At 37.6% G+C, this 576,716-nt stretch overlaps 1 protein-coding gene, 1 long non-coding RNA gene and 2 pseudogenes across 9 annotated transcripts; 1 reads left to right on the top strand and 3 right to left on the bottom strand.

Moving 5' to 3' along the window:
• Positions 1–30,154: 30,154 nt before the first annotated feature.
• LOC311599443 (large ribosomal subunit protein eL21-like) lies at positions 30,155–30,608 on the bottom strand (annotated as a pseudogene). Its single transcript has one exon. The product of its transcript is annotated as a large ribosomal subunit protein eL21-like (transcript).
• Positions 30,609–48,851: 18,243 nt separating this feature from the next.
• On the top strand, positions 48,852–73,839 carry LOC311599752. The gene is made up of 3 exons (XR_014779991.1): positions 48,852–49,013; positions 50,473–50,630; positions 73,443–73,839. It is a non-coding gene; the product is annotated as an uncharacterized lncRNA (long non-coding RNA).
• A 7,535-nt stretch (positions 73,840–81,374) lies between these two features.
• Positions 81,375–81,762, bottom strand: LOC311599751 (peptidyl-prolyl cis-trans isomerase NIMA-interacting 4-like; annotated as a pseudogene). Its single transcript has one exon. The product of its transcript is annotated as a peptidyl-prolyl cis-trans isomerase NIMA-interacting 4-like (transcript).
• A 42,149-nt stretch (positions 81,763–123,911) lies between these two features.
• On the bottom strand, positions 123,912–547,491 carry CACNA2D1 (calcium voltage-gated channel auxiliary subunit alpha2delta 1). Of its 6 annotated transcripts, XM_084784398.1 has the most exons (40): positions 547,073–547,491; positions 466,663–466,744; positions 458,272–458,388; positions 320,823–320,882; positions 292,740–292,781; positions 275,667–275,796; positions 245,551–245,682; positions 226,247–226,316; positions 223,980–224,030; positions 222,091–222,190; positions 201,200–201,358; positions 199,486–199,590; positions 188,669–188,747; positions 187,675–187,724; positions 186,401–186,490; positions 183,682–183,759; positions 182,192–182,266; positions 181,830–181,904; positions 179,903–179,959; positions 176,926–176,997; positions 174,671–174,742; positions 166,803–166,864; positions 160,364–160,440; positions 159,156–159,176; positions 158,414–158,474; positions 152,224–152,321; positions 149,686–149,773; positions 148,469–148,531; positions 147,727–147,830; positions 146,809–146,895; positions 145,546–145,613; positions 144,613–144,651; positions 144,060–144,131; positions 142,428–142,580; positions 142,287–142,339; positions 140,099–140,154; positions 139,567–139,696; positions 137,477–137,586; positions 137,070–137,152; positions 123,912–127,766 (listed from the first exon to the last, which is right to left on the bottom strand). In XM_084784398.1, exons 1-40 carry the CDS (start codon positions 547,165–547,167, stop codon positions 127,650–127,652), a joined length of 3,333 nt encoding a protein of 1,110 aa, XP_084640524.1. In that variant the 5' UTR covers positions 547,168–547,491; the 3' UTR covers positions 123,912–127,649. The 6 variants fall into 6 exon arrangements, with proteins under 6 accessions (XP_084640524.1, XP_084640525.1, XP_084640526.1 ...); XM_084784399.1 differs by lacking the exon at positions 159,156–159,176; XM_084784400.1 differs by lacking the exon at positions 179,903–179,959 and having other exon boundaries at positions 547,073–547,490.
• Positions 547,492–576,716: the final 29,225 nt, after the last annotated feature.

Here is a 576,716-nt window from a genome sequence, read left to right as displayed (position 1 = left end):
GTATCTATGCATGTATAATATATATATATATTGGATATATATATATATATATCCAAACTCATAGTCATGGTTTTCTTTTTAAACATTGATGCTAATATTTAGTATAATGAAATTAACAAGAAGATACAAAAAAATACTCAAGCTATTTATTAAGTATCTTAAAGATATTTCTTAAAGCCAAACCCAGCAGCATGCTATGACAATAAAGGTCTATAATGACCCACAGGGTGGAATTCCGGCTGCTCATTGTCTCTCTGTAGCAAGAGGCCACACACTATGTGTAACTGTATGAATAGTTACCTGCCTCAGTATGTCACATTTTTCATCGTTTTTACTTTCTTCATGTAGTTATGATTTGGGAGCCACCTTTCACACATAGCTTGTTGCCATTCCTGTACATTGAGACCCACACAACTCCATCTTCTCAGACTGGGGCAGAGATGAAAGCTTGGCAGTCTTTTAGCTGCCACAGATGACTCATGCTTGCTTTCCAGTGACATGGTTGGTATGCTGTAGGACCCAGGACCTTTTTAGGATTTTTTTTTCCATAGCAAAATACATTCTCCTCAAGTGGCTCATATACAAGTGCTTCAGTTTCTTTAAAAAAATAAAACAAAATTTGGGATTTTTAAAAAAAAATAATGCAATTACTCCTTCCAAGTAATTTAAGAAAAGAATAATATTGCCAATAACTGAAGGATTTTGTGAAAAGATAACATTGTATGAAGTTAATAATAATGTTGTCACAAAATTTTTTTGACTTGATTATCTCTGTAATGCCGCTGACTATAGGCATTACTTGACTGCTCTGAATGGCAGACATCTTAAATATCCAGTAAGCATAAAGATCTGTACCTACTTCCAATAAGCATTATGACACTCCCATTCTCTCCTCTAATCTCTAATCTAATTTCCTAGAGAAATGAAATCTTTTTCAATTTCTGTTTATTATTCAAACTAAATGCTGCCTTTGGATTTTAATTTTTTGAAAATACCTACATTGTATATAATATACCCACTTATAAAGTCATCATTAAGTATTATAGAACTTTACAGTTGCAATAATAGATGCATATTTTTGTACTGATAAACCCTAGCATTTGCTCAGATTCTTTGCATTGAAGGAAGCTAAATATTACATAAAAATAAATCCAAGTTATGTTTCGATTCCCAACAAGGTAGCAATTGCACCTCATGGGGACTCTTCACTGTTCACACACATGCTTAGGAATGCCAGAAAATATATTGCAAGTACACATTTGCCATTTTGAATTTACAAAGCCCAAGGCTGTATTGAGAGGAGAAAAAAATGTAAATTCTAAGATGTATTTAACTTTTCTGGATTCCTTCATGTTTTCTATTTATCCAGCTAGTTATTTTGTCTGTGTTTTGAGGCTATGTTTACTTTACAACTTCTGAAGGTATTTAATAGACTCGTTCAAATTTGCGTTCATGTTTCACGTAAAGACTGCTTCACATATGTGTGGGCTGTGCAGCATGCTGGGGCCTTGTGTTCGTAATACTCTGTGTTTGCATGTTCTTAAAACTTTTAAACTTTTAATGACTTCTTAACAGGATTTTATGTTGTCTCTCACAAAGTCTTGCATGTTGGTTGTGGGGTTATTTCTGTTTCTAAATTGATTCTTCCCTTTTGGCCTAATTTTATGCTTTTCCTCTTATCATTTACAGCATTGTCTGATTTGGGAGTTGCTTCTTTTCTTCCCTAGGAATCTTCAGTGGCCTAATCAACCAGTTAGGCATAAGCAATACAAAAAACTACCTTATTTTATTCAGGCATACAAGTAGGAATTTTTTATATAAAATACTTAGGCAGCCATTTTTTCTATCCTTGTGAAGACTTAAGTTTGCTCTGGTGACAATTTTTCCACATAACAAATGTCTATGTTATTGTGACACTGAAACCTTTCAAGTTCAGGTCACTCCAAAGTACAAATAGAAGCAAGTCCCTCTTTACCTTCCTCATATGTAGGAGACTGCAGCCCTACCATGCTTTTCAGAAAATCTGTTTTCTGTGGTAAGACTATCATTTTTCACCATCAAGCACCTAAACAAAGACTTTATTGCAAGGGTTAAGCAATATAAAGTACTAAGATTAAGAGACAGAAAAATGCCTTTGAGAACGCATAGGAAAGCAACTTCATAATAAAACTTGTTTCAATAGCAAACTCCATGAAGATTATTAGAAGATGAGACAGAGTTTATCATGGACATAAGGAAAGCTTGACGTCTGTGTGTACCTATCCCACATATATGGATGCACCATTCTGCAAATGTTCAGTGATAGAGCAGACACTTTTAAGAGTGTTGAAGAAATACATAAAGACTGGAGACACAAAGAACAATTGTTAGAAACATGTCATTGTCAGATCTGGTGGTTCAGGCCTCTAATCCCAGCTATCTATGTGATATAGGCAGGTGGAATGCACGTCTGAAACTTCCTTAGGCTATAGAGTTAGCTAAGGCCATCTGGAAAGCTACTGAGACATTGTGTGTGGCGTGGTGTGTGTGTGTGTGTGTGTGTGTGTGTGTGTGTGTGTGTGTGTGTGTGTTAACAGCTGAGGACTCAGCTCACGGGTAAAGTACCTGCCTAGTTTGAATAAGGCCTTCGATTTACTTCCCAGTAAAATATCAACTACAAAAATTCAAATCTCCTTTTGATATTTTTTAATTTTACAAATTATTATGTTAAAAATATTAATATTTAAAGATTGGAAGCTATTTCATGCATGCACCTTTTTTTAGTACTGAGGGATTCCTTGCTCAAAGTGAACACAAATATTACTAGGAATCAGACTGGGTTGAGTGGCTTCAGGCTTTTGGTATCTCACTGAAGAATGATGAAGCCAGAAGCGAAGACTAAGCAAATGAAGGAACTGATTGGTACGCCTGAGAACCTGAGTTTAATCTCCATGATTTACATGGTGGAAGAAGAAAACCAGCTTCCAAAAGCTGCTGTCTGATGTACGTATGTGTGCTACAGCATATGCAAAGTCATACACATACAGAAAATAAGCAAATGCAATTAAAAAAAATAAAAGGATGAAATAAAAGTGCACACATCTTGCAAATGTACCAAGGTAGCTTTATTTAAAACAGTCGCCTTACAGGTTGGATACACTGTTAAGAATGGCAGCAGGTCAAACTACTGTACCAAGCAGGGACAGTATTTACAGTAAACATAGAACCCATTCTCAGATTTATCCAATGGACAAGACATTCTCCACAGTTGAGTGGAGAGCAGAGACTGACTCAGACGTGAACTCTGGTGCCCCATATTTGACCACTTCACCATGGTGGGGAAGCCTAGTAGCACTCAGAGAAAGAATAAGGAGGCTACCAAGATGAGACTTGATAGCCTATGACTATATAGTGGGGGAGGAGGTCCCCCTTGGTCACAGACATAGGGGAGGAGAATAGGGTGAAAGCAGGAGGGAGGGAGGAATGGGAGGATACAAGGAATGGGAGCACAATTGAGATGTAATCTGAATAAATTAATTAAATAAAAAGAGAATGGCAGCAGGTCATATAAGTAAAATATTATTCAAGGGTTCCAATAATTGCTTGGGGTTTCATTTTCGACTGCCAAAGAAAGGGTATGTTTTGTTTTGCTGTTGTTGTTGTTGTTGATTTTTTTTTTGAGAGGATGAACGTATTCCATTGTTTGGAGTGAGGTTACCAACAGGTAATTCTGGGCATATTACTAGAAATTGGATTTGTGTGTTTTCCAAGCTGAGTGGAGCATTGGGTTGCTAAATTATTCTTTATACATGCATGCCTCAGGGGTACTCAAAATTTACAGCAGCACTTCAATCACTCTGATGGAGTTACTTAAAATCATGGCAAAATAATGGGCTATTATGTACATCATAAGATACAAAGATAGGTAATATTCCTAATTTTATCACCCAGCACACATATCTAAAGTCAAATACATTAATTAAAAAAAATAAAGTTAAGATAAAGACAAGACACTTGAGTTGCTTGAATGATTGTTTTAGGGTTTCTATTGCTATAATGAAACACCATGACCAAAAGCACGTTACCAAAAGCATATTACCGTGCATCATCAAAGGAAGTCAGGACAGGAATTCAAGTAGGGCTGGAGGCAGGAGCCAATACAGAGAGCATGCTTACTGGATTGCTCTCCATACTTGCTCAGCCTGCTTTTTTATAGAACTCAGGACCATCATTCCAGAAATGACACCACCTGAAAAGGACTAGGCCCTCCCCCATCAATCACTAATCATTAAAAAGACCTATAGATCTTCCCGCAGCCAAATCTTAGGAAGACATTTTTACATAAAATTTCTTCCTTTCAAATGACTATAGTTTGTGTCAGGCTGGCATAAAACTATCCAGAGCAACTGACCCCTTGTCATCCTGACACATGAACAAATCATTGACACATTATTACAAATATCACAAAAGTAAAGCACTTTTGTTTGTTTGTTTGTTTGTTTGTTTGTTTCTCTGTGTAGCCCTGGATGCTCTGGAGCTACCTCTCTATACAAGGCTGGCCTCCAACTCACAGAGATCCGCTTGCCTCTTCCTTCTAATGTTGAGATTAAAAGTGTGCACCACCACTGCTCAGCAAAATGAAGTATTTTATAAACTTAAAAAGTCCCATACACAGGAAGGGATGCATGCTATCCAGTCTTATCTGGATAGCCTGTAGACAGACTGTGGTGGAGGAGGAACCCACTGTTCAGAGGTCTAGGGATGGGAATAGAGCAGAAGAGGAAAGGTTGGTGGGAACAGGAAGATAAGAGTGTGGGAATTACAATTTGGAGATATAATGTAAATAAATTATAATAAAAAACAATTAATAAAAAAGATTTTAATATAAAAAAGTCCTATAGTCTTTAAAGTTCATTCGTTTTTAAATAGTCAAAGTTTGTTTTAACCAAAAAGATTTCTTGATTGTAGCCCTCTGCAAAATCAAAAATAAATTAGCTATACTTTTAATCCAAAAAGGAAGAACCAGGGAATACTTGCGAACTGAACAAAGCAAAACTATACTCCAACAGTATAAATAACTCAATGTTCAGTTATCTGGGATTCGCTCGTGCTTTACTGCACTCCTCCACGGGGCTGGGGTCATGTCTCCACCTCTGCCTTCTGCAGCACACACAGCTTGTTTTCTAGGCTTTGGCTGGCTCCACCCCAAGGCTGCTCCTGTTCTTGGTGGTCACCCCGTGGCATCTCCAAAACCACTGGGGACTCTTGCTGTAACAGGGATGTACTTTCACAAATACCCTCTCCTGGGCTGTCTTCAGAGACCCCCGCACTGGCACATAGCCAAGCCTCAACTATTCTGCACGACATCTTCAAGCCTTCAAAACCAGTAGGACCCTGGGTGACTCTGTGGGCTGTTCTAGAAGGAAATACTTCTTGAAATTTGCCTCAGTGATAGAGGTTTCTTTTTAATCACTGTTAATTTCCTAGCTCCAGCTAACCAGCATCAACTCTCCCATTAACACAATGGTTTCACTTCAGTGATGCTGGACTCTTGCTAATCATGCCCAACTCTTTATCCCCAGCTGACCAGAATGGACAGAATCTTAACCCAAAACAGCAAATAGTCCTAGTAGAGTCCTTAAGTTTGCCTCTAAAACTTCCAAAAGCCAAATCTCCATCTTCTACACTGCTCTTAACATTCTCATCATCTAAGCTCCTGTAGAACATCACACTGAGCACGCTCAACATTAAAAAAAAAATTATCTTAAATTCCAATGCCCTTCCACAATCCTCCTAAAAACATAGTCAAGTCTGCCATAGCAACACCACACTATGCTGGTGTTAACTTGTTTTAGTTTATGTTACTATTGCTATAATGAAACACCACAACCAAAAGAAAGCTGAGGAGGAAAGGGTTTATACAGCTTCCAATTCCACTGTTCACGTCACCATCAAAAGAAGTCAGGGGAGTAATTCAAACAGGCCATGGGGAAATGTTGCTTACTGGCTTGCTCCTTGTGGCTTGCTTAGTCTGTTCTCATAAAAATCTAGGATCACCAGCACAGGATGGTACAACCCACAATGGCCTGGGTCCTCCACATCCATCAGTAAGCAAGAAAATGCTCTACAGACTCTGCTGTTGAGAGCTGTTGAGAGACATATACATAGATAGTATATATACAAATCTCACAACTACATATTAATGTATCCAATAATTATATATGTACATGTCACAATTAAACACATGTGGCTATACACTATGCAATTTTTTCATGGCAGTAAAGAAGAGTCTCAAAGCTATTTTGAAATTCTTAATCTTTCATAAATCAGAACATAAAAATTTTTTAGTTGCTCATTTTTAAGAAAGTAAGACTGGGAGGGTCTCATTGAAACTGGCTCAACTCAGTACATTTTTTTCTCTGAGGTAATTATCCTCACTATTCACATCATCCTGTTATATTGGCTGGAAAATATAAGACATTCAAGATTTAAACATGTGAAACCTCAATCGACTGACAGTTTTTTTTCTTATTTGGATATTGGTCTGAGTTGGATGGAAATAGTCATAGATGTCAAAAAGTCTGCATGCTTTTGTAAAAAAGTTTTTGTTGTTGTTGTTTTGTTTTCTGTTTATTTTGATTTTGGAGAGGGGTGACTCAAGGTCTCCCTTGGTAACTCTCGCTGTCTTGGAACTCACCATGTAGGCCAGGCTGACTCAGGACTCACATAGATCTATCTGCCTGTCTCTGCTTCCCAAGCACTGGTATTAAAGGCCTGCATCATCATGCTCTGCTTTAAAAGACAAGAACTTAACATCGAGAGTGGGTTTGGCAGAGGATTTTGGCATTGGTGACTTGTGCTTTTAGTATGTCATTGACTGGGCCTGGAGATATGGCTCAGAGGTTAAGAGCTCTTGAATCTCCTCCAGGGGACCTGGGTTCAGTTGCCAGCACCCACATCAGTCTGTTACTCCAGTTTATGAGAATCCAATGTATCTGGCTTCCAGGAACATTTGAATTTACATACACACACACATGCACACACATTTACATATAATTAAAAATAATAAAAATAAATCTCAAAGCAAATGAACCAAAGAGGCTAGCTGGTATAGCCACAATTATATCTTAACAAAATAAACACCAACCAAAACTGATCAGAAGAGATAAGAAAGGATACTATTATGTTTTTTTAAGTTTAAGTATAGAAAACATTAATTAGCTATTACAAAAAGGTGTGTGTGTAACAAAACTTTCAGAAAAAAAGAATTTTAAACTTCTCCTAAGACATTTCTTAATTTCTCTAGATTGACATTCATCTTTATCTACTGCCTCATCTATTTAGCTTTTTGCTTTCAAATTTGATATTAAATGTTCAGTATTATATATGTATCATATATATATATAAATATATCAGATGCAGTATCATATCTAGTATTATAGATCAAGAATCATATATATACATGAGAGAGAAAGATTTTCAAAATACATTTAAGTGTATACTTGTATATACAGGGAGCTCTGCTCTTGGTTTTCTTTTTGGGAGAAGCAGCTGTGTGAACTGGGTTTCATTACTACTTTAAAACAGTGACTGGATGTCTTTCTGAGAAGTGAAATTTGAAGCCTAAAGTCAGTTCTTGGTTCTTCCACTGAGATATTGTGACAATTTTGCCAATTAAATTACAGAGAGTTCTGCGGTTTTGAAGAACCTGTGAGGACTACTAAATGCAAACCTGGCCAGGTAAACTCTCAGTCCCCACTAGAGGAGCTACTGTCACCACCCTGTGCCTATGGCCACCTGTATCAGATGAAGATCTTGTGTGGGTTTGGTTGTCCAGTAGGCTTCCCCTCCCCCGTCTCTGAATCAGACACTAATTTCCTTTTGGAGAACTGTCATTCTTCACATTCCACAGCCTTGATTGGAGCTGTAAATTCCAATGTCTGCTTTTCCACTAGGAAAGATAATGAGGTCCCTGGAGGTGTCCTACATCAGAGAAGTTCTCTCACAGGTGAGACTCCTGTGTCCTCCACACTCAGTTCATCATTATTTCCCAATGTCAAATCCTAGGGGTTGAACAGATGTGGAGCCATTTTAAAATACCCCGAATGCCACTTTTCTCTTAGAGGTGGATCATTTTTAAAGCCTGCTAAACATAGCTTTTGTTCATCGTATTGCTGTTGTTTTATTTTGTCTTGAGAGATGCATCCACCATGTAAGCCAAGGCTGGCCTCGAACTCAGCCTTCAGATTGCTGAGATGGGGTACCAGACAACCGGCATGACCTGTGCCTCTTTCTATCTATTCCTCCTCTCTGGCCCGAGCACAGCAAAGAGAAGTGAAGAATATGATTCCAAGTAGACATGATACTTTCTCCTCCAGTACACTTTGTCTGGTACAATGATATGATGTAGACTTTTATTAGCTCGTTAAATTTCCCTCACACCTCAGTATAGTCAAATGACTTTTCTGGAGCCTATTTGTCATAGCCTCAATGAGATCAACATGACCTTAGCTATTGACACGGAGCAGTAGAGAGGTAGTTAGTGACATCAGGACAGTAATACAGTTCTAAAGTGACTGCCTTGTTCATTTTTTTATTACTGAAGTACATCAACAGAAGAAAAGTAAACTACTGCAGAGTGGTAGTACCTGAAAGACATGTTATATATACTCTCTACTGTGGTGACACAAGTCATCTTAATCTAGTGACACTGACATTCTGCTAATGAGGAAGTGGCTGTTATTTGTCCTAGTAACATAGATGAAAATAACCTGGCTGTTTGAGGCTTCAAGCCATTTATTTGGTTGCCTTTTAATTCAGTCAGCTCCACACTCCTTCCTGTGATGTCAGCACAAATTTCCTGAGGTGGTTTCTGTAGTCTGAAGTTGCGCTCTAGGAATCACCAGTTTGCAGTGTTGCTTAGGAGACAATTGGCTCCTGAAAAATCACTGCTGGATGTACAGACTGTAATTCTGTTATGCTTTGCATATGATCATTTATTCTGGTCCTCTATTCACCTCTTGAAAGTTTGCAGATAGACTTCTTTCGTGACTGCTGTGGCCAACTTCAAACTAGGATAACATGTGACTCAAAAACAACACCCTGGAGAAAAGTGCACCAGATAGTGGGCCAGTACCAAACTGTCAGCCCTGAAAGCATGCATACAGGAAAATCACATGGACTCTACAGGATATATTTGGGAATATATGCCTTCAGAAACATATGCATATAGAAATGCATGCAGTAACAATAAATGACAAAAGATGTCATGAATTTGAAAGAAAGGAAGAAGGGAAAACAGGAAGGTTTGGAGGGAGTGAAAAGAAGAAGGAAAAGTTGTAATTAAAATACAATCTCGGAAATAAAAACAGAGAGAAAACAAAACTAAAACATTGCAATCTCAAAAACTCAATGACAACCAAAAAAAAAAAAAATGGCCCCATAGCACTTTTTCAGCATCCTTTCTGTTTGTGATGATATAGTTGCCTTTTATCTCAATTTGCTTCCTTTATGCTGAAGCATATAAATACAAAACCAAAATTTCTATAAAAGAGACCTAACAAAAGAAAGAGATAATAAATATTTACTTTAGACTGTTAAGAATATTACTTTTCAATCTACTCTGCTGTTTTTTGATCCAAACTCTAAAGAATTAATTGTAAAAACATGACATTTTTATTCAAAAATGTGGGCTTCAAATTCTGTTTTATTAGAGTTCCTTGAAGCTTGATATTTACATGAATTTTAAATATGAAACATCAATTATCAAATCAAATTATCATGAACATTTGTCCAATTCTTTTTTCCTCTGAAATTTAATGTTATTGGGCCCTTTTCTTTTATTTTACCTCTTCAGTGACACTCACTAATGATAAATGACCCACTGACTTGTACTAGCTTCTAACATGAAAGTCACCAAAATGCCTTTTCCCCAGAGAGCAATTACTCTATGGAACAATATCCCCTACCTGGTGCACTGAAGTCCCAAAGGTTGGCTGTTAAACTTGCAGTTGTAATTTGTGAAAAAGTCCAGAATGCCAAGATTTGAACTGCTGGGGATTTTGTGCAGTTTTGTCTTACTAGAAACAACTCATTTCTTTTCTGTCTTCGACTCACTAAGTTTTTGAGTAAGTAACAGAAAAATCACAAGCTTGATATAGCCACATTCTTATTTAAGTCCAGTGACACTTAATTACCAATCATGTATCTTACAGTTTTTTTTTAGTTTGTTCAATTAGACTGCTGACATACATCAATATGAAAATTAAAGTATGTGTATAGACTGTTCATAGATTTTAATATTTCAACAGAACAAGACAATTAGGAAGAAGATGTAATGCACACTTCAGAATGCAGTTTGATATGAGTATAAACCCTTTCAAGTAAACTGTCTCCTATTAGCATATTTGCCTTGACTGAAGAATATTCTGAATATTTAGGTCAGGATAAGATGATAAATAAGTTAAACTCACTAGATGCATGAAATATAAGGAAGTCAGAAATGAAATATTTAACACCAAGGGAAGCCTTGCCCTCTTTTTATGTGTACTTACAGAAGCAAGATACTTATTTAATGAATTCATGATTAAAATATTGCTTTTGTCCTTACAATAGCTATTAAAGACAGTGGTAACACTAATGTTACACCAGAATTATGTACTTCTTTTTGGTAAGATAAATACATTTATATGCCAGAGAGCAAAGATGGACTAAAGCAAATGATAGATATGAAAATCATGACTTAAGAAGATGGAGAACTGCTGCCAATATGCAGCCCACAAACATGGGGAACACTAATTTTGAGTTAAGTTTCCAATAATGAAGACAATATGAATAAGAGGAAGGGAGAGAAAAAGAAATAGATAATGACTCAAGACAGGAATTTGAAGCTGCTACATAAGGATCTGTGTAAGAGCGAGTAGAAAATGTGCCCCCGAGTTTAGAGTAAATTCTGCATTAGTTTAGAAAGCAGATTTAGATGAGAATAATCCAGACATCCCCAAAGAAGTGTTTGGACTAGCTAGTGATGGTGAAACTGACAGCCCCTGATCTGAGGCCAAAGTCGAGAATGATGGAGTGGAGGCAAGGGAAGCAGCCTGAAGGCTTTCTCAGTAATTTACATCTAAGGTGATGAAAGCTGGAGGTACTGAGAGAGCTAAGAGAATGAAGTGGGGGCAAAGATGAAGGAATGGTAAGTCTTACAGACAGGTCATAATTAGAAGATGAAAGAGTGAAGAAAGTAAAAGATGACTCCATGTTTTTTTAGTTTCATCCACATGACTAGAAGAATAATTACATCTATGAGAGATATAGAGCAGTTAGGACTGAATAAATTTGATGTAATAGAAAGACAGACAGTTCAGTGGCAACACCCTGAAAACAGTTATAAATATATCTCAAAAGAACACTTGAAAAGTCCAAGCTATATATTTATATATGTGTATATATATATATATATACTCATTTGTACACACACACACACATATATATACATATATATACATATATAAATTTCTTTGAGTGTTGTCATACATATATGGCATATATATTTATATATACATACGTAAGAATAATCAAAGAAGTTCAAATGTGTGTGTATCTTCTTCATGTGTGTACATATAAAATAAACTGAAAAGCAGACAACACAAATTAATTTTAATTTTAGCATAAGTAAAAATACTGAATATGCATTTCATTTATTAAAATATAACACCTCAGTAACTCCTGGATCACATTTAAGCCTCTTGATCAATTTCATTCCTTAATAGAAAGTAATAGCTTGCCTTTTTTCCAATCAAAAAAAGGTAAATGTTTTAAATCCTAATTATGTTTTATAATTGTAAAATATTACTAGTTAGTGGATCAGTCACTAGTCATATTTGCATTTGGCACTTATTGTTAGAAACCTAATCTAGCCAGCTACAGGGACTTCCCTCTGAGGTTTGCAGAGTGCATCACCTACCCCAGGTCTTATCCTACTATTGTGTAAACTGGAGTGTAATACAGACCAATGCTTTCTCCTTTGCTTCTTGTGGTATGCAAAACCAAGTGGTAAGTAGCGTGTTAACACGAACAGCTCTGTGAAGAGGGAAGGGAATGAGGAATGTGTCCATCCCTTCCATACCAAGTCAGGTTTTAGCTGCTTTAGAATACATTGGTTCCTCTGCTGTAGTATTTGAGAAGTTATATGAGAAGTTATTGAATGTAAAACAGTAATGGAAAAAAAATCAGAGAGCAAAGTGAAGAAGAGTAAATCATGGGGAAATGAAAAATCAAAGACACCCTTTTCCATCCTCATGGAGTTCTGCGTTTCTTGGTTGGTTGGTTGGCTTTGTTGTTGTTGTTGTTTTCTCTACTGGAGAGATCTAGGGTCTTTTAATACACATACTAAGCAAACATGTTATTATAGAGTTATGTATCCCATTCAAGGAGTACTCTAAAGCTGCTTCTACACTTTGATGTGCCACTCTAATTTCTCATCTTGAAACCTTTGACTCTTGAGTTCTGTTGTGTCTACCTTTCTTTATATGATCTTTAGCTCAGGAATTAAAGGTACTTCATTCAGTCTAGATCCTAGCTTCTACGTATTCCATACAAAGAAGTGTATTTGAAAGTTATAAGGATCAAAATTCAGGCAAAATCAACTGTGTATTAAATCATAGGTCGCTCTTCCGTGCTGTGCTATATCTCATGACGTAATTCCACCCTTGGCTCCTGAACACAGTATCATAGTTTTCACTCTACATGCTGTCACACCACATAAACTCATGATCACTACCCAGAATATCTTAAACCATATTCAAGACTATTGTATGTTGTGTGTGGTACATACAGTTTTATGCTCTTATAGAAACATGATGGTTTAATTATTGGAACCAAACATCTTAACACATTCCTACTGTTATTTGGTATCACATAAATGTCAAATTCTTAGCTCTTTGGATTATAGTTTGCTAGATTGTTAGATTTCAACTTTTTCTAATTGGCTTGCTTGAGTTTCATTTTAAGAAAATCATTACATAAATTTTGGTTTGGAAGAAGAGCAGAGTTTCTGAGAATTTCTTCAATAGTCATTAACATATTTCTGGAATTTTATACTACATATTTATGTGAAATGAAATTCTCAGCATTGGGGATTATAAAATCAAACTATCAATCAACTCTGGAATACATGGAGGTCCTCTGCATCCTAAATACCAAATCTCCAGTCAAGATACCATTAACTAGTAATAATGAGAAAACAAGTCTGTTTTGTTAATATAAGATTTTTACATTAATCTTTAGTAAGTGGTAAAATTATATGCATACCAAAAAATTGTCTTAAACAGTTATTCATGATTATTACAAGTAAATGTGTGTTTTATATACCTATGCTTTATATCTGCATACTTCAGGTCTCATTTTTTTTTAAGCCTTGGGCAAAAATGAGAAGAAAATACTTAGGAAATGTGTTGGCCAAGAGATCAAGGAAGTCCTTTTAATTTATTTAATTATAGTTTATCACCATCTACCAGGACACAGAGAGATAGAGATAAATAAGAGGGGCTGCTGAAATAGATCAGTAGGTAAAAGCATTTGGCATGTAATTCTAGTGACCTGAGTTCATATATGCACATATAAATATAATTTCAATAAAATAAATAAATTTAAACAAGAAAAGAACTGAATGTTGACTTTCTGTCTCTAGCACTATGTGTGACACTTTTAACCTCAAAGGTCTATTTCTAAGTTAAATAAAAGACGCATATGCCATTTTAACTTTTCATTTCTCCCTATTGTTTCATACATTGTAAATATTTTTCAGCATTTAAAATGAAATATTATTATGACTGTTATATTCAGATTTTATTTTATATTTGAAAGACTATAGAATTAGTCATTAGTGTTTTCTCTTTTCTTGATATTTTAGTGTAATATCATTTTCTCTTTAGTTTTGTGTAGTAAATAGTGGTGAACCACAATGAAAATGATCTAAATTTGTGCCTCATCTCTGCCATAGTAACAGGGGGAACTCCATTTTTTTAATGGTCTTTTATGCTTATGCCTTCCCTGAAATTCCATTGCCTCATTGTAAGCTGAGGATAATATTTATATTACTAAGCTCAAGGGAACATTAGATTGGGTAACATGTGTAAAGCACATGATACTCACTATTATTAGATAAAATCTTTAAAATTCTGTCTTCGATGATATTTTCATATGACAAAACCAGATGTTTTTGGATGTGGGATGCTCTCAATAGCAGATGACATAAAGATATTAGGAAATCAAACCACATTATGAACTAAATATTATTCTTGAATTAAGAAACTGATTCTGTAAAGAATCTGTAAACAGTCCTTGAATATTGAAAAGAATATTTATAGTTTTCTTTTTTTGTTTTGTAGGCAACCTCTCATATATCCTACACTGGCCTCAAAGTCACTATGTAGTTAATGGTGACCTTTAATGCTTCCGTCACATCCATTTTGAGACTTTGTACAGGGATACCTCTAGCCTTATACATGCCTAACAAACTATGCACCAACTGAGCTACATCCAAAACTCCAAGGAGTAAACAAAAAAATGAACAAGAATACAATAAACTGGTATCTAGAATATCATACAAGTGTAAAGACACTGAATTCTCAAAGATGAGTAGGCAAAACAATCATTGTTCTCCCATCAAAGGTGACACTTTTCTATTTCCTATCCTCTCCTGTATATTTAAATAGCCCTGTAATCACATCACTAAAATGGCATCATAAGAATAGACCTAGAGGTGTTCCCAGGCACCAGGTACCAGCTCCTGTTGGTACAAACCAAACAGAACAAAACCCACAGGTAATTTAAACATTACTGAAAAATACTAAGGAATGTTTTTAATAAATGTAGCCTTCTTTTTGTTCATCTTTAAAATAATAAGGATTAAATAGGAGTGGGTATGCTCACACACACCTGAACTCCAAGGCAAAAGCTCCAGTGTTGCAATACTGAAGTCAGTCTGTGTAGGAATGAATACTGTATCTACTTCAAAAAAAAAACCTTTCAGTTTATAGCATAAAAATGATTCAATACCAGAAATAGTTTAGTATTTGAAACTGTTAATTCTATGTAAAAATGGATTTATAAATTTCTACCCTGAACCCCTGTATACTCAGGTAATTAATTTTATTCCTTCTCAAGTCTCTGATGGGTTGAAGACCAGAGAGCTTACTTTTACAATTAAGTTTAGTTATTTAGGGATTAAGATGCTGTTAGGTCTAGATAGAATATTTTAAGTTGATAGAGGTGAGATATAATAGATATTGATTTACATTCAGAATTTTAGATGCATCTAGATAGGAAAAATGTTTTCTTCAAGGCTGCCAAATACAAATAGCCATAACACTAAGACTGTAACATTTATATAACTCCTGATTATTTCTGGTTCTTCTTGCTGTAGGTAGTTTATTGTATATATGTGTAATGATATAAATGTTTATGTAAAAAGTAAAAAATATTCAACAAAAAAGAAATAATAATTACAATAAAACATTTCATTAGAATTATAATATAAAGTTAATAATTGAATAATACTGTAAATATTGTAATTTTTAATCAATTTTACCTCAGTTTTACTAAACTTAGAGCCAGACCATAATAATTTACATATTTAATGAATAAAATACAAGACTGAATGTTTATTTATTTGAATAGTATCATTTTCCTCCTCATTTAGTCTCATCCTGTAGGAAATTAAATCTGGATTTGTATTTTGATTTCTGTTGTACAATGTTTTATACAAATTATTCATAAACATCTTACTATATTCTCTGGCTTTCAATGTTGTAAAGCCAAAGACTTCCTCTGCTGTAGACACTGGCATATGAAATTTCTTTCATGCAATGTCAATTACAAAAGCATTATTTAAGACATTCTGAGAGTATAGAAAGTGTATAAACATTGGAGTAAAGCATTTATTCAAGTATCAGTTTTCCTTTCAGACTAGTCACTTAGTTCCCTATGGCTTTACTGTGAGTAGAATTAATGATGTCATGGGGACCAAAATGAGTTGTTGGGAGCAATAAAAAGCATAGTTCATGTGGAGAGTTAGCACATGACCAAGTAAAACTGTCTTAAGCACCTAAGACTCATGGCATTGCTACAAAAACCAGAGATTGGAAGCATGTACAGATTATACACATTTTCTCTCTCTCTCTTTCTCTCTCTCTCTCTCTCTCTCTCTCTCTCTCTCTCTCTCTCTCTCTCTCTCTCTCTCTCCTTTCTCAATACCACCCCTACCATAACCATAAGCATTTCTTTTCCTTCTTATTGCAATGATACAGGAAACCACAGTTTAAGATGCACATCAAAATGAAGAGCCGTAGAGTTAAATTTATCTTCTCTTTTAATTTTCCATAGCTCACTGTGCCACACGCAGCTCAGGCTGCAAGGCAGGGACAAGGGTTCCTTCCTATACTTGTCTGCAGAGGGAGGAAAAGGAACCACCACACATTCCAATCAGATGCTTTGTAACAACCTTCACTCAGGTCTCATTTAGAAGAGAACATGCCTCCAAGGAGAAGTCAGTCTGTTTGGGACACTTCCCAAAACATTAAATTGGACATTAGAGTAAAGAAAGCCTGAGACGCAAGCCTGAATGTCTCTTTGCTGAGCTGCTGTGGGGCTATTGGCAGGCTGTGGCACCTTCATGCTCACCAGAGGGGCCTTCTCAGACTTTTAAAAATAGTTTCATGTAGAACAAGAATGAGGCAAATTGAGACTTGACTCCCTTAGAAACAAGCAGAGTGGGGCGAGCATGGCTCCCTGTGTTGCCACACCGGAAACCCTAAAGTTCTTTAGGGGAATTCAGCACACATTTATAACAAAATATAGTTACTAGCTGGGCAGTTGTGTCACACACCTTTAATCCCAGTACTCAGCAGGCAGAGGCAAGTGGATCACTGTGAGTTCGAGGCCAGCCTGGTCTACAAAGCAAGTCCAGGACATCTAAGGCTACCAAAAAAAAAAAAAAAAAAAAAAATATATATATATATATATATATATATATGCTAGAACCAGAGTAAAAGATTTTATTGCTGTTTTCTGTTTTTCCAAATGAATAGAAAATAAGGAATTCTATACTCAGAATGCCCCTGTCTCTCTTGGGTTCTGAGGGAGATACCCATTCATGTGCTTGCAGTGGGCAGTGCAAGCTGCTGAACTTGCCCCAGCACTGTTTATTCATCATTTGTAACCCAAGCTCTACAGAGGCACAACAATGACTTATGGATGCAACAGTTTGGGTTTTTTTTTTAAGTATTAAATAGTCTTGAGTCTAACTCAAATTGAGAGGAAAAGAAACAGCAAGTGAAAGGGAGAATTGCCCTTTCTTTCACAAGAAAGGCAATATTATATATATATATATATATATATATATATATATATATATATATGTGTGTGTGTGTGTGTGTGTGTGTGTGTGTGTGTGTGTGTATGTACATACATACATACATACATACATACATACATATATGGAGGCTCAACCAATCACCAAGACCGGAGGAAGTGACAAACAATACAATGCAGTACAATTCTTTTTAACATACTGTATGGGTTAGGCAAAGATGACGTTAGGGGCAACACAGCAACAAACCATGGATTATGAATCAAAGCCCAGCATTCCTGAAATTTTGGAAGGAAACCAGAGAGTGAATGACTCATCAAATCTGTTCACTCTGTATTCAATGATTACTAATGCTAATTAAAAAGTACTACATAGAAATACAAGCACCAGACATGAGTCATTATAGGCACCACTGCTGACCTGTGAAAAGCAACTGGCAACCTCCAGTCTGGGTCGGACCAGTTAGATGGCTTCTCAGAGTCTTCATCATTTGACCCAACCCTTAGAGCTGGCATGATTACATATTCACAAAGGAAAACTACAGACTTAGTATTTGATCAACATGACAAACGTGAGTGCTCTGTGGGAAATATATCTGTCTGGCTCAAAATAAACTTTGTACCAGCCAGAACGACAATCCATATATACCAAGTGCTGTGGTCACACTGGATATCAAAAATATTGTTCCACTTGATAGCCTGGCTTTGTTTCTGCTGAGGATTGTCATGGAGAGCATAACCATAAGTTGAGTTAATAATCTCAACACTGGAGAGAACATTCCATGCCACATAACCAGGATGCACTATGGCATGGCCTACAGCTCAGATCATCTACTTGCACCAGCTGATTCTTACTGGGACCAAAAAGAAATTTTCTAATTTCAAAGCACTCAAGGAAAATTGCCAACACCAGTTTTCATTTCTTTTTTTTTTTTAACCATCCAGTAGCTCATTATTTTATATTTTACATGGTTTCTGTGACAACAGACTTTAGACATGGGATATAAATAATGCTTCATTTCTGTTGCCAAAAATGTAATAGGTAAAAAGGTAATGTAAAACCATTTGCATCCTGAATGGCAGCTAAATCATTTAATGTAGGTTGCCATTACTTAGGAACAATTGAACTTGTTCACCCTCACAACAAGGATAATACAATCACCTGAGGAAAGAATTTACATCCTAAGCTCAAACGCCCTGGGCCTCAATGAGTGTGCACTACTAATGGGACTCTTCTTTTTCAGTTTGGTTTTAAAATTAGTAAACTTTGACTCAACAAATTGTGCTAAGAAACTACTATGACTCAGACACAAATCCAAACAAATGATTCCTCAACTTTCTGATTAACATGCTATCACTTGCGGACTTAGTAAAAACATATTTTGCTCTTCAGTTTGATGCCTCTGTTCATAATCTGAGTGTCTCCATTCTTTGATCCAAGTCTTATATTTATTTCAGAGACTGGATCTAAAGTGCAGTGTACCTACAGCTCAGGGACGAAAATCAGAAGATAAAAAGAACTAACTTCATGAAAATCAGTTTAAGAGATCTTTAAGATATCCACCATGGCCAAGCATGCCAATGCATACTCTTTTTTTTTTTTTCAGCTCTCAGGTGGCAGAGACAGACAGATCTCTGTGAAATTAATGTCAGCCTGGTCTACATGGCCAACTGTAGGAAATCAAGCACTACATAGAGAGACGCTGCCTCAAAGCAAAACAAGCAAACAGAAACTATGAACGCCTACTTTGGATCTTTGCAGAGAATCTATTTGTGTAACTCTGGCATGGAGACAAACCTGCTTAATCATAACACAAAGGAAGATGTGTCCAATATGCTAGGGAAATGATAGGGTCAAGGAAGTCTTAAGGTAACACTGAAGTTAGAGCTTGAATTTTAACAAAATAAACTTCAATTTTGGGTGAAATAGAAAAAGAAGCTACTTTGTATCCTGGAATATTATTTAAGCTGTTGGGTATAGCTGAGGCTAACACACTCTTTCTATGGTCCCTGAATGTGTTAACTCTTTCTGACAGTGGATTTTTCTAAATTAACTAACTTGAATTAAAACAACATTATTTGCTTTTTACTTTTAATTTTTAATTTTTTAATATTTTTTGAGACAGGGTCTCTCTGTGTATCCTTGACTGTCCTGTACTCGCTTTGTAGGCCAGGCTGGCCTCGAACTCACAGCCATGCGCCTGCCTCTGCCTCCCAAATCAACATCATTTGCAACCGTGAGAGTCTAGATCAATAGATCATGCCTTGGTGCTGCTTTATCATAATGTACAAATTTCATCTTGTGTTCTGTGACAGGACTTCAAACAAAATGCATCCTCAATTTCATTAAAAAAAAGAAATAAATGGTGCGAGGGATAATTTTTTAAAAATTCACTTTACCTTCCCATCATAACCCCCTTCTTCCTCTCCCCCTGGACCCTCCCTCCCTCCCTGTTCCTGCCCTCCCCGACTCCTCAGAAAAAGGGGTGTGGTCACCTCCACCCCCACCCCACCCTCGCGAACAACACACCCCAGTACATCAAGTGACATCAGCACTGAGCAAAGCCTCTCCCACTGAGGCCAGGCAAGGCAGCCCCTCCAGGGCATCCTGATGGAAAAGCAGGCAACAGAGTCCATTTCGAAGACAGTCCCTGTTCCCTTTACTAAAGGAGCCACATGAAGACAAATCTGCCTATCATTTGCATATATGTAAGCGGCCTAGGTCCAGTCCGTGCATGGTCCTTGATTGGTGCTTCAGACTCCGCAAGGCCCCAGGACCCTGGTTATCTGACTCTATTGGTCTTGTGGAGCTCTTGCACCCTTCAGGTCCTTCTATCCTTCCTCCCACTCTTTCACAAGGCTCCCCGTGGTCCACGTAAGGTTTGCCTGTAAGTCTCCGCATCTGCCTCGATTGTGCTGGATAACAGTACATCAACTTGATACAAACTAAAATCATCTGAGAGGGGAACCATGATTTTTTAAAATTCTCATAAAAAGGGGCTGTAGACTCCCAGCACATTGTGGGTGGTGTCATTCCTGGCCTGGTGGTCCCGGGTCCTATTAGGAAGCAGGCTGAGCAAGCCGTGATGAGCAAGCCAGTAGGCAGCTCCCGTCCATGCCTTGCTTCGTCAACTTTTGCTTCCAGCGTCCTGCCCTGTTTGAATTCCTGTCTTGGTTTCCTTCAATAATGGACTACAGTGTGGGAGCCAAATAAATGCTTTCCTCCCCAGCTTGCTTTTGGTCATGGTGTTTCATTGCAGCAATAGAAACTATAACTAAGACAAACCGGTAAGTGGATGGAAGGAGCCATGGTGACTGGATGAAGTTACAAATAAGCGAGCACTGGAGAAAGAGTGTATTGCTTGCCCTAGTAGACTTAGTGTAGCAATTACGTGTTATCTTGGTATAAACAAACAAGTCACCCATGGAAGAATTCCCTGGTTATTTTCAAATATACTACATTTTACCGTACATCTCATAGTAGGGTATAATCCCTCAGAACTGTTAGGCCGAGTTACACACTCTGCATGGGTTTAGCAAACATCTTGGGATAATCAAGCTTTTTATTTACTCCTTGACACCAAATGATATCCTTCAGACCCTGAAGTGATCTTAAATGGTGTCTGTGATGGTAGTTCTGTCTGTTTTCCCAGGATCAAGTTTCGTGTTCTAATCAGTCTCCCCATTAACAATCTTTCCCTGGACAGCACAGAGCGAGCACAGTGTGATGAGAGTGTTGGCTGCTGGCTCAAGCCGGTCTGCAGGTCTGTGCATGTGGATTCTATTTTCAAACCTAGGATTGATTTACTTGCCTCAATGGCTAGCCCTCTATTCTCCCATATGATGCTTATCAACAAAATGGTGTCTGTTTAACTCATTTCTTAGAAAAGGTAACTATATTTTAGAAATTGAAAATTACTTTCCATGAACAATCTGCTTATTTTTAACACAGCACGGTTCTACATGTAAGATTTTCAAAGGGTCAGAGTATTTACATTTAGATAATTACTTAGCATTTTAAAAAGTCAAGACTCACTTTTGTTAAAGAAACTTACTTTTCTGATAATTTGGTATTTTTTTATTCAAGTCCTATTACTTATTATCTCTACCATATAAAAATATCTTTTCAGGATATGCTATTCACAAACATTACCCAGGGTTGCTGTTGCTGTTTTTTGTTTTGTTTTGTTTTGTTTTGTTTTGTTTTTGGCTTTTGTTTTGTTTTGCTTTGCTTTGTGGACTTCTTGTGGAAGTCCACCAGCCATCAGCGTCACATAATCACATAGAATGCCTTAAAAATTATATGTAGCAATACATATCTCTATGTAATATACATGTATGACTGCATGCAAACTACCAGAACAAAGACTATTCACCTGGGACTTATTTTTCATTTGGTTCTATGCAAATATGAGTTCTCCTGTGGTAAGAAGAAATGCTCTTAGCCATGGGAAGCAGTGAAAAAGTTCTGATCCTTGGTGGACTTCCAAGTCCATATAAAGCATAGATAATCCTAGGGAATGCATTATAAATTGCTGGAAAACTGGGAGTAGGTAATTAATATAAAAATATCATAGAAAACTTGGTCACCCAAAAATATCATTAGTTTTAGATTTTTAAAATCTGCCAATTGCTTTACAGACTGTGAAATGGCTATGATAATTTATCTATTTCTATATTATGGGTCCATGAACTAATATTAGCATTGTTCATTCTGGAAGTTATCTGGGAGATTGCTTAGGCTTGGCCCTCTGAGAAGTATATTATTTCAATGGCCTCGTGGAAATGCTTCTATAGCAGTTTGATGTTTTTTTCCTCTGTATCATTTTTGTTTTTATGGATTTTTAAATTAATAATTCCAGTTTTCACTTTAAGAGATCTTCTATTTCTTCTATGTAACTATACTTTTATGTAAATACATGAAAATATTTAAATTCTCTGTCTCTGCAGTTTTTTGATTTTTATTTAATAATTATATAGCCTTTTTTTCTCACCCACTGTGTTTTTATCAATGCTGTTTTGTTAATTTGACATGTTTCTACTTTTATTTCATATTCCTTTAACTTTGGTTTCATTCTGTTTGGAATTCTATATTCTGTTAAAAATTTTAACTTCTTCTTCGTACCTATCATGTATCAAGTAGCAGAAACTGCCAGGCCATGAATTTTTATTTCAGTCATTTTTAGCTCTACTTCATGTGTTTTTTAGAGTAGTAGCTTCTTTTTAAATACGTATATCTATTTTACATATGTTTCTTTCACATATGTACTGAAATGGTCATCACTGGTCTTAGATAAGAGTGTAAAATAATTTTAAGCAATTAATAAAAACTGTAATTGAGGAAAAATATGAAAAAATAATTATATTAAATTTGAAAGTGTGTATACATGGATTAGTGAGTAGATACATACATATGTGTTCATAAAAACACATATGCATATTCTATATGTAAGTATTGATTTTATAATTTATTATGGTGCTATTTGTTTTATACCACTTTGGAATATGATGTCTAAAAATTCCATTATTTGAAATTCTGCTAACATAACCTGAGAAATGTTACTTTAGTGACTACTCAAATTTGTTTTTGCTCATCAAACTTTTATCAATATTAATTATCACATGCATTTATTTCCTCTTTGGTGATTGTTTTTTAAGATACAAGATTTCTTGAGTAGGCTTTATGTTTCTTGTGTTAGTAGATGCATCTGTGGGAAGTGACAATTATTGCTTTATAAATCCGACTGCTTGCTGCATCTTCCATGATTCATTCTGTGATTTATGAATTTCTGTAGATTATATATTAAATCTGAATTTAATGTAATAGTTTTCTATGTCTGCTTTAAATATATTGTCATATATTTATATTTTTCTTGTAAATTCTATAGTTTTAAGTGTTTTCCCCCTTGGATGGGAGGATAAGATGGGAGTCATACCCAACCTTTATAAGTACATGGCTTAGCCTCAGCCTAGAGTGTTTCAATTTAAATATCACTTGGCCTAAGCCTGGAACCTTCTAGCCTCCAGACAATTGAGTCTTTGCAAGCCTAGACCTTGAGGTCTTCAGCTTCTAGCCTTTGTCTGCTAACCTAGAACTAGAGTCTTTCAGCTTCCAATGTTTACTGCTATATAAGCTCACTCTTTCCAGTTCTTTCTGAACTCTCTCTGACTGGCAGGTGCAACCCAGCTGCTCTGGATCAAAACTTCTCTCCAAATTAGTTGATTCCAATAGGCTTCTCTTGGTTTCTCACTGAATTTCTCTGCTTAGAAATACTGCCTTTAAACTCCATGAACTGAACTGTACAGACTTGCCTGGATGCAACTCAACCGAACTGCACCTAATTGTACTGCACTACACTCTGCTCAACTCTACTGCACTCACAAACTTACTGTATTCTCTCACTCTCCCTCAGTGCTGCTCTTAAATAGCTTCTCTTTACTGACTGTTCTTGTGAGAGCTGAGTGTATCCTATCTCTGACTCAGCTGGACAAATCTCTGATTTGTTACTGTGTCTGTCCCACAGTTAGACGTCACTGTTTGGATGTACTGAAATTATGCCCTAATAGTGTGTCTGTGTTCCAGACGCAGGGATTAAAAATGTATCATGTCTATTTTCCAGACAGAGGAATTAAAGGTGTATACTAAGAGTATTTTTTATTCTAGTAAGATCACAGAGACCTGAGTCTTTGGATGTGATCCCTTTCCAGAGTAGCCATGTTACTGAATTAAAACTCCTCTTCATGTCCAATGATAGGAGATTTGTCCTCATCTTATTTCCTTGATTATACAGACTCTAATTCTTATTTTATTATTTCAATCTTAGTTTGTTTGTTGGTCTCTTTGATTCAATGTTTAATTTGCATTTCCTTTGCATTTTACAATATTTGGAGGAAATATTTTTGATGCATTGTGTAAATTCTACAAGAAGTTGATTTTACACTTAAGTTCATAAAATTGTGTTATCATTTTTTATAGTTATCATGATAGTTTCCACATTCGCCATCATTAATGTGGGTAAGCTATGTTTGGATAGTTTTGTCTAGGTATGGCTTATAAAGGTCTCCAGGGTTCTAAAAGTTCACTATCACAGACTTATTGGTGTCCACTTCAGATCTTCTTGTTTTAGGGCTGACAACAAGTCTACCTGAGATTTCAGGAGCACATTCTATATCATACCAACTGCATATCGGCAAAACTGGTGAATTTAGTTTCTTTACTGATGTTTTTCAAGTGAAGTTTTAAACCATTTGAAGGAATTTGTTTGAATACATAATAATTTAACATGAAAATTAAATCATGAGGTCTTCATCTCTCATAGCTTCAGCCAGAGGCATTGACAAATTTTTCTCCAGCAGAATTCTCTCTTATGTTATGGGGAGAAAGCAGCTGAGGTTGAATACTTTCATTAGGGCTCTGCCGGATCCCACAGTCACAGGCCGTCTACATAAGTCATGGTTCCCAGTTTGGTTTTCTGCCTGGCTGCCGCATCTTTGCTTTTCACCATTCTGTTCCCTGCTGCCACAATCCACAAATGAACAGATTTATTTATTTTATTTTATTGGTAAAGAAGTCTCTGCTCCCTATAGCAAGCTGCTTAGACAAGGAGCTAATCACCTTAGAAATAAGGTTTTCAAGTTGTTTTGCCTAAAATAAATTTGATTTCCATAGCTCAATCAAAACCCTTAGAGGTAAAACTTCTGTAATAAAATTTCCAGTTATGCACAGGATCATTTCACCAGAATGCTGTTTATTCTGAATAAACCTCATTTTATTTTTGAGACATAATAATAACGATATACTCAAGACATAAAATAAAATCAGCTTTGTATTGTGAAATGTCTATAGGCTACAGTTTCTGCAATGCCAAACACAGGCTAATTTTTTTTAAAGCTTTTCAAACTCATTTGTCCCGGTCAAGCCAAAAATATCATTTTGGTTCATGTGGTATTTAATTGTGAACAGCAATGGCTAGAGGATTTTTAGGGTCACCAGGTCCAGATGTTTGGTCATTAGTCACCACCGTATAACCCTCCTTCAATATTATAAATATGGATAAAATAAGGAAACACTTCAGCCGTCAACAAGATTAGTGTTCAAGACTAATAGGAGCCTGATTCCTGCTTTTCAACTTTGTTAACATTTAACCCTTTGAGGGCAGAGGATTTCACTTGAAGTAAATCTCTCCTTGCACACTTGCTCTTATTTTCTGAAGTTTATATACCTTCATTAATGGCATGTCCATTCACCAAAGAAGTGCAGGCGTGCTTTTAAGTATTTTAATACTTTACATCACACTTCATATCTTTTTCTTAACAACATATTGGAATGTTTAAGAAGGTGTTTTTGTTGGACAGTTGGGTAATTGTCTGATAAAGTGACAAATGTCTGTGGCTATGGAGCAGCCTATTTAAAAGAATTTATTGAATATATTGGGCTGGCCTGCTCTCTGTAAACATTGAAAAGATTATTTCAAACCTTTCTAATATATTTTTCCTTAATTATTTATGTACTGTAGAAGTAAAGCAATTACTCTAAGGTCTTATGTCTTGCATTGTTTATACAGTAAAACAGAAATAAAATCTTGCAACTGATCACTACAAGCTTGGAATCCAGCAACACGAACAACCCATTTCTGTGACTGCATGATCCTCTATAGTAAACAGGGTCAGAATGACACTAATGAGACACAGTTATTTGGACTTAATGAGATTTTATTGGCATTAAACTAATGTTAACTTCTTTTTTATTATTTGTACAATTTTTGAAAAATATTCTGGCACTTGTTTGAAAATAAAGTACTTGAAAAAATGCATGAAATGTAGCTAAAGGGTGCAAAGAAACTGGTTTAAATTGTTTTGCTGACATTTTGACTTGATGTCCTAGAGCTGTGCTTACTATTTTAAGACTTGCTTTTACGGAAATTCTAATTATGATTAAGTGTCACCTTGGTCTTATATGAAGAGCTAGTCATTTATTTTTTATTTTATTTTAAATTAAAATATAATTACATTTTTCTCTTCCTTTTCCTCCCTACAAAATGTCCTATGTATCTTTCTCCATTCTCGTTCAAATGCACGGCTCTTCTTTCATTAATTGTTATTGCATGAATATATGTATATGTACATGGATACATGTGAATATTTATAACACACACAAAAATGTATAAGCTGTTCAGTCCACATATGTCATTTGTATGTACATGTTCACTGGACAACCAATATATGGGCTCTTTCCTCAGGAGGGCTATCTTTCCAGTTCTCAGATTTCTTCAGTTGCCTCTAGTTCTTTGTGTAGGACTGATGTCTCACTGGGTCTATTCCATCCGACTTTGGCATGTCCACTGGTGTAGACCTTGCTCAGTTCACTTTTGGGCAGTCATGTTGCTAGGACTTTCTGGGTAGTTTCTGACATTACAGAGAGCCACTATCCAACCTCAAAGAAAACTTCTTAAACTTATAACCATTTCTTTCTGTCCCCTGTTTTCTTTCTTTTTTCTTCCTTCCTTCCTTCCTTTCTTCCTTCCTGCCTGCCTGTCTGTCTATTTTGTTGTTGCTGTTGATGATGATGGTGATGATGATGATGATGATGATGATGTCTTGAGACAGAGTCTCACTAGATGGCCCTGGCAGATTTAGAACTCACTTCACAGCCTAAGATTGTGTCAGTTCACAATGATCCAGTGCATCAGGCATTTACTTCCTTTTCCTTCCAATCCCTCCGATGCCCTTCCCATACATAATTAGTATAGTGGCATATATAACACATATAGAATTCTATATTCATATCATATAACTTCTGGAAAAAATTCTTTTACATATATATACCTACTGAGTTCATTTAGTGTTGCTCAAATGCATTCAGGGCTGAGCACTGGGGTTTAAATAAAAACGGATTCTTCCTCCCACAGCTGCCATTGATTACCTGTAGCTCTTAATCTAAGATGGTGTTTGAGATCTCACCTATGCGTGTGGGCATGCTGATCACTATCGGAATAATGAAGACCTTGTTGATACTTCATGAATGGAGTATTCCTGTCATGTCTAAAAGACATTATGTTGTAGTAGAAATCCAGGTTTTCTTGTTCTTACAATCTCCCCCATGCTTTTTTTTTTAAATATGTATTTATTAAGTCTGCATCTACAACTGCAGGCCACAAGAGGGCATCAGATCCCATTATAGATGGTTGTGAGCCACCATGTGGATGCTGGGAATTGAACTCATGACCTCTGAAAGAATAGTCAGGGCTCTTCACCCCTAAGCCTTCTCTCCAGCCCTCCTCCATCCCTCTTTTGTGAAGTCCTCTGAGCTTTGCTTATAGAATTGTGTTTTGGATGGGTAATTCATCTCACTCATTATCTGTCTCCAGTTGTGGATTTGTGTAGCAGAATCTGTTTACACACACACACACACACACACACACACACACACACACAGAGGCATAGACACAGACTCACACAACATTTTGATGAGAGGTGAAAGCTACACTTTGTGGGTGTAATGATAACAACTTATAATATACCTACAATCATATTGGTTTAGTAAAATGGCAATAGTAGGTTCACCTCTAGGGTCTATTACCTCCCTAGGCCTAGGTAGTAGGCTGGGTCTAAAATACCAGGCACTAGTAACCTCCCAATGAGTAAGCATTAAATTTAATTAAACAAGTTTTGTTTACCCTTAAAATATAACCATCACTATTGCACTATTGTTGATATCTTGCTGGGCCTGTCCCTGTTGTGGTTCACAGTCTTTACAGCTAGGTAGGACTACTGCATAGAATCTCTAAACCCCGTGAAATCTAATTCTTAGAGAGAAGGCTTTCAGGTCATCCCCAGTTCATCCTAGTCTGTGTCAAAATGTATGGTGACTTCAGAAGTGAGATCTTACCTTCATGTGCCAGGAGGCAGCCAAAGGCAATGCAGTTACCCTATATTGTTTTGGGGGTCTTCTAGATGCCCTGACCAACACAAGGAAGAAAACTTCCTTGCCTACTCTGGGGTTTTTTACATTTTCTTTCAGAATTTGTTTTTAATTGAAATAAAAATTTTTTAAAATTTCTTCTTCCCTTTCTCTCTGTCCAGTCCCCTCCATCTACCTTTTCTTGAACGCTTCCATTCTCTTAACTCTCAAGTTGATAACCTAGGTTTTTTTAATGATATTGTTACATATGTGTGTGCAATTCGGGTTACATATGTATGTAAGTGTATGCACAAAATGCACAAGTATATATAAATTCAACTCGCTTAGTCCATCTTTTGTTGTTTTGTTAGTCAGCTTATAGCTCCTTGGAGAACATTATAATCACTTGTAGCTTAATGTGTGTGTGTGTGTGTGTGTGTGTGTGTGTGTGTGTACAAATATATAGGTGTTGTAATGGTTCCATTTAGTATATATGTAATATATACATGAGACTCTATTGTTTGTGTCAACTTATGCATATATGTATATTAGTATGCAAATTTGTATTAATTAATATTCACTGACTCGTATACTTTAAAGATTTCCTAGTGATACATCTATTCTTGTGACTAGGAACACTGCCATAGTTTATGGAATATACTATTATGAAGCTTAGGAGAATAAATCACATTCTTTTTCAAATATCAGCCAAACAACTTGAGGATTTTAATTTTCTCCATCTTCTCCTATAACCCTCTTAAATTACAAGTCCATAGGTAAAGCCTTCAAATGTTTCCTTGGCATTACATCAGTTGCCTCTGGAGAATTTCCAGCAGATAAATATAATGGATTCACACTCCATTCTTTAAACAGAACTGACAGCCTCCAAATAAAGAGAGAATTTGTTTGTTACTATGTACATGTAATTTTTTTTAGATGCATTTTCACATTATCACTTTGGAGAGGAAGAAATTAGGTTCTTGGGGAAGTAGTTTTTGCTGTCCCAATAAAGAAAAGGAGGCAAGGTGAAATATTTGGATATGGCAGATATCTAACATATAAAATGAATTCTTGCAAAATTGGGAAGGACACTTAATATGAAGAAAACTGATGGATGGTTGCAGCAGAGCTATCAATCAGCTCATAGGTTTATACTGAGCATATTTGACACCTGAAAGCAAACATGGGAGCACACGATGAGCAATATGGGCTGCTTTAAGCAGAACACACAGCAACTGAAGCCATGTTTATTGACTAGGCAGCAACAGGGTATCGTGAGAGCAAAGATAGAATCTTCAATCCCTTATGAGAGGAATGGATTTAGTAAAGAATGTCCCACCTGCTATTTCTTGCCAAGTGAAATTTAGATATTATTTTTTTTCTTTTTAACTCTACATTGAGTATATAAATGAGATAATTACTTAAGGGTTAAAAAATACAACGCTAAGACAAAAGAAGAATATGCCGCAAGTTATAGAATGCTAAATTTAATTCATCCACAAATGTAAAATATAAGAAATAATCTTATTGTCTGTCCCTTATTGAGGGAAGGAAAAGTGTATCACAACTTAAACTTGTACTTTGAGTTTTGAGTTACAAAAACTTTCCTAAATGGCAAAGGAATGTTCTATCAAAAAAGTGATAGCTTCTGTAGACTGCGCTCTACTTTCTGGTGTAGTTAACTTAACCTAGCTTTACCATTAAAATAAAGATATTCTTTCTGTTCAGTGAGACTTTGGAAATTGTATGCAAAGTACTGGTACATGCATTTTTCTTTCTTTCTTTCTTTCCTCCTCCTCCTCCTCCTCCTTCTCCTCTTCCTCGTCCTCTTCTTCCTCCTCCTCCTTTTTCTTCTTCTACTTCTTCATTTTTTTTTACAGTCCAGATCACTTTATTTCTTTTTGTACTTCAGGCCATGAATTTATACAGAATGAGCTCTAACAGCCCAGGCCCTTTACCATTAATCCTCACAAAGTGAGCTTCTCTGGGTGGTGCAGGCTGGCACTTCAGCTGAACCCAGGTACCCTTCTCTTTGGCTTCCTTCTTTTTCATGCACTTCAGGAAGCTGTCCCTGCTCTTAGAGTGCTTGACATGCTTAATGCACACGTTGATTCTATTGGCTAGAATCTTGCCCTTAAGCTGCTTGTTCACAGTGATGCCCCCAGCATGCTGGGTAACATATAGACTCTTCCAGTTTTGCCATGGTAACACTTATGGGGCATTCCTTTTTCAACAGTACCGATTCCCTTGATGTCTACAATGTCACCTTTTTGTATGTGGCCAAAGGAATAACTCCATGTTTCCTAAAAGGCCTAGAGAATATATAGCAAGTGTCCCTCCTCTTTCCCTTTGTGTTTGTCATTTTGGTGAGTTTCTGCAAGATGGATGCTGCAGCCGAAAGGCACACTTTAATAAGCTGTCTCTTGGCTAGATCAGAACAAGTAGTCTAGGTTCACTATATGAATTGTCCTTGGTTGGTCCAGCAGTTTGTGCAGGCCCTCTGTGTCCAGATATGCCAGCTTTGATGGTCTTCTTGTGGGGCTTTCACTTGGAGTCCAGCAGCAGTTCCAATTGCCAGCATCTGCCCTGATCCCCTGCTGAGTGGAGACTCTCAAAGGACATCTATGATGGGCTAATATCCACTTATAAGGGAACATATGTTTGTTTCTTTTTGAGAAACATACAGATTTCCATAGTGGTTGTATCATTCTATGTTCATTATTGTGAATAGGAATCTTCCCCCATATACTCATTAGCGTGTTTTTTGCCATTTACTTTCTTTTTCTTTGGTATATGTTATTTTTTAAATCATTGTTTTATTGATGATATGCATTCTGGTTTGGAGATGATTTTTAAGTTTTTCTTCCTTTTTTTTTTTTTTTTTTTTTTTTGGTTTTTCTAGACAATGTTTCTCTGTGTAGCCTTGGATGTCCTGGACTATCTTTGTAGGCCAAGCTATCCTCCTGCCTCTGCCTTCCGAGTGCTAGGATTAAAAGTGTGCTCCACCACTGCCCGGCTGGAGATGGTTTTTCAAAGCAGTTTTAATCTGTATTTCCATGAAGTATAAGGTTATTGAACATTTTCATAAATATTTAATATTTAGTTGGTTCATTGTTCCATTTATTGATGGACAGTTTTGTTGTTGTATGCTTAATTTTCACAATTTTATGTAATTTACGTATTAGTTCCTCGTCTGAAATTTCATGGTCTGCTCACAAAGCACTTGCCTGTTACTGTGCCTTTAAGTATGTTCCTTGTGTTTTCCTGCAGCAGTTTCAGTATTTTCAGTCAAACTGAAGGATTTTGTCAAGTTCCTACTGTGCTATCCATAGAGAAGAAACAAGTATAGGCCTGCCTTACCGAAAGCCAATAGAAGCCAGGCAAAATATCCACCATGAGGATCCATCATTGCTTTGTAAAAAGTCCTAGCCAAAAAAGAAAAGGGAATTCTAGGAAATCTAAAATCAAGTTGATTTTTGTGAAAAATGAGAAAGATAAATTTAATTATACTCTTCCAAAGGTAGGTATCTTGTTTTTCTTGCACTATTTGTTGATAGGGTTATCTTAGTAAAAAACAAAAAACAAAAACAAAAAACAAAACTGGGGGGTAATCCAAATCCAGAGCAGAGTACCAGTGATGCCTTGGTGAGCACTGTGCCAAGGTCACCACCTTCAAGGCAATGTGGAGCAAGATCCAGGTTCTACAACAGTCAGGGGATGCAGAAGAGATGGCAAGAGTTCCTCAAGGAGGAACAGGAAGGAGAAAGTCAACATTGGAACATGGTGAAGCAGAGTAGGTCTCCTGGAATGATGAAATCCAGAGAGCTGGAGAGGTGCAAGACTGCTCAGTAGCACCTCGCCACTGACCAGTTGGAGCAAAAAGGATCAGAACTGGCTGCTGCTAAGAAAGAGAGTGATGTGAAACTGACTGATGACCAAGTAACAAAGGGTGAGTGAAGCTGGAAATCCAGCTAAAAGAAGCTAAGCACATTGCCCTAGAGATAATAAAGAGGCAACTCAGAAGTTGGTGAATGTAGAAGAAAGCTTACAATAACAATACGTGTAGGGGTTAGATGATGGGTGAGAGACCAGTTGCCAAGGACTAGTTCAGTAGAGCAAACTGATGGACCAAGATCTGAAGTGCCAGACGGCTCCTGAAGGAAAATACTCTCAAAAAGAAACAAGTATACACTCCAGATAGGGAAGAAGGTAGGGTAATTACAGATTAGCCTCCAAATCCAATGCCTTAGTCTCATCCCTGACTCACACAGACCCCAGGTTGCAGCTTCTCCTCTTCTCTACTCCCATCTCCAGTGAATCACTCAGCTCTCCCCGAAACTTCCTCCTCGCTCATCCTTTTATCTTAACCACAATCTCCAGCAAGTTTGCCTGGGAACTTGCCAGCAAAACGTACTAGAGAAGCATGTAGACTAGTGAAGTGAGTAGGTGAGCATCAGCTCTTCGCTATCCCGCCTCTCCTCCATATCCAACACCCCAGTCTCATCCCCAGCTCCGTAATATTCTACTTGCTGTGTCCTCTCCTTACTCCCTAGTGCTCCGCCCCCATTCCTGAGGAACTGAGCAGTTCCTAGTGGAACTCTCTGATTTCCTCTCATGTGTGCCCTTCCACACTACCCCAGCCCATCTTCATACTGCGTCAGCACCCAATACTCAGAAAAACATTTTATTGGAAACCCCAGTGCTCACACTTATCAGGAGCCCAGAAGAATTCCCTACGAGACAAAGTACAGCTACTATACCTTACTAAGAACCAAAAAAGAAAAAAAAAAGAAAAATCCAGGCAAGAGAAACCAAGAAGCAAAAGATCTAATCTACCCAACAAAGACAAGACCAAATATCAGCACCTAGAATTACAATCTTTCCAAACACAGATGTCTAAAACCAATGTAAAAACACAGTCAGTAGCAGACAGGACAACATATCTCCATTACAATCCAGCAACCCTATCATAGCCAACCTTGAAATTAGCAACATAGCTGGAGCACAAGCCAAAGACCTTAAAATATCCTTTATGAATTGACATAGGTTATTAAAGAGAAATGAATAAATCTCTTAAAGATGTGCATGAAAAATGCAAATAGTGGAAGAAAATGAAAAAAAAAAAAAAAGAAACAGTTCCATATTTGAACCTGGAAATAGAATCAATAAAAATAGACTCAACCTGAAGGAAACCTGGAAATTAAATATTTAGAAACTTAAGGAGGAAACTCAAAGGCAAGCTTTACCAACACAATGCAGGAGATGGGAGAGAAAATCTCAGACATTGAAGTGAGAATAGGATATCTTGGTTAAAAAAAAAAGTTAAATCTAAAAAACTCCTGGCACAAAACATCTAGAAAATATGGGACATTATAAAGACTAAATCCACCCCAATAGGAATAATAGAAGGAGAAGAAACTCAAATCAAAATACCAAGAAGAAGAAGAAGAAGAAGAAGAAGAAGAAGAAGAAGAAGAAGAAGAAGAAGAAGAAGAAGAAGAAGAAGAAATTTCCCTAACCAAACCACAAAAGGAGATAACTATCGAAGTACAAGAAGCATATAGACTGGAACAGAAAAGAAAGCCCCCTTGGCACATCATTACTATGGTGGTTTAGATTAGAACGGCCTCCACAGGCTCATAAATTTGAGTAGTTGGTCATTGAAGAATGACACTATTTGAAGCGGTTAGGAGTTCTGGCCTTGTTGGAGAAAGTATGTCACTGGAAATGGGCTTTGAAGTTTCAAAAAGCCAATTTTTCATTGCCCAGAGTCTCTTTCTTCCTGCTGTCTGGGTATCCAGATGGAGAACTTCTAGCTGCTTATCTATCGTCATACCTACCTGTATGCCACCATGTTCCCACCATGATGACAATGGACTGAACCCCTGAAACGTCAAGCAAGCCCCAACTAAATGATTTTCTTTGTTAGAGTTGCCTTGGTTGTGGTGTCTCATCATAGCAATAGAATATTGATTAAGAAAATAGTCAAACCACTAAACATAGAGGGAGAAAAAGACTACTAAAGCTGCTAGGACAACAGGTCAACTGAAATAGAAAGGCACGCCTACTAGAATAACACCTAAATTTTCAAGAGAGACTCTAAATGCCAGAAGGACTTAGATAGATGTTCTACAGACTCTAAGATACCAACCAAGACTACCCATGCTCATGGATAGTAGGATTAATATAGAAAAGAATGACCATCCTAACAAAACCAATCTACAGATTCAATAAAAAAAATATCCCCCATCAAAATTCCAGCACAACTCTCCACAAGTTATGAAATGACAATTTTCAGCTTCATGTGGAAGTGAAACAAAACAAAACAAAACAAAACAAAACAAAACAAAAAATAACTAAAACAATATTAAACAACAGAGGAACTGCAAGAGGTATCACCATCGCTTACTTTGAATTGCACTACGGAGCAATAGTAATATATAGAGTGTGGTACTGGCACAAAAGAAACATATAGATCAATGGAATCAAACTGAAGACAGACATAAATCTGCACACCTATGAACACCTGATTTATGAAAAAAGAATTCAAAATTAATACTGAAAAAAAAAAAAGACAGTATCTTTAACAAATGGTGCTGGTCAAACTGGACAGCTGCATCTAGAAGATTTCAAATTGGTTCATACTTACTGCCCTGAACAAAACTCAACTGCAAATGAACCAAAGAACTGAACATAAAATTGGATACACGGAAGAGAAATAAGAAATAGCCTTAAACTCGCTGACAGAGGAAAAGATTTTCTGAGCAGAAGAGTGTTAACACAGACACTACGATCAATAATTAATAAGTGGGGCCTCATGAAACTGAAAAACTTCTATACTGCAAAGGACAGCATCATTGGGACAGAGAGGCAGGTTACAGAATGAGAAAAGATGTTTACCAACTACAAATAGGACAGAGGATTAATATCTAAAATATACAAAGGACTCAAGAAACTAGATATCAAAAGATAAGTAACCCAATTAAAAACTGGGGTACAGAGCTAAATGGAAATTTCTCAAAAGATGAAATCAAATGGCTGATACACTTAAAGAGTCACATTCTTATTCAGCAGAAAATGCAAATCAAAATGACTCTGGGATTCCATCTTACAGAAGTCAGAATGGTTAAGATCAATAATACAGCAAGAAGAACCATGATATATATATGTACATATGTTATATTCTTACTATTTTGGCTATTTGTATTTGGCATCCTTGAAGAAAACGTCTTTCCTATCTTGGTGCATCTAAAATTCTGAATGTAAATCAATATCTATCATATCTCATCTCTATCAACTTAAAACATCTATCTAGACCTAAAAACATATTAACCCCTAAACAAATAAGCTTCATTGTAAAACTAAACTATCTGGTCTTCAACCCCATCAGAGACTTGAGAAGGAATAAAATTGATTACCTGAGTATACTGGGAGTGTATGTTAGTAGCTTTCCAAATGAGAATGATAGAGACAGTTTGATATCTGAATAATCACTCAAAACTCTCTATAACAATAATTCCTATTATGTCATGTGTAATAATATAAATGTATATGTAAAAAATATTTTTTAAAATCTGGAATTAATAACATTAAAAATGAGACTTAGAGGTGACACATGGTGTTTAGGTTTCAAGTTCAAGGTTTAACATTGTCATTGGGGTTCTGCTAGGTTATTAACCTTGTCTGTGTAATTGTTATATTATTATGGCCACTGTCCCAAATTTTTACATTTCCTTTTGTTGTTTTCTAACTCTAGACTTAAAAATGCTGCTCACTGTGCTAAAAACATCTCTGCCACCTCAAGCTCTTCTTCTCTTTCCTGGGAAGACATTTTTGACTTGTTAATAATAAATGTTTGCGCTTCTAAAAAATCAGTAATATGAGTAATAATAGCTGGTGAGGGGAACCCTTATTGCTGGTAAGAGTCTTAGTCTGCCATGACCTGAGCTCAGTACAAAATGGAGAAGGTGAGGATTCCTCTTCTCTGCCCGGGGATCCCAGACCCTAACACCCACTACCCGAGCAATGTCATATACCTCTTAAATAAATTACAGGCCCAATTCCCTTTCTCCCAATAAGAACTTGTTCAGCAAGTACCTAGGATTTCTGGATTGCCTCTCCATGTAAATGAGGCATCTCAGTAACTTAGACACCAACGAGTGATCACCACAGATATCCATAGCCACTCCCCATAATTCTCTATAAGCCTCATTCACTCCAAATAAAATTGATCTGCCTACCTGAAGCTGGTCCTGGTCCTGGAAGTTACCATTTGTATTTGTGCTCACAGACCATCTGAATCCCCAGTTCATTTTTTCTGCTCCTTTGTCCCCGGGGACTGGTGGTGAATGGCATCTGGAACAAAGGAAAGCCAGAGGAGCACAAACTTACAAACACTCTGAAAACCAATGCGTTAATTTCTCAGTAAGACTGGAATAGGTCTACCTCAAGATCCAGCTATGCCACTCTTGGGCATATACCCAAAGAGGCTTCGTCCTACCACAGAGACACTTGCTAAACCATGTTCATTGCTGCTCTATTCATAATAGCCAGGAATTGGAAGCAACCTAGATATCCCTCAACTGAAGAATGGATAAACTAAATGTGGTACATTTACACAATACAATACTACTTTGCTGTTTAAAAAAAATGATATGATATTTGCAGGCAAATGGATGGAAGTAGAAAAAAACATCCTGAGTGAGGTAACCCAGACCCAGAAAGACAAATATGTCATGTATTGACTTATGTATGAATATTAACTGATAACTCCATAATAATCAAGATGCTATCCTTAGAAGGTTAGGTATAGATGAAGGGATGTGGGGTGGGGGATACAGATAGATCTCCTTAAGAAAGTTAAACAGAATAGATAGTTATGGTTGGATAGGAGGACTGGAACAGGATGATCAATCTGGGGGAAAGAGAAGAGTGAAAAATAGAATATGGAGAAAGAGGTAAAATTTGGGCCATTTGAAGAGTAGCATGGAAACCTAATATAGTAGAAGTTTCCTAAAATATATACATATATGAATAGGATCTAAATAAAGTTGCCAAATAATGGGGAGGGAAGAGTATCAGTTGGGCATCTATCATCCAATAATGCTTACAGCACTGGGATGGTGTCACAACTAATTGAGTTGTTGATCAAAAGGGTCCATGGGAACCCCCCAAACAACCCCAGCTATTTCCAAGCCTATAGGTTGCTCTCTATAAACTGACAGCAAGGCCCCATTGCTGAACTACGTAACTCAATGAACATGGATAAGTGAAGCTGGTGTTTACATAAAGCCTTCATTCCAATAATGTTAGCATCTTGGTATGTGAAGGTACTCTACTACCAAAGGAGAAATGAACCAACTTACCCACAAACCATTGATCTACAATGTTGTTCAACCTCCAAGATATGCTAGTGAAAGGCTTGTAGCACAAAGCTTGTGGAAGTAACCAAACCAATATCTGATTTGACTTAAGCCCCACTCCACAAAGGCAAACCCATACCCAACAGTGCTTGGGTGATCAAGAACCCAAGATTAGATAGCCCAAGAACCTAGTGTAAAAAAAAATACTGTTCTAAAAATAAATATTATAAATAATAATGTACCAATAAAATGACTCCACATAACATTCTTTTATACTCATAGAGCCATGACTTACTCAGACACCATCAGAGAAGTTTCTACTGTATGCCTCGCAGTAGATAGCCAAAAGAAATAAACTCAGTGATATCATTGGAAGTGTCTTGTCTCATAATGTGCTGTCAGGACTTTTTAAATTTTAGTTATTAAATTTAATTTTATTCATATTCTTTCTTTTTTTTTTTCTGTCCTACAGCAATTCAACAGAAGCTAAGATAAATGGTTAGCTACAGGAGGCTCTATTCAAGCAGGCATTTTAACTAGGCATTGACCTTGGGTTTCTCAAATAGAGTTGGGTAATTTTCCATGAGATTCTCCATCAAGGAGATCACATTCTAGTCAAACCTGAAATGGCATCAGCCATCTTGTTCTGTCACAGTGTCAAAATGTAAAGAGATCAAGGACAAATCTTGAAAGATTTATACATATTATGTCTTCCAGTTTAGTTTTTATAGGATTTCTGAGTATGTGGCTCTCTGTATCTATTTCTGTTTAATGTGCATTTTCTTGTGCTCTTTTCTTCTTGTTTGTTTGTTTTCTCCTATTCTGATATATAAGGTTTTATTATATCTTTTTATTTTGTTTATTTTATTTTATTCATTAGAAGTCTGTTTCTGACAGATACAAAAGGATTGTATCTAGGTTTATGAGGTAGGTACGGAAGGGAGATGCAATTGTAATCAAGATATATTATGTGAGGGGAAAAAAAGATATTTTTATTTTCATGTGCCCCTTAAATCCTGAGGTGACCCCTTAGTACTCACCCTTCTTTGAGAGAGAGAGAGAGAGAGAGAGAGAGAGAGAGAGAGAGAGAGAGAGAGAGAGAGAGAGAAACTTAGCAGTGTGAAACTCACCTTCCTATTGCTCTTCCTGAAGCTGCTGCCATTAACATGCATTGTGTTTTACACCAGCCTGTGTTGGAGAAATCTTGAATCGTTTATGTAAAAATACCCTTTAAATCTTTATTATTTGTAACCATCACTTTTGGGAAATTGGGTTACTTTGGCCACTCTATCAGCTGTGAGTTGTCCTTGCAATCTGTGGCTTGATAATGTGTGTGTCTCCACACAGGTGGCATTTAATGGTTCCTCTGAGATCTATTAGGTACACATCCTGCAGCTTATTGTCTTGTTTGTACTCTCTCTTGTTGTGGTCTCTCTGAGTCAATTTGAGGGAGAGAGAACTTTGTGGTATAACTGTTTTGATAACAAATATTGATGTTTCTTTTTAAAATAAAGACCCAGTCTCTTCTTGGTAGCCTGCTATCCTTCCTCTGAATGCCACCAGGTCTCCCCCTCCAGGGGGCATGGTCAAATATGAGGCACCAGAGTTCGTGTGAAAGTCATAACCCACTCTCTACTCAGCTGTGGAGAGTGTTCTGTCCATTGGCTAGATCTAGGTAGGGGTTTGAAGTTTACCGCCTGTATTATCCTTGGCTGGTGCCTTAGTTTGAGCGGGACCCCTTGGCCCAAATCTGCCTATCATAATGTTCTACTTGTAGGTGGGAGGGAGGGAAGAATGGAAGGATACAAGGGATGGGATAACCATTGAGATGTAACAAGAATAAAGTAATAAAAAATTAAAAAATAAATAAAGACCCAGTTCTTCCCCCAACACAATTGTATGGCATTTGCTATGAAGGTTTATTTCTGGAATATCGACTCTGTTCCCTTGATGTATATGGTCGCGGTTGTGGTTGGTGGTGTTTGTATGTGTGTGTGTATAGTATTCTAACTTTTTCACTATGGCTCTACAATATAGTTTGAGGTCAGGGATTTTGATTCTTTCAACATCATTTTGTTTTGCATTTCTTTGATTATCCATGCTCTTGTGTTTTGTTATGGATTTTATGATATATGTTCTGGTTTTGTGAAGAATGTCACTGAAATGTTGGTGGAATTACGAATCTGTAGGTTGTTTTTGCTAATATAGAAATTTTTACAAAACTAATTTGACAGTACGCAAATGATTCCTACTTGTGGCATACCCTTGAAAGAATAATAAATGCATAAAATAATCAAAGAAAATCAAAGCAAAATGATGAGAGTTTTTTATATTAAAGTCATACCTATGTAAGTAACATATCTAGAAATGGCCAAGGTAGTGAGCACATCAATTTATATGTTTAATTATTTTCATGATAATAATAACAATGATGTAATTCACTACTTTAGAGGTAAGAAATTCCTATAGGAAAGGCCTTTATTTATTCATTCAATACACTTTATATATCGTACAATTCTGAACAACAAGATTTTAATATTTCTCTGCCTCTGCTTTTATATTTCTGTGAATATTGTGATCATTTTTAAATAGCAAGAGTTTTAGATATTTCATTTTTAATTGGTTAAAATCTTCAATCATTACTCCTAATTTTGTTATTTGATATTTAAGATATCTTTATTCCATGATCATAATGGCATGAATTTTTATCTTATTATTTGCCTAGAATAAATATTTCCTATCATTTTTGTTAGGAGGAAAGGTTATGTATGACTTATGGTTTCTATCCATGATTCTGAGAAATGCCTTCAGAATGACATTCTATGTTTGTCGAATATTTCTCTTGTCCAAGACATAGTTAAAAGAAATAAACTACAAAAACAATATCAGAAAATGGCACACAAGAAAACATGGCTTTAATCTAATATTTGTCACTGTGACAAATGTCTGACAGAAATAATTTCAATAGCAGAAAAGGTTTGTTTTGCTGAGTCACAGAATTTTGAGTCCATGATCACTTGGTCCATTTCTGTGACTCTGGAGAGGACAGAACTTCATGGCAATGAAGACAACTGTCCAGGATGACTACATCATGGCAACCAGGAAGCAGAGATCCACTGAAAGACGAAGGGTCCTGGGACCATATGTGCCCTTCCTACACACTGCCCTGTCATTTATTACCTAGATGCAGGCCCCCATCTCATAGCTTTCATCACCTCCCTAATACGACATTAAATCACAAATCACCTGTTGAATTTACCCATCCATAAGGTCAGAGCAGATGATATAATTATCTCTGAATGACTGAATTCTCCTACTAGGTACTAAATTTTCAGCATACAAGCATTTTGGGCTACACTTCTTTTGAAACTATAACACATGTATTTCACATGTTGGTAAATATTCAAAAGTCCTTAAAACAAAACATGGATGTAGGCTGGAGGAGTCGCCTCTTAATTACGATATCACTCAGTTCAGCCTCCTTCTTGCCAGTGTCACTTGCTTTTCCACATCTGAAGTTGGAAAGCCATGTGAAGTTATAATTGGCATTAAAGTAGGTTTGTGAGTGTTTCTCTCTTTTCTTTCTTTGCTTTACCTCTGTTTCTTGTCCTTAAACTTCTTTTTTTTCCCCCAATTTCTCTGTCTTTCTTTCTTTCCCTTTGACTCTTGTTTTTGCCTCTCCATCACTATCTTTCTTTACTGGTTGAATCTTCCCTTCTCCTTAATGTTATATGTGACATTAAACACGTGTTTGTCTACACAGTGTATGTCATCGCGCCTCACAAAACCATCTATCTACACCTAAGAAAGGAGAGTACAGCAATTAATAATAATGATAATAAATCTTGGATCTCTACGCAAAAGCCTTGTGAAGGTTACTGTGTTGCATTTTTGGCATCTCAAATATATTTAGATCACGTTCACATTCGAGTAAAAAAAAAAAAAGGAAATCTCAAGGCTGAGGCTGTGTTCTCCTCACAGCTGGAATTCCTTAAAAACCACCTGCAGACTCAATATTCTTCCACAGCCTGGTGGGATACTTGGTGCTTGAGCTAACTGAGAGACTAAACATAAGTCACCCGGCAGTGACCCAGGGCTCTGCTCTAGTAACTCAATGGTTAGCTTCTCAGTGGATTTTCATCCTCACTGGTCCCCTGCTGAAGTATCTGGCCAGAAGCTCCGCTGGCTAATTCGACCCTTCAGCATGCAAGCCTGAACCCAAATTCTAGCAGAATATCTGAGGTAGTCACTGGATTTAGAGTTCAAGTTTGCCTGTGTTTCAGATCAGTCTCGCAGCTGGAATTCTCTCTCACCCCAGCATTATCTTTACTTTTGTTTCTACTCTCCCTGATTAGCTGGATATGGCAGCCTCAGCTCATGTTCCTGCCTTCCTAGTGCCAACCTTATTTGTAGAATAAAAACATGTCAAGTTCACAGACCACACCAGAAGTTCACATGCGACTTCTGTTAAGTCAATCACTTACTTTTATTTCAGGCAACTAGCTTGTCCTTTGTCAATTTGAATCCATCTTAGTCCTTATAGGTAGTAACAATTAATGGATTTTTAAATATGAGTATATAATTATTTTTACATTGTTTATATTCTAAAATATTCATAAACAAAAACAATTACTGTATTCATGTTTTCCAATCCTTTCTCCCTTTCAGCTACTTTGACACTCTGTACTATTTATCTTAATACCATACTTTATCATGAAAATTTTAAATTGGCAAATAAAATTGTACATATTTATGAGGTACCATGTGATATCATGAAATATATATGGTTATATTCAAATCACAATTTCTGAACAAAACATTCACAGTCCATTATTCTCACCTTTACTAATCTATAGCACATCATTATTTTCTGTCACTATACTCTTCCAAATATTTAACCTTTAATTTTCCCATAGTAAGCTGCTTTTCAGTCTTGACTTAGTCAGTACATTGCATATTTGCCTTAGTTTTAAAACTTATGGAAATTGTAATTTATCCCTTATTATAAAAAATTTTAAAGAAAAATTTCATTGAGCAAAAGTAGAGGTTTGTGGTTTCATCTACTGATAAATCTGTAGGTTAATATCCTTTATTTCCGTGTCAATAGGCCTCACTTTTCTTAATTTCTGTGACACTGTACCTTTTATATTTTTATCACAGCATTTTTCCTTTAACAGCTATAGAACATTCACTAAATAATTATGAGGTATGCCCTTTAAACTTATGAATTATCATTTTATCAATAAAATATAAATGTTTCAAACAGATATTCTAGGTGCCTACTATAGTGCTATAATTAAATGTTTGCATCAGAGAATCCTTATAACTTGCTAATGCCATACTATCTCATGATAAAAATCCCTTATTGGAAGAATTCTGGGGAGAAATTTTTACAGACAGTAACTATGGCAAATGCACACAACCAATTTTAACCGAAAGCTATTTTTTGTTTGCTAGCAGACACTTGTCAATATTTGAAATATTTTGATGGTCATACTTGGGCCAAGGAGGTAGATTGGACTCTCCTCCCTTGAATGGGACTATAGCTCAACATTCTGTGATGCACAGAATAGGGCCACAGCAAAAAAACTATTGACCGAATACAACAAAAGTGTCAGAGCAGACCTTTTGGCATACATGAAAAAAATAGAAAAAAATTGTCTTAGTTTATTAAAAAAACAAATACAATTCTGAAATTAAAGTCTACAAATATCGATACAATAAAATTATGAAGATAGCTTGCAATACATAATGAAAATGAGTTGCTAAACAATTAAAATTACAAACAAGAAATTTGTGACAATCGTCAGTTTATTAGTTATCTTATATAATGTAATTAAACAGTAGAAATACTGTAAAAATGTAAGTGTTGCATGGGAAACAAAGTAATTACTAACGTATAATGTTAATGAATTTCTGGATAATTTAATAAAAGAAATGTATAGTCAAAGAAAAATATAAAAATTTTATTACATTATATGAAAGCAACATTCTTTTAAATCACTTTACTTAATACTAAGAATACTGAACTATCACAACCAAAAATCTTCATATTAACATAATAATGATGATAATAAGATTAATTCATAGTTTTAATATGCAAATTTTAAATTAAAATAGAACTTTGCTATTACATCATTCTTCTCTGCCCTCCAAACCCACCCTTTTTCCCTGACCACCCCAACCAGTCTATCTCAAGTTCATGACTTTGGAGTTGGCCCCTTTTTCTTTGTGGCGCCTTCAAGTCCTCGCATTTAGGTTGGAGGAAGCTAGAATTGTGTCTCTCTTCTCTTAACAAACTCAGTTAGGCCATCTGCTTTTTCTGAGCCCTTTACTTCCTATTGCTTGTAGAAATACCCTATAAAAGTTCAAATGATTTGAAATTGTTTGTTAGAGTACTTTTATTGCTTTCAATGGAATAACTACAACACTGATGTGTAGAAGATCAAAAGATATAAAAGTTCAATCACAAAAGCTAAAGAGAATATAGATGATTAGAATTAATTGTTTCTGGAGAAAACCCAATCAATAAAGATGAAAGTTCTACCCACCAAAGACAGGGTGGTGACAATTCTGTCAACATAATTACACTAGCAAAGTGTGCTCTTCAATGAATTAGTACTGTAGTTTACTTGAGAAACCAGCGCAAAACAGTAAGACAGCATTCTGAAGTACCAGGCAGAGGATCTGCCTCCCAGATAGTGAAAATACGATAAATAAGTCTGTTCAATAAAGGATGGAACAGGGACAAACATGTTGATGAACAGACATGAAAGGAATTGTAGCCCCGAATTCCCCAGTGACAACATTCTTGTCGAAAGCCAGTAAAAAAAAAATCACCGAAACAAATGAAGTTGTATATTTTCTTCCTATCAGAGAGGGAGGGACAGACAGAGAGAAAGAGACTGAGACAGAGGCAGAGGCAGAGGCTAATGAAGTATAAAGCTTATTTAGGAAACTGTTTTTGAATATCTTTCTGTATGGTTATATGCCAGATATCATGAAGGAAAATTTGTTTACAAGACACACAGAAACCAAAATTGCTACAAACAAAATCACAACAAAGTTTTAAAATATGACTGACGAATGAAGGCATGATTCATTTATAACCACAGAATTGCTCTTTTAAACAACGTAGTTGAACATGTTTGAAAAAGACTTGTGAAGACTTAAAACACTGTTTGATTAAGTTAAGACATTTCTAAAAAAAAAAAAACATAGTAACATTATTTAACTTCTAATTGAACAGCCATTTTTATTTGAACTATTTAAAAAGAGCTAAGTTAAGAAATGTAGATCAAAACATGTTTGCTTCTTATAGCCAGGCAGTGACTATTTAGAAACAGCCTGGGTAACCACCAGTGGTAAGTGTCCATCAAAGCATATCTTACAGGAAAAACTGTACAGTCATGAAATGGTTTAATTATAACTATAGTTAATATATAGGTGGTCACAAGCCATAGCAAAGAAAATTAGGTTTCTATTTCAAGTATAAGAAAACAATATAATGGAGTGTGATCCCAAATTATTAAAAACAATATCTAGAATGACATACAATTACTAGCATAGTCATTATGGATTATAAAAATGGATTTTTACCTTTTATGTATAAATTGGTTAAATTGTCATGTAAGATATTATTTTATAACTATTTCATATATTAACATTAGTTTTAACTTTAAGGGAAATTTTGGTCAGGAAAAAGTATCACATGTTTGTGATAACCCTTATCACATCCAAGTCGAAAAACAGAAATTAAAAAGAGAAAGACCTTTGCAAAATGATTTAACACACAAAAACCCAGCAGAACTATTGTATTGAGTCATAATGTATAATTTTACCTATCCAACAATAAGAGAATATGTGTGTTGATGTAATAGTGTAAAGCCACTGGAATAATTACTCAGCTTTATAGGAACTTGAAAGAAAATATTTGATAAATAATAATAAGCAATAAAAATAAAGACAATATCATGTGTATAAACATTACAAAAGTGTATAATGTATGATGGATTTAAACACACTTATTAAGAATAATAGATAACATTCTTGTCAGCTTGTATGTGCGTGTAATCTTGAAACTTTTGGTGATATCCTTTAGCTTTATCTCATGGAAATAACTTCTAAACAATGCATGGCTTATTTCTCTCCACTAAGTGTCCTATGGTCAATAAACTCCCAGAGGACAATGCTTGTGCCATTAGTGTCTCATTCATTACCACATCATATCATCAAATTAATTCATACTCATATGTCCTTTGTCTTCTCATTTCACCAACTATATTTCTTTGTACTATTTTCTAATAAACATATTTCTGAACATATAGCTAAATAGTACTAATTTATCAGACCAAAAATAATCACCTAGATGAAAGAAATATATAAATGAAGATCAAACAAGGGTATACTACAGAAAAACAAAACCAATAACAAAACAGATAACACTGATATATTTATTCCTTTGTGAGTTACCAGGAAGCATTAGAAACAATTTACTTTCTTTAATTTGCATAACAATTGCAAAATATATAATAATGAGAGCCTGTGTTTTACAGGTCCAGGCAGAGGAGTACAGGCAGCCTATAAGATGCTCAACTTATCTATAATGGTCCTTTAGTTTTCAATTAATATTATGTTCTAGGTATAAGGAACAATGCCGCTTTTAAAAGTTCAAAATTCTATGTATACACAATGCACTTGAATTTGAAATTTTACTACCTAGAATTGTGTAGTATGATTCCAAACATTGAAGGAATTGTTCTCAAAATGTTAAATTTAATTATTAAAAAGGTCTTTCTCTGAAAAAAAAAATCTATCAGATAACTCTCTTTCTCTACTTCCAAAATGCAACTTAATGTAGACTGTGTATATCTAACATATACATAATTTATTCTGTTTTCATATGTCATTGCTAGGCCTTCTACACTAACCTAGTCAATAATACAATTACAGACTATGCCTGAGTGGATTCTTTTAGAATAATGTCAATGACGTGCTGGCAGCAAAGTGGGAATTTTATGGAGAGAAGTTGGCACGATTTTTATCTAAAGCCCAAGAAGGAAAAGATATGTGTTAATAAAAAAAAAAATCAATGGCATCACCAAGAAGACAAAACTATTTTTCTGGAGGGTGATTCTTCTGCCTCTCAGAAAATTTCATCTTCTTTTTGCTTCCTTTGCATCTAACTGCAAGCTTTACCATTTAAGCTTTCCAACCAGTGCCAAAGCCTTAAAAGGCAAGCGTAAAGCTATTGAGCCTCGATCGGTTACGTTACATAGCTCAGAGGGAATGTGTCGCAAACTGAAACTCATACACAGTTTTCCCACTTCAAAATTGTTCGAGATTTTCCTGTAGCTGTGCAGAGATGACCCTGTTCATTCTGACATTGTTTGATTTGACAACAAAGAACAGATTTATCTTTTCAACAGACTTCCTGTTAGTCCCGATGTGACATCACCAATCTGCAAAATACCAACTGAGCTAGCTCCCGTAGGTTAGTAATCAAAGGGAACGGGAGTGTTGGGTTTGGTTTGGTTTGCTTAAGTTACTGATTTGTGAGAGCCCTGTGAATTTTACAGAGAATGGATCTACAGCTCAGAAACTATTACATTTTTAGAAAAATATTAAAAATACATAATTAAGCTATGGAAAGTATAATAAGCAAGAAGACTGTCAAGCTTCTGGTTGTCTGAGTCTGTAGGCTCAGACTGCCTAGGAGCTCACTATGAGTCTCACAATGTCCTAGAACGTGTGACCCTCCTGCCTCTGTCTCCTACACGTTGACGTCACAAGTAGGTGCCACTCTTCCCATTTTAGAGTGGAGGACTTAAACACACACACACACACACACACACACACACACACACACACACACACGGTGAAAAGTTGACATTATAACATAAGAGATTGAGGCGGGAAGAGGGTGAATTCAGGACAGCATGGGTTGCATAGGCCCAGCCTATACTACATACACATCCAGATACCATCTCAAAATACAACTAAATAACACACTCTTACAAATAAATAAATTCCCAAAAATTCCTATTCTTGTATCTTCAGTCTAAGTGTCAAGCTTTTTCCCTTTCAGAATGCCAGGATAGAGTCTCATCCAGCTGTCTGCATCCATTTAGTTATTTAGGATAAAGTGGATATTCCAATTTATTCACTTACTTATTTTGGTGTTTGGGGACAGGGTTTCTCTGTGTAGCCTTGGCTGTCATGGAACTCACTAGGTAGACCTTGCTGGCCTCAAATTCAGAGATGCATCTACCTCTGCCTCCTGAGTGCTGGAGTTAAAGGCAGGTGTGTGCCACACGCCCGATTTGTTTTCTTATTGTTTTTAAATGAGAGGTTAGAAGTTATTATCTCACCATATTGTCTTTTATAGAACTAAACATGCCTACTTCTGCTTTTGGATAGATGCCTGTCTCCATCTTATCCACCACAAATAGATCCAATTTAAAGTCACAGTAGGAAATGTCACATGAGAGAAAGTGCCCTTCAGGATCGCACAGAATGGAGCTGCAGTCTTTATTCTTCCATGTTACCTACCTTGCATCATCATTGAATTTCTTATACTTCCTAAACCTCCATTTTCTTACCTTCTAGTAGGCACAGTAATTAACCCTCTGTTATTAGAAAGCGTAACATATTAACACAATCTAAGGCATTTAATAAACTCTACTTAAGGTATTTGTTGTTTAAAAAGCAAATCCATCTCCTCTTTGACTAAGAACTTTTTTAGAGACTTGAATAGTCTTCTTCAATGATACCTACAGCAAGCCAGCAAGCTCTTCATCCGCTCTCTTTAACTTGAGTGACCAGATCCCATGTAAACCAAATGTTTGTGAAGGTTCCAAAGGAAAGGGTATTTCTTTGAGGTTTATATGAGTCTTTTAGACTAATTTGGATTCTTGATGTTTACTTTCGTCCTTTATTCTGCTTGCAACAAGATAACTGAAAGGAGACACAAGGAATGTTTAGAGTTTATTTTATCCTCTCATGGTCTTCATTAATGCACTGTGGGTGTTGTTCTTTGCAAAGGCCAAAGTTCGAGGTTCTGTTTTATAATTGCAGCTCGCTCTTTCCGACTTCGTCCAGAAGCATCAGCTTTATCACTGCTTGTGAGATTTACAGCACTTCCTTCCATCTTTGGCTTGCTAATAGGCAGTTGCTGAACTCCCCGGAGTCCCAGCTAGGAAATATGAGCAGTATGTAATTGCTACAGCTGGAATCGCATTCCACTTCAGAAGCTTCTTAACAGCAGTCTCAGATGTGTGAATATCCATTAGTGACCCAGGGGGATTACTCGCTGGCACCAAGTGTACCTTTATGAGGGGCCTGGATGATGAGACTGTCCCTCCCAGGAGCAGAAGGGGAAGGCGAGGCTCTGGGATTGGAGGCTGGTGAGTTCAAAACGAAAATGTGTGGGAACAGAGGGTGCTTAGGAGAGAGAAAATCCAAAAGAAGATCGTAAAACTTGGCCTTGGGGTATGTTAAGTTTAAATTTATACTGAGTAACTAGCTAATATGTTTATCAAAACATCCAAGGGCAACAGGGCCAAGCAACATGATTTGATCTTCCTGTGTCTGTTTATGTGGACCCGTAATTGACAGTAAGCAACGCTGAACTTTCACTTCCTGTTCACTGCGACTAGAACAGGCAATACTGAGGAATGACTCAGTCCCGCCTGCAGCAACTGGCCTTTGTGGGACAGGCTTCCTGATTTCACCAGGGCTGTCCTTCAGTCTTTCTAATGCTGCCTAACAGCCACAAGCGCTTGTAGCTTCTGCTTTTGCACCCACCATGGTAGCTGCTGTTCCCTAGATGGTCTAGCAATCAGGAAGATGCTGCTTCAGCTGAGGGGTGACAATAAAAATAGATCCTGTGGGTGTGTCTGTCTTACAAGGGAGGTGTAGTGATGCTCTTGCACACACAAGGGGGGCACCGGTACACCTATACCCTTAGTGAAAAAGGCTGCATGTTCACAGTGAGAGGAAGAAGGGAAAAATAGTTCGAGTCAAGTTTGTCTAACCCATTACACTAGGCAAACGAGGAAGGATTTCCATTCTGAACCTCAGCTATATCTAGCTTCATAGTATACCTTTCATAGCTTCTACTAGAAAACTCTGTTTCTTTTTTAAAAAACATATACATTTTATATTATTACACAAGTATAAAATAAACTACATATAACAAGAAGCACCATGAAACAATCAGGAATTATATTAATGTTATATTCATAGTGTTTTGGCTATTTGTATTTGGCAACCTTGAATAAAACATCTTTCCTATCTTGGTGCATCTAAAATTCTGAATGTAAATCAATATCTATCATATCTCATCTCTATCAACTTAAAACATCTCTCTAGACCTAAAAACATCTTGACCCCTAAGGAACCAAGCTTATTTGTAAGGCTAAACTCTCTGGTCTTCAATCTCATCAGACACTTGAGAAAGAATAAAATTGATTACCTGAGTATAGAGAAAGTGCAAGTTAGCAGCTCCAAAGTGAAAAAAAAAATGACTGGGACAGTTTGATCCCTGAATAGTCACCCAAAACTGTCTAAAATGTTGGAGCATCATCTTCAGCCTTCTGGACTAATACATCTGACAGACATATTTGTGAGGCAGGAACTATCGAGGGCTTACTTTAGGATAGTAAATTGTGCAAGTTAATTGTTAGTTGGTCAAATCATGGTCATATCAACTACTAGTCTATTTTTATTACAAGGATATATATCCTAGGTATAACAAATAGACATGATTCTATAGATTGATAAGGTAAAATAGTTAGATAAGGTCTTCAAAAGTCTCAGAGTCCTACAGAATATGACATTTAAAGATGTTTTTATTGTTTTAAGGATTCTTTGACAATAAGACAGGATAACCCCCAGGCTACCTCAAAGAAGATGGTGAGCATCAACGAACCTCCTTATGGAGATGGCTTCAAATGTGGCAAATCAGCCACTTGGCAAAATGTCCTCATTTCTGCCACAGACAGAATTCTGCCTAAGAATAGGTAAGCTTGAAAACTCTGTTTCTATGAATAACAGGTACTATTTAGTGTTATCACGATGAAAATAAGATTTAACAATATATGACTTTAAGTAACTATTATGAGATATAAATAAATATATAGTGAATAAAGTAATAAAACAACTGTGTAATTCAAATTAGAAATGTAACAGACCAAGAGGCCTGGTTCATATGGCTTGTGAAGAGGCAGGTATTCAGATTTCATCCAGGAAGCATGTTTCACAACCCTGACTGCACATTAGAATCACCTAGGGAGCTTTTTAAAAAACTGTTGCTGGAGTCCCACCTCCAGAAACGCTGCTTTAATGGGTCTGTGGTGAGCCTGAGTATGGGTACTTATTAAAAGCTCCCCAGATAATTTTAACAGCAGCTAAGGTTAAGAATCACCATAGGGCAGTCTAGTGAGCAGCTTCTCAGAATAGCGAGCAAATGATAAGAAGAGGCATCTTTGGGATCTGTTGGGCAGTAGGGCTACAAAGAGTGAGAATGAGAGGAAATATGTTCTGAGCATCACACACTTGTTAAACAATTGATAAATACATTGAGTTCAGAATACGTGGATGGGACATATTCTGTCATATATTGATGCTATTAATAGTGAGCAACAGGCTACTGTGGGGCTCAGTCTTCTGAAAGAAAGCAGGCATTGGCCCAATAAGACAGAAATGCCTATGAAAGTGGAACTCTGACAAAATCCATGAACCCAAAACACCGTAAGAAATGGGGTCTTGGGTGGCATGAGTGATACAAACTGAGATCTAACCTGCAAACAAAGATGAGAGAACAGTGTGATGTAAGACAGAGGTAATGTATGTGCCAAGGCCCAAGGCCTCCAAGGACCGCTCTTTGAAGAAAGCCAGCAAGGTTGTCATGGAGAGATGAAAGGAGAGATTAGTTTGAGGTGTTCCTGGAGAAACAGAAAAGAGCTGGTTCATGCGTATTGGCCGTGTAATGCTGGCTTTGGGGACATAGTCAGGCTTTTGATTATCACTCTAAAGGAGAAAAACTTATGGAGAATTTTACAGCCATCAAATGTGGATTTGTAATGATCATCTAGCAAGCAGAATGCATAGAGAAGAGATAAGATTAGATGAAGAAAATAATAAATAGCAAATTAAACCGACAAAAGAGATTGAGGGCAGGAGGCAGGACAGCTCAGCTTGGAATGGTACTTGCCTCTTAGCCCAACCAGCTGAGAGGTGGGTTCTCTGAAACCCACAGAGTGGAAAGGGGACCCTGCTCCTCAAAGTTGTTCTCTGGCCCCTTTGAATGTTCAGTACCACACACAACCAAAAACTAATGTCGCCTATGTTCCGTGTGCACCCTTATTCTTCAGTGTTCCTGAATTCAAGCATAATAACAAGGTGCTTTCTGTAAAGTTGGAATCAGTTAAACCGAAGCATTGCCACTGGTTTATTTGCTATCAGTTAATATTTCCAACTAGAGATTCATAGTAAGTTTTACAACAATGTTAGGCTGAGAAAGAATTCTTTGGAAGAAATAAAAAAAGGAAAGCACGTGTGATTTTAAAATGTAGGGGAGGTTTCAAAATTACTAAGCATTCTAAAATAAGATGAAAAGTAATGTGATCATTGTCACTGTTATACTGGGAACTGTAGACCAGTTGGTTTTGGTTTCCCAAAAGCATGAAAGGAAATTTTAACTTTTTCAGGGAAGCTAATGTATGCCTAATGAAAATGATAGCATATTAGGAAACATAAAAAATCACTGAAGTTTTTCTGTGTTTTCTTTCCACTCAAAAATACAGTGCTGGTGACTGAAGACGGGGGTTGGTGGTTAGGAGCACTTACTGCTCTTGCAGAGACCCTGGGTTCAGTTCCCAGTCACTGACATCCAGCTTCTTACAGACCCATGTAACTGTAGCCCCATCAGGACTGGATTCATAATCTCTGTATAAGCTATAGTCTCTTTAGATCTCTGTGGGAATACACATACCTGACATACACATAGAAATGTCCACTTAAACACATGTGCACATAAATCTGTTCAAGCATATACATTCAGATGAGTGCAAAACAATAAAACAATAGATAGATAGATAGATAGATAGATAGATAGATAGATAGATAGATAGAGTCTCAATTAAATATCCAATTCAAGCTGCCAGCTTTGGCCCAGAAGAATCTAGCATTGATGAAATAATAAATTCTTCGGAGACCATCCTCCTCCTTATGGACCTGGTCCTGGCAAATGATCATCTGAAGGCCTAGCTTATCCTTGTCCTCTGGTGACATTTGTTCTCATTATGCAAATGAGAAGTAACTCTCAAAGTGTGGGCCTGAGACGTCTAGTCTCGGCAGTATTATGAAATTCTTAGAAATGCAAACTCATGGGTTTCTTCTCAGACAGAGTTAGAGAATCTGGAGGAAGTCCAACCCAGTAATGGTGCTGCATGTTTATGAGCCCTCCAGGTGATTCTAATGCACTGAGGAGCTTGACAGTCACACACTTCTGGACTAAACGTTTCTGGGGTTTTAAGGCACCTGAACAAGTCAAAGGGTTACCATCCTTGCGGCTATATCTTCTTTCCACCAGCTTTAACCTTAACAGCAATGTGAGTTTACTTCATAGGACTATCAACCTGGCAGATTTGGCAGCGAGAATTTGCTATTTTTAGAAGTTCTGATTTACTATGCTGACTGAAAGAAGAAAGAAATAGTCCCATGACAGGATCTGTAGCAACGGCATCTTGTTGCATTGGCATGGCTGGAGGAACGCAGTTCCAAAAATGAATTAAACTGCTTGCTCACAAGCCTCTACTGGCTTCTTCTCAGCTGTTGTCCCTTGTTTCAATGCACCTCCAACTTAATAAACATGAGGTACAACACATGGTCACCTTAATAAGCTTTTCAAGTTTATTAATAAATAAATGACTATCGTTTTCTGGGGGTTTTGATTGTTTTTGGTTTTGAAAACCTTGATTCTCATGTACTCAGCTGTCGAGGTTAAATGCACACACGTCTACAGGTCCAGCGACTTCCAGTATACACTAAGTTCCCAGAAAAGGGTAAAATGGAGGGTATCATAGCTTCTCCCTTGTAACAAAAATATACAATCTGCTTGCACATATGGACATAGGAGATTGTTATGGAAATAATATATAGCATATGGTAATGAAGTAATTTTCAGTAATCATTACTTGCAACAATACTTTTTGCAGTTAAAATATTTGACAGTCCAGTTAATTCTGACCTAACTGAGGAGAATTAATTAATTCTGAGGATAGTCTGATACTTTGGCTATTTAGCAGAATGATAGTAGTAAGTTTACCTCTGGGGCCTGTGAACACCCCAACCATGGGCTCTTGATCAAATATACAATATCAGGTGTGTATTTGCCAGTCTGAAGAGGGCCTTAAAAATTTAACCAGAAGTTTGGCTGTGAGTCTCAGCATCTGCTTTGATCCCCTGCTGGGTGGACTCTTTCAGAGGATCTCTATGTTAGGATCCCATCCTGTTCCTTCTCTTCAACTGCTGCCAATGTCTATTCTGTTTGTCCTTCTGAACGAGAATTAATCATTCTCCCTAGGGTCCTCCTTGTTATTTAATTTCTTTATGTCTGTGTATTGTCATGTAGTTATCCTGTATTTTGTGGCTAATTCCGCTTATAAGTAAGTATATATCATGTGTATCTTTCTGGGTCTGGGTTATCTCACTCAGGATGATCTTTTATAGTTCCATCCATTTGCCTGCAAATTTCAAGATTTCCTAGTTTTTGATAGCTGAGTAGTATTCTGTTGTGTAAATGTACCACAGTTTCTTTATTCTTTGGTTGAGCGATATCTAGGTTGTTTCCAGATTCTGGCTATTACAAATAAAGCTACTGTGAGCACAGTTGAATAAATGTTCTTTTTGCATGGTGGAGTATCTTTGGGTATATGCCCAGGAGAGGTAATAGCTGAGTCTTGAGTTAGTGCTATTCCCAATTTTCTGAGAAAGCACCAGATTGATTTGCAAAGTGGTTGTACAGGTGTGCCCATTTGTGGATTACTTCCCCCTCATGCTATGGCCTTTCCAGGCCACAGAGGAAGAGAATATAGACAGTCCAGATGAGATTTGAGAGGCTGAGGTCAGATGTTAGGGGAGGAGAGCTCCCTCTTTCTGAGGACTACTGGAGGAGGGTGGTGGAAGAGGGAGGGGGAAGAGGGAGGGGGAAGAGGGAGGGGGAAGAGGGAGGGGGAAGAGGGAGGATAGGTGGGGCCAAGAGGTAATGAGGTCCACAATTGGGATATAAAGTGAGCAAAATAAAATAATTAAAATAAAGTAAATTATATACTCACTTATTTGTGGATATTAGCCCAACATAGATGTCCTACAAGAGTCTCCACTGGGGGATCCACAGGGGGATTTAGACAGATACTAGGATTTGTTACTGGACTCCAGGTGAGAGTGGTATGAAAGAATGGGGAGATAGAAGGACCCAGAGGGTCCAGGAGCTCCATAAGGAGGCCATTAAGAGTGGCAGATCTGGCCGCAGGGTGATCTGCACAAACTGTTGTACCAACCAAGGTCAGTGCATGAAGTAAACATAGATTCACTATTCAGATCTAACCAATGGACAGCTCATTCTCCATAGTTGTGGGGAGAGTGGGAATTGCCTCTTATTTGAATTCTGGTGTCCCCAATTTGACCACTTCCTCTTGGTGGAGAGGCCTGGGGTAGGGCACACAGAGGAAGGGGAAGCAGGCTATCAGGATGAGACCTGATAGGCTGTGGTCATATGGTAGGGGAGGAGGTCCCCTTCTGTCAGAAGTCTAGAGTAGAGGAATAGGGAGAAAGGGGGATGGGAATTGGAAAATACAAGTGAGGGAATAGCGATCCAGATGTAACCTGAATACATTATTAAAAGAGATTTTTAAAATGTAAAAAAATTTAAATAAATAAAATAGAAAAAAAGAAATTTAACCAAAAAACATTTAGTTACCTCCAAAGCATAACTTGCCATTATTGAACTCATGAGCATATGTGCCATTATTGAACACATGAGCATATTATAATTTTGTTTCACATTGTTCACAGCTGGGCAAATCTGCTGATGACTATCCACCTCAGGGCTACCCCTGGTAAAGTGCTTAGCACCTTACACTATTATGAAAATTAGCAAGTGCAGATGAAACTCCCAGGTGTTTACCAACTTTATCTCTCATTATCTTGTGAACAATTGGTGTGAGATCTTCAGTGATATGATCTTTTTTTTTTAATTATTTATTTATTATGTATACAAATCTCATTATAGATGGTTGTGAGCCAACATGTGGTTGCTGGGAATTGAACTCATGTCCTTTGGAAGAGCAGTCAGTGCTCTTAACCTCTGAGCCATCTCTCCAGCCCCAGTGATATGATCTTACCACCGAGTTCTAGTGGGTAATTTTATCTTGAGAGGACTCTGGGACACCCATGACAAGTGTTTCCTGGGTATGACATAACTATGGCATTCATGAACGCAAAGCATCTATGGAGGCCTGCATAAGATCTGTACAAGATCAAGCCAGTTAACACTGTAGCAAGACGTTGGAAGGAGTTCATGGTCCCAGCCCTAACTAAAGCGAGCCAAGGGTTTGTACGGGGAGGGTTCCGGTAGGTCAACTATACTCTAGTGGATGGTTCCACCCAATAAGTAAATTTCCAATATAAACTGGCACTGATAGGAAAGAAAGAAAAAAAGAAAGAAAGAAAGAAAGAAAGAGAGGAAGAGAGGAAGAAAGAAAGAAAAAGGGCATGAAATTATTGGTGGTTATAATGGTGAAGATACATCTGGGAAGAGCTAGAAACATAACAAAGAATAGCCATAAAAGAAACATATGAAGATTCCTATTACACTGAATAGTTTTCCAAATTTTGTAAAACTATACTCATGTAAACTTCTTATGTGAAAAAATGTATTCTTTGAGAGCCAAAGGGCATGTGTATGTCACACACCGATTTTCCTTTAGCCCAAACAAGTCCTATGTAACTGATATAAAGAAATTTATATCATTTAAAAATAAGCATATCTAAAGACTAAATATAATAGATTTATTTAAAATCTAATTTATAAAATGTAATATTGAATGGATTTTCAATTTTGAGAGAAGCCTGTTTTGATCTTATAAACAGCTCTTAGATTTTGTTTCCTCTGCTGTAAAGCTATGTTTCATTTTCAAAGCATTTGTGTGATAAGGGGGTATTTCACTTCAAAGCCAAGTCCCTTTTAAAATGATTTTGGTAACTGATGTGTTTTAAATAGACATACTCTTACAAATGCCCTAAAAGGACCAAATTTTCAGCTTTATCTTTTACAAATATATGACTTTCTGACAACCAGACACTGGTAATTAAATATAGGTCTAATGTAAACATGAGAAGCTATAAATCATGATATCTTTCTCAAATGACTTTCATGTATTATGTATTTAAGAAAACCTGGACCATGTTAACCTTGTTCAAAACAAAGCAAATGAGGCCTTCTCCTCCGCAGGACCTGTGGCGTCAGGTTATTACTACAGTTATCATGGTGGTTGTTTTAATTAAGTGACTGAACATCCATTGAAAGCACCACAATTTTCTAATTTATGAAAGATGAAATTAAAAAACAAAGTCCCTTCTGGAACCCTCAGAGTAACTTAAGTTATAAGTAATCTTAATAATGAAACTAAAAGAAATGGAGTCGTTTTTTAAAGGAAAATGTTAAATGAAGCCATTTTATTAATATATATGTTGTTCCTGGAATAAATTCATACATGAATATAGAATCCATGGTGATGATTTCTGCTTTAAAAATGGTTGTTTGCATACAAACTGATAAGTTTGCAAGAATATTTCAGGAAACCACAAAAAGGCTATCACTTTTAGGCCTTATATTCTTAGTTTATGAAAGTTTTACATCCTTAGGTATTTTCTTCTATTGTTAAGTAAAAATAATGATTTACAAAGAGAAATGAAATTTGTTCACACTAGGAGTATAGGGAAAAAATAATTATTGAACTTTTACAATTTGGGAATGGGTTTTTTTTTTTTTCTTTTCACACATACGAAAGAGCTTCCTTCCAGGATGTCACTCGCCATCTATGATAACACTTGACTGTAGTCTTTGTGCTGTTGAGTGGTAGCCTGGATAAACAAGTGGCCTTTGATCACTGTGTCCCACCCTCTTCTCAGCTGGGTTTAGTATTACTATCAGCATTAGTATAATGTTACGTTCTGTTCACCATGATGGCATGAATGTGGATGGGCTAGTTCAGAACCAAAACTTCACCCTGACCACAGTTTCTCCTTCCTCCACTACTCCCAGCCCCCAACCCTCACCTCTCCTCTCCCCCCGGCTGACTCCTGTCCTGCTACCTCTTCAAAGAATAGTAGCCCTCTAAGAGGCAACAGACAAATATGACAATACAAGTTATAATAAAACAAGGCAACCCTACAGGAAGAAAAGAGTCTCAAGAGCATGCAAACACATTAAAGGCACACCCGCTTCTACTGTTAAGAGTCACCAAAACCACTAAGCTAACAGCCACAACATACACACAGGCGACCTTTGTACATCCTGTGTTTGCTGCTTCAGTCTCTATGAGGCCGTATGTGTCCTGCTTATTTGATTCTGTGGGCCATGTTCTCCTGGTATCTTCCATCCACCTAACTCCAATTCTCACCCTTCCCAGGGGCTACCCAAATTTCCAGGGAAGGGACCTGATGGAAACCTCCAATTTAGACTCATTCTCCACATAATGTCTGGCTCCAGAACTCTCCTAAAGGAGGACTCTCTGATAACAACTACACAAGGCACCAATCTATGAGTATAGCAAGATATATATATGTATATATAATGTGGTTGGCCACTCCCACAAGTTCTGTACCATTATTGTCTTTCAGGCTGGGCAGATTGATGGTCAAAGATTTTCTGGCTGGGTTGGTGTTCACATTTCTCTTTTGGTAGCCTACAGAGTATCTTACTACATCAAAAAGACCAGAATATAAGAGTGAAGGCTTTATGCATGCACCAGCTCAACCTTTCTACATTCAATAAGATGTGTAGATATTCTACTTAGCAATGGGGCACAACTGTCAATTTTCAGAAAGAAACCCTCTGTCCTGGGTTGTTTGGTGGTCTTCACAGGACCCGCTCTTCCACCATTTTAACCAACTGCAACCCAGTCTTACCACTAGAAGCCTTGCCTGGCTACAAGAGATGACAAGTTGAGACTCTATATCTCCCAGTACTATAAGTCCTCACTAGGATCATCCTCATAGATTCCAGGAAGTTTCTGCTGTAATGTTTCCACACAGCCCCACAAATGCCAGCATTTTCTCCTTTCATTCATCCCATATGATCCTTCCCACTGGAATCCCCACCCTCCTCGAGTCGATCACAAAACTTTAAACTACCGTGGTTGATAAAGCAGAAACAAACCCATCCTACTACATTATTCTGACAAACAAGTATTTATTGTTAAATCATTCTCTCACTAAAGCTTATGCCTTATTTAAAAAATCACAACAAATGTTATCAAGTAATTAGGCTTCTCTTTTTTTTGTTGTTTTGTTTTTTTTTCTTTTTTTTCTCCTTTATTAATTTATTCTTGTTACATCTCAATGGTTATCCCATCCCTTGTATCCTCCCATTCTTCCCTCCCTCCCATTTTCCCCTTATTCCCCTCCCCTATGACTGTTCCTGAGGGGGATTACCTCCCCCTGTATATGCTCATAGGGTATCAAATCTCTTCTTGGTAGCCTGCTGTCCTTCCTCTGAGCGCCACCAGGTCTCCCCCTCTTTACTCACTCTTTGTCTCATTGCTAAAAGAGTTATAGAATTGAGAAAAAGCTAACTATAGGAACTACTAAATTTGAATCAAGACTCAGAAATAAACCCACACACCCATGCACATTTGATTTTTGACAAAGAAGTCAAATCCATACAATGGAAATAAGATAGCATCTTCAACAAATGGTGCTGGTCTAATTGGATGGCTTCAGGTACAAAATGCAAATAGGCCCATTTTTATCATTGAGCACAAAACTAAAGTCCATGTGGATTAAAGATCTCAACTTAAAACTGGACACCCTAAATTTGTCAGAAGACTACCAAACTGACAAGTCAGGGTAAGCAAGTCCTCAATAGTTCCTGCCTCACAAATATATGTGTCAGATACATTGGGCCAGAAGGCTGAAGAAGATGCTTCAACTTTATAGAGTCTTTGGTGACCGCTCAAACAACAGACTGTCTCTGTCATTTTTTTTTTAAGTTTGGAAGCTGTTTTTATTACTGTTGCTCTATAGTACAGCTTGAAATCAGGGATGGAGATTCTTCCAGAAGATCTTTTATTGTACAGGATTGTTTTTTAGCTATTCTTGGTTTTTCTGTTTTGACATATGAAGTTGAAAATTGATATTTCAAGGTCTGTACAAAACTGTCTTGGGATTTTGATGGGATTGCATTGAATCTGTAAATTGCCTTTGGTAAGATGAACATTTTTATTATGTTGATCTCCCAATCCATGAACATGGGAGATCTTTCCATCTTCTGATATCTTCTCCAATTTCTTTCTTTAAAGTCTTTCACTTGCTTGGTTAGAGTTACACCAACATACTTTATATATTGTGGCTATTGAGAAGGGTGTAGTTTCTCTAATTTCTTTCTCAGCCCATTTGTCATTTGTATACAGCAGGGCTGCTGATTGTTTTGAGTTGATTTTGTATCCAGGCAGTTTGCTGAAGGGGTTTATCAGCTGCAGGATTTCCTTGGTATAAATTTTAGGGTCATTTATGTATACTATCATGCTATCCTTGCATAGTGATAGTTTGACTTCTTCCTTTCTTGTTTGTATCTCCTTGATCTCCTTTAGTTCTCTTATTACTCTATCTAGGACTTTGAGTACTATATTGAAGAGAAATGGAGAGAGTGGAGAGCCTTGTCTTGTCCCTGATTTCAGTGAAATTGATTTAAGTTTCTCTCCATTTAGTTTGATGATGCCTATAGGCTTGCTGTATATTGCCTTTGTTATGTTAAGGGAAGTGCCTTGTATCCCTGCTCTTTGCAAGACCTTAAGCAGGAATGTTAGATTTTTTTCAAATGCTTTTCTGTGTAACATTGATGGATTTCTGTATATAGAGCACCCCCTGCATGCTTAGGAAATGCCTACTTGGTCATGGTGATTGATATATTTATGTGATTTTGGATTCAGTTTGCAAGTAGTTTATTGAGTATTTTTGCATCAATGTTCATTAGAGAAATTGGTCTGAAACTCTCTTTCCTTGTAGAGCCTTTCTGTGGTTTAAGTGTTAAGGTAACTGTGGTCTCATAAAATGAGTTCCTTCTGTTTCTATTTTGTGGAATAGTTTAAAGAGGATTGATATTAGCTCTTCTTTGAAGGTCTGGTAGAATTCTGCACTGAATCTCTCTGATCCTGGGCTTTTTATTTGGTCAGGAGACTTTTGATGACTGCCTCAATTTCTTTAGGAGATATTTATCTTTATTCCTGAGGTGTGTTTCTTGTATGCAACAGAATAATGGGTCTTGTTTTCATATCCATTCTGTTAGTCTGTGTCTCTTTATTGAGGAGTTGAGGCCATTGATGTTGAAAAATATTAATGACCAGTGGTTATTGTTTCCTATCATTTTGACATTGGTAGTGGTAGAGTGTGTGAGCTTCCTTTCTTTTGTTTTTGTGGATATAGTATTATTTATTTCCTTTGCATTCCTGGGTAAAGTTACCCTCCTTGGGTTGGAGCTTTCCTTCTAGTATCTTCTATAAAGCTGTATTTCTGGTTAGGTAGTGTTTGAACTTGGTTTTGTCTTGGAAATCTTGTTTTCTCTATCTGTGGTGACTGTGTTCCTGAATGTGGTGTCTGCTAGGTGCTAGAACACAGACTCTGGTGTTTTTGCAAGCCCAGGCACTCTTTGTGCCTCAGGGAGTTCAAGAGCTACCTGCCAGCCAGGCTTGTTGTACTAGCCTTCAGAAAGATGTGAGTCCCTTTCTGTGGGAACTCAGGGACTTTGTGTTTTTGCCAAGTGATTAGAAGCTGGACCCAACTGCGTTCCACACAATTTGGACCCCTTCCACCTGTGGGTCACCAGTGCTGGTGCTTTGTGACTGAATAGCAATCAAACAAGGTTTGTGTTAGGTACCACCACCTTGGATTCCCCATCTGCACCCCACCCCATGACATCATGTTTTTGAGAGAGGATCCAAGAAACCAGGTAGGTTCTATAATGGAAGTTCGACAAGCAACATCAGATAAGGGCTTAATATGTGAGATATATAAAGAGCTGCAAAAAGTAAACACCACAACCACAGATTATTCCATCAACAAATGTTCTAATGAATTCAACAGACAGCTTTCAAAAGCAGAGACAAATGTCAGTTAATACTTTTAAAAAGAGTTAACAATAACCAGTTGTAATGGATAATCTTAAGCAAACACACTCCTGTCTTTTCCCTCTGGGAGGGGCACAAATGCACATTTCAAGACTAATTCCAAATTTTTTAAGAAACTGAGGTCACACTATTCATGTCTTGTTTTCTTGGAGTTCTGACAGCAAGTGCCAACAAATGCCAGAGTTGAAGTGTGAAAAGAGGAGCATTTATTATAGTAATGTGTAGCCAATACAGAGCTCATATGGAGGATTCACCCAAAACTGAAAATAAAACTTTCATATAACCCAGCTCTACACTCTTGGAAACTTGCCACAGAAATGCTTGAATGTTCATGATTACTTTTGTATTATTTATACAGTCAGGCCGTGGAGCCAACCTAGATGTCCATCAACAAACAAAATGACGAACTTCAAACCACATTTCAGCTATTTACCCCACCCCTCCAAGCAAGAATTGCAGCATCAAGTCAGGATGCTGGGCTACCTACCATAAGGGGCCTGTTGCATGAAATGTAGAGTCTCTCAAGAAAAATGTACTCAAAGGGAAAAGCATTCTACTGCACCCAAATCTGCTTTTATTAAAGTAACAAAACATCAGAACACTCCCCAAACCTAATCAGTGGTGACTGAGGCTGGCTAGGCTACCTGATTCTGAGGATGCCAGCACCAACTGGCAGCGTCCTGTTTACCTTCCAGACTGTGACCATGTAGCAGAAATGATCATCTCTCAAAGTTTGCACATTATTTTAGCAGAAGACAGCTTTGCCTAATTCAGTGGTTTTAGTGAATTCACTAGCATTTTCAGTGAAGAAGAGTTTTGTTTTGTTCTTGCTCTTTTTTTTTTTTCCTAGAATTCTTAGAACTAGGTGCAATGGTTGGCAGAAGACGCAGTCACCAAATACCATACAATTTCTGAAATAAAATGTTTCCCATTGCAACTCTTTCTATGAAGACATTCTGACACCTCCACTTGAGGGGGAGCATTAGCCCTATAGTAAGCTGTGATTTCGGTTGGCCAAGGTGGAGCATCAGGCAATGTGCAAATGGAGTGATGAAGACTTCAGGGAGATCTCACTTAGTTTACACTGAAGAACTTCAAGTGAGCGGAACGGAGCTCAGGACCTCACTCCACCTTGTTTCTTGTTCTGAGATGTGGCACCGTGCTCTGCAGGGCTTCTATTAAACAATCTCTCTCTCTCTCTCTCTCTCTCTCTCTCTCTCTCTCTCTCTCTCTCTCTCTCTCTCTCTCTCTCATTCTCACCTCCATTTCTGCAGAGAAGTGACAGTGATATTCTTTGTTCTCCAAAGGCTTCTGCAAGTAAGGCCTGGGTCCAGCCCTTAGTTGAGGGAGATAGTGGATTCTGGAGAAGAACTGAAGGCAGGAACTTCAGGAAGCTAAGACTAAGAAGAATGGCGGAAAACTGAGAAAGTGAAAGGATGTGAAGAGCAGAGGTGAGGTTCAGGCCGTGGCTGCTACAAGTGTTTGAAAGAACTGAGGGAGCCAACATCTAAATCTTAAAAGCTTGATCCTAGCTGCTGGCTGTTAAAACTCTTGTCCAGAGATGAAAGTTTTTTCTTTGAGTACTTTTAGTATATAAGCTTTCAGTTTTGAGACAGTGGAGCCATAAGCCTCAACTTCTCAAGCTTTAGAGACAGATTCCTTAGTTTCTTTAGCTCAGTCCTGTCAACACTGAAAAAATGTTTTAAAGATAACAGAAAGTACAAAAGTAAAAATGTTGGGGATGGAGGTGCCTTCTTACTACCTGTTGGGAAAGAGGAAAGGTGGGGAAGAGACAGAGACAGAGAAAGAGAAACTAAATTCATTACGTATTACAAAGATATGAAAATAATTTTAGAAAGTATTGTTTTGTACACAGTTTAGAGCAAAAGCCAGTTATAATTAGTTGCTCATTTTTTCCTATGTAAACTTATCTTTCATCACAGCACAATGTACATGTACAATGGACAGATAAACATGAGGCTCTCTTCCAGAATATTTGATTATTCTTAAGACACACATTTCCAAGAATCTTACTGCAGTTCAACCATTGAAAATTAGATTCCGGGGTTGGAGAGATGGCTCAGAGGTTAAGAGCACTGTCTGCTCTTCCAGAGGTCCTGAGTTCAATTCCCAGCAACCACATGGTGGCTCACAACCATCTATAATGGGATCTGGTGCCTTCTTCTAGCGCAGAGGCATATAGACAGACAGAAACACTGTGTATATAATAAATAAATAACTCTTTTTTTAAAAATAAGGAAAATTAGATTCCATGTCATAATTAAAAATAAACTTAAAGCACTATACTGTGTGAAATATTCATTTCACATTTTGTCCTTTACACTGTTCTCTTTACAAGAGTTACATCACAGAAAGAAGAGACACGTATTTATCAGCCAGTTTGGGTATCTACTGAATTCATTACTTTCTGTAGTTGGTGGGGCTGCGAATATATAAGCTCATGTTTGTGTTTAGCTACTGGCCAAGAATTAATGCTGAGAAGTAATTTCATTTGTACAATTGGGTATGATTTCGTAGAGCTTCCATAATGAAGGACCACAGACTAGTGCTTAATATAACTTATGTCCCTATACATTTATAGCCAAAAATTTAAAAATAAAGATACTGCTAGAGTCAAATCACTTCTGGTGTCACTGGAGGGTAAACTTTCGTCTCTCTCCCAACTCCTGGAATATGTGGCCATTCCTTAGATTGTGGCTGCATAGCCCTAAAATCTGATTTCATCTTCCCTTGGCTTTCTCCCTGTGTTCCACACATGACTCCCTTTGTAAGGATTCTTGTCACCATCTTTGGGACACACTGGTAGTTCAAGGTGATCTTGAGACCCTCAATATCGACATCACATTCAAAGCACATTTTCAAGGATGCTCACACCCACTGGTAAGTGAAAGTGTAGTGTGGAGCTAACATTCAACTCACTACAGACACTAATATAAAATGATAGGTATAATAAAGTATCAAAATATATCCTAATTTAGATGATTTACATTTACAGTAGTTTGCTGTGAAAAATACCCTCCAAAACAACCTTCAATTCTAAAGCAAGATTCTATGCTTCATTTTTCACTTGTTTTTTAGTTAGCCATGTTCTTCTCACCTCTAATGAAAATTTCCTTATATGGAGAATTATTCTCTACCATAAAGTGTGTATCAATATCCATCTTCTAAATGGGAAAGGAGTTCTGAACTATATGAAGATGATGCTTTGAAATAGCTATTGCCTCTGAAAGACTCAGCAGATATTTAAAGTGAGTATATTACTCATGCCTTGGGGTGATACTGGAAAACATTCATAGAGAAAATGTGGAAAATAATATGTAATGAACAAAACTTTGATCAATAATATTATGAGAAAGTCATTAGTTGTATCATATTGAAATACTTACCGAGTATATTCCTCTGTCACAATGACTGAGGAGTCAAAATATAATAACTACAAATTGCTTTACAAGACTGTAAAGCAACCCAGAGATTGACAACTGGGAAACATAACACATGCCTTCAAACTTCTGTCTCCTCATGAAATATGGCAATAGTAGGTGATGGTCAATTTTATTGCATTATTTTCTTAAAATATTATCCTTAAAACAGCCTGGTGGCACTCAGAGGAAGGACAGCAGGCTACCAAGAAGAGACTTGATACCCTATGAGCATATACAAGGGAAGGAGGTTCCCCTCAGTCACAGTCATAGGGGAGGGGAGTAAGGGGAAAATGAGAGGGAGGGAGGAATGGGAGGATACAAGAGGTGGGATAACAATTTAGATGTAATATGAATAAATTAATAAAATATATTATTTTTTAAAAAACAGCAATAATAAAACCAACAAGACGACTCGGTATGTAAAGGCACTTGCCACCAACGCTGATGACCTCACTTTGAAGAAAATGGAAGGAAAGTAGTTACTCTGATTCTATTAGGTTGATGTTTGACCTCCAGACAAGGGCAATGGACTGTGGTAGTGTAGGGTGGGAGGTAAGTAAATGTAACTAAATTCTTCAAAACAGAAAAGGAACAATATAATATAATATAATATATATCTTCTTCCAGTATTGAGAGCTGAATAAAATTTAGAGACCACGTTTCATTTTCTGTATTCTAAAATAAAACAAGGAAAATACTGTGTCTCTCACCAGTTGTGAAAACACTTTCTCCCAGATCTACATGAACTAAATATTTGAAAGGAGCATATAGAAAACTTAGAGCAGTCAACACACAGGGTGCCAGAGGCATGTGTGTTTGTGTGTTTTGAGGGACAAAAATAAATATTGGTGATGCATGACCGGGATGTAAAGTGAATACATAAATTATTAATTATTAAAAAAGAACAACACCCACAAAAATATTGGTGGTAAAATGCATCTGTTTACTTACACTTGCTTAGAATTGATAAATAAGTTAACACAGTATTTAACATAGTGTACATAGACTAACTCTGCATTGTTCCAAGTGAAAAAATATTTTTTTTCTAGTTCTTTAAGTTTGAATGGTTTATATCTACCAGCATGAAAACATTTGGATACCATTTTCTTTGATAAATGCATGCAAGAAGTACAAGATTTATGTTTTATTTTGTCAATGTTTTATTTATTATAAAAACATGGTTCAATTTTAGTGTCAACAGAAACACATACAAGGAAAAAGGAGAATACGTAGTTAAGAAATAGATAAATTTGCTGTGTAATTATAGACTGGGTGTGTTTATTATATTCTCAGTTTTTTCTGGACCTGTCAGCCAACAAAATTTATCCTGTGAATCAGAGGATATCACAAAAATTTCCTGGAGATGGGGAAAGTTAATACATACTCTTTAAAAAAATGCCCATCATACATCAGAGTAAATGGTTGGAAAAGACATTTTCCATGGCCCTAAAAGCAAGCCGTTATAGCAATTTTGGTATCTAACAAAATAGACTTCAAAAAAACTAATTAAAGAAAAACATAAAGAAGGACACTACACACTCATCAAAGAAAAAAATCACCAAGATGACATTTAACTCTTAACATCTATGCCCCAAACACAGGGAGCCCAAGTTTGTAAAACACAAAAACGAAAAGCAATCCTACAGCTTGAATCACATATTAAACTTCACACCTGATAGTGGGAAACTTAACAGAGGAATGCTGGAGCTAACAGACATTATAAACCAAATGGATCTAACAAATATTTACAAAATCTTTCACCCAAACACAAAAGAATATACCTTTTTCTCGGGATCTCATGGAGTTTCCTTCATAATTGACTACATACTCAGACACAAAGCAAGTCTCAAATGATACAGGAAAATTGAAATAACTCCCTGCATCCTATCAGAACACTACAGATTAAAAGTGACTATAAACTACAACAGAAAGCTTACAAAATCATGAAAACTGAACAGCTCTCTACTGTAAGAAAAATAGGTCAAGACAGAAATAAGAAAGAAATCAAAGACTGTTTAGAATTAATGAAAATGTTTACATAACATACACAACTTATGGAACACAATAAAAGTAGTGTTAATAAGAAAATCCATAGTACTAGGAGCCTATGTTAAAAAAAATGGAGAAGTTTCATACTAGCAACTTAGCTGTGTACTTGAAAATGATAGAAAAAAAACAAGTAAGCACTTCCAAGAAGAGTAGACAGCAAGAAATAATGAAAGTCAAGACTGAAGCCAGTAAAATAGAAATAAAGAGAACAACACAAGAGTCAACAAAGCAAAGAGCTAGTTCTTTAAGAAAACCAACAAGATATACAAACTCTGTCAATTGAATAAAATGGCAGTCTATAGAATGGGAAAGAATTTTCACCAACTCCACATCACATGGAGAGCTAATATCCAAAATATACAAAGAACTCGAGATACATGACTTCAACAAGCTAAATAATCTAATTATAAAATGGGGTACAGAACTAAACAGAGAATTCTCAATAGAGAAATCTCAAATGGCTGAGAAACAAAGTTTTCAACATTCGTTGCCATCAGGGAAATGCAAATCAAAATGACTCTAATATCTCATCTTATACCTATCTCAGTGCCTAAAATCAAAAACACAAGTGACAGCTTACGCAGGCCTGGATGCTGAACAAAGGGAATACTCCTCCACTGCTGGTAGGAGTGAAAATTTGTATAGTCTATATGTTGGTTTCTCAGAAAATTATACTACTCTTGGGCACATAACCAGAGGATGATCCATCTCACCACAAGGACACTTGCTCAACTATGTTCATAGCAATTCTATTCATAATATCCAAAAATCTGAAAACAACCTAGATGTCCCTCATCTGAAGAACAGATAAGGAAGACATGGTACATTTACACAATTTAGTATTATTCAGCTATTAAAAACAATGAATCATGAAATTTGCAGGCAAGTGGATGAAACTAGAAAAAAAAATTATCCTGAGTGAAGTAACCCAGACCCAGAAAGACAAAGTATTTACTCACTTATCAGTGGACATTAACAGTTAAGTAAAGGTTAGTCATGATATAATCCTTAGACCCAGAGAGGCCAAGTAACAAGGAACACTCAAGAAGTGGACACATGGAGCTCCCTGGGAAGAAGAAATAGAATAGATGCTGCAAGGGAACTGGGGGCAGTTGGGAATGAGAACAGGACAATCAGGAAGATGGGGTGCAAGTGGGGAAGTACTCATAGAGACCACTGAATTGGGGCACAATTGGGGGCAATGTGAAAACGTAGTGCAGTGGGGAAATCCTAGAGTCTTTGAGGGTGACCTTAGTGAATACTCCTCATATTAGGGATATGAAGCCTGAACAACTCATCTTCTAAAATCAAGAGAAGCTTCCAGCAGTAGGACTAGATCACCAACCCAGCCATAAACACTTCAACTTATAATTGTTCTACCTCCAAGATGTGCTGGGGTAATAGTGGCCCAGAACATACCATAGTGGCCAACTAATAACTGGTCCAACCTGAAGCCCATGACACAAGAGGGAACCCATGCCTAACACTGCTTGGATGGCCAGGAACTAGAGGCCAGATGGCCCAGAATAGAGCCAAAGTCAACTGAGGAAAAAAATAAATGAAATGATTACTAATGATATTCTGCTATACTCATGGATTGGTGCCTGTTCCATTTGTCATTAGAGAAACTTTAATGAGGGCATAAGCAGAGACTCAAGCCAAATACTAGGCAGATGCAGCGACCTTGCAAAATGGAGAAGATGGAGAGGATTGCAGGAGCCAGAAGGGTTGAGGACACCACGAGGACCTAGCCCACAGCATCAACTAAGGACCACTCTAGAAAATACAGATACTAAAGCCACAATCATGGAACCTGTGTGGGTCTGAGATAGGTCCTATGCATATATGTTATGGTTGTATAGCTTACTGTTCTTGTGGGACTCCTAAGGGAGTGGTGGGTGTCTCTAACTCTTTTACCTGCTTCTGGGACCCTTTTTGTCCTACTGGGTTCCCTTGTCCATCCTTGATATGAGAATTTATGTTTAGTTTCATTGTAACTTGTCAAGGCACGATAGGTTGATATCCCTGGCAGGGCTGTTCATTATTTGGAGGGAAATTGAGGAGTAGATCTGAGGGAGATAGCAGGTAAGGGGGGACTGGGAAGTGTGGAAGGAAGAGAAACGTTGGTGACTTAGTAGGTAAATCAATTGCTGTAAAAGTCTGATGACCTGAGCTCGGTTCCCAAAGTGGAAGGACACAACCAACTCCTGAAATTGTCATATGATTTTTACATGTACACCATGATATACATACTTGTACTCACACACACAATTATAAATAACAATATGTTTTTGAAATCTTGAATGAAAATCCATTTATGATTCTATATCAATATAGTCATGTCTATAACATCTATATTAATATTCTACCAGGAGGGAAATTATACCTGGTACTAGAAACCAAGCCTGCTTTCCAGGTCATGAACTCTACTCCAGGAAAGACTCTACTGCCACTTGGCTAGACCAGCATCATTCCCCCATCTAGTCTAAATCTTACCTTTATATCCACAGATAAGTAGAAGTGCCACCCTTTGTCAAAGAACCCTCTCTCTGGCAAATGGAGGTCATCACAGAAAACAACTAGACAGACTACAGAGATCAAAGGATTGTGGGGAGTCCAGCCCCCATTGGATACTTCTACATCACAGCTCCTGCATCGATGGGTCTGGGAACATTGCAGAAGGAGGGCCAGAGAGAATGTGAGCTCCACGATGCCAGGAATTATACTGTGAAGCAGCCTCTCATAGAAATGTCAGAATTAACAAGGCTGGAATAATGGCAAAAATCAAAGATCATGCTAACACGGACAGGGAAAACATTATGGGGTCTCCTCTTAAACAAAGGATTGTAGGTAACTACAATTACTGGGAAAAGGAGACAGCCTCTCCCAGAGACAATCTCTTTCATTGGTTGTCCTATGTAGAGTGATCAGGTAAAAAAACACATAAAAACAATCCACAAAAATTGACTCAGCTGGTTGTATTTCTTTTTATTTGTGAATACACATACATACATATACATTTATATGTAACAATAATAATTAAAGAAAAACGAGGCTATCAACTTGAAAGGGGTCATGGGAAATATTTGAGGGATGCTAACTGGGAAGTGTTGGAATAAGAAAGGGGAAAAGGAAAGTAATATAATCTATATCAATTAAAATCTACATTAGGAAAGAAAACAAATTATGTCATATGATACATACACATGCATGCACTCATGCGTGCACACACACATACAACATAGTATAAAAGCATGATAAGCATAATTCACCTTGAATAAAAGTATTTTAAAAATTTTCAACCAAATAGAAAGGTGAAGAGTCATATAGTGAGTATATTTACCCATCAGTACACATGACTTATATTAATGGAGTTTTTCTTCACCATATTAGGCATTAATGATACAGATCTTGCTCAGAGGTCCTCATTGACATAGTAACAATTGTGACTGTTACTTAAATTGTATTAAGAAGCACCAGAGTTTCTCATCTCTAGTTTATCTTCATCTTCAGAGCCTGCTACCAAAGTTATGACTATTTTCTGCTATTGCAAAACTTCTGTAGCTCAGGGATGTCAACACTTAGAATCACCAAAAGTAAATTCAAATTATTATTTCAAGTAGAACTGGGAATTTAAGTGATGTTTATCATACCTTCTCTCCAACTTTCTCTTGTTCATCTTATGTCAAAGAATGAGGATATTAATATTCACAATTAGAATTCTCTAGTCTCTTTTCCTACTTGGTTACTCACAAATATTAACTATTGAAAACAAAGGCATTCCCTATCATGGACTTTGGTTGGGGAAATATTGTATAACTGAGCCTTTAATCCAAGCACTGAGGAGGCAGAGGCAGGCAGATGTTTATCAGTTTTAGGTCAGTCTGGTCTACAAAGTGAGTTCCAGGACAGCCTGAGCTACACAGAGAAACCCTGTCTAAGAAAAACAAAACACCAAAAAGGAAAGAAGAGGAGGAAGAAGAAAAATGTATATTTGAAGTAAAAAACGTATGCAATGATTAAAACAAAACAGAACAACAACAACAACAACAACAAAAGGTAGTTCTACCAGGAAGAGCCAGTCATCCATTTTGCTGCAGTATCAAAAGATAAGACCTCAAAACCACTGAGAGGTCTTGAAATACATCAATAATGACATTACTTTCTTTTTTTTAAAAGGTTATTGTATTTATTTCCCAAGGCTGTGTAATTAAAAATCACCAAAAAATTGCTCTCTCAGAGGTCTAAAGACAGCTGCAATGTTAAGGTTTTGGAAGGGTTATTTGTTCTTTATCCAATGGTTGTAAAAAAGAATCCTTTTTTTTTTTTTTTTTTTTACTTTCTTTGTCTTCAAAACTCATTTACCTTTCCTGGTTTGTGGCCAGCTAACCCCATTTTCTATGTTTATCCTCCTAATATCAGCAGAGAAGGACCAGACACCCAACTCCATACTGCCTGATGGGTTCTCTTGATCTTGCAGTGAGCTTGACTCAAACCAAGCAAGAATCTATGGCTTCAGTACAGAAAAGAATTTCGGGACTAGCCAATGTGAAACAGAACTGGAGACCTTATTAAAGATGATTTTGTTGTAGGCTTTAAGCCTGAGGTTTAGGAAGTATAACCTCCTAAAAATTTGGTGGCTGAAAAAAAAAAATCTCTCACTTTACCTCAACTTCTTTCTTTATGTGTGTGATAAATGGGTTGGCTCTACAAATGCCTTCAATGGAATTACAACCTGATAAGGTTAAACTAAAAAACACTAGGGTTGCACAAGGACCTTAAGACACATTCTTTTCCTGTAAATGGGGTTTCTTGTGATATTCCTAGAAAACTGTAGGTGTGTGTCTAGGAAAGGACAAGCAAGCGATTTGTTGTGATAGTTTTTCCGCCTTCAAGGTTTTAACCAGATTCCGAGGAGAGGGCTTTTAAGCTTTTGGCTTCTTTACTCTTTTTTCTTTTAATTCTAAGCATTTTTTTTTATTTCAAAAAAAAACATGTAAAATCCTTTTTAGTTTTAAATCTGAAGACGTATTCTTTTCTCTTTAACCTTCTATAATGCAATGGTTAGTTTTCAATGCCAGCTTGACATGAAGTAGAGTTACCTAGAAAGGGAATCCCAAGGAGGAATTGTCTGACTTTGGTTAGCCCATTGTCAAATCTATGGAGAATTTTATTACATTCATTTTTATTATTGCAAGATATAAAAGTACTTACTCTAATTAATTTTATTATTGTTATTACGTGGAAAGACCTGCCTCACAGTGGGTGGGTAGTACCATTCCTTTGCTTTTTGTCTTGGACTAGATAAGAATGGAAAAAGATTGGAGGAGGAAGCCTCTAATTTCTCCTTGCTCTCGATGTGATACAATAAGCATGTTTAAATTTCTGCCACCTTGACTTCTGATAGGATAGAGTCTAGAATCACGAAATAAAAAAGCCCCTTCTCCTCCTGACTTGTTTTTTTGTTTTGGTTGGGTTTTTCAGTGTATTTTTCGTAGCCACAGAAATAAAACTAAGATTTTTTTAAATGTTTTATATCAGTAACTTTCTTCTGTCTTCTTATTTGATTATTTCTTTCGACTACTTTTTCTACAAAAATTTTTAAAAGTCTTTAAAATAAAACAACCTAATGCCCAAATGAAACACTGGAAGCTATGTCTAAAGCACAGCAAAACCATAGGAGTACTTCCTTTCTACCAACAAGCTTGTTGTTGTTGTTGTTGTTGTTGTTGTTGTTTTGCTTGCTTTGTTTTTAATGTGTATGGGTGTTTCCCTGCATGCCTGCATGTATATGCACTTGTGTTCCTTGTACCTGCTGTAAGAAACACTAAATACAAATAATTTTTATCAAATGCTATAAAAATTGTATCTGTAGTAATTATAATATCTGTAATGTTATACTTAACTATATATATTTTATATATATTTACAGTACAGGCAAGTCCTCCACCTTGTCAGAAGAGGCCAGAAGAGGACATCAAGGGCTCTACAACTGTAGCTGCAGATGGTTGTGTATCCCCTTGGGATTTGTAGGAATAGAACCTGGACCCTCTGGAAGTTCAACCACTGAGCCATTTCACCAGCCTCTCTACCAACAAATTTAAATTAGCCAATTCTTTCAGAGGATTAATCCCTATTTTATTTTGTATTATTTTTTCATGTATTAATTGGTCTTTCAAGACAGTGTTTCTCTGTGGAATAGATCTGCCTGGCCTGGAACTCAATTTGTAGACCAGCTGGCCTAGAATCACAGAGATCCATCTGCCTCTAACTCTCAAATGCTGAGATTAAAGTGCCTGCTACCACACCCATCTTAAGCTCTATTTTAACAAGCACTGAAAATTGCTTTTCTTAAAAGTCACTTGTTTTCAGTTGAGATCATGAAAACTATAATAAGCAAAATAAAGTTTTGTCATTTCTGCCTTCTTTTAGTGTTTGTTTTTTTTCAATTGTTTGTTTTTGTTTAATTATCTGATACATATGCAAATAAGCATACTAACCACTTAGGGTAAGTTAAAGGCCCACAGCTAAATTAGGCTCCTTATCTTTGGATTCCAGGACAGCAGAGCCTAGATGAGGAAGACAGCCTTGAGACAAGGCTTCACATTAGACTATGAGAAATCATTTTCTGAAAACTAGTTTACCCTCTCACACATGGTGACTTCTAGGACCATCTTGTAAAACTCTGAATAAGACAATCATAAATGAAGTATTATCACCAGGACTGTCTAATTACCTATACCTCTTGCCTTTTATTTATTTACTTTTTTCTATTTAAATGTAAAGCTTTTGCTAAAAAGTCAAAAGCCATTTGCTTTCCAACATGACCATATTGAAGAAATGTCTTCGCTGTCCCTGGTCTTTACTTTGTCTCTGTAACTGCTGTGCTGGGAGATGTAGCCATGTCTAACTGGCTAAAGCTGTTGGAAGCTGTCATTTATTTGTTTGTTTTTTCTTAAAATTCAGTTAACACTTTGAGGTCAAAGGAATTTGGCTAATTTAACAGCTTCAACTTTCTGGTACATTTTACTTATGAACAAATTTGGTAGCAAGTCAATGGTATAAAACCATGGGCACCAGTAGACAATGCAGATATGCACAAACTTGTACACAAAGGTTGGTTAAAAAAAAAAAAACAAAACGAAAGGTTGTATAGCTTTTATTTAGATTTCCTATGTTCAATTTTAAACTAGACTGGTGATCTGGGTATTTCTACCCACAGCTGTAAGCAGTCACTAACCTCAGATCTGTGCTTTAATAACATAACTTTTCTTAAGAACGTGGTAGTGAACTTAAATTTTAAAAGTAAGAATCTAACTTCATTACTGATGGGACTCAAGTCTCAAGCATATGCCAGTAAAAGCAAAATCTAAAAGCATGAAGCTAGTCATGCAGACTTAAAGCAATATTTTTTTTTCCATTTATAGAGCTAAACTCTAGAGGAGATGTCTTTGCTAATAAATTCCTTTCTCAATATCTTTTTAGGAAAAAGCATTTTATTCTTTTTATCCATAATGGAGCCATATCAGATGCATCATTATGCATCTAAAAGAAACAAAATAAATGAAGAATAGGTCCCCTGGATGTGTCACTATCTTTCCATCCACACTTATCCGGGATATAATGCCCTTCCTGATCAGGCAGCACATCTATCCAGTCAGGTGTCATCTGGGCAGGGGACAGCTTCCATGGTTCAGGTGGCCATCCCAACCTTGGCCCTTTGTGATCCAACACTGAATTTTCCAGTACAAATCTGGAGAGTTCATGCTAATTCATTGTCTGTCGAGTATAAAGTATAAAGACATTGATCACATACCAGATGTGCTTTTAACCTCTTACAAAAAAAGAATCCATGAACTATCAATTCACATATTGCCTTTGAAATGTATAAGAGGTCCCATCCTTTATAGCATAGTCCTATCTATAGTGAGGACCTAAATGGTAGGCAGGGTTGGCTTTAAGTTAAGGTGTCAATCAAACTGGTAAAAGGGCTTTGGGAAGGGAAGGAGCTCCCTTTGCCTAAGGCTGTTTATCTTAGGGAAGGTAAATAAGACCATCTCTGTGGCAAAGACATTGAGGACACAGGCAGAGAAACCACTGCACCTTGACTGTCTGCTGTTGGGGGAGAGCATGCATGGATGCAGTCATTCCTTGTGTGCTGTGAATCAAGAATGCATTTTGTCTGGGGTGGGAATAGTGCTCCCCTTATGTGGCAGGCTGCTCCCTCGCCTTTATGCTGAGATCCCCACAGAAAAGTCTTACAGTGTTCCACCTGATCCAGAAATAGGTTTAGCTGCCTGTAGAGCTTTCTATCTTTGGTGCCAGTGGTACTTCTCAAACACTAAGTGGATCTCTAGATATAAAAGGAAGAAGAAGAAGAAGAAGAAGAAGAAGAAGAAGAAGAAGAAGAAGAAGAAGAAGAAGAAGAAGAAGAAGAAGAAGGAGAAAAGGAATGAAGAAACCAAGGTTGTTTGCAAGCCATGCTTAATGAAACAGAATAGCCGAATGACAGTCAAGGAAGCCCGCAAGTAGTGCTTCAGGTAGATATTGGACTGAGTCTGAAATCTCCATGCTGTGATGTTGGGGAATGGTCTGATGTATTTTGATGCTAATTACTGCTTGCTGTCTGTGACTCACCTTTTGATTAATAAAAAGCCATCCCACCTGGGCAGGGCAGAGGAGATAGAGGTGTGGCTAAGGTTCCAGAGAGAGGCAAGGGGTGTAGGGTGGAATCCTGGGAAGAAGAAGAAGAGGAAGAAGAGGAAGAAGAAGAAGAAGAAGAAGAAGAAGAAGAAGAAGAAGAAGAAGAAGAAGAAGAAGAAGAAGAAGAAGAAGAAGGACCACCATGAGGAGAAAGGAGAGGGTCTGGAGGAGAAGAGAGGAAGGTTAGCTGGAGGAGAAGCACATGGCCAACATGGATGGAGAATCCGGACCAGATGAAGAACACTAGCAAGTATTTGGGATTATGAATGGGATGTAGCTTGATAGAAGTTATTAAAAGCAGATGGCATGGGATTGAGGCAGGGATCCCATACCTGGCCCACTATGGGAATAGTTTAAGGGATTAATGTCTGCCCTGCTCCAGATTAACTAAGGCTATTTTAAAACATAACAAGTGCCTGTGTCTTAATTGATTGCTAGCCAGGCGTGCTGATAATACTAATAATACTGATAATTTTAAAACAATTGTGTGAAGACAAAGGCACTGTTTCATTCTCACCCTCAGCAAACCAAGGACTCAGATTAAAGGCTTAGACACAGAGAAGAATTTCCAGGACTAGCCAGTGTGAGACAGAGTTGGAGATTTTATTAAAACTAGTTTTAATGTATGCTTTAAGGATGCAGATCAGGGAAAAAAAGAGATGCATAGAGAGATTGACCACCAAGTGTGGATATGTGCTTCCTGAAGGAGAGTAGAATAAATTTGTATATACCTAAGTATATGTTTAGGTTCCTCAAAGGCCTGTCAAAGTTGTCCCAACAGGAGCCCTGTCTGTTCCTTGCCTCTCAAGTTACATCTCAAACACTTGCAGAGAAAAATGCCCCTCCCTGCTTTCTCTTGGGATCCGTGAGATAAGTGAAGTGCCCCAGAGTTGACTTGGATGGAATTACAATCTGATAAAAATAAAAACAGGAAGTGCTAATCGCACAAAGGCCCTGTGATGGGTGTCTAGTGAGATTCCTAGGAGATGGAGACGGTAGGTGTGTCCCTGGGAAGGAGGGAAACCTTCAGAGTTGCTACCATGCTCTGCTGGAACTCTCTTCTTGCTGTTGAAAGGCTTCGACCAGGGGACTAGTTCTTGTCTTCCTGTCCTGCCTTCCAATGTCTACACTGGGTCTCTGTAGCCCCAAAACTTTCCCCTTATACAGACACTCACATTACATTTCTTTCTTCCTTCTTTCCTTCCTTCCTTCCTTTTTACTTTTCTTTCTTTCCTCTTTCTGTTTCTCTTGATTAATTAAATAAACAGTATGAACTAAATGGCAACAAAGCTACAATATATAAACACAGGTTTATTAGAAACAGCACTGGAGGGGGAAGGGAAGCTGGGAGTGGGGGAAGGGAAGGAGAGAGAGAGAGAGAGAGAGAGAGAGAGAGAGAGAGAGAGAGAGAGAGAGAGAGAGAGAACCCAAAAGGTCTGGTTTATACAGTGAATCTCTGGGAGAGGGAAGCCCCGCCCTAGGTAGAGGGCAGGCCATGCCAGCCACGCCCTGAAGAAGGACCTAATATATCTGTCTCTGTCTCTCTGTCTCTGTCTTTCTGTCTCTGTCTCTCTCTCTGATCTCTCTCTCTGTGTCTCTCTCCCTCCCTCCCTCCTCCTCCTCCCCCCTCCCTCCTTTCTCTCTCTCTCTCTCTCTGTCTCTCATGCTGGGACTGTTTCTCTGTCCTGGAACTCATTCTGTAGACTCAGAGATCTGCCATCCTCTGCCTCCCCACTGCTGAGATTAAAGGCATGAACCGCAGCCACCACCCACCACCACTAGGCCTCACACTAGATTTCTCTTCCACTATGATCCAGGATACAAATCTCTTCTTAATTTGATTATGGCTGCAAAGACTGTAACTTCATTTTCACAAATGTCACTGGCATGGAATCCTGGAATACGACTTAAACATCTTTGGAGGAGATACAAGTCAATTTAAAACAGACATATAAATGCTAATGATGATTCAAATAAATAAATATTCTTATAATTTGATATAAAAATGGTAACTTTGGAGTAGGAAATTAACAAAACTTATCAAATGATATAACACAGTCCTATTATTTGGCAAAGTGAGTTCATTTTGAGATACATGATTTTTAAGAAAAATTGGAAATAAAAGCTGTTAGACATAAAGCTATATAGCTTCACATACAATAACATCTTTAAAATATATTATATACTTTATTATATACATTAACTATATTTAAACAATCAACATATATGTATTAAATTATAATTTAACATTTTAACATAATTTTACTATTGTAAATATACAAATTTTAACTTTCATTAATTTATATTAAATATAATTTATATTTAGATGATCAAATAACTTTTTAATTACTTGAGACTCTCACACACACACATATAACATGTTTTGATGATGACCACCCATTCTTTCCTTCACTCCAGTTCCTCCCCACCCCCTTTCACTCTTCCCCCCCCCCAATATCATGTGTTCTTTTATTTTCTTTCAATCCCAGTGTCCATTTAGTGCTCCCAGTATGTGCATTCATGGGGGGCTGCCATCTATGGAATCATGGTGGTCTCCCAGAAGCTCCAGCCCTAGTATAACTGGCTGTCCGTCTCCAATTAGGAATCACGAGCTCCTTCTTCCTCCATGGTAGACTATGTCAAGCTTGATCTTTCACGCACAGCCTTGTGCATACCACCACAGCTGCTATGAGTTCACATGTCAGCACGCTTCTAGTGTGCCCAGAAATACTGCTTCACCATAGTCATCCACTGCCACTGACTCTTACAATTTTTTCATGTGTAACATGAAAGATGAAATATTTTCAAATAAAAAAAATCACCTATCACAGTTGTCCTTTTAGGTGTGATATGGACACACAAAAAGAAGTTTTTATAGGTGGTACAATTTGTATTTTCTCTGTTATATTTTTTTCATATTTTGACCAATGTGCATATACATATTACTTTTATAAATCAGAAAAATAAGCACGGAGCTATTGTTTCAAAATCACCTGCTCTTGTGTTCATTGCAGCGGTAATGACCTTTCAATTTCCCTTACAATAAGTTCTATCTATTCATCTGCTTTTTCTGTCCTTTGTTTTCCTGAATTGTAACCATGCCTTGCCTCGGGCTCTTTTGATCAACATTGTTATTGTTTTTCATGTCCTACTGAAATAATAAGGTACTCTGTGTGATCACTGACCTCCTCAACTAAATAGAAAATGAATCTGAAAAACATCTACTTGAAACATTAGAATGTTACAAAAACAACCTGCTCCCTAAACAACACCTTGAGAAGGTTTGCTCTTTAAATAATGTGAGGAAAATCTGTAATAGCAATACAACCAAAGTAAAAACTCAAAGGCCCCGGTGGGCGGGGGGAGCCTAATGCCTAATGGGCAGTAAGGAGCTGAGTAGCATCTCGAAGTTCTAGATCACAGGGTATTTCCTCATTTGGGTGCTCTTCTTGCTATGATAAATGGTGCAGCTTAAGAAGGATGCTGGGTACAATTCACACATGTATGGTCATGATGTTTCTGCTTCTAATGTGCCTGGAACACATGAGGACGTATCAAAAGATCCACTCTGTTAGACTGCAGTGCAGAATTTTACAAGTTCACTGAGGAAAGCAGCTGGACCTGAGGACAATGTGAAGAGGCTTGTGCTCACTTAGAAAATGGATTTCTACACTGTTGCAGGGATAGGCATCAAGGAAGACATACGATGTGTTGCTTGGTTGGAGTTTCTGGGGTCAAAGCATAGGCCCTGGTACCCTATGTTAGGCCTCACTCCCAGTCCTTAATAGGCCCATTAAGAGACAAGGAACGGTGAACAAAGAACATTGGGAAAAAGAACAGAGGTCAGTGACCCTCCTACTACCTCTGCAAGTACATCTTCAGGGGCCTGACATGAGGTTTAGATATTAACAAGGAATGAGAGCTGTGTAGCTAAGCAGTCTTGGGCAAGGTATGGTCCATCCCATCACCGAACTACCATTCTCCTTGCCAGAAAATGAAACAATTTTTGAAGGAGCCTCTCCTCTTTCTGTCTTTCTGGCTCTGTGTTTCTCTGTCTCTCTATCTCTCTGTGTCTCTTGTAAAGGAAAGCATTTAATTGGGGCTGGCTTACAAGTTTAGAGGTTTAGTGCATTATCATCATGGTGGGAAGCATGGTGGCGTGCAGGCAGACATGGTACTGGAGAAGTAAGTAGCTCAAAGTTCTACATCTGGATCCACAGGCACCAGGAAGAAAGAGACAACTGGGCCTGGCTTGGGCTTTTGGAACCTCAGAGTCCACCTCCAGTGACACACTTCTTCCAATGAGGCCTCATCTACACCAGCAAGGCCACACCTCCTAAATCCCTCTTAAGTATTGCCACTTCCTGACAACCAAGTAGTCAAATATACGGAGGCGTTTGGGAGCCATTGTTAGTGAAAGCACCACAGGTGCTTCCAGAGGCTGGGGGAGTGAGAGGAGCATGGATGTTGATCAGTGGAGAATGTGTCACACTCACACGGGAGTAAATGGTGCAAGTTCACTATCACACAATAAACTGACTATAGATAATGATAATCTGTTCTTTATTTCAAGAGACAAAGAAAGCTTTAATTCAAGAAGTAAGAAAAACCTTTAAATGTTACTACAAAATGAAGAATGTTTGATGAGAAGTGTATTTTAACAAAGATGGCTCTGTTTTCATGTAGAATGTAACCAAAATGTATGTCAAAAGATTATCAGTCCTCCTGGGTGAGGAGCCAAAACAAGGGTCTTTTCCTTTTTTTTTAAATATGTGTATATTGAATATACTAAATGTGTAAGCAACACACATTAATGTGTGCATTTTCTAAAATTAAACAACATCTAGCTATATAACGATAGATACGGAATTAAAAAGGAAGTATACGCATATCTTTCAACTGTATGAAGCAGTGGTATATATTGTCCAATATGATAATCAGCTACTTTAAAACCTCAAATTAGCAATAGCCCTTGAGTGAATCTTAAACCACAAGAGTTTAAAACAGAAAGCCTCAAGTTGTCATAAAAATCTCTGAATGAATAGTAGCACTATTTTCATGTGACCTTAAATGAAAATGATCGATGGTATGCAGTTTCCTTAATCTTTTGGATAACTTTAGTACTGAAATGTGAATATTTTTTTCAGTCTTTCGTGTGATTTTATTTTCTTCCTTCAATCATAATAATACGATATTCAAATTGTGTTTTAACCGGTGGGTCTGTGAACACAGGCTTATCCATTCCATTTACAGGCAAGGCAAGTGCTGCTGCTTGCAGTTGCCCCGCTCTCTGGTCATCCAACCCAAGTCACCCCCTTGCCTGCCTTTATCTTCACTATCTTGTGAGTCCACTTCACTGAATCTCATTTCAGACATTAACTTTCCTGTGGCTTCCATGCTTTTGTCATGTTTTTCACATAGAATGTGTCTGACCTTTATGGCATAACCACCACCTTTAGGGCCTGGAGGCTTTTGTCAGTACTGTCACTCCCAGAGGCTGCACCTCCTTTTCCTCCTTTTCCAGAACCACTTTTCCCCTTCGGCAACATCTCTTAAGCTTGCCATTGAATTCTCCAAGTATGAATATAGTTACTTGTGCCCTAAATACAGAATGATCAACAGGTATTTCTGGAGAGCTTGCTATGAGCCAGGCACTTTCCAGACACCAAAGATTTAGCAACCCAAGAAAAATCCCAAAATACTAAACAGAACAGGAGTAATTATACAGTGTACTAAAAATGATACATATTATGAAGAAAAAGTAAGCAAGGGAGACTAAATACACTGTATTATGAGCAAGGGCACTGTAGTTTCCAATTTCACTGTAGTTCATTTGCTTACTAAGTTCTTTTCTCTGTTTGACTGTTCTGTGACTGAGGAATATAATGAGTGTACTTCTTCAATCAGCCTCTCTTGTCCTCTCGACTCTGTAAAATTAGTAATAAAAACTATCAGCAGCAGATTAGATTCCAAGTGAGAATGGAGGTGAGTGCAGTGTCTAATGAGGCTAGAAGAGGGTGTCAGAATTCTCTGGACCTGGAATGACAGGTTGTATGTGACACCTGCCATGGGTGTTAGGAACCAAATCGAGTCATCTGGAAAAGCAGTTGCACTCAACTACTGAGCTTCTCTTCAAACCCAACAATGCTTTTCAATCGCTCCACATTTGTTGTTAAGTAACAGGTCCTCTAAATTGGATTTGGGATGGTTGCTCTCTTACTTGATTGGCATGAACAGAGAATCTCTTTATTGGAATTGAAAAGGTGCTCTGTGGTCACTGAGGTGGCACAGTGGTTAAAAGTGTTTGGCAAACAAGCCTTATAATTTTAGTTCAATGCTTGGCACCCACAGGAGAAAGAAAGAGCTAGCTCTCAAAAGTTTGTATCTCATTCTGGTATGGTGGCACATAATTTCAATCCAACAAGGCAGGTGGATATTTGTGAGTTCTGAGTCAGACTGGCCCACATAACAAGCTCCAGGACAGCCAGGGCTGAAAATAGAGAAACCCTATCTCAAAATTAAAGTTTTCCTCTAACATGTTCATGCATACCATGACAAATACACCTGAGTGTGCGTGCACGTGCACACACACACACACACACACACACACACACACACACACTTCACATACATCTTACACCACATACACACACTTCCCCCCCCCCACCCATGTGGGCTTCCACTACTCTTCTACTAGAATGCTAACAAATAAAGGCAGTTTGGTTATTTATTTTAAATTTTGTTTTTATTACTTTATGTCTGTGTGTGTGTGTGTGTGTGTGTGTGTGTGTGTGTGTCTTGTGTGGCTTTCTATTGATTCCAGAAGAGGAAGTCAGGTCCCATAGAGATGGAATTTGATGAAGTGTGAGGTCTGACATGGGTGGTAGACTCTGAACTCTAGTTTGCTGAAACAGCACCAAGTGCTTTTAAACACTGAGCCATTTTGCCAGCCCAACCGAAGGTTTTATGAAGAAAGAAGGGAAGATTGATAGTGAGCATAGTTAATAAAGAAAAGAAATACATGAATATGTTTGGAAAGAGTATGTTTGAAAAGAGTGTTCAATACAGATTAGAACATATGCTAAGGTCAGAGCATAAGATCAGCATTAACTGGTTTAGGTATCACTAAATAGGAAAACTTCGCTGAAGTGGAATGTTGTAAATCACCAAATTGCAAAGAGTATGGTCAGTTTTATTGACAGTAACCTACAAGTCATTGGTAGACACTGGTGGCATATGCTATGTGATATTTAAAGACTAAAATCCAATGGTAAGATTACTTAACATGAGCATGTGATGACTAGGCTGAAACAGACCCTCCAGGCAAATGGACAAGATCAGTTGCAGGTATCTGACACTAACTCAAGATAGAGAGATGGTGACTTGGGCCTATATGCTCGCTAAAGAATTGAGAAGTCACATTTCTCAACAACTTTTAGAGGAAAAGCCAACAGTAATTGCTCCAGGAGTAGATAGAACATGCAGGAGTGATGAGACTCAAGAGGGATGATGACTGTAGCTTGGGCCGTGGATGGAAGAATGGCCTTCCTGCTGGTAGAGGTCCCATTGGAATTATTCCCAAAGTATATGCACTTCTCTTTAGGGCCAATACACCCCTTAAATGTGGAGACAAATGAATTTCATCTACCCACTATTTCTTGTGAAATGCATATGTGCATAACATTGTGTTCATGATGATCAAAATTACGAAGATTAATTCAAGTTACTTCATAAGCTTAAATAGCAAAAATGTTGACCATTTCACACTCCATTCACTTTTGGGGTACAAGAAGTTTTTACACTAATTTTCATCATACTGAGTAAGAAGATGTATAAACCAAAAAGAAAGGTTTGATCCTGCCTACGCTGTCTTCAGAATCATTCATTCATCAAGGATACAACGATAGAAGCGTTTTCCAGGACTGGCGACAACTCGACACCAAACATAACCATCAGGGGTACTTTCTTTTTTGGTTTCGGAGAAAAAAGTACTATGTGTGGTTAGGCCACTGACGTCAAAGCCTTGATGTGTCTCGCAAAAACAGATGGAAGTTTTCAAATATTTCAAAATTCAAACAAATTGTTTTCTTAGAAGTGTGTCAGATTACAGTAATTTGAATCTGATGTTGCTAACAAATTTGACAATATGGCTGTAAATGATCCTATAATTTGCATAACATAAAAGCATAAACTATCAATGAATTATGAAGGCATCATTTAAGGTTCCATTCTTAAAACTTAACTGAACTTATAAGGTGAATCACATTAAATATTTATGCAGAGAAACTGAAGTAAGTTAAGCATAACTTAAAGCACTTTTTCTCCACATGTGTCATCATCAAGGCAAAAAATCACAAAAGTAATTTTGACATTAATATACCCTCATGCACATTTAATTACCTTCATTTTCCTATAAGTACTATTGGTTTTGAACAATATTTAATGACAGATAATTGAAAAACTAGTGTCTCCTAATAAGTCCTTACTTTTTCACATATAGAAGTAATGGCTCATGAGGTAGAGGAACCTGCCACAATCCTGAGAACCTGTGTCCTAACACACAGGTTCTGACATGGTAGAAGGCGAGAGTTACTCCTACAGCATGGTCTGTGACTTCCACAAGTGCACTATGCGCGCACGCACACATACACACACACACACAATATGCATACAGATGATATATGTAAATGAATTGGCATTTCAATATAATTGGTCTTAATTAGAAACGTTTTGAAAACTAACATCACTGGCTTCTTTAAGATACAATGTTCTTAACATGTACGTAGCACTTGCAATTTAAAACTTTTCTAATTCATTTTGTCTAAAGTTAATTTGCACTGAGAAAGTCTAACTTGGTGGGTATCTTTAAGTACGTGAAAAGTGAGAGTTAGAGGTGACACATGACTTTTAGACTTCAATAGTTCAAAGTTTCAATAAATAATCAATGGGATTTCCTTTGGACATAATGAAAACATCTCTTGTTTTCAACTCTAACTCCACTCTTATGCCTGCAGTCTTCTTTACACCTTCTAAATATCTCTTTAACAAATATCTCTTTGTGTCTGTGTTTATTACTATTTGTATTACAGTAGCCATTAGTATAATCCTTTTATATAGGGTTGAGTTGCTCTAAGTGATTCTTTCTCTGAAATACAATTCTGATATATGTATTTGTTTAAACTCCCCAGGGTTCCAAATTGCTCCAAGATTAATGGCTTTAGTAGATGCTGAAGGCAGCTTCTATTTAGTTTTGCTCCTCAGCTACTTCTGCCACACATTTCCTCCAAACGTGTTGTGGTTACACCACACGTCTCATTAGTCTGCATCTCATGCTTGCATATTCTCCCCACCCACATTAGTTTATAAGATGCTTCCTTCAGCATCCCCTCTTCAGCCCTCTGCTTTCCCAGGTACGCTGCTGACACGCAACTGCTTTCTGATGCATTTGTTGCTACTTTTATTTGTGGTTTTTCCCCCAAACTAATTAGAAGTATCAATGTCCTCTATAATATTTGCCCTCAAACTTCTTCCTGGCGCTGCATAGAAATTGAATAAATAATTTAACACAACCAAAATCTCTTATGGAACATTTATTTTCTTTGAAGTCATAAATATTTTGGCTAGGACAATAGGAACTGTTTGACATTTAAATAATAATTATGAACTGTATTCTGCAGATCTGGTCTTCCAATGCAATAGTCCTAATACAAAAACCACAGAGTTTACCTGTCCACTTTACTTCTCCCATGCTCCAACTTCCTTATTTTCTCCAGGCATGTGTCCTCACTAAAGATTCCCCAGACATCCTTGGTTTTGAATATTAGATCCCTTTTTTAAGATCTTACTCATTCAAAATTATCTTGATCTTCAATTATTTAGGTCCTGCTTAAACAACACTCAAAGAGATTAGCCATCTGTGAACTCTGAGGTAGCAGCTCTTTTTAGTATGTCAATGTTCTGGATATCTCATTACAAGTGGCACTGTTTCTGTGTTACTAGGAATCAAAAGCACTGACTGGCCCAACTGGTGACTCTAGGGTTGAGCTACACTCCTGACACTTCAGTTTTTCCTAAAATACCTTGCAGAAGAAGGAACACTTGGATGGAGACTGGCTCATTGTAGACTGGCACTGAAATGTATTTCAAATAATTAAGACTTTTTAAGCAACACTGGCCCTCTCAGTGGAGAAAGCTAGGACAGGAGATGGAGGAGCAACCTGAAGGAAAAAGAAAATTCCTTACATTTATAGACTTTAGAGGGAAGGGGGTTCTGAGCTTAATCACCTCTGAGCTTGGAGGGATGTGTGTCTTAGTTAAGGGTTGATATAGGAGCTCTGAGTTTAGCAGTTAAGTGAAAGCACTAGATTTGATATAAAGTTCTCCGATACTGCCTTGGGGTTGTATACTCAGAGGCCAGCAGTTAGAGAAAACACCAGATAATCAAAGGACTGACTGACCCCCAGTACCTGGGAAGCATCTATGAGCTAACACAGCTTTTACTAACAATGGATTTGCAAATGTGTGTGTTCACTGACGACCCTCCTTAGAATAGAAACCCAGGACAGCCAGGAATTCTCTTAAAAACACCTGTACTTTTGGTTCAGTTTGAAGCCTCACTAGTTGAGACATCTGGTCAGCACTTGGGAGGCAGGTGGATCTCTGTGAGTTTGAGGCCAGCCTGGTCTACACACAGCCAGGACAGCCAAGGCTACAGAGAGAAACTATTACTCAAAAAACCAAAACAAACCAAAACAAAAAACAAAACCACCACCACAACAAGAAACAGAAAAAAACAAACAAAAAAACAAACACCTGTACTTTCAGGTTCCTAAAAACATTCAACAAGTATTTTTTTTCTTTTCTTTTCTTAAACTTTTATTGAATGTCTATGATTTACAGGTAATGCACCAAAATCCCTCTCCTCCCCCCAGTAAAATAAAACAAGCAGATGAACAAAAAATATCTTGTCACAGAAGCCGTAGTGTATCACGCAGCATAGCCTTTTGTCCACATATGTTTACTTTCACATGTTCATTGCTACGAGTCATGGGTCTGGTTGGAGGCCTACACTATTGTTACCAGAGCCTCACTGGGACTGTTGTTAAATATCCCGTTGCTGTGTGTCAAGGAGATTCTCAATCTTTGAATCTCAAAGTCCGGCCCTTTCATGTGTTCCAAGATGTGAGGTAGATGTTGGAGTGAGCCCTGAATCAGGGCCCACTCCCTTGTCCTCAGTGCAGGGCCCACTCTCTTGTCCTCAGTGCAGGGCCCACTCTCCTGCTCCCATGTCATCATGGAAGGGCCTGCTAACTCACTCTGGGCAGGGCCCACTCTTCCATCCCTGTGCCCCCAGGCCAGAGCTGGTTCTCCCACCTCTGTGCCCTCAGGGCAGGGCTGGTTCTCCCATTCCTGTGTCTTCAGGACAGGGCCAGCTCTCCAGCCCCTGCACCCTCAAGGCAGGGCCAGCCCCAGGGCTCCAATGTCCCCAGGGCTGTCCCACCTGCCCCCACATCCCAAGGGCCAGACCTCCTGTTCCCATGTCCCCAGGGCCAGCTCCCCTACTCCCGCCCAACCCGCCAGAATGCTGTTGGCCGTCAAGGCCTGGAAGGCCTCCGACTCCCTTGTGCACTGGATCCTGTAGGCCATCTAGCAGGTGGCAAGTGGAGGCCCCTCAAAGCCTTTGCCTAGCTCACAGAAACCATTAATGTTGGCCCAGCTCAGCCTCCTATCCCAGGGAACTTGTGGCTCTGTTGATTTGTGCCTCCTGAGTCTCTGGCTCCATTGCATGCTCCAAAGGTCATGAGCCCCTGCCTCGGTGCTATCCCTAGTATTCACCTCTGCAAGATCCAGCTTTCAGCACTGAGCATGTCCCCGCCCATGAGAGGAGGTCCATGAAGCCTGCATTGTGGGTGGTGCAGTTCTAGCTCGGGCCCAACTCTAACAGCATCCCTCCTTGAACACCGTCTCCTTGGCCTGGGATGCACTTAGCCACAACCCTAAAATCCATGGCATGGCGGTGGTTGTGGCAGCTGCGGCAGCAGTGGCCAGGGGTCTCTGGGAGCTCACCTGAATGTGATCCCATGGTCCTGTGGTGGGGAAACACCATGATCTACATGACAGAATTTCTTTCTTTCTGGGAAACACCAGCACTGTGTTTTGGAGCTCCCAGTATGGTCTTTTTGTGGCTGTGCAGTCACTGCTGTTCCATGGATTAGACACAGTGTATGATCAACGCCATCTTGGATGATCTCTGCTTAGGTATTTCTAATACACTGCGTTAAGTGTTTCTTTCCAATCAGGCTGCTTTCGGGGGCAAACATTTTTGTATGGCTCCGGAACACAATCATCCCCCTCAGAATGCACTGAGGACCTCATCCTCCCAACCCCCGGCCCCGCCCCCTCAACAAGTATTTCTTAAAAAGGGAGAAATATTGAGTGGAAATTATTAATTAAAAAGGAACAGCTTATTTGCTGTTTTAAATCAACTGACAAGTAGACTTCTGTTGTAACATACTCAGTAGAATTTGTTCTGTCATTGTCAGATTTTGAAATTAGAGTCTCAAATTTCAGATGGATTAAATGGTAAGTTTAGTAATGCCATACAAATCATCTTGTTGGATCATATTTTATTACACTCATTCATTCATTCATTCATTCATTTATTCGTATGTGGGCATGTGTGAAGGCCATAGGGCAGCTGTGGGAAGGATTTGGTTCTCCCTTTCTATAACAAGGGACCGAGAACTTGAACTCAAGGCATCAGGATTAGTAGCAAGCACCTGTCTCTGCTGTACTGAATCTCTGGCTAGGATATGGCATTTTAATATAATGTTAATACACTCAACTTTTTTCCTGCAAAATTAGAATAATCGTCACAGATTACAGACACAGGATGTTTATTAAGTTCTTAGATAGTTTCCCCCAGTGTTTATTTTTTAACCAAGTGTCTTTGAGATATTTATTACATAAATATTTGTTGTGAATTGACCATTGCAAGCACTGGGGACAAAGCGGGAACCCAGCTGGGTAAATAATGACATTTTTATTTGTTCTGTACTCTTGGTGGTTCAAATGCCCAAATGTGGCTCAGGCAGAATGTTCTGGAAAGGTTTTTAAACAGGGGAGGCAATTCATTTTTCTTTAGCTTCCTGGGTGGGAGTTGAGCACAGAACTGCAGATGGCTATTTCTCTCACCATGTGGAGAAGCCCATCTGCGGTCAAAGATGATAAGGATGACTCACAGAGGAAAATAGAGCTCGTGATAGACAAAATCCTACAGGCATTGGCCATGCGACTTGACATAGGACTGAACTTTCTGGGCTTTAGGGGCCTAAGCTCTTCAGTCCTGGGCACTACTATAACATCTACTGCAAACTGTATTTCTATCTGCAACTAAAAAACATTTTGACCAAGTTAAAGAACAGTCATAATAGACTATCTTTTAAACATAGTGTACATAAACCCTGTAATGTTTTAGTGTACTTCAAAACATTAAACAAATCATGAAACATTTTTAGGCATAGAGGCTGAAAGTATCAGGGGGAAAACTGAACTGAATAAATTTCATTGTATGTATATTTTTGGTAGTTTACAATAAATACATCTGTTTGTTTTGTGGTACTGGGAATTGCACCCATGAAGCAAGCATCCTATACTGAGTTACATCCACAGGCCTTGAATTTTTTGAGATAATGTCTCACTGTGTAGCCTAGTCTAGACTTGAACTTACTGTGTAGTCCAAACTGGCTCCAATTCACAATCAACTGCCTTTTGAGTGCTTGTATTTGAGATGCATAGAACCATTTGAGGCAAATTATTTTTATAATCCAACAAGAAATGTAGAAGATTTAAAGAATAAACAACAATAAAGATGATAGTTTTTTATTTATTTAAAGCAAGGTAGTCAAGAGTACCTTGAGAGCACCAAGCTGTGTCTGACTGGAGAACTGAGTGTCTGTTTTAGCTGCATTAGCTCCAAACAGAGGACTATAATGACAACTTCATTTTGTCTCTTTCTAGGCTCCTGAAAGTTTCTACATTGAAGACAACGTCAGAGAGTCGAGAAACATTTCTGTCTGAGTTATGAGTTTATTCAATTGTTTTAAATATCCTGATTCCTATAAGGCTGTAGTGGCATCAAATAGGAGGTTTAAAAAAAAGAAAAGAAAAGAAAGAAAGAAAGAAAGAAAAAAGAAAAGAAAAGAAAAAGAAAAAGAACTTTATGAATGAGAGTGGAAAATGAGCTGGGATGGCACCTGGGGTACTTTGTACAGCACCATGTTTTGATTGAATGCCCACTGAACTGTGATTAGGGACAGAACCCGGCCTTCATCATTACTGTCATGCTCACAAGATTTGGAATGAACGCTAGGGTTAGTCTTGGAAGTATGGCTTCTGCAATAAATTAACTTAATACAAAAGCGTGTGACACTGTACTTATGTGAGCTGGATAGTTTTATGCCAACTTGACACAAGCTAGAGTTTTCTGAAACGAAGGAACCTCAATTGAGAAAATGTCTCTATAAGATCTGGCTATAGGGAGTTTTCTAATTAGTGATTGATGGAGGAGGGCCCAGACCATTGTGAGTGGGGCCATTCCTGGGCTGGTGGTCTTGGGTCCTAAAAGAAATCAGGTTGAGCAAGCCATGACAATCCATTCAGCAGCACCCCTCCATGGCCTCTACACTAGCTCCTGCCTCCGGGTTCTACCCTGTTTGAATTCCTGTCCCGACTTCCTTCAATGATGATCATCAGTGTGGCAGTGTAAGACAGATAAACCCTTTCCTTTCCAACTTGAATTTGGTCACGATGGCTCATCACAGCAATGGAAACCCAAACTAAGGTGCAGGTATTACTTGAAACAATTGTTGATTCTGTGTTACCTAGATCCTTCTGCCAATAATACAGTTTCAAAGAACAAGACTTCTGAGCCATTCTGATCTGCATTTGTGTGGTGGCAATCTTTAGGACTCAGGGCAAATTATTTCATTGTCTTATAATTCATAAATGAAATGCATTAATAATGTGTGGCACACACAGTCTTGTGAAGTGGAACAGGGACACATTTGGCACATGGTGGTCCCTCTGGAATTTACCACCATCATCACCCTTACTTTATGAGATTCTAGCTTAGGCCCGTGAAGGGAGCATTGTCAAGTACAATCCCAGTGATCAATAGTGATGGAATTTGGGCAGCTTTCTTTTATCATAGCTGCTTTAAGAATATAGGTTACTGAGACTACTAAAGTGCCCTGTCAGTTCTAGAAGCAATATGACAAGTTCATCATGATTACAGTAAAAATCAGCATAAATAAATCTGAAGTTCTCAGAAAGGATGTCTATGATGGAATTATATGGAACCACAAGACTAAAAATACCTATACTTCCTGGAATGAATTTAAAATGAGCTATCCAAATTTTGCCTTTAAGAATTTATTAAATATAAATTTTCTAATGTATAATCTAGTTATAGCTACAAACCTAAAGGCTTTTCAGAGTACATGTTAACTTTTGGGTTTTATATCTTGAAGAATAAGGTACTGTAATCAAATAGACAATAAAAGTATTCTTGCTTAGAGAGCGTGGTAACTATAATTCAGATTTTCCTTATATTTTAGCTAGTATACACCTAACTAGCTTACATGCTTTTTCAGAAGTATCTGAATTTGTAGAAACAGCAAGGCTATCACATCCAATTTCTGTGAATGTCTTGTCACAGTGTAATAACACTGTGGTGAGTGACAGATGTCACTAAGAGACAAACAAACTGATAGTAACATGGCAGAAGTAATAGAAAAACTTGGAAAAAATGACTAATAAAATTTAGTTTTTAACAAAAATAGAAAGAATAACACATTTTCCAAAAGGTAAATGGAATAATATTGATATAATAAATAAAAATAAGACATACAGGAAAATTTATTGCTCACAAACAGCAACTGGCTAATACTGCCTGTCATCTTGACAAGATGTAACCTTGCCAAGCAAGCAAACTTCTGGGGTATTTGTGAAGGAGTTACTCGGCTGGATTAACTGAGGTGGCACAATTCACCCTAAATGTGGGCGGGGCCACTTTACATGTTGCCCAGCAATGAATAAATGTGAGCTGAGCACCAGCACTTACTTCTCTCTGCTTCCTGTCTGTGGATGGATTCAGCTTGGCCATCTGTCTCACAACTGCACCTTCCCAACAAGGATGAACTGTTGCCTTCTACTGTGAACCAAAATTAACTACTCTTTCTTTGAGTTGCTGTCCTCACACAGAAAGTAAGTAATACTGTTAACAGTGCACATCTCACAGTAGGAGCACTTGGATGACTATTGTGGTTTTTTTTCCTAAGTATTTTAAAAGGCAACATATTTCCTATTCAAGTCTAAAAAAGTGTTATTTAACCAAATGCTACTATAAGTCTCACTTTAACATATGGAAAGAAGGCTGCATTTTTCCCTACTCTTTCACCACATATTAGCTTGATTTATTGCGAAACAAATGTTGACAGCATGGCTAAGAATTTATATGTCTATAAGTGAGCAGTATGACTTGTTTCATGGGACACGACCATTGTGACTTCACTGAACGAACTGAACTGCACGCCACATAGTTTTCTTTTGAGTCTCACTTCTGATTGTTGTCCAAAGATGTAATCTGGCATTTATGCCATTAAGAGTAACATGTATGACACAGGCTTCAAACATTTAAAAAGACAAATAAGGACTTCAGGCAGGGCAGTCTCCCCGTGACGGAAACAACATAACAAGACCTCGTGTTCTATCCTTTTCAAAAACATCCAGTCACCTCATGGATAGCACTTGGCTTGTTCTTCTGTTTTGAGGCAACTGCTATGATAGCAGTTGACAGCACAAAAGTGTGAGAACGGCATCCAAAATTAGAATATCTTTAAATCATCCTCCCATGGCCAGGTCCTCTACTTGCAAAATAGGAAATGATTCTTCATTATGTGTTTATCAGTATTATACTGATGCTGTGTTTCAACTGTATCTTGAAGAAAGATCAATGCCATCTTCTCAATAACACAGACTGTTACACATCATATACTGGAGTTGGTGAGGAAAGTAGCAATTGTAGCAGTTAACAACAGCTTAGTTAAAAACAAAAGGTTTGCTTGCACATGTGGGTATGCTTCAAACACTCAAAATGCACACATGAGTTTTTGAAATAATTAAATTTCTCTTAATCTTCTAGGACTTAATGGAGGCACTAACATGCAAATACCTGGGCTTCATTATAAAAATAGAACAAATTACTTAAGGGACAACACTCATATGGAAAAGAGAGGACAGTGGTTTAGAGTCAGAGATAGGGATAAAATAATCTCCCATCCAGTGGGAGAATATTAATAGAATTCAACTAGCTTTCAGATATTTAAACAAACAGAATGGGCAACAGGTAAAGGCCTCTTTCCTGTCCTATTCTAGCACTGCAGATACAGTGTTACTCTTCATTAAGTGTTACTTTCTCAGGTGTTTTAAATACATTTTTCCTAATAGTTGAAAGCAATAAAGAGGAATTATCGTGAACCAGCATCATAGATACTTTGAATTGGTTATTATTCTTATTCACTTTAAATATTTATATAGTTTGGAATAGAAAGTCTCCTGTGACACATAATGATATCAATTTCATCTGCCAAGTCAAATGTGAAAAAAAAATGTATTTTAAACAAGTGTGTTTAAAATAGGCACTGATGTTTTGAATATTCCCTGCAGCTCTCAGAATTGTCTTTGCTGTGGAATTTATAGGTCTTAAGCAGCTCTTGTAACGGTATGATGGCCTGTCCTTATTTCACTTTCTCCTCAGGTTGAGAGGAAATTTTTACTCTTCTATCTCAACCACAGACATTTCCTTTGCTTCTGGCTATTTTATGAACTCTTCATCTTCATAACTCACACAGCTGGTTGGAAATTTTATTTATTTATTTTTACAATCTAGGCTCAGTGTTACAGCTTAAAAATGGAAAACATAAGACAACCGGTCACTAAACACTTTCCATTACAGGAGACCCTAGATTAATTATATAGTAGATCTTGGTATAACTAAGGCATCTACTGAAAGAATATTTATTCCAGACACAGTATCATGAACAACTTTCCTTTAGTTCTTCAGAAAGCCTCTCTCTCTCTCTTTCTCTCTCTCTCTCCTTTCTCCCCCTCTCTCCTTCTTTCTTCTTTCTCTCTAGTGAATAGAACCTGCAAACTTTATCACATAGCTCTATGTGATAAAGAAGAATTTGATCTGATGCAAATGTTCAGCATCACATGGTCAAAACTGTTGTCAGTAGAGCTGCCACTACTACATTCATTGTCTAGGTGATGATCTACCTGTAACCTTGCTTATTCAAAGATACCAGCATTTTATTCTTCTAGAATACTCTCCCCACCTCCACCCTCAGGCCTCTGAGAACCTTGGCTGAGCCATGATTTTCCCACTTGCTCTAAGGTAAATCTTTGTAGTATTAGGTCTCTTTGAATTTCTTACATGAAAGTTTAAATCTGCAGAGTTTCCTTTTGAATTTTTTCTTTGTTTATGCAGTTCAGAGCTGAGGTTAAATATGCTTGCAGATTTTTTTTTTGTTGTTGTTCCTGTTCTTGTCTCTCTAACAGAATTCAGATAGAAGCAACATAAGAGACAAATGGTTGGTTCCTGGCACATGGATCCTGGAAACCACCATCATGGCAGAGAAGGCCTGGAGGCTGGTGGTCTGGAACATGGGAGTCAGAAATTGTACCATGCATTGAACAAATGTTCAAATAGGAGCCTGTAGTACATGGTGTGACATGAGAGAAGACAGAACTAAGAAAATGGCCTACATGTACCAGCTAGTTGCCATGTCCCAAAATTTTCACAAGCTCTCAAAAGTACCACTGATGAGGATCAACTACCCCAAACCATAAGTCCTTAGAATATTTGGAGTCATTTGCTGCCATTGGGTTTGCTTCTGGCCTCGGGGTGTGCAGACAGCTTTGCGCACAGACTCTAGATGTGCAGGAATGAAGCTTAGCTTCGCAGGTGGGCTAGCAAGAGCTTGGTCAGGTGGTGAGTGGGGGGTAGAGGGGAGCCTTCTCCAAGATGGCTCTCAAAGTGAAACAGTTAGTTATTGGGGTGGGGGGGAATAAGCACTATATAAACCTTAGTAGTTTATAGTAGTAGGTAGAGGTTTTCGGGGTGAGTGTACATCATTGACTGGGGCTGAGATGCTGGAAATGCTTCATTTGTATGGAGAGGAATTCCTGGTACTAGCTGGACAAGTCCTTATAAGAAAATAAGAACTTTTAACCTGAAACCTGGCCACCAAGATATGTAACTATATCAAGTGTGGCAGAGGTGGGGGTCTCAAGGCTACCTGCACTGGGACATGTAGTCCCAGTACAGGGAGGGAACTATCCTTACTCCTTCCAGTCTCAAAATGACATTTTTAGGGTTTGGATACATCTCGACTTTACTGGAGCTCCAGGCCTGGTCCCATGGCTCACTTGCCCCACAATTTACAATGGGATTCCTTTGGTTTTCTTTCCATTTACTTGGTCAACATTATTCAACTTCATGGTATGCTTACACATTCCAAAGTTTACACAGACTTCCTGAAAGGTTCTTATTGCTATCAGAGTCATTGGACTACCATAGCCAGGCCAGAGAAGCAGTTAACCAATAGGAAACACGGCCTCATTGCTTCTGTAAGTTATTGCAGAGGAAGTTTCACTTGGATCACTAATATTTTGTCATTATATAATTGATTCTTATTTGACAAGTAAAAAAATTAAAGTTTATAACTTGCTAAGAAGAATTTCCGTTAGTCAAAAGTAAAGAGACTGGCCATAGTCCATTGCTTGGCCCCATTGACTTTAAGGACTCTGTTTTTCTTTCTATTTTTTATTTAAATATTTTTTAATTTTTACATATACATTTATATTATTATACATATATAAAATAAACTACTGCAAGAAGAAGCAAGACACAGTCAAGAATTATATAAATGTTACAGCCTTAGAGTTTGGCGATTTGTATTTGTCAGCCTTGAAGAAAACATCTTTCCTATCTTGGTGCGTCTAAAATTCTGAATATAAATCAATATCTATCATATATCGTCATTATCAACTTAGAACATCTATCTAGACCTTAAAACATCTTAACCTCTAAACAACTAGGCTTAATTGTAAAACTAAACTATCTGGTCTTCAACCCCATCCGAGACTTGAGAAGGAATAAAATTAATTACCTGAGGGCACAGGGGGTGCAGATTGGTAGATGTGTAACTCCATTCAACAAGTTGAGTGAGCTCTTGGTGTTTTTCATGCCCACACTTAGGCTTACAGTAGATGCTGGTCAGTCACAGCACCTATTATTCTTTGACATTTGCTGTGCTAGAGACCGAACCCAGGATCGTACATACACTAGGCAAATATTTTAGCACTGGACTGTACCTCTAGCTTGCTTATGGTACCTTTCTCAGCTGAATCTGAACCTGAGATCTCAGTTTTACAAAGAAATTGCAATACAACCAAACACAAGGCTATGATTGACATTAAGGCAAAATTATTTTCAATCCTCAAATTAGATTATGCCTTCTCCCTGAAATGTGGTACTCTTTTGTCTTCAGAGTTACAGAATGGGAGCAACAGACCAGAAAATCTTCACTTTTGCCATGCCAGCATTTTATGATCATTAATTGACATATTCCCAGAGAATATATAATGTAGGAATTCCTACATATTTCCATAGAAATCATACATGGATTGCAGTATGTTTGTATGAAAGCGGGGTTACTCATGAACTTGCATTCATATTATGACCTTCACATACTTTCCCTCAGGGTGGAAATTTCTCATGCTTGATCACAGTCCAGAGATAATTTTCCTCTGCAATCACACACACCGTATCTTTGTTCATCTAGATGTCTTGCATGAGAGAAATGGGAGGGGGTGAAGAAACACCACACACAGTTGAAGCAGTCCATGTGTCTGGTCTTTCCCGAGGCACACTCTCCTGAGAGTAGCCATTTGAAATATGTTTTACAAGTTGCATTCTTAATGCAATATATGTAGTATGAGGTCAGAAAAATTCTTTGGTTATTTCTTTGAAGTTGAATGTTTTAAAAAATAATGCCAATTCTGATGATTTAGGAATCATTCAAAATTACATAACTGTGGTTTCGTTCTGCTTTTTAACCTAGAGGTGTATTCTTTTTTTTCCCCCCTGCCTTTTGAAAGACATCAGCAAAGCAGTGCTGCGACAAGATGCCTCTTTCTTGCCCACTGCTTTATGTTTTATGTTTCACCAAAAACACTTTCACATCTGTCCAGAGCCAAGGCAGTCCCAGCCACCGTGTACAGCCTAGAATGTGACAACCTGTGTTTGAAGCTCTGCAACACATAACTGCTGACTCCATAAACCTGGGGGCTCAGCAAACAAAAAGGCAAGAAAAAGACCATCTCTTTCCTTTCTCAAAATGTTCACGGTTCCTAAAGTCCCTCAGCTGCTGTACACAGCGGAGAGTTGGCAAGATGCATTTTCCTTACAAATGAGGAAAAGAAAAAGCAACAACAACAAAAAAAATCAAACAAGAAAAACAAATACATAACATAAAACACCACTAATAACATCTAAGAAGACATTGCAGTGAGAAAACATACCTTGACAGTCACCCAGTAAATCTTTACTCTAATCCTGTTTGTAGAGATTATTATTTTCTTTTTATAGATAGAGAAATTGAGGCCATGACAAGTCCAATAAATTCATACAGATTCCAGGGTTTATGTAGTTGCTGGGCTTTGACTCATGAGCCTCTGACTCTGGTTCAGAAATTGGGTTTCTGCCTGCACTGACCCATTCCTAAGAAGAATTTAAACACAAGACATGCATGCTTTTCAGTTTTCCATACACCACTGATATTTATGTTCTATAATTATGTTTAGCTTTTCTTACAGAAAAAAAAAAAAAAAACAGGGCAGGAGCCTGCTACTCTAAGGGTTTGTCACAGCTGTTAGCTCCAGCCAAATAATATTCTTAGGAGCTCCCTGTGTCACTTTTTGTGACAAAACAGGCTCTGTGCTTTATATTGCAATTGGATTGTATATGGCTACCCTTGCTTCCTATGTCCTACCACTGCTGTGCACCTAATCAAATGATTCCCCACAGTCTGTGGTAAGGCAATGACATAGAATCTGGAAACTTTCTTTCTTAAGTGCCCTGCTGTGCCTGACTTTCTAGAGTACACTGGCAGACCACCTTTCCCGGGACAAGACCAGCAGACATACAGGTGGCACTTAATCACTGCACGGAGTTGTTTGTGTCCTCCCAGAGAACACTGCCTCCACATCAGTATTATGTTAGGTGTAACAAACATATGGAAGGAGTATGATTTTAGCCTTGTTGGGGGATTTAAATTGGCACCGTATATGAGTAATGGGAGAGGCACGATGTGCCAGTATGTTTAGTGAGAATGTAGGGGTTCTTAAAAAACCCAGTTATGTTATGCGAATATGTTTTTATTTCAATTTCAGATGTGAGATAGGGGACTGCTTCAGATTGTCTATGGCTGATAACTATGATTTGTCTAATGCTCTAGGAAGGGCATGATTTTTCTAGCTGCATATAGTTTCTGAGCATGTGACATTTGGAATTCTGAGACCTTTCCAGGGGGAATAAATCCCAGAGCCTTGAGAGGGCCTGGGGGCACTCTGAAGAGAGGCTGCTGCTCCCCCTGCTGTTGTTGTGGTTGTTGTTGTTGCTGTTGCTGCAGTTGGCTGTTTGCAATGCCCTGTGGTTGGTTGTGATTTGTCACATAACTGGACTCACACAAGATGACATTGAATATCCTGACAGCGAAGGTCCAACGCTCAAGGAACCTGACACCTCAGTTCAGCAAAGCATAGTCTAAAGAGGTCTATTCCCTTTTTCTCCTCTAACTTTTTTTTTGCTTACCTAGAGTTGTGGCATTAGAAGGGACTGGGATGTAGAAGAATGGTAATTATAAGAACCCTATAAAGCAACCAAAAAAAAAATCTACCTACAAATATATTTCCACATTCTCTGAATGTGGAACTTAATATTTTAATTCTACTTACAACCTCCAATAAACAGTTTCAGAGGCTTATAAAAATGGATTTTTGTGTCTCAGTAATGCCTGTGTCCCCAACATACCCTTTGTACCCCCTAAGCATAGACTCTAAGGATGTGGCTCTATCTTCAAGAGTAGTGATAGAAGGAAAATACTAATTATTTAGAATCCTGTTGTACTGTATGCACTGGTATATGAAGAAGACTGGATTATATATGAATTATGTGCTTTTAATTATCCTGAATATAATTTAAGCCTAAACCAATTTCCATAGGAGCAGTCTTTGGGCTACATTCCTCGTAGCTAATCTACGTGGTTGTGCCATGTGGTCGGGAACAGGAAACACCTGTCGCCTGCTGGCTCGCACACATTTAACAAGATCCCTAGCAGCACAGCCTTTTCAGTCTCAGTCCAACTCACAGAGGTCACCGAAATATGGACCATTTCAGCACATGTTACTAACCATCAGCGTCTAGAAATTCTCAAGCACTTTGTGGGCCTGAATCATTATACGGTCACCAGAGGATTCCAGGTTATTGTCCTGCGATCCTCTGAAAGAGATCATTTGCAAATTTCAAATTCATTGGGATTTCAATACATAAAATATCTTATTTTTACATTTTTATTGTCTTAGAGAGAATATATCTCACCTTGCAAAATGAAATGTGTATTTCTAGTTCTTTGTTTTTAAAAAGCATAATAAATAAAACCTATCATAAGGGTTTTAAATGTCAGTGAAGCATATTTGCCTTAGAGTTTTGGGTTTCTTTTTCTACCTTTTATAGTCCTGAAAAACAGAATGCTCATATTTAATATCCCACTCAAGTTCTCATTTTCAATTTTGCAGTACGAAGTTTGACAGTTATCAGCAATACAGATGCAGTAACCATTGCCATCCTGGGAGGGAAGGTTCAGGCTCGTTTCTTTTTATTCTTTTAATTGTCATAACTTTGTAATGGACAGTCTGCCTAGCATAATTTACAAAGCAACAAGTGTATGCAATTGCTTTTCTATCCCCTCTGGGTGGTGAATATACTTGATTTTAAAAATCTTTTAACAATACATTAATCTTTTAACAATAAACTATACACACACACAAACACACACACATCCACTCACACACATAAAAATACACAAACATAGACACACGCACATTCACTCACACATACTCACACACCTTATAGCTCATGTGCGGCTAAGAGGGCAGCTCTCAGCAGTCCCCTTCTCCTACCATGTGGACCCCAAGGATTAAGCTCAAGTCATCACAAGCAGGAACCAAAACACAGAGAACCCAGAAAACCACTAGTGAAGATGATTTCATTTTAGACAGTGAAATCTTGTTCACCCTTGTCTACTACACATAGAAAACACCAGCCTAGTTTTACCTTGCCAAAGATGACCTCAGCCTTGAAGACAAAAGAAAACATTTGAGTTGATTTCAAAAAAGTCAAGGAGAACTCTGGGTTTCCTCCAAGTCAGCCTTCTTCTATCTGGAGAAACAGCCATGGGAATGCCTGTTTCCTAGCACATTCCTTTGTGGATTTTTCTGCGATCTGCTCTCAAAGAGAACATTGTCAAAGTCAGTGACTTGTCCATAGTGACATGTTGGTTGTCATTTGAATGAACAAGCAGCGGTTCACGCTGCATTCCTGTCCATAGCTGTCTTCGTCCTGAATCACACGGGGCACAATTAAACATCCACTTGGGCACCTTTAATTTCACTCTACTTTTTTCCTTTTTTGTTTTTGTTGTTTTTGTTTTTTAATTAATTTATTCTTGTTACATCTCAATGGTAATCCCATCCCTTGCAGCCTCCCATTCTTCCCTCCCTCCCACTTTCCCCTTACTCCCTTCCCCTATGACTGTGACCGAGGGGGACCTCCTCCCCCTGTATATGCTCATAGGGTATCAAGTCTCTTCTTGGTAGCCTGCTATCCTTCCTCTGAGTGCCACCAGGTCTCCCCCTCCAGGGGACATGGTCAAATATGAGGCACCAGAGTACGTGTGAAAGTCAGACCCCACTCTCCACTCAAAACTGCTCAGCTATTAAAAACAAGGAATTTCCGAAATTTGTGGACAAATGGATTGAGCTAGAAATGATCATAATGAGTGAGTTAACCCAGAAGCAGAAAGACTCAAATGATATATACTCACTTATATCTGCATACTAGCCCAAGGGGCATGTCCCACGAAAGCCTTCACTTACCAGGAAACTGGGACAGAGGGGAGGACATCCTATTGGGACTCTTAGATGAGAGAAGCATGGGAGAATAGCAAAATAGAAGGATCCAGGGGGTCCTAGAAACCTTCACTCTATTTTTAAGTGGAAGAATAAAAAGAGAAAAAAAGATCTTAAAGTAAAGGCAGAGTGCTTGCGTAGCATGTTTAAAGCCCTAGGTAAGATCTCAGCCCCACAAAAAGGCTTGATCAACATGCCTGTATTTCTAGCACTCTAGGAGTGGAGGTAGGATTAAAAGTATAAAGTCAACCTCATTTCCATAACAAATTGGAGTCTCTCCTGGGCTACAGGAGACCCTGACACGACACCCCCATCCAAATAAAAGACCAGTAAAATAATTACAGAGAAACACGTAATTTTGGCAAAGAATATTAGGACTTGCTTGTTTTGTGAAGGAAGCCTACTTTTAATTAATTAATTAATTAATTTTACATCAAGGCCACAGGCTCCCCTCCCTTCTTTCTTTCCAGTCCTCTCCCCATTGCATATTGGAGAGGCCTCCAATGCATATCAATTAGCGCTGGCATCTCAAATTGCATTAAGAATAGGAATACTTTCTTCTGTCAAGGCTAGATGAGGCAGCCCAGTAGGAGGAAAGGGTCCCAAAGGCAGGCAACAGAGTCAGAAACAGCTCCTTCTACTGTTAGGAGTCCCCAAAGAAGAACAAGCTACACAGCTGTAACATATGTGCTAAGGGCCTAGCTCAGTCCCATGAAGGCTTCCTGGTTCAGTCTGTGTAAGCCCAGGTTAATTGATTCTATGGTTTTTCTTGTGGTGTCCTTGACCCTTCTGGCTCCTTCCCAAGCTCCATCTAATGTTTGGCTGTGGGTCTTTGTATCTGTTTCCATAGGTTTCTGTGTGAAGCATCTCGGAGATTGTGCTAGGCTCCTTTATGCGAGTATAGCAGAGTATCATCAGCAATGTTAGGGGTGAGCTTCCTCGCGTGTCATGGGTATCAGACTGGCCCCTCAAATTCTGCTCCGTCTTTACACCAGCATATCTGATAGGCAGGACAATTTGTAAGTCAAAGGTTTTTGGCAGGGTTGGTGTCCCAATCCCTCTATTGGAAGTCTTGCCTGCTTATAGGACATGGCCAATTCAGGCTTTAGGAGTCTTAGATAGGGTCACCCTTATAGATTGCTGGGAGTTTCCATTGCCCTAGATTCCTAGTGCAACCCAGAGATGATCCCCCATCCCATTTGTCTCTGCTAATTGTATCTCTCTCTCTCTCTGTCCCCGCCACCCCCCCCTTCTCTTCCCACCTCCACTCCCTTCATCCTGCCCACCACCACACAATTTCACTTATATTTCCCCTTTCTCAGTGAGATGCATGAGTGTCTTCTTGAGCCCTCCTGGCTATTTAGCCTCTTTAGGTCCTTGGATTGTAGCATGGTTATCCTTTACTTTACAACTAATATCCATTTATAATTAAGTACATACCATGTTTGTCTTTCTGTGTCTGAGTTACCTCACTCAGAATGAGCTTTTTTGGTTCCTTCCATTTGTCTGCAAATTTCATGAACTCTTTGTTTGTAATAGCTGAGTAGTTTTCCATTGTGCAAATATATCACTTTTTCTTTATATATTCTTTAGCTGAGGGACATCTAGGTTGTTTCCAGTTTTTGTGTGTAAAAATGCTATGAACATAGTTGAGCAAGTGTCCTTGTAGTAAGGTGGAACATCTTTTGGTTATATGCCCAGGACTTGTATAGATGGGTCTTGAGATAGATGTATTTCCAATTTTCTGAGAAAGCACCATCTGATTTTTTGTTAATAGAAGACTAACATACTTTCTTTGGCTTGTTAACACAAATGTATAATGTATTTTTAAGCATCTTATAGAATGCTTTATAAATATACACACATGTATATATCAGGAAGCTATCAGATTGTTATATAATTTTTTAAGGTGATCAAAATTATTCTGGAAGGTTTAGGAAGAAATAAGAATTCTTAAAATATTCTATAGCTTGTCTATAAAGTGTGTGTATTTATAATAATATCAGAATGAGGGACTTAATGATTAACAAAGTTATTATTATCTTTTAAGTACTTATTGTAGTTTCAATTTGAACTATTTCTTAAGATGTGATATTTAATCTCATGGAAGATGTGGAGCTTTACATACTGTTAAATTCTTCAAAAGCTGGAGAGATGGCTCAGTGTTTAATAATGCTTGCTCCTCTTGCAGAGGATGCAAGTTCAGTTTCCAGGACTCATGTCAGGTGGCGAACTATCTATAACTCCAGCTCCTGATGCTCTTTATACCTTACACCCTTGAGGGTATTCATACACATTGCATGACACAGAGACTCATGTATGAACAGACATAAATAAAGTAGTCAAAGTGCTTTAGTTTCTTCTATTATGATTTCTGCAATCTAAAACCTATTTTTCATACTTTTGATATAGTATTGAATGGCCAAAACAACAAAACAAAACAAAACAAAAAACTTTTTCAACATTCTCAAATTTTTATGTCATAATATGGTTGGTTGTAAACTAACTTCTTGTTTTATATATTTCAAGTGAATTTTCATTCAAATGCTTTTGTTTCTGACTGAGTTAGTGGCTTGTTGTGAAAAGGTACAAACAATATCAGGTAAACATGTGTAGTTCTACCAAGAAAATCTGTTTGAAACAGGGGGATTTGAACAATGAGTGGGATTACAGTAAATAAGGTAAGCAATTATATTCTCATTAAAAGCTCTCAAGACTGGGTAAGAAGATAATCTACAAAATAGAAAATTCAAAGTTTGTGTGTAATGCATTTCACACAGAGATTACTGGTCATGATTGCCTCATTTAGTTTTCCTTCAGACATCTGTGGCCGGGAATTTTCATCTCACCAATTTATCATTTTCATTTTGTATGTGAATTTGCCAAGTATGTCAAAATGCAACAAAATTGGAGTCCGACTTTCTTCTATAACTTCATCTTTTGCCTGTTAGTGGCAGAAAAGCACACTGCCTCAGCCAGCAGCACAACATGTCTCCTCTCAGGTCCCAGGTAATGGATTTTACAGGGTTCTCTGCATAGAATTTTGCTGCATTCACACTTACTCAGGTCGGTGGCTTCTGTTTCATCTTTATTTTGCTTTAACTCCTAATGTCATTGCCTCAAGAAGTCTGTTTCATTCTTTCCCTCTTCTAGCCCTTACTTCTCTCTTCTCTCTTCTTCCTCTTCTTCTTCCTCTTCTTCTTCTTCTTCTTCTTCTTCTTCTTCTTCTTCTTCTTCTTCTTTCTATTCTTTCTAACCCTTATTTTAGATCCTCTCCCTTCCTCATGTATCATTGACTTCAGGCAAGAAGCTCATTATGAAAAAAAAAAGGCCCCAATCATTTGAATTTTCAGACCAATCATACATATACTGTTCCAAAAATGTTCTAAAATGCTTTGAAAAATCTTTTCATGTGCCTTGAATGCCCTTCCTATATTTCACTTGAAAAATATATTTCTTAAAATGCATCATATGGTATTTGTCATAAGATGAACTTCAACGATAAATGAACCATATTGCTCAAAGGGTATAAAATGAATCACTTCTGATACACACAATGCAGTTACTTTGTTAATTTAGACATTTTGGCGGTAATTTTTCAAACTATTTCAGTGACCTAGAGCCAAATTCTATGCTCCAGGTGAACAAAAATCTATCTATCGCAAATGTACACTATGAAATGACAGTTTATGGAGACAACAGAATGTGTAATGTGTTTTCCTTCCTATGACTATCAATAACGATATAATAAATATAAAATGTGAAAAGAGCCCCTTTGTGAAGAATGTTCCTGCTTTCCCTCTGTTAAGATAAATGCAACTTTCAGTCACAATAAAACAAAATTTAAGCTAAAATATAGTACAAAGTCACATTAGTCTTAAACAACTTACTTATACCTCAACCATATGGATGAACATCAGAAAAAAATAATGTCAACTTGATATATGTTTTCAGCAAGAGAAAAAAATGTATTTTCATTTATTGGCTTAAAATGTTACTGCTGTATGTTTTTTTTTCTTCCTCCAAAGCTCCAAAGGCATGCCATATATCTAAAATAACAGCAATGAATTATTAAATGATTCAATGTTTAGTAAACTAATACTAGGTTTAAAATTTAGAATAAATCCACATAACATGTGCTGCATTATTAACTCTTTATTTGCTAACATGTTTACAAACTATGAAAATGGATTATTTTCCATTAAAACACATTATACCATAATATGTGTGTAGGGCACTTGAGATTTACTAAAATAGAGGTCAGTCTGGGTTTGCTGACTGTCAGTAGGTATGGGCAGGAAACAAATTCTGCTATTCCACCAGCAAATATAACAGCAGGTAGTCACACCAATTTTATGTGGTACGATGGGCTGTAATAAAGCCATTTGGCGATCTAAGATCATTTGGTGATTTACATGAAGAAAATATGTTATCTGAAAAAGACTAGTAAATGGAAGAGGTTGGGAGACAACAGGGCTCTGTGTGGTGAAAGTGGGTAAATACAAAGTGGGGCCAAACATTCAAGCCTCATATCTTACCATAAGAAAGTGTAAAGTTGTTCCAGACTGAAATAGGCATAAAAATTAATGTGCGTAAATGCTCCTTATTTAAAATGACTCCTATATATCTCCTTCTTTTATATGTCGATTGGTGAAAAAGACAGAGAGAACAACTCAGAACCAAACACAGGCTGGAGATCTATTAACAATTCTGTGACTAGACCACTACTAGTCAGTATTTTCATACAGATGATAGTGCCTGTCTGGGGCAAAAGTCCCTCATTCTTCTAAACTCTCTTTATTTTAGTGTTCTCTATGCCAAAAATGTTATTGTTGAAATTATTTTTATTTCTTGACAAGAGTTATCCTTATAAACTTTAAAGTTAATTTGTTCAGGTTCAAACTAAGTTGCTAGTTTTTAATTTAAAAAAATATTCTGAGAGTTTGCACAGGAGCACTGTATTTATATTATTTTTACTCCTCTCCAAATCAAGTCACATACTACCCACTCCTTCCCAAATTCATGATTTAAAACACACACACACACACACACACACACACACACACACACACACACACACACATGCACAACTACACACAAACCACATCTATTTTCTACTGAGTTCACATGTCATGCATGTAGTTGTTTAGGGCGTGGTAACTATCAAGAGGCTTGTTCCTGAAGGAGAGTGATTCTCCTTCCTCCAGCACTCATCAATTGCCTGTGGTCCTTAATTTAGAATAAGCCCCATGAGATTTACCACATCATCATTGGCCTGTTAGCAGGTTGAGAGGACCAGACATTACTAAAAGACCCATGGCTAGAATCAAGTAGCCTCCAGGAGCACCAGCCCTCATCCACAGGCACCAACCAATGCCAGTTTGAGTCACATAGCCACAAATAGAATTCCCCTAGAAGCCTTTAAAATAGCCTGTAAGCCCCCCCTCAAGGTTACTTCTCTTTTGTATGGATGATTGAACCCTAAATGCAGGCTGTTTCTGTAGAATAAACACTCTGTTTTTACACACTGTTTGAGTCTGGGGTCTTCCTTCAGCAATTTTCAGATGATTAGAAGGTGTTTTCATAATATAGGTCTTATAAAGGCGACCATGTTTCTGAGCATCCAAAGGATGCTCCAAAGGATGCATGCATCCAAAGGATGGATGCAGTTTCCTTGTCATATATAAAAGATGCCACCTTACCGCAGATATGACCTTCCTCTTTTTTGTAATGCTCCTTGTGGTTTAGGCATGAGGATTGTGTTGCAGTTGTGTCAGATAGAGTTGGCTACCCCATGGTTAGCTGTTCTTTGCATTCCAACCAGTTATAGATGTCCACAATAGCCTTCATTTATGACGAAAAGAAGCCAGAAGAGCCTACTACTGCTACTCCCCCCAAACCAGTATAATTTCTGACTTTATTTTTAGAACTTTTAACTTTCATAACTACCGTTTTTATTGTAGAATTGTTTTACTAAGCCAACAAATACTCTACAATTTATTTCTAAAATGTATTGTCATGTTTAAGATTTATTTTCCTACATTGCTTATTAGTTTTCTTTCTAAGTATTTATTGTTCTTCTTATTTTGCACTGTTTGCATACAAAATGGCTACTAATGTTTTATGCTAATTTCACACCCACCACTTTATCATACAACTCAATACTCATAATAATGCTGAGGCTTTAGCTGGTCCTAGAACACCAACAAATAATTTTACTTGCTCTTTTTGATTGTTTGCACCTCAGTTCTCTTTCTGTTAGCTATTCATGCCACGTCCTCCAGTGTCAGTTCACTATGAGGTATCACAATAACTTTGTTGACTTTTCTGTAACTTCTGTAAGAGATGTATACTTCAGAATTCTTTGAAGTAGTGGGAAGCAGAAGGTGTAAAAGCAAACCGGTGGTGGAAATGGCTGATGAGCAGAGTCTGGTCTGTGTTTCCAGCTTAGGGAAACACTAAACAGTCTCAAATTATGTCTTACTCGTGGACTAACCAATGCAGAATCAGTTTTCTTTTCTCCCTTGTTTAGGGAAATGTTGTTTGGCTTACACTCTTTCTCTTCACCAGTACCTTAGTACCTGCCACTTACTTAAATGCTTTGTCCATCACCAAACTCAGTACAGGGGTTTGCACTTATGGTCAGGAATGTTCATCTTCACAAACGTACTATCAGTTAGACTAGGAATCCACTGTTCACTTGGTCCCGCTGGTCACTAGTATTCTGGGGATGGTAGTGTTCGGTGTCCCAAGGGACTCGCTCTTACTACTGTGTCCCAGCTTCCTTTGTAGGACTGGGTTTTAACACAGTATCTTGTGATCTGTCACTTCACTGGCAAAAACTTCAATTGGCTGCATTATCATGAGATCCCTGTCTCTGATAACATATTAAACTTCTCAAAGCTATAAAAGTTACACAAGTTGGTTTGAGCACTAATATCTGATTTCATTAGTCTAAATTCCAGACCACAACTGTACCGAAACCCTCATCTTCTGTAGCCCAAAACCATCATTTGCCCCTCTTCTTACACCTGGTGCCTGTGACCACAGCTAGCCCAAGTTAATTAATTTCCTTTGCTGACCTGGTAGATGTCCTATTATTCCCTTCACTTAAATTTTAGCCTATTCAAATTTAGTAAACTGCTCTTTTTTAGTTCCCCTTAATCTGAACTGTACGGAGAAGCCTTAACTTACATTTTACTGGCTTACTTGTGACAAGTGACAAAGAGACAGCAAGAATCCAGGTGTGCTGATGTCCAGACATCTGTTTTTCATATTTTTGTCTTAGTGTCTTTAGCTCAGTTCCTTACACCTTTTGGTATGATCTGGGTTCTCTCCTTCTGCATGCTGTATAGCATGCTCATTAACTATAAATTGGTGAGTATTTATTTATTTATTTTTGCACTTTTCTCCCTTTGCACATACATCTTCTTTTAGAAATGCCAAAAAGATTGTGATTCGTTATTCTACATAGAAACTAACATCTGATCTCAATCAAATTGAGCCAGCCCAATTTAGAGTTCATTGCTTTGAAGACACACCATAACAAAGGGAACTATTATAAGAGATGTAATTTAATTGGGGGCTTTCTTATACTTTAGAGGTTTAGTCCATTGTCATCGTGGCAGGAAGCATGGCAGCATGCAGCTAGCCTCTGGAAAAGTAGCTGAGAACTATACTATATCCTGATGCGTAGTCGGCACAGAGACTCTGGGCTCAACATGCTCTTTTGAAACATCAAAGATTACCCACAGTGACAAGTTTCCCCTAACAAGGCAACACATCTTAATCCTTCTAATTCATTAAAACAGTGCCACTCCCTGGTGACTAAGCATTTAAATATATGAGCCTGGAGGCGCGGGGCTTTGGGGGTGGGGTGCGGAGGCTGGGGGGGTGGGAGCGGTTCATTCTTGTGCCAGCCACACTAGTACAAAAGCTGGATGAAATCTCTTATGAGGCTAAATATTGGGATACGAAATAGAAATCACACCACTCCTGGCAGATCCACTTAAAGGTTTATGAAGGGAAGGGAATACAAAGATAGTTTCAGGAGACACAGAAGGGAAGAAGCAGCTGGGGGATGGGAGGGATTCCCTTTATATGGCCTATCGCATGTAGGTAGGTTTACACGTGTTGGGGGATGGGAGGAATTCCCTTTATAGGTCGACCTAGCGTATGTGTGCTCAGGATGTGCACATGCATGCACAGAGGGTGCACAGGTGGCTTAGGGTACTTGAATCCTGCCGGCTGGCAGTGATGTGTTTCTGATGACGTGCTTCTGGGGTGGCTTTGGTGTTGCCTGTTTTCCCATGGTCAGGTCATCAGGGCCTTTGGGGCGTCTGTATTGCTGCCTGTTTACTAACACTAAACTTTGGAATTGTAACAGGTAGAAACTGTCACGTTTCATGCCATTTCTTTGGTTTTGCTTTATAAATAAAGATATTAGATAAGGAGAAACTTACGGCTTCACTGAGAAGAGCAAAATAGTATTTTGTTAAAGCCAGTATTTCCTAATTGTTAATTGTCTCCCAGTGTCACAAATTGTTAATTATTTTTTATGCACCAAGAAAAAAATCTTAAAATAAAAGAGCTAAAGTGTAGTCTGCTGATGGTCTTATATAATCAGTTTCTTTATTTTGTTTCTCTGGACATAGTGGCACATGCCCTTAATATAAGAACTGAGAAAGAAAGACAAGCCCATCTGTGAGTTCAAGAACAGCCTGATCTACATAGTGAGTTTCAGGCCAGCCAAATCTACATGTTTAGATCCTGTTTCAAATTTCTTTTCTCTTTAAACTATTAAAAACAACAAATAATATGCAAATAGATTCAACACACACACATACACACATACACACCACCTACACAACACATATACACCACACACACATACAATCATACCACACACCACATATCACACATCCACACATACACACATATTCACACAGTGTATATAACACGCACCACACATACACAAACACATACACTCATACCACACACTACACATACATACACATACACACATACTCACACACACAGTGTATCACACACATCACACATATACAAACACATACATTCATAACACACACTATACATACATACACATACACATACACACATACTTACACACAGTTTATAACACACCACACACACACACACACCACACTCCCATACTACACATATATATATACATATACATATACACTTACACATATACCACATACACACACATATCACTCACTCACACACACACACACACACACACACACACACACACACACACACACTACAAATAAACATTATAAAGAAGACTTAAAAACAAAAAGAAGCTAGTTGGGCAGTTTAGTGATATTTACCTTCATTCTAGTCCTCAACCACACACTAGAAATGTCTTCACTTCTTCTATTCTGGCTCAGTCTCAGAAGGTTAGCACTTGTCTTACTATAGCTGTGTTAGAAAGAGACTTCACAGAGAGATGTTCTTCTGGCTATCCTCACCTTAGTTTTATATTTTGTGTTTACTAAGCTCTAGTTATATAAAATACAATGGTAACTTACTTTGCATATAAGTTTGTGTCATGGCTTTGAACAGTACTTTTTTTTTTGAGACAGGGTCTCTCTGTGTAACCTTGGCTGTCCTGGACTTGCTTTGTAGACCAGGCTGGCCTCGAACTCACAGCGATCCACCTGCCTCTGCCTCCCAAGTGCTGGGATTAAAGGCGTGAGCCACCATGCCCGGCTCTTGAACAGTATTTTAACAATGTTTTCAGAGGAAATAAGAGAGAAATGATTCCAATTTAATCATCAAACAAAAGAGGTAGGAAAGAAGGAATGACAACTTAAATAAGTATTTTTATACATTTTTAACAAGCCAATAAGCAAGCAAATCGAAGGCACTGGCTTGTTTTGTTGGGGAAAAAATGTGCACACACCAAACCATCAGCTCTTCCTAGAGCATATTAATAGCCTGTCTTCTGGGGTTACATTCTTTAGTTAAAACCATTTAGATAAATATATAACATTGTGATATTTACAAAAAATATTATGTGACATTTACTTTAATACTGTATATTCAATATGAATATTTATTTTAAAACAATAAGGGTGCTGAGAGGCTACCTTGTAGAGCGATATGATTCCGTTATACACAATAATGTTATGATCTGTGAATGAAGACCAAGACAATCTAGTTCACAGAAAATTCCCTTAGCTTAATCACATGTTCTTTCAATTTTCTACCTAATTATGTCTCAAGATATTTGTAAGTGATACAGAGAGCTTTTTCCGGTGTGTCAATTATTCCTCTTACTCTGTAACATTCATTATCCCCTTTAACCATATTAAAATTTTTTATTGCGTTTATGTGTGTGCGTGTGCATGCGTGCCACTATATTCCAGTAGAAGTCAGAGGACAACTTCAAGAAGATGGTTTTCTTTGCCAGGTAGGTGCTAGAACTTAACCGAGCCATCTTTGCAGCCTATGTATAATCCATAATGTTGCTGCTATTACTATTCTTTATTTTGTGGAACAAAGAAATGTGAAGTAAATTGCCTGCAGCTATAGTGAGTGGTCCAGTGAAGACCTGAACTACTTTTTTTTAATTAAATATTTTTTTTACATATAATACTGATGTACTTTATAACTCTACTCAAAAAAGTGGTAATTATATGAAGAGAAGTAGGAAGATACTCCATATCACTTAGGAATGCAATTGTTGGATGTAATAGTTAATCACTATTACAACTTGATAGGGTTTGAATCAACATGAAAATGAATCCTTAAGCATTACTCAGAGAGATAGATAATCTAGATTAGTCTAATTGGAATGGGAGGGTCTTCCCTGAATGTGGGTGGAGTCATTCCATGAGTTGGTCACAAGCATTTGTTTTTTTTCTGCTTTCTGAATGTGACTGCAACAAGACCAGCTCACTTTGCCTCCTGTGTATGATTTATTCACCACTGTGTACATCTCCCTGAAGTTGTGAATCCAAACAAGGCTTCTTAAGTTCCTTATGCAACTTATTTCATTTTTATTCTTTCAAATTCAGATATAATTGTATCCCTTTCCCCCCTTTCCTTCATCCAACACTTCCTATGTGATCTTCTAATTTCTTCTTCTATTTGTTGTCTCTTTTTCTTTGTTATTGTTGCATACCTGTAAAAATAGCTATGTGCAACCTACTGAAGTTGTTTAATGTTGCTCATGTGTATCCTCCTTCAGGGTCAGATACTTGGTGTAGGATGACCAAATTGAAAGCCTCATCCTTGGGTGAGTTTAATTCTCTAGTTCTTAGCATTCCTTAGATGCCTACCATTCTTTGTTTAGATGTAGGGCCTCCTGAAATTTCCTTTACTATATTCACCTGCCTATGGGTGCTGTGCTTAGTTATTGGATAGGCAGCCATATTGTTGAGGTCTGAAGTGGAAATTCCATGGCATTTCTATGACTCACAGTCTCACAGCAGATTTTCTGGTTCTCTGGCTCTTACAATCTTTCTTCCCGATCTTCCATGTTCCCCGAGCCTTAGGTGCAGGGGTTGTATTGTAAATGCATCTATTAGTTTTGGGAACCCCACAATCAGCTGTTCTCTGCATTTGGCTTGGCTGTAATTTTCATCAGGGGTATTGGTCTATAATTCTTCTTTTTTATTGGGTCTTTACCTGGTTGGGGTAGTAGAATAATTCTAATATTTTTACTGCAGCAAGAAAATAATAGTATGTCAATTGTTTATACTCAAAATAGGTTACTAGTAAGTGTAAAGGACATTGGTAAGGATAACTTCTAGGATAAGGCTTTAGCAGTCTAAATAATATGTCATTTACTAAGCTGTAGGAGGTCAATTGGACCGAATGTTGGGTAGCAAAAGATTGGTACAGTAAAAGTTCCCTTGAGGCACATTAGATTGGCAATGGCTCTTTCCCAAGTTTGAATTCTGTAGGGATAAATCTGCAATGACTTATATATAAGGTATTCAATGCAAAATGCTTATGGGAACAGGACCTGGGTAGAAAGAAAAGAAGAAAGGGAGGAAAGGAAGGAGGGGAAAAGGCAAGAAGGGAGAAACTGAAAGATAGTTGTGTAGCACACAGGCGATATATGGGACGCTCTGCAGGTGGCAATTCATTTGCAAGATGGGATGAACTGACACAGGCATCCAATTGTATATAGCCTCCTATTTATTCTCTTTGATGTGGAAGCAGAGTAGCTTTCTTCATCCAGAGATTCTCTCTGGGAGAAGTCTTAGATATTAATCACAAATAGTTAATTCTCTTTGAAGATGGGGAAAAAGTGCCTCTGTGCTCAGATGGAGACATAAAATTGGGCACCTAATACATAATATCAGACATATTAATCTGGATGTAATAGAAAAATCAAAATTGTAGCTACCAAGTATAAAATATACTTTGTATGCTACAGTGCCATGCTGATATGTCCCATAATGTCAGGGATAAATTGACATTTCTCTCCCAGATATGACCATGTCTTGATTCCTGAACCCTGTGAATGTGACATTACTTGGATTAAAGGTTCTTTTCAGATATTAAGAATGTTGACATCATCCCAGACTTATTGTAAGCCTCAAACACATAACATAAGTTTTTATGAGAGATAGAGATAGCGAAGAAAGTAGGCAAAAAGTATGAAAATATGCTGACACAAGCTTAAGGAGGCTGAAAGAAAAGTTGAAATAGGCAAGAAACGATTTGCTCCTAGGTACTGTATTATGAGTTTGGCTCTTTGGACACCTTTGTTTTCCAATATGTCATTCTGTCAAAGAAATTACTAGAACATGTTTTGTTGTTGGTACTTGTATGAATCTAACTAAATCTCAGTAATACTATATATAACTCTATCTTTTTTTTTTTTTAATGAAAGGTCAATAGGTAGTGAAGACTTTTCATTATTTTTTCTATTCATTAATTATTTTTATATGTTATGTATTTTATGTGGATCATACCATATAGAATGCCTTCTAATAAAATTTCATGAACATATTTAGGAATACCTCAGCAGAAAAATACACAGAGTAAATGACTATTTAGGACATAGACACTTTTGAAACATAGGTATAACTCCCACAGGGGAGAAGACTTAGGGCAAGACTCAGAGAATGAATGAAAAATTCACTGTGAAGACGAAGTTCCTGCATTTCAGTCAATTATAGTATGGAGAGGTGCTAGGGTAACACCTGATATTCCCATTACCACCGCAATGCTACAGAACTAAGACATTTGTTAGCATCATGAGAGGCTGTAGCACTCGCGGAGTGTTTCAGTTTTCTCTCTAGGCATTGAGTATGGCTGCAGTTCCCCATATCTCATGTGTAGGATATGAGGCTACTTCTCTGCATTGGAGAGAGTGTCTGAGATTTGCTTAAAGCATTGGCAACCTGATGTGGAAAAACTGTAATCTAATGGCTCAGTATCTCTCTAGACTTTAAATATCTGTCTGCTGAACAAACAGAGAAGTTATGAATACATGCTCTGGGATACTGATAAATAAAGCATCACAATTATTTCATTGTGTGGATGGAGGACATGCATGTGAGTGTGAAGTTTTGTAATCCATGAGGAAACAAGGAGAGGCCATACAAGAACTTCAGGTGTACCCCTGTCTCACTCTCTTTCTTATTGCCTTGAGACAGTGACTCTCAATGAACCAGAAACTCACTCTTTTGGCTGACTTGCAAGAGAGCTGTACTGATCATCTGCCTCTTTCCTAAAATACCAGTGCAACAGACACCGGGAGCCATGCTCAATCCCCCCCTTTCTTTTTTTAGGTGGGTGCTGGAATTTAGACTATGGTCCTCATGTTTTCAAAGCAAGTGTCATCTCACCAGCTTCCTTCATTATTTTTAAAGTATCATTTTAATGTCTGGGTTGTTGAAGCTATATTTTCATGTTTAGCTTAATCATTCTCTTAGGCTTCTTATTAATTTTTTCTAAATGTTTAAATTTTTCATAGCTTTTTTACTATCAGAAAACAATAAAATGTTCACAGGAACAATTTAGTACATTATATTAAATAGTTGATCGTCAATTGCATGACTCTAGCTTAGCAGTTTCTGTTCCTATTTTATTTAACATTATATCTCCTATATGCATATATACATACAGAAAGAACATAATACATACTTATCTCTATATGTAGGTATATGTAATAATATTTCTATACACGTATTCTTATACATCTATAATGATATTTTACTAGGAGTGGCAGAAATCAAGAAAGAGAGACAACTAAAACTAAAGGTCATTTGAGGGGTCCTACGGAAGCATAATTCAGCAGAAGATCTCTAGAATATATCCATATATGAAGGAGATCTAAACTAATAACATAAGATTAAAAACAAAAACAGGTCACCAAATAATGAAGGAGACAGAGCCTCAACTGGATATCTCTAGTTACCAAATGAAGCTTCTGGTACCAGAAATAGGTACATCCAATTGAATTATCTGCCAAAGGGTTCCCCTGGGACTCCCACATTGACTGACCCCAAAAGGCTATTGCCAAAGCTATTAGTGATTCTCCATAAACTGACAGACAGTAAGGCCCTATTGATGAAGTTAACATCTACATAACTCATTGAAAACAGAGATGTTGAGCTACTGTCTTCCTAGAGTCTTTACCCCTTTGGCTAGAATTCATATACTGGAAGGCAATATGCACACTACCAAAGAAGAAATCTAAATATGAACCCCAGTCCAAACCCTTTTCTCTACAAGAGTAACCTGTCTGTAAGATACACTAGTGGCGCAAAGCATGTGGGGGTAACCAACCAATATCTGACTGGATTTAAGGCTTGCTCCTTGAGATAGAACTCATACTAAAGCTGCTTGGGTGGTCTAGAGCGGGTGACTTCTTTTTTTTTTTTTTTGGCTCTTTTCCTAGTTTGGTTGCTTTTTCCTATTTAATTGTTTTTGTTGTGTCCTATTTTATTTTACTCTCCTTATATGCCTGCTTGTTTTCTTAATAGAGACAGAACAAATATGGATCTAGATGGTAGGGGAAAGAATTAGGAATTGGAAAGAATAGGAGGAAGGGAAACCATATTCAGAATATATTGTATGAAAATATAATATAAATATAAATATATAATATATAAATATTTAATATATATTATATTTAGTATATTATATTTAATATGTAATATATAAAAATATAAAATATAAAAGAAATACGGCAGCATTTGAGTGTGGGCATCAGGTAACAAGAAGTTAGGAGGCATGCTGTGAGATGTGTATTGAGGGACTCCAATGTGACTTAGCGATCTGGAGGATGTAATGTAATTTGGGAAAGTTTGAGTAAAAATGTACTTTTATTGTCTAGATGTGAATGGGAGGTTGTGACGTCATGTTTAAACAGGCCTGTTGCTGATTTCCATTATGTGCCCTCCTAAGGCGCTTACATAGGCAACAGGGAGCTGCTGAGTATTTTTATACAGGAAAAGATGTAATCTGAGGTAAATTTTAGAAAAATAAGTAGTGTGGAGGCGAGGGGCAAACAAAGTCAGAAAATCAGTTGGAAGCTATTTAAATCATCTAGACAAAAGTTTGAAAGAAGAAAGTAGCATTAGACTTCTGAAATTTTAATGAATAAAGGGTATGTAATGGGTGGACTTACCATAATCTGAACATATAATATTTTAAAGTTTATACTTTGGGTGACTTCCAATCTCTCAGGTCCTGAGATGACACTGCCAAGGAAAAATATGCTGAGAAATGGGCGACAGTTATTTTCCTGGCATGTTAAATAACATATATTTAAGATATCTCTGTATGATTATTGGATGACAATTCAAAATTTGGACAAGATTTTAAAAACATGGATTTTTAATAAAAGCAGAGAGGTAAAGAGTTTTCATGAGATAAATTAGAGAACCAAATATGATAATCTTCAAACATCACCATGTAACAAAGGTGAAGTGAGAGAGCTTGCACAAAGCAGGTGTGAAAACTCAGGAATCACTTGGAATGTGTAAAGATGTGCAGCAAAAAGCACTAAGAAACATATACAGGACTCCAGGGAAGGATGCTCCTCCTCCCCAGGCCCAAGCTGTCAGTTGAAGGCAAATGACTTCCCAAAGCCCATCTCTCCATTTGCTTTGCTATCACTCCATTACATTTGCTATGCTCCAGGTGCTCAATTGTTCTTGACATACAGATGAAGACACCCAAGACAGGCTGCTTTCCCATCTCCCTTTCCTAGCTCAGCCGCGAAGCCCAGACTCCTGTTTTAAATTCTTCCCTACCGGGGCTGTTTAATGGTATAGTCCCTTTTGGCATGGCTAATAACACTCTTGAACTTATGCAGGGTTTCCAAAGGAACATTCGTCTTTTATATTTCTAGAGCTAGTGCTATGTTTGTGTTTCTCAGCATCATGTCCTGGTGCTGAAGTTCACAATACTTCTTCTGCATTAGAAATTTTCTTGATGCCAGTTTCTTCTGGTTCTCCTGAAATAAGCAACAGTAAAATGACTGGTGCTCTGAGGTAAGAAGTAAATGTCAGAGTAAACATTGGTGCCTAGTATCACCTTTTATCATATGTAGATCTTGAGTGAGCAGATTAACCTGACAGAAAAACAAAACAAAACAAAACAAAACAGAAGCCATAATACCATATCCTTGCTGGGGACCAAGGATGTGCTTCCGAACACTCTGATGCCAGAACCTGCAATTGGTTGTTTGTCCCATGGCTTCTCTTGCTACCATGAGATTTTCTTGAGTCTGTATGGGCTAAAATGGGCTGGTCAGGCTGAGTGGCCGGTGGACCTGTGAGTTTGAAGCCAGCTTGGTCTACAGTGTGTATTCAAGGACAGCTAAGACTACACAGAGAAACCCTGTCTTGAAAAACAAAACAAAAGAAGATAGTCAGGCAGCCTAAACTACTTATTTTTGAATGAGTCTTTAGGAATTATGATTGGCTTTCTCTCTTATTAAGAAACAGGCTTTATTTAATTCAATATGATGTATAAAGGAAACAGATTTTCAAGTAATATCACTTCCTGACTTTATTCCAACTTTCACTATCACTTATCATAAGAGTTAATTTGGTTGGCAAGGATTTTTATAGAAGCTTGTGGTTCAACTGCGTGAGGTATTTGTTACTATTTGACTACATCAGGACCAGAATGTCCTCTGGAAGCAATAATCTCAATGGTGGTCCTGATTTTTGGCCACAATAAATGAGATGTTTAGTGATTATCAGCTGTGTGTAGTTTCATAATCTAGATGAAAAGGGGAAGAGTGAAACAATAAAACATAGCCCTCAAGAGCTTTGTGATTTTTATCATCATTTGTTGAAAATACATTTGAAAGATGTGCTTTTGAAAACTGAACCAACAACTGGCATCCACTTAGGTTTTTATAAAGAAAAAAATGCAGAGATAATGGCATCTGAATTGTTATGCTGTATTCTCCCAGCGGGGCCCTGGCTGCCTGAAATGCCTTGGATTCAGAGTGAATGTTAGCGGAACCTGGGTATCAGTGTTTAAAACAAAAGAAGGGCCTCTCCCATAGGGCTGTCAAACAAGCAGTGAACGGTGAGACTCATGCTACCAGTCTCACGCATTCTTGGGCAGCAGAGTGACTTACCTGTATTTCTCATCTTTGTATCTTTACACCACATTCAAGCTCTATGCACATCTTTCTTAAGTGCAGCCTTTCCCTGCCTCTCGTTTGGACATGGCTCACAAGCCTTATCTCCTATCCAAGTCACCCTCCACTATTTACTAACTTAGAATTGCACCAATAACCTGGTGGCAAATCTCAGAGTCTTGAACATGTTTTTTTTTTTTTTCTTCTTCAGGCCAAAAGCTCATTACTAGCTTTTTTCTTTTTAACTCTTCTTTCTTTTCTTGTTGCTGTACTCTTAGAGGTTTATGTATTTCTTATCCTTCTTATGCCAGCAATCAATGTTCTCAGGGTTAGTACACTATAATGTACATGTTCTTTTAGTAACCCATATCTCACAGGGTGATGTCCTGAAATGCAAATCTAATCTTGTTGTTTTTTTTGCCTAAAATCTTCAGTGGTTTCTGAATGCCCAAGGAGCATGTGTAAAGTCCTGTCTCATCTTTGACTTCTTCCCTCTAGCCACACTGACACACATTCAGCTACTCTGATGCCCTGCATATGTTTCTTGGTTTTCACAGGCTCTCTTATTTGTTACAATGTTGCTTTTATGTTAAGACCATGGATATCTTCTCTGGATAGTTTTGTCTGAATGGGTTACACTTATGTTAATTCCTGTATATTTTCTAGATCACTACACTTACCTAACTCTAAGTAAATTCTTACTAATGGTTCAGTAGCTCCAACAATAGTTCCATCAATGTAGGTGTTACTTATTTTGTGTCTCTATTTTGTGTCTCAATGTTTTAAATAAAAATTGATGAGTCAAGGAATAGGATCTTTAGAACCCTACCACAAAATGCTTATGCTTTCAGGAAGTTAATTGTGATGATAAACCTCCATAAGCCTAAAGGATGACATCATTTATTTATTCAGTGATCACTCCATGCTAAGAACTTCCTATTAGTTATAACCACTCGATTACCATGGCAATTTTGTAATGGTTTTACCACAATCATGTCTATTTTGGGAGTTGAGAAAGTAGAAGCTTAGAGACATTCTGAAACTTGTTAATGGGATGTAACTAATACGTGATGAAGCCAGGAGCGCAAAACAAGCAGTGGGTTTGACATATTGTTGTACTAGATGGCTCCAACAAAGCACTCGGTGTTCAGTTGCTGGCTTGAGAAGTTTATATATCACTTTAATCATCAACATAAAAAGGTGAGAGGAAGGAGATAATAACAACTCACATAAACTTGCTTCTACTTTATTTTGTTGACTGAAGATGTTATCAACCATTCCAAACTTTGACAAAGAAATACCTTATTTTTTCTTAAACTAAACAGGAAGAAGTTTATCTGGTAAAGAGAAGTCCCTTAAAGCATAAGGAATTGGGATAGGAGCTGGGCCCAATTTACTCCACTTTTTATGTTTTTATATCAAAGAGTTGTTGAGATGGTGCTGTAAGTAGAATAACTAGTAGCATCTATTTCATTTTTTTTTTTTAAGAAAAGCTAAAAGTTGTTGGAGCAGGAAGGATAAACTGTAGATGCTGCATGTAATGAAAGATTACATAACTGTTGTGACCTGGCCTTAAAACCCACTAATTGTGTCTTTCTTTTTTTCTCTTTCTGGGGTGGGAAGGATTGAAGTTTTTTGGTTTTTTTGTTTGTTTGTTTGTTTTTGTTTTGCTGGAAACTTCATTAAATAGTATAATACAAAATTTCTATTAAGTCATTTGTTTCTACCACATAAAGTGATGGACTTATTCTTTATTTTTTAAGAATCTAAACTATATTTCAAGTGAGCCACATGATATTGACATTTTTAATAAATGTTTTTGTTAATTCTTTGAAAAATGTCAAATGATATATTTTTATCATATTTATTCTCACTCTTCCCTTACCCATAATTCCTTAATTCCTTCCAACTTCATGTATTTTTTTCTTTTCTCTTTCTCTCCTCTTCCCTCCCTTTCCCCCCTCTCTCTTTCTGTCTTAATAACCTACCAAATCCAGTTTCCACTCCCATATGTTCAAGAGTATGGGGCCATCCACTGGGGTGTGGTTGCTCTACCAGAGCAATAACCTTAAAGGAAACCGACGCCCCTTTACCCAGAAGCCATCAACTCTCAGTAGTTCCCCAGTTAGGGGTAGAGGCTTGTGAGCCTTTCCTCCCTCTTTTCTAAAATGTTGGCTGGTTTGATCTTGTGCAGGTGTTTTGTATAGGCAAGCTCAGCAGCTTTGAGTGATGACTGCAGCTTTCTCCTCATATCCAGAAGACACTGTTTCACTAACACTAAGGATATTTAAAAGAAAAGATATTTCACAAATATATATGAATAAATAAGATATTTAATAACCATATATAAGTATACATTTTATAACCATATGTGTATATATATATATATATATATATATATATATAATATAAAAGAATTCAATAGGAGATAGCAGTTATTCCTACACAGAGGATAATGCTCCTGTCAGAAACCATAGGTTGACAAATGAAAATCTTAGTGGCAGATGTGGGATAACTGTTTTTGACTTGTTAGTGAGGGGTGTTCCAGAGATGCTGCAAATGTATTGCCGTTGTTCTTGCTTGCCTATCTATTAGTGTGATAGATTAGGTTGTCTTTCTAACTCTATAGAAAGGCTCTATTACTGGAGATAGTGTACACTTTGGTCACAGGACTTGAGGAAATCAAGTTGACACTGAATAGGAAGCTTCCTCCCCATTGCTAGCTTCCATAGTACTGGAAGTCTATTGGGGGGAAGTCAGCAACAATCTTACTCAGCTATAAGCTCTTCAGATATAAACTCTTTAAACTACAATAATGACAGACAGTGCAAGATATCTATGGGTACCATAGAGGGATGAATAACTTGGAGGTAACCAATTGATCCATTTGGCTTTATGGTCCACCCTAGAGGAGAAAATTCATGCCCTGGTGCTGCAAAACTGAGCTATGGCTATGTTTCAAAGATCAGGAGCCTCATGGATAAACCTACGACTCTTATTTTGGTACAATGACAATGGACATAGTATCAAGCTTCATTCTAGATTTATATTCCTATGCTGATAGGTTAACACATATCCCAGTCATAGTCAAAGAGATTTCTTTCTAAAGTGGGTGGTGGTTAACACAAAAATTCACAATTCATCAAAGTACAGAAGATAAGTATCAGTGAACTGCTGAGCCACAAATGAAACAGCTGTTATGATTTCAACAAAATATCTTGGATGAAAGTTACACACATATGAGGCAAATCAAACAGAAAAATTTTATGAGTACATATATTATTAGTTATAACTTATAATCAGATGTTTCAGTGAAGATTGATACTTAACAATCCATTATTGGTGCGATAGATTAGGCTGTTTTTCTAATAAAAACATTGGGGAAGTGTTTGAAGTGTGTAACTATTGACAACTGTCATTTGCTTTTGTTGACTTTACTGTAATTGCTACAACCCTACTTAATTAAAATAATTACAACAAGAATATAAATTTCCTTCTTAAATGATTATGTGAAACAAATAGTTGACTTACACTAAATAATACTAAATAAACATCACTGAATTGCACACCAGCTTATAGGAATGTGCAGGTACTGTCGGGAGGACTAACAATTTCAAGAAGCAGAACTTTCAAATTTTAAGTACTCAAGACTTGTAAATTAGGTACTAATACCAATACTCTCAAATTTTTATCAGTTCTATGAATTTAAGTTCAAAGATAAATTATCTTATAGACGTAAGATTCTAGGGCCCAATTAAATACAGTGCAAAAAGAAGAGACTAATGAGTGAATTATCAGTTTGCAGAGCAAGAGAATAACAGGCTTAACAGGCAGTGGTAAGGGATATATGGTTGTTGTGTTTATTTTAAATAGAGGTCTTATAAACACATTCGCAAGTAGAAGGGGGCAAAAGTCTGCAGAGGAGAGAAATTAAAATAGCTTTGTAAAAGAGAATTGATGGCGTCAGGTTCCCAAGTGAAAAGATGGAGAGGGATCAAGAAGACTGATGAAGGAAATGAGGGTCTCTGGGGAGTACTAGCATTGACTGCGGAGATAAATTGGCATGAAATGAAGCCAGATGTTGGGGAAAAAAAAACAAATGTTATCTACCTTATACTTTTAAGTAGGTTTTGCTTTCCTGTTCAAATGCCTTGATCAAACATGGCAGAGACTATCCAGTAATCATCATCTCGACCCACATACCCCAGTCAACTCCAATGTAGTAGCTATTTTGCTCTATTTTAAGAAATCTTCAGCGCAGAAAAGTAGCAAACATATATTGTAGTAGCTCTACTTCATGCGATGAGCGGACGTGAGGCAAGAAGTAAACAAGTATAAATGTTGTTTTGAAGTACCTTACATGGCACTTTAATCCCGTACCTGCCATTAGCTGCCAATACTTTGGAGAAATGTTTATATTTAAGGTATATCAGAGATATGCACATGGCAGATGTGTTGTTTTTTTTCCAAGGTCCTTAAAGAAACCCAGAACCACTGTTTTCCCTGTTAGGAAATTGTCTTATTTATTAAATATATTAAACTTCTCAAAGTCTCAATGGAGAATGCACAGGTGAGGAAGGTTAGTTCCATAAAGAATCATCTATGTATTCCTGTATAAGTTGAGGCTTGTGACTATAAAAATCACACTTCTGAAACAAAGCTTTATTTCTGCAATCTAGAATTCTCTTCACCCAGACAGACTGTTTTTTAAAAATATATGTATGATAGGTGCCTGTCCCTTTCAACTGGATCTTTAAAAAAAAGACAAACCCTCAAACTGTATGGTGACTTTCAATGATAAACTTTTATTCTGAATATACTGTTTTTGCACAAGATTTAACACAACATTTTCTGGGATTATAAATTTTTTATAACAGTATTATACAAATTTTTACAAAATGTGTTCATCCGACTAGTTAATTTCCACAAAAGTGTCAAGAGAACATAATAAGGGGAGGGAAAATCTGTTGTTCACAAAAGCCACTTGGCCTTTTGCATGATGCACAATGAGCATTTCATGAAAGGAATCCTTAAAGCATGACACCAGTCACACAGCACAAGGAAAGGACAGCTTTGCTAGGTCACATTGGAAACTCAGGTGGCATCTACACAAGACAGTATCCCAAGAGTCTCAGTGGAATTCCCATGGTTTGTTTATATGAACTAGAAATAAGGTAGATTAAACCACTGGTAAGAGCTATCTATTTCTGCAAAATTCTGGAAGTTTTCATTACTTGATAGTTATGTTTAGTGATTTGCTCTTTACAGAAATGTACACTGAATATCAACAATATTAACATTCTGTTATGGAAAACAATGCAAGTTCCAGCTAATGATAAAATATCTGGAATTTGGGGCAAGTGGAAAACAATCACACAATCCATTGTGTCTCACTAGGTTAGACTCTGTGCCTGTAGTTTTAAATTAAGACGTAGAATTTAAGCTTTGGTGACTCCAAGACAGGCATTTAAATGAGATGTAAAGTACAAGAGAGCATCAAATAAGCAAGTAACACTTGGGTTGCAAAGGTCACTTAAAAGGGATACTGCCTATTTGAACCCCATAAGGCTAGTTTTACAGTTAATAAAAGGAATATTATATATAGGAAAACTTACAAATGGCAGCAACACTGTGTTTTCCAAGGTAAGCAATAATGCTTTAAGCGTTAGAAACATGAAAAAAGATCATACTAAAATCTTGTAGGCCCAGGACCTAAAAATCTCATCAGTCAAACTTGCTAACTATGTCATGTTAAAAACCTGTTACAAATATGAACCACGATTGGTGTTTGGCAGTAATGCTGGTTGTTCAAATGAAGAAAAGATGAAACCACTTGTGCAAAAATTCTTTCCTGCTACTCAACACCAATGCAAGACTTGTTTTGACTTTGTTTACATGACAAAGTACACTGAGCTACATAAGTATAGCAACAGTTAACTACATAAAAATAGTTTAAAAGTGTTTAAAAATGATCTTTTATATAGTTTTACTCCTGGAAATAACAGACTATACTACTTTTGTCAACAGAATTTGCAGAAAAAATGTTAAATTTAATATTGTAATTTTGATGGGATGAGTGTTACTGTCATTTAAAAAAAAAGTGTGCAAACACGTGAATATTAGTGTCTGTCATGAAAACAAGTTTTAGTCAGAGAGCATGCTTGTACCCAATTTATCATCATGTATATAGTTGTGATGGTGTGGAACTCAAATCAAATAGGGCCTTGCCAAGAGATGCCAAGTTCAATGGTGATTAATACAATGATAATGTCATGGGTGGTAATACACTCTGTAACTGACATTAGCCATGGAATACATAGTCAATACATTTTAAACATAATTTAAGGTAGGTTGTTGTTTGTCAGAAGCATTTCAATGGTTTTAATGTGCATCACTTATATATACAAACTAACAGTTCCCTTCCCAACGTGTGCATGATTCAAAACAGTCTAGCAAAAGGTAATACATTTGAAATAATTAACAAGCAACATGAATTAAATGCAGTTCCCCTACTTTTACACCACTTTCTGTTTTCTAACATGAACAGCAGTTATGAACACACTAAAAAATGACAATGCATTAGAAGTGGTGACTGATGTCATTTCTTAGGACAATAGTTGGCAGAGTGATTCCAATTGCCCCTCCTTGCTTTTGAATTAAAGCAAAATCATACCTTATAAAATGTAGGAAGGAATTAGAATATACGCAAACCTATAAACAAATCAATAAACTATACTAAAGAGTTGACTACAACTTTGATATGTGGAGCATAGTAAAGTATGCTGGAATTTGTAATAACTCTGGTTGTAAAATGATATATATGAAAATTTCCAGCATATGCACACACCAATATTGGCATGTTTAACTAAAAAGAAAAAAACTTCATTTACCATAAAAAATATATGTATACTTTCAGCTTACAGTAAAATTATTCTCCATAGACACATTCATTGTTTTTACCCTTTCTTCAAATACTGTTTATTCCTGAAAATAACTTTTAGAAGCATAAATAAAGTTTTGTTACCATATTAATCTATAATGAAATTTCTGATCTATTACACTAATGCTTTTCACCAAGGAGGCTGTATAAAAACAAATTTTATTATTCACAATCAAGTGTTCATATGCATACACATAGATTCAAGGTTTCCTATTTGTTCAGATTAATGTAAAACCCCTTCATGAAACTGTATGGAAATTTTGGTCATATGATCATACCAAAATGGAGGGACAGAAGCAGCAAGAGCAGCAATTTCTAGATTGTACATGCTACTATTGAAACGAACAAAGAGGAAACCTAGGATAAATCTTCATTGAGAACATATATGTACTTTTCAAAAAATAAATGTGTTAAATCTGATTTATGTACTTAAAATATCTGTACATAGGTTTTCAGGCAAAAGCATGAGTCTGTATAAAATCCATGAATTCTTCTTTCACCGTCTGCCTAACCCAGTCATTCAGCATTTACATTGCACAGTATATTCAGAGTAGTTTAACAACATGTTAAGGATGACTTAAGTGCATGTACACTGCAAGATTCAGATTCTTACATGACAATAATGTCACCCGGTTAACTTTTCAATGGACTATACTCTACAGTAAGAAGAAAAACAAACCAGAAATTTAAAATAGCAGCAGCATCATGCAAAATACCCTTGGCAACCCAAGTTCATTAACCACAAGGAAAACATTTCCCCTCCCCCCAACAAGCTTCTCTTAGAGCGTGTTAAATATCTGGCTAGCACTACATGACTGTACTGTGAAAAAAGGGACATTACATCACGCATTTAAGGGCTTACATATATGAGGAAATGTGGCATGAGTTCCAATTTCACCTGCAAGCACCTTTAGCTTATTTATTCCTTCCTTATTTTCAAACCAGCACTTTGTACCTTACCAAAATTCAACTGGTCAGTTGTGTTTTGTTTTTGGCAGAGAAGTCATTCTTTTGTAAGGCATTTTATTCATGGCAAATTTTTTTTGGTAGAAAATTAGCCATTAGTTTGTATTTCAACAGTTTAGACCAATGTATTTTCTCCCTCCCTCTCTCTCTCTATTCAATGGCCACTCAAAGCAGGAATTACCTTTTAACAGAAATTAAGTGAGGGCAAAATATCCTGCTCCCCACTAGGGTTTCCTTTTCTTCTTTTACTTCTTCTGCAACAGGCTGAAATCCAGGGTCAAAGTCAAGACTGCTTCTTTTCATAACACCTGCATGGGGGAGCCTTTTACGTGTAACCTCCAACCGTGCAACAGTGAACTCCTAACCTTCCCACAGAGCACAAAGAGTTTTGCTTTGATGTTAGACATAGATGATGCAGCATTCACACAAGTTTCAGTTTCCAACACCCTGACATGCAGCCAGTGGATGTTCAAGAATCTGAGCCTTAGAGCTACGCCATGGTAGAGGGCCAACTAATGTTCTGTGTAGTTTCTTCAAGGGACCCTTATTTTAATGTAACTGAGGGCTCATGTTTTGGCAGGGTCTGGAATTTCGTTGCAGATCAGGGCTTTAGAAGGTCACAATAGGTAGTGTCTGCTGCCAGATACCAGCCAAAGGAGTAGAAGCTGGAGTCCAGTGATCGACCATAAGGAAGGGTTCAACCCCGAAACACCACCACAGTCGCTGTAGTCCTCCTGTTAGGAAGGCAAACAAATAATAATAGAACCATCTTGAATGAACACATAACAAAGCAGCTCTCAGATTAACTCATATTTAACCTACTTTTGAGCTTATCTGGTAAATTGCTTTACCTGGGACAGAAGTAATTTTGACCTAGATTTCAACTGTGCACACACTGGATTATAGTGGTCACCCTGGCATCAATTTGACCAATGTTTGAAATTCCGACAATGACGAATGAAAGCTAATAATAATAATAATGAATCATTTGTTGTATATATAAATTTCTAATTAAAACTTCACTGCCATGACAAGAAGAATCCTTCACATTGATAAAAATAGGAAATAAAAGTAAAAATCCATTTCCCATATTTCTAATGTCTCAGGAGCACTTATATGCCACATGTAGCACCCCGACGTTAAGTATCATAGTAAAGTGAGAAAAAAACATATTTGAAATGGAAAGAATACATGGAAATTCTGAAAACATAGGGTTCAAATAAAGAGCTAAGCTATAAGGAGAAGCCAAGCTTATGTGCAGAGCCATGCACTGTCCCAGGGCGTGAAATTAACACACCTATGGGGGTTCTTCACAAGTGGTAGTGGCTCAATTGAAGCCTTAAGAGCCCAGACATTCTTTATTGTCCATTCCCAGGTATAGAAATACTCTGCAACATTTTCCACAGTTTAAAATTCCCCCTATTGTGGATTTCATTTAAAAAAAAAAAAGTCCTAACCACTCATTTTCATAGACATCTTTTAAGAATTCTGCGGGGCGTAGTGGTGCACACCTTTAATCCCAGCACTCTGGAGGCAAGCGGATCACTGTGAGTTCAAGGCCAGCTTGGTCTACAAAGCAAGTACAGGACAGCCAAGATAACATAGAGAAACCCTGTCTCAAACAAACAAACAAACAAACAAGCAAACAAATAAACAAAATTCATTGATCCAAGCTGGTCAGTGGTGGTGCACATGCCTTTAATCCCAACACCTGAGGAGGCAGAGGTGGGGAGGTAGGTGGATCTCTGAATTTAAGGTGAGTGTGGTCTACCCACAGAGTGAGTTCCAGGGCAGCCAAAGCTACACAGAGAAACTGTTCCTCATTTAAAAAAAAGGGGGGGGTGTGGCACAGAGAGAGAGAGAGAGAGAGAGAGAGAGAGAGAGAGAGAGAGAGAGAGAGAGAGAGAGAGAGAGAAAGAGAAGAATTATTGTTCCAAGGTCATCTTCCATGGGTTGAAATAAGTTACATAAATAAATGTAAGTGTTTCTTATAGAGTAACTTTCGAAGGTTTAAACTCTCAAATACCGGGACCTTCTGATTTACTTCCATTCCAGAGACTAACACACTACTTGCAGCTGATCTTCTTTGATTTGTGTTTGCAGAAAGCATAGCTGTTTTCTATTGAAGAAAGTGCTGAGAAATTATTATTATTATTATTATTATTATTATTATTATTATTATTATTATTATTATTATTAATTAAAGATGCCAAAGCATTGGCTTCACATGCTGCTAGAAACCAGAATCTGGTGTTTATTGCTTTTAAAGAAGTTACAATCATAGAGATACATAAGTATGAAGTACATAATGTAAACTGCCCAATTTTTATATGGATTTTTTTCTGTGTTAGTTTTTAAAAAATAATTTATTCAGATTACATCCCAATTGTTATCCCCTTACTTGTATCTTCCTGTTCCTCCCTCTCTCCCTCTTTTATCCTATTCCCCTCTCCTAGGCCCGTGACAGAAGGGGACCTCCTCCCCCACCATGTGACCACAGCCTATCAGGTCTCATCCTGGTAGCCTGCTTCCTCTTCCTCTGAGTGCCACCAGGCCTCCCCACCAAGGGGAAGTGGTCAAATAGGGGGCGCCAGAGTTCATGACAGAGGCAGTTCCTGCTTTCCCCAAACCATAGATAATGAGCTCTCCATTGCCTAGATCTGAACAGGGGTTCTAGGTTTACTGCAGGCATTGTGCTTGGGTGGTACAGCAGTTTGTGCAGCCCCCGTGGGCCCAGACACCCAGCCTTTAATATACCAAGGAAGTTGCTTAATATTCAAATTCTTCCTTTTATATATTTAGAGTTGTAAGATAATTCTTGTCTGATTAGTTAACTGGTTAGTAAATCAGTTCTTATTTCATTGGCATCTCTGGAGAATCCACTGCTGTATAATATTCCTTTGGTTAAGACTTCTCCAGTTTTTCTGGAAACTTGTTTGGAATTCTCCTACTGTCCTTGAAATCATCTCATTCCCTTCATGACTTCTAAATGGTGAGCTTTTCAAGAGTTTAGTTTTTTCTCCTCAATTTAATCTACTTTTTATTATAAATATATTAAGAAGTTATTGCCAATAACTCTCAGATTAATAGCATCGACCTAGTTTTCTTCTGACTCCTACATCACCAACTTGTCTATATTGTGGAGATTTAAAACAACTACTAAGCTTATTGAATCCTTCATGCACCCCTACACAGTACTTCTAGCATACATGAGGTCAAAGACACTGAGGCCATCTGAAAGCCCTCTCTTTCTCAAGGCAAATCGGTCAGATTGGCTTCTTAACTGTAGCTTCAAACTGTACTTCCCAAACTGTAGCTCCCAACACACTGCTCACTATCTCAGGCCCATGGCCAACACATCTCATCTGTGCTTTTGTAAGAGCTGCCTCATTCTTTCTCATCTTCTCCAACAACCAGAAGGCAACTCCTTCTCCCTCATATCTGAAGATTTCACGATGCTCTAAGTATATTCGCATCCAGTACTTAGGACCACAGACTCCTCGATCACGTGGAGCCCAGCTGCCTTTTAGCTACTTCTTCTCACATCCCCTTTCTTCCCCGACTCTGCCCTGCTAATAATGTCATTCTCTACATCTGTCTTAGAGGTTTTTTTTTCATTTGTTCTTTCCTTTCTTCTCTCTACTTTTCTCTACAGGTAGGGTAACTCCATAGGACATCAGTTACACTGGAATTTCAGATTAAAATTTGACTTCATAAATATATACAAATATCACCTTTCTCAAACATAGCACAAAGATATACATAACTCACTTAACAAAAAGTCCCCATAGTCTGGCTAATTATGAGTCATACGGAATGAAGAATCAGCATGCAAATAAAGTCTGCTTATAGATTAAAAATGCATGCTCACACAGAAGTTCTTATCGACATAAAATATGTCTTTATTGTATAGATATAAACTCTGAAAAAACTACACTCTGGCTCTACATTGTTTTTATTTTCTCTCCCATCTTTATTTACTGCATATGCGATAAAACATGTCTGCTTTACTTGGGGGACGTAGTAGGTTAGAAGTTATTACAAGTCCCTGTTATGAAAGAAAATTGTGATATACACTTTTAAAGAAATTCTAAATCACATGTGGGCAGAATTCAGAAGAAATCTGAGCATTTTATCTGGCTTGTCAAGAGAGAAATCCCATTAACACATTGAGACCACTCAACCTGATTTTTAAGAGCTTTTCACAATGGAAAAATAACACATTTATATCTTAGCTTAATATTAAAGCCAATAAAATGCTGGGTGCCAATATTGTATGTATTTATCTCCAGTTGCAACATTCTTTTGCTAGATTATTTAAGAGGGCACCATTTTTAAAAGCCTATTAATAAAAACCATGACCTGAGAAGTCTTTTTTTCCCCCTTTATGTCACTGATTAAAGGAGAACTATGTCAGCTATAGTTTCGAGTTCACAGTTGCAGTCGTGTGATTTCCTCTACGGCTCATTTTATAATGTCATGCACACAAATGTCTACCATCTCTTTTGTCAGATGTGATTAAACAAATATTCTTCCTCCCTATCTAGAACATGGGACAATTAATTGCACAAAGATTACAGTATTTAAAGAAAATTTAGACAATTTTAGGAATATTTTTCTAAAACAAAGTATTCTAAAAGGATATTGTTTTTGTTTTGTTTTTTTCCCTGAATTATAACTACACCATCTCCTTCAGATGGCATATAACAACTGGATACATCCAACAATAATTTCTCATGTTTAAATTTAGGCAAATATATATTTGAAGTTGATTCTTCAAAATGACTCTTTTAATGGAAATATAGTGCTAATACATTCATTATTTTTCTTAATTTCTAAAGAATAATTTTCTTTAACCCTAACTTCATTAATCCGTACATTGTGTGATTGTATCGTTCATGTTAGACATGACCAGTGCCAACTTGACTCAGAGCATCTATGGTCACCCCTAAGACTCTCACATATTGGACTCATTAACTTTTCTCCACGTATGAAGAAAGCGAGAGGGAGGGAGCATTCGTAGCCCTTCCTTTCCTGGAGCTTTTTGAGCAGATAACAATTCCAAGGAAGAAGAGATTGTTGGAAGGTATATCTGGTCAGATGTCGTCTACTCTCCTGTCAATAACTGCAACAATCCCACTGGCTCATCAGGCTAGGCTTGAGAGGGCTCATCCCCATGGCCTTTTATTGCCCTCTCCATGTAAAGTGAATAGAAGTAGACTCAGCGGGAAAAGTCGTACAATGTCCTAGATAGGTAGCACGTTGGGTCAAGTTTTTGTGCACAGAAAGCATAAAAATCATACACATTTAAATATATCTCTCCATATTCATTTAGGTGCTCAGTGACATACTTTTATAATTTGAGTTTGCATATAGTAAAACAATTCTCCCGATGGGCTTGCTTTACTTTTAATGACCTTCAGTGTTTTTGCTTGTCTTTCTTTTGCTCCTTACCACTTATGTCAGAAAAACAAACAAACAAACAAACACCCTGTTGAAAGCTCTGATTTGGGTGTTTGTGTTGTAGAGTGTCCTCATGGGGTGTAGCTTTGAAATTGTATACTCATATAATCTGTATGCCTTGGGGGAACTACAGGATGCCAGGCCTCTTGCATTAGATGGACAGGAAAGCCGCAATAGAAGTGCCCAGATGGCATGTGTTTCCTTGACATTGGTACATACATTTGGCTACAGCTACATGACTGTGGCAAAACACTTTGTCTTGGAAACAAGTATTGCCTGAGGACAATCAGAGCTCAGACATTTGTGTGGTGGACACTCACTTTAAGCAAAGAGATCTCGGTGTTCAAAACCTTTTTTTCTGAAAATGATACATAGATTGAAAAATAATTTCTACTTGTTGTAGAAAAGTTTGACAATAAACAAAAGATGTCAATTCAGTAGCTAGTGACAAAGTATGAGCAAACTCAGGCATTATTTTGCAATATGTTTCAGCACTAAAAGGTATAAAATTCAACAGTGTTTGTATTTCAATGTGTGTGTCATGATTTTCATAATGTTTTTGTCAACTTTATGAATAAAAATTTTAGGTCATTTTAATAACTTTTACATTGCTATTTTCTTCAATATTTGTTGTATGGAATATTTTCATTAAGCAGTGGCAGCTTACAAAACACAGTAATTATTAGTTTTATGTCTAATTCATAACCTTTAACCCATATCTAAAATTTATATTATATATATTTTTTTCTCAAATATATATATTTGAAAGAGAAAAATACATTTTACAACAAAATCTAAAAATTAATGAACTCTTATATACTTTATATGTACCATATAAGAAGTTAGTACTCTAATCTTTATACTTTGCTTATCTTTATTATTAATACAAAAGAGACAGCTAAGAAACATCTTACTACATTTAAAATGATTAACTACATACTTTTCAATGGACTGATAAAAGTGTGTATTGATTTTATAAATGCAGATAGTATTCTCAAGCAGAGAAACCAGTAAATTTTGGCATTATAATAACATTTTCCTTATAAATGTTTTCCTATAGAAACCATCATTTTAGCTGGGCACACCTGTAATCCCAGCACTTAGGGAGGCAGAGGCAGGCAGATCTCTGTGAGTTCAAGTCCAGCCTGGTCTACAAAGTGAGTTCAGGACAGCTAGGGGTGTACAAAGAAACCCTGTCTTGAAAAACCAAAGCAACCAACCAACTAACCAACCAACCAATCAAACAAACAAATAAAAAAACCCCAAGCCCCATCATTTCATTATCTCAGAACAAATGTGGCTGTTTCCTGTATTTCCCTCTGCTTTTTCCCACCCTTCCATGGGCCCCTTCTACTCTTACTGGCATCCACACATCAGTATGGGGCTTCCTAATCAATGAATCCCCAAGGACCAACCAGGGAAGAGCACAACAAACACTGCTGTAGCAATACCATGATAATGACTCTAGAGCACAAGAAATGAGACAGCATTAACAATAAATGGGATGAGGACCACAGAAGCACCCCACAACAGCTATTCAACAGCCCAACTATTGTAACTTAGAAACGTCCTCAAAGATGAAAGACTAATGGCCATTTTAACCTAGATACAAATAATAGTGCATGAAATGAGTTCAGAATTTAGGAGCATCTATACTAAAATACTACAATAAGCATACACATATTTTGGGAATAAATCCTAAGATGCTACTTAAGTTTTATTTTTCTAAAAGAAAAGAAGGAAGGAAAGGAAAAAAAAAAAGCACCAGAATGGTTGTCTCAGAAATTCTTAAACTTTGATGAGACTGAAATGGCCCACTAATTTTATGCTAGCATTTCAAAAAACTAAATCAAGGTAACCAGTTCTAATAATTGTGTACTGAGTACAAGTGCAGTATAAGTGTGGCGATTTTGCTTCAGTCTACCCGCCTGTGATGTCATTGCCTACCTGCTGTGGGGGCGTGGCCCTGCCTAGGGCTACATAAAAGAACAGACCTCCTCCTAGCGCTCTCTCTACCCTCTCTCTCTTATCCCGTTACTTTCCTCTTTCTCGCCTTCCTTCTCTTTCTCTCTGTCTCTGCCCCCCCTCTCTCTCTGGGGTACCTCTTCCCCCTTGCTTCTCCCCCATGCTCATTTAATAAACTTCTCTATGTGTAAAATCTGTTGCCTGGCATCTTATCACCTTATTTTTTAAGTCCTTACAATAATGAAGGTCTTTTCAGTTTTATCTACATTGGTTTAATGTTTATACCAACACCTTATAAGAAAATAATGATTTTAAAACCAGCATAGAAATCTGGCCCGCTGGTCGTAGCACGAGGTATAGATGCACCATTTGAAAAAGACAACTTCCAAAATAGTAGTGCTGGAATTTTAATAATCTTCTTTCAGGATTTTTAAAATCATGGACTTAAGGATGTAGGCTATGTTCTAAAATTCAAAAAGGCAAACCCAAAAGGAAAAACAAATTAGAGAAAGTAACTGACCATCCGCACCACATACCAACTGGAAGTAAGGTGAAGATAGGACCTGGCATGGCTCCTTGTGCACACCAGTTGATCCTACTAGCAATGGGTAAAGTAGGATGTACAGGGAAGGGGAAAAAAAACAACAGAAGAGATGACAGACACAGTGAAAAGCTCATGCAATTTGCTGGCAGTTTGCAGTTAAGGTGGACCTCCATCCAGTGCAGTGTCACAATGACCATTGCAATAGGCATTGCCAACGTATATTACAGCTGAAGAAACACAACACACACACGGTTAGCACCCAGCCATGGAGCAAAAGCTGCACTTTCACACACACACACTGAGGGAGCTGATGCATGCAGATCATATTGTAAATTTATCTTTGTGACTTTAATCTGTGTTTGCACAGGTGAAAGCTGATGACAGGTGTTTGATGAGTAAAGTCTCCATAATGAGTGACACTATTCTGGGGCCCCTAACCAGCTCTTTGGAGGATTGGTTTGGGCAGGTGTAGGCCTCTAGAAAACATGAAATATAGAAGGTATGGTAGAGAGAATTTCAGGGGTCCTCATAATTTTGTGTTATGAAAGTCTGATTTGGTAATTTTGAATAAAAGAACTTAGCTTAATTTTGAATCACTTTTCAAGAGAAAATGGAAATTATTCTTAAAGAGGTCTTGCTGCTATATTTACATTTTTCTATCTATCTGTCTATCTATCTATCTATCTATCTATCTATCTATCTATCTAATGTAGCATGTGAATGTGCAAAAGAGTCCAGAGTAGAGCTTCCTCTGTTTATTTCCTTGAGACAGTGACTCTCATCAAACTAGGAAATGCCAGTATCGGCAATGCATATTAGCCACTGAGTCTGGGGATCTCTATGTTGAAATTTCAGGAACTGGCAGCCATATCTATCTTTTTTATGTAGGTGAGGACAATTTAAATTCAGCTCCTCTGATATAAGCCCCTGATCTACCTCCTTGACTCCTAATTGTGTTTTCAAAACAATGTCTAGTTTTTCAAATTCACTTATTTGCATAATATATTCCTGTGAAAATATGTTGCTATTTCTGAAGCTGATATTGATGTATTTTAGGTAAAAATGTATATTAATGTTCTGATAGGAAATTGGGTAATATTGCATAGGAAGTAGTAAAAGTAAATGGAAACAGTGATCTTTCTACTATAATCATTTTGTGAATAAAGTTGCTTAATTTTAAAGAAAAGACATTGCACATACACATATTTATAAACACACACATTCACTGTAGCTGAATATATGTGTATTAACTGAGTATAACACAGAAGTCAAGGTAGTATGAAATAGAGCTAAGGTTTAGAAAAAGTAATCATTAAACAATGTACAGTAGGTACGAGTTGGGAGATTTTGTGAATATAACCCTCTATTTTATCTAAGATAAAAAAGAAATTAATACAATTGAGGAATGTAATATAAATTAACAAGTACCTTTAATATAAATATAAGGATCTGGGTTGGTTTCCCAGTACTCAGGCAGTGGCTCACACCTAACTGTAACTCTAGTCCTAGGGGCTCTGGTGCCCTCTTCTGGCCTTCATGGGCATGGAGGACAAATGTGGTGCACTGATTACATACACAGACAAAATATTCATGCACATAAAGTAACTAAATTTTCATAAAAAGAAAAAATGATATAGGAGAAAGTATAACAAAATAATTGGATGATTACTTAAAACAGCTTTTTAACTGGAATGATGACTAAACACATACTAATTATAATAAAATTATAATTTTATTTTGAAATAAGAAATAAGGAAGGCAACATATTTCCTATGGTTAACACTTCCCACAGGTTATTTTTCATTATTATGTATTTAATGTAATTATATAGGCTATTAAAAAGTTTATTAGAGTTGTGTTTGAAAGAACCATCGTGGGAAAAACAGAAGAAGCAAATTCTGACTTTATGCTAACCATGAAATCACTAGGAGAACATCATGTTAATGAGCTACACTACAGTAAGGACACAATGTCTGAGTTAAAAATGAAGATAGATCTCCTAGGCTCCTCTTGGAGAGTGACTATTAACTTGTAATATTTTAATGCATTAAAAAAAAACCCTTACCCGGACATTGTTATCAAAGCAGACATCAGGCCCCTTTCGGTATCTGGGTTGCTTAACCATGTCGCAAGGATCCGGACCATCAGCTAAAGAGGCTTGTCAAGGAACAGAACGTAACTTCTTCACCACATGGTTAAAAAGTGGAATGATATATATCTATTTCTGAAATCAATCAAAACCAACCTATGCCACTGCTCGCTCTCAGCCAACAGAAGCAATTCAAGTACATGGGACTGTGAAGAACTTAATGCTCAAATTAACTTTTCTCATCAATCCTGACTAATGTGGTGAAGCCAAAATCCTTTGTACAGCAATATTTTTCTCTATATGAGAAGAAACAAGGATGACAAACTTTAGTGTTCATTGCTTCAAGATGATCTGTCCCAAATAGCTTTAGTATCAAAGGATACAAGTCTGTTCTGCTTGCATGAGCAGCCGCGTGTCACAGGGACAGGTTCCTTTGCTTTCCACTATTATGAACACTAAGTTGGTGTTCATAAGTTTTTCTATATGATAGATTCTGCAAAATACACATTAGAAAAGCTCATAAAGTGAAGACTGTCATTTGAAAAACAGAAGGGAAATCATTTCAAGATCCTTACCTAATGAAAAGAAAGATAAAACAATGTATTAAAAAATGAAGAATCACCACTCAGGAAAAATAAACACACACACACACACACACACACACACACACACACACACACACACACACACACTGAAATGTGTGTGACTTGAAGATCACCATGTTTTTACTTAACACAAACATATTACCTCTCTCAAAATTATTTTAAAAATCATCACCCAAACCATCATTGATTGAAATTTTAAAAATTGTTAGTCCTAGTTACAAAATATGTACTATTTAGTTACTGTCCAAATTCCCAAAAATGTCTGATTTTAAATGTTCAGGAAGTGGTGACATTTACAATTGCCAATATACCAACAGTTCTTTATTTTATAGATAGGCAAAGTAGGGAAAAAAAGTGACAAAGCATATTATCAAACTAATGTCAGAATGGAGTGCAGTTTTTCTGTAAGAGGACAAATGTTTTCTGTTGTATCCAATATGGTAAGCAGAGTTCTTGCAATGTGACACAAAACTTTAATTATTGCATTGGACATTAATTATAATGTAAATAGGTGCTCATCATTGGAAACTTACATAGCAAATCTTAGACATAGAAACAGGCTTTAGGTGCCATGTTCAGTGTTAATTTCTTTGTTTCCTTTTGTAACCAATATAAAGATTTATAAAATTTATAGAAATGTATAAAAATAAAATTATATGACAAAGATCTAATTTCTTGATGCTTTTAAGAGAAATGGAGTTTTCTTAGCGTTTCTCTTTGAACTGGGAAAACACCATAGGATAACTTGAGTTAAATTGGGATTTTGAGTGATTTTAGAACCCTCCCAGTTCCTCAAACACACAATGCTTTTAGGGGACCACAGTGGGGGCCAAGGTCAGTGTGTTGTGAGGGTGCTCCAGAGGCAGAGCCACCATGCTGTGGTGATAGTTTCTGAACTTGAAAGCCCAGTACACTCATTTTTAAATAAAGTAAGCTTTAGCTCCAGTTCATTTTTGACTTCTCCTGTTACTTTCCTCTTCATAGTTTCTACCTAGTTTAGAAAACGCAGTTTAGAAAAGCAAGTCACTGACTATGCCTATTGATTAAGTCATCAGAGTTAAAAACCAAACCAAACCAAACCAAACCAAAACTAGTTCTTGTAATCGATGTAGACTAACTTTCAATACCCAGCAAGAGTCTCAGGGCTTTCACAATCTCAGGTTGTCTTAAATCCTTCCAGTCCCTTTCTCTATTAGCATCTTTCTGGAATAACTTGCCCTCCTTCTCTAAAAACTTTCTTCGTATTTTGTAAACTGTGGCTCAGGGACCCCATAGCCTAGATTAGCAGTTTTCTCAGACTTTTAAAGTACCTCATCTTGCATTTTTCTGCTATTCCATTACAGCCAACTGCATTTTCTCTGTCTCCCCAAACATTTTAAAGCTGGTTTATGAATACAAACATTAACCATGATCTTAAGAGATATTTTCCTCAGAGCTTTCAACTTCAATTCCAATGTAATATTCAATTCTTCATGTCAGAGAAGGGTAGAAGTGTACAAAGACCCTACTAATGTTTTATAAGCCTTAATTACTACATATGTAAAAGTCATATTTGATTGGAATTATCATTATAATTTAACTTTTTCACAAGTTTTTAATATTGATCTTGTTTATAAAAATTCATGGAAATGTCTCCATTCTACCTAGAATCAGAAGCAATTCTATCATGTAACTGTAGCTAAAACAATTACAAGCGATCAGAACTTATGACACCCATTTAAAAAAAACCCAAGTGTTCCTGACATTTGTAGCTTAAAACAACTATTCTTTTCTGCCTCTAATGAGAACAGCCCTATATCCTGTGTGATTGACAGGCCCAGGTGCTGTACTTAGAAACAAGGACTACATCACACCAAGGAAGAGAGTACCTGGAACAATTTCCGCAGTCCAGTACGCCACTGAATGTTTTACTGTCATTCTCGAAGAAGTACTGGGTTTGTTCCGTGATGCAGCTCTGCTTTGACAGGGAGGCTGTGAAGTCCTCCTCCTCCATCTCAACTGTGGGAGTCAAAACAAAATCATCAGCACCAGGAGACACCAAGCTTCTTGGAATCATGCTCCAAGGGGCAAAGTCAGTACACAAAGATGCTACTTTATAGTAGGTCAGTTTACTGGTGAGTAATGGCCTGACAGTCACTACAAGGGCCCTGTAAAGTTCCTAAAGAGGAAATTAATATTTAAGCTACAATATGCTGGCTAATGTGAACTATAAACCATTGGAAAATAAGTTTCAGTATACCAAAAGTGCCAGTTTGATGACCTTTCTCTTGAACACACACACACACACACACACACACACACACACACACACACACAATCTGTTTCTATGACTTTATTAGCCTGACTTGACACCAAAAGAAAGACAGCCTTCTGTGACAATAGCCACATCTGCTGACATACCTGCCTCAAGGAGCCGTGGGAATGTCAAGCTCAAGAGCAGCTGCTGGAGAATAGACCTGAATTTTTAAGATGAATACGTGAGGAATATCTAGAAATTGTCCTTTACAATACTTTACACAAAAATTCGGAGCAGTTTTGCATGCGCAAACAGATGAACACTTAATTTCATTGTTTTCGGAACAATGCAGATTAACAGAAACCTTAAGACTGTTTATTTATTGTATTTCTTGAATTACAAAAATGTACAACTTTGATTCTGATCAGCAAAAGATTCACGAGGTCAAAAGTGTTTGGGACCAAATGAGGGAAATACATGAGAGGAGGAGCCTAATAAGCAGCAGTGTTAACTGCATGGGGAAGAATGTCTGTCTGTATTTGGTGCATGAACTTTTAAATCCTGAATTTTCTTTTTACTTCAGTTATTAAACTCCACAGTGCAATGAAGACAAACAAAGAAAAATCATCACTTGAACTTTAGGCTTGAGCTTAATCTGTAATGTGGCATATAAAAAATATAGAGAAATACAATGCATTCTAGTTTTATAATAAATGGTAACTGAACCAAATTTTAGAATATTCTGGAGCTGAATATTTACTTAATTTACTTAAGGGGTGATAATAGAAATTTTTGGCCAGAAAGGGACAAAGGCTAGTATTTCAAGATTATTATAAAGAATAACTACTTATATTAACATACAAATATCACTGTATTATACAGTAATATTTTTCAAAAAATAGTATTTTTGAAATTTTTAAAGAAAAAATGATATAAACTTGATAAACCATAATACTCAATGATAATATAGAATAATAATCATGGTATAAGGCCGACCTTATAGTTTAGTAAGTATAGTTTAGTAGCACAAGGTACAAATCAGAAATATAGAACAAACAGGAAACAAATAATGGGAGAAGAAAGAAGAGAAGGGATCCGATACACAAGAAGAGGTTGAGTGAGCTGGGTGATCAGAATGCAACTTCCACACTCTCACAATATCTCAACAGTTTAAATGTTTGAAGTTCATAGGCTGAAAAGGATGGCGAATGTATGGGGTGTAGAGAGCCATCCAAAGGAAGAACGTAAGTCATTTCAATATAAAGTTTCTGACACTATGCCAAAATTGTATTAGTGGTAAAAAGTACAGAGTTCAGTTACCTTGTCTTGAATTGGTTCAATATGGATAACTTATTTGGATACTAAAAAAACCCTCATATACTCTTAGAATTTAACATTTAATGGTAATATTAAAAACAGAGTTCTAACTAGATCAGAGACTAATCCGGTCAAAAGCCTTTGCCCAGGGAAGATATAAGGCCCAGGGAAATTTTCTTATTGTGGTGTGGCCAAATTAACATGATGGAAAACAGTTGTAGCCATCTGTGTTGATATCCAAAGACAACTGCTGTTCATAGCCCTAATCAGAGAAGCTCCTCTCTACAATGAATTGCAGTGGTTGCTAAGTCTCAGCTACTCTGGGTGCTGCCCACTGAATTTAGGGAACCCTACGGAAGAAGGGCTAAAAGAATCTAACAGCTGGGAATCAGAAAGAAGTTCTAGAGTGTGTTGTCTCTTTGGCCTGGTATAACCATGAAAAGCATGAACTCACAGCTGCTGTGGTGCTTACAGGGCCTGCAAAAGACTGGACCAATTGGAAGCTCGACAGAGCTAGGGGAGGGATCTTGGGCCCCACCCCTCCGTGCTAAACTGTTGGTTACTGATGGATTATGGGAGAAAGGGTGGTGGTGTTATCTACAGATGGGTACCAATTGGTGAGTGCACCAGGCTCTACTAGACAGTTCCCTACACATAATCCCTCCATGGCCTTGGTGAAGTCAGCAGATCACAAACAAAAGTATGATAAGATGGCTAAGTGATTTTTTAGGAAGGAGGGTAGGAGGGAAACAAAAGAGAGTGGAATCAAAGGCATCATGTACGTATAAGAAATCACCAAAAAGAAATGTAACTCCAAATAAATCCCCGAAGAGGTGAAGTTTTCTTGAACTTGTCAGTATTTTCATAGAAAAGGTTGAAAAGTATGTTTTATGTGATCATTTAGAAATAATTAAATTTCTAATACATTCACAGGAAAGGAAGGAATAATAGCCATAACACAGCTCACTTATCACAAAATCCATATTTTAGTGATATTATTCTTTCATTTATAATCAAACAAAAATCTTGACTTACCAAGCAGCAGCTGTGGCCCACCAGCCAATCTGTAGTATGTCTGCAATTGACGGCTGTGAAATATAAAATATATATCAAGAATTCATTATATTGGTCTACACTGGCATAGGAGCAACTAGCTCAACCACAGGCTTTACTGACCACATATGCTGAGCGATGTCCTGCCCCCTGCTTCGGTGCAGCTCCTGGATCACAAACTGACTGATAATCATACGACTTATTGAATGCATAAAGTGTTATATTAACCAGGTGCCTCATCAAGCTAGGATCAATCTCTCCAAAGAAACGTCCAATCTGGGAAAGAAAGAGACATTCCGCAGTTTCAATGTTAAAATATCAATATTTGAACTAATGTACTGGAAAATACTATATAAGAAATGGATATAGAAAACCAGTTTGTAGATTTAGGTAAATGAGACCCACCCTAAAATTCGGAAGAATCAAGATTAACTTAGGCTTTCTCATTATGCCTCATTATGCCTCATCGGCTCTACTGGGGTATGAGAACTGTGGGAGGATTGGCCAACCCACTGCTATGTGCAGTGAGGTCACAATTAGACATCCCCTGGTGAGGAGAATGGGGTTAGAAGCAGGAAATGAAGGAATTAGAGTGGCAGTCCCTTGGATAAGAATGCCAAAAGAGAACCATAGTTCACAACGTTTAACTGCATACCCAAAGTCAACAAAGGGCAAATTTTGGTTCTCTTACCACATAAGGGAAGGTATATGAGATGACAGATACTTGACATGGCTTGACTTACAGTAATAACCGTGTATAAAAACATCTCACACCTAAATGCTTACAGTGGTAGATAGCACTAAAAAAGGGCAAATATCTCCAGGAGAAATTAGGAGTAATCTACATGAGGGTGGGTTAGGACTAAAAAACCACCCAGTGGACTGTGCCATGAACTGGGAACCTCAGAGGAGGCGGCAATCATCAACTACTAGTGTTAGCAGATAAACTGTCATTAATCAGAAGAAAGAATAGTTCTGGGAGCTCTTTGTATATACAGAAAGCCTAGAGATATAGGTTCAGAACTAATGGCCAACTTGCAAATTTTGGTCTAGAAATTGAATCTGGCAATATGACAACTCAAGACATTATCAACTGACTGGATTTAGGATTTAGCAATTTTCTGAGTTGTTGAAAGAACAAAGGCAAGTTCACTTCATTTTAAAATCCTCAACTACATGCTTTAATGGTGACTGCTGTTCTCTAAAGGTAATTACCAAAAGGGAGCTAGAACAGTCTCCACAGTTGAGTGGAGAGTGGGATATGACTTTCTCACATACTCTGGTGCCTCACCTTTGACCATGTCCCCTGGAGGGGGAGACCTGGTGGCACTCAGAGGAAGGACAGCAGGTTACCAAGAAGAGACTTGATACCCTATGAACATATACAGGGGGAGGTAATCCCCCTCAGGAACAGTCATAGGGGAGGGGAATAAGGGGAAAATGGGAGGGAGGGAAGAAGGGGAGGATACAAGGGATGGGATAACCATTGAGATGTAACAAGAATAAATTAATAAAAAAAATTAAAAAAAATATAAAATCCTCAACTACATGCTTTAATGGTGACTGCTATTCTCTAAAGGTAATTACCAAAAGGGAGCTAGATTTCCTATTTAGAGAGCATTGGTTTACACTATATTAATCTTTTGAAGTTTTTCTGTGACAAAAATTAAACAACTTATTATTTAAAAAAAAAAACCTGAAAGGGTTTTTACAATTTTAATCATAGAAAAGCTCTTTGGAAGGTGAACTCCATACCTGATTAGTATAATCATCATGATTTGCCATCAAGAGAAATCCACCATCATCTAGAATCACACAATCCATTACCTATGGGAAGAAAGCAACAGATGCTCAGCAAGGTCAGCATGCTGCTCCATGACCTCTCCAGAGAACACAGGTCATCTCAGAGTGGATCTTCAGCCAGTAGTTAATTTCCCCCGTCACTTTAAGCATTGTGAAAATTCACAGACAGGACAAAAGTGAGGGCAGATTGCACTTCAAACCAATACAAGGATTTGCTTCAAACTTCCTGAAGTACAGACAAAGGTGAAGATGTGCAAAAGGCTCCACCTTCACCAATGCTGAGCAGAGTATGGTCCACTTGGACGTGACTCTTCTCCTTCCCTTAGGATATACATATTTTCTGAAGAGGCATTTAAAGTATCATATTAATCAGTTTTCTAGAGAATTTATTAGCATTAGATTTAAAGAGTTTTCTGGATCTTTTAAATCACTGACATGATTGTTATTCACCAAGCAAGAGAAATGAAAACAAGATAGTCAAATTTATTTTAAAGAGTTTTCTTACATCACTGTTTCTTCTGCAGTCACAAACTGGACCAGCACACTGAACAGAAGAAAGAAAGAAAGAAAGAAAGAAAGAAAGAAAGAAAGAAAGAAAGAAAGAAAGAAAGAGAAAGAAAGAAAAAGAAAGAAAGATTAAAATCATCTTAACCCATTTGAATTTAATAACTAACTTCTTATAATATGACAACCTGGAATTTTTAATTAATTAAATGAATGTATACAATCACAGTTTATAAGAATAAGATACTAGTTTCATTTTAAGGACCCAGAGGGTCCTGGAACCCTACAACAAGACCATCAAGGCTGGAGGATATAGACCCAGGGGTCCTGTACAAACTACTGTACCAACCAAGGACAATGCATGCAGTAAACCTAGACCTCCCATTTAGATCTAGCCAAAGGACAGTGCATTCTCCACAGTTGTGTGGAGAGCAGGGAGTGACTCTGACATGAACTCTGGTGGCCCCTATTTGACCACTTCCCCTTGGTGAGGAGGCCTGGTGGCACTCAGAGGAAGGGGAAGCAGACTACTCAGATGAGACCTAATTGGATGTGATCATATGGTTGGGGAGGAGGTCCCCTTCTGTCACAGGCCTAGGGGAGGAGAAAAGGGTGAAAGAGGGAGGGAAGGGGAATGGTAAGATACAAGTGAAGGGATAACAATCTGGATGTAATCTGAATAAATTATTTAAATAAAAAAACCAAGAAAGTATCAATTAAGATGTATCTGTAGGAGCATTTCAAGTTGACAGCCTGAAACAGTTTTCATTTCATTGCTTAGGGAAAAAGCAAATATTTGAAAACAGGAATTCTATTTCCATCTAAGTGTGGCAGCAGTGGAAATTTACTTTGCCACTACATAAGGATTGTATTTACTTATGTGAACTTTGAGACTGTTAATCACAGTTTAATAATTTTGAAAAAAAAATCTTACCGGATTCCTGACTGAAGTTTTGGTAAAATTTTCTATCCAGGAATTTACATCAATTTTAATTCCAACAACTGAAAAAATAATGTAATTAATGAATTTATAAGTGACATAATAGCATCTTTGCAATGTAACAGCTTAGACAATTTATAAACTAGTCAATAAAGTTGGCGTTCAGTATAAAGTGTTTTACAGAGATATGCTTTTCAGAGTCATTAAGAAAAAGTGCTTTTAGTCTTTAATCCATAAAGCAGAGGTTGTCAACCTGCGGTTCTCAACGTGTTTGGCAAACCTCTATCTCCAAAAATATTTACATTACAATTCATAACAATAGCAAGGTTACAGTTATGAAGTAGCAACGAAAAAATTTATGGTTGGGGGTCACCACAACATAAGGAGATGTACTAAAAGGTTGTAGCCTTAGGAAGGTTGAGGATTACTGCCATAAATTGTATTTTACATTACAAGAAAAGCACCAGCTGGCTGTCCAATTAATTAATAATATTGCCTAAAAATGTGTGTTGATCTTAAAGATATGAAACAATTGAGCAGTATATATAAAAGGCTTCTCTAATCCGACCAGTTCAAGCATTAGACTTGTAAGAAACACTTCCTTAAGGAGTGGATACATAACCATCATAGATATTGGGAGGGGTGGGAAATAGTGAGCAGCTGAGAGAATAAGTGATAAGTGGCCCTTAAATTAGCAATTGTGTGAAAGGTGAATGAGCTAGTAAATAACGGGGTGAATTCCAGTAGTTGAACCATTGATGGGGTAACATTGTTCTGAGCAGCAAACAGCTCCCTCTCCTCCATCTGGTCTCTCTAAATATAACTGCAAACAATACTGCGTCATATGATGAAAATCTGCACTGGGCGAGATTTTATTTTATTGTATTCATTCACTACAGCTCACTTCCAATTCTCATTTGTACTGTTCAGTGTTTTTGTTGGCTTGGTTGATTTAATTCTTTTTCCAAATAGTTGAACAGTTTTAGATAGACCCAGCCCTAATTCTTTTCAGCAGCTAAATAGTAGTCTAGTATACAGATATGTCAACATAATTTCATGTTTAAATGATTAGGAATATGTACAGCATTGGCAAAAAATCTTTCATGTATTTGAAAATTGGACAGACTGACAGAATAGCATTGCTAGATCAGTCCCAGATTTAAAATTTTTGATTTCCCAACAAATGTTTCTGGTTTATGATGAACTGTAACGTCTTCTTTAACCTTGGACACATGCACACAGGATGTAGGTGCTCACCTGCGGGCTTAAGAAGTTTTCCTTGGATATACAGTTCTACAGCTTTGCTCACCATAATGCCAGCCTCGTATGCACCAGGTCCACTTTCTAGAAGAAAAGCAAACAGGTGAGTCATTATCCTGAGCCTTGGAATGGGGTGTCCTGCTTATAAAGAGCTTTCAGCTCGCCCTTTTCTTCCTGAATATACCACGAAAATTTGAATAGTCACGAGTTGGCTTCTATTTATTTATTTACTGGCATGAATTACTTGACTTGATTTTATCTACTTCTATAATATAATGGATGCATGCCCATTTACAGTCGTGTAATATTTTTAAAACATGGGGCAGGGTGTTGGAGGGAACAGGCTTCGCCTTGTATGAGATGCATGTCTGTGGACATCAGGTTGAAACTTTAAACTTTTCAGCATCCTCATTTTCAAAATAAGAGTAATAAAATAACTATGCATACAGATGGTGAAGGGTTGAACCAAAATATTTTTTGGGGGGTGGACTGGGGGGGGGAGAACCATATAAATTATTTAAAAGATGGGCTATTAATTTTTATAGATAGCAAATTATACAATTAACACAGATAAGATGCAATCCATCACTATACACCAAGTGACTACACTCATTAGCCATGTTTGAGTGTAGTAGTTGAAATACATGGGATTAGTGCCATATGTTTCCACTTACTGTGCATGCCTCCTAGACATGCTAGCTCTGCACTGCTGGACGACTTCTTGCTGTATGTGCATTCTAATTCTTTAGCTAAATGCATTCCCCCCACCCCATTCTCTTGTACATACTAGATAGTTAATAATGACTATCCTAGGCATTTAACAAAATGCAATTACTTGAAGAAAGAGGGATTAGGAAAAACAATTTAAGACTTAAAAGGAGCTGGGAAAGCTGAGTTCCGAAGAAGAAGACTCACTGTTAAAGTAGGGCGCAGTGAACACGTAGTTGTCGTTATCCAGGCTGCGCTTGTAGAAGCTGTCCTCATACGTCTCTGGGTTTTCCTGCCAGTTTTCTCCAGCCCTAGGGAGGAAACGGTCCTCGTCATTTATATTCCTTAAGGTTCGCGATAACCCGAGTTCCTTTGTGGTCTGCGTCTCTACAGGCGTTTCTACTATTGAGGCACGTCTAAGGAAGTCAGGTAAGGATAGTGTAACTGATGCCCAGTACTGAGCAATATATCAGTGTAACAAGAATAAGACAAAGCTGACTCCCAGTAAAGAAACTATGGATAAGCAGTTAATTGATATTAATATGCCTTGGGCTCTATTCAGCCCACTGCAGGAACTGCTCTGGAGATAACGAGAGGTATGACGCACGAAGGAACAGTGCAAGCAAGGATGCACTACATGCGTGCTGCTGTAGATCACTATGACGCTCACGTAACCGGTTGGACTGTGTCTGCAAAGAGGAGCATCTCTTTCAACCTCCCTTAAATTTTGTAATGGATATGTACAAAGATGCCACTGAAACATCCTATAATAATATTTTTCAGGGAAATGGGATATTTTTATTAATACAAACACTTCAAATAATACTGAAACTTAATATGTTAACAATGATCAGTTTTCCTGAAGAATAGCTTCCTTACATGGCAACATCCAGACCCTTGGCACAGGCTGTCACATGAATTTATTTTTACAGATGTTATTTGAACTTACTCTTTGGGATAAACTCTTGTAATCCCTCCATCAGTTACCACAAAGCGTGCTTTCACTCCTTTGCTGAAAATAGAAGATAAAAGGAGGACATTTGAAGGAAAAAAACCTTTAAGATGCTAAGCTAGGTGTTTAGAATAGAAATGAAATAAAGGAAACATAGTTACACCTACCAACACACACAAAATGGTAGGTCAATAGTGTGTGAAATTAAGCTCTCAATATTAATATATATCAGAGTCATCTTAGAAGAAAGGGTAGAGTTGTCCTTTGAAGACTGACTAGTAGTCAGTGTGGAATACAGAGGACATCACTGAATCGAGAAAAAAAATATAAAGAAAAGCTAGTAAAGGTGCCTGGTGTTTGTTTTTAAGAAAGGCAAACTAGAAGGGGGAGAATTTATAGGAAATCTAGATTCCAATAGGAGATTCTTAAAGGGCCAGCCAGCCTGTGAGTGGTTTTGAAACTCACGCACATTTCCTGCCCCTTCTGCCACATCATTGAGACAGGATTTCATCTGTGCTCCTGTTACCAAACCACGCACTGCCCCTGCCTCAGTTCCTAAGGGCTGGGATTATAGGCAGGAGCCAGCAAAGTTGTCTTCAACCTCCACCATCATATTTTCATTACAAATGCACTTTAGAAACAGGGCTGCGTCAGGAAGGCCTTGTGGGGGCTATAGACTTGGGACTGGGTACGGCGATGGGAAGCTCTAAAGGCACAGAACTCAGCTGTTGTAATTTCTGAAAAACAGTATTTTAGGGCCTTGATCATGAAGAAGAGATGGAAATACAATAAGGTGGGCTATCTAGTATCAGGTGCCCGACTGGAAACAAATGGAGAAGAAACTATGAATGAGAACCATCCTGCAGTCTCTCAACTTCTTGAGTAAGTGTACAGTGTTCAACAGTAGAAAGACAAGTAAATCATCACCAGAAAACCTATTTCCCTACAAATGCACAGAAGGAAACATATCAATTTAATATGCTTTGGCCATACATTGTGTGGAGCACACACAATGGCCTAATTACCTCTGAACTACACTCACAACTGAAAATGTAAGTTATCAGCTATTGCAAAAATGATTTCCTTGGAAATCATTTCTAAAGGTAAATAACTAGCTGGATTTATGAGGCTCATTATCCAGAAGTTTCCCAGGGAGATGTGAACCTGAAATGCAAAATATACATTTTTTTTAATTAACTAGAACAAATACTTACATATTTTTCTGCTTACTCCAGTAATTTTGGACAAGTTCATTTGTAAAACCTGCATCCAGCAAGATTCTATTAATCAAATCTGTATTACCTAACACAGAAAAATGATATCTTTAATTAAACTCAGGTAGATATTCATTTCAAATAATAATGAGACAAATATATTTACTATTTTTCCAAACCAGTTGAGTAGATATAATATGCAAAAACATTCCATATGAATTGTGTATTTTCTATATCATTGATCTTGTCTTACACATTGAGGGCAGAATGAATTAGTATTGTAAAGCCAGTCACTAATAAGAGAAAATGTCTTATCAAAAGACATGTGATGCCAGGCGTGGTGGTGCATGCCTTTATTCCCAACACTCAGGGAGTCAGGCAGAGGCAGGCAGATTGCTGTTAGTTCAAGACCAGCCAGGTCTACAAAGCGAGTCCAGACAACCAAAGCTATACAAAGAAACCATAAAAAAAGATATCTGACTTACATATGTATGAAAACTAACCGATAATGTTGCCTAACCAAGAATTACACAGTGACAGGACAGTAACTGTTGATATGCCAACATGGCCCCCAGGCATGATCACTAAACTATAAGCAACTTATGACTGCTGAGAGGAGGACAATCAGTCTTCTCCAGGGACAAGTGCCTGATAAGCTCCAAGTGGTGCTAAGCACATCTACACATGAGCAACACTAAATGAACATTGGAGGGTCTATGTATGACTGTGTTTGCATATATATGTGTATATATATATATATATATATATTTAAGATATCTTAAGTGTGTATATGTATACTTATGTATATACAAGTATATTTATATGTAAATGTTTGATATATATATAATATACATGTATATATGTATATATACTCATACATATGTGACACTAACAATTGAAGAAGAGGTCATGAACTTGACAGGCAGTAGGGATGGAAAGGGAGGGGAGAAAGGGATATGAATATAGTGTTCATGTAAGAAACTTTCAAAAATTTTAAATGAAGTAAAAATAGGTGAAAAGTTAGGAATATATCTGCAGTATGACATTTTAGGAAACAATGAGGAAATAATTTTATCTTTTCTGTTTTAATTTGGTTATATAGCTTAATTTGGTGGTTCCACACCAAAAATAACATATATTTGGGATATATACATATGCATGTATGTATATATTATTAATTGAAATTAACAAATAAAAACATGAAAACATGAAATAAACAAGGCACTGTCTACATTCACATTTTTTTAAAAAGGGAGAAGGTAACCCTCCACATTTCACAATAGAACATAGTATTATTATGAGACCATAAATTTGTCTTCTAGAAAACCCCTTTATATGTCCATTTTTGTGTTTGTCCTGGAGCACAAGCTTTCAGCTGTTACTTCTGGAATAACTGCTGAGCATCCTTATCCACGCTCAAAGGTAACAGAGGAAAGGAGGACCCACGATCGCACAGTGCATCTTACTCACTTGACCTCTCGTGGTTTGTTTGCTCTCAGGGTGTAGAACTGAGAAAACCTAAGGGTACTTTCTTCTCACACTCATGATAAAATCTCTTTGATTCAAGCAAGGAAGATATGGTCCTCACTAATATCTGATTTGTGTATGAGGCAGTGGTAAGATGGAACAATTCAGTAGGTTGTCCAACATAACACATTCGAGTGACAGCTTCAAGAAGGTGGCTTTCTGACTTTGATAACTGGTATAAGTGCTTTGTTTAGCCTTTTCTTATAGAAATGATTGCTTTTTAAAGAAGCAAAAGAAAAGGAAAAAGAGGAGGAAGTGAATGTTTTGTCTATTCTTTGTTCAAAATCTATTTACAGGTGTAAACTTTGATGTGCATTTGCCTCTCCTCCCTTATTTCTCACTTGGATTGTATCTTTCCTGCTTGAACTCTTATAATTTTTAGGATTACAAACTTTTGATTATTAAATTAAAAGCCTAAAACCAGAGAAAAATCTTAAAGAATTGATGTAGATTTATCAAAGAGACAATTATTATAGTTAAAATTAATTATTAAAATTATCAGATTTATCTCATGAAATATATATAACTATAGAAATATATTTGTTACACAAAGATGTTTGTGATCAAACTAAGCCATGATAAAAGAAAACTACTAGGTGGTTATTCTTTATAATTTACTCTTATGAAAAATATGAATTTGATGACAACACATTCAAAGATTATACCCTATGTTTTTCTCTACATAGCAAACATATTGTAATGAAAAACCTTCAATAGGTGACTCAAACCAAATTTTATAAATTTGAGAGGAGCTAGGGTGAGTATACCATTTAACTACTTTCAAGTATCTGCTACCTTGCTTTCAAATTTTGATTTTAGTTAATAATGAAATGGTATTACTCTAATATACAAAGGACCAATTTGTCGCATATTATCATTAAAGATTCATGCATTAAATAAGCCAGATCACCAGTAAGCCAATATAATTATCCTGAGATTTGATCATATGAACCAAACTGACCACTTTAGACACAAGCATTAAGGCAAGTACTACAAGTTATATATACTTACAGGAAGGGTTATTTGGAGTTTTTCTATCAATAAATTCATTGAAATTTAAAAGAAATTCAGTGTTATTATCTGAAATTTTAAGGTCATTGCAGTATTCCCTGAAAAACAAGATTTGAATATTTAAGCTATTAATTCAGAACCTTACAACTTTACAGTTTGCAGAAGCACTATTTACTGGGTGTGTGGCTTTGCAAGTGATTGAGCTTAATACCTCCATTTTCTTACCTCTTTTTAAAATATATATTTTATTTTAACTTATTCATATTACATCTCAATTATTATCCCACCCCTTGTATCCTCTCATTCCTCCCTCCTTCCCATTTTTCCCTTATTCTCCTCCCTTATGACTGTGACTGAGGGGGACCTCCTCCCCATGTATATGCTCATAGGGTATCAAGTCTCTTTTTGGTAACCTGCTGTCCTTCCTCTGAGTGCCATCAGGCCTCCCCATCCAGGGGACGTGGTCAAATAAGGGGCACCAGAGTTCGTGTGAAAGTCAGTCCTCACTCTCCACTCCACTGTGGAGAATGTCTTGTCCATTGGCTAGATCTGGGTAGAGGTTCGAAATTTACTGCACATATTGTCCTTAGATGGTGCCATAGTCTGAGCAGGACCCCTGGGGCCAGATCTGCCCATCATAATGTTCTACTTGTAAGTTTCTAGGACCCTGTGGATCCTTCTATTTCTGCATTTTCTCTTGCTTCTCTCACCTTGAGTCCCAATAGGAAGTCTTCTGGACACTAGCCCAAGGGGCATGTCCTATGAAAGTCTTCACTTACCAGGAAAGTGGGACAGAGGGGAAGATTTCTTATCTCTAAATTACCTCTGCTAGTAAGGGCAGAGACCACAGACAGTATATATTCACAACCTGGCCTCTGGAAAGTGGGTGCTCAATACAAATGTGCTTACTAAAATATCATGGTAAGTTATGGCTTTTGAAAATATACAATAATAAAGAAAAAATTAAAATATTTATTCATCATAATATTAATAAGCTCATTATATATCAGCATACTTGTACATAGCAATCTATATTTTAAAATTAAAACAACATCACAATGTTTTACATATTTACAAATATCTTAAATTCTTGACTTATTTTTGAATGACGTTAAGAAAATATGTCCTCAGAAATAGGCTGTTAGCAAAGAGAGGGATGCAGGGTTGTTAGTTTGATTTTTGGTGTTTTTGAGACAGGCTATTACTATGTAGCCCTGGAATTAGGTATGTCATTGAGGGTGGCCATAGTTACCGTAGAGAGTATATCATACTAGAGATTTCATGACCATAGGATGCCTGCAAAGGATAGTGGAAGGTATGGAGTGAATCTGGCCTGAGTCTACCAGGAAAGATATGTGTGCTGTGGCTGGCAGAGCCAGAGAAGTGGACCCTTTGGATCTTAAGTGAGTCCAAGATGATGAACTTTGAACCACAGGCCTTGATTTGAACTCCAAGATGGTTTTTTTGGCTTTGATTTAATTCTCATTATGTACTGAATCTTTTTTCTTAGATAATATAAAATACATAATTTGCATTTTTGATTTTAGAGGAGCTCATAGTTGGGAGACTTGAGAGTTTTACAGAGATCTTTGGACTCTGAAATGCTGAAAACTTAAAGACAGTGTAACTTTTAAAGTTATGCTGTGATTTTTATTGTTATGTTAATATGAGATCTTAGGGATAAACAATAAAGATACCATTATGGATTCTAATTATGCATTTGTTTCAAGGTGACAGGGGTCAGTTCTGCTAGTTAATTTTTGTCAACTTGACAAAAACAAGAGTCACCTGAGAAGAGGAAACTTTAATTGAAGAGTTACCTCTATCAGACATTCTGAGAACATGTCTACAGTGCATGCTCTTTAGTAAAGATTAATAATATACAAGGACCTAGCCCACTGTGGGCAGTGCCACTCCTGGGCAGATGGTTCTGGGATATATAAAGAAGGAAGCTGAGAAAGCTATCAAGATGGCAAGCCATCATTCCTCCATGGCCTCTGTTTCAGTTCCTGCCCTTAGGGTCTTCCCTGAGCTCTTGTTTTGACTTTCCCCAAACATGAATTACGACATGAAAGAATAAGTAAAACAACCGTTTTCCTTATCTAACATGCTTTTGGGTATGGTGTTTTATTATGACAACAGAAAACAAATTAGAATATAGAGTAATGCAGGCATGACGATCCTGCCTTCCAGAACCTATATAAAAACCCCAGGTGTGATGACACAAAGAGGAGACAGGCGGATCCTTGGGGCGTATTGACCAACAAGCCTGGCCTAATTGGCTAAATTCTAAAGCAATGTACCAGTGTTAGCCTTTGTTTTAAAAAAATCAAGTTGGATGGCTTTCAAGGAGCAACATTCCCCAAAGTTGATCTCTAGTCTCTATACACACACACACACACACACACACACACACACACACACACACACACAGAGAGAGAGAGAGAGAGAGAGAGAGAGAGAGAGAGAGAGAGAGAAGCATGTATGTATGTACAATCCCAATTTTTACTGACAATTATTTGATTTTAAAAATAATATTCATATATTTTTAGCTTCTCCAGCTACCAAGCATTTACTCAGATATACAGTATACAGAAGGGATTCAATACTGAATGCTGAATAGTAACACGGAAAAACATAGTGGTTCTGTGAAGTAAATAAAAAACAGCTAAATTGTTGATAAAGAAATCAAAGGATTTATTGAAACAATCAGTGGGATATAACAGAGTGATAGTTGGAACTTTCCAATCTGATGTTGGGGTTTAGGACTTTGTGGAGTATGTGTACACATAGTTAAAAAATGCAAAAAGAGAGTGGGCAGAAGAAAGAAGGCAATGGAAAAGAACAAAACAAAAGCCTCATTCATTTAGAAGTAAGTTAGGTGCATCTGACATTTGCAATAGGCATGGGAAAACCATTCAAAATAAGACAATAAAGCAAGTGATTCAGGCTCTGTGTCCTGTGAAGTCTGTGCTAGTACTAGTCAAATCTACTGCTGTCATAGCCCTTAGACTGTGTCCTACTAAGTTCTAATGGTCAACTTAATGCAGATCAGACAGTTGAGAAGGGAATCTCAGCTGAGGGCCTGTGGGCATGTCTGTGTATTTCTGTTTCGACTGTTAGCTGATTCAGGAAAGTTCATCCCACTAAAGGTGGGACCATGACCTTTGCCAGTGGTCTTGTGCTGTTTACAAAGGAAAGATTAGCAAGTTCCTGTGAGCTAGCAATCAAACAGGGTTCTTCAATAGTTTCTTTCAAGTTCTAACCTAAATTCCTGCCCATCCTTTCCTCAATATTAGACTATAACTTGGAATTGTAATCTAAATAAGCCCATTCTTCTCCCACATTGCTTTTGGTCAGAGTGCTTCATGACAACAACAGCAATCAAAGTAGAATAATAGTGTAGCCACAGAAACAGTATGTAGGAAAATGAAACTTTCTGTACTTTAATAAGCAGCAGCCAGCATGCAAGTCCTTAGTTTATAGTTAAGGGAGCCACAATAGAACCCTGAATTCTGGTGCCAGAGCACTTGAAAGCTGTGGAATATAGCCTAGATCACCTTTATAACAACGCAGAGGCACTAGTTAGTAGTTAGCAGTGAAGAAATATGCCTTCACAGTTTACAAACTCTCTAATTACAGAAGAGAAACAGGAGTGGAATGTAGGAGCAAATGGGGGAATGCGAGATCCACTCAGATGCGGCTAGAAGTACAAAAAAGGCCTTGGGCTGCACTAGGGAAAAATCGACCAAGAGAGAAGTGCGCATAGATTCTAAGACAGGGCAGGCAAGGCTGAGGGACCAAGTAGCAGTAAGACATGAGCAGAAGGGAGCAGACCAGGACAACTGCCGTGCCTCAAGATTGTGCGTTGGAAGAATTCTATTTTCTTCATAAAAGCAACACAAGAAGAGCTTTCCAAGTGGGACGAATATTTACAAGACACTGAATTGGAAGCACATTGAAGAAATATTCCTGTTGGGCTTTCATGACACATGAACGTCGTATGTGGAAATATGAGGGTGGACAAAGGCTGGCAAGAGATCTGTTTGATCCTCTATTGCAATGTCAACAAGCCACTTGTGTCTGTTGTTTCGGGCAGTTAGAACTGTCACGTTAGATTTGGGAGACATCACCCCAACTTGTAGGTGAGAAATGAATGCATGGCTTGTGGCTTAAAGATGGACTCGCATAAGAAAAGAGCCTAGGTAAGCACAGTTCTCAGCACTCTTTCTGTGAGAGGAAGAACGCAGGCTTGTGGGAGAATTTCTATGTGAAAGTGGAACTGAAAAAATAATAATGGAATCCCCTGTCTATTTTTTCTTAGATATTTTAGCCTAGATTAATAGGAAGTATATTTATTTTAATATTGCACGCTATCTACTAAGGACAGCAAAACAAGAAAAAATACATAAAAATAAAGAATTGAATAGTTTCAAATAGTCAAACAGAGGTGAGATAAAACTGCATTATGGATAGTGATTACATGAGAGAAATAAAATCAACTAGGAAGATGTGTTCCTATGAAAATCACAGGATAAGGTTGGGCACCACTAAGATACTCACAATCTCCTAGTTGGAAGGGGGAGACACGGAGGTCCTGGGAGCTCCCTACTTTCCCAAATTCAAATTCAATGAGAGACCCTGACCCCAGGAAGCAAGATGGAGAGCAATAGTGAAAAAAGTTCTCTGGCCTCCATGAGTGCACATATTTATACACACACACACACACACACACACACACACACACACACACTGTCTCTATCCTCCTCTCTGTGTGTGTTTCTCTCTCTGTACCTCTCTCTCTCTCTCTGTCTGTCTCTCTCTCTCTCTCTCTCTCTCTCTCTCTCTCTCACACACACACACACACACACACACACACACACACACGCATAAATGCACAATGTGAAGCAATGCATTTTTCCTCCCCTCGAGCTGGACAATACACAAAAATGAAAACAAACCGAGAGGAAAAAGGTGACGCTGACCCCTACAAGAATGTGCAGGGTGACAAAATGATGGTGAATTTGAGAAATTCTGTTTTGAGAAAAAGCCTAAGAACTTGCACATTGGACAGGACATCTAGCCCTAAAGAGATTTTATCCCCTTTGTCAATGGCCTTAGTACAACAAACAGCTGCTCAAAGGGCTATCCACTAGGAGCTGTTCAAAGCAGCTCCTGAAATTAACCAGTTTCCCAAGGCCCTGGACCATCAGCTTTCCAGATGCTGAAGGTTGCCCACAGCACAGTGGCAGAAGAAACAGGAGCTGTGGGTCTACATTGAGAAGAAAGCTGCTGACAAAAAGAATGGTCCTACTAAGTGACCAGCTATCCTTTGATCCATGGTCAATATTGTTACTACTTTTAGGAGAACAAACAAGCTCAGCTGGCAGTGGTTGCACATTATGCAGACCCCATAAAGCTGGCGATTTCCCTGCCTGCTCTGTGACAAGATGGGGTCACCTATTGCATCATCAAGGGGAAGATGGTCAGGTTCTTAAAAAGACCTAGGTTGCACTGCTACACGCATACTGCTGAGTTTTAAAAATTTAATTTATTATAATTTATTCAGATTACATCCTGAATGTTATCCCCTCACTTGTATCTTCCTGTTCCTACCTTCCCTCCCTCCTCTGTCCTATTCCTTTCCCCTGGCCTGCTGAATTTTTAATACATAAATATAATAAAAATTTGTTCTTTAAAAATATCTACCAGCAAGAAATCTGTACTTAGTACATAAAAATATCATTGTGAGCTTAAAAAATTGCATATTTAAGTGGGTAGGATTACATATATGTACATATGTATTTATATATGCTCACAAGATAAGTACATGTATATGTGGAGTATGTTTGTGCTTATATATGTACATGCTATACAACCTCAAGTAGACAATTCCCCATTATTGGGTGCACTTGTTGTTCCAGCAAGGCACAGCCTCTCTCTGTCACATCTGCCATTGTGACCTGAGCTTGCCCACTGCTCTATCTACAGCAATTGCTCTACAAGTGTTCAAACGGGTATCTGAATGAAAATCAGGACACTGGAAACATAAAAGTAATTAACCTTTGGTTCCACCATATAGCACAGAGTGAACCTAGAGTAATCTTGTTCTCACTTTAGGATTTTTTTTTTGAAGGACTAAGCCAACGATAGGAGTTATTACTAAGGAAATCAGAACAACATAACCAACCTTGGTGCTATGAAGGTATAGCCAGATTCTTCAAAATTGTCGGGTTTCAGGGTTTCTGAATCTGAAAATGTAACGATATAGGATTAGATAAGCAATATGTAGCAGAGGCTTCAGGGGTCTATGAGAGCATGAAAACATTATTAACATTACCTAGAACAATGTAAACAGACTACTTACAACCTATAGCGGAAACTGTTAAGGTTCTCAATGCTTGCCAACATAATAAGATTACAACATGGGTAAACTTCACTAGACAATTACAGCAATAATTGTATAAGTATTGGTATAAGTAATTATATAGGTAAAATGCTACTTATACTTTTCCATTTAATAATTCCAATATACTTAATATCTTAAAATATTAATCATATACTAAATCAAGTGCTTTATTTAAAATATCAATGAATAAGTTTATCAACAATATAACAAAATGCTTTGAATGACCTCATTCATGCATTTAATTAAATATTAAGAATCTTTATGTTAGGTATGAATTAGTAGGTGGAGAGATGTAAAAACAAACATGATATTAAGTCTAAAAACATAAAATCAACTTGATTGTGACAGGCTGTGTGAGCAAACACAGGCACACATGCCCTGTTCTGTTGCCAACTTTCAGGTAGTCATGGAGGAAATTCTAGCCAATGTGAAGCACAGAGGATAATATCCAGTAGGAATGAAAATATCAGTGAAAATGCTGTGTACTAAACAGAAAGAAATTGAGCAACAAGAAAATACTTGCCCTTCATTTTTCCCCTTTTTGCTGTAAATCCATCAGAAAGAGAAAGCAGGGAAACAAAAAAAAAAGAGGGTAAAGTAAAGGGGGTCACAAACAATATTTTATTCAATGACTGTGAATAAAAATATTGTGCATAGATCAAAGGTTCATTTATGTACAGCTGTAGTTTGGAAAAAATAACAGGTATTTTTAAAGGCTGGAAGGTATGTCTTGTCAATTTTACTCTTTTCTCTTCTCTGTACTGTGGTTATTTCAAGGGTCTGTTTTTGCAGAGTGGTTGACGCGGGTGCAGTACTAATGATGCCAGCTCTGAACAGAAGCATTTCCCAATCAGCAAAGACCCACTAGTCATCCCCTCGTTATCACACAGAGAACTAGCTCATGCAAAATTGATGCTTGTTAAAAGACCATCATACCTATTAAGAGAACTTGCAAATATATATTTTAATCTTCCAAAATATAGATATGTCTACACTGCTGCCAGCAGCAAGAGAAAAAGCAGCAGAGAGAAATGGAAACTAGCAAAAGATATATGCATTTCTTTCCTGAATCCTAACAGAAAAAAATTTAGGTTGCTACTAAGCATTGAGTGCTGTACAAAGGATATGATGGTCATTTTGCTTAACTAAATCTAGCCATCAAAACCAAAATGTAACAATGACTTAAAGTAGGCACCGATGTTAATTACTCCACATACCAAAGATGCTTAAAAGTGAATTCATTTGAGTTACTGAGACATTAATTTGGATTATAAAAAGAAAGCTAATTGCCAAGCACAACATTATTCTGGCCAAATTGGAAAAAAAAAAAGAATGAAAGAAAGGAAAGGAAAGATAAGTAAAGGAAAAGCATTGCTAGCACAGCAGCACAGGCAGAGACCGTGTTGGTGTGTTAGCATGTGAAACACTTCACACCAGCTCACAGACCCTTGACAGGCACAGAGGAGACAGCACTGCAATGATTCCCCGAGCACATAGCAAGGCAGGGGAGGGTGGTGGGACTGCCAGGGAGACTGGAGTCCCTGCTCATATTCTATCCATATAGAATATTTCTTGTTCCTTGCATGTTTGGAGTGGATTCGAATCATTGCTGTAGATTTGCTAGTAATACCTACTAAAACGCATAAGCCTTGGGTATTCCAAAGTCTAGGCGTGAACATCTGAGACTAGGAGATAATAAATAGACCCTGAAGTTGTTTTCACAGTACTTACATCTGGCCTGAGTTATTGTCTCTTCTAGTTTGGCTTTTATATAGTAAAAACTGTAGGTTGGCAATACCAAGGCCAAACTGCAATAGAAACAAGAGAAGCATAAACACAAACAAACAAAAATGAAACATAACTTAAAGAGAGACACATCAAGTTCATGGGAAAATCTGAAGATCTTCCTCATGCAAAGGAGAGGAGGACATGTTACTTGGATGAGAAAATGCATTCAGCAAATAGAATTCTCAATTTCCACCTTGATAAATGGTGTCACTCAGCTCTCTACTGTGCAGGGAGTTAAGAGGCAAGGAAGTAAGAAGCTACCTAATGCAGCCATAAATTAGCTGAGGAGGAATGCCTTGGTCCCTTGATACATTTCTAGAGAGTTTCGTTACATGCTTCAGATTTTGACAAAAAAGAAGAAAATAAGGTTTAAATGTAAACAAAGTAAATATCATACCAGTTGGGTATACTCTCGTTATTATACATCATGTTGAATGCTTTGAACCAAACATAATAAAAATTAAAGAATTACCATAGTTGCCACTACACAATGCACAGAAGTATCAGGAAATACATATTTTAGAGGGATTCAATACCTACTTTTTTGAAGCTCTGGTTCTAAGGCAAGACCCCCCAAGTGTCTGCAAGTGGAGAAACTCCTATCCTTTATGGAGATTGTCTGATTGCTTTGTGCTCACTTACACAACTGATTTCCTGTAGACATGCCACATGACTGAGTGCAATGTTATATAGAGAGGAAAGGTTTCTTGACTTTAGTAGATTTAAGAGTCATGAGGCTAATCTGATCTCATGGAAGTTGTCTCATAAGCAAAGGACAGTTTTCCTATAATCTTAGGCCAGCCTCCGAATGCTTTAGATACATGCGCTGTTAAGCAAGCCTGTTGCTCACCTCATTTCAATTATTTCTCCCAAGAAGCTGTCTGGTAGGTAACCTTACTCTTTTTAAAAATTTCTAAGTCATGTAACATCTGATGGAAGTATTAGAGCTTCTTATTCAGATGAGTTGGTTGTCAGAGGAAAACTTCTCTCCCCTTAGCTACTATATACACACATAAGATATAGAAATGCTAGTTTATCCACACTGACCAGTGCAAATGACCTTTGCTATGCTTTGAATGTAAAAGGAAGCCAGTGTGCCCTGGAAGCAAGAGACGGATATATTTCTAAGATGGCCAGTGGGACTATGCACAAAAAGTAATTCTTGGTTAACATGTTTTTAACATTACCCCAAATGCTGGTGAAACACCAGAGAACGTACTCCATTCTAGTAATATGAATATTGTTAGGCACTTGAAGGGTCTTTACGTCATCTACATCCCCTGTACCTGCAGATATGGGAATAAAAATCTAAACTATAATGTCATTACATGTTACTGATAGACAATTAAATAATGAGACAAAAATAGAAAATTTCAGCTTTATCTTATGAATGTAAATGTTGAAATTTCCCTTGCATGATCAAGTGCAAGGGTTTACTTTGCAAAATTTAATTTTCCAATTAAGACAGGAAAAATGAGTGGATGTTTGGTACCCTCAATTCCCAAAGCTTTCACCACCATTAAGTAACTCATAGACTCTACGTATGAAAAAAAGGTCAAGGAAATAAAATGTTATGTAGATTTAATGAAAATATCTCCACTCATTTTATATGTAACTTCAAGGGGATACAGAGATTAAAATTAAAATAAGCAATGCTATCACTCTGAAAGTAAGATGACCTTTCATGACTCACTTGCCATTTACAGAAGAACAGAATTACAGACTATTTGAAAACTGCCTCCTACAAATTTCTCTCCAGGGGAATTAGGGCATTTTTATTGCTCCATCAGCATTTATCTTCATCAGAAACTTCTAATTAAAACTGATAACACCATATCACACGACTGCTACAGTGTCTTTCTATAAGCTTGAATTACATGTTATTCACTACCAAAAGTAGTGTAGAAACCCATGGGGATTCCAATGAAAGCTTTAAAATTGGCACATTAAATACATGATGTGTTGGCTTGTGAGACTGATGTTGTTACTCACAGTCACAAATCATTCTACAGAAAAATGGTTATATCTATTTCAAGTCAACCCAACAGTTATTTCTTCCACATATTGCAGATAAGATCTTTACCAACATTCCAAGGCAATGATGCTGTCACATGCAAGGATTGCTTGATCTCATATTATGAACCCAATACAACAAGGGTTCTTTATTTCCTTTCAGAGATTAGAGTTTAATAAAGCAAGTGACACAAGATGGATGATAGAGGCCAGGCAATAGTTTTGTGATTCACATAAACCTAGTTAACTGAATTAAATGGACTATAACACAGTTTTCAACTCAAACTGTTTGTCCCCATCAAAGCAGATCTCTTTTAAAATAGTACATTTCAGTAAAAGAAGTCATTATTTACATTTTAAAATGTGTTGCCTAAGTTGGATCAAAGTTTAGGGAAACAGAAACCACCTGTGTCTGAAATTTGTATGCCATTCATTTAATCAAGCCATAAGTTTTCAGGCAGAATATATTCACTTGTTACTTATTTGTGAATTTATCTGCTCAGACATTAGGACGTGCTTGTAATTGAGGCCAAAGTTAGAGATTTGGGATGGTACTATGTGAGGAAAGCATGCAGAGTAAGGAAGCCATGGCTCCTTCTAAGCAAACTGCTGACAGAAGCAGCAAAATGACAGATCAGATAGGCTGTGTTAGAAATGGGTGGTATCTATATCCTTCATAATAGTTCCAATGGAATATGTTGTGAGCAAAGGGTGACTCTAAGCTTGATGAAGAAATAATAGGTAAACTACAAAATTGCTCCTGGGTTTGTAAAGGAAAGAGTCTGGGCAGAGAGGCCATTTGTGAGACCATTGCCAACTCCTAACTACGTGGGAACAGTCCTGATTGGCCTGGTAAACCAGGCCAAGTACATAATGGTGACATCAACAACCTGCAAATAATCAATAGCTCTCTAAGTAGAGTGATGGTTCCTGGAAAAGGAAGGAGGAGTTTTCTAAGAGTGTACGCCTAGGAAGACCACCACACGTCAGTGGAAGGTAACACCCAAAAATATACAGGCAGAAGACACTGTGCTTAATGGGATTATTTTTCTCAAGACACAAATCTGAGTGGTTAGGGAGGCAGGGGGATGGGTCTGAGAGGAGGTGGGGTGAGTGTGAACACAACTGAAACCAGTATGAGGAACTAAAAACAATAACAAGAGCCCAGAATTTAGATAACCACAAAGATAGCATTGGCCATGAAGTAACTACAACTAACATGGCTGACGCATTGTCATGGCCAGAAATTTGAAGTGTTTCTACACTTTGCTCTAACAACAACAAAGGCGGGAATTATATTCCCACACAGTGCAACTAATGCTTTTGTTTTATAATGATGTCATTTCTTAAGAGACAGAGCTCCCCAGTGTCTGGCACCTTTGTAGGCTCTAAAAGGTTTATTCAAAAACTGAAAGACAGCACTAATCAAAAGAATTGAGGAAAAACGTAACCTGTAAAGGTTCTTGAACAATATATGAATGTAAAGAGATGCCTAGAAAAAAGCTAGATATACGACCTAATTAGTATATTGAAATGAGTAAAACAAATAGTAATTCTGGCATTCCTCAGTAAGTCCTAAAATATCTCAAAACTAGAACAGTGGAAGAGGAGTGGGGTGGAAATCTCCGGACGCTAACACTGTCTTCTCTTCTGCATTCTATTCTTCACTCTAAGAACAAAAGGAGACAGGTGCCTGATAACAACATTGGAGCTTTCAGATATCTCTGGCCCTCAAGGCTCCACTAAGAGATTGTGTGTATGATGCTTGTAAACTGAGGAGTAACAAAAGAAATATAACAACAACAACAACAACAACAACAACAAAAGATATAGCTGAGTCTGAGGCTGCCACAACCAAATAATTAGGATTCATACTGATTGAAGATAAATGCATAGCCAAAGTCCACATGAAACTATTAGGACAGAAATTCTAGGCTATCACTTTCAGAATTTGACAGGATGAAACAGATTGAAAGTTTGTTCTAGTTAAAACTTATTTCTTTAAAGTGAGACTCTTAAATTGTACACTCATTTAGAAAGTGCCTACTATGTGCCACTGTGTTATAAAAATGGGAGTCACAGGTAGATGAGGTAGAACTATCTCCGCCCTCTTAGGACTTAAGGAACCAGTCATCAACAGAGTTAAATGTCTTTATAAGCCTCACACACATATGTTTGTGTATAAACCTTTGTGAGTTTTAGGTGAGCTAAAGTGAGGCAACACAGGATTTTAACTAAATATGTTAGAAATGTAAATGTCTTTCTGAAGAGTAAGGAAAGATGTAAAGTAAATGAGGAATGAACAGGAAGCTGGGACTTGGAAAGTAATATTAACTCAAAGTGGCTTTAGGGACAAAGGCCTTGATGCAGAATGCTAGTCATGTCTTTGAGGAGAAGGAAGGCATAACCAAAGGGTGTTGAGTTGAGTGTATGAACAGTAATCTGAAAAGGCTAGTGGTGAAGGAGAATGGAAGTGCTAGGAAACTGATGCCAGGCTAGACTTTGCTTTATGGAATGAGATGCCAATTAGGGGATTTGAGCGGAGTTGTACCAACGATGAAAATCAAGTGAGATCTTTTCCTGTATTTAGAAGAGAAATAAGAGAAAGGAGAGAGCTGCACATTTAAGCAGTTGCAGGCTGTGGTGAGAGTTCTCCCTGGCCCTAGCATTTCTCAACAGAATAGAAGAAAATAAAATCACCTGAGAGAAAGTGCATAGGAAATTTATGGGTTTGAGAAGAAAAAGTAAGTCATCAAAAGACATGCATAAGCATCCTAAATTTGCTGTGCTGTTGAGATATCAAGGCCTTCACAAAGGTTGTCGAGGATTGGGCGAAATGTGGTACTGGGCAATTTGTAGGATCTAAAGCTGTGGTAGATAAAATGTACACGTTACTAATGACTTTGAAGTCAGTGATTGAAGACTGAAGATAAATGCATAGCCAAAATCTACATGCATCTATTAGGACAGAAAATTTAGGCTATCATTTTCGGAACTTGACGGGATGAAACAGACCGAAAGTTCGTTCAAGTTAAAACTTATTTCTTCAAAGTGAGACTCTTAAATTTTATACTCATTTAGAAAGTGCCTAGTATGTGCCACTGTGTTATGAAGATGGAAGTAGGAGATGATGAGCTCACTAGAGAAGAGGAGATTGAGAAATCGAGAGTCATTTTTCTTAGTATTACATGAGTATAGTTTAAGGACTTTGCCCATTTGCCAAGTGCCTGTAATTATTCCATGAATAAAAACATACAGAAATTGAGGCTAAGATTTTAGAAAGCATGAAAACAACTTGAGAGACTAACTCTAAGTCTGTAGAATACAATGATAAAAATTTACCTGCTGTTTTTCGTGTATTTTAAGATTTATTTTAGCAAACAGCTCTTGTTTTACTTTGCACATGTAAGTATGTCTTAGGTAGTGGCCACAGACTATGGATCTCTATGAATGTAGGAGAGTGAAAATGAGTCTATCTTGGAAAAAATCGGAGAGACTATTAGAATGAAGGAAGGATGGAGAGAAGGTGTGGATGGGCGATAAGAAATTTAAAAATGAGAACTACCAAGAAGAAAAAGAGATAATGAGTAGCAAGAACAAGCATTTTCCTATTCCAAGGATATGGGACACAGGGCTAAAGAAAAAGCAGGAAGCTTTGAAAAGATTTAAGGCAAGAGAGTGGAGTAGCTGAGCGGCACGTTAATCCCAGCACTTGGGAGGCAGAGGCAGACAGAATTCTGCGTTCCAGGACAGCCTGGTCTATAAAGTGAGTTCCAGGACAGCCACGGCTACAGAGAAAGCAAATCATGAAAAAGCAAAGAGAGAAGAAGGGTGAGGACTGGAGTACATGGTCACTGAGTTTGAAGAAAGTAGGAAATTAATCAATATATTGTTGAGTTTTGGGCCATTAGGTTCCAAAGTTCAGAAAAGGGGAGGGTTGCAGACATTAGTTATTTTATAACACATACTGTGACAAACAAAAGTACACTACTACTTTTAAGCTAAGTCATGACATAAATGAAAACTATTAAGCTAAATGAAATAAAATATTAACTCAGTAGAAGTCATACCCGTACATTTTTATGGGATTACATCAACTTGTATTACTGCTGTCACTAAGTAAACTTATCATTTAAAATATTATACTTCTAGCTACTCTCCTCCTTTTGCATTCTGGAAAATCAGACTCTGTAATTCATTTTTTTTTTATTGGAAGGAGTAATTTTTCTATTGAAATTTCCACTGAACATAGCTAAGTAAAATTAAGATGTTGTACTACTCTATTTAAAATTGGCTACCAAATATTAGGAAAAGATGCACTGAATTGAACAGTTCTTTATACAAGACATATATAGGTGTAGTTAAGTACCTGTAGTCTGTCCCATTGACAGGTGTCCATGTGTACGTTCGATTTCCTTTGTCAATGTATCGCTAGAAAGAAAGTTAAATATGGTCATTACAACTCCACATTTATGTGAATTTATAGAAAGAGTAAAAATGTAAAGTCCAACTGGAAATTCCATTGTCATTAAACATCTTTTTTTCACAAGTGAATGATACATTCTATTATATATTTTAAAAATGTTGTGTGTGCTTGTCAAGTAGGGAACAGAGTTAAGTACTCAGATGACAGTTTAGGGGTTTATAAACATAAAAGCCTAAGATTTTATAATAGAGTACTTTCTTTGAAACTCTGAATGATTTAAGTCAAAACAAAATTTAATTATGAAACAGGACTATAATATATCAGACAATGTCAACCCTACATCCAACAAAGGGCTAATATCTAAAATATATAAAGAGCTCAAGAAATTAAACAGCACCAAACCAAGTAATCCAATTAAAAAATAGAGAACAGAGCTAAACAGAGAATTATCAACAGAGGAATATCAAATAGCTGAGAAACATTTAAAGAAATGCTCAGTGTCTCTAGTCATTAGGTAAATGAAAATAAAATTGACTGAGATTCTATCTTACACCTGTCAGAATGGCTAATATCAAAACCTCAAATGATAGTACATGCTGGCAAGGATGTGGAGAAAAGGGAACTTGCCTCCATTGCTGGTGGGAGTGCAAACTTGTACAACCACTTTGAAAGTCAATCTGGTACTTTCTCTATAATTGGGAATACTGCTACCTCAAGAACCAGCCATATACTTGGGCATATACTTGAAAGATGCTCCACCATACAACAAGGACATTTGTTCAACCATATTCATAGCAGCTTTATTTGCAATAGCCAGAATCTGGAAACAACCTAGATGTGCCTCAACTGAAGAGTGGATAAAGAAACTGTGGTACGTTTACACAATAGAATACTACTCAGCTATTAAAAGCAAGGAAATCTTGAAATTTGCAGGCAAAGGCATAGAACTAGACACAATCATCCTAAGTAAGATAACCCAGACCCAGAAAGACATGCATGGTATATACTCACTTATAAGTGGATATTAGCCCAACATAGGTATCCTCTGAGAGACTCTACCCAGTGGGGATTGGGACAGATACTGGGACTCAAAACTGGTCTCTGGGTAGAGTGCTGAGAGTTGTAGGGAGGAATGGGGGGTTGGAAATTCTGGGAGGGCGCAGGAGCCCCACCAGGAAACCATCAAGCCTGTGGATCTGTACACAGGGAGGGCGGCACAAACTGATGCACCAGCCAAGGACAATGCATGCAGAGAATCTAGATCCCATGTTCAGAAGTAACTGATAGACTGATGATTCTCCACATGTGTGTGTGTGTGGGGGGGTGTGAAGGGGGACTGCTGCTGAACATCTGACATGCACTCTGGTGCCCACGATTTGGTCACTACCCCTTGGCAAGGAGGCCTAGCAGGCACACAGAGGACAAGGAGGCAGGCCATTCTGGTGAGAACTAATAGGCTATTGCCAGACAGTTGCAATAGGAGGGCCCCCCATCAAAGGTCTAGGGGAGGGGAATAGGCAGAAGAGGGATGGATGGTGGGAAGGGGAAGATAAGAGAGAGGGGATAACAATTGGGATGTAAAGTGAAAAAATTATAATAAATAACGTATACATTAAAAAATATTAGGCAGTGCTCAAATGTAAACCAAAGTGTTTAAGAATCATGGCTGAACTACCCAAGGTCTAGAGGGGCTTGTGGAGACTGAAGCACCAACCAAGGACCATGCATGGACTGGACCTAGGCATCCTACACAGATGTAGCCAATGGGCAGGCAGGATTCTGTTTCCTGCCTTTTGATCACTTCCCCTAGCAGGCTGCCTTGCCAGGCCACAGAGGAAAAGGTTGTGCTCAGTTTGATGTGATTTGATGTGCTGACGTAGGTTGGTGCAGGGCAGGCTCTCGTTTTCTGAGGAGTAGGGGATTGATAAATTTTAAGAAAGAATGATAGCTGATATGAAGAGGACAATACATTAGCACTTCTTCATCTAAGTACAGTAAACATCTCGCAATGCCTTTGTATGGAAATATCATTTTCTTATAAATAGATAGTTACTCTGTAATTGAAGGTTAGAAAAATACCTATATTTTCCAAGCAAGGTGCAGTGTTAAATAAATAATTCATGGATGCACAGTACATCCGAACTCATAGAACATTAGTAAGCACATACTCATTCTTTCTCTTGCTAGGTATTTAATCACACACATGTAGCTTTTAACTTCTTACTTACTCTGAACATTTGCCTTATTAAAGAATAACTGCATTCCTGATAGGGATGGCTATGGATAAAATCTCTACACATCAACCTGAGGCAGGTGTGGTGAGAAGTCCTCATTAATCCATGTGAAGGATGCTCTGTGGAAAATAGGGCACATGGCTTGAAAGAAAACGACCTGCCATCCAATGCTGATATGTGTGTGTTAGCATTCATCTCTCCTATCTCATAGGTGTGAAAAACGGTGCAAAGAGAAGTTATATGATTTCTTACAAGAAATAATGGACTTCACCAGATCTGACCTTTTTCCTGAGTTCTGGAACTTTGAGTTAAACTAGACTCAAGCACTGTAATTTAAAAGCTATTATGATACTTTCAAATTCTTGCCAAACTTTGCATAAAGTAAACACAGATCTAATTCTTTCGATGATATCATCTTATAGTCAGAATAATGTCCCACCAGCAATGGATGTGTGTTCCTCTTACTCTGTATTCTCTCCAGCATGAGCTGTCATGTGTGTTGCTGATCTTATCAACCTGGCAGGTGTAAGTTGAAATCACAAAATAGTTTTGATTTGCATTTCCTTGATGACATAGGATGCTAAACATTTCTTTAAGTGTTTCACGGCCATTTGAGTTTCTTCCTTTGAGGATTTTTCTGTTTAGTTCTGTACTCCATTCTTCGGTTGTGTTGGTTATTTTCTTGATATCAATTTTGAGTTCTATATATATTTTGGAAATTAAAAATGTTTTTCCATTCTGTAGGATACTGCTTTCTCCAAATGATGGCATCCTTAGCTGTGCAAAAGCCTTTCAGGTTCATGAGGTCCCCTTTATTAAATATTTTTATCTTAGTGCCTCTCCAAAATTATACATCCACTATGAAAATCAGTGCAGTACTTCCTCAATATCCAGTTATACCACCTTTGGAATATGTCCAAAGGATATTTCGTCCTAACACAGAGACATTTGTTCAACCATATTCATTGCTTCTCTATTTATGATTGCTAGAAATTAGAAACAGTCTAGATAGCCTTTAAGAGATGGATACAGAAAATGTGGTACATTTAAACAATGAAATATTATTCAGCCATTAAAAAAATAAAATCATGAAATTCACAGGTAAATGGATGAAAGTAGAAAAAAATCATTGTGAGTGAGGTAACCCAGAATCAGAATGACAAATGTAGTATGCATTCACTTATATGTGGATATTACCAGTTAAACCATTGAAAACCAAGCTGTAATCCATAGACCCACAGAGGTTAGGTATAGAGTAAAGGGCCAGGATGTACAGGTAAATCTGCCTAGGAAAGGGAAATAGATTAGACAGTTGTGGGTGGATGGAGGGAAGCTGGAACTGAAGGGGAGGCAAGGGAGGGAAATGGGAAGAGACAGATAACATTTAGGGTATTTGAGGAGGAGTATGGAAACCTAATACAGTGAAAGTTTCCTAAAATATATACATATATGAAGGTATTTGAAATAGAATTACCAAACAATGGGAAAGAAAAAGCCCTAACTGGACGTCTTTTGCCACTAAATGAAGTTTCCAGTTTTGGGAGTGAGTTATCTAACTGAACTGTTGGTCAAAGAAGCTATAGGAACCCCCAAATATCCCTGGGTGTTGCCAAGACTACAGGTTGCTTTCTACAACCTGACAGCAAGGTCCTGCTGCTGAACAGAACACCTATATAACTCAGTGAACATGGAGAACTTGAGCTGTTACCTACAGAGAGCCGCACCATTACTTGCCAGTGTCTTTAGTACAGAAAGGCACTCTGCAAGCACCAAAGGAAAAAACGTAAGCACCAATCCATCCACAAATCCCTTTATCTGCGATAGTGTCCAACTTCCAGGACATGCTAGTGCTATGTTGGCATGAAGCCATGAGAATAACCAACCAATATCTGATTTGACTGAAGGGCCACTAAATGAGACAGAACTGATACACAGCACTGCTTTGGAAGTCAAGAACCTGAGACTAGATAGCCCTGGGACCCAGGGTAAAAACCAAATCCTATTGTTCTACTAATAGACCGCAGCACTATAAAACTCCTAATGACAATCTGATATACTCATAGGTCAATGCTTTGCTCGGTCATCATCAGAGAAGTTTTCTCTCTCAGTAGATGGCAATATAAACAGAGACCTACAACCAGACAATATGCAGAAAGTGAAAGATCTCGGTACACTCAGCCCTAAACAGGATATCTTCATCAAATCCCTCTCACCAGTGCTCAGGGACGGCCATGAATGAAGAGACAGAAAGACCGGAAGAGCCGGAAGGGATGGAGGACATCAGTGAAATAAGGTAACAGAATAGATACACTAAGCAGCAGAGCAAGCTCGGGTCCTGCACTGGTCTGTACCAGATGGGGTTGCAGAACTAAAGAAAGACATGGACACATGCCCCATCCCTAACCCAGAAGCTATCTCCAGTTGATGCCCATTTGCAAATGAAAATTTTATTTTTTCCAAGGGAATCTCACTGGGGAAACAAATTACTCTTAAAGGTAGGCTGCATGCCCAGCAGTTGATGGCCAACAAAAAATAAAATAAAATGGCATCTTGGGAGGCTCCTTGTCTCATAGTGTCTTTTCAGAGCTGTTTAAAAAATTATATTATTTTTATTTTGCTATATATATTTAATATTCAATGTATACTATTATATATTGTATATATCATTTTATATTATATATTACAATAATGTAATTTATACAATATTACATAATGTATATAATGTATTGTGTTTATTGTACATTGTATGTAACCTACAATTGTATACTTAGTATATATAACATATAGTATTCAATATAAATATAAATACATAATATATAATATAATACATAATAATTATGATATGATAAACATAACAAATATAACATATTTGGTAGATACATATGTTTCTATTTTTATCCTACAGGTATTTGGGGTATAAATTATGGCTTATAGTTTAGTGTTTTGATGGGATTCCTTAGGGTGTGAACAAATCGCACTTGTACCTTCTCTTGGGCTCTTTTCCTTCTGTTTGTTTTGTCCCATTCCAATGTGTTAGTTTTCATTTTATTTTATAGTATCATATTTTATTTTAATATTAATTCCTTAGAAATCTGTTTGTTTTCTAGTGAGAGATAAAGAGGGTGGGTCTGGAAAGGAAGTGGAGATGGATTGGGAAGAATAGACGTGAGAAAAAATCATAATCAGGAAATACTATGTGAAAAAGAAAGATATTTTCAAAAAAGGGAAATAAAATAAGTAAAAATCAGAATAATGTACATGTTACAATTGTTTGTTTATAAATCTGACATTTAACATCAAAAAGTTATGTTCATCTAAAGTAAATAATAGGTTTTTTGAAGGATAAAAATAGATAAAAATAGAGTAGCAATATTTTAATAGTAGACTAGCAAATGTATCTGTCCTCAAAAGTGCATTTAGGAGAAAAATTTAAATTTCTAAGGCAGACAAATGTGGTTCATAGGTGCATACTGCTCAAAGATCACATGAACAGCAAATTGGAAAAGGAAAATTAGCAGTGTGACAATGAGTTGTAAGCTGTACAAAAATGTGAAGATCAATGTTCTTGGAACAACATGGAGGAGTGGCAGAACTCTTAACTACTTTACTTCCTTGCTTTGGGAGTAAGGGGTAAAGATCATGGCTAAAAGAGAAGCAACTAGATTTGATAGTTCAATAAAAATCAAAATTTAATACTTCCATTTCTATTCTGGTTTTAGGCTGTCATAATTATATCAAAGTAAGAAATGCTGTGTGATGTTGAAAATATTTAAGTTGTAAGTCCCTTTTAGGGGAAGAGCAGCCAAGAAATTAGGGGGAAAATACGTTTCTAAAACATAGAGGATTTTGAGTAAAGAACTAAAATTTGTATGTGATAGCTGCAATTTAACTTATAGGCAGAAAAGCATCTTAATCCTATGTATTTTGGACCATTCAAATATGCAGTTTCCTGTTTTATTTCACAAAAGACTAATAATGGATAGAGAGTAATCCCCCCCCACATACAAAAATATCTTACACTCAGACATGAAGCAATTTTAATTTATTATATATATATATATATATATATATATATATATATATATATATATATATCTGTGAAGAATGAGGGTAGCTGTGCTATCACATGACTTATTTTCATACTTAAATGTAGGAAAATTATAAAGGGTGTAGAGGACATAAATAGTAAAATAGGATAAAACACACATAACAATCTCTAGAAAATTTGTGTACACAAGTAATACAATGTAACATGCAATATTACCTTAAGTTAAATATGATCACATCCCTGGCCTAAAGAGATCTGTTTCTTATAACAATAAAACCATGTAAACATTATATGTAGTTTTAAGACATGATGTTTTAAAAGTTTTTATTTGTGTGTGTGAGAGAGTGTATGTACACACGTGTGTGCAGGTGTCTGCAGAGTTCAAAGAGGTTACCAAAGCTCTTAGAATTTGAGTTACAGACACCTCAGAGCCCGTCAACAAGGTGGATGGGATCTGAACTCCAGACTGCACAATTGAACATCAGTTCTCTGAAATTGATGAGACATCGCTCTAGTGAAAGAATATAATTTCTTAAAAGAATACAGCTTTTTAATATAAGAAAAAACCCTGCTCACTGGAGATATGCCTGTGTTATAAGTAAATGCTGAAAAGGATGTCAGATTACCAACATCATGATTCTTTTTTTTTGTAATAATTTTTAAAATAGTTTATTAATTTATTCATATTATATCTAATATAGTTTACTAATTTATTCATATTACATCTCAATGGTTATCCCATCCCTTGTATCCTCCCATTCCTCCCTCCCTCCTATTTTCCTCTTACTCCCTTCCCCTATGACTGTGACTGAGGGGGACCTCCTCCCCCTGTATATGCTCATAGGGTATCAAGTCTCTTCTCGCTAGCCTGCCCCATGGACAGGAGATTCTTCACAATTGTGTGGAGAGTGGGGTCTGACTTTTACACAAACTCTGGTGCCCCATATTTGACCATGTCCCCTGGATGGGGAGGCCTGATGGCACTCAGAGGAAGGATAGCAGGCTATCATTCTTTTTAAAATTTATTTTATTAATTTATTCAGATTACATCTCAATTGTTAGCCCCTGACTTTTATTACCCCTCCCTCCCTCCCTCCCTCCCTCTTTCACGCTTTTCCCCTCCGCTAGGTCTGTGACAGGAGGAGACCGTTTTTCCCCACCATAAGGCCACAGCCTATCAAGTCTCATCCTGGTAGCCTGCTTATCCTTTTTCTGAGTGCCACCAGGCCTCCCCACCAAGGGAAAGTGATCAAATATGGGCACAAGAGTTCATGTCAGAGTCAGTCCCTGCTCTCCTGCAACTGTGGACAATGTCCTGTCCATTGGCTAGATCTGAATAGTTCAATGTTTACTGTATGTATTGTCCTTGGTTGGTGCAGTAGTTTGAGCAGAACCCCTGGGTTCAGATCCACCCGTATGATATTTTTCTTGTGGATTTCTAGGACCCTCTGGATCCTTTTATTTCCTCATTTCCCATATTTCCCTCAATGCACACTTTCACTTAAGAACAAGCCTCAATTAATTCTTACCTCATCTTGAGATTTGACCAGAGTTCTGAATGTTTTTTCTCCACTTTCTCCATCTATCATTTTATTTCGAATCTAAGGGAAAATGAAGCAATTACTTTATTCAAGGAAACAAACTGACCTACTGAATATTATAAAACCATTCATTATCAAGATTTTTCCTTATAGCAATGAAATTGAATAAAAGTAGCAAAGTGGTTGCACTATTTATGAAGTTATTTGGGAATTTTCTAGTTGCCACATTATAATTATTTTACATTATTGCACAATAAGAAAAACGTGGTTAGTCACATTTTTATTGTTAATTAGTCAGTAAATTTTGAACCATAACAGTAATGGGTTCATTATGATCTTATGACATTTCAGTGAGAAGTAAAGTGTATGTATAGTCATAGAATTAACATGTATTGTGAAATATCGCCAAATCTTACCTCACCCAAATAACAAATTCTTGATGACAAGGTATTCAGAATTGTCCTTTATATTTTGGTATTGTTTTTTTAGTTTTTCAGACTAGGTCTCACTCTGCAGCCCTGGGCCTCACTTCATAAACCAGCTTGATTTCAAACTTGCAGGGTCCTTATGCCTCTGTCTCCAGAGTGCTGTACTACAGGACGCCTGGATCTGACTTGCCCCTTGTAATTTACCTTTTTTTGGCCACATGTAGCAGTTCTGAAGAATTACATAATAATAGGTAGAGAGTCATAAAGACACAGTAGGACTTCATATCATGTGGTATATTCTATAGTGGGAGTTTGCTGCCTTTAAAAACCCAGTTATGTTACATAAATATGCTTTTGGTTTAATCCCAGGTGTGAGGTATGGGGCTGTTTCAGACTGTCCACAGGCGCACACTGTTTGTCTTGCGTGGGCTCTGAGAGGGGCATGATCCTTGCCTGCTGCAGAGAGTTTAGTTCTGGGAACTGGGGGAATAAATGCTAGAGACGAGAAAGAGGGGTTCCAAAAAAGATTTTGGCGGCTGCTCTCACGTGATTCTCCTGTTTGTTCTTTTTGCAGTTTAATGAGAAGTTGGAGATATCTTGAAACGAAGATTGGACTTATCTCAAGGCACCCAAGGACCCTAACAGCAGGAAGTAGCATTGGAGAAATACGCTCCCTTTCCCCACTAATCTACTTTCTCTCCTACATGGTGTTGGAATTGGGAAGGATTGGAGTGAAGAAGCGAGGTACAGGCATAAGAAATTCAAGTAAAATCGATTTAAAAGATGCCAGCAGTAGTCTCCCTACAACTTCCCATCTCCCTAACAGTAAAGCCACGTCGAATTTATAAGGAAAATATTCCAGTCTACTGGAAACTCACACAGTTTCCTTTAACTTGCTTTTTATTTTTATATATTTCCAGAACATTACATTTGGGCTTTACCAAATATTAGTGAGTGAAAAACTTGTTGTAACAAGACAGAAACACAAGATGAATCTGATTTACTCAAAAATATTTTCAGTTGCAAAGTGAAAAGTAAGAAGTGATTTTAAAAAATAACATTTTACTATGTACAAGGTCTTTTGCTAAGCCCTTCTTCATGTACTGCTTTACTCCGTCACTATGTTGGGGGGACACAGTTTGAGATGATGAATGTGGTCATGATGGTGACTCAGTGGGATGAAAACTCCCGTCCTCAAGCTCATCAGCATCACTTTAACTCCAGGGTACCAAACCCTTAAAGAAATCAGCCAAAACATTAACCCACTCACTGTGCCACACTCTAGAGAAACTATGAACTTAGTCATTTCTATATTTTTCTATTAAATGCCTACTATTATTATTAGGAAAAATCCTGGCAGAGGAAGAGGCATGTGGCTTTGTTGAAATACAACAGAAACATGCTAAGTGTATGCAGACAAACATGGCAGCTGCTTTCCTCACATGGCTTTTCATGTGGTTGCCTGGCTGGAAGCCTTCCAACTTCTCTTTTAACTTCACAGCATATCTGTCTATGAATTTTATTGAAATCATTGTTATTTTTGTGCATATAAAACAGCTCTGCCTTTGGAATGAGCAAGGAAGTGAAAAAACTTTGGCCACATAAGGCCACATCTAAGGTGAAATTCCTATTCTTTGTCAGTATAAGGTATTGGAAGAAGACAGCCAGGTCACGCACCATTTTAATAACAAAGAACACACATTGTTGTGAGGACGGAGACAGACTGATGTAAACCACTGTTCAAACATTGTGTGGGATGGGAATGCAGGCTCAGGTTCTGTGCATGCCTTGCTTAGTTGTGATGCACACACTTACCTCTACTTTAATATCGTTCTCTAACTCTGCGTCAAGGAAATCCAGGGTGACTGGCTCCTGAGATTTTGGGTTCTACACAGAAGACAATAGTTAAGGGCAAGTGATGTTAGGGACCAATGCTGGGTACATAACAGCTTGAAGTGCATTCAGTGTGGATTAATTCTATAAGTGGCACTTACCTTCTTTCAGAGCATTGAGCTTTAGGACAATCCCCATCAGTTATCAATTGAAGATACCAAGTGACTAGAAATGGGACCCATGGGTTCACAGTACATGCTACTTCTTACTTTAACGTTGACTGCCTTTTCTTGTGGTGTGTAAGAAAGCTCACCGTGATACTATTCGCCTGCTAAATTTTACCTCATATGGTGTTATTTTAGTTTCTTAAACATTAAATGAGGCCATTAAACTATTAGGTAGAAAAAGTGTACTCATTTCCTTTTAATTCTTGTTACTCGTATAACATGTCATATTAGAGTTCCAGTATTTAGTACAAGTTATCAATTAAAAAATACTCTCCCTGTGTCATTCTTTTGTGAGGGAGTGGGAGATTCAGTCCAGGACCTCATGTTTGCTCAGCTAGCACTGTATCTCAGAGACCCTGTATAGACAACCAATGCCTGTGACAAATGCGGAACTATTCACTGTGTAAGAGCTCTGCATAATCAGAGTCCCTATAATATTGAAAGGAAGTACTAGGCTTTTCAAACCAACATACCATTGTTTGCATGGACAGCAAATACTCTTTTGAAATATAGATACATGATAAAAATAAAAGTCAATGTATAGAACTTCTGGTAAGCCCATGAAACTTGCAACATCTCTAACAAAAAGAACCAACAAATATTTCACAAACACTATTGCATAACCATTGAAATGAAGATATAAACCAATGCAAAACAAAGTCAAGACAACCAAATGATAAAATGAAAACAGAAATAGGAATGTTTCTCTTACATGCAATGGATAATGCATAGCATGACCAGCCCCAAACAGCATGCAGGGGGGAGCCGTTATCAGGAGGAATTGACAATATGCAGATCATGTCCCAATCCAACATATAAAGACAGAGAAGAAAAGGAAATCACAAAGGAAAACTGTCAATGCATCAATTGAATTTGTAAATGGCAACCTGGCAGAGCATTGTTTTAGAAAGATCCATCACTTTTAGATAAACTAGAAAATTAAACAATAAGGTACTCTTATAATTAGAAACCACCAACACAGGCTGAAGAAATCTATTTATTCTGATAGTGTCTAAAAGACCATCATCAGAATTAAATATCTACTATTTCTCATGAGCAGAGTATCAACTAGCTTAATTTCCATAGCTTAGTTTTCAAGGGCAGTATGTGATGATAACAAATTTTAAATTTGTAACAGTTCTGAGTCAGTACTACTATAGCACTATGAGTTCAATACTATTCCTCCAATTAAGAAGTTTTATGTGGTTGCTAGTTTGCCATTTAGGTTGTGCTTAGAATAAAAAAAATCATGAAGTTGCTTATTTTTAATTATTTAATAATATTTACATGCAGTATTTGGGGTTGTAGTAAAATTAAAAGTCACCAAAATGCACATGATAGCAAAAACTATAACTTAAGATATTACAGAAGTTACATGCAAGCAGAGAAACAAAATAGTTTCCTAACTGAAAAAGATATATATCACTGTAACCTCTTCTGGGAGGTGTTATAAAGGCTCCTAAGACTTTCCTGTGCAGCAACACGGACTCAGACTACCACGGAGTTCTGGCTCTGTGAGAGAACTAAAGCTTCTCCTAGTCCATATTGTCACACTTTTGACTGCTGGGAAGCTTAGCAACTTTTTGGAGCCTAAATTCAATGAGAACTTCTCAGAGTGGGGCATGGCATCAATATGTATATGCACTTTCTCAAGTGGAGTGCAGAGTGAACATCGGTTTGACTCCCTGCTTTTCAGGATATTGTGTACCGCCCGAAGGGACAATGCTGGTAACCAGTAGACCACAACCCAATCCTACTAATTCATACATATAACTTAACACGGTGCTGCCTCTACAGCAGAATACTACCACATGTCTTAAAGGAAGTGATAGGTTTATATAAGACGTGTCTGTCTGAATAAGTTATAGGAATATCCTTTTATGCTGAACTTCCTGTACCTGTACATACCTGTAACGAACACAGCAAAGGGGGCTTAGTATAGTTTTCCAAAGATCAAAGATTCACATTTTAAATCCCCAAATTTGAACACTGTTAATTAGTTAAAGGGAAGAACTCTCAACTTAATTTTTTTATATTTTTTTAGGATTTACTTATTTTTTTATTTGTGTGTATGTGTGTGTGTGTGTGTGTGTGTGTGTGTGTGTGTTTTGTCACATGTGTATCTGAGCACTATGTGAGTGCACTGTCTACAGAAACCAGAAAAGGTCATGGAATCCACTGGAACAGGAGTCACTGATGGCTGAGAGCCACCATGTTGGGCCTGGGAGTCACACTTGTGTTCCCTGGAAGAACACCCAGTGATCTTAGCCATTTTGTCATCTCTCCAGCACCCCAAATTCCACTTTTAGAAATGAAAAAAAAAACAATCCTGCTAAAAATTCTTCCTTATGGAAGTCACAGCATAGGAATCATGACTTTATTTACACTTAGAAATCGATTTCACAAGCACAATGTTAGGAAAACACGGCTATGATATTAATTTCACCAAATTTACTACCAATTTTCTTCAGGAGCTGCTTCATTCTGATTATTCTGATTAATGTTATTATTAGATTAAAAATCCCTTAGCCAGTTTTCAGCCAATGCACACCCTTTGCCATAATTAACACACTTTGCTCCAGCTCACTTAAGGAAGCTCATTTTTGCCTCATGCTCTGGAAGCTTGGTGTCAGGAAAGGCCTCTTCTACTGTAAGCTTTGAGGACAGAAGCTTGCTCTAACTCTGATTTAGTGAATTGGAAAGCGCTGCTGTCTACCTTCATTCACAGTTACCTGAACGTTGGGTCTCCTTTTTCTTAAATTAATTGTCGGTATACCTACACCAATAGGCTGAATCAACAGAGAAATAGTAATTCATTATCCTACATATCAACATAATAATTCTATCCTCTAGTCAATTATAGCCAGCTATTTCCTTGACAAGAAACAGAACAAATGATGTAGTCACAATTCAAAATATTTGTACCATAGAGTCCATGACAACAAAGCAAAACAAAACACCAAAGAAGCCCAAACTAATGGTAGTAAAAAAAATCATCTTTTTAAAAAAATTTAAGTAATTTATTCAGATTACATTTAAATTGTTATTCCCTCACTTGTATCTTCCCATTCCCCCCTCCCTCCCTCTTCCATCCTATTCTTCTCCCCTAGGTCTGTGACAGAAGCAGACCTCCTCCCCCACCATATGACCACAGCCTATCAGGTCTCATCCTGGTGTCCTGCTTACCCTTTCTCTGAGTGCTACCAGGCCTCCCCACCAAAGGGAAGTGGTCAAATAGGGGGCGCTAGAGTTCAAATATCATATATTAAAGTAACTTTATTGTTTTATCTTTGATTTTCCTCAAGAATCTAACAATTGGAGAGTGGAAGAGATAGTTTATCCTAAATAAGTTTTCTTGGCTGAAATAAAAAGATTTAAAAAACTGTTGAAATGTGTGCATAACACAAGTAAATAGGATATAAATATTGGAAATGGCCATGCAAATTTTGTTGTAGCAATCCTGTCTTGGCAATGGGGCTTGTAAAAGAAGTTTGGGCCTCTTTGGGTTATGGTGGCAACAGCTTACAAGGGGATTAGTACTTAAATAAGTGAAGCCAGAGAGACACCTTGCCCTGCTTAGCCCTTCTACAATGTGATGTTATGGGAAGAGTTGTCTGCTGATGAACACACATTGATCCCACACGTGTCTTACCCCAATTTAAGAAGTGTAAAATAAGTGTTATTTTTTAGAAGCTACCAGTCAAAGCTTCAATGTTTTTTTTTTTTTACCATAGCAATCTGAATGAACTGTAATAAACATATTAGGATATTACAAAATTTTTAAAATTTGAAATTTGACCCTCTGTTATCTCAAAGAATGAAGTGGTATCTTTTAAGCTAAAGGAGAATTCAACCATAGTACAAGATTGATTTTGCATATTGATTTCTCAGACATTAATTATACACAGTTTTCTATACAGTTAGTATTTAGCAGAATTTATCAAAATACACATCTATTAAACTAATGTTGTTATTTTAAATATAAGAATAAAAGCTTATGGTAGAAAAATCAAGATAGAGAATTCACTATGTGTTAAAAAGTTTTTTAAAATGACAACTCCATAGAAAAATATTACACAAAAGATTTGTGACTACTTTATTTTCTGATGTTTTGGATGAAACCTGTGGAACAATTTATAAACTATAAATTATAGTGATGTATTTAGTAATAATATTATAGTACCAGGAAGAAGTCACATGACATTGACCTAGAAACATTTGCATGTATTATTATTTCATCTTCTTGAATAATAACGGAGACTAGAGAGAGAACCCACTTTCTTTCAAATACACTGATGCACTTCTGATGAAAGAATTAAGGTTAACTTTGACAGTGTTACTATTCTGCCCCTCTCTAAGTGTTTTTCAGAGCAATGCCCTCTTAGAGCCTTAAAGTTGCAAGTGAGATGCATGAAAATGACGTTCAAAAGGTGATGCTGGCTGTCTGAAAGAAGTAGTTAAACTAACTTGGTAAGAAAAAAAAATAAAGAACGCTCAGACTTCCATGTGTTGTCATCAGTGGCCTTGGCGTCTCTTAAGGAAGGCATAGGTTCTGTTTGTCTGTCATATTAGAAAGAGAACCTAACAGGCTACAGTCTCATTAGTGGTACTCAGTAATTATACCAAACGCCGGAAACTATAAACAAAGTATATGCATACCTTTGGCTGAAGATTTGGATGCAATAAGACATAACCATTAGGATCGATTGCAAAATAGTAGCCATTGGGGCACAGCTGAAAAATAGGAAAAAAAAAACCTCAGAGATTCCTAAGTCACAATTAGAAATCATGTTTCTAATAATTCCCATGTAATTAAAATGATCATCTTAATAGCTATTCAGTTTAAGTCTTGCAGCTCACTGAAGAAACAAAACATGGTGTCTTCACATTTTAAAAAATGCTTTTAGAAATAACTCTTGTTAAATTACCCACATGTATCTTGTATTGAAGTGCTTTGTGGGCAAACTATATTGGTACATAATTTAAATAGGAGGGTAGCTAAAGAATAAATTGCATCTTACTGTAAAACGTGGTGTCAATCTCTTAATATCTTCCAGAGACACATCAACGCCCATCACACCAAGAATCAACTGGTTCTAAAAGAAGATAGTGAAGTTAGTGCATTTTATACCAGAAACTGTTTTTACAAATGTATGTTCATCCTATTACTGTGGTACTGAATTATTTCTACATTAGTGAAAACACACACACATTGTGTGTGTGTGTGTGTGTGTGTGTGTGTGTATGTGTGTGTGTGTGACCATTTCCACAACTTCATCATCCCGGTTATTAAATTAGTTGAAATATTAATGACTAAACCTAAAAATTACAAAATCTAGGTACAGTTTATTAAGGAAAAGAGATTGGTCGATAACTATTATCTGTTGCTATGAACCAATCCTAGGCTGAATAAAACTAATAAATGAAAATAATCTGACAGATAGATCATACTAAAAACTTTAAAACATGAGAAGGAATGACACAGACAACTACAATGTTATGAATTTCAAAATTTAGGCCTCATGGATACTTAAGATGTCAATGGCCCCTGAAGGAATTTCATAATAATAACCTGAAATGCATATATATTTATAAATATTGAACATATAATATAGATCAACAAAATATCTCTATTATTTTAGGAGTAAAAGGTAGCTCTCATTATAACTTAAGCAAGTGCTTTGTAGAACTACATTGGTAAAATGAGGCACTTCACTGAAATTTATAAAAAACAAACAATGCTTTAGTACAACAGACTTACTGAACTACACACTATAAATTATCATTTCTTTAATCCACCAATATCACCTGCATTTAAATCTTTAATTTTAAAAATAATTTCTTAATATTGTTAGTAAGTAGCCACCCATTCTTAACTATGGAATCTGATTTTAAAATAAAAAATATTTGCTATATAGCAAACATTGTAAATATGAACTATATTCAATAATGTTACTACTTTCAAGCAGATAGCTCCTTGTTGCACTGATAATATTCTCAGTGCTAAAGAAAGCAGTTATTTCTATAAAACTAATTTTTCATTGAGCTGTAAACAATGAAAAAAGAAACCTATGAGATAACTTAAGTTATTGTACAAAAGCTTGTTCCAAAACAAGGGTTCAAAGAACATATCTTTCTGCACCTGGTTCAAATGAACAATGGCTTTGGTTTTTATATTTCCATCACAGAATTCCCTAAATATCTCAAGCACATTTTTTAAAAAATGGGCTGCTGATGCCACTGTGCATTTATCATGCCATCTCTCCCGGGGTCTGACTTTCTATTCTCATCAGGTCACATTTAGAGCTGAATCCTGTCTCTGAGGTCACAGGATTTGACCTACTTCCCCTTTTCCAGGTGGTTATCACACAACCAGCTGCTGCCATTGACCTTTAACCTGCCAAGACAATTGCATCTTATGTACATCCTTATAGAAATCTCTTAGCCACATGGCGCTTTAACGTCACAGTTTGTCATTTGTTATTATTAGTGTTATCAATTAACTTTTAACCTTCAAGTTTGTCTTGTTTTCAGATTGGCCAGTGACGTTGAAGACCGGTAAAGTTCCAGTAATGACAAGTCCCAGCTCCTAAAATAGATGAGAAAAATGCCAATAAAAGCAACGTTTTGAACTCTGTCCAATTGCATTAGCTTTTGAAGTTGGAAACTTAACTCCACAATTATCTTGTTAAAAGTCAAGACTAGTTTTGACTATCTTTAAGGAAAAAATTTTTTTAAAGAATCAGTGGAAATTTCTTAGAAATAAATACTTGTTAAGTAGTTTAGAATTGCGCAACATATAGTAAGTACTGAGAAATTTAAAAATCCCACTTAGACCAATGTAACTGTAACATTATAATAATTTTTCTCACATTTACATTTCTTCCACAATGATGGTTCACTTAATATCAGATACCTTTATAAAACTAGCAATGAGATAATACTTTTGGGTTGCTGAGAGCTAGTTTCTGTAGCTTAATTCACCATTTTTATGCCCTAAGTCAAATGTGTCATGCTGTATCATAAGCATCTAGCTAAGGGTGGTGGTACATAGAAGACTCATGCATTTCTAGAGAATTCTAGTTGAGCACCGTGATGTCTAAATAATACTCTTAAACAGTCCCCTACCTAGTGGGTTGTATTTTAAGAACTAGACTCCAATGTATCCTTTGTTCCAGGTACGGTACACACTCTTCACAGAAGAGAATGAAAGAATAAGGGTCCTGTCTCCTGGAACGAGATGCTCATTTTGCACATCACAACTCTTCCTATCTCCCTTTATACAGGAAGAGCCTCACTTTACCTTCCAAGTGAAACAGTCTTTGCCCAGCATTGCCCTAGTTCTGTTTCTCACCCATAGCCAGGGACTCTGATGTTGATCCCATGTTGGTATTATTTTTCAACGCGCCCAGTGGCCCTAAATTTGATAATGTCCTCTTTTATGTGATTCCATTCTCTGTATGTATTACAGAAATGTGCCTTATGCTACCCTCAGCTGAAATGGCTCTTTTCCTCAACCACCCCTGTTTTAACTCCAAATATACAGCTCCTACGTTCCTCAAGCCATAGTAGTTATCGAATTTGTCCTTGAGAAACACTGTATGTTCCCTTCCTAAAAAGCTGCTGATTTGACGGTCATGCATTTTGAAACCCCTGCATTCAGTGATTCTAAGTGATATGCCACTTACAGTAAAAAGAATGTCCTCTTTGTTTTCTGACCATCTTACGTGTCCCATTTTACAAAAAAAAAATCATGTTTCAGCTTATAAAGTAGAACATTTAGAATCAGCATTTCCTCCGAATGTTATTTGTGTTATCAGTGAGAACCTTGTCAGCAAAGCAGGCACTCTGGTTAATGAACTTCTGGCCATAGGAAATTCAGCAGGGCCTAACTATTGACTCCTTCTATCATGTTTAGTCTGTGATGGATTTGAACAACTGAAATATCTTGGTCATGGCTGAAGATGACCATGTGACCTTAAGTAAATAAGTAACGTCAAGAACGGACACTGGACAGTCATTTTCTGTGGTTTGAGGTAAGCAAGCGTCACTTTATCTCTCGTAGCATGCGAGACTGCTGTTAATAGTCCCTATTTTCCCCTCTAACTTCCTGTATGTGTTTATTTTGTAAGTACCAAGTGATAACTCTTGCTAACGGGTTGTATTTTGCCCTTCGGATTCATCACTGCCCTTAGAGAAGTAGCAAAGGCATTTATCTGGACTCCAAGTAGGAAAAAGGGCATTACTGAATCAGCATTTACTTTCAGCTTTGCATTTAGACTCTCCTATATAATTACTTTGATAAGAGACTAAAAAGCCCTCACATTCAGATTTGGTGTATGAAACAATCTTTGGTGTTGTAAGTTTAATGAATTGTGTCATAAAGTAAAAGAAATTAAAACATGGTCTCTCAGCTTCTCTCACCTTGACAACTCGGGCTGGATAATTTTGTGCTGTGTGGCAAGCGGAGCCATTCCATGTACTATAGGATGGTTAGCACTAATCCAGGGTCCTATCAGTTATAAACCAGGGATAGCTCTATGCACCACTCTGGGTAAAAATGTCTTCGTATGTGTTAAAGTAATGTAGACACAGAAGATAACAGCTTAAAAGATATAGAATGCTTGTGGTATGAGGGCACTTGCATTAAGAACAACATAACATGCGCATGCGTATGTTATGTCACAGCAGATTTGGCCACCTCAGTGTGGTGTTTCCATAAGAATGTCTGAGTCTAACTTAAGGCTATATGAACACATGATCATGTCCATGCCAATTTAAATATGTTGTCAGTTTTTTTTATGCAAAAGTCAAAGTGCGATGGTGGAGGATGTTGTACAAATAGTTAACAAATGACATCCATCATAAAAAGACATTTTCCAAATGTTTGTTCAAAATCCGGGGTGCTTGGTTACTAGTCACATGATGTTCTGCATTAATTTCTTATATTAAAAGATCAAAAGGTTATTGAAATCCTCATACGGTCAACACTGTAGGTTGGAAACCTGATATCTTCAATAGATTAAGAACAATCTAAAACTTTACATGTATAATTTTATAGCAATGCAAATCTAGGATTTTCTAAGCACTTTCTGAAAACCTGAGAAGCTTGCAAAAGAAGAGATTTTTAAAAGGATTCAGTGAAGAGGCAAAAGGAAATGTCACCCAGAGAGAAAAGTCAGCTAGGTGCTCTTGTAAGGACAGCTTTTGGGAGTATCCCAATCTCTTACCAGTGCATCCAAATACACATTTGTCCATTGGACTTGCTTCGCTTTGTCACCAGCTAAAACCATTGGTCTTCCCAGAACATCTAGATATTCCTATTTATACAAAAGAAAGGTTGTAAATCAACTGACAAGCAAACAACCAAAGAACAGAGATAGTTTAAAAAAAAAAACCTTCAGTGGCAAAACTGAAAATAAATATGGAACAAAATTTTAAGAGTATGTATAGCCTTTGGAGCATTCTCTATGTTTAACCCAACTTATTTCTTAAGTGGTATGTCTATATACATTAATTCAATAATATATATTCCCCAGCTTTTTCCTTTTAGTACCAATCAGAACATTATTCCTTAGAATACAGCCAATGATATAAGTGAAATATGTTCATTATGAACAGCTTCATGTTGACCTAAACTATTTAAGGCTCAGTGATTTATGTGTGAAATTGTACAAATTTGAAATGATAAAGCAGCCACATACTTGCTTTCATATAACAGATTGTTTGGATGAAATTCAAAACTGCATTTAAACATATCAAAAAATAAGGGAAATGCGTGCCAAATCCAGAAAGCAGACTCACAGGCACTGCTGTTTCATCTCAGCGTCCCCTGTGTTCAGCATGCACTCCATGGAGGCCAGGCTACTTCAACTACACTGTAGCAGCTATTCTGTACATTGTTGCTGGTGTTTCAAATTCAGTGATGATCTTTAAATCATAATTTATGAACATTTCAAGATGACAAATATTTAAATTAAGATAGCTGAATTCCACAAAATGCTATGTAAGCAGTACGCTCTCCACTTAAGAGAATGGTGCTAAAAAGTCATCCTCATGTAGGCTTATTTAAATAAATAGGTAAATACACCTGTAGGAATCTGTGGGAAGAATTCAGTCCTATTTATGGCTTACATCACTCACCCAGAATAGTTACGGTTTCATGTTCAATATGGTTGAGAAAGTCATGTGATTTACAATTTAATAAAAATTAAATGAAATTATTAATAAATTTTGTTTATTTTCTATGCCATTTATAATGCCCAAGAATAACAAGCTCATGAGTATATACATGTGTTGACCAGGGTTTTAAATGTTTAATGCTACAAAAATCAATAAACATCATATAAACCAGCATGGTATACAAATGTAAGTTATATAATTTTTAAAATTTTTACTTATTCTCTTTAGATTGAATTCATTGAAACAAGAAAAATATCTTTTTATCCAGGAAAGTAATCTTAAACTTTGAAAAGAGTGTATAAAAAGCTTTAAATAACCATACCTGAGTATTGATTCTTATTGCACCAATAGAAGGAATTTCATAATAATAACCTGAAATGCATATATATTTATAAATATTGAACATATAATATAGATCAACAAAATATCTTCATTATTTTAGGAGTAAAAGGTAGCTCTCATTATAACTTAAGCAAGTAAATAATGTAAAGTATTACTAAAGTCAGAAAGATATTGATTGATGAATATTATCAACTAATCTTAGAGAATTTATGATAAAATTTACCATATTCATTAGGTAGGACAAATGACAATTGTCTTCTATAAAGCAGTAAGGAAACTAGAGCTATTAAAATATTTTTTCACTAGATAAACTATTAATGGTACAGATAAGTACATAACTATATTCATATATTTTCCAAAATAGAAGTTTTTAAAAATATTTATTTATTATATATGAGTGCTTTTATCTGCAGAAGAGGGCATCAGATAACATTATAGATGGTGGTGAGCCACCATGTGGTTGCTGGGAATTGAACTCAGGACCTCTGGAAGAGCAGGCTGTGCCCTTAACCACTGAGCCATTTCTCCAGCCCCCCAAAATAGAAGTTTTAGGATGTATCCTGGTTCTCTTTCCTAACATAACAGTTTAGTCCTCAAAAGTATTTCTTTTTTTTCTGAGTACAAAGAAAATAGTTCATTGCATATAATTTGAATATTGAAGAAAGTATGAGATGGTTTTCAAAAACAGTAATTCAGTCACTCAGAGAAAAACTATGCACAAATCTGCTGTATATCACTAAGTATTGCTCATCTTTTCATCACTTTGCTGTATTAGGATCAGATGTTTGAGTTTATCTAATGCAGAGGTAATCTCAGAGTTTGTCCTGTGTTGTTCTTATTTTCTTTAGAAAGCAAATTCACAGTCTAATTCTTATTCCAGACCTATTAAAGTTGCTACTTTACATTACCTTAAATGCAGTAAAGACTAAAAACAACTATAAACAAAACATTCTCAAGAGAAACATATCTATTACCTTTATTTTCACAAGCCATCCACTGAATAGGTCCTCTGTCATAGTTATGTTGACCAACAGAAAATGTAAACACACGGACCTAAGGAAGTTGAAAATACAGTTTAAGTATGTTTTGTTCCAGCAAAACAAATTGCTGGAAGCAGAAACAATTAAGAGCTCACTCAGGCAGTGACGTTAATAAAACAAGACAAACACTGAGGTCCCTGGAGGGTTGGAGGAAGGCACTACAGGGAAGCCCCCCCACCCCCAGCTGCCCTGAACACACATTCCAGATGCCACAGTGGAATTAACACTACTGTGTCTTGCCTCTGGTCTCCAAGCTCTGTGCCTGGACAGGGACAGTGACAGTGGTCTCTTTTGTAAAAGGTGCCTCCCGCAGGGGCAACTCAACTCCCTTCCCACTTGGCTAAACGTAGCACCCACCTATCAATCACAGTAAAAACATTGGCACTGCAAATTGCAAGATACGTAAGCCTGTGATTTATTGTCACTTATTTACTGGAAAAGATGGCATAATGGTACTTAAGTGGCTAGCTGTTTTTTGTGTGTTGTTTTTCGTAATTCATATGGACTGGCCCTTGCATGTACTTGCACCTCTGCAGAGGCACACAGAGACAGATGTTGGTATCAAAGTGTCTTCTTCAGTTCTCCACTTTCATTTGAGCGATGGGGTTCTTTCCCTGAACTCAAAGCTCACTGTTTGGCTAAACTAGCTGGACAGCACCTTAGAAATCCTTCCATCTCCTCTGCCCCAGCTCTGGGATTACATGCAGGTACTCTTTAAGAGGGCACTAGGCATCTGAACTCAGATCCCCATGTTGGAGCTTCAGATGCTACTAAAACGGAGTCATCTCCACAGCTCTGACATATTGTTTTGTTTTGTTTGGCACATTATTTGTTAGCACAGATCTCAAAAAACTATATTCACATTTTTTTTCTTTCTCCTATTGGTCTGGACCATAGATGTTACATACCATATACTGTAAATTGAATGCTTGCTATGGTCTGTTTCACATGTGAGGTTTTATTGGAGCCACACTCTGAGTCATGCATGTTTGTCTCAGCTAGTAAGGTACAGGGTCATTTGGTGAACTTGCCCGCTTGCTGCATTCACTTGGAGACAGGATCAAGCTACATAAAAGCCAGTCCGGTCTCAAACTTGCCTTGGTCCTGTCTCAGTTTCAAGTCTTTCAATTTCTGCTTAGATTCAAGGTCCTGTCTCAAGTCTTTTACATTGATTCCTGGCTTGCATGTGAATTTTAGTCACTTAAAAAGTAATCTAGAAGAGACATGTGCCCTTTTCCTTGTGCCTGTTACGACTCTTTTCAAACACACACACACACAGACACAGAGATACACACACACCAAAAACCCAGAAAAACCAAATCCTCCAAAACACAAAACAAAAACAAACAAACAAAATTCCCCAGTGGTGGTTTATTTTGGTCACATTGTTATTGGGTCATTTAGGGGGATATCTATATATTTCAAAATGTTACTTCTTCCTCAGCTGAGTTAGTCCTAAGGGAAATATTTCTATAAGGCTGACCACCCTAAGTAATATGCAGTTGACCTGGTATACCCTAAGGAATCTGCGCGAGGCCATGCCCTTCATAACGTTAGAAGGCATGCCTCACATAGTCAATTAAAGCACAGCTGTCTCTGGTTCGTCCTGTTACCACAACATAATTATGGCAAAATACTTTCCATAAGACACTGCTCAGTGCAAAGAAGTAAATGAATAAGGCCGAGTGAATTATATTTCCAATAGCATGCGGACCATAGTTAGACCCACACTGTGTGAATATTTTGACTGGTGTTATCATTCAAGCAGGGCAAATAAACGCTCTACTGAAAAAAAGAAAAAAGAAAACAGCAAAGTCACTTTCTGCCTCATTTGTTTTACCAGCGGGAGCTCACCTGACTTCCACAGGTGACTGCCAGGAGCCCGTGGCTCCTACTGAAGGACTGTGGGACTAGAGCAGGCTGAAGAGGAGTGCAGTCTCTCACAGTTCATACGACGTTTAAGAATTCTAAATTTCCCGGTCTAGAGAAATGGCTCAGTGGTTGAGAGCACTGACTGCTCTTCCAAAGGACCCGGGTTTAATTCCCAGCACTAACATGGCAGCTCACAACTGTTTGTAACTCCAACATCTGACACCCTCATACAGACATACATGCAGGCAAAACACCAATGCACATTAAAAATAATAAAAAGAAAAAAAATTCTAAGTTCCCCTTTACCTCATGGTTCTTTGTTTTACCTGGTGCTTGCTGTGTTAATTAACTAATTAACATACAAATAATTAACATGCATTAATTTGCATATTATACATTTTAGCTTCTGCACCTCTTTTTTCAATTTCTCTTTTCTTGTTGCAGACATGTATGATAGTGCCTTTTTTCTCAATATTTCCCCCAAGTGGTTACTAAAATCTTGAGAATTACAGATTCAACTTCTGCATAAATTTTGAAGCTGGTTTATTATCAGAATTTATAAAATCTATTATATCCAGATGCCAATTTTTTAAATGTAGTTTTATGGTGATACCACATAATATATGTCTACCAACTGTATATCAAAGCAATCATCTTATAACTTTTGAAATTACATATTTAATTGAGAAAAACTTTGACACCTAAAACTTAGTGACAAAACAAAAAAAAGCTTAAAACACACTCTTCACATTACATTGCAAGGTAAAACTATTTTTCATATGCTAGTGTTCAGTGCAAATATCATTGCAGTATTTTCCTTTGTTTAATATAATTTTACCTAACTATGTAGGGAGAATTCTGATTTTTCGAACCTTAGAATCCAAATGTTATAGTAACAACTGTGTGCACTGGCATCAGTTTGGAATTTCAGGCTCCATTCCTTGCGTCCTATACTGCACTGCTGCCACCCAGTGGATCCATCTGTGAACTAACACTGACCTGCTAGTTCCACTTAAGGCTTCTTCTACATTATGGGGAGATTATAATAATTATGATTATTTCTCCTTTCCTTTCCCACTTTTCCTCCCTCCAAACAATCCTAAACACCCCCTTACTCTCCTTAAAATTCAAGGCTTCGTTTTTTTTCCCTACCAACTGTTATTTTTTTTCAAGGCGGCAAGAAACGTTTATTAGTTGTGATTTTTAATCAAAAAGATTGCAAGTGATATTTGCTTGAACAGGAAAGGATCCCAGGAGACCAGGAACTGCTGGGCTGGAGGAGACTTTGTTGCTGAAGCTACAGTACCTGCCATTTTTCCTAAATGTGACACAGGGCAGAATTGGTGGTCACTTAGAGTGAATAAAGTGGGACAGCCTATGCAGCATGCTTAGGCCGGGGGTGGCAGCTGGTGGATTTGATGAATTGTATCTATTGCTATTGAATGCATGCATATATACATATGTATGTATGTATGTATGTATGTATGTATGTGTTTATGTATATATATATGAATATGCATATTCCTAGGTATAACCTCCTCAGTCTGTATAATGTTACTTATATGTATGTTTTCAGGGTATTCCACATCCTTAAAAGTATGATTCTTGAAAACTGAAATGATTCCGTGACAGATGAACAGTATAAATGTCAAGGCAAATTACCTTCACAAAGGCCTGTATATATCCCAGTTATTACTAATGTGTATTGTATAAAATTATGTAAAAACAAGTATACAAGGGCATGGAAAACTTAAACTTCTAAATATGCAGTCAGAATCTAAAGGCTTCATCTGAACCTTCAAAGTCATCACATTACATTGTGTCTATATTGTGCCATCTCAGCTGTTGAGCAGGGCAAATTCTTCAACTCAGGGCAAGAGAGCATTTATAATCATATGGCCAATTCATGTAATTAGGAGACTCACAGTAAACACTTTCAAAGTGAGACATACTTAGAAAATAATTTGAATATTCCTCAATCAACGTTACCAAAATCTTCCTTATCGTGCCACATTTGAGACAGATACATCTCACAAGTGGCTTCACAAAGATCTGTCATGTTGGAGGCCAAAGACAATGTGAGAAAATAGCACTGTATAAACTCCAGCTTTAACCGCAGTTCCAAATTTGTACAACTTAACATCTACTGTAATGTTTTTCATATAAGTGTGGAGACTGGTTCTATTAGAGTGAAGGGCCACGTGGATGCTCTCTGCTCTCTAGAGGGACTGATGACTAGCTCTGCTGTCAGGTTATAGGTAAGGCAGGTTAGTGTACTGTGGGGAGCACGGAGCTAAAGGACACTGGGATGCATTGTGTGCTGTGTAATTTGGGATGTTTCTACTATAGTAAATTTATATCTTTTTTGGTTTTTTTCATTGCACAGGTATATTCTCTCTAGTTTAATTAGAATTTGAAGCAAACGTAAGAATATTTAATTTATTTGCATCATTCTTGGCTCAGACACAGGTAATAAGCAAAGCCATGATGTGAGAAACAGATTTCATAAGATTAAACAAAGTCAACTTAGGCTTTATTATTCATAAATTTGTGTGTTTTACCTTCAGCTGTTTAGAAAAAATATTGCTTTGAGCAGGTAGGATGGCTTAGGAGGTGGACTTGGCTGCAGTCCCAGTGGCCATCCTGGGGAATGGAAGCCCTGGAACTCACGGAAAGGCAGAAAAAGAGAACTGGCTTCTCAAAGCTGTCCTCCGCCCTCCACACATACGCTATCTGCCATGACTCTATGACTCACATGCCCACCCATCATATATGGGTATATACAGTAAAAAAAATAAACAAAATTGAAAAATTGAAAATTTTGAACAGAATACATCAATTCAAGTAATTCAGAGTTGATTGAAAACCTAGACTACTTGATTTAAGAAAACAGCAGATTTAGCTCTTTAAATATATTGGTTAGCTCAATGGTATAGTGTGTGCCTGGTGTGTGCAAGACCTTGGGTTCAATCTTGATAAATATATAATAAAATATATGGTACCACTTCATAGCTTTATCTTATGGTTCTCACTTCTACTAAACAATTTTGTAAAAAAAAAAAATTCAGTCTTGTTTGTTGAAATCTAAAATACTTTTCTCCAATTAAGAGTTTTACAAACCCACAGGGTCAGCTTTTTAGGATCATATGAATTTGTTTCCCAGAAGAACTCAGTCACTGGAGACTGTCACCTCAATAATTATCAGTTACCAAGAGTTCAAGTTTAATTTAGAATAGGCAAGTCTCCAAAGAATAATGGAAATGAGTCTAGGAAGAAAGGAAGCCAGTAAAACTAAAATAAAAACTTCAGCTATTCAAACATATGAGAAAAGTGATATCAGAGATGGGTTTTATTAATCCACGCTGAGAACTAACACTTTTTGGGATTAAGCCTATCAAAATACTAGACTGGACTGAAAACCTTTATGAAAATATGCTATAGTGCTTTCCACAATTCACAAACATATTTAAATACAGAGGCATTAAACAGCCCACACTTCTAGGTCTATGATACTAGGCAATAAATAAAAGGCCAAATTCATGTTCATACTTTATTTCATTAATCTCAAGGATCTGAAAGATATTTGCAGCTAGGGCAGATTTGATGATCCATCTAGATTACAGCTTGGTTGTAGAACCTAGGAGCATCCTCGCTGATGGTGATGTCAGGTTGTCCTGATATGAGGGAGGTCCTAGTGGGCAATGGTTAGGGCCAAGGCTGGCCAGATGAGAGGAATTGAGAGGTGGTCAGTCAGGAACGTTTTGTATGAGGCTGTCAAACTTCAACATTTTTTTGATGTCTCTTACCTTGGCATTTTTATTTCAACAACATGGCAAAAAAAAAATAATGATGATACTTTGATCATGTGAGTATTGCAATTGTAAATAAAATAATAAATGTGATATCTAGCATATAGAAATAGGTACATCTCAGCAATAGTAATAAAGATGGCAGTGGCTACATTAGTATCTTAGAACACTGTAGCCAGCCTAACTTTCACAATTCACTTTTCATAGCAGGTCATAAGCCACTCTTGCATCAAGAACTTAAATTGGCTAAAACTAGCACCTTTCTAGATGAGCAAGTTTGGACATCTACTTGTTCTATCCAGCAGCAGACTCAAATGCTAAGTAGCCAATGCATTATACATGCCATATGTCTACATAAATTAACCGATTTCAGTTCCAAAGATCCAACAGAAGCCACGATTTGACTAATACTGGTTGATTCTGATCAAGTAAATAGCATAGAACAATTGTTTAAAAAGGGAAAACAACACATGACTGTCATATAGGCTTCACATACACCATCCTAAAGAAACAGGCTAATGTTTCTTTCATGTGTCTTGCAGATGCATGGACAGCGTAGATCCATGCTTTGGGGTCATATTGGAGCATGCTAACTGTTGTATCGAATCACTGTCATGTTGTTAGATAATAAGGAAGACTTTTCAAATCCTCTTTTCTCAGAATACACTTACTGTATTTTATAAAGTAGGACAAAGCTACAGACACAGGGATTTCCAAGCAATCTGTAGTCCTATAAAGATTATCCCCAGCTGACTTCAGAATGCAAGGTACTGATTCCGATCCAATATTCTTCTTCAATAATAAAAATTTCTTTATCATTACTAATGATGAGATTTTAAAAGAATCTTATGTATTGGACAGATGAGAATAAACAACACCATCAAGACAAATCAGATGGGCTTCCCTCCCTTCAAATTAAGATAGATGAAGGAGTGCAATATTATTTTTACTATAAGCTCCAATCATAAGGGAAAATTATTTGAATACTATTCACTTAAATAAACTACAAATGTACTTAATGTTTTCAAGCATCTGTGATAGTCTCATAATTTAAAAACGTATTCAGTATGTACTCAACATATTTGTAAAAACTGAGCAACTACTATGAGCCAAGCACTATGCTACTGCTATGAATTTCTTTGCAGGTTGAAAATTTATATCACCCTACTTCAAAAGGCTTCTAAAATAAATAAAAGCTCAAGATAACATGTTAGCATATAATGCAAGTGGTCATCTGGTACAATGGAAGCAAACAGAAAGAAGGCATTTTAAACACAGTGACAAAGGATGCTTAGGCAAAAGGACCTTTGAGAGAGGCTGGGCAGAGATCCTCACCAAAACAGAAGGCAGTAATGGAAATAGCAAGACCAATAGCCTTTCCTAGCAGTGTTTTAATTATGAAAGATTCCAGGTTGACATGATATTAGTATGCCTAAAACCTAGGTCACATGCACTCTATGTATCCAAAGTTTCTGTTATTATATTATATTGTTATAATGTACCTGGTACTTAAGGTGGGAACTTCATTTTCCATGGGATTTATTTATATATTTACTTAAAATCTGCAAAATGCACAAAGATGATATTCCTACATCTGAACAAAGTGTACCTGGTAAGTATTTTATTAGTGTGGAGAACAAACTGTTAATCCTAACTTTATTTTAAGAGAAATAAATGGGAAGCAAATGATTTCAGAGACAAAAAGGTATATGTAGATATCCAAGCACACACACCTGCAGAAAACATTCCATTTCAACTGATAATCTCTCCATAAGGAAGGCCAGTACTGCATTGATTCAACTGTATCCTAACTCTAGCATAAATCACATTGGGATTTACAAACAAAGGTGTATGGTTCTTATTCCAAAGTTTAACTCTTAAAAATGTTTGAAAGTTCAAAAATATCAAAAATAAAAGATTTTAGAAGCAATGTAATTGGTAAATGACATTCAATATTTTGTAAAGTAAAGAGCCTTCATTATTGATGTCAAAGTAATTCCTTACAAAGGCTATACTTTTACCTGATAGAGAAGGAAGGCACAAAGAAAGTAGAAAATGAAATGAATTTTTTTTCCTGTGAATTTTCCTACTGTCAGTTAAAAAAAAAAGTCAGTGTTTACTCTAAACCCAAATACACATTCAGTCACTTGTGATTGGTGTAGACTTTTAGAGACAACAAAGAATGTCTTTCTACTTGGCAGTATAGGAAAGAGTTCCCCATTATATTTATAAGTAAACTGCTAAAAACATTTTTATAACAATCGGTATTGTTAAGTGATTCTGACATTAGCTGATCATTCCTTAGTTTGAAAATTATTTCACACTCACATTTTTTTTTAACTAGGCACTTTGAAATGCTCATGATAAAAGTTTTGATTGCCTTCTTAAAATTAAATTCTGAAGAGGAATTGCAGCATGAGAATTATTTTCTACCTAGACAGGGTGTGTGTATCGCCCATCAAGCAATCGTCGCTATCCTACAGAAAAGCAAGTATGTTTGATTTTACAGTCCTGGGAATTATCTTATAACTGTATGTCTGGTTTCACTTTCCTTTACTCATTTGTTTGTTCTCCTTGATGGAGCTCATTTTAGTTTTGGCACCATGTTTAAGGAGGTCTCACACACATGGTGAGCCCAAAGGAATGTCACCGCTGCAGGTAAAGATTAGAAAGCGAATGTGTTTTAATTTGGAACAGCTGTTCCAGGAGATTAACATGGATTCGGTTTTAAATCTCTGCCTATCTCTAATCAGGTAGATTGATTCCCAAGTGTAGTGCATTCCATAGAAAGAAACCAAGCATTTTGTTTTAATTCTCAAAGCTCTGGGCTTCATTAAAACGTGCTGCGTATCTACAGACTCATCCATCAGCTGCCCAGACATCTTATCACACCTACCTGGGCTGCTGTGAGTGACTTTTCAGTCATCTAGAGGGAAACTGAATGTAAATGAAGCATTTATTGGCCATGCTAATGCCACAAGAGGCATGGAGGAAAATGTTCAATGAACATAGTAGTTTTCTGGCATTTTTTAAAGGTCACACATTTTTAAGACCTTATACTTTTATATATTTAGCTTCTTTTGTATTGTTATGGTAAAACACACTGCATGAGATATACCTTCAATGTATTCTTCAAAAATTATTTATTTATTTATTTATTTATTTATTTATTTATTTACTTATTATGTATAGATGCTCTGCCTCTATGTACACCTGCATGCCAGAAAAACGGCATCAAATGCCAGTATAGATAGATGGTTGTGAGCCACCATATGGTTGCTAGGAATTGAACTCAGGACCTCTGGGAGGGCAGACAGTGCTCTTAACCTCTGAGCCATCTCTCCAGCCCACCTCAATGCATTTTTAAGAAGACGTATTTTCAGCTCCTGTTTAGGCAGTCATGTTGGTGAGACTTAATGGGTGTAAGCTTCTGACATTACTTGGAGTCACAATCTTAGAGAGAGCTCCCTGGCCTTCTACACTGGGGAAAGGGAAGGGGGTAAAAATATAATTATGTTGTAATCTCAAAACATAAAAGAAGTAATAAAGACTATCTAACTCAAATACATATATTTTACAGTTACGATGCTGTTGTGGAGCTCCTTGGATCCGTCTTGCAAATCTGAAACTACATGCCTACAGACTGAAAATGAGATGAGTATTCATTCCTCTTCCTCAGTTTCTGATAGCTTCGTGGTTCTGTGAACTTGACTACTGCAGATAGCTCATGTATGTGGAAACGTATAATATTTATTTATTTGCATGCATATAATGAAGAGATTATTTCACTAAGCATGATGTCAAAGTCTGACCATGTTACATACTACAGAATTCCCTTTTGTTGAGGCTAATAGTACTTCCTAGGATGTGCAGAATGGTTTACTTATCTATTTGCCTGGGAATGACTGGCTTGTCGCTGTAGCCTACATTTTAAGACGTACTAAAATCAACATTTTATATGTTATATTTTTATATATGACCTTTTATTTACATCATTCTTTATCACCTTATTCTGATACCTTCTAAATTTTATGATTTCTTATTCTTTAATTATAATTTTCATATGCACATATACATACATATATTTATAATTATAACCAACTGAAGAAAAAATTTTAAGCAGTCTGCATTTTTTAGACTTATTTGTTATGTATGCAGCATTCTGCCTGTATGCCAGAAGAGGGCAACAGATCACATTATAGATGGTTGTGAGCAACCATGTGGTTGCTAGGAATTGAACTCATGACCTTTGGGAGAGTAGTCAGTGTTCTTAACCTCTGAGCCATATCTACAGTGCCAACTGAAGAAAATTTATCTTGCATATGTGTGGTTAGGGTTGACCTCATTGGATTGGCTAACCTCTCAAGGGTTCATACTGGATAAGACTGATTTGCCGTCTACCAGCAATAATCAATTGCCTTAGTTCTTCTTTTAATATACGCAAAAATTCACGTGCGTGCCTCAGATAGATATAAAACCACCCATTGGAGCTACTGCTGAGCCAAATCTTCCCGCAATATTAAAGTGTCCATCAGAAAGAAAATGAAAGCCTAGGCATGGTCTTGCACACCTATAGTTTCAGCTATCTCAAGGCTGAGGATGGATGTAGTTTTCACTAAGATAAATCTATAACTTTGCAAGCACAAGAAAGACCTCATATCTTCCCCTACAATAATATGGTCCTTTAACATGCATCTTAAACCTTCCTTTGAACTCATTCTCAAGAAGGCTGCATCTGTTTGCTGTTGTAAATTATTTTCATGTTTTTCTAAAACATCACTATAGAAATTTCTTGGAGTTTTAGAATATTGAGTCTTCCTATAATCTTCAATGATTAGAGACATTTTTCTATATTCTTCTTATTTCTTCTTTTGTTAATATAAGAATTAAATAGGACTTATAAAACTACAATATCTGACTAAGGGAACTAAACAAAGTTTCCTTTTACCATTAATATCATTTTATAACAGCAACTAATATTTTGGGGAAAAAATTCTCCTCAGCACCACCAACTATCTTTCTGAAAACTATCTCCATGTTAAAATTAATATATTAGGAAACAACACTCACTTTTTTGTCTTTGTTGTATTTGGCAAATATCTCCTGTGCTCTTTCTTCTCCTCCATCCGTGAATAACATGATGATCTTATTGCAATTGGCTCTGGAAACATTATACTGTTAAAAATATAGAGAGAAATTAGTGAAAGAAAACCAGTATGAAAAAAAAACTAGGCACATATTACACCTAACAGACAAAATGTCTGCCCAGTAGTATGTTATAAAAATAGGTTTGTGGATGAGGCCAGGAATAGCCTTTATTACTTAGCTAAACAAAGATATTACCATCTCAGTTCTTTTAAAGCTTCCATCAAATGTCACCCTATCAGTAACACCTTCCCAGACTACTATGTTACAAGCTATAATATGCCTCAGATTATGTTTTCATTTATAATACTTAATTTTAATTTGCATACAGTACATATTTTACTGGTTCAGTGTTAGTTTTTTTCCAAAGGAAACAAGGTCCATAAAAGTAAGACCCCATGGTATTTAGACAGCATCTGGCACATAATAAAGCTCCTGTAACTGATTAGTGTTTGGGCTTTGTATGAGTAAATGTTTCTTCTACATACCTGTATCATTTTAGAGCGGAAGCAAACAAATAACATTAACTTGATCCACACTTTTCACATTAACCTTTTAATCCATTTGCAAGTAACTCTTCTTGCCTCCTTGGTCACCCTATTTCATTCCCCTTACATTCTGACGGTGAGAGACTTCTGAGCAGTCCTTCACATAGTGCTCCTCAGGGCCCCATAAATGCTGTGACTTACTCCCTGAGCACCCTTTTCCCCTCTGTGTCCTCTGACCTACCACACAGATTCTAATCCTGCAAGACTCAATTCCAGCAATAAATCCTAGAATAACCTTTAAGGTCTTACAAAGAACTGAGCATAAAGTAATAAATTAGCATCAACGTGCCATTAAAATGAACAATTAATTTAGCAAGTTGGACTTCTTGGAGGTATCAGATTATAATCTTAGCATTTCTATTGTTATGGAACGTGTTTGCTTGACTGATGAGAAAAGTGGTTCTCAGTTACTGCTGAATGCTCAGCTTCTTTGAAAATGTCAATGGTCTAGCTTACTTCTATCTAAGAGAAGCATGATGTGAGCCTACCATGTAATTAAATTTTTCTAAAGGTCTCCTAAAGCAGAGTAATAAGTTAAAATAGTCAAAGTACTATCATTTATATATGAAACTGCTATGAAGTTAGTGTGAAAATATATATTATATTCTTGTTAAGGATTCCAAACATCAGTGTGCAATTTGATGCAGTTCAAGTAGGCAGACAACCTACCAAAGTCCTTGGGAATCCCCTGTCATGGAGACCATCAACCTTGGCCTTTACATGAGAAAATTTAAATTCTTTTAATATCAGTAGTCCTCTTGTAGTGCTGCTCTAGCCTACCAAAGGCTCATACTCATATTTTTCAAGGAAGACAAAACCCATCTTTAGGTACAAAAATTAATGACATTTTCCTATCCTGGAGACAAGATCCTGCTTCATATTATCTCAGTACATTGACAAGCCCAGAAGGACACTGAAAGGAAAACCTTCCAATGAGTCAATGCAAACCCAAGTATTGATTAACACATCTGTCACCTTCAAAGGTGGCTCTTTGAACACATTTTTCTGTAACTTTCAATGTTGATGATCAGTGATTTTTTATCACAATGTATAAAAACAGACAAAATAAATGGCCTCTTATTGGTACATACATTGAGTAGCTGTTCAAAGGCAAAGCTAAAGCCTTTCTTGTAGTCTGTTATCCCCTTTGCTGTGATGTTATTCACTGCATCTTTCAACACCTTCTTATTTCTTACATTTGCTTGAACCAGGTGCTGGAAACAACTTACATCCTGAGCATTGCTGTTAAACTGCAAAGAGAGAAAAGAAAATGTACAAAGGAACACTGAAATCAACTCCACGATTTTCATCAAATCTCAACTGCAGTCATGTCAAGCACATTGCGCCATTTTTCGTTGAAAAGAAAAAAAAAAAAGGCTAAGTAACAAAGATGTGATAAGGGACCAAGTGGCAAGTTTTCTTACCCTTTAACTCCTACTACAACCTTATTCACCTTTCTAAACCCTGTAAACATTTCACCCGTCTATTAACTTGGGAATTCATTTGTGTGAGGACCCTCCCAATTCTTATATATTGAGAATCCAGAAGTGGCATGCTTGCTCAATACACAGAGAGAAATCACACATTTTTTAAACGTCACTGTCCTAAAAAGGCTTCTTTGAAAAAGAATGATATGAATGGACAAAAACTTGAAATTACATAGTCTTTCTTTGGTAACTAAGCACAGGAGGCTAAAGAATTGAGAACAATGTCAGCCTTTTAGGTATAACAGTCCTCAGCGATAACAGAAGATGGATGTAGGAGAACCACCAGGTCAATACGCAGGACAAACAGACCATTGTAAGTATGGATAGATGTGAGTGGACAAACCCCACATCCACCGATGCTCGTCTAGAACTGAGCTTTAACATGATCAACATAGTGAGTTCTCAAACTCTATTAAAAGTATCCACGCAGTGCACTCGGTGTTTCCCAATGATTAGAAGGCTGCAATACAAGCCAGGATTCTAAGATGAGGGGAAATGTCTCATTGTTCACTAAATCCACAATTTAAGTTGGATTCCCATGGTACCAGAATCCAGAGATGTGAAAAAGGAGAGTAATGAAAGGTCTTGAGAGAAGAACTACACAGATAAATTGTTGAAGGATATTCTCAGATCAGAAACATAAGTCAATAATTCTAGTGGGTGGGTTACAAATGGTTACATAGCATACAAATAGAGTATGGTATTCATTTTCTAAACATAATTATGAGATGCAGTACAATATTTATCTGCCAAGTAAACATTCAGTAGCAATCAAGAATCACAACACATAACAGTGCAGTCAGACATAAAGCAAATTTCGCACTTTCAAAAATGCACATATACCACATATTTGTAAACAAATGCTTATGGAATGTTTACTATGAGCTAAAATAATAACCATTTCCTCTTGCAAATGTCCTACAAGACAGGCATTCACATTGTCCTCATGTGATCCTTAAGGAAACAAGTTAGATAGCTTGTTCCTAAAATGTGCAGAGAGTGAGAGATCTTGAAACACTCAGCCTTAATTGGGATGTTCCTATCAAATCTTTCCTTTATGGGTTCAGAGAACCCTACAGACCTCAGAAAGAGTGTATGAGCCAGAGGCAATGGTGAACACCAAGAAAACAAGACCTAAACACAGAACGACTGCCACACACATTAACTCACAGATTCTGTGGCAGCATGACTAGTTCCTGCATGGGTCTGTACCAGAATGGGTCCTAGAGCTGAAAGGAGATGTGGACATATGGCCTGATCGCTAACCCAGAAGCTACCTCTAATTGATATCCACTAGCAAATGAAAAATTAGTTTTCTATGAAAGAATCTCACTGGGGAAACAAACTAAGGGTAGACCACATGCCTAGAAGTAGATAGTCAATGCAAAACAAACAATAGCATCTTTAGAGGGTTTTTTTTTTTGTCTCATAATGTTGTATCAGAGCATTTATTCATCATCGTCATCATCATTATCATCATCACTATTGTTATTGTTATTTTATTTTACAGGTCCTTTGAGTCTATATTATGGTTTCCCATTTTGTGTTTTCATGGGATCCCTGTCCGCATGTGTCTCTTTGTCTATATGTATTTTTTGGCTCTTGTTCTTCTATTTGTTTTGTTCTATTTCAATTTGTTAGTTCTTATTTTAATTACTTAATTGTCCTCTAAAGAGAGACAGAAAAATTGTCCTCTAAAGAGAGACAGAAAGAGTATACATCTGGATGGAAGGAAGAATGGGAGGAAATAGCAGGAGTTCATGAGGGTGTGTGCTATAATCAGAGGTTGTTGTATGAAAAATATATTCTCAAATAACTCATAGTGAGACAAGTAACTAATAAGCAGTAAGAGTCAGAATTCAAGCGAATTGTGTCTTAAATTACCCCAAACTGCCTGAATGCACTATGACAAATTATGCCTTGCTCATTGAAGCACCAAATGTTATGCTTTGGGACATACCACTAGGAAAGGAGTTTCCAATTTGGAAAGTGAATAGTGGGAGAAATGCAGGGAACTGTTAGCGAACACCATGGAAAAAGAATATTCCAGGCACACAAAACATGTGTGGAGTCCTGGATTCAGAATATAGTGAACTGTCCAAGGGCTTGAGGAAGCGTTTAGCTTTGCCTTACATGGGGACCAATGACACCAGGTCAGAAAAGGAGCTGGGGTTAGATCATGTGACACCTTAGAGAGATGAGGAGGCGGGGGGAGTCTATTATGTCGAATGTTAAGTGGCTGCGAAGTTTTATGCCAAACGAAGAATAAGTTTTGGAATATTTGAGAAGTCATCAGCCACCACTCGCGAAATAAAACTCAAAAGTGAACACCCACAGGCTTCTGAAGTCGGCTAGTTGACAGTCCTTACGGTACTCAGAGGAACTGTTGGAAAGCGAGCACCTCTAGGACATCTGCTAGAGGGCTAGGTGGGAACAGGGGAGAAGAGCAAGGTTTACCTAAAGGTGAGATTTCAGCCATGTGAGACAAAGGACTGCGGATGCCAAGATCTGATAACATCTAACTAGAGGCATGAAAGTGGTCCTGGCTAAAGATTAAAAGAAAAAAAGAAAAAAAGAAAAAAGAAAAGAAGAAATAAAGAAAAGAAAAAAGGAAAAGGCTTCACCACAGAAATTTGGCCTACAGCCATGCGAATAACAGTGATCTAGAGCAGGAGTTCCCCAAAATCCTAAGATTGAGTTTCCATGGAGATGGAGGGGGTGGGTATGTCATAGTAGTAAAGGAGGGAAGAGGCAGATGAAAAAGAAGGAAAAGATCAGCATGTCCAAGGCAAATCTTCACCATTCCTCTGTGCGAAACAGAGTAGCAATATAGGGCCACACTCACAGGGTGCAGTTGGTTGGCCGAGGACTCTTTAAAACTCAGTGTCATGGGGGCTTAAGGGACTGTGTGTAGAGAGAAAGGGAAGAAAAAGATGGCAGAAAAAAGAAAGAAAACAAAACCACAAAACCTGGAGGATGATGGAAAATATGGTCCACATAGAATAGTGAGGAAAGTGAGTTGGGGAGACATTTCTTTATTCCAGGAGCTGGTGCAGGAACTGGCTGTAGCAGCTCAGGTCTGCAGAGAGGCCTGTTGCTACCCGGAGGCCTAAGATTTCTTTAAGGAGCACATAGAAGGTCTGGAGGAAACAGATGAAGCAGGAAGTCAAATGCCTGATGAAGATATGTAGTCCATGTGGGCTCTCTTTTGTGTTTCCAACAGTGCTTTCAGGCATGTCAGATGCATGAGAATAAACTTCCAATATATTAGTTTACTGTTTTCTATAAACTCTAATGTTGAAAACCTTATCCTTAATCTATAGGGCCAAAGCCTTGCTGGATCCATCCCCTAGGAAGGGAGATTCTTCTGAGATACAATGCAGTCCTAGCCTAGGATGTGCACTGTGAAAATGAAAGAAGATGAAAAGTCTCGTATCAGAGACCAAGCCAAAAATAGTTTGTTACTACATCACTAGTAAGTATCTGAGCTAAAAAAAAAAATTAGAAATAGTTCCAGAGATTATTATTAATTTGTTTACTTAAATTCTAAATCATCATAAAAATACAAGCTATTCAGACAATGAATGCAGGATAATGTAATACCCAGAATCTTCCTTTGGCCTTGACCTGCTTCAAAGGCAAGAAAAGAGAAGCGTCTTATTGAGTCAGTTTAATATAACTCAAGTGAATGTAAATTCAATTCATTAAGTGCAAAAATCATTCGTGTATACAAGAATCTTACAATTGTTCGTAACAAAACTCATAAATAATGCAGACAAAGGAGTTACATGTAATATGTAATTTCCTATAGCTAAGCTTATTATCCTAGAAAGCAATGACAAATTTTAAGGAGTCTAAATATATATATATATATATATATATATATATATATATATATATATATATATATATATATATGTCTTATTTTAAAAACTCAAATAGCAGACTTTGGTAAGACACACCCAGACATTAATTTAAAGCAGAATATTAAAACCTCAGAGCAAAGATATTATAATATAGTATAATAAATTTTGAAACTTTGCATGGAGTCAATCACATTTAATGACCCTAATTTTATCTATTAAGAGAATATTTGAACACTGCATAATCAGAAATCCAAACCCACAACCTATAGATTTCTTCTCTGTCCCAGAAAGTTGAGTTTTATAGGTCTCCAATGATAAGCAGCCTCTGCAGCCAGCTGAGACAGGGAGCATGTGGGTCAACCGGAGCATGAGCAACTGAAAGTTGCATCTACTCATTTCCTCCCTCTTCAGACTCGGTCCCTCATCCTGCAGCCCTACCCAGCATACACGCTGTCCTTCAGCTCCCAATACTCCCGATTTCTTCACTCAGTTTCTCTTTGCAGAATTCTTCCCTTACAAGAAGATTTTGTTATAAGCTGCGCTTCTGCCTCTGCCACCATGATATTTTTCCTCAAAATTCTTTGTATATATCTTTGTAGACTTTTCCACATGGCAAAAAAAAAAAATGCATATTTACCACCTCTGCTCCTTCAGTCCTTGGCATTGAAAACTCCCTGAATGGACCCATCAGTCTGCTTCATGTTTTGTACGTGGGGTTTAAGGAAATTAGAACTTGGTGTGAAATATGTTGAGTCCAAGAGTTAAAAGGAGGTGAATTGCATGCTGGCTCTGCAATCTTTTACTGCATTTCTACACTGGTAGATAGAAAAATGCTCTTCAAATTGTTACTGTTAAAGGTGGTTAAATGAGAATGTGTTGAATTCTCATCAGAGTTAAAAGCTAAGCAATCTCATTTAGAAATTATTAGCAAAATTAAAAATATTGTTGTCAACACTGAAATCAGAGCATATTCGTAACGAGGGCCAATCCAGGCAGAACCACGTCAGCTTTAGTGAGCTTTCAGTAAGGGTCACTAAAGAGATGACATGAATGTCTCCTGTGTTAACTGACTTCGAAACAATTTTGAGAAGACCACACTTTGTTCATTTCAGCACTTAAAAAAAAAGACCCCTCCTAGAGATATCATGTTCAAGTACACATGTCCACTATTCCAAACCTATTAAGGCAAGCTTGGATTCTTGTTTGTTGGTTTGGTTTGGTTTGGTTTTTTCCCCCCCAAAACAGTAGCTATTCTGTTCCGTCATCCTTGGCCATTTCATCTTTCTGATACAATGACACACTGCCACTGATGGATACACAGCAAGTCAGAGCAGCATTCATCTGAACCTTCTGGAAAGTGCCTGGGTTTTAAGAAGAGCAACTGCAGTATCATCACTAAACGGAGCACAAGCCTCCCTCAGACAGGGAGAGTGGACGCCGGAAACTAAAACGCTAAGCATTAAGAAGACACTTGAAATATGTGCTCTTCCTCTGGGAACATCACGGAAAGAGTGGTGGTAGTTTTGTCCACTCACATGACCTTCACTTTTGACCACTTCCTTTCACGGATGATAGTCTCCACGGACTCAACACCGGAATGTACTTTAGAACCAGTTTACCCATTCAACATGTTTAATAAACAATATGGGTTATTATTCTTGACATTTTGGATTTTTAATAATTGTTCAATAGCTAAATTATTGGTAATAGCAGCCGTTAATGTCTGGGACGCAAGGCGAATAAATCAAAAGCTGGCCACTTTGTTTGGGATATAAATAAATTTTAAAATAAAAATTGAATTTGTTTGTGTAAGTTAATTATAATAGGTAATAGGCAAAATGTATGCCAGTTAATTAAAGTCATGGCCTACAATAACCCTATCTTTATACAATTTTGTATAGTGAGAAATTATAGTCAAAGTGCTGCTATTCAGAATATGGGCACCAGATGGCACTGTAGGAAAATAAAATTAAAATTCACTAAGTCTAACTTGAAAAGCTTGGTCATAACTAAGTTTTATGTACTGATTCCTGTAGAAAACAATTTTAAATTACACCTTAATTGTCATATTATTTCATAGGAAATTTTACGCTGGAGTTAATGTTAAAAATTTATTTTAGAACTCTGAATAAAAACCAAACAGCCAATGACATTTTAAATGCAGACACTCAAGACTGCTTAATGAAGGACTTCAAGGCTTCTCTACATGGGAATGTGACCACACCTTCCAGTTTACTTTGGGTACAAATGAGTAATCAATTAGTATTTATTAAGGTACCATGGTTCACATTGTGAATTACTGACTAGCACTTTCCGCAAATCCAAGCAGGACTTATATTAAAAATAGATAAACTATGGGCATGCCTGGGATATATTTAGAGGAGCTGAGATGCAGAATGCATGAGTCACTGGAGTGAAAAGTGGGCTTAAGCAAAGGTAAATGATTTATCTTTTATATCTAATCCGGCAAATGTCTGTCTGAGAGTGTTTCTTAATGTGCCCTGGGCTTCAGGAACAGGACAGCAATGTTTGTTGTGCACTACTGGAAACTCCCTGGGTGTTGGAAACTCTCTTTGCTTTTGTATCTTTTTTTTTTCTCTGGGTTGATACTTATATTTTGTTACTGCTATGACAATGCTTGAAGTTGGACCCAGGACTCAGGCGAGGCTCTGTCACAGAGCCATGGGCTACATTACCATCCCTGTTAGTGACTTTCAAAGTTGAATCTATAAAAATCAATTTATCATTTTATCAAATTATTTTAATGAGATAATATATAAATTAATAGCATATCATAATTTCTATGATGTTTCATGAGGAGTTGTTTCTATTTTTTTTTCTTAGTGTTTATCCATAATGCAATTATAACGTAACACACCAATCGGTTTTCTTGAATTGGAAATTCCTCTTTTTATTAAACATTATTTTATGATCATAATCCATTCTGAAAAAATTTTATTTTAGCTAATTTATTAAAACCTTAATTTTTACTCTGGCAACTCTCCCATGAATTTATTATTTTTTACATTAATAATAAAATGCTTATTTCACATGAATTGAGAATTATGTGTGCCATGCTGAACACAACTCACCATCAGCAAGCTCGGATGAGCTTTAGCTGGGCTCTAATTGGACAGTTATGGAAGCTGAGCTTACCTGAGTTACACACAAAGCCTTCCCCGCCTCCTGCCCCCTGTCACCTTAGGTCACATCCTCTGACATCATCAGTGTCATGAAGGCAGATGTGGTGCTGGAGGAGGTGTAAATTTTCCATCTTGATCTGCAGGCAGCAGAAGTAACTGTGTACCATACTAGGCCGAGCTTGAGCATAGGAGACCTCAAAAGCCACATCCACAGTGACACACTGCCTCCAACAAGCCCACACCTATTGCAAAAGGCCACACCTCCTAATAGTACCCCCTTTTTTTTTTTTGGACCAATCATTCAAACATATAAGCCTATGGGGGCCATTCCTATTTAAACCGCCACACCACCTAAAAAATAATATAATCAGACCTTATGAAACCATTTACATTTAACTCTTTGTTGCTCACCTGGTTTGTCTGAAATGGCATTTCTGATGACTTTCCAATGTCTGAATGGTTCTATTTTAATAGAAAAACAGGAAACAACCACACCACCACAATACTGTTTTCCCACATCTGTCTTCCTACTAAAGGTTAGAACTACTGCTTTTCAGTCAGGCTAAAATTGCATTTACCTAATAGTTGGCTGGTTTTTGATGTGGAGTTGGGTGGGTGAGGAGATGGGAGAATGTGGGGGCGGAGCATGGTTAGAATGCAGAATGCGTCATTCAAGCATTTCAATAAAATTGCAATAAAAATTTTATAAAAGGAAAACTAACATTTTCTCCCAAACCAATTTTCATTTCAGGTAGAAACATTTATTAATTCCACATCTCAATTCTTCAAAATGTTACTCAGATGTTCTTATATTCTTTTTTATGATTTTAACATAGGCTAGTATACTGTTTGATTTTTTCTTTTGGGGGGGTTCACAGTGCAGAGGAGAGACGCCACAAGGATCTTCACTCACAATACTCTTGCACTTGACCAGAACCTTAAGTTGCCAAATGTAGCCCAACAGGGCCTGTTGGTTTGATGTAGTCTTGGCACATTGCATAAAGCAAAAACAATAAAAGATTTCTACTATTTAATTCAATTTAGGAAAATATAGTTCTGCACAGGCCCTGTCTCTAATAAGCATGGCAGGCCCATTAGACTCCATTATCTCCTGTGACCTTTAATCATGTCCGTTCAAAAAAAATAAAATGCTGCACTAGATTACCCAGAAAGCCCCTTGGGTTCTTATGTATGACAGGAAAATACTGTATACAAAAGGATTAACAAATCCTGTATGCATCAAAAATGGTACCGGACTTGTTTTGTTACAATCATAAGGTGTATAATGTGTTTCTGAAGACAAAATTTTAAGAATCACCCAATAGTCCCACTCTTTGATCTGTTCCTCTCTAACAGCACAGCAACACATACCTAGTGAGGCTGAATCCTTACTGGTTGGAAAGAAAAATAGCCTTCATACTATCGTCATGGCTGAGTTTACTGAAATAAAATATATAGTGACACACACATGTCACATGTGTCTGCAACGTAGACATGAGTACTGTGGCCACACAAGGAAACACATTTAACTCATAAGTTACTGAAATCTGCTATAAACATGACAACCTGCACCGTTTTCTTCTGTGCTGTTATGACAGGTAATAACTCAATAACTAGTTTCCAACCACAGTGGCCACTATGTGCTTTGTAACGGCACATAGTGTCTTAATATCAGTGTGTGTGTGTGTGTGTGTGTGTGTGTGTGTGTGTGTGTGTGTGTGTGCCCATCTATGCCACTGTGCAGGTGTGGAGGTCAAAGGAAAGCATGTGAGTAGGTTCTCCCCATCCATTTACATGAGTTCTGGAGATTGTACTCAGGCTTGCAGAATGTTTTACCTATTGAGTCATCTTAAAGTCCAAGAAGCATAGATTCTGGTAGAAGGAAGAGTATGGAAAATAAGCAAAACCAAATATTTATAACCTATCAGTTGGAGAGAATTGCCACAGAGAAAAGTGAAGTGAGGCGGAGGGGAAGAATAGTGTGGCAGGATAACTGCATGGGCATTCTCTCCAGCATGTGCTGGTCCAGGAGGCTGAGAGGCAGCATTTGAGCAAGTGCTGAGCTGACGTGGGGGATAAGCAGATAAGACTTGGAAGCACTGAGGTGCAAATCCCAACGAGCAGAGTTTATTTCTAACCTGCACGTATCTAAAACATGCAGCACACAGCAGAGTAGAAGCTCTTTCTAAGCAATGTTATTAACATCTCCAGTGAGCTCCTTTAGTATGAAAGGGCACTTGGGACCAACAAAACCAACCGATGAGAGTTAGGAATGCGGCCTGGAGGGACTGTAGTGGGTTGAACTCAGTTTCACTGAGGTCACATACGTGTTTGAAACCACAAAAGCATGCAGACGTATAAGTTAACAAAAACAGCTGGAAAAGTAATTATCAATAAAGCATAGAGCTAGGGCAGGGAAAATTTCACAGGGAGTGAATTTTGAAATACACTTGAAAGGATACTGTAAGCATGGATTAATAAACAAAGCACTGAGACGGTTGAATGATCAATGAAAACCGTGAATGTCAGTCATTGCACATGAAAGGAATAAGAAAACACGAAAAATGTCATTTTATTATGAAGTCTCTTGGATTTTACAATTGTAAAAAGAAAAGGTTCCATGCCTGAGTTCTTAACTTTCAAGTTGTGCTGTATTTATCCAAAATGACAAAATGATTTTCAGTCCCTTATGACTTTACTGAAATGGGATTAATATTTACTTAGGAGTCAAAAATAAGTCTGTGACTTCTATTAAATACCTGTAGTATCCATTTATATTTTAAGTCATTTGCATTTTTATCCCACTAAGTTAGTAAGAACAAACACACTTATCTGAGCAGCTGAATAATTTTGTCAGTTTACTGCTTGGGGCAGGCAAAGTCATTTTTATTAATACTCAAAATAAAGGGACTACTATCCATTGAAAGAGCTGAACCAATCAGTCCTGAAACACAAAGAGTCCTTTTCTCATAGCCATGGCTTCCAAATGAGTCAACAACAACAGTCCTATTTTTAACAATCTCTCAGTTCAGACTAAAGCTGCCTCACCTTCAGTATCACCTTGCTCTGTAGAAAACTGCCCATGAAACTGAATCTCCAATTTTCAAAAGCTTGATGTGCCATATAATTAATGAAAAATCTTTATCTGGCTTGTCAACACCTTCTTATAAACTTAGAAAGTAATTACGTTATGAACTCCCATCTTTTAAAAGTGCATAACCTTCATTTCTTGCCTTGTTAGACTGTGCCAAATATGTCCTTTCTTTAGTATTTTCTTCATGGTGTAGACTTCCTTTCTTTATGGTCTTTTAAAACAGTTCACATTTGAAAGCGCCCGCCTTTACCTCTCCCTTAAACACAAGGGTTAGAGGGAAGAACTTTGTCTTTTTATGCACCTTAATTCTACATCCACCCCTATTTAAACTATCTCTCCTAATTTGTATGTGAAGTATCCACCACTCTGGATTAGCGTCCAGCTGGTGGCGCTGTTTTGGAGAGTGGCACTTTGCTAGAGGCACTGGGTCCCTGGTGAGTGACCCAGCCAAAGGGTCATTCTCTGTGCTTCCATGTCTGCAAGGATGAGAAGAAGATGTCACAGTTCCTGTTGCCCCAGACTGAAAAGCAGCTTCAACTCAGCATGCGCCCTGGCCATGATGGACTACACACGTCCTCAGTGAGCTGGAAGAAGTCCTTCTACCCTATCTGGTTTCTTGTCAGGTATTTGGTCACAGAGATGAGAAAAGTCATCTCATGTACCAACCCCAAATGGCTACATTGTAAAAGTAACCAAATATTAAGAGTCTCTGTTACCAAGATCTCAAAATCTAAGACAGTGACTGGTATGAGTTATAACTTGAGTTAGAAGCTATAACATAGTTTAGGCATATGCTAAGTGCATCTCCTTAATAAGCATGGATGCCCTGACACCCTCTTCCCTCTGGCTTGGCATCTTCTTGTTGTACATACAATTGTCAGGGATGCCATGATAACCATTGTGTGGGGGATTACTTGCAGGGCTTGACAGATGTGAGGTCTGAGACAGAGCTTAAGATTCTGCATCCTCAAGCACCGCCTAGCTGCCTGGCTAGTCTCACAGTGCTGGACTCCAGGATCCAATTAAGAAGCAGGGGCGTAAAAGCACGCTGCCTGTTCATTGACATAAATAAGCTGTGGGGCTACATAAACTTTTGCTGAAATCTAGATAGATGGGCATTTTCTCCGATATGAAATGAAATTACTAGCTGAGATTTCATTGCTCACAAGCCTCTCTTGGCAGGCCACGCGCCTTTTATTTTATTGAGCTACAAGCTCAAGGACTGTTTTGAAAGGTGCTCTGAATTTTGCAAGGAGGAGATGGCACTTTAACTTCAAATTATAAAAATAAAATTTACAAATTGTTCCGTGCCGGATAGAATCTAAAAACAACAAGACAAGAAGAAGATCATGGCCTGGCCTAGGACACATAAGAAATATTTCAGAAGGAAACCTGGCATGTAAAGCTCATAGACGCAGAACTTGACTGGATAGTGTGACTCATGCCCTGCCCCTGAGATGTCAGTTGATGGCGAATGGTCACGTCCTTGCCTTGGAATCTGAAGGGCCTGAAGTTGTACCCTACTTGTAAGCTTACAAATTACCTTTCTGCAGTTTCATAGATAGCAGAGAAAAATAATCCAAGACCTCTGGGTGAGAGATGAAGGGTGGTTTATTATTCATAGCAGTAGCAGCGGGCAGAGTAACATCTGTGTATAGGATAGTCAAACACCAATTACCTCAGGGCGACAACAGGAGGATCAGGGGTCACTACACAGGCAGTGAGATTTGCTTCAGGCAAGAAACTCCGGGAAGGCAAGTCACTGCTCTGTCATTAGAGCTGCCACCAGCTCCATATATCTCACCAATCCTTTCCTCCAGACAGTGTCTTAATTACTTTGACATGTAAGCTTCTTCTAGCAAAGATGAAGCTCCAGTTTTACTATGCTGCACATTTTTTTTTTTCCAGAAAATTGACTTAAAGAAATATCAGTATCGGGCTGGAGTGTTGGCTCAGAGGTTAAGAGCACTGTCTGCCCTTCCAAAGGTCCTGAGTTCAATTCCCAGCAACCACATGGTGGCTCATAATCATCTACAATGAGTTCTGGTGTGCAGGCACACATTTGGGCAGAATAATGTATAAATAATAAATAAATCTTAAAAAAAAGAAATATCAGTATCAAACATATCAATTGCCAATCTATAATTGGTAGAGAAGCGTCAAAAGATGGTAATAACAACAGGAATACTACTTACAATAATAACTAAAATATGGACACCATTTACATGTGGCACTTCTTTTTGTATTCCTGATTCTACAGAAGTTAAACGGGATGGCCACCATTGGAAAGAAAAGGAAATTTCCCTGTGTAAGCCTTCAACAACTTGTCCATGGTCACAAACGAGTAGTTTCAAAGGTTTCATGTGGTTTCCCTATAACTCCAGCAGTCCCTTTAAGAGAAAGAGCTGAGGGGATGGACCAGAAGGCCACTAAGCCTGATTTGAGCCCTACTGCATGCTAACACTGCTATGATGTGCCCAGCATCCTTACATCCTTTTGCTCCTCTCAGCAACAACAGTTATTGGCTTCTTGATCCACCAGCTATGGAATATAAGGACAATTGAGATCCTGGGGATATTGTATTTATCCATTGCCATGAATTATTTAGAAAGACAAGTATTCTCATCTCATGTAGAGGTCTCTAAATGGGTTGACCAGGTTTGTTGTGGAAATAAAACACAAGGCGAAGGTCCTAACAAGATTAGAGTTTTTTGTCTCTTCTCAGTAAGATATGCCCCTGCCCATCATTCTTAATGCTGCGCCAGCAATTACAGGAGGACTGTTATATAAGTCATCTGGAAAGGTTGTTTGGTTGACTACAGCCTGGGCAAGGGGTAGAACCAGTGTTTGCCTAAAACAACAGCAACACTCTGACAGTGTTTCATATTTTGATTATTTTAAAAAAATATAAATTTTGTTATTTTTAATTATGTGTGTGGCTGTCCGCTGAGACCAGAAAAGGGTGTCAGCTATCTTCAGCTTTCGTTACAGGAGGTTGCAAGCCATTATGGGTGCTGGGAGCTGAAATCCACTCCTTTATAAGGGATGCAAGTACTCTTGACCTCCAAGCCACCTCTTTGGCCCTAGGGTTATTCTTTATGCTTTGTATTTTTTTATAGCGAGAAATCAAAGACAGAATTTTATAAAGACCATGAATTACAAAAACGTCTGGGAAGAAAACTGATTCAAAGGTCCCTAACATAATCTTAACATCCAGATCCAGCTCATAAGTCAGGAAGCATGCGGCTGTATTGGCGCTGGGAGGATCTTTGGTTGTTAACTTTGAACACGTCACCCACAATCAACATATATTTTTCTTTCATCCTCCACTGGTTATGCAGGATTTGACTTTAAGCATCAAACTCCCTCACATTCACGCACAACCTCAGCTCCCAGTGTCAACACTGGAAACTCAGCCTGTAAATCAGTTCATGCTGTGATTGAATTGCTGTTCCTATCATCTGCCACTACTTGTATCAAAGCACGTAACTAGATCAGTGGGGAAACAGCTGCACTGTGCTGCATTTATACTTTGCCTAACAGCAGGCTTCCTTTTTGGCAACAAAGAGCAGCCTCCAGAGCGCAGAAAACACTTAACAACGAGGTGGCCTTAGTTCTCACACCCTACACATGACTCAAGCATAAAACCTACCTCAAAACGACAAAGGAGACTTAGGCGTTAACCTAAAACTGAGAGGTGCTGGATTCTTCTGACAAGTGCTTGTAGGCAACTATGGGAAATTGGTAATAGAGCTTATACATTAGGTCTCTAGTGGAATGAGAGCATTCTTAGGAATATGTATCTTTAGATACCCAAAGGATTTGGGGGAAAGAGACCATGAAGAAAGAATCCCTGCAGAGCCTCTACCAGGGCTCCTTAGAGCCTTGTTATTGTGCACTGGTACAGTAACATAAACTGTGAGTTATATTGTTGAGTTTCATATAATTTCAGAGAGAAAGAAATAACAGGCACATATGTGTACACATAAACACAATTGAACAGACATACATCACACATACACACACACATGCCACATATACATACACAAGCAACACAATCATTCACTCCACATAGATATACACACATCATATACAGACATAGACCATACAAAGACACATGTGAAACAGACACAGCACACGGATACATACACACAGGCACACATACATATACACATTATGCACAGCCATACACACAGACACACATACACACACACACCCAGAGGCATACACAGACACATGTTGCACAAATATACATAAGTACACACAAATGCACATACAGATTGAAACACAGAAACATACAGACAACAATACAAACACACATCCACCACACAGAAACATATACGCACAGAGACATCACACACACCATATGACATAATGTGAGGCTTTCTTCTCTGAGAGTTTCTATACAATTAAATTGTTAAATTATTATTTACTAAGAGATGAACTTCTAAAAACAATAGAATATCTTTAGCAAAATGTTGCAGAAGAAAGAATTCCTACTGCATTTTTTTTTCAGAGAGATTTTACAGTTTCTGTGAGTTGTGGGCTTGTGTGGCAAACAATAGCATATAATCATAAGCAAGAATGTAAAGTGTGGCAGGATCCTAAGATGCAGAATAAACCAAGTAAGTACTATATAAAATGATAAATTGCCCCCAGTAGAAACACGTAAGTTAATGGGTATTTGTCTGAAAATAAAATAATAATGCAATTGAAATACCTTTTTCAAGTGCCAACATAACAAATTCCCTTATGTAATTCATCTATAAATATACATAAAGCATCCTTTTTAGAGAAATAAATTTATAACTTACAAAGAAATTTATCAAGAATAAGGAGATGGCTCAGTTCTTAAACTGACTGCCTTGTTAGCCTAAGGGCTGCTTGGATAAGTGGGTTTTAAGAAGAGAAGATGTGCAGCTAGGTGGGTGGGCTATGGTGGTAGGCCATAGAGGAGATGGGGTCAGAGGAAAACATGCATTTGTTTTGAAATGTGATGATACATTTGTAATTTTATCACTATGCAGACTGATAGACACATCCCTGGTGCTTAATAATCAACTAGACGAGCCTACTTGGCAAGTGCTATGCCAATTAAAGACCATGTTTCAAACAGGAAAACAAATCCCAAAAGGGTAGACAGCACCCAAGAAAGGACAATAGATGACTTCTGAACTCTACACCCCTTTGTACATGAGTGCACACAAGTACATGTGCACTTACACAAATGATTTCTTTGCATTTATATATTACTTTGAATTATATATTTTAGTGTATCATTAAAGGTGGAAAAGCTATACTTTTTCTTGAAGATTCCGCCTTATACCTTTCTTGATAGACATTAATATATAAATGAAATTGGATCTGCTTCATTTCTGCCTTCCTCCTTGAGAAAATACTAAAATTCTTTCTACTCTTTCCCTGTCTTTAAGACTTAATTTAGAATTCTTATCTACTCTTTAAGGTTACAAAGATGAAACTAGTTAACATAAAAAAGATAGACTACTTTCTCCCACATGATTATTCTGTGTCTTATCCATCACCTACTTCTATCTATCTGTCTCTGTCTGTCTGTCTGTCTGTCTGTCTGTCTATCTACCAATCATCAATCACCTATCATCTACCTATATGTGTATCTGTGTATGTATGTATGTGTATATGTATATATTATCTATCTATCTATCTGTCTATCTATCTTCTATCTATATGTGTATGTCTCTATATCTGTAACATATTAGTCTATCTAAACATTTCATATATATATAAACTATTATTATTTGTCACCTGTATGTAAACTGAAGTTTGAAGTACAAATAAAACTGAATAAACACTTCATTTCTGTAGTTAGTATGTTCAAGATAAAATTTTACTATGTAGACTAGCCTGGCTGTGAACTCATAGGGACTCTGTTGTGTTCCTCTTCTGAATGTTAGAATTACAGCATCCTTCAGTATGTCTGACTTATTTTTGTGTCTCCTAACCACTGCTTTTATTTGTAAGGATTTTTGCAGATAAAGTAGGTCTGGAATAATACCATCACTGAAAAGCATTGAGTAAATTTTTAATTATGATTATATTCAAATGATCATTCTAAAGTTATAAAATTAAATAAGGTGTATATTTAACAAAGAGTTCAGCTTAACTTGAAAAAATAAGGTCTTATTTTGGTCAAAAAGAGCAGTAAATAACCAAATAAAAAAAAGACTTAAAACTATGAAGCTGAGGTAGGAAATTAAGCCAGCAATATATTTCATTGGAAGGAGAGTAAAAAAATTACTATGATGTCTTTCAAATGTCTGCCTAAAACAATTGCTTTTTTCCAAGGGTTCTGCACATTTCACTATCATCTTTCTTCTTTAATTTAAATATGTAAGCAACATTTTCATAATTAAGGTATTGTTACCTCCTGATCATATGCACTCACTGTTCTTAACTATAAATATGATATTCTTTTTCTCATATGGTTTAGCTCACATACTCAAGCCACGCCAAAGAGGATCCCACATCAGGATGCACAAGTAGTTTTTGAGTCTCAATAAAGATTACGTGACCCTGGATCATAGAAAGGGCATGGAACTGTCTTATATTTGTACTTCTTAATAATTATATCATTTAAGAAGTCACTTCAAATGTTTTCTTAAAAAAAAAAAAAAACAGTTAAAGCCAGGCATGGTACATGGATGCTGTCCTTGGTAGGCCGAGGAAGGTAAAACCTGAGGCCAGTAGAGCATAAATTACACAAGTTCTAGGCCACTGTGGACTGTATTATGAAACTATGTCTCAAAAATAGCAGCAATAAGAGTATGAGTCTAAGATCATGATGGTTTTAGTAAAACCATGATTTAAAAAAATATATTAGGCATTGTTAATTCAGTGCTGACTCCAACTGTGTTCTTCTAGCAGGGAGACAGCTGTTAATTGGTGGCCAAATGTTGAATGTAAAATACCCACTCAAAGGTGACATCATAGATATTTCTTTTAGAATTTAATGATAGAATTGTTAACTGTCTTACAGGAGCAGATGCTATTGGTGGACCCCTGTGGCAGAACGCTGAGTGGAGGTAACAACTGTCAATAAAGCACTGTGTAGCCAATCAGCTGGGCAGAAGGACAGGGAGTGGAAGGGGGCACCTCCTGGAAGAGAGCGAGGAGGTTTGTCAGCTGAGGAGTGACAGTTGACAGGTAGGAAGACAAAGGGTAGAATGGTCAGACGAGCATCACAGTGGCAAATGCTTGGGGTATATGTATTATATGTCAGTTTAGAGTAGTTTGTTTACCATAGCTTAGAAATAGATTTGTATTAGTATAGTTTCTGGCTAGCGTAGAGCTGACAGCCTAAAAGTACTCTTTAGACTCTGTGTCTTTTATCAGCAATTTTAGGCTGAACTGATAAATTTTAATATAATAGACCTCTCTTTAGTTCCATACATGCCAAGTTAACCAGCACCTATGCTCCAACCTCTGCACAGCAACCTGTAAATGCCAGGGAACTGATGTCCCATGGGACAGTCATTCCAGATATGAGCCCATCTTGCCTTTGAAAACCTGAGCCTTTGCATAGTACTATTCATGAATCCTGTGCTGTTTCTAGAAATGCAGAAGTGCGAGCTCCATTCTCAGAGGGCTGGGCTATTTAGTAATGCATTGTTCATTTGTCCCCTTCTTTAATTCCTGCATTTCGCCAACAGCTTTTTCTAGAGTCACTTTCCAAATCAACCTTTGAATTTAAATCTGTGTCTCGGTGACTGTTTCTAGGGAAACTAGTTTTATTTGATATCAGTCTCAGTAAATAGATGCTCAGGATGAGACTCCCAAAGGGACTAATTTACTAGACTCACGGCAAAAAAAAAAAAAAAAAACACACAGCTCTGGGTGAAGAGGTGTGCTGTCCATAACTGAAGCCAAGAAGACTGCTCACAGGCACTTGGCATCATGATGCTACAAAGTCAGCTATGGTAATTTGAGCAGAATGTAGATTAAAGGAGTCACACTTGGCCATTGGGAGATATGAGAACAATAATAATTGTAAAGCTAAGTGCTGAGAGGTCTTTAAATTCCACTGAAGAAAATGGTGTCCTTGCACCAGCCAATGCAGAGTAAGAATGCCAGCAAAGTTTCACGGACGATTCTGCACATTACACGAGCCAACTGCAGACTAAGAATGCCAGCAAAGTTTCATGGACCGATTCTGCACTCAACATGTCCTAGGGATAAGGGCTTTAGTTTTGAGAATCAGAAGTATAAAGGTGTTACACAGTCACAGCATCCATCCGAACATCAGGGATGATAAACAAGGAGGTGGGTTGTGATGCCTTTGAAGACACTGTGCTCTGGTTGCCCATATCTGTTTGTGTATCTATAAACGCTTCCCTTCAATTAGAGTGCAGTGGCTTCTCTGTTCTTAGAGACAAAAGATGACATTTGCTCTCTTTATTATTTAATCCCATCTCCTCCCGTTGCTTTAGGCAACAAAAATGCCAAATCTCAATATACACCACCTGCAACAGCAGTGTCTGTGCCAGGAAAAAGACAACAGAATATTAAACAAAGGATGAGCAGGTCTGTTGAATAGGAAGCAGCAGAGGCTCAGAGTACAAACAGGGAACGGATTCTGCGAGGCCTTGAGGCAAAATGCACTTCATTGCAATTTGAATAAGAGAATACTTTTCTTTCTGCACAGGGGTAAGCAGTTTAGGTGGTTGGCCCTGGAAAGAGAAACACTGGAAGACCTCCCTTAGGCAGAGTTGAAGAAGAAGCTGAGGAAAAGCTAAGAGAGAATGCATGACTTGTGTACAACTGTGTCACACATCCATGTTTGCTAGAGACAGCTCATTCCTGGTGACCTAACACCCTCTTGTTTCATGTTTTTATCATCATCATCATCATCATCATCATCATCATCATCATCATCATTATTAATGTGATGAATCTCCATATATATGCTTCATTTGTTGGTCAGGGTAGACACTGATCAACTTCCAACCTCCAATATCCATAATTTTCCTGTTTCAGAGTAGCTGCTTGTGGCCATATTCTGTGTGGCTACACATCAGGAAGGCTGGTACCTAACACATCAGCTCTTCAGTGTTTAGGGATTGACAGCTCTAAAAAGACTATTCCAGGTGGCTTCCAGAATTTCTCAATAAAACTGCTTTCCTTAAAGTAAATAAAGTTTGTCTAATTAGATTCTCTTTTTCATTTCAGTCCTCACTCTATAACTAGTGCTATTTCCTGTGACTTCCTCCAAATAAACTACTTCAACTCAAGACTGATGTCCAGGTTTTGGAAGAAGCCAAAGAAAAACATTAGCCATATTGAATATTTTGTGGTTTTTAAATATATTTCATTGTATGCGACAAATCTGAACTAAATATATTTAAGCCATTCTCTTTAATTGTGCCAAACATAACGTTGTTAAGTCATTCCAAAGTTTTTGTAATTGATATCTTTCTATACAAATGAAGCTGATTAATTCTCTCTCCTATTATCTTAGTTAAGATGGTCCTCATGCCATGGTGTCTCAACACAGATTTGATAAAGTTCCTTGTGAATTTATTTAGACTTCTGAATATCTCCAATTTATTCTCCCTGAGAATTACACAATTTGATATTTTACAGGGAATTTTGTGTTATCCATAGTGGGTTCTACATTCCATCCATACCATCATCCCAGAATATCTTAATAATTTCATTTTAGGAATAAGTCTTCTCCATTTCAACATCACTAATCCAGCTATTGGGTGCATCATTAGAAGTAGAATTCTGTTTCCCCCAATTCCAGGAGAGGGAGACAATCAACTATAGGTTTCAGCTTCATCTTCTTCCATGATTTTAGAAGCAGACCCATTCTCATGGGGTAAGTACAAAACATCACTACCAGAACCCACTCCTCCCTCAGCCGTATCTCTAGATATAAATTTTCTTCAAATATGAAATTTCACGCAGCAGAAAATGACCATTAAATTTGTTGCCTAAATTACAAAATTAAAATGAGATATGGAACATCTTGTTTCATTTGAATTAAGTTCAGTTCATAAGAAGGGATAAGATGGTTCCAAGCTCATTCAATTGCCTCTTTTTTTTTTTCCTGTTAGAAAAAAGAATGCAATGAGGTCCATTGTCCAGGCCTAAAATGATACTGCAAGAGTCTACCTATAAGACATCCCAGAGGCCTCTGTGAGAGGAAGCGCTCACATTGCCTATGTGGGCTCCTTTGAGTGAAGGAGAGGAATGCTTTTCATTATCTCAACATTGGTAAATGCTAAGGACATCAGAAGGGATAGTAGAGGACAACTGAGTAAGGCTGTGTATAACACACTAACAACACCTCCGCTCACCTAAAGAGACCCAGTGTCTAATGTTATGGGAGACAGGCATGTGGTCCATACTCACTGAAGCTACATTCACGAAATCATCATCTGAGAGGGTTTCTAGCATTTCAGAAACAGATGTTCGTATGAGTTTCAGAGTCAATCCGCTCACGCTTCCACTCCTATGAACAGACAAATTGGTCCATACGTTACTCACCAGTCATTAAACAAACAGCATCATAAAGAAAGAAAATGCTCAAACTAAGGCACCAGCCAAGGACAATACAGGCAGTAAACTTTAAACCCCTACCCAGATCTAGCCAATGGGCAGAACATTCTCCACAGTAGAGTGGAGAGTGGGATATTACTTTCTCACATACTCTGGTGCCTCACCTTTGACCATGTCCCCTGGAGGGGGAGACCTGGTGGCACTCAGAGGAAGGACAGCAGGTTACCAAGAAGAGACTTGATACCCTATGAGCATATACAGGGGGAGGAAATCCCCCTCAGGAACAGTCATAGGGGAGGGGAATAAGGGGAAAATGGGAGGGAGGGAAGAATGGGAGGATACAAGGGATGGGATTACCATTGAGATGTAACAAGAATAAATTAATAAAAAAATTTTAAAAAAGAAAGAAAATGATCTCATTGGCTTCTGTGTCATTTATATCAAAATAAAAAAAAAGATTTTTTTCTTTAAAAAGTGGTCACTCCTGAAATCATATATACACAAGTAACAAATATTGAGCAGGATATATATATATATATATATATATATATATATATATATATTTAAGAATACACACACACACAAACACCCACATCCTAAACAATTAAAGAAATAAAGATCATGCATCTGAGAGAGAACAAGTGGCATATGTTTAGGAAAAGGAAAGAGAAGCATGGAAATGATTTAATTACATTTTAATTTTAAAAATTATAAACAAGCAGAAGTCAGTAAAATAGAGTTACACAGCCACACAGCTGTTATGAGGCTTGTGGACAATGCCTCATGCCACACTTCAAGGCACAGTTCCTCCAGGATTTCTTCATTTCTTTTGTCTCTACCCCTTTCTCAATGTAGGCCTCATCTCTAGGCAACTAACTCCTGCTTCTATATCACAGGTGCACACAGAGTCTCACATGGTTGTAACTTGAAACAATACAACAAAATAATAGGACTAATATCAACACAGAAATTGTTTTCATATTTTGTGTGCCTTGAAAAGTCCTAGCAATAAAATTTAACATATTTATAGTCCTTTATAGGACTATAAATCTTTTATAGTCAATAGAAATTGTTATGACTAAGTACCAACTAAGATTCTTTTTCTCTCTTCTTCTTTTAGTAACAAGAATTGTGGGTTTTATTAACTCTGTATTTCAGTACTGTTCACAATTGAAAACATAAATAGAAATTATTAATACTTTTCAAATATTTTGCCTTTTAGGAATGTGTCACAACTTTCCATGTGATACAGATACAAAAAGCATTGTTTTCATGTTCAAAAAACATTTTTCCTAGTTTTGTTGTCATCTGTGTGTACTCACTTGCATGTGTAGTGTGTGTGTGTGTGTGTGTGTGTGTGTGTGTGTGTGTGTGTGTGTAGAGGCTAGAGGCCAATGTCAGGTATCTTCCTCTACAATTCTCCACCCTATACTTGAAGACTGGGTCTCACAGTGACCCTGTCTTCTTTCCTCTATCCGTAGTTGGCATTACAGGCACAAACCACCATCCAATCATTATTTAATTGTTTTTATGTAGATGCCAGAGATATGAACTCAGATCTTCATCTTGCGCAACAGACACTTTACTACCTAAGCCAACTCCTGAATCCCTTGTTAATATCTTAATGTGGCTTCTTTGACTTCATATGCAATCGTTATATTGATTCTCCGTTTTCCCACTCTCTCAGACATTCTTGATTTCCAACAAACTGTTATCTACGAAATGTCTCATGCACTACTCACACATCCACCAGGATGAGCATGTCCTTGGGGGATGCAGCTCCCTGGATGTACCTAAAATAGAAGCACAGAAACATTTCCTTTCTCTCTGTGTCTATCATTGGTAAATGCTATATTAATGTTTATAGAGTTCCGAAACAATATATGATTAAAGCAAAGACCTGTTCTATTATACCACAGTAAACAATGGTCTTTCATGTGGACTCCTAATGTTAGCTTGAAAAACACATATTTAAGATCACATTAGAGATGCCAAAAAAGTATGGCTGTGAAAGGATACTTTCCAGATAAGGAGAGATTCCCCCCCTTATCTGATGAGTAGGGGAGGGGGAGCAGGAGGAGAAGAGGGAAGGCCTACAATCAAGATATAAAGGAAATAAATATAAAAATAATATAAAAATAATATTAAAAAAGAAAAGAGGAAGAAAATTTAACATAAGCAGTGAATAAAATTAATTTCCAAAATGACAGTTTTTTTCTTCTGAAGAAGAAAAGGCCCTAAAATCTTTTCACTATAGTGGACAACAAACTATGACATTTATAACTACAAAAAATAATCACAAAGAGATAGGTGGTCTATAAACCTTAAGATAGAACAACTTAAAAGGAAGCACAACAGGACAGTTATATAACTGGAATCAGGCAATGGAAAATGTTATTACTGACAAGGTGAAGCAGAAACTCTCAAAACTTGATGGTGTCCAAAATCACCCAAGGAATCAGCTTAAATGTTAATTCCTAAATCCAACCATATTTTACAGTAACAGACTCTGCATTTGAAAGATACAGTAGGAGAGATTTAGGCAGGCCTTACTGATTGTAAAGAGATTCATTTGAGAGCAGCAGAGTACTAAAAGAAAAAAGGGGAAAAAAAAAGAAAGAAAAAGAAAAAGAAAAGGAAAGAGAGAGAAAAAAAACATACTGCTTGGCTAGAGACCAAAGGGGATCCTGTGTCTGCCTTCCCCAGCAGGAAGGCTACATCTGACCCAACTTTCCATGGCCAGAAAACAGTCGAATTCATTTTCAACACCTTGGAACACTGCTGCTACCCAGTTGGGCTTATTTGTAGAGGGAGCACTGCAGTGCATTGCTCACAACGCACTCCACACTCTGTGTGCAGATCAATAGGCAGCAGAGCTCCACTGTTTACCAGTGGAGGACCATCTAGCTCCTGTCTAGAATCTTAACACCTCTGTCCTGGTGTCCTTCTCAGTGGGAAGATGAAAACATTAGGATACTGTCTGCTCCAGATGATTGATACCTGGCTCCTACCTATCCCATAAAATGACCATTTCCTAATAGAAACTATGTCATACTGTAGCATTTGCTTCCATTATAACAGTAATATTGGCAACTATCACTCAAGACTGTGTTCATATAAATTGCTATTGGATACTAAGCAGGACACTTAAAAGCCATTAATACATAGTCTTTCAACCAACAACTGTTTCACATAGAGTTTGTGTGGACATAGCAGGAAGTTGGAAACAAAGCAAAAATCCAATAACAGGAATTTTCTTAAATGAGTGAGCAGATAGACTTTATTAAAATGATTTTAAGTGCTTCTTTTCATTACTATGTAGTCAAAAATTAATATAAAAGAGTACAAGGCACCATGCTGTATTGAGAACTCATTAAAAACAGTACATCTACAATTTAAATGTAATTTTTAAACACTCAAATACAATCAATAATAAAAACACATGAAAATTCATAGTTGTTTCACAGTAAGTCTAGAGATATATTGTAGGAATTTTGTTGTGTTTTATATTATGACAATGGATTACTTTAATAATGTCAAACAAAACTGTTGTGTGTGTGGTGTGGTGGGGGCAGTATAGAACCTAAACTATATGACTGTATGTAGGCAGGACTCTTAGCTTGGGGTCAGTTCTCATTAGTCCACTGTCAGAGTCAAATTGTCTCTGACTCTGTCATCTCTCTGTTAGGACTCCCAGCAAAGTGGTTGTCCTTTGAAAGAAATCTCCATCAGCTAAATGAGACGGAAAGTTTAAACTCAATATAAAGCTTAAAGTAATCCATTTGAAATGAGTCTGAAAAATCATTTTAACAGCAAGCACAATCATTCCCTACCCACACTCACTACTTTCATTTGTCATTAATTACATTCATAATTTGAAAATATCACAGCATTTTATATAAGAAGATGACACCCATCCCAGTAAAGGGAAGTTTTCCCTCATCATATTAACAAATGATAGAACCCTTTGTCATTGATCTTATCTTTAGATATAGTCAAAGTTCCATACCATGGTCTTCTGCGTACATCATACAGATCAATTTTGTTTGGAGTTCTACTATTATCCACCCATGGAGAAGCTGAAAAACAAATATATCAGAGAAATTAAGTCCAAGTACCATGACTGGGCTGAAAAGACGCCTTAGTGAGTTAAGATGCTCATACCATGACTGACAATTTGAATTCCATTTCGAGGCCACACCTGCTGGAAGGAGAGAATTGAAAGTTGTTCTCTGGCTTCCAAATATATGGCATGGCATGAGAATTGCCCATTCCTCAATAAACATATGTGTGTGCACGCATGCGCGCGCGCGCACACACACACGTAAGGAAGTGCAGTTAAGTATGATCTACAGAATTAATATGGAACTTAAAAGTCACAAAACAAAAATAAACTGAATTCCACTTATCTAAACTAAAGGTCAAATACAAAATGCCATACTTATGTCATCAGTATTTTCTTTTTAAAAATTGGAAAGTAACACAGCAGTACAAAGGAAACCCAAACAAGCCAATTCCCTTTCCTTACATTGTTGAAACACGCTTCAGACACATGGGCTTGGTTGGAGCTAACTTAGATTAGATGTTTTCCTGTGGCAGAAAATGTTTGTGCAGCTAGTAAAAGTGGCACTTTCTCTTAATTGCTCATTCTGATTTCATTCAATGAAAACTTGAATATACAAGACTATGTACAAGGCTGCTTTTCACCAGATAGGTTGGCACATGGCTTTGATTCCACCACTTGAGCAGCAGAGACCTGATTTACAGGGAGTTCTAGGTTAGCCAGGATTTTAAAAAGTGTTATTGTTGCTCGGAAAAATATTCTTGGATTGGTATCATAAAGTAGCATTATCATAGCCTCCATAGTCATGTGCTTAACAAATGATGTATATTGTTGAGATAAGTTATCAATTTCCATTTCAAACAGACTACTTTAAGCATTATGGTCACTTCCAGGTTAAAATTATAAAAAGAAGGATAAACTACAATTAAAGTTAACTCTATTTTTACTGTCAAGTTGCCATATAAATGCAGATCCTTGGTGGCTTGGTGTAACCCTCTTTCCTCATCAGAGAAGTTTCTTTTATAGTGGACAAACATTAATATAGAGACCCATAATTAGCTAAAGCAATGGTGAAGTTCCAAGCCCTAAATTCGATACCTTTATCAAACCACCTCCCCCTAATGCTCAAGACCATCACTGAAGAGATGATGGAGCACTGCTGCCAATAAGCATCTTCTACACATAACAAGGCTGTTACACTCATGACATCTATAGTTGTGACACCTGCACATGATTAAGGCAGCCAAGAGACTAGCATGGAGCAGAGAGAGGCTCACAAGGTTCCAGGGGAGGGCTATTAGGTGGAGAGGAGGTGAGTTGACTTTCTTCAGAGAGATAGTAGACTGCCTCATAGGTTACCTATGCTCAAGTAGATGGCTCCACACACACACGCATGTGGACATCTCTTTGGACTCACTTGAGTATATAGAAAAAGTACAAATTATGTTAAAAGAAGGACACACAAGGGGAAAGATGTCTTGAAGCATGTGGAGGGGCCAAGAGGAGTGTGGTGTGATGAAAATACATTATATCCATGTAATAAATAAAAATATTTTTAAATGATAAATTATTTTGATTTGGAAAATTTATTTGAATGATGTGAATTAATTCAAGCAGAAAGTCGATAATCTATTAGTTTCAAAACATTTATCATTTTTCTGAAATTAGAAGCTAAAACTGAAAAACTTCTTGTCTTATTATATTGATTTTGAAATGTAATTGATTCATACTTATTACAGTAAAATCTACATTTATTTTGATTAAAGTGCTCTAACACTCTTTCCTTTGATCCACAGCCCGGGCCTAATGAAGGCTAGTAAATGCTCATGGACTGCATGACAGTCGCAGGCTAAAGAAGTCCCTCAAATGAACATGTGTAGACAAGTGACTCAAGAAAATTCCTAACTCAGATGACATATGCACTATGATCTATTTCTCAATTTTTCTTACTGAGAAATCATGGAAATTGTGGAGAATCTTGGCGAGAACCAGGCTTATCCAACTAAGATAATTTAGCCAATTAGAGTATGTCAAAATACACACACAACGCAAGAAGAACTTCTTGAGTGGGAAATTTTATATGCATAGCTTTATTATGAAATGTCTTATTCGTTTCAAATGACTAATCACATTTACATAAACTGTAAGTTTAAATATAGTACTCCCCAAAGAACCAATTACTGACATAGTTAGCATAACATCCATTAAGTTTATTTCTTTAAAATTTGTTCCATTTTCATCCTTACAAACTAAGTGTCAAGGATATAAATATCACACTTTTGCTGGTGATTGTCTTAGAATTAAGAAACAAGCATGTGGCTAGATATATCCACTCCCTTTCAACTATGACTGTAATATATCAGTTAATGTCTCAACAATAATAAGGTAAGTTAAAGAAATTGTAGACAAATTTCAATACCACATCTCTGCATATACATCCATTACCTCTCAGCTGGAATGTATCCCTTCGGTTTGCTTGAGTAAAATGATCTGACCTTTTAAAAGACTTTTCTTTTCCTAATTAGCACAGTTTTGTGTACTATGTCCAGATGATTCACCTAATGAGAAAGGTGTATTTCTTGCAGTATGTGGTTTGCTAGCTTAAGGGCTCTTGCCCATGAACAGATTGTCTGGTGTCTGCCTGCTGCAGTGCATCTGTGTTCTCCAGACTTGACTACCACTGTCTTACACTTTCCCTATTTCTCCATGCTCTGGAAGAATCTGAAGTTCTACAAAGCATCCAATGGCCAGCAATAGCCTACTGACACCAAGTTAGCACCCCCCAGGACCTCCCACAAGTACTCGAAGAGAGCTTCTTGTTAACATTAGAAACTCTAGGAATCATTTTCTAGCACATTCCACCAATGTGCCCCCCTCAGTGACTTATCTGCTTTTTTGGGATATATCATATTTCTAGAAGAGAATTGGGACCACAGGTCAAGGATACTGGGCCATTAAGATTCTCTTTTAGGCTTTTATTTCAATCTCACAAATATCCATAGATTAAATTATCTTATAACATACCTGACATTTGTACATCCATAAAGTCCAACAAAACCCCATTACAGTCAAGAAGTCTTTACAATCTGTTCTGCGTGTGTGTGTGTGTGTGTGTGTGTGTGTGTGTGTGTATGTGTGAATGTTTGTGACTGATATGGCATATATTTGTGGTGAAAACTCAAATGTGTGTGTAGGGACACAATCATGAGCTCCCTTAGGCCAGATTAGGACACTGGTTATTGGACCATCTTCTACTGGCAGCCAGCAAACCCCTTACTCAGACCTTCCCACAATTCTGGGTTAACGGATTCACAACCACACCCAAATTTTTATGTTGGGAGTTTGAACTCAGGCCCTTATGCCTGTGTAGTAAGTGTCCTTACTGGCTGAGTCATCTCCTAAGTTATAGTGAGTGGTTCCTTATTAACAATAAATATTCCCTAGTCAAAACACTGTATGTTTTCTGTTTCCCTCTTCCAACTGATCCAAGGCTTACAGAAATGCACAGAGCTAATGAGACTGTGATTTCTTCCCATGGCCAGTGTCTAAGCAGAGTCATAAATGGAAAGATCTCAACAATGACTTTGATAAGTTGATAAGTGGTTTAATTAGATTGGAATTTTAAGGTTATTTTAAAAGTATATTTCTTCTTTTTCTCCATTGTGGGTATTTTTTTTCTTTCGGTATGTGTATGGATTTCCATTTGGGTACATGCAGGTTTCCTAGGTTGATGCTCAGAATCATACTCCATGATTCCTTCACTCGATTCATTAAGTCAACATGTGACCATCAAATGCAGAACTCAGCAATCTGGCCAGGCACTCTATCCTGCTTGCTCTGCACCATGGGTCTCCACCTTCTGAGCCTGGAATTACAGGAGGGCCACCACACCTACAAGGTATTTACTTGAATTCTGGAGATCTGCATCCTGGCCAGACCTTGCATTTGTACAACATATTTTAAACTCCAACCCTACCCCCCACAGCCATGTCTTTAGCCTCAGGTTTCTTAAATCTTCATAGAAAACATTAACACAAGATTTTTGCTCTCACTAAAATTGCTACTGATAGGAATTACTATGCTCTATTAAATTTATTAATTTCTTTAAAGACACAAGAAAATTAAAAAGCTATAATTTACATTAAGGGCAAGAACATTACATTTTAATAACATTGCTAATCTTAGGTGGCATATATTTAAAACTTAATAATTTCATGTACGTTTTCTTGGAGTAAGACATAGTTATACTGAATTAGAGTATATTATTGTTAAATTAAACAATATAAATTCTTCTGCGATATTACTAATTAGCATGTAAAATATCATCATGGTGTTTAAGTGGTACACTATTTATCCAAGATCAAAATTATAGAAGATCAAACAGCAAGGAGAAAATGCCTGTGTTCTGCAGTTCCCTCACATACTGTTTCATAAGCATTCACAATGGAAAGGAAATCAGAGCTCCTTAAATCCCTGATAAGGGGGAAATATTTTTCATTTTAAATGTCCTTTTGGCTTTCCATTAAGATTTGAGGGTGGCCGAAGAGAGGATTTTAGAAACAGCACTGAATGGCCATCTCATTTCTAGATGGATCATTTCATTGAAGCTGATGATAATCATTTATGGGGATGTTTCCCTGACCCCAAATAAAAGAGCTGAAGTCTTGCCTTCTGCTAAACCCATTGCAGTATTGTTCAGCTTTATGTAATACCTACAGTGCACGATGACAGCTGTCAGCTTCTCTAGTCAGGGAGGCAGTTCCTGTACATGAACTTAGAACATAAAAATCATGTGCTAAAGAAACAATCTAGAATGCGTACAGATTTTGATGCCTTTTTTTAATATAAACGTTGCCTAGCAATTAAAGTTTCCAATTTTCATTTCATTTGTTTGAGAATTAAAAAACCAGAAAATGATAAATTGAGGACTACATCTTTTGGCTTAAAAAAAAAAAACACTTCAAATGACAGCTAATTGCACTTCTACTTGGTAAATACAAAACAAACACGTTTTTCTAACTCTAGGTGACTTGACATTATTCATCTTAACTACAATTAAAACTGTCCTACATCTTATATACTCAAAAACATCTGTAGAGTCACTCACTGCAGATCTTCTTTTCTGGGCGTCACTGATAGTCAGCAGCAGAGGCTTATCTTTGTCATGTCCTATAGACCACTAGACACATTCTGAGTTTCAGCAAAATCAACTGTGCCTTTTATTTTTTTTTTAAGGGAAGAAAGCTAATTGACTCAACTTATATAAGTTTAACAGAATTTCCAGTTATTATTATACCAAAGTAGATTCTCCAAAGCTCCTATTTCACACCACAGCTCCATCATGGGAAGACTGGTTTTTCTTAAATGAGTGTGGCTATTATACCCAGGCTGAAGTGCCAGAGGACGTAAAATGAAAATGGCTGACATCTGTACAGTTAGATTTTATTAGAAACACTCAAATAATAGTCAAACTAATCTATATTAGTTTTGATGACAATAAATGCCTCAGAGTGTAATTTCAAATATCGCATTGCTTCTCATGGTAGTGTTATTTGTCAAGTAAGATTCTAAGTTACGTATCACTGGTCACGTGCATCACAAATTCTCCTTCAAGGCTGAGCGTGGTAGTACACACCTTGGGTCCCAGTATTTGAGTAGCAGAGGCAAGTGGAGTGCTATGAGTTTGAGGCAAATTTGGTTTGCATAGTGAGTTCTAGGCAAGACAGAGCTCCATAGTTAGACCTGTCTCTAAACAAACAAACAACAACAAAATGGATAAATAAATAAATAAATATTGCTTCAAGCAATTATGCAGGAATCTAGGACAGTCAGAGATATTGTTTCTGACAGCCTTTCAATTCCAGGACCTCCCAAGCCAATGGACTTACAGCTGTAAAAAGTAGGGAAGAATTGTGGAGAAGTCACAAACAAGTCATGCAGTCTGAGGTATGAAGTGACACAGTTTGTCACTATTTTCTGTTCGTGGGATCTAGCATGCCTGGCCGTTGGGTACAGCAGACACAGGGGAGCTTTAAAAAGTGAGGTCCTGAGTCCTCATCACTTGCAAAAGGGTACTTAGAAATGGATGACAGACTTTTGTGAGCAGATAGCAGCCTCTGCCACAAGTATAGACAGGCACTTAAGAGATCTATTTTTCCTACCATTTATACTTTGACAGTTTCGTACATGTCTATTATAAATTTTTGTCCTTTTCACTCCACAGTCTCCTTTTCTTTTGTCTTCTTGTCAAAGCTAGAGTCTCCCTCCTTCCTTTCCCCATCTATCTATCTATCTATCTATCTATCTATCTATCTATCTATCTATCTATCTATCTATTATCTATCTATCTATCTATCTATTATCTATCTATCTATCTATCTATCTATCTATTATCTATCTATCTATCTATCATCTATCATCTATCTATCTGTGTACACCACTGAATTTACATATGGTTGCCCCCATACTCTTATTATAATAACAAATTTTTTTGGAGTCTATAATGTCTTCAAATAAGCAAGCAACCCATGAGAGAATGGCGACTGAAACAGTCTGTATTTGGAGCCTGTAATTAAGTAGAAGATTTTACAGATGAGAATTACTTCCAAATGAAATTTTAGGATTGGATTGCTTACATAAGAAATTAATTGAGCTGGGCATAGTGGAAAATACCTTTTATCTAGGCACTTTTGGGGAAAGTAGGCAGATCTGTGAATCTGAGACAAGTTTGAACTACAAGTCAGCTGGGGCTGTATAGAAAAACTACTTCAAATGAATTTAAATTATAAAAGGAACTGTTTGGGAAAAAAAGAACTGGAATCTGGCTACTAGGCATGCCAACATACTACTGAAGAACAGTGCGGGTATGATGTGCAGAAACACTGTTCATACACCAATGCAACTGTAGGTTCCAGACTTGCAGCAGAAAAGAACAAGATATAAAAGCTGCTGTGTCCTCAATTACTGTCCTTTAGGTAAGCCCCTGGTTTAGATAAACGTGGAGTCCCAGAGAATGTGCGCGCTAAGACAGGCTAATTAGGAAATTTTGCTTTATTTAAATCTCTCTGTTGATGGAAGGACTAAAAAATATAGATGAGGGGTTGGTCTGTATTTTCCACTCTGCTTTTCCATCTGTAGTCTTATTGTAGTTATGTACAGAGGCAGACACTACATGTTATATTGGACTCAAATGATTAATGCAGAGGACATAAGGAGAGTTGTGCTACATGGTGAACAGTCTAATTTGGAAACGTCTTATTCTATAGGAGACATAGGATCCAGACAGCTCTGATTATCAACTGCATGAAAAAACCTATTGGGATGTTGATTTTTTTAAATTTCATTTTTTATTAATTTATTCAGATTACATCTCAATTGTTGTCCCCTTATTGTATCCTCCTGTTCCTTCTCCCTCCCTCTTTTACGCTATTTCCCTCCCCTAGGTTTGTGACAGAAGGGGACCTCCTCCCCCACCACATAGTCATAGCCTATCAAGTCTCATCTTGGTAGCCCGTCTATTCTTTCTCTGAGTGCCACCAGGCCGCCCGACCAAGGGGAAGTGGTCAAATATTGGGCACCAGAGTTCATGTTAGAGTCAGTCCCCGCTCTCCACACAACCGTGGAGAATGTCCTGTCCATTGGCTAGATCTGAGTAGGGGTTCAATGTTTACTGAATGTATTGTCCTTTGTTGGTGCAGTAGTTTGAGCAGAGCCCCCTGGGTCCAGATCCGCCTGTCATGATATTCTTCTTGTAGGTTTCTTAGACTCTCTGGTTCCTTCTATTTTCCCGTTCTTCTATACCTCTCTCACCTAGATGGATGCTGGTTTTCTTTTTGTTATTTTGTTATTTTCCAAAACAGGGTTTCTCTAAGTAACCTTGGCTGTGCTGGGCTTGTTTCTAGACTGGAGCTGGCCTCGCACTCACAAAGATCAGCCAGCCTCTGCTTACCAGGGATTGCAGGTGTGTGTCGCCGTGCCTAGCTGAGGTGCTGCATTTTCTATGGGAATGAGGAAAATGTGCTGTGTCTATGGGAAGAAACTCATGAAAAGGTGCTTGACCTACTAAAAATACTATGGTATTCTTTTTCAATTCTAGCAACTAAAATAGTGCAGTTTAACTTAAAAAAAAACAAAAACAAAAAAACCTCTATTGCTCTCTATGACATGAGAGACACTGTTGGGTACTATGGCACAGAAACTCACATCACAAACTATAACCAAGTATGATCCCATAGGTTAGTGTTCAGAAAAAGTGAATCACAAATATATTCTGAAAGAGTATAAAATTGAATACCTGTTTTATCACAAATGAATAGAAGTTCTCTAAGGGAACGGAAGAAAGACTGATCTTGGAAAAGCCTGGCTTTGGAAGGTTGCATTTGCATTTCATTTTCAGCGGTAGATAAAGAGGCACATGACCAGAAGGGCTTTGTAAACAAACAGACAACTGTAAAAAGGAGATGGAGATTTGGAGACAACAGAGTAAAGGCTAAGTCAAAGAAGGAGAAGCCATCTACAGTCACACAACAAAGGCTGAGTTCTTGTGAGGGTGAAAACTGGTGGTGGACGCTGTGGTAGTCCTTAGGTGGTCTGCATGGCATAGTAAGGCAAATGCCATGGAGTGAACAGTGTAAGCACATGATTTAAACAAATCACTTTCTAGTCATTTTACTAGACCTCTTTTTGTCTTAAAAATGCTTGTACATTCTACCCAAGGGCTATTGGAGTGATGGATTGCTCTTAAGATTCTTCCTTTATAAATAAGAGTTTTACTGCTGCTACTTCTGCTGTTGCTGCTGCTGCTACTCCTACCACTATTTTTGTGTGTGTATTTTTCCTTTCCTTCCATTGTTACATGTGTACCTGGGATACAAGCTGACATGGCCAAGCTTGAATAACAAGCCACTTTCCCTGCTGAACTATGTCATCTGCCCATTCGAAATGGTTTTTTTCCAAGATATATATTATTTTATTAATTTGTTCTTATTACATCTCAATGGTTATCCCATCCCTTGTTTCCTTCCATTCTTCCCTCCCTCCCACTTTCCCCTTATTCCCCTCCCCTATGTTTTTAAGTTTATATTTTGTTCCTGAACAATGAGAACTGATGTTTGGACAACACCACTGGATTATCAGGAGAAGGACTTTTTTTTTTCTCCTCAACAATATTTTCTCTCTTCTGTCACTTATACAAACTCATATACAGAGACACCTCTCTGTGGATAAGGATAGACCATCACACCTATTATATAGTGTCAGCAGCAGTAGTAGTTAACAGTGGCCAGTTGTGTGTTTAAGTAGAATATTCAATAAAAAGAATGTTTATACATATTTGATTATTTAAGTAGCTCAGGAGTGGTAAGGGCCCACTAAGTTTTATGAAGTATGGGAGGGACAGATCTAATGGAAAATAATGCTAGATATGTTCCACCCAAGGGAAAAATTCTAACTATGACAAAGAAAATGTCCCTATTCTAGTAAAAATTGATGAACCTTTAAGCACAAGCAAATTAATATTCTACAAGAAAAAAATTCATATTTCATTACTCAATAAGACTCCTTGGAAGTTGGTACTGATTGTGATAATCTGAAACTCCATAGACCTCAGAGGTGCATATGATCTCCATATTTTAAATGAAATGTTTCCAAATTCTTTAATCAAATGCACCTAACATAAAATGAACAGCACATCAAAGATGGTTGCATGCATCTGAAACGAATGTTTCATAAGGTGTGGAGATTTAGTAATACATAAAGGAAAGGGAACAGAATGAGAGATATTTTAGAAGTTGAAACAGATGAAGGGTTTAGCAATACTCACTGACATATATAGCTAGGGTTATTTCTCCCAGTTGAATTACAAACAACTCTCACTTTTTAAATTAGCATCTACTTAGCATCTATAAACCATGAACAATGAGAGAAATCATTTAGTCAGTTCAGTTGTGACCAGAACCATAGTCGAGCTGCTATTGTGAGCAGCCTAGTGAGCCACAGGGAGTTGCAACTGTGAGGTTGCTCAGAGAAGAGATGGGGTTATGTGAGGCAATGGCGACCATGCTAGAGAAGCACAGGACTGTTTCAAGTCTTCCAAAGGCACACATGTACCTGATGCATAGTTCACACCACACAGCACAACTGATGGCAATACATGGCAAAGCAACGCACAGAATTCAAAATGTAAACTCGGTGGTTGCGTCTCGAGCTATTTTCATCTCTTTACCTTTCACACTGGCAACTTTGCTGTTTGGGATTTAAGTCATCATTTTGCTTCCCAAAGAAAAATAACCAGTGATACTATTTTCACCAGAACCAGCAACATTCCAAGTTCCACTCAAACTAAAACTCATGGCCACCTTGCACACTTCCATCAGTCATAAATAGTTTTGTTAATTCTCTGATGTCCCCACCTTTTGTATTCAAGATGTCTCCTTTTTAATTACTACTTGGTCCTTTGTTCAGGTCTTTAAACATCCACATCTTGCCATTTCCTAGCAACAGAATCTGTGGATGATCCCTTAGACTTTTTCCTTTTAGCAAACCACTCACAGCAATCCAATACCCAGAATATCCACACTGTTGTGTCAACAGGGCAATCCAGGTGACCTTCACGGCCTCTTATCTGGCCACTAGCAGCACTCTACTCAATACAGTGCCTTCCCGGGAACAATCTGTTAGAATGCTGGCTCAGCAGTGCACAGTGCAACTAGTACTTGTTCAGCTCCTTGGTTTCTTATGTGATAACCCCCCCTTTTTTTTTTTCCTCTCCAGAAAGTCATTGCCCATCTTTATTTTTGCACCGAATTGATTTTTAATCTATAGTTCATAAGCCTCTCGGATGATGTTAGTCCTAATTACTTCTTTTCTCAGCTTTCATAGGAAATCTATTACGGCCTTCAGCCTAATTTATTTGCTGCTTAATCACTTAATGATCTGCACTGTGATCTACATGTGGAGATGCGTGGCTTCTGACGCTTTAATTAGATTAGTTTTCAGCAAGGTAGAAACCATTTGCCACAAGCACAGGTGCACACAGTGGGCAGCCAGGGCAGGCCTTTTCACCTGCAGTGATTTTGTGTCCTTCCTTAGCATAGCTCTGGCCTTTTAACTGAGGACACAGGCATGGAAAAGGAGACCATGGAGACACTAACTGATGTTCAGGGTCATACAAGAACTGCTTTGTTGTTTCTGAGTTCTCCGAGAAAGGACGTTACAGTGCTTTCTCTAGTCAAGTGAGCACAATTTAGCCATGGCTGAACGTTAAGGAGGTGCCACACTCATGGCATAGAAGCCCAGTTGAAGGGGGCATTCCCTCTTTGCTCCTACCTACCAGCTCCCATCAGAAACTGTGGCAGGAACAAATATCCATAACGTTGAAATACACATTTTTGTCTTCTTTTTTTTTTATGGCAGTCCAAATAATTGCAATAGACACACACTGGATTTAATAATCATTGTGAAAAAGTAGTAATCTTATTTTAAAATAGTTTATATAATGATGAAGAGATGTTAAATATATTCATAGCTAAACCACGTGTTCATTTACAAAGCTCTAAGCAAAAAAAAAAATTAAATTTAGGCATTATTGAAAATAATAAACAGCAGCAGCACCAATTTTGGAAATTATAAAAATTGGTAGCTCTAATATTTCCCCACTCCTAGAAATCTATCAAATGGCCCTTTGACATCTTCAGATGTTGTCACATGCCACTTGAGGTTTAAAGTATTCTCAAGTTATTTTTCAAAATATTATATGTAATATTAAAAAATTGACTACGAATATGGGGGGAGTGTCAGGGCCCATACTTAGTACACAGGTTTGGCTACAGTTTATTCCAGCAAGATTTCAGCTCTCACACAAGGAAATGTGTCCTAGGAGTTTAACATTCATGCAGCATGCATCAAGTCTTTCTTTTTCTCTTTCTTTCTTTTTTTTGGGGGGGGGGTGCTAATATCCTGTATCTTTGAGATGAACAAACAAGCAGGTAGACAAAGTGTTTAATAAGACAGGTGGTAAATGTCATATGAGGTAGATTTTACTTTTCTCTGTTTTTCTCTTTTGTAACAGAAAGTAATTATCTAAAAAGGATAAGTGCCCTCTGCATTGGTATTTCAATGAGACACTGATTCCTAATTATAATCTCAGTCGATTGTTTTAATTGTTACAATTTCAGGAGATATTAGTAGGTGAAACAAATAGTTTCTATGAACATTTATTTTGAAAATGTTTAAGGATTCACAGAGTTTAACTATGAGAGCAGTTTCAACAGTTTAAACTTAATTTATTTTTTTCATATACATTTATTTTATTACACATACATAAAACAAACTACATATAGCAGGGAGAACCATTTGACAATCATGAGTTCTATAAATGTTACATTCATAGTGATTTGGCTATTTGCATTTGTCAAACTTGAAGTAAACATCTTTCCTGTCTTGTTGGGTCTAAATTTCTGAATGGAATTCAATATCTATCCTATCTCATCTCTATTAAGTTAGCTCCTTTATCTTGATCTAAAAAGATTTTGTCTCCTAACCAGCCGAACTCTGCCAAGACAGGGTAAACAAGTCCTCAATAGTTCCTGCCTTGTGAAAAAGTCTGGCAGACACATTGGGCCAGAAGGCTGAAGATGAGGCTCTAACATTATAGAGAGTGTTGGCTGACTCTTCAGGCAGTAAACTGTCTCATTCAATTTGTTCATTTGGGAAGCTGCTAACCTGTACTGCTGGTTCACTCAGGAATTTAAGTCTTATTCTTTCTCAAGTCTCTGAGAGGTGTTGAAGAAGAGATAGTTTAGTTCTACAATCAGGTTAAACTTAATTTCTATAGATCGATAATTACAAAGAATTTACAAATGAAACACTTTCTAATAAGCCTGTGTTCAATGAGGATGCCACTGGAATGAACTCCATTTTGTTGTTGTTTTTCTTCAAAAATTTCACTTTACTTTTAAATTGAGCACCATAATTATATCTATTTATGGGTTTTAAGAGTAATATTTTGGTGCACATGCACATTATATAAGGATTATATAATACTCTTGCCATATTCAACACCTAAAGCTCTATTATTTCTTTTTGGCAACATTAAAGATTCTCTCTATTTATTAAAGGCCACATTGTAATAACCATTAATTATAAGTACTTAACCATGTTACAAAATTGTAAATTCCCCTTGCTTAGCTATAGTTTGAATCTACTGACCAATCTGTCTATCATTTTCTGTCCTCTTGTCTCCCAAGACTGGTAACCAATACTGTATTCTGTACTACTCTGAAATCCCATCGTGTGTCAGCTTTGTTTATGCAATGAGTGGGTGGTTAAGCAAGGGAGTTGGGTCTAAGTATCCTGTAAAACAGAGGCAGTGGGCAGAGAAGAAGCTAACAGCTAGACACAGCTTCAGTGTTGAGGAGGACTAAGGAGATCATCTTGTTAAAAAATTTCCAGTTGATCATCAGGAAATGGGTAAAATATACCGTGGCGTAGAAAAAGGAAAGGATGTTTTTCATAGCAACTAAAAACTCCTCCCAGGATAATTTTCTCTCTATTATAGCACAAAATTGTACTTATCCTCAAAATGGAAGAAGAGGGAAAGGGGTGGAGAAAAAGGATGACAAAGAAAAGAAAACAGAGAAAGAACAAAAAAGGTTACTTTCTACAGTTTACTTTCATACACACCTGGCAGATGGGAGAGCAGGTTTAAACTGAGCGCAGATACTGAAGCTCAAATACAAATTACCAAAAGCCTACCTTCCACATGCATCACTGCATAGGGTCATTACTTGATGTCAAGTCAGTCAGCTAAGCAAGAACTGTGTGGGTGGTTGACCAGCCCGACTTTCTCTAACATCTGGGCAAGATGCTAAGAATATTAATGCATCTTGCTCTCTGAGTTAAGCCACCACGATTCTCCTGGCTTGAGTGCTGAAGCAAAACACGATTTCTGTAAGTCACCACCTGACCGAGTGTAGGAGATGATGTGTGATTGCCTGCTCTCTGGTTTAGAACATAGTTGTTTACTATACACCACTGTGACTGGGCCTATTTTAAATAACACTTGACCTTATTGCAAAAGCATTTTAATAATTTTTGTTATTCAGAAGATACAATTTCTGAAAAAACAATTTGCTTTTTAACTCCATGACAAGAATTCCAGGGGAAAATAAATTACAGGTGGCTTAGTTTAGCATTACAGTAAAAGTCTACATTTGGATGAATACATAAACTAGATTTTGATTGCTCCTCACAATGATCCTATAAAGTAATGGTGTGTGGGCTTTCTGATGCTACAAATGGAGACACTGGAACCCTGAAGGGGCAAACGTCAACAGACAAAGGAATATGGAAGCATCATTTGTTTGAACAGTAAAACAAAACTGTTGTTTTTAATCCAAGTCCCAAATGTTTGATTTTACCAATAAATACTCAGAAGCCAGATGCTGGGGTGAAAGGCTGCTAACTCAAAGAAGCAGAGAGAGCATTTAGCTGACCTCTCTACTCAGATGAAGTCCCAGAAGGAAAAAAACCCTTCTCCTTCTCCATGCTGTCTAAAACATCCTTTAAACTAAATGCTCCTCCTTTCTGCTTCTTGAGGGACTCTACCCATCATCCAGACACCCTCTCCCTCTCTAAGGTATTTTTTGCTGTGCTTATTCATTGTCACCTGGTGGCTTGCTCTGCCTCTTGACCCATGGTTGACATTACTTAATTCTGTTTACAGAATGCCCTTGCATTAAAGGTATGTGCTAGGGCTGAGCCATACCACAACCACCTATTTAGAGTAAACAGAAAGCTCTTGGACTAATAGTGTGGTTGGGGCTGAGGCACACCAAACTAGAAACATGTTTTTTGAGTATACACAGTCTTGGGGTTCAGTGTGATCAAATACCCGACAACACAAAACCAGTACTTTTACAGTAAAAGCACACTCCTACATGCTGTATGCAGCATATTTTATGTCACAGCATCTCATAGTTTTTCTGAGATTTAAGTTTAAAGAGAAGTTTGTTTGTTTCGGGCAACCTTATAGAGAAATGAAAAAATAGTTATAGGCCAAGCACACAATGTGGAGCGACTGTCAGATATTGGGACTAAGCCTTGTTTAGGTCTCCTTTTTCATTTTTCTATTGCTTCTTTTTCAACTCTTTGTAATCTCAATTATTATCCTTAATTTCTTTGATCAAGTGAATGCTGACAATGAACAGTGGAAGCACAGTACCATGGAACTGTCTGCTGTTTTGTACTTATATCTTTCTTTTTTTATGGGGGTGGGTATGTTGTCTCCATACCGGGAACCCAAGGAGGTCAGAAGAGACATTGGGTGTGCGTTTTGGGAATTGAAACAAGATCCACTGCAAGAGCAGCCATTGCTCTTATCCAATGAGCCATCTCTCTGGTACCATAACCTGCTGTAGTTTGAAGTACTTTTAACTGTGGTTTAATCCCAGTGGCCCATAATAATGTAATTAGAATTTGTTTACTTTACACTTGTGGAGCAGGACTCACAAAGCTCAAATGGCTTACCCAATGTCCTGCTGCTCCTGCAGGAAGCTTAACTTCATGTAGGAGAACCTAGTGAAGATGAATTAGGGCTGGAAAGATGGCTTGGTGAGTAAAGTGCTTGTTGCACAAGCATGGGGACCTGGGGTTTGGATCCCAGGCATGAGAATGGAGAGGTGGCAGAGGACAGCCACAGGCTGACTCTGGGTCTAACTAGCTAGCCAATCTAGTACTAGAGGGTAAGCTGCAAGTCCGGTGACAGCATTTGTTAAAAAATCAAGGTGGAAGGTGACTGAGGGAGACAACCAATGTTTACTCTTGGCCTCCAAACCAGAATGCACAGGGATTGTATCTAAACACATGCATACACAACACACATACACACACACACACAGACACACACACACACACACACACACACACACACACACACACCGCGAGGAAGTAGCACCAGACTTTCTGTTTCTATTCATTCGTAAATGGAATTCAATGGCAGAGATGATCCTCCCTGGGTTAGTTTGATAGCAGAGACAAGTATAGTCTCTGAAGACATTTTTAACAAGTTAATTTACTGGTGACCCTATCTTACCCCTTTATTAAGAAATCAGGTGCTATGCCCTCACTACTCTCACAAAGACCAACTCAGGACTGAGATCACTGTAAAAGAGACTGCACAAAGAGTACTCCATGTGGACAGTTTTAAGAATCAGTCTAACAGGTCCCTGAACTCAGCAGAGCTGTCTTCTGCTCAGTCAAGTGGTATGCTATTGAAGTTATTTTTATAAAACAGTGTTTCTCTCTTAACCAGGCTATCACACAAATAACAGAGACTCTTTTATAACACAAGGCTTCACAACACAATCTGAGCAGTTTAACCCTTTATGCTATTTTGTCTTTTTTTTTGGGGGGGGGGGAATCATGTTTAATTATAAAATCCGTTTTGTAGTTTAAGATAATGCATTCTTCTGACTCACTCAAGAATGCAGCTAGGTATTTTTTTCTAAACTATAAAAAATATTATACAACAATCTAAGTTTCTCAACAAACAAAACACACAGTCATCCAAAAATTTGGTTTTTAAGTTAAAGCCATTAAAGAACTACTAGAGTTTATCATGTTTATTATATATGTTCATTAACATAAAATGTAATGTATTGAATGATTACTGTTTTTTTCTTCCTTCCTTTTCTTTTTCCATTTCCCTTCTTTTTTTTCTTTACTCTCACAACTGTATATTGTCTCCTTTCATGATGATGTTTGCGTAGTCTTATCTAAAGTTATTATAATGTTCAATGTGAGATGCTATTTTGTCTTACTCCCAGCAAACAACCCAGAGATTCTTGCACCTTTGTAGCTCCAGCTCCTTCTTCTTCAGTGCACCTCTCTTCCTGCCCACCCTCTGCCTTCTCCCCTTGACTCCTCCTCCCCTGGAATAAGTCCTGCCTTATTCTCTCCCCTGCTCATTGATTAGCTGTAAGCTGCATTATTAACATAACAGGGGGACAACTGGGTAGCAGAGTTTACACAACATTTAGACAGGAAATCAGAATTTAAACCAACAACCTTGTACCTACAGTCTGAAAAACCCTATTTAAAAATGATGTTCTGTGGTTGGGCTCCACTGGCTAATGTTCTGAATATCTCCATGATTTGGGTAAATAAAAGATGTAAAGGTCTTTTCCAAAGTACTGTGAGCAAATGCCAACATACTTAAAAATGTCTGATTAGTATGAAAAACAAGAAAATAATCAACTCTTTAGCTAGCATACACAATAAAAAATTGTAGAAGGCAATTAATATATTTAAAAATTCAATGTAACTTTTAATAATGAATACCTATGAAAAGCATTCATTCATACCACTGCCTTTTCCACCTTCCCTTTTGTCTCTCTTCTTTCTTTCAAGGGCACACTTTATCTTCTAACCCCATTTCTCTATGACCTCATTTTGTCTTTCTCTCTGCCACTCCTTTCTTTCTGGTCTTGGTCCTTTGCTCTCTCAACAATATACTCATTTTCAATCACTGACTGTTTTATTCCTTTCCCTCAGATATTTATGAGAGTTTAAATGAGGTAAACATTTTTACAAGATTCAAATTTTATATGGTGTTATTAAGTAATGATAAATGTATTCGTGGTTTACTAGAGGGATCTTAGGCATTTGGTTTCCAGATTTTTATAACTGTACTTGGTAATATTTTATAAGACCTGATTGATATAAGTTTAAAGCTTACCATATCAGATTTATTATGCACATAAATGCTGTTGCTTTTTAACTTTATAGTTTATTCTTTTTATACATGATATTTAACATTTCACACATAACAAGAGATTTAGAGGTGTTATATTATACTTTATAAAATTTCTTGAAGGAGGAAATTCCACTATTATTGTAATTTAATCTTAATTTTGACATATAAGATATTATTGTGATTCATTTCTAACAATTTAAACTTGGCCTATGCTTGATATCTGATCTCTGAAAACAGTATCACTGTTCCCCCATCTTCCATTTGCAGTCACATAGGGGTATTAATGGACTCACCGGCTCATCATACCTGAGCACTTAAATGTGGTTCTACTACCACACAATGCTGGGTAATATTGACATTTTATTGTACATGTTTCACTATGACAAATTCAGTTGTTAAGCACATTTAGTAAACTTAAATAGTAAATCAAACAACAATAACCACAACAAAACCCCTAAGTTCTACTGTGACTACGAGAAGCTAGGTTATCTATTCAGGCCTTTGGGAGAAAGAACACATGCTATTTCTGTAAGAATATGGTTAAGCTAACTGTGGCAGACTTACAGACATCAATCTGCCTTTCATAGGGTCTCAGAGGTGACCAGGGATTGACTTTGAGCTAATGTCATAATTAGTGTTTTTCTCTCTTTACAGTCCCTTATAAGAATAAAGAGCATTTCAAAAACATTATTTCAATGCATAAAACATATCCATGTACACTGAATATGTGTGATCACTGAGATGACCTACGAATTGGTTGAAATCTGATATAGCAAATGAAAGCTGTATGTTCTTCCCTTATTTCCTAGCCCTTTAATTTTAACAAATGGAGATTCCTTGGTTAAATGAAAAGCACTAACACTTTTAAAACCTGAGCTTCAATGGTAGATTTGATTCTTGGAAGGAATGCATTCAATAAGTTCCTAAAAGTCTACCTATTATTGTAATGTCTTGTGCAGCTGGACCTGAGCCATGGATTTTTCTTTTTCAGGCTTCCTATATAAGGCTTTTCTCAGGTATATGTTTAAGTATCTTAGCTCATGATAGTACTGTCTCCAGACCAGGTCTCCAGTACTGCTTATAATTACTTCTTAGGTACTTTAATTTAAAGTAATTATCATCAAGTTACTACAATGTTACATTCTTTTTCATAATAACAATTTTATTGATCTTTGGCATTTTCAAACATGTATACTTGGTATTTGACTATATCTTAACTATGTTCCTTAAGATCACCCACCGATCTCTTTCCCAACTTTATTTCCTCTTTTTTTAAATCATGTATTTATTTAGCTAGTTGTTTTTAACCCACTGGACCAAATTAATGCCGCCCATGTGTGCATGGCTATGTGGGTCATCCAGTGGAGAATCTACCTGTGGCCACATCACCAGAAAAATTACTGTAGCATCATCATCTTCCTACAGTACAAAAAAGCATCAACAGAAACCACTGATAATCCCAGTTCTCCCCATATTTGCTGAATCACCAAAGTGTTACCTGGATAGTACCGGGCCAGGCCAGTGGCACTGCCAAACACTTGCCACAGCAATGTAGGGTCTTCATCTCGATTTTTTTTGAAAACTTCATCTAAGGCACTTGTCCAGTTGAGTTCGTTTAACACTATGGTTGCTAAGAAAAACAAGAAAAATAATAAGTTTATTCAAATGTACACATTTTTCCTAAACTCATGTTATATGTTTTTCATTGTCTGCCATAAAATTTCATAAATTACTGGAAATTCACAAGTTTTAATCACAGAACTAGGTTTTCAATTTTGTATGATGGCAGTCGCATTGACATTTTAGAATGAGTAACTGTTTGATGTCCTGTGTATTGCAGAATGCTCAACAGCATCTCACACCCGTGCTAGCTACTAGATAGGAATGCCATATTCGTAGCTGTGACAAGAAAAAGTAACTTCAGACTTTGTTAAACACCTCTTTGCTATAAAATTATTCCCAGGTACAAAGTATGAAGATCTCCCTAAACACATAAATAGAAGAAAGTTGGTTTATGTCTCTTGGCTTTCTCAGAGGGAGTCGTCGAAACAGAGTGATCCTCAAGTATTACTCAGTCTCTGTGGTAAATTCACATAAATTACCCTCGTACCAGAGTTAAAACAAAGAAACAAACAAAATAAAACAATAAAAATTTGATTATCATTGAGCACATTTATCAGCTGTGTTTACACAGTATTTAAACATATAAATAGCTTGGTAGAGAAAGTCTTGGGAAATGTGGGCATCTCAATGTCAGAAACTGGGAATTTCGTCAGCCTATGCTTCATCAATAACTTTCAAAGCAATAGTTTTTAATTTTCCTCTTTATTCAGTTAATAACTAGAGCATTGATGATAAGGCCCACTTGATTAACTTTGATACCAGCTTATAAATACTTATGGATTTAGAGAAGTACACCAAAAATACATTGTTCGCTAGTTTGGAAGAGTATCCCAAAAGAAAATTTCAGACAGAACATGAGTCAAGGTAGTATTTAAATAATGTGCTTCCATGATCATAAGATCCTAAATTTAGCCTGGGTAAAGTTTCCCCAGGAGCCTGGGGATGTAGCTGTCTAGAAAGTCTACTTAGCACATGCATGGGCCTTGTCCTGATTCTCCGCACTGTAAACACTATGTGTGTTAGCACACAACTATAGCCCCAGCACTCGGGAGGTGGATGTAAGAAGATCAGGAGTTTAAAGGCAATCTTGGAGGCCAGCCTGGCATATATAAGATCCTATCTTAATAAATAACTGCAAAGAATATAGTTTTCCAGTGCACAAAAAGTGGTATAAAACATCCACATGTTTCCTGTATGTTAAACATGCTTCCAGCAGAAGAACAGAATGAGGCTCAGGTCAGTACACGTACGGGAATCACCACATGAGCCTAAACTGGGAATCTGTGCTTTAATTCCACGTGTTCTCAATATTAAAGAGATTTTAACTAATGCGGGCCCCCTTACCCTTTTCAACCTGCACTATGCCCAGTTACAGCAGTGAAGCTTCCTTTAATCACTGAGTTAGCTGCGTACCAACAGCTTTAATATTCTGTGCCATCAATTCATTCACCTCAAAGTATTTTTTATTTCTGCAAGTCCTTTCTTCTGTTCTTTCCTATAACCACATGAAATACAAATGTAACCATGATTCAATAATGTACAGGCTTTACGGCACTAAAATGAAAGGAAGTTTTTGCCTTTTCTTGGGCTCTTTTCCTTCCGTCTGTTTGTTTTGCCCTATTCTGACTTGTTTACTCTTGTTTTATTACATTTTATTATTGGAGAGAGAGAGATTAGGAATGGATCCAGATGGAAGCAGATGTGGGGAAGAACTGAGGGGAGTAGAGGAAAGGGAAACCATAATCAGAACACATTTTATGAAAATACCCATTTTCAAAAAAGAACCCCAACCAAAAAGGCACATGAACCTGTAAAAAAAAAAAAAAAAAAAAAAAGAAAGAAAGTTACATAGAATGTTTTATTTGTTAAAGTTCATTTTCTGTTTGTTTTCCTTTAAAGAAAACAACAAGCACCAAGAATTATAATGCCACTTCAAGTCCAGGATCCCGATTCAGCTCTCATCACTAAAAACTAATGAGATTTTCATCCTTATATATGTGATTATTTTCAGGAAGATCAGTGTGTGTGTGTGTGTGTGTGTGTGTGTGTGTGTGTGTGTGTGTGTGTGTGAATATTCATGATCTGAGTCAGCTCCATGGTGCATCTGAGATGCTAAAGAATTGGTATTCAAAAGCATGGTCCCATAAACACCAAGTGGCCAGTTCCATAGAGACTGATATTCACACAGATAACCTGAACTGATGTCACTCATGAATATTTAAGATAATATACAAATCTTCATAGAAAGGGGCATTGTATTTTCTTTGAACATTCATGACTTTTATAGTAATATTGTGCTGAATGAATCAATGTATATTTAGGATCCAGAAAGACTTCTTTAATGTATAATCTACTCTATCTCTTCAATTTTCTTGATTCTATTTCACAATAAGCAACATATATCAGATAATTACTTTTAATAAAATTTCATTTATTTGCTAGGCTGCTATTTTTCTTAATTTTATCATATATCTTAACATCCATGATATACTAGGCATGTGCAAACTGTACAGTTTACTACTATGCACTGAGCAAAACATATGAGCTCCAGCGTATTGCTATCTGCATGGCAATATATTTAAAAATTCCTAGTTAACACATTTGAACATTTTCTAGATGAGACATTATAGATAGATTCTAAGGGGTGCTAATCAAAATGTGTGAATCTACAAATGAGCAATGCAGATAAGTCCACGAGGAGGCCAGGCACTTGAAAGGATTTTGCCATTACTCAGAATGAAAGAAAGGAAAATACACACCCATCACATTAGCAAGAGCTAAGTTAGTTACCCAGTGTGTGGACAGGGAGTCAGGATACAGCCAGTATTCTGTTATATCCAGTCTTTACTTGAATGTCTAATACCAAAAGTCAAAACACAAAGGTCAGCTTCAGGAGTCCAGAGACCCAGTAGTACATCTCTTGGAAGACTATGTGACAGTATTGACACAGTGTACCACATCAGTCAAACCAATCTCATGCCCAGAGATTTAAACACAGAGAGAACTGGCCCATATTTTTTATCATTTCCTAGATGCACCCTCCAAATTCCTCTGTATACAGAAAAAATTATATAGAAACAAAATCCCAAGAAAGTCAGATAAATTGCCACATTCCAAGTTTTCTTTCTCTCAAATTGTATTGAAATTACATAAAATGTAATAAACTTACAGAAAGCATCAGAGGAAGAGAGAGAGAGAGAGAGAGAGAGAGAGAGAGAGAGAGAGAGAGAGAGACCATGCGTGTGACTAGAACCTCAGATGCTCTGCTCTATTTTCCCTAAAACAGATTATGGACCATCTTTGAATAGCAGAAATTAGTTGATAACCTGAAATTAACAGGTTTTTCTTTTGAAACCAGTAAAAAAAATAGCACATCCAGAATGACTAATGGCACGGCATTTGTCCATCTGTATAGTATGTCCGTTCTCTGGGTGGACGATGCCGCGATAACTGGGAAGTCATCATGTGGAATCCCAAGCACCACATGTGCCTTAAGAATAACTCAGCCTTCTACTTGCCGGGAGGCTATCCTTTCTACCTTCATTTCGTTTACACACACTCAACAAATCTTAATGTACAAATCCTTCCCTCTCTCAATTTGTAACGCTTGGTGAGAAAGAGGCTGTTAAAGTAACAATGTAGTGACAACTGGGTACAAAGATGAGCCTATTAGAAAAAGTTAAATGTTTCTATAGGGAAATGTTTTTTGGTTGAATGCTTTTTGTGGCTAGGTCTTTCCTCTAGTCTTGCTGGCTATTGCTCATTTCTATTTCCCTGATATCATAATTCTTAAAATAAAAGATGTAAATCATATTGGTTTTATGATAAAACAAACAAGCCCACATTCTTCAGTAAATTATTTATCTTCAGGAACTGTTTCTCTGGATGGTTAAATATATTATCCATTTATATAATGACATATAGAAAAACGTTTCTAGAACTCAGACTTACTAATTAATTTTCAAAGGATTATTAGAAAAACTTTTCAATTAAATTACTTATTATGAAGACTCAAAATGCAATTGATAGTACATGTCACAGTCTTTATTACAGTATTAAGACATCAAAATTAAAAGTTTTTTAATGAAGAGAGGCCAAATGCAACCGCATAGCTAAATACTATTTCATAATGACTAAGCAGTTTATGTTTTCAAAAAAGCTCAAATATGTTAAAACTTAGTTTATTTTTTTAAGTTATGTGTATATACATGGGGGGGGGGTGTTATAAATGTGATTGAAGTGCTCTCGGATCCAGATGACACCAGGTTCCCTGAGCAGAAGTTACATGTATTGTCAGCTGTGGAAGGTGGGTGCTGGGAACAGAACCCATTGCTTCCTCAGGAGCAGTGCACTGTCTTCACTGTTGATCCACTGCTCCAGCCAAGAAACTTCAAATCTTTTCTGACCACCAACATAACTTATCTATGTGGACAGATACAGTCTAAGGATTTTGATTGTAGTCTAAGAGGTTTTTCTTTGATTTGCTTAGCATCATTTTAATTATACTGCATTTTATATCTCAATCATATATCATGTGAAATGTATATTACATTCAGCTTGGCCCTACCTTTCCTCCGACTCCTAAAAATCATGCTATTTTTACATTCATACAAACTTTTGATCTCTTACTTATACGGAGAAAAGAATTAAGCTCTGATAGTCTGCTAATGTTCAAAAATGGGTGTATTTGTCTGTTAGAAAGTTTGGCTTTGTACAAATTAAGTCTTTTATAGACGTGCAAGGCCGGTCCTACGCAGAGCACTGACTATGTGGGGAGCGGCCTTGACTTTGGGCCTCTTCTGAATGGCTTGCTAGGATTTCACTGATAATTGGTTCACAGTGCCAAGCATCTGTCTCCATTCTTCCTGCACTATCTTTCAAAAGTCTGGCCTTGGTCTTCCACAGTTCTCTCGCTAAGAGTATTCTATTGTTCAGTGTGGCTTCTCAATGGAAGAAAGAAAAATCCAATTTGTAACAGCACAAAAGCAGCTCCTTCTAATGCTGTTAATTCTTCCAAAAGCATGTGACCCTTGTAAGCCACATCTTGTCATGACACAGAATGCACGAGCACTGATGAGCTCGGAATTTAATTTTCTTTTGAAAACTTCAAGCAATAAAATGATGAATTATTGTTCCCCTTTAAGTTTAATCAAGATTTCATTAAATTTGAATGCGTTCTGTTGATTTATTCAGAACTCAAGGCCTCGCTATGCATTAATGTCCTTTAAAAATATGAACAGTATAAACACTGTTAACTATAGTTTATTATTTTCACAGCTTTATCATAACTTGAAAAATGTGTGTGTGTGTTTTTAGTGAGATGATAATTTAACATGTGCACACATTACAAAATAATTGTTATGGTCAAGCTAATTAACTTATCCATTAACTTAGCAGAGAGACTAGTATGTGCATATTGTAAAGAATTTCCTTATCCATCTTCTCAGAAAATTAAAAAAATCCAACACAATACTCTTATACTATTCATGGTACACATTGCCTTCCTAAAAAATGTTTCATGTTAAATAACAAACTTTGTATACTTGATCTTGCACATGAACGCATGCTAGAAGAGTGAAAATTTTTCTTATGATTCACTTTAAATATAAAATAATTTTCATAAGTCTTGCATTACTAGTATAGCAATTGAAGCTACACAGAGGATAAAATTTCATTTTTGATGCAGCTAAATATTAAGCAAAAAACTCACCATAGTATTTACTATCATATTTCCATTTAACTAGAAATACTGTTCATTTAATATGCCATACATTTGACAGCAATTTGCACTTTGTTCTCAAATTTATCATAAATAATATGCAGCCTCTGTAATACCCTTAAAAATGCCAATAGGTGTTAACTATTTTACTATGAATGATCTTACTTAACTTTTAGAATAGCATTTGGAGTGGGGTACTAGAATTCTCTCCTGTTAGTGAAGGAAATAATCCTGACAAAAAAATTATACAACAATCACTGTGAGAACTAGAGAGACCCTACTCAAACAAATGTATTTCAGTTTCCAAAGTACCTACTGTCTTACCAGACATTTATTTCTAAAAATTCATTTTATAGTAAGTTCTGGTTATCTAGAACATGCATAGAAGAATTGCCTATTCCTTGGCAACACAATGGTATCAAGTGAAGGGAAACACAGTGCCTAGGATAATGTGACATATCTAGGACATTATTTATGTCTGACTAACACAAGGGTAGGCGTGCAGTGAACAGCTTGGAATGCTCAAGGTAAGACCATCACCAAAGTAGTGACGTCAATAGTTCCCCAGTGTAGAAGTCTTGCTAAAATGCACATAAGACAAGTAAACAAGCTGCATTCTCAGTGCTTGATGTCAATAAACTGCCTTGGTAAAACTATTCAAAATATAACTTGATGCATCTTATACATATTTTAGAGATATGTCAGCATTTCAAGCTACATGTTGGTATATTTGGTTAAGAAAATGGCACCTTAATTCCAGCAAGTCTAAGATAGTATTTATTCTCTAGCAAAATAAATCAAATAGGATTTTAATGTGAGGCTGGAGCTATTCATTGTCACCCCTCCACCACTCTTAATTTTGGTCAGACACAGAATATTGGAGATTCTTGTGGGTTATTGTTGTCACTGGTGTTGTATTACACCCTATCCATAAGCTAACTGCTAGCCTGAATTGATAGCTTCTGTCTTGACGGAAAACATCCATTTTGTAGCATAGGAAATAAAGTAGTCATTTCGTGTTTGTGCTCCCTTTAACAGAAGAGCTGAGCCAGATGTCACTAATTGTATTCATGGATCCTAATCTTTAGGAAGAAGACAAATTTTAATATGAAAAAACTCACTGATCCAATTAAGGGCAGGGAGAAAAAGAATCCACTTTAAGGACCAGAGAGTGCGCATAAATATTAAAAGAAACGAATCTATTCAGTGGATTTGCTTAATGGAATCTTATCTAATCCCAATGTAAATGAAAGATTAATAAAGCCCAGGGAGATGGGTGGAACAAATGTAATCTCTGTAATCATGTCTCAGGCACGGATGCCCCTCCTACAGAGGGCAGAAGAGAAGGTGCCAAGGCACATGAGGACCCTGATGAGGGGATAAGCCCTATTCCTACAGTTAATTTGGTACAAATATTAAAAGGCTCTTGTCCCTGTCAATTCTCTAACCCCTCGGTTACTGAGATTTCTGGCTTTGCTCCCCATTTCTTTCCTTTCCCAGAGATGTGTGCACCTGGCCACTGGCCAGAGCACAGCTGTTCTGCTTTAATGAAATCTGCAAATTGGGGAGCACACAGGAAAGGCTCAGAGAAAATCCAGTTTATTATCTGAGACAATAAGAATAAAGCAAGGGAAATAGAAGACATCAGGATCTAATATCATGTCTTTTAATGGAAGGATTTCATAGCTCTTTAAATAAAATGGAAATTATAAGGTTTGTGGGCAGGCTGTAGGGATTTTGTATAACAAACGTAAGAAAAGTAGACAAACATTGTGAGGTTTTCTATTCCTTATATGAAAACCAAATACATTATTAGTAACTTTGTTTTGTGAAAAATCTCAATCATATACCCACTAAAATCAAGGCATTTAAGCTCTGTTCTGTTCATCGAATACACATGTGTTCTAAGAAACCTGGGTACTCTACACCAATGGGGGAATCCAGAAAGCTTATGAGTACTTTTTCACAGTTCTTACCTCAACTGGACTAAAATGTCTTGCATAGACCAGACTTTTTCTACACATTTCAGTATAATTACATTTCTGTTAATAGTTTTATTTTTCCTTCAATTAAACCATATCTCTTTAATTCACAGGCATCAAATGCAACTATACCTTGCATAAAATCTCCCTTTCACTTAAGTTACTTTAAATTATTTTTATCATAAAAATTCTCAAGATTGGAGAGGCAAGATGCTTTCACTTCAAAGTTGAGAATATTGTCTAATTTGTAGACACATACTGGGAACTTTAGGGTAATCCCATGAAAAGGGCAATGCTTCCTCTCAACAATAATATTTTACACATGCATTCACATTAAAAATTGAACACTGTAAAAAATATTTGTTAGATATAAATGTCTATAAACTAAATTAATATCCTGATTCTTTTTGCTAAATTCTAGGCAAATAAAAATAGCTCCACATGACTTATAAATCTTTTAACTTAAACATTTAAAAAAATCTGTGAGATAAAAAAATGCATAAATTCTAAGAGCTTACAAATGAAGCTGGAAGCAAAACAGAAATGAATATGCAATTGAGACCAAATTTAAAGGACTCCAAATGGAGGTTATTTTTTTTCATGCATGTGTTCAAATTTCACATTGGTGATGCTTTTTTCTTGGAATAAGTGAGACTTTTAAAATGAGCATGCTAGTGTATGTAGTACAACAAAAGACTATTCTCACGTACTGCACGCCCACACATAAAATGTGCATCTTCTGTTAGGAGCCATTGTGGCATCCTTTACACTGTAAACCTGGTTTCCTCCACCTGTGCTGAGGGAACCACTACAGCCTGCCACACAGAGCAGCTTTGAAGAGTGTGCTCAGATATGCCTTGTCCCTCAGCAGCTGCACAGTAAATGATCTGTTGCTTTTTCTTACTCTAGTTTTAAGTTAACCGCCAACGATGCTTACATCTCTTGTCATGGATTTCATGAAAGGACATAATTATCAGTTTTACCACACTATGTTCAGAATTGACACCATGCTAATGTAAATGCGTGTATTTATTTATTTTAAGGAATCTTTTACTGTATTTAGGGAGGAGACAATTTTTACACAAAGAAGATGTTCCCAGTGATCTTGAAATTACATTGATAGTTTCTTCCTTAATTATAGCAATGACATGTTTAAATTGGATAAGATGAAATTATGTTACTTTTACATACATCCTAGAAACAATACAGACACACATGTAACATACACTCATATAGATATATGTTATAGCATATATTTATGTATATACTATTAAAGCAAAAAAAGAAACACTGGCTGAGAAACACAGGCCAAATTAGAAATGGAAAATCTCTTGCCTTTGGTCTGTGACTGCCCAAGTGCATAAAGAATTTAGTGTCTCCGTATAAATCTGGATTGCTGAATTCAAAGAAGGATCAGAAGTATTGGAGCTGACTAATGAGGTACGGTTGAAGGAGGATAACAGGGCTCCAGGGACACGGATGTTATTGCCAATGCATCACACACTGCTTGATACTTTGAGAGCTTGTATCAACCAGTTGCAGCACAATGGTTGTGAGGACGGCAGGTAAGATGCACTGGCACACAGTCCATGCAATTCGGCTGCAGCTACTGACAGAGCTTCTGGTTTTAACACTGTGGACGGCGGGGAAAAAAGTGGGGCGGGGAAAAACTCAGGCTTGAACCACAGATTTTTACATGTAGACTTATATCACATATGAATGCATTTAAGTGACATTTTGAACACAACATGAAGTTGATATGCTCAGCATGTCACCAGTTCTACAGGTCTAGAGAACTGTCCAAATGTATATCAATGCATGCATTCAAAAACGTGCATATTTTTCTCATGCAGGTGAAGGCATGGGTATCTAGACATAAAACTGAAGCCATTGTCTTTTTGAGTGTTAGCAACACAGGAGCACAACTTCTTCTGATGCCGACATATTTAGTTAGTGGCACAGCAAATACCGAGTCCTAGTTACTGCACTGTTCAGTAGATGTTCTGATTATACAGAAATGTTTCTACTCTGCTGAACCATGTGTTACTTTTTCAGTCCAAACTACTGGTTCTATACAATTTTTAATTTGTTAATAAAACTTTTTAAACATCTCAGATCATCAGAAGGGGTTAAAACAGATAAATTTGGTGCAACACCTGGTCAGAATAAGTACTCATAGCATTTTTTAACTGCCTTAACTTATTTTATCTGAAAAAATAGAGGAGAGTAAACGATCAGGTCATGGCACTTCTAGCTGCAGAGTATAAATTCTCTCTTCTGTAGTTTCTATGTCTTTAAATAGTCTCCGCGCCTCCGATTTCTGCTTATTTTCATCTATTCTTCCTGAAGCTGCCACAGTGTTCTACTTGGGCAGTGACCTCCCTAATTACAGGTCTCCAGTTGTTCTTGAGAGCAGGTGTTTTATAATTGGGTTGCAGCCCCCCTGCCCAGCGCGCTGCCCCAGTTCCTGCATGCACAGTCAGCCTGAGCCATAGGAACAACTATTGTGGTTTCCTGTAGCTGGGATGTTGACTCTCCCTAAAATACCACTGTGTCCCATGTTACATTTGTCTTGACAGACTTCCCTCCATTGCTAACGTGCAATCTCTCCCCTCCATCACCAGCTTCTTTTGGGTGTCCTTATTCTGCCCGTTCTTCCTATTTCTTACGCAGCAGAGTCTATATTCAGTGCTCGCTCTCCTATAGCATTTACACCTACATTACAGTACTTTACCCAATGCACAATCCTTGATTGTTTGCATGCCTTCTATTGTACTAGCTTGTTAATGTGTGGTGTACTATGTGTTGATTTTCCCTATTGCCTAAAAGGAAGTAGAAGATGGAACAAAATGTGAAAAACCTATGTTTAATGCAGTTATACATCCTAGAGAAAACTACTCATGCAGAAATGCCCCCAGTTTCCAGGCACAGGATGGAGAAAACATTAGGCTTCCAAGGTTTGTTACAAAACATGAAATGAATCCCTGTGCTTTGTGCAGAAGAGTGAGTGAATCAGCAGACAGTAATGGCTAACAGGTCTAGACACTCAGTGCATAAGATCAGTGAATGAAAGGGTACAGGAATAAATGAATGTTAACTCATACATTTGGTCATATTTTTAAATGAGGTAATTTTCTATAAACCATGATACAGTCTAGCTCTTTTTTTCATCTTTTATGTGTCACATCATATCTTGAGAAGACAGAAAAGAAGCATAGTTTTGTTTTATTTTTTTTCCAACCCAACAATTAGGGAGCAGTGAATAATGACTGAATTCAAGGGATTTAATAATTTGATTCTAATTCTTAATTTTACTGCAATTATGGGGCAGAGTATCCCGTATAAATGCAGATGCTCTGAAGGGCCCACTTTTAGGAAAGAACATGAAATCACTAGATACATCTAAGAAGCTTTCTGCAGATTATTTTCCAACCTGTGTTCTTCATTTCCCACTCATCTGCTTTTCTTCTAGCAAAAATATGGGCTCAACATATATTTACTGAGCACCGATCTCATGTCTGGGACTGCACTAAGTTCCTGAGTAGCAGCAAATGAGGAAACATTCTCCATTTGTGAATTACAATTATCTGTCAAAACTACCCACTTTCAGCTGCACTGAAATCGCCCACAGACAACAGACAAAGAAGTGGGAGTGACAGTTCACTGATATTTTGTTGACAAGAAGAGACACTGGAGGCTTTTGCAGGACCCTCCTGCTCTACAAAGCCAATGAATGCAACAGGCCTTTTCCCAATCAAATGGAGAGGCTCTGCAACAAGGAAAATAAAATCATGGCTACTATTTAAAGATGTAATGCAAATGAACTACCTGACTACTTAAAGACAACCTTTAAAATTGAGATTGAAAGGACAAAGAACTAATCAGAACCCTTGCTAATGTGATATTTTGACTGATTTTAAGTGATTTGGGCATTTTAGTCTAACTGCAACTTTTGGTCACTGTTTACCTTGTCTTGATCCGGACGTCCTCCTTCCAGATTGCAGTGACCTTTGCCCTAGTTCTGTGTGCTCAAGTTTGCTTTACTGTGCTCACTGCAGCATTTGTTCTTCTGTGCCTGACTTAATTTACTTACTATTGTTATGCCCCGATCTCTAGATCCCCAAAGAACACCAGAAGTCCATGTGCAAAGGTAAGGGGCCTTTTTTTCTGCAGAAGTCCATCCTGAGGGGATTGATCTGTTCTGTGGTGAGCTTGTGGGCTCGTTTTAAAGGTGTTCAGGGGAATTCCAAGGGATGAGTTGGTGACCTTTAATATGATTGGAGCATTGGGCAGTCAGGAAAGGTGCAGGCAACCTTAGTCAGTGGTCATGAGTTAACCATAAGACAAGAGACTTCTAGACCAGTAGTAAACTAAACTTGAGAAACCTTATCTTCCTCAGGCCAGGTGGTTAGGCAGTCCCTGATGGGCTGCCCGTTATCTGTGGTATTCCCAGTAACTGCTGAGCTCATTTCTGAAGACTGAAGGCTCAAGCCCTGCTCCAAGCTAACAAGAAACTGAAGCCTGTCATGGAGTAGGCTAGACTTGTTTAACCAGGCCTCCTCAACTATGCCTTCCATTTCCAAGTGTCCCAATCAAATTACATGATTGTATTTATGTATACTTCAATTTTATCAATTAATCTAATATATAGCACAATGTATTTACATCTACAATTATTAACTGTATGCTTCAAGATGACTAGATAAGAGTTTGAATGTTCCCACCATATGGAAATGCTACCATTTGAGGAGATAGAACTGCATACACTGCCCCAATTTTACTGTTATGTCTTAAACCCTATATTTGAATTAAAACACTAGAACACATGAATAAGCACAGACACTCCATCTTTTAAAATGAAACCAAGCCTTTTCTCATTTAACATATTTTAATAATCGTGAGTGATATTCTCAGTATTCAGTTTTAAATACATTGTCACCATTTGTTTTCAACTACTCTGAGTTTAATAGGGAAGCTGAAACCAAAGTCTGTTGTCTCAATCAAATTTCACTGTGTATCACAGAGCCTGTTGAAAACACATCACTATCAGAAGCTAAATAAATGCTCTGAGGGACAAGTGGAGCTCACAAAGGATGTCCTACAAGACATGCTGCAAGGCAGGAATATGGGAAGTCTAAATGGTTGGTCTCCCAGGCTCACTATACTAGGTGCCAAGACAAAAATAACCGTAAGGTTTCACAGGATCCAAATTATTCCAAAAGAAGAATGAGATTAACGATACGCTCTTTGAATAACCCAGAGATGCTGAATACAAAAAAGAAATTATTCTGAGAATTGGAGTTAGATATATCAACTATAAAATACCAAATTTACAGACTATTTCAAGAGTCTGAAGCTCAGTGACTACGCTGTGTGGAAGGCCATAGAGTTCTACCCATAAGTGTCCTGTATGGATGACTAGGACATCAGAAAACCAACCCCTGCCCAGCAACACTATTGTGTGGTTGTCTTCTGAAATTCCTTGGCATCTCTCACTCTCAAAAATGGTTTTAATCTACACCTGAAGCTCGGATCACACAAATGCCACTTACTGTCCTTTGTGAGAAGGCAGGAATGATGGGATTTAATTAGACATATATCTGATTTTCATGCCTAGATAGAAAACTTCACCTGACTTTAAAATTTAACCTGAGCATATATTTCATTAAAACGAAAAATTAAGTTCATGTTAAATAAGAAATCCAATTCAATTTTAAGTAAATAGTCATCCTCTGCTATAAACCTTGATGACATATTAAATTAATTTTACTATTCTCTCCGAGTATACATGCCTTCATGTTAATCTTATTCATGTTTTTAATAGAAACCATATGTACTTGTCATTTTATATTCTGTAATAAAGTGCTAGAAGCCTTAATCTTTCTCTGTATGTCAGTTTCTTTGCCTTTTCCAACCAAATGAACACAGTAACTCTTTTGCATGTTTTTGTTTTAAGCAATTGCAATTCTTTATATTGGTCTTGCACATTTCCTGCCTCTTTTATTTGTTATTCCTAAAGGTAAAACCTATGACAATATCTGTAGTTAAAATCAAAAGCTTGAACATTTTCCTCACTCTTTCCTATGTTCTTCTCTATGTTTAAAATGATATGCTCTTAAATAGGAAAGCATACTCTGTTCTGACTGGTTTCTATTTAAATGGATATGTTTAAATTATGTTTATAGTCACTAATTAAATAATAGAAACACTTAGTTATGCTAGCTTTCTATGCACTGTCCAGACCGTACTTGTGTCTGTGTATGCAGACAGAAAAGCAGGCTTCTTTATACATTCTAAATGTTTCAAAGGTCTTGAACACACTGTTTCTTTGTAATGTTGGGATCAGAGATTCTCCTGCATATGTGTTCTCAACTCCAAGAGCATGGCCAACAACATCTTACCGTGGAAATTCACCTTCTTAGTCATTTAATAGGAAGTTGCTTACCTTAAACTAAAACCCCTGACTGAAAATTGCTGGCTGGTGTCTGCAAGCATAACAGAGTACCATTAATAATGCCAAGGGTTGGCTCTCTTCCATGGGATGGGCCTTGACTTGGGCAGGCACTGGTTGGGCATTCCCTCAATCTCTCCTCTATCTCATCTGTCTTTGTCCCTGCACATCTTTAGGCAGGGTAAGTTTTGGATACAAGTTTTTATAGGTTGGTTGGTGTTCTCTTTCCATGAAAGCTCTGCCCAGCAGCGTTTTGAAATAGCCAAACACCAAGCAATGGATAAGGAGTGTAATGGAAAAGGGGGCGGAGGAGATAAAAGGGCCTAGAGGTGACAGGAACTCCACAAGAAGACCAACAGAACCAATTAACCAGGGCCCAGAGGGGTGTTTGGAGACTGAAGCACCAATCAAGGACTGTGCAGGGACTAGACCTAGGTCCTCTATATAAATGTAGCCAATGGGGGAAGCTCAGGCTTCATGTGGGTCGACTAGTAAGGGGAGGAGGGCTGTCTTTGACATGGCCTCTGTTGCCTCGGTTTTGATCACTGTCTCCTGATGGGATTGTCTTGCCAGGACACAGGGGAAGAGGAGGAACTCAGTCCTGATGGGAATTGATGAGCTGGGGTGCGTGGATAGGGGGCTCCCCTTTTCTGAGTGATTGGGATGAGGATAGGTAGGGAGAATGAGACTGGGAGGAGAGGAGGGAGAAGGCTACAGCTCAGTTGTAAAGTGAATAGATAAATAAATTAAAACATTTAAAAATGGAAAAATTTGGTTGACTACAATTGAGCTCTTCTAGGAGGGAATACATGTGCCATTTGTAATTTGAAGCATTATGATGTGGTCATTAAAATGAACACTACCCACAAACAAATGGACATAGTTTGATACATGCTTCCAAAGGATTTCTTTCTTTTCCAAATTCAGAGTAAGTTAAAATACTATCAACATAAAAATACTATTAGAGTGAGGCATATGAATGAAGTAAAGACAGTATTCACTATGACATTCTCAAAGAAATTTTAGAAATTAAATTAAAAACATATAAATCATTAAAGTGTAATTTTGATCTAGAACAATTTATAAAATATTAGATTTGAGTGGATTCTGCTATTTAACCCATAATGATTTTTTTATCAAAAAATACTCATATCTATAATGTGCCTTGATGGAATTTAAAATGACAACCAAAAGAATTAAGGTATATTTTTAAGCCACTCTTTTTATCTGTCATCAACTGATTCCTTTAACCTTAGGAGTTTTGTGGTGAATGTTTTAATGTGAGTTTTCTAAGTAGGGGGTTATGATTAGAATTAATGAAATTCACAAATAATGGTGAGATTGTGATTTTGTGTGCCGATAGCTTTAAAAGAAATAAAAATATTTGACAATACTATACTGAAGTCCAGAACTCATTTTTGATACCAAATACAAATTGATGTACAAAAATGTGAAAGCGTCAATATAATATCACTGGAGAGATTCTTCTTCTGGGGACTTCATACACACAAAAGACTGGAGTGAAAAAATAAAATTTGTAGAAGTTTCAACCATGGAACTAGCGGAAGTAAAAGCATGACTTGGGTGTGACGTAGAACTGAGTTCTCTCCTTCCTGATGCCAGAACCATGGTGAGCAGAGCTGGAAAATGACTTCCAAAGTGTCATGGACAAGGGGTTAGGGACGCAGGTGGCAGAGTGACATACACCTTCTCCACAATTCACCCAGAAATCAAGGAGTGATCACCAAGAAAATGTATTAGCAAACGATATTCAAAAGACAAATTCATAAATAATGTACACTTTTAAAGTAAACCTTTTAATCAACTTAAAAATACATTGTATTGTTAAGTTGAAAATCAGCGATTTATGTAATAGTTAAATTTGTTCAGAGACAATTTGTGGTTTTTAAATTTCCATTAATTAACCACACACTCCCTTATTTTAATTTGTTCACTTTACATCCAGATGGTAGCTCCCTCCCTCGTGGCCTCCTAGTCCCACTCTCCTCCTTTATTCCCCCCCCTCCTCCCTCCACTAGTCCTCAGAAAGAGGGGAGACCTCCTCCCCTAACATCTGACTTCAGCCTATCAAGTCTCATCAGCACAGCCTGCATTCTCTTTCTCTGTGGCCTGGCAAGGCCTCCCTGAACCGGGGAAAGGAAGTGATCCACCTGTGGGCACCAGAGTTCAGGTCAGAAGTAGTCCCTGTTCCCCGTATTATGGGAATCGCAAGGAGACCGTGCCGCCTATCTACTACATCTGTGCAGAGGGTCTAGGTCCTCACCACACATGGTCCTTGGTTGGTGCATCAGTCTCTGCCTCCCCATCCTCCTTTAGAGCTCCTGTCCTCTCCAGGTCCTTCTATCCCTCAACTCTTCCATAAGAAACCCTGTGCTCCACACTGAAGTTTGGATAAAATATTCATTCTTTGTCTTCCCCCCCCTCCCCCCCAGAGCTAAGGACCGAACCCACGGCCTTGCGCTTGCTAGACAAGCGCTGTCTCTACCACTGGACTAAATCCCAACCCCCCCCCCCATTCTTTATTCCAAGAAGTAATGAGGAAGTTCAGATAACTATGGCAATGCAAAGATTACTACAAAGGTATTTTAAAATGATGTATGGTTCCTACAATGCAACAGTGTCTACGTGTATGGACAGTTAAATAGATTTCTTTTTCCCCTAGCCTACTAATATGCGTTGAATTCAAATGCCTTAATTTGGATTTGGCCTCTGCCCTACTGATTACAGAGCACATGTTAGTTCTATTAAATTTTGTCATAAATTAATAGCACTGTAATTTAGTCAGCGGGACTAGCCATTAACACCACATACTGAGGGTCATAAATTATTTAGAGTTTGAGAAAATGAGCTAATAAATTAGATACATTACTTAAACATGTTTTATATATTTATACAATATTTTCATCTGCCTGTCAACTTAGAAATGAGAAAAACGTAAACCTAAAACTGTTGGTGTTTAAATTCAATTAGCTATAATCTACCATCCCAAGAAAGAGTGCTTCAGAGATTATTTTCAATATACTGCCATGGTCTTAAAGTATGGATTAAAGACAAAGAAGGAATATTGAATTTTTAGGAAGCAGTGACATTTATTTTGTAGCTCTAGGGAACTCTTAACAATAGCTTTAAGACTTAGAAAGCTTGCCTTAAAATTTATTTTGGAAGAAAGGATTTTATGAGAGAATACTGAATTTCTGTATTCTTTAATTAACTTTTATTCTTGACATGTTCTCATGTAGCCAAGGCTGCTCTTAGACTTGGTAAACAACTGAAAGCTTTGGCCTTGAATTATACTCTCTGCCATCGCCTTCCAAATCCTGGGAATTTAGACGTGAACCATCACATCTAACTCTAGATTTTTTTTTTATACTCTAAATATTTGTTGAAAAATTCTGGGAGGCAAAGAAATTAAGATTGAATTAGTGAGTTATAAACTTTATGATTAGTAGGATACAAAACTGATAAATATGAGTAGATTAATATTGATGCTTCAAGATAGAAACAGCAGAATACAGTTTATGTTTGTATGTTGATATATTTACATGAACGCTTTAAATACATTGAATCATCGAAATCAGCTCATTTTTTGACTCTCAATAGAGTTTCCAATATTTTCTCTTCTATATTGATTTTCCCATTCTTGTGTGACTTAAACCTGATTACAGCCAATTACTCTCTCTCTCTCTCTCTCTCTCTCTCTCTCTCTCTCTCTCTCTCTCTCTCCCTCTCTCTCTCTCTCTCTCTCTCCTTTCCCCTTGATCTTTCTATCTAACATTTATCCTCTATCTACCTATCTATCATATGTCTATAGTCTTCCTTAGACTATATGAAGTTGGCCTTAGCTTACAAAAGTTGTGGTAGAAATGGATTTGCATATCAATCAATATTAAAACTGACTAACTAAAATTAAAGTATATAAATGGTATCCTATTAAAATTATTACCTACACTGTTTTAAAGCGTCAAAGAATAGCACTTATTTTTATCATCTGGATACTTGAAAGGTGCTTAGACTTATCAAAAAGTTTTCAGAAATCAAAGTGTAGAATTATTGTTTTTATTAATTTATTCTTGTTACATCTCAATGGTTATCCCATCCCTTGTATCCTCCCATTCTTCCCTCCCTCCCATTTTCCCCTTATTCCCCTCCCCTATGACTGTGACTGAGGGGGATTACCTCCCCCTGTATATGCTCATAGGGTATCAAGTCTCTTCTTGGTAACCTGCTGTCCTTCCTCTGAATGCCACCAGGTCTCCCCCTCCAGGGGACATGGTCAAAGGTGAGGCACCAGAGTACATGAGAAAGTCATATCCACTCTACTGTGGAGAATGTTCTGACCATTGGCTAGATCTGGGTCAAAGTGTGGAATTATGTTTTAAATTGTAATAAAGAATTCAGCCCTTTCAAGAATTAACGTTTCAAGTAGCTCTGTTTCAATCATAAATAATTGAGTGCTGTACTAATATTTTATATAATATGACCTTTTTCTGAGAATAGATATCTGGGATTAAAACTAATTCCATTTTATTAAATTATTTCTTTTATTATTTGATATTATAATTATATAATTTCTCTTTCCCTTTCATCACCCTAGAACTCCATATACCTCTTCTTGCCTTCTTGCTCTCTGTTTTCATTGACTTTGTTATACGAACATTTATATTATATATGTATGCATATATGACATACAACCTAAGTGTGTATATATATATATACATACATACATACATACATACATACATACATACATATTTAATGTATGCATAGGTATGTTGTACACACACACACACACACACACACACATATATATATATACATATATATCTTAAGTACATAAAGGAATTGTTAGGTCCTAAGTACATAAAGGAATTGTAAGTTTAAAGCACTAGAAAATCAAAACACATATTGGATAAATGTATTCACACAGAGAAACTTGAAGAAAAAAATTCATAAAAATTACTTTTAATTTGAGGATAAAAATGTTAAATAATGAGCAACACTAAGCTGTGAAATTACAAATTTTATCCATTTACCTATTTAATAAAGAGAATATTGGGCTTATAACTGAAAATCATGCAATTAGTTTTCTGGTTATTTACTTCCTCTTGTCGGATGTTTCCTTTTTCTTTTTCTTTTTTTCCTTTGTTATCTTTGCAGTTTTGTGAAGTAGAAAAAAATTTAATTATTATGGAGTAAAAATATTTTTCTTCAGGTCAATAAGAATCAGTAATTTCCAAAAGGTGAAGATTAAATGACAAATCAATTTTACATACAAGGGATAACATCCTCATTAAAGAACCAACCTTTAAAATCTAATGCCTTCCACCAGCTATTTATGTTACACTTCTGGCCTCGCCATCACCATTTGGTTTTGTGATATTAATGACAACAGGGAAGTAGGGAAATAACAACGGATTCTCATGACCCAGAAACATATTTAGACATTTCTTCAGTCATGTTCCAGATACCAGTTAAAACAATTATTTTGTATATTTTGTATAACATTTAAACAAAATTAGAAAAGGCCATGGTCTCATTGGACGTATCTCACAACTTCAGAAGTATGCTTCAGAAACCCATGTGCTACTTATTTAGTGAGTTGATAGTTGTGTATGATGGGGAATGAGGAAATGGCAATACTTTAAAAATCCATTCTGGCTACTTGTAAAGCTCACTCTTTCACACTTTTGAAATATGGTCTCTATCTTAAGACAAAGAAATCTTGACATTTATGACTGACTTAAACATCTTTCTCTTTTTAGTAGAATTTTAGAAACATTTTAAATGCATTTTTATCTCTAGAGATAACTCGGTTAAGATTTTATCCATGAAGCCAAATGCCAGATGATTTAAAAAGTCCCCATCTCAGATTCCAGCCAGCTATTTTCTCTCCAATTGTCAATCCCTTTTTAATTTGCTGTGAACAGCACTGTCAATCTGTTGTGGGAGCTATTTTAATTTAAGATTTCATTATCTCTCTTCTCCAACCTTTGAATGGCCTGTCACTTGTTATACCCATCGCCAAAGCTGGCTGATGATGCATCTGATTCCAGCTTCCAATTTATCGAGACATTGCATTGCACTCATATGATTTTTCCTTTCGTCCCTCTGTGGTTCCTTTTTAGAAATGAAGAAACACAAAATTTAATTGTATTCTCTGCTAGACAGGAAGAAAAATTGTAGCATTAACCAGACATCTTACAAATCTTTGAATATTCATTTAAAATTTATAAATTATTTTCTCTACAACACTGAGCTTTAGAAACTGTAAATAATACAAAATGGAGAATATTGAGTAACCACGTTGTTCAATGTTTGAGTTCTAGCATAAAATGGCCACTGGTCCTGAGAGGTACTTATGAAAGGTAGGTGGGAGTCCCCTTCCATGAAATGTGTAATTCAGGAAGTGCTGGCACTTAGACAATGTAAACGTGCTGTCAACCTCAAATGGGAATAATGCTTTTAATACCCAAACTAGTAACATATGTAGATGCAGACTCTCATACTTTCCTAAGCATTCCTAACTCACTTATTTTTCTTTTCAGTGGTTATTATTGTGCCCAGGACCTGGAGCCTTAGAGAGAAGCACAGCATCACTGAGCTACACCTCAGCTTAGTATACTGAATGTGAATTACATTCTTAAGAACAACTTCCACTGAGAGCTTCTTAAATATTGGCCAAATTTGAAAGAATATGAGATACAGCTCTGAATGGAATATGAAAGGGGCACAATAAAACACTAACGTTAATCATGTCCTGATTTGGTCTGGTGTGGTTGCCTCTGCTAAGGTTGGTATGAGGCACACAGCACTGCCCTGATTTCATAAAGGCTCCAAGGTAAGTGTGAAGGGAAGATCTAAAACGCTGTCAGAGAAATGGAAGCAGCTGACATCAGGTTCATACATAGATCACAGAAGCTGAATTTTTTTTTGTTGTTCTCTGGAACTACAGAAAACTAATCCTACCACTCAGTAAACGACGTAGGGTCTCACCCCACAAGGAAGAATTAGCCTTAAGGCTTACAAGACTCAAGATCCAACACTACACAGTCACCTAAGACACCCAGGCAAGTATCTCCATCCTTGTAACCTCCATCCCCTTACTCTCCTGCCTCGGATCCCTTTGCCACTATGTGCTCTCAGAAGCTCTTATACAGGGAAGGAAGGTCTGTCAATGTCTATGTAAATATGGGAAAACTATTTGGTGGAAGAGTGATTTCTGAATAGTTGTTTGACAATGTTTCAATCATTGTATTTACCCATTTTATTATTTTAAAGTCATAAAAAATAAAATACCTTTTTTCCTTATTCATGAATAATCATTAAAAAATTTAACAGGCTAACAAAATTTAGTTGACTTCGATAATGAACTTCATTTAGCACCTGTATAAGATGATAACAGTAGAAAAGGAAATGAGTTTTTCAAACATATATTGCAAGGACTGAATAGAACAATCAAAATAGCCCTTTATTCCTTGTGTTGTATTTACTGCGGGGGACTGACTCTGACATAAACTCTGGTGCTCCCTATTTGACCACTTCCCCTTGGTGAGGAGACCTGGTGGCACTCAGAGGAAGGGGAAGCAGGCTACCAGGATGAGACCTGATAGGCTGTGATCTTATAGTGGAGGAGGAGGTCCCCTTCTGTCACAGACCTAGGGGAGGAGACTAGGGTGAAAGAGGGAGGGAAGGGGGAATGGGAAGCTACAAGTGAGGGGATAACAATTGAGATGTAATCTGAATAAATTACTTAAATAAAAAAAATAAATATTTTCAGACTGTAGCAACTGTTCTGTCAAAGAAAATTGAATGTGTTCTCATTGGGATACCACAACAAATATCAGAAATTGACAGCTTAAATAACAACAATCTATTTTCTCATAGTTCTGAGGACTAGCAGGTGCAAGGCTGCACCGCTTGTCAATTGCACTTCAGGTGGGGCTGCCCTTCTTTGCTTACTGATGGTTATCAACCTAATATGACACACACATTAGTGTATGTAAAGTTAAAGAGGAGAAAGGGGAGAAAAAAAAGGAGGAAAGGAGGAAGAAAGGGAAGATGAGAATTCCAGAGAAACAGCATGATCCTGTCTCACCCCTTTTTTACAAAGGCACCAAACCTTTCGCTGTGGTCCAATCCTTATGTTATCATGTCACCTAATGACTTGATACTCTCCCTCTCCAAGAGAAGCTACACAGATGTTACAGATAAGGCATCTAAATTTTGGTGAAGAAATAATTAGGCCAATGTGATTTGAAAAAAATCTATAATAACACTGGGAATATGAATTGGTCTGTTATTGTGTAACCCAAACTAAATTACAAGATTGGCTCCATGTGATTAGGATAATACAGTACCTTAGTCATTTGCATATCAGATAATGAACACAATGGTGCTATCTGTGAACTTGCATGTATTATAAAAACATCAACAGGGAAAGATAATAAAAAGAAGTACCAGCTTTAATCTCTGAAGTAGGATTGCATCTTTTGTGTTAGTTATTAAATATGGTCAAATTATCACAGCCTAAAATCTATGTTCTAACCTCAGGCTTGTCCTCCATGTCCTTTCTTGATGTCCCTACAATTTTACTGCTCTCTTGCTAATGAGGAGCAATACTAATTATTAGCTAATCCCTTTATTACAATAGATGATCACTTTGCCACAGGATGAATTGTTCTTTCAAGAGTGCCCTTTCCCAGCGCTTAATCAGATTTCTGGTTATATGATTCAGAATCGAGCCTTTCTAATTTAAATTGCATTTTTAAAAGATGAAAGCAAAGCCACTCTGCTAATATTAGAGCCGTGGAAACAATTTACTGACAGTTCTTTAACAACAGGCATCTTTCAGTTACTTGGCATGAAACTATATCATAGCGTGATCCACCACTAATAATTATCACTGTCAGGCAAACCTTCTGCTGAAACGAAATCATTCAATACAATCTCTCAATAAACCCATTGTTATCATTATATTTTATTTAAATTCACATTTATGATAATTACTAACTTAGAAAATTATTGATTTGAACAAAGCAGCATGCTGGAATTTGTGTGGAATTTTTCCATCACAGTGCTGAATGCGTTAGGAAACTTTATCTTTGGGGGATACTTATCTGGGGTGTTCTCACAGTAGCTAATAGAAATCATATTGTTATACCTATGAGAATTTTAAAAAAGAATAAGTCACCAGAAAGTGAAACCTAGACCGAGTCTTTGAAAATCTGACTTAAGTTCCAATATGTTCAACAGCTAATCTATTAAAACATTTTCTTAGAATTATTTGTCACAAAACTTATTTGTGGGGCAAATAAGTTGCTTTAATGTACAGAAGAGCAGAAAATACTTTCTCCAGAGGACTGAGGAAGCGTCTTTAAACTGTGTAGTCAGTATACTACAACTTACGATCAGTAGTTTTAAAACCTCACAACACGGGGTTGGAGAGATGACTTAGTGGGTAGGAGCACTGTTGCTCTCCTATAGTTCCTGAGTTCAATTCCCAGCAGCGACAGGATGGCTCACAACTACCTATAATGTGATACGTTGCCTTCTTTTGGTGTACAGGTGTACATACAGATAGAGCACTCATAAATAAAAATAAATATTATTTAAAAACCTCAAACAATACAACTTCTGAAAATATTAACGTCTCAATAAAACTAACATCGTTGTAATAACATTATGTTCATCTTTCCCATTACTAAAATTGAAACAATAATTATCTTACTTGAACTCTAAGGCATGTATAGCACAAAATTATTTGATCCCTGAAAGCTTTATATAACCTCAAGCCCTGCTCCTTGTTTTCCATAACTAGGCAGGCTTTCATTTTTATCTGTGAGATTCATCACAGTAAGCATCGGATTCACACCAAGTCAGAAAAAAATGGAAAAATTTTCAGAAATTAACTTCAAATTTAAAATTATTAAGAAAAATGCCCCCTTCATTTCATCTTCCATAACAATGCAAGTTTAAGCATTTTCAAGGCTGAAGTCTGATGAGAGAATACCATTTCCAGGAACCATTCTGCAAAATCTCTACATGTTGCCTGAAGATTCAGAGCCTTGACTTTTGAAGGAAGACCTGGTGTGCTAAAGCTGGAAGCACACTCTCAGAACACCGGCTTTCAGTTCCTGATCTGGCTCACAACAGCCTTTTCTCCGTTAAATGGATTCTTTTTCACAGCCTAATCGCAATCCCTTACTCTGTTGTTCTCAGACCTGAGATATGAAAAGTATTCTCTTCTTGTTTGATTAATTAATTTTGTTGCTGCTATTGTCAGACAGGGTCTCACTGTGTAGATCGCAAGTTGACCTGTGACCCACATGTATCCACCTGCCTGAGTCTAACAGGCTGAGATTAAGCAGGTGTTATTATCAGACCTATTTTTTTTTTTATTCTTAAATAAAAAAGTTGTTTGGGGCTGGAGAGATGACATAGTTATTAAGAACATTTGCACCTCCTTGTAGACAACCACAGCTCCTTTTCTGGTACCCAAGTGATGGCCCAAATCTTTTGTAATTCTAGTTTCAGAGGATGTGTGCCCCTCTTCTGGCCTCCAAAGGCATTATCAGGCACATGGTACACACACATGCACACAGACAAAAAACACTATATACATTCACACAAATTAGGTTTATACAGAAAAACCATACACTTTATTAAAATGAGTACAAGTCTAGAGAATAATCTAAGAAGATATTCCCCAAAGTTGAGCCTGAAGTGATTAAAAAATTAGTAAAATGCTGTGATCGAAACAAATCGGGGAATTTGGGATGTATCTTAGTGGTGAAGTGTTGGCCTCGTAGGAGCTTGATCTCTGTCATTGCAAACATAAAGAAACAAGTAAACCATCAAGAGGAAAAAGTCATCAGTTGACAGCATTCAGAACTTGTTTTTGTTCGTGTTCTAAGTGAGATCTGAAAATTTAGTGGCTTGGATGCAAAAACAAAACGTAGCAACCAACAAATTCCCAAACCTGAAACTCTTAGATGGTACTCTAATTAAAGCTACAATTCTGAAAATCTGAATATATAATTGGGTGAAAATAATAGCATTTCAGTTCAAAGGACTTTAAAAAGTAATTTCCTTAGGGAAATTTGAAGATGAGATTGCTTCTGAGCTGTAGCTACACAAACGCCTTTAAGTGAAGGGAGAGGCTGTTCCTCGTGTTAATCCTTCAATTAAAGCGCACTTTCAGATTCACAGGGAACACACAACAGTCCTCTAAATCGGGCTCATTCCGAGGAACTGACTGCCGGCAACAGGGAATTATATAATTTTCCAGATCTTGTTGACATTTCTAATTTGACTCCTGCCATTTGCTCATGCAGCGCAAATGCTGGATGTGAATTTTAAAGAAGTACAGGCCACAGGAGGATAGCATCACACTGATGAGATATCAGCAAATGAGGATGTAATATAAAGAGAAAAATAAGGCAACATTCGGAACTTTTCTTTTTTTCAAAGTAAGCCCTATCCCAAACATTACCTTGTAATGTTTAAAAAAGCATTTATCTTATCGATTTTCAAGCTAATAATATTGTTCTTCGTGACGTTTAAAATTATTTCAACAGCAGCTTACAAATAATTTATTCTAGATTGGAAACAAAAGTATTGATATGAAGTAAAAATTCTTGTGAGTCTAAAAAAATAGTGTGTTCTATATAAAAATTAATTTTCTTACGAAATGCATGCTTTTCTACATTGATCAGGTTTCGCAGCTTTTTTTTTTTTTGCCTTAAAATATGTTTAGACTTTAGGCATGGATACTATTTCACCGAAAAATAGCTAGAACATAAAAATAAGAAAACGAGCGACTGGGGAGATGGCTTTGTCTGTAAGGTCCAAGCATGTGGGCCTCAGTTTGGATCTTCATCATTCATAAAAAGGACAGGTGTGGTAGCAAGTAAGTCTGAAACTCCAGCACTTGCTGGAGTGAGTATGAGGAAGTTCCAGATGGATCTCTGGAGCCCACTGGAGCCAGCCTAGCTGAATTAATGAACCCCAGGTCAGTGAGAGGCCTTGTTTCAAAAAAAAAAAAAAAAAGGACACTGATGGAGGGAGATCGAGAACACCAAACTCTGGCCTCTATGCACACACGGGCAGGCACACACACACACAAGACTAAGAAAATGAGGGACTGAGAGAAAGATTCATTCATTAACGTGCTTGCCTTAAGACAGTGAGGACCAGAGTTTGTTCCTAGAGCTCCCATAAAAATACTGAGGATAGTAGTGGGTGAATGTAATTTCAGTGCTGGGCACATAGATACTGAATGATCATGGACCATTCTAGCCTAATTTGTGAGAAGAGACCTTTTATAAAAGGAGGTAGATGGTCCTTCTGAGGATAGTGTCCAAGGATATCTTCTGGCCTCAACACATAGATAAAGAAGATTAAAGGCATGAGTAACACTATAGAGTAATACTGAGCTATTAAAAACAAGGAAATCCTGAAATTTGTGGGCAAAGAATGGAACTAGAGATAATCAAACTGAGTGTGTTAACCCAGACTCAGGAAGACTGATATGGTATATACTCACTTGTAATTGGACACTAGCCCAACAAGGATGTCCCATGAAAGTCTTCACTTACCAGAAGACTGGGATAGATGCAGGGACCACCTATTGGGACTCTAGGTGAGAGAAGTACAGGAGAATAAGGAAATAGAAGGAACTTATAGAAACCTATAAGAAGAATATCATGAAGGGTGGATCTAGACTCAGGGGAGTCTGCTCAAACTACTGCACCAACAAAGGACAATACATGCAGTAATTATTGAACCCCTACTCAGATCTGGCCAAGGGACAGAACATTTTCCACAGTTGGGTGGAGAGTGGGGGCTGACTCTGACATGAACTCTGGTGCCCTTAATTTGACCACTTCCCCTTAGTGGGGAGGCTGGGTGGCACTCAGATTAAGAATAGGAAGGCTACCAAGATGAGACTTGATAGGCTGTGGCCATATGGTAGGGGAGGAGGTCCCCTTCTGTCACAGACCTAGGAGAGAGGAATAGGGTGAAAGAGGGAGGAAGGAAAGAACGGAGGAGACAAGCAAGGGGATAACAATTGAGATGTAATCTGAGTAAATTAATAAAAAATTAAAAAATAAAAGCAAGATTGATATCCCTGCCCACTGAAGTTGGGACACTTGTACTGTTCTTAGATAAAATTTTCCTTTATTAAAATTATAAACAAAGGCCAAAAAAAAAAAAAAAAAAGAAAAAGAAAGAAAGAAAGAAAGAAAAGAAAAGAAAAGAAAAAAGAAAAGAAAGGAAAATGAGGGCTTGCAGGGTAAGCAAGTCCTCAATAGTTCCTGCTTCACAAATAGGTCTGTCTGATATATTAGGCCGAAGGCTGAAGATGATGCTCCAATGTTATAGAGAGTTTTGGGTGATGGTTCAGGCAGCACACTTCCTCTGCCATTTTCTCATTTTGGAAGTAGCTAAACTGTACCTCTGGTTTACTCAGGTAATTAATTTTATTCCTTCTCAAGTCTCTGATGGGGTTGAAGACCAGATAGTTTAGTTTTACAATTAAGCTTAGTTGTTTAGGAGTTAAGATGTTTTTAGGTCTAGATAAACGTATTGAGTTGATAAAGATGAAATATGATACATACTGATTTACATTCAGAATTTTAGACACACCAAGAAAGGAAAAATATTTTCTTCAAGGTTGCCAAATACAAATAGCCAAAGCACTATAAATATAACATTTAAACATTTATATAATTCCTGATTGTTTTGTGGTTCTTCCTGCTGTAGACAGTTTATTGTATATATGTATAATCATATAAATAAATGTATATGTAAAAGAAGAAAAATAATAAAAAAAGAAAAGAAAAGAAATGAGCAACCCCTTTTAAAAAAAGACGAAGAAGGAAAGTGAGGTCTTCCTGAGGACCTTTGCTTGTTTCGAGCACCCACTTGGCACGGGCTCGCACTCCTGCTCCAGGGGAGGTCATGTCCTCTTACGACTTCTGTGGCCACCTCAACTCATGCATACATGCACATACTTAGTCATAAAAATAAACAGACTTAAAATAAAAGGTAAATCTTTAAAAAGATTTTGACAATAAATATCAGACACGGCTGCTACTGTGGCACAGATGAATATACGCAGGCAGAGCTTCATTAGCCTTATTTGGGCTAAGACAAGTTTTGTCTTATTTATTTCACACCAAGCATGCATATATATATACATATACCCAAGAAAAGAAGCCATAGAATACTGCTGTATCATAAAAATTCACATATTAAATTTTAAACTACTGAGTATCAGGAATGGGGAAATATGAAATTCCAGACAGTAAAACAAACACATTATAAAAGGCTTCCACCATGGTAACAGTAGTCAAGGGAGCATCCAGTGTCTCCGACCAGCCACACTAGTTAGAAAGGTAGCACGAGCTCCCAGACAGCTGATGGAAAACAAAACAAAACCAACAACAAAATACCAAAACAACTGACTCACAACTTTATATCCTGTTGAGTTATTATTTTTTCATTGTAAATGCAAAGACAGACACAAAATTGTTACTTTGTTGACATCCAAGACTAAATGATAGGAAAATTGAAACCATATAAAGTAAACAAAGTGGCTGGGCGGTAGTGGCACATGCCTTTAATCCCAGCACTCGGGAGGCAGAGGCAGGTGGATCCCTCTGAGTTCGAAGCCAGCCTGGTCTACAATGCGAGTCCAGGACAGCCAAGGCTACACAGAGAAACCCTGTTCTCGAAAAACCAAAAAAAAAAAAAAAAAAAAAAAAAAAAAGGGTTAAAAACTGAGGAGCGTTACCATGTTGTTAAACATTTATTTACTTTTAAATTTTTACTTATATGTGGAAGTGTTTGCCTGAACATATGCCTGCATACCATGTGCTTGCTTGGTGTCCATGGAGGTCAGACGAGGTATCAGACACCTTGGAAATGGAGTTACAGATGATTGTGAGCTACCATGTGGGTGCGGGGAACCAAACAGGTGTCCCCTACAGGAATGGCAGGTGCTTGTAACTACTCAGCCACCTCTTCAACCCCAAAGATTTTATAAAAGTAATTCCAACCATTCAAATTGTGATTCAATAATAAAGCAATGTTCTTAATAACTATTTGGAACTAATAGTATGAGTTAGATAAGGAAGAAGTTATTTTAATTTTCAGGTAGTAATAATCTCTATACAAACACTCTTTTCTTACTAAAAGTGGGAAAACATCATATGGTTCAAATTCTAAACAAACTAATACACTGAAAATAGTATCTGTCTTTAAAATATTGAAAAGGAGGAACAGGCCTGAGGATGTAACCCGTCGTCACTGCACTGCTCAGCGTGTGTGACAGCCTGGCTTCTAGCTCCAGCTCCCCAACAAATGGCAAAAATGAAGGGAAGTGAATAAATAATATAAGTTAATAAAAGATGAAGTTTATGTCCTACAAAGATGCACGTGTGCCTCTCACATTTCCTTCAATAAAATGGCCTCAGAACAATTCTACCAATAAAATGTAGTTTACAAGGATTCTTTACATATTTTTTCATCTCAATAAATGTAACATGAATTAATTACAGCAAATGCCGACACGAGCTTACTTTGAGTTTGCTATTAGTTTGAGAATTTAAAATATATTGTTACTTTATCCTCAAGTGGCATTTAGGTCTGTGATCTTAACTCAGTTTGGTTATATATGGCTCAAGACTTCCCACAGACTCTTTTATACCAGTAATAACTGATGCTATTTCACACTCTCTCCTATTTTGTTTCTCTATATAAGACATGTAAGACTTGATCAGGATCCCAACAGTTCTTCACATTCTTTTACTTACATCCCTCATAGATGTCCGTGGGAATATGGACCGCTGCATGCTGATAGGATATCTGGCGTCCAAAGTTAGCATCTTCAATAAACACAGGTTTAATCCGTTGACTGCCTGGCTCACTTTCATTTCTTTCAGGCTATATAGGAAAAGAAAGATAATGAGCAATTTTACAAATTATGCTAATATATTTTCATAGTCACTTTCATGTTTGATCAGTATATATTCAAAAGATAGAGCTATATTTTAAATACAGTACCGTGACTCCATTGCTCATGCAAATTCTATCCGGATAATAGCAGTCACATTAAATGCTCATATTACCCAATTAAAACTAAGTTGTCTCCTGATTTCCTTAGGTTGGAAACATTCCAGAATCATCTGGAGCTTTCTCTTAAATCACATGTTAAGATGCAGATTTAAAGCATAGGATAAGTGTCACAGGACAACCAAATTTAAATTATCCACTTGAAATAAATTTCAGGATATACATTACTAAGCTTATATTGGGCAGCTGACAATAATTTGACAAATAGTAGCACACATAAGAAGTGTAAGACAGAACTGAAAGATCATTGTTTTATGTTGTCTTGACTTTTGCACCTTTTCTATGTGAATCAGTTTTGTTTAAAAAAAGAAAGCATATTAAAGGAGAAGAGAATCATTACAATTCTAAATACAATTAAATCTTAACTCAGTTTTTTCAAATAGGCATCAAGACCCAATAAATAATGATATAAGCCAATGACCTAAAGAATTAAAGTCAAGGTCCTTGTCCTTGTGGCTGCCAAATAGTGTTATCTTATCATCCCACGGGCAGAAAACAATTCATGATGCCTTTGCAATGTTTTTCCTTGCATATTAAACATTTTTTCAATTGAAATATATTCTTATTGGCAAACTATTTTAAAGACTAAATTCAGACTTATAGTTTCAATTCTTTTATTGTGGAAGATATTTTATATATTCTATAACGTAATTCTTTGAAACCAAACAGGAATAAAAAAATTATGTTTAAATACAGTATACAGAAAAGTCCCAACATTTTCTCAGTACATGGTAGTGATATACCTAATGAGCAATAGACAAAATTAGAATAACCAGAAAATGTCCTAAAACAGTAGACCTAATGTTGTAAGAAAAAAATTTAAGAGATTTCCAAAAAGAATAGAGTTTATTGTTTATATGCTATTTTTATGTCATGTTATTATATATTGTTTTGTTGTTTTAAAAATTGTAGTCTGCTGAATAACCTGTCAGTATGTTCAATACTGAGACAAAACATATTGCTGTTTGGAACATTAGAAAACTTTTAGACACAAATATTAGTAACATAGATCTTCACAATGATTTTAAGCCACTCTGTGGTGAAATGGGTTTAGTAAGCCATGATCTCACTGTTTTTGCACAAGGAGCCATTACTCTTATAGATTGGTATCACTATGTATGCACACAAATACATCTATGTAGGAGTTTAACTGTAAAATTTATCTTCGATAAATTGTTTGAAAACAGAATACAAGTTTTTCATTCAGGCAACGTCACAGATATACGGGTTTATTTATTAACAAACAGAATTTATTCATTAACAAGAGTCATACTTAAAAGTGAAAATATCTGTATGGGAAAATCACTGATCACACAGCAGACTAGAGGAATATAGCAAGGATGCTGACCAGTGAGAAACTACAAATACTGCCTTGGCTAAGAAAAGTAACACATCTGCCTTGATTAGGGAAAGGAAGAACATAAATGATACAGGAGTTTCTTTTTCTTAGATCATAATATGAAATTTTATACATTTATAAAAGCACAGTCTATGGCCTATTCTTGGACACTATTGACTGAATGAGACAAGGGGATATTAAGAAAACAAGAACCTGTGTTAGTAGCATTGCTAAGAAGAAAACACTTTTCTTATGAATGATAATGCAACCTGTCTCACCCATGAGTATGGTAACAGTGAACAGTTACTCTTTTTAAAATTATTATTAAATTAACTTCCTGATTGCAGCTTTCCCTCCCTCCTCTCCTCCCAGTCCTTCCCTCTCATCTCCCCTCACCCATCTGTCCCTTTCTCAGAAACAGGGAGGCCTGTCATGGACATCAACCAGCCCTGGCACATCAGGTTGCAGTAAGACTAGCTGCACCTTCTTCTACTGAGGCTAGACAAGGAAGCCGAGCCAAGGAAATAGATCCAAAGGCAGGCAATGTAGTCAGAGACAGCCCTGCCCCCACTTTAGGAGTCCCACATGAAGCTTGGCGGGGGGGTAAAAGATGGAGCAGAATTTGAGAGAAGGGCCAATTCCTCTTATTTAAAAACAGCAGTGGAGTCAGGGCAAAGCATCAGCAGCTCTCACTCCTTGCTTTACGGTACAGGCTCTCGGGATCTGTCTCAGACCTTGTCATCACAAAGGACACAAGAGGTGCCCCGGATTTTAACAAATTAAGGGGAAATATACTCTGACATATATTTCTTTAAGGTACTAGTCAATTAAACTAGGCACACATGGCTGTTCAGGAGACACCTCATGAAAAATTATGTTTAGCAATCAGCATAATAATGATAAAAATGGATATCAATATTTTGTTAACCTTCATTTAGAATATAGGTTTGTCATTTGTAGATAACAGAGAAATGTAAATGGTAACATTTTTTCAAATATAATTCAAAAGATGACATTCTTTGTATGTAGTGCAGGGTTTAGCTATCTCCTGAAATGAGCTGGGAAAATGGTGCATATAGAGGACTAATATTAACAATGTATAAAAATTCAAAAAATTAGATATCGAGAAAACAAATAACCCAATTTTAAGAATAGGGTACAGGTTTAAACAGAGAATTCTAAAAAGAGGAAACTCAAATGGCTGAGAAACATGTAAAAAATGTTCAAAATCCATAGCCATTAGGGAAATATAAATCAAAACTACTTTGAGATTTCATCTTATACCAGATGAATGGTAAAGTTTAATAAGATAAGTGACAGCCTATGCTGATGGGCATGTAAAGTAAGGCACACACTCATCCATTGCTGGTTGGAGGGCAAATTACACCGTGATTATGGAAATTAGTGTGCTGGTTCTTCAGCTATGTAGCATATTCCAAAGGATGCTTCCTCCTGTCACAGAGACAATTGTTTAGTGATGGTCATTGCTGCTCTGTTCACAATAGGCATAAAATGGAAGCAGCCTAGATGTCTCTCAACAGAAGAATGGATAAAGAAAATGTCATACATTTACACAATAGAGTATTACTCAGCTGTTGAAAAAGTGGACAGGACATTCTCCACAGTTGTGTGGAGAATGGGGACTGACTCTAACATGAACTCTAGGGCCCCATATTTGACCACTTCCCTGTGATGGGGAGGCCTAATGTCACTCAGAGAAAAAATATGCAGGCTACCAAGATAAGACTTGATCTCCTATGACCATATAGTGGGGGAGGAGGTCCCCCTCAGTCATAGACCTAGGGGAGGGGAATATGGTGAAAGTGGGAGGGAGGGAGGAACAGGAGGATACAAGTGATGGGGTAACAATTTAGATGTATTCTGAAAAAATTAATTAAATCATTAAAAAATGAATAATTCAAAAAAATGACATCATGAAATTTTTAGTCAAATGGATGCGACTAGAAAAACAATCATTCTGAATGAGCTACTGTAAGTGTGCAGGTGATGCTGCTCTCAGGTACCTAGGACATGGTATGTGCTGCCCAACAAAAGGACCAGCCACCACCCCAGTCCCTCTTTGTTCTCAGATTTCTCTCTCTCTGCATCCCTCCTCTCTTCTCCTCTCCCTTCATGTGATCTCTTTCTTTCTCTGCTCTCTCCCCTCCCCCTTCCCCACATGCAATTTCACTGATCCCCTCCTGTGAGGTCAACGAACCCATGCCAGAGCTGCCCCCAGTAAACCTGAGTTTATACTTTATTTTGGCATGAATTGGCTCATTTTGTAGTTTAACTTTTATTTTCTTGTTCTGATTCAATAAAATCAGCTTTCAGTGATTAGTATTAAGTCCTTTCTGTATTTTTGCTCAGTGTCACCAAATACACACTTACCTTCTACATCAGTCTAGTAAACACATCTACAAGTCTTAGTATCTTCAAGCAGGAACTAGCTGAGAGTTTCAGTGAGATGGCCCTGTGTTCTTATGGACACTACCCACCATCCACTGGCTAGTACTCATCCTGGCTATACAACATGAATGGAACAACTCAGGTTTCCAGACCTTTCTCTCTGACTACTCTTTCTTTGTGTGTGTGTGTGTGTGTGTGTGTGTGTGTGTGTGTGTGTGTGTGTGTATGTGTGTGTGTGTCATCCTGTATCGCCCCCCCCCAGAGTCTTCATTTCTGACTAAAGCAATTACAACAACGAGGCTCTGTTCCCAGTACCCATGACTAGCAAGCATCTTCATCTAGAGACCAGCCCCTCATGCATATATTCCAATTCTGAGTGAGTGGTTACAGAAGAAACTTTATTCCTTAACCCATTATGTTGTTCCAGCATTACAATATATCTGCATGCTCACTTCATCTTAAATATAATAAATACTACTTCTAACAATAATTAATTTGAGGCTCTAAAGCATATTGTATATTAAGAATATAAGACCAGGAATGCCATTGAAACATTAAAGAATTCTGAATTCCAGATGGTCTATAATAAAGTGTTACTATGCAACAATGAAAATTCTATATACAAAATAGCTACAGAAATTAAAGAAATGATTACAAGTGAAAGTTCTAAAACAGGTCCCCTTTATTTTTGTTTATTTATTTTTTATTGATTTGTTCATATTACATCTTGATTGTTAGCCCTTCCCCAGTTTCCTCCCATTCTTCCCTCCCTCCCACTTCCCCCCTTCTCCCCTCCCCTATGTCTATGATTGAGGGAGACCTCCTCCCCCTATATATGCTCTTAGAATATCGAGTCTCTTCTTGGTAACTTGCTATTCTTCCTCTGAGTGCCGCCAGGCCTCCCCATCCAGGGGACGTGGTCAGAAAAGGGGCACCAGATTTCCTGTGAGAGTCAGTTCTCACTCTCCACTCAGTGGTGGAGAGTATCATGTTTGTCGGCTAGGTCTTGGTAGGGGTTCGAAGTTTACTGCCTATATTCTCCTTGGCTGGTGCCTTAATTTGAGGAGGACCCCAGGTCCCAGATCCGCCTGTCATAAAGTTCTTCTTGTAGGTTTCCAGCCCCTTTATACATTAGAATTTTATAATTCCATCAGTAGTGAAATACAAATTTTGACTGAATTTCTATAGTATTAGTTAGAGCTCAGTTAATACAGACAAATCTCTCTCTCTCTCTCTCTCTCTCTCTCTCTCTCTCTCTCTCTCTCTCTCTCACACACACACACACACACACACACACTATATATATATATATATATATATATAACATTAAATTAAACAAGGACCAAAATATGCAAATATTATGAATTAATTATTATTATTATTGAGACAGGGTTTCTCTGGAATCCTTGACTGTCCTGGAACTCACTTTGTAGACCAGGCTAGCCTCAAACTCAGAGAGCCTCCTGCTTCCATATTCTGAGTTCTTATTAAAGATGTAAGCCATCATCACCTGGCAACCAAAAGTGTCTTCACAGTTTTTAGAAAATATTATTTATTTGTGTGTGTGTGTGTGTGTGTGTGTGTGTGTGTGTGTGTGCGCGCGCGCACGCATATGTATGTAGAAGTGAGAACAGCTTGAGGGAGTTAGTTCCTTCTTTTCCATAACCTTACCTCATAATCAAGGTAACAATCACAGATTGTTAAGCTAGGTAGCAAGTGCCTTGTCAATATGCCATCTCCTGGGCATATTCTTCATAGTTTTTAACTAATAAAATCTTATTGAACAAGGATGTAACTGAAGGTCACTATATTACTTGAAACGAGGCACGTAAAATGAGGTAATACATAGTGTTATTCATATGTGGAATCTAAAAATACTGACTTTGTAGAAGGTGAGCATGGAGTGGTGGCTGCCAGACCCTGTAAAAGTAGGCAGCACTGCAAAAGGTTGAACAGTGTGCACCTGCTACCGTTAGCTCTTGCACACTCCGACACTGTAGGGAGGCTGCCCTTAATGATAAAGAGCTGTGTGTTTTTAAATGGCAGGACTAGGGCATTTAAAGTCTTCACAATGAAGAAAGGTTGATGTAATAATTTCAACCTGATTAAAATATTATACTATATACATAGGTATTGAAACTGTAAGTGGTATCCCTTTAACATGTGTATTTTGATGTTTTGTATATTAGTTAAGCATTTCTAAAGTAAACAAAATAGATCATGCCTGGACCTCAGGAACTCTCATACCAAGCATTAGAAATCACCTGTGGAAAATATTCCTCTAACTCTATAATTAAGTTAAAGGAATGTTCAGGCCTCTTTGAGATGCTGTCATTTAAACAGATGTGAAATTTCAGGGAAAAATATTTGCTTCCCTGCAGAAAACAAATGTTAAAAATCATGCCATGAAGCCGCTCCTCCTCACGGACTTTTTGCTCCCAAAGTACCACTGCAGGTCACCGCCATATAACCCCACCACCTTCTAGAATCACATGTTTCTATACAATTAAATCATTAAACACTGCGCTCATAAAGAGACAGTATATAAAATGCCATGGAAGAATTAGTTTTAAAGTAAACGAGACTACCAAGAAGGAAGCAAATAAATATGCAAAGGAGCTCTACAGATCAGACAAATGTCCCTGACAGGCCAAAACTTTTAAATAGTCACTAAAATAAAATGAAGCAAATAAATCAATTCCAGGTAATGAGATGAGATACCCAGCCCACACTTATTTCATTAAGATTATAGTCAGACACATATTTCACAATGGGTTAAGAGGTCTGAAACCGTCTGACTTATTTCTGCTCACTCCCAGAATGCAGGAAACAACTCAGACCTGCACAACTCAGATCACTTGGGCAATCTGCTCTGCGATCTTCAGGGAATTTGAGCACTTACTGGGACAGATGTCTCTAAAAGCCGAACGAGTAGTCTAAGTAAACATTGGCTTTACAGAAAACTTTAAATAGATATCCGGAAAATTATTTATTTGATGGTATTTTCAATTTTCTTTAAATTTTTAGTATTTAGAGCCTTAAAGAACATCAACATGATCATCTGATTTGTATCCACCATTTTTTTCAAAATTTTTGTAAGATTTACCTGTGAATTTTATTTAGCATATGGATTGTCTTAAATGACACAAATTCAGAGATTAAATTCCCTTTTATTGTGACTAACATTTCCCCCCCCCCCACTTTGGTCATAAAATCAGCTTAAATTTGATTGTGATATCATTTATACTGTTCAGAAATTACATGCAAAACCAGCAGTGTTGTAAATGACTTACATCACCTGTAGTGTATTACTGCCACCTACATTTTACAGAACAGATGATGCAAAAGAAGAGATCACGTGGCTTTTACAGTCTCTGCTAGGGAAAGGAAGGGCAGTGATTCACACCTGGGTAGTGGTGCCTCTGAGAAGCCCTCACTTTGCTATGAGGATGTGCACAGTAATGGTACATACATGCCTTGCTCTTAAAAAAAAAATCAAGCGGAGTCACATTCTGAAATTTCAGGAAGGGAAGTCATATAATTAGTTTTAAATCTTTAAGGAAAATACCAGAAAAAGGAAGCACACCTAATAAGGGCCACCATCAAGGTGCTAAAGGTTTGGTAGATAAGAGCTAGCACTGGGCCCATGGTTCTACAGTGAAGGCATTTCCCACAAAGCCAGCCATGAGTTACAAGCTCCCAGGGCACCGTGAGGAATACATTGCATAGGACTGGAAAATTTATAGCGCTCTGTGGTCAGTTATTTGGAGAAGTGACGATGTCAGCAGAGACCGGAACAGCTTAACTCTATGTGGCCAGGTGGTCCTGTTTCCAGGATGGCCGGGCACCTTATCCTTCTATGAGAGCTATAATTGTCAAGTAATTAAGTCAAGTTATCCTTTCGCTTCTGTTTCAAGTCGTGCCTCCCTGAACACATTCTACAATCCCTGCTGAACAACAACTCTGTGGGCCTCTTGGACATGGCATCCTTAAGTCTGCCTGTCAATAGGTATTTATTTTATAGCTACAAGGTGAATAAAAATATCATTGCTTGAAATAAAAGTGCAAATATATTACAAAATGTCCCTGAGTAGTTATCTGACAAGGGTCCTTTAAGGATTTCCAGATGGCTCCCCCACAAACTGGCTCATTCAGAGAGGGGCAAGCAAGGGCACATTCTGAATAAACAACTGGTCACCTTTAAATACCTGTTTTGCTTTGAGGGTGACAATGGATCACCATCACAGGAACACTGCGCTTGGGCCTATCTTTCTTCATGACAAATATAAACGTGGTGACATGCCAGCATGGGACACATTGAAGAACATAGAATCTGGAGAGCCTAAATTCGATCTTGGTGCCCGTGGGGAACGCATCCATGGCCTTGCTGTGACTTATTTCTGTTATGAAGCTGCCCCTGCGTCCCCCAGCCACTGGTCCATCTAACTCTCCCCAAATCCTCCTGCTGCCTGGGCCATTAGATGCTGTTGTTCTAGGATTTCTATGCTGTATTTAAACCTTTTTAAAAATTGCTTCTTCTCTGTTGTTTCAATTGTGAGGCAGGGTGAGGGTAAAGGAGTAAGAGGTAGGCAGGCGGACTATGACAGGTCGGAGGGCATACCACCTAGGAAAGTAGTCAAACTAACTTTTGTGTTGAATAATGCTTAACGTTGGAAAATTAAATATTTAGTTGAATCTGGCCCTGTTGTATACATGTAGCTTCACACTTGTTAGGAGAATTTCAGATGCTTATTTTCAAATTCGGCTTGCAAGCTAAACATAAAACTCTACTCTAAGGAATTCTTCGAAGCAACCAAACTAAACATTTAACTGTCTACTAGAGATCTCCTCTGGGATGTCCTTGAGCAAGGGTTTGCTATAAATGTTTCTTGGTTTTTAACACCCTTTGTCTGAAGCACTGTAGGCCACCCACATCTGCCACTGTACACAGATTACACCACAGACCTAATCGCTGTCTACTCCCTGGGCTGTGGCTCGGTCTTTGCAGATACAAACGTTGCACTTTACATCTCTGCCTCTTGAGCTCCATCTTAACCACTCTTCTAATAAAATCGCCACTTTTAAAGCATTTTTACAAACATTTCTTTAGTTGCTTGAGTGCATTGTATATGAATAATTTGTGTTGCTCAGTTTTCTTATTCTGATGAGCGTTTATCCATGGCAGCTTTGTGTTATGATTTTCAGGTGTCATGTGTACACCTGGATTGTTCTCTGCAAGGACTAACCATGTATTTAATGTTGTTTTCCTTTCTTACCCAAAAAAGATAACGTGACTCCAACTCAGAGACCAGCATCTGTGTCTTTGTTACTGTGATATGATTCCTGTTTAATTGAAACTTTCCAGTGTTCCCATCAACTGTTCCCTGTGTTGTTAGTTTTTAAAAACGAAATACCTGTCTCATTTTATGACTAGGAAAGGTGCAGAGGCTAGCTTTTACTTTTGTTTCCTTCCAGTGCATCACATTAGTATCTAAAGAACAGAGAATGACATTAAAAATGTAATTTATGATGAAGAGAAATTAACAAGATTAAGTATTTTTTTTAAAACGTGTATATATAAATTATTCTTTGGATTACAGTGACTAATACAAACCTAGGGTGAGGTGTGGAGAGCAAAAAAAAAAATTGGCCCTCTAAGAAATAAATTAAGTGTAGAGAATAGAAAAAGGCTTAGAATATATCTGTAATATTAGTTTCTTAAGCCTTTTTCATAGTTACATCAGATGAGATTTCAGCATAGACTCAGTGACTGCTAGAGAAAAAATAAGATTTCATAGGTGAATATATTGTGCTCTGCTTTATTAGAGCTGTGCTAGCAATTTTAACCACACAAAGCTGCCCTTTGGGAAATAATGCTATGAGAAGAGACCTAAAGGAAACATTTGTAAAGATTGGGGGTGGTGGAAACTCCAAGAAGAAAACCATTTCAACACCAAAAGTTGTCTGCTTAGCAGGTTCCAGCAAGATTCACACATGTGCTTAAATACCAGACTAAACAGTACAAATTCAATGACTGTAATAGAAAGTAACCTAAAACACAGTGTTTAGGAATATATATGTATTCATAATGCATTGCATGATTAAAAGCCTATTTAAATTTTAGAAACAAAAAGTTGAGATCATTTAAATAATTCCTACATATATTTGACATTAATGTCTAACCACAAACTAATGCCTTAGAATAAGAAAGAAAATGGCTGATGCTAGTGTATGGGAAATAGAGAATATGGCCATGATGTTGCTAATCAGGGGAGCTGAAAAACAAATCATCTAGCACAGAAGTAGGGAGAAAGGTAAAAATAGCAGCCAGGGGTTCAGAGTGTGCAGTCGTCCGGTCCTTTGCACAAGGAATAGCTAAGCCACCTTTTAGCTATTTATATCACTATTGAAATCACAGAGGACAATTTTAATATGAGTAGTTTCTTAATTTAGCATTCTAATTAGTTCCATTGATTAATTTTGTGTGAGGTATTAATATATATGGTGGTCCCTTGAAATTGTAAACATAGAATTGTAATGGGGAGCCAAATACAAATTAAAACAGTGTACTGGCATTATGACTTTTAAGCAATACATATACCTATACATACACACACACACACATATATTATACATACATACATACATACATACATACATACAACCTCATGAATGAAGTAGCCCATCAATTCACCTATGCTGCAAAAACTTTTGTGAAGATGAGTAAACTATTTCATACAAGTCCAACTTCATTAGATAAGGAATCTGTGTAATATGTAAATAAAACAACGTAACCCTTTAAAAATCCTAATTTATATTATGAGAGGTTAGTATTTACTGTTCTTTATTATCTTTTCTGAATAATGTGTCCATTGTAGAAAATAATTTAGTAGTAGTGATCAAAATGCATGCATTCACAAAGATTAGAATAAATAATTTTAAGTCCATTTCATATAAAAGTGTACTTTCCACTCCGATTTAAAGATTCAACTACATTTGAATGATAAGAAGTTACGTGGATGGAATGTTGACACTGACTCTAATGCACTCAGAAAAGCAACTGAAGACATGTAGAGAAACTCTTATCTCTTAATTACTACTTTCTCCTTTCTTACTTAAATTCTATCTTTTATATTTTACTTGGGTTATTCATATTGAGGGGAAAATATAAATTTTGTTTTGAACCTGCAGTTCATTATAGGCTTCAAACAATGCCTGTAATAAAAAGTGACAAGTGTATCTTCTCAAATAGGCTCTGTACAGGAAAGGAGATTTCCTCTAAGGGCCCTCCTACTTTTGTGGTAAGATAGGAGGGAGGGAGGGAAGGTGAGAGAGAGTGGAGAGAGGCAAAAAGAAGAGGAGGTAGAGGAGGAGAGAGAGACAGAGACAGAGAGACAGAGAGGAGAGAGAGACACACACACACACACACACAGAGAGAGAGAGAGAGAGAGAGAGAGAGAGAGAGAGAGAGAGATCAAGACTGAGATGAAAAACAGGAAGAGCAAAAGATATCCTGGCTAGAATTCCCACACTAGCTTTGGAACCCAGAAAGTTATGGAAGGGAAGACTCAACATACTTTTGGAAGTTTATGTTTCTGAAATAAAAAGCTAGGAGGTATCTAATTAATGCTGTCAAATTTCCTCATAAATTTTCAAAATCTGATAAGAAAATTCAAATAAACTATAGTAGGTTATATAGGATCATCTTATGTTTCAATTCAGGTTCAAATTTAGTACAGTTTTGTGGCAGCCATATTATTTCTCAAAATTGTTCTGAAAATAACTTAACAGCTATTAGGTCATTTGACCAAAATCTAATTTTGACTAATTATTGTTTTGAGTAGGAACTACATGTATAACATCAGTTTTAAGTAAGCATCTAGGTACAATGAAAATCTTATTTTCTCAAACACTTCGAAAAAAATTTACATGCTTCCCCAGTTTTTGTCGATGTAACTGTGTGTGTGTGCATGTATGTGTGCATGTGTGTGGGCGTGCATGTGTGTGTGTGTTTGCATGTGTGTGCGTGTGTGGTGTCTATGTGTCTGTGCAGTGCATGTGAGTGCAGCGGCCAGTGCAAGCCAGCAGAGTGCATCAGATCTAACAAAGCTGAAGTTACATGCTGCTGTGAACAACCCAGTGTGCGTTCTCCTAATGAAATTCAGGTCCTCTGGAAGAGCAACAGGTTCTTTTATGCATAAAAACATCTCTCTAGCACCTTCTCTTGGATGTTAAGGGCTCTATAACCTTTGAATTTGTATTTGAAATCAGTTCAAATTCCTTATGTAAATATATAGTAAATGAGTTAAAAGTTAATATTAATACCCTTCATAATATCTTAGCTACAAAAATAGTATAATTTATTATAAAAAATCTTATATTTATAAAAGTATTCAGATTTACTAATATAGTCATGAGCTAATAACATTTAAATGTTTCAGGCAACTGCTACTGAAATAGCTGTGAAAAAAAATCTAGCTTGGCCAACATTAAGAAATATATATTGACATTCATATTTTACAGATAAATTGAAGATCACTTACAGTATTTCAACAAGGTCTTAAAGCTGATAAAATAACAAACTTTTGAACAACAGGCTTCCTTTACATGTGGGCAAGATGTGAATATTGGTAGATGAAACTAATCCAAGCAATGAAAAAGCAATTTTAATGTGTAAATTCTCTTTTAATATAATGGCAAGCAGTGCTACAGGAAATAATTACTTTGTAAATTAAGGTGAACAGTGGAGTTTGGTCTAATCTTTCTGCAAATGGTTATATATATATATATATATATATATATATATATATATATATATGAAATTTCTAACAACAGAACTACTTTCTGGGAACCTGACCTACAAACAAACTAGAAATTTTCATTAAAAAGTGTTAAAACACAAATACATTTATTACACTGTTCTGCATTTGAATGTTCAAGAAGTGAAATTTAACCTCTTCAGCAGAACAGTGAGTTCATGGTATCTTACCAACTCAAATTATTGTCTGACATCTATTCAATAATATGGTAAATAATTTTACTATCTCATAAATCATTATTTGAATAGTTGGCAGGTTGGTCATGGTTTCATATGACTGTAAAGTCAGCCAATCTTATACAGCAGGACCCTGTCTCTCAAAAACAAAACAGAAAAAAAAAGTAAAATGAAAGATATGTTAATGGAAAGCTTTAAAAGACAAAAGTTAAAGAGCTAATATGACTTTTTAACAGCCTAAGAAATATTTGGATAACTTTCCTCTTCTTTATAAATCCTAAAATCTATAATATGGCTATATTCTTTACAAATACCAAGTATATTCTCCATAGAAATACTTACTTTCTTCAGAATTCAAGTTAGGGATTGCGTGCACTCAGAACAGCACTAGTCAACTACATTATGTCTTAGGCTAAAAAATAAACTTGGTTGGGGGTTACACATGCATGCACATTTATGTGAACTTGGTGCCTGTGGATAACAGAAGCTAATGTCAAGTCTCTTTTCAATCTCTTTTCTCTTTTATTTTAAAAGATTTGTTTATTTATTATTATGTATACAGTGCTCTGCCTGCACGTACCCCTACAGGCTAGAAGAGGGCATCAGATCACATTATAGATGGCTGTGAGCCACCATGGGGCTGCTGGGAAGTGAACTCAGGACCTCTGGAAGAGTAGGCAGTGCTCTTCACTGCTGACAATCTTGTTTGAGAAAGGATCTGTCTTTCACTTCATGCACTGGCTGCACTGGCTGAGCTGCAAGCCTGCAGGTTGGAGATAGGATTACAGATACTTGTCCCAACACCCACTTTGTAAGAGGGTGCTGGGTGTCAGAATTCCTCCAGCCCTCACACTTGGGCAGCAGCAGGCACATTAACCGGAGTCAACTCCTCAGCAAAACGTCTGGAGCTCTAATAGGATTTAATAACGTGTGAGTAATTAGAATTAAAGGACTTATCTGAGCATGACTGGGTCTATGAGTCCTACTATTTTCTTTACACTGCATGCATTCTCTGCCAACATCTCTATTACTATGAACATAAAAAACAGATCATCACCATCCAAATACTAATAATAGTTTCTGAGCTCTTTGACATCCGTAAGCTTTTGATTGATTTTGCTGAAAAATTAATGTCTTATGTCTAATTTGGATAATGCATTATTTTCTATATCAATTATAAAATATAACAGTATAATTCATTTATTTTGGTTGGGATGAAGAAGTTCAAAATACAAATCACATTCAACAGCTTCACTTCCGTTGATTCTTTTCTTCATGACAAAATTTTCTTTCAATACAAAGAGGATAAATAATGCCAAAGGTATTTCAATTCACTATTCGAAAAACATCTCTGCATGTAGACTGGGGAGAAAACACTGGCTGTGATTTCGGGACTCCAAATACAAGACTCATTAATACTTTTCCACCCATGGTGGATGAATATTCTAACCTTGACATACTGTGACTGAAAATGAGGTCATTGCTTACTGCTAAAAGTCAGCTTTAAGTTTCTGTCTGTACTCATTATAACCTTGAATAAAAAGTACTCTATTTCTATGTAAAATAAAAGGAAAATCTTGACTACCAAGCAAATCTAACTAAGCAAAACTTCTTGGCATAAAATGTAATTACTTGTATAGGTGTTACAGCAAAATATTTATTTGACATATTTCATGTCATTATTACAAAGTAACACATTCTAGAAGCTTTAGTATTACAAAAACCATTGTCAGTGTTTTTATGAACTGAATGTTTTGTAAAGGAGATAATTAAAGTACTACTATTAAAATTGATGATGATTTTCATATTTTGTTGTATTTTTTCTGTTTTTGATTATATTTACATCATCTTCTTCACTTTTCCCTCCAAAGCTTCCCTTGAATCTCCCTAGCTCTCCGTCAAATTTGTGATCAATTTATTTTCAAATGACTAATACTAATTGTAATTCAACTTTTATTCTGACACCACTTGATAAACCATAAAAACATTTTGTATTTGCTGACAGTCTTTAAGGACCATTCTGTATCACTAAGGTTACATATGCAGTCTTTATAATAGTTAAGATATCACATGGGAACACCTGTTTCTGGTACCACAAGACAACCACCTGTGTCTATAGAGATGATTAGCCCTTTATAAAGAATCACTCTGGAGATTGTGAGAAGGCTCATCAGTGAGGAGCACTTCCTACTTTTCAGAGGAGATGGATTTGATTCCATGCACTCACATGGCAAGTGCAAGTGACAACCATCTGTAGCTCTGGTTCCAGGGGATCTGATATGACCCTCAGACCTCTGTGTGCACCATGCCCACATATGTTGCACATACATACATGCAAACTCATATACAGTCAAAATACCCATTTACATAAAATTAAAACAAATAATGTAAAAAAAAGAAAAGAAACCAAGGTTTTAATCTATGAAAGGGGAACACGTGGTTTTTATAGTGTTATTATGCAAATTAAGATAATTTGTGAAAAGTGGTTAATAGGATATCAGAAAATTTAGTACTCAGTTTAATTTGGTATTTGAAGCTATTAGTAGGTTGCATAATCTGGAAATGGTGACGTTTCAATAAAATATATTTATGTTTGTTTTTTTAATGACTTGGAAGGCCAACTATTTATTTTCCATGTTTTCATTCTCCTACAGGCTATTGAAAGAATGCTTTTTATTCAGATAGAAAAGCAAAGATGACAAACAGTAATTTTATAACAGTCCTGCATTTTATTTAATGGTGAATTCTAGTACTTACGAATATAACAGGGCTTCAAAATACACTTGTGGATAAATAATTATGTATAAATATTTTTCCAAAACAATTAATCAACTAAGAAAGTTTATAACCTTAAATATAAACTCCAAGTTTTGAAATGGTACCATGATAACTAAATGAAATGCCATTTCAATCTCCATAAAAATGGCAAAATTATATATAGGTTAATATTTAAAAATAATTCATGTTCTCAAACATTTAAAAACTCATGGTAAAAACATTTATTTAAGAAATATTATGTAAGATGTCAAGAGTACTGCTCAGTGATAGAGCACATGCAGGGCTCTTGACTATATTCCCAAGCAACACACACACACACACACACACACACACACACACACACATGTCCTATTGTGAAATTCTCATATATTACTTTACCCATTACCGTGCTAACGCTCTAATGAAAGCAAATTAAGGAAGAAAGAATTTTATTTGGGATCAGAATGTGATGCAACTGCTATTGTGGCAAGAAAAGCATGTGCGTGATCTTGAAGCAGCTGGGAATACTGTGTCCACAGTCAGGAAGCAAAGATAAATGAATGCTAGCACTGAGCCCCCTTTCTTCCATTCATGCAGTCCAGGACCTCACTCTCAAGAAGAGAACCTCCCACAGGTAAGGTTGGTCTACCCAGCACCATTAATATTAGTAAAATAATCCATTACAGCTAACCTACTTACAGAATCCCTCACAGGTTTGCCCACTGGCTTTTCATCTAAGAGATTCTTAGTAATGTCAAGTTGTCAATGAATTGTAGCCATCTTAGCCATTATGTCTTAAAAGTCAGATCAGCCAGGATCACTTGTTAATAGTTTGGGGATATCATTGGCATTGGATTTTAAAAATAGTTCCTATTGGTACATACAGTTCAGACATACCAGATTTACGGTGACCCCATTGACATTACCTAGGACATGGAGATGAATCTATTAATATCTATGCACAATCTTGCAAATGGATTACACATATATAACTGTGACACTGTAACACACATTGGGGTACTTACGAGGTGTGCTGGTTCAGAAACAGGAAATTAAATAGCCATTTCTCATATAGGAAGGCCGGTGAGCAGTCAGTACAAAGTGTTTACATTCACCGTCATCTCGACACATCAAACTCATATTTTGCTTTTGTCATCTAACAGTCTCTTTCAACGGGTCAAATCCAGTTCCAGGTGCTAAAAATCAATCCTTCATCATAAGTAATAATTCAATGAAAAATATTTTAATACTCACATCAAGATCATCCTTTGCATTGTAGTAGACAACTTCATTGCTCTAAAAAGAAAAAAGAACGTGTTGATTACAAAGTACAAGCCAGAAATACTGTACCTAGAAATCAATGCATTTTTTTAAACATTTTAAGTGGCAATCCCTTCATGATACTGCATTTATAATATATTCTGTGAAACCCACAGATCCTCCGACACACTCAGAAACACTAAAGCAATACACCAGAACAACCATAACAGCATGTCTTAGAGTGGAGATACCATCTCAGCACGGGGTTGAAAAACACTGACCAAGAAAAAAGCACAAGTAGGTCTCATATATGGAGTGCATTTTTGACACAAACAGATAAAACCATAAATATGATAAATAAACTTCATAAAATTAGGCAAGGCAATTTTTATATTACTGCTAAATTTTTTGGGGGAGTTTCAAGACAGAGTTTCTCTGTGTAGCCTGCCTCTCTTGGACTCACTCTGTAGACCTGGCTGGCCTCGAACTCACAGAGATCCACCTGTCTCTGCCTCCGTGAGTCTGGGATTACAGGTATGTCACCATAGCCAGGTATATTAAAAAGCTTTTAGTCTTCATATATAACTCTCCACAATGTCAATTCTTGAAGACATAATATAAATGTCAGAATATTTTCATGAGATTTAAGTAAATGAATTCAGATAGTAAAGAATAACAAATTATATAAGTATAAAATTGTTTAAGAATCAAATTATATATGGGAATTATTTTCTTCTATTCTAATAAATTTGTAAATTATTATATATACTTCAGCAAGAATAAACATAACTGACAGTTCCTCTAAACATGATTTTGTTGAAATACACTGAAATTGTATGTTATGTGAGCTGGTTTTGACCTATGCACATATGTGTACCATATGCAGGCCTAGTGCCTGTAGAGGTCAGAAAGAGTGTTGTATCCCCTGGAACTGATGAGCTGCGGTGTATTCTCTGGGAACTGAACACAAGTCTACTGCAAGTAGCACCAGTGCTCCTAACTGTTGAACCATCTGTCTGGATTCCAAGATGCTGAAAAAATAAAAGAGGACTATAATGATGCTTCAGGAGGACAATACAAAAACAAAATGACTGTCAGGATTTGTAATTCCTTTTCTTGTGTCTTGAGGCAAAAGAATGTTTCAGTGTCTGCAGTGTGTCTGTGTGTCTGCAGTAATAAACTGGATACTACATAAAAATACATTTTCTGTCGCTAATAAACATCTAGCAGCATAAGTCATTCTAAAAGTGAATTAATAACAGACTTAGAATTCACATTTTTTAAAGGTCACTTACTTGGGCTCTAATTTTTAAAACATACTAAGTTTTTACACTTGTTTCTTCTAAAATTAAGTCATGACACTTAGGAAAAAACAGTTAATGATGTAATGATGGATGTCTGGAGATAAAGGCTTGAGAGTTAAGTGTGTTTACTGCTCTTTTAAGGGAACTGGAATTCATTTCCCAAAACTGAAAGCCCTCTGAAGGACTTGGGCATTTTCACGCACTCAAGCAATCTCACACACACACACACACACACACACACACACACACACACACACACACACACAACCTTGTAAAAATTGTCACTATTTTCATGTGTTCACAAGTCTGAGTGTATGTTTATATGTATGTGTATTCATGAAGGAAAACACCTTTTTCCCCTCAATTTCCCTCGTTTTGTTGTTGATTTGAAAACACTACCATGAGACTGAAGAATCTATACTAGTCTCTATGAAGACTGAAGAACTTTAAATATTAGAGATTATGGTTCACTACATAGAGTAAAGCCTATAAACTAGAATTTATTTAAGAAATGATTAAGAGCTGGGCATGGTGGAACCTGCCTTTAATCCCAGCACTCGGGAGGCAGAGGCAGGCAGATCTCTGTGAGTTCGAAGACAGCCTGGTCTACAAAGTGAGTCCAGGACAGCCAAGGCTACACAGAAAAACCTTGTCTCAAAAAACCAAACACAAAAAATAAAAAACAAATATTGAGATAAATTCAGTTTATATGCACATATATAATATAAGATATATTTATAAAATATAAAAATATACAATAAATTATATAAATATAATTCAATTTTTTAAGTGACTGGGTAGTGGACTTTCAGGAGCACAGAATTTCCAATTCCTGAAATTTCTTATGGAATCCCTTGTGAGTGAGATAAATACAAAAGTAGGAGACGCTTCCAAGCTCCCCTGAGACCCACAACTAATCACCACTTCATTGATTCCACTTGGAATGCAGCCACTACGTGTCATAGACAATTTTCAGATTAGAACGGTGATCCTGGCAACAATTTAACACAGAGGAAGTTAAGCTCATTTCGGTTGTAGACTTCATTTTGTATCGCATGCTCCTTGCATTTACAACATCAGAACACTAGAAAACGACGTGAAGCTGTGTTAAATTCCAAGCACTTCAGCACCATCTTGTCAGTGAACCAATCCTATATATCCACCTCCGTGCCATGTCAGGAAAGACAGTAGACAGATTTTACCCATCTTCTCTTACTGGAAACATCTCAACAACACAGCACAAGCTGGGGGTGTGGGGCTACATTTGTTTGACAGGACTAGAGTTAATAGACTCTATTGTTTCCTGCATATGGCCATATTAAGAGGTTAAACCTTCTAATTGTGAGGATGTCAGAAGAGGGTTCAAGTATGACAAGGAATTCTAGGAGTGACTCAAACTACATATGTTGATTCTGCTAAGATGAATAGTACACACAATTTAAATTAATGAAGTAAAGCTAAACTCTTAAAAATTCCAAGTTTGAGGATTTCTAATGTATTCCTATATTTACTATACTACATTTTACATAAATTCTGTTATTTAGCTGTACTTTCAGAAATCGTTCATTTTTCCTAAAACTGCTTCTGAAAATGATTAATCTAATATTTATTTAAATTTTACTTATTTATACCAGGTCTTCTGGATTTGGAATAATATCATGCCTTCTACTAGACATTTAAAAATGAACAAAAGGAAAAAAGCAAATGGTGTATGTGTGTGTATACTTAAAAGTTGAATGTATCATGATGTACAAACTATATATAACCTTATGTCATACTGAATTAGGCATAAAATTATAATACAAACTAAACATCCACATTCTTGTGGGAGCCAGATATGGAATATTTAGTATTTTAAAAGAGTTAATTCTTAATATAGTAAGAACATTTCCATGTTCTACATATAAATATTTTAATAGGACAAATGTGTCTTTATGGAAGATAAGAAAATGATGAAGCACTAATCTAAATCCATATCTCAGGTTGGGAAGGTGCAAGACCCTATTGGAATGTTCATGCCTGACAACTGACACCCTACATCTTCTCCACCGGTAAATGTGACATGGCTTTAGGACAGTGGTCTCAATCTGTGAGTTGCAATCCCTTCCACAGAGGTGACCTAACACCACTAAAAAACACAGATATTTACATTACAATTTTTAACAGTATTATGTGTTTCATCATTTCCTCATTAGCTGTAAGAAAACAGTCCAAACAGACACTGTAGTTTCAATGGCACTCAGAGTTAGGTACAGCGTCAACTAGACCATGGATTAGGGAAACCTGCAGAGGGCCATTTTTCATAATTAAGTCATCTGGGATGACAAAAACAAATTGTTTTGCTTCTGACTTTAAGTGAGTAAGTTCTATGTGTATTATCTCCTTGAAATAAATTTACTTATATGGTCCACTCTAATATAATACTGCTGCTTGGTGAAATTTAAAACGTCCCCTAGTAAGTTAGGAGATAAATTACGTTAGTCTCTTGGTATCTATTGGGAATCCAAAATCAAATCTGGGAAAAATAGGCTACTCCATCTTAAAAATGTATATTATGAGTGACAGCTCCTGCACGCCAGTTTTCTCTAAAAGCCGGTCTCTGATGAATAGCAATTTTAAAAGTCTGAGGTCTGAGAACCAAGCCTCCCTGCAGAAATAAGAACCTGCGGAGGGTGATTTAAGGATTGGAGCCAAAAGTTATGAATTTATAATACACACCCAAAATGTATGACACTATGAACGTTCCAATGGAGGTTAGCTTTCTGTAAAATCTGATAATCCTTTTTCTTTCCTGATACACAGGCTCTGCACAGCCTGTTGTATTACATGTAGCTGTAGTTTCTACTAATGATTTTTAAAACAGGATTTTGATTCATTTTCTCATTCCTGACTGTCAAATTAAATCAGCTGAAACTATAGATATTCTTTATTTAAGATGAGATATGTTCATATTTTTGCATGCTAAGATCTACAGTTTAGCTTAAGTCATGGGTTAGTCAAGTTTTATTAAATATATGAATAACAATTTGGCCCCGAAACCACAGACCTCCTGTCTAATACCTGTGTCCTGAACAATTGTAGTGTGAACCGGCTCCACAGCAACACTGTGTAAATCCAAAACCTTGGGGACTGGCAAGCTTAGTTGTGCATGTACATGAGGGTGTGGAAATGTTTCTAAAGGGCAGTCCTTACAGCACTCTCATGTCCTTATATTAATTTATTGTGCAGATTGATGAGCATATTGAGGATGTGAAATTGGAAAGAAAGGGAAAGGGAAAACATGAGCAGAATTGTGTTTGTTATCCCTGTCACCAAGTCACTGGACTGAAGACATTGTGGGGATCCACGTTTGTGTTAAGAAGAGACAGATAGTGAGGCAACGGGCATAGTATGTGACTGACTATTCACACTATAGAAAATAAATGAGGTGACTACTGTGAAAGTGTTTAGTTATGTGTCCTTCACAAATGTTTATAGCTATTATATGCATATAAAGAAAAATCAGGAATACAAATTCATGTATAAAGTTTTAACATTTTATTCATAAAAATAGATGTCTAGTGAGTTTTATCCATTCCAAGCCTTGTCATGGTACGTAAGCACATGATGTCTTTCTTGTTGTGTTTGAGAACCTAATTGCTGATGAAATCAGTATGTTATGTATCTATAGCAGCTGTCTCTGTTCTGTAAACGGAAGGCTACAGCGGAGACTAAACTGACAGTAGCACCTGTCTTTAGATCTGAATTAAGTATTTGCCTTTCCCAGCATTCTCCTGAGCATGCTGCCTTTAGGAACACAGAGACTACTATTTCCTAGAGACTTTAAATTCTATGCTAAAAGCACTCACCAGATAGTATTTAGTCTTGAGAAACACATTCATTTTATATTGTTTTATAATTTATCTTAAAATATGAATTGAATTTAATGCTGACATAATTAGCTTAATGAAAGGGTTAGACAGGAAAACAATGTCTTCCTATATAAACTTATTTTTGTTACTTATGCTTATTTTATATTTAGTTCTCAGGTAATTTTCATATTTATAACATTATAGGGTTAAATTCCATTATAGTGCCCATGGAGTGAATTATTAGTAGACAGCTCAGCATACGTTGACTAGTCAAAGCCATCTAATGAAATTTACAACAGAAAAAATTAAGAGATCCACTGGTCTTTATTATGAGCAGTTGCATAGCTCTCCAACGAGATCCGATCCTTAATATTTATGGTGAAACTAATGACACAATTGGAAATAGCACCCTTACTTAACTCAATGTCTACAAAAAAGAAATACACTTTTAATGAAGAGATGACAGTGTTTCAGATTAGATAGTGACAATATTGTATAATGCCACAAGAGTGCTTTGAATATTGCTTAAACTGTACTGTCTAAAAAATAGATATCAAAAGCTATAGGGAAGTCGTAGAAATTCTGCACTAAGATAGTAAAACTCATGCAATATACGTAGATTAAAAAGTTTTGGGTAAAAGAAATGTGTGCAAATACCACATAAGTATAAAATATGTACATACATACATACATACATACATACATACATACATACTCATACAGAATAAGATTCAAGTAAAATATAGTATAGGCCATTTTTAGAACACACCAAAAAGAAACTCCAAATGGAAAATTATTTCAGAGTTTCTTGGATCGTGGGCATGAACAAGGATCAATTTCTTTAAGTATTAAGAGCAGTACCAATTTATTTCTTCATCTTAAAGACTTTAATAGTAATCTGCCCCTGAGCTATTTCAATGCTGCAGATGAATTTAATAAATAGAACGCTTGACACATTGGAGAAAAGGCAAAAGTAGAAGATGAGAAGATAAATAAGTTATTTTCTACAGGTCCCAAATCTCCAAGGCATTTCATCTCATAAGTGAGTGAGCTGTGTGGGAGGCTCTATTCTGCTTCAGTCTGCAGCTCCAGTGAAGCTTTGGGCATAATCATCAAACCCATTAATACTTAATCCAAGAAAACCTTTCACTTAGCATGTCCCTCCTATTGACTTAGACAACACAAAGCTCTCCTTGACTTCTGATCAAAGTTAAGAGCACTTGCCCATCTTACAAGAGCTCCTGGCAGGACAGTCATGTTAATTTGTTCCATTCTGCTATTAGCAGCCCATCTCCCAGTTAATAATAATCAATCTCAGAAAATAATCACACCAAAGAACAGATAAAGGCTCACATGATGGTAGTGAGTAACAGAGTCTAAAACAATCTGTTGAAAAAAATAACACCTCAAAGAATGTTAAAGGTATCATGGCCATGTCAATTTATCCCATATTTTTACTGATCACAAGGAGCAGTATATGGGGAAAGAGACAGACGCAGGTGCAGTGTGGCTAGTGCAAGATGCAGTTTTGTATTAAATTGTTTAAATATGGCAACACCTTTTAGATACAGAGGCAGGTGATCTGAAAAATGGTATGTTAAAATTTTAATTAACCTTCAGCATATTGTTATCTCTCTGTCTGTCTGTCTGTCTGTCTGTCTGTCTGTCTCTCTCTCTCTCTCTCTCTCTCTCTCTCTCTCTCTCTCTCTCTCTCTCTCTCTCTCTCTCTCTCTGTAGCCTTGGCTCTCCTGGACTGTCTCTTTAGACCAGGCTGGCTTTGAACTCACAGTGATCTGCCTGCCTCTGCCCCCCGAGTGCTGAGATTAAAGGCATGGTCCAACAGGCCCGGCTTAGCACATCATTCTTTTAACGCCCTGTTCTTTTTATTCTTCCCTCCCCATTGAAACAATTAGTTTTAGCCTTTAGCATTCTAGAGCATTTAGCTCTAGAATATGGAGAGCAGAATAGTTAATAAACAAATGATTTTGTTTATTTGGAAAGCATGTTCTACTTTAATACATTAAGGCAAAGTCATAAAATCCAGCCTTATGCAAGCAGAAAAGGAAAACATCTTTAAAGTGAATTATATGTAGGAAAATGATCAAGGAAGTCTAAACAATAGACTCTATTCACATAATGCTCTAAGTATGGCGTGGGAGCACTGTGGTCCTTTTTGGGTACAAGGCTGTTGAGAACTAAGTTTGGGTAAAAGAAACATGGAAAACTAAAAGAAAAGGTGAAGCAGCAGAGGCGGAAGGGAAAGAGAGGTGTGCTTAGAATTTACAACAGAGGGGCCTGTGTCCTCCTTCCTCCCAGCACCCTGAAGACACATGTCTATGCAGGAAGTTTTCCTTGCTTTTGCGGATGTCCCCAAGTTCTCCAGCGCCTGTTGTGTTTACCAACTCTGTCCTGGAAAACATAAGTAGTCATTCCCCAGTGTTTATGGAGTAATGAGTGAAGGCCTGAGTCACAGGTCTGCTGAATTTAGCTCCCCACCCAGCACACTTCTCCCACTACACTGTCCTCCATTGTGTGAGATGTGAGGAGGCAGAGTATGGGAACCCATCATCTTTGAGTCCACGCTTGGCTGGGGAGCATCACACACAGGTACCGGTGACTATAGCAAAAACCTCACAAGGTTGATGAAACATCTTATAACTAGATTTACCCTCTACAGAAAACGGCTTAATGGACTGATTTTTACTTGCTATGCACTTAATTCACTAGAAACAGAGACTAAGATTAGAACTTGATCCAAGTTCTAATTATTTAGGAGACAATGACATCAGTTGATAAGGGGTTTACAGGCACCTCCAGAAAAGTTCCTGGTTCCTACAAATGAAGGCCTGAGCAAGAGGCAGAGTTTAAATAGAAACAGACCATTGGCAAAGAGATAGCACACTTACAGGGGAAATAGAAAGTGGCAAAGTGTGAAACATTAATAGGTCAGAAGAATCCATTGCAGAGTACTAGGCTTTTTGGCTCCTTTAGATGGTACAGATTTTTAAAATACATACGAAAGTACAGGTAACTCGATATAATATAGCTTCCATAGTTAGGTGTCTCATCATCTTAAAGTTCTGTCAATAAGATAACATTTTAGTATTATAATTATGCAAAAGTCACCTTCCGACACCTGCAATGCCTCTGCCCCTGAGCCTGAGGAATGCACTTGTTATATCTGGTTAGGGCCGGCGCCTTCTAGCATTCCCCTTTGCCTGGTTTTTCTCCTTTTATTAGGCATCCCACCAGTCTTGTGGGAGCTCAGTCTCTGCCCTCCTTTCCCATCTCAGCACGGGAACACTGGAAATCCATTTCCTGGGGTCATTTTATAGACTTGAAATTATCTAGCAAAGACTGACTAAGAGTTCTACACCAGGCAGCATTTAAAAACATGTCCGTTCCTACACATTGCATCTAGTTTTAAAAAAAAAAGCCATCAAATGATAGGTCTGCGAGACATTAGGGAGGCTAGAGGAGTCCCGGCCAACGGGCCTTGCCATGTGGTGGAGGGATGTGGGTGGGAAAACAGCTATGTCTGAAGCAGCCATACAAGAAGCACTTTAGACATTAAGTATGGAACAATCCAGTACATGACCTTTAGCAGGGGCCAGCCAGTTATAGCCAGGATGTACAACAGTTCCCAGGCATGAGGTCCCCTCTGTCACATTGTGTGTAGGGTACAGACTTTGATTTTTAGAATAACAGTGTTAGAAAATGCTTGTGTTTTGTCTAGTGAGGACCTATATACTGAACAGAGAGTGGACAGCCTGCTCTAAGGAAGGGAAAAAGAAAACAGAGCAATGCAACTGTGCTGAGTGACAAGTAATTGTGACTGTCTTCTACCCTGGGACCAATTCGTCACCATTTCAGTATCCACTGATTAATCTGTTCAAAGCTGTTTGTTTTATCTTATTATGAATTGAGCATAAAACTTCAGCTTCAAAGGAACACAATGAGAGTTTAATGTAATAATTTATCTGAAAGAGCTTTGCAAAATTTAGGAAAATATGTAGGTTTGTAATAATCCAGAACTCAAATTGTATTGATGTTTTATAAAATTATAATGAGTGTCTTCTGTTTATGTATTAAGCTATATTTATTTAAGCCACATAAAATAGAAAGAAAACTGAAACATCGAAGAAAGATTTCCGAACATTAAAAGGACATTTATTTTTGCTTAATATAAATTATGGAATGCTTTTAAATAAGAAAGTGAGCCTTAAAAAGGGAATGAGTTACTCACCTAAGGACCTGTCTAAAGTAGGCTGACTCTAAGCTGATGCCATGTCAATGATATGCAAAATGTTGCAGAGATTTAGGGCTAATTAGAATCTTCTACATTTTAAACAATCATTCCACACATGTTTAGAACAAAGGAGCACATCAATGTATTCAGTTTGATCATATTTTCTTTGTTACTGCATAAGAAACTCAGTATGAAAAGTATTTTACATTTAAAAGATCAAACAACATCTAAGTCAGTCTCCAGGTGTGAAGAGTGATGGGGAGGCATTAGCACCCAATTAACCTCTACAGAAGCTGTTTCTTCCATAGAGAACCAGAAGACTGGGTTTCCTCCTCCATATGTTCAGGATGTTGGCTACTTTCATGGTTACTTGTCAACTGAAAATATAACAGATCCCATAAACACTAAGAGGATAAAGGGTACTGACAACAGATCAAAAGAAACGATTGTTTAAATTTTACATTTTTAATCAAAATGTATCAAATCGTATCTCCATGACCTCATGAAAGCATGACAGAAGATAAACCTGTGAGTGATTAACAAAGGTTTATAAATGTTAACATATATAGTGTCATTTTTCTTTCAATATCAAGTAAATAAATAAGTAAATAAACAGAGGATATTGTCTTGTTATTTTGTAGAAATTGTTTAGATATCAGGCCTAGTAAACAAGGCTGGAAGAAGCTCTGAGAGTTTTCTTTTTCTTTTTTATTTTTTATTTTTTTTAACTTTATTAATTTATTCTTGTTACATCTCAATGATTATCCCATCCCTTGTATCCTTCCATTCTTCCCTCCCTCCCATTTTCCCCTTATTCCCCTCCCCTATGACTGTTCTTGAGGGGGATTACCTCCCCCTGTATATGCTCATAGGGTATCAAGTCTCTTCTTGGTAACCTGCTGTCCTTCCTCTGAGTGCCACCAGGTCTCCCCCTCCAGGGGACATGGTCAAAGGTGAGGCACCAGAGTATGTGAGAAAGTAATATCCCACTCTCCACTCTACTGTGGAGAGTGTTCTGTCCATTGTCTAGATCTGGGTAGGAGTTTAAGGTTTACCGCCTGTATTGTCCTTGGCTGGTGCCTTAGTTTGAGCGGGACCCCTGGGCCCAAATCTGCCTATCATAATGTTCTACTTGTAGGTTTCCAGGACCTTCTGGATCCTTCTACTTTGCTATTCTCCCATGATTCTCTCATCTAGAGTCCCACTAGAATGTCCTCCCCTCTGTCTCAGTTTCCTGGTAAGTGAAGGCTTTCGTGGGACATGCCCCTTGGGCTAATATGCAGATATAAGTGAGTATATACCATTTGAGTCTTTCTGCTTCTGGGTTAACTCACTCATTATGATCATTTCTAGCTCAATCCATTTATCCACAAATTTCGGGAATTCCTTGTTTTTAATAGCTGAATAGTATTCCATAGTGTATATGTACCACAGTTTCTTTATCCATTCTTCTATTGAGGGACATTTAGGCTGTTTCCATGTTCTGGCTATTATGAATAAGGCTGCTATGAACAGAATTTTCTTTTTATAAAAGAGAATTTGTTTCATGGTCAGTGATTTTAGTTTGTTCTGAAGCTGCTGTGATATGAAGGTCTGGAGTGCCGGCCATCAACACATTACCATGAAAAGCCCCATCTCTGTTGTACGTGACACAAGGCAGACTGACTGGTTACGACTTGGTGATTGAAAAGAGTTGGAATGTTGCAGGTGTACAGGCAAATTATTGTGGGCTGTCTTTAGCCCCTCAGTGACTATTCACTGTCCACTTCTGTGTCTGACCTCACATCTCTGCAACCATCACCAAATGCTTTTGAAATATATTAATTTAACCAGTTAATCACTAGCTTCCTCACACCCAAAAGTTAAGGATGGCATCAGATGGGCTCTGAGAATCTAGCAGAGACCTCCTCTGTGCTCCACCCTGCTACCTGATGTTTCCACCAACATACTTTAAAAAAATTCTTTGATTTATTGCCTTCTCTTGTTCTGTAACTATAAAAACTTCATGAGACTGTTTCCATATTGAAACTGTACTTAGAGCAATTTAAATCTGTATTTCTTGGGCACAACTGCTCATACTTAACTAAAGAATAAACTGTCTTTTATTTCCCTTGAGGTGTGAGCTACATATTTTGTTAACAATACACATTGTAGGATGACTAAACTGAGCTAATTAGCATACACAGCCTTATTTTTGTGATTAAAAACAATCATTGTTAGCACTGTACAAGGAGACAATATTTAGAAAAGTTGACATTCATAATGTAAGCTTGCCAGAAAAAAAGCACAATTAAATTTCAATTTTAGATAATGAACTTCATTTATTATACTCAGTTTACACTAAGAAAGACGTTATTTATCTGAATTCAAATATAATTGAGGGTGTAGTATTTTATGTGCCCAAGCTTATAAGCTTGTAATTCTACTTTATGTAAAACTATTATGTGTGTATGTATGTATGTATGTATGTATGTATGTATTTTTGTATGTATGTTATGTAATTATTTGTGAAACGTTTTAAGGTTTTATGGTAGAGAAGGATAGGATGTTTTATTGTTTAACAATCCCTTTTTAAATTAAGTGATCTCAAAAGACAAACACTACCATCACAAACTTTGCCAGCCTTTAGAAAATTTAACTCTCCAGAAAGGTCAACAGGCCCCATTTTTGGCACAGCTGTAATAACTGTTTAGTAAAAGTGATTTTATGTTTCAAAGGGACTTTTTTTGGACAGAGAACTATCAGGCACTTTTCACTTAATTTTCACTTTCAAATATGTCAAAGCAACAATGAATCAATTGTATTGGTATTTTAAACAGCAGTTTCCCAATTTCTAATGATTTGAGAAAATGAAACTTGACTGTCACACTGATCATCTCACTGGTAACCATGGTGATTTCCTTAGCATGAGAGGCCAGTTAGTTTCATGTTTACGCTCCAGATTAGAAGCCTTCTACCTTCCTTTCCTGGGTCAGAGGAATGCCTGTCCAGGCAGAGCCATTCCTGTGATAGATGAAAGGATAAGCGCTTGGCAGAGCCGACAAACTCCGTCCTGACTCCTTAGTAATTTTCTTCCTTTTGAAGTTTTGTTGCTACCAGTTGTTTTGATGAGATAACAGGAAGCCAAGATTCCTCAGGGACTCACGAAGGAATTCAGCATGGTCTAAGATTAAATCTGAAATACTTATTTGTAAGCTAAAGGCAAATTAGATATTTCACAAGAAAATAAAGCAAGTCTGAAGAACAAGGTGATACATTATACCTGATTAATAAAATAAATATGCATATAACTTCTGAACATGATTTACAAAATGATAGTTTAACTTATATGGACAGAGGGAATGGGAGGGGCAGAAGATAATTACTTCAATTAATGAAATAAAGTTGGTCCTTATGCTTTCCATAAAACTTTTACTGATACAACATTTGGAGATTAAGAGTCAAAAACTGACAGATTTGCAGAACATTATAGTTGTTAGATGATAAACACAAATTTGTGACAAGACATATATACAAATTATATTTGACTCTTAACCACAACTGTCATTGATTTCCTATGACTTCACCTTGATATTTACCTAGCCACGGATTTATGACTTCTTTTGTGTATAGATATCAAGAAACTTGTAGTTGAGAAGCTGTTTTGGAGACTCTTTCTATATGTCTCTCTGTTTACCAATCCTGTTGTTCTCATCACCGTCTTAATACTATGAGAATAAACCATGCCCAAAACAACTTATATAAGGAGGAGCTTACTATGGGCTTGTGGTTTCAGAAGGTTGGAATTCACAGTGGGAGAGCAGTGGTAGCAGGAAGCAAGCAGGTGGAGCCACACCCGAGTGCTCTCACAACTCAAACCACAAGCAGGAAGCAGAAAGGCATGTAGTAAATGAGAATCTTTGAAAACCTGAGAGCCCTCCACCCCCAGAGATACAGCCAATTCAACAAGGCCACACCTTCTAATCCTCCCAGGTCCTATGACCAATGATGAGACAAACGACCAAGGATTCTGCTTGCGGAGGATTAGGAGGTGTAGCCTGATTGGAAGAGACATGTCACTGGCAGCAAGCTTTGAGGTTTCAAAGGACATTTGTCATTCCCAGTGTGCTTTCTGCCTCCTGCTTGCTGTTCATGATGTGAGTTCTCAGATGTTCCTACCACCCAACTGTAACCTTAGACATTTTTATGAGTCTTCTTGGCCATGACATTTGATCAGAGCAATAGAAAAGTAACTAAGGCATTTGTGAAACATCACTGTTCAAAGAGGCAGAGTTGTGCTCTTGGACCAAACTACAAAGCCGCTATTAAATAGGGAAAATAAAGTAAATATTTCAGCATTAATAATTTAAATAAAAAGTCTTAGAAAAAGAAAAAGAAAGTTGTTACATAGTCTATAAATTCATATTTAAGCATTATATTTAGCATTAAGCTTTTTGACAGAGTAGGAGAAAAATGAAAACATAGTAACATCATTTCTTGTGTGTGATGAAAAGGATGTATCACAGTTTTTTCTTTGAGCAATATGTTCCTTCATGTATTTTCTTAAAGTCTGAACCATGGGGAAGAACAACATGGAGTAAGGACAAAGGTGATTTCTCAGGAATTATCAAGAGATTCTTAAAACAGCCTGCCTCTCTCAATGTGAGTTGCACATAATCAGCATGAGTATAGATAAGGGACAGAGTGTGGAGCATGTTATAGGTAGAGACAGTAAACAATAGTTGAGAAATGGTATCAGCTAGATCACGTGATGTTGGAACCTCAATTCCCATCTGTCCCATTTGTTTCCTGCCATTTAGTCTTAGCTCATTGATGGTGACTGGATGTTTTGAACAGAATAAATCATAGATATTAAAGATCCTGAGCTGTCACAAGAGTGGATAGAGCTTGAACCTAATCATCTGGCAGGAAATATATATATATACACATATATTTATTTTATACACATATATTATTATATTTATACATACACATACATATATTATATGTATATATTGTATATGTAATATATTATATATGTATATGCTATACATATATATAACATATGTATATGTTATACATATATACAGATATGTGTGGTATGTATGTATATGTGAGGGCGAGACACACTTTATACACTGCTTTCTCAAACTTATCAGCAGGGAAAAAGATGATGTGCCAAAATGGGGTATAAGAAGATACTAGGAAGTAGCCTGAGACAGTGTGGGCCATTTTCCCTTGGATGGTCTGTAGGAGAGATGACATGTTTTTGTCTTGATCCCAAGTGTGGGATTGGTAACAGACTAATGAGAGAGCAGGATGTTTATCCCCTTAGCAGTCGAACCACTTTGTGAGGGAGCTTGGATGTTGCCAGCTGAAAACATGCTCATAGAGACTCTGAGAGACAAGAGGCTGGAGAGAGAGAACTTGGGATTGTTTTGGCTGTTCATCCCTGTACTTCGAGAAAATTGCTCCAGGGAAGGCTTCAAGGCTTTGGGCTCCAGCTGAGGTTCTGGGCCTCAGCTGCTGTTCCAGGTTCCAGCAGCAACCTTGATTGAACTGTGGGTTTGATGAGGTCCTGCTGACTACGCCAGGCGAACTGATATCCTTAAGGTTTCATTATTGTGTTCTTTAATATCCTTTTCCTATTGTTTTGGTTAGTTGGGTTGTAAGTGAAGTATGCTCTATTAGTAAGTTTATAATAAAGTATAATTGTTAAGAAAATTGAGCCGACAATGGTCCACTAAAATTCCATCCCATAGTATGTTTTTCTTCAGTTAATTGTTGCTGCCCTTGTGTCTATCAACATGAAAGGGCCCAGGAATGCAGGAAATAACAATATGAAAATATACCATCCTATGCAGAATCCATCACAAACTTAAAGGATATGTGCAATATGAAAACTAAATCAAAGGAGTTAAGAAAGTAACTCAGATAGTAACAACAAAAACAAAACAAAACCAAAAAACATACCTTGAGCCCAAGCCTAACTATTACCGAGGTCTACATGACTTTATGGACAAAATTAACTTCCAATTTCAGTTCCTAGCATAGTGGTAGTAACTTTGTTTTATAATTTGAGGTGTAAATATACTGATAAACAAACCAAGCATCCTTTGAAAATACTAACTTATGAAAACTCTACCTCTCAGCATCTACACAGCAGTGTTGCCTTCTTGGGGCCGAAGCTGAATGAGTTAGCAAAGTGCCTACCTAACATTCACAGGCCTGAGTTGTAGACACCTCATTTTTTTGAGGGTTTCTCACTGGACCTTGAGATTACCAGTTGGCAAGATGAGCCAGTGAGCTGTTGGGATTCACCTAGCTCCTTGTACCTGGTACTGGGGTTACATGACTTCTCACCACACAGCCTTTTCTGTGAGTGCTGGTGATCTGGACATAAGTCCTCACCCTTGCTCAGCTAATGATTTACTCACAGAGTCATTAACCCCTCTTCAAATTGTTAGGAAAAAATGTTAACTGGGTTTGCAATAATACAGGAATTTGTCTATTGCTAAAGATTTGATGTTATATATAGGATCAAAAATATTAATTGCATGCTAGACTGTAAGACATGATTGTTTAAATGTATTTAAAATAAAAGGTTTTGGACCATTCTGTGACCAACTTAATTTTCCATGTTTTTGCTGGGATTCAGTAATCCTTGCATATAAATTTGTATAGAGGCCATGCTACTCCTGCCTACTTACCTACTTATTTTGTAGACTTTGTTCGACACTTGGTTTCTATTTACTTGGCTTATCAGGTTTCCTAGCAGGAGGCCCTTTGTTACCAAACTGCCTGGTCACAAATAAAACCCCAGGAGAGCATGACAGCAATAAAACTAAAGATCTGCTATAGATCCCTCTCTTCCAAGGAAAAAGATAGTAAATCAATTTACAAGTAACTCAGTAATCAGTCCTTTCTAAAGTTCAGTATACTCAGCCTTCATGGTACATTTCCGTTCAATATGCTGTCATCTTCCTTCCTTTACTGACAGATTCGCGAAACGGACTAGTTACATATTTTAAAAGTATGTAAATAGAAAGAACTAACATGTTTATAATAGTGTGCAAACAATTCCAAAAAGGAATAAGCAATATAATCATATAATAACAAACCTACTAACCATACAAATGTTTGGTTTACCATTTTGTTTGAGGTAGGAAGGGGAATAGGATTGAAACAGAAGGTTGAGTCCATTTCTTCTTTGAGGAATTAAAATATGTTGGGCTTTTTCCTCAAATAGATTGGCTTAAATGTACTATACCAGGGCTTTGGTGGCACATGCCCCTAATCTCAGCGCCCAGAAGAGGAAGCAGGATGATTGGGAGTTGAAGGTCAGTCTGGCTATCTCAAGAGTTCCAACTCAGACTGAGTTAGAACCTATCAAACTGACCAGTCAATGAATAAATGGTGTACAGAGGAAGTTGCTAAAATGTCACGGATTCTATGGACTTAGTGAATAGCATTAACACAACAAAGCGCACTTTCCATCAAACCACACAATAGGTTTTTGATACAGGTAAAAATCAAAACATTTCGGTGAACTAAATTTGTGCAATGTTAGCCTTGAATTTTGCCTTGGCTGAAGAATTTCAAAGCTTTGGCGTATGGGGGTCCTTGGCCCAGCCTCAGCTCCAAGTTAGAGGACAATTGCTGCTTTTTTCCCTTTGTTCACGAAGCTTTCCGAGGGACTAGAGAATGCTTCTGAGCCTAGACCTTGGCTTTTATCTTAGCAGCTGTTCTCTGAGTCACAGAGCATGACTCAAGACAATTCATACTCATCAGTGAAATAGCCTTGACATTCTGGGGACTAAGAAGAGAAACATCAGCAACAAGGCCCCTGAGCCCCCCATGCCAGTGGATCTGGTGATGGAAATTTCCAACCTTCCTTGGTGTGCAATCAGACAGGAAAACAGCACAGTGGGGAAAGGGTGTGTGACTGACATCCTAACATTGTACATTTACACTATCTGTATCTTCTTCCGCAGCCACTCACTACCATTTTTAAAAAAAAAAAGCCCTCTACAATAGAGGCTCTTTGGGTATTGAGATCAAGCCAATTGAATTAGTAAAATTACATTATAAATTCAGACAAAACTCTAAAGAAACTTCTGGAAAGCCTCAGGATCAACATCTCTGATAATAAAAGAAGAGAAACATTGATATTTTCTGTCAGGATATTTCATTTCCCTTTCGGCTAAGGAAATAGGTTCATGTCATCTCAAATATACAATTTGGTCACTTTCCCTCGGCATACGGTTTATGAAAATAGCAGTAAAGCCATCAAACATACATTTTTGATTTAATACAACTGGATTCTGTAATCTGTTCTCTCCAGTGAGTAATTACTGCTCTTTACTTCAATAGCATTATCCCTTCAGATTAACAATAAAATCCCCTTACAATAAAACCACCTCAGAATTTTAAACCCAAGTAAGGAAATGAGATTAATTAGATTTTACTGATTGTGAGCTATCAGGACCTGGATTCCAACCTCATAAAAATAGTAAAGGTGTTGAATTCTTTTAGGACATTTCAAGAGCTCAAAATGGCTGCCCTGCATATCTTTCTCTACATGTAGTTACGAGGAGCAAGAACAGTTTACCAGGGCTGGGATCTCAGTGACTGGAGTATTTGTAGTGCAAGCATAAGGATGTGAGCTGTGATCTCCAACACTCACATAAAATGTGGGCACATCAGCTAATGTCTGCAACTCCAAAGTTAGTTGGAGAAAGGCGGGCCCACAGAAATAGGTTGGCTAGCCAGCCCTGCCCAGTCCTTGAGCTCAAGGTTAGGTAAAGAAACCCTGTTCTCTAAGAGTAAGGTGGGAGGAGACTGAGAAAGACACTAGACACTGACATCAACCTCTGATACTCACATGCTTTTGCATACATGTGCATGAATATCCTCCCCGACACATGTGCATAAAGGCAAACACATAGACCTAAGTCATACACACAGTTTATTGAAATGGATTCTGAGTATGTACTGCCTTTGTTGCTTTATTAGTTCATGTTGTTTCATGTGTACTTATTTTAGAAAACAATTTTTTAAAGTCTCAAAAGGTTCAGGGGGAAAATAAAGCAAGAAAAAGCCTTTTAAACTCTTAACACAAAATGCCCTTCAGGTCTCGGATCCTATAAAAACCAGGAAAAGACTTGCAGGCATGGCCAACATATGGGGCACACATTGCACACATCTAAGGGTAACAACTGTGAATGTATTTATGTTTTTATGCAATGTGATGTCACAATATTCTAAAACTGGATACTCTTGACAGAACATTGAATCAATCTTTCTTATTAATATACTTAATGAGAAAAATCCAGTGAAGTTGTTAGTATAAAGAACAAAAGTAACATAATAATAAGGCCAATAATAAAGGTACTACCACAAAATATTAACACATTTGGTCTTTCAAAATTATATAGATTTCCAGGAAAAGAGCATGCCTGTGTTAAAGATCTAAAAGACTGAGTGACTGGTAAGACTTGGTGACAGTAGAGAGTTGGCGTAGGGGTGACTCAGAGCTAACTCATCTTGGACAATCTGTAGTGCCCCTGATGGGTTTCCATGGCTCACTTCGGTGTCTGATCTAACATCCTTTGAACTTTTAGGGAACATCTCTTAGAATTTACTAACTTAGAAGACTACTGGCTCCTACCAACCCCAAGCTAAGAATGTATCAGAAAGCAACAAAACCGATAACAGACTTTTCTAGGCTTAGCTATAACTGCCTACCTGCTGTTCCACCAATGTGTTGAGGAGAGAGAGAGAGAGAGAGAGAGAGAGAGAGAGAGAGAGAGAGAGAGAGAGAGAGAGAGAGAGACTCAACTTATTAAATCCTTTGTTCTGTAGTAACTAATATAGACTAATGAAATGTTTCCATTGGAACATGTTATTCATAACAACTTGAACCCATATTGCCAGGCCACAGTCACTTTCAAGATAAAACCCATAGGAACCATAAACAAAATATAGATCCACCATGAAACCTTTTGGTGATTATGGTTACAGAAAAAAAAAAAAACTTAACAACATGGACATATCACTGTAATATAATAAGATCTATGAGGTACACAGACTGGGAAAATGTAATAAATTTTCCAAAACAAATAAATTATCATCACAAATTCTTTATTTCATTCATTAAGTTGTACCAGGAATTTAGGATGTTTTTGCATGCATCCTATGAGAAATACATGACCAAAGCATTAAACAGACAAACATAATGCTCACTAAATATAAACAAGAGATTATCTAGTTGTAAAAATTTGGAGACATTTTATATTAAGTTATTTATTTTACATTTTACTTACTTTGTTGCTTGTTTTAAACTTTTCTTTATCCCAGGCTAGGCTCCTGTCTGTACCTCATGAGCTCTAGCATTTTAGGACAACAGAAAAACTGAGAAAATGGGGTTCATGACACTAAGAGAAAAAAAGTGTCTGAAGGAAGAGAAAATTGAAGCGTGTACAAAGACTAAGTATTAAATTAAACAGAAGATGCTGATTAGATTTTGGGAAGTGATCTCCAAAGGAGGCACAACATGAAGCTTAATCAAATGGCTGCCTTATATGTGAAAATAAGAAAACAAAGGGGAAGCTTCAGAACGCAATTGAATTCTGCAGCATAAGACAAAGACAGAGGGAAATCAATAAAGCAGGACGGTATGTGATGGCTTTTTGTGTTGTTTGTTTTCTTATATTTGCTTCTTTGCTTTTTTTCATTTTCTAACGTTAAAAGACTCAATTTTTAAGTTGAAAGCAATGGAAAGTAAATAAAATGGCAAGCTGGGCATGGTGGTGCTCTCTTTTAGTCCCAGCATTCTTGAGACAGAGGTAAGTGGATTTCTGTGAAGTCAAGGCCAGTCTGGTCTACATACTGAGTTCCAGATTAGCCAGGCTATGTAAAGAGATCCTATCACACACTCAAAAAAGCAAAATAAATAAGTAATAAGTAAACAAATAAATAAACATATAAGATAGACTTGAAAGACAAATATATACCCATTCCTCAGGCTGTATCAGATGGCTGAAGGATGGCAAGAAACTGACAAGAATGAACTTTAAAATAGTTCCCTTTCCTGGGGACAGTCGGTCACTCACCTAAATTTCTATAAAATTTTGTCATATGCCATCAACTCCAAAACTGAAGCCTAGTTGCATAATTTAAAGATATTGTAGATGAGTATTGTATTAGACTACTACATAGATATTTCTCAACTTCTAAACTTAAGCATGGCATCTCTAAAATATCTGTTTTAGATATATCTTTTAGGGTGCATTTCTGGTTGCTTTGTCTACTTGGTATCAACTGAATTGTTTTTAGTGGCTTTTCGGTATTCTGGACAGTGCGCTTCCACTTAAAGCAATTTACTAAGTTCTCAGTCATCATCATCATCATCATCATCATCATCATCCACTCTTTTGGGCCATATTCAATGTCCAAAAGAGCCCCACTGAAACCATACCCCAGATACTATGCCAAAGGCCGGAACTTTTCTTACAAGCTCCAAGTTTCCCGGTAGCACAAACCCTTCAGGGAGAAAAGGTTTCAAACCATGTGTTTAACTCCTGGAATAGTCTCTCTTTCCCACAGCAATATTATCAAAGCCATTAACATATCTTTAATTCCACCAAATTGAATCCATTCCAGCATCTAATGTTATTTATCCTCACTACAAAATTATGTCTGGGAATAGAGTTATTGTTCCAGAATGCATCCCTCAAAGAGATCCAGTAAATGAGAGGGTGCAATCTCCAACTTCGTGGGTCATGAAGGAGATGATGCTCCAATATTACAGCTATAACCTTCAAAGTTTCTCAAAGTGCTAGGCACATGTACATCACTTGCCTAACATAATTTATAACAAATGTTTGAAGCTACAGATAAATATAACTAGAGGGTCCTCAAGAGTTAGCCTACATATGATAACATAGGCTAAGAGCTGACAAACTGTCAGAAATCTCTTTTGATGCATTCACTTATTGAAAGTCACATGATTGCTTCCTAGGGAAAAGAGGTATATTGCCAAGAGGCCCAATGGCATGTAAAGGACAAGGATGAAGTGAGAAAGAAAGGCTACTTGCAAAACCATGTCTTCCTTTACAGAGAGAAAGCGTAAATAAATAATGAGTGAGTTATTTTCAATAGGTTCTGTGATACAGACTAAGTACAGACTTGTAATCCCTATTCATTGTAACTAGTCAGAGCTTGGAGTCCATGTCTGCATAGTGTTCAGTGTCTCTAGCTAAAGAAATTTCAACGAAGCAATTAGCAATGTCAGGAGTGGATGTGGCAAGTGCTCAACAGGAGGGTGAATTCCCACTGAAGGACTGTGCTAACCTGCTGGAGATCATATCAACTTGGAGTTTGTAGAAATATTTTCCGTGGGAGGCAAATGGTGGTCACAGAAGCAGAGGGGCAATGACTGAATATCTCAAGGACACAGTAGTGTTAATGAGAACAACAGAGCCTGAATCTTAAAAGAAATAAGCATTTCAAGAGAATATTATTTTTCCAAAACTGCAGAGCAAGTTAGTGTCAGATCCAAAATTTAAGTAGATTTGCATAACACTAAGCCCATGTTTCATAACCACGCCACAGCTGTGGGCAAATATATTCCAGCATATAAACGTACAGTTCAAACGAATTTTTCATTATCTCTTCAGTAATACTGACAGTAACGCTTACAAGTAAAAACAGATGTCCCAATAGTGCAAGTTATTATTTTTTAATAGAAGTATATGCAGGCTGTTATCTGTCATGCATTGTACTAGACTATCTTTGTATTACATTAGCCAATCTCCCATCCCTGGAAGTTTGCATTTTAGTGGTGAAAAAACACAGAGGAAGCATATGCATTGAAATATAAAAAGGATTTAGGAAATAGCAAATCTAATATTGGTCAATCAAAACCAAAAGGAGTTTTTAGGGATGAGCAAAGGTCTGAATAAAGTAATAGCCTTTGAAGAATAACAAAGACTTACTCTGGGATGTTTATTTCACGTGGATAGTATTAGCTGTTAGACTGACGCTACAATAGTAAATTAGGAAAATAGTATGTAGGCCAGATGACAAAACATAAAGTATACTTTAAATATGATTACTGATGACTTTCTGTTCCCATGTCTGTGTATATGAGCATGTGTGTTTGCATGTGAAGATCTGTGCTGGTACTTATGTGGGCATGCCTATAGCCACCTAAAGCTATAATCTAGAGTCTTCCTCAATTCCTTTCTCCCCTTATTAATGAGGAAAGGGGTTCCGGTGTAACTCAAAGCTTGATTTGAGGGCTAGTCTTGCTCACCTCTTGACTTGGGGATCCTTTGCTTCAACCTTCTGAAGGCTGAAAAGGCCAATAGTTGCCACACCGGCCTGACATTCCTGAGTGTTTGGAATGCGCTTGTAGGTCTTTGTGTTTGCAAGCCAAAGACCTTTAAGCAAGGAAGTGAAAAACAGAGGTTTTGGAAGTAATTTTTCAATGAATTATATATAATTTTAGCCATTTATATTATTTATGGGTATTCCTCATCTTTTTCTCTTTGGTCCAAAATTTAATATGGTAAATCTTAAATTTAACACAAATAAGCCATCTGTAAAAATTAAGAAAATAAAGCTTATATTATAGAACGCACTGAAATGTCTGACTTATAGATTCTCTTTTGACAGCTGTAATTTTGGCAGTAGCTGGTTGAAGTAATTGACTCTTCACATATCAACAAGGATGAATCTGGGCAACGTTGTAAACACTGGCAGCAATTTCAGAAATCTCAGCAACGGACTCATTTCCATAACCTCAGTCTCAGAACATGGAGGCAACAGAGTGATTGTGAAGATGGAGACCAGTCATCCTGTCCCATTCCTCAGTGGGGAGCAGCTCTCTACCTTCTTCCTCCAGTGTTGGTTGAACAGAATAGGAAAAAAAAAAGGAATCTTACACAACCACTGCAATATCTAAATTTTTTATTATCTTTGGCCATGCCGCGGTAGCATGTCACTGAGGACCATTCACTATGTTCTAACTTGAGCTTTAATTGAAGTAATATAATGGAAGGTCAGAGCGAACACCCAGAAATGTTATAAAAAGTGAAAGCACTATTTTTTTTTGGCCAGATAATACGTATTTAAAGATACTGTTTTTCTTTTTCCTTTTCCTATTCAATATAAGAATCAAGACATGAGCTATCATTCAGGCTAAGCAACCACTTAAAGCCAGCAGCTCTTACACGCTATGATGGTGTCTTGAACTTTCATCCTGGGCACTTACGTTTAGATAAAAACACCAAAAGTTAGTCTAACTCTTTTTCATTGAATAGTTTCCTTTCTTGGTCTTAGGGAACAGTGCTTTTGCACTGTGGCTCTTTGTAATTTATTTTTATGATGAAGGCAGATGCATAAGAAGTATCACACAGCAATTTTAACAGGTTTTGAATATAGCAATAATGCTACAAAAATTAAGATATGCAAGATAGCCAACCACAGAGAGAAATTAAGAAAGAGGAAATTGAATCATAGGCTGATATTATTTGGATGATCCATCAAATTCATTTATTCACTTATGAAGAGAGCAAGCCACCCTCCAGGTTTAACACACAAAATCAAGTCCTTCCATATCTAGCATGTATGCCAGGTTGTCACACAGAATACTGTTAGTCTTTATGAATTAAAATAAAAATAAGTACAGTATGTTTTCTCATTGCACAAACCATCCGTGTGATAATTAACAAGGATGATGCAATTCCATGAAATGAGCAGAGACAGATGAAATAATTCAGAATGCCTGTGCCTATGAATTTTGCCCATACAAACACAACATTTTGAATGTTATAATGTTAAAGAAACAACATCAATATATGGCTTGGCAAAATGCTTTTGACAATTACAGAATTAAAGTTCTATTGGAGTACTAAATTAGCCCGATTGACTCAACAACATTCAACTTCAACAGAAAAATTTTCCTCTTCTAATTTATTTTTGCTGTGCAGCAAAAGCTCAAATGGTTCTGCGAATGTTTTATTTACTGGCCAATTTGTAGACATCTCCACTCAGCCTACACAGTAACAAGCTGGCACTAATAAGCCATACATAAAGATCCTAGTTATTAAAATACAAATTAGGCACCCCTATGTTTATACATGTGTAAGTACAATTAATAGCGCAGGCCTAGTTGGAACAAAATTGCTTTAGTTAACCAGCCGTTGCAATGCAATCAAACGAGATTTCAGATGCAATTGGAAAAGATCTGTTTGGTGAAAATAATGGAAACTATTTCATGCGGAACAATTAGTTTACCAAGCTTCCCCACATCCACCCACCTGCCCTTAATCAAATGATTTGTCCATCTTAAGTGACATGCTATTCCTCCTTTAACGCCCATGAGTTGCACAGGGACCTGACAGACAGCTGGTAGATGTAGTTTATTTACAAATATTGGTGCGAATTTGTAAATGCGAGACCACATAAATGTTAATCTAGTTAGAGTGTATGGCCTTTGTTCCCTCCCGGGTTATTAGCAGCGCGTGCCAAACAACAGAGCTGGCTGGGCAGTTGTTCCCTTGATTGTAGATTCATGTGGGGATGAAATGGAGCTAAGGGAGAGTGTGAATTGCAGGAGCCCCTTCTCGTCGCCAGCATTTAGTGCTTCGTCTTTGTTCTTGCTGTTTACGAGATTTCTCTATTTTGCACAGTTGAGGGGGGGTGTTAATCAGGTTTTGCCTAAGGAATATTAATGAAACTTGCCAACTGGTACTTGAGGGAGGAAGTGGAATATTATATTTCTTTTTGAAGTGGTAATGCAGCTTTTTAGGAAACCCTTTCGGCCTTCTTAATCACCCTAGTCTTAAATAACTAAAGAACTATTGTACTGTTCAGCAACTTAAATGGGAAAAGGGTTATAAAGTATGAAGTGGGGACCTTTTGTAATGGGCTATTTAGTTTTAAATTAAACATAGTCAAATGTTTGCTTAAAATACTGACAAAATTTGCAGCTGAGTTTTGAGTGTTTTTTATCAAAACAGAGATCTGGTGTTGACTATGTTTAGTTACCAACTACCAATTTGAATCTTCTTCTTGACCAAAGGGAGTGATTTAGCTTTATAAATCTTTGAGTTAAAACATTGTATACTTTTCAGAAAATGATGGGAGGAGAATGTTCTACTTTTTAATCATTGGAATCTAAATATTTAGCAAGGTTAGTTTGGGTTCTTCCTCCAGGCAGAACAATCATCACAGTTTTAATGTACTATCATCACACCATGGTCGCCCAGAGAGGATGCTGATGTGTAGGTACTTGGGTGGAATAAAGGGATGTGAAGGACCCAACCCTCAAGCATGCATATCATGAGAGAAGGGTGCCCTGCAAACAGCAGGCACAGCCCTCCACCAAATGTGTGCAAGAAAAATGAATCGTCAGGACTCTTGACTTTTTTTTCCCTGTAAGAGTCTCCTTTAATTACAATATGGTATAAACATGCCCCAAATGCACTATAGCTTAATGAGAACTTAAAAACAGAGATTGTTCAAGAATTCTCTACATAGTGACTATACATTATTTGATAGAAACATTTAATACTGGGATAATTGGTTTATTTTCTATCCATATAAAGTTTACCAGTGGATTTTGTATCATTATGAACACGCTTGTTATCCAGAATGAAATTTTCTAAGAGTGCTCCCTCACAGACACAGGCACCATGCCTCAAAACAGAAGTAAGGGCTCCATGTTTAAAAATGGTTGGCATCTCACAAATAAGAGCACGACATAAAGTTGTTGGGAATGAGAAAAATAAGCAAAATGCCAGAGTCCCTTACAGTTGGTGATTTTGGAGAAGCACTGAATATGCAAAAGCTAACACACTGGATGTTATATTGTAAGTCATGTCATCTACCACTTTTTCCAAGAGGCAAAAAAGGCATTGCTAAATTGATTGACTTTGCATCAATGAGGCAGGGTCCAACAACTCACAACATATCTGGGAATAGAAATATATAGCTACTGTCTAAATACAACAGCAATGCTATAGAAGGACTTAGTTTAAGCCTGTGTCATTTTTTTCTTAACAATGACATAAAATATCAAATGATTTAATGAACCAGTTTTTTTAAAAAGAGGAAATGTGTAGTTTCTGTATTACAGAGAAAGACTGTGAGGTGGTGATGATCCTTGTAGTTCTGCTAGTTATCCAAGATTCAAATTCAATCAACAGGAATTGCACTATAACAATACCACACAGACAGGATCTAGTTTTATGTTCATGATATGTCACATGCCAACCTAAAAGGAGAAAGAGAGGCAGGAAAAAACTTCCCGTTCATATAAATTAGAAAAGATATTTGTTTGAGTTGCTCATCTTTAGACTATATTGAAGAAACACAATTTTAAGATTATTTTCTTTGTCTCAAAGGTATTACCTGCATTCTAACGCCTTCATTCTAAAAGTGCATGCTTGTCAGTGTTCAAGATGGTTATGATTTTTACTTGTCCAACAATTGTTTTTCATATATTACAGGTGAGCAACTGACATTCATTAACCTAACCATGACAAACAATTGTGGGTCAATTCAATATCTAATAAGACCCAACAACCCAGTCAATACGATCAATTCACTGAAAAAAAATTAAATGGGATGACAGCCAAATAGAGCCACCACTTAACAGATTGTTTGGTATGTGCTAGTAGATAAATAAGAAAGATCAAAAATGTCAATCAAGGAAGCTCATTAAAAAATAATGTTATTTAAATTAGTTTCCTTTCATATAAAATGAACAAGCAAAACAACAAACACAAAGTAGTCACAGCACTTCCTAGCCCAATTGATGTAATAGTTTCTGAAATTTACATCTGACACCTTTTAGCATAAGATCTCAGATAGTATCATTATCTGTTAGTCACACTCCACTCCTTTTTGAAACAGCATCAATAGGTTGGGGGAAGGTTACATGTCAAGAATGAGTTGTCTGGTGCTTATCAGCAATTAGAGACTGAAAATGTCTCCATTATAACTATAGGCATCAACTATGTTACCAAAGAGCTTTAGGTGACAATTTAAGACTGACTTCTATGCTGGTTATCATTGTAGATGGGTAATGAAAACGTCATCATCACAAGGAGGGTTTCTGAAATGCTGTTTAATTAACCCGACATCCCTTAGACACATCATACCTATCAAATAAAAGAGAAAATGTGAAATTTAATGCCAGATGGCATGTCCAGAAGTGGTCCAGAGTAGAAGGACAAATGCTTCCAGCAAAACTAAAATAAATCAAATTGTATGAGCTGAATACCTGCATATTTACCCACCAACACAGTTAAAAAAAAAAACATTGCTTTTTTTTCTTACAAAAGCCAGTTGAGTGCAACTTGCTTTTCAAAATAACCATGAAGATTATTCAGAGGACATGATTCAGTGCTGCTTTAATATATTGTCAAATGCCTTTAAGAATAGAAGAACATTTTAATATGTTTTCCTTTCTTTTCTTGTACATAAACATGAGCATGAATATTCCAACTATTTTAATTGGTCCTGGTTACTCAAAAAAGAATAGAATAGATTTTGGCAGTTTGGGGTCAAATTCCTATACCACTGTAAAGTTCCATCACTGACTATATTGTAATGTGGCTAAAACTATGCAAACAAAAATACTGTTTAACTTAAATGAAATCATTATCAAAAAGGTCCTTACTGCAAAATCTTCCCTCCACTGGTGGGCTGCTTGGACTTTCTCTGCTTCCATAGCCAGGCGCTGAAAAAGAAATGGTAAATCTTAGACATTCATGACCATGGCCACAGGAACATAGGATTATACTATAATACACAATCTGTAAGCTGATACCATAATTGACTATGGGGCATGAAAAGCAATAGACAGTATTAATGGTGCATAAGTACTAAATCAGTTAGCAATCTAACCTAGTACAGTTGATGCTACAGCAATAAATTATCTACTGTTCTTGACTACTCCTTATTTGACCTATGTTTCCTGTTTTATCAGGAGTGAGTGCTTTCTTTCAAAAACTTACATTTCATTTTTTTGTAATAAGTTTTAATGAAATAAAGACAGTATATTGATTGGAATATAATACCATTCTTACTAAATACTACAATATATTTCAGTCAATAGAAAGAGAATGATGTTGAAATATTAATGGCATATAATAAACAAAATGGCATATTTATAATAATGCGTTTTGAATTTTATATTTGTGTATATATTCTTAGGTGGTTCAATGACGATTTGAAAGATTGTAAACTCAAAGTGCACACAAATGGCTTAATTTAAACTCCTTTTAGTATTATGAAGTAAGGAGTAAGTACAAGGCTACTTTATTTACTTCAAGAACTTTAAAGCTGAAATATAGGTGCAGAAACAGCACAAACTTAACAAACACAATGAATATAAATGTATTAAATTTACGTAATAAGAGACAAATAACAGGTTAGCCTTTGGGAGACTATAAGTCATCCCGTGGTTTCGTAGTTGTTGCAGTCTCTAAGAAATATTCCCAGTGTTTGCTCTTCTTATGAGTCAAGACTACACAAAATAATGTAAATATCCCTTAGGTCTCTCTCTAACATTTTGATTTCTATCCTTTATGTTTAACACTACAATATATTCATTTTTCTAAGATATTCCTTAGGTATTACCAATGACTGTGTAATACAATGTAATAATAAATATAAGAAAGACTCAACTCCTTGGTCCTTTGATTTCCTCATGTGTGTCATGGAATGTGGATACCTGTGTGCGCATGTGCATGCACACACATACACACACACACACACACACACACACACACACACACACACTTTAGATAGAGATTTTTTATGAAGTAAAGGACATTTATTTTGAGAATCTGAAAAGTTTTAGGAACCCAAAAACAGCAAGTTAAATGCATAAAAAATATGTATTTTAAAAAGTTAAAATATAAAAGTTGCTAAATTTTATTTTCTCTGCTTGAAATATAATAAAAATATATGAACTTATGAAAAAATATTACTCCATATCTTTATTCATAAAGAAATAAATGAAACTTTAATCAAGTTTCATAAATGTTCCAAATACTGACTTTTAAGATAGTCTGTGTTATTACTAACACACTCACTAACTGCTCTTTCTTGTGGCAACGACCCGAAGGTCATTACTTACAGAAATTGACATGCCTCCTAGACACGGCGAGCCTCTAATTAACTTCTATTCCAGTCAAGTGACATTTTAAAAGCCAATAATCTACCACTGAATGCCATAGGGAAATTGCACTAAGACTAATAAAATCTCTATCTAATAAAATGTGAATATTTTATTGTTAGCCAATCTCCATTTCCAAAGCTGGATATATAGGTATGTCCTGTAACAACAGCTTATTTCCCCAAACAGAAAACATAATTGAGACTTGGTAGCACAGGATATAGGTAGCTGGTTAGGTATTAACAATCTTGAAAGTCACAGGAATAAACTCTTCCTTCATACTCAGCAGTCTGTAAAAACAGGACCTAAAACTCTAGGACTCCAGTTACAGACCCAAATAAAGAGATAGGGGTTTTCTTTGTGGCCTTGGGTGGAGACATGACTAAACTAGCTGCACTAGCTGGATGGTCCCAGCCTTGTCCAACATTTTAACATAGTGCTACCATGTGGTAATCTACAATGTTTATGTGCAAGAACTACCCAATTCAATAACCAAAAAAAAAAAAAAAAAAAAAAAGCAAAAGACTTTAGTCTCTTAATATCTTAAGGAAATTTATGACTTTGAAGAATGATGGACAGAGCTGTTACCTTATCACTAGTGTCCAGCCACGGACTCTCTAGTAAGGAGCCAGGACATACATATACATATATATATATATATATAATCCCTTCCCACTACAGTTCATCCACTGGGCCTGACAACCAGCTGGACAGGAACAGTATAAAAGAGAAGTCTGAAAGTCTGAGAAAGGAGAATTGCTGCCAGTGAGGCCAGGATGGACTAGATAGGGAAATCCTGTCTTTAAAAAAAAAAAATCCAGAAACAGTATAAAGCCTGCCTAAAATGCAGGCTGGCACATGACTTCCTCACTCCTTCAGCCTGCTCCATTATACTGTTTGATATACATATCTTCTCCACTATGCCCTGACTATCCTGTGGATTTTTTGATGGAGACCACAAGGACTGGGATGGAGAGGAAGCAAACATGAAGCCCATATTGAACACTAAATTAAACCGCATCTGGTCCAGCCATGAGCAACTAAAGGAGGATACTGGCCAGTGGTCACCAGCCTCGCTAACTCCATCTTATCCTCTTTAGCTCTGCCTTCGCATTCTTAACTTCTCTGGAGTTGATGTTGAATTCCTAGAGAAACAGAACTCGCTGATTGGTAAATATCTTTGTGACATCGGTTCAAACAATGGCCAAGCAATGAGTATGCAGAACAGACTTCATCCAAAGGCGGGCAATTATCCATGATGGGAAGGCCAGGGCGCGTGCTAGAGCAGCAATGGCGCTTCCCTAAGAATCAGTCTACTCTCTTAAAGCAAGGACAACTATAACTTGCTCCGGTCCACCTTGCAGGAGCAGAAAGTAATGAGTAACTAGAACCTGATTTGACTAGAACTTCTTAGCTCCACATACTTCTTTGTCCCTTCCTCCAATTCTTGCTTTATTTAAACCAAAAATACTGTTGGTACCTATAAAATAAACTTGGGGTCCACTGATACCTTTATTGGTTTTCATCTGAGTAGGGCTACATTGAGCAAATTTTCTCTATGTCCTTTCGCCATCAGGAATCATGATCTCTTTAGTTGGCATGAGTGAGGCTGGTTGCTGAGCCTCCCCTACTGGGGCTGCCTGGATCTGTTCTTTGGCTTTTAAAATTGCAGTTTCAATACCTGAGAAATGTGAAGCTTAATTCTGCTTATATTATGACAGAGTAGAGAGGGTCACTTAAACAGCTTTATTTTAAATGTGTGTGTATAAAAATCATTTATATATAATATATAGAGGTATTTAAAATTCATATATCCTACCTCCTTTGAATTGTACGTTTAAAGAAAGCACCTTAAAGATGAGTTTTACAGACTCAGTTTCAACAAAGCACACTGGGCGCTAAGCCTTCATTTTATGTAGATCAAGCTTATGGTACAATGCCAGTTTTTAATTCCATTAAAAGTCCTATCATTTGACATCCATGGTGTATATGAGGACATTGTGGGATCAACACTAAAACAAAGACAGAAATCTATGATGTCAGGTTGATGGAAAACAAAAATTGCAACACAAAATCATAACATAAGTTACTTTAGGAGCTGTCTTTACAAAGTCATCCCTCAAATGCAGATAGATGATTACTAACGGTGAAGAAGATTTTGATATGCCATGGTCTTCAGGGACTGGAACAAAATCAAAGCAAACAGACTAGCGGCAGCTTATCAGATGAGAGAAAGGCCAGCTCCCTGGAGGCCTATCCATTCACAGCCTTCACACTTGCCTATCTGTATCTTTTCCACTGGCATTGAAATCTGGCATATGACGTGAATAGAAGTAGAGCTGTATTGAAAAGAGACAGTTTTATCACTCTAATCGATAATAGTCAAATATATCTCTGCTTACAAAATTAGCATTTTCTAAACTTCTAACTGTATTGTTTCCTGTCCTATGGATTAATTTTAGGCTAAGTTTTCTTAAACTTTAAGAGAAAAAACAACCATAAGGGTATATTTTAAAGAGGTTTGAAAACAAAATATGAAGCACCACCACAGGGCTATTTGGTAAAGACTTCAAGGCCACTGACTTTCAACTTTAAATAGGAAGTGTTGACATAGAGAGGCCGTTCCAACAGATTCTAAAGGAATGTCTTTGGACAGTGTAGATCAGGATAAAGGGCAACAGATATAAACAACAGACTAACTCAAGAAAAATATTCATTTTATGTGATTTTGATTAATGTTCAACAGTCAATATCCAATAAGGGCTGGTAATTGTTGTATTGCACCTGTATTGGCAATCTAATTATCACTCTAATGAGGTTTACTAATTATCATTAAAAGGATCAGGACACATATTTGAATGGGCTAATACCTTTTGAGAATAGTGGATTAAGGTGAATGAGCACACTTCTGCATTCTGGAGAAAAGTACCAAAACTGCATGGGCTTCTGAGGAGTGTGGCACGGTGCGGCTTCTGACTGCTGTGCAATTATGTGATGAATTTAACTGTCTTCAGCATCTCAGATATTTATGTATTGTACATCTCTCCCCCCCTTCCCTCTCTCTCTCTCTCTCTCTCTCTCTCTCTCTCTCTCTCTCTCTCTCTCTTTCTCTCTCTGTGTGTCTCTCTCTCTGTCTCTCTGTCTCTCTGTCTCTGTCTCTCTGTCTCTCTCTCTGTCTCTCTCTCTCTCTCTCTCTCTGTCTCTCTCTGTCTCTCTCTCTCTGTGTGCGTGTGTGTGTGTGTGTGTGTGTGTGTGTGTGTGTGCGGGGTGGGGTGTAGAAATCTAGACATTGTGTTTCCAGTTCAACCCCACTAACACAGTTCCATAGATTGCTAGATCTATAATCACGGAGGGCCACTTCAAATATGTAAATATGACTAAAATGAATGAAAATTCCTCAGCAGGGCCTATATTTCCTGTCTCTTCCTATAGAAAAGCTCACATCTATAAAGACACATTGAAACAGACTTTTCGAAGCTTTGTAAGCTAAAAAGCACCCATTCCTTATTTGAGTAATTACAAGCCAATAAAAGTGAGGCATCTTTGATATGGCCTTGTCCTAACCCTGCAGCCACCTTGTATTCCAAGAAGATCAAAACTTCTCAGGCCTTTCCTGGAGCAGTGTCAGATTTGGGAGGAGTTTGAAAGGTGTAACAAGGACATTCCATTCAGACAAAATGGTTTTCTTCATGCTGCAGCATCCTGAGTGCTTTCAATGGTCTCCCATCTATGGGTGAAGCAAAGGTGTATCTTTTAAGGACTTTTGAAAAAGAGGAGGACTTACAGTGTTAGGAGGCAGGCTTAGTTGGGACCTGTGTCCCATAGTTGGGGTAACGGAGCAAGTATAAAGACTTTGGTATTGTAACAGGTGTCATGTCACTCTTCCTTGGGATATGGTGTGCAGTTTGGTTAATTGGTGAGCCATGAAGTGACAACAGTAAGCAACTTCTGACCTTGGACAGCAGGGTGGGGTGGACTGAGTGGGCTGCCCTTAGGGCCAACATAGGGCCTGGCTACATGGAAAGCCCTGGTTCTCTAATAACAGAAGTGATAATTCTGCAGAGGAGAGACTGGTGCTGAGGGTGACTGGAGTAAAGCCTCCCTACGAGCACCTTGCAGAATCAGAAATGAGCTGATGGTAACCTGGCCACATTTGGCCAGGATGCCTTATTTGTGAGTACCTCTTACTTTCTTATTTGATTTTTCCTCTCTTTAATCCTAAAGACCATGTCAGTAGCTTAAAGACAGACTTTGAGTGTAGTAAATAAAATTCCTCTCTCTGTTTTACCCCATTCTTGCTCTTTTTAGCTGCCATGCCAGGATGGGTAGCTGAGCCTTGCTAGAGACTCAGCTTTTGCTAAAAGCTCCAGTGTTAATACACTGGTCAAAATATTCTCCTTCTGAAGTAGTTCAATATTGGGATCCATGTGATTTTAATTTTATGCTTTTCTTCATTTTGTAAAGCCATAGATCAACTGGTACCTGTACAGAACCTTCACCCCTATATTCATTGTCTTTGGTATAGAAAGGTACTCGGCAAACAAAAGAGAAATGGCAACACCAACCCAGCCAAAAAACCTGCCTGAAAAATATGCCAGGGCAATGGTGGAACAGAACTTTTGGGAGTGGCAAACCAATGTCTGATTTGACTTAAGGCTCAATGTACAAGATGGAACCCATATCTAACACTGCTTATGTGACTGAGAAGCAGAGCCTAGATAGTCTAGAAACCTAAGGTGAAACCAAATATTACTGGTCAAAAAAATAACAATAACACGACTCCTAATTATATTCTGCTATACTCATATATCAGTGCCTTACTCAGCCAGCAGCAGATGTTAACAAATACAGAGATCTACAGACAGACAGACAGACAGACAGACAGACAGACAGACAGACACACACACACACACACACACATATACACAACAGCTCTAAATGTGATGTCTCCATCAAATCCTTCTCCTCAGAGCTGATTGAGCTCTGTAGAAGAGGAGGTGAAAAGAGTTTAAGTGTGAGAAGGGATGGAAGACACCAGAACAAGGATCTCTAAATCAACTGAGCAAAGCTCATATGAACTCAGAGACTGAAGCAGCAAGTAGACACAGGTCTGCACTGGGTCCTCTACTTGTTTAGTATTTTCATGGAACTCCTTTTGTGTGTAAATGAGGGATTTCATGATTCTTTTGCTTTCTCTTAGGCACTGTTCCTTTTCCTGATTTGCCTTGTTCTACTTTGATGTGATGGATTTTGTTTAATCTTACTACATTTTATATTGCTATGTTTTGTTGTTGCTTCTTAGAAGCTTGCTCGCCTTCAATGAAAGACAAAAAGGGAATGAATCTGGAAAGGAGGAGGGAAAGGAGGAACTGGGGGTGTTAAGAAAAATGAACTTTGTTGCAGAATATTTGATTACACTGTGAACCCCAAGATTGTGTACTAGGAAAAGCTGCTTCTTATTGTGGTATGGCTCAGCCCTAGCACACATCTTTAATACAAGAGCTTTCTGTTATCAAGAGCTAAATAAAGTCAAGAGGCAGAGCAATCAACCAGTTGACATGAAGTAGAAAGGAGGGATTCAGTTTGACAGGGTTTTTAAGACAGCGTGGGAAAAAAAGAAGAGGCTTCTTCTGAGAAGTTGACTGAGTAGGACGGTCAGCTGTATAGAAAGCCCTTTCTTTTAAAAAATATTTATTTATTCTAATTTAATCATGTTGCATCCCAACTGTAATGATTGTGATCCCCTTGCTTGTATCTTCCTGTTTCCACCCTTCCTCTTTCTTCTGCTCTATTCTCTTCCCCGAGACCTCTGACCTTGGGGCCCTTGTCCCCCATCATATGACCACAGCCTGTCAGGTCTCATCTGAATAGCTTGTATCCCCTTTCTCTGTGTGCCCACAGGGCCTCCCTGCTAAGGTGGAAGTGGTCAAACCAGAGGCACCAGAGTTCATGTCAGAGGCAGTCCCCACTCTCTCCACAACCTTGGAGAGTGAGCTGTCCATGGGCTATATCTGAACAAGGGGCCTCGGTTTACTGCATGCATTGTCCTTGGTTGGTGCAACAGTTTGTGGAGGCCCCTTTGGTCTAGATGCACCTGCCTTGATGCATCTAGCCACCCGTGGGGCTCCTGGACCCTCTGGGTACTTCCATCCCCCCATTCTTCCATACCACTCTCAGCCCTCGGCCCAGAGTCTGGCTGGGAATCTCAGCATCTATTCTGATCCCCTGCTAGGTGGAGCCTCTCAGAGGACATCTATGTTGGGCTAACATCCACTTATAAGTCATAGGGTTCCCTCACTAAGCCATTAAAAACAAAGAAATCTTGACATGTGGAGGCAAATGGGTGGAAAAGCCCTTTCTTCTCCTCTACCCTGTTTTAAATACCCTCCTCCCCAATGTCCCTTCATTCTGTTTACTTATGTTCATTCCCTGTGGGCTGGTTCTGCCTTGTGACCTATTTTGACTTTATTTAGCTCTTGGGTTAAAGGTGTGTGTTAGGGCTAAGCTACATTACAAGTACTTGTTTACAGTGAACAGAAAACTCCAGGGTCAAAGACTGAGCCATGCTATAATTATAAACAGGTTTTTACAGTGCACAATCTCAGAGTTCACAATGTGATCTAATATCCTGCAACAAACCTGTAATTAGGATATTTTGTATGAGAAAAGAATCTATTTTTAACAAAAGAGGAGAAGAAAGAACTAAAAGGGAAAGTAGATCCCAGAACTCTTGCTTTCTCCCCGTGACTTCTAGAGGAGTACTGAGGGGAGGCAGTGAGGAGGAGATTTCTTAGGTCCTCAGAAGTGTTAAGGCTTTAACAGACTGGATTGCATAACATCTGCATAAATATTTAGTGCTACTCTCTATTTTAAAGATATGCAAACTTATCTTTTTAATATGCATAGACAATGTGGTTGGTTTAAATTCATGTAAACACAGAGATCCATCAGAATTGTTTTGAGACTTCTAGAAATATGATAATCTAATGGTTTCACCATGAAAAGCTTAATATGTGCAGGAATCATTCCAATTAAAAATCATACTGCATATACCTACATATTGTTTAAAATGGGTCTATAAAAACATTATTTCTACATCATAAAAAGGCCCATTGAAGAAAAAGAGCCATCTGAAACTTGGGCCATTAGGTTAAAAGTTCCCAAATGTGATCACACTAAACTATTAGTATGAGTGAATGTGCGTGTGCGTGTGCGTTTGCGTGTGTGTGTGTGTGTGTGTGTGTGTGTGTGTATGTGTGTGTGTGTGTGTGTGTGTAAATATCCCAAGAAACAATGTGACTTGGCGAGTTTGTGTGCTCCCACAAATCAAAATGGAGGATCTTAAGGGAAGATTATGAGTTAGAGTTTAGTCTGAACAATATACAGAGATTCTTATTCAAAAGAATTACAAAAATAAATGCTAAAAGTTACTTCATTTAAAAAAAACACCCAGAATATCTAAAACAATCCTGTACAATAAAAGATCCTCCAGAGAAATCTCCATCCCTGATCTCAGGCTGTACTATAGAGTAACAGTAATTAAAACAGCATCGTACTGGCAGAGCAATAGGCTGGTTGATCAATAGAATTGAACCAAAGACCCAAAACTAAATCCATACACCTCTGGACACTTGATTTTGACAAAGAAGCCAAATCTATATAATGGAAAAAGTATATAATCTTCAACAGATAGTGCTGGTCTGACTGGATGTCTACATGTAGAAAAACATAAGTAGATCCATATTTATCACCATGCATAAAACTCAAGTCCAAGTGGATTAAAGATCTCAACATAAAACCAGATACACTAAATCTGTTAGATGAAAAAGTAGGGAAGAGCCTGGGACTCATTGGCACAGGAGACAACTTCCTGAACAGAACACCAACAGCCAAGGCTCTAAGACCAATTAATAAATGGGATATCATGAGACTGAGAAGCTTCTGTAAGGCAAAGGGCACTGTCAACAGAACAAAGCGACAACTTACAAAATGGGAGTGTGGCTTTCTTAAGAGGTATTGCCAGCCCCAGGAAACCTTGATTTTAAATCTCTGCAGCAAAGCAGTTCTCACACAGTACAGCCTTCCTGGGTTCCTTAGTTCTTTCTAAACCACCACTTGGAAAGAGGATTGGTTCCTCCTGTGTGAAATCATATCTCTGGGGGAATTGGTGGTATTCTTCTTTGACATTCAGCCTGTGTGAGTCACACAGGGAGAAAGCCATGAGGAATATCAAATTATCAGATAAGACTGATGTGTTTTCAAAAGCATAGATTCCAAAAAAAGCCAACAGCAGATATAGATCAGCACATTATAGGGGTTCAGAGGAGGTGGCTAAGGCAGACTTCAAGGAGATTTGTAATGTATTATTTCTCTCAGAAAGTACTATAGCCCAAAGAGAAACAGTAAAGGTAAATTACAGACAGTAGTCAGACTATTGGTTTCTATGCATTTGAATATTTGCAGTCTTACCTACAGCAAAATATATAACCAAGTAAAAATGAATATTGTTGTAGCTTGCTATTGCTTAGCACACTTATTCTGTTAGAGTTCTTCCTTAATTTCATCTGAGGAATTTACATTTCTGATAAAGTTTTAACTTACATGGGAAATTAACTGAAAAAATTTAGGAAGCATGTATATTGTAAACATCAGATTCTATCAGGTATTGATTCCAAGATGTGTGTGTGTGTGTGTGTGTGTGTGTGTGTGTGTGTGTGTGTGTGTGTGTATGGCTATATATAAAATAGTATATACAGTATTGTATTTCCACTAGAAGGAATTATGTATTGTATGTACGTTTTATATATTACTTGTATGTTATATTCTCTAAACTCACAAAGCACATGCTTACTGTTTCTAAAACTAAGCACACACAAAGTAATTTGTAAAATTTATTTTTGTATTTCTTTCATGTAAGAATCCCTGTATATTGTTCAGACTAAACTCTAACTCATAATCTTCCCTTAGGAGCCTCCACATCGACTCGCCAAGTCACAGATATTTCCCTTTCAATCAGGATATATGTATGTGTGTTTGTTTATATATATTTACATATTTATATATTTTATATTTATATAAATTGTATTTTTATATAAGTGATATACATATATACAAGTGTTTACCACACTTTTATTATCAAGTGGTGAAATATACTGATATTAATAAAAAAAAAAAAGTACAAAAGCTACACTCCAGTCAGCACTGGCACTGTTCAGCACCAAGATATACCCCTCCATTACATGTTTACCATCAGAACACGGAACAATGCTCATTTCTAAACACGGGCGATGCAATCCATAAAAACCATCCCTCTGCACAGGCATTGTGCAAGCTGAAGGATCTCAATCAGCCACTTAACCGAGGTGATTTAGCAAGGACTATCCTGCTGTGCTTTCTCGGTTTGAACTTTAAAACTAGGCCTAAGGAATATTTCTGTTTTATTTACACTTGATTAGAATGACTTTTTCAAAAATTTTGCTTTTGTTTAATACCATAAAACATAAGTATATAGTTATTTTTTTCCATTTCCCATTTTTTGTAAATCATGGAAATTACAAGACCAAAGAAGCATCTAATAGAATCCAATATAAATTTAGGAAAATAATCCTTAATACAGAAACTCTCCTGAACTCTGAGAAGCAGGAGCCTTTTTATTCCATATGTTCAAAAGAAAAAGAAAAGATTGTGTAACTCAATAGAAAGCTTACTTTAAATTTAAATTTGTAAAATAATTACTAAATAGAGATTTAAAAGTTGTATAGTTCAGTTATTTGTGTCAACTCAAATATCTTATCACATTTGTAGCTATTTAAAGGAAATGCAGAAACAATTATCTACATAATAAATTATTAACATTGATTGGTTTAAACAGAACCATAAATGCATCTTACGTGTAGAGGTGAAATGTAAGGGTGCAATAATAACTCATTTGATAATTATCTATTTTTAATATGTTGCATTGTGTGAAGTAAAGGTCCCACAGCAACTACAGTACTTTCCTTTTTTGGAGAACCAGTTCAAAACCTATAATATATGCAAAATATATGAATGAAACTTGCTGAAATAATGCTAGTCATCATTTATATTTTCTATTTATAACCAAGTAAAAAACAAAACTTTGGAACAGAGCTTCTGGATCATGTTGTATAGATTTCAGCCTAGATCTGTCATATTCAGTAAGTGCTTTTGAAATTAACCACAAAGCTTCAAGTCTAATCTCAGAGTTGTAATTAGCTCTGAGCAATTGGCAGACTCTTAGAAAACAGAAGCCAGGGTAAAGGAGATTTCATCTGGTGAGAAAAGCAAAACCCCTCTTAGCAGCAAGAAAGCAAATGATGTACAACAGATGATTGACGTCACATTCCTTCTGCTCCACAGTACAAAGCAAAAAATAAAACATTGATAAACGGAATGCAATTTTCACATCAGCTATGTGCCTAGCCGCTTGTAAAGAATCAAATAATGAGCTTGTTTAACCACTTTGGCCCCCAACCAGGGATGCCAGTCCCACTGATGTCCAAAGAGCCTGATGATATGTGGGTCAATTCTGTCAACCACGCTCACTGCGGTACATCTTTTCTTCTGATCAAGACTTGAGAACACTCTTCTAGGGCAGCATGTTTCATGGACCACAGAAATTTAGTAATAGTCACTCTTTCCAAAACATTAAGTAGAAAACAATTTGACTGAAACCAACAAAAGACACTGTCCTCCATGATGCCAAACCTTATCACTATTATGACACACATTAAGCTGTTCCTTGTACATGACCAAGTGTTCTTTCCATGCCAAAATAACAAACAAACAAACAGTTCTCCTGTGTCTGTATACCTTCCATATCTTTCACCATGTATGGCAGAGAACAAGCACGTAGTCACTCTGTGTGGAGATGCAGAGATAATGACTTCAAGGCTTCATCAAGATTGAAAACAAGGTTCAGAGAAGCATCATCATTCATTGTCAGGACACTTTGAAATGCCAGACATTGCTATGACCTTCTAGTCTATGAGACAAGCATATTTCCCAATGAACGCATCATCATTTAATTGTTTAAAATGCTACATCAACTGAATGTTACATAAACATCTAAAAAGTGTGGGATTTCACCACTATACAGCAGAGATTGGTACAGGGGCAGTCCCTCAGCAAGCCTCATCCTTAGTCCTCCTGATAAGTGCTCTGGACTTCTACCCAGTAAACACAGGTCAGCGTACAACTGTCTCTAACTCCTGTGCCAAGGAATCCAAATCCCTCTTCTACACACACACACATACACACATATAACACCTAAGCACAGAAACAAAATAATATTTTTAATTAAAAATATGTTTACTAAGACTGTAAGTTTCAGAATTGGTTTGGTTAGTACATCTCAACCAGTTGCACATTCAGTTGTCATGTTGAAAGATATTTCTCCTCAGGACTTATGGGTTCTTATCATGTGAATGGAGTCAGAGAGACTAGATATTTTAAAGTATTTATGTTGCAAACTATGTTGGGAAAGACAGAGACTTCCTCCAAAGTAGAGAATATGCTAGTGTTTGTACAGAGAAATAAAGATAATTCTGTGAGGCAAGTTGTATAGGTATGTAGGTCAGCCCATCTGACAGAGCAGGGTTTCCTCAAAGCAAAGCAGGGTGGCACATGTTTATAATCTCAGAAAGCAGAGGTAGGAAGAGTTCAAGGACTTCAAGGCTAGTCTTCAATATATAGCAAGTTCAAGGCAATTCTGAGCTACATGAGACTCTAAATCAGTAATCAAAAAAATAAAAGATAGATGCTTCCTAAGATCAGGCTTGAGGCAGCCAGCTGCCTGAAGGCCTCATGGCATAGGAATTAGGAGTAAGTAATACAGATGCAACCCCTGCTGCCTACTGTGCCCACGTCCATTGCAACAGACTCAGAGTCTCCCGCCCCTATGGAACTTAAGTTAGCTACCCCAATAGCATTTAACTAGAACAAATCATTAAATGTAATCTATTTTGTAACACACTATCATGTGACTTACTACCAAGTGAGTTTTATTATTTGTATGTAAATCCTCCCCATTTAGTAGCTGATTTCTCTCCTCAGACCAATGGTTCTCAACCTTTCTTATGCTGTGACCTTTCAATACAGCCTTGCGTTGTGGTGAGCCCAACCATAAAATTATTTCTTTGATACTTCATAACTATAATTTAGGTACAGTTATGAATCATAATGTAAGTATCTGGTATACATGATATCTGATATGGACCACTTTCAAAGAAGATATGACCTAAAGGTTGAGAACCACTGCTTTCAGGAATCTAGACACCTACGTGACCACCCTAGCAGAGATTTGACCAGGGACCTTAGGGATTCAGATTAAGATTTAATGTTGGCATGTAAGTCATGTGAGGTGCAACAAGATAGTGGAAACCAAATTCATAAAACAGAATAAATTCCATATTTACAAATTATCGGGATGTTACTGAACACCAAGAGGTTAAGAACAGGATGCCTAGAGATTACAGGAGTTTACCCCGCAGGCATTAGGGAAAGCCTGTGGGACTGAGCATTCAATAAGGCTCATGGGTTCCCGCACTGGGCTTTTCCTTTGGGTGGTGGGTGGGCAAAGACATGCCAAATTACTCATGTGATCATCATTAGTGAAATGTGCTTGGTGTTACGTATATCAGATAAAGACTAAATGCCAAATGCTGCACCCTGAACACAACCACAAAGAAAACAGTGTGTAACTGGGCTGGCAAGCACTAATGGTACATGTGATGAACTACAGTAGCAGTGATATTCAGCAGGTTCAAACATACCATATCTGATTGTGTCTGCTCTTACAGAGCACAGATGCTTCTGTTCCCAGACTCACAATCCACTAGCTAGTGTCGCCATTGACTTCAGTAGTTCTTCAAGAAGAATGCATTATTTACGTGTTGAAGAAACTTGATGTCTCTAAACAGTACTCAAAGTTCACCAAGCCCAGGTTGGGCAGCTTCTCTCGGGAACTACTTAAACTACACCTATCAAGCCTGAAGCTCTTAGTGTGAATGCTGTCACTGGGCGATCTAACAAAACCTCTGAAGTGCACTGAAAAGTGAATATCATCTTTCTAAAACGAATGTCCACAGTGTGTTACAAAAAGACATTTTATATTACCTTAATTGCAAATTCTCACAGCTATGGGAAATAAAAGGGCAAGAACAAGCTATTTTATCTAAAGCTCTTATTTAAAAAAAATTTTTTGGGAAAATATTGGATATGAGTATGTGAAGCGAAATCCACTGTTCATATTGATAGTAATTTAGAAAGGGAACCAGGCCCTAGACTGATTTTGTAACATAATTTTAACCTTATAGACTTTGTCTCTGAGACAAGTATCTTAAATTTAAAAATAGTAAAACAATAAAGGAAACGATGCTTGCTGAGGAAACAAAACACATAGAAATTACCATAGTACATTATAACCGAATGTGCACACTGACTTTCACAGCCCAGTGTACATACAGATTTTAGACATTTTATTGAAGCCTCAGTGGTCTAAAAATAATCATCAGGATTTAGAACACTTTCTTATCACAAGTAGATTTTTTCCACAGATGATATTTGTAAGCTTATACACATCAATATGAACTGAAGATAAATTAACACAAAATGGTTAACAGGGAGAATGGTTTTAAAAATCCATCCAATTTACTTTTATATCTATGGTGACAGGACCATAAAGAACCATTTATCTTCTCATATAATTTGCCTTTCAACACTTTACTATCCCTAAAGTATTTACCATCATATTTCTATGATAATAAATTAAGAGTGTTAAAACAGCTTGAATTATTAGCTATCAACTCCAATGGCAGGGTACGTGTACCACCTTGCACTGCTCCTCAGTTGCTTTTAAATAGATATTTGAGGCAATCAGCTACTGCTCATCCATACAAAGACACAGAAAAAGGCAAAAATATCAGAAAGTACTCTTTCAGCTATACTGAATACCACGGTCACATTGGTTTTCATTTTTTAGGTACAGTTTTGGCTTGGCAAAGGAAGAGCTCAGGAAATAGGGAATCACATTCTGAAGTTCAAAGTACAGAAGACAAAACCCAGGACTTCCTCACCTGTACAATGGAGCCAGTAGAAGCCACTTAAGAGGTTTTTTAATGAGTTAATGGAGATTTGAACAAAACAATCTAAAACAACATCTTGGCCACGTTAAATATTTTGAAGTAAGAATGGTCATAAATGACAAAAGGGATTTAATTTACTAAAGCTGTTACCAAAGAAGGGTAAGTTTATGTCCTCAAAAGCGTTCCCATGATTTTTACTTGCTTCAGACACCTTCGGGTTTTCATTTTAAAGAGGGATTTTCATCACTAGAGTTCTTTTTACTTCATACTCACTCATTTTACTTCTATCAATGGTGATTTATGCCCAGTGTTTCAGGCTACTCTGACTTGTAAATTAGCTATCATTCCTACCTTGCCATCTTAATTTTTCTTTACCTTTAAACAATTTACCTAAGAGTGTAGTCTACGCACACAGGCTGTCAATTTGGTGAGTAGGATGTCCTAGGAAAAATAAAGTGTGATCTTAGACAGAAGGTAGATATTATTTTGCCCATGATGCTTTGGAAGCATGCCTGCTCCATCAATCTCGGGATGGAGTATCTATCTGCACAGCTGCTTCTCAGGGGTCAGAAGAGAAGAATAATGTGTCCATCAACTGGAAAGTCTAGTAAAAAATGAGATTACCTTTTTTTTTGTTTAAGTATCAGAAACATTATTCATTAATAATGAATCATTCTTATTTTCCTCTTTTCTGAGAACACACTTTTTCAAATGCTGAAAATATTTAGTGTCTCCCATCTTTTCTTTTAACTTGAGCAATACTATTATTATTATTATTATTATTATTATCCTTGTTCTCAAGTAACTTTTATCAGTTTCAGTGAAAGCTTCTGGTAAATTACAAATCCTCATAATAGTTCTGTGATTATTCTATAATTTTCTGCTCACACCTCTTATATTGGAGGCTTCTCAACAGTGAGAAAATTGTAAGCTGTTGGATCTCAAGAACAAAATTCAAAAGGCCTTCTTTTGTGCCTCTTAAAGAAAATTGGCATTAAGCTCTACATCTAACATGTTAATAATACCAATTGTTAAACTGTCTGTTTCTTTCTATAATCTACAGGGTTTTTTCATATGTTACCTTCATTGAGCATCCTACTGAGGCAAAAATAAAAACAAGGGCTGAAGTCCTCTTAAAGCTTAGCCTTTGCAAACAGTTTTAAAGAAGCAATCTTCATGCTAGTTTAGTAGGACAGTAATAGACAATATAATATTGTATGGACAATAGTAGACAGCATACTATTGTGTACACGGTAATAGACAGCATGCTACTGTACAGACAGTAATAGACAATATGCTATTGTACAGACAGTAATAGACAGTATGCTATTGTATAGACAGTAATAGACAGTATACTATTGTATAGACAATAATAGATGGCATGCTATTGTACAGACAATAATAGACAGTATGTTATTGTACAGTCAGTAACAGACAGTATACTATTGTACAAACAGTAATAGTTAGTAGGCTATTGAACAGTCAGTAATAGCATACTACTGTACAGATAGTAATAGACAGTATGCTATTTTACAGTCAGTAACAGACAGTATACTACTGGACAGACCGTAATAGTATACTATTGTACAGTTAGTAACAGACAGTATATTATTGTACAGTTGGTAATAGACAGTATACTATTGTACAGAAAGTAACAGACAGTATACTACTGTATAGACAGTAAAAGACAGTATGCTATTGTACAGTCAGTAATAGACAGTATACTACTGTACAGATAGTAATAGTATACTATTGTACAGTCAGTAAGACAGTATACTATTATGCAGACAGTTATAGACAGTATACTATTGTTTAGACATTATACTATTGTACAGAGAGTAATATTATACTATTGTACAGACACTGTTAGATAGTATATTATTGTATAGAGTAATAGACTGTATCCTATTGTAAAACAGTAATAGACAGTATAGCATATTTATAGTATTGTGCAGACTTTAATAAACAGTATGCTATTTTGCATACAGACATAGAAAATATACCATTATACACACAGTAATAGAAAGTAAACTGTTGAATATATAATAATAGGTAGCATGCTACTGAACAAACATTAATAGAAAATAAACTAGTGTATAAACAGCATACTACTGTACAGATAGCAATAGACAGCATACTATTGTACCATATTGTACTATCTGTTTTTCACAGAGAGTAATAGTGTAGTGTTGTACAGGTAGCAACAGGCAGTATACTATTGTACAGACAGTGACAGACAGAATGCAGTCGTACAGATAGTAAAAGTCAGCATGCAATTGTTCAGATAGTAGAAGACAGTATACTATTATACACACAGTAACAGACAGTAGACAGTTCAAGCTCCCCCGAATCAGCAAGTGGCAGAACTGTTGAGATATGATACAACTGGCCTACTTCACAGCTCCTGCCTCTGCTATGAAGTAAAAACTGTGTAAGTTGTCCACAAGACTACCAAGACATCAGAGTAATAAACGGAATAGTCTATGCTTCTTCAGCATACATCACAGAAGACCTCTAGATAGCTGTCAAACAACTGGTTAACAACTTGGTTCTTGTTTAGCCTCTATTCAATTCTGTCTTCATGATCTAAGATAGTACATAAAAAAATCTTAGTTGGAATTTTTTTGTTTTTGTTTTTGTTTTTGTTTTTGTTTTTGTTTTTTTGCACTAATAAAAGATCTGATTTTAATGAATCACATAAAATATTTTCAGTGTATTTACGGCAATAGAAAAAGCATTTTGGAACATAAGAATTATTCAATTTTTTAAAAAAGCTATGTAGGTACACGTTATTCATTAAGGTACAAATAAGAAATTTATTGTGCTAGAGCAGCACTTTACCTTGGAGACTATAGTAGGTTAGGCCTAGACTCTGAAGGTCTCTGGGGAAGACTTTGGACTTTGAAAACCTTTCATTAACAGCATCATTTTTATATCACTCTAGTCAGATAAATAGTTGTTTTGTTTGATTACATGCTTGTTTGATGGTATCTATTTTATTTTATTTTTTATTTATTTTTAAATGTATTTTTTATTAATTTATTCATATTACATCTCAGTTGTTAGCCCATCCCTTGTATCCTCCCATTCCTCCCTTCCTCCCACTTCCCCCCTACTCCCCTCCCCTATGTCTGAATCTATGCATTTCATAGAAATTTAATCAACCTCAAAAAGAAAGTATCTTTAATAAAAACTGTATTGAACAGATAGCCACATTTTACTTTTCTTTACTTCCTAATGAGCATAGCTACTTACACCACCATTCCATTAGACATTACAAGTGACCTAAGATGGTGTGAAGTGTTCAGAGTGTGCATACATAAAGCATATGCAAACACCTACACCACAGAACAGAAGGCGATGAGCACTGGCCTGTTTCAGAATCCAATGGCCTTCATTGGGATCCTGGGACCCCAAAACCTTGGAAGAAATCACAACTCTTAAGAGAAAATATTAAAAATTATTATGCCAAACCCTTGCAAGGGCTTGAATTTAAAGTCAGTGCTACAATGATATTATGTTACGAAGCACTTAGTCTATCCATAAGGATGGAAAATATGAACAGGTTCATGTTCATCTGTCATAAACAATAGAAATTAGGATAGCACAGTCTCAACAGTTGTGGATGTTTATCATTTTTTAATTTCTTCAATTATTATATCATGAAAGATAAAAAACTCATATATAGATTAACATAATAAGACTAAAGTTGAATATTGTCAACATTTCTAAGGACACAGCAGAGAGTCATAACAAAATGCAATTGACCTAATCAGTCATCAATTACTACGCGTTTGCTGATCTATTTTCTACACATTGAGTTTTATTTTATTTAGGTGTATAGGATACTCTGATAACTAAGTACAGCTGCTACGGGTGGTGATATACCACAGCTCAGCGAGAGACTGCGAGAGTGTTCATTGGCATTTTGACATAATCTAAAATCACCTGGCATGCCATTATTGGAATGGATGTGAGGCATTGTCTTTTTTGTTTCAGGATAAATGAGTGTGTAGTTTATTAATCAAATGGGTTTAGCAGAAAAAAAAGCCAGCTACATTCTTGCTGACATTAATTAATATGGGGAGATTGGGTGTGACCATCTCCTGCATTGTAAACAATGGAGGCAATAAGCTGAGTTGTAGTAAGAATGCAATAATTTTCTCCTCTTCCTGATAGTAAATGCTGTGTTTAAGCAAGCTCTTGCTATCTTAAGTTCCCTATTGCAACAGACTGACTGTTTCCCTGAGCCTCGATTTAGTATAAATTCATCCTCTCAGAAGGGGCAGGAGGGTCCCCATATTGGAGGGCTGGGGAAAGGAAATAGACAGAGGAGGGAGGGAGGGTGGGAATGGGACACCGGCTTTCACTTCCACGGAAAATTTTCTCCAAGGCAAGATCACATGTTCTTGTTCTATCCATTAAAAAAGAAAAAAAGAAAACTAACTTATCAATTAGCTTCTCCTTATCTTGAATATAAAGCAACATTTAATTGCTTCATATCCATAACTGCATTAACTATAAATAATTTGTTCTAGAAAAAAATTCTGTTATGTGGTATAAAGGAAATTAATTACTAAAAGACAATACTTATCTTTTTTTTCAATCAAATATGCAGAAAAGCAGGTCCATCTAACGAGGATTCAGCTTCATTAACTTTCCTCCAATCTTATTTGTAATATAATACCACAATACACTCAAATCCCATAAAGCTAAATCAAATCAGGCCAGGGCTGTGTGGATTTGTTTACAGCACCCTTCTCCATGATCAAAGTGCAATCTCATATCCTCTTCGTGCTGTAATACTGTCACATCAAATATTCTTTTATAGGGCTTTGGGCCGTTTTCAATAAAATAAAGGAATTTTTGTCATACCCTTAAATCAATCACCATCTCCTCCTGGCATTATGCTGGAGAAATCAATTCACAGAAACTTATGTTTAGAGATTGGCAAAGCTCTCAAAGATCATTAGGTCTCATCTCTCTACAGACCTCAAGCTGGATTACATAAAGCACCTGCTAGGCATTGGTGTGTCAAACAGGGGCACAGAAAATACTTTGTCTTAGAAAACAAAACATGCAATTGAATCATGGCACAAATCCTGCAAAGTACATTCCAGTGTATTTGTAGGTCAAAATTATATTTTATGAATATATTGTAAGCTGGATCAATGATAAATAAACTTATAAAATGATAAAGGCTTACTATGGCTCCAAAAACACCCCTATGGAGTTTAAACAATTACATTTCTTTCTCCATCACAAAATCCACATTACCCCCATATATATATATATATATATATATATATATATATATATATATATATATGTGTGTGTGTGTGTGTATATATATATGTGTATATACATATATATATATATAGTCATTTCCTTAGCTAATATTAGTAATCACATGTGCATTTCACATTTGGTGACTGCATATTTAACACATGTAAATATATGTTTGTGCATCTGTCCAACATAAGCATCCTCTCTTATATTTTATTTAAACATAGTAATAATTTTCATCAAGACTGGGAAATAATATTTCATAAGTTATTAATTTAAAAGACTTTTGTACTAATAACATTCTGATAAAAGCGTTGAGAGCTTCCAAAGGCAATCTCAATTTATCAAGCTGCTTTTCAGCAAAAAAAGGTGTTTAATTAGGTTGGCTCACACTTCTCTGAATCTGAGAAACTAATCACCACCTTCTAACTCAAAGAACATAGCCAGTTCCTTTGAAAATTTATCCCCTATAAACCTTTGGTTTTTCCTTCTATTCAGTTCTACCTTCTACTAGGAAAAACTTTGACTAGAAAAGTGTGGCTTCTTTCTAATCAAAGAAAAAGTTTAAAAAGCCAGAATCACAAGAATACCACTCCCGTTTTGCATCTTCTCATGTTAATGAGGCTCCTGTGTGTGTGTGTGTGTGTGTGTGTGTGTGTGTGTGTGTGTGTGTGTATGTGTGTGTGTGTATTATATATCTCAAGAATAAATGGTGGTTTAAAAGAACTTTTAAAAACTGTGAATAAAGTAAATAACAGAGAAAATGAAATACTGCATTAACAAAATTTTTCCGTTTTTATTTAAATTTTGTTATTATGTTTCTTTTTAACATATACATTTATATTATTACACATGGGTAAAATAAACTGAGTACAGCAGGAAGAACCATGAGACAATCAGGAATTCTATAAATGTTACATTCATAGTGATTTGGCTATTTGTATTTGGCAAACTTGAAGTAAACATCTTGTTGGGTCTAAATTTCTGAATGGATATTAATATCTGTCATATCTTATCTATATTAACTTAAAATATCTATCTTAATCTATAAACATCTTAACCCGTAACCTACTAAGCTTAATTGAAAGACTAAACTATCTGGTCAGAGACTTGAGAAGGGATAAAACTTAAGTACTTGAGTGAACCTGGAGTGCAGGGTAGCAGCTTCCAAAATGAAAAAATGACTGAGACAGTTTACTGACTGAACAGTCACCCAACACTGACCATCATCTTCATCCTTCTGGCCCAATATATCTGACAGACATATTTGTGAGGCAGGAACTACTGAGGCCATTGTCACCTTGATACCTATACCAGAGAAAGACCCTACAAAGAAAGAGAATTTCAGGCCAATTTCTCTTATGAATATTAACGAATCTTTTTAAAGACACAGAATTCAACAAACAAGTTTAACCAAGTGTGTTCTCCTCTCAATGTGGATTCAAGTTTTACCTTAAAAATAAAAGGAATAATTAATGTTATCTACTGAGACTGCCAAGACCCTACACCTCTAGAAAATTTTCATCAGATACTACAGTGACTTTCTTGTGGTTATATTTCTAGAAATTTATACATTTCAAAAATATTTTGACTTTTCTTTATCCCTCTCCACTTTGAGTTATGACAGATACAAATTAAGATGCTAAGATATACTTCCTGCTCTCAATATTTTTACAATTTAGTGTTATAAACAATAGAAGAAACAATTAAATAGGATAATATCCAATGACATTAAATCTGGGCATATTTCTAAAGGAATCTATATACTACTACAGAGACTCGCTCATCCAAATTCCTTGCTGCTCTATTCACAATAGTCAGTAAATGATACCACTGATACCCAACAACTGGTGATTAAACAAAGAGAATATGGTGCACAGTCACTAAGTAATATTATTTATGTAAAGGAAAATAATGTTTCTGGGTATGGTGGCACACCTCTAATCCCTGTACTTGGGAGGCTGAGGTAGGCTGATCTTTGTGAGTTCGAGGCCAGCCTGGTCTACAAATTGAGTTCATAATAGTCAATGTTACACAGAGAAACTCTATCTCAACAAACAAACAAAAGAAAAAATAGATGGTGCTAGAAATAGTCATTGTGACTGGGGAAACCCAGATCTAGAAAAACAAATGCGACATAGTCTCTTTTTAAAGCGGATGTTAGCTTTGGATGTTTAGATAAATGCTTTAATTGGAAAATCAGAAAACTAGGAATGGTCCATGGAAGAGATTCAAAGTCATGTGTAGAGAATACGGAATACATGAAAGATGAAAAGCCTATACTAGAACTGGGGTCTGTAGCGGGGGTGAAAGATGGAATTATATTGAGGCATAGCTAACACTAAAGAACCATTAAAAAGCCACATGAGGACTTCCCACTATAAAAGTAGCCTACATATATTAAAAACAATTTAAACTGAGTTATTCTATAATGGAGGGATACTGGCTCCGAAATACTATAGACTACAAAATAAAAAGCCCAGTGCCAGGTATGTCTATCACATTTGAAGGTGGTAATCAGTCTGAGTTCCATAAGTGTCTCCCCAAATATCATGTTGCTAATATTCTTGGTTACCCAGCAAAACCTGGTGGTAAGAACTACTGCTGAATCACTACAGACTTGAGTATTGGGATGTGGAGAAATCGAACAGTCCTGAGTCAGCAGCTTGATTCTGATTGAATAGCTTCCATAGTGCTGTACATAGCCATGCATGCTACCAGGGAATTAGTTAAAATAAGCCCTGCCCAGCTGCGAAGACCATGAACTTCAATAATTACTGGCCTGTCAGGACATACCTACTGGTGCAAAGCCCGCTTTCTGATTAGACTTATAGCACATCTCTGAGAGCAGAACTAATTTCTGATACTGTGAATCACTTACCACACCCCCCCCCAAAAGAAATCTGTGGGTGGCAAAATCCCACTCCCTAGGGTGAACCTAATATTCTCATTCTGCTAAATGGACATAATAATAAACCTCATCTAAGTTCTTATCTTTATACACATAGATTAGTACGTCTCTCAATCCTCAACACATAAACTATTTTTTTTTTCTGCATAGCAGATGGCGATTGATGCAAAGCCCCAGAAAAGTGAAGTTCTCATCTTAGAATGAGGTATCCGACTCACACCCTGTCCTGCACAGGCTCCGGGTCATCAGGAAAAAGGGTCTGAAGAGAGTACGAGCCACGGGTTGTGGATATGTACATTTGTCAAGCAATACAGAACCACTGCATAAGTGATCTCCCTGAGATTGAAAGTGTATGCAAAAATCCTGCGCAAGGGCAGACTAGAGAAACACCAGCACTTATGGGGAGGTGGTGGGGTTCTCTGAACTCTCACCTCCAGCTGAGGTAGGTGTACTGGCAACTGATGGCTGCTGGTGATGAGGAGTGAACATGTTCCCCGAGAGCCTATCTGGCCTCCAGCAGCTTGCTCTGTCACTATGCATGTGCGGGCCGCACTAAGTGGACTCAGTGGGCCTAAATTTGAAGACATGAAGTTGGGAGGAAAGAGTGGGAGGAGATTAGGGAGAAATTAAAGAGGATGGATTAGAGGTGAATTTGATTAAAATACACTATATGCATGCATTAGATCTTCAAGCAATAAAAAGTAACCTCAAGCAGGGCATGGTAGCACATGCCTTTATCCCAGTACTTGAGAGGTAAAGGTAGGCAGATCTCTGTAAGTTCAAGGCCAGCCTGGTCTACAGAGTGAGTCCAAGACAGCCAAGGCTACAGAGAGAAATCCTGTCTCCAGCCCACCCCACCCAAAAAGAACCTCAAAATAAAAATATTTCACAATTACGGACTTAAGAAAAAAGGGCAGGTATGACACTTTTTATCACGCAGAATTTTTAAATGAGTTCACAGTACGCTTAACAGTACCATCACTACCTCTTGTCTAAAGACATGGAAACTCTTTCAGGACAGGTCTTAAGTTACAAAGCTAAGGAAAATAAACATAAACATAAAAGTCTCAAAGCCTCCTGCCTCAAAACAGCAAACAGATGCAAGAAATGTGTAAATACTTTAACTTTCAAATATAACTGGGAATAATTCTTTTATTACACTGGACACGTAACAATAGAAAACACACACACACATAAACACACACACATATACATATATATGTGTAATTTTTACCATGTGTGTCCTAAATGTTCTCAAGCAAATGTCAAATATAAAAGATATTTCAGCACATGTTAGAATTAACAATTAATTTATCATTGTGGCTCCCCAAATATTTTCTTTTTTTAAAGATTTATTTATTTATTATGTGTACAGATCTCATTATAGATGGTTGTGAGGCAATATGTCGTTGCTGGGAATTGAATTCATGACCTTTGGAAGAGCTGTCAGTATTCTTAACCTCTGAGCCATCTCCCCAGGCCCCCAAATCTTTTCTTTTTTTTTTTCTCATAGTCAGTGTTTATTGTAATTTTTTTCTCCTTTATTAATTTATTCTTGTTACATCTCAATGGTTATCCCATCCCTTGTATCCTCCCATTCTTCCCTCCCTCCCATTTTCCCCTTATTCCCCTCCCCTATGACTGTTCCTGAGGGGGATTACTTCCCCCTGTATATGTTCATAGGGTATCAAGTCTCTTCTTGGTAACCTGCTGTCCTTCCTCTGATTGCCACCAGGTCTCCCCCTCTAGGGGACATGGTCAAAGGTGAGGCACTAGAGTATGTGAGAAAGTAATATCCCACTCTCTACTCTACTGTGGAGATTGTTCTGTCCAAGGGACATGTCCCATGAAAGCCTTCACTTACCAGGAAACTGAGACAGAGGGGAGGACATTCTAGTAGGACTCTAGATGAGAGAAGCATGGGAGAATGGCAAAGTAGAAGGATCCAGAGGGTCCTAGAAGCCTACAAGTAGAACATTATGATAGGCAGATTTGGGCTCAGGGGTCCCGCTCAAACTGAGGCACTAGTCAAGGACAATACAGGCGGTAAACCTTAAACCCCTACCCAGATCTACCCAAATCTTTTCATATGCATGTGTTTATAGGAAAAAAAATTTAAGCCTTGAAACATTTAGCGTGAACCAAAATGAATGGGTCACTTTTATTGTTATATTGTTGACTTAAAAGAAGTCTAAGCAAAACATTTATTACATTTGAGCATACTGTAACCTATGGGAATATCCTTCATTGAAATTAGCACAAAAAGACAACTTATTGGTTCTTCCCCATGAGTCTCAAGTAAGGCCAGTATTTGGTTGGCCATTCCCTCAATCTTCCTCCATCATTGTTCCTAAACATCTTGTAGGTAGGGAAAATTTTGGGTGGAAGATTTTGTGGGTGGGTTGGTGTCCTTACACTATTAATGTTACTCTGCTGTGCTTGTAGACAGAGCCTAGCATAACTCCTTGGAGAGACTTCATCCAGCAGCTGAACATTAGACAGAGTTCAAAGTGTCCTCTGGAAGATTTAGGGGGAAAATTGAGGTAGGTAGAGGGGTCAAGAACTCCACAGGAAGACCTGCAGAGTCAACTAACCCGGACCCACAGGAGCTCACAGAGACTGAACCACCAACCAAAGAGCATGCATGGATGTGTCCTAGGCCCCCTGCATATATGTAGCAAATGTGCACCCTGGCCTTCATGTGGATCCCCCAACTATTGAAGCAGGGACCCTCTCTGACTCTGGTGCCTGCCTTTAGAACTCATTACCCTAAATGTGCTGCCTTTTCTGGCCTCAATGGGAGAGGACTCACATAGTCCTGCAAGGACTCAATGTGCCAGGGTGGCTGGAACCTATAGGGGACCTCCCCTTCTCTGAGGAGGAAAGGGGAGAATAGAGTATGTGAGGAAGGGACTGGAAGGAGAGGACGGGTCCTGCAATCAAGAATTAAAGTGAAAAAAAAATAGATTGATAAATGGAAAAGAGACTTAGATATCATAGTTAGCATTTTTTCTGTTGATTTTAATGTTTACAAACCTTACAACTCAACTGTATTTGGTTAAGATTTTAATATTCACTCAATCAAACTAAAATTAAGTATTTAGGCACTGGCTAGATACCTCAAAGGTTCAGACACTTGCTACTCTTACAAAGAATCTGGGTTTGTAGCTCACAAGCATCTGGAGCTCCAGAGACATGGTACCCAATGTCCTTTTGCATTTACCATTGGCACTGCATGTAGCTGGAGCACAGGCATACACTCAGGCAAAGTATCCATACACACAAATAAAAATAAGTGAATCTTTACAAACAAATGCTAAAAATTAAATTATTTGAACAGTATGGCATATTAAAAGCAAATGTTATCCAGCTATACGGATGTGCTTTAACTTTACCTTTGAACAACTGCTTTCTAATTTGAGAATTCATTTGGAAATACTAAGCCAAATCTATGAGCACATATACTTCTAAACAATTGACTTAAAATGTCCTCTTTCTCTATTATTTATATACTTCATCAACTTTATATTATAAAAGTATGAGAGAAGATCATGTCTGTATAACTAACTTTATGATATCTCAACACAAGAACTGTAGCAATATAAGGTCCAATGTTGTTCCAATAAAAAATACAATTAAATAATGTCATTGGTGTTTCACTTAGATGTTGAAAACTAACCTTATTTACTAGGTACAAAAAACTTTATGTAAATCCACACAAAATGATTCCAGATTCTGAAACCTTTTTATGAGTTGTCCCTTAGAGGCATTTATTAGTTCATGGCACAAAAAGGCCCTTGGAACTCTCAACTCTGTCTTTTGAAACAGAAAATGTCATTTAGCTTTGCACCTACACAGACAAAAATAAGTAAATAAATAACTAAAAGTATTTATATGGCTAGGAAAAGATAACTTGCTTCTCATGGTGGAATAACAAGCAAATCAACAACAACAAAAGAACACCTGTGTGTGTGTCCATATTGAAATACTACAATATCATATACAGTGAGGCTTTAATGAAAACACAGTGTTCCTGAAGACTTTCTCAGATTTCATCAACAATGATGCCTTATACAGCTAAGACTCAGACAAAAGAGAATAGGAAGGGAGAAGAGAGACTAGGAAGAGAGCACAGCTTTCTGTGAGGAATGATTGGAAAACTCTGGAGAAACCTCCTGCACTCCTGAAGGACATTTAATAATAGAGAGCCCTTCTGCATGTGCCCAGGATGGAGAGGGGTGAAAGGGAGGAGGAGAGTGGGAAAGAGGGAGAAAAATGACAAGTGAATGAGATTCCAAGTAGTCAAATGTAAGTAATGAAAATAGCTACTAACCAAATTTTTGTTTTTAGTCTTTGACCTACATTATTGTTTTCAAATATGTACAGTGTTTGCATTCGTTGATTCCATTAGTGCTTTAAACACTAACTTCCTGGTCCCACTGCAGTTGATGTCTGGACTGAAGAAGCACAGTGTACTGAGGGCGCCAGAGAGACTACTCTTAGGGTTGATCTATGCAGTGGTGGAGGGGCAGTAGGCTGTAAGAACACGGGGGGGGGGGGGCGGGAACACCTCCTGACTTTACAGATTTCCCACTGGAAGGGGAATTTCTGAGTTACAGCATAAGATGAAATAAGATACAGTAACAAGGTTGACAGTTGTGGGAGGATTTCAGGGTTTTGAAAGAGTAGAGGCTTAAGATGGAAGGGCTGGTAGGAAAGATGAGATGAGAATAGCACAGCACCAACATTTAGGGATCTTGCTTCCTGTTAGACCTTGGATAATAGCACTAGAGGGCATTGTATATTCATGGAACTGCTTTTTTTCCTCTAACCCAGAATGCTTTCTCCTTTAGACTGTATGTTTCCGTTCACTATGTGGCCTAGTAAATGCTTAGCAAGTTGAACATTTTGATCCCTTCACAATTTGCCTTGGTTCAAGGTGGCTAACCTAGTATTTTTGCCCATGTTTGCTGCAACTGTTAAGGACTGGTTCAAAAGACAGAAATGAGATAATTCTGCAGAGATTCTTAGTGAGCAGAAAGAGTGAAAATTTGCAAGGGTAGTCTAAGAAGCAGATACAGTGCTGACTGTGTCTTCTGAAGGATGCAGTGGCTCTGCAGAATTCTCTCACTGGGGATCTTTAATACGGTCCTTTTAAAAAATCCTTTTCTAGTTAGCCTGTGGGCCTCTCCATTAAATACATACTCTACAACATAATATGTCATCATTATTAGATTTTTGGGTTGGATCTTTGGGTTGGGGGTATTTTGACTATAACCAAATATGCTCTTTATATTAGCATCATAGTAGAGGATAAGTCTAAAGCTACAATCTGGAACAAAATAGAAGCGAATATGTGAATGGTCTAAAAACTATCCTAAGAGTAATGATACTTTACAGTGGTGCCACACTGATGACCTGTTTCCTATGCTAGCTACAGTTTGAGTTTTCATATAGACAATATGACTAATCATTTCAATAGAAGTGGGTGGGAAAGATGGGCTGGGGAAACAAAGCAAGGGTAGGGATTCGTGCAAATGATCCACTTCTCTTGGATAGTGGGAGAAATAATAAGTTTTCAGATTAAAGTGATTGCATTGTTCATGTTAATATGGGCAGAATAGAATGGTGGAAGTGATACAAACTGGATACATAGAGACATCCACTCTTTCTTTGTGGCTGCCCTTTATAGCTCACTAATAGTATGTTTGTAGGTTTGTTTGCTTTAAAGAAAGAGCCATAGAAAGCATGAAAAGCTGATAGAAGGGATCAAAGATATTAAAGAGTGAAAAAGTGAGACACAAACAACAAGGGCTGGAGAGATTTGAACACAATAGAATGCAGTTCACCTGAGTCAGAAATGAAGGAGATGATGAGGAGTATTCATGATAAAGGAGACTAATGGGGAACATTTGTGATGAAACAGGAGGGACAAAGAAACTAAGGATGCCTCCATCTGCTGCCTTCTCTCATCTCTAAATGAAACTCAACCCAGAATGGGGTGTGTGGAAGAAAAGTAGTACAGAGTGGAAAGTACACATTTAGAAACGGTGGTGAGAGCATCACCTAGGAATAAACACACAGGCTTCGGAACCCCGGACCATTTTGTGTGTGTGTGTGTGTGTGTGTGTGTGTGTGTGTGTGTGTGTGTGTGTGAAAAGCAATCTTCTTACATGCTTTTTCAGAAACCAAGTTATTGAAAAATACTAAATCAATAATTATCTCCATTAAGCTTATTTAATCCATTGCACTGTTAAGTCTGACAGAATAATATTCACTTCATATATATGAAGTGAACACACACACACACACGCACACACACATATATATAAAGTCACATACATATATATGTGTGCGTGCGCGCGCGCGCGCGCACACACACACACACACACACACACACAGTCTCTAAGAGCAGTTTAGGGGTAAATAGTATTAGAATATTTTTATCTCATCTCATCAAAGGTTTTCTGATCTCTGAATAATATATCCTAATTTTTTTCTAAAAATACATTTATATTTTACTTTAAGATTTAGAATTGTTTAAACTCATGTGTGTACTACAGCTTTCTAACTTATGAGTCAATACACAAATGGAAGAAATTATAACTTCACAGGCTGAACTGAGCTGCATGTAAACTTCTAATATATGGGGCAGAGTAAAGAACTCAGACATTTTTCACTGTTGGTAGATATTACTTTCCATGCTCTCTGGTATGTTAAAAAGAATTCCAAAGATTAGTTAAACCTGATAAAATTTTCACAAATTCTCATAGATGGGATGTACCCATAGGCATAACTCAGACAGGCTAGAAATAATTTTTCAGAAGAATTAAACATTCAGCTAAAATTACCTATAATAAAATATGCATGAAAATGAGATTCCCAGTAGAAACATTAAGCTGTACTCTATCCAGATATCTCCTCAAAGCTACACACTTGTGTAGTGTGCGCATACACATTTGGAGTAAATAGAAAGACCATAGATACACAGTATTACTATTCCCACACCCCAAAAATATTTGTAATGACTTTGGAGTCTGTGCTGAGCTGCAATACATTAAGAGGAACCCTAGTGTTCGTCCTTGGTGAGCTCATAGGTCTTTGGGCATCTCATGAATGTCTGTACTCCACTGGGGATGATTTGAGAAAGCCCACTGGTTGACATTCCACAGAAATAACCTCATTTGACTGTTAGAACCAACAACTGTCACAGAGGTCTACTTTACAGGTGAGAAAGTTGAAGCACAAAGAGAAACAGTAGCTAAGAGAGCTTGGTGTGCTGGGGGAAAGGCAGAATTCAACTTGTCCAAAGTGGCTCAGCCACAAACATGCGCAGATGCTAAGCAAGCCTCTTCCGACGTCTGAGCTTGCATATGACCTGCAGATGGACATGTGGGGCTCTGTACTCACAGTCCTGTGAGGCTCTAAGGCAGTGACCACAATCATGAAGCTCATCAGTGAGGCTGCTGAGCTCCTAAAGCCCTTTGTAAAATGGAAGGAATGAACAGGGGAAAGTCAGGCATCGCTTTCAGTGTGTGAATTTTAACGAACCTGGACTGCAATCTTCTTTGGTACCATAATTGGAAAGTTATGGGACTATCATTTTTACATTCAAACATGTGCGTGAAGCTTATTAAATACATTGCATACCTTGCTCCCTGAATCATCATCAAGAAAAGCAAATATATTGTGGGGAAACCTAGAAAAGAAGAATCCTAATACTTTACTCCACTATAGCAATCCAGCAACAGCCAAAGAGTCTATGTGTGGCCTTTGTTTTCATTCACAGTAAACAAGTCAGGCTTAGTAGGTTGGAATATATATGTATACATGTGTGTGTTATTGATTGGCAAATGTTTTAATATATATATACACACAATATATATATATATAATCTGCATAATATTTTATACACCATGAAAGCTTGGTGTTATAAAGAAGCCCACTGAATTCCCCAAGCTGCAGTAATGATGGTTTCTTCACAGTCCCTCAAACTTTACAACATTAATCAAAAAGGGTTAATTTTGCTGGTGAGCCAGAAGGCAAACTTCTTCCCACTCAGACTCTTACTTTGTCTATCAACTTGTTCAAGTGCAATGTTTTTTTAAAAAAATTTGCTTTATTTTAATTCTGTGTAAGAGTTTGTGTCAGCATGCAAATGCATGCTTGCGAGTACAGTGGGAGTGGACATCAAAGATGATGGACCCTCAGGAGCTGGAGTGACAGGCAGCAGTCAGTTACTCGACATGGCTGCTGGGTACTGAACTCAGGTCCTCAGTAAGGGTATGACAAGCTCTTAACCAGCGAGTCCTTTCCCCAGATACTCAAATCATTCAGAGAAAGAAATATTATTTGTATATTTTTATTATTTTCACAGATTTACTGTCCTTTAGTGGGCTGTATTTATTTATTTATTTTCAGGATCAAATACATAAATATTTATCATTTTATATATGTTTGAATTGTTAATATATGCAGCATGTTACAATGGTCCATAATAAGGGCAAGAAACATAAACTTTAGAAAAACTATGATGAAAAGAAATGCTTTAGTAGGCAATATTTTGAAAATGAATGCTAAATATTAAGGTAATTTGGTTTATTCTGTCATTAATGAGTTTAAGTTTTGGTGCTTTGGAACAGGTATGGAGGGAGGGAACCATCTCAGCCACTGTGACGATGGGCAGAGGCTTACGAAGCAGCCTATCAGTCACCCTGAAGCCTCTAGCAGGTCTGTGATTTTAGGCCAAATTCTGCTTCTCCATGGCAGTTTATTTTCCTGCAAAGTATGTTTGACAATGGTTGCTCTCAGTTCATTGTGTGAATCAATCGAGTCCACTGACAATGAATATGCTTTATAAAAACTCCATTACATATTAAAACATTTGCCAATCAATAACTGTCTAAGGTTGTAGTGTCCATAGGTAGAGAATATTTGAGGCTTTAAAGACCAGTTTGTATGCCTGTCTAATTTGGTTACAAGCACACTAATTTGGAAGCTCTATGTCTTTTCAATTATCAGGCCAGAGGCAATTCTGATCTTTGACCCTGTGCTCCCATCTTAATGAGGTTACAGAGTCACCTGCTGGTAGCTGCTGAGGTGAAGGAAGGTTCTGGTGCTGAGCAGAAATTTAATAACCTACTTAAGGGTTGTTCAGAATGCTCTACTCTCCTTTAGTGACAATACTATAATGCCATTTCAATGTTCTTTTTCACATTTTGGAAATCACAGGCTTTTCCCTTCTGTACACTGTTGTCTATGCTTCTGTGCAAACACAAAATGAACAGTGTCTTCATTACTGATTTTGAAAGATCATCTGTTGCCTGCCGAAGAAGCTTCTAAACCTGTCTAACTTTTTGTAGCAAATAGCAACGTGTCACATCCTTGATGAAGGTGAATCTGTGCCCTATTCCTTGAGGGCAGAAAAAGGTGGCTGTCACTTCATACAAATAATGTCTCTAGAGCACAGTTTCAGGATCACTGCCCTATGTGCAATAATGGAGAACCACTAAGAAGACTGAGCTTCAGAGTGCAGGCTTAATGTTGTTTTTCACTTTTTAAAACTCTACTAAACAAATATGCACAACAATGCATATATAAGTATAATATATGATTGCACATAAAATACATTAAAGATGTATTTACATCCTATTTCAAAATGATCTTTTTTCATATCTTTAAGAGATTGAAATTCACGGTTTATAATACAATTACAGAACATGCAATAGTGTACATTATTTTCTAAATAATTTTTATCTGTAATTTATGGTCACACTAGTGATAGCCATATAGTTTGGATTAGAATATAAAATTATGCTTGGATTAATATCTACAGGGAACTACACAAGTGTTTTCTGTTAAAAAGCAAAAAAACCCAATTACCTAAGTGACCAAATCGTGTTCATATTCTAAATCTGTTTGCCATACTTTCCTCCATATTTGCTTTTTACAATGATTCTTTTTATAGAATATCATCAAATTAGTTTAGAACTGCTGATAACGGCATGCCCAGCGACCCAGGAGTGGAGACCATGCAACTTGCTTGACAAGGATCTGAGCTTGGGGTCTCCTCCAGATGAGCCTGAATGGACAGGAGTTGAATCTCCTGGCAAAGATCCGATCCCTCCTGACCCCTGAGCTCCTCAGCGATTCCTACGCCACCGATTCCTTTCACAGTGGTGGCTTTCACTTTGCCCTCCTCTCACCTTATCTTCATGTGCTTCCCATCCTCTGTCCTTGGTTCTCCAAAAATCCCTGAGCACAGAAAGCTTGATGTTCTGCCAAATTCAAGTAATAATACCTGGCCAGTGAATCATGCTTAATTGAGTATAAAAATGTCTCTAATGTGGAAGCAACATTAATTTGGGAAAAAAATTGTTCCTTACTAAAATTTTCAATGGTTTATGATTTACCAATGACAAATGAAAAGTATGATGCATCGAGGAAAGAAATTTCTAGGGTTTAACCTTTCCTCAGGCAAAAGAAAAAAAACCTATGAATTGGACCTTTTAAGAAAAGGCTTGGGTGGATTCTGAGGAAGGCATAGCAGAGAGTAGAATGGTGAGCAAAGCAGTTTGGGTTAATAGTTTAACTTTTACTGGAAAGATTAGCTGCCACAGAAAGCAGGCCTTGGGTTTGTCACACTAAAGAAGAAAAAGCTGAAGCACTTAAGGATGCAGCTACATTTTGCTATCCTCAAGGATTCTATAAAAGATGCCTAGCTAGGCATCGAGCTGAGCTTGAAAGATTAACCGCAAGGTGAAGCAATGTCTAGTACTTCTATACAAAAATAGCCTAAGAGTACTAATGTCTAGTTGCTAATGTCTAGTTGAACGGAAACCGCAAAAGCTGTGTCCTTTGGCCAAAATCAAAACTGGCTGAAGAGTTCAAACATTAAAGTTAATAAAAAAAATAATAAAGTCATGTGCTTGCTTCTGGGCTGGTAGGGCATAGACATGGAACTTGCTTCTGTTTCCTGAAATTTCGATGAGCTTGAAATTCTGTAGAGCTTTATGCAGCTATCATGTGAAATAACTGACTTTACTTCCTTAAATATTTTTGACTTTACTTCTCTAAAAAGCTAAATAAAGAACTGAGGTTTGTGCTCTGCAGTCTGTTTGCTTGTATGCTTGCCTGCTAGCAGCTACTGAGAACACTGCCAGCCAGCTTGCATCAGACGCCTGAATCAAGAGTTGATTTTTGTGCTGCTCCTGTTCATCCCCTGCTTCAAGGACCCTCACAACATCTGAAGTGCTAGGCCTGGTCCCCCCACATAGAGCCAGTCGGCTTCATCAGCACTGTCATCACTCAGCATCATTACATAGTTTTACCAGGATTTACCAGGATACATATACACATATGTATATATAATCCTCATTTTAAAAATCATTTGTGCACACATACATATATGTTACCACTAACTAACAGAAAATGAGGCATAAGGGAGGGTCCAGCAGGAGAATAACGGGGAAGGAATACTATATCTTTATAAGAATCACTAAAGAAATTTTTTTAAATTAAAAATCAGATAGGAGCAATGAGTTCATCTGATCCATTACAAATACTGGTGACCATAGTTAAAACTAATGTCTTAGTTTTGAACTTTTCTGAAAGCATATGCTGAGCGATTATACTCTACTAAAAGAATTTGAGAGATAATGCTTATATTACTTAGTTTGATCTTGTAATTCTATGACATAATACAGCTTTAGAAAATATGCATGTGGTAAACAGAGACAACTTTTATTTGACAGTGAAATTAGTTTTGGGAAAAATCAATTTACATCCAAAAATGATTGCCAAATAATGGATTTACAAAAGCAAGCTCCATGAACTCATATATGATATCAGATTTACATATGAGTGTACACACACGCACACACACACACACACACACACACACACACACACACACACACACACACACACACACACAACCAAATATTTTGGGGAAATTAAAGCGCGAAATGGTGCCTGTTCTTGGATTCAAGTGCACCAGCAGAGCCTCCCTGCCACTTTTCACTCCTTGAGAGCTGTCATATATCTCTGTCCACTGATCCACTTACATTTGGCATAGGGGTTGCTAGATTGTTTATTGGAGAGATTTCTGTCAAGCTGGGATTAAGATGTCCTAAAAATTCCCAAGTGGGCAATTCATCACAACACAATTTAGCGAGCGAAGGAGAGCCACAATAGACTGCGGTAGCAAAGTGGGAGTGAGTGATAGGCGAACCCAAACCCCCAGCTTGCTCTAAAGAAGGCAGACACCATATACCAAAAGTGTCAATCAAACGGCTTTAGAAGAAGTCTCATGAATATGAAGCAGGGAACAAACAGATTGGTTTTTCGTTCCTTGTTCCCAACAGTTATAAGGAGATGGATTCCAACACTAATGAGCTTGTTTCTGTATACATGCCAGTGCAGTGCCAGGGGAGTTCTAGCTCTAATTCTTTCTTATAGTCCAGAAATGGAAAAGGGCATTATTTCTAAAATAACAGCGATTGTGAAATGTTTTACTCTTGCCAACTTGCTCTCTGTATATCTAGTGGTAAATGTTCACACTGTGTGAATCAATCTTGCCTCTTTGTTTCTGAATTATGTTACTAATTTTTTCATATTTTTTGTATTTTTATGGGGTTCTTTATTTTTTCTGTATTTCAGTCCGACATTTACAATATAGCCTAAAAAATCCTTCTGTAATTTGATTATAAAATCTTCATGTTAAACCTAATGGGACTAGGCTTCAGCCCAATCCTCAGGCCTTGGCTCCTCTGTTCAGTCCTGGGAAATCACCCACTGAGGGTATTGGGACAGATGCTGGGACTTGCTATTGGGTTCTCCAAGTGAGAGATATATGGGAGAATGGGGAAATAGTAGAACCCAGAGGGTCCTGGATTCCTACAAGAAGACCATCAAGGCTGGCGGATATGGACCCAGGGTCCTGCACAAAGTGCTGCACTAACCAAGGACAACACATGCAGTAAACCTAGACCCCCATCCAGATCTAGCCAATGGGCAGTGCACTCTCCACAGTTGTGTGGAGAACAGAAACCGACTCTGACATGAACTCTGTATCCCCTATTTGACCACTTCCCCTTGGAAGAGAGGCCCGGTGGCACCTGCAGGAGACCTGATAGGATGTGACCATGTGGTGGCAGAGGAAGTCCCCTTCTGTCACAGGTCTAGCAGAGGGGAATAGGGTAAAAGGGGGGGGGGGTGATGGGTAACAGGAAGATACAAGTGAGAGGATAACAATTGAGATGTAATCTAAAGGAATTTTTTTTTTTAAAAACCTACACGGGAAACAACATTTTAAAAAGAGCTGCTAGCAGTAAGCAAATGGTATGGGGAACCAGCATACTGTAAGGAGAAGGGCAGTCAGTGAGTTAGTTACGATTTCTGACCTTAGCCTGGCAATGGTGGTGCACGCCTGTAATCCTAGCACTTGGGAGGCAGAGGCAGGTGGAACTCTGTGAGTTTCAGGCCAGCCTGGTCTACACTGTGAGTTCAGGACTGCCAGGGCTACACAGACAGACTCTGTTTTGAAAAACTGGGGGGGGGGGAGGATTTCTGACCTTAAATATAAAGATAAAAATTTTCATTGGCAGTATGTAAATAAAATTCTGGTTCCCAAAAAGGGTGTCTATCATATAGCATGCCTATAAAAATACTTTGTGGATAAATGAACTGAGAGTCACTGTAACATTGGATCTACTCTTTGTTTATTAAGGGTGCTTCAAAACAGCTCTCTTTAAAACGGCACTAATATGCTCAGAGAGAAGGCTCACCCATTAACAGCATTTGCTGCTCTTACAGAAGATCTACAATTGGCTCCTAGCACCCACATAATAGCTCACACCCATCTGTAGTAGACTTTAGTGACGTGGAAGTAACTGATAGTTTCTTCTGGCTTTCTCAGGTCCAGGCACACTTGTGGGCCACACATATACATGCCAACCAACACCCATACAACAAAATAAAAGCAGATCTTTAATATGATATCATGGTGTCTTAAGAAAGAGCCCAGGGACAGCAGATTTGCCTGGTACATGGAGGAGTAGTTGGATGAAAGCTCCAGCGCTGCAGAAGGGAAAAGAATTAATCTGCAGTTGTAGATAGTTTAAACTTGTGATTCTAAAGCTCTACAAAGCATTCCTGACTTACATACACTATGCCTCTAAAAGAGTGTCAGAGACCTACAGTGGACAGTCCTCAAAGAGCACTAGCTTCCAGTGACTTCTTTGAACTTTTGGAACCCATCATGCTTAATGCCTTTTGCTCTTTAAACTTGTTTAATTGGCATAATCCAAAGTTACTGTTCCAAAATATTTTTAAAGTATAATTTTTATGTATGTCACCTGGAACAGAAATGTTAAGATGTAATATGACATGATTATTATCATGGTACAAAGTTTTAAAGTAAGTGTTGTTAGATTTGGGTTGTAAACTACGAAAGTCTTGATATATCTAGACTGATTAATAAGATAAATTTATAACATAATAAACTAGAGATAGTTCTTTGAGAAAATATTTTATATATTAAAAACCATGGAGAGACAACCTCTTGAGGATTCAATACCCTTTCACTGGCTGAGTACATGGTCTCTAGGGTACACACAAAAGACACTTTTTCCTAAGGCAATAGTAGGTTCCATACACCTCCAGGTAATACAGAAACAGCCCAGAGCACAGTTTTTGAGTTCTCTAGGCTTTTATAAACAACTTTGCTTGTTCTAAATCACTTATTTTATTTGAAATACCAACTCACTTAAAAATCACAAAACATAACAAAACAACTTGTTTTCCATGAAATCCACTTTCATTTAAATTACAAACATATATTTGAAATACTTCCTGTTTGCAAGTCAAGTATATGTTTTTTGTTTGTTTGTTTGTTTGTTTTTGTAGGTATGTACAAGTTTCAGGTTTCTGGTTCATGTGTACCTGTCCTTGTCTTTTGTTCCCTCTCCTTGCTCCTGTTGACCTGTCATGTTGGAATTTTAATGGTTGTATATATTACCTATGCATTTGATTCCTTGGTAATAAAACAATAAACTACTCTTTGCTGGTAGATATTTCTGAAATGTCTTGCTCACCCCTTCTCTACTCACCTTAACCTTTTAGCCTGCTTTAACAAAATTAATTAAGTCGTTATGAAACAGTAAGACAATTACTTCAGATAGCTGCACGCTTGGAAATGCAAGATTGGGCACCTGTAGATCCAATGTCTGTTGAGTGTCCATGTTTTGACATTTGTATCCATGGTGCTTTCCCATGTTTCCTCACTTGGCAGAACAGACTATCTCTCCTGGGTCTCTATTATAGATGAACTAACTAGAGTGCTGTGAATTCTATGCCAAAGACCCAGCAACTTCCCAAACTAAGCAGTATGCAATATATCCTGCCCATTGTAATGTGGCAATAATTCATATTCACCTTCTCAGATCAACTCTTCTGATCCTTTATATGGGTCCTGTCCTGGTAACAGTCTTTTATACCTTGGCACTCTATTTACGATAGGATTGTTTTGTTCTGTTTTATTTTTTGATTGCTTTGTGAGACAAGGTCTCATGGACCCATAAGATATCCCGGTCTCCCAAACTGGCTATGTTGCTGTGAGAGCCCTCCTGATCTCCTGCCTCTACTTCCTAGGCAGTGAGATGCACACCGCCACACCTGGCTTTCTTTTGCCTTTACTACCTCAAAATGGAGAGAAGCCATTTCTTTGTTGTGTACTATCAGTAATATGAGAAGAATTTCTACTGTGGCCTGCAAATAAGTAGAAGTCTTTATCCTATAGAGATATACAACATCAGAATCTTTAATTATATCACATATAAAGAGTGGAATAGTGCAATATATTTTTATGGGATATCAAATGAACTGTATAGTAAAAAAAAAAAAATGAATAGCTGTCCAAAATACTTTTGAAGAGAATTTCTAAAGTCCAGAAAAATCCAATACCAAGAACAGAGATACCAAAAAAATCAAATAAAAACAAAACAACAACAACAAAAAAAAACCCCAAAATAAAAAACTTTTTAAAAAAATCTTAAACAGTTTGCTTTCATAAACAGTCTATTCTGAATTTCTATTACAAATACTTTCAGGTAAACAGACAGCTCCCATCTTCCACTCCCTTGACATTCACTGGATTTTTTTCTCCCCGATACTCCTTATATTGTTTAACTTTCTCTCAAACAAAGATAATCTTTCAAGACAGTGTAATAAGGACAGAATACGAAGCAGTTTATCAAGATCACTTTGGCTTACTACATATTCATGAGATATTTCACTGTAAATATTCAAATAAAAGTCAAATGGCTAATGTATTCTTCCTTCTGTGAGACATTCTGAGGCTTAAAGCCACACAGTAGTATGACAGAGCACTCCAGCAGCAGCTTCGCTTTGTCAAGAATTTCACCTTTTCAAATACAAGACTCTTGTCCAAATCAAGGAATGTTTCATATTGATTCAAAAAGTAGAGAGACAAAGGGAAAATATGTCCTGGATGAGTCAGAAACCTCCACAAATAATTAACGTAAAAACTAATAAATATATCTCCTCGACAAGAAATAACTATAAAGTTTCAACTGTTTTTGTTTTTATGTTATTGTATTACTTCATTTTGGTCAGTACTAGGCAAACCCATAACTCTGTCCATGCTAAGTAAATGTTGTGCCACTGAGCCACACCCTAGCTTTAAACATTATTCTCTTAATTTTCCAATTAACACAAAGCATAAATTAGTATCAGTAAAAAAAAGAAAATACCCAGATATGGTGATGCATACCTTTAATCCCAGTATTCAGGAAGCCATGGTAGGTGTATCTCTAGGAGTCCAAGCCAATAAAGAGCTCCAGACCCACCAGGGCTACATAGTGAAGCCATGATTCAAACAAATAATAATATAATAAAACAAACGAAAGAGAACTAAAAACCATGATGCCTCGACTATTGTATTTTTTTTAAAATAAGATGTTGAAAATATTATTAGTTACATCACATAATACCATATTTACACTGAGCCAGGCAACTGTATAGAGTCATCAAGTGTATGAAGTGTTTTCCTCGCGCTAGCTCTTGGTGTAACTCGGATAGTCAGGACTTTTTTTTTTAATTTAATTTTTTTTCCTTTATTAATTTATTCTTGTTACATCTCAATGGTTATCCCATTGCTTGTATCCTCCCATTCTTCCCTCCCTCCCATTTTCCCCTTATTCCCCTCCTCTATGACTGTGACTGAGGGGGATTACCTCCCCCTGTATATGCTCATAGGGTATCAAGTCTCTTCTTGGTAACCTGCTGTCCTTCCTCTGAGTGCCACCAGGTCTCCCCCTCCAGGGGACATGGTCAGAGGTGAAGCACCAGAGTACGTGACTTCTTTACTCAGGTCATCTGTGTGGCTGGCCTACCTGTGAGTCCATTTTTAAAAACCTGTTCCTCTCAATTGTTTTTCTCTAAGAACAATGCTTTTTTTTTGTTTGCTTGGTTGTTGGCTGCATATTTATTGTTTTTGTTTTTTAGTTTTTGCTTTTGTTTTTTCAGTTAACTGTCTTGAAGCACAAACAGAGATTTAATATGGGCAAGAAAAAAATGTGGTTTTCTTTGTATTTTACTGGTATTTGTTACTATCTGAACTTCTCTATGAAATGTGGAGGAAAAGACTGAGTGTAAATTTGCCTCATTGCTAAAAATCACCTAAAAACCATTTAATAAAATAGAGACAAGAAATGTCATCTCCAACAGAGGGAAAATGTCAGTTGTTTTACTGCTGTTGTTAGCATGTTGTCCAAACACAATGCCTGCTGCTACTGTCGGTGAGGTTTCGAAGGAAACGCTATGGAGACACTGTGTTAGTATATGTGATTTCTGTGCATCAGTGAATGCAGTGTGCTTCGATTGTATTGACTATCTTAATCTCTTTACCTGGCCTGCTGGGCTCCCTCCTCTTCCTGTATACTCCTGCCACTTTCTTGTCTTTTTGTTTGTTTGTCTTTTTAATCTAAATTCCACATAAAGAAATATACAATATATGTCTTTCTGAAACTGGCTTATTTCACTTAATAGTTCTGAATCTATTAATTGCTGGAAAAGGAAAACAGGCACCATAGGAGTGATCTAACTTTTGGTACTGATGAAAAAAAATTTTTGTTACATAGAAATAGAGGTATAGTCACAAAACATATTCATTCTTTATACATGTAAATATATACATATATGTGCATACATGGAAATATAAATATATTCACAGTATATAGCCAAGTATATAGACATTCTGCCTTCTGAGAGAATGTGATGCCGTGACTCAGGATGTATCAGGTAGTTTATATACTTTATATCATGAGTGATTGATTTCTTGAGCAATAGATTTATTTTTAATTGTTTTTTAAAAAAATATGTATCATGAAAAAATGGGCTACAGTATCTGCAAAGGTAGCTCAGTGGAAAAGAACATAACAATAATATTCAAGGACAAAGCCTTCAGGATAGTAAAAAAATAGCCTTCATGAGCTGTGAGAAAAAAGCGTGAATAGCCAGGCTTTGCCTCAATATTCTTGGATACCTCCATTTAAGGTTGGCTTCTTCTATTTTACTGGCAATAGTAATTTGAAATTATGAACATTTATGCAAAATACACTGCTGTATGTTATCTACTTCGGAAATGCCAATGTAGTGAGCTAAGGACCTTGTCTCAGGTATTCATAGCACTATTACTTGTCTAGAACCTCTAGCAATAGCCATGGGATTAGGAGTACCCTTAAGGGACCAAAACAGTCTTTATTCATAGAAACAAAAGTGGTATAGGTTGGGGTCGGGGATGACTTTCAGTTGGTGGAGCACATGTCTGATAAGTACAAGGAGTTCAATCCCTAATAATACATGCACACAAACACACACACACACACATACGTGCACACCTACAAAGCACTATAGGCTAAATCTTTGTAGTTTACTAATGAGTAATTGACAGAAATTAATATTGTACCAAATTATATCATAATTCATAAATTATTTTTATACATTTTTAAACTTTCAAATCAGCTTAATTGATTCCATATGGATTTTTTTGAATCTTGGTGTCATGATACTTTCTAACTGTATAATCTTTAATACGAATATTAATAGTGAAACATAACTTACCAGTTATATTTTTAAAAGAAATAATTATTGCTATGTTTAAGTGATATTAATCATGTAGAACCATTCCAAGGTCAGTAAAGTCATTTGTTTGAAAAAGAGATCTATTTTCAGTTTCTCCTTTAAATTTTTCATAAATTAGAAAAGTATCAGAAAGCAGAACCATGTAACTTTAATAAACTGATTAAAAGTTACAGCCTTGGTCCTTACATTCAGCATTTTAATAATGGAGTACCCAAGTCATTTTCTCATCTGTGCCTTTTGAATTAATTTCATCTCGCTCTGTTGGGAAGAGCATTTAAATGTCACTGGCTATTGGTACACACCAAAGACTAATCTGTGCATGCAAAACACTTCAAAAGCAGAAAAAGCCGATGGGCTTGAGGTGAATGTCCACACATAGATCTTTATGAGGTTATTAATTTCATGTTCCATCACATGGCGATTATTGTAGACTTCTTAATTGTCTTCTCTTTAAAAACAGAAAGCATAGTTTTTGAGAATAGCAAAATCTCAGTGGATAATGAAGCTATACTGCATTATATTAAAGTATATTGGTACTTTGTTTCCACTTCACAAAAGGATGCACACAGTATATGATTACTCTTGTCAATATCTGCTAAGGTCTGGAAACATTACAAGCATCTAGTGTTAATCAATAGGAAAAAAAGCCAAAAAGGTCTGAAAGTGAAACGCTTTTGAGATCTTCATTATACAGGTCTGAGAAAAATCAATAAAATGAGAATGATCATTTTTTTAATCTGTTAGGTGCAGATTTTGTAATTAGATACCAAGGTAATTGTACATCTGAACATGAGCTGCCAGGTTCCTTTGATGTTAATCCACATCTTAATGTTACTGGCTACAATGCTGATCCTCCAGCATTTCTCAGATATTTTGTTCCTGTGAACCAAGTGCATTCTTAAAAACCACTGAGCACCAACAAATTCTTTGGTTTTACTTATATCTGTTAATAACTACCAGGACTTGAATATAAAATATTCAAGTGGTATCCATAAGTTAATTTAATAAGTTAAATTTATTATCTGTGGTGTATCTTATTGGAAAACTTAGTGAATTTTAAAGAAAGACAAACAATAATAAAAAGAATAACACAGAGTTATGTAGGTTTAAAACAAAGAAGTATTTTAATAACCTTTAGAGATAACTGTGGATAATCTTTTATGGTACACTGTATTTGCTACTTTGCTGTTGCTGTGAAAAATTACCATATCCAGGAATAAATTATATAAGAGTATATTTTAGCTTATGGTTTCTGAGGTTGAATTCAAAATAGTGAGGGGAGAATGACAGCAGGCACAAAAACCTGAGAGACCTGTCGCTCGCATAGGAAGGAGAGAGAGAGAGAGAGAGAGAGAGAGAGAGAGAGAGAGAGAGAGAGAGCGCACAAAAGAAGAAGGAAAGAAAAACAGGAGAAGACAGGAGAGAGAGAGAAGAGGACAGAGGAAAGGAGGAGAAAGGAGAGGAGAGAAGAAGAGAGGAAGGGAGAGGAGGAGAGAGGAGGGAATAGGAGGGCTGCGGAGAGAAGAGGGGGAAGAGGAGGGGAAGGGAGAGGGTAGGAGAAGAGAGGAGAGAGGAGGAGAGGAGGGGAGGGAAGAAAAGAGAAGGGGAGGGGAGAGGAGAGGAGAGGAGAGGGGAGGAGACAAGAGGGGAGAAGAGAGGAGAGGGGAGGAGAGCGGAGAAGAGGTGGGAGAGCAGAGGAGAGGAGAGGGGAGGAGGGGAGAGGAGAGAAGCAGAGGAGAGGGGAAGGAAGAGAAGAGGATCTAGAAAGGAGGTAAAGCTATAAGCGCTCAATAATTGCCCCTAATAACATACTTCCTCCAGCAAGTCCGCACAACTTAAACTTCCTTATCTTTCCAAATAGTGTCACCGACTGTAGCCCAAATGTTCAACAGCGTGAGTCTATTTGGGGAAATGCTTAATTAAATAATTACATACACTAAAACTCTATATAGTCCCTACTTTTCTAAAGTTTAATTCAGTGGACTATGAAACCCTCTCAATAATGTTTAACATTCTTCACAATAATAAAAGGCAGCAGTCTATCTTACACAGGGAGTCTTGGATTGATATTCATGATCTTATCTTGAAGATCCTGACAGAACTGAAGATGCCCAAATATCCCTTTACCACACTTCAAGAACCACTAACCTTCAGAAAGGAATTTCTAAGAACTCATTGCACTATATTTGTAAATGTGTGTGTGAAAGAACGGGGGGGAGGAAGGGAAGCAGTGCGAGTGTTGGGAATCACATCTGGGTCCTCCCCAAGATAATCAAGTGCTCTTAATAACTGAGACATTTCTGCAGCCTCCAACTTACTTGTTTTTCTACACAGTATTCTTGAGTCCTAACAGGACCTTGGATTTTAAGTCTAAATCTTGGGCAACTTCACAGCATATTTAAAATACACATGAGCTCCAACCAAAATGAAAATAAGATGTTCTTTTTAATGTATCTACATAGCTAAAGATCTGTGCCAGTATTTGAGGAACCTTGTCCTGTATTCAAAAGTAGGACATACTCCGGTAGATATCAGCACAATGTTACTTTTAAGAAAAGAACAGGGCTGAGGAGAGAGCTCTCTCACCCTAGTACCAAAGTTAAAAATACATACATGGCTAAAAACAATTTGAAAAGAAGCACACCTGAGGTGGTCCTTTGGGACCTTCATGCCTTTGAACTTATGACCACACCATCCCTGCACACACATGTACACACAGACTTAACACACACATCAAGAAGGCATTGAGCAAATGAAGACTCCGTGGCAATGTGAAGACAGGAGAGATTCTCTTGCAGAATATCACCTTGCCACCACACCTCAAACAAGATGAGAAAGTGGGAGAGGCCAGGGGGACACAAGGGACAGTCTATCAGGGACAGAACTATCGAGAAGGAATGTCTGAGAGAGAAATTAGCAGGAGAAGATCCGATTCATTTTTATATAGCCGACGAGAACTACCTAAGACTGGCTCATTCACCCCTGTAAGTATACCAGCATGTACCTGTTACGAGGGCCGTACACGTTTCTCCACACTGTGTCGATAAAACAGGGCTTTCTGTTTATACTATAAGAAGACCTTACCTTCAAGGGTGGTAGTAGATCTCTACAAGTCCAAGGTCAACCTGGTCTACACTGTGAGTTCCAGGCTGGCCAGAGTCATGTTAGTGAGGCCCCGCCTCAAAACAAAACAAAACAAAAATCGCAGTTTTGGAAAATAGAAGCTGCTTCACTCCAAAGTGAATATTTTAATATTGTAACTGAAGAGATGACCTATCAGAAATGCTTCCTTCTTTCTAAAGACATCCCTGTCATCCTGGTGACATATATCAGCTCGCTGCTTCCTATTTTCTGTCAGGGCATTTTGTCTTTCCCTTTCCTGTTGATTAAAATCGTTTATTATAAAGCTCAACTTTTGAAGTCAGAGATCATATGTTCTTCAATCTTCTCTCCTTAGAATCTAATGTAATTCTGTCCACATACGGGGGACCGAATGATTTAAATATCCACTTCGTGTACAAATGAACTTGTCTCCAGGATTTTATATTAAAATGTTAAATGATACGATATGTGTGTGTGTGTGTGTGTGTGTGTGTGTGTGTGTGTGTGTGTGTTTTCAAACAAGAAGTTTTGTAGTTTCAGATCACTGAAATCCAAAACGTGGAGACATTGCAGATGTTGCTTGACTCTCCTGCTCTCATCTGCCTGCTGGCCCTGCAATCCCTGGCTACAAATGAGGGTTGAAACTATGGTTCATTTTGCTTAAGAAAGAAAAGAAAAAAAAATCCACTTATCCTGTCAAAGTGATTAATATATGTTGGTTCTTTTCTCTTTTGCTTTCGGTTATAGACAGTAGAGGATATAGAAATCACCATAGCACGTGCTCACTTTAGGTGCATGAAGTTGAAAAAAATCCTACCAACAAAGCATAGTGTCACTTTGAAACCTGTTATGCGACTCATCAAAGATTCATGTCATGTATCTAGTGCATGGTTTCTATTTTCAGACATTTATTTTAAACACCTTAGCCCCTCTCTACCTAATGCAATACACCATCAGTTCTAACTCACACCACTGAATTCCCTTCCAAAGGCTTTCTACTTCCCACTCTTAACATCTCATTCTCCACAGTAGTTATCAACGCCCCTTAAATTGTACATCAGATGATACCGGCTTCTGTTTCTTTAGGTGATACAAAGGATTGCCATGCTCCACACGAAGGAACTCTAACCTCCCAGGCATGGCGAACATGGCTCTGGCAGGCCTTGCCCTTCTCCTCCATTCCCTAAGCCTTGCTAAAAATGGAGGTTACATTCCTAAAGCTAGTCCCCAAGGTCTAGTCCCTTACTTTGCCACTTCCTCCTCCTGAGGCTTAGGAGATCCTGCTATCAAAGCATTGAGGCCCAGCAATTGAAAGACCCCTTTGGATCACCTGATTAACATGTCTAGTTTAAACACCTCAACCTAAGAAGGGTTCCCTCTTTTATTTTTATAAACCATTTGTCTATGTGTCACATCTGTCTCCTCTCTATCCAGAGGCAGTTCTTTGTTCCCCCTCGGGGACAAATACCCTTGCCCTTCTCTCTTGTTCCCTTCCTTTTCCTCTTCATCCTCTGTCTTCTGTCTTTGTTTCTTATTTGCTGCTCTTTTTTCCTCTAGAACAAATAATTCTCTTTGTGCTGAGAACTTGTTCTCAGAGGGAGGGGGTTTCAGCAGTTCTGCACCAATACCTTCCCTTACACCACATGTTAGGCCTGATAGGTTGCCCTTATTCTATTCTCATCTTAATTCTACTATGCAACAGAACATTTCTGCCACTGCCTTACCACCTCCTTGTGGTCCCTTGAACATACCAAAAGACTCATCCTTGGTCTCTCCTGATTCATTCCTCTCACTTTAGTCCAAGCCAGAACTCAAGTATTTGCCATGGGTTCACCTACTCACTCCCTCCGTCAAGCACTGCCAATGTTGAACTTACTGCTACTTGAGAGGCTCAAGAACAAGCCCTGGTTGTAGCACACCCTCAAATATATTTAATAAATAATGGAGTTACTGATATTAATTGTGGTATTTATTACTGATGATAAATCCCAGAAAATTCTTCAACAGCATTTATACTGTCCAATCACAGAGCAACCCCAAATGGCAACATAAGAATAGCTAGTATTTGCTGAGGGCTTACCTGCTATAGAATTAGACACTAGTTTGGTCTGCCTATTAAATATATAATGCATATCTGCGGCTCTGCCCAATTGGTAGTCCTAATAGCTGAGATTCTGCAAAGTTCAGTAACTAATCAAAGGTCACAGTGACAATGATTGTGTGACTGACCTCAGACATCCTACTTCGGAGTCTATAGAATCCACATACGCATTTCTAAAAACAACAACACAACTGAAGGATCCCAGTGTCATCACAACACTTGTTTTGTTGTAAGGTTCATAAAAGCATTGTGATCTATGGTTGCAATGTGTCAAATTCTTTGTTACGACTCACAGAGCATTTTTTTCCTGTCAAGTTAGGAAGAGTAAGAAATAAGACAGAAGCAATTTCTCAGTCAGCCCACACTTGATAGTTCACACGGGTCTGAGGAGAGGCAGCCCTGCCCCAACAGAGACAGCGAACTGCTGCTCTTGTTCATCAATCATGCAGTGGCTGTTTACTCATCCCCAGGACACATCACTCTCCACATGGCACCTTGTCTTTCTCTCAGCAAAGCTAAAAAATCTGCAGTGACAGATGTAATTTCTGTTCTTGCTCGTATGGGGAACTCAAGCCCAAGTTAGAATACCACATAGTTGAAATACACACGTGGGCCACTAATAAAGTCTAAATGTTACGCTTTATTAACTTGTTCAGTTGTAACCTACTTATTGCTCATGCCATACAGATAATAATTCTTAGGATTATTAGATAGCAATCAATCCATAGCTCTGTTAATTTTTTTATTTATATGTTAATCATTCCCCAAGTGACCTTACCTCATTGTTTATAAGTAGGATCAAACATAGAAGGTAAAGGAAAATGACAGAAATGCAAGGGAAAACACGGTATCAGTGAGAATTATTAACAAATGAAGACTACAGGCTCTGGCTTTATTAATGGAGAAATTAAGTTATTGTGGATATAGCAAGAGCATCAGGAGCTAAAACAGGGCTTCGACTTAAAATCTAGTATGATTGACCTCAGAAATACCTGCATATCTCAACAGACTCATTATAAAACTAATCTGGGCACCCAACTTCCCTTCCAACTCTAATTCACTGAACTATGTGGTATGAAGCCTGATGATGTTGAGTGACCTATATGAATAGGGCTCAAGTTTTCCATATTTTCTAGAAAATGCTTAGAAATTGTATAGAAAGTTAACTCTAATAGGGAAAAATCTTTCAGAACAATCCTTTACCAAAAGCCGATTCACAAAATCCTACTAAATATAATGGTGATAAATAATTATATTTGATATCTCTAAACTTTACACACACACACATGCAAGCATGCACCATATTTTATTCTAACAACATATTAAGAATTAGGGTCCACTGACACCCTACTCTATAAAGCAATATCTATCTTGCCCTGAAAACTGTTGGATTGAGAAATATTTTGAGGGATGGGAGGTATCATTTCTGAGTTATCTTTCAAAGCAATTTTTATATGGACCATTTGAGTGTTACTACCCATTGGTTATGATTCTCTATGTCTCCAAGAGAAAGAGTCCCAGTTACATTTTAGGTGGGTGAGTAATGATAACCCTGGCTTATTTTCTAAGTTGAATGTTTTTCAGTGGATGGAGAGAAGACCTGACTTAACTTCTCAAACAGGCACTCAGTCTCTGAGGAAGTCTGTCATTCAGATAGCATATAGGCTTTGGGGGAATTGATTAATAAGCACTTGAGCCACATAGCTATCAGAGGAGGCTTCCTGGATATGCAAGAAGAAGTCATTGAATAATCCACTATATTAGATTTTAGGGCAGGTTCATGGATGAAAAAAATGTTAAAATCATTAGGAATACCAAAACTTATTTTGAGATTCAGAAGGACTTATTGCTACAATATTAGATCCAGCTAACTATCTTATGTCTTAGCTAACTATTTTAATATACCATCAATTAAAGGCTAAATTAACTCATTTTATACTTCACTATATTCTGGCTATTATAAACATTTCCTTTTAAAGGAGAATCAGTTGAATCAGACAATCTACCCAGTTAGACTTGTAGTAGAAGAATTTTCTTTTTGATATATGTGAAATACATACAATATTAAAAATTTTTTTCAAGACAGAGTTTTTATGTGCAGCCCTGACTGTCCTGGAGCTCACTCTGTAGACCAGGCTGGCCTCCTGCCTCTGCCTCCAAATTGCTAGGCTTAAAGGCGTATGCTACCACAGCCTGGCTAAAATATTAAATTCTTATTTACAAAGGGGAGTATACTGTTTTCTACCTCAGTAGTTACTGTGTCTCTAAAGATATCATAATCATTTAAATGCTTTTCTTTTAAAGTGTTGAGTATGTATTGGTAAAACTCAAAGGTGCCATGAAATGGCAAACAAAATATCCTATCCTATAAAATACAGAAAGTTTAATAATAATAATAATAATAAGTAATATCTATCTATACATATTAAATTCTCTTCTATAGAAGTAGGATCAAATGTATTTATTCTAAACAAGCTCAAAACCCTCAGGCAACATATAGATGATAGATAGATAGATAGATAGATAGATAGATGTCAAAATGAGCATCATGAAGATCTTATCATGCCTTAAATGCCACAAAGAACAAAGAAGGGGCTTTAAAAGCCAAGATCCACAAGTTCAATGGATCTTCCAAATTGAAAGGAAAATAAATTGTACAAAGGACTACTTAGGAGTATGGTATGGATTCTGAGCAAGCTCCAGGATGGGCTTTGAGCCTTAGAAGATGAAATAGATCATAAGTCAGGTTGCTGATTGGTTTAGCAAGCATTAACATCTCTTTCAAATCTAAAATTCCAATCTATCTGTAATTGTGGCTTGTTTGGCTCTGTGGATAATATGTTTCCAAAATGCAGAAGTTTCTTAGACTAGGATAGCATTATGACAAACTACTCAATAACAAAATGGCCTCGTGGGGAAAAGCATCTATTCTGGAGATGACTCGATGCAGCGTCTATAGTTTTTCATTTTAGCATAGGAAAACAATGATGCATATTTTGCATATTATATTAATAATACTGACTTTATTGTTTATGGGGTGACTATTCAAAATAAAGGAGAGAGGGAGAAAGAGAGAGAAGTGGAAGGAGAGGAAAATGGAGACAGGGGAGGGGGAAAGAGAAAACTTCATTTTGTAAGGTTTTGCTGTTGTTGATTGTTCAGTGAAAACCAGAGAATGGGCATAAGACCCTCACCTCCTGGACTGCCTACTTAATCCCTTTCCTTTTGTTATGGAATGCAATAATATGACAAGTGACCCCAAGCCCCTTTGGAACCCTGAACTTACATATGGTACTAAACATGCATGTATGACATCGTTCCTTATACATACCTAATTTTATAGTAAAGTTTATTTTGTAAATTTGAGGTAATGAGAACTTATAATAAAGCAACATGTTTTTAATAATATGCTATAATAGCTGGCCAGTGGTGGCACATAGTTTAATCCCAGAATTCAGGAGGCAGAGTCAGGCAGATATTTGTGAGTTCAAGGCCATCAGTCTACAGACTGAGTTCCAGGACAGCCAGTGCTGTCTTGAAAAGAGTAGCAGCACCAGCAGTAGCAGCAGCAGTTAACAGCGGTAGTGGTAGTGGTAGTGGTAGTGGCAGTGACAGTGGTAGTGGTAGTGGCAGTGGCAGTGGCAGTGGTAGTGGTAGTGGCAGTGGCAGTGACAGTGGTAGTGGCAGTGGCAGTGGTAGTGGTAGTGGCAGTGGCAGTGACAGTGGTAGTGGTAGTGGTAGTGGCAGTGGCAGTGACAGTGGTAGTGGTAGTGGCAGTGGCAGTGGCAGTGGTAGTGGTAGTGGCAGTGGCAGTGACAGTGGCAGTGGCAGTGGCAGTGACAGTGGCAGTGGCAGTGACAGAGGCAGTGGCAGTGGCAGTGGCAGTGGCAGTAGCAGTAGCAGTAGCAGTAGCAGTAGCAGTAGTAGTAGTAGTACAGATTTACTTCCATAGCCAGCTTCAAAAAGGCAGTTCAACTTCAAAAGGCAGTTCAACTTTATTTGGGGTGACTTTGGGGAGGGGGTTGGGATTTCCAGGTGGGCATACATGATTGGCTGTGGGTTTAAGGTAATGGGATGTCTCATTTGCTTGGATAAGAATCTCAGGTTCTTGCTGGGCAGGCTCATATCAGGAGAAAAGAAGTTGAATCTGTAACTTCGCTAAGGATACATGACATTTCTCAGGTAGACAACATAGGGTTCGGGCTCTCCAGGCAGGGAAGAGGAAGCACAGCTTACAAAGGGGGTCCTCCATTCTGTGCCCATCTCAGGGCTTTCCAATCATGCTGTACTGCAACCTTAGCAGCAGTGTTTCCCAACAAGACAGCAGTCCTGCCACCTGGGTGTCTACTAAGCAACAGATGGTTAGGCAGAGCAGCTAGCATGGATTCTCTGGACAGAGGGGAAAATCCTCCCAGGCAAGAGGAGTGGGACGGTGTGAGTTTTCATGATGCTCCTCAAAATGGCAAGCGAGTTGAAACTTCTAAATGGTTTATTCCTGGAATTTTCCACTTAACTGTTTGGGGCTACATCTGATCATATGCCACCCATCACCGAAAACAACAGAAAGCAAAAGTACACACCACAGGGACCAGGGCATATGGCAAAGATAAAGGCATATGGGGGGCAGCCATGACCTGATATGTGTGTCTTTACAGACACACAACAGAACCTCCCAATGATTCCCTCATGATAGGAACTAAACTAGGAACCACTTACTTCTCAGAGTGCCCTGGCTTTGACTGAAGGGGTTATCATCATAATTTTGAGAGGCTTTGTGAGCAAGGGAAGCCTAGTACATTTTAAAACCTGTCTGTCTAGTATAGATCCACCTTAGATAATTAAAGAGGCATAGGAAGCCAGGTGTAGTGCTGCATTCCTGTAACCCCAGCACTCGGTGAGGCAGAGGCAGGCATATTTGTGAGCTCTAGGCCGGCCCTGTCTACAAAGCTAGTCCAGGACAGCCAAGGTTACATAGAGAAACCCTATCTCAAAAACAAAACAAAACAAAACAAAACACAAGACAAAACAAAAACATAGGTATAGTCTTGGATTCATTTACTAGGTAGCTTCTTATAGTCTAGTTAACCTTAAGAGGCCTCATTGATCAGAGAGGCAGAGGAAATAAGCTTCTGTGAACTTTTTCCATTTAGGTGTTTCTTCTAGAAATGTCCTTAAGACTAAAAGTAACTATATACCACCCTTTAGAAGAAACAAAAATTTTTCTTTGAGTTTTAGAATGGGAATCATATCCAGGTTATTAGTTAAAAACTCAAGGATATGTTTATTGCACCAGTAGGTACAAGCCCGATATTGTATTTTTTTTCTCGTGATAATGCTACCGTAGGATTGTCTTACAATGTTACTGTGCAAGTGAGCACTGCAGAGGCTGTGCTCCTTTAAGCCATTGTGGAAGTGCACAGGCTGTGGGAAACTGAGTTCGCAATTTGGATACACATATGCACGAGTCCCAGAATCCCAGCATGGAGAAGGCTATCTGGACTTTCCTTTTATGTAGTGCAAAAAGAAAAACAGCTTGCATCTTGGGAGGGTTTCAAGGAATCAGGACATGTCCCTCCCTTATATAAGCTGCATGTGACTGTGGCCATGTCACCGGTATCTGTACGTTGCCCCATCTGTTCCTCTCTGGTACACAGACGGCTCCAGCTACGTGTTTGTGAAATAAATGATTCCCTAAAAAGCCCTGTCAGCAAACTTTTCTCTTAAAGCACTCTATTACTTATTGTACCGATTTGGTAAATCTCCAGATAAAATCCTTTAAATCAACCCCCTTACCCTCCCTTGCATCTCTGTACTTCTGTCCATAGGTCCTGTCCCTTCACAGGAGGCTAGAAGTACTTGAACCAAAAGAGGAAAGAAAGTAAATACATACATTTAATCCAGCAACACAGATTGTTCATCTAAGCATTGAACGAGTGCCCTGCAACTCCAAGCTGTAACGGGAAAGAAATTCTGCCGAGTTCTAAACTTAACTAGGACACAGGAAGCAACAATATGAAATGCAGATTATGACAACTCAATTGGAAGCTTCCAGAGGCCCTGGCACAGTTATGTCACTTCTACAGTAACTGTGCATATTAATTAATTTATGTCTAACTTTCAAGAATAACATGCTTAGGTAAAATTTCAAAGGTGTGTTTAGAAACCTAGAATTGCCAATGCAAGCCTCTAATTCTAGCACTCAGGAGGCTCAGGAAGGACGGCAACGCAGGGCTGAAGCCAGCTTGAGCTGGGTGCTAAGACACTGGATCAGCAAAAAAAAGAAACAGAACAGATTTATTTGGGAGGGAACTAAACAGGATTCCACAGCAAAGAACCTCAATTTTGCAAACTGTGAAAACTGTAGTGTCACCAATAAAACAATACACACCATGTGCTAAGGTACAACCTATTCTGAGAGATATCTTAGGTCTTTTCATTCAGTAAGTGCTATGAGATGTACTAAGTAACCCTCTTGCTCAGTAGAAAGAAAAATTAGCATAAAGGAACATCATCAAGTCCAAATGAGGCCACCTTCACACAAGAGTTATTCAGTGTCCCCACTTCTTGTGGTCTTTACTCGGATGTATATATTCACTAATGTTAAGGATGGCATACACAGACATTTCACAGCTTACTTTTCTCTGTGAAACACTGTTTTTTATATTAACAAAATCTTTATAATAGATTTAATTACATAATGCTAGACTGCTAAATAAACTATAACTTAACTATTTTGTAGTTGTGTAACCTTTGGATGAGCCTCAATTCACCAGTCCATGTATCCAGCTTTTAGCTTTTTCTCCACTGCTGTTTTCTAAAGATATTGACCCAATAATATGAGAATAGGGCTAAATAATATGCACATATATTGTATAAAATAGATAACTTTCCAAAGTATTTAAATAGCCACAATGTTTAAATCAAACTGGAAAAGCCACGTCAAATTAAGATGCTTACCTCATTGTGCCTATTCATATATCTCATTGGCAAAACCTATCTACAGGGTCTCCATCTGGCTGTTTTGATAAAAGTATGCTTATTTTGAAGTAATAAGTATTCACTTTCACATTGCCAGCTACTCAGAAAATGTATCCCTTTGCAACAGCATATTGATAGAGAGAAATTTCTTTTGGGGAAAAGGACGAATACTAATTTTTATTGGAAATATACCATGAGTCAGCCTTGCACTCTGGCCTTTCTCATTGCTCATTTAAGGAAATACTATAGAGCGTAGTAATTATATCTAGGTTTCAAGGTAAAATCTAAGATTGAGACTTGGGTAAGATTCTTATTATCTCTGCTGTAACACTCCAACACATAACCACACACATACACTCATGGACACTCACACACATGCATTCATGTGCATACAAACACATAACACACTATCACACACACAAACAAGATAGTGATACAAACATACATACACACAAATGTAGGTTCACAATCACACACATGGACACTCATACACATACACACACAAATATAAACATGCATGGGCACACACACACACACACTCAACTAGTGCTGTAATTGCACAGATGTTTTAAAACAACTGCCAATAAATATTTTAAAGCAAGCAGCTGATTCATTCCCCCTCCAACATGAAAGCAGTTAATAGACAATTTAAAAGTAACTTCTTCTTCTAAAATTTCAGCAAATTATAGAGAAGAAGCACTTCACAGAACTTACTTTAAAGGAAAGAATTAGTTATAAAATATCTTAAAGTGATTTCTACATAAAACTGCATTTTAGCAAACATCATTTGATTCCCCATGCATGAATATGTTCACAACATGAGACATGTTCTACAGCTGTCTCTTTTTAAAGTTAGTTTGTTGATGAAGATAGCATACATGTATAAATTAATAAAAATAATAATGAATCTTATTAGGTAAATGTACCTGCCAGATGCACTCAAATTAAATAAAAAAGAAAAGAAAAACGAAAGTTTTCAGTATTCCAAAAGCATCCTTTGTGCCTTTATTTCTAACACCAGAGATTAGTTTTGCCTTTACAGAAATTCTTGAATTTTATAAAGCAGTGGTAAATCCTTTATGACCTTTATTGTGGTGCTCACATAAGTTCTGTGGGTTTTCCTCTCCCTGCCCCCCTTTTTTTATCCTGAAAATAGAAGCTTATCCCAGGAGACCAGGTAAAGAGGACCTGATGCCCTAGCCAGAGTCCCACCAACCTATCAGTGACACAGTCACCCAGAGAATCTGCTGGTCTCCACTCCTCCAGCCATAGCAGAACCAAGCCTGCAAGAAACAGCTCGCTGAGCTGGCCTATTTGCATACAGGATTTATTCCTGTTTAGCTCGCTACCATCTGTTTTCATATTCTAAGTAGAAAGGTTTATACATAAAACAATATTATATAACTTTTCACATGTTACTTTAAAGAGCAACTAACCCAAATGCTGACTATATTTCCAGACTGAGTAAGGTTGTTCAGCTAAAAGAAGACAGAATCCTTCATATTTAACACTTTTAACTACAAATATGACTTAAAATATCAACACAACTGGCAAGCCAGCAAGAATTTCCAGTTGAGGCATAATAAATTTATATTTTGTTTGTAATTTCAATTTATTTTAACATACATGAAAACAAAAAAAACATACATACTTAAATGGTATGACATGATGTTTCAATATACCTGTATATGTTGAATGTTTAAATAAGGTTAAATATATTTCTTTTCCTCAAAGAGTTATCATGTTCCAAAGAGAAACATTCAAGTCCTTGTATCTAGTTTTTAAAATTATCTAGTACAGTCTTAATATCTTCACCAAACCTTCTTTGCAATTTCATACAAGAATTTATTTCTAGTTAACTGTAACTTACCATGTATTAATTGACCTATCTACAACCCTTTTTGTAATACATTACTAATTGAATATATATTTAACTATATGCTTCCTGATAGTAGCTTCTTTATGGTTTTGGAAAACATAATACACATCCTTAAACATCCTTAATTTTATTTTCACGAATACTTCTACAGAATGCCTGTGCATGCTTCTCTGATGGAAAATACCTTAGTGTATGAAGAAATGAATATCCTTGTTAATAAAAACAGTGATTTAAAAACAAAGTCATGTACATCTATGATACTTAAACTCGTCCTAACTAACTAGGTTTTAAGCATTATATTATATAACAATAATATGCAACATCATTAAAATGCTTCTGTGCTACTTTCTTAATACCCGTCACTAAAATGTCACAAGGGTGGCTACCAAATGTAATTACCTAGGTATTCAACAAACCTTAACAATGATAAATTTACATATGATATTGGGTGTTGGAACTTATGCTAATTAAATATTAATGAACTTGTGGTTTCTATCTATTGGAATATTTTAGAACAGTGAAATCACAGCCTTAGAATTTTCAGGAAGATTATTTAGAACAGATAGCTGATAAGCAAGCTTGAGAATTTTATATTGTTTAACCACAAGGGGGCCATAGGTAGCTATGCTTTTGGTTTGTTTATTTTATTTTTAGACAGGACAGGTAAAGGACAGAAAAGAAAGCTTGTTAATCAAATCTTGAAAATTAAGTGGTTAACAAGGTAACATTTAGGAACATAATACTTCAAGCAAAATAATTGCCAAGAGCATTGGTTTGCCACATACATTAAACATTTAGGAACAAAGCTTCTTCTGCTTATGTTCTTTAAAAAACATGCATATCTCTGCAGCTTCTGGATACCTTACCAACTTAAGCTTTCAATAAACTGACATTTAATATTATCACTATAGAGAATTATTATTAAAGTCATTGTTGTCTGCATGCAGGAATATATCTCGTGGCCAACAATGAAAGAATCTCCAGTCTCAATTCAACTAACCCAGTGACCTGAAGTGTAGTTTGAAAATGAGTGAAATTACAAAACACACTCCCTAGGCTAAATCGACAACTAAGAGACGAGAAAGAACATCTAACAAGGGGATGCTTAAATCTTGTTCCTTCTTTCTTTAATTAAAATTACAAAACAGATGGAATGGTGAGCTATAAAAAGAACTAAGCATTTTGCACAAATATTCTCTATGGTACAATTGGCAAAACCAACTCTTCTCTCTCTGCCGATACAAAGTTGATGATGTTCATCTCCTGAAGGGTCTAAACCACAGCAGGCCCAAGCAGGATCTGAGCCAAGTGTCTCACAGTGGCCTGTGGAGTGTGGAACTTAGAACTTTCCAGTGTCATAAAGCTCACCCACCACAAATCAGCAGGCCTTCGCTGGGGGATGCATGGCTCCTCCCAAGCCCTGTTGCCTCATGTCTCATGATTCTGCCACATCTCAAGGGCACAAAAGAAGAAGAAGAATGCCAGCAGCAATAATAATAAAAATGAAGGTCACAGAAATATTGACAAAAGATCTAATGAAGAGCTGGAGCGATGGCTCAGTGGTTAAGAGCATGCTCTGTTCTTGCACAGAAATGGAATTTATTTCCCAGTGCCCAAGTCAGGTGGTTTATCCTCTTCTGACCTTTGCAGTCCGCTCGCACATGTGGTCTGCGTACGTACACACACACACACACACACACACACACACACACACACACACACACACTTTTAATGTTAAAAGATCTACTGGTGACTTATTTTAAATTTTCATGGAACATGTTTTATCTTTATTCTCTCTGATTCTAGAATACCCACATATTTTTTTTTTACCTCCAGAGACACTTCAAATCCCAAACACCACCAAGCTAACACATCATGTGTATGAATTTTTAGGATTAAAGAAGAGTGTGAGGACAAATAGATGAGCCTGATGTAAGGGAAGTGAATACCCTCGATGATTTTTAAGAGTATACTCGGCATGAACCTTAGCAAGACTCTGCACTGTAGAAACTGCTATTCCACCAGGCATCCCGGTCATCTGCCTAATGGAACTCCATTCAGCAGTTGCGCTATGCCAGTGCCACTGAGCAAAACCTATTCTTCCTCTGCGTGGCTCTGTGGGAAAGGCTAAGAAAGGAACAGACATAAAGAGATGGATGTTTGGTGAAAACCTTTAGTCACACAGCAACATTAAAACAATTTTGTGATGATTCAAGAGACTGAGTTCAAGAGCTCAAAGCTTCCTACAGCTATGTAGCAAGTTCAAGGCCAGCTCGGGCTGCTTGGGATGAGAGGGGGAGGGGGAGCAAATGGGAGAAGGAGACAAAACAGAGGAGAGAAGCTATCTCTAAAAACTCCTCAGGAGCGACCTATAAACACTGGAAATGTGAAAACCAAACCCAGCTTCCTAGGCAAACTCTTCTCCTCCACACAGACATTGCATTCATTGTATTTCTCTGCAGTGTAGCTCATTCCCGTCCAAGAGTAAACAAAGAGCTGGTCCAGCAGCCAGCAGCCTTCAAACACAGGGGTCATCAATAGTCCACTGTGGAGTCTGCACTCCAGCTTGGTAGATGCGCTGGGCAGGCATAGGGGAACTGTGGCCTCTTGCCTACTTGTTTTTCAAAAGACCTTCAACAAGTTGCACTTGACATTCACAAAAGAACACATTCTGTGTGCTAATGCTTTTTTTTTCTATCCAGTTTAAATTAAATGTGACATTCATAATTTAAGCTCTTCCCTAACCATTTGTATGTCAGAAAGAAGTGATTTAGAGGAAGGATTTTCTTCATGAATTAAGTAATAATCAGAAATGTAAGCAACCTTATGAAAATGGTTTGTCTTTTTTAGAAGCCTTGTTACAGTTTTGTAAGTGTCCAAAAGAATAAAATTATCAAAATAAAAATGTTTTAATCTCTTTAACAGATAGATATATTCTTAACACTATATCTTAAACCTATGATAGAGTTCCATGCCATAAAACTAATTTGCCACCTATTAACATGATTTTCTTCTAGATTTCAAATTTTTATTGTTGAAAAGAAAACTAAAATAAATACACTAATTAAAATAAATCTGTTCAAGAAAATCTGTTTATTTAGCACTAGTTGAATCAATTTACATGTCTAATTAAGTATTTAAATTCAATTATAAATAAAAGTGCTCTTCACTTAACTTCTATACTATTGCAGGCAAAAAAAAAAAGTTTAAAAAATAGCATTAACTCAAGAGAGTGCGTATAAAGGACATATTTTAAAGTATCTTTTTCTAATACCCAAGCACTGCCTTCAACATGGAGAAATCATGCTAAAATACAGAAGTAGGGAAAATATATTTTATAATCTAAATCTTTGTTTATCTCCTTCCTATTCTTTAAACAGCTCAAAACAGCAATGCTAACAACAACCCCCACTGAAGAATCTCAATTAGGATCAAGACAGAAAGTAAACACAAAATAGAGATCTAGGCTTTCTAAAGCCAGCTCATTGACTTTATACCAATCACAAGATAACGAATGGAGTTTTGTGTATAGCAGTAATATACACCTACGAATGGCATGAGCGTGGGGACTTACATGCAGTATGTGGGTGTGTATTTCTATCTTGTCTCTTGGGTTGATTTTGTTTTTCCTCTCTTCTTCAGTGACACTACTCTGCTGGGTTATCAGGTGAGACTAGGTTACTTCAAATAATAATGATTTAAGTAGTTTTATTTTAAATTGAAAATTTGAACAATTTATAACTATTTGCATTTTGATCTCCTAATGATATTATTTTCTGATTTCAAAATTCTGACTGTGAACTAAGACAAACCTTATGCATAAGACATTTGTGAATATCTTTCAGATTAACACTGGAAATGCTTATTCCAATGAGAAACTACTTCCACAATTTACCTCAGTAAGCATTCCATATTTCCCAGTACTCTGTTGAACCTTATTCTAGGTGTTTCTTCATATGGAAAGGTAAATCAGACCCTGGGATAGCAAGCCATTCAGCACATTAGCGACCATTACTCCTATGCTTACAATTGCAATGGGCCTAGAGAAAATTACAGGGCCATAAGCAGAACTTATGGTTACAATTTTTGTAGATACATGTTACTGTTTTTCATATACTATCTGGTACATAATCTGATGCTATACATTCTACTGTATTGCATGTCAGACAGAGCAATGATACTTTCTTTTATGGGTGTGGAAATTAAAGGTTAGAAGTACAGAACTCTTTGTTACACACAAGCCATATAATGAGCTTCATAGTGAGAGGATTCAAGCTGTTTGTGTTCCAGGATGGTATCCAGCTGCTAGGTGACAGAGGCACACCTCCTCATGCTGTCACCAGCAGTGTGGCTTACGCTCACCTTTGAAAATGCTCCTGTTTTGAAATTTCATATCCTAAGCTCTATTTTTAAGTGAACCAATCACTGCCAGTGTAAGGTTGACTTACATCAGACCACAAGGCACTTCCAGTTACACATCGGGCCAACGCATCTGTTACATTAGGGATGGGTCTAAGCAGACTATGTCTTAAAAGAAAACTCTACAGATGATATCACTGTGGTTGAAAATGTCTAAGGTTCCCCCTTAGACATTAGCACAAGAATGTGCTACACATCCAGGTGTGAGCAATGAGTGCGTCCTTTATCCCAACTTCATAAATGCCCACTGAATGAGAAGATGGTCTGTGGTGAACATTCTGCTGACTCAGCATTCTCCTTGCCTTTGACTTTGGTGCTCTACTATTTTTGCTCTCAGAGTCAACATTTTTGTAAAATGGGTGCAGCTACTTAGATGGCCTCTGTAGCTCTCTGTCATTTTCAGGTAAATCCAAAATTATGTAATAAGGCATTCTATATAAACTACTAAAAAATGTATGCAGGAGAACATATCATTTCTGTCTGCTATGGAGTTTCCCCTTGAGGCCACCAAATTCATTGCTTTATATTTCCACAGTTTCCTCACATATTCTCTGTATCAGTTGTGAGCAGTACACAAGTCCTAAAAAAAGGTAACTAGTAGGTGCCAGTTAGATGTCACCAGGTAGTTCCATCACTACCCAAAACAGCTGGTGTGATCAATTTATGGAAGGAAGGCCATTGTTTCCGGCTTACATGTCAGGATGTACAACTGATGAACAAACAGCCTCGTTGTTTTTGGGCCTCTGGTGAAAGGAGGCAAGGCCACTCCCTCTGGGCCAGGATCAACAGCAAAAAGAAAGACAAAGAAAGAGGAAAGGAAGAAGGTACCACAACCTGTTCTTGGCCTTGTTTCTACTGATCTTTAGAGTGTGATGGCTCAGCTGGTAAAGGGTGCTTTCTTACAAACCCGAAGACCTAACTTTGATCCCAAGGACTTGTATAGTAGAAGGAGAAGATAATTCTAGCAAATTATCCTGTAACCTCCACAAGGAAGGAGACACACACACACACACACACACACACACACACACACACACACAACACACATACACATACACACACACACCAATAAATGTTATAAAAAATGGTGTTTTTTTCAAAAGAATTATAACTTCAAGTTCCACAACTTTTCAAAGTGCCCTCCTATGACTCTTGTCTTAAAAGCATTGGGCCTTTGGAGGATGCTAGAGATCCATACTACAGAAGTGCACCCTTGACCCACTTACATCCGGGTCCACTTTACAATGTACATGCATGCACTCCATCCTCAAGTGTCTCCAACATTGTAAAATTTTAAGCTTTGTTCAAAAGCCCAAGTAGTAAGACTTCTTGGGTAGGACTCAACCTCTATAAAAATAAATAAATAAAACAAGTTACAATCTTCCAGGATAAAATGGGAGCAGAGTTCTATTCCATTTCCACTGAAGAGAGTGAAAAAAATAGTACCTAGGATCAGAGAAAGTAAAATCAAAAGCTAGCAATGCAGACATTATATACTAAGTCCTATGTCCCAACATTTAGGACACACTATGGAAGGGTGTGGGCTTCTAGCTCTGTCTGTATGGCTGTGCTTATTGCAGCTCATGTGCCAATCTCAGGTGAGTTTTGCATGCTGCCTAGAATTCCACAGGAACCATGGCTTGCTGCTGATGGCTCTACCTTCCCAGGGCCCCCAAAAGAGCTCTGACCACATGATCACAGTGTCACAGTATAGTGATTCTTCCAGGAATTATATACAATTACAACTCTACACCCTACTGTCTAACTTTCCTGATGTTCCTATGAAATACTGTAGAAAAAAAAAAAAGGACCCCCATCTGACCACACAACTCTCTTCTAGCTGTCTATAGAAACAGCATTAAATGAGTGGTGACAGGGTTGCTCACAATGCAAGCTGTGTCCTATGGCTACCTGGAAGGGTGGATGCATCAATTCTGCACACCCAACTGGCAGATCATGAAGAAGTGAGTTGGTATTCAATTTGAGGTGCATGGGACTCCCAGTCTTTTTATGGAAAGGATTCTGCTAGTTAACTATTCATGAAAACAATGTACATTTTTTCCTCTTAGGATCTATGAGTGATGTGACATTGATAATTACTGAAATACCTCTAAGGTACATTCCAGTGAAAACTGTGCTTTTATGGGCAGCAATCACCTCAGGCTCCTGGCCATGCATAAACATAAACTCTGCTGGTCACACTGTGTATTTTACCTCACCGCTCCTCCGTGCTCCCGATTCTCACTGTAAGTTTGGCTAGATGCAGCAAGCAATCTTCTTTCTCCAGTGTGACTCAATACTGCAGACCTAGAAATGTACTCAATCTGCTAAGCCGGCCTGTTACCACTAAACGCAGCCTCCAGCAAAGGTACAGGCCATTGGCAAATAGGGTCCACAGGTGTTGCCAGGAATAACAAGAGCGGCCTATAGTCCAACCTCAGGCAGAGTTCTCATTTCTACCAGAGACCTCAGCTTAGTTTTGCTGTCTGCACTGTGTTTCTACCTCCAGGGTTGACTCAGGTCTGCCTATGGATTCCAGCCGTTATCTCCATATTTGTCGAAATACCTCCTTTAACTCAGTTCTAAAGGCTCTAACAGGTGTAAAGTGTAAGGAAAGGCAAGGCTAACCCTTGCCCCAACCTGTTTTTCTAGTACCCCCTCAATGTAGTCAACCTTACAACCCAAAGGTCCCACCTTGCTCCATCTAGGTGTTTCCGGGGATCATGGTGCTTCTGCCACACTCACTAGTAACCCTTTGGTTCCTTTGAGAAGAGGAATCTTTGCTTTGACACTGTACATCATCAGTTTTTTAAATCTATTTTTCTTAGGGAACAGACAATAATTAAATATTTATTGAGTATGAAATGTCTGCGTCATAAAGCTACCCATGACACTGGCTACATGTGTGTGATCAAATTACATGTTGTTTTGAAACAAAACATGGCCATTGAATTCCTCCCAGTTATAATTCTCAACACACATCACTACGTCTGACACATGAGTGTTGTGCAACAAATCCTTTGAGAGGAAAATCCTTTCATTCATCAAGTAATCAGTCATATGTTAGGGTGTGGACTAAAGCTAAGTAAAAGCCTACTAATAGATTGAACTAACAAAAAGAAAACGAGAATACAACAGAGACTCTAGTAATAGCTGGACCTTTTTGTGTTTACAATGCCATTTTAGTTAATTCCATCTCTCTTTCCAGTATCTATTGGCTTTAAGAGAAAAATAATGTTACCTAAGGACTACTACTAATGACATGTTACTAGGAAGGAGGTACAACTTACTGTCCTTAAATGATAATGATTTAGTGACATGGAACTATTTCTGGGTCAAATATGATCAATATACATTGCTGTCTCAGTTTTGTTTTATTTAGACTACTGATCAAAAAATTAAGCATGCCTATATGCAGATGTTATTATAAATTCACAATTTTAGATTCCCACTATTAACACACACTTTCCTAATAGCCGGTGACCCCACAAACAAAAATACTACTGCTATAGTAATGCCTCCTTATCTCTTCCAATTTTCCTACTTCTTAGTAATAGTAAAAGTACAGGCTAGAAATAATTATGTGATCAGGTGTATTTATTACAGCAACTTTATTATTTTCTTTAAGGATTAATTTTTTAGGGACAAGTTATTTCATTAAGTAGAGGAAGAATAATATTCTCAATACCCATCATAAAAACAGCAAACCCCATCCCTTTAAAGTCAGCACAGTTAACCATAGCAGTAAGATAAGCAAGAGCCTAAACTCTTAAACAGACTTAAGTGTATCATTCTTCATTATGATATATTAGAAACCACTTGTATTTTCCTTTCTAGTAAATTGCTTTATAAAAGGTAGAAAGGCACATTGGAAGTAATTAGTTTTTTCCTTTTCTGTCTCTTTTTTGAATGCTGGCCAACATCCTAAACACATTTACCTTGATGCTGTGATTTTACCATTTTGTCTTAAGATCACTACCACCACCCCTTCCTATTTTTAGCTGTTTGAAGACTGCACTTTAATTTGTAATTTGCATTTATTACTATAAACACACACACACACACACACACACACACACTTCACAAGGACCATCACCTCAATAGTAGTGGGCTTGGGTTTCTTTATAAATTTCCAATTTTTCTCCACCATCCTCTACTCCGTTCTTTGTATGGTCCATGGTAAAATATAGTGACATTAGTCTTTGTCTTGTACATTTTCCCAATTTAATGTGAACAAACATCAGAAAGACTTGCATTTTGTCTTTGGTATAATAACTATACCTTAGACTTCAGATGTAAGTCTGTCTCTGTTTCAAAAACCAAGTAATCTTTTTGACAAGGACACAAAATACTATGAGTTTTAAAATTGTAAAGCTTACCAGCAAGTACACTTTGACTACTGAACTGTTAATGCAGACACCAAAGAATTCTGGCAAACTCTCACTTTGTGTTGGTGTTGAATTGTGTCAGTGATTCATTGGTTAATTTATTCTATGAAGTTGTTGAAACTCTTCCCCTAGATTTTACACGAAGGCAACATTCAGGTTTTACTTTGCATGTATTTATGGAAATTTTAAGGCCTCGGTTGGGAGAGTATACCATCCTAGTGATCTAAGTTAGTCTTTGAAACTGCTCTAAAGGTGCTTTGCATTCTCAGTGTTAACAAGTCTACCTGCAGTGCTGGAAGCAATTCATATGCATATGCAAATTTTTATTCTTGTTTCTCAGTAGCAGTTAGCCTGATCAGGAATGAACGATTTTACACAATTGACTAGAACTTTAGAGTAATAAGTGAGTGCTTAGTATGAATAAAACCATATCGCAATATTTTCACTCTAATAATTTTTGCATCACATTATATACTTCCTGCAGCCTTTAGGCAGCTTCACAGAGAACTGCTGCATGAAAGTGTAAACTAGCAGTGAGTTTTCATGAAGTCCGGGTCTTCTGCAGCTCCAGGGAATGGCTTTGTGTATTCACTTAAGGTGAGCCAGCCAGAGAGAAGCTGAACCCCACAAGGCTATGTTAGCCCTTCTGGGAATACTCACTCCCAGTCAGGGGAATCACTGTGCAGATGCATGGTAAGAAGGTCCCAAGGGATCTGTCCAGAGCATCCCATCTCCAGCTTCCCAAGGCCAATCCAATAATTCTAGAGTGTTAGCTGAAGATGAGGGAGGAGCCTGATGGAGGTCAGGAGGAATAAGGCTGCACCCAATTATACATGGAATTAATTTTAATTTGTAGTGCAAATATGGCTATGTGAATAGTATGAATTTAATTCAATGGCAGACTGGCAGTGGATGTACGCACTCTAGCACTGAACTCCTCTAAAGGAAAGCTTGTCTTCCAGTCACAATGCTGTTATGTGTTCTACATAGATCATCTCTTTTAATCTCTGCAAAATGAAACCTTAAAAAGAGTCTCTCACCCCATCTCACCCCCCCCATACACTAGTGCTGCAGAAGACCCACAGTATAACCACGCCATGCTCCCAATTTCATCCCAGACATGGCAAAACAGTGACATAATGAAATCATTTACACCTAACTCTGGCCTTTAGATTTTTCAAAATGGTTGAAGACTCTTAAATTAAAGGTCAAAATTTCCATTTTCAAAGATGGCAAGTTCTCATAATGGCTACATAAAGGGAACAGAGATCATAGACTTTAAGAATTTTCCAGGACACAAACATCGCTATATTAACTAATTTAAAGGTGCAGGCCCTCTCAAACTTCACTTTAATTCGTTCCTTTGAATGAGAGGGGAAGAGATTTTATTCATTAATTAATGTGCACATTAATGAGCTCATTTGTGCAGCTTTATTATGTTTTCAAAGGCGCTGCCTTCTCAAGGGAAAACACTTCATGGAAATAATACTGGACTCCTTTTACTAAAATTACCACCTCCATCTCAATGGATAAATGACACTTCTATTTATATTCATTTATTAGGATTTTAGTCAGCTTTAAGTTCACATCTTTTATGAACTATAAGATTCAGCATCCAAATTTCTTAGCCCATGCAAGGGAGCCTGATGGAATAAAGAAAAAAGAAAAGAAAGGAAAGAAATCCAACAGTATTAATCAAAATCACCTTTTAGTTTTTTCTTTGCAGGCATTTTTTTTAACTTGTGAGCCAATTGCCTAAATTTATATTCACTGGTTTTCCATTGAACTAAATAGTGCTAACCTGTGTTTCAGTTAACTCAGGTAGTGACTTCTGAGAGGGAACAATACCTAAAACCTCTGAGAGAACTGGAACTTCAGGACCTAATTAGTACAGCATAAGCCAAAATAACAGGCAAATGAAATTAAACAAGGAATTAAAAAAAACTTAGGAAGCTTATGATGACAAGAAAACATTGACACATACAGAAAAACAAACTTAAAAATCAAGAAATTTATCTTAGAGATATTTGCAGTGCCCCCTTACTTCTTCCATGAATAGTAATAAATTTTAAAACTACTGTGAAATATTCAGATTACTACATCTTCCCAAGGACACAGTGAACCATCTCTGTGTGCTTTTGGTGGGATACTCTATAAGTCATCTTTTATGGAACACCACATATGTGGGTAGGTGGCAGAAATAGGACCGATGATATTTATTAATTTAATACTTTAGAATAGTACTGAGCATAAGAAAATGTGCACATACATATGCTAAAACTGAGGTCTAATATGTCACAGTCTATCTGCTCCTTTCCATAAGCCTTCCTTGAGTCTCCTGTGTTTAACTTTTATGCATTAGAAAAAGAGGAAGAAGAAAAAATCTGTTAGAGAAACTGGAGACAATTGCATAGAGTCCCAGAGACGTCCCAGAGAAATTTAAATACTCAGACATGCAAAAATATAAATAATAAAACTATAATGTTAATTGAGGAGCCACTAACTTACAAACACAACTTTAATAGACTAGACATACATTCGTGGAATATAATCATTTGCTCCAGGAAGGAAACAGAACAGTTTGCCAGAAGCATCTTAAAAATTGTGACTGCCAGAGTCACAAATGCAGTGTTTCGGAGGCTTTGTCTTGGGTTCAGTGATCAGTACAAATATTGACATCCTGATATTTTATGCCCTAGAGGTCTCTGCTAAAGAGCAGCCAAGGCTCAGGTTTCCAAGATCATTCAAAAGCCTGTTCCAAAATCTTGTCTTAACAGTCCCATCTTTTCAACTTAAACACAAACATAAACACAATTATTTTTAGTCTTTTTAAATGTATAACTGATATATATTCTATATGTAGAAACAGTTGTAATGTGAATGTTCTTTCCATCGAAAGCATATGAAAATATGTGAGGGAAAGTCTCTGATCTTTACTACCTTCTATATTTGGGGAAAGAATATAAAATAGGAAATATAATAAGGGCTTAGTACTAACTTTCTTTTCTATTTTTCCAAACTCAATTACATTTTATTTGCACCAAGACTATTGATAAATGCAACATGCTTTCTCTTAGTTTTTATAGTCAGTTTTAAGAAGCAGGAACACAGCTCTGAAGAGGCAATTATCTTACAACCCCATACTGGGCGCTACTGAGGGCAATGGGCCTAGTATACACAAACCACTATAGAGTGTGGAAAGCCACAGCAATCTACAACGACATGCAGAAAAAGACTGAACGATTGGCCAAAATGGGTACATATCACCAATAGGATACAAACTTGGCAATTTAGAAAGAATACGGTCTATAATGTATATAACACTCACTTTCAATTGTTAAAATATATGTTTTCTGTCCAGATTTATGTAACACTTTAGTATATTTCCAGGGAAATCTTTAAAACATTACATATTACTTTACTATTTAGGAATCCACTATGCATCGGATATTTTCCCAATTACAACACATACACACATGCATGTGGGCACACACGCGCGCGCGCACACACACACACACACACACACACTACTCCCTGGCAGCAACAATTTAGATGGCTAAGTATGGACTTCAAATACAACAATTTTTTTTAAATCTTCCAACATTGACCTCCATTTTTTTTATTTGTTATTATTCTCAAGGATTTATGGTACCTAAATTTCTATGCTTTGTATGAACTACTAATCTTACTGGATTCCCTCTAGCCTATGCTCATCCCATGGACATCCCATAACCTTCCTTCCTCTCCTCCTAGGAAGGGACCTTTGTTGGCATAATGTTCTTGTGGATTGTGTACCCTTTACCCTTATTCATTCAAATGCTGATTTCTCTACCCCAGTCTCTGGATCAATCCAAACATTGCATTGTGATGTTTATTCTCAGTAGTTCCTCTTTCAAGTTCCTGGAAACATGCAACCACTGTTCTCTGTGTTGTCAATAAAAATCAACTAGCCACTGCTAAGCAATAACAGAGAATAGGGTGGGACATCCTGATCTGAATTAGGGGAGAAGAAAGAGAAGGGAGGTGAGAATGGAGCTAAGAGAAGGTTAAGACCTGGAAACATCCTGTAAACCTTAAACCCCTACCCAGATCTAGCCAATGGACAGAACATTCTCCACAGTTGAGTGGAGAGTGGGATATGACTTTCTCACATACTCTGGTGCCTCATATTTGACCATTTTCCCTGGAGGGGGAGACCTGGTGGCACTCAGAGGAAGGACAGCAGGTTACCAAGAAGAGACTTGATACCCTATGAACATATACAGGGGGAGGAAATCCCCCTCAGGAACAGTCATAGGGGAGGGGAATAATGGGAAAATGGGAGGGAGGGAAGAATGGGAGGATACAAGGGATGGGATAACCATTGAGATGTAACAAGAATAAATTAATAAAGGAAAAAAATGGAAAAAAAAGGGGGAAATTCGGAGGGAGGGAAGAATGGGAGGAGACGAGGGATGGGATAACCATTGAGATGTAACAAGAACAAATTAATAAAATAATATATATCTTTTTATATATATAAAAGGAGAAATGAACCTGGCCTGGGATATGAGTAAAAAGCAAGTATAAAGTGGAAAAACAGAATGAGAGTAAGCTATACTAGTTTACAGGTTTGGAATAGAGTAATTATTGCACAACATTGTGCTATAGGCTAATTAAATATATCCTGGTCTTCTTGTGTGGTTATTTGGATATAAAGCTAGTTAAAGAGTAACTGCTGATTTTACTGAAACAATAATTCAATATTAAATATTAATAATCATTCAACAGATCTTGGCTGAGTTTAAGACTGAGGTTTCACTGAATTCTCTTTCACTCAATTGCTGATTTTGCTTCATATGTACTCAAAAGCAGCCAAGGAAACAAATCTTACCCTCCAGGTCCTTTTCTTTCTTTTCCTTTTACAGAGAAAAAAGCCTTATTCTAGATGCACCGAGACCAGCTAGGTGAACACACAGCTACTACTGAAGGGCTCTTAGCAGGCTGGAACAGGGCCCTGGCAAGCCTTGCACTTCCCCAATTTCTCTCCCTTGTAGACCACATATTACATTCCAAGGTCTATTTCCTTACCGACACTTTCCTAAGGCTGACTACAAAGGCTCAGCTATAAAAGTATTCAAGTCCAACAATTAGAAACCCCCTTTTGACTCCCCTGTTAGCATGCCTAATCAAAGCATACCACTTCATCCAGGCCCATTCTAACAGCTTCCCCTTCCTTCTTTTTTTAGAAACCATACTTACAAGGTCATTTGTTGTTGGTTTCTGCCTAACTCAAAAATCAGTTAAAAATGATATACAGAGCTAAACAGAATTCTCAACAGAGGAATAACAAATGGCTTAGAAACACTTAAAGAAATTCTGGACGTCTTTAGTCATCAGGGAAGTGCAAATCAAAATGACTCTGAGATTCCATCTTACATCTACCTGAATGGCTAAGATCAAAAATTCAAGTTACTGCACATGCTGAAAAGGATGTAAAGAAAGGAGAACACTCTTCCATGGTTGTTAGGACTGAAAACTTGTGCAACCACTTTGGAAATCAATCTGGCACTTTCTCAGAAAATTGGGAATAGTGGTACCAGGAAACCCAGCCATACCACCCTTGGGCATATACCTGAAAGACGTTGCACCATACAACAAGGATATTTGCTCAACTATGTTCATAGGAGCATTATTTGTAATAGCCAGAGGGACCTAGATATCCCTCAACCAAAGAATGAATACTTGATAGGCTGTGGTCAGATGGTAGGAGTAGAGGTCTAGGGGAAGGGAAAAGGGCTAAAGAGGGAAGGAAGGTAGGAACAGGAATACAAGTGAGGGAATAATAATCAGGATGTAATATGAATGAATTATAATAAATAAATCTTAAAAGTATGTTTTGTTTATGTAAAAGAGTAGAGCAAGATGTCAAAATTCTAAGTCCTTGAGCTTCAAATCCACCAATATGAAAATATGCAAGTCACCGAATTATGTATCTCACTGAATCTTGAGAGCAGATTCAGCCTCATGGGCCCAGCCAGCCCAGCGTCCCAGCTACCTTGCTATGAGCTTATCTGTCCTCAAACTCCTGAATCCCCAAAGCTTCAGCAGAAAGCTATCACTAAAATCCATCTGTAATATAAAGGGCCATTCATTCATTCATTCATTCACTCAATAATTGCGCTGGTTCCAGTAGGAAGAATTTTTCAACAAAACATGATTGATGTATTATTGTTCAGTGTGTGGACTAAATATCATGATCCAGAATGGGCTCCTGCTAGGACACAGAACAGGGTGCCTGCAGAGAGTCCACTGCTCGCTGTCCCAAGCCTCCCACCATTAGCATTTCATAGCACCAATGATTACTGGCTTGCTCAAATATGCTCACATCTTCATAGAGAAGGCACAATTTTCAGAATTCCCTGGGGCTTGGAGCCTGCTCCACCTTGAGCTGCTGCATAATTTGTTTTTGTCTTAGAGAAACCCCTGGATAATTCGCTCCTCTCACCGAAGTCGGGGACACATTTAAAATCCACATTTAATGACTTCCAAGGGGAAAAGAGCAGTGCAGTTTGGTGTTTCTACAGACAGAAGAAAATTCTAGCAGTAAAATACCCAAATGCTGTAATGCTGTATCTTGTCAAACAGATGAGAATACTGATTTTATTAATCCAAATGGTACCCAAAATTTTGGAAAAATTTGGGTGCTCTTGAATATACAGTAATTCAAACATTTCAAATACACATAAGCACAAAGAATTTAGAAATTTTGAATTAGTTTTGTACAAATCTCTTTCAAAAGAAATTTGTCAAGTTCTTCTTCACCTGAAGAAAAATAGGAAGCCAGGCATAGTGGCTCATGCCTTTAATCTCAGCACTAGAGAGGCAGAGGAAGGCAGATCAATGTGAGTGAGGCAGAGGCAGGCAGATCAATGTGAGTTCAAGGCCAGCCTGGCCTACAAAGTGAGTCTAGGACAGCCCAGGCTACACAGAGAAACCCTGTCTTGAAAGCCCCCCTGAAAAAAAAAAAACAACAAGAAACAAAAACAACAACAATCAAAAACAAAAACAAAAGAAAGAAAGAAAAATAGGTAATAATAAATTACAGAGCCCTTCTGACCCGCCCTGGTACACACAGCAACTAAATCCAGGTGGACCTTATTTGAAGCTGGCTCTTGATTTTTCACAGGCTTTGTCTCATATGATCACTTAAACAGGATCTTGAAAACTATGAAAGTACAAAGTAATCTTAGAATTCATTGTTTTGCATATAACCCTGTGGCTTATTTTGAAATAACGTTGAGACTCCAAGTTAGCAATATTTTTCTTTCTCCTGGGCTATCTGAAATATCTTTGCCTGCTTATTACTGTAAGTCCAGTGTCAAAAAGCAGCTGCAGCTCATGAAGGTCACAGGTCAAAACACTGATATAAAATCCTCATGAAAGTCACAGGCAAAACACTGATATGGCACTATCAGGTGGCTCTTTGAACAAAGTAATACACATACATGTCCTGAAGATGCTTTTGAGAGAGGCAGGGCAAGAAAAAGTTCTCTTGCCCTGAACTACCAGGGCAATTCCTGAAATTCCAATATCAGAGATTTTCTCAAAGTGTCATGGGAATAATAGAACACTATAGGTACCAGAGAGTAAAACGTTCTAGGAAACTCTTCTAGAACACAAGTCACTTGGATCTGGGGGTGCACCTCAGTGATGGGGCTCCTGTTTAACACCATAAGTCACCATGTTTCATCCCTAATACTTAAAAAGAGGAGAGGAGGAGAAGGAACTGGGGAAGAGGAGGCAAGGTGAGGAGGGGGGAAAGGAGGAATGGTATACCTTGGATTACAAGACATATATGGCAGTTAGGTGTCTAGCTAGACAAATAACCCCTGTACATGGGCTGTAGGCAAAAGAAAATAGATAAAAGAGCAAGGTGATCATGGGATTCTTTTCAAGGGTGGATGCAGAGCAGACAGGAGAGAGGCTGAAATCTGGGTGAGAGCCTGTGCACAGAGCACACTTTGCTTTGCTGAAGGAGGAAAACGTATGTTCTTTGATGACCTCCTCTGTATTTGGCATTATCTTGAACACCAAATCTTTGTTGCTGACATTAGAATTATAAAATGCCCGAAAACACATGCATGCTGTCCTTGTTCACCATCCAATGGCAGGATGAGTGCCAGAGTCTCACAGTCATCACTGTTCCCTAGTTTCTGAGGACATCGATCAGACACAATTGGTTCAGTCCCTACAATTAGGGCCACGGCTTGCATTGAGCGGTTTACACTGACTTTATCTCAACTCTGGATTCAAAGTGGCTTAGAGTAATCCAAGCTCATCTTTGACACTGGGTGTAGATTGCTGTGCATAAGCTTACATAAACTTCATTATTCTTTTAATATCAGAGTCTGGGGTTGGCAGAGTAGGGAGATGAGTGATAAATATGCAGTCAGCAAAATCAGTCTCAAACCTGTAATTGTTTTATTCGTAGGTAGCATGTGGAGAAAGAGAAACAGAAAACAGCTGACCCTGTGAAATAGTTTCTTTCTTAAGCATTTTGTTTCTTAAATGATATTCACAATGTCCATGAAATGGTATTCACAATTTCCTACTGATAAATCGTGGAGAATATTCTTTTAACTTTATTATATGATTTGGTATACACAGGGCAACCCTAGGATCCATAGGTAATGGCATTGGTTATTCAATGATGGTGATCACTAATCTACAGAGAATCTAAGCATCAACTGCTACTAATTAAGCAGTTCTTTGATGTTACAACTCTCTAATGATACCAAAAGCTTTCTACTTACCACTGTATAGTAAGACATTTGATATTTAAATTTCTTTACTTAGCATTCAGCTTTTAAGGTATACCATTCTTCAAAGAAACTAAATAATGGGGTGTGTCCATTCTTATTTGATATAAACACTTTGTTTAACTGTTAATATTGAACACTTACTTTTCTATCATTATTTTCCAAAGACTAGCAGTAATTAAAAGTCACTCAGACTTCATCACAAGAATATTGTAGGACTTGATCTACATATTTTAAATCAAACTTTTCCAGATATTTTTAAAGGTCAAGAGAATATGTTGCAAATATGTATTAATTTATTCAAATAAACATAAGAATCAGCCACAAGAAAGAAGTCAGATATCCTTATTTAAATTCAAAACTCACTAAGACAAAAGAACACTTTAATAACTGTTCTTGGTCTCATATTTACCTACATCTCCCATCTCTTAGAGATATAGCGGGATACAAACTAAGCCAGTCTAAAAACCTCATGCTTCCTGCACCTCCATAATACTGTATTTCAAAAGGATTCACATAATAATAAAGCACCGGAAAGAAGTTACTATTGCAGTATTAGAAGACAAAGAGATCGTTCATTCTAAGGAGAATCAATTTTGACTTGGGAGAAGTTATTGGACTTAATCCAGATAGGATTATGAGTTACTTCTCTGTCAAAATTTACTGAATTTCAAACTTTAGATCTGTCCATTTCATTGCATTGTACATCAAATGAAAGACACACAACCATATATAAAACAATTGGTGGTACAGTGGTTTGATTGACAATGCCTCTCATAGGCTCATATATGTGAGTACATTGTCCCCAGGTTAGAACTGTTTGGGAAGGATTAGGAGGTGTGGTCCTTTGGGGCAGACTTTGAGGTTTCAAAAGCCTAAGTCATGCCCAGTTATCTCTCTCTAGATGGAGATGAAAGCTCTCAGCCACAGCTCCAGTGCCACGCCTGCGTGCCTGCCTGTTGCCATGACTACCCTCCCCACCACACCACCATCATCAGGATGGACTCTAATGATCTGGAAGCCTGAGCCCAAATTAACTACTTTATTTAAAGTTGCCTTGGCCACTTAATTAGAAAAGTAGCTAAGAAGAATATGAGGTCAAATCGATATGAGGATATGACTCGATCCATGTATAAGCAATCGTCACTTTACATCGCAAGATTGTTAGGGGCAGGGAGAGGGTTTAGGTGAGTTATGGGACTTTGGCTCCATTGCCTTTCTGAGATATTCAAGTGGGTTTTCACTGCTATGTCTCCTGTTCTTTTACTCTCGGAGGTGCACACTGAAAACATTTCCCTGCTTCTTACGTGCTTCACATAAGATTCATGGCAACTCCCAATTCGAAAGTACAGTTCGTGAACAATTCTACAACCCAGAAGGGGACGTCAAAAGGACACAAAGCTCTGCCTGTGAAAAGCCAATCCCAGCTCCCTATGCATGGCCTTTCAGATTCTTTTGTCAAAGAAACAGTTATTTGTAGAACTACAAAGGATGTAGGAAATAAAATGCCTGCCCAGTCATCACTGTATCCCTGTGTGATTCACCCACTTTCCATGACCTGAATTTAAGTGTCCTTCATTTTTCACTCGTCAGCAATGACTGTTCTCCAGGTACATCTTACTCGGTTTTCATTTGTTCTAAATGAGAATGTAGGTGTTCTTTGGGAAAGGCACATTACATAAGAATTTTGATAGCTTTCCCCTTTGCAATAACAAACAAAATTAATTTGAGAACAGATGATATAGCAAGCATTTTAAAAACTGCTTTATGAAGTCCTCACAACCATTCTGTGATATGGTTGCTTTTATAGGACCCACTTTTCCATTCAGGAGAGTAAATCCGAGCAGTAACCAATTATTTGCTGTTAGCAACAGCTAAGAAACACTGAAATAAAGATTGAAAATTAATGTGGCTTCCTGCCCTTATCCATCTCTATGCCCTGTCTTAATAAAAATGTTTCAAACCCATTTATTAAGTATATATTTACCTCTGCCCACTATTCTCATCCATGAAGACAGAGTTACAAATCAGTGAGCATCACAACACTAGAAAATGTCACTGTGGTGTAATAAGAAATAAGCTGTTAAAGCAAAAGAGTAAATGTTTAGCCCAGATACGAACTGTAATACCAGAAGATGTAGGGTCGAAAACATACAAGGGAGTTCAACTCTAGTAAGATGGAGAAAGATCAGGAGTAATGTGATCTGAGGAGTAAATGTGTTCAAAGATCAGACATAATGTGGACATTCAAAGACTGGGGTGTGAGCAAGAGAAAGAAGGGAATGAATGTGAAAAACTCAAGCCCTAATATATACTCAAACTTTCAAAAATAATTTGGTTATCAAAACAAATAGAACGGCAATGGGTACAGAATATGGGGGTAGTGGTGAATTATGTCTTGAATTGGGGCAGTGAGAAGCAAAAGCAAGAGGAAAACAGCAAGCACGCGTCAGAAAAGCCAAAGGCATCAAATGGGACCAGACAGAAGCTCATAGCAAGATTCTTTTACTTGCCTAAAAGGAGAATCCTCACAAGAGAGAAACAAGGATGGTATTGGTACAGACCCCACCTAGCACAGGGCTTGAGAGCTTTGGTCCAGGACATAGTGATAAACACAGTTAGCTCTGGAAGATGATTTCATTTAGCAGGGATATACAACACACATTTCAACATATAAAACTAAGAAAACAAAAAGTACCTGAAAGACTTAAAAATACCATCCCATGAAATAAAAGGCTTTATTGTTACTGATAGTGTTTCTTGTGAAAGTGAATGCAGTTTTCAGGTAACAAATGTTGTGGTCCCTTTTAATGTGCTTTTTATCACATTATTCCTAGAAATAGAATATCCTTGGTATTTGTTACCCAGAAGTTTGCAGGGCTTTTGGACAGATTGCCCAGAGAAATTTAGTCTTTGGTTTGGTTTGTTCCCATCTGGCTCCAAAATATGAGGTCAAATATTTTATGTGCTAGAATTTTTAGTTTTGGAAAGAAACTCATTTTCCCACAACACCTGGGTTAGATGAATAGTCTCCCCCACTCTTTGAGTCTGTGCTTCCAGAGTCTGGATGCTCTGCTTCACAACAAAACATTAAAAAGCAGGTCCCTTCTTACTTTTATTCTACTTTATTAGCAGGGAACCAGGACCTATATTTTTCTTTAAACCTATTACATAGGGGAACAGTGAAAAGTGAATTATGTCTGACAGGGGGCTTTGAAATTCCATATCTTCTTGCTCTCAATTCATTTCATTTATGTAACTATTTGGTTTATTTTCTTATAAGGCTATATACAAAGCCAACAGACTACATACAGTATCATATTTCCCTACAAATACACTTAAAAACAAGGAAAAGGCAGTACCTGATGGTATGCAAAAATATTCATAAAATCATGCTTGACTTTATATAACTTATGTTGGTATGCTTTTTATTTCTTTTAAGTTTATGCACTTTGACCCATTATTTCTATTCCTTCCAGGTTTACTGAGGAAAAATAGACAAATAGAAATTACATATGTTTAATCATATGACATGTGATTTAGTATTTCTACACACTGCATTCTGACTGCACTATTAAAGAAAAATTTCACATTCACTGTCACCCACTCTTACCACAAGAGTTCTATTTTATTTTTGTTTTATTTTTATTTTTCTGAGACATGGACTGAAACTGTAGCCCAGATGAGCATGGAATGCATGATGCTCTTTTGATCACAGTCTCCCAAGTGTTGAGACCAGAGACATAAGTCACCAAATCTGGTCTACCATTAGTAGACTTTAGATGTTACTCTGGTTTCTTTTCCTAATCTTTAAATGTCTTTTTTGGAAGAAACTCCTAATGGGAGGAAGATGACACTTAAACCTTACCATTTAAATGCAAGTATGTTCTTTGGGTCTTATGGTCACACTGTCTAAATAAATGTGTTACTTTCAAAGTTAGTATTATAGAATCAGCCACATGCTTTGAGGCAACCATGACTGGAACCACAGCATTATTTATAACACTGTCTATGCATGTATGCATACATACATACATATGTACACGCACACACATATATGCATATAAATATAGAGTTTTCACGGCGTAGTCCATCTCTTTCCTAACGTTGGTAAAGAAGGTATAAAGTTTCAAGTTTTGAGAAATGCTGGCTAAAAAGACGTCATAGATGACATAGACCATGCTTAATTTTTTTTTTTCACTTCAGAACCAGGCTTTCAGCTATAAGTTCTACATTTTGCAGTATCTTTTGGGTTATTCATCTCTCATATTTGAATACATATTGTTTACATTTGAAAAAAAAAAAGCCAAGCTTGCTGATCTGCAAGATCCGCTTAGCCTGGCTTTTCCTCAGTTCCTCAGTCTCATCTTATCCTATGACCTTACTTTCTATACTAAAACTAACCCATTCAGGGACAATTACTTTTTTGTTTGTTTGGGAAAAGTGTCTTCTCGGGCTCAAGTGATGCTAGTGGATGAAATGCTTGCTGCGCAGGCTTAAGGATTAGAGGAGAGGTGGACAGGGCCGCAGATGGCCTGGGATCCCAGCACCAGGGAAACAGCCAGAGGTCTCCGGAAACTAAAGCCTAGTCTACAAGACTCAATAAAGATTTTACAACAGGAGGGAAGAAAACAACTGCTTCATAAGAGTTTGCTATACAAAAACCATGAATTTCTTTTTTTACTCACTTACTCGATTACTGCAGATGGCATTACCTTTGCAATCTCCCTATATGTAGAATGCCTTAAAATGACACATTAAACGATAAAACTTGTTTTTAAAAAAAGGATTAAAGATTGTTTCTATGTATCTATTTAGAACAAGGGTGTTAGATGAATTGACCAGCTAATACAAACAAGATGAACAGACACATGGTAGGGGAGGGTTGCCAAAGCCCAGAAACCTTAATCCAAAGGCAAATGTTCTTCCGAGAGCAAAGCTCTTGGAGCCTCTGCTCTCTGCAACCTCCCTTAATCTATTATTGATTAACCAGGCCTTCAGCTCGGCACTCTCTTGTGTTAGGACCTCAGCCCTCCAGTGTACTCATCCCTGTGCATTAAAGCTGGACTATAAGTCTTGGCAAGTGGTCATAGAGTGTTTCAACTTTAGTTGATCGTTACTGACAAAATATATGGATTTTGTCATATAGGCATGGATTTATTTTTGCCTCATGCAATTCACTATGAGTAGAATGTAATACATTGCACAAAAGAGCACACTAAACTTAATCATAAAGCAAAATTCACTATACAGGGCATGTAGTCCTTGCATGTGTGTGTCAGTGCCATATACAGGTAAATCTAGAAAAATAGAAATAGAGATGAACAAAGGTAACTACTATCAATCACCATGAACTCAGTCTCCAGAAAACACATACCAGAAGGAGAAAACTTACTACCTAGGTTGTCCTCTACATATGCACTGTGGAGGGCAGGAAACAGCTTGGGGTAGTTACATGCACATGCACAGGCTTACACCCACACACCCACACACACACACACAGAGCGAGAGAGAGAGAGAGAGAGAGAGAGAGAGAGAGAGAGAGAGAGAGAGAGAGAGAGATTTTTAAAAATTATAGATAAGTACTGATATTTTGACACATAGTGCACGCATTGAAGAAGGAACAGAGTACATTTGTACTGTTTTTGTTTGTTCGGTTGGTTGGCTGGTTGGTTGGTTTTGGTTGGTTGGTTTTTTTTAAAACAGGGTTTCCCTGTGTAGCCCTTGCTGTCCTATAGACCAAACTAGTCTTAAACTCAGAGATCCAACAGCCTCTGCTGGAATTAATGTCATGCAACACTACCACCAGGTACACTGTTAAAATATTATTACTTTTCTAAGTTGAACATGCAAAGTAGTGGGCCTTACCATGGCAACTTTATGCATATGTGTCATTGTTTGAGGAGAAATTTTATGATTAGTTTATCCTCATTAAAGAGCTTTATATTTCATACTAAAGCCTAAAACAGAAAATCCTCAATTACACACTGCTTACTAGATCATCCAGCAGTATTAGTTGACAAACGCACATAAGTAAAATGATTTAAAATATAAAGTAAAAATTTTAAAACAAAATATGCTGTATAAATGCTGGGCAGTGGTGGCACATGCCTTTAATCCCAGCACTCTGAGGCAGAGGCAGATGGATTGCTGCGATTTCAAGGCCAGCATGGTCTACAAAGTGAGTCCAGGACAGCCAAGGTTACACAGAGAAACCCTGTCTCAAAAAAATAAAATAAAATAAAATAAAAAGATTGTATAAAATATAACATTTGTTATGTGCTCTTATCATGTTATCACCTCATAGAATACTATATACTATCACATGTCTTAAATACAAATACCTTTTCCATAGTACCGTTGATATTTCATTAGCAGTTAGTCAGTGGTGAGCCTGAGTTATTACAAAGTGGAAGAACTGTGTTTACTCCCCGTATTGTCTAAACCATATTATACTGTCACTCCTGCTTTGTATGTGTTGAATAGTATAATACTTTACATTATAAACAAGAATAAAGCCCCTGAGTCTCAAGGAAGGGAGCAGTTCACTTCTCACTACTGGGAGACTCCAGGATGGTAGCTCACAGAAGGCATTTCAGCTGAGCAAGCCAGCTTCATGTGGCTCTGCTCCTCGAAAGGAATTGGCAAGGAGCACTAGACAGGGTTCTGGCGCCAAGCCCACAGCAGTATATATTTTCACCACCAATCATATACATTACCCGTGTCTTGACACTGAAAACACACACTCGGTGCCAGTCATCTATTTATAGAGAAAACGCATATGCATCTTGATTTCCATTTACAACTGGCAATTCAATCCACTGAATTAAATCGCACTACTTGTTTTGATTCAAAGCCAGAATAGTGATGCCTGCAATGTGCACACAGGCACACCCAGGTTAGACAATGAGATTACAGCAGACAACAGAAAAATGGACGAGATCAGAACTCTACAACACTGTGCAAACTCTAAGACACGATGTCAAGGCAAAAATGAAAATCATAAATGTGCCTCTTATACTGTGTCATTATTTTTCCTCTGCTGAAATTGCTGGTCAGATAGGATAACTGCCAGTATTGTGAACTGGATCAGATCTGTTTTGAAACTATACTGGCCTATGAACTGTGGGGTTCTCTGGCATAGAAAAGAAGGAAGGTAGGAGAAATCTATTAGATAGAACAAAATATTGATTTCAAGGACACTTATTTGTATGTATTTTTTTTTATAAGGATGAGAAAGATTAGAGCAGTTAAAAGCCCAGGAGCAGTGAGTAAGAGTCAGCAAAATGGAAGGCTTAAAATAAAGCCTAGCAGTAAAGGCTGGGAAGGGAGACCCAAGAGCTGAAGGAGAGAAATACGTGCTTTGGAAAGCAGGCAAAGCCATTAAGTTTCCTGCCAGAGAAAGAATAAACTCACTGAGAATGGATAGAAAATATAGCAACGAGATATAGACAAACTGGAGGTGAAAGAAGAGAGACCCCACCACTCTACTTTTGTGATGGAAGTAAACAAAGTTGTCTTCACTCTAAGGAGCATGGACCCCTAAAATCGTCTCTCTCTTACTTTCAGTGACAGCAGCACTTTTTACCCAATCCTCCTCCCCAGGGAGAGGGGAGAATATTGTAGCTTCTATGAATTTTCGTCAAAGGTAGAGTTTCTAAGCAATAAAACCGTGGAAGACTGTCTGGTTTCTTGGACAATTTTAGACCTGTTTTTAAAGAGTTTCTCCACTTGCTCATTCCTGGCAGAGCTGCCACCCAAGTTCGTTTTGGATTTTCATAAACTTTACAGTGTCAGCAAGTTTATGGAACTAATGTTCCTGGCTCATAACCACTGATGTTCTGACCATAAATTTTCAGATTAAAACCCCATTGTTTCAGACTAAGTAGTTACAAATGGCAGCAATCTACGTCAACAAGACAGTCCTCTTACAAGTTCCCTTAGTGTTGATGACCACCCCGTCCTCCTACCAAGACTCTCGAATCACTTAACCCAATGCAGAATCCAATGTGACTTTTAGTTATTAGAATTATTCTTTTATTTATTGTAATTTCTAAAGAAAATAGAGCTGATAGTGATATAAAAGACAGATGAAAGATTTGACAGATAAGTAGACAGAAAGACAAAAATAGATTCTTAGAGGAAAATGGTTCTTTTTAAGTCTGCCATTTTCTCCACTTTTTATTTATTTATTTATTTATTTATTTATTTATTTATTTATTTTTGGTTTTTCGAAACAAGGTTTCTCTGTGTAGCTTTGGCTATCCTGGACTCGCTTTGTAGACCAGGCTATCCTGGAGCTCACTTCTTGACTTATTGTTAAGTGGATGTCTTAAAGTCATTATTATACAGGTCATTTTCATGCATGTATATGGCTTACTTTAAACAAATTCTCCACATACCCACTGTCTGAGCATCATTCTCAATCCAAGAAAGGACTTTAACCTAGCTAGTTTAAGTGGTAGGAAGTTAATATTTCATTTCCAAATTTTAAGTCATATAAACTTCAGTGTTATTTTATAGGTATTTGTAGATATTAATATCATATCTAAAGTAGTACTTTTACTCTGTGATCTATTTACAGTAAACAGTTATTATTAACACCACAACCCTGCACTTGAATGTGAATTACTCAGATGACAAGCCCAACCCAAAGTTTCTTCTGTAACTTACTACTATAGTCTCCAGACCTGATTGTTAGCTGCCCTTTGTGCTTCCTTGTGAACAGGGACACTGAAGGCCAAGCATTCTTTAAAAATGTGGAGCTCAAAGGGACACTCTATATACACATGTACTTTGCCACAAGATAGATGATATTTTTAGTACTTTGCCACTACAATAGCAGACAAAAATTAGAAATGGCCTCTTTTCATAAAGAGCGAATAGAAAACAACAGCCCCAATACCAGAACTCTGAGAACCATTCAGCAAGTACCTTTGCTTCTGAGGCACTGCATTCCCTAAAGGCATCGTGCTGATGGTAAAGAATGAAATTGCTAGACTGCTTTTATCCTTTCTTTCCTAAATAAAACAAGAATGACATAAATAGAAAGGCACAAGCACAACCATCCATGAAGGTTGGAATAACAAAATCCTGAGACATCAGGCCTAGCTGAGTATACACTTATGAAGGTGGAAAGACACAGACCTCCTCCATCTAAACAGCAATACTACAGTAGACTCAGGCCTCTCTTTTAGGTTGCACTTGACTGTTGATTCTACCAATTTCTTACTACATGATCATCTGAGAGGTACTTAATCTTTGTTTGAAGATTTTGCTTTTCTAAAAAACTGAGATGATTACAGCATATGTATCTAATGGTTTGTAGGTAGAATGTTCTACAGAATCATGTCTTTCACCACTGCATCCCCAGCTGATGGTGTTGTCTTGGGAGGTGAGCTAGCTAGAGGAGGCAGATCTCAAGAGGCCAGCCCTGAACTCTGTAGGCCAGCCTTGTTGTTTTGTCTTCTCTATGCTTGTAGTTCAACAAGATATGAGGAAGATAGCATCTCAGCTGTTTGTACCCTTCCCATGGATCAATCTGCTGCCAAACCTTCTACACTGTGATAGACTGTAGCTCATCAAACTGTGAGCCAAAATAAAGCCATCTGTTGTGAGTTCATGAAGCTCACCAAGTGTTTTCTAAGGTCTTATTATTAATAATATAATGTGGAGACAATAGTATCTACACTATTATTGATAATCTCACAAGAACCATAGAACACATAATGCTTTTTTAAGATGTAAAAGGAAATCTTAATGGCAAACACAACAGATATTTGTTATCAGCAACTAAGAAATTCCTCGACGTAATAAGAAAATCATTCAAACCATATCAAATTATGTAGAGTCAGTCCTAAAAAAAACAAACAAACCAGGAATCGTATGTTTAAAGATATGAGTATCTTAAGTTTATTATCAAGTGGCCATCTGATAAAACTTCACTAAGAGATTTACATGCTTTATGCATCCCTCCATCCTTTACACGGGCATCTGTTTATGTTTACAAATTAGTTTATAAACATAGGAGCTGAGCATACCTTTTACATGTCCAACATTTATTGCATTTATTAAGCTCATGTGATATGTGTAGTAGTTATTGGACTACTTTATTTGTAGCATATCACAGAACACAGATGCATTGGGACACACATTGGCAAACTGCACTGTATCACAAAGTTCCTTCTTGTCAGGTCAGTACATGTACAAGTCTCTTAAAATCTTAGATATGTGTGTCCTTCTGGCTCTGGGTATACTCACTTATAAGTGGATATTAGTCCAACATAGATGTATCTCACACTGCACCCAGTGGGGGATCAGGACAGGCGCTGGACCCCATGGTGAAGTGTTGAGAGCGGTATGGTAGACCATTCCCTCCCCCACCCTCCACCCCCATTCAGATCTAGCCAACAGACAGTTCATTCTCTACTCCACAGTCCTGATGAGAGAGGAGACTACCTCTGACATGAACTCTGGTGCTCCGATCTGATCACTTTCCCTTGGTGGGGGGAGGCCTGGCAGCACACAGAAGAAGGGAAGCAGGCTATCTGAATGAGACCTGATAGGCTGTGGTCGTACAGTGTGTGTGTGTTGGGGGGGGGTCTAGGAGAGGGGAAAAGGGTAGAAGAGGGAGGGAAGATGGGAACAGGAAGACACAAGCAAGGGAATAACATTCAGGATGTAATCTGAATAAATTATAATAAATAAAAATTTGGTCCCGGGGGGGGGGGGGGGGAGGGGCGGGGAATAGGGTGAAAGTGGGAGGGACGGTGGAATGGGGAGATACAAGTGAGGGAAAAACAATTGAGATGTAATCTGAATAAATTAAATTTTAAGTGAAAAAAAGAAAAAATAAGGTAATAAATGTGAAAAAAACTTATTTATGGTCTCTCTTTCTATGTTCTTTTCCTTTAAAAAACCTTTTTACAAAGTCAAGTGTAACTGAAACCAACCTAAGGAAAAGCTGCTGCCATCATTTCTCCCAATTAACACCTCTTCCTCACATCTCTTTTCAGGTACTCTTCAGAGAAAAGACAAGTATTGATTTTTTTTAAAAAAGGGGGTTTTCAGTTGTTCCTGAAATCACATCATATTCAACTGGATCACTTCAAATTGTATGCAAGCCATCATGTTATATGGATCACCATGTGAAGAAGAGCTGGCATCAAAATCAGATTTTGAAACTCTATTGTTAATGAAAAAATTGGAGTCAATTATATTTTGGTATTGGTAAAACCTGGTATCTATATTTTCAAAGATGCTGGCATTCTAAACAGCTTCAGCTTCCCTTGCCAAATGTGGTGTGAGATTAACACCTCTTTCAAAGAGTAATGTAGGGCAGGCAGTCTATTACATAATCACGGCAAGGTAAACGATGCCTCCTAAATGAAAAACAACAATGCTGTGAACGTTTGCTATGCTTTGCTACTATTGTTGGTGTTTGTGTTTTATCCTGCACTACTTGTCACTGACTCACGTGTAAGTATCCTCCCAAGTAGATGGGAACTATCAATAAAAATGAAAACAAAGGAAGAGGGGTGGCTACAAGCTTTTCCTTTCTCTCCTGTAAAATGTTGCCATGTTGGGGAAGCATGCTCTGAGCATCAGGCTTCAGGTAGAACATATTAGATAATAATTTTTTTATCAAGAGAGTGCTGTTACATTCCGATTAGTCATATCTTCCAACATACACATTAAAAATAAAATTAAATGTGTGGTATACTTATCTAAGTTTTAGTGTTACCAGTCCTTCCAACCGTCATTACGGAGATGTTTTTCACTTGTTTATTTATATGAAAATATGAGGGGAAAAGCGAAGGAAAGGAAGGATACGTTTGATATCCCAATAAATGTCATGAACACACCCCTCCATAGGTGTGGCAAACAGAAAATCTTGTCTCATCTTTCCCCAGTGCTGTTCCTGTGCGTCACTTCCCCCGTGATGGGGATAATGTCTTTTTTGTTTGTTTTCTTCTGAAAATATGGAAGACATTCTAGTTGAGCACTATTATACAGGCTCCCACTGTTTTCAAAAAGCGTGTTAGGTCCATCAGCTCATTCTAATTGGCAGATTGAAAAAAGCGGTGTTCATGTTGACAGACTCTGGTGTTTTTCACAAAACTGACACCCATTTCCATTTCTTTTGCTTCCCAACATCTCGTGATGGTGACAGATGTTCCTGAACTGTTTCAGTGTCCCTGCCCAAATAGAAAATGCACACTTAATGATACCCATGGGTACGCTGATCGTCATATCTTTATAAGTCTGCAAAAATTATATCCCTTGGTAATTATATTACTATTCAATATTTATGAATTATTGACAGAAAAGATCTCACTCTGAACTGTATCATTATAGATACACACATTTGTTTCATCATAAAAGGTTGCAATTTTTTTTACAATTTTTAAAAAGGCTGTAATTCCATATGCTGATTTTCTGATTTTAAAAGCCTAGAACTGAGGTGTCTGTCTTCCACTGTGAGAGGGAAAGAAATGCAGCTAAGTGTCAGCTCTGCTGTCTCTCTGACTAATCCGTGAGCCACCCACTTTAATGGCTCTTCATAAATAATTCAAATTTTAATTATGTTGCCAGCCTCTGACCTGAAGAGAAATGAAGAAAAGGAAAAAGAATGGACCAGGGAGCGCCTATCAGTAGAATCAAATTGTGCCTCCAGTAAATGACTTGATGTCTCAAAGCTCCACTTTCCTAGTAAAGACACACCTGCTTCCTCATTTCCAACACAGAAAAAAAAAATCTAAAATAAAATTAGTGTCACCGGGGATACAACACTGATAATGAACTGTTTACTCCAAAAGGAGACAGTCTGCCTGTATTTTAAAGAGCTGTGTTTCTCTTTATCTGCTTATCTAAGTAGATATAATTAAGATTAAAATATGGGTTTAATTTGTACCAGACTCCCCTAGATACCAATTCCTACTATTGTTTTCAGCTCCAGGCTGTGCTATCCTCCTGCAAAGCCATTGGGCTTTGCCTAATATCAGGCATGCTCATATCATGGCCGTGACACATCAGATCTCTGCTATATTAAAAAAAGGCCACGTAAATCTCTCCCAAACTCAGGTCTTATAAGTTATTGTTGGAGGAGCTGTTGCCAAATTAATGGCTAGATGAATAGTCTTAGGAAAACATAACTGCATCTGTCAAACAGAAAGCTGGCCAAGGTGGCTCTGACAGACGATCCATGGCTGAATGGTTTCTTCCCACCTAAAACCATGTTTTAATTGCATCAGGTCCCTCAATCCACAGTTGAGCATCTGCTCATTACAGCCAAAGCACTAGTTTTCAAATTGAAATGCTAAATCTCACTGTATAAGTTCTTTCTAAACACTACTTACAATTTTGCTAATGTGATGCTAACGCAGTCATAGTTGATGTAAGATCCCCGAGGCCAAACCTAACCCACGCATACTGAAAATGTATCCTCTCCCTTTGTTTGGCATCTGGATAGTTTTCATGCCTCTAACAAAGGCTGCATCTAGATTTCATTCAAGACAGTCTGAAGCCCCACTTACAATCAGTCTTTTGGTTTCTTTTGTACTTTCCTTTTTAATTTTTTTTTAACTGAAAATATTTAGGAGATCTGTAGAATTTATTGGGCTCTGTACAAAACTTATGTAGCTGTCTCAAAAATGAGTTCGTTATAAAACTATATCTTATTCTTCAATCACCAGGCATGACTTGAAACCCACTTTTCATTCTATGATACTTAAAATGTTTTTTTAAATCCTTTATTCAAGAATTGATTCTACAAAGAGAGAGGCAATGCAGGGTCCTGTGGTTACATCCAGTCACCTATTTTGGTCACCTGCCACATATAAATGATGATAAATAGATAGACATATATCCAGGCTCATTAAGTTATGTACTGGGTCTATAAGTCAGCATATTTATCTTTATGTGTAAAACGAATGCACCATTTCTTAGAAAACTATATTGAGACAGTCTTATGAGAACCATTCAGTTGGAGGCAGGAGGCTCTTTAGTTCTTCAAGGCCAGTGTGAGCTATATGAGACCTTATCAAACAGAAAATTCACAAATTAACCTTTTAAAAGTAAAATTTAATAATTATAACTTTACATTTCTCTCTCATCCATAAACTAACCTGCTCTAATTGATGAGAATTCTAATCGCCAGTTTTCAGTATGTGGTTTCTGGCCATCAGATTATCAGCACTACCTACCACTACCCAGAAGTGACCATTGGGACAGGAGTATACGTATTCTCTGTTTGAAATATGAAAAATCATATGTTCATTACTTATTAAAAATTCTTGTGAAATCTTTTTAACAGTAGGAGATGGCAGGTGGACAGTCCGTCAAGTTGTATCATAGTTGGGCAATATTAGCAACCTAACTTGGAATATGGTTCACTCTGGCAGTTCATGCCAAGCAAATAAGAGCTTTTTAATTAAATTTACATAAGAAAATGCTTATGGGATTGATATTTGGGGTTCTAGAACTATAAAGCCCTTCATCAAGGGTATTAGAATATTTTTATAATACTACCAACTATTAAAACTTCATAATTCATTATTTAATGTATGCTTATTTAGGATATAATTGATTATATTTTATTTAATTTTTTTATTATATTTAATTTTTATATTTGATGATGGGAATCACATTATTAGTCAACACTGTGCATACAGATGGCAAGACTGTATGCCATCTGACCCCTGGCAAGTCCTTGGAACTCAAAGACTCTCTCATATACTTTCAAAACAGTAGATAGAACTGAACCGAATTGACTTTATACACATGGAAATCACAATATAATCACATTCTAATAAAGAGCAGGTTGCACATCTACAAATCATGAGTACTCATGTGTTTGCATCTGAAAGCATGATCCCGTGGATTAAATATAGAGGAAAGCAAATGGAAGCACCACAGTATGATGACATTCTCTGTCTGGGATGAATGGAGGCTATCTCTTGTTCTTTCTGCTTAGCTATATTATCATGCTTAATACCAAGAAGGCAATATTTCCAGTGAAGAAGGAAAAAAATCATATTACGAGCGTTCATTTTGCACGCTGTTCTGCAAGTCTATATGTCAGGTGACCCCTACCAGGCCCTTGGATATCCCTCACAGATTCTCTCACACTTGCTTATTAACTCCAGCCATAATGGTTCCTCTAACTCAGATCACAAAACGCTCCCTAGGCCTTTAGGCCTTTGCACTAACCACACAGTCTACCAAGAATATCATATTAATACCTGTAGATGTGCCTTCCCTTTATTGCATGCCCCCTCTGGGTAGCTGAGAGGACTTTTGTGAACTACCCTATTCAAGCCTGCATAGGCAATAAAGCTTCATGTTTCTGAACTTCACCGTGCTTTGTGCACTGACAGTATCTCTGTTTCATTACTTGTTGGCATACCAGATATCCTCTTTAATTCATAAAATACAAAACTGTAGTCCAAAAACACACCTGACTTATAACTGCGGCACTGCTAGTGCCTACAAATATGCCTACCCACCTGCAAGGCCTTGGGGTGTATTTTGGTGTGAATGAACACTCACGTGCATGCTATAGTTCAGCCTGCTGTCCATCATTTCCTTTTCTATACCATCTTCCCTCTTTACAGGCTAAATAGTTTAGACTTTTTACTCATCTACTCAGTAGCTTCCCTATGTACATGTCACTGCCAAGTCATCACTGCTTAAGTATGATGAGGAATCATCAAAGTGGGGAGCTTCATATATGATTAAATAATGAAGATGGGCTTGTATTATAACACAATAAACTACCACACACAGCATTCTAGAATGCAGACTCCATAAGGTAGACAATTATCTGTTGTCTGTTGACTCCAGCCCCAAAATCACTCACTCGCGTATACTAGGCAATCAACACATACCTAATTGTTGAGGAAACATGGCAACAGTCAATACACTTTGTACCATGCACTGATAAAACTGACATGGAGGAGAAAAATATAAGCCTGATTAATTCCTGTACAAGGACACACACTGTGACCCAAACTACGTAGCAATAAAAGCACACTGAATAAAAATCACTTGCTCATGAACTAATCTCCCTAGCAAACATTAAACAAATTTTATATGAAATATATCCCCAGATGCACACAGCACAGCCTTCCTTCCCATCAAGGAGACAGCTCCGCAGTGCCGCCAATTAAGTCACAGTATAAATTTATTGCTTCAATTAAAGATCAAAATTTACTGAGAAGCTACAGCAAGATGCTTGGCGGATCAGAAAAGAACAGGAAGCAATGCCATACTGAATGCTTCTCCAAGGGAATCCAAATTCCTATGTAATTTCTTTTCTTATAAGTAGTTCTTTAGACTCAAGCCATTGCTGAGCAGGAGTTCCATGTTTAGCACTACTTAACACTTGCTTTTAGCTTCTCTAATCTTCTTGAATAGAGCTCACAGCAGGTCACCCAAGCTGAGGAGGAACCCCTAGCAGGCTGTCTCTGACTCCATCGGCTTTGGAATCCACTCTATCATTATCTCTGGTCGGGAGTCTCTCTGCTGAGGACCCAGGATTTGTGTATACTTGCTTTTCACACTGTCTCCAATGGGACAAATAGCACTGAGCTGGCTTTACACTATCATTTTCCCTGAAAAACCTGTAATTATTTTCCTCAAGCAACACTTCTTACTGCTGCACTGATTAAATGTAACACACACCAGAAGGCAGAGTGCAGCAATGCTCAGACAGGAAATATTTATTTATTTTGTAAGCATCAGGCAATGGAGTGTACACAGTAAGCACTAAATAGTTGGTTTTAGAGGGTATAATTGCTGTGACTGGCAATAGGTATTTAAACAAGAAACTTAGGAGAACATATATTTGTGCATTTGCTCTGCCATTTTTAAAAAATATACCTCATAAAGGGTTGTGTCATTCGGTAGTCTCCACTCTAATTTTCTTCTTTGCATTAACATCAAATAATTATTTAATCATTTCTTGATAGGGAGATCAATCAAAACACTGTTTTATTTATTATCTCCTTTAACTAAATCAAATGTATTTACTTCTTCTGGTTAGTTAGCTGTTGAGGAAGAGTGCTTAAGTAGCAAGCAAATCGTCAAGACAGTCCTAAGTTTCTGTGATCTAACTTCCATCTTTCTTAGACTGACGTTATGCTGAGACATAACATTCAAACCCAAGTCTAGAAGTTCAAAGCTTCTTTTGCCTGACTCCTTTGCACTAAGATTTGACGTATCACCTTGGTTCAGTCAACCAATTGGCCTGGCTTAGAGATCCAGTCACTCATTCCATGTTTTTTAATTAACTATTTATTTATTTATTTATTTATTTATTTATTTATTTATTTGAGACTGAGTCTGATACTGCCACTTGTCCTAGATTTTTAGCAGCCCAGCAGTTAAAAAACAAAAAACAAAAAACAAGTGCACTGGACATAGCAGTTGCTGCTAATTTAAGGTATCCACAGTCTTAGGGCCAGGTCTGAGGATTTGATAACATCGGCATAAACCATGATGTTCTGTTAGGAGTAATGGAGAGACTCCATCTCTCTCTCCAGCTCTCAGGGTGACTTAAATTTCATTCTAAGCTTTGCTAAGCACCCCATATTTTCTTTCAGTAATTGTGCCTATTATGTAACTACACTTGTCAATATTAATTGTTGTTAACAATTAATGTTAATTGAGGCTTTGAACCCTCATTGGAATAGTTTACTAATCATCGACTCTTTAATATAATCCTCCTCCATGTTTAATACTAATTGATATTTAGACACTTACAGAACTCCAAAGGTGTTCAAAGGGCTAATTCATAAGAACTGACTGTTTTATTACATGGATATTTTGCATTTATCTGTATAGTAATGTCCATATAATTCAATATTTCAATATTACCTGCAATTCTTTGTTTCGCTTTATTAAATGACTGTCGATTAGATAGATAAATTTTCTGATACTGTGGACAAAAGTTTAGGTATGGTTACATTAATAGAATTGTGACGATCATAAATTTGATCTAACAAAACTGACCAATCTCCAACAGCAACTGGTTATATAAATACATATAAGTGATTTGTGTTAGTATTCTGCTTCAGTCTGCCTACCTGTGATGTCACTGCTTACCTGCCACGGGGGCGTGGCCCTGCCCAGGGCCATATAAAACACAGGCCCTCCACTTGGCTCTCTCTTTCTACTTCTCTCTCTACCTCTTTACCTTTTTTTCTCTCTCTCTACTTTTCTACCTCTACCTCTCTCTCTACTTTTCTCCTCTCTACCTCTCACTCACTCTCTCTCTCTTCTCTCTTCTCTCTTCTCTCTCTCTCATACTCCCTTCCCCCTTTCCTTCTCCCGCTATGCTCATTTAATAAACTCTGCATAACACAATATCTGCCTGGTACCTTGTATTCACTACTTGACACGATATATAAGTCTATCATAATAATTCAAAATGAAACTTTATAGCTCTCATTACCATGTATAATAACTTTCACATTTTCAACTTTTAATAATACATGTAATATAAAACAGGAGATTGCATATAACATAGCAACATCTTACTCATATTAACACCACGTGTACAACAATGATAGACAATTTATAAATGTCTTACAACATTATTAATTACCCAATAGATTGACACCAACAAACAAATTCAGATATCTTTTAGACAACAATAAAGTTCTATCTTTGAAATGAGACCAAGTAGGGTAGTTTGAATGAAAACGATTCACATAGGTGGACATATTTAAATAAGTTTGGCCCCGGTTGTTAGAACTGCTTGGGGGGATTAGGAGGTGTGGTCTTCTTGGTACAGGTGTGTTACTGAGGGTGGACTCTGAGGTTTCCAAAGCCCACATCGTTCCCAGTTCCCATCTCACTAGGTCAAGATGAAAGCTTTCAGCTATTGTTCCCAGGCCATAACTGCCCGCCTGCTGCTATGGTCCTCACTCATGGACTCCTGCTTTCTTTTATAACTTGCTTTGATTACAGTGCTTTGTCACAACACAGAAATATAATGAAGACACCAAGTAAGTTCAAAATGCTTCTGCCAAATTATTTACAAAATTCATAAATCCCCTTATTTCTTTGGAGTAACTGATGTAACAATTCACATAAATATTAATACCCTAGAAAAAGCAGCCAAGTCCTTCTAATTTAGAGATGTCATACTTCCACCAAACATACATTCTGAAATTTAATTCAACTTTGCTATCAGCATATGACTGGGCTGAAATTTAAGAGTCAGGAGCAGGCTAGGGTCCTTTTGCTCATCACACCTATTCCTGTATCTTTCCAGCACATCTGCAGGTTCTTGCTAGTGTCAAAGGTTTCTGGAACCTAAGCAAAACAACTTGATATTTCTTGCAACTCTGTAGCCTAAAGGGGCCTACCTTCCCTCAACCAGCACCATCTATCATCCAAGGAAGCTAAGGTGGAGAATCCCTTTTGAGGTTTTTCTTCCATCTTTGATACATTTTTTTTTGTAATATAAAGGCCAAGTGCATGATTGGATGGATACCTGGGGGGGGGGGGGGAGTGTCAAATAAAGATTCTGATTAAAGGATGTATTTTACTTATGATCTTTACTTTTACTAGTTCTAAGAAATACTTGCATTTTCAAGGGATGATACCAAGCTGATCCGAAGGTGCTCTGAGAAACCTGTGAATCTGGGACGCTTTCTGCCTTTCCAGCACACAGGACAGCAGTGACCAAGACTAACAATCACACACTGCCAGTGCAGCAGCACACGTTTGGAAGCCTGCCAGTTCAGATTTGAGTAAACATATATTAGATTGTATCTTATGACAAGAGAAATGAGCCCTCATAATTTTCACGTGATCGGTTCTCTGGTCATCGATTAAATGATAAAACTAAATAAGACCTGAGTAGCTGAAAAACACAAAATCTTATAATAGTCATGCAATTTTCCATGTGTTCATTTACAAACAACATGAAAAAAACCACTAGTGGCTTAGCAGAAAACATAACAAAATATGATATTCATTTACTTAAATGAAAACACACTTTTTCAATAAGATGATAGCAATTAAAACTTTAATTTAAAACGTTAGGAATATTTTATTATTATTCACAAATGAAAAATGCGTTTTGTAATGAGAGTTGTTGTATTCAGGTCTGCTTCAATGTCCTTCTACCTCCTGCCTTCTTTGTTTTTGAGATAGGATTTCATGTGTCTCAAAGTGGACTAGAACTGGCTATACAGCCAAGGATTACCTTGAACTCATAATGCTCCTGCCTCCACATCCTAAGAGCTATTATTACGAGTCTGCGGGACCACACTGATTCACACAAAGCCAGGACACAAACCCAGGGTTTTATGTATGCTTGGAAAGCAGTGTCCAACTAAGCCAAATTCTCAGCCACTAATCAAACATGTAAAGCCAGTGCAGCAATGCAAGCTTGTGTATGTATGCACTTAAATAATTTATAATGGAGAGAGGAGTTAAATTGTGAAATGAGCAAAAAAATTTATAAATTTTCCAATCCTAAGAACAAATAGCACTGAGAAATGAACTATAGTTCAAATAATTAATACAAGCGTTCTGTGGCATTTCTTTTGCTCCTGTTAATATCTTCCAAAATGAACCATTGATATGTGGCTTTAGCCTAGTCAAAGCCTGCACCAGTGTGTCCACTCACCCTGAAGTCAGATCTGTTTTCATGCTGGAGAATTGCCTGGAGGCCAGGGAGGAAGACTGACTACTCCAACTCAGAGAAAAGCTAATGACCTCCTCCATTAACTGAGATTCATATGTTCTGTGGATTTTTTCCCCTATCTTAAATTTATAAGTCACTTTATGATCAGAGGATGCTAGAATGATCTGCGGCAGGAGTTTCCACATCTCATTCCACCCTCTTCTGTACTTTCTTCCAAGCTAAAACCGAAACTTTGGCAAATTCGGAGTCTAGTTCCATGTGTCTCCGTAGGTTCAGCAATGTCAGGTAAGGTTCTTTCCATTGCAAATAACGGAGGGTCCAACTCAAGTCAAGCTAAGCCATAAGGAATTCACTAGGTTATGACACTGTGGAGACGCAGCATCCAGCCTGATGTGACTGGGCGTCTCAGCACTGTCATCAAAGAATCAAGTGGACCGTGGACCATAAACTTACCCAGCAGGAAGCTGAAGTTTCCCTCCCTCATAAGTCTGAAGAAGGGGTGTAAACTTTGCCCTGATGGATTGCTTTTGCACCAGTCCTCTGGCCAGCAGGAAGTCATGACTTAGCAGCCCAGCCTTAGGCTATTACAACTCCACACTTAGGTCAAGACAGAGCAACAGTTCATTAACTTGGCATCTTTCAGACCCAACAGATCTACAGAGAGCTCAGAGATTGACTCGATCAATAGACAGTTACTCTACCTGCCACACAATAAAACCAAGGGCATGATGCTTTCAAGCGAACATAGCAAAACCTTGAAAAGTGAGTACTCTCCCTTACTCACGTCTGAAGGACTCATACAACATCATTATCTTTCAGAATTTTCCACCCTATAAATTATGTACCACTCCACAATGAACCAAAGCCATCCTCACAATTTGATTCAAACCTGATATATGATCTGGGAAGTGAGAAAACACAAAACAAAAGGAATGTTAGGCTCCTACAAGCTATGATAGATAGAAAAATCTATGTGAAAAGCACTGCAGGAAACTTTTTATGAGAAGAGGACTTGTCTGATATTCTACATGATCATGTCTAATTGTCAATTTTTCTTACACTTGTCACTAATACTCACATTGCCAAAAGTGTTTTCATGATTGCATTTTATTAAAGAAATGTGGTATATATAAATAAAAATCATAAAGCTGGAGAAAATTCACACAGAATCACCTTCTACACCACCTAAAACAATGCTGTGGAGTCTAAGAGGAGATTGTTTCAAGTTATTATGTGGTGTGTGCCAGAAGACAGAGAGGGCACACCCGAGGAACAGCATAGCTATTCTGTGAGGCACTATAAATGTAGCTTGATACATAAATCCACTTTAGGGCTAGAGAATAGGGCTGGAGAGAGGGAAAACATGTTTTTAACACATGGGAGGCCCTAAGTTCAATCCCTAGCATCAGTTAAAAACAACAACAACAACAAAAACAACAAAAAACTCGTCATAAAATTGTCAATGGCATTCATGGTACTAGTCATTGCACTTTCAGAATCTTTTTACTTTATCTCAAAAATCAAAATGTATAAGTAATTTACAAAGTATTCCAGGAAACTTGCTCCTGTGTTTACAACAACACAAGTACAAAGTCTGTTAGACAACATTTTGGACTTAATAAATGCAGGAAAGTTGCAAGGTACAAAAGTCAAAATAAAAACAGAAGCCTTCATTTATACTAATATCCTACTTTCTAGGAGAAAAATATTCCATTGAAAATTAAGCATTTAAGAATATATCTAACAAAAGAAATTAATAAAAATGTAAAAACATTGAAAGTGGAAATCACGGCAGATATAAATTATGGGACCATTCTATGTTTCTAGACAGACAGAGTTATTATTATAAAAATTTCTATACTTATGCTGGTTAGGTTGATACAAGTTAGAGTCAGTTGAGAGAGAGGAGCCTCAGTTGGGAAATGCCTCCATAAGGCTGAGTTGCAGGTAAGTCTATAAGGCATTTTCTTAGTTACTGACTAATGTGAGAGGGCATAGCACGTGTGGGTAGTGTCACCTTGGGCTGATAGTAAAGCATGTTGAGCAAGCCAGTAGAAGTAAGCCAGTGAGCTGCATTTCTCCATGGCTCTTCATCAGTTCCTACTTCCAGGATCCTTAGCTGACGTCCTGACTTCCTTTGAAGATAGATTACGATGTAAAAGAACACACTAAAATAAACCTGAAATATATCTTTTCATCCCAAACTTGCATTTGGTCAGTGTTTTACAATAGCAACAAAAACCCTAACTAAGACAACAAACAAAATTATAGAGAATACAAAATATACAGAAATCATGTAAAACCCATCAAATTTTTATGTCCTACTTCACAGGTTTAGGAAAATAACACAAGAGTTCAGATGGAACCACAAAACAAACACACACATAAAGAAACACAAAAAACAAAAACAGCAACAACAACAAAACCAGGAGTAGGAAGAGCAATCCTAAGGGGTAAGAATATTACTGTAGGTATTACAATACCTGACCTCAAATTATACTATAGAGCTATAGTGACAAATTCTGCCTGGTGTTGCCATAGAAAACAGCCAGGAAGGCCAAATAAATAGAAAAGGGTACCTGGACATTAATTTTTGACAAAGGAGTCAGAAACATACATTGGAAAAAAAGATAACCTACTTAACAAGTGGTGATGGCAAAATTGGATTTCTACCTGTAGAAGAGCAAATCTAGATTCGTATCTTTGACCTACAAGTCAATAAAAATGGATCAAAGAGACCTTAATTTAAAACCAAAAGCCCTGAACCTTTTAAAGGAATCCACAGGAAATACGATTCAAACACTGCGGTAAGCAAAAACTTTGAAATAAAATACCAACAATGTAAAAACCACCCCAAGTAGCAACAGATGGGTCTACATGAAAATAAAAGATTTTTGTACAGCCAAGGAAACAATTATCACGAGTAACAGTTCATCGAGGAGGTAGTAGGCAGAATGTACAAAGAATATCAGAAATTAAATATAAGGGAATTATAGTGCCAAAAAATGTGCAAATGAACTGAACAGACAGTTTTTCTAAAACCAGAAATACAAATGACCAATAAATATTCTTTAAAGCTGTCAATGTCCCTCAACAACAGAGATGTTAAAACTACTTTTAATCCCAACTGAATGCTTATCATCAACACATTTGACCACAAATGTTAGACATATGAGGAAAAAGGAATCCTTATTCACTGTTTGGGGGGGGGGGAGGGGAAGTCATACAACTATTTTGTAAACCAGTTTGAAGAGTTTAAAAAAAAATTTAGACCTCCTATATGACCCAGCTATTTCACACCTCAGCATATACCCAGGGCAAACTCCACACCCTGTCACAGAAATATATGTACTCCCATGTTTAGTGCTGTTTTATTTAGTACTATGCAGAGACCTCATGATCTTAGTGACCTCCCAAAGCGCTTACCTTTTAACCATCCTGCTGGGAGCTAAATTCCAACATTAAAATTGTAGAGAAACCTACAGTGTTTAGACTACAGCAACAATAACTTGCCTTTTCTTGGCAAGACATATATAACTAGAAGGTCCCAGCTCTTTAATTAAACAAACCTAAACATGTACACATCAAATTACTTAAAAAATACTCACCCCTCAAAAATATTTACAGTCCCTGGGCCTGGTGTGCCTTCATGGGCCGCTCACCCCACATACAATCCCAGTCCACATCCATTGGCAACAGGTAAAATATGCCCTGAGCTCTTAAGACAGAACCCATGCTGACACACAGCTCTAACCCAGACCTCTCTCACAGACCAGCCCAACGGCAGACCCCTGTCTGTTTTTTGTGTTGCCAGGAAAGGGTTCCTTTGCCGTCCTTACTTTTTGTTGGAGTATGGCCTCAGCAGTGAATTTCTGGATGTCTGCTGTTAGATTTTTCCTCTACTCCACCATTTGAATCACACCAACTTCTCCTACCTTTCTGCCTTTCCCCTACCCCTCTGCCACATCTATGGACCTAGAAGTTCTATGTCTGTCAATGGCTTCCTCCCAATTAGTTCTCATTGCCCAATAGAGCAATACATGGTATTTGGGGAATAAAGGTTTTTGACACAGCAAGAAATATCCCTGTTGACAGCAGGGTAACAGGCATGCTTGGCAAACAAGTACTATTCCTATATTTTCTCTTAGCCTGTTTGCACTGGTCCTCTCTTCCGTTAGCTTCATACTTTTTCTTTTCCTTAGACTTCTGAAGAAAAGTTGTTTTATAAGTACTTACAAGATATCTTAATTTAGATAAACTAATTTCTTAATTCATATAAACTAACTTACTGGTGAGCATATAAAGTTCGACTGTGGTTTTAAAAATTGATATGTATACATTTTCTATCTTTTTCTAATCGAAGAATACTCATGCCAGAAACTTCCTAAAGGGATAGAATCAGGGGTCCTGCTCTAACTATGGCACCAGCTGAGGACAATATATGCAGTGAACTTCGAACCCCTACCCAGATCTAGCCAATGGACAGGACATTCTCCACAGTTGAGTGGAGAGTGGGGTCTGACTTTCACACGAACTCTAGTGCCCCATATTTAACCACATCTGCTGGATGGGGAGACTTGGTGGTACTCAGAGGAAGGATAGCCAGCTACCAATAAGAGACTTGATACCCTATGAGCATATACAGGGGGAGGAGGTCCCCCTCAGTCACAGTCATAGGGGAGGGGAGTAAGGGAAAAATGGGAGGGAGGGAGGAATGGGAGGATACAAGGGATGGGATAACCATTGAGATGTAATATGAATAAATTAATAAAATATAAAAAAACATCACCAACTTCCTCATTTTTCATTTGTCCCAGTTTCTCTACTTTCATATTCTGAGTCACTTCAGTCATTGACTTTTTGTATTGATGTAGCATGGTCTGTTTGGGGGAGAGCATATTAGATCGTGTCTCTATACCTCATCTGGCCTTAAAATCCTTTAGCTCTGCAGTTCTCAACCTGTGAGCCGCGACCCCACTGGGGGTCACATATCAGATAACGTGCATATCAGAACATTTAGTTTCATAACAGGAGCAACATTACAGTAATGAAGTAGCAACAATATACATTTTTGGTGGGGGTCACCACAACATGAGAGGCTGTATGAACAGGTCACAGCATTAGGAAGGGTGAGAACCACTGCTTTAGTTCATCTAAGAGTGAGAGAAGAGGAGAAGAAGAGGATAAAGATAAAGGAAATTAAGCAGGAAATGTTTTCTCAAAAAATAGAAAACTTCTATTTTTTTATTCATCAGAAATTTATTTCCATCTTTCACTTATTGAAAAGTAGTAGAGAAGCGCACGCATGGCCTATTCATAGAAAGGAAGTGGACTCCATGGCAAAGCACAGTAGGTTCAAAGCTCAGAAAGACAAGCATGAAGTCTGTGTCCTGCACCTGCCAACAAGCACATACAGACTGAACACTAACCTCTTAATTATCTACAGATCTAATTGACAGGTCTTTTACTATTTATTATCACTGCCTTCTGAACACATTTTATAGTAACATCTGTCTTCAATCTGGGCGGTGACAATTAGTAGCAATGCAGTTTATTTTTCTTTTTAATAGTTTTCTAGAAAATAGCTTCAAGATCGATGGCCTCACCCCTGACATACAAATCAATCTGTAGGTGGTAAATCTTGCCTGGGCTTTGTTCTGCTCTAGTTGCACACTAGAAGTCCCCTTGTTTATTTCTAAAACATGATTTTGTAGCATCTTCCACTCTACTTAACGAGGTAAGTGTAGTGGTAAGGCCATGGGTCCCATGAATAGATGCTCCTTGGCCAGTGCATTTAGAAAAAAATAATCATTTTGAATTCCATTACATTTTCTCCTAATCACTCGACTGCATACTGTTTGTTTTTTGTTTTCTTCTTCAGACACAACATCTGTCCTATATGCTCCACTGCACTGTCTTTTCAATAAGGAAAATGCAGCCGAGAAAGAAAATGAATATCAAATTCTAAGCTCCCAGGAGACCTGACCCAAATTCTCAAATGATAGTATTAAAATGCATTCCAGTCTCAGAGCTATGAGCTCATCACGTGATTCTTAATGACTCAACTGTCATAAATATTGGCCAGACATCTTTGACAGGCCTTTTAAAAATAATATACACAATTAAAATAATGTGAAAAGCAAACTCCTGGCTTCTAATGACAAATCTAAAAAGAGAATGGTTGGAGATTTAAAGGACTAACAACAGCTGTTATATCCTTACTTATACCTTGGGGACAGCCTTCCTCAGCATCCTGAGAAAGAGGAACAATAGTGGGTACCCGACGCTCGCCTGACTCAGTATAAGGGATGGAGAATGTATGTATTCCATTTTCCCAGACATTTTATAATAGGTCTTCAAGTGTTACACTCAACACTTCCAAGGTTTTTCTTTTCTGCATCAAAGCTTGTTTAAGGTACCCCATCTTTATTTAAAAGGTATGTCTGCAGCATTTCTTCCCTTATCCTCCAAAAGTTAGTATTTTAAACTATTTAAAGAAGGAGGCACTGTATGGGAAGTTCAGGGGCCTGAGGGGAAGATAGAAATAACATGCACACTACAAGCTCACTTCTCTAAGTCATAAATAAACATAGGCGCCAACACACATAAATTCATACAAATAAGAGTGCATGTGCTCTCTCTCTCTCTCTCTCTCTCTCTCTCTCTCTCTCTCTCTCTCTCTCTCTCTGTGTGTGTGTGTGTGTGTGTGTGTGTGTGTGTGTGTGAAATGTTTAGCTTCTTTATTAAGTTATTGAATTGATATATTTTATTGAGTAGTCTATGCAGATTAAACATTATTCCTACTTAAATATTTGTGTCTCACAAATACACACTTGTCTTTCAAAGATGCTAGTTTAATATTCCATATCTGCAAGGAGGCTGATGCTAATTGTGCAAATTTTCCTCCAGTATTAATTTTAATTATTTAGAGCTTCAGGAAGCACTCTGTAATTTCCCATCTGACAACCAAGGCCCAAAAGAACAGCTGCCTGCGGTTTTGTGCTCTTATGAGCACACTAGGTATCACAAAGTCAATAAGCGTAGGCATGGATTCTCTGTGTGTTCCACAGAGGTTATGAAAATGAACCCTTTCGGAGGAGTTCAGAGTGAACCTGCAACTGAGAATGATGTCCAAGCCACTGTGCAGAGTATTATGACAGTTGTAGATCTCAAAGGAGCTGTGGGAAGACTGGCTCCCTGCTGCCATGAACACAGCCCATAGTTAAATAATAAATCAGAGTCATGTAGCCAGCCTGCAACAGCCACTACCTATCAGAAAGTCACCATGACCACACAGTGCAAATATTTAGTTCCACACAGTTGTATATCTCCATGGGAGCCAACTGAAGAAGTCAGCTATTCGTTCTTTTTAACTGACGATGAATGCTATTTGTTTATGCTGACTTGAAAGTCAAAGTAATGTTATCTGAATGCCTAAATGTACACTGAAATCTAGTTAAAACCCACATCTAAATATATCCCCTATGATGACTAGGAATCGAGAGCTAACATATACATAATTTAGTGCAAACATCTTTGACATCTCTCATGGTTTTTTCTTCTTTTTCAAGAGAACAAAAGGCTTACTGCAAGAACACAAAGGATTTCTATTTGCTCTCAGATATGCCAATTCGGGATACAATAAACTAGATGAATTATTCATTTTGAAGTTGCTTTTGTTTGCTGATAGAAGTTTGGAGAGTCTCAGAATAAAAAGCTAAGTAAAATAGGACTAGGCATGGACAGAGAAATAAAAATACTTGCAATAACAAAGAACGGAACAAAATACACAACTTCTTACTTCTATGAAATAAGTCTCTGAGTAAAATTAGTCTCCCTGAGCCAACGCAGAAAGTAAAAAAAAAAAGACATTTAGTCAAATACAATTTAGCTACAGTTCACTTAATCTGGCTTTCCAGCAACAAATATGTTGCCAATTGAAGCTATGAAACTGCACCCACATCTGTGAATACTCTCATACATATGGCCTTTTAACTAGTGTACCCTAAAGTGAAGAAAACTTGGGTTTGAATATTTATATAGGGCATGTTAGCAGAGAGCTTGCCATATATAATACTCCCAAGTGAATAGCCTTATTAAAGGTATTGGCTACAAAGACACGATGTACCTTTACCAAGGGAACTATTCCCTATTGAAAACAGCATGCTTCACCCTCCCTTTAACGTGTTGTTGCTTACCTAAAGCAGAACTTACATCACTGTTGTGATTTTTAAAGTTTAAGCTGGAAACATATTAAAACAGAGCAAGAAGTTGGAATACCATTTCAGAGACAATGGCTACCCTCGCCCATTGGAGTTGCAGGGCAGCACGGAGGCACGTTTCACACAGGTCACATAAAAAGGAGGCCCACAGCTTTCCACCATGAAACATAGAAGAGGGCGTGGTCACTGCTGCTACTTCATATTTAGGGAGCTGAAAAATAGACAGCTTGAGTAGAAAACAGATACAGCTCTCAGCAGTATCACCCTGGGTTCGAATCAACACAAACCTAGAGGAAATGCAAGAATTTAATCTGATGTTGAGGGGGACATCGTTATTTGCTTTATAAAAACAATGCAAATGTAATATATGCATTCCCAGTTACTAATTGTACACAGCAGATTTGTTTAATTTTCATTTAATCTATTTTTTCCATATAATACAGATGTTTTTTTAAAAGTCAGCCGATAGCATGGAGGCAGAGACAGGCCACTCTTTGTGAATTTCAGGCCAGCCTGTTACCTCTAGTCTCATAGGGGAAAATATTATCACCATATTGAAAGCTCTGCCACACCCCCTCTCTCACTACCACCTTACTGCCAAAGAGACCTTTTCAATAGCACTGGCTTTATTTTGTTAAAAGACTTCCATTTGAAATAACTGTAAAGGCAAAAAACAAAGTTATTTTAAAATGTAGGTAAAGAGCCATAACATTCACCCCTAGAAGGGGACTTAACTTTCTTGAATCACTACTTTTTCATGGCTACACACACAAACCCTCATGTTTCCACTCACACCACACATTTGGTTCTTCCTACTCTAGTTTCCTCATCAGCGTAAGTAATCACAATTTTTAGGGGTTTCAATATTGGATGTTGAGGTAATTATGATAATGCGCCTATTATTCATAGCTAAGCAACGCAATGCACTGTGACCACATTTTTTTTTCCTGTCTAACTTCTGATTTCCCTGGAAGGCCATAGTCTCAGGCCTGCTAAAGGAAAAATCAGCTACTTCAGTTGGATCTAACACATCGGGAAATCCACCTGCCTCTTGTTTTCTTTGGAGCAGTCACTTCTGGACATCTCAGTCACCTTGCACCTATGCAGAGTGATTAAGCCCCTGGTGTGGTACTCTGCTGGCAATTAGACAACTGCTATGCTCCTTCCTTGTATCCACACCACTAGTGCTGAACCCACTACAAACTAGACAAGTACTCTAACACTGAGCTGGGACTTTTAGTTTAGTTTAGTTTTGTTTTAATTTACTTGTTGTGAAAATTTTAGAGATATTTCTCCTGCAAGTAAATCTGTGTGCACCATATGTGAGTCTGGTATCCGAAGACGCCAGAGGAGGGTACCAGATCCCCTAGGACTGAAATAACAGACAGTTGTGAGCTGCCATGAGAGTGCTGGGAATTGAACCAGGGTCTTTTGGAAGAGCAGCCAGTGCTCTTAACCATGAACCCAACTCTTAAGCACCTAATTTACTTAATTGAGTTTTACTTAGTTTTATTATTCTCAGACATAGGACTTGCTAAATTGACCAGCTTGGAATTGGACTCACTAGGTAGCCTATGCAGGCTTGGAGCTTGTAACCCTCCTATCTCAACTGTTTTGTAGCACCATTGACAAGGCAGTGTCACAAAGCCAGACTTCATTACATTTTTGATTCCTTTGGTTGATGGTTGGGTGTGTGGGTGTACATTGCATTGTTGGTTTGTTTAAGATTTCTTCTGTCTCCTCCATTGTTTCCTTGACTCTAGCCTGAGGTGAGTCATTTGCCAATGAGAATTTCTACTTATCTGGAAACCTGAGATATATTCAGCCTATTCATGTTTAAGAAGAAGATGCTCTGAACAAGACGCTTGGAGCACACAGAGGTCAGCCTATTAGTGAGCTGCAAGCCAGGCTAGGGAGCAGGCAACACCCGGCTGTGCTGCTGCAGAGTTCCAGCATGCCAGGCTCTGAGCTAAGTGCTCTAGAAATTATATCTCCAAACATCTCTCTGCTCTGGGAATCGGGAGGGAAAGAAACTGAAATCACACAGCTCAGAGCAGAGTTTCTTCTTTTAGGAGGTTGAGTCACTTGCCCTGATGCCCTATCTCCAGACCCAGAGGCCCTTGGGTTCGACTCAGGGCTGCGCTCCGTGGAAGTCTGAGAATGCAGCTCACTGTGAACGTGGCTCAACTAATCTGTACTTCCTTACTTTTATCTTGCCACTGATCTTTGAAAGACAACATATGATTAAAATTCCTAAAATCCTCCAGAGCTGTGCAATATAAAAGACGTTCTTGAAAGTTTCCTTCTTTCTTGTTTTTAAACATCGTTCTGACACCATTCAAGTCCTTCAAAGTCACTGATGCATCTTCAGCCCTACATGGTTTTCAAGGGTCCATTATCTGACTTTCTCTTCTGCACTAGCAACCGTTGCCTGGAGATTACAGGGCATTTGAGAGATAGCAAAAAGAAATGTACTTGTTCAACTGATCTCTGCTCAGTAAATTGACAGGAACACCGATTAGATCAGTGATGTTTTGATATGGCTAAATACCTTGTAAATCTATAACTTAACACTAGAAAATGTATCGAATACTTTTTAGTATTATGGCCGATATAACCTTACTAACCTAAATCAAGGTTTTTTTAGTATAATAATCAGCTATAAAACAATATGAGACAAAGTTAACAGGAAACCCTTTTCCTGCATCATCACGGTAGTCTTTTTCTCCCCATCTCTTCATCCTTCCCTCCCCTCCTCATCCCACGCCCACCAGCCAGGCCTCAGTAGGTTGCTCTGGATGGCCTGGAACTCACTATGTAGCCCAAGCTGACTTCAGGCTCACAGAGTTCCACCTGTCCCTGCCTCCTTATGTTAGGAGCTCACACATCTTTATAATCTATGAGTTCAGTTACTTGTACTTGAAATTTTCATAGAGTGGCATGTCTCAACACTTATTTTTACAGTAATTGGATTTTCTACTGGAACAGAAATATGGTTTATTTGTTTGTTTGGTTTTTATACTCTAGGATAAGATATTGTATTCTTGGGAGAGAAATGTCTTTAAATGTAAGAAGGAGACTGACTAATAAGACAGAAGCACTTATAATCTCCTAATGGTAAAAACATAGTTTCATGAGTCATGGAAACTATGCTCATAAGTCAATTGCCACAGACTCTTTAACAGTGCAGATAATTACCAGGACTCACATTCCTATCCATGAAGGCCAACCACATGGAACGAAGTTTTAAACAAATGTCCACAGGGACAGATCAGTCTTTTCATTTTGAAGTTGCATGACAGTATTAAACGTACTCCTAAGCTGAAGCTTAAGGTCTTTCATTTCCACCTGCTTTTTATATTATTCAGCCAGTTCTATATTTGTTTTCACAGGATGAGATATTCATTCTATAGGAAGCAAAGGAGGAGCTGGATGGATGGCTCAGTGGTTAGAGCACTAGGTGCATTTCCAGAGGACCCAGGCTGGATTTCCAGCACCTACATAGTCTGGGAATCACAGCTCACAATCATCTGTAACTCCAGCTTCAGAGAACCTAATGCCCTCATCTGGCCTCGAGGGACATCAGGCATGCATGTGGTGTATGGACCTACATGTAAGCATGACACCTTTACACATAAAATAAATAATGAAATGAAAATCTGAATAATTATGTAATTATGTTTTAATTTTGAAAATTTAAAATAGGTAAACAACAGATTATTAATATACATATAATCAGTATTTGTTAATACTTTTACATGTAATATGGAACCTTCAGCATGAATTATGGGTTGCACAAAATGAGAATAGCAAATGAAAGACAATTCATTGTTTTAGAAAAAAAACATATTTCTTGACTTCATTTGTCTATCTCATAAATTAATCTACAAGAAAAGGAATCTTAATGATTTTTTAATTTTTTAATATTGTGAGTATTTAAATATTGGCATGAGGGTCCTAGGAATCTGAGAGAAGGCAGTCAGCTTCAATGGAGCGGAACTCACAGGGGGCCACAAGCTGCCGGGTGTGGGTGCTGGGAAGCAATCATGAATCCTCTAGATGAGGATGAAGTGTTCCTAATGACTGAGCACCTTTGCAGGCCTAGGTAAGAGAATCTTATATGCCAAATTCAATGGAACATTTTCCTGTTGCAATAAAATAACAAATACCAGAGGATTAAAGGTCAATCCTTAAATCTGAGAGATAGGTCAAAAATATATTATATAAAGCAGAGAGCTACAACTAAGAACAATGTATCATACTTTTGAAGAACACTGAGAGTGGATTTTAAATGTACTTACCATAAATACAGGATAGACATATGAGGTAATATGAATTTAATTATCCATGATTATCCATTCCAGAATATATCCATATTCACAGCACCATATTATATACTATAAATATATATATATACCATTATCAAATAAAAACCTACAATTATACAGTTGGAAAAATAAATGAAAAGTGACACAAAAAATTTCAAAAAGAACACCCAGGCCACCTGCCATTAATCATGCCCAGAAAAAAGCAAACAAACCCTTAACTGCACTGTGACTCAGACATTTTACTCCGAGGAGAGTTTCAAAATTTATCAGGACAGATGGCTCAGTGATTTGCCATGTCTGAACACCACTGAATCACTGTTGTGGTATAACACCAGACCACTTTGTGACAAGCAAGAGGCAGAAAGGCTAGGAAAAACTATGGGCATACAAGATTAACATGCAGATACTGAACAGGAAAGGCTGTCAAGACAAGTGACCCTTGATAACGGGGTTAACATCTTAGAGCATTCCTGACATTGGAATCAGCTAGCGCAATGTGTCAAGTTAAAAATTTGTAGCCTTAAGGACCACAACTGTTACTAGTAAGCGAGGCTTCAAGGGAGCACAGTTAAATAGCAGGAAGATGCACAATTAGAAACCTTCTTGAAGGAAGCAAGAAGGATTTGAGTAAATCTACACAATTTAAGAGTGAAGAGACTTAAATGCCCATTGTATGTCTATGACCATGAATCGGTGTCAAACTCCTCCTCAGTTCAGTGTGGGACTCATTGTCGCGACAGCAAAGCTCAAAGCTACTTTTCGTCAAAGAAGCCACGTACACACAGTCTCTTGTGCATTATCACTGTACCTTTTCAGTTCTTAAAGCTTCATTTTTAGCCAGTATTCGGCTTAAGAATACAAGTGTATGAATATGAATTGTATCTCCAATGTGTATCTATATTGTTTATATTTAGCATCCATTCTCTAAGATCCTAATGTTGTACTTGATTTTCGAAATGGTTTATGCATGCAGTTGAAGAGTATATAATAATTTTCAAAGGTTCTTCTAAATTTATAGTTCAAGCAAAATAAATTATTTCCTTTTTTAAAAGTTCATGTTGGAAGATGGGCACATGGCTCAGTCAGTATATCTGCCTTGCATGCTTGAAGGCGTGAGTTTTGTCCTTTGAGCCTACTTAAAAGGCACCAACCAAGGATAATACGTGCAGTCATCATCAAACCCCTACCCAGATCTAGCCAAGGGACAGAAATTTCTCCACAGTTAAGTGGAGACTGAGGACTGACTTTCAAAAGAACTCTGGTGCCCCGTATTTGGCCATGTCCCCTTGATGGGGAGGCCCAATGGCTCTCGGAGGAAGGATACAGACTACCGAGAAGAGACTTGATACCCTAGCATCATATTCAGGGGAGGACGTCCACCTCAGTCACAGTCAAAGGGAAGGGGAATGGGGTGAAAGTGGGAGGGAGGGAGGAATGGGAGGATGCATGGGAAGGGAAAGCAAATGAGATGTAACATGAATTATTTTATTTTTCAATAAAAATGTGTTTAAATAAATATGCTGGGCGTGGTGGCGCACGCCTTTAATCCCAGCACTCGGGAGGCAGAGGCAGGCGGATCGCTGTGAGTTCGAGGCCAGCCTGGTCTACAAAGTGAGTCCAGGACAGCCAAGGCTACACAGAGAGACTCTGTCTCGAAAAACCAAAATAAATAAATAAATAAATAAATAAATAAATAAATAAATAAAAGAACTGAGTACACAACACTTGGGTGGCAGAGGCAGGCAGATCACTATGAGTTTGAAGCCAGCCTGGTCTACAACGTGAGTCCAGGACAGCCAAGGCTAACAAAGAGAGACCCTGTCTCGAAAAACTAAAACCAAACCAAACAAACAAAAAGAAATGAGTACAGTGACAGTGTACCCTTAAATCTCAATGTGAGGTGAGTGGAAACATCCTTGGGGCTTGCTGGCCTTTCAGCCTACCTTAGTTGGCAAGTTCTCACCTAGTAAGAGATCTTACCACAATGAAAAAGCAAAATCAAACAAATGCAAATGCCCCTTCATAAGGAAGGTTACTCAGGGTCGTCTGCTGGCCTGTACATGCACGTATACACACATGCATACACACAGGCACACACATTTTCATGAACACCCACACATAGAAATCTCACTTAAGAAGAATTAACCTAATCAACATTGTATTGATGTATGCATGCACATAAGCATATAACAAAAATTAATGAAGAAAGAGGTCATGAGTTTGACAGAGAGAAAGGAGGCATATGAGGAAATGTTTGAAGGGAGAAATGATGTGATTATATTATAATCTCAAAATAGGATATTGTGAATATAAAATGGGATAAGTGATATATAAAGAAAAACACTACTTCATTGATTTATCTGAGTAGTGGGGCAGAGGGGAGGCATAAAACAAGTATACCATTTGTTTTCCACACATGATCTTCCCACATAGCAATGTGCTATTCCTAGTACTTTTGTAACTGCCGTAGCACAATTAAAACTACATGAGAATTGATGGACTAGCAAACCTCAAGCAGAACAAGCACGCCTTTTCAAAACAAATCTGAGCTCCATTGAAGTTATAAAGCCTTCTCAGCTTAGCTTGTGAGAGTGTCTGTGTGTGTGCATTTGTGTACTTCCAGAAGTGAAAGGACAAACTAGGGTGTCACTCTCCACGTACCACCCACTTTTTATTGAGACAGGGAGTCTCAGTGGCCTGGAAGTCATCAAGGTTAAGCAGAGAGCCCCAGACCCCAGTGATTGTGTCCTCACTTCCTCATTGTTGACAGTTCAAGTCTGGGCCACCATGACCAACTGTGTATGAGGGGAAGTGTTTCCACATTTTTAAATTAAATAAAATTCTTCTAAAATTCATCACTAATTATAAAAAATATTCAACAAAACTCAAATCAATACCCTAGTGAGAAAGAAGATGGAAGGTCTGGAGGCACCTTGTTGAGAGGTTACAAGGAATAAAGGAAGTCAGCGAGCAAGGAGCAAATAGCATCACTAGAGAGCACAGGATTCTTCATAAGGCACAGACGTCATTTGAAATAAGAACTTTTACCAAGCCTTACACTGACCATGCTGTCCACATACAGCAAACCAGAAGAAAGAACTGAGGAACTCATAAAAAAAAAATCTCAGCCGCATTACATATATTAAAAATGCAATGTTTTATTAGTTCATGTATGTAAGAACTACCATATTATAATACTAATTATTGCCATTTGAATGGTAGTAACCATATATTTTCCAAACAGGGAATATCTTTTTTTTATTAATTTATTCATATTACATCTCGATTGTTAGCCCTTCCCCTGTTTCCTCCCATTCTTTCCTCCCTCCCACTTTCCCCCTTCTCCCCTCCCCTATGGCTGTGGTTGAGGGAGACCTCCTCCCCCTATATATGCTCTTAGAATATCGAGTCTCTTCTTGGTAACTTGCTATCCTTCCTTTGAGTGCCTCCAGGCCTCCTCATCCAGGGGACGTGGTCAGAGAAGGTGCACCAGAGTTCATGTGAGAGTCAGATCTCACTCTCCACTCAATGGTGAAGAATATCATGTTCATCGGCTAGGTCTTGGTAGGGGTTTGAAGCTTACTGCCTATATTCTCCTTGGCTGGTACCTTAGTTTAAGGAGGAGCCCAGGACCCAGATCTGCCTGTCATAAAGTTCTTCTTGTAGGTTTTCAGGACCCTGTGGGTCCTACTATTTCCACATTCTTCCATGCTACTCTCGCCTAAAGTCTCAATAGGATGTCCTCTCCTCTGACCCACTTTCTCGGTAAGTAAAGTTTTTCATGGTACGTATCCCTTGGACTAGTTAGTGTTTTGATATAAGTGAGTATATACCATTTGTCTCTTTTTGCTTCTGGGTGAACTCACTCGTTATGATAATTTCTAGATCAATCCATTTGTCCACAAATTTCGGGAATTCCTCAAACAGGGGATATCTTTAAATGACAGTAAATTAAAGAAAAAGTTAATCTAGATTGTTTCTATTGAGGTTAGAAAAACTAAGACATTAGCATTTCATATAAAAACTACTTGTGTCTAAAATATTGAAGAAAAATACATTTAACTAAAGGCTAAAAAACAAAGCATACAGATGGTATAAGATGGATACATATTATTCTGCTATATATGAAATGTCATGGTGAGATGACAGCATGTAGATTATTGGTATTAGTGATTATAATGGAATAATTAATGACCACACACAAATTTAAATTCAAAAAATGAAATTAATAAATTCATAAATAGAATGTAAACCCAAAAACTTAATTTACATATTATGATTTCATTTCATTTACATAAACTGAGATAGCAAAACTAGTAGGAAGATAAATAGAAAGAATTCTGATATTCTAATAGTTACTCAAGTCTTTAGGTGCCTACTTCGATAAAAATGTTGTATTTCACAAATACAAATATTTATATAGAAGACAACCTGTATACTTGTCATAAGCTCACCTATTAAAATACCAAAACATTGAAGTGAATGGAGTTGCTCATTTGTTTTTCCAACTCCTCTTTACAGAAATTTACTAGGAGGAATAAAACTTGAAATTGCATTTTTAAATAAAGTTTTGTTAAGGGAACCATATTTAAAATAAATTATGTATTCTTGTTAATAAATAATGCAGTTTTCTACCATAAAGAGCTAAATAATGTACTTTATATACATAAATTCATCCTAGGCCAGAGAAGATGGTTCTGTCTATTAAAAAAATGAAGACTTGAAGTTGATCCTCCAGAACCAACACAAAACATGGCACATTGATGTAAGCTTGTCATCACAGTGCTGTAAACGGGAACAGAAGAAGCTCTGTGCATAATGGATGAAAATCTACCTTCCTGGTGAGCTCCAGGTTAAAAAAAAAAATCACTGCCTCCAAAAATAAAGTGAACAGTGCTAATGACTGACACCTGAACTTGTCTCCTAGCCTAGCCCCCACCACCACCAAGCACGCACGCACTCGTGCATACATAAACACATAGAGACAGAGAGAGTGTATATTAAAGAATAATTCAACCACAAGACACCATAAAGGAATAGTTAACATGTGGAAAGTAAAGAGGCATACCAATCAGTCAGGAGAATTCATCACATGGTTTTTATAGCCACAAACACTATTACCTGGTTAACCTAAGCCTGACTACCTCTGGTTGGATTTTAGCTATCCTTGGAATTTTATTTACCTGAATGCAGATAATGCTGTAAGATGTAAAATGTGTACTTTTTGAGTATGGAACATGAATGTACATACAAGAAAATGGTTGTCATAATCTTAATTTTAAGATAAATATGTGCTTATAAATGGTGGAATAATATATATCTGAAAAGCTAAAGCATATTTTTGTCTAGGGAGTATAACATTAAACTTTTCTTATTTTTCATTTTCTGTCTTCAAAATATTAAAATTTAGCCCAAATTTAAAATACTGAGTATTGTATTAATTATTTCCTACTAATAGTTTTATGTCACACAGACACACAGACACACAGACACACACACACACACACACACACACACACAGAGAGAGAGAGAGAGAGAGAGAGAGAGAGAGATTAATTATTTTGCCTACTTTTGTTTCTATCTCCTGATTCTCTAGAAAAACAGTATCTTTCTAAAATAAATTAATAAGCAATGTTTAATGCACTTACCTACTTTTTTCAATTTTAATGATTGCTTTCTTTTGTATCTGAATCTCAAAGGATTAGGGATGCCAGGCACAGGTCATTCTTTCCTTTGCCCAAGTTGTTTTTTCTGTGTTTGCTACAACTGCTTAGTTGAAATTTGAAGGAAAAAAGTTATATTTGTCTTCATTAATATTTTAAAGACACTAAAAGAACTGTACTTGTGTTCTAAGTGCTAAATGCATTCATTTTTCCAGTTAGCTGTATGTGCTGGTCATCGATGAATCTGAGAGTGCAAAGACAATCTGTTTTTATGTAATTCTTCCCAACAATGACATAAAGGGATTTCTGGCAAGAGCAGTATTCTTAGTTGTTGCTGTAGTCAGTGCATCAAGAAAACATGGTGAACAGCATTCAATGGTGAAATCACGTTACATAAGTTGGATGTACAAATCCACACAAAGAACCTTACAGCTTCTTATTTTGGTAAGACACGAGTATGCTGCAATTTTAATTTGAGTATAAGCAAACTCTCTTGTCTCCTGACTGTAAGCATGAGCAGTTACTCTATTGGTGGTAGTAGGCATGTTTGAGACTGGTGCAGAAACGAATGAGGGCACACCACTTATCATTAAACAGCAGCAATGTGATCACACCCAGCACACACGACCCCTGCTAAGGAAGCACCCTGTGTTTGATCACCTAATGTCACTTTCCACTGTGAAGGGGGAAAAGGAAAACAACCTCCTTGTCACAGCAGCCTCAATTTGTAAACATATTCCCTCTCTAATATACACAGCAGTGGATAACCAAGGCTAAAAAGACGTATAGGAATAAACAGGACTCTGCCTATATCTTCCTACAGAAATTGGAAATAATAAAGCTATCCGGGTTTGTTCTCGTTGCATTTACCTTTATGTATGCTTTCACGCTGCTCAATGATGTGGCTGGATACTCGGTAATTTAAAACTACATGATATAATTGGCATGAGCTTTCACAGTTGAAAAGTAAGACAGATTAATATTTTCTCCGAGAATCTAAATATTGATATGCACGCTATTTTTCACAAGGATAGAATGAATAAAGACAAACCTCTTTTCTTTCCTCATTTATGAGTGAGCTCACTTGTTAGGAGAGGATTCTGGGAACTTCTTCTTCAATACGTTTTTTGTTTTTTGTTTTTTTGTTTTTTGTTTTATTGTTTTTGTTTTTTTACTTCTGCTCATAGCTCTTTGACTCTTCCTATAAAGCAGCTAATCAAAGAGTCAATCAAGCCACTTACTTTCACTAAGTCAGTCATCTATCAAAACCATCCTGCACCTGGTTCAACTGGCCTCTGTCTTAGTTTGCTGGAGAAAGCTGGCCTAAACAACACAGATTTAAATTTTCACTATTCTGGAATGCTGAGTCCAATATCAAGTTATCATAAGAGTTTGTTTTTTGCTCGAGAACTCTATCCTAGGCTTGGCTCAGTATCTTCACACAGATTTCCACAGTGTGTAACTCTAGTCATGGCCTTGTACTAAAGGACAGCAATCTTTTTGACTGACGCAAGGACTTACCCTAACACCATATTATAATTTAATGGCCTCTTTAACGACACTTTCTCCGAATGTAATTACATCCCAAGAGAAGCCCAACATTATAAATTTTGAGACACAATTCAGCCTGTAACAAGATCTAAGGGGAAAGAACTCCCTGGGACCAAATTCCCCCAAGGAGCATACAATTTACTGGAACCTCTGTAGAAACCCAGCAGGCAGAGTGGATGTGGAAGTTCCAGGAAGGGTGAGTGCTATGTCCGGGCTATGGTTCCTCTCAGAGGACTGTGTCCTGGAAGCCTGTGACACAGGGCTGCAGTGAAGCACAATCCTTTCTTTAAAATATTTTTTATTAATTTATTCTTGTTACATCTCAATGGTTATCCCATCCCTTGTATCCTCCCATTCTTCCCTCCCTCCCATTTTCCCCTTACTCCCCTCCCCTGTGGCTGTGACTGAGGGGGGTCCTCCTCCCCCTGTATATGCTCACAGGGTATCAAGTCTCTTCTTGGTAGCCTGCTGTCCTTCCTCTGAGGGCCACCAGGTCTCCCTATCCAGGGGACATGGTCAAATATGGGGCACCAGAGTTCGTGTGAAAGTCAGTCGCCACTTTCTATTCAACTATGGAGAATGTCCTGTCCATTGGCTAGATCTGGGTAGGGGTTTGAAGTTTACTGTACATATTGTCCTTGGCTAGTGCCATAGTTTAAGCAGGACCCCTGGGCCCAAATCTGCCTATCATAATGTTCTCCTTGTAGGTTTCGAAGATCCTCTGGATCCTTCAACATTGCCATTCTCCCATGCTTCTCTCATCTAGAGTCCCAATAGGATATCCTCTCCTCTGTCCCAGTTTCCTGGTAAGTGAAGACTTTCATGGGACATGCCCCTTGGGCTAGTGTGCAGATATAAGTGAGTATATACCATTTGAGTCTTTCTGGTAAAGCACAATCTTTAAGAAGCGGCCCCAAGTAAAAGAAAGGTAATTACATCATGTGGCTTCATTCTCATGAGTAAATTAATACAGTTTTGAGTGGTTCAGGTCTTTGGTGACTGGATTAGTTTTTAAGAAAGTGGTCCATCATAAAATATGGACTTTATATTCACATTCCCTGTTCTGATAAATAAACCTCTTTATCAGTTACTCAGCCTCAGGTATGTTGTTTTAGCAATAGAAAATAGATTAAGACAGTTAAATCTGATCCATTGCCTCTACTATAGCAAGCTGACTTTAGTCCTCTGTAAGAGTAAAATTCTCCTGCCCATAGAAGGTCAAGATAAATGATTCTTCAACTCTGTCTGTGTGTGTGTGTGTGTGTGTGTGTGTGTGTGTGTGTGTGTGCGCGCATGTGCGTATATGCACATTTTTAAAAAGATGTCTTCCTTATATGGAAAAATTTCCAACTGAATGAAGAAGTTAATAAATTGCCTTCAGCTAGGTGTAGTCTGGAAAAAAAACTTCAATTTTTAGAATTAGTGAAACTCTTCAGAGTTTTGAGATGCAATCAACCTGATGAATTTAAAGTAAGTGGCAATGAAATAAACAAAAAAGGTGCATCAGACATATGTGCTAAACAACAGGGTGCAGGGAATAAAATAAAGTGTCCAGCCCGGAGCTGCAGATGAACTGAATTATCCATGACCCACACTAGATTTGAAATTTAAAGCTTTACATTGCATGAAAGAAACTGCACTGAAAAAGGTTGAAAATGCAAAATAAGAGTGAAGTGCGATGGCACACCACTGTAATCTTGATACTTGCAAAGTAGAAACAGAAAGATCAGAAGTTCAAGGCCAGGATAGGCTATATGGGACAATGTACAAAACAAAATAAAACAACAAAAAAGATAAATACATAGGTAGATATATAGATGATAGTTACATGATAGATAAATAGATGATATATAAATAGATAATAGGTATAGATAGGTGATAGATAATATATACATATACACATAATAAATTTATACATGCATATAGAAATATACATATATACTCATACATAATACAGAAATAGATGATAAACATTCAGATGAGACAATATTAAATACATAGGAGGACTTGAAAATTCACTTCTTTATTCAAAATGAAGTGCTGTCCCCTACTGACAAAATGAATGTGTGAGATTTAAAATTCTTTGAAATTAAGTTTTGAATACATGATAATAAAAAACAAAGCATTTCACCACAAAGTTAGTTCAATATATAAATCACCTACTGTCCACCAAAATTAGAATTAATCAAAATATGCCTTGATTCTCTCTAGTTTCAAGAAATAATACTTCATAAATACTTAGCTGAAAGTTTAATTAATGTCAAAGTTCAATGTCATATAGTAGGAGTTTATCTTAGTCAGGCTTTCTGTTGCTATGTTGAAACACCATGTCCCAAAGCAACTTGTGTGGGAAAGGGTTTATTTCATCTCATGGTGTGTAGTTCAGCATCCAGGGATTCCAGGAACTCCAGGTAGTAACCAGGAGGCAGAGGCCATGGAGGAGCGTGGCTTCCTGTCTTGCTCAGCTTAGTTTTTTATGGCACCCAAGCCCACCAACCCAGCTGTGGCAACACGCACAGCAAGCTGGGCCCTGATGTAATGCACCACACACTTGCCCCACTGGCTTGTTCTCCAAAAAGGTTCCCTCTTCCCAAATGACTTCAACTGACATAAACTAACCAGCATAGGGGTAATTTACATGGTGAACCCAGGTATGAAAAGGACAAACCAAAACCTTCATAAATTAAAAACTCTAATATGTACTATACCTAACAAATGATGAATACATATGTTCTTAAATCTGTACTTACCAATTTTAAATAAAATCAATGATTTGCTAAAGAAAACACACAATAACCAAGGCTGCATTAAATTATGTTACATAGAAGTTGCTAAAATTTAAGAGCTGAAAATAAGTTCATTACTCTGCACAAAGGAGTAAGAGAGACTGCCTTTTCACTCAGGAGGCTGCCTTACTCTTGAGCAATACATCCCACTTGGTACTGTTTATTTGATTAATGGATATGTTCCTGATAACTCAAATAGCTCCGATAATTACTAATTATTGTCGTAAGCGTTAATACAAACCTTTTTTCTCTGATTAGGAATGGGAAATGCTACCAAACATTCTGATCTTGCTTCAATGCTCCTGTCATTCCTAACTTCTTACAAAGAGAACAATCTGGGTGCGTAGGAGGAAACACACCGGTCAGATTTTTTTTTTCTCTTTCAGACAATGAGAACCGGATATAATAGAAAGACATAGCAGTTTCATAGAAAAGAAAAATTAAAGCAAGTATGTCTGCTAATATATAAATTAAAATATCTGATCTTATAATTTGTAAGGTCTTACCCTTACCAGATAAGCCAGAAAATAATACCTCCCAGTATCATTAAAGAGCACCGGAGCAGAACTCAGTCATTTACTGGTTAATGCTAGCTAAATATAACCAACATCTGAAGACTGACCTGCACCATCTCTACAATTCTGTGTTTACATAAGCTCCCATGATTGCCCAGAAATCCTCTGAGACTCACTGCTTCTTATTGTGCGAGCTTTCTTTTCCTTTTGTACTTGCTGTCTCTAAACAGAGAAGAAGGAAATTACTATTGTCACACAAACACAGCAAAAATGCACACTGCTGGCTCCATCTGTAATGGACGCCTACTTATGTGGCAATAAAAACCCAGGCAGATCATTGGGATAATTCCCCTGCGAGTATCAGCTGAGAGGAAAAGTATGGTCTGCCTTGACAGGAACTGCTTTTAAGTCTTTAAACTGTCCTCCTTCCAGTATTTATTCCGCGTGTCTTCCACGCAGCTGAGAAATGTTGTTTCAAGTCAGTGGGCATGTCTGAATAGTCACAAAGAGCAGGCAAGGCTGTGCTGCTGACTAACATGCAGGAACTCCTCTCAGGGTACACATTAGGTACCACTTGCTGCTTCTTAATACACTGATTTAGCTTCCAACAGTGATGGGGCAATGCGATGAGGCTAAGGGCTAGAGGCTGCCATTGAGATGAGACATTTGATCGCAGAAGTACAGCAACGTTAGCAGCCCTGGCTCTCCTGGCCCTGTGGCTGCCCGGCATTTGGCAGCACAGAAATTAAAGAAAGAGCAGTTCCCAAACGATGGCAGTCACGGAATTATAAAGCTCCAGTGAGCAAGTATTCTGGGCCAGAGAATGACCGTGAATGTGCTAAATGTCTATAAAGTTAACAAACTCTTAGAAACCCTACAGTTTTCCCATGTTGCTCATACTCTATGGAACACGGCAGCTGCCTCCAGGTTTCAACTGTATCACATCCATGCTTCTCTCCTTTCCCTATGCTCATGTCCTGAAGTCTCACTATTTGTGATGTAAAATGGTTAACTAAATGCATGTAGCGCCCAAAAGTTGCTGATCTCAGCCACTATACAAATGAGCAGCTGAGCCATCAAAAGGTATCAAAAGGCAGTACTCCTATCTCCAGGGGCATACCTTGACATGGGCACATACACAGGCATAAACACACACAATCTCTCTCTCTCTCTCTCTCTCTCTCTCTCTCTCTCTCTCTCTCTCTCTCTCTCTCTCTCTCTCTCTCATACACACACACACACACACACACACACACACACACACAAAATAAATAAATTTAATTTTTTTCTAAAGAGTGAATATCATCACTATGGTTCAAGTTCAGAATGAAAGTTTGCCACTAATTTTAATGACCACGTCTTAATTGGCATAATCTTTAACTTCTGCACCATAGTTTCTCTGAACACCCATAGCTATAGCACAGTGTGAGATTTAATGGTACTCTGAAACTTTTGGCATTTCCTGTATAGGTCAAAATTATTACACTTATCTTAGTGAAAACTATGGGTTTTATAATCTCTTTGCTCATTATTAGAAAAACCATATATTTTACAGTGAATGCTTTAGAGTAGAAAGAAAAAGCCTGCATCATTTTTTTATTATTTCTTTCCATATTCCTCTTTCCTTTCTAATCCTGCTCTTCCTTTACACAGCTTGCATTTAAACTGGAAAAAGCTACACTATTTACTTCTATACCACACATCTGGTGCAAAGCAATATATCATTTTATTTTCAAATGAATCACAAACCTAGAACTTGGATGATAGGCTGTAAAGTGACAAGTCTACTGCTACTGTCTGAACTTGTCATAAGAGCCATGTACTAAGAAAGGGAAGTTAAAGAAGGGCATTTGTAGGCAGAAAAAGAGGGGGGATCAAGGCTAGAAATGATGAATCAATGGACTCATGTGGACAAAGCACTCACTGAGGGTCTGAGGAGTTAGTACGCATGCCAAGGGGAAAGAAGAATCATCCTGAGCTCCATGTCACCATGAAATAGAGATAGTTCCAATGCCAAGTCTGGAAGTGGGTTAAACCATCAAATAACCAAACAGAAACAAAGTCCTTCACATAGTGTCTGGTATACTGCAAGCATCCAATAAATTACTCTTATGTTAACTGTCCTTCTGCAGTGAGGTCTCATATAAGACACTTGATATATTTAGACATTTTAGTATTGAAACTTAAAGTGTTGTCAGTCTGCTGAGACAGTGTGAGGATTCATTTCATTTCAGTGGATATTATTGATAAGTTGAAATGTATTAACCAAAAAGACAGCCCAAATAATATGTTGAACTATGTTGTTTTAATCTGCTGTGTGGAAATACCCATTTGAGATGTAGAGCACATTTAACTACGTTGTTCTGATCTGTTGTTTGGAAATACCCATTTGAGATACAGAACATGTTATATGCAATGAAATATAATGATAATGATCAATTTCTGCAAGAGAGAAACATAGGATGAACTATTAGCAAAAAAGGCCACTTGAACATCCACACTTTAAAGAAATGTTCCAAAGCATGCATATCCTATCAAAATATTTAATTATTTATCGAATTATTTTCCTGTTTAAAGGTCACACTATATCACTGTGCTTGGGATAAAAATGGCTTAGGCAGTAATATGTAGAATAATAAAGTCTTTCCAAACAATCTTGCTAGTGGATGAGTCATTGTTATTTATTACTGACCCTTTAAACCGACAGATATAGAATTCTCAGTGTCCACATTGAGAGGTGACTGTTTCACAAGAGACCAGCATTTTCAGAAAGAGCTATAATTGGTGAATTAGGAGTCCAAGGATTCAAAGCATCAATTACGCATGGAAAGGGTGGAGTCTTCTATGACCTCAGCTGTCAAGACAAAACTCTGGTTTTATTCCCAGTATGGTGTTGAGGGTGTCAGTTGCTCCAGAATACAAGCAACGAGGACAGTAGGGTTACCCAGCTGCAGGGCCCTGTGCTGCTCAGCTGCCTGTATGGAGACAGCACACACAGGATAGATCACAGGTGTTGCGTCTGCCATCAGTCGCTCTAAGGACGAGTGATTTGTAAATACATTTTGGGGACAGATGTTTGGCTCAGCCAGACTGCTCATTGTGAACTGATCATCTTGTCAACAACACCAGCATTAATCTGCAGACATGAGGATTAGCTGTTGGCATTATTATGACAATTAGGACTATATCCATCACTTAAAGTTAGGTTGTCTTTATAGAACCCATTTTTACTTATGCTGTGCTGAATGTAACCAGGCCATTCCTACCCAAACCAATCAAAAACCCTGTATTTAAACAAACAAGAAAGGAAAAGAAAAAATAAATAGAACTTAAAAGTTCCATTTCCTTCAAAAGAATACTCTATTTTCTGTCTCAACTATTTGACTTAGAAGATGTAATTTTTAGAAAATAATTAAAAGGTATGTGTGTGTGTATATATATATATATATATATGCACATTATACACAAACATGCATACATATATAGTTAATATGAATATTACTCATAGCCCACACACACATATATATACATGCATACATATGCATGTATATATACATGTGCATGTGTATATAAATATACATGTATGTGTACACATATGCATACATATATATCTATGAATGTTCATGTACGCATGCGGGTATACATACATGTATTCATATATTTATATGTATGTGTGCATATGTGTATGTATCAATGTATGTGACTGACTGCATATGTATACATGCTATACTTGCATATATGTATGTGTATGTATATACATATAAATGGGCTAAGAACAATATTAGTATATTATTTAATAAGTAATATAATAAATAAATAAGCATTCTAAATACCAGCAGAGGCCTCACAATAAGTAATAAAATAATGAAATACTAAGAAGCTACTAAAATATTCAAATATAATTTGGTAAAAATTTCAATGAAATATTGATAGGTGGCTTTCTCTCTCTACAAACACACACATACACTCATATGCACACACGCACATGCACAGGCACACATGTGTACATATAGATTCTAAATGGTAGTCAGTATACATGAAATCATACTTTTCTCTACATAGTAGCCCCTTACACCCTTACCAAATTTTCTCTGTACTCCTTTTCTGCAGCAAATGCTGAAAACATTTTTTTTTACTACCAGCCTACATCTCCAGCCTTTCTGCTATATTGTATTATTTAAAGCATTGCCATAATAATATATTTAGTTATCTATAAACACAATTGTAAAAGGCACCAGAGTCATCAAGACCACAAAATGTAAAGACAAAGTTGGTTTTCTGTAACTGGATTGTCCGCAAATGAAAGACTATTAAAAAAAAAACCACTTCATATCATCATGATGACTAAAAGTAAAATGATAGACGCTGGTCTTTGTTCTTCAAGAAATTGAAGAATAAACATATTCTTCTTCCTAGAAGACTCTACAGTTCTACAGTTCCTGCACACTGAAGCACAGGGAAACCTGGGTTCCCCACATCCACTACAACACTAAACATTCAGACAGTGTAGGTCTCATTGTGTAGCAGGAAACTACACAAGTTGTAAAAGGATCGTGACTGACTTCAGACAAGATAGAACATCTCTACCTCGTAAGGTTATGCCTGGAAATAAATGGAATAATGTGTGTAACGTGTTTAACACAGGCCTGTCAATAATGATTGCTCAGCAACTAAGAGTCCACATTATTTGGCAGGAATGCAAAGCTCTGACAAGTTGATGACAGGCAGCTCCTGCATCTCAACACCTGTCACTCACGTACACTCACACATGTGACAAAGTGGCATCATCACACAGAAACATGTTATTCAGCGTCAACAGACAAGGGAGAGAGAACAAAATGGGTTTAAATAATGCAAGGATATGTGGAGATTTTATAGCCCTTACAGCTTAGCCATTCATACAATTTGAAAGAGAGCACTAATCCTTACCTTGGTTGCTTACTCATGCATATGCTAAAATAGAGAAGGCCCAGAATTCCCACTTCCATGCAAGATTTATGATCCTAACATCCCTTAATTAAATTCTCAAAGCATTCCATCATACTAATAGTAAACCCATGGCCAGGGATTTTAGGGAATCAGATGAAATTTATTTTTTTTACAAATATATTTCCTGATTTTACAAGTTCAAACGAATTATGTGGTATAAGAGTAAATGAACATGTCTATATAGAGAAAATGTCAAGGTAGCATCACACACCCCACGAAGAGTTTCTGTCTGAACATTTCTCAGAAAGTGAATTCCAAGGGGAGGGACATAGCTTGGGTAATTTTTCAGGAAGAAGATAAGAGGTGACCAAAGAGGTAAGGAAATACATTAACATATTAAAAAAAAATAAAATCAACACTTAAGAATCAGAACCCTAGTTTAAGAGGCTAACCAATGTTTAATATTAGCAATATTACCTAGCTAGATTTCAATATCTGTTCTTGGAGTTGGGGGATGCTATGGAATTCTACTTAGATATTTCATTACAAGAACCACAGCAGGCAGCCTTGGGTGAGCACTGTTACTGTATATCTTTCCCCAGAAAACACTATTGACAAGCATAATCAGATCATGACATTGCTTTGGAGGGAGACTGCTGTTCTGGAAAGGCAGGAGTAGAAGGACGAGCATGTTTTCTGTTTTGTTTTGGTTTTGTTTTGTTTTTTTTTTTGTTTTCATTTTGCCTTGATAATGGTATTATCTTCGAAGTGTTTTTGTTTTGGGTTGTTTGCACTTTGCCTCGATTTGGTATTATCTTCTAAGCACCAGCACACGTCTCACAGGCCACCATGCTCGCCTCTGTTTGAATGGCCAAATCTGACAGCTAACCTCACAGGTCAAGCACTGCCCAAGTAGTTAAGAACTTCAAACCTCAGACCCAGCTCTACCGTTAACCACCTGCATGCAGGGCCAGCCAGCCTGCTGCGTATCTCAGAGACTTGCTGCCTGAGCAGGCTTACACTCAGAAAAGCCCACCTTTGTTTCCGCTCTCTGCATTTACCATTTTGTTTCTCTTAGCACGACACAAGGCCTCACATTTGCCCACATGAAGTTCTTAATGGTGTGAGTCCTACATACCACGTTGCCTGATTCTCTCTTTCATGTGCATATTTATACGAGTGTGTACATGTGTCTTCATGTTCACATGTTCAGAGGTTCATATGTACATGTGAAGTGCAGAAGATAACTTTGGGTGTTGTCCTCAAGAACCTTCTGCTTTTGTTTAGTTTGTTTGATCGATTCGTGAGGCTGGGTTGTCATTTGTCCAGGACTCTCTGATCAGGCCAGAGTGACTGGACTCTGGGTCTGTCTCCCCGTCTCTGGGGTTGCAAGCATGCTCCAGATAATCCAGTTTCTTATTTCACTGATTTGGAAGGCTCAAACTTGAGTCCTTGAGCTTGCAAGGTCCCAACAGCACTTTAATGTAGGTCCTAACAGCACTTTACTAACGGAGCTATTTTACAGCCCTTCACCTCCTTTTCACTTTCCTCAATGGACTCAGCAGGCCCCTTCTTGTAACTTGTAACAGCACTGTGCTCCTAGAACTTGAATCATCTTGGTTGGTCAAATTGTCAACACAGGAATGTTCTTCGTGATACTTTAACTACTACATTCTGATCCTAATGCCAACAGAAAACCATGAGGAGAGCTCTAAAAGAGATTCTGAATAGAAACTTTCCCTTGTCAGAGCATTCTGTGAAAGAACGGGATGCACTACATCACTTATTTTTCTCTTGACAGAAGGTTTCAACAGTTAGACTTTTTCAACAGTGCTTTTGTTCAACAGCCACTTGTTGCTGCCACCACTTCCGGTAATGGTGGAAGGAAAACCCCTCTCCACCTGGGAGCAATTCACAACGAAAAGTGTTGTTTGAAATCACTCACCTCTAAGCATTAAATAACATATTAATCAAAAGAAAATGTTGTAAAAATTGGGACACTAGCAGTGATAGGTCCAAGGAACACTCACAAGGCTCACAGATCCATTTCAGTCTTAGGTGGAATTGGGAGGGCTGAGACACTACACTTAGTGTTTTACTAGCTCTCCTGTTGGACCTCAGATTCCTACCATTATATTTACTTTAAATATAAAAACCCATGAAGATGCAACCAAAATTGTGATTTCAGACCAAAAATGGGGTGCATATCTGGAACTCTCCATGTAACATGTCTTAAGAACAGGAGCCAGATTGTATGTGCTTCCTGTTGAAGTCAGAATCTGCTTTTAAATAATTCAGTGCTCTGAGTGAAAATTCTCATAGGCTGTTATATTTATTTATTTTCAATGGCCAAAAGTATTACCTAATTTCTTTGTACCCATCCAAATTGCTAACTACTTAGTAAAAATGTAAACAAATATGTACTTTACTGAACCAAAATATCCTAAATAAGGTTAATATTCTCTGTATAAATGAAAATAGAACATCACTCCACCTTCAGACAATGAATACACTTGCCGACACCCAGCTTTTTAAAGCCCTACTTAGCCTTCCATGGCAGCAGGACACATGCCTGTCTCTCCGCTTATCACGAGGCCTGCTTCTCAAAGGGCTTTCAAGTGGTTTTGATATGTGAATAATTCTGCTCATTCCTAACATTGTATCAAATACTGGTGGCAAGAGCTTAAAAGAGGATTTATTTTGCTTCATAACTTCAAGGTTTCAGTCCTGTGGAACGGCTCCATTGCTTTCAGGCTGTGGTGAAGGAGAACATCATAGCAGAAAACCTATGGTTTAGCAAAGATGCTCACCCCAGGAAGGCCAGGAAGGACAGACTTGAGAGGAAGTGTCCCAAGATAAGATGCATCCTTCAAAGTTATCCCCATCCCTGCTCCAGGAATCTACTTCTTGCAACAACACCCGGCCCCCTTAATAGTGCATTCAGTTTAGGTTTATCACTTATTAAACAGAGCAAGTCCTCAGCATCTAAACACTGTTCGAAAGCCTAGGAGCTGGCAGCCCAGTCTGTAAGGCACAGGCCTTCAGGAGACAGCCTTAGACTCTCGCCACAAGAATGGCTGTGTCTAGAATTTAAAGCACACTGCTTATATACCACACTCTTAGCACCTTGAACCTGAGGGGTATAATAGCTTCATTTAGTAATAAAAGAATCAGTAAAAAGCAAAGGGATAGAAATGCACCACAAAGAGCTCTTCTTGCCTATAAAAATATGACTAAAAAAATAAAAAAGCATTTTTTCCTCAAAAAGTATTAACTGGAAAATTTTGTAGAATATGTCCACAACTGATTTGGTGAAGAAACTAGCCAAACTGTGTTCTGGGCTCTGTTGGATTCGGAAGGCAAATAAAATAGATGAAGATGCTGACTTCACAAGACTTAAATCCAATGGTCCTGTGGGGACCAATGGAGGCATTATTAGTATGACTCTCTTGGTCATAATAGTTACATGCCACCTGGACAGGATGCTTTGATTTGACAGGACTAATAAATTTTGGCTTGCATAATTGAGGTAGCACATATGGCTAACAGTGAGAAAGCTACACATAAGAATTCACATCTTCACTTCTCATTTCATAAATAATTTGGTGAAGCCACATAATCTGTTTTAGTTTTACACAACGCACTGTGAAAATGTAATGAGTTGGTCTTACAAGGCTTTAAACTACTAAGGGGGCACACAAGGAAACACCAAGATCTGAATGGGGATACACAGCTGGGCTTGAATTGTTTTCTAACTCAATAACGATGGGAAATTATGGATTTCTATGAAATTTCCCTGTCTCATCTAGGAGGTGGGGACAAGTGAACTGAGTCTACAGTGGAGAAACCATGTAAGCTCGCTCAATGGGCTGCAGAGATGGCCATGGACCAGAGCACTGCCCAGTGGGCACTCCACAGGGATGGCCACGGACCACAGCACTGCCCAGTGGGCATTCCACAGGGATGGCCACAGACCACAGCACTGCCCAGCGAGCACATCTTATTACTTCCCTTCCATTTCTTTCTGGAAAATAAATTTTCTCTAGAATTTCTTTCCTAAAAGTCACATTAAATCTATAAGAATCCTTAATTAACATAGCCTCAAGATGGTAGGATATATATAAATATATTAATGTTGTTAAGAGTACTGCAGAGAGGCACTGGTCCCTTTAAACAGTATAGCATCCATGAAACACACATACACACACACACACACACACACACACACACACGAGAGGGAGAGGGGTGGCGGGGGGGGGGGAGAGAGAGAGAGAGAGAGAGAGAGAGAGAGAGAGAGAGAGAGAGAGAGAGATATTTAAAGATCTCCTAGAGAAATAAATGTAACAAACAGGAAGAGTACTAGAAATCTTTTCCTATACAAGGGAAATAAATCTACAATCTGTATAAATTACTTTTTTACTGAGCCTGTCTATTAACCATATTTGTACAAGATGTCATTTTAGAGGTTTCATAGATTACACTCATCATTATGTACAAATGTTTCACTCCTAAAATTTTCATTCATTCCCTTAAAATATGCAATAATGATTTAAAACCAGACACCTAAACTGGAGAAAACCAATCTCTGGCCCTATTAGTGATACCCTGTTATGCTTGCAGACAGGAGCCTAGCAGAGTTGTCCTCTGAGAGGCTCCAGCCAGCAGTGCCTCAACACAGATGCTGAGACTCACTGCCAAATAATAGGCAAAGCATAGGGAGTCTAGTGGAAAACTGAAGGGAAGAAGAAAAGCACCTGGAGGTGACAGGAGCTTACAAAAAGACCAACAGAGCCAACTGTCCAAAGCCCAGAGAAGCTGGCGGAGTCTGAGGCTTCAACCAAGGACCTTGTATGGACTGGACTTAGGCCCCCTGCAGGGATGTTGCCTAAAGGCAGCTTGGGCTTCATGTGGGTCCCCTGTTGAAGAGGGGGGCAGGCTCTCTCTAACATGTACTCTTACCAGATTTTTGATTACTTCTCCCTGGCAGGACTGCCTGGCCACGCCACAGGAAGGAGGGCATGCTCCATCCTAGTATAACTTAATGAGGTGGGGTGGGTGAGTGAGGGCTCCCCTCTCCTGAGGAGTGGGAGAGGGGGGCTGGGAGGTGAGAAGGGATGAGGCCACCACGCCACCGGGATGTGAAGTGAATGAGTAAGTAAGTAAATAAGTAAATAAATAAAATAATTCACTGAAGCTAGGCATAGTGGTCCTCAAGTCCTAGCTACTTTGAAAACTGAAGCAGGCGGACTGCACAAGCCTAGGAGTTCAGAAGCAACATGGACAACATGGTGAGCTTCTATCTCTTAAAATAATAAATAAGCAAATAAATATTCATTAAAAAACATTGCCAGCTCAACACTGTGTTGAAGAGAGAAATGTTAGGCAGTGAGCACAGCAGACACATTCATTTGCAGTCTATTTTCCACCCCAGTCTACTTGCCAGCTCATGGAGTGTTGTTTCAGCCATGTTGCTATGAGAAATCTGGCCGTTGCAGGTTCTTTCCTGACTATGTTTGTGTGTTGATGTCCTAGAATTAATGGATGCTTAATGCAGACTGTTCCTCTTTGGAGTGCTTTTCTGGATTGTTTGGAGGTACCCAATACCTTGAACTGCTGCACCCTAGCCCCTCAGCTCCTACTGGACACTATTTTTACCCTCCTGCTGCTGAGACGCCTTTCCCTTTGTTAGATGACATACCAAAGCAGCCCCAGCCCATGAGCTGCACTTCCACCCAGCTTTGTGTGGAAGCCTGTGCTCTGTGGACTCATTTCTTTCTGCTCTCACTGAGCAAAGGTCCTAAACTTGGGCCTTCATTTTTAGCATCCATGGACAGGTATCAAATAAAAAAAAAAAAAGGAAAAGTAATTTCAACGTTGCCTAATGAATAGTGGACTGCCTAGTTTGTTTGGATTTTTAAGTCATTGCCTTGGAGGTATTCGCTCTCAAAGTAATCCTCCCAAAGACATTCACAATATGATTAAAGAGAAGTTCAGTTTCCCTTGATGAAAGAGCCATATTTCACATTTTTTTCCTGAGGAATTGTTCTCTTGATCTCTTGAATGTGGATTGAGTTAAGCTCTCAAGGAAAGGCTTTGGACAAAGATATAAAATATATGTGCATGCATATATATGTGCAAACACAGAATTTTCAGACTGCTATGAAATCCTATGTATCCTAGGATGCCATATGAGGTATTTTGTATCCTCTGTCCTTTCATAATATTATTAAATGACATTTTATTTTACTCATTAGTCATTTTAATTACACATGGCAAACTCCTTTCATCTTCATTTTTTACTTTATTCTCCCAAGTCTTTACTCCAGTCCCCAACATCTGCAAACCAATTTTTTGCATGTAATATTACCTTCTTGATCAAGAAATTCAGTGTGTGTGAGGTACGGCTTTTAATTTTTGTTTGCCTTTGCACGTGTGAGTCTTCATTTGTATTTAATAATAATATCCCTCAACTCACAGGCCTCAGCTTTTTCTCAAAGATAAATTCCATCACCCGATTCTACCTTGCTTTATTGAAAACAATCCTTCAGAAATCCACTCTTGTAGTCTCTCTTTTATGTTCTAGTTTAATAGATAGCCTCTCTTCTGACTGCAAGTAGGCTTATCTGCCCGCCATTCTCAAACAATCAAGACCATCCATACCCCTGAGTTGCCATTTGCTGTATTCATAAAAATCTAGACACATTCCTTGTCAGTCATTTGCTCCTACAATTGTGTGGAGTTGGTTCTATCCTTTCACCATTATGTGAGTTATGGGGATCAGAGGCAGTTGGCCAGATTTGTGTGACAAATTTCTGTCCCCATTTCGCCATCTCACCAGCTCTGGAAAACATTAAACAAGAAGCAAGATTCTTCACAGCAGTCTTCTCATGAGGATGTACTGGAGGGGGGAATGGCATCACTCTAGGAGCCATGGAAGCGGAAAAATTCTGTGGCATTAGCTCCCCCCGCCCCTTTTGGTTTTCCAAGACAGGGTTTTTCTGTGTAGGCTTGGCTATCCTAGACTTGCTTGGCAGACCAGGCTGCTCTCAAACTCACAGCGATTTGCCTACCTCTGCCTCCCAAGTGCTGGGATTAAAGATGTGTGCCACAATGCCTGGCATTAGCTCTTAACCTTCCTTGAGACAAAGACTTTGTAAACTGAGTCCACCCAAGACAAATCGCCCCGATGGACAAGATTATATAAGCGATTGGTAACACTAGGTTATTGCCAGCTAAGGTCCCCATGAACCTCATCTCACTGGCTACAAAGCAATAAAGGGGAGACATAAATTACTGAGAAAAATGTGTCAGGAGAGAAGTGGTGTGTGATTTCAAATAGGCTGAGATGGTAAAAACTGGGTTCACATTGATTGAATAAAAAAGTGAAATCATGAGAGAGTTGGCAGTATTACATGTGTTACTTCCTTTGATAAACCCTATGACAAAATGAGGTCTTTGCAAAAGATGGGACACTCTGAATGTCAAAGTAGCATGCAAATCTGGTTTATTAAACAACTCAGCAGGTAATGAAAGAAAGTCAGATGAATGGGCCTGTCCAAGACACTCAACATAAAGAATGGCAATTTGTGTGTGACAGTTCTTAAAGAAAATAGTAACAAAAAGTCACCTCTGTTGGTTTTGAGTATTTGAAAGACATTACAGCCTCAGCAACTTTCACCAAAAGAGTGAAAATAGGTGAAAATGACACAGTAGAGCAAGTGAGAAAGGTTAACCTTTTCCTAGGGTAGGCAAATACCCACTAAAACATTATATATAATATATAGTAAGATATATATCTTCCCTGCAAAAAAATATTATTGGCTATGGAGTTTATCCAATAAGCTCAGGGCCCGTTCAACAACCATAGGTAGCTGGAAGAGAAATAGTAATCATGGTATCAGCTTTCAGTTTGAAAGAACTAGAAATTAAGTAGTAGACACAACATATGAAAGGGTTCTGCTTGCCACTAGCCATAGGCCAGGAAAACAGCATGAACCATCCCCACTGAGAGTGCTGGGCCTGGCTGGGGTCCCAAACAGCAGCCTGATAGTAGGCTTCCAGGATGAAGAACTCTGTTGTTTCAGAGAGAATGACTGTGGTATACAGAGAGCTACACAGGGCAATCTCCCATCCCCAACTCTTCACAAAACTGACTCACGTACTAAGATATTTTCACGCTGTATCTGACCTTGCTAAGATGGTTTTTAATATTCATGTAGCTGCTCAACCTCAAAGCCTAACACTTCCTTAGAACAGCAGGCGGCAGACCTTCAGAGATTCTACATACATTCTATAAAAAGGGTTTTATTATAATCTTAATCCTTGAAATTCTAACAGATTCAAAAGTATACTCAGAAGAACAGTGAAACTAGCAGTCAATCTGAAATAAGACGTCGTGCATGGATAAAGTTACTTTTCAGGAGCCAAAGTTGTTGAAGGAAAATGTCTCTATAAGAAGTGAGTTATTTCCTCATGACTTGTCACCCGGGAAGGCCACTCAAACAACTCTCATAATATTGTCATTTGCATGCCAAAACCAGATAGTGAAACTCTACTTCTGAATACTCCACCTACTTGGCCTGCAGAACACAGAGAAATTAAGCTGTGACTCAGCTGAAAGGTCATTCTAACTGGCTGGATTTTAAGCATCATGGATGCTATGCAGGATGCTGGGAGAAGCCTTGTAACCAAAAGGCTTTCTCAGTTGCGCAAGAAGAACCTACTTGTACAATGCTGGCATGACAATTATAGGCTCAACCAACTTCTTTCTGATTGGATTTAAGGGTCAGAAATGCACATTTGGTACACTGTGGAGGTTAATTTCATTGTTCTGTTAAACCAACGTGAAGTGCCTATTAATGCCTAACTAAACATTCCTACTTATGCCTCTAGATTAATACATCTGTCAGCATCAGTCCTGGAGGAAAACTCTTTTCTAGTGGACAAAGGGTGCATAGGGAAGCAAGACTAGTCACACAGCTGAGAACTAGTAACTGTTATTGTAACGTTGTAGGCAAGCATCCAGCCACATATGGGAGAAAATAATCCCACATCCACATTGTATATTGAGTGGATTAAGGAACATTGTAGAAGGCAAAGGAGGGAAAATGGAAGAGCTAGAAGAAGGAATGGAGTTTTGTGTCATTATTTCTTCCAGATTGTGGCATCCCATCCTGAACAGGGGTGGTGGAGGTCTAGATACGCAAGTTAAAGTTATAACAATTCATAACAATGTAAAAAGAACACGAAGTCATTCCCTGAAGTTCTATAAGCAATGAACGATTGCTGGGGTAAAAAACTTCTTCACTGGAATGCCAATGAAGAACAAGCCACCTGTACAGGGAACTGTACCGACACTGCTCTCATGACTCATCACTCAATCTTGGGTGTACTGTTCAGTGATGCAGGATGCTGAGTCACCCATGCTCTTTAAGTAACACAAAAAAATTGTTGGTTCACCAAGCTAGACTGGGATGGCATCGTCTCATCTGACTGCTGCTGAGTCCCCATCTGGAGCGAAGTGTAGTTTGTTTACTTCTCCACTGGACAATTGGCACAATTACATGCAAGGAATATAACACTACTAATCTAACAGCTTAAGGATCAGAGTTAAACTGCTCAGTCAGATAAATGATCTAGCCCTTCCAGAAACAGACCAAAAATAATAAAATAAAATAAAATAAACAATTTCACAGTGAATTAAAATATTCATTATTTCCCCTTCTTCATTTTCAAATCTTAAGTTGAATATCAAGGTTAAATTAAGAAGTAGAGCAAATTATAGTATTTACAGCATCATAATAAATTGGAACCATTTTAATTAAAGTTACAGGGATAGCACAGGGGAGAAAGTATATACTGTGATTAGAAAAGTGTCAAAAGAAAAAAATTGTTTATTCTAACCTTGGTCCTCTTTTCTCCGAACAAAAGAACGGCCTAGAGACATTCATTTCCTGAAGGTCCCTTGACTCACTGGCTGGTGAACAAAGAGACCACTGACTTCATTTACATCTCTCAGGGGATGCCCCTGGATTGTTTTGTTACAAAGCCTTCTCCTATGGATTGCTCATTAGCACGTGCAGACATGTCAGCCTAGTTCATGCTGAAATGCATGCTAATGGCAGCATTAAATGCTTATTTCACTTTTATTCCCAAACATCATTAGATCCAAGACTGTGTTAGAAGGGACCCAACAATGTTATCAGGACAATCACAGTTTTCAAGATACTTCTGAAGAAACTTTTAGGGGAAAAAAAAAAGCTTTAAAACAGATAAACCTTAGAAATAAGATGGCTGAAATTGTCAGTGTGCATGTAAAAGGTTAAAATGGGGTACTTACAGGGGCAGGATATCTGCAAGGAACTAATACAAATGAACTACAGCAATTGAGACATATCTTTAGCGCACGCATATTCGCTCTTCCAAATAACAATAAAACTAAAACGTCAACAAGTGTTTTTATTTTGCTTTCCCCTTTGTATTCCACCCTTTTTCAGTGTAAAGCAGTGTCTAGAGTTAGGAACACCTAAATTTGCCTCCTCTCATCGCTGACTGCCTAAGGGGCTTCATGCGTATCCGCCCCACCTGGAAGCTTTATCAGAAATGTACCCTCGGCTCAGTCCACTCAATAAAAATCTGCATTTTAACCAGAACCATACGTGACCTGTGTGTGTATTAAGGTCTGAAAGCACTGCATACATTACTTATTAGATATATTTCCTTGGGCAAGTTTTAAGAGCCCTGAAAGACCCACTTTTTGCATTGAAAAGTGAGATTAATAATATAGTTGCTACACCACCGTATTACTGTGAGGCATAATTAGATCATTCTGCTTGGTATAAGCACTCAATAAAGTCTAACTGATATTAAGTTCTATCATCTACCTCTTATTTGCATGTTCATGATTTTTTCAAGTATGTTTTGTAGGCAACACCCAGGTAAATTAAAGCTCCTTTAATCCAGATGTTTCCCTTCATATAAGCCTACAGCAAAAACAGAATTAATTAAAATAATGCCACCTCGCATCCATTCACAGCATAATAGAGCACCCGAGTTTCAATTAGCTTCAAAATATTTCCCTATGAAACCATCTATTCTATTTTCATGGGAGCAAATAAGTTAAATAAAAAACTCAGTATGAAAACAAACATATAGCTGTCTCCCAGACATAAAATCTAACTAATTCTATGCTAATTAGCCATTATGACCTCTGAACTCTGTTATCCTGCAGGTAAGATCACCACTGATGCCACCTAGGATTCAGATAACACATCACGTGTCTTTAATTTTAAGTATAAATGATAAATAAGAAAAAGTCTCAAAAAGCTCCCCATTTCAGTACGATTAAGACACTATGCATACAGTGTCATTCAACAGTATCTTATAGACATTAAGTAGAATCTTAAGCACTCCAATAGCAAGTACCTTAAATGCTATTTGCAAACATTTACATCTCTAAATGTTTTTAAATACTATTAATCTCAAGAAAATTGAAGATGATAGTGATTTAAACAAGTTTATCTTACCAAGGACTAGATAATGCTATATATTTAAAATTATAATAAATACTGAAATAATAATCTGATATAAATTCTGAACTAACAAGAGCTGTTCCAGATTAATTTCAGGATCCTTGGATGCCTTCTGAACCATAATCAAAAGATTTAGAAGTGTCTCAAAATGTATATAAGAAATTGTAGGCCAAGATAACAGTTTGGAAATCTAACAGGAAGGAGGCTTAAACTCCAAAATGGTGTTTGATGCACATATAATAATGACCTAAAAGATTGCTAAACGGGTGTGTGTGTGGGGGGGGGGTTTACAAATAGAAAGATCGACCATAATAAAGATATTAGCATTTCCCAAAGTTTTCTTAGTAACTAATAATATCAAAACAAAATCCTGGTATACATTTCCCAAGTTAATTACATGCTTAATCTATATTATTTGGATTTTTAAAAGATTCTAGTAGCCTTACAGTACTTCTTTTAAAAAATACATGGTAAAAACTTATCGTGCTAGCACTGTGGTCAGGGCTTAATGGGGGAAGAAAACCCAAATAATAAATAGTCATAGAAAAATTAAATGGAAAAAAGTTAACTTACATTAAAACAGGAAATTATATATTAATTCTTCTACAAATTCTTTAAATACTTGGATATGACAACCAAAACTTGGGAACCTTTAAAATTATTCCTATTTTAAAATAATATATATGATCTGATGATAACAGAGGATTTCTAAATCAGAACGCTCAGAAAAAATGTAGAGTTGACTATGACTATGTTAAAATTAAGAACTTATCAAAAAGTCAAGTAAAAAGCCACAAACAAAAAATAAGTTAACTAGTTTGCATAACACCAAGAATGGCCCACCTATAAAACAACTAAGAAAACACAAATGTGCAAACCATAGGACTATATCAGACTGAATGTATTTCCTCTTCAGAAATTAGCAGAGGTAATTCTTGATTTATAGCCATTTATTTACAGATAATTAAGAACTCTGACATTGGTGTATCTATTCAGAATATGAACTAATAAGACCTCAATATTCCAAGCAGAGAACTGAGATGACAAAACATTTTGGTGGGAAACAGCTTTCATACTTTTATAAAGTGTTTTTGTGAGTTTATTTTTGTCTGGCAATTCTACTATCCTGGACTGAACATAAGATGCTGTTCAAATAATATCTAACTGTGAAAATCATCATCCTTTATTGCCTGTGATTTTATTTCCCATGGCGTCCATTACCTATGCTCATATATAGCCTGAAAATATTAACAGTAAAATTCTAAACATGAGTAACCCATACATTTTCATATTCCTTGTCATTCAGACCTTACTCCATATTGCCCAGAACACGAGTCTTCCTGTTGAGACTGACACATGCAGTCACTTAGTGTAAGAGCCATCCCTGTTATCACATGGCTATAAAAGTCTCACCATGCTACTCTCTTTTACCCTAGCATAATGTCTAGTGTGGTCACCTCCTTTCGCCACTGAGGCATGCGTCATCTGTAACCATCACGGGTAAGCAAGATATTTGGAGACAACTTTTATTTCTTTACTATAATGTTATTAGCGGTAACTGTTATTAATCTCATATGCCAACTTATAACTAAAACTTGATCATAGGTTAAAAAGGGGGACAGTGTAATTAGATCAATGGATCCTGCATCAGCAAATTCAACCTATCACTGATAGATAGTAACTCTTAAAATTGGATTAGCACAGAACATGTCCAGTATGTTTTTCCTGTCATTGTTTCTTAAACAATTGAGTGTAAGGAACACCCATGCACCATTTGTATCGTCTTAGCTATTGTAATGAATCTAAAGATTATTTGGACAATATAGAAAGATGTATGCAGATTATATGGAAATATTGTCATTTTACACAAAGGACTGTGAATCTGTGCCTCTTGACACTGTTTGAATCAATCTCCTATCATAGATACTGGTTTAGTGTTCAATGACTTAAGGCCTCCCCTGTGTGGTATCAGGATGAGGCAGGGCTTGGGATTACATATAAACTAAAACTAAATGAAAGTCAGTGAATTATACAAATTCAGTGGATAAAGAAAAGCAAGCGTGAAAACTATATACAGAATGATATGTTACTATACCCAACATCAGAAAAACTTGTATAGCAAAGTATATATATACTTAAACACACACATATGAGAAAAAGGTCAGAAGTGAATAATTAATTATCTGGAACATTGGGCACTTTGGTAGGAATGTCAGATCATGGGATAGGAAAGCACTACAGTTTATGTGCTAGTAATAATGGGGCTATGTTTTAGTATAGGTTAAAATATGTTCAGCAGATTATAATCTATAATGACTCACATAGGTATGAATTTGCTTGTATCAGCAAAATATACATCTCTGATGTATTATAAAAAGGAAATTGTAATATAATAAAAATAAAACAATGGGTAGAGGAAGCTATGAGTTTATTTGATTCCATAAACTCATCAGTTGAACACATTACCAAGGAGGAAAAAAGTATATCAAATAAAAATCTCAAACATTGCAAGAAACAACAGTAACACCCAGCCAAGGAAAGATAATTCATAGAGGAGGCCCAAACTGATAAACTGAGAAGCTCAGCCAGGGACTCTGGGCCCAAACCCTGTGCCGAACGTGAACTCACCACCAGAGCTTTGGATCTGTTGCTCAGAAGTTTCTCAATGTCTCGGGCTGCAATTTCCACCAGCTGCCGTGCATTATTTGGCTCCACAGTATATAGTTCTTGGTATTTTTCATAAATCTATGTCAAAGGAAAAATAAAAGCAATAGCTGTTTATTTAGATCACAAATTCCATTCTGTTGTGTTCAAACCCAAAAGCAAATAATTAGAAGGATCTACTCTTTTTTTTTTTCTTCATTGTGATTCTTTTAGAGTTTGGATATACACAAGAAAAACATACAGAAATAAATGCAAATTTTCTATAACACTGCTGCTAGCTTACAAACACAATAGGTCAGGCCGCTAATTATAAAACAGCATGTGCCACAGCAGTTCGCATGTGCACTCTGAACTTAAGCTCAACTTCAAAGCTGGATAGCCACCCTAGGGGATGAAAGGAAAACCATATAGCAGGAAAACATTCGTAGAAGACATGTGTGAACAAGGTAGAAGATAGGTCATACGAGACGGACCATAAATCCCCTTCTGTGGCTATGAGGATACATTGACTTCCTAAGTTTATGAAGACTGGGGAGAAGTAAAAAGAGAATGGGTACAACCACCCCCTTGGGATTCACAGCAGTGACCAGAGGCCGTCTACGATGGTTCACAGCTAGCGAAGTTGAAAAGCTGAAAGCACTGACGTTGATGTTAAAGTTGTGGATAGCTTTGTGATTGCCTTGTTCTTTAAATCGTATTAGATGCGGGTATCTTTCTGTGTTTGACTATTCTTTTTTACTTAAGTCACCAAATAAACTATGCCAAAGTAAACATACCGCATAAAATTAAAACCCAACCTCATTTCTGGCTTAAGCTGGTGTCTGCAGACGGATTTTCCCCTCCGGCGGCATCACAGGCTGCACCTGGTTCACAAAACCTGTCCACTCCCAGCAGGAGAGGAGAAACTGTAAGTGGGAGGGTGGGAGCAGTGGCAGTGTTTGTGGCTGGAGGGCTGATCTGAGGAGGAGGTCCCCTCTGCACTGAGCAGATGGGGCTCACATGCATGACTTAACCATCTTTAAAGCCAGGACCTGGCAGCTTTTTATTGCCTTGTGAAAAGTGAATCCAGGCGTATACCAGAACCAGCTCTACCTACTTTTATTCTGAAGCCACGGAGGCAGTACAGGTTCTGAAGCCTGGTCCCAAATGAGCATAGATGCTAAGCGATGAATGTTTCCTTCAACTGTATGCAAACTCTGATCCATTCATCTATCAAAGAGGGTGTCAGTTCTCAATGAAGATACACACGTCCTTACAGATACATTTATTTATTATACACTGGGGGCATGGAAAGTGCTAATGACTGATCTCAGGGAGTTACCCATGTTAAGAAAGCACTCAACCATTGAAGCACATCCTTATGCCTATAAATTTTAGGACATTACTAGCTAATTAATGTTTTTAAGGATTTAAATCTCCACATGCTCTTAAAATAACCAATTCATTTAAACTCTGAAGTCATTTGAACACTGCCCTTGTGGATTTTCATTCAGAATATTCCAGAAGCATTAGTTTTGTGGCTTAAACATCTAATACTTGGTTTCACCCTGCCCTCCTACATACCACCGGATGGCTTATGCTTTCACAGGATGGCTTAGCACGCTGTCTTAAACACCCAGGCTACCCTTGAAGATTTCCACCCAACATGAACCTCATTCATTTCAGACTAAAATGAGACCGTAGAACATCAATACTTGAATAGATTAATTGATTCGCGTTGCAAATAGATAAACCTCAGCATCATTCTAATTAATCCAAGCCTGTTAGGTCTGCAGTAAGAAAAACAGGGCTAATTGATGGAAAATGTACGGATGCTTGTATCACTAATATCTTGTACATTTCTCTACAAAGTCTATCTTTCTTCTGGAGCAAGGAATGTAAAATAGGTCCCACAATCACTGGAGATGATCCAAACATACGTTTACTAAGTCACCTCATGTGTCACACATGTCCCTAGGTGTTTTGAAGAATGCATGGATTGTAAATATATTTCTTTGAAATAAGTATATATTATTCCAAATATATAAAGGATATTTTAGAAAATTTTCTTCTTGTTATTTTTTTTAAATGAGTAAATATTGGCTGTCTCCCAGCTGCTCACGTGTTAAAAGTAGTAGGTATTATTGCGAGGTAGAGAAACTTTTGTGGAGGTGGAGCTAGTGAAGCTCCTTAGACCTTTGGTAAAAATGTTTCTAAAGGGAATGTGGAAATACCAACATTCTCTTCTCTCTTGTTTGTTTCTTTCTTTGATTGCATCCTGGCCATGAGGCTAGCATTTTTGCTCTGCCACATTCTACAACTATGATATGCTTGCTTGCAACTGGCCCAAAGCTATGAGGCCAATCAGTCATGAACCAGAACCTTTACTGAATTAAAAAAACAAAAACAAAGAAACAAAAACACAAAACAAAACAAAAACCAAAAAATGTCTCTTTTTTCTGTCGATTGTTTTGAGTATTTCATTTAGTAACAGAAATCTGGCAAACAGAAGAAATAAAATAAAAGCTGCTTCATAACACATAAATATATTAAGTTAAGGAAGCTTAAGCCTATAGTGCCAGTGTAAATATCTGGGTATGCTATTTTATATATAAAATGAAAATTGGAATGCCCTCTCAGTCAATAAAATGAATCAATATTATACAACCACCCACCTAAAGAACTAGCCACAATCTTATGATTTAAAAACACATGATATACTATTCATTATAAGAGATATTGGGGAGGCTTATAAAAATCTTCCAAAAAAAATTAAGAAAACGTTTTTCAGATTCAAAGATATTACACAGAGTTTGTGGTGGATGATGACTATTCATAGCATAAGTATATTAAGCTTCCAGTCACTAAAATAATCTGTGTCTCTATAATTTTAACATGTTAATTTGTCACTATTTAAAACATGGTATAAGTATCTTCGATTTTTAATTTTTCCTCTTTCCTAAACGTTTGAGTGATCACCTTCATTGACATTTATCCAGTTTTTTTCATGTAGGAAGAGACATTGTGGTGTAAATGGTTTGGTTTTTTGGCACTAGACAGAGTTTCAGTAGACTCATGTCAGTGCCTCACACACCATGTGATACTGGCCTCTGTTTTTTATGAGAAAGAATATAAAGCGAAAGGAGAACTCAAGACAAGATGACCTGTCCTGTGACACACTAATGTGCTTTAGTATTTTATAGTTCAAATCTTTCCATGGCATCCACCTGCCACCGTCTTGACAAAAAGATAACGTCACCTGAAAATTCTTTCTCACTCAGGATCTTAACAGTATTGACTTGTTTTCATCGTTGCACTTAAAAAACAAGTTTCCTCGTGAAAATAATATAGGTTACAGTTTTTAGCTCTTTTTCAGTAAAAACTTCTTTCAAATCTCTTTAGTTTAAACTGAATCCATATTTTTAATATAATCTTGAAACTAAAATGTTTTAAAATATCACTAATATACTATATATTAAGTGGAACCATTTATTAATATAAATTTTAACCAAACTCCTAAACAGCAACATGTCATAAAATGCTACAGCCATCCCAAGAAGACTATTATCAGCATAATAATCTAATTTTGCAAGAAGTGTGTGGCATAGTTAGACGTTCCACATAACATTAATTTTTCACTTCAGAAAGGTTAAATTACAATTAACCAGCCATCGTTGTAGTTTTGTTCAGGTTTTGAGTTATCATGATGAAGATAACTTGAGCTTCATTTCATTATAAAAGAGCAAGCCTACGTCTCAGCAGCAGACGATACAAGTTAATCTGGCATGATTTGACAAGTGATTCACAAAGCAACTTTATACCACACAGGACCACTGAGAGTAAACATATGGACGGACAGAGAAAAGTCTCTTGAGGGAAGGGAAAAAGAACCTACGAGTCAAGTTCAGTACACCAACCAAGAGACAGCATCAGTGTATGTCAAGGGAATTACAGGAAAAGGTTGATAAGTCCCAGGCTGGGATTACAGTATTGCCATGTGTGGCTTTTTATATGGGTACAGGCGATCCGAATGTGGGTCCCCATGCATATACAGCAAGCACTTTACTAAATGAGCTATTTTCCAAGCCATTGAGACAAAACTGTTTTTGTACTTGAATGCAATGAGAACAGCTAGCTAAGACCTGAAGGTGCCAGTCACCATCAACCTGCAGAACTGCTTGTCTCTGGACTAGACTCCCTTCTTGGGATGAACGACCTTTTAGAAGCCCTGAGTTCTTACTGAAACAAAAGTCTGACAAAGTTTCCCCTAACTGGTGAGCCAATGTAGCTAAGAACCCCAGACCTTCTTCTAGTGAGGAGGAGGAGGCTTGGAGAAGTCCCCAAAGAGAAAGGGGGAGGTAGAAAGACAAATGTCACAAAGGACATAACAGATCCCACAGGTGGTTGCATCTCCTTTTCTGGGAGACTGGTAGGAACAATCAAATGTAATGACGGAGATGTTCTGACAGACTGGCAGGATTCTGGTCTCTGTTAATACAGCATTTCCAGATCCAGAAATGAATCTCACAGGAAAGACAAACAATAGCTTTTACTAGTTTATTTATTTTTAGGAAAATTTTGCATGTCTCCTAATTTGGATATGAGCTGATTTTTCAGAGTGTCATCATGATAGAAACAGTTGCGGGTAAATGTTTTATGAACCTATAGATGTCGCTTTCAAGAATCCCATGAAGACCTCAACCTGAAATCATAATCTGTTAGTGATTAAACATTACATTTTCCATTGTTCAGTTCACTCACTATATTCTTTTTTGGCAGAATGCATGTGTGCAGATGTTCAGGACTGACTGAGGATATTTACAATAATCTATAATTTTTTTAAAAAAAATTAAGGGTAGATGTTAGCCCGGCATGGTGGCAAACTCCTGTAATCCCAGTACTCGGGAGGCAGAGGCAGGCAGATCTCTGTGAGTCCTAAGCTAGCCTGGTCTACAAAGTGAGTCCAGGATAGCCAAAGCTACACAGAGAAACCCTGTTTTGAAAAACCAAAAAAAAAAAAAAAAAAAAAAAAAAAGGGGGGGGGGGGAGGAGTGCTTCAATCTCATCCAACATAGTGAAAGCAAAATAAAAAACCGCATGCTGTTTGTAAATCTTGTTTTTTTTTTAATCCTGTTTCATAGGCAGTAACATGTACATTGTATAATCACAGTTTCAGTGGTATGTGATCATGTCTTGAACACATCTTTAGGTAGAGCTATTTGCTCTGCCTTCTTTCATTGTGGTAGAATTTTGGTTGAGCATTTTGGTTATGACTTCCTTAATGAAATGGAAGAGTATAACTAACTTTCTTCCGTTGCAGTGTGAGCCAAATAACCTGCACCTAATTCACTGCATGTCTGTGTCTCACTCCCTTTCTATTACGTCAGTGGCTCTCCACCATCCTACTGCCGTGACTCTTTCATACAGTTCCTCGTGGTGTGGTGACCACAACGACAAATCATTTCATTGCTACTTCATAACTGTAATTTTGCTACTGTTATGAATAGTAATGTAAATATCTGATATACAAGATATCTGATATGCAATCCCTTAAAGGGGTCATGACCCACAAGTTGAGAATCACTGCATTAAATAAAGGCTGGGGAACAATAAGTGGAGGAATTCTCGTGACTAATCTAGCTCGCCAGATTGCGGCAGGAATGCAATCTTTGCTTCCAGAGATTGAATTAAAGGCAGGCTGCTGTGGCTGCCTGGCATGTTGTGAGCGCCGGAGACCTTAATTGTGGTTCCAGCCTTCTGAGGCAAGTGCTGAACCTACAAGGTACTTCCCTAGCCCCTAAGCTTGACCTTTAATAGAACAATAATTTACTAATGTAGGAACATTTAAAGTATGGAATTCATTTAACAATATTTATTGTTTTCCCTTGGCTAGTATTTCATGAGCCCATAAAGCAATTTTCATAAAATTGCAAAAATAATTACATTAGTAATATAGCTAATTACAGTGGCTCTTGGCCTTTGGTGTACCTATGAAGCCAGTAAAAGCTAATTACATTAGTTTAGTAGGAAGAAGCACTTTTTCTACGACAGTGACTTTCAATCCTGGGACCCAGTAAATTCTACCATGTGTTCAACTTCCGGCGGGGGGGGGTCCACCCTTCCTCTAGCACACCCCGGTGAGTGTGCACAAAGCCTTGCGCGGGATCCCCAGCACGGCATAAATCAAACAAGAGAACAGCCTGAGCAAGAGGCCTTCAATCTCAGCTCAAAGTTCACTCCCAATTTTAGAATTCTTTAGCTAATTTTAACTCTAAATTCCTATGAGAGGTTAAAAAAAAAAAAAACTAAACTCAGCTAACAAATCAACAAACAACCCCCAACTCCCACCCCATTTTCAAACATCATGACCTTTTTGCTAGAAAAAGAAATGAGTCAGGAAGGGTCGTATATCTCTTCTTGTGCTTAATACTGAGTTGTTTTTCCAGCAATGGCTCTCTCCCCTCTCCTTCCCTCCCTCTCTCTTATCCTCCAATGTTATGTATCATGTAATTCTTTATAATTCTCTGTCACTATAACAGGTGTCTCATAAACAAATAATTATCTAGACTTTATCTTCTTTATTCCATGTTGTCCTACTAACCCATCAACACCTATAGTCATCTAAGCAATCTATCCTATACAAAAAAGCATAGCAGAGACCAGGCGTGACTTTCTTTCATGATGATTTTTGAGGAAAAAGAGAGAGCAAATTCAGCATGAAAAGTTTCACACAGGAACAGCAGCAGTAGCATCAGGGAGGTCAGCAAGGTGAGAAGCTGTGAGGCTAAAGAAGGAGTGAAGGAAGGGAGGCCCCCAGCAATGGCTCATTTTTAATCTTGCCAATGAGCGTTATAAAACTTAACAGTAGAATCTGCCATTTGTCTCTGTGGTCGAATGAAAGCTTTCCCTGTAGTCAACTTAAATCTATAACAATAGAAATTAACAAAGAAAAATCTGCTTCTACAAATCCTATCCCTAAATAGAGGTTCACATACTACCTAATACACTGGCACATACTCACACATTTCTGAAGTGACTCAAAAAACTAGAGCTTACAGAGCACCCTGTATCTGTGTGCCCAAGCACTAGGGACCATCAGTACTGACGAGAAACTCAATTCATGCCCAGATATCTTGCAGACACAGGGTAAGTACCTTCTCAGAATCACAGGACTGAAAGTGGTTGCCTCAGATTTATGATTATCTACATATACATAATGACATATCCTGGTGATGGGATAGAAGTGTAAACTGAAATTCGTTTACAGTTGATACATTTCTTTTATCCCTCAAGGGTTGTCAAACAGTGTGACCAGCATCATGTGCTGGAACTGCCCTCTGTCACACACGGGCGTCACCCCCATACTGCAAAAAGTTCAGAGCTGAAAATTGTTCAGGTTTGGATTTTCAAGTTAGGGATATAGAACATAACCAAGGGATGTTACATACATTCGTGGTTTAATATCTGTATCTGTCTCCTGAAGACATTCTAAGATAATGTTTGAAGTATTTACTCAAATGGTTTTCTTTGGGAATTTCTAATATGTAAGTTAACTATATATTCCAGGTTCTCCCAAAGAAGAGTCTATGCACACAGAACATTCCTAATTGGGAAATTTAATTTGCAAAATGCCACAAACTCCAAAACTTTTTGAGCATTTCCCTTGACGTCCAGAGTAAAATTCCCTACATGACCTCATACGACTTGCTGCAGGTAAGACACGGGTGGAGTAAAAAATGACACAAAAGTTACTTTCATGTATAGGTATGTATGAATTATTAAAAAATTAATGTTTACAATTGGGTCCTAACTTAATTTTAATGTACATTAAAGCAAAATTAAAATAATAAAATAATTATCCTCAAATGTGACAATTTTCAATCTATATTCCCAACCAGAAATCTCTTTTTATATCATTTCACAGGGTAAAACACAAAGGCATCATTGTTTGACTAGGAAAACAAGATAAAGTTCCAAATTTTATATTACTTTCTTAGTAAGCAGGAACAACCTTTAGAAACACTTTTCAAATACTGTTAGCATAAAATCTATCCTCAAAGTTTGAACAAGTATTCACACTGAGGAAACCATTATGGGGATATTCTAAAATACATCCTGGAAACTGGAAGCAGAGTTTAAAAAAAAAGTGCATGGCATCTAAATCGCAATCTGGGTGGAGAGCTAACAGTTTCATTGTTAGCCATGCCATTGTGGTTTCCATTGGCCAGCAGTATGCAGGGGCTACCACAAGTCTTTGCTATGTTAAGTGCATGGGAAATCATATAGTGTCTGTAAGGTAAAGCTAGTGTCCTAAAAGGCATAGCAGCACTCAAGCTAAGGAGCAGATTAACAGAGTCCATGGCTGGAAGTACTCACATCGGCAAGCTGAGTCACGCCACTGGCTGTTTTTGCAAGTGTCACCAGGTCTTCTTGCATTTTATCCACCCATGACTTGATACTGTGGAATCAGAAGGAAAAGAGCTCTATCAGATTTCCCGCCAACAATGCTAACACAGGGATATATTATGTATGTACTTCGTATCCTTAAGGTTTGACTCTCCCTCCCAGTTCCCACTAAGATCACCTTCCCACTCCACCTTCACACTGAAAAAGACTGCTGAACTTTCTTTCCAAAAAAATGTTTGGGAGTTGTTCGTTTTTATTTGGCTCTTACAGTTGCATGTGTGTGCAGCCTTTCTGGATGCCGAAATGCTCCCAAACCAAAATGAGAAAAATGACGAGGGCATCTTGGGAATCCAGAGAGTAAACAATTGCTCACTCATAAAATTCCATGAAAATAGTTACTAAGTACAGCATTCAAAAACACATATAAACTATATCTTCTGAACATGAAACAAGTATTAGTAATAATGTCATATACTTCATCTACAACAAGTTGCAAGGTTACAAATGTCTCATGAAATAATGGCTAAAGACATTTTATTCCCCAGTGGCACTCTGGGGTTCTGAATGATTGGACCAGTATTGCAGTTTTTATAGCAGTATTTTACTTATGAAAATTATTCCTTCAGCATTTAAGTTCAAATACTTTCAGATACACTCTTGTAATTAGCGCAGTCAGTATCTCGAAACATGAAATACTAATATCAGTACAATTTAAAAGCATCTAAATCCAGACATCAGCCAATGTTCACCATTCTAACCGATGCAGTTTAATGTTCAGCTTAAAGCTCTACATACATTCCCATGTAGCATCATCGTGCTGCAAGTCTAAAATGTGTAGCCTTTTGTCCAGGCAATTTAAAGGCATATGGACAACCCAAGAAGGATGCTTAGAAGAGGGTTGATGCTTGAATTTGAACTTCGAGTATATATGCTTTGAATCAAGGAAAATGAAATATGTGGGTCTTTTCTTTCTTCAACAGTAAATTCCAACAGTTCATCAAATTATCAACTTCATTTCAGAAACAGAATAAAGGAAAGAAAGCACAACATGGAGTAGAGATCAAACAATATCTGGGAGAACACATAAAAGACAAAGAGAAGAAAGAAAAAAGGAAGATAAAGAAAGGTGGGTGGGTAGGAAGGGAGAGAGAGACAAAGAAAGGGAAAACTGAGCGTCAGTGATAAAGATAGTGAAGTGCCTATATAAAAACAGTCCAATTTACACGGGAAACAAACTGTTTAGTAAATAAAATATATTGAAACCAAGAATGCTTTAGCACAAATAAAATCAATATAAAATTTACCCAATGATTCTGTATGAATAGGAGAGAAAAGATAAATGACTACCAAAAAAATAAAATAAAATAAAATAAAATAAAATATAACTTACAGAGCCATCAAAATAAATGGTGTGGGTTATGTCACAGTTTTATAATTTATGCTATTATGAATGGGTATACATATCTGAAAATCAGTTTAAACACTAATCCAATCAGTATTAACTATTATTTTTAGATAAATAAAATTGTGCTCACTTTTGTAATTAGGAAAAAATCCCATTAGTGTATGGGCAGAAGCAAAGACTACAGACAGACCTTTCTAATTCCAGTCAGATTTCCATGGCTATACCCAGCTACTAAGTCCTAGACTCTAGAGAGAATGAATCATTTCTCAAATATAATTCCTACCGTTGACAAGTAAGAAGTGTTAGGCATGCCTTAGCTGGGGAGAGGGAAGGGGAGAAAGAGAGAGAAAGAGAATGTGAGCCTATGTGTGTGTATGTGTGTACGAGCCTGAGTGTGTGTATGCATGTGCATGTATACGTGTGTGTGTGTGTGTGTGTGTGTGTGTGTGTGTGTGTGTGTGTGTGTGTGTAGGGGCAGTGCATAGAGTCCTTTCCTGAGCACTCGTCTGCATCACCTTCACATCCAAGTGCACTGTCACTAAAGATGTTCACAGAGGCAAACCATTCACTTGTGAGCTGAGAAGCTAATTGGGACCTATCCATTCTTCTCTGCTCCAACTGAAAAGCTACCAAAAATACTTTTGAAGGGCAAGTTTTTTTAATAGATGCTTTTTTAAAAACTGTTATCTAATTTTCTTAAAATATTACAGAAGCTGGAAAAAATCAGAGACTATAACATTTACATGTAATAAATTATATCACATACCACTGAAAACATTTTCATATTCTTTATCTGTAACACTGCCTGAAAAAGCACTAGCACATGCTAGAAAGAATAGCAAAAGACAAGTTGGGTTTAAAACTAGGTCTGGGCCAAGGAGAACAAGAATAAGAAGAATGTGATGATGGGAAAATGGTTTTGGTGCCAAGAGAGAGTCATTTAACGCCTAAACACTAAGGAATCAAGGCTGGAAGGACAGATGTAGGAGAAAAACTGAGCACCAGCCCCTACTCCTTTTCATTCTTACGTGGGCTCTCTGACTGCCTCCAGGAACCCAATTAGTGTAAGAGCTAATTAACAAAAGAAAAGCATAAATGTTTTATTCATTTTCCACGTACATGGAGATTCGCACAGAGAGTGGAGGTCAACGACAAAAGACAAAGTACAACACATGTATGTGGTGGGATCAACAGGACAAAAAGAGTATCTGGACTTTGAAAACAGAAACACCAGAAACGTTACCAAGAGACAAGGGAGGGACTAGGAAAGAGTGGAAGATCAAGGTTACTTCAGATTTTCTTTATATTCGGGTTTACTTAGACTCCAATTACCCATCTCTTGTGATCAAGGCTGTTTCTCAGGTTTAATACATATAGAACACTCCTCCCAAAAGAATTTCTTTGGCTTACTAAAGGTAGGAGAAAAAAAAAGACTGGGTGGAAATATGTGACTTCAGTTAGAAATAATGAGCATGCTAAACTTGAACGTTTGAAATGACATACCATCATGAACCCCTTCAAATGTTCATGGCAGTAATTGCTTAAAAAGTGGTATTTGAAACACAAGTAGGATCTGACAAGGTTAAAGGAATTAACAATGAAGGCACTGAGAACATGAGTAATAGGCTTTTTCCTTCTCTGGGTGATGCAGATTTTGGCCAAGTTACACCAGATTAAAGCAGATAAAGGCAAGTTTAGCAGGCACTGCTTCTGGGAGTGGGATCACCAATCTCAAAGATCAGGGCTGAGGAAGTCTTTTTCTTTGACTAGGGCAGGAAAGTTTTGTAAACTGTAGGCGAGAGGTGATGACAGGTCAGCTAGGAGCTGGGTTTGTGCCCAAGTATGGTCAAGATCTGAGCACTTAGGCTCAGCCACTTGGGTGGCTGTCAGCAGCAGGAGAGGAAGATGCGAGAGCTGCCAAGAACGTAGCACTGGGCTCTTGAGCCCTTCCTTTGTTCCCAGGCATCCCAGGGCCTGCAGGGTTGGAGAAGGAAGGCAGATAGGGTTTGCCAACGTGTGCAGGGTCAAGCAGAGGTTCCAGCAAAAGAATGGTGTTCTCAAGTCAATTCATCAAGTTTTACTAGTTGGAGACCATCCTAATGCTTAGGTAATGAAGTGACAGGAATTGGGCATGGGGGTAATTCAGCCAAAAACATGCTATAAGCCAACTCTTTAGTGATATTATTGAAGATTCTGTTTGTATGCCCAAATATGATCGGGACATTAGAAGATGAGGAGCTGAGCAGTAACAAGATCCAGTAGATGCCTACAAACATGGGACTATAAATATTCCTAACACCAAGTAGATAGGGGTTGGAGGGCAGGGCAGAAAAAGAGAGGGTGGAGATGGGAGCTTAAAATTCACAATTACTCAGTTAACTCAATAATAGTAAATGGAAGGCAGGGGAAAGGTGGGGAAGCTACATGGAAGCAATTAGCTCAATGACATTCTGATGTAGGCACAAGACTACAGGTACATTGGAACACACCTAGTAGAAGAACTGATAGGTGGTTTGGGAAGTTTCTCAGGAGCAGATGGGCAGTAGGCATTTGGCTACATGGTTATCAAAGGAAAATTCAGAACAGGGTAGCAGGCACTGGATAGGTTAGAGGCTTCCACAACTTGGTCTCTGCTGGTTTGTTTCTGTTTTGGTGAGTTGCTGGAAATTGATCCCAGGACCTTGCACATGCTGGCCAGGTGCTCTACTGCTGAGCTCCACCCTATCAATGATTTTGCTTTTGTTGAATCCTTGGTGCTTTTCAGAGACCTGAATGTAACGGGTTCAGACCTGTCAGAAGTAAAGCCTGCATGAAATACAAAGGTTGGTGGTTACAGTACCTAGCAAGGGCATGGGCAAATCAATGGAGTCAAGTACTAGGAAGGAAATAAACAATAATTAGAAAGCTGAAGGCAACCATTAATAAGCGAGTAGGGGGTATGAGTTGTGACAAGAAAACAAAGAAAGGGACCAGAGAAGCTCTGAGACCAGATGAAACAATTTCCAAGGATCACAGATCTACATGAAGTCACCCCCCCCAAAAAAGCCAGAGAAGAGTTGTCTACTTTATCATGGAGTGGTATGAGAGGTAGTGTAGAGTCTGAAAAGGAATGGCGGAGGCCTTGGGGCTCCCATTTGTTTGTTTGTTTGTTTAACAAGATAGAGCTATGGACCTGTTTCTATGTAAAAGGTGAACAGAAAAGTGGAGGATATGCCAGAGAGACCACATCATTTATTGGCAATGATGGAGATGGTATACACTATCCTAAAGGCGCTCTTCTCCTACGCTTATCCTCTGAAGACTGCTATGGTCCAAGTGTCCCGAATCACAGACACATCAAAATCTTCCTGCGGTAAAGAATAGCAGAAGCAAAGAGACCATGAAGACCATCTCCAGGTTGTTGGTGTCCGCCCATTGTTGCCTGTGGTCCTGCAGTCCTCCTTCAGAGAAGCATCTTCATTTTCTCAAGGTTTCTGTGTCGCTAAAATATTTTGTTGCCCGTTAATTTGCATGATGTTCTTTTATTAATCTCTGTGTTCTAATAGTACTGTTTTAGCTTCATTCTCCAGTTGCGTTGATAAAACATGAAAGAATTCTGGCCAGTTTGAGAATGCCAAGCAGAGGCCCATCTCTTAGGCACATGTATATTCTTTCAAGACAGCAATTGACACAAACCACCATAGACTCTGAGACATGACTTTCACAATATTTTTTTAAAAAATTCTAGCATTCAACACACAGACTTTATCATAAACATGAGAAGGTAAAAAAGTGTGGAATGAATTCAGAAATGGCAAAATAAACAGGGAAATGATGCATGGTTGTACAGGAAGATACTTCTTCCATGAAAACTGGAAGGAAAATGTTACAACTCTTCAGACAAGTGGAAACAAATAGAAGGACTAGAGAAAGCGTTGAGATCACTAGCTCCACTTCATTTGCTATGTAAGGAAGTGGAAAGCTCTCTGTTTACTGACAGTGGGCCTTCAGCTTGGGAGTTACTGGAACGATGACTGAAGAGGAATAAGACGTTGAACCACACAGGAAGACATCCTGTTCACTGATGCTGGTCAGCATGGCTATGTGTACACCTCCCCAGCACAGGCGGCATACAACAAACAGGATTCCATGACTGTGGGGCAGGTACCAGCAGGTGTGAAAGGAGGGCAAGGAAAGGGAAATTGAAGGTTCTAGCCATTTGAAGATCTCTACGGAATCTAAACAGTAAAGACTGCTACAATATTCATTAACGTGTCAATACTATAATCATAAAGTTCTAAACCCTTCATCTATGAAAGCAAAGACCCTATAAAAGTATTACAATGAAAACCCTGTGTATTAGAAATTTTGGAAATTTTCTCATTTTTTTAAAAACAGCTTTTAAGCTGTTATCCTAATAGCTTTATAAAAAGGTCTTGCTGTTCATAATAAAGAACGCACATTGCCAGAGCACACATATTTCACTTTCAATCATTTTAAAAAACACATTTATACTTTCAAAGAACAAATGCTTGAGCTGGAAATGTAGCTCAGTGGTCGAATCTTCTTAGATTAGGGAGATGGCTCAGTTAGGAGAAAGTACTTGCCATATGACCACTAGCAACTGAGTTCAGATGCTCAAGCTCTTAGCTGGGTGCGGTGGTGCTGCCTTTAATACCAGGAGTCGGGAGGCAGAGACAGGCAGATCTCTGTGGATCCAAGGCCATCTTGGTCTAAACAAAATTGTCCGAATATCTAAAGTGTTAGTTCTATAATTCCAAATTAAAATGTTTATAGAGTGTCATAGCAAAAAAGCAAGCATTGTAATTCTCCTAGGTCCTGAGAGTACATTTCACAGTTACTAGCAAGATTCCAAGTGTTTAATGTTCTCTACAGAGTCAGTGTGACAGGAAACACCCACCAATATACCTACTAAGATGAGGCAAGTATTTTATTGAATAAGTAAAATATTATTTATGCCTATGGCATTTTATGGTTTACAAATGGCCAAAATTCTAAAAAGACAACATATAAATGTTTTATTTTCATGTAGTTTGATAGAATAAAGCAGCTCTTAAATTAATGTTCTTTCTGAGGGTCAATTTGCAGGTGACATAACATCTTTCAAAATAGTCTATTCTCAAAAAGAAAGAAAAATGATAATCCATTTCACTTTGTACATATTTGAGGAACTTCAAGCTCAGAAAAGCACAAATTATATCCCATTTAATCTATTGTAAAGTGCAACAGTTCAGTAGAAAGTGTCAAGCTATCGATTTAATTGTTTTAAAAGCTAAGCCAAGGAAAGAATTTGCTTGGTTAGAAGAATGGAGTCAGAGCGAGGGCTATGAACTGCTCTAAGAACTTGACCCCAATGACAACTGTGCTTCTTTCTATGTCGGTGTGGGCAAGTCCTGTGTAAAAATAAGTGAAATATCTAAAATCACTGCTATTAGTAGGGAGAAAATGCTGAAATAGATACATCCTTTTGCATTTGCTCCACTACCAATTACCATGGAGACAAAAGAATGTGGGCCTCAGCACAGAGCAAAGGGAAGAGGACTTGCCTTGCTGCAGTGATGGCTGTAGCAAGGCAGTGATGCCAAGAGGCTCCTGGACCACTGCAGGCCCTTACCTGGGGCAATTCTCTGCCTGTGCCTTCTCCTGGGGCAATCCTCTGCCTGTGCGTTTTCCTGAGGCAATTCTCTGCCTGTGCCTTTACTTTTAAGCAAAAATTTTGTATTTAACCCTGATGAAATGAAAGACACCATAATGTTTTAAGGAGCAAGGAATAATTAAAATGCCTAAATAGCCATTTCAACTGTGCCAACCCATAAATATCATGTTCATAAATGTAAGTAATAAGATATTTCAAAAGTAAAGTGTTCTATTAGCTATAATTATTTTACCAATGACAAGCTACTTTTATTTTTGTTATATAATAAACCACCCATGGTGTCCCTGCAATTGAGTAAAAATAGCATTAAGTAACACAAAGATTTAAGAGGCACACAAATTTACTATATATGCATTTCTTAAAACATGGTAACAATATGCAGGTGAGTATGCATGTCTGCGTGTAATAAAATCACTTGTAATCTACTTTATGTCATAGGATGGTTGGGAGATGGGGAAGATGCTCATTTCTGAAATTACTGGCAATTCAAGCATTTTCAGTAACACTGCTGCTTTCTCAGAAGGAAGCTCCTTCCACTTGTGAGATGCGGGGGGATTCAATTTTTATTTTATCCAGAGGAATCCTGGGAAAATGAGAGAAGAATGTGATCACACTAACCAGAGTGGAAAAGAAAAAGGCCTGGGAGTAGAAAACAAAGCTGTGTCAATAGTAAACCTCATTTCCTGCCAGTCCTCTATCCGTGCCTCTGTTTTTCACTGGCCTTTGCCTGAGTGTGTGTGAATCCACTTTACAGTTAGTCATAGTCTCAGTTTTCAAAGAGCAGAAAAGGCTTCCTGAAGCCGACTCTGTCTGTCATCCTGGACTCATTTTGTTTTATCTGCATGTTTTAAATTGGTTGGTTAATAGTTTCTGCCTAAACTGCTGTAATTCGTTTCCGGATTCCAAATGAATAAGCAAAATGTTTTCCGGTGGACATTAGAGTCCCATGTTAGCTAGCTGGGGAGTGGGAGGCAGGGGTGGGGCGGGTGGGGGTCACATGTGGGATTTGCTCCCTGCAGCCCTGAGCCTTTCCTTTGCCTTTTGTCGTTCAGCACCACAGTTGGTTACAACCTCCAGCACCATCCCTGCAGAGCCTGATGCCAACTGGGATGTCCCACACGGCCACGCAATCTGCTGCTGGTGTTTCTATGAACCAAATGAGCTGACTTAACAGTTGCTCATTACAAATCCCCATTCATTTTAGTGAGGACCTCTCCTGTCATTTTTTTCATTTGTGTTTTTCCTTGGCCACTGCAAACGAGTTCACAAAATTTAGTTTAATCTAATGTTAAGCACATAAGCATTATTTAATGTCATGACAAAAACCTCTTCGTGTCCTTTTCGCTCAGTGATTATATGTGCAATCAAATATCCCTAGTCCTGCAAACTCCTAAAATGCTTATTAACATTGGGACACCAATCTACATGAAAACACTTCTCCCCCATTAGGCTTTGTCTCTGCAGGCACTTTGGACGCCTCACAAACATGTTACTTTGTCCCATTTTATAATCATGTTTCCTGCTAGCTGAAATCTTAACTTAATTTCTTCAGTCTCACCCCCATTGCCCAAACCATCCTGTCAGGCTGTTTCAGGTTGTTCTTCTTTTAAACTAAAGTCTTCAAAACCTCTTAAATGGTTCTTCCTTGATTTTCCTAAGCTATATCCAGCCTGTCCTACAGAGTTTCAGGCAGTGATGGACTGTTCTGGATCAGCACTGCATGCAAAACACCACTCATAGATGGGCCATGTAATTCTGTGTAGTGACATCTCAGAAAACATGCATATGTATCCTTATACATATGGAGTGCAGATTCAGAAAACAACTAATTGGACTTTCAGCATGTACATTTCAGGGACTATTCTGACTGCACTGTTTGCACAAAGTCTTCAACTATTACAAATGTCTACTGAGATAAATTCTAACTCTCTTATTTTACAGGTGAAGAATTGGGTATAATGACCTTAAGTTGCCTAAAATTACTCAAAGAAGCAAACTAGTTTGTTCTTTAAAAAGGAACAGAATTCTCACTCATTTCAAATTCTAGGATCTGAAACATTGGTATTCTAATCATCACACATTACAGGAGCCCTCAATTCTGGCCATAACTTCTGTTTTATAGATTATGATAGCCATGGGTTCAAATTCTATTTCACACACATAAAAAAGGTAAAAATGACATTTACAGAAGTCTTTATTTTTACATAGAAAGAAAAAAATGTGCTTTCATTACTAACAAAACCACCAAAAACCTATATATTTTCTTCTTTCCCACACAGTATAATGTATGTATGTGGTTACATACATGTGAGAATTCTTTCAAATTGAGTCTTTTGAGGCTTCCTCTGAATTAACAAAGTAAACAAGCACTATCTATGTTATTTACAGCCAAAAACTGGGTTACTTTCATTAGCATAACACAAAATTGTTGGGGTTAGACACTAGGTCGATAGAAGGAAAGTCCCACATTGCTCACAGCACACACACACACACACACACACACACACACACTTGATGTGATGTAGAAGGTTAAGTGTAGAATCTACTTCAATGTGCGCCTTAGTATAAAATACCCTAAAAACAACAGTAGGAGTTTAGCGAGAAATGGACAAACATGGCTGCTTCACCCAGCCTTCATTATTTTCATGATGCGAGTTCACAAACACAAACAAATGCGTGGACTTAAAAGCCAGGCCCAGACTGGCTGGTGGGGGTGCTTCTTTTAAATACAGCCCACGGGATAATTTATCTGACAGCTGTTCCAGGGCAGAGTTTACTTAACAATCAAAAGCTGTCAAAGCAGATACATTAACTTGCAAATAAGAAAGACTATAACTCAGTCTCTGAAGAACAGAATCAGAGAATGCTGCAAGTTTAGTTCACCTCCAATATGCGTAACCTTTTTTTCTGGAGTACAGTGAACTGGACAACCAGGAATGAAACCTTCCAACGTGAGATGGGAAATAAATGCCCAGCCAGAAAAGATATTGCAATTTAATTGCTTTCAACCTTTTTGACCCCCAGAATGTGGTTTGTTGACCCTCTTTGGCTGAGCAGCGCATGTGCTGCCCAGCACACAGAGGCCATTCCAAACAGAAGGTTCCTTCATGGACAAGAATTACATCCAGCTTCCTCTTCTGAGCTGTCCAATACACACAGTACCAAAATTTTGTTTTTGTTTTTTATTCAGCTATATTTCCCTATTAACACCATAAACTTTTAAAAAAGAGAATAAGTTTTTCCGAGTCAATTTTTTTAAAGTTCAAATAGACAAAGACAGGGAACTAACACTGGCTGCAGTAGCGGGGAATAGGATGTGCATCTTTAGAGATGTTGGGGTCCAAAAAACCAAAACACCTCACGCAATCACAAGAGTCCCACAAAGCAAGATTTGTATTTGAGTTAAGCCACAAAAACTGACCAGTCAGAGACAACAGCACAGACTCTGGAGCTGCCTGTGTCTTTATCTTAGTGTTCATCTTAGTGTTTAAGCGGATGACAGAATCTTATTTTACTCAGGCAGCCACTAACTGATTGATCGGGGCCACAGAACAGAATTGGGAGCTGAACTTTGACCCCTGAGAGAAATTGCACAGAATTTTAAAATGATGGAATCCCAAAGCAAAGGGAAGTGGGGCAGGGTGTAGCAAGTGTGGCAGGCTGTAGCATTGTCGAATCACAATTTGACACAAGGGGCTGAGCAAGGGAATAAACATGGGCGACCTGGCCTTATCCAGGCCACCTAGTTTCAGGATCATAGACTCAACTTTCGTAGTCAAGTCTCCTCCTGAACTTTTGGCCTGGGATTCAAGATGATAAGGGAACAAAGGTGTGGACAGTCTGCACAGAGCCAATAACGGCATGGTAGGCAATGCATTTATGACTTATGTGCCTTAGTTTAGATGATCAGCAACTTCCCATTACACATCTTTTGCTGGTTAACAGACAAACATGTAACACCTCAAGAATCAGGTTAGGAGTTGGTTCTGGGCTCTGAGAATATGACCTTACTTTTATCCCTGCCTGTAAGATAGAGGTTGTTCTTGAGGTGGCTAGATTTGGGCAACTGTCTCCTAACAGAGATATAATGTACAGCATGTGATGAAATTGAAATATTTCATTTCACTCAAGATTTAGTTGACCAGATTTCAGTTAGTTCTTATCATGCACAAAAACTAATAGTGAAACAATGGCTATCTATCTGTAGGACCTTATAGCATCAAGTAATATTGAAAATAACTAATATGCTCTGTTTTAAAAAATAATTTTTTGCTTACTTAATAGCAAAAGGCCAAAAGTTTCAATACTGTTAAATAATCCCTTTCAAAAAGTGATTGTTTGATAAAAGAGTCCTGCAATAAATACTAAAGACATGGAAAAATTAATGCCTCTAATTGCCTTTCCAAATTATATAACCTTTGCAAATATTTAAATAACAATATTATATGACAACCTTTCATACAATGAAAAGTAGGTCAAAACCTAAGCATTTCAATATATATATGGGTGAAAAAGCATCTTACATAACTGTATCTAAATGGAGTTTCTATGTTACATTCTTGGTGAATTTAAGATATGCCGTAAGGCATGGTTCGTGTATGTACAGTTGCTGAGGAGCCCTTGTCAATTCAAACTAAAATATTTAAGTTAAGCATTCAACATTAAATGATTCACTAAAAAGATAGGAGAGACTCCATCCTTCCAGGCATAATTTCTTCATTACAAGCAAAGGACAAGACTTACTAAAAGCCTGGGCTTCTCAGAGAAGGTCTCATTGGTGTCGCTGTTTATATCTTTAAGTTGATAATTACAAGAAAAGACTACGTTCCAGGACCGCATTGAATTTAAAATACAGGACAGGATACAAAAGGTCCTGAGAGAAGATGACGGTGTCAAGCTTGTGTTTAAGCCCAGGCTTTAATGTCCACACAACATAGCTCATCATTATGAAGTATGACAGAATCAGGGAGTCGGTGCATGAGGCCTGCATCATGCAGATGAATGGTTGCAGTCTCCTGATTTTGTTCTCATTATTAGTCATCCTGAGATTGTTCCTAATGTTCCATTCAGAGCATGTTCCAATGTGGATTTCAATAAGACATTTTTAAACAGATCACCAAGCTTTGTAGTATCACAGCCTGAAGACTTCCAAAGCCAGATCTGTGAATCACAGGTGACTCAGCAGCCTCCCACAAGCCTACCAGTCCTTATATTCTCTTCCAAATGTTCCTCTATACAGAGAAGCTGAGTGTCCTCAAATGCAAAGGCACCTGAAAGGCACCTGTGGGGAGAATTCACTGCAAAGGTTCTAGAACACCTTGGAGAAACAGCAAAGGGGAAAAGGCACCATTGCCCCTCACCCCCACCCCACCAAGACCTGCAGCCCTGAAGGACACTTTCTCCTAACCATGGTCCATTTGCCCAAAGTGCTGCATCACCCTCATGTCTCTTGATCACATCAGGGAAATGGTAGCTTTGCCACCATGTACTCAACATTTTACCACCTTAAAAATATCTATCTCCTAAAGTTTCTCCTCCAGTTACTGCCAACAATAAGCATTATTTTCATACGTAGGAATTGCCCAAGCAAACGCTTTTATCTTCTAGTCTAGTTGCTATTTAATATAAACCTCTCTTATATCTGATGTATGAATATTACCATATTAATTCTCCTCAGTGATTCCTAGGAAAGAGATTCATTTCTTTTCTAATAATAATGTTTTATTTTGCAGACAAAATTATACAAGAAAAATAATGGCCTAATATTATGAATTACTATATTATCAAAATTATAAACATATGTATGTAAATATGTAAATATGTAAATATACATTTCCCCACTTTATTATTGTTATATGATATTGGAATTTTCAAGCAAAATTATGAAAATCCAAGAAAAATAATTAAAATCATGTTCTCTCAATTGTTAATGCCCACTGTCGTAGTTTCATTTTAGTTGCTGTGATAAAAATACATGGGCAAAAAGCAACTTAGGGGAGAAATGAGTTTGTTTCAGCTTACAATTTCAGATAATAATCATCACTGTGTAGAAGTTAATGCACAAACTTTGAACAGCTAGTTATATCAGAGCCACAGTCAAGAGTAGGGGGAACTTATTTGATGGATACTCATTTGCTTGCATGCCTATGTTTAGCGTAATTTCTCTACTTGTATAACATTCAGAATCAAGTGCCCAGGCCATGCTATCACTCGCAGTGGGCTGGATCTCCCTACAACAATTAACAACTAAGACAGTGCCATACACATACACCGCTCACATACCAACCCAAGGTAGACAATCCCTAATTGAGAATCTTTTCAGTGATTCAAGTTGACAATTAAAGCTAGCCATCACACCCACCAGAAAGCATGTGTATAACATCTTAAATATTTTATATATTATGCAGCTGCTGGTACAATTTTCCATCAGTTAATTAAAATAAAGTGAGCAAACTAGGTAGAGATGTATAAAGGACAAAGTGAGACCTCACATTTTCATCCTGTTATTGGAAAAACAATTCATAGCTAAGGGCAAAAACATTTATCATAAACTACTAAAAATGTCCTGTGTCACTGACCAGATCTAGTCAAGTATTATACACTGGGGTGGATCCCTTGGGTTCTAGAATGGCATAGCCTGACATGCTTGCCAGTCTCTTCAGAACCTGAGGCTGAGGAAGACCAACGGTTAGTGTTCAAAAGCGAAGGTGAAGTCAGGAAACTAAACAAGGTCTTCCCAGAAAACAGTAGTTTAGAGAGGCTTGACAGAAAGAGTACATAGCACTAAAATGTGCAAAAGTTAAAGGTGGGGACCAGATATAAATGTTGCTTCTTATTTCCTCAGATGAGGGGACGCAGTGGGAGCTGCAGTGAAGCTTTGAGAATACACGGCTTGCGCTGAACCCAGAGAGTTTCTAACTAACTATTCCTAATCCTAAGCCTGGAAACTTCAATCCTCCATACAATAAAATCTTCTGCAAGCCTGGGCCTCGAAAGCCTCAGGTCCCAGCTTCCATCTGCTAACCTAGGCCTGGAACATTTTCAGCCTCTGAGACTTACTGCCGAATCAGCTTACTCTTTCTCATTCTTCCTGAGCTCAGGCCGCCTTGTTCAACTCAGCTGATCTGGCTCAAAACTCCTCTCCAAGCTGACTGACTCAAGTTGGCTTCTCTGTGCTTCTCAGTGTATTGCTCTGCTTGGGAAAACTGCCTCTGAACTCCAAAAACTGAACTGCATGCACTCAACTGCATTCAACTGAACTGTACTGAACTCACCTCCCTCTCTCGCTGTGCACTGCTCTTAAGTCGCCTCTCTTTCCTGTCAGTTCTCATGAGAGTTGGGAATAGCCTATCTGTGACTATTCTGTCAAATCTTTCCCTGATTCATCACTTTGTCTTCCTCTCAATTAGATGTCATTGTTTGGGATTAAAGATGTTTACCATAGGCATGTCTCTATTCCAGTCAGAGGAATTAAAGGTGTGTACTATGGCATGTCTGTATTCTAGCCAGATCACATTGACCTAGGTCTTTAGATGGATCCCTTGCCAGAGTAGCTATGTTTCTGGGTTGAAATACCTATACAGAAATTAAATCACTATGGAGGCCAAGATGAAGGCAAGAATCTAGCAATCACTGAAAATAAAGCAAACAAATTCAAAATTGTGATAAAAACTCAACCAGCTTCAAAATGATTCAAGATTTTAATTTTTCAGTTTGTGTGTGTGCATGTGTGTATAACATCTGGGAATGTGGTTTCTGTGTGTTTATGTATATCAAGACTGTGGGGGAGGGTGTATGTGCATGTTTATATCTTACATACAGCAGTTTGTGTGTACAGACGTTTATTAGGCCTGTGGTTTGTGTGTGTGTGTGTGTGTGTGTGTGTGTGTGTGTGTTTTGTATTTTTCTAGGTGTGTGTATAGGTGTATATTTGTCTATCAGGAGTGTGTATATATATATATATATATATATATATATATATATATATGCAGGTAAGGTGAATGTGTTCTATTGTTAGTTCTCTCCTCCTGCCTTTATGCCATCTGGGAATAAAATTTAGATAACCAGACCTGCCAAACAAGAACCCTTATCACTAAGCATCTCTTCAGCTCCATTAAAAAGCTTTAAAGGAATCAACAAAGTCAAGTCTTCCTATGATTAAAAGGGAAAATGGAAAAAAAAAAACAACCTTAGGAGAAGTGTCTCAGAAGTTGTTGAAGTGGGTTTTCTTTATTACATTAGTCTCTTTGTTCTCTCTCTCTCTCTCTCTCTCTCTCTCTCTCTCTCTCTCTCTCTCTCTCTCTCTCTCCATGTTGTATGTTGTGGATGCACACATGACAATACACACAACATATCAAGGCCAAAGGATAACTTGCAAAAATCCATTTTTTATCCACCAGGTGCAATCTAGGGACCCAAGTTGTCCATATTGGCAGCAAGAACCTTTACCTGCTGAGCTTTCTTGCTGGCCATAAATTAAGTATTCTGTATTAAGAACTCATTCTACTTAATTTCTTGTTCAGAGAATAAAAGTGCTCAATGCAAGCCATGAATGGTTAATTAATTGGGATTTTTTTGTGTGTGTTTCTGTAACATAAGCAAAAAGGTTTTTGTTGTTGTTAGTTTGGTTTGGGTTGGGTTTTGAGTTTTTCTTTACTTTTTTTTACAGGAGAGAATTTGTGGCTCAGGTTGACCCCGATCTTACAACATACCCAAGAAAACCTTGGACTCTCAATCCTCTTGATTTTCCCCCTCAAGCGATGGTATTGTAGGCATGTGTAACCATGCCTGGCTTTAAGGTAATTTAAGTAAATATTATATCCCCCTTTATGCTTTCATAACTACTAGGATTAGAACCTTTGTCTGACTTGTATCCATTCTCCATGCTATATATTTTTACAAATTTAATTTTGGAAATTTCTAGAGTAGTGTGTATTCGTCTTGTCGAGGTTGTAGTAAAAGACTTTGCACTGCCATCTAAGCTGGTCATGTTCTTTGAGTTCACTCCAGGGAAGTGACAGATGGACTCGGAAGTGTGTGGAATGAACGGGCAGACAACAGCTTGAAATGCAAGACACTCCACTGCTTCTAACCCAAAATTTTTCTATGCTGAGGAAACAGTTTGGGAAAGCACAGAGCTAGGAACCTAGGGGAACTGGCATGCTCTGGATTAGCCAGCACTCCATGCGTAGAGAATGATTAAGAAAGCTCAAAGCAAAGGGAAGGAACCAAGAAAGACCGAGAGGAAGGCAGGTGCAAGAGTTGGGAGGAGCAGTGAAGAAATAAGAGAAAAAAAGATTCAAAACACACATTTTGAAAAATGAATACAGCATTTACCATAAAAATGGAAACCTTGCCAAATGTGGTGGCCTGTATCCAAACATTGAGAAACTGAGACAAGACAATGGCAAATTAAATGCTTCAAGCCTACGAGCATACACAGGGGGAGGAGGTCCCCCTCAGTCACAGTGATAGGGGAGGGGAGTAAGGGGAAAATGGGAGGGAGGGAGGAATGGGAGGATACAAGGGATGGGATTACAATTGAAATGTAATATGAATAAATTAATAAAATATATTTTAAAAAGAAAAAAGAAAAGAAAAGATAAATAAATACTTCCAAGTTTATCCTGAGCATTTTAATAGAGCTTTTTATAAACAAAACAAAACAAAACAAACAAACAGAAATCAAAACTGCACATAGTACACTATTCACTTTAGCTTTCAAGATTCACAGTTAGTAGAATTAGATATTAAAATAGGATATTAAATTATTATAATTTAATTTAATAATAATATTATTATTAAAATATAGTTTCCATGAGGGTGTTATGTATTTTTGTTGTTTTTGTTACATACTAAGGCTGCTAGACAAGAATGCTATCATTAAGTCACACTTTGTAGCATTTTGGTTTATTTTATTTGAAGTTGTAGAGATAATTCTTGTACAAGACCATTTTTATTTATAATGAAAGTAAATTTTGTTTAAATCAGTTTATTGTTAGGTAAAATAATTGAAATTGACGGTTTCACCTATGAACACATCTTTCTGCATAAACTAAGGATTCAAACAACAGTGGTTTGCATTGAACACAGAAAGATCAGTGACTAGGTGGTTGTTCACAGCAGCCTTTAGGTTTGTCTCTACAGTCACTGACTTCATCGTTTGTGTCTCTCTTCATTTTAGCTATGCTTATACTTGAATTTATCCATAAAAGATGTTTGGATTATTGCATTGCACATAGAGGCATTGCACCATGAGCTAGTCCTCACCCACACGCTGTCCACCTTTTCCTGTCTCTGGACGCATCATCCTTAACAAGAGGAGGGACGAGACTATGCATAACTATACCAGTTATTTTTCTAACAAAACAAGAGCCCAGAGTCGCGTAATCAGACGAGCCTGGGTAAGGGGCTTTATCTGCCTCCTGTAACTCTACTGGAATTTCTTACATCCTAGCATCTCTGTCAGCGAACTAGGGGATTCAGGACTGAGATTCTCACAGGAGACATGGACCACATCACAAGTAACTCCTGAGCTCACACTCAGCACTCAGCTCATGACAACACTCAGCTAAGAGGCACAGGTTCAGAGCCCTGCTTGCATAGACTACCCTTTGGGGAAGGAGATTCAGATCCTGAGCATATGTAGGCTTTGGCACAACTAAGGAAAAGTGTTTTCATGACTGTGTCTGCTTTCTTCTCTCTGTTGTGTCCTCATTCTGGATGGTGCCTGTCTTCCCTTCCCCTTTTCCTTAGCTCAATTGTCAATACCTCAGGGACGCATTCCTGACCAGGAAGGGAGGAGATTTGACTTTGCCTAATGGTCTTCACATCAGACCCTGATTATTTCTCCAAAACCTTGAAATTGTTGTAACAGTTTATTTATTTGTTTTCAATCTCTTACCTTCGGAAGCATGTAAACACAGTGCAGGAAAATCATATCTAAATGAAATATACTCAGGTATTATACTGAGGTGAAATAGATGCTCCCTCCAATAAATAAAATATTAACTAAATACATAAATAAATGGCTCTGTGGGGGCAGCAAAGAGAGTAGTCAGGTTAGTGTGTGAGCAAGATGTGGTGAGCGGAGCTTCAGTTGGAAGAGTGGGGTCTCAACTCTAACAGCTTAATTTTATTTTCTTGACTACTAGAATGAAAAAAGATGAAGAAAAACAACCTGTGACACAAAGGCTGTAAACTCATTTCTGTTTCAAATGTCTGAATTTTCCTACCAAACACCCATCAAACATTTCAGGTCTACCTGGAATGAGAAAAAGACAGCAGGACTACATTGTTCTGATAATGAAATTTAGAAAATCCACCACTGGGGATGAAGATGCATTAGCAACTCCAGTGTAACCACCAACTGGAGACTCCTGGGCTCTGCCCACCTGAGGCCAGCTTTGATCCAGCCACATGCTAAGTAGAGGTGCCAAGTCACTTCCAGTCGGCTTGGCTGCCTACATAAAGCCTTTACTGCCAGCATCTCCTTTACTTAGGAGAATGCTCCAGAATATTTACAGAAGCCCAAAGCCATATGGCGCTGTACATTTATATTTCTGAAAAGTTAGCAGATAAAGCTAAATGTTAAGATTACCCAGAGAAACACAGCCAATGTGTGTGTATACATACAGAGGTGAACTTACCATTGTTTCATTGAAAATTAAGATTATTTTTTTTAATCCATTAAGTTCTATGATGCAGGGCTGACTTCTTAGTCAAAATCATAAACATAATTTGAAATGTAAAAAAAATGCTAAGCAATATATTTCCACTAGACTTGAGACAAAACAATGTCCTATTCATTTACTTTATATTTCAGACAGAGATTGTCTTCCTTTGCATACCCTATGGACACATACTCTAACCTAGGCTCAACTTGTTGGCAGTTAGTAAGGGAATGTCATTCTTATTGAAAACAATAATCAGTAAGTAAAGCCCTAAAACTGCGTTCCTCACTATAGCTAAAGCCTACATTTTTTTCTCAACAACGAAATGTAGAGGTAAATCACTGAATTTATACTTTAAATTTCTTTGTAAGGAATATTCATAAGCCAGGGCCCATGGTGATCTGATGGGATACAAAGTATTATTTCAATCCTCTTGTATATGCTGAGGCTTGCTTTGTGGCCTACTATGTGATCAATTTTGGAGAAGGTTCCTTGGCATACAGAGAAGAAGGTATATTCCTTTTTGTTTGTGTGAAATGTTCTGTAGAAATCTGTTAGATCCATTAAATTCATGGCATTGGTTAATGATGTTATTTCTCGGCTTAGTTCCTGTTTCAATGACCTATCCTTCAGTGAGAGTGGGGTGTTGAAGTCTCCCACTATTATTGTGTGGGGATCAATGTGTGGTTTAAGCTTCGTTAATAGATCTTTTACAACTGTGGGTATTGGGAGCATAGATGTTCAGAATTGTGATGTCATCTTGGTTGACTTTACCTTTGATGAGTATGAAGTGTCTTTCCTCATCCCTTTTGATTAATTTTGGTTGCAAGTCTATTTTGTTAGATATTAAAATGGCTACACCTGCTTGCTTCTTGTGACCAGTTGCTTGGAATATTTTTTCCAGCCTTTTACCCTGAGGTAATGTCTATCTTTAAGGGTAAGACGTGTTTCTTGAATCCAGAAGAATGACGGATCTTGTTTATGCATCCATTCAGTTAGTCTGGATCTTTTTATTGGAGAATTGAGACCATAGGTGTTGAGGGATATTAATGACCAGTAACTGTTAAGAGTCTTAATCTCGGTGTTGGTTCCAGTAGAGCGTTTGTGTGGTTGTGGTTTTGTAATGGTGTCTATTTCCTGTGTAGTTTTGGTTGTAGCTTGTCCCTTTGGGGTGGAGTTTTCCTTCAAGTAACTTCTGTAAAGCTGGATTTGTGGATAGGTACTGTTTAAACTTGGTTTTGTCATGGAATATTTTGTTTTCTCCATCAATGGTTATTGATAGTTTTGCTGAGTAAAGTAGTCTGGCCTGGCATCTGTGGTCTCTTATGGTTTGCAAGGTCTCTGTCCAGGCCCTTCTGGCTTTTATGGTCTCTGCTGAGAAGTCGGGTGTAATTCTCATAGGTTTGCCATTAAATGTTATTTGGCCCTTTACCCTGGCAGCTTTTAATATTTTTTTTCTTTCTTCTGTATATTTTGTGTTTTGATTATTATGTGACAGGAAGTTTTTCTTTTCTTGTCTATTCTATTTGGTGCTCTGTATGCCTCTTGTATATTTATAGGCATCTCTTTCTTTAGATTGAGGAAGGTTTTTTTCTATGATTTTGTTGAGAATATTTTCTGGGCCTTGGAGTCTGGCATCTTCTCTTTCCTCAATGCCTATTAGCCTCAGATTTCTTCTTTTCATGGTGTCCTTGATTTCTTGGATGTTTTGTGTCAGGATTTTTCCAGATTTAGCATTTTCTTTAATAGTTGCTTCCAGATCTATGATTATATCTTCGACACCTGAGATTCATTCCTCCATCTCTTGGATTCCGTTAGAAAGGCTCGCCTCTTTCTCTGAGCTCTCATGTTCCCATTTTTCTTCTGTCTGTGTGTTTATCAATGAATCCATTTTTATCTTCAGATCTTGAACTGTTTTATTGATTTCTTTCATCTGATTGTTTGTATATTCCTGAGTTTCTTCCATTGCCTCTTTATAGGCCTTTAGAGCTTGAACAGTTTTATTGATTTCCTTCATCTGGTTGTTTGTATTTTCCTGATTTTTTTTTCCAGTGCCTCTCTATAGGTCTCTTTTATGTCTTTGACCTGTTTGGCTGCGTCTTCCTGCATTTGATTACTAATTTTATTTGTTTCCTCCATTATCATCCTCATTACTAAGGATTTGAGGTCATTTTCTTGTATTTCTGTTGTGTTTGAGTTCTCTGGGTTGTTTTCTTTGGGATTGCTGGGATCTGGATACACCATATTGTTTTGGGTTTTTTTACATATGATTTTATGCTATCCTTTAGGCATCTTGCCGTCTGTTTTTGGCAGGTAGCTTCTGGAGTTGGGTAGAAAGAATCTGGGGATAGATTCACCCATTTTCTCATGATTTCCCTAGGCGAGAATCTCTGATGCTTCACTGGTCTGGATGGTAGGAGGAGGCTAGCCCTGTAGTTTGGGTCTCTCACAGCCAGTGATCCTCAGCTCCCCTGTACTGTGGGTCCTGTAATCGTCCTGGGTCTCTGAATGTGCATTGGGTCAGGTCAATGTTTCCCCAGCCTTCTGGGTCCCCTTGGAGCACTGAAGCTCCCCAGGGATTGAAGCAGGTTGGGTGGAAGGGGTCTAATGGCCACTCTACTCCCTGTCTCCCTGAGATTTCCTTGGTCCCGGAGCTTTGATGCTTTACTGGTCTGTGGTTCCTGGTAGCGTTTCAGGACCCAGACCGCTCACAGAGTCCAGGTTAGTGTCAAGGGGCCCAAACCGCACACACACTTAGTCCAGTTAGTGTCTCTGAACCCAAATCAGTCTCTGGACCCAAACTGGTCTCTGGGTGTAACCCACACACTTAGTCAAGTTAGCGCTGAGTCCAATCAGGGTCTCAGGCCCAAACCTCACACTGAGGTTCCTGAGTTCCGCTAGAGTCTCAGGGCCTAGACAGCATGCTAAACTCAGCTAGAGTCTCTGGGCCCAAACTGCCCGCCAAGCACAGCTAGGGACTCTGGGCCCAAGCCATGCGCTGAGGTCAGCCAGAGTCTCAGGGCTGGGACCACCCACTGAGCTCGGCCAAGGACTCCGGACCCAAACTGCACACTGAATTCAGTTAACGACTCTGGGCCCAGTCTGCGTTCCAAGTCCAGCCAAAGTCTCAGCCCTGGGACTGTGTGCCAAGCTCAGCTAGGTTCTCTGGGCCCAAACTGCCTGCCAGGTTCAACTAGGTTCACTGGACCCAAATTGCCCCCCCCCCACACAAGTTTAGCCAGGGATTCTGGGCCCAAACTACATGCCGAACTCAGCTAGAGTCTCTGGACCCAAACAGCCCGCCAAGCTCAGCCAGGGACTCTGGGCCCAAATCGCGTGCTGAATTCAGCCAGGGACTCTGGGCTCCGGACTGCACCCTGAGACCAGCCAAAGTCTCAGGACTGGGGCTGCGCACCAAGCTCAGCTAGAGTCTCTGGGCCCAAAGTGCCCGCCAAGTCCAGCTAGTGACTCTGGGCCCAAACTGTACTCCGAGTCCAGTTTGGGTCTCTGGGCACAAGCTACGTGCCGAGTTCAGCTAGCGTTGCGGGCCCAAATCTTGCACAGAGTCCCCTCTCCTGCAGAAATTCCCTCTGGTTACCATACCAGTCGCCTCTGCCAGAGGGTTCCCAGCTGCAAACCTCAGATGCCTCTGCTGCCGCTCTGGTCTGAGAAAATCTGTGCTCATTCCGTGTACAGAGGTATGCAGGTTTTCTGTATTTTGGTCCTTTCGAACTGTGGAGTACTCCTGCTGTAGTGGAGTGGGGAGCTTGGTGTTCCTGGTTCAGAATTCTGAGTAATTCCCTGAATCATTTACTGGAGCTTCTAAACATGGTCCATGCTGCTCGCCGCCATCTTGGATCTCCCTATAGCCATCTTTTAAAGCAACCTTCAGCATTTACATCAGGGTAACTCAAGAATATAATAAAATCTGTATAAAGGTATATGGGTGTACTTTATTTCAGAGAAACAACCACACTGCCAAACTCTCCATCATGCTTTAAGCAAAATAAGACATGACAATGACAAATATTCAACACATCGTGGGAATTCTCTAAATGTGTAACAAATAATGTCAACTTATTGCATGAATGATTCTGCCGTACCCCCTTTGTGCATTTCCTAGTGCCAGCAACTTGAGAGACTTTAGCGCTACTGCAACCTGCTATATACTACGTAGGACTTGGGATATCCTAGACTTCTATACTTCTAAGACTCATATTTAAATACATAGCAATGCATTTTTAAATATAGATTTTTTTAAATTTTTAAAATTAAGTTAATTTTTGCATTATGTCATGATAATATACAGAATATAAAACCATGTGTATTTATATATGTATATGTGGGTGTGTATGTGTGTGTAAAATAACTATGTCTCTGCTGGCCATGGTGACTCAGGTCTATAACCACAGTGCATGACAGTTAGAGGAAGAGATTTCAAGGCCGGCTTAATCTCCATAGGAGGTGTGGCCAAGCTTAAAACATAGTGATTTATTGGGCTTGTTGGGTGACCAAGAAAACCCACCCCAAAAACTTGAAGTAATAATAGTTATTATAATGAGTCTATATTATACAGAGAAGGAGTCACAGAACCAGAAAATGCTGTAGAAGGATGGACACATTAGGGCATGGAGCAGAAGTAAGCTACTGAGTCTTAAGAGGTGTCCTCTGTAATTTAACTTTTATATAATTTATATTCTTGGTGAATCTTTTGCAACATAATGCATTATTATTCAATAAAAATAGACATTTAGCCAGGCGGTAGTGGCTCACGCCTTTAATCCCAGCTGCGGGAGGCAGAGGCCGGCGAATCACTGTAAGTTTGAGGCCAGCCTGGTCTACAAAGTTAGTCCAGGACAGCCAAGGATACACAGAAAAACCCTCTCTGAAAAAAAAAAAAGACATTTGAAGGACTAGGTCATAGGTTTACAAAGGTGGAAAGGACCCATGTTTATAATTTATAACTTTTCCCTCCCAATTAAGAGCATAGCAGCAGGATTGGTTATATTCTAAAAATCAGGCTGTACATTTGGATATTTAATCATGGTTCTCCTATTTATGAGTATGTAATGTAGAGAATTTGTACATTAATGATCGTATATAGAAAGTGTATATATAAATGGCTGGTTCATAAAGCATCTTCACTCAGTCCTGTGGCTATGCTACAGGTGCAGAAATGAATGAACTATGCATATGCAGACTCATAACACTTTAGAGAAGGTACACATTTTAAACTGAAAGATTATCCCCTTGGTATATAACTGTGCCAAAAAATAAGTTCTTCTCAAAAGATTAAAAATAATGCTTACTTTATTGAAATGCAAGGAAATATTTAATGTGCAATTTTATTCTAAGATTGCAGGCTCAGACATTGTAAAATTGTCAGTTTTTGTGTTTTCATGAAATTTTGCATCCGTATTTTCCCCACACTGAAAAATCATTCTACTTTTTAAAGAAGATAGAACTAACTAGTGTTCAATTTCCTATATTGAATAAATTCACAGAAGTCTCCAAAGCCACACATGACTTGAAGTGTTATCTTTAGTATACATTTATATAATACAAACTATAATACAGTAGTAACTAACTTGCACATAATTTCTGTCTTACATTGAAATTCTCCAAAAGAAAAAAGGTAGCAAACAAATATTAACACAAAATAAACTATGACACTTATAATATATCCAACCTCGTTATAGCAAATTCAACATAATTACTGCTCTAGAAACCTCTCTAACCCGGGGAAAGTAGTATGAACTCCCTTACTGCATTTAAAATATCTATACATCATTCTTTAAAAATTAATTTATAACACTGGTTAATTTAAAGAAAATATAAGTAAATTTAATGTAATAAAAATGGTGCATGAATTTTTAATCTAATAATGTTTAAAATATAAAAGGATGTTTTTACTCAAATTTAAAATATGACTTGTAACGATGAATCTTGGTAACTATTTGAAGATTTTAAATACCTAATAAGAACTATTTGTCATGAATTGCAAAGGATTAAGCTCTGGTGCATTGTTACTTACCACATTAGAATCAGGAATGTTTTACTGTCATTTGAAATTACATACGTTTTACTATCTTAAAGTGTAGGCCCGTTTCAAAAGCAAGTGAAATATCACATTGGGAACCACGTACATTCTGTAGTCATCAGATACTTTACTAACATTTAGCTTCCTTTCCTATTAGAAACACGCTTCTCACTGAAGTTGCTACAATCAACAGCTCTATTCATTTTTCTGTATCATATTAATATCTTTCACACTTTTTGTTAACCAAAAACAACAAGTTTCTCAAAAACACTTTATAAGCTTATACATTAAGTGATTGTGTAAGATGAGTTCTTCCTGAGGGAACTCTTGGCCATTACGGTTCATTTCTACAAAGTTATTTTTCTATGCTGTCGACTCCTCTTTTTTTAATTGTTACAGGATTCCATACATTATGCATAATTTTATTAAAACATATCACAATTGCCATGTACATGGGTTGTTAAATAAAATGTAATAATCTTTTACCTCATTCCACCCATTGACATCGATTTAAAAAATGCCTACAAGCCTTTAAACTATGCAACTTCTTAATGCAAAGAACACACACACCCCCTCGGATGGAGAAAATGCCTTCTGTTGCAAATCTTTTCCTATTCTGTTTTCAAAGGATGGGATTATGAACACTGTTATCCACTTTAGAAAGTCCATGCACATGCACATCTATGTGTACATATATAGCCTGGAATTAAGTTCAGAATTGCTGTTATTTTTCCTATTTTTTATCTATTATAATTTATTCATATTATATCCTGATTGTTATACCTTTGCTTGTATCTTCCCATTCCCACTCCCACCCTCCTTCCCTCTCCTGCCCTATTCCCCTTCCCTAGAACCCTAAAAGGGGGGCCCTTCTCCCCCACCATCTGACCACAGCCTATCAGGTCTAATCCAGATAGCCTGCATCCCCTCCCTCCATGTGCTTACAATGAGTGTTAATTTGAGAACGTGTTTGTTGTTACATTTTGCTCCAAGATGCACACACGCAGGAAAAATAAGTTATGCGTTTTCAAAAAAATAGCCTCAATTTAAGTCAGGGCACCATTTTCTAATGCAAACTCTCCCAAAGAAGACAATGTAACAACAGAAAAAAAATTTTTTTTAAGGTATTTCCCATGAGACGCCTGCCTTTTGTTGTGTCTAAAGGTTGACAAGGGTCATTTCACAGGGAAGCAGACATAAGTGACATTCAAGGCAAACCAGCTCCGATACAGCTCACTTCCCAGGAGAACATTATCCTTCTCCAAGACACTGTAAATGCTTTAAGGGCAGAGGAGCACAACGCCTGTCAAAGTGTCTTGTGTATGCTAAAAAAGACAGGTAATTTAGGCAAAGTCTTTGACATTTAACAGGGACTCAATACTTCCACAGCCTCCCCTCCTCCAACTTGACACCCAATTAAGCATCAATACAAAACAATGTAATTGAACAGATGTACTAGTCATTAGCAGGAATTACCCATTCTCCTATCGAATCAGAGTACACAGAGAAGGCTCTAGTTGTAATTGGTTGACTTAATTGCCTGAGAATTCCCTGGAGAAATGTACAAATGGATCAGGACATTTCACACATGCACACCCACAGACTCACAGTGCGATCCACCCCTCCTCCACTGGGTTCCTCACTTTTATCATTGGTACATCCATCTTTTCTAATGAGGATGTATAGAGGCCACCAATCAGCTCTACAACAGGCAATGATTAGATGAAAAGATAAATTTAAACCAGTGTACAATAGTCTGATTTCCCTCTAACAATGCCTCAATAAAATGTTTCTATATGTCAGTGCTTTCCATAATATAGTTTAGAGTTTAAGGAAAAATGTAGTTCAATAAAAATATTCTTTAAAAAATATAAAAATGGAACAGTAAAGAGTTTTATATTCTTCAGAATTTTAGACACACCAAGATAGGAAAGATGTTTTCTTTGAGGCTGTCATATACAAGTAGTCAAAATACTAAGAATGTAACATTTATATAATTCCTGATTGTGTCATGGTTCTTTTTGCTTTAAGTAGTTTATTGTGTGTGTGTGTGTGTGTGTGTGTGTGTGTGTGTGTGTGTGTGTGTAATAATATAAATTGTATATGCAAAAATAAAAAAGTTTAATTAATAAAACATTTTTTAAAAGTTACATATTCTGGAAATGTGCTGTGGCTCCTAACTTTTACAGTTGTACAATTTGTCAATTAAATGACACTTCTTCTATGATTTGAGGCAGCTCAGGAGTCCTTAAATGGTCCAACCAACTCTCCTCACAAAAACCTGAAACAATTTGATATAAAAGTGTCCCTCTGATTAAAACCCATTTTGGCCTTGAATACAGTATCTGCTGAGTGCAGTGACTCAGAATACGCTTATGAAACCTTTTAACAAAGTCACTTGTCAAGTAGGAAATAAAAGATTCCTATAAAAGGTTAAAGCAGTAGCTAGATTTAGAATTTAGAATGCAGGGTTCAGGGGCTCAGCAGGTAAAGGCACTTGTCGTTTAAAGCCGGGAGGGGAGGCTTTGATCCCCAGGACCTCTGTGGTGAAAGGAGAATGAATACCAACTGACAAGTTGTCCACTAACCTCAACAATAACACCACGATATATGTGTTCCTCCCCACACAACATAGATAAATAGAATATAGATAGATAATAGATAGGTAGGTAGATAGATGATCGATAGATAGAGAGATGATTGATAGATAGATAGATAGATAGATAGATAGAAGATATAGATATATAATAATATAAACATGAAATAAAGTAAGAAAAGTAAGATTTATTCTTAATTGTATTAAATTGGATTTTAATGTCTATAGTTAATACAGATGAAAAACCATCATTATTAACTGGAATCAAAGACAGATCAAAACAGATATAGGAATCCACCTTTAAATTTGAGAGAGAAGGGGGGGTTACTCCTTATCTCTTCCACTACACAAGAGGTCAGTGATAGAGAAATGCAGGGCACTGCCACAAGTCCTATTTCAGGCCCCTGGAGATTTGGAAGGCAGTGGTGGCTGCCTGTCTGCCAGGATCTTAAGTGAGTAATTCTTAGGATGCTTCCTCACCATTTCAACCCCTGAAGAAATTCCCAAGCTCTATGAACACATCTCCCCTGCTAGGGCTGCAGGTGCCTGGAGCACATATCCTGTCACCTCAGCTCAAGCAGGAAAGTGCGGGACCATGTGCCTTGTGCAATTCTACAGTATAGATGAGCTGGGAGGCTGCCTCTGTTCTGTAGTGCTGTTTCTCTTCACAGCACACCAGCCACAGCAGAAGCCAACCACCTAACCCATACACTGCTTTTAGTTCTTCCTGATTTCCGTATTTTGAAACATTGTCATTATAAACTGAGTGAGGTCTTTGCATTCGTTCTCCACAAGACACAAATGTTCGTGGCCATAGCATGGGCTGCTCTTCTATACTTAGCATCATGCTTTGTGCTGCCTAAATATTATTTATTACATTGTAGGCCACCATCTTAATTCCCTACAGCTCTAAACAGCACGTCTGCAAGGTCTCTGGGGGTGCAAATCAGTTTACTGGTGATCGCCTCGGGCTCTCTGGCTCCATGGAGAAGCTTAATGACTGAAAACGCACTGGTTGCCAATAGAGGGGATAAGATGACCCATCACCATCCTCTGTCACTGAGAGCAAGTAGTACAAAAAATAATGTCACAAGGGGGCTCTTTGGGGCCTCCGGCACACCAGCTCATGAAAAATATGCAAGTCCATGTTTCTTTCAAAAATTGCCGGACTTCTTATAACCCAAAAGGTTTATAAACGGGAAGAAATACAGGAAGACCCATACTACCAACTGTAGTGTTAAATTCCATAAAATATACTTCCAAACTACTACAGCCTTTTAATGGATTTGTTTTCATCTTCCTAAAGGTCTTAAGCTGGTCAATAAATACCTGCCACTCACAATGGTAACGAAGCAAGCCGTAATGCACACAGCACGACTCTTATGTTTCACCCTGTTGTTACCACAAATATAAAACATCCTAATTCTGACAACGACCCTGTGATGCTCAGTGTGCAATACATATTGCCCTTGCTTAACTTCCCAAGAACAAAAGTAATGTTATATTCAAAGTGCAACAAAACAAAACAAAACAAAACAAATACAATCTTTGCATAGGAATCCTTTATTGTAAACAAGCCACAGATACTCCCAAACAGCGGGCATCTTACTAATTCAAGAAGGTCAGTAATGGTTAACCTCTTCTCGCCTGAGAAGGGCAGCTCCAGGCTTCTTGCCACAAATACACTTCTGCATCTAATGTGTAAGCACATGTGGCTCAGAATCTTGAGTTGGCATGTGCTTGTCCTTGCATCTCTCTTCTCAGACACTGACAAGTACAATGTTCTGCTTTCAAAGCAGCTCCCAGCTGATGAAAATGAGCTGTGCTGAGTGATGCTAGCTTGTGCTTTTAAGACCCTGGGCCATGGAGGAGAGCTGAGGGGAAACTAATGTGATTTTAGCGCAAATGCTGAGCAATGAATGGAGGCTTTCGAATCCTTTGCCACCTAGAGCCTGCTTTCTGCCTGTCAGCGTGCTGCATTAGCGGTATGCACAGGACCCTACGTGATATATGCTGCTCACCTACTTCTAGCCAATGCTTTAATGCAAATATTATCGATTGGTCCTTCTCGTGAATCATGTTGAAAGTCACCAAAGGAAAAAAAAAGTACCTAATTCCCACTCAAGCTAATCCATCACTCAAATTTTGTCAAAGAAATTCTAGATAGATTATACATAAATTGCCAGATTATGGTCCTAACAAAATTGATTCCTCACTATCGACGTCATACAGTCAGTTGTTAAAAATCTAACATCTATTCTTTTGCAAAACCGTAATAATAAAAAACACGTTCTAGTCATTAAGCCCTCCAAGTGGCTTTTCTATTTATAACATGATAGTTCAATTAAATCAATATATCTATACCCATTTGTTACAGTTGAAATCGAGTAGTCTAGCTATTTTATCTCCAGAGACAGTATGACCATTGTAGTTTAGCAATTGTCACTAAAATAAGCATAAATATTCAGTGAATTTTAAGGAGAAGGGTTATTGTGTTTTCATAACTTAAAATATTTTCTTTATTTTCAGACCAAAGATTACTCCTCCACCAGACTCCACACACTTGAAATGTCGACAGACCATGGCTACTAAGAAACAGGCGACCATGCTTGATGAGTAGGGCTCTGTGTGCTTCCTGCATTTGCCACATGCAATGGGTCTCAGGCTCAAGAACCCATGATCCCCTTTCCTTCTGGTTATGGGGCTTTATATGGAAAAGAAGGCACCAGTGCTTTGTGGAGACAGCCATAACTATCTGTGACTTACTTTTGTTCTCAGCTTTCTCAAACACATAAGCTTTCTAGACCCCAACTTTTGATTCAATAAGATGCTTTGCAGGCAAGTCTGCCATGAACCATTGTCTTGTGCTCTTTGTCACTGCAGACTCTCTGATATAAAAACTTTACTCCCTGCTCTCTATTCCTGAATAGATAACACTTTGAAAACCCCAAAAGAAGAGCAGGGTTATTTTTTTTTAATTTCTGTAACACTGAAATTACTTCCTTATAAACCCTATTCTATATTAACAATTACAATTTGGGGCCTTGAGAGGTAGCTCAGTTGTTAAGAACACAGAGCATTGAAGATTAGGTTCCAGCACCATGTTAGGTAGTTTAAAACCACCTGTAACTGAGCTGCACCAGGCTTCTGAAGCACCTGAACCTACACACACACACACACACACACACACACACACACACACACACACACACACACACAGACACACACACACATTAAAAATAATAATAAAAATAAATTTTAAGGCAATTAAATATCTAAAGAATCCCTAGGAACTGTCATGGGTCTTAGGCATCGCTTCATCTCTTCTAAGGATGTAAAGTGACTAAAAGTTAATCCCTTGCCACACAGATTCACCCCTAATAACCCAGTATCTCCCCACGGACACACTATTGTGAAGCATCACTGCCTATTGCATTTAAATTCTATTCCCCAGCTAACCACCTCATACCACATTATCAGTATAGTAAAAAGGTACTGATTGGCATCAAAGCGTGGTACATTTCAAAGCTCAAATTCTCTCAGCTCCAAAGAAGAGAATATAAGTAAAATAAGAAAATCAGTCTAACAAAGGATTGGAAAAATGAAAATTCTCAGAAGCACCTGTCATGACCCCAGCTCGTACTTTGAGATAATTCTATTTTCTGTTAACACTTTTTAAAAAGCATCTGGACTCTAGGGTGCTGTGGAACATATATTCCACATTACATATGTTTTCCCCCATCCTTAGCCCTGGGAAGAGAAGCAGGACCTGTTTAGAAGACAATCCTTCAGAATGAAAAATATTTTTACACCCTGCAGAAGTGCTTTCACTGAATTTGGTATTATTTTATCATTAGATGTTGTCAAAGATTTTCAAATGTCAGGCTGACCACTAGTAAACTTTCAATGAGCCCCAAGCTGAAAGCTCACAGGCACTTTCTTTCAAATCTAGTCACCTAGACAAGCAGTGGCAGTCACCCAGGCAATCTTTCTATTACATTCAAACATAACTTGTTATATATAATTCATTTCCCTTCCAGTTTTGCTTCTAGAAAACTCAAAAATTAAATTTTCAGGTCAGTTTTTAGTAACTACAACGATTAACACAGTTACGTTCAATGTTTCATACTGTAGTTCACATAGCCACATGATTATATTTGCAAGCCAACTACCCTTACTCTTATTTATATTTATTTATATTTTATTTTATATTATATTTGCTTTCTCTGTTTTTTAAACCTGCACTATTTTCTTTACTTTAGTATCTTTTTATATTCATGTAAGAATCACCCAAAACAACGCATTCCAGTGGACTTATTTGACTTATATCATACAATGAAACAATCTCACCAAAATGAGAAACATAAAATTTCATAACTTGAAGAAAGCATTTCCAGACATGATACAATGAACACAAAATAACAGAAATAAAGTTCCGGTTGAAGCTGGATCTCCTCAGAACAGAGCTGGGGAGAGAAAGCCGGTACGTGGGTAACTGCACATAGCAATCTGGCTAAGCTTAGCCAAGCCTCTGACTCTTCAGACAGCTTGTTCTTGACTTGTAAAATCCACTAGAACTGAAGTGAAAGACAAACAGACACCCACCCAGCCTCCCTGGCCTCTCCTGCACATGCCCTCTGTCAAGCCACGCTGGGACTCTAAAGCACCCTTTTGTTTTCCCTTCTCCGAGGTCACTCCCAGAGTCCTTTATGCCTACTTGAGTGAGTGTGCTTCCCAGCAGAGGTTGCGGCTGTCCCATTCACTTTTGACCTGCACCTGCTCTTTTCAAGCATGTGGCGAGAGGGCTCAGCCTAAACAGAGGCATGGTGGCCCATTCACAGACACCATTCAGATGGTTGCTAGGGGAGGGGCAGTGGGCGGGTTGGTGGCCCTCTAGACAAGAAAGGAAAATGACCTCTTAAATCAGGAAAATGACCTTCTGTTTGTCATTGCTTGTCTAAGTAAGTGTAAGGGGCCCACCTCCTCCCTAATACTCTTTGTGAGGCCATAAATGTTAACATGCCTAAAATGGTGCTTCTGAAAAGACTAGATGAATTATTGGTGGGTAAGGCTAATTAAGTGACATGTTTGCCCATCTAGAAAGGGTATAAAGTCTATTACATGGCTGATGTCCAAATACTTACTCTGTTGCCAAAAATAAAAAGGGGGGAAACATCTTTACAGACATTCTTGCATGAAAGTCTAGCACAGTAACACAGGGTCTGAGAATAGCTTAATTCTCCTAGTGCTGCCGTTCAAGATTTGAGAATTCTATTAGATCTATCAAAATGACAATGTAATCTCTCCAATATCTTCAGTTCAATAAAAAGAACTCACACTGACATTTCACCCAGTTGTCTGAAAGTCAGCCAAAGTTGTAAAATCAACCTCTAGAAATATTTAGACATCTGCCACTTACACCAAAGCCTTGGTCAGACAATAACTCATCATTCACGTTGAGTGGTTTGCTCCAATTGACAAGTTTAAAGACAAGAATGCTTCAGTTCCAACCGAGAACATGAGACCATTGGTCCATTCCAAAGGAAAAGGCTAGTCCTGGATAGTTTTGCTATCCCATGGACACTAGGAAGCGCAATTCCCTGCTGTCCATCACTGTTCTGAACTGAAACCTACTTGCCACTCTGTTATCCATTCCCAAATTAAAAATGAGGAAGATTTTTCATGGTTACAAAAAAATTTTTTTTAAAAAGCACAGAGAAAAATGGAGATAATGAAAGGAAAAGGAGGTGTGCTCATGTGTTCAGTGTGTGAGCTTACAAAACAGAGGCACCGCGCAGACTCTGAAAGGCATGCAAGCCCACGGAAGCCCTGAGTGGTGGCAGCTTTCAGAGCAGACTCCAGCAAGATGCTCGCTTGCTCAGTATTCCCCATGTGAGCTCTGCTTTGCCTGCACTGAGTTCCCGTTTACTTAAGTTCCCCTAAGCTGAATTAAGTAAATTTGATATTAATACCTACGCCACCAAAGCACACATGCTAAATTACTACTTTGTTCAAATTAATACTAATTCATATGCTTACCATCACAAGAAGATATTTATAAAGCACCTATTTATAACATGATTTATCATATGACATGTAGGTGAAATCTGAAACAATATACAAGTCCACATGAAGTATACTTCTACCACATATAGTTCAGTTGATAGTGAAGTATGAAATGATAAAAGATACAGAAAAGCCACTTTGTGATTATAATACACTTATGATTTTTCTTTAGTCAATTAAACTAAAACTGAGAAAATTAATACTTTGGGTGGTGAAGTTTCAAGGAATATTTTGGCTTTGATTTGAATGCCACAGATGGGGTCGGGTTCCTCTATGTAAAATGCATATATCAAAGCCTTGGCTTCACTATGTGTGACATGCAGTGTGGCTGTATAAGAAGAGACAGCCATTGGAGAGTGATAAGAGCGTGATGGTGTCACAAAGGTGGGGCACTCATGATAGAATTAGAGACTTTATAAGAAAACATGGAAGTGTTCTTTCCCATTCAATAAAGATCATGAGTACCTTTAAATAGAGTTCAACCAAGAACATATTTCACTGACCAAAGTAGCAAATAGAGAGCTCTTGAAGAAGAAAAGATGAGGAGGAGGAGAAGGATGAGGAGAAGGAGGAGGAAGAGGAGGAGGAGGAGACTGTTGATGCAACACAGAAAAAAAACTTTTGGGCATGATGCAAGAATCATTTAGGGATGCAGACAGAACTCAAATCACAGTATCGTATTATAACGCTGTGTCCATTTGTGCCCTGGTGAAAGGAAGGCCCAGCACAAGTGCTTTCTTCTCTGTGTGCTTATAGGCTCCCTCCCTCAGGTTTGCCATGACTTCACCAGTAGACACTAGAAAGAATCTGTGGAGCATTTGCCATCGCTGGACAGCAAGCCCTGTGAGAGAAAGGCCAGACTTGCCTTAGCCTGTGCCTTGCTCATTCTTCTTTCTGTTCCCTACTACTCAATGTCAAAATTAAATAAATAAACCCTTCAGTCTTTCCTGAGGCTCCAGTAAGTTTTAGAGTCTCAAGAGAGAACAGAATGTAATTATCTCTTTAGAGAAAGGAACACTGACATACATTTCTCTACCTCCATAACTCCACCCTGTGCCTCTCCTCCTAGAAATGGTTCTTACCGATGCTGAAGGTGCATAAATGTGCGATAGAACTGACAGCTCTGTAGTAACTGTCCATCTGTTACAGTATGGTGAAGTAGGCTTTAACAACCAATTCAGGAACACCTTGTTTTCAGTGTGTAAGATGTATTGCTTATTTTCCAAAGAGTTCATTTACACTGGGATATCCTATAGGACAAAGTCCATGGCACTGTTCACCTCTCTCTGCCTTCTCCCTTCTCCTGTGGGAGCTCTGTTTCAATGCAGTTATCCATCATTGGCAAGTGAAAACCACACATTTTGAGATGCATTTACATATACAATGGAGTGAAGAAATTAACTCTTGTTTCAAATTACATTTGAACAAATTGACCAAACCTCTGAAGCCGATGGTTGTCTAAAAAAAAATCATTCTCTATAGAAGCTTGAAGAGTTAATACAACACAGTTATATACCAACAAAAGGTTGAATGAACAAGTGTGTCAAGCAAAGTGTTGTTTTCTTGTAAAAATGTGCTATGACGATTTGTAACAGCCAAGCAAAACGAATTATATCTAATAATTATATTAATATCATCTGAATGGACAGAGTCTCTTATGTCCACAATGAAAGTGATGGCAAATTGAAGATATTATACATGATGTTGTTAAAGAATAATTGTGACAGCTTGCTTATTAATAATTGCACTCAAAATAGTTCTTTGAGAAAAAACATTTCACAGAACTTCCTGCAACCATATATCCTTTATAAATTATTAAATGCCTTTCCTGGGTGTGGTGAGGGAAGTCATTTATAGCATTAGTCCTTTCTTAGGAGGACTTTTTAATTAAAAAAAAAAACTTGGAAGCCAGGCGTAGTGGCATAACCCCAGCACTCAGGAAGCAGAGGCAGATGGATTGCTGTGAGTTCGAGGCCAACCTGGTCTGTGAACTGAGTCCAGGACAGCTAAGACTACACAGAGAAACCCAGTCTCAAAAAAACCAAAACAAACAAACAACACCTTGGAAAATGAAACTAAAACGATGGCAGTATTTGCACTCTATCTCTTGGAAATGGGTGTGGTTTTACTATGCTTCATAATTTATGCTGTTATTGGCTTCAGCCATAACTCCCCCGCTTCATGCTAACAGGCATTTTCTTAACTATTATTTACATAAGAAACTGAACAGCAAGGCTTGAGTAAGGCTCAATTGACATCCTAGCAGGTAGCAATATGTATACTAGGCATCTATGTATGATAACTCGAACACGCATTTTAAACATTATTAGCTTGGATTTTAGAAGGTTTTCTTAACTTCCCAAATGTGTAATCCTGTTAGAAAGTTCCAAGGAGGGCACACTTCACTCGTGAGATCGTAAAACACTGAAAAGATGATAAAGAAATGAAATGTTCAGTGGAGATGTATGATTTCACAATTCGAAATGAATGCTCTATTTCCTGAGATGCTCACATGATCAAAATAAATAACACTGTTCACAATTAGCTCTGATATTATTTCAGTCATTCTCCATTTCAAAATACACAGATCATGGTAGTGACCATTTCTTACAATCTACATTGTTCACTTAATAGCAGGATTAAATAGCAAAGACAATTACAATGTCTGAACTGCAGAGAATGAGTTTTTGGAGACACACTCTGGTCCAAATGTAAATCTGTACCTCCCTGCCTGCCCCCCCTCCCCCATCACCACCACCACCACCCCCACACACACACACACACACACACACCTCCACTGGCAGGCTTCTCTTCTTCGTATATGGAGGGAGAAAATAGTTTCAAAGTTTCTATTTATAAATTCACTTTTACCCTGTAAAAGAGCAAATACTCTAGAAATTTCATTGTACGTCACCATCAAAGGTGGCCCTGGTTTACTTCGTTTGATTTGGCTTTTTTATTGGTGGCTAAATGGCAGTGTTACAAACTAAAGAATGCATCAATTAGGAAAGAAAACTCATATGTTTTAACTACTAGTCTTCGGGAAGAGGGAAATTGACACGTCTGAAGATAAATCCCACTGGTGACTTATTTTCCACAGTGCTTTCTATTCTTCCTAAGACTCGTGATAGCCAAGGTAGATATCTCTGCAATGTGAGAGAGAAGCAACTGTTGAGCAGCAAGTGAAACACCTCTGAGCTTACAGCCGCCCTTTCCCGGGGTAGTTCTTTTGGGGGGCTGAGGGGTCTCACTTCACATCCCAGTGAGGCCCTATGGTGTTCTATTTTATTTTTCTTACACATTAAGCTGACAATATGTGAATCTAATCTACAAATACTATGTTTAAAAAGTCTCAAAACTTAACTCTCAAATAAGTTCTGGTGTTCTGGGCACAGTAGACTAATTCTAGTTAAGAACACTGCTCTGTGTATCTCCAAGCAGAAAAGAGGATTTCCAATGCACTCACCATGGAGAAATGATAAAGCTTAAGATGAAGGATATGTTGCTTATCCTGATTTAATCCTTCTCTAGCCTCCAAAGGAATCAAAGCATAAATTTTACCTACTATAAATGATCACACACACATCAATCAAGAAAATGAAATTAAAAAGTCTCCACTGAAAATACCCACACATGTACAAAATTTGACCTTTTAAGCTCTACCTTCTCTCAACAAACAAACAAACAAAAATATTAAGGCATCAATAGAAAGGGGGAATGACAAAACTGTATAAGTTTCTTGCTTCTTAAAAATTTCTGAAGGCTTTTTTAATAATAAGAATTGCTGTCCTTTCTGCCACCACAAACACATTAATGCACACTAGAAACCTACAAACCTAAGTACTCAAACTGGACATGTTAACAGCTTAATTCTTTTATTATTATTATTATTATTATTATTATTATTATTATTATTATTATTATTATTATATTGTATACAGTTAGCCTTTTCAAGGAACTTTTGGATAATTTCTATTACATATCTTCTACTAGATGCATTCTGTTAATAAAGCAACATTTAGATATACAAAATCAAAATAATGTATCTAATATATCATATCCTCTGAGCTTATCTTGTAATCAGCCTATCCTAGCAGCTTTATGACCATGATGATGGACCACATTCCAGACACCTGAGTGGAATGCTCCATTCTTGCTTTCCAGGTGCCCACAGAAACCCAGCTGTTTCCCCATCTTCTAAGCATAGGCAGCCGTATCTAGCTTACTAAATTATTGAGGGGTTTGTGTCAATTAGTATGCATAAAAATTATTAATAGACTACCTTGTGCAAGGTAAGTACATAAACGATTGGAATAATTTTGAAGTTAAAATTCTCAAATATTTGTTTGCAAAGCTTCTACATGTTATAACTTGTTGATAAATAAAACACATCTCTCAAATACTACTCTAAGTTGCTTTATAGGTTTGTTTCTTTTTTAATGTACAAGGGATGCTCAGGGGGAAAGACAATTAGAATGAGTGGGACTTTCTCTGATGTATTCAGGGAATAAGATAGAGCAAGCAGTAGAAGATGAAATGGCATTGCAGAAAGCTGAGAAAGTTTCTAGAAAGGGCAAAGCCCATGTGGATATCAGAATTGCACACGGCAGAATGCTCTGATTTACCCCAAGTGACTGAGAGCCCCTCTAAGAATAGAACAGGACAGAGAATGCCCCTCGGAGGTCTAATCTTCCGTTAGCACAAAGAGCAGAAACAACTATAGTGTGTCAAAGTTTGTACTCTCTTGCAGTAAAAGACAGACAGCCTCTCGGGAAAGTTGAAAAATCTCCCTGCTCTCAGATAACTAACCACACTCACAGATGATGCAGAGTTGAAATACGGTAGACTCTCTAGAGATCCCCTTTAACAGCAGAGAGTAAGGACCAGCGTGTTGACAAGAAATCCCATTAGCAATAAACCTAAGATGAGATGAAAAGCAAAGATCCATGTGCTAGTTCTTTTAAAAGGGGGGCAGTTTATTAACACATACTGTGATTGTGCATGATTCCACTGGTTCAAGGATACCCAGCTGCCTCTATCCTATGCAAAATGCTTACAGGACATCTTTCAGACCTGAAAATCAACAATTCTATGCTCACATACAAATAAATATGTACAAAGCTATGTTAAATCCAATATTAAAAATGTTGATCACTGAGACAACTGAAAGAGTTACCTAATGAACTGTTTTTGCATTCGGCACATTAGGAATTGTACTATCTTAAAGGAACTGCATCCGCTAAGTCTTTCATTACAAAAGTGGTCGCACAGAGTTGACTCTATGCTGTGATTTGCCTGTTTCTCCTTGAAGAAACACAAAGGAAAGGGCACTAGAATTCCTTCCTCCTAAGGCAGAAAGCACAAAAACTCAAGGGGGAGGGTAAGGGCAAACTCTGACAATAAGCTGAACATCTATACAAAGTAATAAGCCCCCTGCCAAGTTTCTCCATCAGGGTCTTAACACCTGCTCTTTGCCCTGTATTTGTCAATATTGCGTAGCATTGACAGCTCATATGACCATATACAATTTCAAAAACTCAGATTACCATAGATAAGGAGATGTTAGCTTAAAGCTGTGCACAACAGATGGGCCACAAAATTGTGCAATCAGATGGACACCTGCTACACACTCTTCAGGCCTTACATGTCAGAGCAACATCCTCATAAGTTGAAACAGGAAGCTGACTGAGGCTGGCAAACCATGCAGGGGAGTCTGAACTGCTCTTTCTCCTGTCACAGCTTCAGATGACCCAAGGGCTGCAACTCAAGTTCCAAGTGATAAACTTAATCTTTAATGATATTACAGGCATAAGCCAAGCCAGGGCATAGTATAAAACTATTGTATTTTGCTTTTAAATACCTTAATAATAATAATAATAATAATAATAATAATAATAATAATGAAAATTAAGAAATCTTTTTTTCTTCTGTTAAGTAGTATTTGCATAGCAGAGGGCAATGTTCCCATAGGGGAACTTGGTGGTCACACACAATGGAATTTAAATAAAGTCACTGAAATTCAATGGATTAAATTCCTTCCCATCTTTAATTAGCTATGTATTTGTAGTCATTTTATATGAATTTATCTTCCTCATTAAATGTTCCTTTCTCTGGCAAGTATTCCTGTGAGAGCAAGATGTTGAATCACTAACAACTTAGAAGGAATTGTGCTAATGTGGCTGAGAAAATAAGGAAAAAGTAACTGATCATTAGACGTTTTGAGGGAAAGAAAATGATTAGGCCTTTTTCATATTAGTGGGATGAGCCTAGTTGGCAATGTTTCCCTTTGTATTGAAGTGTTTGGATGCCCTGCATTAATGCATGTGGTAACTGATGCCTTGTGTTAGGTCACACAGTAACAGGCCCACTTAAAGCCATTCCATTATCACTAACCTTGAAAAATAAAACTCTTTCTTCCTAGTTAATATTTTAAAAGTCATACTAATTGAATGAAATATACAACTATTTCTGTCAAGTCCGTCAACAAGAACATATAGGTTAGTATTGTTTATTTCATTCCTAAAAGATTCAGATATAATAAGAGGTGGGAGCAGGAAAGAATGGAGATAATAATATGTGAATTACCATGAAACAGTTGTACGTAAAACTTTTTCTCATAAGCAACACATATGACTTGAATGAAGTGATATAAACAAAGATCATCTTAATATAGCAAAGTACTGACCTTCCACTCAAAGACTAGCACTGCATTCTGAATAAACTGAACAGGCAAGCCATGCTGAACACTGCAGAAATGTATGCGAGCTATGCAGTTGCTCCAATATTAGTAATGTGTCTGTGGTATAAAAATACAGGCAAATCAAAAACAGAGACAATATGATATATATGTTAATTGGACAGGAGGATTCAAAACAAAACTTACGATTGTCCCTATTTATTTTAATGTAACAGCAGACATACAAAAGGAAGTCTTAGTGCATTCTTATGATTGTTTTAATATAATGAAACATTAATGTTTAAAATATTTGCAATAGTTAACATCCATTCATTATCAGAATCCTTTTCTCTAACAGCAATTGTGTTCTCTTGAGTGTGGCTGCCACAAGAACTATTATGTTCATATTCACACTCAAGTTCGCATATCCATCTTCATGACATAAAATAAGGCAAAAGAAGTGTAAGGAAATATAAACAAGCCAAGGGTCATGGCTACATCGCTAAAGAAAATTAATGCTCCTTACCCTAGTAGCCATCAACTGCTACAAGCTACACAGAGGGCGAGACTTCACCAACCCACTGCCCCATCTATGCTAGGATTTTGGCTGGCTTGACCTTGTGCAAGTGTTGTGCACGCCATTGTGAGCTCCTACTATAGCTGTGCTGTCATGCCTGGCAAACACTGTTTCACTAGACACTCAAACACTACAGATTGTAGCCATTGCTCTTGATTACCCTCTATCTTGATGGTAAGATCTTATTGCCAAGGACAGCACTACTGGTCATGGAGAAATCAAGTTGGTATCAACTTGGAAGCTTTATTCTTAGCTTTTATAGTTTTGGGAGGTTATATACGTGCTACTCAGAGAGTTACAATAATGACTGTCCTTGCAAAATATGCCTGCTTGGGAAATTGTAGCACATATATGATGGGCTCCACTTTCTGAATGGATTTGAACCCTGTTTCACAAGATGGAACTCACTCTTCATGCTGTTAACTGGGACAAAACTTCTCCACTGGTTAGGCCACAGATCTTAGGGTAGAACCAGGTACTATTATTCTGTTAAATGAATACTCATACAATAATCTATATAGGAAACATACTATAACAATTTTACTTGATATACTTATCTATTAGTTTTCTCATAGCAATTCCTTATTTACTTAATCTCTTTATATATGTGTATATATGTAAATATTTGTGAATTACAAATGTTGACCTTTAAGTACAGTATCCACCTCACAACTGAGCATTTGGAAAAGATGACATCTATGCTTACAATAGACAAGTGGAAAAACATGAAGGCAGTTGGCGATTAAAAACAAGCAACCAATATTAGAAGGAGGCACTTGCAAGCAAGGTCATTAATAGCACAGACTTGCGTTGTGTTGGGCATATAGTCCACACTAAGTAATGTGGCCTCATTTACAAAGCATTGACAAAGATGAGATTCAAAGAGTTAAAAAAAAAAAACTAATCAAGATTACATAGTAGAAGAATCAAAACTCACAGCAGTTAGAGAAATGCTTTAAAATCTGTCATGAAAGAAAATTACTTTTATGAAATGATAGACAGGAAACAGACTATAGAGGTGGCAGAACTAAAAATGATCAACAGCCAAAGTGTTGAGTATATATAAATGGCCTGGTGAGAGATACACAAGATAGAATATGGCCAATGGTAAAACCTTGCTGGGAGGCTGTGCCCAAATATGTGTCACCTAAAAACTCAGGGATGAAGTCATTCCTTAAACAGGCCACACCAGGCCGAGGGTAAGCCTTAACTACTGATGGGTAGGAAAGAGCTCACCAGCTCATGGCCCATTTTAGGCAGGAGAGGGACTCTAAGAATTGAGTGAGAAAGAAAACACAGCTGGGAAAGCAGGAGTGCTATCTTTTCATGCTTTTTTTATTCCAGCAAATTAGCCAATTTACTACTCCTATAATTTCAGTGCCTTTGCCACAGTGAAGACAAACATCAGTCCATTTAGAAAGCTGATCTTGTCAACAGGGTTTTCAAGAAGGCAAAGCATGGATTTATGCTTCTTAATTCTTCATGATGAGTTAAATAAACAAATGTATCTTTGTATGTGATTCAGTGGCTGATTCACACTAATTCAAAAAATAAAAGGCTAGGAATATAGACTGGATACATAAACAAACAGAATGTTGCAGATGCTGCACTTCTTCCTGAGCGCTACCCTACCATTGTGGCTCTACTTTTGTCATTTCCTCCTTTTCCCCTGGAAAGGGAGAGAGAAGGATTGAGGGAGAGAAAGAAAGAATGCATTCACATATACTCATATGGAAGTATATATTTATCTGTTTGAAGGTAAAAGAACAGTCTCTGGTATTTTCTCTGGTACAGGCCGTCTTTGCCTTTTGAGATGGAATCTCTTTCTGGTCGCCTTGCCAAGGACACAAAGCTGGTTGGCCAGCAAAGCTTGGGTTGCAGATATGTGTGTGATTTTTATGTGAATTCTGGAACTCTAATTCAGATTCTAACTGAGCTCTTACCCCAGCCCCTCCTTTCTTTCCTTGTACCATTTTTTGTCCTATTATCTTAGTTTTCTGTGGTCCACTCCATAAGCATAAGCAGCTTGGGAGGGCTGGGTTTGGATCATGTCACACCTCATAGTCCATCACCGAGAGAAGAAACTCAAGCCAGGAAAATGGAGTTTGGAACTGAAGAAGAAATCGAGGAGATTCTCCAGGACTCTTGCAGCTTGCCTTTTCATTCAACAAAGACCACTGCCCGGGGACAGCATGGGTACTGGGTCCTTCCATGTCAATCATGTCTTAGTACCCCTTAGTACCCCACATGGCATTTTCTACAGGCCAGTCTAATGATGGCACCTTCTCAGATGAGATTCCCTCTTCCCAAATGGCTGTTTGTGTCAAGTTGATACAAATTAACCAGCATGCCAATCTGCTTTCCTTCCCTTGACATCCTTCCTTCTTATGATCTGTCTTTTGATTTTTTTTTTCTTATACTGGTAAATGGAAGTTACTTTAAGAATAGCAGAGAGAAGCTTCTACAGTTCTGGGATCAGTGACTCTGCAAAACATACTACCTCTTTGCAGATGGATTGTGCTAAGTGTTCTTCGGCTTCATTAAAATCTCATTGGGTAATGAATGACAGGTATCCTGGTTTCTGCTCCATTCTTTGGATTTCTATTGTGAGATTTCGGGAGCTTTCTAAAAAACAAACTAATTTAATAAAACAGTAAACATAATGCAAAGAAAAATTTTCATAGTGATATGTCATGGTCATACCTATATTTACCATTATTAACTGGGTAGATAGAGGCGTTTGCCAAAAACTTTAGAGTTTTAATTTACTGTCTGTTAGCAAATAGGAAATGTAGTTGAGGCCTTACCTCCTTTCTCCAATTATCCCTTGCAATTATGTATCATCCACAGACATAGTCACAGAAACAAAACTCAAAATGACATGTTTTAAAGGTGTCGCCACAACTGACTCTTTCCTTCTACAAATAAAACGGTCCTGAATCTTAAAAAAAGAGGAGAGCCCTTTACATTGCTGTCACCAAGCTCATCTAGTTTTCAAGATCTGTAGCATCATTAGTTCACGGTGCCAATGTACTGAATACTTTTATAAAATGAAAAAATTCAACTGACTGCTATTAACTAAGAATCCAGTTGCCCTTGACCCCCAGTCCCTATATTTTAAGTCAGGAAGCATGGGAAGACACAGAGGAACGCAGACCAGAGTCAAATTCCAGATGGGAGTTCTAAATATGTACTCTAAACTGTGGCCAAAAGGGAGACATATAAGCGGAGAGTAGAGGCTGGGTGACCTGAAGGAACCTCATGGCTGCAACAGCAAGGACACAGAGTAATGTGTACAGCCAAGAGGTCATGGCAGGACCTCGAATACTTACGGATCAGCAGTAGGAAGAAATGTCTAAACAGCTTAGTTTTATTTCGGACTGTTAAATGAACCTTGTTTTCATAGTCTAGAAATGTCTAGAACCCACCTAGGTCTCGACTGTCAGGCTGGATGTAAACGTGCTGGAGGAGAATTCTCGCATCAGCTAAGGTCAGATGCACCAGCCTTCTCTCTCCTGATAAGGCTCCAAGATTTAAGCAGCATTCAATTATTTAAGACTGAATTTAGTGGTGTCGTTTACAGACTTGGTTTTCTACATGGTAAAGAATTTTTGCCCCTAAGCAAAACTCCAAGTCAACACTCGGATTGGTTTTAGAAGTAACTTGAGAACTCAGCACTACTGATTTTTCAACTGAAGAAAAGGGAACCATGTGGCTGTGCAGTCAGCAGGAGGGTCACTGAGGCCAGAGAGATCAGTCATCTTCCCACTGAGATTTGAGGTTAGGTTTCAGCATCTGTTGCTGTCAGTCAAAGACTAAACTATATTTACCAGGGGCAGCAAGTGGTGGCTTAAAGAGAAGAATGTAGCGCTCTCGGGGCACTTGCCTGACTTAGCTGATTTTTGCATTACTTCAATTGCACCAGCAAGAGCATTCTAGATTGACTAAACAAAAGTCTATGTTACTATAGCTAACTTTTCAGAGGTAAGTTTTTGCTGAATGTAATAAGAAATAGTAGCAATGCCTCCCATAATTTTAAATTGACTACTCATAGAGAAGGTATTGTTCTTATTGAAGGACCAAAAAATGCTTCCAAATCAAAGAAGATGTGTCTAGATAAGAAAAGAGCAGCAATGTGGAAATAGCAGGCCACTGACAGTTTCTTTTTAGATGTGTATATTAAATTTATCTAAGGTTTGGCAGAATTATCTAAAAAACGTAGTTCTAAGAATGTAAAAATGACACCTAAATTAAGATAAGTTAAAATTATGTAAGCAAAATCATATAACCAAAGGTAGCAAAAAGTATTTCTGAGTAAAGGTTCTGCAACACTCCTGGCCAAGCAAACGTAGACAATAAACAAACAAACAAACACATTGACAAATATCATCTGTAGACTGAGAAAGGCAAAGTCCAAGATATTGTCTGTATCTCTATGATTTTAATACAAAAATAGCTTCTGGAATGGAGACAGTTATCTCAAGGACCATGACCGTGTCTGTGCCTATACCTTACAGATTAGCATGACTGGATGTGTGAGGACACACAGGTGGAAACTGTCTGCTGGGAGTGTCTATTCTCACTCTTCCCACCCTTGTGCTTACTGTCCAGGTGTCTGAGCGGTACACACAGAGGAAAGTGTACTACACACTGGAGAACGCCTTACAGAGCGGTACACACAGAGGAAAGTGTACTACATGCTGGAGAACGCCTTACAGAGTGGTACACACAAAGGAAAGTGTACTACACACTGGAGAACACCTTACAGAGTGGTACACACAGAGGAAAGTGTACTACACACTGGAGAACGCCTTACAGAGTGGTACACACAGAGGAAAGTGTACTACACACTGGAGAATGCCTTACAGACCTGATAGCTCCAGAAATCATTGCTTTTTTGGATACTAAATCCTGATCTATTAGTGTTGGAAGATTTTGTCTTATTTTTGCTTTTTGTCTCACCTCTTTGATCATTTCAGACATTTCTACTTTCTTTTCTACTCTATGTATCCTGCTAATAAAAATGTCCAATATTTACAATGAGTCAAAAGTACCCTATAATAATTTCTAACAAGAACCTCACAAGTAAGAACCACCAGATCAACTGAATGCTTTAACGCTAATGAAGAAGCAGCTCCGGTGGTGAATACTCTGCCTGACTAAAGACTGTGGCCAGCCGCTTTCTCAGAAAACTGAGAATAGGGCTTCCTCAAGACCCAGCTATTCCACTCCTTGGAATATACCCAGAAAATGCTCAACCACACAACAAGGACATATGCTCAGCCATGTTCATAGCAGCCTAATTCATAATAGTCAGAACTTGGAAACAACCTAAATGTCCCTTATTTGAAGAAAGGATAATGAAACTGTGGTACATTTACACTATGGAATACTACTCAGCCATTAAAAACAAAGAAATTCTGAAATTTGTGGACAAATGGATGGGACTAGAAATTATCATACTGAGTGAGTTAACCCAGAAGCAGAAAGACTCACGGGGTATATACTCACTTATAATTGGGCACTAGTCCAAAAGGCATGTCCCATGAACATCTTCTCTTACCAGGAGATTGGGAATGATGTGAGGACATCCCCCTGGGACTCTAGGTAAGAGAAATAGAGGAGAAGGGGAAATAGAAAGATCTAAAGGGTCCTAGAAACCTACAAGAGGAACATCATGACGGGTGGATCAGAGCCCAGAGGGTCTGCTCAATCTATTATACTAACCAAGGACAACACAAATAGTAAGCATCAAACCCCTAGTCTGATCTATGGACAGGACATTATCCACAGTTATGTGAAGAGTGGGGACTGACTCTGACATAAACTCTGGTGCCCCATATTTGGCCACCTCCCCTTGGTGGGGAGGCCTGGTGGCACTCAAAGAAAGAATAAGCAGGCTACCAAGATGAGCCTTAATAGCCTATGACCATATAGTGGGGCAGGAGGTCCCCCTCAGTCATAGACCTAGGGGAGGGGAAGAGGATGAAAGAGGGAGGGAGGGAGGGAGAGAGGCATAGGAAGATACAAGTGATGGGATAACAACCGAGTTGTAATCTGAATAAATTAATAAAATTTACAAAAAAAGACTGTGGCCAGCACAACCTAAATTACTGACCTCCTGGCAGCTTTCCTCATTCCGTGAGATCTGTTTGCTGCCTTCACAGTGACCTACCCAGAGAGCATATTTGCAGGTAAGCAGGAGGTCACTTTGCCAAATTGAGACAATGCATTTGAAACTTTAAGAAAACCAGTGGGGAGCAGATGTGACCACCACAACTGACTATCTTCACTTGGGTGTGTGAGGGTTTCTCATATCAATACATAAGGCAAATATGAATGCACTGGATGTGTCAAACCTCTATAAAATTTAATTTCCTGCATCTTCCAGATCCTGGAGGGTGCTGCTGCTTATCACCCATGAGATGAACTCAGTGATAACCTGCACAGTGACTATGAAATTGAATAATAAGAACAACACTTGCTAATTTTCATGAAAACTGCTCTTTAGAGATATTTATCTTTGACTCAAACATAATGACCTATGAAAATACAATGGTTGATCTTTAAATTTTTTTGAAAGTTGATTACATTAACACATGTAATTATAAATTCATAAATGCACTTATTAGCAACAACAGCATTGACCTTCAGATGAAAAACAGACATAATCAATATAAAAAGATCACTTGTGACTTTCTAATCCACAGACAGTATCTGTGACCCACATGTTTTCAGAATTCCTTGGAAACAACTTCACAGCCTCCACCTCTGCTCATCCTGAACACTAGAGTATACTGAGAAATTGAGTCATGGTGCTAAAGGAGCCAAGGAGGAGGGTTTGATCCCTATTTTCTACTCAAATCACATCATTATATCAATAATAGTTGACCGTTATACTTCAATGAGCATCAGTCATCAAGAAAGATATCAGATCTAGTGGAATGCTGGTACCCTTGTCTACAGTCATAGTCAAAGATTAGGTGAAAAGTGGGGAGCCTTGTGGAAGAATGAGGTAAAGGATAGAAAGACCCTGAGGGGATATAAACTCCACAAGAATACCAACAGAGCCAAGTAACCTGGACCAGGGGCATTACGAAGACTGAAGCACCAACCAAGGACCATGCATGGACTGGACCTAGGCCCCTACACATATGTAGTCAATGGGAAGCTTAGTAAGGGGAGTAGGAGCTGCCTCTGACATGGACTCTGTTGCCAGCTTTTTGATCACATCCCCTGACGGGGTTGCCTTGTCAGTTCTCAGTGCAAGAGGTACGCACTCACTACTGATGTGACTTGATGTGCTGAGGTGTCTTGGTGTGGTGAGGACTCCCCTTTTCTGAGGAGTAGAGGATAGAGGATAGGGGGAAGAGGGAAGGATTAGACCAGGAGGAGAGGAGGGAGGGGGCTACAGTAGGGATATAAAGTGAAAAAGAAAGAATAGTATTATACAGTGTCATACATAATGTATTATTCTCTTGCTTATATAATCCCTTTTGTACTTTCCCAAAATGTAAACTATTTTAATAGACATATAGGAACACATATCTCCCATGAGACTACACATCAAAATTGGACAGACTTGATCAGCACAGGGTGAATTTGGTTCACACCAAGTAAAGTACAGACATTTGGAACAGGAGACTAGGGGAGTGTTCTATCTTGTAACTCAGGCTGACCAAACTCATTTTAAGATATCTGTATGAAGCAAAATATAAAATGTAAAGGCTCAAGGAACCCAAAGTTGGATGATTAAGAAGCAGCATGAAGATGATTAAGAAGCATTCCTTCTCCATGAGACAGTGCTGTGTAAATCAGATGCAGAACTCACCCAAACCAGTAGTTCTGACACTGTTTCTGAGGGTTTCTACTCTTCTCCTGTTACCTTGTTACTCTTCTTTCTGCACACGCCCACTCCTTAGGATCCTGAATTGGTGCTATCTACAGCACCAAAAAAAGGCCTTATGACTGCTATGGAGATTTCTCAACCTCAAGATTCCACCGCTCTCACCATTGGCTCTGCAGACAACTCAAGCAGGATTCAGCCAACCAGCTGTCTGACCAGCAGGAAAATAAGCAAAGAGCAAATGTTGTATCTTGTTTATCTTTATGCCTGAAGTTTGCCACCACAGCCTATTATACAAAGTTAGTGTTCTATGTGGTAAGCCTTCAGTGATGCTTACTTAAATTCTGGACCCCATGTAAAACCCAGGACATATTCCATACTTTCTAAATGAATGGATATTATTAGTGATCTATTGTCTATACAATCCTGCAAGAATAGCTTTCTCAAATACTTGAAGCAGTGAAGCAGTCACCATAAAAGCATGCATGGACACACACATACATACAAGGGGGGAAGAAAGAGGGAGGCATAGGGAGATGGAGAGGGAAGGGGGACGGAGGGAGAGGTGCTCCAATGGCCCCTATTCCTACCAGGAGGGAGTTCATACTTAATGCAACACGGAAAGCACTCTGCATTAGTCTCTTCCTTCTTTTCTCACTCATATTCTTTTATATGGGGCAGCACCAGCCAAAGTAGACGAGCCCTGCTTCTGAGGGACTCCTGTACTGTAATTAACTCCTGACTGGATAATTTTGTACAGTACAATTTTGGAAGCTCTTTGAGCCTCGCCTTTGCCTGAGTAAAGGTAATTAATACCTGAGGGAAGTGGTAAACATAGGAATGAAAAAAACCCTTCACTTAGCAGGGACAGCACATGGCAGATGAACTCTGAACCCTGTTCATGTAATAACCTAAGCGTTTTCAATCGCATTGTGCAGTCCTCACTTTGCGTGATGTTCTCTGACCTCTGTATTTTGTTTAACGTTCCCCTACTTCTGGAATTTCAAGCTACATGCATGGAATCCTATCCATCCATGAAAGCCAGATCCAAAGCTGTCCTGTTTTAGATAAGCAGCACTTTCGAGTACCAAGCAGTTGTAGACATACGGTGATCGGCTAATTAAAGGCAGTCCCAAGACAATGTGATTCAAAGACAAATATTTACTTTCAGAGAGAAAAACGGGTAGAGGCAAACAAGACTCAAAAATCACAAAAGCTCTAAGAGGCTGTGCTGGGCACAGTGGCAAACCAAGAACCCGTCAAGCTTTGCCAAGGTCCTCCCCTCCAGGAAGTCCCTGCACCACAGCAACTCAGGGCTCTGCTTCCACTTTCCCTGTTCACTACAATACGACCACACACTGCTGTGAAGCGCGAGGCTTTGGAGAGACAGCCACTTTAGTTTTACATCTAGGTTTCCTGAACAGCAAAGGTCCTCTGTTAGCTGCCTCATTACTGACTTCTGAAATACATTCAGTAAGTATTCAATATTAGGTAATGAAAGCCTTGCGCCTTGTCGTTAGTAAATGCTAGTACCTTTAATTGCTATTTTCTAAACGTGTTGGGAGCCAAACCAAGTTGGAGGTAGAGAATTCTAAATATACACTACAGCACGCTCTGTTTTCTTAATAAAGCTATGTCTTCTAATAGTCTCCCAACGGGGGAAATAGAAACAGAGAAACACAGTGTGGATGCAGGTGCTTGCAGAGTGGAGCCACTTGCTGGTAACTTCTTTTCCTCAGGATTCAGGAGCATTTTACTAGTGTCAAGTCAACTACCACCATAACCACTGCCTATGATAAAGCCCAGGCACTGTGGATATTGAAAATTCACCAGGTGACCCAAGTGTAAAGTGCAGTATAGACTTACTGCCCACCTCCTCACTCAGGTGAAGGAGACTGCTGTGTCCCTGGGAAAAGCAGGGTCTATGATCTCTGCTGCTCGCCACTGCTACCCAGGTTCTAAGTATAAAGCACTGGAAATGGTGTTTCTTCAATTTTGAATTACTGCTCTTACTTTTATCTTGAATAAACAGCGTGCTCCACCTAAATCTTAAAACAATACTCCTCTAATTTCTTTAAGGACATACACAAATATAAACAACTTTAATAAGAAAAAAAATGTGTCTGCTTTCATCACAGAAAAAGTGTTGTGAATTTTGAAGTTTGGGACTTCTATGATACGCATTCTAGTTGTTTTATGAATTGAAGTACCTGAAATAAATGTTTTCATTGTCTCCTTATGGATAAATCTATCATAGTGGCCTATTCTTTATTAAATATGTTTCTCATGCCCCACATCATTAGCTATGTGATATATTTCACTCTTGTTAGCTTGGCTTTAAGGGTAAGGTAGTACATGTCTGGTAGTTGGAAAGCAAGCCACGTTAGACACTGGCTGATGTCCACAGGCAGGTTGCATCATTTAGGACGTTCCTCCCACCTGTCATGGAAGGAAGACCCTAGACAAGAAAAGGCAAATGTAACCAAGAAAGGACACAGAACAAATAATACACCCAACTGCTGGTGGCAACACTATAAATAAAGCTACAAAGACAGGGAGGGCAGAACGGATTCTCAGCACTTGCACAGTTCTATTTTAGTGCATGATGAAGCAGGTGACCTCAGCACCAAGCAATGAGTCTTTCAACTTTTTATATCCCTCCGTTTCAGCTCCTCACAGTGGAATTCATTCCAGCTGTTCCTAATTCATAAGTACAGAGAAAATCAGTTTTAATCTTACAAGGCTGTTCCATCTCCCGTAGGACTGCATTCTAAAATAAGCTTCTCTGATACACACTTTCCTATTTCACTTTGAAGAATTTTTTTTTCAAACGTATTATTCTGGAGAAAAGAAATGTTTATTACATTAACACTTTATTATCTGGAGAGTAAATTAAATCTCACATGGGACAGTGTACCGCCTTTTCTTCACATAGTGTGAAGGTGACCCAAATAGCCAATACCTAAATCATGAGACTAGGCAAAAGGCTCATTAGTCCTACATTTAATTTTCTCCCAAGGAAGATCACGGCTATTTTAATGATACTTTCAATACTCCAATGAAAAATAGTTCTATACGAGCTGGAAATATAATGAAGAGTGAATTTGGTATCAGGTGGGTGATAGCCACATAGCTGCTGAAACTATGATTCATCTATATTGTCCATGGAAGATTATTCAACTCTTCAACAGCTCGGTATCTTTATTTGTGAAAGAGAACAAATGATGCTCCTTGTTTTATGGACCTACTATCAGTATTACTAAGAGACTTTACAAAACACTAGCATACCGTTTCATAACTAGTTCTCAACGCACACCAACAGGTTATTATTCCACTCAGTACGTCATGGTTCAAAAAGCTGTAATATTTAAAAGGTGATCTTTTAAGTAAATATATAGTAATTCCAAGAATACAAAACCTTAGGAACTTTCATCCATATGGGCATGGGGGCCTTGTATTTCCTCATTTTTCAGGTGTATGTAATAATAGACCATGGAGGCGTAGAAAATATCTGGGACATTGTTTTTCTCAGCAATAGGCCTGACTAAAGAAACTGTAGCATTTTGGTAGTTTTCAAGCAGGCATGCATAAGACGAATCTAATTTAGAATGTGAAAGGTAATCTCACTGAAAAGAATACTTAGACACTTTAGGCCTCTTACCAGAAGGCCAAACTAAAACAAAAATAAATCTCTCTCAATCTGGCTCTCACCCTCCCTTACATACACTTACCTACAAACACATTCTTGCATACATGACCCAGACAGGCAGACTCTACAACAGTTCGGGTTCATGTGTAGTAATGACCAATTAGCTAAATCTCAAAAACAGAAGTAAGCTGCCACCTGCCTAGGGTGCCATTCAATGGGAGAAGTCATTTTATAAGGACATTAATGTGCAATGCCAGCTTTTGAACTGTGCCACTCTATTCAGAACTCCACTTTCTGGTCCATATTTGTGTTTAAAACTATAGGTATCTACCAGGTGTGTGCAACCTTTCGATATTACAAAACAAAATCATCTCCATACAAATGTCAAATGAGAGAATTGTGTAATTGGTTTATTAAAAAAGAAGAAGAAAAATTTAAAAAAATAAAAAATCACATAACATGTCCTTGTTTGCACTCTATCAACCAAAAGCCACTGGAAAGAATGTTTATTTTACACATACTTCCAGTTCACAGACCATCATTAGGCAATACAAAATAGGAGCTCAAGGCAGGAGTCTGGAGGCAGGAACTAAACCATAGGCCAACCAGGAACGTTACGTACTGCCTCACGCTCAAAGGTGGTACTGCCCACAGTAGGTTCGGCCCTCCAGACACAATCATTAATTAATAAAATGCCCCACAGAGTCGCCTACTTGGCCAAACTGATGGATGCATTTTTCTCAACTGAAAGTCCCTCTTCCAAGTTAAAAGGCTGACCAGTCCATAATAGTTTAAATATATTTATGATTTTGTGTTGGGCTATATTCAAAGTTCTCCTTCGTTACATGGAAACAACAGGCCACAGTTTGGCATGACTGAGCCATTTTCTCTGATTTGGTTTTCACGAAACATAAACATTTTTTGTTGAATTTGTGAATGAGAGAGAGAGAGAGAGAGAGAGAGAGAGAGAGAGAGAGAGAGCGCTGAATTGCTTCTCATCTTTCTTTTCTATAACGGACTTCATCAATTTTGAGGGTAAATGTGAAAATTTGTGTTTAAAATACTGGGAACCCTAAAAGTCTATTTAGAGTTCGCAATATACATCTCAGCTGAGGTTATCAAAACACTGTAGAAAATTCAGTTAACAGACACATTTCCCAAACTGTTTCAAAGATAGAAAATGATGAGATGAAAAAGCTCTAAAATGTTTACACATCACTAAAATAAGCATTAATTAACATTCTGCTACGAAGTAAGGTGACAATCTTGCTGAGTTGTGACTAATCATTTTCTTTAAAACTATGAAAATAGTAATACTTAAACTAGCCCCATGTCTTCGATTATTTGTTCACTCTCTCTTTCCATCTCTTGTTCTCTCTCTCCCACCACTCTCTACCCTCTCTGCCTCTCTCTCTTTGTCTCTGTCTCTGTCTGTCTCTGTCTCTGTCTCTCTCTCTCTCTCTGTCTCTCTGTCTCTCTCTGTCTCTCTGTCTGTCTGTCTCTATCTCTCTCTCTCTCTCTGTCTCTCTGTCTCTCTCTGTCTCTTTGTCTGTCTGTCTGTCTGTCTGTCTGTCTGTCTGTCTGTCTCTCTCTCTCTCTCTCTCTCTCTCTGTGTGTGTGTGTGTGTGTGTGTGTGTGTGTCTGTCTGTCTGTCTGTCTATCCTCACAAATCAAGGGCAATTTGGCAGATTACATTTGTTTCATCCTGAATTACTTTTGTAGCTCATTCTTAATTATACATTTCTTAGTCAATCACTTTTTCACTCGCATTCTGACTGAGCAGGACAAATTTCTCTTCCTGTGTTTAAGAAACTGGATATTATCTAGTTCAATTCTCTCACGTTTGCCTGGGGGGAAATAGGTCACCAGAGAATGTATTTCTATCCATGTCCTGATTTCTCTGCATTTTCCAAGCTGGGCTGAGAATCAGCTCTTCTGAGGTCCCGTCCTGTCCAGCTACCATGACACTTTCCCAGACCTATTGCTGGAAATACGGTTTCTTCTCAAGCCTCAAATTCCTTGTGATTTGAGTACAGGTGCTTTCATAATACTTCCTGTAACTGTGCTTTCCTGCAACTGTATTCTAAAGGGTTACCACTGCTTCTTTTTTATTGATTGATTCATTGATTGATTGATTTTTATGTATATGAATGTTCTGTTTTCATGCACACTAGAAAGAAGGAATCAGACTACATTACAGATGGTTATGAGCCACCATGTGGTTGCTGGGAATTGAACTCAAGACCTCTGGAAGATAGCCAGTGTTCTTAGGCTCTGAGTCATCTCTCCAGCCCAAGTTACCATAATTTCCTTTCCTTTAATGCCAATTGTTATTGCCTCACTTGTATCTTCCCATTTCCCCCTCCCTTTTGCACCCTAAACCCTACCCTAGATCTCTGACAGAGGGGGACCTCCTCCCCCACCATATGACCATCACTTATCAGTTCTTATCTGGATAGCCTGCTTCCCCTTCTTCTGTGTACCAGGGGCCTCCCCACCAAGGGGAAGTGATCAAATCGGGGACACCAGAGTGCCTGCTCTCCCTACAACCATGGAGAATGAGATGTCCATTGACTAGATCTGAATAGGGAGTCTAGGTTTACTGCATGCATTGCCCTTGGTTTCTAAAAGGGACATGTTGTAAAAGTTTTAAAAACATAATTATATAGATATTATTTATAAATATATTTATTAAATAATTTAAGATTAAAAAATTCTTAGAAAGTATTTATCTTTTTTATAACTATCCTGTAATTCAACCAGGGTACCGCCTTGTTTTGCTGGCTTTATGTTCAAGGAACAACAGAATGCCAGGATCATCGTTAGAAATGTTAATTGAATTAATTAATGAAAAGTACACGCGTATCATTTCACTGCTTCTTAGTGAGAATAAATATAAACTCATGGATGAGATGTAGCTTAGTATGTGGAACCACTTGTTTAACATGCACAAGGCCATGATAAGTTCTACATCAGTCACATATATAGGGTGTGCCTGTCTTTAACACCAGACATTGCTTTCACCTGGCTCCTGGGCAGACCGCCTAATTCATGATTTTAATACTGACTCTCTCTCTCTCTCTCTCTCTCTCTCTCTCTCTCTCTCTCTCTCTCTCTGTGTGTGTGTATGTGTGTGTGTGTGTGTGTGTGTGTGTGTGTGTAGTATACATATATATTCATACATATTCAGCAGTATTATGTATGTCTGTATATATATACATACATATATATAATGAAAATATATGCATTATTTTATGAAGAAAGGTACAATGTCATATATGATTATAAAATAATTTTAGATCTGCCAAAACTATGACCAATGAACTATTAGAACAATGAACTGAAATGTAATAATACCATTAAAAACAATTTTGGGAGAAACTTGTGTCAACAAAATTGACCCAAGAAGCAATTTATGAAGCAAAAATCACAGCATGTGACAAATTGGTATCTAAACAAAACAGTAATCAAACTGCAGTTCTTGCACCAAATGAGATTTCATAAAGTAAATTCCTAAAAGAGAAATCATCCTCCAATCCTAAAATGGCACCCAAGGCTACACACATTCAATACAATGGCCGATGGAGAAGACAAATAGCTTAGTGGCACCAGGCAAATGAATAAATAGGAGAAACACCGCCTACCCATAACTGGACAGCAAATAATTGAGTATTAATTTGTGGTAAGCAAAAGCAGCAATCAGTGTTAAAAGCATGCATCGAGTTGTTCTAGCTGGGAGCCAGGGGGAAAACAGTGTCAAGACTGAACAAGAAAACACATTGATTCAAGTGATGAGAGACTCTGATTCACCCTGGGAGACACATACGTCCAGAATGTTTACAGTAAAAATGCTTTCCACAGGAGCTTGCACATTAAGTGCTAATAGCACTATCAGTCCCAAGCATTCCTGACCTGATTCCCCATGACCATGGTAGTGTGAATCTCTGTGTCCTGGTTATAGCTACCTACTTACATTTATCATCATCATCATCATCATCATCATCATCATCATCATCATCTCAACAGTCTATGTGTCTAAATTTTTCACATTATAATTGCATTACTTTATTTTAAGAGTATAGGGAAGCTGTTTCTTAAAGTAGCCTTAAAAAAAAAAGTTAAACTAAGTGTAAAAGCCTAAGAATTCCTTTAATAATTGGTAAGTCCGCCTGGCAAAAACCACACTGCGCATCCATCACACACTTTCCAGACCTGGAGCAGATCCATTGGGACTATGCCAGAATGTAGTATAAGATGAAACACAAGATACTGGCTTCCCTTACTATATAAACACTGGAAAAACTCCCTAAATACAAATTCTGCACACCGCAAACTTCTGCTATTTTAAACTATAATATAAAGTGACAGTGTGTGTGTCAAATAATCATGAACTTTATCCATGTACTTTTAACCACGTACTTTATCCACTGCTTGGCACTAAATGACATAAGATTTTGAATTATAATTCTAATAAATTTACTACATGCTATTTTAAATATCAAGCTTACTAAACCTAGGTATAATTAGAAAATCAAGATGTTTTTATATATAAGTAAATATATACATGTATGTATATATTTACTTATATGTGCATATACATATATACCCCACACACTTTAAAATCAATCTGAGAACTTCAGCATATGCATTCAACACAAAATATCCTGAGATACTATTTTTAGTACATCATTTAAACTCCATTGTTGTAAAATTGTATTGGATGATGGTAGGACCAGTCATGCCTTGAAGGACTGAGTACTGAAGCCATGTTCACCACCAGAGAGAAGCAGAGGAAAGGTGACAGTATGTGGATTAGTTGCTGTAGCCTCAAGTTTACCAGAAATGAATGGCTTGGAGCAACCGCCAAGCCTTGTCTCTCAGTCCTAGGAGCTTGAAGCCTGAGAAGCTGTCAACACACCATGCATCCTCTTATAACTCCTGTTCTCCCTTACCTTATGCTCATCCTTGGCCTGAAGTGCTCTAACTAGTTTTCCCAAGGCCCTGCCCCTATGTATACACCCCAAAATAGGCCCCCTTAAAACAACATGAATCTTATTGGAATAGTGGCCACTGCAGGATCCTGATGTAATCACATCTGCAACAAAACAAAACAAAACCTCTTCTTCTAAATAAAATCATGTTCAGAGCAGGGGGGGATGACAACATCATAGACAGTTTAGAGGAACCCATCATCTAGTCAGGTCCCCAGAACAGACTCAGTCTCAGTCTCACAACTAACCCTCAAATTAGAATTGCTCTCAATACTAACCTGGTGTCTTGGTTGTGCCATGTGGCAGTTTAGGGCTGTTAAAAATTCTTAAGTTCCTACTGAGAAATATGAAACGCAGTAATTATTTCCTTTCCTACCACATGTAAATGAAAGAGCCTGTAAAGAATAGAAAGGAGAGGCATTTCTCAATCACTGTGGTTTGTTAGCACTAACATATTCACAATCCAGACATAGTGTACAGAATTGGACAACACATAGGTCCACTATGCTACATATACACATCAATAGTATATATGGTAGACGAATATATATGGTAATATATGTGGTAAACCAAAAGTCAAACTATGCCGAGGAGATGGTTTCCATATTGATATCATAAAACGTGCTGTGTTATCCTTGACACTTTTGAAGGGGAGCAGGCATTATCAGCAATTAGGATAAATGACAAGTAGAAGACAGAATATATTAGTCACCTTTAATATGAGGCAGACCAGGGGAAGAGTGGACTGAAAATGGAGTCCATACAAATAGTTTCCACTATGTCTGTGTATGGTACGGAAGGGGAAGGCGGTGATCAATCTGTTCAGATGTAAATGCTGGATACCACAAAATAAAAGGTTGCAAATGCACTAGACATTTTACATAGAGTGAATACAGCACTTTAAGGCTTTGTATAAATTGATGATGATGATGATGATGATGATGATGATGATGATGATGATGATGATGTAAGAAAGGGTGGACCATCCTAGCCTTACTACACATCAATCATAATAGAATGGGTCTCAATCAAACACTGTGGACCTGGGACACTCAGTTCCCACTGTCCCTCATGTAACTGGCCTCGCTGCTAACCAATAGCAACAGTGTGCACTGAGAGTCTCCTTGGCCACACTGCAAGGCGTGCACCCGCCTCTGTGCTGCAATCATTCGTGTCTCACTGACAAGAGAACAAGTGTGCTCCATTTATAGAAAAAGCAGATGAGCAAAAACACCTGGTATTCGTGTCCACATCAAGATATTTTTGTACATCCATTCAGGCCAGCCCTATCAAATTTCAAAGGCCACCTATATGACAAAACATTATACAACTACAAACAGAGCTTTATAGTAGCCCCAGTTTGTCTCAATAGCATTCCTACAGTGTAGGTATTTCTATAATTGTTCTCTTCTGAAACAATGGGGCAACTGCAGCCAAGAAAATCTTCATCAGTTGGCCATGTCACTTTCCCAGGTGAAACAAACACCCTTAACAAGAGAGTGTGTCCATGTTAATTACAGTTTGCCCACAGGCCACCCTGGCAACTATCCAACCTCCTGGACTCTACAAAGCACTTTATGCAACACAGACAAGACAGAATAAATTGTATCATTTCTATTCCAAACCCAGAGGGGAAGAAGAGACACCAGCATCCTTCTGCTAATGCCATGCTTCCCTGTAGGAAAGTCACAGTCTCCCAGAACACGGGACTTTGACCCCGAACACTTGACTGTATGTTATATGACTATACTTCCTGCTTCACCAAGCACTAAATTTAACAGACTAATGCAGAAAGTGAGCTAACCAACTTCCCTGTTCTAACAGGATATTTACTCAAAGGAATTAATAACTAAAACTCACAGATCCGACAAGGAACATATCTTTGTTAGGGTTTCTATTGCTGTGATGAAATGTCATAACCAAAAGGAATTTGGGGAGGAAATGGTTTATTTGGCTTACATTTCCACATCATAGTTCATCACTGAAGGAAGTCAGGACACAAATTCAAACAGGGCAGGAAGGTGGAGGCAGGAGCTGATGCGGAGGCCATGGAGGAGTGATGCTTACTGGCTTGCACCCTATGGCTTGTTCAGCCTACTTTCTTAGTGATCCCAGGACCACCAGCCTAGTGGTGGCACCACCCCACAATAAGCTTGGCCCTCCCCATTGATGACAAATTTGGAAAATGCCTTACATCTAGATGCATCTTACGGAGGCATTTTCTCAACTGAGGTTCCCACCTTTTAGATAACACTGGATTGTGTCAGTTGACATAGGACTAGGCAGGAAAGAACACAAACACAGTATCAAGACTGTGGGCCAAGCAGATACCACTGGCTATAAGAAAGCATCTCATAAGCTCATTTATTATGAAAAGTCAGGTGGACATGTATATTCAAAGAAATCCTTAGTCGTTCTCAACCAGGGTTAATTTTGTCAGCTGGGGAGGAATCTGGGAATGTCTGGAGTAATATTTGATGGCCCTGACTTCAGGAGAGTTACCACTGGCACTGACTGAGGAGAGGCCATTGTAACCACTTAACATTTTACTATCAACAAAGGCAGGCCCTTTGTTCACAGAAGTGTCTGACCGACAGCATAAGTACAGGTCAGGTTGAGAAACTCTGCCTTAGGTTGTGGAAAGATGAATGCCTTTGTATAAAACCTATGTAGCAATACTATGTCTCCTAGGTATATGTTAGTAGGCCTTGGTTCTTTTTAATTCAATTTCTCTCATATGACTTTCCAGTGTATTAGAATTACAACAGCAAATTGTCACCAAACACTATAGAATTACTTTGGAGTATAATTAAATGCATGAGAAATAGGATTAAACAGTCTAGTATTCAGTGTGCTGTGCATTTAACAGAGACCAAGACTGGCCAGAAATGTGAATGACCAATCCAAAACCCTCTTGATTTCCACTCTTTTCCCCTTTAAGAATTTATAACATATGTTTTATTCATATGAAAAAAATATATTTCCCTTACACCAAAACTTTTTCCACTTTCAACCCACCACATCATGAAGGATAGTTAGAGTCTCCTTCATTGGCAGACAAAAGTATTCAGAAATGCATTAAGCTGAGTATGAGGTGGAGACCTAACTCTAACCTTAAGAATGATCCCGGACCATTTCTGTGAACATCATTTCTGTGCTTGGGCATTATTTACCTCATTATTTATGGATAACAATAATATTTTTATGGAGTACCTGCCTTTGAAGAATTGTAGTATGTTTTATGCGGAACAAATTTTTGACCTTCAGTGCAAAGAGATACAAATGGAAAACTCAGAGCAAGTAAAAAAAAAAAAAAAAAAAGAGGGAGTAGCTGTCCCCTAATATCGGCTGCTATTATTACTCAGTTACTAAAGTCTATATGTCACTTAACCATGCTTCTGGATTTCTTCAAGTACAGTTCCATTGAAGCATCTGCGTACTTCCTCAGTGGTCTGCCCCTCTTAATCTAGCAAGCTGGCATTCTGCTGCCCCTAATTTTATGAGATCTACTCCTTTTACTTTGTTATTGTACAATAATACACCCAGAAGTAGTCTTTGGATAACCAGGCTCAGCTTTTCATCATATCACACCATAGGTGTTTCAAAGGTATTTAACTACAATTGCCTTTTTAGGTATAGTCCACTTTCCTATAGAGGTGGTGTCTGATGTTAAAAGAATAAAATCCCAAGAAATCACTCTTAGAAAGCCTGGTCCATGACTGAATGCCAAGAGACTGTCGAGCCTGCTTTCCAAGGCTCACATCCCAGAAGGTCCTCTAGTGATGGGGCTTAGCAGCTGCACTCTCGTGTCAGAACCAACCTACAAAAAAAAGTCTTATAACATGGCTGTATGTACACAGGCTACACAGAAGAATTATGTATGCCAAAAGATCCCTTTGATACAGTATCTCTGGAAAGTCTGTTTTCCAACGGTGTCTAAAAGGAGGGTTACTACAGATGTGGCAGAGGCTGAAATTATTTTTTTAAAAAACATAAAAATAGGGACTTGATCATATACAAAAGCTCTTATAGGCACCTGATGGCCTAAAAAGGAGTAAACATCATTGTAGAAGAGTGATCAAAAGAAGACATAAAGCCACTTCTGCACAGCTGGGAGACTGTTTTTTGCAGTAAGAAAAGATAATGTTCATATATCACCAAAGGGGCTCACTTCAGTATAAGGATAATTCAGAATTAACTGGGATCAGTTCACATATGTGTGTGTGTGTGTGTGTGTGTGTGTGTGTGTGTGTGTGCTATATTAATTCAAGATCTGATTGAACATATGAGTAGTTAGGGAAGCCACAAAATAACCTTAAGTGTTGAACTTCAAAGACCATGTATAGACTATATAATGATCTTATACATACTACAAAACAACAACCCTGCCTGCCATCATAAACCTCCCCCAATGAATCAAAGGGTTTGATTGGTGCGGTCACCCATAGATATCGTTTAATCATATGTTACCTTCATTGTGTTCCATACAAGAGCAAATCTAGTCATGTCCTAACCAAAGCTGGTCACAGATAACACTCAATTTTTACATTAGAGGTCTTTAAGACAATGACAAATGATATTAAATACTTATCAAATACTCATTTGTAAAGGTCATTTTGACAAAGTATTTAAGAGATAGTTACACCATGCAATAATAATGATATTTTACTATAATTAAAAAATAAAATACAAACTATAATGTCTACTGAGGTGTACACTTTCAGTTGATAAGATTTTAGATTTCCCTCAGACTACTGTCTCCACAATATTCTAAAATGAACATTCCCTTTCTTGGAGATTTTCAACCCATATAGAAATAGTTATGGTTTAAAGCGAATTAATCAATAAATCACAGTTTCTGCAAAATTCTAAAGTATGAATTGTTTATCCTGGAGGTTTTCAATGCATACAGACACCATTATGATTTAAAGGGAAATTATCAATAGAAGTTTTCTGGGAGTCTTTTCTGAAATCACTTAGATGAGAACACCACTCAGAGAAGTTTAGCAAGTGTCCAAGTAGCACTGTGAATATTTGTGTACTTCTTGACCTGACATCCTAACTATTATCTAGGAGATGCAACATCTTTCTGAAAAGATGTAGTTAAATTCAATTAGGTTTAAGTGACCCACTAAAGAACAGAATAAGAGGCTGTCAAGAGAGTCTTAAAATGCCCAACTCTACTGTTCCAAAGCATTAGTTCATCTCAACAGTCTGAAATACTCAGTAGAAGTCCTTGATACAGTTGTTTTGAAGTAAGTATATACTGGAAGATATAATTTAGAAAAGGCATCACGGAAAGACATTCTTTAAGAAGCAGACAATCATGTACAACTCTATCTAACAGCTCCTTATGTAAAATCCCACACACAACATAAAAATGTCTTCAGCAACAGGCTGTCAGAAAAAAATCATTAGTGGAAAAAAAAAGAATTTGAATGGAATATATTTTTGTCAAAAACATGTTTTAGGCTATTTCAATTCTGATGTGCACAGATGCCTAGGGAGAAAGAGGTACCCACAAAGTAGAACTTTCAACAATTGTCTGTATTTGTAAGTAAACATCTGAGCCAAGAGTAAATGAAGTAATCCATTCCTAGACCACTATGGTTTGGTTTGGTTTGGTTTGGGTTGAGTTGGGTTGGGTGGGGTGGGGTTAGGTTTGAGTTTGGGTTTGGGTTTGATTTGGTTTGGTTTGAGGCGGGGTCTCACTATGTAGCCCTGGCCGGCCTGGAACACATTGAATAAAGCAAGCTGGCCTCTGCCTCCAAGTGCTCAATTAAAGGTGTGTATCAAGCCTAGCCTCTTTGATAACTTTTATTGTCTTTTGCAAGAACAAATTATTTGATTCCAGCATGTTTCAGCACAACAAATGTTTCTGTTTCCATGCTGGGGCACATTCTGGGATCTGAGATATCAATGGATGTTGTGTTAACTGCAGCACCACAGACCAACCATAGAGGAAACTCAACCTGCCTCAGTATGTTCTAAGACACTCTCCATCTTGATTTTGAGACATAAACTAATTTATTCATAAAGTTTTGTGTATAGCTGTTATTAATGTTAGTAAGGTTAGTAATGGCAGGACCAGTCAGCTATTATCATATTAGCTGACTTGCTGAAGTGGTCACTTTATTATAGTATCTAAATAATTGTAGTGCTGACAGAAAATATTTGTACTCATAGCATACAATAAATATTCTAAAGCTAAACGTGTAAGTAACATGAAATTCTGCTTAAGAATTCACGTGTAACAAACTATAGAAATGATCCCTGAAAGTATAGTCTTGGTTAGGGTTTAAGATGTTTTTAGATCAAGATAGATGTTTTAAGTTAATAGAGATGAGATGTGATAGATATTGATTTTCATTCAGAAATTTGGACCCAACAAGATAGGAAAGATGTTTACTTCAAGTTTGCCAAATACAAATAGCCAAATCACTAGGAATATAACATTTATATAATTCTTGATTGTCTAGTGGTTCTTCCTAATGTATGTAGTTAATTCTATTCATGTGTAATAATATAAATGTATATGTTAAAATAGAAACAAAAATTTTAAAATGGGGAAAAATAAGTCAAAAATTCACATGTTAAAATTTAATTTAAGAGAAAGCCACAGGCATAGTGGCACATGTGATCCCCAATACTCAGAATGTTGGATTAGGCAGGTAGAGAGGAAGTGCAAGGCAACCTAGGGAATTTAGCCAGATTATTTCTCAAAAAATAAAAAGGGCAACGCTGGACAGGTGGCTCAGCAAGCACTCTTTTTTTTCCTTTGGTTTTTCAGGACAGAGTTTACCTGTGTAGCCTTAGTCCAGGCTGGCCTCAAACTCACAGCGATCCACCTGCCTCTTCCTCCGAAGTACTGGGATTAAAGGTGTGTGACACCATGCCAGGCTTCATGTTGCTCTTAAAGGAAGCTGAGTTCAGTTCCCAGCATCCACATGGCAGCTAAAAACTGCCTAAAACTCCATTTCCAGGGGATCTGACATTTACCTCTAGCCTCCTTCTAAGGCACTGAAGACAAAGCACTCATACACGTTGTTAAATAATTAACTAAAAGGGCTGGGGTACAGCTAATATGCTTGGGTGATGCTGGGGAAGGAAGGCAGGAGGGAGGTAAAGAAACAAAAGAAAGCATTGCTATCCAACAGCTAAACAGGAATTTATGCTCCAAGACAAACCTCGACTGGACCCAGGAACTTCATCATCTTAGGTCTATGCTGGCTGTGGGATGAAGGACCTACTACTGTTCAAGCACTGCCTTCACCAGTTTGTAAGGAAAGAGAGTTTGGACACTGGGACAATCCTTACAAAAATGAATTCATGGCTATTAGATGTAAGTTTAAAAAAAAACACACTTTCTATTTTGTATATATGTTTAAAAGTTCTAAATTCCAGTTCTGAGGCAGAGCCAGGGAGATTTCTGTCAGTTCGAGGTTATCGTAGACAACATGATAAGCTCCAAGCAGCCAGGACTATCTAGAGAGAGACTTTCTCATAAAACAAACAAACAAAAAACAAATAAACCAAAAAATAAAGAACAACAACAATAGTAATAACGATGATGACAATGATAACTTTCTTTTTGTTCACTGATTGATTTTTCATTATAGTTCACAAAAAAATACCCATGCACAATGGATAGTAAGTTGACTAAATAAATAAATAAACCCTATCCTTTAGCACAGTTAATGTGAGCAACACTAAATCTGACAGTTACTCTGGCCAGAGTCCCTGTGTTCAAAAATAAATTGTGCTGCAGGTATAAAAAGCTAGCCCTGAAGATCCAGCGGTAGGACCAGAGCAGAGTGACCATGTCTGCACAAGGCAGAGGGAAGGAGCCCCTGTCGGAAGCACACAGAGCCTTCATTTTTTGAGTAAAAAGCCACTTATTTTATCTTTTTTTTTTTCTTTAAGAAGCCTAAGTCATTGCTATTCACCTATTTCCATTCACTGTAGAGGAGACTCATTAATACTTTATAACTGGGACATTAGGAATATTCCATAAGGATACATATAATAAGTACATGCTAATTACTAATGTAGAGTACTGCCTCGCTTACACGGGCATCAAAGACATAGCCTTTAGGAAAGTCCAACATAGAAACCTTCATTTGGAAATATCTTAACCTTTCACATTTCCCTACGATTTTACACTTTTATTGACAGTGATTTGGTAAACTGGCTTAAGCTACAGCACAGAAAATCTGCTTGGTAGACGAAGGATGCCCACGTAACTAATTATGGCAGCAATCTTAATGAGGAATTCATGAGCTGCTAGGATTTACTCTCCTATGGGAAGATCCGAACGAATATGACAAAGCAGAAGAGTGACAGGCCATCTGATCCCTCAGAGTGTGCCTTACAATTGTAAACACCTATGGTGAAAAGTGAATAGATATTCCCATTTTCTAGTTTTTGGGGTTTTGGAGGGGGTATATTTCTGACACATACCTAATAATAAAACCTTTGCCATAGAAATTATTTTATTGTTCACAGAGTTCAGTAACCCAGTTTTCTTGAGACAGTGAGAAATACGATTACAAAGAGGTGTCAATCCCAACAGCAGCTATAAAGCAGGAAGGAGGGGGGTCTTTAAGCATAGTAAAGCTGTGAATCCATTTGGTAACGAGTTCATCTAAAGGAAAAATCTTATGGTCTGCACGGCCTGATACATGCACTGATAGTTCTAAAAAGAAGGACCTGACTTTTTTTACTAAAACAAATTATTTTCTTGATAGTCTTAAACAACAACAACAACAACTTCTAGGAGAAGAAGATTATAAAAGGAGAAAATAGTGGGGAAGGGTCACTTTTTCAGTAAGCATCCTCAGAGACAACAAAAAGTCCAAGTTATGGTGAACACACAAAAAATGAGAATTATGTACCAACCAGGATGGAGGTCTGAAAAGATGAGCAATCTGAGGTTAAGAGGAACTAAAGCCTTGCACCCTTCCTTATAAGAGGTCCCCAAGTCACCTGACTCCAGGAAATCCTCCTGTTCCTAATCAAATTACACCTCATTGGTGCTTTCTAAGAGTGGAAGTCAAAATTTCTGCCTGGGGACACCTTAGGAAGTCTCAGTAGTGAGAAGATCAACTCCTTCATATGTTATCAAGCCAACACAGCATAGAGATGAGTTTTTGAACCCACACATGTAACCAATTGGACAAATTCTTTGGCAAAATTAGGCCCAAATGTTCAATAATATCCATGTCTCCAAGTTTAAGTATATTTACATAATTGACATTGATATACAGAGCATTTCATTTTTAAGTTTATATATGCCATTAGCCTAAGAGACAATGAGAAAAAATTGTAAATCATTAGAGGCTACACATTTATGACTTTAACATATCATGAGTTATATTTTATAAATGGTAATGAGGTAAGGGTTCTCTTTTGTGTTCTGCATGTAGATGTTCAGTTTTCCAAGTATCACTTCCTGAACATGTTCTGCTCCCCAGAAAAGCATTGAGTTTGTAAGGAGTTAGTTTCTCTATGCCTCTACATGGTACACACTGCAAGAGAAAGAGGAAAACCCATAGTCACCTAAATCCTATCTGCTCTATGGTTCTGAGTGGGTAATCGAGCTAAAAAGGGCACAATCCCACGCTTTAAGTGCTCACTTTTTAGAACACTAAATGGATACTTGGTAGTCAACATAAGGTACAAGAAGCCTGGGGGATCTGTGTGTAAGCCGTTGCAGGCATCTCTTCTGACTTGATGAATGGAGAAGTTGTGGAGACCAGGCTGCCTTTGTGATACGCCCATGCATTCTAGTGATGTACAGCCCAGCTTCACAGAAAAGCCATGGCCGGAAGATGAGAGACTGTAGACAGGATCTCAGGAACCGTAAGGAGGAGCTAGCAAGTACGGTGCACATTCACCACTTTATCCTGTTCTTAGGCCCTTCCAGGGAAGACTTAATGCCATCACTGTTTTTAATGGAAGAGTGAAAGAGATCATTTCCGGAAAACAGCCCTAAGCAATCTCCAAAGAGTCTTCCAGCAGGGGATAAACACTGGAGGAGGAGCCTGCAGGCCACATGGCTCCACATTAGAGTGAAGGAAGATTAGCAAAGCTTTGATTCTTTGCTCAAAACTCCACTGAAAATCTGTATATACAAGCACAAGATGGCATCTCAGTTGAACATTGCAGTTTCCCAGAGCTCAGTCACACCACATTTAGGCATTGTAGTTTCCAATGAAAGGTGTGGAGCCTGACCTTCTTTATACGGATGAGATTCAAGAAAATTAACAGTCCAAGGTTGCAGATGCTGAATCAAAGGAAGCACTTTGTCTAGCTGAAACCCTAACTCTGCCAAGCTCCATTGCCTACCTACATCCTCAGCACTTAGTAGGCCAGAATGGCTCTGTTGGTGCTTAAACATCTACCAACTCCACTGTGAATCATCGAGGCAAAGGCTTTGCTCTGGAATCACTACACTATTTGATGTCAAAGAGAAGGCTCACGCACACAGAGCTCAGAAACATGTAACAAATGAAAACTACAACGAGCACCCGTAGAGGACACACACACACACACACACACACACACACACACACACACACACACACACTTTTCTAATTTCAAATTCCTACTTTCAAATTTCCAATGAAAAATTTGATCCTTAATCTCAGTGCCAGAAAGAAAACATTCTTAGATTTTATACTGTCTTCTAAATGTTTACTCAATACCTATATATCGGAATTCACGTTTGTGTTTTATTATAAATTTCATTCATATGAAAGTATACATGTAATGTTTATATAGGCAACACATACTTATATATGTAAACAGATATGTTGCTGCACTTTAGTTAGGGGTGCAAAGTAAACACAAGGAAAAAATAAAATAGACCTTAAGCTGCCTGTTTAAGGCAGGTTTTAAATCTTTCTGTGCAGTGTAAAATTAGAGTTCATGGGATAATCTACTTCACTTGTGGGGGGAAAAAAAGAGCAGGACAAAGTCCAAGATTTTCAACCCTAAGATGGCCCCTTCTGTCACAGTCACTTACAACCAAGGTCTCAGCTGGCTTTGAGATATCACACAGACAAATTGTGTCACATTTGATAATTTAAAGAATGAATGATCTCATCTAATTATCATGCATGGTTTCCTCCTTGATGAGTTACCATTCTCCCATGTTTATTTATTACCATTGAGAATTACTATACATGTTAAACAATTACTCACCAGTAGACCTTTGTAGCCATGAATTAATCTCCTGGGAACTAAGCTATACACACACACACACACACACACACACACACACACACACACACACACTGATATACACACAGACACACACACAAAATACAACTTTGCCTCATTAAAATTAATTCCAATTCCTGCAGTTATTTTAACAGGAAAATCAGATGTTCAGAGGAAAAAAGAAGCATGCACAGTGTTGGATTTATAGCAGTCTGCACACCCTTCCTTGTGCCCCACCCCCCTGAGGCTACACATAGCCCATTTGTTCAAGTCTCCTAACATTTTTTACAGATGCAAATTTAAGTCAGTTCTAATATGATGTCATGGCAAAGAAGGGTTGGTATTTTTAAAGTGACAAACATCATAAGAATTTGACACACTGCTTCCTGTGGCAAATGTCAAAATGACTGCCACAACAAGGCAGGTTCCTTGGTGCTTGAAAACTTGCTGCTTCTGTGTTATTATGGACTAGAGCAATTCACTAGTCAGGAATTAATGCACGGCTTAATGTAAAACATCTCTTTGTCACTTAACCACTTCAAGTTTTACAGTAGAAGTCCTAAGAGTTTCTTCTCCAGGTAGGGTAGAATTTGTGAAAGGCTTAAAGTGATTGAGTGGAGTTTCCAGAACAGAGATCAGCTCAAAAAGTAGCGTCAACAAAGGTCTTTCTGTGTGTCCTGTAGGCAGTGCTTCACGGACTTCCTTGCTGGGGATGATCTGGAGCGATGTCTATAAACACCATGAGTGGAGTGCTTCCTTGCATTTCCGAGATGACCGCCACCACCACCACTACCAAGAAGGTTACCAGTGGCAACCTTGTGACTTTTGAAAATAGATTCAATCTCTGGAATGCCCTGCTCATGTAACAGGTGCTAGCTGTGTTGCCAAAATGCAAGCCACCATAAACTCTGTGGCTGTGCTTTCTTCCTAGTCCCTTTTGAGACCTCAGTTCTGTCCTTAATCTAGGGAGGCAGCACTACACCTACTCTACTCTCCTCACACTGCATCTTTACCTTCATCTCCTCTTTATGACTCGAGAGACAGTCTTATGGCTCTTAGAAACACTTGCTTTTTTCCATTCATTTGTGTTTCTCATGGTTCAAATAAACAATAACCTAGCTCGCTGAACCATAATTACTTATTCATTCTCTCTCTCTCTCTCTCTCTCTCTCTCTCTCTCTCTCTCTCTCTCTCTCTCTCTCTCTCTCACTCTCCCCCTCCCTCCCTCCCTCTCTCTCTTTCTCTCTCTCCCCCACCCCCTCTCTTGGTATTTTTTCTTGTTTTTTTCAAGACAGGATTTCTCTGTGTAGCCTAGGCTGTCCTGGACTTGCTTTGCAAACCAGGCTGGTCTCAAACTCACAGCGATCTGTCTGTCTCTCCCTCCCGAGTGCTGGGATTAAAAGCATGAACCAATATGGTCTCTTAAAACAGGAAATGCAAGCAAAGTGAAAATAGTAAACTCTGGCCATTAGAACAATGCTCTGAGGAGGGACCTCCAACCAGGATGTAAAGTGAATAAATAAATAAATAATTTTTTAAAGTGCTCTAAGGGTTCGTGCCCCCCCCCAGCACACTGAAATGACCCACACAGTGGCACTGTGAATCAAGATCATATTATGTCTTCTTCAGACAGAAACTGAAACTTGGTTCTCTTCTTCTTTCTACAGACTCTGTTTATCTCTCAATCCCATTGTTGTGAAAGTCAATCAGACAATGGACGCTCAGACCTCAATGTACCTGTGAGTGGCCACAAAGGAACAGGTGACTGAGAAACTCCACAATCCATCTGTCTGTATTTGACTTTAACTCAGAACAAAACTCAAAGAAGTTATTCATCCTGAAGGCAGACACAATAGGAAGACTTACCTTAAAGAGCTATTTTGAAGGTGAGATGGATTTGAAAACATGGAAAATATAAATGACTTCATAGTGCCAGGCATTTAGAAGGAGCTCAGATATCAAAAGTAATACTATAGCTACCAAGGCAGATAGAGAATCCAAAGTACCTCAAATAAGGCTGAAAGTGATGGCATATAGTTAGAATCTCAGGACTCTGGAGACTGAACAAATGAATGATGAATAAATTCAAGATCAGAATGAGCTACATAGTTATTCCTTGTCTCAAACGTAGATAGATGATGAATAGATAGATAGATAGATAGATAGATAGATAGATAGATAGACAGACAAGAACTGAGAAGTGAAAGAGGGAAAGAGAAAAAGAAAAAAATACATAGCTCAAGCCATGAATACCCATGGGAAGGTAATTTTAAAAAAAGAAAGAGGGGGAGAAAACAGTAAAGTCACAAAAGGAAAATAAAAGCCCTTAAGTCTTTTTATCTCTTGCCACAAACCACAAGGGTGGTTTTTCCAAACTGTAATGGGACCAATGTGATCAAGATTAATGCTTGGGAGTGTTGGCAGCTTCAATCCGAACCATTCATTCATTCATTCATCCTGGAACTTGGGGAACTGCTGTAAGGCAGCTGCTGGTAAATCCAAGGCCTTCGGGAGACCTGAGATGCCTCTAAGAGGGTTGAGCAAGGACATGCCTAGCTGGAATATTTTATTTCGAGGTGGTTTCTTATTTTCTCAAATGTATCATCTTGTTTTCTTGATAGGAGTCTGTTTCAAACAAACTACTGAATATTGAATATGAAGAGGATGGTTATAAACAATAGAACAAAGGAGTAAACCACCAACATTTGCCTAAACACTCCTAAACAAAAATCTTGAATTGCCAAGAACCACTTTTGTATATCTGTTCAGTGATGTTCATCTTTAAATCACTAGCATGTCTTAGTCACTGTTCAGTTGCTGTGACCATAGCAACTCATAAAATAAAGCATTTAATTGGGTCTGGCTTACAATTTCAGAGGTTGAGTTCATTATCATCACGGCAGCATGGCAGCATGCACACAGGTACTGGAACAGTAGCTGAGAGCGACATCCTAATCCACAGACAGCAGGAAGAGGGAGACACTGGGACTGGCGTGGGTTTTCAAACCTCAAAATCCATCCCCAGTGACACTCTTCCTCCAACAAGGCCACATCCTGCAACACAGACAAAAGTCTAACCCTGCTAATCCTTTTAAATGATGGCACTCCCTGGTGACTACACATTCAAATGTATATGAGCCTATGGTGGCCATCCTTAATCAAAGCACCACACAAGCACACGCACTTATTAGATTTAATGACATCATTGAAAACTACAATCAAGAAGCTAATCTCTTCCAAGAAAGAAGTGAAGGAAATAACAAAATCAAATGTTTCTATATGCAAAGGGAATAAAATAGGGAGCTAGAACCTTGTCACTATCATGAACAATAATAACTGCTCTAGGCTATGTGCCTCAAACCTGAATATTACTGTTGTGAATGCACCATGTGGTAAATCATATGTATCATAGAAGTCAATTCATTCTTCAGACTGTAAGGCATGATTTGTAATGTTCCCCTAAAAAAAAAACCTCCAATAAAATCTGAATCTACTGTATATTTCAATGATCTGCTTTAATTCTGAAGGCTGATTCAAGTTTTGAAAGTTACTTTATAAAACATTACTTTTTATTTTAATTCCTTAGCTGCCTCTACCAAAACACTCATCCATCAATCATGGCCTCCCTCATGGCTTTCATCTCTCTGCCATTTGGCCTGCTTCCTCCAATACGCACAAACCGCTCATCCGGTAACATTTATTTCTCTGCCTATGTATCTTTTCTTAGTACCTACAACCTTTTCTGAGAATTGCTTCTTCTACTCCCAATGGTAATAGCCAGTGGTCCTCCACAATGAAATGCCTGTTAATGAGAAAGGCCCAAGTATGAAAAAGAAAAAGAAGTTCAGTCAATCAGGGTTCCTTTAGCAAATCCCAGACCTAGCTCACAACTGGCTGAGATAAAAACAGCTACCAGATTCCCTTCAGTTTATCAGCCCATTCCTCCCCTGGGAGGGAATAGAGTTTAGAAAGATTCTGGACCCCATGTGATTCAGGCAAGAAAGCATGACCCCTCACAATCATGCAATCCCCGGATTACTGGGAAGCAGATGCAGCCAATTTGAAGGGAAGAAGAAAGACAAAGTAAACCAGAAAAGCCAGGCTGACTTGAAAGGTGATGTTAGTGACAGTCCTCCCCACCCCATGTCTGTTGGCCTCTCTTTGACTTTGGCTTCCGTGCCTGAATCGTGTAGTTCCACCACTGTCTGAGAACATTTCCCAATTTTTGGTTTAAGATTGTCCTATGATTGATTTCCTATGAAGTTCAATTCCAATTGACCTGTTATAATTCCTGGTCTTGAAGCTAAAGAATTCCAAGTCCTTTACCCTTCTTGTTCTTAATTTACCCTAGATTTCTCACTTTCCCCAACATTCCCAACCTTCTTGACGTTTCCATACTCCCAGTTTCCTTTATGCTCTCAAAGTGCAGGAACCAGAGGCCTGTCACCAATGCTACTGAGACTGTTCCTTTTGTGTCAGTAGCTTCCTGACATCCTTACCATGACCATACTGCTTGGCCTCTCTGCAAACAAAATAGTGCTCTGGATCTCTGCAGAGAATCTCCATCACGGTACCAAATAGCCTTAACTGGATAAACGAACGCACCCTTCTTCTGTTTTTAAATACACTGTTCTGAAACACCCTACAAACCCCACACAGCCAGGGTACCAAGGAGCAATAGGTACCTGCAAACGGCACACACTCAGCAACACACAGTCAGTACGAGTCACCTTACCTCCAACACTTGTCCACTATTCCTCCACAGGGGAATGGGATGTAATGAAACATGATCTACCTGCTGAAGGACTTAGCTTCTTCTTCCACCATTTTCACCTAGCCATGGCTAAAACCCAGCAGATCATGTTTTATTAGATCACGCTTTTTCAATATGTATTCTGCTTTTTGCTTGGTCGTGCTTTGCTACACCACATTATTTCATTCTTTAGCCAAAATTCTGATTGTCATTCATTGGGACACCCTTCCTCAATTTGTACCTCAATGGAGCATATATGCTTTGCATTGAATAATAATTGTATTAACTGTTGGATTAAATTATAATTGAGGTTAAAATATTTTAGGCAGAAAACATTAAAAGAGAAAGTATAAAGAAAAGCTATTTCTAAAAATGAAACAGTTTACTTATTGGCCCAAATACTCTTGTGTGCATTCCTAGAAGCCTGCTCATCTGCATGTCATTTCTTTTCCTTTAATCTCATGGAAGAAATTTTGTTAATTGGCTGATAAGTAACACTTAAAGCTTTTAATTTAATATCATGCTAGTATTCCTTATCCAAGGAACCATTTCCCTAGAGGCTCATAAAAACATATAAAGTATTTTTATGTTTTTGAGATCTAGACAATTTTAATGTCTGTAGTCCTGAAGCCGAATTTCTATATCTGAATTATTTAAGTATCTAAAAATGAACCTCACACTTAGTGAACAGTATTTCAAGTCTAAGAAAGATCACACTAGAAATGAGCCAGGGATGACAATACAGAGAAAATAACAACACATTAGAGATGAGCCAGGGATGACAATACAGGGAAAATCACTAACAGCTACTTCTAGCGTCTGCAATTTTGTAAGTCATAAATCTGAGGGCTCCTTCCTCTGCCTCACTTTTCAGCGTGGCCGCTCACAGTACTTTTATCACGAGGCTTGTTGATCACCCTTTACAAACAAGAGATTTTCCCAGTGTGTCTGACCTCATTTATTTTATTGAGCTATTCCTCTTTGAACACTCAGGGTAAGGCATTCTTGTCTAGCCATCCCTTATGTGGCCAGCCAGTAAGCACCTTAGAAAAGGACAGTTTTATTAGCTCTTTCCCATTTGTTCCTCTAATTATCCCCACAGTATGTGGGCAAATGTCAAAAGGAACAATTGTCTAGACCGTTTGATATTTTTGATAGAAGCGTCAATTACATGCTACAGATTTATCTGGGTGTCACAATCCCTCACAAATCTCCCTTAGAGGGGAGAAGGAAATCTTAGCAAACACTGAGCGGAGATTCAAGTGAGAAAGACAAGAGCTTAAGAGCTGCGTGTGAACACCCTGGGGAAGAAACAAAATTTCCCTATTTGATTTGATGCCCACGCACACAATAAATTATGATTAGTATTCAGTGTATGCTCACATGCAGAAAGAACCAATACACAATATTAAAAACAAAATTGCTAGGATTATGTTTCATCATACACCAGGAGCAAACCATAGTAAAACTTTAATTTCCCAGGAAAAAGAACTCAAGGCAGTGAGATTATCCTCAACGTTTAGGACGGACAGGACCATCATTTTCTATGCCGTCATTTACCATTTAAATTGTTCTTGTATTCATGATACTGAATTTTAAATACATCCTAATTTTTTTAATTCACTGAGCATATGGCTTTTTAAAAAAATCAGTAGAAACATATGTTAAGATAACATTTAGCCTGAAATATTCTATATTCATATTCAAAGAGAACTTCAAATACTGATATATAATATACAACATATTATATATGATATATATCATATAAAAATTCAATAATATAGAATCAGAATGATACATATATGTTTATATATATGTACATATATATATATATGAAATTAAAAATAAAAGTGTATAAGTTTGTTTAGGCCATAAAGCCAATAGTTTTCTTGTTCATAACATTATTAGAATCTGTTCAAATAAATGCTAAAAGTTAGGAAACAAACAGCCACTGTCTTAACTCATTGTTTTAATTGCTAGGAACATTGGTTCCTATGTGCTAAGTCACTGCAAAAGAAAGCCTTTTTATCAAGAAATAGCTAAAAGTTCATATTTTAGATAACATTTTAAAACTTTATTTCTAAAATATCATACCACCACAAATATTTAACCCTTACATTGATGCATATTTTATATCAATGACAATTACCGCACATATAGACCTTTTTAATAGGTGGTCAAGATTTTAAGTGCAATAGTTTTATTTTCAAGTTATTCTTGTATACAATGCCACTTAACAGGCCACTTGAAGACAGTTAGGAATTAAAAGAAGTCTTATAGCATGGACCCGACAAATTAGCTTACATTGAAAATGTTTTTTTTTAATCTAGCAAACCATCCAGTATGTATGAATATATGTATGCATGTATGTATATAAATATGCATTGTATGCATGCATGCATACATGTATATTTTAACATGCAAAATGTTATCTAAGAATTAAAGAACACTATAGCTGTATACGATGTACTAGGTCTTTAGATCCTTGTAATAGGTGGCAAATGTAGCCGACTTCTACCTTTTTAGTACAAATTGCTATCCTCTATTCAGCTGACATTTTCTCTCAACTCTATAAAGAATATGATGCTCCATTTTCATGTCTAATGCACATTATAGCCAAGATAAATCGTGTTCAAGCTCTAAGATTGGCCACCACTGCCCAGCTCAAGTGTCCAAGAAAGCAACTGCATGGAAGGCTGAAAAAGTTATAGTATGACTTATAGCCAGACAATGAATAAAGCATGGGCTGCCACACTTAAAGACACAGCACACAGGGTACTCCCTGGGCTCTAAGGAAACAGAGAGGAAACAACAAAACAGCTCCATCTCCACAGTAAGCAGCGTGGACACCCTTTGACACAACCTCACCCAGCCATCTAACATATATGATAGAAGGCTGTTACTCTTTAACAATAAACTGTTACGTTTTTAGAAGCTAAAACTAATTTTGGTTTCTTTAAAGCATTCTTTATATGCTTATGTCAGAGTTTTCTAGGTCTATGCCTATAAGATATTAAAGGAGATTTAAAATTGCATCTCCAGTTTGAAGTTAAAATTTCACTGAAGACACATACTAGGAGGCAAAAAAAATCACATCTGTACTGAAAAATATGAAAAAGGACAGGAAGCATACACATTTATTTTATATAATAATGCTATGGAGAACATATGAAATAAATAACAGTTGTGAGCACAAATATATGATTATTTCAAAAATCTACATAGATTCTTGTTATGAATTTATGCGCTAAATTAAATAACAAATGTAAAAGCGATATTTTATTTGCATGAATGTTAATGGAAAAGCACAGAAGCATACCATATTGTTATTCCAATATCAGAGACCAGCAGAAAGGTTTCCATACCCTTAGGTTTCTTCGAAGAAAAGGAGTGTGACAATTTTACCAATTTGAAACTGGACTAGCTGATTTAGTACTCTAGTGTTCCATGTGTCTATTAAAGTAAAATTAATAAAAATCCACTGGAAAAAAAAAGGAAAAATGTATGTTCATTTACATCCCTTGTACAACCCATATGTTTCTGTTCCTATTTGTATTTTTCTAAAATTATTTTCAGATTTTATTTTAATTTGCCTAGTACACACTGAAGTGCCAATGTGTACATACAGCAATAACAAATTAAACATTATGCAACTACTTATACAGAAAACTGCCCTATTGTTTCATATTCTAATCATACACCTGTAGAGTAATCAATCAATGTTCTTATGTTGTTATGGCTTGTGAGGATAAATTAGAAGTCGAGAAAAGGGCCTTTAATGCTCATTGATTTTAGATTCTACATATTTTATTTTAGTTCATATTCTTTAAGAAGACGCTTCTTTTATGCCACATAGACTATAAATAGAAAGGCCAAGTGAGCATAGCTACACCACTCTCTCTCTGTGTTAACCATGGAATATTTCATTACCATTCCAACATCATGGCAATCGCAATATTTCTACATAACAACAGAAAAACGTGTATTAAGTATACAGTACTCAAAACTGCTAAATTTTTGCAACATTTCATGTTTGTCTATTAAAAATAACTAAAATCCTTAGTAATACATTTAGATCATATTCTCAAATCCCACAGAGTAATTGGCTTTCATCCAGTTGTGGTTCGCTGAGCAATACTATGATCTGAGTGAGATAAAAGTTTAATTTTAACGATAATGCTTTCAAAGTGGGTTTATAGACAGGTTCTGAAATTAAGGAAAGGTTTTAAATTAACATTACTATACTGATCAACAAGAATGTGCTCCTGAATTTTAAAATAGATATGTTTTAACATAAGTGCCAAGAAATTATTTCCAGAAAGAAAGTTGGCCTTTTTGAGAGTTACATTTTGGAGCACCAATATAAAGTCTGCATACTATAATGTGAAGATTATGTGTTTTCCACTTAAGCATACGCCAATAGGCACTGGATGCTTGCTAGAACATCATGTGTTTTGTTTCACACCTTACTTTGAAGTGTATATCCAAAAGAAACATCTAGTCCATAAAAAAAAAAGAATGTATCAAAATTCCTTTGACTGAAAATAAACTCATTGTTTGAATGCTAATTGTTGGGATAGGGTTATTATTTTAACTACAGAAGAATATATCTTGTTAGAATGTTTTTTAAAACAAAGGGCAGAATTCAGCACTTAGGGTAATCTGTTTATTTATCATAACAAAACTAAAGCCCTTCACACAAAACATTACTAAAGAAAAACCCTTTTAATTATATAATTCAAGTCCAACTCCAATTAGTGTCTAATTAATCTTACAGCGTGTTGATGTCATGGTCTTACTCTTCTGAAGAAGAAGACTTTTCATTTTATTTGATTTTTGCTGAAAAATAAAACGGCCAGCAAAAAAAAAAATCCCAATGATTTGCTGAAAAATTTATAAATAGAAGCATCATAATTTGCCTTTACTAATTGTTACAGTCTTTGGATTTCATTCTTATAAACTTGACCCCTTCCCCCCAGGATCTGAGCTTTATGTTGATAAATACTGTATTTAATCTTTTTTGTCATGCAAGCAAAGCAAATGGCACTGTCTCTTGATGAGATTGATGACATATTTTATTCTGAAATCTAACCTGAAGTACAAATGTTAACTATTCCTTCTCCAAAGACAGAATTACTAACTTTATAAACAAATAATTGCAGAAGCAGGAAAGCTTCCAAAGGCATTGTTAATCCTACTGTCAAGACACTGACTTTGAGCCCCAAAGCCCATTCCTAGTCCATAAAATAACATTTCACATAATATAAAAATATTTTTATACTTCCATTGTTTGAAGCAACTCAGACCCTTTCAACAGAAAGGAATCAGGGTGCCCTATTTCCTCTTAAATGTCTACTTGATCTCGTTCATAGCTTTAGTACATATGTAACCAGGAAACCTGAGTTACTTAATTTTGGGAAAACATTTATTGCAGCTGTTCTTAGAAGAAGAATTTTTACATTAATATTTTACTATGACATGCTCAAAAGTGAGTGCCTTTTGTTTGTCTGCATTTTGTTTTCAATAATGTGAGGACATGCCCTCCCCAAATGCTAGAATTATTGGCAAATCAATTTAAATCACCACTAAAAATGTGCAACACAAATAAGTTAAGAATGTGACTTAAAAGCCTCAACTTATCCGACACAAAATGCACGAGAAGCACCCGAGTTCTTATGTAACAGGACAAGCTTCAAAAGCACTAAAATATAAATAAATGAAAGTGTGATTTCTTAATTAGACTGAACGATTTTGCAGCATCTTAAGGGAATTCTTAGACTTCTCCTGCTTAAAATTTAACAGTTGGAACATTCTGCCAATTAAACGAAGCTCTACAGATGGCTTTTACCCTTTAGCTTCATAGCAAAAAGGATATGCGATCATTTTTATGGAAGATTATCTAAAGAGAACATTCCTGTAAATCAATGACAGAAATATTAGACACTCCCTTTTTCCTGACTGGAATATGTGTCTCTAGATGCTTGCACAGACTTCGAAGGTAGTGAATGTTCTAGGCCAAATCTTAAATAACAGCTCTTGGTCTCCAGTTAGTACGGATGCACTTCTAGTGTATCCCCCCCTACACACACACACACACACACACACACACACACACACACACACACACACACACAAACTCCAGGATTCAGCCCTCTGCCAACAAAGGACAGCAAGTGACTCTCTGCAGCATAAAAGCCGAGAAGGGCTACCTTGGGCTTTGTTTTTGTTATGTAAAATGTATTTTAAAGTGACTCACCCACTTAAGACTACCTACTCTGAGAAGCTTTAAAGTACCTTCAAAAACCAAATGAAACGCTTTCCCAGAATGCCAGAAAAGCTACTCAGCGCATTTAAAAATATGTATATATTATATGTGCCACTGGCTCTGATTCCTTCTTGCGCCCTGAGAGCGTGGAGAGTGGTTGCATTGCATTCCCTTCCGGCCGTGTGACTGTAGCTACCTTTCAATTTCCAGAATAGCAAAGGCTTCTTTCTTTCTCTTTCTTTCCCTCCCTCTTTTTTTTTTTTTTTGAAAGTTATTTTAGAAATGTTAAAAATAAGAGAAAATTGCAAGAGACTGAGGAAACAGTCCCTCCCTCAAAGAATAGGGATTCTATTCATTCTAAGAACAGGAACCGCGTGCCTGTCGGCACTTAGATGTTTAAAATAAAGGGTTTGGTAGCTTGGCTTAGGTGGCCCTGGTACCTGTGAGCGCTGGGGGTGGACAGCATGCTCAGATGCCCAGAGCGAGCTGGCTAGAAACCAGAGATGCTGTCAGACGCTCCTAGTAATTTGGGACCTAAATGAGTTTGGACAGCACAGCAATTAGCATCCTAGAGGCCAAGTACAGGAGAAGCGCACGCTACTGGGGCCAGTCTGAAATTAACTCTGAAACACCTAACGGAAACATAACTTTTCATCTGGCCGGGTTTCGTGGCAGCTGGTTATGTCTGCAAAGTTTTCCCCCCCGAAGTCCGGCTACACTCTTCAGCGTGGAGCATCCTCGGAGACTGGGGTGAGACGCCGCCGACGGCTGGTAGAGGTTCCCTGGGACGGCGCGGCCGGCGGAGGTTCTGCACACCGGTTCCGAGCTCAATCCAGCGGCCGGCAGCCCACCCTCCCGCGGGCCTCCGGGGCTCCCAGCCGCGCTCCCCGCCCCCACAGGCAGCCGGGCCGGTAACCGAGCCGGGACCCCCCGCCTCCAGCCCCACCCCGAGCCCGACGACTTACGTGACGGCCGGAGGGAAGGGCTCCTCGCTCGTGGGGCCGATCAGCCAAGATTGGAAAAGTGTCAGAGTCAAGGCCAGCAGGCAGCCAGCAGCCATCTTCGCGATCGAAGATCAGTGCCCTCCTTGCCGGCCCGGAGGCGGCGGGGCTGCACGCTGCGGCCGAAGGGGAAACCGAGCCGGGGCGCCGGCGTCTGCGGGAGGGCGCGCGGGGAGAGGCGGGCAGGGCACGGCCGGGCGGGCCGGGAGGGGCAGGGGGACTCTCTAGCGCGTGGCCACCGCTCCGTGCCACGGCTACCTCGCCTGAGCCGCCATCAAGGGCGACTGTGGAAACGGAGCTCGGCCAGCCTGCTGGCGCCCGCGCGCTCTAGCTCCCGGCGCTCGCCTCCCTGATTTATCCGCGGTCGCCGGGGAGAGGGAGGGGGCGGGGCGGGGGCGGAGGGGGGCGGTGCAGGGACGCGGCGGCTGCGGGGATGGGGGGGCGGGTGGCCTGAGCGGGTCTGGGGCTGCCTTCCCCGGGCGGGTCTCGGGGAGGCGGCTGTGGGTGGGCAGCGGGAGGGCCGGGCGTCAGAGCCGGGCGGGGACGGGCCGGGCGCAGCTCTCCATACAAGGCAGAGAAGGAACTCCCAAAGTCGGCGTCGCCTGCTCCCTCCACCCGGCGTGTGCAGGCCGAGGCGACCCAGCCCTTAGGGGCTTCCCGAGGGACCACAGGTCGCCCGCAGGGCATCTACCGGCTGCTCAGGCTCCGGCCGGGCGCTTTGCTCGCCTCCTCCGGGTTTTTTTGTTTGTTTGTTTGTTTTTGTTTTCACAATCTGGCAGGGGCCCCCAAGTCCTTCTCCCAGGCGTAGAATCCACTGCCTGCCTAGGAATCATGAAGTGGTTTGACAACAAATGTAGGAGGGGTTTGTGGTGCGTTTGGAAGCGCCTCTGTCGACTCTACCAGGTGGCACTGTTTTTCTTGGTGTGCCAGGTGGTTAGAGCCTTTAACAAGGCTCTAACTAATGGTGCCAGCGGCTCTACGTCCAAGTACAACTAGACTCCGTTTACCTGGACGGGATAGAGTCTCAGGGGCGAGCTGCAGATAGATGGAAGTCAAGCTGATGCTGTAAGATCTCTCTCCTACTGTGCAGTAGGAATCAAGGGTAGAGGAACGAACACTCCTTCGAGGGCGGTTAGGCTTTGCCAGGGGCTTTGATAGCATCCAAACAAGCAACCAGCTTTAAAAAAAAAAAATCCCTGCCCTGCCCCCTGAACTGCTTTGTGGACAAGGTTGTTTGCCTGGTCAATTCACTTTGTCAGCGGGAACGCAGAAACGAGGTGGAGTTAACATCAGAAACAGGTGGCACCCTGCAAAATGCAGGGTGAAATATGGGGGAAGGGCTAGCTTTACCTCCACCCTAGGGAGAAGCAGAGTTTGTGTGTGTGTTCTATAAAAAAACAAAACAAAACAAGGGTCTCCGGTTTTACTCCCATCTGGCTCAGGCCACCTTCAAGGAGAGACAGACTTGGCGGGGCGGCTGCTAAAAAGGCTTCATGGACCAGCTGATTCCAGAAGGATATGAAAACACTACGACCTGAAGTCAGAGAATACAGCTCATGATGAGAAAAGAGACCCTCGTGCTAAGGCGAGTTGTCAGTAACGATTCTGTGGCTGTAAGATTTTTAATCAACCCTCCCTCGGGCCCAGAGGGAAGGCTAGACCTCTACTCATTTGGAAATGACTAAAGAGATGACGGTGGTGAGGGTGATTGCTGGCCAGATCACAAATGTATTTGTGAATTTTATGGTGTTTGGCCCTGGGAGTTAGTTTTCCCTCCCCGCCCCCCATCTCTCCCTTTTCACGCTTTATTAGTTTTCTTTTTGTCCTCTGCATCTCTATCTTGCCCTTTGTTTTCTACTTCCTACTCTGAGTGGCCTCACAAAGGCACCCCAGAGCGACTTAACTTAGTTTGTTTTGTGCTAGGCGGAGAAAGCTTGGCACAAGAGCTGTAGGAATGAGGGATGAAGTGGGATGTAATGGGACGGGGAGTTAACAGCTCTGACGGGTACTTTACAACAGCAGATACCTTTTCTTCCAAAAATTAGACACCCAAATAGTCAAATCCATCAACATTCTTCTCAATTTTTAAAAACTCATAGGCAGATCTTTTCTTGCACGAAAATTAGAGTAAGAGAATTAGGTGCTCATTACTGTTTACATAATGTGTTGGTATCATGGTGGGCATACTATATTAAAAATATCATTATATTCCGTCGATTATTTCATTAATACTTCAAACTTCCCATGATGGTGTGTGTATATATATATATATTTCTTGTATATATAAGAAAAAAAGCTTCTAGAGTAAAAGAATATAATACAATTCTTGAGAGGGTAAGTAAAAATTTTTTTTTATTAACTGTGTTTTATTATCTGGCCTTTGAGCCAGATCTCAGTGTGTTGGATCTGTTGAAGTCTGTCCTCTCCTGCATCTCCTGCATCTAAAGCTATCTTTCTTTTGTAATGCTTATGTTGAAAGATAGGTGTTCAATTGCAAACCTAAATCTTTTAATTCTCTGCAGTGAAGTTTAGCTGTTAATTGTTTTGTTTGGTTGGTTGGGTTTTGTTTTTGTTTGTTTTTGGTTTTTTTTTTTTTTATGGTGGTTGTGGTGGTGGTGTATGTGTGTGTGTGTTTGTTTATTTTTGTCAACACAAAACTTTTTAATGAAGATATTCAAAATGAAGCTTTTTTTATTAACTATGATTGCAAAAATGAAGCCACCTGCACAGCATGCATTATGCTTGTACTAAAGTATATGTGTGCATGTATATATATATACATATATATATCCTATAGCGTTACACAGCGTTTTTTCATTTCAATTGTAGTTTGGGGGAAAGTTCCATAATGTCCAGATAATTGTCTATAATTTTAATAAAAGTTTCCTAAATCACCAAGATTAGTCCTTCATCCTAAGATGTTTAAAAATCACAAGAATTGATGTGAATGTGGCTGCGTTGTGGCCTAAAAACTGAGCAAGAAGCTAAAAATCAATGTCTGTCATTTCAACAAAAAGATTTTAATTAGAAATTAATTAGTGAGGCATTGCAGAATATTTTATATTTCATTATTTCTGAAAGAGAATTTAAAGAGGATTTAATATATGAAAAGATTAACTTTTACTTACAAAAATATATGATTTGTAACTCCTCGGTATCATTCAATAGCTATTTCATATCAGTGAAAGACAAAAAGGCAGAAAGCTTCAACTTGTTACCTCCTTACAGAATGCTTTCTGGAGAGAAGTGGGAAAGAAAGCAATTCAGAACACTGAGTCCCTGGAGAATGGTCAAGAAAGTGTGTAGTGAATTTTAAGATGGAAAAAGAGTATATGCTCTTTTTCAGTGTTTTAAAAATAAAGTGGCACAAAAAAAAGAATTCATTTGCAAAAAAGAAAAAAGAAAAAAGTATCTATTCTAAATAACAAGTATGGACAAATATTTTCTATAAACAAACTATAATAAGCTTTATTTGTCCCAAGAGAGACAGACAGACAGACAGACAGACAGACAAGGCACTCAATTTTTGATGAAAGAACTGCTTTTCTAAGTGGCCGCCAAAACAGCGCTAAGTGCATTTCCTACCATGCATTGTTTAATTATTCACTTTCATTGTTGAATTTATGCTGTTTGTGAAACATCTTCATATCTGTAAACGAGCAATATCCTTTTCTTTCTTTCTTTCTTTCTTTCTTTCTTTCTTTCTTTCTTTCTTTCCTCCCTGCCTTCCTCTCTCCTTCCTTTCTTTCTGTCTTTCTTTCTTCTCTCCTTACCCAGGGTCTGTCTACATAGTACTAGTGTCCTGAAACTCACTATGTATAGACCAGGCTGGCCTTGAACTCACAGAGATCCACTTGTATCTGACTCTTGAGTCCTGTGATTAAAGACATGTACTGCCACACTCCATTATAGCAGTAGCTTTTATGTTATTCTGCCTCAAAACTCTGCTAATCATACAATTTCACAGTCAGCTTTTTGTCCTTGTTCTGTTTTCCCTATACCTTGTGCCTCACTTCTGTTAAGCACAATCATATCTCAGGGCCTACAGAAGATACTGGCCCACAGCATGTCTTTCTACTAAAAAGGAAAAAGAAAAGAAGAGACAAACCACATGTCTCTCTAAAAACCTCTCATAGAAAAGGTCTTCACTCCATAAGCAGGGTAAGAACTGTGTTTTGATTCATTCTACCGAATTGTAAGTTACAGCACAGTACATAAAGTACATGTCCTCAGGCCAGCCTAGGCAAAGCGAAGGGGGAAATTCAATTATTTATCCAAACATTTACTAGCAACATGCCACACAATGGGCCAGTCAAGACGAGATAGATAGTAAATATTGAAATTGCCAATGGTACTGACTGCTAGCATCCTTTCCAGCTGCCCACATCATATTGATGCAGCTTTCTAGCAGAGAAGAAGACAGCAGATACCTTTTATGGGTCCTACTCTTCCAATGCTTGGTTTTCACTGTCCATACATACAGAAACTTACTGCTACAGCCTGGTATGCTTCTCTCCAACAGAGGCTATGTTGTGCGACCTATCCAGCTGTTACTCATTACAGTAGACTTCAGACATGGTGCAGTTCATCTGTAGGACAGGACTCCACAGTAGTGGTGCAGAATAGGGTGCCTAGGAGTTTACTTTGCAGTAAAGAACATGGGAGCAGAAATGTGAAAGTCACCATTTTACTTTTGTTCCCATGTGTATTCAGTTTGAAGGATTGAATTGCCTAAGGTTGTTAGAACATAATGACAACTATATGACTACATGTAGAAGGTTTTACTTAAAAAAATAAATAAATCCTATATTCTACTCATAGGTGGCAAAATAAAGCTTGTGTTACTATCACTTATAGAGGAGACACTTTGGAACTTTGGAGTTGTATTTGGATACATCTGAAACTATTAGAATAAATATTACCCAGCAACAGTATTTTATTCAAGATTTAAAGGAAGATCGAAGCTTATCTCCAAAATTCTAGATAATTTGAAAAAAAAAAATACTGTGGTGCCTAAACATAGTCTCATATACTATATCATGTTTTCTCTTTTTTTCTAACAAAATTAATACTACTTTAAACCTCATGTATCATTAAAAGTAGACAGGGATTTAAAAAATTCTTTCCTAAGTAGCTTTGTTGTACATGATAGAATTTGTAGCCATTGGTTTTCTTTTCCACAAATGTAAAGTTTTTCACTTGGGCGGCCTAACCTTTGAGAATATGACTCTTAGAGTGTCCATGGCTTAATAGAAGAATTGATGTAGCAAATCTGTCAACCAGGGTGAAGATGTTCCACAGCAAACAGCGGGGGCTTCAAGATGAGTCTATTCACTCCTTGAATGAATAGACTCTAAGCCCTTCCTCCTATAGGATTTAACATATATCTTGTCAAGATATTATTTGTATTGAAGATTGTCTTTTATTCTGTTAGCATACTTATAAAGTAATTTTTGTTTAAAACAATCCGATACATAGCAAAGTATTTACTAAATAACTCCAAAAGATTTTTGTGTTCCTTATCATACTTTAACAACAGTTACTTATTTAGCTGTTCTAAATTAGCTATAACTAATAACATAACCATATCAATCCACATGGAATTAATAGTCACTGTTTTTAAGAAGAGCAAACACATTTTTGCTGGAAGACCTGTGTACATAATCACCTGTATTCCTGTCTCTGTTATTATCTGAAAACTGCATTTCTTTCAGGTCCTGTGCTTTTAAAAAGAGTATTGGAATATGTTGGCATTTATTGCAGACTAGTTGAACATACACTTCCTTAAAATTCCCATTTCACTTACACTCATTAAAATATATCAAGCATTTCCCTTTCAACAACGACAAAGTACTTGTCAAAGAATTAGGGAAATCCTAGTTGCAACACTTGTTCCACTTGAACTCAGCTCTAACAAATGCTCACGGTTCATCGATGTTCAGGAAGAGCATTCACTTCTGTCAGTTTGTCCTTTCATCCTCCAAGTTAACCAGCCAGTTGACCCCGCCCCTTCTCCACCCCCTCTTTTGGTCCATTTTATTCCCAACATGCAAGTTTTGAATCTAACACATTACCAAAAGAGAGACTTTAAAAAAAAATAGTAGGAGAAAAGGAATAGTGAAGACAAAGATAAATTACCCAAAGACGACGGAAAAATGAAAACATGAAGGAGGAGCAGCATAAAAGAAAGGATGTTTGTTCACCATAAAAATAAGAAAATAAACAATGCAAAGAAGAAAGGGGTCAAGAGACAGCAACAAGTGTGAACGCCATACAAATAAAATAGTAGTGTGGGATCTGATTTCCATCTCTATAATTCAACTTTCAAAAATGCTAAATGAATGGATTTGAAGTGGTCTGTAGCCATTGATACTGGCTTTTGTCTCTTGTCATAATGCTTTTGAGATCCATTCATATCTATTTCCTGTATCAATAGTTTGCCCCTTTTAAGCTAAATGATAATTCATGATATGAATATACAAGTGAAATATTTACCAGCTAAATAACAAGCAGGGTGTTCTAGCTTTTAAATTTGAAATGTAGAACTGGTATGAAAATTTGTGCCTGTGTTTTTATTTTGTTTTGTTTTTTGTTTTTTAAATATATTTTATTAATTTATACATATGAATCTCAATTGTTATCTCATTCCTTGTATCCTCCCATTCCTCCCTCCCTCTCGTTTTCCCCTTGCTCCCTTCTCCTATGACTGTGACTGAGGGGGACCTCCTCTCCCTGTATATACTCATAGGGTATCAAGTCCCTACCCAGATCTAGCCAATGGACAGGACATTCTCCACAGTTGAGTAGAGAGTGGGGACTGACTTTCACACGAACTCTGGTGCCCCATATTTGACCACGTCCCCTGGATGCGGAGGCCTGTCGGCACTCAGAGGAAGGATAGCAGGCTACCAAGAAGAGACTTGATACCCTATGTTTTTAAAAAATGAACACAAAAAGGGTGAAAAAAAGGACAACTCAATTTTTGCAAGCAAATGTTAAATCAAAGAAAACCTTTATTTGTGAACAATTTAAGACAAAATATGAATAAATAAATACTTTTTATAATTATTTTTAAATGTGTGATGTTAATATTTAATTCATTTTTACATAAAAAAATAAATTACATTCAAAGCCTTAAACATAAGTACTTAATATAAGTGTAAGTTTTCTGTGCCTTTGATAAGCCACAAGTTATTCTCTCAACACACATTTGTACATGAAATATGTAAAGCATAGAAGCTATTTAAAATAGGATGTATGCACAATGAACAACAAAGAGGTGCTCACTGGACTGGAAGGAAAGGGCATCAGGAGCTCAGCTGCTTCCACACCTCTATTCTAACCTGAAAAGCTAGCCCATGTTCAGGAGTCTTACACTACATATCCTCTATTTCAAGCACCATCTCATGGCTTACACTGATTTGATTCTCACAATAAAACATGAATTCATTCATTCATTCACCTCTTCTCTCTTGAATATTCAAATTGTGGACTCTTGCAATCATTGGAAGCACTTCCTTAACTCCATTGAACCAGGCTCATCGTCAAGGTACATTAGAAATGGCACAAATCTGTCTAGTTATGAAATATACGCATGTGTTGTTGTTGTTGTTGTTGTTTGTTGTTGTTGTTGTTGTTGTTGTTGTTGTTGTTGTTGTTGTTCTTCTTCTTCTTCTTCTTCTTCTTCTTCTTCTTCTTCTTCTTCTTCTTCTTCTCTCTTCTTCTTCTTCTCCTTCTTCTTCTTCTTCTTCTTCTTCTCCTTCTTCTTCTTCTCCTTCTTCTTCTTCTTCTTCTTCTTCTTCTTCTTCTTCTTCTTCTTCTTCTTCTTCTTCTTCTTCTTTCTTTCCTTTGAGATCTGTAGCCCAGGCTAACGTGACATGGATTTCACTATAGAGTCCATGCTTGCCTTGATATGGGCATGTGATCATCCTGCTTCTACCTTCAAATTGCTGAGATTAAAAGTGTGCATCATTATTTATAAGTGAACAGAGAAAGGTAGGGTTTGAACCCAGGTACTTTTCTTCTAGTAGCCTAACTCTTAACCATTATGTCATGCAATCTTTTTCTCAAACAAGGTAAAATGAAAACAAATACAGTATTGAAGAATATAGCTAGATTTTAAAAAATTCATTCATAGCTGAAGACAAAAGTGAAAAGTGTTGAGGGACAGCAGACTAAAGATGCACTCATTTGAAGTGTCCACATTTCTCTGGACTTAAAGGTTGATATCAATTTATGATAAGCCACAGAAATGAGATTAAACAATCTTCTGTAAAAACAGTTAGTGGGTGTGAATTTGAGGAATCTTAAGGTGCTTATATGTTCTAGGAAAGTATAATTTTTCTCAATCATTTCAAGTGTGAATATTTATATATATTTTGAAATTATCAACAACGGTGGGGATGATTAATTGATAAAATGTTATATGACAAAGAAAATATTATCTAGAAAAAGAAGCATTTCGTGGCTAAATTTATCTCAGAAAATTTAAGTGAAAAAGTATTAGAAATATGATAGTTTTCCTCAGTATATTTTATTTTATTAATGTATGTTATATGAAAAATTGGAAATATATATTCCAAATAGTTTTAGAAAATAAAACTATTTTAGAAAATAAAATCATTTTAGAAAATGATTTAACTATTATTTTTATAAAAGCATTAACTAGTTACATTGGTATGTACCTATAGCCTCAGCACTCAATAGGTTATGACAGGAGGATTAGAGGTTCAAGGCCAACCTAGGCAACATAATGTAATCTTATCTTTTAAAAACAACCATAGCATATTTAGCTATAATAGTATTTGGTATTTGATGAGTATTTAATGACTTTGACATTTAAGTCATGCTAATTTCTAATGAGAAAGATATTTCCATATATAGAACCTTGTTCTCTTTCCACCACATGGTCCACTTTAAGCAATTAATCATTCTTTTTTTTAAAAAATCTCTAAGTACAGTTTACAACAAAAATAATAATCATTTGGTTGTATGTTATAGACTTATATGAGAACAATAAAATTATTACTTTTATTGGCATAAGGACATATTTCCTTACTTGTATCTTCCATGTATGGGTGTGAGTTTATTGTCTACTGTCTCCTTTTTACAATGAGAGTGGTATTTATGATGCTGAAGGACGTGAGGCTGTAAACGGCATTTGCATTCATCTGAGACATCAACTCTGCTTCACTATTTAGTCACTGGCTACAGATATTTATTGCTTCATGTACTATTCTTCCATAAAGAATAATAGCTCAGTAGAACACTTTCATACTACTGATTATGTCCCCTTTCCAGTGAATGAGAAAATGAGACACACTTTATAGAAGTAAACCAGTCTTGCCTTGACTAAGCAAGAAGTTTGAGGGGAAAGTGAATATGGGTACTAAAAAAAAAATCAGGCAAGTGAAATCTGTAAATTCATTTTATTTCATGTCTTTTAGCAGACCCCCAAATGTACAAATATGTGAAGGGCCTATTACTTCATTTCTCAATGAAATATTAAACTAGGTGACTTTATTGCTTTCTATTAAGGGAATTTAAATTTAGAAAATATCAGGCAATATTATGCCAATCTGTAATCCCAGTATTTTAGAGACGAAAGCAAGGAGATCGCACATTTGAAGGTTGTCTGGGATACTTAAGAGAAACTCTGTCAGACAAACAACAACAACAACAAAAGCATGAAATGTTCATAGAAAAATATTTTAATACAGAAAGAAGGCAAATGAAATATTTAATGACTGAAATATGTATATGTACAATGTCGCATATCTATTCAATAGAATATTATTTGCAAGCAAAAATTAAGTAATAATACATATTATAATTGGTGAACCTCAAAAACATGCCAAATAAAAGAAGCCACTCACTAAAATGGATATTGTATACCTCTTTTTATCTGAAATGTCCATCCAGGCAAATCCATGGGCATGGAAAATAAAAGTGTTTGCTTTTGGTAGTATTAAATGTTAAACCAAATGGACCATAATGACTAATTGATGAAAGTTGGGATGTGCTCTAAGAGTGGGAACTGCTTAGGTTGCACACAATTATAAATATACTAAAGCCATTTTACCCCACACTTCAAATACATGGTACAATTATTAAGCTGAGAGTCATATGGAAGTTTACTTTTAGTCAAGTGTGTGGACTATACTAAAACTTTAATGGGCTTATTATAAAAGAAAGAGCATAGATATGTAAATAGTTATTTTATGATCATTGTGTGAAAGAAAGGGTAATGAAAATCTGGTCTTGTGTCATTTTAACTCCAACTAAAATACACTGTAATTCCCCCTCTTAAGGGCCAAGATGGATTCTCAAGAGGGGCACATCTAGAGATGAGTACTTTCCCTCTCGCAAGAGGTTTCACAGGGTGTAGTCACCACGGAGAAAGTGAGTTTCAGGATTGGTTGTAGTGCTACTGCTACAAAAGAGTGATAGTAGAAGGCTAGTGCTGCATCTGTGGGCTGAGATGCCTGCTAGCCATATAAGCACCTGGAGGGCCTGCCAAGACATAAGCCTCCAAGCCTTGAGCTCCTGCTTCAAGAAGTTTGGAGACTCCAACCTTTGCCTGTCTAATACATTTACAGATGAGGATGAGGAGCTAGGATGTTAGTGATAACTGTGTCTTTATTCTGTTCATAGTGAGGTAGATGGCAAAAGAGAAGGTATGAAATGGAGGGACATATTGAGTATGTATTATCAGTCAATAAAGTAATTTAGAACAAAGCTTTTAACAGAGCAGATTATCTTGGTATGTGGAGAAAATGGGGCTACAGGGAGTGGGCCTTGTTCTGTGGTGCAGTTTTAGCCCCAAGTCAATCTATGTTGCCTGTCAGATCCACTGTTTCCTTCCAAGTGTCAAGGTCAAATTAGCTCCAGCAATGTATGAATCCAAGCTGGAAGTCTGTTTCACAGTTGTTAGAGGGTATATAGGAAGACATATTGCTTCCCCAAACTTGTTATCTGTCTCTCAAGGACAGCCATCCTTCCCCCTACCTCTTGTATCCAAACTCTACTATGGATGCTATTCCACTAGGTAGGTAAAGTCTGTTCTGATGCAAAGAGACTTACAAATAAGCAACTCTCCCCTAGCAAATATCAGTTTTCTGTCACCAAACACTGCTTTATTGGATGAGTTTGCAAATACTGGAAGGAAAGATCCTCAGGCTCTCTGAAAAGTTATTTTGGTTTTGGTAAGAAAATCGATATGAATTTGACTCACTGCAAATTATGAAGCTTTGTTATTGACTTCACCAGGAAAACAACAGGAACACTAACCAATAAGAAATGTTCACCAGATTTCCTGGAGCTGCCTTAAGCAAGTCTTAGATGATTCCCAAGTCTACCCTCAGTGACACAAAATAAAACTTTTATTTTTCTCATATTCCTAGTAAGACTCTGGTTCATATTGTCTTAAAAAAATCTTTTCCAAAAATGAAAGCAAAAAATAAACAAAATTGTTTCTTTTAGCTGAAAATAGGAATCAGTCTTAGTGCCTCAGCAGACAGTAATCTGAGCACTCCATAGGAAATGTGGCCATGAAAGGAAAGAAATTGAATAGAGAAAAGAGTTGTAATCCAGCCTTTCTCTTCCTTCCCTTGCTCAGGTTTTCCAAGAGTATCTCACTATCTTCAGATAGAAGCATCTAAGACTCATTTCTATTGTGTCAACTAATGTGAATATTTCGACAGTGCTACCAGTGTTTTGACTGAAACTCAGATTAGGCTAAATACAATTAATGAGTTTTGGTTTAAAAAAAATGTAAAAACTCATTTGTAAATCATTCCAAAGCCAACACACACACACACACACACACACACACACACACACACACACACACGGGGGATGGGGTCATGTAGCTAGAGCTACATGTTCTCATAAAAAATAGTATACTTAAGTTTTTGGTAATAGATTATTCAAAATGTGTGAGCTGGAAACCAATTACAGGGTTTAAAGTATATGAGACATTATTAAAGTATCTAAATATTAAGGAAATGGAGTCCTTGGCATTATATGTTTGCTTGAAACTAAATATATTAGTTTTGGTCATGATACTTCTATATTTTCAAGTGAGATCATCCATAGATTTTCATTCTATCCACCCCATTTTTTTTCATAAACTAATACTACAGGTAGTTTATATGTATGTTTCTCTATTCAGAATTAAGTCCAGCCTTATAGTTCACTCCACATTGCTATATTCATATGAACTACAATGGAACCAATACTCTTAAAAGCATTACGGATGGGTGATCAGGCTAAGTTGCATGAAACAGCATTTTATGTAGTCTGTACTTTTGAAGGGATGTTCAATAAAACAGCAAAAAAAAAAAAAATAGCCATTTGTGTCCCTAAATACCTACAGAGTTTGGTCTTAGAAGCAATTCGATGTGCCAATACTCTGACTTCCATATTGTGGAAATTTTAGTATGAGAAACAAAATCCTCAAAAGGTTTTTTAGATACTTTATTTATAAGACTGGACCAGGGAGATGCTTGGTCAGTAAAATGTTTGTCCTGCAAGGATGGGAACCTGAATTTGATCTCCAGAAACCAAGAAAAGCCAGGCAGGGTGATGCAAGCTTTTTATCCCATCTATCGAAAGTCAGAAACAGGATCTCACCAGCCTAGCATAGTGAATGAGTCCTAAGCCAAGTAAGACCTTGTCTCAAGAACATGGTACACAATACTTGAAAATTATACCTGAGCTTAATCTTTTTTTAATTTAAGTAATTTATTTAGATTACATCTCAATTATTATCCCCTCACTTATATCTTCTCATTTCCCCCTCCCTCCCTCCATCTTTCACCCTACTCCCCTTCCCTAGGTCTGTGACAGAAGGGGACCGCCTTCCCCACCATATGATCATAGCCTATCAGGTCTCATCCTGATAGCCTGCTTCCACTTCCTTTGTGTGCCACCAGGCCTCCTTAGCAAGAGGAAGTGGTCAAATAGGGAGCACCAGAGTTCATGTTAGAGTTAGTCCCCACTTTCCACACAACTGTGGAGAATGAGCTGTTGTAAAATAAAAGGTAGATTATTGAATCTACTAACTTCAAAAATTCTACATTGGTAAGGGAGGATACAGGGTTGTAGAATAAAAGGTAGATTATTGAATCTACTAATTTCAAAAATTCTACATTGGTGTTGTAGATTGATGGAAATTTAAGACTTTTGATTGATGGAAATTTAAGACTTCAACTTTTGCTTCACATTGATATGAACTTAAATTGTATATTCCATTCATTTTTGCCTTATGTATTGTATGTTATATATTGACAAAATATTGTATATTGTATGTTAGAAATTTAAGTTATTTTTGTTCAATGTTTGTTTAATGTATTATACATGTACCACTAATGTCTTATAAAAAACTGTTCTGGATCATCGGGGATGAAAGTTGGTATTTAGTTACATACAAATCCTACTAGATACTCACTTTGTTATAGAGCAGGTTTGTTTAATAGCTTGTATATGTCTTCAAAGGAATAGATTAATAACTGTAAGAATAGATAGATTTGCTCTTCAAACTCTTCAGAGATCCACAGAATATGACATTTAATGATGAGGGCTTTCCTGACAAAGAGAGACATCCGCTCCTGGCCGCCTCTCCATTTGCATCATTAAAGATGGGGGCTTCAAGAGACGTTGGTGACAGAATGGTCACTAGATGAAAAAACTGCTCTACTACTGCTCTTATCTCTATGGCTGATGACAGGCTGACTGTCTACAATGATCAACAATGATGCTGAAAAGTTGACTGTCCAGCTTTGAAGAGACTAGATGGACCAGACCGTCGGATTTCCTGCTTCAAAAAGCAGTTCGTTGGATGTTTGGGCCGATAAGGCTGAAGACTGAATCCCCCAATAAAGGAGAGAATTTGGTGACTTTCCAGGCAGTCTGCTCTCTCTGTACTATACAACTTGGAAGTTGCCTGCCAGCACTTCCTTTATTAGATAGATTTTCCTTCTTGGGTCTCTGATGGGATTGAAAACTAGATAGCCACAGTGTTACTAGAAACTTTAGTCTAAAAATTAAAAACACATTTATAGATTAATAATTACAATTTCTCATGAAAGAAAAGGACTCTCTTTGGTAGGATAGTGGAATACTTTCCCTTAGGTTAACAAGTATAAAAGGACTTTGTTATGTTCTTGATACCTGATGAGTATGTATATATGTATATGTGTGTATATAGTTCTTAATTTTTTAAAAGAGAAGGGGGATGTGTGGGAAAGATTAAGCTTTGTCACAGGTAGAAGCAATCTTGGCGGGCTTTACCCTTGGGGCACACCATGAATACCTTGTGACAGACTGTTTGGAGCCTTCCTGGGCTTGGAATTCAGGAAGCAGACCTGGGAACCCCACCTTGGCTATTGTTTTCCTAATTGACCCTCGAAGGGAGAAAGAGACCGCCCTTTGCATGTGAATGGGAAGGTGGGGGGGGGAGGGAAACAACAGGTTGAGAGGAGGAGAGAGCGCAGAGAGAGAAAAACGGACCGGACCAGCTCACGGGACTGAGACACCTAAGGACCCGTCCCTGGAACGGATACCGGAAGGTTCACTCTTCTGTCCCTTTAACCTTTTTTTCCTTCTTGTGTATGCTAGTTGGGTTGTACAATAGTGTTTAATTGTTAATAAACAGAGCCAACAATGAGCTGTCCATTGACTGGCTCTGAATAGGGGTTCTAGGTTTACTGCATGCATTGACCTGCAGATTTTCCTTTTTCCCCCCACCCCAAACCCACTATAAGTATTGAGCAACGGGAAGGGGGAAACACATTATTTTTAAAGAAAGTTTGAGTGATGGGAAGACTCCTGCAAAAATTCTCACTTGCAAAAGGAACAACAGTGTCACAACCATTGTGTTTTTCTCAAGAGAGGCAAAGTCTTACTTGCCATAAGGAATGAAGAATGCTGACTTTGGGTTGGTTCTGAAAGTCTTTGGTTTTGGTCTGAAGCAGACTTCCTTGTCTACTATTTTTGATGGCCGTTGGTTCCAACTTATGAATAGTTTGCTTCTCTGTGTGACCCTTGAAAACTGCTTCTAAAGTGACCAGTAGGCAACATGACAGTACCTCACACCTAATGCTTAAGCCCTGACCTGCGGTGCATGTGCATTTGTCCTATGACATGGCCAGGTGGATTTAAGGTTGAAGATGAGATAAAGATTGATATCTTTCCTGAAATTAAAAAAAAAATGTTACCTGAGCAGGTCCATGAAGCATCCCTGTGACTGAACAAAGCAAGAGAAAGTCATTTTCAGAATGGCACAGTGTGAAAAGACTGGACTGATCTTTGCTGCTTCTTGAGGTTAAAAAAAAAATCATGAAGAGTCCCCAAGCAAAGGACAAAGACATCTCTAGATTCTGGCAAAGGTAAGGGAACACCATCTCCCACCATCTCCAGAGGTGTGCAACCTGCAGGACAATTTGATTTCAGATTGCTGAGACCTATTTTGGATGTTTGTCCTCCAACATTATAATGTGACAGTTATGATATTTTTAGACCACAGTATGATTTAATAATTTGTAATATTAATATTATAGGACTCATGGGTTGCCTCTGAGAGCTACCCAGACTTTGGATCTCAGACTGTCTTTGGAAAATTTAAAGACATAGCTTTAAATTTTTAGTCTAGGCCCTTTGTTTATTTGACTGTGTGATTGCTAATAACAGGATTCCATAACGTGTAAGGCTTTTGATTGAATTATGTCTACCAAGTTATAACCACTGCATTCAAAATTCTTTCCTAGACATACACTCAATCTTCCTTTGGCTTTTTTCTTCTCAATACTCTAAGCTTTATGCCATAAAAATTACAGTTACTTGGAAATGAAACTATTAAAATAGTATTTGCCACGAGGCTGAACATTGATTTTATCACATTCTCCTGTGAGCCCTCCTCTTCTAAAATTTCATTAACTCAAAAAAACAACCAATATCCATTGTCCTCATTACAGATTTTGAAAATTGTCATTTATTTTGTATTAGTATACACCAATGATGGGTTTAATTATTATATTCTCATTTGTGTGTATCTGTATGTGCACACACATATACACAATATTTTTCTTACATTTACCCTCATTAGCTTCTGTCTGCCTCCTACTAATTTTCTCCTTTTCCACCTTCTCCTTCTGGTACCTTTTCTTTCTTTCTTTCTTTCTTCTTCCTTTCTTTGCTTCATTCTTTTTATATATCTATATTTTTTCTTCCCTTCCTTCTTTCTGATAGGGTAAACTTCTTTCAGGTTGTTCACATTGTCCAAGGTGAAATGTTACTTAGAAAAGCACAGGCTCCTTACCAGTGGCTACACCCCTGAAAAAAAATATCTTTACCTTTCCCAGAGCCTTTTGATGATCAGGCAGACGTGGAGCCTTGAGAACCCTTTCTGACTAGCTACTCTTATCTGCTTATAGATCTGCGGCAGGACAGTGGCACGGTGTTCACGGGCCTTATCCTGCACAGTGACAATATTGGTGATCTAAACTGATGTGAGAGCAAAAGTACAAACGTGATGCTATATTGTGAAGACAGTGTTCCACCCCACTCCACTCCTTTCTTCAGCTCTTGCGTGGACATTTTTTCTCTATCTTTCTTTAGCCATCATATGATTTAATTATGAAGTTCTTCTGGTGACAGTTTGACTAATTGTCATATTACCTAATACAAGTTTCTATCTTTCTAGTTTCATATATCTTAATTTTTTTTTTTTTTTGCTTTGGCGACCATTGAACTAATACCACATACTTTAGATTTTTGTCCTTGTAATAAGGAATCATCTTCTGTATTAGTTGGCAATGTTAATTGTTGTAATAAATACTGCTGCATGTCTCCAGGACCTCATCAAAATGAGAATTTATTTCTCACTTTCTTAGTGGGACTATCTGGGGACGGATCCAGATGTTCTCAGGAAAAACAAATTTTGTCCATCTCATGTCCTCTGGCTTCCTAAACCTCAGAATGATCTGCAGAAGGGGATGGAAAGAAGGCATGCTGTCTTGTAAATAATTTCATGTAAAAGCACCTAACAGAATTATAGGGAAAGAAAAATGTTCCATCCTATCTAGGTGTATGGACTTCTCATGGTGCAGTGCTGCAGAAGAAAAGTGACATATGGTGCAGAACATTTAGATGTCTTTCCCACTAATATATATTCATCACACTGGCTGCAGAGGACTTTTAAATAATTCTTACAAAGATTTCATTTTTTTTGCATCTATGTTGTAAACTGGCATAGAGAAGTCTCTGCTTTAAAGAAACTTACATCCTTGGAAGTAAAATAATAAGTGCAAAACTTTGGGTCAAGGGGCTAAATCTCTCTCTCTCTCTCTCTCTCTCTCTCTCTCTCTCTCTCTCTCTCTCTCTCTCTCTCTCTCCCTCTTACACACACACACACACACACACAAACCACAATTTAGATCAGCTACAAAATGGGGTAGGTGACGAAGATTATTGCCAGCAACATGGGTATGTCATCTGTCAAGGTCTATAATAAGAAAAGAACACATACTATAAAGTACAAAGGAAAAGAGTAGAGGGGATGGATGCAGAAAAGGGGAGAGAGATCATGGTAAGAAGAGATATTACAGAATTATATGTGACAAATCATGAGTTTGAAGGAAGTTTCTGAAAAGCAGAACAATGTTTTCAGTCATTTCACCGTGCTGAAATGATAAATATTGAAAAGTTAAACCTTTCATAAAATGAGATAAGATGTATATTTTTATATTTTCTTGTTTTTCTTTCCGTTCCTTCCTTCCTTTTATCCTCCCATTATTTCTTTTCTTTCAAGGGGCAATGTGTTGGATAGTCTTGTGTCAACTTGATATAAGCTAGAGTCATCCGAGAGGAAGGAACCTCAATTGAGAAAATGCCTCCTTAAGATTGGGTTGCAAACAAGCCTATAAGACACTTTGTTAATTAGTGAGTGATAGGACAGGACCCTGACCATTGTGAGTGATTCCATCCCTGGGCTGGTGGTCCTGGCTTCTATTAGAAAGCATCAGCGTCTGCTTCCAGATTTCTGACCTGCTTGAATACCTGTCCTGACTTTTTTTTTTTTATGATAAACAGTGTTGTAGAAAGGTAAGCCAAATAACCCTTTCCTCCCCAACTTCCTTGTAGTCATGGTGTTTCATCACAGCAGTAGAAACAGTAACTAAGACAGGCAAGATCTCACATAGGCTGTACTGCCTGCGCCATGTAGATGAAGATGACCTCATCTTCCTGAATCCACTCCCCATACACTAGGAGTGCATCACTAATTTTTAAGCAAATGCTAAATAAAGAAGTAAATGAGACATTACCAAAACTTCAGACCAGAAGTTACTATACTTTATAAAATGATCAGCCTCAATATAGTTCCTTAGAGTTAGGAAAATCTGTATTCTCTGTGCGCTTTTACTTTTATTTTTCGTACCTTGTATTTTGTATGTGAAAAAGTACAAAATATAGTTCAAACATTTAGCTATATTTTTTAAAAGTAAATTGCCTTATAGCAGTCCAAATAAATGGAGATAGCAGCAAAATCATTACAATAATCATGACTAATAAGCTCAAAATAGACAAAAAGATGAAAAGGTAGGGATTTTTTTTTTGGTTAGGAAAGAGAAAACTACACAGGAAAACAAATTAACAAGTAATAAAATTATATTAACAAAACATGAGGCTTCTGTCATCTTGATCTTTCTTGATCAGGAATCCAAATGTCTATGTACCCATGACCATATGAAATTTAGAGAAATCAGAGAGTGACCCATTAAAATACAAATGTTCTATATCTCATAGCACATATGTCTGATACCCTAGGTCTAGGGTAACAATGTATTCTTTAATTTGCCAAATTTCATTCCTGATACAAAATCTATTGGATGTTAAGACTTATCTGGACTGATACATATGAGGTGCCATGAACCTTGTAGCTTGGTCCTGGAACCCTGACAAGTGTGGCAAGAAAAGGAAGACAGAACAAACACATACACAGAAAATAAGGGAATTGATGGGCTGTACAAACTCTCAAGACTTAGTGTCAACCAACTCAGCAACTTGGAACTTCAGCACTTTTATTCTCTATGACACAGGTAAGGGAGAAGTTAGCCAGTTTCTGTAGTAGGTGTCTGTAGGCAAGAAGTCTCAGGCTGTACACATCCAAGAAGAGGAAGCTGCAGCTGCTAGTTTTTGCACTATTCAATCATTTGTAATCACTAGCACTAGGGTCAGAGGGAAGACCGTGCCAATTTTCTACTGGTCCCAAGGCATTGGTCCTTGACATGGCGATACCCATGTCAATAATAACTGTTATTATTGTTATATTATTACTATATATAAAAGATGAGACAGAATTCATATATGTTCTTAAAATTTCTAAGTTCAAAGTTCAAAACATTGATATCAAACCTTTACTTAAGATAATGTAGTTTTCTTACGTTTTTCATCGGTTCCTGGCAACAACTTTAGGTCCTACCATAAACAAAACACACATCTAAATCAGTGGTTCTCAGCCCTAAAAATGAAAAGAAAATGGCCAATTTGTCTACTTGCATAGTCTTAAATACCCAATAAGAAAGTATAACTCCTAGTTGCAATGTTTGTTTTGTTTCTTAAAAGAGGTCAAAGGATCACATTTCCCAGACATTAAACTCAAATTTATATGAGACAATTATTAGAAAAGTATTTCTTACTAACAGTTTTTTCTTCATACATATATACATGACTTCTCAGATGTAGAATATTGACCTTGGCTTAATTCACCACTGCAGCTCCTACCTGTATCCAAGAGAGATGGGCTCATTATTGATTTACCCTAAAAATTAAATGATGGTTAAATTTCTTCTCTGGTTTCCTCTCACAAAGCAATCAGGAGGGACACTGTGCTTCTAGCTGGTCCAACAGCTATGGATGTGCCTGAAATTAGATCCCACACTTATCAGTGTTTGATGCAGTTGTTAAAGCCAACAGAAAAATGTGAAGGATCCCAATGGATGAATGATTTCTGAGTCCCATCAAAATATTATAATGGAGTTTGTTTTCAATATTTAAAAATTATGTTCTTGTCTGGCTTTTCTTGATCCTTTGTCAAGGGCTTGTGATGCCAATAATGCTTGCCTTTGCTTTTCCTCACATCTGCTTCTAGGCAGTAATCAAAGGTTTCCTTTCTTTCTTATTCATAAAACCACTCATGAATTTTGGGGGTGTCTTTTAGGTAGATCACATGAGAGATGTACCCCAACTGACACGCCAGATCTAACTCTAAGAAGCCAGATCATTCTTCTTATCAATTCCCTATGAGTAATTAAGATTATCTCTTCAGAGGGGTTAGTGATGAAAACAGAAGGTAGAAAGAAGGGACCCCAAAGCAGTAGTTCAGCGATGCCCTTGATGCACTGGCTAGGAATGCCAGAAATAAGCACTGGTTTTTCACATCTTCCCAAATACGCATCCTAACGTTGAGGCTATGCACAAGGGTAAAATATCTGAGATACTAATAATCCCTTGTACTGAGGTTTAGAAATGCTTCTCTAAATTGTCATGGTAATATACATATTATATATAGTTATTTACAATATATTATATGATATATATAATGATTCTTGTCAAGGTGGGATCTCTGAAAGGGCAGCAAGTTGTGGAGACAAAGGGCAGAATATTACAAGAAAGGTGACTCAATTTCAATGATTATCTGATTCTTCTTTGCAATTTGGTGAGTCATCTGTAATTTTGTTTTGTGATGACTTACTCCTATTAACTAGAATGATAAAATATTAATCAGAACATATGATTCTACAGAAAAAGGATATCACAGTGATATAAGAAACAAAAAGAAAGCTATGATGTATGGTGATATTTTAGAACACTAAGCAGGCACATCAGAATGTTCCTCTCTTGTGAATTTCTCTCTGTTGAAACATCTAAGCTTGGCACTGCCTCTGGTGTTTTTTTAATTAAGAATGAGATGACAATGGAGAAGGTAGAACCATCTAAATTTACATTTCAGGGAAATATTATTTAATGCATGGAAAAATTCTGTCCAACACAAAATACTTATCATTTGGCAGGTAACATAGGATACACAAAAGCCAAATTCCTTAAGAGACCCAGTTCATAGTCTACTGACCTCAAACCTAGTAGCTCATGGAATTTCACTTGTCTTGAGAAAAAGCAGGGAATTATTTCTTAAGATCCAAGAACTAAACCCCCAATAGACTTTTAAGCTTACAGCTCCTTAAAAAGGAATAGTTGATTTTCACAAAATCCACTAAAAATTCCTATAAACAATATGGTTGCATTGCACTCTAGAAAAAAAATAAAGAAAGTTCCTGGAGGCGTAGCCAGTACACTGGGAAAGGCCACTTGTTCTCTTTAAGCTATGATTCTCCCACAGAGCTGATAACAGGGTATTCATAAGTTCTCCATCTGGAAGAGGATTCAGATCATCACTGTAGCACTCATCACAGTGACCCTTTCATGCTCACAGGGATTTAACTTGCTTAAGACTAGGTTGTGAAAACTGAAAAAAGGCCGATGTGGTGGCTTATGTCTTTAATCTAAGCAGTAAGAAGGCAGAGACAGGCAGTTCTCTACGTGAGTTCAAGTCCATCCTAGTCTACATAGTAAGCTCTATCCCAGCCAAAGACACACAGTGAGAACCTGTCTCCAAAAAAATTGAGAATATCCAATAGGATTCATGTAATGTTTACATTAATCAATATAAATAAACTAAGAACAACTACTTCATAAACACTAGGTACTATATTATCACCATCTAATAGATGGTGACCAGCCCAACTTTGGTAGTAGAAAACAAAAGCAAATTCAGCTCTTACCAGTTGAGCCCTTTCTCCTCCGGGGACTGTCATTTTCTGCAGATATACTTCCTCTCTCCTTTCTTCCTTCCCTCTTTCCTTGCCCCTCCCTTTGTTTTCTTTATGTACTCTTTATAATTTTTATGTTCAATTACTTGAAATTTAATCTTATGTTTGCTAATAATTTATCACAAGCTATAAAATACCATCACAAATCAAACATTTTGATATTTAACCCCCAATGTTAGGAAATGTAGCACTATCAGTGTGCCTTACATCCAAGAATTTGAGATATTAGGGTCTATAGAATTTTCTGAGGAGTCTAGAAGACATGTATTATTTTATCATGTAAGTTAATGCTTCCATTTATGAAACTTTCAATCCTCTTAAAGCTTTGGTACATACTATTGGAATTTTAGCAGTAGTTTGTAAAGACGTAACTTTTTCAGTAATGTAATTGATCCTTCCTGATCAAGCCCATAAAAGAGTGGAAGTAGAGGAGCTAGCACAGAGTGCATCTCTCTAGTGTAGCCAAACAGTTGACAACATGATATCATCATTGAATTAATCATCATGAACAATCTTTATAGAAAGGCTAGCTATTGGTCATATAGAAAGTAAACTCTTATCTTGATGTACTGGATATAGACTATAAATTTCTACTGGTAGAACATATTATTGATTTATTTCAGTTCTCTTCCATGATGATAGAAGTCTTTTTATTTGTATTTTCTTTTCTGTTGTTGTCGTTGTTGTTTTTGAGGCAGAGCCTTACTTTATAGTACACACTGTCCTCAAACACACAACAATGCTCTTGCCATAGACCCCTGTGTACTGGAATCACAGATGTGTGCAACCTTGTGGGCAATAACTGTGTAATTCTAATACTTTAAATTTTACTTTAATTTATATAATGTTTTCCCTATGTGTGATTGTATACCAGAGTGAGCATCATATTCTTAGAACTATCATGAAAGCTGGTTCTGAGTTGCCCTCCATGTGAGTATTAGTAATTGAAATCAGATACTCTGGAAGAGCAGGCACTGCTCTTAACGATTGAGCTATCTGTCCACTTCCAGCTATGATATTTAACTGATACTCACTAGCTAAAATACCAGATTGAAAATTTGTAATTTCTCTTAAAATTTTAATTGTGAGTACAAGGGTATTTTTTCAAGCAATTAGAAGAATTGTGAAAAACAAATATATTTAAGTATACCTAAGATCATTTTCTCAGAAAAAAATTTTGGTTTACGTAGTTGAAATTGTGTTTGTTCCTATGAACAATATTTTGAAAGAGAGTCCTTCGGTCTTTGATAAATACAATATATATATTATACAATTTAAAATATTTTATTGGAGATGCCTTAGTCATCCTCTGAATCTCTTTCTCCTCATCTATATGTGAGTATATTTACATATACACACCTCATATATATACTCTGGGCATAGACTCTATACATATATACATGCGTCTATGGGGAGAGAGTGGGTAGATGAAGATTGTTTGGGAAGCAAGAAGCCTTGAAAAAATTGTTAGGCCCACAGAAATTCCATTTGGACTGCCAAATTTGCATTAGTCCTGCCCACAGTTTGAAATGTCACCCCACCCTCTCTTTGCCATCTGCACCACCACCTACTGATTCCTATGTCTCTAGTCTTAGAGAACAGGAGCATCTGCATATGACAGGCACATCAGACATGTGCCCCCCCCAGCACAGATTTAAATGAAATATTAGAAATTATATTAAAGAAGAGTCAGAGTATGTGCACATGTATATATACATTCATGTATACCTACATATATATGTATATAGTTGGAACCAGAATTCTACCAGCATAAGTTTTTCAGGTTGGTCCTCACCTCCTACTTTTTCTGATTTCCCCCTCAACTTCTTTCACTTTATGAGTAGTGAAAAGAGACGATTTATGATTAATCCAAATTCACTCTGATGGATTAGTGACATGTGACCTGTGCATATTTATTCACTTGTGGCCATTCAAAGATGCGTGTTTTGTTTTGTTTTTTTTGTTTTGTTTTGTTTTGTTTTGTTTACTGATTACCCAGAGCATCGAGAATGAGTAGAACATTGTGGAAAGGCTCAATAGGGATAGATAGTGTCTCCCAGGTCATTTGTGGTAGTGGTAGGACATGAAGCAAGAGAGCATCACAGGGTCATCTGTGACAAGCTTTAAGAGGAACCATATTATCAGTAACCTCCCATTCTTTGAACAAAGACCAGGTAAGAGGGTCATCCTGAGTTTTATTTCACAGATCCTACCAGCTATTGTTGAATAAACTATCTTCTTGTGTTGTAGGTCATTATCTTATCATTATGTCCCTCAAGGTTAGCAGTCTTCATTTTTTTCCTGAAGGTTTCTACTGGATCCACTCTTAAGACCTATACCTTATCTATAATACAGTAACTTTTGCCATCATCTCAACACATATGTTGGGAAATATGCAACTAAAGTACAGTTCAGTCCATAGTGCAGGGCAAGTAAACTTGATGTCTTAAAATCTGTAGATTATAGAAACAGCCATGTTCCCATGGAAGAGTGATACTGGGAAAATCATATTTGTCACTTCTAGTTTGTCTCCATATACTTATGACCCAAATTGTTCTATTTTAAATCTCATTTACCAAGCTTTTAAATTCCAGACATCAGAGTATAGGAAAATGCAGAAGATTCTTGCTCCTTGCGCCATATGTGGCTGCAGTGGTGCTTCCTGATTGATATTCTAGGACTCCTATATAAAACTGTCATGATGCCTCTTCTCATCCTTCAAGTCCAGTTGACACATGGATGATGAATACCTTTGGGAGTGAACGCAGGTTGCCTTCTCATCTTCTCTGTTACCCATTGTTTGATGTGACTGGTTTTCAGATTCCAAAAGAGTGTAATTGAACTATATGCATTCATTGAGGTATGTTTTATGCCATCTCTTTTGCTCATTAGATATGAACTTTCTTTTCTTTGAAACTTGTCATGATTAATGTTTCATTACTATTTTTAAACCAATAAGCCTTATTGATTAAACTGTACCTCAGAGTTTCTGCACCAGGATTTGATATTTATAGCTGACACACTGTCTCCTGAGTTTAGTGGCTATCTTGTTTGGGCTGCAGGCTAGTAAAGAGAACTACTGAGAGTTGTCATACAAGAGCTTGACGATGAAAGCTATTGAATTAAAGAATATAATGAAGTGAAGGAGGCAGCCTTAGAATGCTAAAGGGGTTCATTGCAGGAACTCTTGGGCCATGATTCAGCCCATACTTATTTGGACAGAGAAATAATCAGTGCAAACTTAAAAGAATGAGTAAGGCAAATTATAAACCGCCATTGCCTCAGAGACACACTTAGAAATGAGATCAAGAGTCTTAGGTAACATTATGAATGCATTGTGATGTCACCATGGGCTTTAAGCTGCAAAGGAACATAATATAATTCTTACTGAAAATCTATTAATACATATATTTGTGCCAAATGGACTTAATGGATAATTGTAATGACTAAATAACAGATTGTACAATCATCCAAGCAAGGACAAGAGTGCTTTTCATAGCAGTAACAACAATGGATGGATAGTAACCAGATTGTAAGTGTATTTTGAATTTAGAGATATTGAAATTGCTGAAGCTAAGCAGTAACCTAAGAATAAGTTAAGAGAGACAGCAAAGACTTTGAGCTGATCAGCTGGGTAAAGTGAACTGACTTTGAGCTGATCAGCTGGGTAAAGTGAATTTTTTTGAGATAGAAAATGCTGGAATACTGGAGATGTAGCTCAAAGGTAGATCACTAAAGTACTTAAGTAGCATGCACTAGGAATACCATGGTTGAACACACAGCACTGGAATGGAGAATTTATGCAATTATATTATAAATTACAATATTAGTATATAGTAACATATTAGTTATATATTTATATATTCAACTATAGTTAAGATGTATATTAAATATTATATTATATCTATTATATCTATATAACTGAGACTGCCTGGACAGGCTTGAAGTAAGGAATAGATACACATGTCTGGTGTCAGTGTGTGATAATTTTTGGAGATATGTTAGTTTTAACTTCTTAATTTGTCATCTAAGTAGAAGTGTTGACGTAGCCATTGAGAATGCTTGCTCAAATTCAAGACTGAGATTTAGGCAGAAGATATTCTTGACAAAGATTTAGAGTCTTTTCTTAGTATTCTTTCAGGCTCCATTGTGTTTTTGCATCCTCCCATAAAGCCTCTGCAAAAAGAGACAGGGCCCTTTGTGGCAGTCTGCTGAAGCTTGGAATTCTTCATTGCAGGTATAAGAGACCCGTACATGCCTACTCCTCTGGCTGCTCTTCCATTGCCCTGAGCCTTCATGTATAAACATTGCCTTCCTTTCACTCTCCAGAGAATTACATGGGAGGTTTGTTCTCTCAGCATCTTCCAGGACTCCCTACTTCGTTCTGCGTCCCAGAGACCTCCCTATCACAGGTCCTTCTGCAGAAGAGAGAAGGAACCTTCTTAGCATTTCTCTATTTTGATGCAGACCTAAGTAGATAAGCATTAATGTAAGTCTGAGAAGTTTAGAAGTTTGTTTCCCCCCTCAAAAAATTCATCCAGTCTTTAAGCAATTGTCTTATAATGAAAAGTAAAAAAGTACCCCTTCCATTCCTGAAGCTATTAACTGTTTTGTTTTTAAGAACTCAAGGTTGTGGGTTTTTTTTTTTAACAAAGAAAACAGATGATTAAAAGAAGATTATATGGCACAGAAAGATAAAAGAGGAAGGCATATTAACATATTTCAAAGGATTGTGATGGCTTCTGAATGTGTGAAAAATTTAAAATGCCCTTTAGTATGCTATTAGCTCATTGAGGCATTCATTTTGTCTCACTTGTTTAATTAGGAAATGTCTAGTGAGTATTCATTAGGCCCAAGGCAGTGTGGCTTGCTGCTCTTTGAACAGTGTCCATGTCCTGATGGACATCACGGGCCTAACTGAGAAAAGATAAGACACTAGGCTGCCAAAGATGGCAGCAAGGTGCCTTCCTATCTCAGGTTATAAAAAGAAAAGAAACATAGAATGTTGTTGAGCAAGGGCCTTTGTTTTCCCAAATAACATGATGTTAAGTACTAGAAAAGTCTCAGTGTTAAGAAAAGAGTGTCCATTTACTTTATTGGTTACAGAAATCCCTTCCCTCCTCCCTGCCCCCTCCTCCCTGCCCCCTCCTCCTCTTCCTGCTTGTTCTTCCTTCTGCCAGTTTCAGTATCCTCTCTAGTCTAGTTGGCCTGGATAAGCTCAGACTACTGAAGGATTCCTAGGTATCCTTTTCATACCATAATATCCATGGGGAATAAAAGAAAGGAACACTCTTTTGAAAAGATTGAATTTTCTAGAAGTATAACAGTTTCCTTCCCACCACATGTGAAAAATTATTTCCTTATAATTGTGTAATAAGGAATGCCTAAGTCAATGGTCTATGATCAATGGACTATTGCCTTAAATTAACCAGTGATTGGGCTTTTAGCTGCAACAGTTACTGCTGACTTACTCAACTCTTTCTCACAACTTAGAATAATAAATTATCGAACCAGATGAACTTAAAGAATACATATATAACCTCCACTTTTATAAATGGAGAAAGAAAAGCAAGATATGCTGAAGAATTTGTTTTCATCAGTTATTGTGTAAGTTGGGCTTTTTAGCACTTGTGAAAAATACATGACAGAAAGAGCTTAAAGGAGGAAGGATTGCTGTTGCCTCATGATTTCGGAGCCTCCTTCTATGGCAAGTTGGTTCCATTGTGTTCTGAACAGTATCAAGGGAGAGCACAGCATGCAGAATGCACTAGAGCAGAGAAGCTCAGCTAAGGGCACCTAGGAAGGAAGGGGGTGGAGTGAGAGAGGGATGGAAAGAGATTGGGAGGAGGAGGGGGGCTGGGGTGGAAGAGAGCAGGAGGATGAGGATGGAAAAGGGTGAAGAACTGGTGAGGAGAGGAAGAGTTGACAGAAAGATATGTCCTTCAAAGGCATAAAGCCACTGACCTACTTCCTCCAACCAGTCTCCTGCTCTAACAGACTCTCAATAATGTCATCAAATTATGAATCAATCAGGAGATTCATCATCGATTATGTCAGAGCCTTCATGATCCAATCACTTCTCAAAAGCCTATCAGGTGGCAGCCATGCTTTTAACATATGAGCCTTTGGGGACATTTCCTATTCAAACCGTGACAGTTTTATTACCAGGACTGAATTTAGATTTCTGGTTGTCAAGTAAGTTTCCTTCCCCAGTGCTTTATGTACTTTCTCCCTCTGCTCTCTGTTAATACTTTTGTGATGAGAAGGACAAGGGTCATGTATGCTACAAAGCAAAATAATGTGTCGGGCACACAAGAGAGCTTTCCAAGTTCAGATCTTAGACTCCAAGTCACCTATGGTTTGCTATTGTCAATGAATTATTACAGAGACCCAAACTGCAATTTCTTGATTCTATTATTTAAATGTAATCCTATTAATATGGAAATCAGAAAAATAAGCAAATCACCAACAAATAAGGAATGTTGGGTACTATTACCAATATTGCAGTGTACATTTATTTCTTTAATTATTTCCATGAGAAAATCAATTGAGAGTATACATCAAATGAGTTTTTTGTCAGTATGTAAGCTGAAAGCCCAGATGTTTGATTTTATATATGTAGGCACACAGACACATGCACACACACACACACACACACACACACACACACACACACACACACACACACAAACAATAAATTAAACATCTAAGTTTTATGTTTTATTTACTTTTCTATTTAGCATATTATTAGACATTGTTTAGACACAAAAACTTTCTGCAACTAGAAAAGTAGAATAGTATATATTTTTTATTTTTAAATGTATTTATTTATTCATTCACTTTACATCCTTATCACAGGCCCCTCCCTCCTCTCCTCATGGTCCCACCTTTGCACCCTCTTCCCTCTTCCCCTTCTCTTCACAAATGATGAATTCTGCCCCCCCTCACACACACACTACCTACCCACCCCAGCACATCAAGCCCCATCAGGACTAAGTGTATCTTCTTCCACTGAGTCCCACAAGGCAACAACACAGCTAGGAAAAAGTAATCCAAAAGCAGGCAACAGAGTCTATGCCAGAGAAAGCTCCCACATGAATTGTTAGGGCACCCTCTTGAAGAGCAAGGTATCCATCAGCTACATATGTGTAGGGAACTTAGTGCCAGTCTATGGATGCTCTTTGGTTAGTGATTCAGTCTCTCTGAGTTCCTATGGTCCTCAGTTAGTTGACTTGGTTGGCTTTTTTGTGGAGTTCTTGCCCCCTCTGTGTCCCTCTGTCCTTCTCCCAATTCTTCCACATGATGCCACAAATTCCACCTAATGTTTGGCTGTGGGTGTCTACATCTGCTTCTATCTGCTGCTAGGTGGAGGCACTCAGAGGACAGTTATGCTAAGCTTCCATCTGCAAGCATGGGCAGAATATCACTAAATAGTGTCAGGGTTGGCTCTCTCCCATGGGGCATGTCTCAAGCTGGGCCAGTCATGGTTTGGCCTTTCCCTCAATCTCCGTTGCATCTTTATCCCTGCACACCTTGTAGGCAGGGTAAATTTTGGGCGGAAACTTTGGACTGGAAGGTCCTTTCTGTAGGAGGTGGCCACTTCAGTCTACCTATCCTCTGCTTCCAGGAGTCTCAGCTAGAGTCACCCCCATATCCTCCCAGAAGGCCACCCCATCACGGGTCTCCAGCTTGTCCCAGAGATGCCCCCCATCAACATCTCC

Source organism: Acomys minous (genome assembly GCF_964271855.1).
Source record: "Acomys minous genome assembly, chromosome: 6".
Lineage (NCBI taxonomy): Eukaryota > Metazoa > Chordata > Mammalia > Rodentia > Muridae > Acomys > Acomys minous.
Note: the sequence above shows the minus strand (reverse complement) of the source record. Positions and strands in the feature narration are given on the sequence as shown.

Coding starts and splice junctions, on each gene's coding strand:
- CACNA2D1 (XM_084784398.1), bottom strand. CDS start 547,167: ATGGCTGCTGGCTGCCTGCTGGCCTTGACTCTGACACTTTTCCAATCT. Junction 275,797..292,739: donor ATGCAAAGGATGATCTTGAT/GTGAGTATTAAA, acceptor TTTCCTATATAG/CCTGAAAGAAATGAAAGTGA. Junction 144,652..145,545: donor AAACTTCAGTCAGGAATCCG/GTAAGATTTTTT, acceptor TCTTCTGTTCAG/TGTGCTGGTCCAGTTTGTGA.